The sequence below is a fragment of the Simochromis diagramma genome, unplaced genomic scaffold, assembly GCF_900408965.1.
Source record: "Simochromis diagramma unplaced genomic scaffold, fSimDia1.1 OVJJ01000344.1, whole genome shotgun sequence".
Taxonomy (NCBI): domain Eukaryota; kingdom Metazoa; phylum Chordata; class Actinopteri; order Cichliformes; family Cichlidae; genus Simochromis; species Simochromis diagramma.
The window spans coordinates 13,178,022-13,696,581 of NW_024387375.1; the positions used below are offsets into that span (position 1 = coordinate 13,178,022).

At 41.8% G+C, this 518,560-nt stretch overlaps 17 protein-coding genes, 4 long non-coding RNA genes and 1 pseudogene across 39 annotated transcripts; 13 read left to right on the forward strand and 9 right to left on the reverse strand.

Moving 5' to 3' along the window:
- Positions 1–24,059: 24,059 nt before the first annotated feature.
- LOC120719729 lies at positions 24,060–28,851 on the forward strand (annotated as a pseudogene).
- A 1,792-nt stretch (positions 28,852–30,643) lies between these two features.
- bace2 (beta-secretase 2) lies at positions 30,644–50,936 on the forward strand. The gene is made up of 9 exons (XM_040009170.1): positions 30,644–31,124; positions 35,778–35,866; positions 35,997–36,213; positions 37,879–38,010; positions 39,131–39,265; positions 39,578–39,679; positions 40,177–40,326; positions 47,716–47,884; positions 49,179–50,936. Exons 1-9 carry the CDS (start codon positions 30,831–30,833, stop codon positions 49,418–49,420), a joined length of 1,530 nt encoding a protein of 509 aa, XP_039865104.1. The 5' UTR covers positions 30,644–30,830; the 3' UTR covers positions 49,421–50,936.
- A 53-nt stretch (positions 50,937–50,989) lies between these two features.
- LOC120719738 (transmembrane protease serine 2-like) lies at positions 50,990–61,032 on the reverse strand. Of its 3 annotated transcripts, none has more exons than XR_005692744.1 (4): positions 59,777–61,032; positions 59,575–59,688; positions 58,027–58,374; positions 50,990–56,578 (listed from the first exon to the last, which is right to left on the reverse strand). XR_005692744.1 is itself a non-coding variant. In XM_040009184.1 (4 exons), the coding sequence occupies exons 1-4, from the start codon at positions 60,154–60,156 to the stop codon at positions 58,316–58,318; spliced, it is 378 nt and encodes a 125-aa protein (XP_039865118.1). In that variant the 5' UTR covers positions 60,157–61,032; the 3' UTR covers positions 57,697–58,315. The 3 variants fall into 3 exon arrangements, 2 of the variants coding, with proteins under 2 accessions (XP_039865118.1, XP_039865116.1); XM_040009184.1 differs by lacking the exon at positions 50,990–56,578 and having other exon boundaries at positions 57,697–58,374; positions 59,777–59,875; positions 60,051–61,032; XM_040009182.1 differs by lacking the exons at positions 50,990–56,578; positions 58,027–58,374 and having other exon boundaries at positions 59,350–59,688; positions 59,777–59,875; positions 60,051–61,032.
- Positions 61,033–61,183: 151 nt separating this feature from the next.
- On the reverse strand, positions 61,184–86,833 carry atm (ATM serine/threonine kinase). Of its 3 annotated transcripts, none has more exons than XM_040009164.1 (63): positions 86,581–86,833; positions 85,700–85,793; positions 84,778–84,896; positions 84,386–84,531; positions 84,039–84,203; positions 83,782–83,947; positions 83,443–83,681; positions 82,364–82,533; positions 82,046–82,224; positions 81,481–81,852; positions 81,192–81,395; positions 80,844–80,945; positions 80,435–80,669; positions 80,218–80,349; positions 79,967–80,092; positions 79,780–79,869; positions 79,488–79,674; positions 79,196–79,389; positions 79,038–79,117; positions 78,768–78,923; positions 78,498–78,573; positions 78,219–78,361; positions 78,010–78,127; positions 77,740–77,910; positions 77,254–77,429; positions 76,886–77,129; positions 76,610–76,725; positions 76,361–76,487; positions 76,054–76,253; positions 75,346–75,520; positions 74,633–74,791; positions 74,385–74,517; positions 74,207–74,302; positions 73,942–74,113; positions 73,710–73,851; positions 73,437–73,613; positions 73,107–73,284; positions 72,883–72,988; positions 72,631–72,789; positions 72,435–72,543; positions 72,114–72,202; positions 71,910–72,012; positions 71,659–71,807; positions 71,466–71,570; positions 71,267–71,386; positions 70,934–71,168; positions 70,662–70,835; positions 70,430–70,549; positions 69,567–69,784; positions 69,250–69,457; positions 69,044–69,169; positions 68,799–68,939; positions 68,415–68,553; positions 67,864–67,946; positions 67,556–67,696; positions 63,507–63,623; positions 63,257–63,406; positions 62,991–63,156; positions 62,553–62,639; positions 62,327–62,441; positions 61,783–61,846; positions 61,547–61,689; positions 61,184–61,461 (listed from the first exon to the last, which is right to left on the reverse strand). In XM_040009164.1, the coding sequence occupies exons 2-63, from the start codon at positions 85,769–85,771 to the stop codon at positions 61,278–61,280; spliced, it is 9,288 nt and encodes a 3,095-aa protein (XP_039865098.1). In that variant the 5' UTR covers positions 85,772–85,793; positions 86,581–86,833; the 3' UTR covers positions 61,184–61,277. The 3 variants fall into 3 exon arrangements, with proteins under 3 accessions (XP_039865098.1, XP_039865099.1, XP_039865097.1); XM_040009165.1 differs by lacking the exon at positions 86,581–86,833 and adding an exon at positions 86,005–86,143 and having other exon boundaries at positions 61,184–61,458; XM_040009163.1 differs by lacking the exon at positions 86,581–86,833 and adding an exon at positions 86,005–86,143.
- On the forward strand, positions 86,440–97,531 carry npat (nuclear protein, ataxia-telangiectasia locus). 2 transcript variants are annotated; one of them, XM_040009167.1, is made up of 17 exons: positions 86,440–86,659; positions 86,825–86,943; positions 87,035–87,095; positions 87,190–87,262; positions 87,460–87,500; positions 87,849–88,091; positions 88,264–88,339; positions 89,181–89,304; positions 91,110–91,198; positions 91,306–91,387; positions 91,470–91,566; positions 91,683–91,799; positions 92,285–93,700; positions 94,036–94,136; positions 94,616–94,709; positions 94,841–96,177; positions 96,789–97,531. In XM_040009167.1, the coding sequence occupies exons 1-17, from the start codon at positions 86,623–86,625 to the stop codon at positions 96,867–96,869; spliced, it is 4,188 nt and encodes a 1,395-aa protein (XP_039865101.1). In that variant the 5' UTR covers positions 86,440–86,622; the 3' UTR covers positions 96,870–97,531. The 2 variants fall into 2 exon arrangements, with proteins under 2 accessions (XP_039865101.1, XP_039865100.1); XM_040009166.1 differs by having other exon boundaries at positions 86,441–86,659; positions 91,107–91,198.
- Positions 97,532–98,211: 680 nt separating this feature from the next.
- vmp1 (vacuole membrane protein 1) lies at positions 98,212–119,072 on the forward strand. Of its 3 annotated transcripts, none has more exons than XM_040009181.1 (12): positions 98,212–98,288; positions 98,840–98,947; positions 99,202–99,334; positions 99,547–99,637; positions 100,915–101,025; positions 108,331–108,498; positions 108,680–108,811; positions 112,315–112,395; positions 112,530–112,646; positions 114,030–114,091; positions 116,858–116,957; positions 117,410–119,072. In XM_040009181.1, the coding sequence occupies exons 2-12, from the start codon at positions 98,869–98,871 to the stop codon at positions 117,551–117,553; spliced, it is 1,218 nt and encodes a 405-aa protein (XP_039865115.1). In that variant the 5' UTR covers positions 98,212–98,288; positions 98,840–98,868; the 3' UTR covers positions 117,554–119,072. The 3 variants fall into 3 exon arrangements, with proteins under 3 accessions (XP_039865115.1, XP_039865114.1, XP_039865113.1); XM_040009180.1 differs by lacking the exon at positions 98,212–98,288 and adding an exon at positions 98,293–98,403; XM_040009179.1 differs by lacking the exon at positions 98,212–98,288 and adding an exon at positions 98,309–98,403 and having other exon boundaries at positions 98,725–98,947.
- A 231-nt stretch (positions 119,073–119,303) lies between these two features.
- On the reverse strand, positions 119,304–128,969 carry LOC120719735 (tubulin delta chain-like). The gene is made up of 11 exons (XM_040009173.1): positions 128,917–128,969; positions 127,759–127,850; positions 125,327–125,484; positions 122,992–124,901; positions 122,758–122,905; positions 122,451–122,667; positions 122,148–122,379; positions 121,327–121,491; positions 121,105–121,233; positions 120,719–120,902; positions 119,304–120,605 (listed from the first exon to the last, which is right to left on the reverse strand). The coding sequence occupies exons 4-11, from the start codon at positions 123,140–123,142 to the stop codon at positions 120,500–120,502; spliced, it is 1,332 nt and encodes a 443-aa protein (XP_039865107.1). The 5' UTR covers positions 123,143–124,901; positions 125,327–125,484; positions 127,759–127,850; positions 128,917–128,969; the 3' UTR covers positions 119,304–120,499.
- A 1,209-nt stretch (positions 128,970–130,178) lies between these two features.
- On the reverse strand, positions 130,179–141,677 carry LOC120719739. Its single transcript, XR_005692745.1, has 3 exons — positions 141,665–141,677; positions 141,021–141,025; positions 130,179–131,290 (listed from the first exon to the last, which is right to left on the reverse strand). It is a non-coding gene; the product is annotated as an uncharacterized LOC120719739 (long non-coding RNA).
- Positions 131,339–143,568, reverse strand: LOC120719736 (tubulin delta chain-like). 4 transcript variants are annotated; one of them, XM_040009178.1, is made up of 11 exons: positions 143,516–143,568; positions 142,357–142,448; positions 139,924–140,081; positions 139,441–139,495; positions 137,366–137,513; positions 137,059–137,275; positions 136,756–136,987; positions 133,956–134,120; positions 133,734–133,862; positions 133,348–133,531; positions 131,339–133,235 (listed from the first exon to the last, which is right to left on the reverse strand). In XM_040009178.1, the coding sequence occupies exons 5-11, from the start codon at positions 137,482–137,484 to the stop codon at positions 133,130–133,132; spliced, it is 1,152 nt and encodes a 383-aa protein (XP_039865112.1). In that variant the 5' UTR covers positions 137,485–137,513; positions 139,441–139,495; positions 139,924–140,081; positions 142,357–142,448; positions 143,516–143,568; the 3' UTR covers positions 131,339–133,129. The 4 variants fall into 4 exon arrangements, with proteins under 4 accessions (XP_039865112.1, XP_039865111.1, XP_039865110.1 ...); XM_040009177.1 differs by having other exon boundaries at positions 139,441–139,498; XM_040009176.1 differs by lacking the exons at positions 139,441–139,495; positions 139,924–140,081; positions 142,357–142,448; positions 143,516–143,568 and adding an exon at positions 137,600–138,030 and having other exon boundaries at positions 137,059–137,248.
- Positions 143,569–143,768: 200 nt separating this feature from the next.
- LOC120719734 (girdin-like) lies at positions 143,769–146,206 on the forward strand. Its single transcript, XM_040009172.1, has 2 exons — positions 143,769–144,847; positions 144,911–146,206. Exons 1-2 carry the CDS (start codon positions 144,128–144,130, stop codon positions 145,604–145,606), a joined length of 1,416 nt encoding a protein of 471 aa, XP_039865106.1. The 5' UTR covers positions 143,769–144,127; the 3' UTR covers positions 145,607–146,206.
- A 747-nt stretch (positions 146,207–146,953) lies between these two features.
- Positions 146,954–158,308, forward strand: rps6kb1b (ribosomal protein S6 kinase b, polypeptide 1b). The gene is made up of 15 exons (XM_040009171.1): positions 146,954–147,157; positions 148,528–148,565; positions 148,663–148,783; positions 148,911–148,979; positions 152,391–152,538; positions 153,445–153,502; positions 153,739–153,839; positions 153,945–154,035; positions 154,160–154,250; positions 154,377–154,484; positions 154,568–154,630; positions 154,762–154,839; positions 154,963–155,070; positions 155,352–155,464; positions 156,513–158,308. The coding sequence occupies exons 1-15, from the start codon at positions 147,089–147,091 to the stop codon at positions 156,766–156,768; spliced, it is 1,512 nt and encodes a 503-aa protein (XP_039865105.1). The 5' UTR covers positions 146,954–147,088; the 3' UTR covers positions 156,769–158,308.
- Positions 157,962–164,801, reverse strand: slc33a1 (solute carrier family 33 member 1). 2 transcript variants are annotated; one of them, XM_040009168.1, is made up of 10 exons: positions 164,528–164,800; positions 164,177–164,257; positions 163,421–163,854; positions 163,147–163,300; positions 162,863–163,058; positions 162,572–162,771; positions 162,297–162,481; positions 162,103–162,220; positions 161,241–161,456; positions 157,962–161,137 (listed from the first exon to the last, which is right to left on the reverse strand). In XM_040009168.1, exons 3-10 carry the CDS (start codon positions 163,810–163,812, stop codon positions 160,973–160,975), a joined length of 1,626 nt encoding a protein of 541 aa, XP_039865102.1. In that variant the 5' UTR covers positions 163,813–163,854; positions 164,177–164,257; positions 164,528–164,800; the 3' UTR covers positions 157,962–160,972. The 2 variants fall into 2 exon arrangements, with proteins under 2 accessions (XP_039865102.1, XP_039865103.1); XM_040009169.1 differs by lacking the exon at positions 164,177–164,257 and having other exon boundaries at positions 164,528–164,801.
- Positions 164,802–167,545: 2,744 nt separating this feature from the next.
- On the forward strand, positions 167,546–178,482 carry gmps (guanine monophosphate synthase). 2 transcript variants are annotated; one of them, XM_040009070.1, is made up of 16 exons: positions 167,546–167,814; positions 169,152–169,324; positions 169,471–169,585; positions 169,941–170,038; positions 170,269–170,372; positions 170,636–170,829; positions 171,468–171,633; positions 172,297–172,448; positions 172,562–172,735; positions 173,375–173,480; positions 173,679–173,794; positions 174,464–174,589; positions 175,306–175,421; positions 175,514–175,644; positions 177,319–177,491; positions 177,673–178,482. In XM_040009070.1, exons 1-16 carry the CDS (start codon positions 167,788–167,790, stop codon positions 177,772–177,774), a joined length of 2,073 nt encoding a protein of 690 aa, XP_039865004.1. In that variant the 5' UTR covers positions 167,546–167,787; the 3' UTR covers positions 177,775–178,482. The 2 variants fall into 2 exon arrangements, with proteins under 2 accessions (XP_039865004.1, XP_039865005.1); XM_040009071.1 differs by lacking the exon at positions 167,546–167,814 and adding an exon at positions 168,539–168,557.
- A 1,336-nt stretch (positions 178,483–179,818) lies between these two features.
- On the forward strand, positions 179,819–187,727 carry LOC120719667 (vomeronasal type-2 receptor 1). Its single transcript, XM_040009069.1, has 14 exons — positions 179,819–182,204; positions 182,721–183,012; positions 183,118–183,360; positions 183,478–183,672; positions 183,782–183,907; positions 184,067–184,251; positions 184,629–184,749; positions 184,829–185,056; positions 185,149–185,272; positions 185,568–185,728; positions 185,830–186,025; positions 186,161–186,408; positions 186,542–186,741; positions 186,877–187,727. The coding sequence occupies exons 1-14, from the start codon at positions 181,981–181,983 to the stop codon at positions 187,190–187,192; spliced, it is 2,859 nt and encodes a 952-aa protein (XP_039865003.1). The 5' UTR covers positions 179,819–181,980; the 3' UTR covers positions 187,193–187,727.
- A 17,678-nt stretch (positions 187,728–205,405) lies between these two features.
- kcnab1a (potassium voltage-gated channel, shaker-related subfamily, beta member 1 a) lies at positions 205,406–316,344 on the forward strand. 2 transcript variants are annotated; one of them, XM_040008794.1, is made up of 14 exons: positions 205,406–206,328; positions 283,288–283,331; positions 295,186–295,223; positions 302,257–302,336; positions 302,879–302,923; positions 304,374–304,418; positions 305,634–305,677; positions 305,830–305,916; positions 309,776–309,861; positions 311,060–311,180; positions 311,404–311,498; positions 312,006–312,126; positions 312,531–312,619; positions 312,824–316,344. In XM_040008794.1, exons 1-14 carry the CDS (start codon positions 206,042–206,044, stop codon positions 312,911–312,913), a joined length of 1,272 nt encoding a protein of 423 aa, XP_039864728.1. In that variant the 5' UTR covers positions 205,406–206,041; the 3' UTR covers positions 312,914–316,344. The 2 variants fall into 2 exon arrangements, with proteins under 2 accessions (XP_039864728.1, XP_039864729.1); XM_040008795.1 differs by lacking the exon at positions 205,406–206,328 and adding an exon at positions 237,581–239,760.
- On the reverse strand, positions 251,661–261,226 carry LOC120719526. Its single transcript, XR_005692713.1, has 3 exons — positions 261,216–261,226; positions 253,930–253,932; positions 251,661–252,505 (listed from the first exon to the last, which is right to left on the reverse strand). It is a non-coding gene; the product is annotated as an uncharacterized LOC120719526 (long non-coding RNA).
- A 129-nt stretch (positions 316,345–316,473) lies between the features above and the next one.
- Positions 316,474–319,304, reverse strand: ssr3 (signal sequence receptor, gamma). The gene is made up of 5 exons (XM_040008796.1): positions 319,089–319,304; positions 318,620–318,746; positions 318,142–318,240; positions 317,031–317,162; positions 316,474–316,739 (listed from the first exon to the last, which is right to left on the reverse strand). The coding sequence occupies exons 1-5, from the start codon at positions 319,219–319,221 to the stop codon at positions 316,673–316,675; spliced, it is 558 nt and encodes a 185-aa protein (XP_039864730.1). The 5' UTR covers positions 319,222–319,304; the 3' UTR covers positions 316,474–316,672.
- A 32,382-nt stretch (positions 319,305–351,686) lies between these two features.
- On the forward strand, positions 351,687–371,164 carry LOC120719494 (TCDD-inducible poly(ADP-ribose) polymerase). 3 transcript variants are annotated; one of them, XM_040008696.1, is made up of 7 exons: positions 351,687–351,984; positions 353,009–354,052; positions 361,597–361,786; positions 362,056–362,243; positions 366,547–366,897; positions 368,227–368,484; positions 369,558–371,164. In XM_040008696.1, exons 2-7 carry the CDS (start codon positions 353,034–353,036, stop codon positions 369,745–369,747), a joined length of 2,196 nt encoding a protein of 731 aa, XP_039864630.1. In that variant the 5' UTR covers positions 351,687–351,984; positions 353,009–353,033; the 3' UTR covers positions 369,748–371,164. The 3 variants fall into 3 exon arrangements, with proteins under 3 accessions (XP_039864630.1, XP_039864631.1, XP_039864629.1); XM_040008697.1 differs by lacking the exon at positions 351,687–351,984 and adding an exon at positions 352,088–352,593; XM_040008695.1 differs by lacking the exon at positions 351,687–351,984 and having other exon boundaries at positions 352,600–354,052.
- On the forward strand, positions 355,567–359,760 carry LOC120719496. The gene is made up of 2 exons (XR_005692708.1): positions 355,567–357,065; positions 357,335–359,760. It is a non-coding gene; the product is annotated as an uncharacterized LOC120719496 (long non-coding RNA).
- Positions 371,165–396,233: 25,069 nt separating the features above from the next.
- lekr1 (leucine, glutamate and lysine rich 1) lies at positions 396,234–493,090 on the forward strand. 3 transcript variants are annotated; one of them, XM_040008609.1, is made up of 12 exons: positions 396,234–396,747; positions 404,934–405,016; positions 428,847–429,331; positions 444,453–444,530; positions 447,218–447,381; positions 455,366–455,447; positions 465,687–465,764; positions 468,562–468,765; positions 475,289–475,364; positions 479,350–479,514; positions 483,012–483,215; positions 491,229–493,090. In XM_040008609.1, exons 3-12 carry the CDS (start codon positions 428,847–428,849, stop codon positions 491,682–491,684), a joined length of 1,992 nt encoding a protein of 663 aa, XP_039864543.1. In that variant the 5' UTR covers positions 396,234–396,747; positions 404,934–405,016; the 3' UTR covers positions 491,685–493,090. The 3 variants fall into 3 exon arrangements, with proteins under 3 accessions (XP_039864543.1, XP_039864544.1, XP_039864542.1); XM_040008610.1 differs by lacking the exon at positions 396,234–396,747 and adding an exon at positions 401,934–402,235 and having other exon boundaries at positions 483,012–483,282; positions 491,229–491,290; XM_040008608.1 differs by lacking the exon at positions 396,234–396,747 and adding an exon at positions 401,935–402,235.
- LOC120719454 lies at positions 491,146–505,322 on the reverse strand. Its single transcript, XR_005692693.1, has 2 exons — positions 505,230–505,322; positions 491,146–491,570 (listed from the first exon to the last, which is right to left on the reverse strand). It is a non-coding gene; the product is annotated as an uncharacterized LOC120719454 (long non-coding RNA).
- ccnl1a (cyclin L1a) lies at positions 505,273–514,759 on the forward strand. 2 transcript variants are annotated; one of them, XM_040008611.1, is made up of 10 exons: positions 505,273–505,602; positions 505,833–505,907; positions 506,334–506,443; positions 508,427–508,547; positions 508,728–508,792; positions 511,030–511,129; positions 511,249–511,353; positions 512,530–512,780; positions 512,898–512,996; positions 513,126–514,759. In XM_040008611.1, exons 1-10 carry the CDS (start codon positions 505,363–505,365, stop codon positions 513,598–513,600), a joined length of 1,641 nt encoding a protein of 546 aa, XP_039864545.1. In that variant the 5' UTR covers positions 505,273–505,362; the 3' UTR covers positions 513,601–514,759. The 2 variants fall into 2 exon arrangements, with proteins under 2 accessions (XP_039864545.1, XP_039864546.1); XM_040008612.1 differs by lacking the exons at positions 505,273–505,602; positions 505,833–505,907 and adding an exon at positions 506,878–507,053 and having other exon boundaries at positions 506,329–506,443.
- The last annotated feature ends 3,801 nt before the right edge of the window (positions 514,760–518,560 follow it).

Consider the following 518,560-nt stretch of genomic DNA (forward strand, 5'->3'; position numbering starts at 1 on the left):
ACAGGCTACTTGTGATGTGAAAGACAATACCTTGATTTTCACTCTGAACACAAGAGCCACAACCTTGTCACCAGTAGGCTGAGGTATTCAGTGGTAACTCTAACAGATTATATTCAGGCATATCTATCTATCTATCTATCTATATCTATCTATCTATCTATTATCTATAGATAGATAGATAGATAGATAGATTTTCAAAAAATGATTTCAGAGATGAACCAGTCCACTTTAACATCAGCTCGCAAGCCTTTTTTGGGGGGGCACTGCGAGGCACCTTCCACAGAACATGCACAAATGTACCAGTCGTATGAAGACGAGTGAAGACGAAGCTGTGGTCCAAAGCTTTATTGGCACTAAGACTGATGTGCTCCCATTGCAAGCTGATACTAAAGTGGTAACCTACAGTCACTCTATAAAACTGTATTAAATGCATGTGTTTGCACTTTTAGAAACACCAATCAGGCTTTTTTGGTTCATCCATCGTGTAACTTTATTTGATTTTAGTTCATTTGACAAAATCTCCCAAACCAAAATTATAAGGAGAAAAAGGGCCATTTTCAGCCACAAGGGAAAGAAATCCATATGACAAATCCAATAACTATATAACAGCATTCAGTGGCTCCACAGCCATGTTTTGGACATGAGCAGAGTGGATTTCAGTGGGGTTTGGGTTCACTGCGTGGGTTGGGGGAGGAGAAGAGAGTTCGTTTTAGCCCCCCAGCATGATGCCTAAACAGCAGTAAGTAAATGTGACAATGAAGCCCCTGGGCTGCTGCAGGCAGTCTTGGCCTTGCAGTGCATGTCTTTGTGCGGGGGTGTTCGCATGTGCCAATGTATCGGTGCGTGCATATAAGGAAGGAAATGGAGCACATGTGAGACAATTCGTGGCACTGCACAGTCAAGGTCGTGACTCCTCTGACTGTGATACTCACACTGGCATGGGATCTGTTGGCGCTCTTTATTTTACTGCCAGCTTCAGCGGGGATGATAAAATTAGATCAAAGATATTAATCAGAGTGGTGGCAGCCACTGTCAAACCAGTGGAAGTTGTATTGTTGTGATTTATCCCATTTGCACTGCACTCATCCCATTTCTCCAAGAACAGATGAATCAGGAACTACAGAAGAGCAAGCATTTTAAATTTTGGAACTTAAAGCTTCTGATGAACTCTGCTTCTTATAAATGGATTGTATGTAAATGTATGTGCATGTCGCACTGTCCTATCTGGCTCCATTGTTTGTGCTTTAACATACAGTTGCAACACCCATCAGCACTTTGTATTCACCATAAACAGTCCTATAGGACATGGGCTCCTATGTTATTCTATCCTATGTGTTGGTCACTAAAACTGGAAGCTTTTATTGGACAACCTTGTTGATCAAGCCAGTCAGTAATTGCAAAGAAAACTATAATTAAGGTGTCAAACAAAATGATATCATCTTGGGTTAAATGGCTAATGGAGTTGTATAGTAGTTTAATGGAGACAGTGGGAAATTAGATTTTAGAGAAAGCAAATAGGTTCCCTTCCTAAGCTTCCTTGAGTACTTCACAGCACTTAGAGGACCCACATGACACCTCAAATTCATTTATTCTCTGTTAAGCATTGGTCCAAAATACAGCGTAATGGAGTAAATGTATGATGCAGTTCAGGAATGCACTCTTTTTCCCCCTCTGTTTTTTCATGTAATGTATACAATATACAGTGCCATGAAAAGGTCTGGGGCTGCTTAACTTCTTCCAGATGTCCAAGCATTAGTTTGTGCCCTAAAGCTGAAGCACACTCGGGTTCTGTAGCAGGACAAACATGTCCTATAAAACATAACAGCAATGGTGGCCTTGCAAAAAAAAAAAAAGGTTTTGGAGTGGCATAGTCAAAATCTGGACTTAAATCAGATTGAGATTCTTTGGCACGACTTTAAATGGGCTGTTTATGGACTAAAACTCTCTAATGTGCCTGAATTAAAATAATTTTGCAAAGAAGAGTGAGCCAAAGTTCGTCCACAGGGATGTGAAAGACTCATTGCCAGTTATCAAACACTTGATTGCAGTTCTTGCTGCCTAGAGTGGCAAAACCAGTTATTAGGTTTAGACGGCAATTACTTTTTCTGATACAGTCACTTAGGTTTAGATAGCTTTTTTCTCTTAATAAATGAAACCATAATTTAAAAACTGCATTTGATATGTATTTTTGTCTGAAATTAAAATTTGTTTGATGAAACATGTAAGTGTGACAAATATGGAAAAACTAAGAAAATCAAGAAGGGGATAAAATAGTTTTCCACGGCACCGTATGCAGTATAAAATTAAAATTACAAATATTAATAAAAATAAATCACAAATAATAAGGCGTGAATGTGTAATTTATTTATTTGACGGTAAGACAAAAAGAAAAATGTAAAACAAGTTAAAGAAGGAAATCAGACAAAGTGGGACATAATAAAAGAACCTGAAGCTCTTAATGAAGTGAAATATTAACTCCATAATGTTGTAATAGTGAGTAAGTGTAAGTGTCTATAATGTGATGTAGGTAACCAGTGCTGGGAAGTAACGGAATACATGTGCCAACGTTACGTATTTAAAATACAAAATATGAGTAACTGTATTTCGTTACAGTTACTGTTAAAAAAGGTGATAAATAGAATACAGTTTGCTAAAATAAATGGACTACACGGCCATCTTTTCCTGTTTTATATGTTAGGCTATCCCCTCTCTACTTTTGGTAACTCCAAACAAAACACGAAATAAGAGGCTCTAATGTAAGCATCCTGTTAATGTTGGTGGCGTCAGTTACACAATGACCCGGAGCCAGCACAACAGCAGTGCACGGGCAAGAATGCATTTCTTACTTGGAACTACTGTGACCGTTCAATGCCAGCAACCAAGATGCTCTCAGCTCAAAAGACTCCAACTCCAACCCTTAAGAAACATCTGGAAGTAAGTTCTTTTTAAAAAACTAACGTTAGCCTACTGCAACTACCTTGTTTTAGTTGTGGTAGCTACCTGGGTTATGTCCCATTTCAGCATCTTCAATGTACTATTGCTGTGTGATTTATTACTATTACTGAAGGCCACTCGCCATCGAGCTAATATTGTTAGTTTCCTGTTACCTGAGGTTAGTTTATAGACTGCAGAATGTTAGACTAAAGCTAGCTAACAATGTTAGCTAGCATGGCGAGTAGCCTTCAGTAATAGTAATAAATCACACAACAATAGTACATTATGTAGTTGTAAAACTATGACAATATATTAAGTAATCCAAAGTATTCAGAATACGTTACTAACATTGAGTAACTTAACGGAATATGTTACAAAATACATTTTGGGGCATGTATTCTGTAATCTGTAGTGGAATACATTTTAAAAGTAACCTTCCCAACACTGTAGGTAACAATACGCAGTATGCTTCAGTAGCCAGTGTAATTTCCCCATAATCTACATCCAGTCAAGCTCTTTCTGTGATTAACTGAAACATACTCCAATGGTGTTAAAAATTCTCACACCAAAATATCAACACTGACAGGAAGTGGCATATTCTCCTTTAGCTACGCTTCCTCCATTCAGCACCTTCCACACACGTGCAAACACACACACACACAACCCCGGCTGTCCCTCTGGTCAACCCTGTCCCTGGCGTGTGTGCAGACAGGCCGGGTAATCCCTCAGGATGGGGTCTCTTGTTTTGACAACGCCTGTGAAGCCCAGCGTCTCTTACAACAAAACACAGACTGGCCTATCATCAGCAAAATGTCAGCCTTCAGCTCACTCCTTTCGCCACCCAAAGGAGGATCAGGTTTCCTTTACACTATGTGACCCATTAACTCAGAATAGAAACATTCTCAGCACCGGTATAATGATCCCTTTTGTTTGCTAAGACAATGACATTGATAAGAGACAAGCCATGCTCGTGGCTCCTTATACAACTGTGTATAAGGTTACAGAGTGGCCAGAGTAGTTCAAGCTGCTTATATGTTTACAATCTAGTAGTTCCCCTTGGGATGAACACGATACCTGCGGGTCAATCAGCATTAGGACACATGCACACTCTTTAAATTAGGGCAGAACTGCTATAACTTGGGAATGTGCCAGCTGCATGAAAGGCATCAGGGTTTGGAAGTCAACATGTCAAAGGAACTATGAGTTTATATGATACAGAAGCTTTTTAGAACTCGATACTTAAATTACGTAAATCGCACGTAATACATAATTACGTAAATGTATTGTTTTTATGTATTGTTACTGATATATGAACCTATCTCCAAAAGACAATCTTGAAGCATCGCTATGCTATGTTATTATCAGCTGCATGGTTCGTTTTAAGATGTGTGGGTGAAATTCTAGTATTTTATTTGGGATGTTACTCAGCTCTAATCAGCAGCTATCTGTGTCCGTGTGACGCATCCATACAGTTTATGGATGTAGCTTGCTAACTAAGTAAGCAATTATCACCAGGTGTTCCAGGTGAGCTAGAATGATCCAGAATGGTGTTCTAGCACCTTTCGTTAATGAGAAATGAAATTGTGAAGGCAGATTCATGCATTTTACTGTCAAATGAGTTATTTTTTTTGTGTGCTGAGATACTTGCTCACTATGAAGAAGATAAGTCATTTTATTCGTTCTCATCCGTGCAGTCCATTCATGGTACAGATATAAATAAAGTTGCAGCTGTAGCATTTAGCTAGTGCTGCGGTAGAGGTCAGATAATCAGTCATACAGGGAGTGCAGAATTATTAGGCAAGTTGTATTTTTGAGGAATAATTTTATTATTGAACAACAACCATGTTCTCAATGAACCCAAAAAACTCATTAATATCAAAGCTGAATGTTTTTGGAAGTAGTTTTTAGTTTGTTTTTAGTTTTAGCTATTTTAGGGGGATATCTGTGTGTGCAGGTGACTATTACTGTGCATAATTATTAGGCAACTTAACAAAAAACAAATATATACCCATTTCAATTATTTATTTTTACCAGTGAAACCAATATAACATCTCCACATTCACAAATATACATTTCTGACATTCAAAAACAAAACAAAAACAAATCAGCGACCAATATAGCCACCTTTCTTTGCAAGGACACTCAAAAGCCTGCCATCCATGGATTCTGTCAGTGTTTTGATCTGTTCACCATCAACATTGCGTGCAGCAGCAACCACAGCCTCCCAGACACTGTTCAGAGAGGTGTACTGTTTTCCCTCCTTGTAAATCTCACATTTGATGATGGACCACAGGTTCTCAATGGGGTTCAGATCAGGTGAACAAGGAGGCCATGTCATTAGTTTTTCTTCTTTTATACCCTTTCTTGCCAGCCACGCTGTGGAGTACTTGGACGCGTGTGATAGAGCATTGTCCTGCATGAAAATCATGTTTTTCTTGAAGGATGCAGACTTCTTCCTGTACCACTGCTTGAAGAAGGTGTCTTCCAGAAACTGGCAGTAGGACTGGGAGTTGAGCTTGACTCCATCCTCAACCCGAAAAGGCCCCACAAGCTCATCTTTGATGATACCAACCCAAACTAGTACTCCACCTCCACCTTGCTGGCGTCTGAGTCGGACTGGAGCTCTCTGCCCTTTACCAATCCAGCCACGGTCCCATCCATCTGGCCCATCAAGACTCACTCTCATTTCATCAGTCCATAAAACCTTAGAAAAATCAGTCTTGAGATATTTCTTGGCCCAGTCTTGACGTTTCAGCTTGTGTGTCTTGTTCAGTGGTGGTCGTCTTTCAGCCTTTCTTACCTTGGCCATGTCTCTGAGTATTGCACACCTTGTGCTTTTGGGCACTCCAGTGATGTTGCAGCTCTGAAATATGGCCAAACTGGTGGCAAGTGGCATCTTGGCAGCTGCACGCTTGACTTTTCTCAGTTCATGGGCAGTTATTTTGCGCCTTGGTTTTTCCACACGCTTCTTGCGACCCTGTTGACTATTTTGAATGAACCGCTTGATTGTTCGATGATCACGCTTCAGAAGCTTTGCAATTTTGAGACTGCTGCATCCCTCTGCAAGATATCTCACTATTTTTGACTTTTCTGAGCCTGTCAAGTCCTTCTTTTGACCCATTTTGCCAAAGGAAAGGACGTTGCCTAATAATTATGCACACCTGATATAGGGTGTTGATGTCATTAGACCACACCCCTTCTCATTACAGAGATGCACATCACCTAATATGCTTAATTGGTAGTAGGCTTTCGAGCCTATACAGCTTGGAGTAAGACAACATGCATGAAGAGGATGATGTGGACAAAATACTCATTTGCCTAATAATTCTGCACTCCCTGTACTGTTTGCGTATCGGTGAATTTTAAATGCAACTTGCAAATACCTCAACACATATAATATTTCTGGGTGATTTACAGCTTTTTGTATTTTTCCGGAGTGAGGTTAATGCGCAACACTGAGAGATGGAGAACGAAGTACGAAAGGAAAGAAAAGAGAGAAAGGTGAGAGTGTTTGGTGGCATTTGATCATTTTTAACATAGACATAGTTTTTAAAAATGTTGAAAACTGGACATTTAAATTGTATATGTGATGTTGTAATGCATTTTTAAACTTTTTTTTTCTGAGTTTTGAAATCAGGTAGTGGAGGTATATATATTGTGTGTTTCTGAGTTACATTTTTGCAAAACATCTTGCAAAGAAATGTGAAGAATGCTAATGTTCTGTTATTTAGGGATTGCATGAAAATGCCAGACAGTTTAGTGCGTGCTGTGCTGGATATTTTGCAGTGTTGTGACGAAGTTTGCAGCAGTGCACTGTGTTGGCCTGGTGCTGAGCTGTTGTTGTGTTCAGCGTCATCATTAGATCAAGAGTAGCAGGCACCGTTTTACATTTAAGGTGAGGATACTGATTAGTTTCATTTAGTGAATGAATAATACTAGTGTTATAGTATCTCTGGCTGGAAATCAGCCATGTAGCACACTTCAGTTGCTAAATCCAGAAGAGCATCAAAAAAATCTACTGGAGCTGACAAAACAAGTTATTTTCGACAATTTATTTCTAATGAATTCTACACCGCTACAGCAGATCTTAGTGGTCCTTCACATGCTAACCTGAGCATTTTTAACCCCCTATTACTACCAATAACCTATTGCTATATCAATTTATAGTCAAGTATTTAGTTTATGAATTTGATTGACAGATATTTCTTTTTTGGAGGATTAATTTTCTTCTAAAGTAGGACAAGATCTATAAATACCATATGAAACCATGAAACAGGGGATATAGCTAACCTACTACTGTTAATTTACAAAATAATTTTATCAGCACTTTTAAAGCGCAGTCTTTAAACAGATTACTCAAACTGTGGATTGGATTGTATGATTGTATGTATTCACCTGTGAACTCTACATGTGCTTTAAGTGTAGTTTGTTATCTCAGAGCAGAGGCTATCCCTTAGCCCATATTTCCACTCAGCGTCTGCATGCTCGATGCCTTTGTTCCCTTCCTACTGCAAACTCTCAAAAACCTGACTATTCTTTTATTCGTTTTTCTTAATTGCTAATTCAGATTTAGGCCCTAACTTCAGTCACACACAGCAGATGTTACAGGATTTCAGAGGCAGTAATAATGAGCCAAATTCCCCAAATTATGCGTTTTAACCTAAGTGTGCTGCAACTGACAGCTGAGTGCGCTGCAGCGTATGAAAGCACAGACAAGTCGACAAAGACACACGCAAAGTGAGAAAACACCTTTACTAATTTGATAATACACACAGAGCAATTAGGGAAAAAACATGCTTCAGTGTGAGAAAACACAATGAAATTCAGACAGACATGTTTCCAGGGGACACTAAAAAGTGACGTACACGCTTGGAAGCGTTTGTTGTTGCTGTGGTGAATAATAAAGTTAATGAAGTCGTCTGTTCAACTGTGCTGTGAGAAAATGAGCTGCTTTTTTTTTCAGACCACATTTTTCAGATATCGACTGTTAACCCTGCAAGCGTTTCAGGGTCACGTGCTTAAGACTTCGCTTCGACTCTGCAAAACGGACCACAGCACACACAGCAACCTTTTCCCGTCTCCTCCTCAATTCGTAATACCAACACCCCAGCCTGCTACAGCAACCCCAGACAGTTTTCCATTGGTTAGCCCCAAGACACAGAGGAGCATATCTGTAGCCAACCTTGACGTGCTAAACTAGGACGCTGAAGGGGACAGAAATGGGAGGAGAGAGCAGGAGAGTAAGCGAGGGGAGGGGAGAGGAGTGGAAGGGGGAACCTAATGAAAACCTGCTGGAGGAGTGGCAGAAATAAGGAAGTGAGGATGGAGAGCTGAGAGGGTTATGGCAAAGAGGGGGACGGAGAAAGGAGCAGTGGAGAGGGAAGGGAGTGAAGGTGGAGAGTGTGAGTAAAGGGAGGGAGAGAATAGGGTGGATTTTTTTTTTTTTTGGTGATTTGTACTCCGGCTGCATATGTGCCTGGTCTCCATCTCCTCCATTCTCTGCTTCAAAACTGGAAAAATCAATACGCCCACAGTCTAGTGTATCCCCACAAGAACTGGATCATTAAAAATATATAATCAAACGCCCGCTCGTCATTTTTCATCACCATTACCATCATCACGTATCTGAAGAGCGCACAGATACCAGTATATCACCAACATGGTTGTAACAATTTAATAACCCAATCAATGGCCTTCTAATTATTTCAGTGCCACAGTTAATCGTCCAGTTAAAGCAGTCCTTCAGCCTCGACTCGCGCAGAGAATGGCACACGGAGACAGGCTGCTTGTTAACAAATGCACACAGCAGAACCGAAGCTGGGCTGTTGTAATAAGAATATCTGACTTCTCACATTCACAACTCAATCCAACTCAGGGTCGCAGTGTTGCCTAGTAACGATGGCACACTACTGACCTTATCTACGTGGTCATAAAAATGTATGAAGAAGCCCCCCCCCCTCACGCCTTCAACCTCCTCCCCGCCAGCCTTCGCTCAGTCCTTCCTACAACCACACAACAACCTCAGAGCTCTTATCTCCCCTCTTTTACGAGTAGCAAGTAGCCAGGGGCCGAGCACCCTCTACACTCCCCCTAACCCTGCCGGGGCAGCTCTGCGGTGGGTATTCTCTGCCCAGGAGCTCCTGTCTCTTTTTATACAGAAAGGGGGGGTGAGGAACATGAAAACACTTGAGCCTTCACAAAAACACAATGCGCTTGTTTCTGTGCACACTACATGCATGCAGAACACAACAGATACAACACTGGTGGGCGTGAAGTGGGAGGCTGGAAGGATGCAGATTGCATGCTATGAAACTGATAGATAGCTGTAAGAACAGAGGGACACAGTCAAGCGCAAAGGAGACTGAATACCGCACTGCAAGGTGAGTCGGTGCACCAGCCTTCATAATAATATTCTTTCAGAGTGGATTTTCTCTTCAGCCTGCAGTGGGGGGGAAACAAGAGTGTGATATAAGTGTGGAAGAGTGTGAGAAAATGTGTTTAGTGGGAACAGAAATACAGTATCAGCACCACAAATATAGTTTATTGATGAAAGCAATTTGCCAGTGAGAGATGAGATGCATCTGATCTCTATCCGCTCGTGAGCCCCGAGAGCTGGGTTCAGCTTTTCTAATTGGGTATCGCCTTGGAGACGCCCATCCTAATTAGGAGACAAACTCCAGGTGTTGCACCTGACATCACCTCTGAAAGTCACAGAGGGAGTGTGACACATACTGTATAAACACACACATCTGCTCCATCTGCTGGCTTTACAATTAACGCAGCCAGGCCGGAATATGTCGAAATTCCCGCAGCAAACTTAAAACGGAGAAGGGGAAAGTCTTTTTTATTCGGCTATGGAGGCAGACCATCGAAGTAATTGTTCTTTGTTTTTATTTTTTATTTTTGGGGGGGGGGCACAAGCAAACCTTTATGCTCATGTCTCACCTGAAAGCGATGGCATCTATGGGCAGATTGGAATGGATGGTTACAGATTTCATGCACTATGATAAAATTCCCTGTTAAATTACAGTGAAGTGCTGGAGCTAGATCTGCTAGCATGAAACTGTATACAATATATAAGCTGTGCAGTATGATACCGTCAGCTGTGCGATTGCCATTTCTTTTTTTTAATTTAGTGTTCTTCCTCTAATCTCCATAAACAGTATATGACTGTAAAATATAGTGAAGCATTGAATAACTGCAACATTAAAAACATGGTAACAACCGCTGAGGTTCCCTGTGTGTCCTCGTTCACACTGAATTATTATATTCCCTTTCTAAATTATGACATAAGGTGAGCAATTCCCATTGTCTTTAACTGCACAGTCATGATAATCCTGCTTTATACAACATTTTGACAGCCACCCTGAAGATGAACTCTGGGTATGTGGATGGATGTGACTAACCATTTGTGCTCTCATAACTGAAACAACCACCACAACACAATTAACGTTGTAAACATCCACATTCCTGCGAGTGCTGGTACGCCTCTCATTTCTGATTTGAGCTGAACACAAAAAATCTACATAGTTCAGATTGCACACTACCTTTCTTGTTTCTCTGAGGTATCAGTATTTATGGGATTCAGCTGTATTCACCAAGACTGCTCACTACTGCGCAGAATTTCCTGTATTTACAGTGTGTGGTGAATAGAGTGAATGATTATAAGAAGAACCACTTCATTAAAGAGATCCCACTAGAGAGGAGAACCCCAACAGCATCTCAGTAATGAGGATGTCCACAGCCTCCCACTGCAGTCCGGCCCACAACTACAGCAACATCTGCTCTGTGGCACCCAACACATCAGGTGGGATCCGCTCTGTTTGAACAAACACAGGAGGCATATGTATGCATATGTACGAGTTAGAGTAACTAGGGAGACTGGTGAGGGTATGAGTAGTGCCTTGAGGCGAGGAGCAGAAGGGTGGCAGGGTTTCTGACACGCCGTGGACTGTTTAGACGCAAGCCTCTATGACTCATCTACGTGTCACTAATGCTTTTCCTATGAATGAACAAACAGATACACTGCGGAGAGGCATCGCTATCACCACAGGGGGAAGAGTAAGTGTGAGTAGCCTGTGAGACTAGGATGAGACACCCTTAGTCATACTCCCGCCTGTCTGAGGAGCTAGAGTTGCTGTACAGTTACAAGTAATCGATCTAAAAAAAAATGAAACAGATCAAAACCAGCTGTTTTTTATATGGCTGGAATCATACAGTGTGGTGCCAGTGGATGAGCCGTGATGTATCCATGCACCTGTTGTCTGGCACGTCCCTCTCATCTTATGTAGACTCTCCTCATTTGGGCTCATCTCCTGCAGCAGCAGCTGTGAATATGTGCACCTTGTTAGGCGGTTGACAGTTCTGGCAGAAGGAGAGACGGGGAAGTAGCTTGTTATGAAGAACAGGCTAACTATATGTCAATCTCTGCCGTGCAGAGAAGAAACAAAAACAAAGATGTGCAAAAAAATCCTTTTAATCTCAGCCTAAATTAATTCTTAAAGCAAGCTACGTTGTATTTATTTAAATATTTGAGTCCACTAAACTAAAAGCTAATTGACCCCAGCCATTTTTTTTGCTAATACACTGCACTGCTGATTAGATACCAAAAAATGAGATTTGCCTGAGAAACATGTGGACAGCCTGATTATGATGATCTGCCCCACTGTGATCCCCATTTACCGCTCATCCAGCTCAATCATATCTGTGCTGTAATTACACTGCATTCAAAATGCTAGCAGATTCAGCAAACCTCTGAGCAGCATTATACACTTACAGTGATTGGGCTGTCTGCAGGCCTGATTATTATAGCCCTGCGTGATGCTTTAAAAAAAAATAAAAAGGATGAGAGCTGGGGTCACCGAGAAAGCAGCAGAGCTAATTCGGGACTTCACAGCACAATATTTATTTCTATGATCAACCTGTTTGATAGACCTGCTTATGCTTTAAAATAATGCACTGCGTCGAATTAGACTGGTAAGAGTAAGAACAAGTGTTCAGATGATATTTTGTGCAGTGTTAATATTTTTACAACATCCTATACTTTCTTACACTGTGGCAGCCGATAGCCAGTAATCTTTAGAAATATTCATTTATTTGATCTTCAAATAGTTTCATTTAAGCTTTTAAACACGTTTTATGCTGCATTGATTTCTTAACAAAAGGAGAACTCACTCATTCACACTCACTTATGTCAAAATTGCCAAAATCCCAAGTTAATTATTAAATCAAACATGTACAATTTTGAAACCCTGTAAAAACAGAAAGCACTTTTTAAATTCCACATGGTTACCATCTACTTACTTTCTTTTTAGATGACTGTGCACTAAATATATTTTCACCTGCTGGTCAGGTAAAATCAGACATTTACATATCTGATGTCAGGCTCGAGGAAAGTTTGACTGCCTGTAAAAAAAGAAAAGAAAAAAAACCCCAGTGAGTTTAAAGCAGATTAATCAATAAGAAAAACATAATTTGCTACAATATAATTTACTTTAGAGAACAAAAATATGAGAATTTAATAAATATATATTAAATTCATCGTGGTAATTAGTTGGCATAATGTTACATTTAGATGTGCATCTGTGCTTAGACGTCGATGTTTGTTGTTGAGGCTGAGGAGGAGGGCTTGCATTTGAGACAATGTGGAGCAGTCTCCTCCTCTCATCAGCTGTAATGATCAGAGCTGTGAGGATTAAGTACCGATGTCCCAGTAAAGGAGCTTTGCAATGCCAAATGTAGGACCACTGGCTCCCCTAAGCTGTCTAATTTGCTCATCCACCAGATGCTACAGCTCTCTTAGATTGGATTAAAGGCACAAAAAGGGTGTTGAGCGCCTTGCTGTGGGCAAAAGTGGAACTGCAGGGAGAGGCTTTAGGACCAGATTAGAAACATTGAATTGGATATAAGACAGGCACATTATTAAAAATAGACTTTATAAAAGTCATGAATGGGTATTTTGTCATAATTTACATTCTTTGATGAATCACTTTGGGTCTTTTTTACCAATGAGTCTTTATCTGATGGAACCTGATCTCTACGAAACCGAAGATTAAATAAAAGGAGTCTTTTCCATTAGATCTGTTTGATCTGATCATCATTACAACTCTTTAGCTAAAACTTTTAATTTGTAATTGGTACACTTTTTAACGTGTTCACAAATTTACAAGTATATTGTGGCTTTAAATGACATAAAGCTCCACTTCTCATTAGAAGACTTAATAAACAAAACCAGGTAGAGAGCCCTAAAAAGTTGTTAAACTCTTCAGTCAAAGGATATATAACATACCTCCTGATTTTCTGCATTAAGGGGTTAGTAGGCTACCAGACAAATGATGCATTAAAGCTTCGTCCTGTTTTTAAAACTCTCAGGGTAAGGAAATATCCCAAGGTCCAGGGAAGAAGAAATAGGAATTGTGCTTAAATGGGTCATTCACAAGACCCAGTGCATGACAAGCAGTCCACCGGAAAGATAAATTTTTGTGGTCACAGTAGTTTCCCACATTATTAAGGCTAATATAACTATAGCGATTAACTTCAATGAGGGTGTGAGACAAGCATGGGTGGGGGACAGGGAAAAGAGCCGAACATGTGACACTACTGTGCACTCATGAGGTATTCAGTGTGAGACACTGGTTGTCTGTGTGTGGAAACAGGCAGCATGGAGAAGACCTGTGACAGCAATCTTGCCTTCCTTTCTTACTCTTTCTCCCCATACGCTGTCAGTGCCGAACCGAAGCCGTCTCAGCTGAAACATGCAAGTAAAGCTTTCTAACTTGGGGAATGAAGTCTTGCAAAGTTGAAATGCATACACAAAAAGTTTTGTTCCCTAATACTGTAGTGAACAGTTCACAAGTTGGTGGGTGGATATATATCAAATTATAACTTGTTTGACAAAGACAGTGTCTGTAGTTTTCCCTGTGTGCGCCACCATTATGGGTTTTAAACCAATATTAAGTCTTTGCAAGGGCAGAATTTTAGCTTTATTTAAAAGTTGTTGTTTTTTTTTTCAAAAATGTTCCATTGTTTAGGAAATACAGCAGTTTTTATACACTTTCCCCCATTGTAATGGGGACAAACACAATTGGACATTTGATCGACGGGCAGTTTCATTGCCAATTGAGGCCTGTTCCCTCGTTATTTCATGACAAATGAAGTAGACATAATGCTCCACATTTACCCAAAGTATTCACTCAACCATCCAAATCATTCAATTCAGGTGTTCCAATCACTTCCATGGCCACAGGTGTGCAAAATCAAGCACTTAGGCATGCAGACAGCTTCCAGCGCGGTACCGTGATTGGATGCCACCTGTGCATCAAGTCCAGTTGTGAAATTTCCTCAGTACTAAATATTCCACAGTCAACTATTGGTGGTATTTTAACCACTAAAAGCGAAAGCGTTTGGGAAGCCTAAAGTAATAGGCCACGTAAAATCAGAGAGTGGGGTCAGCAGATGCTGAGGTGCATAGTACACAGAAGTTTCTGCAGAGTCAATCACTACAGACATTCAAACTTGTGTTCTTTAGAATAAATCAAGAACAGTGCATAGAGAGCTTGATGGAATGGGTTTTCATGGTCAAGGAGCTGCATTCGAGTCTTACATGATTAAGTCCAATGCAAAGTGTGGAATGCAATAGTGTAGAGCACCCCACCACTGGACTCAGATCAGTAGAGACTGGCAATCTGATGGACGAGCATGGGTTTGGCCATTGCCAGGAGAACGGTAGTCATCTAACATGGATGAGAGAGCTTGGTGTGGAAGAACTTGAATGGCCTGCACAGAGTCCTGACCTAAAATCAAGAAAACAACATCTCGCCCAACATCAGTGTCTGACCTCACAAATGCACTACTGGAAGAATGGTCAAAAATTCCCATAAACACACTCTTAAACCTTGTAGAAAGTCTTCCAAAGAGTTTCAAAGCCATTATAGCTGCAAATGGTAGGCTGACATTATATTAAACGCTATGGATGAAGAATGGGACGTGGCTCAATTTCATATATGTGTGAAGGTAGAAGATGAAACACTTTTGTAATATAGTGCATCTGAACATGATTCAAGTGTTGGATTTGTGTTTCATAGCTTTTAATTGTAATTTAAAATATGGGAAGCCATCATTAGCCTGCAAATAAAAACACAAACCCTAAAACCTAAGAGAGATAGGAAGAACTTCAGGATTGGCCAAATCAACAATTAGGTTCATTCTTAAAAAGAACGAATGCATTGAGTAGCTCAGCAACACTACAAGGCCTGAAAGACCACAGAAGAAAAATAAAGTGAATGATAGGATTATTTCAATGCTTAAGAAAACATCTAACCAATAGGACTTGAAGAGGCAGGCGTCTCAACCAACCAAGAGATGCCCTCATGAACGTAAATACAGAGAGTTTTCATGGTGCAAACCACTGGTTACACTCAGAACAAGATTATACTCATAGCATACTTGGAGTGTGGTGTGCTAATAAAAGATACTGGACATGTTACCATTTATTCAGAGGCTTATAACCACAAATCATTTTGACCATTTTCTCATGTGTGGTGTTAAAAATACAAAAATAACTAGACATCATGGGTTTTCCAATGCACAAGGCTGAGTACTTACAGGTATTTTTATTGTAGACTTTCAGATATACACATAAGTTAAACAATGGAATTAAGACTTCTAGTGAAAGCCTAGTTTCAGCGTCCTAAATACTGGTATAACTTGAACTGAGTCATCTTCGTAGAATATCTTCACAAAGCCCTTACAAACATGGGTGGAGCAATAAACGAAGATATATAAATGATGCTGTAAATTCAGACATTACCGACAAGACATTTTATAATAAACCTTTCCATAACTAGGCAGAGGCTTAAGCTGCTGGGAGGAAACAAGAATAGTGTCTTACACAATTAATTTGAACACATAAGACCTTAAAACTCGCAATGACCAACATATCACAAACTCAATCCATATTCAAAAACAAGGCTTCAGTCTTTGGGCTAAATGCGCCTATTGCTCCCCGAGCAGGCAGTGAGCCACAGTTGTGTCTAATGGGTGAAGGTCCGACCACCAGGAACTCACCAACATCACCTCCACTAGGCCTGGCTCCAGGGTGGTGCTCCAGTATCCCATCCCTGGTAAGGTAACTGGGTCTCTGTTGCACCCTACCTATAACCCATTTACCTTGGGAGACCCTACCAAGGGGAAGTTACCTTTGTAACTCCATGGGTTACTCAGGCACCAACTCATAACATAGCAGTATCTGCATGGGGGGAGAGAGACGAGAGTTTGTTTTGAAATCCAGGAAATAAGTTGAGCGAGAAACCACAAGACCAAACAAAACACAAAGTACCATGGCAAAACAGCAGTGGAGTCTAATACAAACGTGCATTAGGATTCACCACAAAGATTACTGAAAATTATAAGCATCTTGTGACCCTTCACATCTTCTCAGAGGTCTGTAACACAAAGGATTTATTTTAGCCCTGATTCCCAGTGTTATGAGGGTTACACTTTATTGTTTCATTACCATAATGACTTATTCTGCAGATCCAGCTGCTTCATGTAGGTCATGTTTGAGTCACGAGAAACATGCATGAAACCACCTACAGGCCAGTTTTTCAGAAAACGGTATTATACCTCCTGGGAGATCCCTTAGATATCAGTGTGCAGACACCATAAGGGTCCAGTTGTTAGAATCTAAAGTTAGTGTGTCCCTGATGGAGCGCGGTAAGGAAAGGAGATTTTTATTTCTTGCATTTTTCTCCTCCTTTGAAAGCAATATTCTTATAAGCCATCTCCTTACTCACCGCTAAACAGTTTAACACAGCTGAGGTTGCAGCTGAAACTATGTAGCTTGCATGCCATGAGAAAAAAAACACAATTTAAAAGAACATAAACCTGTAATTCTTCTTAGGCCTTAGTCTTACTCACCAGAATTTATAGCTATATACTAAGCAATTTACAGTACTATGCTTTAGAAAATAGTTGGGTTTAAATGGACTAATACTTAGAGCACTGTTCCAGTTAAACACATTCATACAGTGTTGATTACCAAAGGAAAGCTTAAATACTGTGTTACACTGCTGTATTACACGGCTGAATGGCTCGTATTCATGCTTGGGAAAGCTTACAGTTTCTCATCCAGGTGATAACCACATTGGTGTAACATTAGGGTAAGTGAACCAGGTTGTAGTACAGGCCCCGGGTGACAGGGACAAACACATAACAAGAAGCTAACCCACATACACTACGTTGAACTAATATGTAAAGTTAACCTTTGTTAAGACACATTTAACTACATAACTGGAGACCAGGAGCCAAGATAAAGGGCACAGGTGTTTTATAGTATGGCCATGATGAGGAAGTTGGTTAGGGGAGGAATCAGAACTGAGACTGTGTTAACTAATACTAGCCACTACATAAATGTGGAGCTGCACAGCAATCCCAATAACAATATTTAAAGGGTGTTTAAAATTGGAAAAAAGTCACCACAATAACATTTTAAAAGTAGTTTGTACAGTGCACATAAAAGATAAACATAAATCTTTTAGGACAGTTTTTAAGTCCCATAGATAGATAGATAGATAGATAGATAGATAGATAGATAGATTACCACAAAAAGACAACAAAAGGTTTCGGGTAGATGACAGAAAAAAGAATTTGTTCTGATCACATAAGTGAAGCAAAATCTGTGGAGCAGTGTGGGGAAATCTAATTACAGTCTTTTAAAAATGGGCACATGCCCCCCAGTGCTATCAGTCCGGTTTACAGCAGTCCAAGTTGTGGAAGGAAGTCATGCATCGTGGAATCACATCACTCAGCCTGATACCAGGAGTAAAGGATGTGGTAAAAACCTACAGCTCGGCAACTGCGCCTTCAAAATAAACCACTATTCGACTGGCTTTGAATTAGATGAGACACAAATGTCTTTACATCTGTCTAATAATAAACCCCTATTAGAGTCGCTATGAATTAAGAGAGACAGAAAACCTTTTGGAGTTGTCTTATCTGGTGTAAAATACAAATCTGGCAAATCAAACACTGCGAATAAGAGAGCGACTGAAAGTAGCTTTTAGAAATGCAAAAATTGCATAACTCCCATTCATAATTTATCTAACTTTACCTAGCGTGTTAAACGCCTGTTTTGTGTGGCCGTTACAACAGTTACGTGTGCTTTAACTTGAAAGCAACTGCCGGAAGTTGAGTCTTCTGTTTGGGCTAGCTTGGCGCCATCGTAAGAGTAGATGGAGGTGAAATTTCTCGCTGGAAATCGATCGACAGCGGACAGTTCAGTGTCACTCACACCGCGTAAGCATGTCACCATGTACGGTGTCTGTAGAACATCTGACCAATGTTGTTCATTAATGCTGCTTTAATATACCTGTTCCGTATTAGTATGCTGCGCATGCACGCAGTGAGACGGGGAGCAAGAGGAGGGGACCCGCCCCCTGGAACGTGATGACTAACGTGTAATGGTTGCTTTGTTTCGAAGTAAATGATGCTCGATGATATTCACGAACCCTGAGTCATTATTGAACGACAAACATGGTGTCAGAAGTTGTGGTTCGGTCATCTACTCCAGCACTGCCGACGGAGTGGTAAGACTAAAGTTTTCCCAGCACTTTACGGACGAAGCAAGCAAGTAACCAGCTAGCGTTGCTAGGCTATCGTAGCAAGAGGCTATTAAACGTCAACGACCATGTCGGACGGATTCCGTAGACCAGACCCATTGGTGTTTTGTGGAAACATCGCCGAGAAGTGGCGTATATTCGAGCAGGAATATGACATATTTATATATATATATATATATATATATATATATATATATATATATATATATATATATATATTTATTTATTTATTTCCATTTGATTGACCTTTATTATAATTATGAATTTATTTTATTTTCAGTTGCTACAAACGGGACAGACATGACTGGGGGATAGGACAGGGAGAAAGAATGAAAGAAAGAGAGGGAGAGAAAGAAAACCAAAGGGGAGAAGAGACGGTGAGAAGGGGGGGGAAGAAAGAAAAAAAAAAAAAACAAAACACCTGGATCACCTGTATGGAGAAAAAAAAACAGAAGAGAAAGCAAACAACAAAGAGCAACATAATAAAAAAAACAACAAAAAAAAACGGCACCATCACAATAAACTAGCTAGCAGTAGATATCAGTAGATACTAAATAATAAACGATATTGTGCAGCACGCAAGATAGACAGCGCACAATGTGCTTTGAGGCAGCAGCCAAGAAAGCTGTAGTCCGCGTCTGTGAATACCCGTGTGTACACCTGTGTGCATACCTGTGTGGATCAGCATGTTTGCATTCCAAAGGTTTCTCCATGTAACGATCTGCTAGGGAGTGTGGGGGGGCCACAGCCCCGTCCTCCAGGGTATGAAGCAGGTATGGAGGAGATCAAAACTCCAGACATCCAGAGGCCCCCAGAACACAAGAGACCAAGGAAGACCAACAGAGGGGCAGCCGCGCCACTGTCCCAGTAAGAGCTGAGGAGAGTCCCAGATGAGGGCTCACTCAGCAGCCACGGAGCAGAAGCTAGGGGGAGTTGCAGTGACGCGCCCGTGAGCTCCGCCGGCAGCCAGCTGTGCCTGAGTGACCGAGCCCCAGGCCGAGAGGCCGGGGGCACCCCACCTCCGAAGTGGCCCGAGCGAGCCCCAGGTTCCAGGCCCCGATAAGCTGCCGCCAAGGAGTGAGCCGGTGTGTACCCGGACGCCCACCCCCAGACACAAAGAACCACCAACGCACCGACACCTGAGGGAGTCCGCCACTGGCGGGGGAAGTGGTGGTGGGTGGAGATAGGCCTCCAAACCTTGGAGGGGCTGAGATGTCCCCAGAGAGGTGGCGTCTGATACCCAACCTGACATATAGACACAGACATACAGGCACACACAGACACAAACATCCATTCCCACCCTCATGCTCTCATATACACTTACTCCACACTCAACCAACGTGGAGACAGACATAAAGAGACGCTGTACACACGATCACACTCCCCAAGCATACTCTACGAACCGGGTCTAGGTACCCTTGCCCCTGGAGGGGGGAACTGCACCCAGACCCAGGTGGTGTTACCCTTTTCCCTGCGGTGGGGAGAGGCAGACCGCCCTGACTCCGCAGCAGCAGGGAGGCCCCACACTCCAGACCGCAGTCGGACGGCCAACTCCTCCTAGCCCCCCCGCTCCAGCAGGCCGCAGAGAACGGGGGTGAGAGAAGACTCCAAACCTCCCTCCACCCACTCATTGTAGTGTTGATGCATGTGTGTTCTAAGGTGCAATTAAAACCCAGGAGGGCATGGAGCTACCTGCCAGAGAGCAGCAGGTAAGCGCATAGTCCCTCCTGCTAGCCCTCAATGTCTACATGTATTCAAAATTGAGAGGTGGGCAACGACGCCAGGGGTGAGGTGTACAACCTGATGGTAATTTGGACTCCGTGTATCGTGCCCACCCCCAAGATCCTATATGTATGTGTAATGAGAGTGTGAGTAATGTGAATGTCTAAGTTGTGGGATAAAATTGAGGCAGAGGCAGCCAGAAGGGGACAGAGGGGGGGGTAGCCTCCTCTGCACCCTGGTGACATACCCCTACTCCAAGGCCCTGCATGTGTGGGTGGTTGTGGTGGAGCGGGAAGAGGGAGGCAGCTGGAGATGGGGAGGGAAGGAAGGGAGGGGCAGGTGACCCCTCCCTGGGGCCAGCTCCCCCGCTGACCCCAGTAGGCACTCCCATACTCCGCGACCCGCCAGGGAAAGGGGGCCCAGGCCCATCCAGACCGGGGCCCAGCGCAGCAGCGCCCCCCGGCCCCACAGAGCCCGGGACAGTCCACCCAACCCCACTACAGAGAAAACTGCACCCACCCCACCATCCATTCATCTTCCAGACTACATGAGACAATAGACGCCCAGGCTGAGATCTTCCTCCACCTCTCCTGTATCTCCCCCTCCTGCAGAGAGTTCCTGAGGAGAGGAAAGCTCCTGCAAGGTGTGACAATCTCCCCCACCAGTTGAAGAGCCCCCCAGGCGGCTCGACGCACCGGCGGCACCCTGCGCCAGGGATGGGCCCCCATGCACCCACCCGCCCACAACCCCGGCAACACACAAACCAGGACCCAAGGCCCCGAGGCCCGGCCAGGGCCCCAGCCCAGAGACGGAGCGCCCCCAGAACCTCACGCCCATCTCGGACCCACCCAGGGGCAGACAGGCTACCAGGTCAGTAACCCACGTCCGTCAGCACAGACCCTCCCCTAGCCCCGCTGCACGCAGCCACGAGGAAACAGTCACCCGAGAGCCAAAAGAGCCCCCACCCGGACATGACCGCTACCCCGGGTTGAGCCCCCCAAGGAAGATGCCTCCGGGGAACCCCCCGACGCCCTATACGACATATTTATAGCCGCTGCTCATTCTGATAAGGATCCTCGGACCAGAGCGTTCATCCTGCTAAACCTAGCCAGCTCTGAAGCCATCGAGCGGGAGCGCGCATTTGTTTATGCACCCGCTGTGCACGCGGGGGAAGGAGAACACAGACAACTGGTGACCGAAGCAGAATCGAGAGAAGACCCGGAATGCCTAAAGCGCAAATTTCGTGAACTCTGTAATCCCCAAACAAACATAACAATGGAAAGGCACAAGTTTAACACCAGAAACCAACGGCCAGATGAAACAATTGAGTCTTATGTGAGTGACTTAAAAAATAAGGCAGGCAGTTGTAAATTTGGCCAGCTTAAAGACGAGCTCATCAGAGATAGACTCGTTTGTGGCATAAACAGCGACAGCATGAGAAAGCAATTGCTGCGCGACAGCGACTTAACTTTGAGTAAAGCAATTGAAATGTGCCAGATATTCGAGCAGACAGATTGACATACGAAAGCTCTAGCGGCTCCAAAGCAAATGGCGGCAAAGGTCGACACTTTGCATCACACAATAAAGAAAAAGAATCCACACAAAGTCAAGACAAAGACAGGCAATGAACGGCGTGCAACGCATCCAGAACATAGGCTTGCTCACGCAATCACAAACTGTAACAACTGCGGGGGCAGCCACGAGGCAAAAAGGGACAAATGCCCAGCATATGGCCAGCAATGCCATAAGTGCCAAAAATGGAATCATTTCCAGAAATGCTGCAAGTCATCACAAACACGGCAATTCAAAAAGAGACCCGTAAACCACATTGAAATGCAGGCGCACAGCAGCGATGAAGAAATGTTCTATGTGAATGGAATTGACATAGACACTATAAATCCCTGCTTTCCATACAAGAATGACATTTTCACCACGGTGCATATTAATGGAAAACCCTTAGAGCTCAAAGTGGACACTGGCGCCAAATGTAATGTCATGCCAGCTAACCTTTTTGAACAACTGAGACATGATGAAAAACTCATGCCATCACGAAACACTAAACTGGTGGCATATGGGGGAGAGGAAATCCAAACAACTGGCACAGCAACACTCTCATGCCACTCTGCAGGCAAGGATTACCCTCTACAGTTCTTCATAGTGAAACGAGACGTACAACCCCTACTTGGCTTACCAGACTCACTTCACTTGCAATTAATCACACTAAGCAAAGAAGTCCACCACGTGACTAAGGAAATGGAAACCACCTTTTCAGAACAGATCTTTTCAGAGTATTCAGACCTCTTCGAAGATAAACTTGGCAAACTTCTGGTTACCTATTCCATGAAAATAGACCCAGAAGTCACACCAGTGATAAAGCCAGCACGCAAAATACCGGTTCCGATGCTAGACAAGGTTAGAACAGAATTAACTCGTATGGTCGAGTTGGGCGTGATCACCCCTGTCACAGAGCCAACAGAATGGGTGTCGTCCATGGTGGCAACCCACAAAAAACACTCAGATGAGATCAGACTCTGCATCCAAGAGACTTGAATAAAGCACTAAAACGCCCACATCATCCTATGCGTACTATAGAGGAGATAGCCGCACAAATGCCTAACTCCAAAATCTTTTCTGTCTTGGATGCGAAATGCTCCTTTTGGCAGATAACACTTGACCACCAATCATCCATGCTCACGACTTTCAGCTCACCGTTTGGCAGATTCCGCTTTCTAAGAATGCCATATGGAATAAACTCAGCCAGTGAGGTGTTCCAGCGTGCAATGGAGCAGATCTTTGCTGGATACCCCTGTGCTATCATTGTCGACGACATACTCATCGGTGGAAAAGATATGAAAGAGCATGAACACAATCTCAGAAAAGTACTCGACCGTGCAAGGGAAGTCAAGCTGAGACTCAACCCCCTGAAATGCAAATTCGGTCTCAAAGAAGCCTGCTACGTCGGCCACGTCTTCACAAGCGCAGGCCTGAAGCCCGACCCAACAAAGACCAAAGCAATTGAAGAGATGCCCACACCTGACAACGTCACAGCTCTCCAACGCTTCCTAGGGATGATTAATTACCTAGGAAAGTTCATTCCTAATTTCAGTGAGCTCTCAGCCCCACTTAGGGAGCTAACGTGCAAAGACGTGCAGTAGTGTTGGCTCAAGCAGCATCAAGATGCATTCGATGCTTTAAAACGAAGCCTGACAAGTCCTCCTACCCTCAGATACTACGACATAAAGAAACCCGTCACGTTAACGTGTGACGCATCGCAGTATGGACTCGGGGCTGCATGCCTCCAAGAAGGCGCCCCGATTGCCTACTCATCTCGTACTCTGACACAGACAGAGACGCGCTATGCGCAGATTGAGAAGGAACTTCTTGCAGTCGTATTTGGTTGTTCCAAGTTCAATGACTACATCTATGGGAAACAAATCCAAATTGAAACCGATCATCAGCCATTAGTCACTATCTTGAACAAGCCAATACATTCAGCTCCAGCCAGACTACAACTCATGATGCTTAGGCTGCAAAAGTACAACTTTCAGATAGTGTACAAAAAAGGCTCGCAGATGTACCTCGCCGACACTTTATCCCGTGCTCCCACAACCTCGACGGATCAGAACAGTGATGAAACAGCTGACTACGAGATCATGTCTGTTGTGTATTTTGGGTTATAACAGGGCCTGTAGCGGTCATGCCCAGATGCATTATGGGAAAAGATGCTTTTTAGGCTGTTGCTCGGCTAGCTCCATGTTAAGTTATGCCGTTATAATAAATGCCTCAAGTTACGTCGTGGTCCGAGTATCATTGTTATACTAGTAACCCGGAGTGAAGATATAACAAAAGTGGCGACGAGGACGTCTGGACCGACGCTGCAGTCCGCTTTGGAGTTTTACACTTTTTTTTTTCTGCTGATGCCTCGCGCTGACCTGGTGTTAGACGGCGCCGGAGGGAGAACGACGCTCCCGGTGTGCGAAGGTGGATGCCGCTTTTTTTTTTCTCAGCGAAACGGGGAGGAATGTACAGCGGACAGGACGACGAAGGCAGACTCCGTAAGTGACGTTAACCAAAACATAAACGGATAAAAGAGACGTTACGAAAAGGAACAGTTGTGAGGGGAAGAGTGCCATTCAACCAGGAGCCGAGTAATGGCTGGAGTTACTGGCCCTATCGGTCCCTTCGACGAAAGCACGGAGCAATGGAGCTCATATACGGAGCGTTTTGGATATTTCGTTGCGGCTAACGACATACAGGATGCTAAACTGGTGCCCATTTTTTTGAGTGTGATAGGCCCAAAGACTTTTACCCTGCTAAGGAGCCTGCTACAGCCAGCAAAGCCAGGCAGTAAAAGTTTCACAGAGATCGTGGACACACTGACCAAACACTTCTCGCCCAAGCCCCTCGTGATCGCTGAACGGTTCAAGTTTCACAAGCGAAACCAAGAAGAGGGTGAGTCTGTCACAATGTTCGTTGCATCGTTACGCAAATTAGCTGAACACTGTGAGTTTAAAGATGTTTTAAATGACACATTAAGAGACAGACTCGTGTGTGGTTTAAGAAATGAAGCTGCACAGAAGAAATTGCTCACGGAAAGTGATTTGACTCTTGAGAAGGCAATTAATATCAGTGTGACCATGGAAATGGCATCAAAAGAAGCCCATGCGCTACATGCTACAGACAGAGTACACAAACTAGACAATGGTAAAGCAAATGCACAGGGACCATGCTTCCGCTGTGGCAAGTTAGGACACCTTGCTAGTGATTGCTGGTGCAAAGAAATGGATTGCAACAACTGTGGAAAAAAAGGTCATGTAGCACGGGCATGCAGGAACAAAAGATGCAAGGATAAGGGCTCAAAGCCTGGAAATAAAAGAGGCACTGCAAGATTCAAAAAAGAAAGACATGTTCACACAGTTAAGCTTCATGAGGATAGAGCAAATGACTCCTCAGATGAAGAAGTATTGTCTGCAATAAATACTGTGCGAATACTGAAGGTGGATGAAACCTCAGACGGCTTTTGGGTCACGCCCAAACTGGAGGGACATGTTGTAAAAATGCAGATTGACACTGGGTCAAAAGCATCACTAGTGTCATATAATGTCTATAGGACATGTCTGAAGCACCTTCCACTCAAACCCTCCGACACAGTATTTAAAGGATATACTGGACATCGAGTGCCTATGAAAGGAATGGCAGAGGTGACTGTTCAATACAATGGCCAAACTGCTAAGCTGCCTGTGTATGTTACGCAGAAGAACTGCCCTGCTATAATGGGACGTGTGTGGCTCAAAACAATCAGACTCAACTGGCAAGAGGTGAGAAAGCTGTCGCATGGTTCCTCTCAGCTACAGGCCATACTGGGAAAACACCAGGAAGTTTTTCGTGAGGAACTGGGCAGCATGAAAAAAATTACAGTGAAGCTGCATCTCAAGCCTGACTCCAAGCCAGTCTTTATGAAGGCTAGACCTGTGCCGTACGCCATTCGGCCCAAGGTGGAGTCTAATTTAGACGCATTGGTCAAGAGTGGTGTTCTGGAGCCGGTTACGACCAGCGAGTGGGCCACGCCCATCGTTCCAGTTCCCCAAAAAGGACGGCGGAATCCGGATCTGCGGAGACTTCAAGGTATCCGTGAATCCTGTATTAACAGCAGAGCAGTATCCCCTTCCACTGATTGATGACTTATTTGCTGGTCTGAGTGGAGGACAAAAGTTCAGCAAAATAGATCTCAACCAAGCTTACCTGCAAATGCACGTTGAAGAGCAGTCACGTGACATGTTGACTATTAACACACATAAGGGACTTTTCAGATTTTGCAGGTTGCCTTTTGGCATCACATCAGCTCCAGCATTGTTTCAACGAGCGATTGATCAAATCCTGAGCGGATTACCTGGTGTGCAATGCTATCTGGATGATATCCTGTGTACAGGAGCAGATGATGAAGAACATCTGCGCAACTTGGATGCGACCCTTCAGAGGCTGAAGGAATACGGATTGAGAGTCCGTAAGGAGAAATGTGACTTTTTCCAGTCATCTGTGGAATATCTAGGGCACGTGATTGATGCAAATGGACTTCACACTGCACCTTCGAAGATCACAGCAATCGTGGATGCACCCCCACCACGAAATGTCAGTCAGTTAAAGTCTTTCTTAGGGCTGTTGAACTACTACGGACGGTTCATACCCAACTTGGCATCACTCCTGAAACCACTGCACAACCTGCTACGCAAGGAAGAAGCATGGGAGTGGACAGCAAGTTGCCAAGACGCCTTTCAAAAGGCAAAGGATTCACTGACTGCATCTGAGGTGCTAACCCACTTCAATCCCAAGTTCCCAATTCAGCTTGCTTGTGATGCTTCTCCCTATGGGGTGGGGGCAGTGATTTCCCACATTCTCCCAAATGGCGAAGAAAGGCCAATTGCATTCGCATCAAGGACATTAAACACAGCAGAGTCCAACTATGCTCAGCTGGAACGAGAGGCGCTGAGCATTGTATTCGGTGTTCGGAAATTCCACCAGTACCTGTACGGTAGGAAGTTTACACTGTTTACTGACCATAGGCCTCTCACAACCATCCTGGGACCCTATACAGGGATTCCATCTCTTGCTGCTTCACGTCTCCAGAGGTGGGCGTTGATATTGTCAGGACATTCTTATGACATCAAGTATCGCAAATCGGAGTCTCATTGCAATGCAGATGGGTTGTCCAGGTTACCCCTTCCTGTTAAAAAACCCGTCTCTGACACAGTTGAGATCCTCTACTTCAGGGAGGTAGAGACAGCACCTGTTTCGGCTGTGCAGGTGAAAAAGGCGTCCAGAAATGACCCTGTGTTGTCAGCAGTGCTGGACTGGATCATTAAGGGTCTGCCTGTAAGTAAGGGTGTAGACTTGAAGGCTTTCCTGGGAAAGCAGGCGGAGCTTTCTGTTCAGGCGGGATGTTTGCTGTGGGGGAGGAGAGTCATCATTCCCATGTCACTGCGACCAAAACTGCTGAAGCAACTGCATGCAGGACATAGTGGAATAGTGAGAATGAAGGAAATAGCGAGAAGCTATTTTTGGTGGCCAAATATGGACAAACAGATCGAGGAGATTGCTAAGAACTGCTCTTCGTGTCAGATGGTCCGGAACAACCCACCACTTGCTCCTCTTCATCCCTGGGAGTTCCCACAGGAGCCATGGCATCGGGTACACATTGACTTTGCAGGTCCATATGAGGACAAAATGTTTCTTGTAGCTGTTGATGCACACAGTAAATGGCCTGAAGTGACCATCATGAAATCAGCCACCACTGAAAAGACCATAGAAGCTCTAGGAGAAATGTTCAGTAGGTTTGGATCTCCTACTCAGATAGTCTCTGACAATGGACCTCAACTGGTTTCACAGGAAATGGAGGCTTTCCTACAGGCTAATGGAGTGCAGCACATTACGTCAGCTCCATACCATCCTGCAACGAATGGCCTTGCAGAAAGGTTTGTTCAGACAATGAAACATGCACTGAAAACATCACAAGGCCAAGGAACACTGCATCAGAGACTGCACAAGTTTCTGCTTAACTACCGGAATAGTCCACATGCTACCACAAGGACATCTCCTGCCAACGCAATGTTCAAAAGAGATCTGCGCACTGCCTTTGATCTTTTGAAACCCTCAACTGTGAAGGACACTGTACAAAAACAACAAGAGAAACAAATCATGTACAGGGGTCAAAAGGTCAAGAGCAGAGTCTTCAGCACCGGCGAGTCAGTGCAGGCCAGGAACTACCGAGGAGTACACAAGTGGGTTCCTGCAACTGTCATTGCTCAAACTGGTCCAGTTTCATATACAGTTCAGGTGGCCGATGGAGTCTGGAGAAGACACGTGGATCAGCTACTCCAGTCCGCACCAGTGTCTGCAGAAGGGTCTTGCGGAGATCTTGAAAATGCACTCATCGACTCGTCAGCCCCTTCACACACACAAGTAGAGAACTCCACCACATCAGGAACAGTGGTTCCACCTGTAAAGGAGACTGTAAGAGAGACTGAGACATCTTCGGTGTCAGGAACAAAGGCTCCACAAGAGAGCACACAGACTGACGTTACCACAGACCGCCGATACCCCAATAGAGAGCGGCGGCCTCCTGTTCGTTTGAGTTATTAGATGGCACCTGACCCAAATGAACGGGGCAGAATAATCCCCATGGGTCATGGGGGAGGTTGAGGTAGTCCACCCTCACTCCCCAAGATAGCAATTAAAAGAGTTGGTGTTGTAACCTTACAGTTAATAAGAGGTGAAATGTTTGTGAGGCTATTACTGTCATGTGCCAGTGAAGACTGAAGTTTGTGAGTAGATCACCTGTTTATTTCGTAGTACATCCTTTGTAAGAGGGGAGGAGATGTTGTGTATTTTGGGTTATAACAGGGCCTGTAGCGGTCATGCCCAGATGCATTATGGGAAAAGATGCTTTTTAGGCTGTTGCTCGGCTAGCTCCATGTTAAGTTATGCCGTTATAATAAATGCCTCAAGTTACGTCGTGGTCCGAGTATCATTGTTATACTAGTAACCCGGAGTGAAGATATAACAATGTCGATTCAGCAAATCTCTTCTTACAGGCTGATGCAGCTAAAGGAACACACTGCCTCAGATCCAGAGCTACAGAAACTGAGCACTGTCATAATGAGAGGATGGCCTTGCAGACAAACTCAGCTGCCCACAGAACTTCGTCAATACCACCCATACCGAGACGAACTCACTCTAGAAGATGGCATTGTCATGAAAGGGCTGAAAACAGTGATTCCCAAATCTTTACAAAAAGATTATATCGTCATCCTCCACAGAGGGCACCCAGGCACGGAAGCTACTAAATGCAGGGCCTGTGGCATCGTGTTTTGGCCCACAATGACAGCAGACATTGAGCAAGAAACAGCTACGTGTCCAGTGTGCAACAGCACAAGGCCACATCAACAGAAAGAGCCACTGAAGCTACATCCAGTGCCGGACCTACCGTGGTCAACCGTCGCCACCGACATCTTCGAGTGGAACGGTCAACATCACCTGGTTGTAGTCGACTCTTACTCAGGTTGGTTCGAAGTAGACCTGCTTCCAGACCTAACCGCCAACACTGTCATCACAAAGCTCAAAAGACACTTTTCTGTCCATGGCAGCCCGCACAAAGTAATATCAGACAACGGCACTCAGTTCACCAGCCAACGCTTTGCAGACTTTGCTTCAGCATGGGACTTTGTTCATGTGACAAGTAGCCCAGAATACCCGCAGGCCAATGGATTGGCTGAACGTGCGGTTCGCAGTGCAAAGCAGTTGATGGAAAGATCAAAGAGAGATGGAACGGATGTCTTCCTTAACCTACTCAATCTCCGCAACGTGCCACAAGACAACACATTAGGTTCCCCAGCTGAAAGGCTGATGTCAAGACAGACGCGCACGACCCTACCCGTGTGTAGACGTCTGCTCGTTCCCAGCCCCAAAAGCAACAGAACAGTTAAAACAAACCTACTTCACAAGCGCCAGGCACAAAAGAGATACTATGACAAGTCCAGCAGACCCCTCCGCCCCCTCATGCCAGGTGAGGTTGTGCGGATGCAAACGCGTCAAGGACATGACTCCTTAGGAACCATCAAGGAAGCCCGCGAAGAGCCCAGATCGTACATCGTCCAGTCAGGAGCTGGAGAGTACAGGCGAAACCGCAGACATATCCTCCCAGTCTCTGAACCGCCACTACCACACGGAGATTCCCGTGATGATTACACCGCAGCCCAACCACCAACCACTGACTCCCCACAGCACATCCAAGAACCCGTGACACACACCGACGAACAAACACATAGCCACACGCAACACTTCACACAAGCCCCAGTCCAGTCCCCCTGTCGCCCGGCACGTGATGCTTACATCACACGATATGGGAGAGTCTGCAAACCAAACCCCAAGTATGAACACTAAGGCATAAGAGATGGACTGTAACACGAAAAAAAAAAAAAAGAAAAAAAAAAGTGGACAGTACACGTGATGTGATGTCAGCAAAGTTAAATGCTCACCGTGTCCTTACCAATGACACAGTTCAAGGTGTGAAGTAATTTGTTAATGTTTAGGCTAGAATGTTATGATATGGAAATGTTGTTAACGTGTTATTGCTAAAGGTGTTGTTAGCAGTTTATACAGCCATAAGCTAAAGAGAGGGGATGTAGAACATCTGACCAATGTTGTTCATTAATGCTGCTTTAATATACCTGTTCCATATTAGTATGCTGCGCATGCACGCAGTGAGACGGGGAGCAAGAGGAGGGGACCCGCCCCCTGGAACGTGATGACTAACGTGTAATGGTTGCTTTGTTTCGAAGTAAATGATGCTCGATGATATTCACGAACCCTGAGTCATTATTGAACAACAAACAGTGTCTTTTTGACGGTGAAGCGGGATCGTTTCCATGATGGCGACCACCGCAGTACGGGCCAGTGTGAAAACTTGAGGAGAAAAGTTTGAGCACGGAACAGGAGTCTTTTTCTGAGACTTTCTCTGTTGTTACTGGCGTGATTAAAAAAAAAAAAAAAAAAAAAACTAACATGGCATACTCAACTTTCGTTTCGTTTGGGGCATTTGCTTTGAGTTTGTACTTCGGTGTGTCCTATTGTTACTTTTCCATACCGCTGAAAATATACCCAGGGAAGTACAACATCTCATCGGATGTGAATTTGACGTCTCATCGTAGAGTAGCGTCAAAGTCTGATGGAAGCGGCCTCTCTCTGGCCTCTGATCCCACCGGTACCGTGAACTTTCTGGACATGGTGAATAATTTGCAAGGAGACTCTGGGAGAGGCTACTACATAGAAATGTCAATCGGTACTCCTGGTCAAAAGGTAATGTAGCTCCTGAGCTCCTGTCTGTTTTAACTCTCTGAAATATTTTTTACGTTTCTCATTTAGACTTAAACGCACCACTTGTGTCAGCTTTCCACTTTAATCACTGTATTTGCGCTGTGTTGTGTGTGTGCTGTGTTTTTGTGTTTATTTGTTTTTTCCTGGATGCATTTGTAGAGTGTTTACTGTGTATGTGTGAATAGGGGCTGGTCCATCCACCATGTGATCCAGTGGTCAGAAGGTGGGCTGGGTGTGTTTGTTTTGACTCAGGGCCATGGATACCCATCTATACAGCACTGTGTATTTAAATATGCTTTTAAATGTCTGTGTAGGTCATCTTGAACGTTTGAAAAAAGAAGGCAACAGACTAGATCTCTATTACCCAAGAGGCTTCTTCATCTCTAAAAAAAAAAAGAAAAAAGAAGAAGAAGAAGTAGTCAGGTATTTAATCCCCAGTGGAGGGTTGCCCCCTTTGGAAGTGGTCCTCAGGGTCCCTGATCCACTTGGTCATGCAAGTGGTCACATGAGCCAAGGTGGGAAGGGTGAAACTACTGTGAGACTTCACCCCACCACATCTTGTGACCTGTTGAGGTCACCTGATGCAAGGTGTGAGTGGAGATGAAGCCTTCATCGTAGGTGGATGATAGCTGGTGTCGTAAGCCAGCACCAATGTTCAATCACTGACTCGTTTAACAGCCATATTTTTTTTTTCAAGCTATTAAGTCTATACTTCAAAATATGAGGTTTAAATTTACCCCTGCAGCAGAGGGTCATGGGAAGATAAGTATGTCTAGTACATTCTTACTTTTAGGCTCGCCTGGGACCACGGAGGAAGGATAAAATAGCTGTGAGGGTGCTTCAGCCTCATTATAGCCTAGGGGTCTGTAGACTAAACCCCCACCACCAACACCAACACTCTTTCTCTGGCTCACATGCACTCACATGATGCTGCCTGCGAGGACCAGTGTTTCTTAGCAGGCAGCTGACAGGGATTACCAGGCTCCCAGGCAGCAGAGAGCACCCCGAGAGTTGTACAAAATAGCACTTGCTCTACAGCAGGGATATTCGTTGGCTGCTATTCTTTTGGTTGCAGAACTTGGAAATGCGTACGTGTAATTTATTAGAACGTCATTTTTATACTGCTTGTTATGTAAAGCGCCTAACAAGATCATATTAATAATTGAGGAGGACTAAATCTGGGTGAGCTGGAGCTCCCGTCACTATTAAAAATACATGAGGCTTTGAGGGTGGCAGCGATTTGCCTTTGTGTTGTAAAGTAGTTGTCTTTGAATTGGAGCTTAAAGCAAAGGTGAATTATCTCATTAGTAAGTTGACCTGTTGCCCCGGGGCATCTCGAGTTAAACAGATCAGAGCTTTTAAGACTCTTGGGCAGCACATCTCAGTTTCTCAGGCTCACAGAGGCTTATCTGCGCTACCTGCCATGTCGCTGAGGATAACATTGCAGCACTTGCCAGAGTACACTTCTCACACTTCCTTATTATCAAGTCACAGCGTTGTATGCTTAATGACTTCTGTCCTAATAGAAAAGAACAATTTATAGTGTTCCCCAAAGAAGAAAATTCCCCTTTACCCTTATTACTTATCATTATTCAACAGGTAAATGTATAACAACAGATTATCAATCATAAAAGTCAGTCAGTTAAGCAAATGTCATCAATGCATTAGCACTGGAACTAAGATTACTATTCAGTTATATTCAGCATATTGGTATTTTAAACATGTTTCTCTATTGGGAGGAGTATGTATGTGTCAGTGGTGGCTCACCTTTACAAAACAGTAAATCAGAAAGGGCGCAGTCTTTATGATGTTTTTTTATTACAGCTGTGTGTTTCCTACTTTGTCAGAAAACTTTCTGTGCAGAGAAGATTCACAAAAAGTTAATGACATGTTTAGGGGTTTGGCTATTGCCATTTAGTTTTTTGTTTCTTTGTTTTTTGTTGAATTGTTCACATTTGTGTGAGATTATGGAGTGTTTTTTAAGGCTAGCTCGCTTGTTTAGCAGAGTGGATCCATATTGCTGTATCAAGTATTAAAACCACCTGAAAGCTGAACTTGATACAGATACCTGCTAAACAGCCATTTTTATTATTTGTTCGCGTTTAAAGTCGTTCTTGCACAATTTCCAGGATGGTAATATTACGGATGTGTGAACGGATGTAGGCTCAGACTTCTTTAATTGGTTTATGATGCACAGTAAAGATAGAGGAAGCTTCACCTCTTGATCTTCTAGTCTTTTATGTCCCTGTTCTGTCCGTAATTATAGTGAAACCTTGCCAGCAGAGAGCCATCTGCTTTGGTTCAGATTGTTTATGCGGTGGCAAAATGTCGTGTAACTCGATACTATTGAGTTATACTCTCAATATTATTCTAACTAGATGATGATGTGATTACAGGGCCGCGGTGTTCAATGAGGCACTATTCAAATCAGCCACTAATTGCGGCATCTGTTAGCATGTGGCACACACAGGCTGAGTGTTGGCTGGAGAGCCTCACATCTGCTAATTGGTACAAACAGGTAGCAGATGCACGCTGCCTCCATGGAGCTACCGCCAATTAGACAGCGAACGCTCAACTGCAGACTGCCTCAGCAGGGGAAGAGACTTGCCTGAAGCTCTGAAGCTTGACAAAGGGAGGATAGTGTGACTAGTAAAAAGATAGGTGGTGTGGGGATAAGGAACTGCCCTTGCTTTCCCTTCTCGCTATTCTCCTTCACCACAGGATATCAGAATTTTCCAGTCAGGCCTGTTTGACTGGTTCAGGCCTTGTGTGAGTGGCCTGCTGCCATCTGCTAAGGTGGCAGAGGAGTTTTGGATGGCACAGTGACAGTGGTGGGACAGGAGCCAGCGCAATGAGGAGGAACTGATAAGCCCGGCTCAACAGGGGTTTCCCATGGCTGAGTGAACCAGTCGATAACATGTGGTTGATAATTACAGACCTGCTTTCATAAAGGCCAAATGAACCTGAGCATGCCGGTGGGATGTCGGCTACAAGGAAATGATTAAGAAAGTTTGCGCTCATAAGCAAACAGTGTAGCGTAATGGTCAACAAGCGTTTATCTGAAATGTAATTTAAGTAAACTACTGCCCGCTGTTGTGGTGCGCCTTAATGTAAAGGCAAACGCAACGAGGCGACAGTCAATCAGTTGTTGAAACCGCTGTTTACATTTGAACATGTCTAATGAGCTGCTCAGTTTTCATAGATTGCCACGAGTCTTTGTTGCTGATTCATCAGGTGGCGTCGGGGCATTAGGTTTATGACCCCCGCCTCGGTGGCGAATGCTTGCCAGCGAGTGTTAACATGGCCACAGCTGAAACATGAAGGTGACAGAAGTCTGCTGTTTATTTGTTCCCGCTCATTGACTCGATGCCTGGAAGACAACTTGATCTCAAGTGCTGTTAACTCGTCCCCACTGTTCACATGACACATACCAAACAACTGGTTAGGTCATACAGTCATGAAAGCAGCTTGAGGCTGTCGTGTTTGACTCTCAGATCACACATTCTGTCACAAACTGAAAGCAGGGACTCAAGCGCAGAGCAGGTTGACGTATCAGAATGCGATTTATTTACACACCAGTGCAATACTATATACAGTGACGGGGAAAGTCCAGGATTCCAAGGGATTAGGGGAAGGCTCTCTCTCTCTCTCTCTCACGCTCGCTCACGTCTTTACATCCAACTCACACACGTCCGTACCGCGGGGAGGTCACAGGTCCGGGAAGATAAACTGGAATAGGGAAGGGAGAAATCACTCACAAATCACGAAGGTAGGGCGTAAAGGTATAAGACCAAAAGAAAGACTAACGTCAGTAGCTCAATCATCCAGCGATGAGAGGATCTGTGACCCAGCCTCAAATAGTAGATCGGTAATCAGCTGATCGCCATCAGCTGATCGCCAACAGCTGTGTGAGCCAAGGGTGGGAGCCAGCTGTGAGCTCCGCCCAGGCAGAGAGGTAGGGGAGAGAGAGAAAAAGCAAAAACACAAGTGTAGCCCTGTGAGGCCGGCTGGGCAGGCACAGGGACCATGACACATTCAGTGAACACTTACGTCCGAGGTGCATTGTTAATGACGAAGACCTTTCACACCAGTTTGTCCAACACTAGAACTGAACCAAAAGTAGTGCCGTTGCAACTTCATGTGTATCATTTCCTCTTGTGTGTGCTGCTAAAATAATGTTTACAGACGTTATTAAAAATGTGTAATTAATTTTAGCTGCAACCAAGCTGCGTTTTCTTCCTCCAGAGAAAATGTCCATTTACGGTCCTATATGAATCTTTCAGATGGGCACGAAACGCCCCTAAAAGAGATATAACCTTCTTTATGTTCGGCTATTTTTATGGTCCATTTCCCTTTCATTGTTTCCTTGAGAACTGTTGTGTAATTTACCTTTTGTGTTTTCATGCTGTGGGGAAATTTCTCGCATCTATCTTTCTCCCTTCTCCTCTAATCATATCTGCAAACAAACTTTAATGTCTTTTTAAAGCTTAAAGGCTTGTGAATGCATCCCCCTGTGCTTAGCTGTCATTCTTTTCTTTTTTTCTTTTTTACCATGTGATTCTGGGGCCATGTAAGTGGGGGGGGGACAGATAGCTGGAGTGATTGTTAAAACAAACTGTGCCTTCTGTTTTCCAGCTGAACATCCTGGTGGATACGGGCAGCAGTAACTTTGCCGTGGCTGCAGCTCCACACCAATTTATTACTCATTACTTCAACACTGCACTGTGAGTGGCTGGAATACTGCCTGTTTGCATTTTGTAATAACTGTAGTATAACATAGTAAATACATTCAGTTTTTGTTATATATAGCTTTGTAACTGTTTACATATTCTGTTTTTTTTCTCCTGCTTTTAGTTCCAGTACCTACCGTTCAACCGGTCGCACTGTAGCTGTAAGGTACACCCAAGGCAACTGGGAAGGTGAGCTGGGAATGGACCGCGTCTCTATTCCCAGAGGCCCAAACGGGACCATCAACATCAACATCGCCGCCATCCTGTCTTCTGATGGCTTCTTCCTCCCTGGGATCAACTGGCAAGGCATCCTGGGATTGGCCTATCCTGTGCTGGCACGGGTACGGGAGATACTCATTTACAAGTTTGCGTAAAGTTATTAAGCAAAGTCATTGATTTCTGCCCAGTGTGACATTAACTAGTAATGAAAACAAAGATGACACTCAAAGGACAGACGTTTTGGCGCACTCATATGTAAATTGTGAAAAAAATGGGGATTTGATTTATTTCATTTGTGTTCTGTTCAACCGTTTTCTTACACTTGTCCAATTCAGGGTTGTGGGGGCCTGGAGCCACTGTCATAGGGTGAAAGGCGTGGTATACTAGACAGATTGCCAGTCTATCACAGGATTAACACAGAGACACATTCAGGTCTACAGCCGTATAAAAATCGCCAGCTAACCTAACATGTATATCTTTGGACAGTGGGGAAAAACAAAACAAAGTACCAGCTGGTGGATTTGAACCCAGGACCTTCTTGCTGTGAGGCAACAGTGCTACCAAAAGCACCACCGAAGTGACTATAAAAGCATTGATTACTAAAATAACATAAACTAATTATATTGAGTGAATCCTCTGAGCTTGTCCGGACAGGCAACGTCATTCTCACTTACATGCTTCCCACTCCTCACATCACATATCAAACACCCTTCCAATTTAGCAGTCTACTTAAGCTGCAAATCCTCTGACTGCTGCCCTGAGTCACTGCTGTTTTAACCCCTGGAACAGCCCCAGCATCCACCTGTGTTCTCCGTGGGATATTTGCTCCTTACTCGTCAATTTCTTGGTGTGTCATATTTGCAGAATGTCATTTTTGGAGCACAAACACCATACTCTGGTTGAATTCTGTTTCTGTATGAATCGTTGCAAAATGATTTGGCTAATTAAAGTGCTGTTTTCCATGTATGTGGAATTAAACACAAACCTAAGGATGAGAGCAGAAGGAGGAAGCAAAACCTGAGAAAATGTGAACATGCAGGTTTCACAATGTGACAGCATTGCATGGCTTCCTGCTCGCCTCCATTTCTGTTAAACCACTGAATAACTTTGCGGTCTAATCTTATCTGAATGTCGTCATCCACTTGTTTGTGATATAATTACAGGAGGCTGTGTTTTTCTTATAAAATGATGGGGTGAGGTTATGTTGTTGCTGTATTTTGTCATCTCTTACTTCCATCTCCCCTTATACCATAGATGTGAATTAATCAGTTTTCTTTTTTCAAAAGAAGAGCTAAATCCAGGTGCTTTACCCAGTGTCAGCTTTTTTTAACAGATTAATCTCGTCTTAATGGAGCGTTAAAGACGTCAGCGCAAACTGCACAATACGTACCTTCATTCTGCGCTGACTGCAACAACCTTTGGGATCAAATGTCAGTGATTGTGGAGCCGATACGCTTACACTGACCACTTTGTGCTATTGGCGACTCCTGAGTGCTGAGGTTGAACTTTCTTCCAGGCTGTTTGTCATGCATGACATGGTGACACTGTGGAGGAAAACAGGAGTGAACATATCACAGTCCAAACTGATGATACACCGCTGTCACATAAAAACACATTTCAGCATTTCCATTCAATAGAGCTGATGTTTGAGGTGATTGATTTTCTACGATGTTGTGTGTGAAGCTTTTACAGTCTGTGTAGTTACACAAGCTAAAGGTATGAAACGCAAATGTAAAGGTTTCACTCGATCAACATTATTTAAAACCGTCTCGTTGTGTCTCCACCAGCCTGACTCGTCCGTGGAGCCCTTCTTCAACTCAGTGGTGAGACAGCTGGGAATTCCTGACGTCTTTTCCCTCCAGATGTGTGGTGCTGGACTGTCAGCCGGCAGCGAAACAGACACTACGGGCGGCAGTCTTGTGAGTAGTCAGAAGTAACACCCCAAGGAGGAGTTTGATTAGATAAAAACATTGGTTTTAAACAGTCTTTATATTTTGGATCTCTGTCTGAGATTTTGATAGCTTGTGTGTGTGACCAGCACCTTTTTATAAACGTCATAGCTGATGTCCTTCATGTCACTGTGTTTCCACATTGGAAGGCCTTTCTACTTTGACTGGAGCTAATTAAGCTAAGATAGCATCCTGCTGAGAGCAAGTCTGTCGCCGTAATACTTTCGACCTTGGTGCCTCGCTCACCGCATCTCCATCATGTGACCCGCTGGTGCAGACAGATGGATAAGATGGCAGGGTGCTTGTGCGTGTATGTGTGTTTATTGACTGTGGTCTGTCAGTGTGGGCACAGGGATAAACATTTGCTAGAGTGTATTCTTGTTGGATATTTAATGTGGCACACTTGACCTGGTGATGATTGTGTGGTTTTATTCCTTCACGGTGGTGAAAGTTTCTGCCCGAACATCCACTAAGAATGTTTTAGGCCACAAGTCATATGCTAAAAATTAGAGATTCTCACACAAGTCGGATACAACGATGAAGCAACAACATTATATATCAAAGAGGTCAAAGGTCACAGGGATATCACAACGTTCTGTGAAGCACTTCTGACTAATATTGATTAGGATATTAAGTAGATCTAACTGTATCAATATTTGTAACAGCTGATTTAAAAAAGGTAAAAAGGGAGACGGTGGAAACACCATAGTTTTTCCACCACATGGCTCTCTGCCACTCCCTCTGTTAGCAACATGTTTGGAATGCCACAAACAAAAGCCGAGCAGAGCGTGAATGAGTACATAATAACTATCATAATGCACAAATAAGTACACATAACAAATGTTATGGAAATCTGTTGTTTGTGTTTTGAGTGTTTGGGGGAAAAAAACAATTGGCCGATATGTCAGAATTAGATCACCAAGTATCGATATTGTATCTGTCTTAAGAATCCTATTCCTATCAGGCTCTAATTTTAAGTTTAGTTAGATACTGAAGTGGTGAAGCTAAACAGATATGTAAACTGCAACTTAGCTGATTTACTGAGGCAAAAAAATAAAAGGCAGTAATTCTGGTTATCTTCTTTTCTTAGATAATGGGTGGGGCTGAACCAAGTCTGTATCGAGGCTCAGTGTGGTACACCCCTATAATAGAAGAGTGGTACTACCAGGTGGAGGTGTTGAAGCTGGAGGTGGGAGACCAGAATCTGAATCTGGACTGCAGAGAGGTAAAACTTCACGGTCTGAATCGCTTCTCTCACTGTCTGATCCTAACTCCACACTGCACTATTTCAAAGTGAACTGTAGCTTTGACTTGGAAGTTGACTCACAGCACTTGATTAACTTGCTGTGTCAAGGTTAAAACACTGAAATGTAAGAGAAGCTGAGTAGGAGTGCTGCAGAGCAGTGTAATCCAGTTTGTCTGCTTGTGAAAGAACTTCCTCATTTTATATTCTTTTGTTTGCTCAAGGTCTTCCATAGGAGCCCGTTGCAGCGAGAACAAACCCTACCACACGTCACTCTTTCTCTCTTTTTTTCAGTATAACATGGATAAAGCTATAGTTGACAGTGGGACGACTCTGCTGCGACTTCCTGTCAACGTCTTCAATGCATTGGTAGAAGCCATCATACGCAGCTCTCTGGTATGCTGCCTCCGCTCCACAGACAATGATGAAACATGTTGTCAGAGCAAAGATATGCAGGGGAGAATAGCACACACTCACTGTTCAAGGACGTAGTAGCTTTAAGTGGAGGGATCGAGGGTTTTTTCCTGTTATAAAAATATATATGTGTGTGTGTGTGTGTGTGTGTGCGCTCCATGCCTTTGTTTATTTACCATTAGGCTTTGCACATTTCTCACCTTTTTGGAACTGCACACAAACAGTTCCCAAGGTTAATTTGAACTTGGAGGCAACATTTTCAATTAAAGCAGCCACATCCTTGCAGATGAATACAAAGTAGGAAAATTAAAGCAGAACATCAAAACTTGTTTTGGTGCTATGTTGACCTTCTTTTTCTGTCTTTATCCTTTTTATCCTTCGCACTGTCTCTTTTCTGTCTCTGTCAATTTCTTACTGTGACTGTCTTATTTTCTTTTTCTCTTTCCTCCTGTGTTTTTTTGTTTTTGTTTTTAATTCAGATCGAGGCGTTTTCTTCAGGGTTCTGGGAAGGCACCAAGTTAGCATGTTGGATGAAGGGAGAGAACCCCTGGAGGTTTTTCCCTAAGCTGTCCATCTACCTGAGGGCCACGAACACCAGCGAGTCGTTCCGCGTCACCATTCTGCCTCAGGTGCCAGGCACATATATAATCATATAATCATTCCTTCTCTAGAGCTTCCATCAAACAAAGACAAACTCATCTCTGTCATGGTCCTGGGTCTTTTGACCCAGCGTTTTAAGTTTGAGTTTATTTTGTTCATTAGGTTATCTAAGTTCATTTGGTTATTAGACTCCTTGTGTTTTCTTCCCCTGTATTTAAGTTTCCCCTCAACCTTCGTGTTTCATGCTGCGTGTCTTATGTTATCAAGTTTGTATTATCATGTCTGTCTCATGTTTCCTGTTTTATTTTGAAGGAGTCGTGTGTTCTTTGTTCATTGTATTTAGTTTCACTTCCCTTGTCCTGTCATTAGGCTCATGTCAGTCAGCTGTTCCTCCATGTCTTCCCACTTCCCCTAATCACCTGCTGTGTATTTAAGTCCTGTGTTTTCAGTGTGTGATTGTCAGGTCGTCTGTTGTCCACGCCATTGTTTCCGATGCCATGCCATGCTTCCAAGTTTCTTGTCTAGGTTTTTCTTATTGTTTGTTTAGATTCCCCAGTTTAGGTTTGTGTTAATTTTGCTTCAGTTTGCCTTGCCCTTTGTTTGTACCTTTTCTACCAGCCTTATTAAACGGCTCACCTTTTGTTAACATTCAAGTTTTGTTCCCTGTTCCTTGGAGTCTGCATTTTGGGTCCTTTTTCAATTCATACAGTCTGCCCTCGCCAGACTGTGACAGAACGACCTGACCAGTCATGGACCCAGCAGATTCAGCTCTCACCGAGTGTCTGGAGGAGATGGCTCGCATCCAAGCGATCCTCGACTGCGTCCTTACAGCGCCCGATTTGAAGAGCAAGCTTGTGATGGTCAACGTTGCGGAAGCTATTATGGAGAGGGATCCCCGCCTCCTTCAGCTCCCGGGCTCACCTGCTATAGTGGATGCTTTTACAAGGGTAAAAGAGATGCTGCAGGCCCAGGAACTGTCGAGTCAGGAAATGGCTTCCAGCACCCACCAGTCACAACAACCCCACGATCAGTCATCTTCATTGCTGCCTCCGGAACCTGAGTGTGTTCGTGTCGGTTCGCTGAGATTCGCCGCAGCGTCACCACCTCTCAGCTCACCAGTTTCCACGCCCTCATCACAGTCTCGCCATACTCTTGCCACGGTCCAGTGCGAGGAAGCACTGGACGCCATAGATTTGGACTACGACGAACGTCAGTCAATATTCAGCGCTGTATTGGAGGAGGAGCTCCGGTGGAAGCCATGGCTCATTCCAGAGCACGAGCACTCTTTCCGTGGAACTCGACTGGCTCTCGGGGGTCCCCGGAGTTACCAGGGACTTCCACCCATTGCTCCGCCGTCTTCCACTCTCAAGAAAAAGCGGCGTGCGCGCCACCGACGCTCCGCACCACAAACGAAAGTGAGTGACTATATTTTGGCTCCTCATGTTTTTTCTCAGGAGAATATTAAAACTAACACTGCCTTACCAGTTCATGAGCCTGGCTATAATGAGACTGTTTATGATTTTGATGTCGCTAAGACTGAGAATATTTCGGCCGAGTCTTCCACGGACCATCCTATCCCTTTGCAAACTTATCCCGCTTCTCTGTGCGTTGATCATGCCACGAACTATGCTTCTAAGAAGCCTAATTATGAGACTGTTTGCACTGGAAATGCTAGCCATCAGGCTCAGCTAAGCTGCTGTGGGACTGTAATCCAGGCCGGGTTGGAGCCAGGGGCGGAGGTGCAGTTTGTGCAGCCTTTTCCAGTGTCAGCTGGAGGGCCCGAGGAGCCCGTCCAGCCTCCTGCCACGTCAACTGGGGGGCCCGAGGAGCCCGTCCAGCCTCCTGCCACGTCAGCTGGGGGGCCCGAGGAGCCCGTCCAGCCTCCTGCCACGTCAGCTGGAGGGCCCGAGGAGCCCGTCCAGCCTCCTGCCACGTCAGCTGGAGGGCCCGAGGAGCCCGTCCAGTTTCACACTTCGTTAGCTGGCGGGCCCGAGGAACCCATCCGGCCCCCTTCTGCTTCACCACCTGTGGCTTCCACGCCGTCGCCTGCAGCGCCGTTATCTGGTCCTGCCTCGCTTGGTCCTGTTGCGCCAGCTGGAGGTTCAGCCAAGCCCGTTCAGCCTCCTGTCTCCGCTGGCAGGTCCGAGGGGCCCGTTCAGCCTCCTGTCTCCGCTGGAGGGCCCGAGGAGCCTGTCCAGCCGCCACCTGCGGCCGCCTCGTTGTCACCTGGTCCAGCTTCATCCGAGTCTTCATCCTCGCCTGGTCCAGCTTCAGCCTGTGCTTCGCCTGGTCCGGCTTCATCAGAGTCTTCGTCCTCGCCTGGTCCAGCTTCAGCCTGTGCTTCGCCTGGTCCGGCTTCAGCCTGTGCTTCGCCTGGTCCGGCTTCATCAGAGTCTTCGTCCTCGCCTGGTCCAGCTTCAGCCTGTGCTTCGCCTGGTCCGGCTTCATCAGAGTCTTCATCCTCGCCTGGTCCGGCTTCATCAGAGTCTTCATCCTCGCCTGGTCCGGCTTCAGCCTGTGCTTCGCCTGGTCCAGCTGCATCCGAGTCTTCGTCCTCGTCTGGTCCAGCCTGTGCTTCTGCTACGCCTGGTCCAGCCTCTGCCTGTGCTTCTGCTACGCCTGGTCCAGCCTCTGCCTGTGCTTCTGCTACGCCTGGTCCAGCCTCTGCCTGTGCTTCTGCTACGCCTGGTCCAGCCTCTGCCTGTGCTTCTGCTACGCCTGGTCCAGCCTCTGCCTGTGCTTCTGCTACGCCTGGTCCAGCCTCAGCCTGTGCTTCAGCGTCGCCTGGGCCAGCCTCTGCTTCAGCGTCGCCTGGTCCGGTGCCCTCCAAGCCTCGGCCGGTACGCCTGACACTTGGGAGCCGCCGCTGCCTTCCGCGCGGCCGGCCCCCTGAACTGCTCCATCGTCTCCTTCGCCGCCGCCGCTGCCTTCCGCGCGGTCGGCCCCCGGATCGCCATCGCCTGAATCGCCAGCCGCTTTCTGGGCCGCCAGCTGGACGTCACCGCCGTCGAGGTCGGCCCCCTGAACAGTTTCCACTTCGTTGTCATCGGGGTCGGCCGCCTGAACCTTTGAACTATGAACTGCTGTCGACCTCCAGGATGGCCCGCTGATCTGCCTGACTTTAGGTTCTTGTGCCATCGGCCTCCAGGTCGGCCACCTGAATTACTTCGCCATGGACTCCTTTTCTGCCGAGATCATGGTCGCCCTCCTGAAACAGGGTCTCGGACTCTTAAGCCCTTGTGTTTGGACTGAGTGCTTCAGATTCTTTGTTTTTGTGGTTTTGTTTCGGGCCCTCCGTCCTGGACACCCACCGCCCGCCCTGGGTGGGTTGTTTTGGTTTTGTTTCGTGTTTGTTTTCTTGTTGCTGCATTTCTTTGTTCGTGGTTTTGGGCGTCTGGAATCCGCCCTTGAAGGGGGGGCTCTGTCATGGTCCTGGGTCTTTTGACCCAGCGTTTTAAGTTTGAGTTTATTTTGTTCATTAGGTTATCTAAGTTCATTTGGTTATTAGACTCCTTGTGTTTTCTTCCCCTGTATTTAAGTTTCCCCTCAACCTTCGTGTTTCATGCTGCGTGTCTTATGTTATCAAGTTTGTATTATCATGTCTGTCTCATGTTTCCTGTTTTATTTTGAAGGAGTCGTGTGTTCTTTGTTCATTGTATTTAGTTTCACTTCCCTTGTCCTGTCATTAGGCTCATGTCAGTCAGCTGTTCCTCCATGTCTTCCCACTTCCCCTAATCACCTGCTGTGTATTTAAGTCCTGTGTTTTCAGTGTGTGATTGTCAGGTCGTCTGTTGTCCACGCCATTGTTTCCGATGCCATGCCATGCTTCCAAGTTTCTTGTCTAGGTTTTTCTTATTGTTTGTTTAGATTCCCCAGTTTAGGTTTGTGTTAATTTTGCTTCAGTTTGCCTTGCCCTTTGTTTGTACCTTTTCTACCAGCCTTATTAAACGGCTCACCTTTTGTTAACATTCAAGTTTTGTTCCCTGTTCCTTGGAGTCTGCATTTTGGGTCCTTTTTCAATTCATACAGTCTGCCCTCGCCAGACTGTGACAGAACGACCTGACCAGTCATGGACCCAGCAGATTCAGCTCTCACCGAGTGTCTGGAGGAGATGGCTCGCATCCAAGCGATCCTCGACTGCGTCCTTACAGCGCCCGATTTGAAGAGCAAGCTTGTGATGGTCAACGTTGCGGAAGCTATTATGGAGAGGGATCCCCGCCTCCTTCAGCTCCCGGGCTCACCTGCTATAGTGGATGCTTTTACAAGGGTAAAAGAGATGCTGCAGGCCCAGGAACTGTCGAGTCAGGAAATGGCTTCCAGCACCCACCAGTCACAACAACCCCACGATCAGTCATCTTCATTGCTGCCTCCGGAACCTGAGTGTGTTCGTGTCGGTTCGCTGAGATTCGCCGCAGCGTCACCACCTCTCAGCTCACCAGTTTCCACGCCCTCATCACAGTCTCGCCATACTCTTGCCACGGTCCAGTGCGAGGAAGCACTGGACGCCATAGATTTGGACTACGACGAACGTCAGTCAATATTCAGCGCTGTATTGGAGGAGGAGCTCCGGTGGAAGCCATGGCTCATTCCAGAGCACGAGCACTCTTTCCGTGGAACTCGACTGGCTCTCGGGGGTCCCCAGAGTTACCAGGGACTTCCACCCATTGCTCCGCCGTCTTCCACTCTCAAGAAAAAGCGGCGTGCGCGCCACCGACGCTCCGCACCACAAACGAAAGTGAGTGACTATATTTTGGCTCCTCATGTTTTTTCTCAGGAGAATATTAAAACTAACACTGCCTTACCAGTTCATGAGCCTGGCTATAATGAGACTGTTTATGATTTTGATGTCGCTAAGACTGAGAATATTTCGGCCGAGTCTTCCACGGACCATCCTATCCCTTTGCAAACTTATCCCGCTTCTCTGTGCGTTGATCATGCCACGAACTATGCTTCTAAGAAGCCTAATTATGAGACTGTTTGCACTGGAAATGCTAGCCATCAGGCTCAGCTAAGCTGCTGTGGGACTGTAATCCAGGCCGGGTTGGAGCCAGGGGCGGAGGTGCAGTTTGTGCAGCCTTTTCCAGTGTCAGCTGGAGGGCCCGAGGAGCCCGTCCAGCCTCCTGCCACGTCAACTGGGGGGCCCGAGGAGCCCGTCCAGCCTCCTGCCACGTCAGCTGGGGGGCCCGAGGAGCCCGTCCAGTCTCCTGCCACGTCAGCTGGAGGGCCCGAGGAGCCCATCCAGCCTCCTGCCACGTCAGCTGGAGGGCCCGAGGAGCCCGTCCAGTTTCACACTTCGTTAGCTGGCGGGCCCGAGGAACCCATCCGGCCCCCTTCTGCTTCACCACCTGTGGCTTCCACGCCGTCGCCTGCAGCGCCGTTATCTGGTCCTGCCTCGCCTGGTCCTGTTGCGCCAGCTGGAGGTTCAGCCAAGCCCGTTCAGCCTCCTGTCTCCGCTGGCGGGTCCGAGGGGCCCGTTCAGCCTCCTGCCTCCGCTGGAGGGCCCGAGGAGCCTGTCCAGCCGCCACCTGCGGCCGCCTCGTTGTCACCTGGTCCAGCTTCATCCGAGTCTTCATCCTCGCCTGGTCCAGCTTCAGCCTGTGCTTCGCCTGGTCCGGCTTCAATAAGAGTCTTCGTCCTGCCGGTCCAGGCTTCAGCCTGTAGCTGAGTCGCCGGGTCCGGGCTTCAGCCTTGTGCTTTCGCCTGGTCCGGCTCAGGACTGTTGCTTCGCCTGGTCCTGCTTCATCGAGGGTCTTCGTTCCTGCCTGGTCCAGTCTTCAGCTTGTGATTCGCACTGGATCCGCGGTCATCAGATCTTCATCATCGCCTGGTCCGGCTCATCAAGTAGTCTTCATCCATCGCCTGTCCGGCTTCAGCCGTGCTTCGCCTGGTCCGGCTTCATCCTGTGCTTCGCCTGTCCGCTCATCCGAGTCTTCGTCCTCGTCTGGTCAAGCCTGTGCTTCTGCACGCAGGGTCCCGCTCTGCATGTTACTTCGCTACGCCTGGTCCAGCCTCGCCCTGTGACTTCGCTACGCCTGGTCAAGCCTCAGCCTATGCTCAGCGTCGCCTGTGCAAGCTTCTCTGCTCAGCGTCGCCGGGGCCATCCTATGCTTTCAGCGTCGCCTGGGCCAGCCTCTGCTTCAGCGTCGCCTGGTCCTGTGCCCTCCAAGCCCCGGCCGGTACGCCTGACACTTGGGAGCCGCCGCTGCCTTCCGCGCGGCCGGCCCCCTGAACTGCTCCATCGTCTCCTTCGCCGCCGCCGCTGCCTTCCGCGCGGTTGGCCCCCGGATCGCCATCGCCTGAATCGCCAGCCGCTTTCTGGGCCGCCAGCTGGACGTCACCGCCGTCGAGGTCGGCCCCCTGAACAGTTTCCACTTCGTTGTCATCGGGGTCGGCCGCCTGAACCTTTGAACTATGAACTGCTGTCGACCTCCAGGATGGCCCGCTGATCTGCCTGACTTTAGGTTCTTGTGCCATCGGCCTCCAGGTCGGCCACCTGAATTACTTCGCCATGGACTCCTTTTCTGCCGAGATCATGGTCGCCCTCCTGAAACAGGGTCTCGGACTCTTAAGCCCTTGTGTTTGGACTGAGTGCTTCAGATTCTTTGTTTTTGTGGTTTTGTTTCGGGCCCTCCGTCCTGGACACCCACCGCCCGCCCTGGGTGGGTTGTTTTGGTTTTGTTTCGTGTTTGTTTTCTTGTTGCTGCATTTCTTTGTTCGTGGTTTTGGGCGTCTGGAATCCGCCCTTGAAGGGGGGGCTCTGTCATGGTCCTGGGTCTTTTGACCCAGCGTTTTAAGTTTGAGTTTATTTTGTTCATTAGGTTATCTAAGTTCATTTGGTTATTAGACTCCTTGTGTTTTCTTCCCCTGTATTTAAGTTTCCCCTCAACCTTCGTGTTTCATGCTGCGTGTCTTATGTTATCAAGTTTGTATTATCATGTCTGTCTCATGTTTCCTGTTTTATTTTGAAGGAGTCGTGTGTTCTTTGTTCATTGTATTTAGTTTCACTTCCCTTGTCCTGTCATTAGGCTCATGTCAGTCAGCTGTTCCTCCATGTCTTCCCACTTCCCCTAATCACCTGCTGTGTATTTAAGTCCTGTGTTTTCAGTGTGTGATTGTCAGGTCGTCTGTTGTCCACGCCATTGTTTCCGATGCCATGCCATGCTTCCAAGTTTCTTGTCTAGGTTTTTCTTATTGTTTGTTTAGATTCCCCAGTTTAGGTTTGTGTTAATTTTGCTTCAGTTTGCCTTGCCCTTTGTTTGTACCTTTTCTACCAGCCTTATTAAACGGCTCACCTTTTGTTAACATTCAAGTTTTGTTCCCTGTTCCTTGGAGTCTGCATTTTGGGTCCTTTTTCAATTCATACAGTCTGCCCTCGCCAGACTGTGACAATCTCATCCTCATTTCTTGTCATCTCACAGCTTTACATCCAGCCAATCACGGACGTTGACGGCACGCTGGACTGCTTCCGTTTCGGGGTGTCGTCGTCAACAAATGGCATGGTGATCGGCGCCACTGTTATGGAAGGCTTCTACGTAGTGTTTGACCGTACTCAGTGGAGACTGGGCTTCGCACTCAGCAGCTGTGCAGGTCAGGGTTCATACTGGTGCCACTTACTGCAGTTACATGTCTGTAAATATTTCGCTTTTTATGAGAAACTACAGCAGAAATCCTAAAGTACAGAGTAAACCAGACATCAGCTAATGATAACTTACTGACAGGCAAAGTCCTAAAGTCAGCCACTTTCAGGCTCCCTGACCAAGAGCTCAACACAGTGTCCTGTTCACTGAGATCTAAACGTCAAAGGTTAAGCCTTCAGTGGCACTTCCTCATAGTTCTGTGGAAAAATGAACTTTGGCCAAGCCTCCCTCCCTAATACTAAAGTACAAAGTTCATTTTTGTTGTGTACTGAGCAAACACTTTTGTAGGCTTAAGGTTGGAGGCTTGTGACAGCATTTAATGTCTAAGCAGGGCAGGTAAAATAAATAAGAAAGTTAAATGCCATTGTTTAAAAAAAAAAAAAAAGATGCCTGAGCCCGCCATTGAAGACTACGAGCAGCAGTGTGCTTGATTAAAAAGCTGGGATAAAGTCTGGAGCCTGGCTGTTTAATGCTCTGTATGTGAGAACAAGAATTTCAAGACATCCTGAAGCCAATGTAAAGATTATAAAATAGGAGTGACGTGAGCTCGCTTGCTGCAATGTGTTAATGGTCTGTGTCATTTGGAGGCATGAAAGAGATCATTTATCTAAGCAGGTAAACAAGGCAATAATTGTGCATGAATAATTTCTTCCAGTTCCACCAAATTCAATTCAATTTTATTTTTATGGGCTAAATCACAACAACAGGAACCCTCAAAACGTTTTATATTGTAAGGTAAAGACTACAATAATACACCGAAAATCTCAGCAATCAAATGACTCCATTTGAGCAAGCTCTTGGTGACAGTGGCAAGGAAAAACTCCCCTTTAACAGGAAGTAAACGTCAAGCAGAACCAGGAGGGCAGCCATCTGCCATGACCAGTTGGCCAAAGAGACCATATTTAGCAATTTCTAAATGTTCCTTAAACGAGGAAAAACAGGAATGAAAAATAGATTTTGCACACTTTTAAAAGCAACAGTTGTTCAGTTAAATGTTTAAATGTTTAAAACGTTCATTTGCTCATTGTCAAGATAGCCTCAGCTAGCTCTCAGTCCAGCAAAAGTTCTCTTCACCTGTCTTTCCAGCTTTTCTCAAACATTAGCTCACAGTCACAGGTTAACTCTTTTTATTTGGCACTTGTTAAATTTGTATTGAATGAGGGTGTATGAGTGATGCTAACTTAATGCTGCTTTTTTGGTTTTATGAGATCATGTTATAAGACCTCTCTCATACGTCACTGCAGTGAGCGATGGGGTGGCTCTGTCAGAGATCGAGGGACCCTTCTCTGCAGCGGACGTGGCAGCCGACTGCTCTGGCGGCCCACTGAAGGAGCCTCTTGTGTGGATGATATCTTACGCCCTGATGGCAGTCTGCGCGTTGGCCCTCCTCATCCTGCTGCTCATGCTCATCCTGCCCTGCAGATGCGGAAACCGGAACGGTGAGATCACGGACGAGTCCTCGCTGGTACGACACCGCATCAAATGACTGAGAGGGCAAAGTAGAGCGAACCCGGGGAAGGGACAGTCGGACAGTGAGCAGAGCGCCTCCACGAGAGGCTGCACCGACCAATGACACTCGACTTAGGATTTTTAGACTGGACTCATCAGCTTGGCCCACAGAGGCAGTCGCACAGACAGATCAACTGCCTCTGAAAGGGAAAAATCCCCAGAACAATTCTTTAAAAAAACAGCTGTTGGTGGTGAATTTGTATTTTCTTGTTGGTTTTTTTGTGGTCGTGGCCTCTCTTTGACGATGATAGTTTGCTAATGTTATGCTTATGTTGCCTTAATCCACCTACACAGGCTGATGGAGGCACTCAAATCATAACTGGGCTTGTTCTAATTAAAACTGCTAAAGGTATTCTGAGAAATCTAGAACTTCAATAACACTAGAAGGTGAACAAAATTATTAAAGCAGTTAATAAGTATACATACACTAACCATCACAGCAGAAATCAAAGAACAGCTCAGCAGTGCAGACAATCACAGCACATCCAGAAGGAAGGATAATAACACTGATATCATCTCCATGCAAAAGGTGTTTTCTAGGTTTCTAAGCCTTATAAACCAAAAGTGCCTTTGTTTTTGTTTTTTTTTTGTTTGTTTTTTTTGGGGGGGGGTTCAATCTAATGCCAACAACGGGATCTATTTCTTGGATCTGTTTTGAAGTTTTCCACTCGTCTGTGGAGTCAAATGATTACCCAGAGATATTACATAAAAAATAAACTAATTAAAGTAAAGCTGCTCACTGGTAATAGGAAAAATATGAAAAGTTACACTCGTGTTTACAGCGCCTGTAGTGCCTTTGTGGTCTCGGCTCTCTGCTAGAACAGTATCAGCAGTTTAGGACTTACTCTGCTGAATTGCACTTCCAAAGTCGATCAAAGTGTTATATAAAACGAAAGATCAATATTTCTCCTTCTGTAATGTAGTTTATTATTTTAATGTAGCTATACCCATTCTGTATACACTCAGCTTTATATTTAAGTCTCTTTGAATGTGATTGTATCATTATTATTATTATTATTATTATTATTGTAATTATAATTATTCCAGATCTTTGCTTTCTGAGACTAGAATTCAAAGGGTGTTTATACTGCACATTTTATACAAATCATATACAGAAACACTTCAGCATTGATTTCCTTTGTTACTTGTGAGCTTCAGTTAACGTTCTAGCAAAGCAGACATTCCTGTTAGCAGTAAAAAAAAAGAGCTAAAGAATCAACTTATTGAATGTCATTTTGCAGTCTGTTCGCACCAGTGGCATAAGGTCCATACACAGTCCACAGAAGATGCTGCACCACAGTTCAGCCTCATTCAGCTTCCTGTAATCTGACCCAAGCTGCACTAACATGTCGGAAAAAATGTCAATTTGTGAGACTGTTTCACTGAAAGCACACTTGAATCTAAAACTGCTCGCTTTATTTATGAGTGTATTTTTTCTGTGCCAAAAATTGTAAACTGTGTTGTAAATAAAACAACTTGTGACAAATCAAAGACATAATCGTTTTTAAATCATTTTTATTTCTTTTTGGATGAGAAATACAACAAAAATAAAACGTACTTAAATGTAGCTTATAATAGATAAAGTAATTTCAAAAAGTAACAAATTATGAAAAAGAAAATGGCAATAATTCAATGTAAGTTTTTCTCTGTATACGTGTCGGGTTGATACCTCTGTAAACAGAAGTACAATTCATCTGGTTGTGTTTGAACATTATCTGCATGTAAGTTGCTAATAGAAAATATTTTTATGCTAACACAAAAGGTCAAGATGAATATAATTACTTCATAATCATCACAATATTAGAGCTGTAACAGTTATTATCTTGATTAATGGTTAAATGTCTCTCAGTGTAGTCTTGAGCCGCTCTTTATTTCTGCTTAATTTGCCAAAACACGTGTAAACATAAATAGAAATACAGTAGATAAGGCAAAAACAGAGTTTGTACAATTCTAACAAGCTTAAAAGATGATGTATGTCACCACCTTTACCCGGTTTTAACACCGAGTAAAGACTAGGTTTTTCTTGCTGCATAAAACCTTTAACAAAAGGCTGTACTATATTTTCTAAAAAGCTATGACTGCCTACAGCTGTTTTTCCTTTATTTAAGAAAAAAATAAGAAGCAGTGTCATTGTGGTATTTTAAAAAGCTGTGTCATCAGACTCATGCTCTGGCTTCCTCAAAGTACCTTGCTCAATTCATGACACAAATGTTGAGAACTACGAGTCAAATGTTCAATACAGCTTAATGCTACTTGATGTCAGTGTTGCTAAGCATACGGCTGAAACGTACACTGATACAAATGATTGAGTAGAACAACTTTTAATTGCCACTATATGAGCTCATCACTTGCAGAGGGACCTGTTGCTAGTTTAGTCTCTCTGACTGTTTCTGAGAGTAAAGTACACAAGTTTCACGACTCAAGGTGTGCTTGGTAATTTTGATAGCTATTGAAACGGTTGTGGGGCGGAGAGTGGCTTTAAAGAGCCTTCGCGATTTTTGGTGATTAAAGTTCAGTCATTTAGTTGCTTTACTCCAGCCCATTCACTAGCTGAGACCACATCCTCATGTAGGTTTGGTATTTCTAGTAGATAATTGCAGATTGCACGAGCATGAATTGAGGCTGCTGTTTGGGGGAAGGCCTCAGAGGGGACTTCCGGGTTGGGCATATCCCGATGTGAATGAAGTGGAAAAAAAGAGGAAGTGTGGGGGGGTCGTTTATAGACGGAGAGCTGGGAGGGCTGTGAAATTCAGATAAATGAGCCAGTACACACCCAAGAACCCAGCCCCAGATACTGAGAACCACCAGCCACTGGCAGGGAGTGTGGCTGGGAAATAGGCCCCACACCTGGGGGAGCCTGACATGTTCTGAGAGAGAGAGGTGGAGGCTAAGACCTGACCTGAAACACAGATATTTACTGTGTAACCCTCCCCAAGACCTTCGGTGTCTACATGCAATTTAAAATTGAGAAGTGGGCACCGACACCAGAGGTGAGGCTGAATGAACAGACTCTGGACGCTGTTCAGTGTGCCCACCCCCAAGGCCCTATATGTATGTGTCATGAGAATGAAAGTAATAGGAGAGTCTAAACTGTGGAGGAAAACTAAGGTACAGGCAGCCATGAGGGGGGAGAGAAGGAGGGCCTCCCTTGCACCTCAGTGACACACCTGCATCCCAAGCCCCTGCGTGTGTGGAGGGGGGAGAAGCCAGCTTCCTCGCTGACCACCAAGGGCAGGGAGGCGCAGGCCCATACAGCCCATGGCTGCAGCACCACCGACGCCCAGGGTGACCCGTCCGACCACCCCACTCTTTCGTCTCTTTTAGCTAGGTGCTGTTTTTAAGCTTGTATGATTAACAACTCAGTCTTCAGTGGCTTAACAAAATAAAAGCATTGCTCTGAAAATGATCAAGTACAAGTAATGGAGTCTAAATGAGTGAAAAAGCAGCCAATGTCCAAAGAAAAACCTTTAAAAACCTTCAGAAGACCTGGAGAACTATTGACCAAGACCACTTTATAAAAAGTAGGAAAGACAAGAAAGTATGCTCACACTTTGGAAGCAAAATATGAAGAAATGAGGAGAGGATCAAGACTTTTGCACAGTACTTTGTTTGCATTTTTGTTCCTTCTTTACAAGAAAAAAAAAAGCTTTGTAATCCTCTGCGGATGATAAAGGCGAAGGATACCAAAGACAATGAAACATAATAATGTCAGGGCACGGATTAACCTTTTGGCTTGTCAAACACTCGAACAAATACGATTAATCACACACAACACTCATATTAATATCCTAACTTGGCGTCAAGGCCCTGCTGTGATTCAGACATACGGTGTTTATCATTACATCCAGCCTCCAGGTCAAGCTGTACAACTCAGAGCACCAGATGGGTAAACCTTCTTATAACATCTGGTCCTCCAAAGAGATTAAATCAAAAGGTACATAAAGTGCATGAAATCACACAGCGTGAAGTTAAATTTGACTTTTAATCAAAGTCTAATCTTTCTTTGTATTTTACACTTTGCCTGTTCATGAGTGCCATTACAAAATCTCAAAATGAATGAACCTTCATCTGACGGTGGATCCAGTCCGGGAAGTATGCGACGTTGCCGTAAACACCCGGTGCATCCTGCCCAGCGTGCTGTTCCCCCCAAATGCTGTCACCTATGAGCCACCATACTCCATCCATCAGGGACACCAGAGGGCCGCCGCCGTCAGCCTGAGACACAGTTCAGGAACAAACAAAGGGCAATACTAACTTACAGTGACTTTGAGAGGCTACATGAGGACTTTTGAGGACAGTTTTAGGTCTTTTATGGATTTCTGAGGTCAGTGAAAAAGCTCTAAATCATCCAAATAAAAGGGGATATAATAGTCAGCTGCCTCCTCTGGGCTCTAACTGTACATTCACTGCTGACTGTATAAGTGGATTGTTACCAGGCACAAAAACGAACAGTTTATTTAAAACGGTTGCTGCACACAGAACATAGTGCTGGACTTGTTTGAGAGCGCCGCAAAAGCAGTTACATAAGAGCATGAAAATGTTTTGGATTCTTTGATGAACAAAAACTGCTTTTATGCGACGGTCTGTTTGGACTGGCTGAACTGCAAACACTATTGGAGCGCATTGTTCTGAGTCTGCATTCAGAGACTCCATTCCCACTAAAACTGAAGCATTGTAACCTCGAGGTGGGTCACACTGTGGACCTCTGACACTCAAGGACACTACACAGCTAAACTGATTATCATATCCTGGGATATCCTGTTCGTGTAGGCGATGAAACTGTTGCACTCTGCAGCATCTATGAGAGACACCTGAGCCTCCATCAGGTATGGAAAGACAGAGTCTGTCAAAAAAAAACAAAACATAAATTAATATATAAAATAACGTTCACTCACTTGACAATGAGTGCAGGACTTTGATGCCATCTAGTGGTAGTAGGCGGCAATGAGCACCAATACTGATTCACTAACTACAGCTGCCTCACCATTTGCTATGTGACCAAATCGTGTTATCCAGCACTTGTGATGAGCAATGACTTTCAGGCCCATGTTTGGGAGGCGCACGGGTCCGATGTTCCTGAAGCCTACCAAGGAGTAAACATCTCTGCTGTAACGTGTTTAACACAGGACGAGCTGCTGCTGTTAACAATGGTGTCAATGTGTGCACTCTTACAGCCTCTCTGTACACAGACTGCCACTGTGTGAACAGCTTATTCACACAGAGGGTTATACTCAGCTGACAGCTTGCTAGTTTGCTAAATGTAACGCTTACTGAAGTAACAGTGCCAAATGCATCCACTGAGGATGTGCATCTTCCAAAATGTCAACAGGTCTCAACAAAAGTTATTTAAAACTTCTATGGATGCACTTTTAACAAGAACGCCTTATCCTAAAATATATGGTGCCATGACTGGCTAACAATGCCTGGTTATTAAGACTTCTGGTTGAGATTAAGGAACTGGGGGGGAAAGACAACTGATTAAAACATGTTAATATGGGATTAACTTTGCTGAGTCCAGCTTAGATTTATGCAGTAAATCTGTGGCTGTAAATCTGTATAAGACAAGATAAGATATACTTTACTTATCCCAAAGTGGGAATGCAGCAACTCAAGATTAGAAACAGCCTAAAAGTAGAATGAATATAAACACAAGCACAATAACATAATTTACAATCTGGCAAAACAGAGATGTCAAGATAAAACTACTATAAAGAAGCTAAACAGACTCATTGGCCACTTTATTAGGTACACATTTCAGCTGCTTCTTAAAGCAAATATCTGAATCATGTGATGTATATGGGTCATATGACAGCAACCCAATGCATTTAGGCATGCAAACGTGACAGGGTGCTGAAGTTTGAACTGAATGGAGAATGGGGATTTAATAGGTGATTTAAGGGACTTTGCACACGAGAGTTAACTCATATTACTCGTTACAATCAAATTATGCAGAAGAGCATCTCTGAATGTGCAGCACATTGAACCTTGAAGCAGACGGGCTACAGCAGCAGAGGGTCACACGGTCAGCTATTGACAGGAAACTGAGGCTACAGTTTGCACCTGCTCAACAAAATCAGGCAGTAGAAATGTTGCATGGTCTGATGTGAGCCAACATTCAAATAGCAGGTTCAGATATTTTCCTTTAAACCAGGGGTATTAAACATGAGGCCCAGGGACCAGATTTGGTCCAGCATTGACCTCAATCGGGCCTGCTGGATGGCGTTGGGAAAAGGAGGACATAAATGTGGGAATTTTAACTGTATTTTCACAAGTTCTACAGCTTTAATAAAAAACAGTACACCAAAGTAATTAACTAATTGATTTCTGTAACTTTATACATTTATTCTTACAATTTAAACCCATGCTGACAGATTTTGTTTTAGTTTACTAAAGCAGCATTTCTTCACCATGTAAGAAAAACTGAGAAATAATGTTGAAATCACCCTTTTTTTTGTCCTATATTAGGGTCTCTCATTTATTAAATGTGTAGGTAAAATTTTTAAACTTACAGAAATCAGATAAGATGAAAGTGGGCTGTATGTGGGCCGCAATATAAAAGACTGGTTTCTTGAACATGGCAGTGAGTTCACTGAACTCAAATGATCTCCACAGTCACCACATCTCAGTCCATATTAAATAATAATTAATAACTTCAATTAACTAAAAGGTGATTAAAATAATGTAATGAAGGGGCTCATCATAAGCACCTGTTATGTCCAAAGGTTGGGAGAGCCTCATAAGAGCAATGTCATTTTTCAGGGTCTGGCTGTTGTAGCTCTCATGAGTTATAATGCGACGCACCGAGTAAGCAGGGTTAAACAGAGGGCCTAATGGGTCCACTATCCCAGCATACTGCCCAGTCTGCAGGACTGGTGGCCCTGCAAAGGTGGGGGGTGACCAGCAGAGATTTGATTAAAGCTGGATCAAACCACGGTTACTGAAGGGTGGTGAAGGTGAAGGTGGAGGACTCACCAGGTCACACACTGAGCGGCGGTGACTATCCAGTAGGGGGAGATGATGGCTCCTCCACAGTGGTGAGAGCCGGCAACCTGGAGGCTGACTTGCCAGGGCACAGCCCCAAGGGAGGCCAGCTGTCCTGCAGAAGCCTTGCTGGAGTTCACCCTGCTTCCACAATCTGAAAAAGGAGGCTGCTGTTAGAGCATTCTACAGCTACAGGCTTTCAGAGAGACAAAACTCAACAACACACTGAAAAAAACCAGTGTGATTGCAAGGAAGAGCCTTCAGCTATCCTCAACTATGGAAACAACTCCCAGATTGGATTCAGGAGACAGACAACCTCCTACTTTTAATATTAGGCTTGAAATGTTCTTTTTGATATGCTGGATGCACTCCACTATTACATTAAATCATTAGTAATTAGCAACTTTTGGTTCTCACTATACTTTGCCTGTCTTGTCTCTCTCTGCTCTCTTCTCTTTCGCCTTATCCCCAAACTGAGCCTTGTTCTGCCAGAGGTTTCTTCCTGCTAACAGTGAGTTCTTCGTTCCCACTGTCGCTCTCACTGAGGTTTGATATTGTAGAGACCCTACACTATTAGAAAGAAACCTCAGCTAACACACCGCTTTCTGTGATAGAATAGAATAGAATAGAATTCAACTTTATTGTCATTGCACATGCACAGGTACAGGGCAACGAAATGCAGTTTGCATCCACCCAGAAGTGCTTTACTGATATAGATATATTACAATATATATTAGCAATAATATAGATATGTGAGTATATTACAGAAATGGGTCTATTATGGTATGTTATAATGTACACGGTATGAAGTATGTTGTGAATATTCTATAACTATAAGTATGTACAGGCTGTAGTGAGTACAAGCTATGTACAGGATATGAACAGGATATAAATATGAAAAACTATACAGAATATGAAATAAATAACTTTACAGAATCTGAGATATACAGCTATACAGAAATGGGAACTATGCAAGTTGTAAACAGTTGTAGGGTTAAAAATTATCGTATGTACAGAATGATTATTACAGAGCTATGCAGTAGTGCAGTTAAGATAAGTGAGATATGTGGATAATTCTACGGAGGCTATATAAAGTGCTAGTGGTTGTGAGTGGTGGTTCAGTCCATGTTATTATTGTGTGTTTGAGGGTACAGTTGTCCATTGTGGGTGTGTGTATGTTCAGTCCATGTTTTAACGTGGGTCAGATGTCAGGAGGCAGAGTTCAGGAGTCTGACAGCTGTGGGGAAGAAGCTGTTCCGGTACCTGGTGATCCAGCACATGGTGACAGTGGGAAGGAAAAACTCCCTTTTAACAGGAATAAACCTTTATGTGTTTGTAATTCACTTGCCAGGTGAAAGGTTGCTGGTTTGTTTCCAGGGGGTTTACCTTATAATATAAAGCACCTTGGGGTAATTGTTGTTGTGATTTGGTTCATTTCTAAGAAAGTATAAAGACATACTAGTACAGTGCAATGTCACCACCATGTTGTTAGGACATGTACTTCTAAGGATTGGAGGAAAAAAGACATTTGGAATGAGATCAGGTTAATATTATATCAATATTAGCATTTTGACACAGGTTTATCATTACCAGCTCACTCACTGTAGGGCAAGTTGTTGCAGTATGGATGCCTGAGGGTTGAAGTTAGACTTCACTAGTAAGAATCCATCATTAGCATCAGCCCTTTGCTGGCCTGATTTAAAATATGTGCCCCTGTCAAAGCACAAATTGTAAAAAAAAAAAAAAATTGAGCATCGCTTGAAAATCGTTCACAGAGCAGCTTTTGTTTCATCTCAGACTGAACTAGCTGAGCATCTCACCTGCTGTATCCGATGCTCTGGCAGCTCGCTCTGCCCTTCTCCTCGGTCCAGCCATGAGAACCAACAGATTTTCAGGCTTTACTCTGAGTCGAGTAGATCTGAAGCAGGAAACTGGAGCCGTGCAGCCTCACTGAGCACAAACAGCAAACACAAGCGATGACTTGACATTTTGTCACAAGTGGAAAGTGGGTGAAGAGGCAGCCAGTTGAGAGTGAAGCACACAAAGGACTGGCAATTAACAAGGGAAGATAAATGCCTCAGTCTACATATTATCTCATTATCTCATCATGAGGAATATGGATGATTCCAGAAAAAACAAACCTATAAAAGCATCAAACTGTTCCGTTGTATAAACTCTGACCTTGTTTTCAAAGATTGGAAATCCAGATGAACAGAGTTAACTTTCTGGGATTCTCTCACCTTCTTTTATTGAGCGTGCATCAAGATAACAACTAATGAGGCTACCTGGGAACAGGTCAGCAGCACCATTGGGTGTAAACAGAGCTTCACAACTCTGTGAAGAAGTATGGTTTTAGAGGATTTTGGGGGGATTTCATCATCTATTGACCATAATTCAGAGAAGTCTCTGTAGGGTACACAGTTGAAAGCTGGGTTTGACACCCTCAGGTGGCACTGCTTTAAAAGCAGGCATGATCCTGTGATATACATCCCTGCAATTGATCAGTTATCCTAAACACAAGTGTGATCCAAGGTAAACCTCGAGTCATGCTGTTGTCTTCTCTTGGCTCCAGCTCAGTTAAGATTGGCTAAGGTGAGCTAAAAATCTGTTCTGTGGGAATTTCCATTTTTTTGGAAATCCCAGAGAAACTTCATCTGCTGCCTAATAAACAGAACGGATGATTGCATGGGGCACTAGAGCACACAGTGTGGGTAATTTACACATATGTGAAGGTCTCATTAGGGCTTAATAATATATTCAGCTTTTAGGGCAGCATAACACTTCCATGGAGAAGATGTCTTTTCCAGAGATGTCCTTAGTTTTGTTCATTTCTGCAAGACAATGCAAGGTGCCAGTAGTCCAGATGAAAAATGGACCCACTTGCAGTCCAGACCTGTCCCCCTTTGCAAATATTTTGTGCGCTATGAAACAAAAAATGCAACAAAAGAGGCTCCAAAATGAAATCTTGTCAGTGCGAGAATGGGAAAGCATTAAACTTCCCCCCCAAAAAGTCCACATTTCATTTGTTGTTTTCCAAGTTTTTCTTTTTTGGAAACCAGGTTCTTATCAGTGTGTTTCATTCAGCTTTATTGAACAAATCTAAAGGTGGAGGACAGAGAAGCTTTTTCTTCCCACCATGAAGCTGCTTACCACAGTTAGCTTCGTCCTGGCCTGCGGGACAGTCTGTAACCCCATCACACCACTGGGACTCCCACTTGCGGTTCCCATCTCCACATTTAATCCCATGAATACAGGATGAAGAAACTGGAATTCAAGACAGGAACCAGAAAAAAAATCAGTCTTCCAATCTCACTAATGTTGACTCAGTTCACTAAATAAATCCTTCACTTACAGTAATAGGCAAGGAGGACTCCAGCCACCAGCAGCAGCAGGAGCAGCAGCAAGGAGATGACAGCAGCAACAGTGAACTTGATGCACCTGTGTTTGAAATCTGACAGAAGAGCACTCACCGTGACTGGAAACCCACTCACACCCAGCTTCACGATTACATTTTATACACAGAACAGTTTCTAATGAGACTTTTTGTTACATGCGTCCAAATGACGTGCCTGGTATCTGTACAGTCGTGTAAAGTATTCAAACTGTATTAAAAGACACTCAAATACCTTTGTGCTTGGGGATGGAGGGACTGATCTCAGGCAGAGGCTTCAGCGCCACATTGTGAACATACTGGGGTTGAACATCTGATTCGGCGAGCGCAGGAAGTTTCATCTTCTCATATTCACGGATGAAGTGAGGACAAGCGTCCAGATACTTTTGGCAGAGCAACAGTGTTTTTGTAAAGTTACAATACTTAAAATAAATTGAAAGCAGGTCTTCTTCTCAAGGCTGATTAAATGCAGATTAAAACTCACCGGATTGGTGGTCATTTTCTGTTTAATCATCTGTATTTTGAAAAGATTGAAATAAAATCCCCCTGTGATAACTCCAGCAGCAATCTTTCACTCAGATAATCTCATCCACATCACTGCCAGCACCTCCGGCATCTCCTCCCAGGCTCCGCTCTGCTCATCCTCACATGGATGCGATCAAATAAAGAGTTTGCATGAAAACTGTCACGCCTACACTTCACACAGCATCAGTTTGTTTCCCTCCTGAGCACACAGCAAAGACAATGACGAGTTGGCGAGTCTAAACATGACACAGGTGTTATCTGCTTAAGTGTCAGAGCAGTGAGTGAGTACTGTAACTCCGAGTGTGCAGTGGAAAGGTACTGAAAACATGACGTATAGGCAGGTAGACACAGCGTGTTTCAGTGATGCAGTGGCTGAGCGACAAGAAAATATGGAGAGGATATTTTAAAGTGAAAATGAAATGCATTAATCAGGCCAGCATGCTTTTGGATTGACTGCTTTTTTATTTATTTAATGATACAGTACTCATTTGACAAAGCAGCTTTATATTCAATGCACAGGAAAAGAACAAAAACATTTTACCTGATAATAAAGAACAGACATGAAATGACGCCTGGAGAAGGCTTTAAATGGTACTTCACATTCATACAGTCACTTAGCAACATTCACATTCATCTGGGTGAAACATAAAACATGCACAGCAAACATGTCAGCCTTCCACACACACACACACACACACACACACACACACACACACACACACACACACACACACACACACACACACACACACACACATTTATTTGGTCTTTTTTAATAATTTTTGTGATTTGGCTTGGTTCCTAATGTTGATCTGTTGAGTCAGTTTTATTAGAGTCGTACAAAAAGGAATGAAAATTCCCACCTCTCTTTTTTTCAACCAAAATAAACTTCCTTTTTTTTTTTTGCACTTTTTCCCTGATATCACTTTTTTCCAGTCTACACCCAGGCCTGCCATCCTGGGAAAAGTCTGCTAAGGTTTTTGGGGTCCATGGCTTGCTGGATGAGCAGGTTGACCTGTCCTCCCACGCTGAGCACCGTTCCCTCTTCCACTCCCTTGAGCTTCTCCTGCAGCCGCAGCAGCACCCGCTCCGCCACCTTGTTGAAGCTCTGACTGTCACTGCTGGAAAGAATATGAGGGGAAGAGCCTGAACACACACACACAAAACCTCGCCAGCTCCAATTCTGACACTTCTCTCCTTGATTACCTGGATTTACGGCTGTTGTCTATGTCATCTCCCCCCATAGTGGAGCTTAGTGTTGCGTTGAGCTCCTGCTGCTCGTCATGCTGCAGGTAAAAAGCTTTCAGGGGGTTCATGGTCCAGTCAAACAAAGGGTCATACAGCAGCACCTATTTAAAACGCACAAAGACACAGAAACTTACAAAAGCACTCCTTAATATGAAGTTATGGAATAAAACATAATATTTAGAGCATGATTTTACCTCCACAATAGTCAACAGAGCTTCTTGAGAACTTCTCATCACCTCCATCGTCTTCTCACAGCATCTGAAAGGGAAAGCAGGGTTCAGATTATTTATAGTGCTAAATGTTTAAAATGTCTAAATCGCAACAGATTTCCCAACATGAATCTTAATCTGTGGTCTGAGAAAAGATTAATGAGGAAGTTTGTTTAATGATACAATGTAATATGCTATTTCAAATGATAAAACTTTATTAATCGTGAAGGAAACTCATCAATCAATGGTGATTAGCTACTCATACAATAAAAGGATCAGATCATTTTTTTATTATGTCCTGTAAAACCTCAGAATTGACAGGGGGTCGATTTTTACTGCAAGCCACTTTGCAACCCACCTCCACTTCAGTTTATATTTTCATGTCTGATTCAAATTTGTCATGTTGCCTGCCGTGCTCTGTCACAGAGTCTTTACTTCCAGTTTTCCATGTATGAGTATAAAAGGGCCTGAAGGTCCCAGACCACTGCTGACAAATAAGAGCAACATCTGAGCATAATCGTGAGCTAACCTCCTGAAAACTCCCTCCACTCCAGTGATGCCCATACCGTCCACAATGTCTCTGGAGAGTCTGAAGGGGACAGTCTCAGGGGTGGGGAGGATCTTGCCTTGCTCAAAGGCCACACCTTTAAAACATCAACAACAAAAACACACACAGTGAAGAAAAAGGGGCATCCACACTGGAGGAAAAAAAACATTTTCTGAAACAAAGAGTGACCTTCTTGGTGTAAGAATACCTAAATCGATGTGCACCAGTTCTGCAGTCTGTTCGTCGATCAGTATGTTCTGGATGTGTCTGTCACCCAGACCCACGATGTAGCCAACTGTGGACACAAAACAGAAAACAGAAGGTTTGTTTTTACAATTACTGGATCGTCGTTTGGAGATAATATGAAATCTCGTTGTGTGTATATTTAATGTATATTTTTTAATCCTGTGTCATGACTGATAAATGTTTTCTTTCAACTCTGGACTTCAACTGAGAACAAAATGTTGACACGCTGAGGTGAAAGGTGGTATTTTATGTATAAAGCAAACCGGGATCCATGAACCACCTTAATAATAATCAACACCAACACTTTAGTTTCAAGTCACATCAATTATATGTCGCCCTTCGGTTTGTGGCATCTTGTATTTACAGTACATAATGAGCTTTACTCTGTGAGACGGTGTACCTATAGAGGAGGTGGCCACACTGCGAGTGTAAGCCAGCCGCTTCTCCATCCACACTGCGGGATCCAGGAACCGTTCCATGCAGAAATACCTAAAGACCGGCCTGAACTTCGTGCAGACCTCGTTGTAGGCCTGCAGCTTCTCGTCGAATGCAAGTCTCTGAGCGTCCTGCAGTGACAGCCCAACAAAAACTACAGCTGTGAGTTCTGAACCCATAGCAAGCATGTGTTGCCATGTTGCAAGTGTTTTCCTGTCAGCACTGCCATACCATCATCTTCCTCCGGCAGGCTAGGCTGGCCCAATCTTGGGGTCGGAAGCGTTTGTGAGCTCCTTTATTGGGCTCCACCAGAAACTCCCCGATGGGCACTGTCCCAGAGCACCACTCTAACACGCCACTGTGCTGTGAGAAAGGCACCACCTGGAATCAAGTATATGACAAATTTTTTTTAAGCAACGAAGGGAAAAAGAGATGAAAGCAAATGTGAAGCAGTGCCACAGATGTGCGTCTATCGGGGAACCTTGTATCGTCTGATGTTGAGCTTCCTCTTGCGTGTGTCTGTATTGCGCTGCAGCAGCATGGAGCACATGCCGAAGACCTGCTGCATCACTGCGTCCTGTCGCAGGTCGTCCTGACCCTGTTTGCATTAAAACACTAAAATCACTCACAGGTGACTTGACCAAAATCATCACAACGATCCTTTATTTTAGTGCAGTTCAGTGTATTTGTACAGCCCAGTATCACGTGTGAGGGCTCAAACTGCTTCACAGCCATAGAAACAAAACAAGAACAGACAGACTGAGTTCTGTAGGACACTGGCGCAACATCTCTAAAATTAGAAATATCCTGTCTCAGAGTGATGCTGAAAAACTAGTTCATGCGTTTATTACTTCCCGGCTGGACTACTGTAATTCATTATTATCAGGATGTCCAAAAAACTCGCTGAAAAGCCTTCAGCTAATCCAAAATGCTGCAGCAAGAGTCCTGACAGGGACTAGAAAGAGAGAGCATATTTCTCCTGTTTTGGCTTCCCTTCATTGGCTTCCTGTTAAGTCCAGAATTGAATTCAAAATCCTGCTCCTCACATACAAGGTCTTAAATAATCAGGCCCCATCTTATCTTAATGACCTTGTAGTACCATATCACCCTATTAGAGCACTTCGCTCTCGCACTGCAGGCCTACTTGTTGTTCCTAGAGTATTTAAAAGTAGAATGGGAGGGAGAGCCTTCAGTTTTCAGGCCCCTCTTCTGTGGAACCAGCTTCCAGTTTGGATTCAGGAAACAGACACTATCTCTACTTTTAAGATTAGGCTTAAAACTTTCCTTTTTGCTAAAGCATATAGTTAGGGCTGGACCAGGTGACCCTGAATCCTCCCTTAGTTTTGCTGCAATAGACGTAGGCTGCCGGGGGATTCCCATGATGCATTGAGTTTTTCCTTTCCAGTCACCTTTCTCACTCACTATGTGTTAATAGACCTCTCTGCATTGAATCATATCTGTTATTAACCTCTGTCTCTCTTCCACAGCATGTCTTTATCCTGTCTTCCTTCTCTCACCCCAATCGGTCGCAGCAGATGGCCGCCCCTCCCTGAGCCTGGTTCTGCCGGAGGTTTCTTCCTGTTAAAAGGGAGTTTTTCCTTCCCACTGTCGCCAAAGTGCTTGCTCATAGGGGGTCATATGATTGTTGGGTTTTTCTCTGTATCTATGAAGCGCCTTGAGGCGACTTTTGTTGTGATTTGGCGCTATATAAATAAAATTGAATTGAATTGAACTGGGAGTTTTAAGACGTTTGCAGTCATTCATTTGTTAATGGCTGAATTCTTCAGTTGATAGTTCCTCTGAGTTTCAGGCAAGACAACTTTGGAGGAACTACTTTGAAATTGAATGCAATTTAATGCAGGGGTGTCGAACTCCAGGCCTCCAGGGCCGGTGTCCTGCAGGTTTTAGATCTCACTCTGGGTCAACACACCTGAATCAAATGATCAGTTCATTACCAGGCCTCTGGAGAACTTCAAGACATGCTGAGGAGGTCATTTAGCCATTTAAATCAGCCGTGATGACTCAAGGACACATCTAAAACATGCAGGACACCGACACTCGAGGCCTGGAGTTCGACACCCGTGATTTAATGACTACATGTGACATGAATCTAGTGAGGTGGGAAATATCTGGTAAAAAGTAGTAGAAAATATTTGTGCATTTTGAATTTTCTGAATGATGGGGAAAAGGTGTAGAAGTACTGTAAGCTAATTCAAGAGTTTTTAAAGGAAACACAATATTGTACTGAAATGTACATGGGGAGGAGAATTTTTGTAAATCTTTTTGAGTGGGAATCACCACACAACCCACAACACAATGATATCACATGATATATGAAAGTTATCACCTCTTTTCAACCACAAATTATGTCCTCAGAGTAAAACTTTAATTCAATAAGATAAAGTTATTTTTTTGCTGCAAAATGAGACTTTCACACATATGGAACCTGCCAATGAAACCTGTTGTAAGACAGTCAGTCTGCTGCCAGAGTCTGCTGCTGTCTGTGACTGAATTGGGTCAAGTTGGCAATTACATGCAATCTGTTTTTGGTAATACAGTAAATAACTGTGAAAAACCATCGAAAACAGAGAGAATTCACATTTACGAGAAATGTGCAACCTATAGGAAAATAACCACAATACAACCAGCTGGTGGCCAAGTTGGGTCGCGTCTCCTCGAGTTGATGTCATTGACAAAGACTCATTCAGATTGATGGCAACATGTTGGCAATCTGTCTGCATTTATATATTAGACAGCAGCTATTTACAAACCTTCAAAGAGCTCTCTGAGAGTGACTGCAGTCAATCCAATATCCTCTCTATATATGTATATATAGATAGACTGGCTATAGATACCGAATGAAACTGGAATGGAGGAATTGTGAGCCACCTCCTGTACATGGATGACATCAAGCTGTATGCTAGGAGTGAACGAGACATTGATTCACTGATCCACACAACCAGGATTTACAGCAACGACATTGGAATGTCATTCGGATTGGAGAAGCGTAGCCGGATGGTAACGAAGAGAGGGAAGGTAGTCAGAACTGCCAAAAGGCAACATCGCTGACATTGAGGACAGCTACAAGTACCTGGGAATCCTAAAGGCAAACAGAAACAAACAGGAACAGCAACCAGAGAGTAAGGCAAGTCCTGAGGAGTCAGCTGAGTGGGAAGAACAAGATCCAAGCTATCAACACCTGTGAATACCTCTACTGAATGCCTCAGGCAGCAGAAACACAAGAAAGAGGTGCACTCATGGAAGGACAGGCCCCTGCACGGTATGTACCACCAGCAGATAGAGGAAGTGGAGAGCATCCAGAAATCCTACCAGTGGCTGGACAAAGCTGAACTGAAAGACAGCACAGAGGCACAAATCATGGCAGCACAAGAACAAGCTCTGACCACAAGATCCATAGAGGCTGGGGTCTATCACACCAGGCAAGACCCCAGGTGCAGGCTGTGTAAAGATGCCCCAGAGACAATCCAGCACATAACAGCAGGGTGCAAGATGCTAGCAGGCAAGGCATACATGGAACGCCATAACCAAGTGGCCGGCATAGTGTACAGGAACATCTGTGCCGAGTATAACCTGGAAGTCCTGAGGTCAAAATGGGAGATGCCCCCAAGGGTGGTGGAGAATGACCGAGCTAAGATCCTGTGGGACTTCCAGACACAGACGGACAAAAATGGTGGTGGCTAACCAACCGGACATAGTGGTGGTAGACAAACAGAAGAAGACGTCCGTAGTGATCGATGGAGGTATAGTGAATGACAGCAACATCAGGAAGAAGGAACACAAGAAGCTGGAGAAATACCAAGGGCCCAGAGAGGAGCTCAAGAAGTTGTGGAGGGTGAAGGTAACAGTGGTCCCCGTGGTAATCGGAGCAGTAGGTGCATTGACTCCCAAGCTAGGTGAGTGGCTGCTGACCTATTTTTACTCGTGTGACTGAGGTGGTTGCTTGCTCTGAATCAGTCAATCGATACAACACTACCATGCAAAATATAGCGATGCTGCGCTGTAGAGCTTTTTTTTCACCACCAAATCAAACACACAGTTTCAACTCTCCTGGTTTTTTTTCACTTTCATCTTATTTTGGAAGCTGCTGAGTCAAACTCCCAGGCCGTATAATGCTGCTGACTGTTGTGACTTTAATATTAATGCAAAACAAGCACACAGATACAAAACTATTAAGTTTCACCACGACTCTCCCAAGTGGTAAATCATTAGCCTTCAATTGACTGTCAAACGTGTCAGCAAACACAAGCATGCTCTCACACACAAACACACAGCCTGCTAAAGAATGTTTTCATTATAAAGGAGTGAAAGCCTGTTTGTCCTGGTACAAAAACAGGATTAATCATTAGCAATGGCCAAAGCTAAATGGAAAAAAACTCAAGTTTAAATTGTGAGCACCTTCCCGTCAGGGCTGGCCAGACTATAATGGCACACGAGAAGAGATTTGTTGAAAGACAAAAAAAAAACCTGACGTCAAAAGCACACGTAAGACACACACAAACGCACGCTTACTTTGACCAGCTGTCTCCTGCTTTTGCCGTCAGAGCCGACGCAGTCGATGATCTTGGGCAGGTTGACTCCTCCGGCCAGGTGATAGTGTGGCATGAAGGACCTGACAGTCACCAGGTTTTCATAACCACCGGACGGATCCACCTGTTTACACGATAAATATGAGACAAATAATTCAATCAAACCAATCAAAAAATGACACCATACACTAAACATGGATCACCCCAGTAACACTTAAATAACAAAACTTTATATAAACTCTGAAAGCAGCAAAGTTCTCTCTCTCTGTATGTTTTTAAGTTGTATTTTACCTTAATTTCCATTGTGGGTATGGTGACCTCCTCAAGGTCTCTAATTTGCATGATGGGCTGATCAGCGGGGATGGGGATGGCCTCTGAAACCAAACAAGGACACAAAGGATGTCTAAGCAGCGGACATTTAATGCACACAACCATAACATATACTCACGACCTCTGAGTGTGTATAACTGTAGAATGTTAGGTCTACTAGCAAATAAACAGCTGAGTGGACCTGAGCAACTATGAGCAGAAAAGTCTTCATCCCTTCATGACCACAGTGTACTGATCCTCTAACGGCTGCTCCCAGCAGGATAAGGCACCATGGCACAAAGCTCAAATCATCTCAAACTGGTTTCTTAAACATGACAATGAGTTCACTGTACTCACACCTTTGGCATTTGGTGAAACCAAAGATTCACGTCATGGAGCAAAATCTTTCCAGCGCCTTGCTGAATCTGTGCCACGAAGAATTAAAGCAGCTCTGATCCAAAAAGATGATTCAACCCACTCCTAACATGGTGCACCTAATAAAGTGGCCAGCGAGTGAATAAAGCATAACTCACTCTTCTCCGTTTTGTGTCTGCTGGCATCCATGTAAGCCAGGGTGATGTAGGCATCGCACAGGCGCTCGATCCCTCGGATCATCTCGGCTCGCTTCTTCCTGATGGTGGCGATGATCTTCTGAGCGACATCCGAACGCTCCTGAATGAGGGAGAACATGTAAACAGTTTAAAAAACAAACAAACAAACAAACAAACACACCAGGTGATTCTTTTTTTTCTCATGTTACAAAATTTAACACACCCAAAGTTTCAAAACGCAACGGCACTGTCCTCGTTTAATGCAAATGTGTTAAACATGAGTTTTTTTCACCGTGACAATCGATGTGTCATAAGCTCCGCATGATGGAGAGAATCGTGTAAAACGGATGGAAACATCACACTCACCAGATCAAACTGCGAGAGCTGTCGCGTAGCACTCTTAGACTGCCGGGACCTGCAAAAGTTTTCGTCTTTGTTGGCATTGACCAGGGCGAAGATGATAAAGAGCGTGTGGTGAGGGTGCTGCAGAGATGCTCGGCATATCAGCTACGAGGAAGGAGGAGTACAAATAATAAACTGGACGTGGCTGCAGCAAACCTTTTATATAATGCGGTTTCTGCTCACAAGAATGAATAAAAGAGCCGCGTTACCTCATTGAGGACATCGTGGAATCCCGTATCCTCCGCGACGCCAGTTGCCATCTTGGTTCCCATGCGGGCGGCCAGCTGATACATGAGAGGCAGAAACTTGTAGGACGGGATCTGTTTCACCCCTTTCTGTTAACACAGAAACAAAAAGCTTTGTCAGATGATTATATTTGTAAGATTCAGTGCAGATATGTGAACGTTTTACTGACCTTCATCATCTCATTCACATCTTTAATGTCAGCATTTTCCAGCCAGAGGGAAGCCAGCCGGAAGACCCAGGTGTCGTGCTCCTCACCCTGCTCCAGACACTGGATGTAATTCTCCACAGCCTTACACAGAAAGCGCTTTCTGTCCGTCCGCAGGTTGGACAGGGCTTTTTCATCCAGCTCCAGCTCTCTTTGCACTTTTATTGTGTACCTGTGAAGTTGGACAAAGACAGGCTGGAAATGGGCCTTCACTTTTTCTTTGGTTGTAACTGGACCTCAGCTTAAATGCAATACATCGAGCTGTAAATGTGCAAATCAACCTGTTGGAGGTCACTTTATGCTCCTTTATCAAGCCCACTTCCTCCTTGGCCTTTTCCAGCAGGGCCTGTTTGTTCTCAAACTCAGACGAGTTCATGTATTTGTCGATGCTCTGGTACTGAGCGTCAGAGAAGCGGGCCAGAGATAAAAACGCCTCAGTCCGCTGGTTCTGGAGCCTGGAGTCCTGAAGTCCCGATTCCCCCTCTATCACCTCCACTGCCTGAGCAGAGATGAGACCTTTATTAATTCAACAGTACAGGGCTGTTCTCACATGAGGAAACAAAAATCAGGCAAAATTTACAGGTATCAACACAAACATTAAAAAAAAATGTAAAACAAGATTTAACCAGATGCACAAAAAAATGTCACTACAAAACTGTGACCCGATTCAGACGTATAAAACACACACAGACACACACATGAATTATTTAATTTTGTCTATATGAATCTGGCGTAGCCAAAGGACATAAAGTGTAAACTTGCAGACGTTTAATATTTATGTCTTCGCCTGCTCCTAATTTGTCTGGACATAAATAAATTATTCATGTGAGGGTGTGTGCGTATGAAGGCCCGCATGCTGCCAGGCTGACGGGTAATAAACCATTCATTTCTCTAGGCGATCCCAGCTGTGTGTGTAGATTTTAGGGCGTTTGAGACCTTTAAGATTCCTGTTTTGGTCGCTCTTCTTCACACGAAAAGAAAATACCAGAAAATAACTCTTAACCGGAGCCACTTTGTTAATTCCAGGAACTATGGACACTCCACACTTGTGAAAACGCTTCAGATGGGTGATAACAAGCCACAATTCTGCCCTTTTAATCTTTTAATAAAGCTTCGACTGCTCATGCCAAAAGCTTCTTCTTACCCTCTCCAGGTACTTCTCCAGTATGACTCCAGGACTTTCCAGGCAGGTTTCTGCCAGCCAGTTACCACACAGCCTGAGGCACTCGGTGTAGACTGGTGTTAACGCAGGATTTAAATCCACCTGTGCAACACACATCAAACCAGCTCAATAACCCATCTTGGTATTTGGATTGAACTTAGCTAATCTTACTGTTTTGCATTAGTTACAACACAGCGTTATGTGTCCGTCTGACCTTTTTCTCTAGGCTGTGTATCATCTGTCTCAGCAGGCCCAGAGCCAGACCCTGCTCTCCCTTTGCCCAGAAAACCTGGGCCTCCTCCAGTTGCCACGACGACACAGGTAGCGACGCCAATGTCCTTCCACCGCCGGCATGCTGCTTCATCTGGTAGACTGCACGCTCTGCCAGCTGGATAGAGGTTAGAGGCAACCTTCATATGATATTCACGTGGTAAATGAAAGGAAAACAGTGCTTCAAACCTTCACCTGTGGATCTGTGGATGTTACCTGCGTGTTTCCGGCCTTGCGAGCTAACCGGCACAAGTCCATGAGATGGTCAGTGAGAACAGAGCTGAGGTACTGGCTGCTGTCGGGCTCTCCCACCCTGGACAACAGGGTGTGCTGGGCCACAGAGCGGACGGCTAGGATGGGTTCCACTAAAGCAAAGTCACTGTCAATGAGGAGCTGAGAGTGGTGCCGCCACTGGCTGTAAACTTCTCTCAGGATGAGGTCTGAGAAGGGTCTGATGTAAAAAAGAAAAAAAAGAGTTTAAACATGAATAAGTCCAGAGGAGGCGTCCCGTGTGTTACTGACTGTGTGGTATGCTTCTGCCTGAGTCACCTGGAGAACAGCTCTTTAACACTCTCCAGCTCTCTGACGCTCTGCAGGTTCCTGAGGGCTGGATACAGAGATGACACGGCCTCCAGACTGCCTTTGCGTAGCTCTTCCACCTCGGCACCCCTGAAGAAATGCATACGCGTTATAAAAGAAATAAAGGTGTCGTACCAGAGGGTAAAACTCCATATTTTGTCCACCGCACCTGGCCTGTTTCAGAGTTTCATCAAATATGGAGAACTCCTTATTCCTGAGTGCTTGCAGGGCACAAAACACAGATTCGTGAAAGCCAGGATTGGATTTCTCACTCCTGCACCAGCAAGACATTGGAGAAAAAAATAATTAGCTTCTAACTGTGAGATTCTAGTTGCGTTTCATGCAGCAGATGCTTCCCTCACCTTTCTGACAGCTCAAAATCCCACTGGGTGTTCCTCCAGGCTGCTTGAAAGCGAAGATCTCGCAGCTCAGCTCCCCACTCGACCCCTTCGCTCTCGAGACCCCTCATGTAGGTGGCCAGGATGCTGCTTAGACCGAAGTTCTGCAAACCCTGTCGGCATAAGATTAAAGAAACTGTGCTAAAAGCTAAAAGATTTCAATCTAAAACATTCTTTGGAGGAAGTGGTTCGTCATAGTATCATTTCAATCATACCTCCACGATGCCCACTTGCCGAGTGACCTCGGGAAGGGTACAGTGAAGGTCGTAGGAGGTCAGGGCCCTTCCCCACATAGCCTCGTGTTCGTAGGTGCGAATCCTGTGAATTCACGAGGCAAAACGGCATCAGCAGATCTGATAATGACTGAAGCCTAATGAGGAATAAGTGACCGTGTGAAAGATCTAACTGAAATTTTCTACCTTGTCAGGGGGCTGGTCATGGTTTCGCCACCACAGCCATACAGACTATCCGGCTCTCCGATGCTGCGATACACCTCGATCAGCAGCTCCTATAAATATGCAAAAATTATGAGGAGAACAAGAAAGTCTTTTAAAAACAGATAAAATAGCTGATGCGTGATAATAATGATACAACAAAATGCAAGATCAGCTTCGACGGCAATGCATTTCCTGGTTGCCAAAAGTGGCTGTCTTTTTTTTCCTCCCATATTTTTGACCTGATGTTGTCATTTAGAAAACAAAGCAGCCTGTGTAACTATGTGTGCAGCACGAAGAACCAACCTGCAGACTGATATTGGTGTCTTCTATGCTCTTCTCGGTCAGGCTGGAGATCGTGAAGGTCTGGCTGTTCTCTTCGAAATTTATTTTCCGCGTTGCTCTGGAGTTGGTTCTGCAGTTACAGGAAATGAATGGATCAAAAATGAAAAGCTGGATAAAGTTATTTTTCTGTTACTGTTTAAATGAAGCCGCTGCATACTTGCGACTTTCTTCCATGTTAGCTTTGATCTTGTCCACGTAGATCTCGGTGTACAGCAGGGCGGTGAAGTGAGCTGAGCAGGACTGAGCGGCTTTGGCCACCTCCAGGTAGTTCAGATCCAGCCAGAAGTTTGAGTCGCACACTGTGCCAAAGGATTTACTGCAAGAAGGCAAAGCTCTACATTCATATTACGGCAGGTTTACTGGGATAGAGACAAGAGCAGGTCCAATCGAATAATATCAGACTACAAACCCGTCAGCTTCCAGTGGCCTCTGCTGGTGTCTGAGGTAGTCAATAACTGCAAGCATGGTACGCAGAGAGGTCTTATCATGCACGCCCTGGCTCGCAGTGTCGGACTCTGCAGAGAATAACATAGACCCTCATCTCAAAGCAAACAAACACTAAATGTGATCTATCGTCCACTGTCAAAATATAAGGAACAGGATCAATAATATTTGTCACAGATTCAAACTGACCAGAGTCAGATGTGAGAGGAGTGGCGGAGCGACTCGAGGCCTGAGCGCTTCTGCAACAAAAGCTGAAAAAGTCCTGAATGTGGGAGGAGAGCAAGTCCCTAAACGACCCATCGGAGTCATCCAGAAGAATGGAGTGAATGATGAGAGGCAGTAACCTCTGACAGCAGTCCACCCACACCTAAACATGGAGAGAATAATGGAGCGACACAGAAGGAATAAGGTGGAGTAGGCTGTACTGACATTCAGTATATGACTACAAATGTTAACTAATTAAACACAAATTAAGTAATGTAGCCATTCGACTTCTACACAGCTCTTAGGATAACTCACCAGGCAGAGTGGTCGGGACAAAAGCAGAGCCTCACACTTGACCCCTCCGCTGTCCAGCAGCGCTGTGCACAGAGCCTTCAGCCAGCTCTTATGGCTGCCCGCCTGGGGAATCCAGAACTCCTGGCTCTTCAGGTTTCCTCTGGCCTCTGTGCTCTCCTTGGCAGCCACAGCAACCACCTGACCATGGATGGCAGCCAGTAATCAGATGCATGAGCTTGCTGTGAGCTCCCGTGAGGTAACTTGCAGACACACGCACAAATATCTAAAACCCACCTTATTCTTGGCTGTTCTGAATGGGTTAAGGTAAGTCAGCATGGGGTCTCTGTTCCCTTTGTGTTGCTCCCAGAAGTCGACTCCTGACTGAGTTGCGAGGATGTTCTTCAGGCACTGAGCTGCTGCCCGTCTCACCTCGATTCTGGCAGACAACCACAGCACAGAGCACATCAGCTTTCCCATCATCATGAGTTAAAACCTGATAGCTACAGAATCTGAGGAGTCAGCGTACTGCTGTTGAGTGAGCGCGTCGTTCGTGCCGTTGAGGACGATGTACAGACACTGAGACTCGGTGGATTCAAAGAGGGAGACGGCTTTTTCATACAGGGGGTCTCTGCCATGGAGAAGGGCGATGTTGGACAAGTCTACTGGGCCCAGTTCTCCTAAACAGCTGCCTGCCGCCTCTGCAGCACAAGGACTGAGCTATGAGAGCACTGCCAAACTGAATCTTATCAAACTGTTGACATGGAAGACAACACAGCTTTGATTTGTTTTACCCTGAATGTCAGCTCCTCCAGGGTGGCCGGCTGCTAGTTTACAGAGCTGCAGCAGATTGAGGACCAACTTCACCAGCACACTGTCGCTCGCGTCGGCTAAAAAGGACGACACGGATGGAAAACATTTACATGCAATCGTTCTCACGCAGAAACCACTCTTCCTCCTTTAGCATCATACCGTGGCACTCTTTAAGAAGCTCTCTGATCTGTCCTTTGTTGTCATGCAGCTGTCTGGTGAGCTCCTTTAACCCCTCGAGTCTAGTCAGAGGTAAGGAGTCACAGGACGTCACTGACAGGAAGTGGGCGATCTCCTGCAGGGGGAATAATTAAAAATTCATTACTCTCGGTATCAATATGATGAGAGAAGATCTAAATAGACTTTTAAAGCGAGGACATTATATTTACACATGTATTTGCTGCTTTTACCTGTCTCAGACTGAAGGTGCCAGCGTTATATTTGAGTTTGTGCTGTACAGCCCGCAGCTCTCTGAATTCAGGGATATTAGGGAAAGGCTCCAACCCTCTGATGGCTTCCTTTAACGTCTGCTGATTTTCTATGACAAGAAACTGCAGCAGACTCAGCACCTTCAGGGCAAAAAGAGGATTCAAAATCAAAATCATGCACACTGAAAAGGAGCCACAGTTATTCTAAGACAAAGATATGAAATAAAGAAGAGTTTGTTATCAGCAAACAGTCCATCCTTCTGTCTGTGTACAAAAAGACCCAGATTGTCTTCCTCCCCTAACCCCAACCGCTCTCGGCAGATGAAGCCCCTCCCCGAACCTGCTTCTGCCGGAGATTTCTTCCTGTTAAAGAGGAGTTTTTCCTTCCCACTGTTGCCAAAGTGCTTACTCAAAGGGGTTCATAAAATTGTTGGGTTGTTCTCTGTATATACTATTGTAGGGTCTACCTTACAATATAAACCACCTTAAGGCGACCGTTGTTGTGATTTGTGTAAATAAAACTGAATTGAAACCAAATTGAAAAACAAGAAGTGGTATTCTTAAAAACTGTCTTTCCCATTTTCCTAACAAAATATTAAGAAATTATGGGCGGCCCAAGAGTTTTGAACTGTATGCTTTGTACTAAATACTAAATACATTCAACGAACACCACGCTTTGGCATGCAATCACTTACCTGCTCTGAGATGGAGGGTCGGCTGGTCACCTGAGCAGTTAGAGTTCCAATGATGACCTGTAGGTGGCAGCCCAGAGCATCATCACAGACCTGCAGGGACACGTGACACACGGAGGCCAGCAGGTCACAGCACAGAGCGAGGCTGCGGGTAGAAACCTCATCACACGGAACTGGTCTGTGGACAGCAGGAAAACAGTGTTTATGTGTGTACAGCACAATATGTGTGAAACGTAGAAAAACTGTTCTGTAACCTAGCCTAAAACCGCGCTACTAATGTAGCTAAGTTAGCTCAATTTTTAGCGGTATCGAGATACCGGGTAATGCTAGAAAACAACAACAATCATAATAATAATAATAGTAGAACAGGAATAGTATAAAAATGACTGATTTTTTGCTATTCTATATATATATATATATATATGAAAAAGGATAACAACAACTTCTATATATACATATAAACACTTAAAAACAGCCATTAAGAATGGGAAATGACCAATTTCAGTGATTACAAGTGGTCACAGACTTGCTTTGGTTTAACTTATGATTTTATCTTGGCGTTACAAATTTCAAAATCACTTATTGTTTTTTATTTCTAGTGGTAACGTGTTCCACATCTGTGGGCCTTTAACTTTAATTTCATATAATATCATCTGATTGACTTATTCAGGATTCACACCAGTGTGTAAGTCTGCCTGCGAGTGCACCAACCTGCTGTTAATATGGTGAATGAGCGTGTAGATTATATCTCTGAGAACAAAGGCCCAGGCTCCACCCAGACCATCCTTCACCTCTCTGAGCAGCAGGCTGACGAACAAATGGTACATGAGGAGGATGCGGTGCCGTTCGTAGCTGTTGGTCGTCTCCGCTGCTCTTTCGCACACGGCCAGCAGAATCCTCTGGATAGAAATCTACAGACAGATGTAACATTATTGCACATAGAACAGAAAACGGAACACTGTGACTATTATCAAAACAAAAAAAGTTTGACTGGGTGACGATACATGAGACATCATACCGGGGTTTTTGACAGAATGGCTACCAGTGACTTGTGGTTGGCACCGTGGCACTTGCTGAGGTAGTCCAGTGTAGCTTTGATGACATATGAGCTGAAGTATGGTGGATTTGGTACCGGGTCTAGCTCTCTGAGAGATATTAAACACTGATTTTGACGTCCATTTGTTACCATACTGAGTATTTAGATGAATGAACAGTAAAAGGAAATAAAAAAACAACAACAACTACTAGAGGACAAATATCCCAATACCCAATAAAGCGTTTCAGGTCTCCTCTGTCTTCTTCAGCTCCACTTCCTTCATACAGAGTCATGAGCAGTTCCACTACAATGTCAGCCAGGTTACTGTGGATCAGGCTGTCGATTTGCTGTGGACACATGTGAGAAGGTGAATTTTAGAGTATATAAAATCATTTGACTATGGCTTGTTCAGCCAAGCGTTTGACCTTAATAACATTTTCTCAGATCGTAGGACTGACAAGCAAAAGTCTTGAGTGCAGATGTACTGTCGATACAAGCTGGTGTTACCTGTTTACCCAGACAGCTGGCATCTTTGAGCAGGTCATACACCATGTTGGCCTTCTCTCTCTGCTGTGCAACCTGCGAGTCCTGGCCCGGCAGTGCAAAGTATGGCAAAATGTTGACCATGATCTTTGGGAAACAGTCTGCCAGTAAGTCCCTCCAGTCTTTGTCAAGAGACCTGCCGATAGACTTCACCTGCTCAAAGTCATCCAGGAAGACCAGGCGGGGGATCAGCACCGGGTAGGAAGAGCTTTAAGGGTATTGGAAAAGGATGCTCAGTCCTAATACACTTGATTTCAAAAAACACCAGCTTAATGTAACTATAGCAGAAGGAAATGTGACTCAGTGACGCAAAGATGAGCTTGTTTTCTCACTTATAGAACTCTTGGATTGTGTCATGATCCAGTAGACTGTAGGGGAAAGATCCAAGAGTGTAGCGGTCGTCAGACTGTCTCTGTGCGAGCCACTCGGCCACCAGGTAGTTCAGGTGAGAGCTGACGAATGTTTTTACGCTCCTGTAGCCCAGCGCTCTGGAGACACTGCACAACATCTGAGGTGAAAAAGAGGACAGGACAAATCATGTCACCCTGGACGATTACTAAACCACAGTAAATCAGTTTGCATGCTTGAAATATTCTCCTCCCTATATTCTGCGCCTTGAAAAAGGAACTCCCACAAATCCACATGCAATAGAGTCAGTCGCAAAAATCCCACCTCTTACTGGCAGTAAAACTGGCCCATAGTGACATACGGTGCAGTATTAATCTGCGTCAGAGTAGTTATCCAAAGCACGTGTTACCTCACTTTTACAATGCATCAAGACATTGTAAAAGCAAAATTGCATTCAAGTAGCTTGTTACCTTTTTAATGAGCTGCTCTTCAATATCGTTTTCTTTATAAGACTGAAAGAGTGCAAACAGGGACTGTTTTTCACACACGGGGCTACAGCACAGTACGACTGACAAGCTCTTGAGCAGGGTGGCCTTGCGGTTGAACATCTCGTCCTCCCGGTCCTCAGAAGAGCAGCCTCTCTGTGTGCGATTGCACAAACAATACGTTAGTCGGTGTGTGTGTGTGTGGGGGGGTATAGCAAAGAGTTGCCGACATGTGGTAATGCTGCTCCGTCTTACCGGAAGCTTCATCCCCTCCTGAGCCTTCAAGTAAACATTCTCAAAGGCTTTCTGCTGGTGTTTTAGTGGCAGCATCTTCTTCTTATCTGGTTGCTCTGAGCTCATGTCCAGAAACAGCCTGGAGACACAATACCAGCGAGCACATATTTATCTGTCTGATCTTGGTCTTGCTTTATGTTTATTAGTGGTAAAAGACGGAGGAAGCATACCTCTCCACTGAAACGGCTACCAGCATGCGGACTTGGTGGTGTGCGTCTGCGAGGTGAGATGGAAGGACAGCAGACACGGGATGGTCTTCCTCTCCGTCAGAGGTTCTGATGCTCAGGACGGCCCACTTACAGCATGGGTCGGCCTAACCAAGCCGAAATGACAGCAAACACAAAAGAACAAGAAAAGTCAAAAGCAGTGACAACGAGAGCTGCTGCTGTAATGGGACACTTTTACAGGCAGTAAAAACAGCAACACTGTTGCTTAATTGTAGATTTTACCTCCAGGAGAGCAACCAGACATTGCACTAAAGCAGCCCGCACAGATGCCACGCATTTACCTGTATGGCTCAGGAAACTGAAACGCAGTACAATAGGAGCATTAGTAACAGTTCTGACTACAATAGAATTTCTAAGAGAATTTCAAATTCCAAAAGAAGGTCATTTTACACTTAACTTCTCTATCAACAATTGAAATCGTGTATGTAAATGTAATCTTTTTTTAAAGAGCAGCCAGTTCATCTATTAATGGTGTAAAAACATGCTTCTAACCAGAATCCGGACACCACTTTCAGCAAGGATCCCTGCACATGTCTCATCTCCTCTGGCATGTGATGGGTTTTCCCCAGGCTCTTTATGGAGGGTAACAAACTCATCAGTACAGCAGCACAGATCTCCTGGTCCTGACGATACAGAGAGCACAGGTCCCTGTGAAGACAGCAACAAATACATCTATTTATTACCACAGACACATTAATTCACGTTGTGCAGATTGAATGTGTCTAACAAATACGAGTAAGAGAAAGAGAAAGGTTCCCATACGCCAGAGGACGGAGCAGCGAGTCAAATTCCTCCGGGGAGAGCGAGTCCTCAGCAGGAAGCTTCTTCAGCAGGATGAGATACTGCAAGAAAACCAGATAAGATGAGTGTTTCTGGCTAAAGGATTGCCACGGTGATCCTCCAAATTTGCTGCTGCCTACCATGTTGAGGTGCAGGGCTTTACTGAAGTCCATCTGCTCCACCAGCAGCAGCAGCTTGCGCCGCACTTCCTGGGGTTTGAAAAGCAGGCCGTGGACGGGCTGGACCGAGCCGCACTCGCACAGGAACTCCAACACTGCGAGGAGAGCCAGGTCCTGCTGTGCCAGATGATCTTCTGATAGAAGGCTTTTCGCACCTGCAAGGTAGCGAGCAATGTGTATGAAACGTGCTAATTTTTTACTTAGCTGTCTGTGTTTTTAAGACAGGAACAAACCAGGAAAGGACCCGACATACCTGGGCCGCAGGAAGTGTCGGTGTTGTCTCCTTTGGGCCTGTGGTTCCCGTTGGTGCTGCTCTGGGGCTCTTCACCATCATCAAACAAGTCAACATCATGGCCTTGCTGAGTTCTGGTCATTTCCCACTCATCATCCATGGGGTCATCCTCATCCATGACAGCGACTCTCCTGGCAGCAGTGCTTATCTAAAGGGAAAAAGAAGGGAGCTTGATTTCACCAGCCTGCTTTTCACATTAAGGTTTTTCCTTTTGTGTCTTTTAAATCTGTGACATGGTCTTTTTGTCGCTTACCAACATTTTGCAGATTTCCGCCAGCTCGCTGAGGAGGCTGGCTGGCAGAATCATTATAAAGAAACCAGAGGAGGTGGGACAAATATTTTCCTGCAGAATGATCACAAAAGTAGTTAAAATCCACTGTCAATGCCTGACTTTGACTTTAAGAAATATGGTTGTTTTTCTAGAAGAAAAGCTTTGTCACCTTGTTTTTTCTGCTGGCAGACTGTGTGCAAAGCTTCATAACAGACCTCAGGGTGCCCATGGTCCCTTCCTCTGTCATTTTTACTTTCACCCCTGAAACAAACCCGCCGAAGTCCTGGGCGAGGGCCTATGAGCAAGAACAGCCCGAAACTTTAAATCTGGGGCTCATATTTCATTTCAACTTTCAATATGACAAACAAGGGTTCTCAGCCAGGCTGGAATCAGATTTTATGACTTTAGATAACTGATTACCTTTGCTTTACCGAAGAGCTGCGATCGGCAGGCCTCCTCCTCAGTCAGAAACCCAGTGGAGACGTAAGCTGTCAAAACAGCGGTCAGCTGACTGAAACAACGCACCAGACACTCTGGAGGAGTGGACTGAGACTGTCGAGGGTCCAAAACAATAGATGTCATTGTTTACCATGAAAAATAACATTCATACTCGCACACACATCCGACTTCGACTCACTTCAGGAGAGAAGCAGTTGAGTAAATTGTCAGCCACGCAGAGCAGGGACTGCTCCAACTTGTTTCTGAGGCCGGGGACAGCAGCAAACCGGCTGTCGGCCGACGCCGTCCTCGCCGACTGGTCAAATCTGCGGACTTCTGACGGCGACGTGTTGAAGCTGAACTGCTGGTACAGTCTCTCGATCTGTTCCAGGTTGTCTTTGGCATCAGAGGGTATTTGCTCTTGAGAAAAGGCACTTTGAAGAGAAAAGAGTTGCAAAGAGGGTTAGTTTAATTCCCAAATCTCAAAGCAATACCTACAGAGAGGGCAGAGAGAGATGCAGTGCAGAAACTGGCTGTATATTACAGGTTATGGCTAGAAATTGTATATAGTAATAAAAGAGGTTGAAAAATAATAGAGTTCCCCTCACCTTTCTATGCCATGAGTACCCAGCAGAAACTTTAGGCCGACTCTGGCGTCCTTCAGAGTAAGAGAGACCAAGATGTTCGCTATAAGATTGTGAGGAAAGTCTCTGCAATTAAAAGAAAAGTTTAGGTTTTATCTTAAATACAAATGCAATAATACAAGAAATTTTATTCTAGGAAAAAATCCAGAAACAAAGGAAAAATAGGAAGTAAGGTTCAATTTTCTGAGTTTTGGAGTTTGTGCAAACAGAAAAAAGAATCCTATAAACAACACTTTTTTAACTGGAACATCTTATCTTTTGAATATAAAAGCACCTTCTACAAATATTAACATCAGTGTATAACCTGCCAACCTGCAAATGATGGGGTGAGGTCTGGAGTTGTCCTCCAACTCATCACTCTGGTCACTCATCAGCATCCAAGCTATGAAGCTCTCCTTCAGATTAGGTGATGTGGCTCCTTCTGTGGCCCCCGCAAAGTCCCAGCCTGATGCTGAGATGAGACTTTTTGGGACCGGACACTTTAGCAGGGCCTGGGCAAGACAGAGTGCAGCACTCCTGCGTACGAGGAATCGAATCACATTAGTACCTTTTGTGTAATTAAAGAAAACTACTGTTGCAATGAAAAAAGAGAGAAACTCACTTGGACGGTTTGCATACAGATCCAGATAAAAGCTTCCAAAAGTCTCTGTCCACATTAATCAGTCCTCCCTGGATGATGGAGGCCAGCAGGTCCAGGCTGAGGGACTCTGTCGGGGACGAGCTGACCCCACGCACTGCCAGGCCCCATACCTTAACCCAGAGCCTTCCCAGCTCCGTCCTGTAGACCTGGGCTCTCTCTGGGTAGCGAGCCTGGCACCGGGCCACCTCCCTCAGACAGCGCAGCACATACACACCCCTCTCTCCCCTCCGCTGCTCTGCCAGGAGCTGGTGCAACACTGACAGCAGTGAGACCAGCTCCCGTCCAGGCACCATGTATGGGTACTTAGAGGTGAGCGCTGTGGTGATTTGCAGCCTGAGAGGGGAAATAAAAGACGGGAATGTCTTTATGTGACGCTGATAGCACAGCAGTCCTCCGTGTCTCAAGGCAGAGTTGATGCCCCATAAAATAAAAAGCAATAACACTGATTTAAAAGTCACTCTACCCAGTAATCATCTTTATTTAAATTGAAAATGTGTTTATATTATTTGTGCTGTGATTATCATACCACGGTATGACATCAAAGTCACTGTGCTGAGGCTGCAGATGCTCACGGAGGACCTCCCAGCCCATTTCGATACGCCGGCGCTTGCTGGCAGCTCCGTGGGTGGGACTGCCCATCTGTGTGGCTCTGATGGAGGCCTGCGTGACATCCACGATGTGGGTGTCACTGTCATCATTAAACAGCTACAGCAAAGAAATGTAAGAGCGTTTAAAGGATTAAATGTGTCCAGACACCCTCCTCTAATGAGCTTCCTCACCGCACTTTTGAGCGAAGCTGAACCTTGATGCGCTCGGTGCATACATGACGTTCGAGCTTTCTTACCTGGTGACAGATGTCAGCCGTAAGCTCAATGAGATTGTCTTTGACGGCTATGTGTCTGGTCCCCGTGACGTACTTCCCTCTGCTGCCTATGTGACCAATCTCCCCGACCAACGCGTTGTAGAGGTTGTACAGCAGACTCCGCCACTTGGACCAGTCCTCAGCATGTGCACCTGCAGTATGAGTGAGAGCAGCCACCAGTTATTGGTTATTTATTTAAGGATATTCAAATATTTATGTTCATGACGTTTAAATAATTACTGCCAACAAATGAACGCAAACCTTGAGTTCAGCCACAGCTTTGCAAAAGTTTATATTTTTGATGTTTTCACCAGTGAAATTTGAAAGATTTGTGCACTGCGATCAAATTTAAATTAAACTTTTTTACTTACCTACTGGTTTCTATCTAACATTCACACACACACTCACACACCAATGAATGCATCAGCCTGGAATGCATCGGGAACAACCCGAGATTCAGTATCTTGCCCAGAAAGAAGGTTGGAAGTGGGAGCAGACAGGGATCCAACAACCAACCTTCCATTCCGCTCTACCTCCTTAACCCCCCAAATGCAAACTGAGCATCAGAATGAGGAAGAAAGCTGATTTAATTACTTTGAATGTAGCATGCTTGTTGTTGCAAGACATGCTGGTCTGAGTGTTTCAGAAACTGCTGATCTGCTGGGATTTTCCTACATAACCATGTCTGCAGTTTACAGAAAATGATCCAAAAAAGAGGAAATGTCCAGCGAGCGACAGTGGTCTAAGCGAAAATGCTTTTGTGATGTCAGAGATTAGAGGAGAAAGGTTATATTGCTGTAAGAGATAGGAAACAAATATGCCCTTCTTAAAACAAAGTAGTTGGATGGTCTTAATCAAGGTGAAGAAGAGCATCTCAAAATGTGCAAGACATCAAACCTTAAAGCAGATGGGCTACGGCAGCAGAAGACGAACCAGAAAGGAAGGTGTACCTAACAAAGTGTTTGGTGAGTGTAGATCCCGTGATAAAGCCTGGCCTCCGACCACTATTAACCACAAACGCTGGAAACCAACATTTAAAATGAAGTTTTAAAAAGAAGAACCTGTATCCTGTGTCTTGGCTCCTTTGGGGTGGTGGACACAAATCTGTAGGTTGAAGAACTCCACAATCTCCTCTTTGAGAGCTGGACTGGGCCTCATGTCTGCCCAGACGTACAGTATGGAAGGCAGAAGCTCCTCTCCCAGTCGACACAGCCTCATCCTACAATTCATGGCTGCAGATCTCAAGAAGATGTTCAGAGCTGAGACGAGGTGCTCCAAAACAGCCAAGTGTTTCTCCTGCCTGATACGATTGATACAAAGAATGCATAGTGTTTAAATTTAGCGACTAATACCGGGACATTTATTCAACGTAAATCTAAAACAGTGTTAAAAGTCTTCACCTGACATTAAGCAGTGCTTTGGAAAAAAAGCTGAACAGCGTGTCATTGAATCCATCGGTCTGCATGCAGCAGCCCTGCACCACCGTGTGGATCACTCTGCTCACCAAAACGCGGTTGATGGGTCTGGATGAGGAGTTGAACAAACCACAGTACAAGTCCAAAAGATCTAAGGATCAAGAATAAACACAGATCCATCAGTTCTTACTTTTGTCTGCTTCCTGATGTTTAGAAAATAAAACTCCAAATAGCCCACTGACTTTGCCACTGCTGTGGAGCGATGTCACACCAGTACTTGCGGACAGAGAGGATGTCCTTTACAAGGAGGCTGCTGTAATCTTCTCCATAGGCTGAACAGCAGTACGAACTCTGCAGAACCTCCAGCACATGTTTCAGCAGCTCACTGCACTTCAGACGAGGCCCGCCTGGAGGAAGAAGGGGACACTCTTAACTGCAGTCCCCACAGTTCATTCAATATGTTTTCTACTGTGTCTGATGAATTAATGAAAGATACTTATAAATATAAAGATATATGAATGTTCCCTAATTTATTACAACATACATTCACCCAAAACTGAAACATATTGCAACCTGCTCCTGCTCTTACGTTTGTTAGCACAGCGAATGAAGTATTTGATCAAGCTGCATATTTCAGCCATCTTCTTCTGCCGCGTGGCCAGCGTGGTTGCTGTGACGTTGGATTTGCTTGATTGCATGCTTTCCGTCTCCTTTTGGACATAGCGCTGCAGAAACCTGATGCAATAAAATGCCAAGCAGAATAAAGAGCGTTCATTTATAGAAGCCACTTGTTCCGGTACATGTTAGCTAAAATCATTTATGAGTTACGAGCATGTTGCAGAATATGAAATAAGAACAAATACTTATTTAAGAACTTTTCAAAAGATGCAAAAAGGTAGAAAATTGTACCTTCTCTGGAAACACCTTATAGATATATACATTTTGTATTTATATGGTTGCAAATACTCTGAGGCAGGTTACCTGAAAACAGCATCCCATGTGAGTTGCTTGGAGGCTTTTGCTTTAGCTGATGAGTTACGATCCAGTTCCTGCACAATCTCTGGAGACCGGAGGAGCCGTCTGAAGCGCTCAGCTTCTTTCTGATAATAAAAACGAGATGAAATAAAAAGCATTTACACCGCACTGATTAAAAATATTTCAGGTTTATTTAATTATGGATAATTCCCCACAAAATTCACTTCAAAGCTCTTTATACTGTAAGTTAAAGACCCAACGGTATTGGAGAAAACCCCAACAATCAAGCGACCCAATACGAGCAGGCACTTAGCGATAAGAAAAACCCCCATTTTAACAGGAAGAACCAGGATTTGAAATTCTGTTCAATAAATACATATAATGTGTCACAACTGAGAACTTGAGGGGCTATACAGACTATCAACATACCAAGATGACTGGCAGATCTTATTTTGTTTTTGTTGCTACTTGTGCCAGGAAAGTAAATAAACCTTTATTTTAAAAAATAACTGATTTTAGAGTCTTTCAGCTATTCATCGCACTGCCTTTGTACACTTATAAAGTGCAAAATTGATGTCGTGCAAGCCACAGGCAAATTGCATCTTATTTGCAAGTGGGCAGGACAGATGCTGATGCTCAGCAGATGTATATGCAGTGCAATTTGAGCTTCTGACTGAGTTCAATACTGTAGGGTAAGAAGAGCCCTGATTTGAAGCTAGTAACTAAAAGAAGTGAATTAAAGGATAACTGTGGTAGTTACTGGTGTTGGGCTGCTTTGCCATGATAACTGGACAACAGTGTTAGTTAGCATCCTCTGTTATTTTAAAATATGCTAAATAGGGAGTTGTTTAACCTATTTAAAGTACATTAAATCGCCTATGAATTCATTTATTTGGACAACTGACAGGCAGTAGTTCGTCTTTTTCACCTTCCTCTCTGTAGCTTTGTCATTCTCGAGTGCTCTGCAGCAGGCCAGGAGATCATGAAGAGCCAGGCTCATTGTGCCTCACCGTATGTACACACTGGAGGGACAGGATGTTGACAAAAGTTATTCATCCGCTTTATACCTACACTATTATTACTTAGTAGACAGTGTAGATTTCTACTATTCGACCCACACTTTATTCACTGCTTCACTGCTCATGCAAACTACTTTAGCAACACGACACTGGCAGATTAAGCTTTTAACTTCATTCACAAACGTCCATTCAAACACCTGCACTGTTCACTGACCTCAGATGACTGCAGCGATTGCAGTTACGGAGTTGTCACACGCGCAGGTGCAGATGTTAGCTGAGGTAAGGCACACCGCTACTGTACCTGCCATAACAACTTTGCCATCTTGTAGAGCCACACGCACGCACGCACACGTAACCCACGCATAAAATATTCCCGCCCCAGCAGCAAGGCTCAGCTCCTCACATCACTTCCTTCTCATGCCAGGTATTGAGTGAGTCCATTCACTTTTCTATCAGCATGAAAATAAACCTAATGTTTTTAATAGGTATGGTGTTATTGAAGTGGTATACGATATGCTGAAGTCACGTTCAACCTATAAATTGAAGTATATATATGTAAAAAACTATAGAATGTTATCCAGATTGATTTTTTCTATTTGGACTACAACTACCACAATTATAATCAATAGCTTGATCTTGGTACTTCCGGGTTATACGTGCTTGAGTTCCCCGCCTTTTGAGTATAGAAGCAGTATTGTGAAGACGTCGCCTTCACAATAATATCACTGACGTGGTTTCATTTCAGTCAGTTTTTGAGCTTCTCGGAGACTTTTTCTGAACATGGAGTTACCTGTTCACATTTGAGGCCGCTTTCACCAACAATTAGTCGGTCATGTTGCTACCGTCTGACGTCGCTCGGCTTGTTTTGGGTAAGTCTGGTCGTCCATAGCAGACGAGTAGCTGTGGGGTTAGCCAGCAATGACAGTCGAGTGTAAATGGATGGATTTAGCCTCATAGCCTTAACGGTTGATTGGGCTGCAGTTGGAGGGTAACTGTTACTGCTGACTGAGGTGCTACTAATGTCCTTCCGCTAGGGTACCTCCAAGAAGAGGGACTGTCAGCTACAAGCCAAGCTTTCATTCACGAGAGCCCCAACCTGAAAGAGTATGCCGAGCACACCACAGGAGATGGGACTATTCCTGCTTGCGTTTTTGTAAGTGTGCCTTCCTCCCTCTTGTAAGCCGCCTCCACAGCCTGTCATGATTACAGCTGACTGCATTTATGTTTAATCTTTCCTCACACAGTCAATCTTTGGGAAGAGCCTGACAACCATTTTAAATGAGTATGTAGCTGCTAAAACAAAAGGTAAGCCATTCAGAGGATGTCTTTAGTGTTTTATGACCGATTATTGTTCATATGTCATGGTTTTGTTGCTGATGATTAGTCATATTTTCAACAGAGTCTTGTCATGAGGTTCCCGTCATGATGACTTCATTGTGGAAAAAGCTGGATTTCACACTCAACCAGATTAAGTAATGAGCTTCACTAATAATTGTGTGATAGCATAGGATGCATGGGGCTGATTTTGAAAAATGATTTCTTATTGTTTTCTATTGTTGATTGGTATGTTGTTGTGAGACGAAAGATAAACATCTACTGCTGTGTTTCTGAATGCTAAAACTTGGTGAAGTGAATCAATATGTGAATATTTTTCTGCATCTTTCCTTAGGTCATTGCAGAATTCCCCTGCTATATCAGCATGTCAGAGAAGTAAGTTTGTCAGGTTGTTTGTTTTGATGTAATGGGCTAATACATGGTGATGTAGCTGAAAGCATCAGGTTTAATGCATTGATGCATTTATGTAGAAATATACCTATAACGTAGGAACAGAAACTGTTTGAAAAGGGACTTCCCTAATCATGAGCTTATTGTGATTATAGTTGCCTGTTCCTAAAACCCCAGGAATTGGCATGTTACCCAAATAACTTCTGAATAAAAACATTGTCTATACATCAAATTGGGAAATTGGCACCATGATTACTTACAGTTGTCAAACAGTGCCTCAGCATTCAGGTTTTATATGTAACCTATTTACTTATCAGCCTCTGTGTGTTGCAGCACGTTCACGTGTTGGATTGGCAAACATGGCTAGACAGCGGGTCTTTGCCGTGGCTTCTGCGGGTGCTGTTGTCTGTTCATCGGTTTCTGAGACAAGCACCATCATCAGCCCAGCACACACCTCCCACAGCATGCTTGCCCACTCCACCCCAGTGTGCTACAGTGGTCCGAACAGCAGACCAGCTTCTGGCAGTGGCACAATCCAGCATATTCATGACAGCAGCCGATTAATGACTACACCCAGTCAGTAATATAACACACAACTGAGTACAAATGCTAAAGTAAAGTAATGCTAAGATCACAGCTTTTTTAAGGGGATAGCAGTGCTCTGTGAGCTCATTATTCATTTAATGCACACATACTAAGTCATAAAATGTAGTTTTTAATAATAAATATTCAAACTTATTCGTTACAGGGGATTCACCCATGCAGATCATTGTTTCAGAGCATCGGCTAAATCCAGGCCCAATGTCTCCTGGTCGAAGGAAATGGTATGAATAGTTGTTAATGCTTTACTATAGGTGTTATTACATAAACATCTGTCCAGAGTGCTAAAGACAGACTAATCTAAAGTGGATGGAAAAATTAGTTTTCGTTGTACATAATTTGTGCATGGACATTGCTGTTACAATGACTTTACAGTATCACTGAATAAACCTTTCGCATTGCAGAAAATGTGACTAATGGTTGCAGAAACAACAAACATGTATTTGGTGTGTTGCATAATCCAGAATGTTAGTGATTCAGTAGCTTTTCTTGCTAAGGGTTTGTCAAACTTCACAGGGTGTTTACTGTAAAATGACAGTTGTGATCTTGAGCACGAAAAAAATGCATCAGGTAGGGATTGTGAGCAAGTTTGATTCATTTCTGACCAATCTAGAAGTAGTGATCCTTCTGAACTGTGGATGGAGAGGACATCAGATGCCATGTCATAAGCTAATTGGTCCTTTGGCTGGTTGAGCTAAAAAAAAAAAAAAATGCTGATTGTAGTTAATTTCACATGACATTAATCAGTCACAAGGCTGTGTCACTGCTTATTCTAAATGACTCAATATCAGTATGTTGTTCCTTAATCTGCGCACACACCGGAAGCAATCCTCAGTGATATAGCCATAATCAGAAACCATAGAAAGTGATATTTGGCGACTTCAAGGGACTGCGACGAAAAGAACATCCTGGTGACGCAAAGTCAACCTGGAATATTGTCTGTGCTGGATCACCCCAACTTCATTGATTAATTCGATCTTCAGCATGTGATATTTCTGTTTGACTTTATTGTGCTGTTATTGTTATTCCCATGGTTTGTTTAAAATGTTTTTCTGTTGTCTTCAGGGACACCCCCAGGAAGAGAAGTGGTGCTCCGAGTGGCTCCAGTGCCCCTAGCAGATCTGCTACAGCTGCTGGCAGCAGCAGTGCAGAACCCCAACCTGAAGAGGCTGTTGATGAAAACTTCCCTGTAAGTAAATGGCCTGGCCTGTATTTGTACAGCGCTTTACTCAGTCCCTAAGGACCCCAAAGCGCTTTACACTACATTCAGTCATTCACCCATTCACACACACATTCACACACTGGCGATGGCAAGCTACGTTGTAGCCACAGCGACCCTGGGGCGCACTGACAGAGGCGAGGCTGGCGCCACCAGGGCCCTCTGACCACCACCAGTATGTCAGTAATGCTAGGTTTCCTAATCGCAGAGAAAAGTTAAAGACTACACTTCAATCACATATTAACAAATCCACTGACATTGTTGTTTAAAACCTTGTTGATCTGCTGAATGGTCATATATCAGTTAGAGATGGACGATCCGATATTACGTATCGGTATCGGTCCGATACTGACCTAAATTACTGGATCGGATATCGGAGAAAAATAAAAAATGTAATCCGATCCATTAAATATCACGAAAGCACCTCACAAAACTTGCAACGCGCCGTAACTCACCTCAGAACGTTAGCACGTCGGAGCAGTATGCATCACGTGATAGAGCGGCTGTGGCATGCGGGACCTGTCGGTGGTCTGGATAGCATGTGGAGCTTCGCTAGCAACCCGGTATTTCATCTCCGACAAAGTTATCCCGAGAGAAGTAAAGCAAGTGTGTAAGTCCATCTCTGAATGTTTGTAAAGCATTCCTGCGTTAAGCTTAACAAACGATATATGGAGCGACTGCCTCTTCTTGCTGCTACTTCAATCATGAAACTGCTTAATGATCAGCTGATCGGCTTTTCTGTCGCGAGTCCCTGTCTCTTGTTTGCTTTTGGCCCACTTTGCACCAGAAAGAGGAAACCAGCGGCTGAACAACAGCAGCACGTTTAAGCTTGATCAGCTGTTGTTAGAATTTATTTAATATTACTTTCTACACCAGGATCTTTTTCTGCGTAGCTGACGGCTGGTAACTGTGCAGGGGCGGATCTAGCAAAGTTTAGCCAGGGGGGCCGATAGGGCATTAACAGGGAAAAGGGGGCACAAAGACATACTTTTCTTTCTTATTCTCATTTAAAATGTCGAGCTTTTAATAAATAATTATCTGACACCCAAAGTTTTAATTTGATGTAAAATGAATAGAAGTCAATTACTGTATATAGTAACTATTAAGTCTAATATATATACCCTAGTAAGCTATAGTACTTTTTCCTTTGGGAAGGTACCATCTGTGCAGTCTGCAATTTTGTTGAAGAAAGATGTTGAATCTATTTAATATTTCTTGAAAAATAATTTATTTCTGTGCATTTTTTTCACACTGCATCAAATTAAGGTTGATTACGTCGATTAAGCATCATGAGGTGGAGCGTGAGGGGTGGTTCCCTATTTTTTTATTTTTTTATTTTTGTTGTTGCTGGGAGTTGGAACCCTATTAGTTAGGTTGCTTAATATTTACGCTAAGTACTCTTTAAAATACCAGAATAGGGAGGATGGTGTAGGTTTAAGTTTATTAGATTGATCAGTATTGCTGAACTATGAAATTTTTTTTTTTGCATACAGGTATAACAGAATAGCTTTAGTGTAGTTGTTGTTTTAAACTTGAGTATGAACTTATACAAAATGCAGCAAGATATTTAAAAAACAGTTTTGTTGATTAAAAAACACTATATCGGATTCATATCGGTATCGGCAGATATCCAAATTTATGATATCGGTATCGGACATAAAAAAGTGGTATCGTGCCATCTCTAATATCAGTCTGTGTCTCTAGATACAAGGGAAAAATTACTTTATTGCATCAGAAATGACATACTCTCTGTTTCATCTCACTCTTTACAGCAGCTTGTGATACAAAACGCACGTGACAAGATACTGGGTGACAGGTCCTTACAAGAGAAACTTGCTGAAAACATCAACAAAATCCTTGCAAAGTAAGTAACACGATAGGACTCTTCATTTTGTTTGCACTTGGATGTATTGTGCACAGTTTTTGATAATGATTGTGCTGTTTCCTACTCTGTTTCATCACTACTATCAGTGAGCCAATGCCCCAAACATCAAAGGGTTCTTCAAGTACAGTGGAAACAGACCAGTCTATAGATGAAATACTAGGATTACAGGTGATTTTTTTTTTCTTAACATTTTGCTTGTAATGTTTTCACTTTTTCTGTGTAATTTATTATTATTTACTCACGTATACAGGGGGAAATTCATATGAGTGACGACGCCATCCATGACATTTTGGAGCAAACTGAGTCCGACCCAGCTTTTCAGGCTCTCTTTGACCTCTTTGACTGCAGTAACTATGACCTCATTTACTTTAATGTGTTTTCCTTTAAATAATGGTTCGCAAATGTCTGTAACAGTTTAACTAAAGAACTTTTTGTAAGACTTTTTATAAATTGATGTTTGCAGATAAAACTAAATTCGCAGATGGAGAACCAGGAGATGGCGATACGAGCAGTAGTCCAGAAGAGACCGACACTGCTGGAACTACATCTGCAATCAGACTCCTTCAAAATATTGATACAGGTAGTCTGTCATAATCTAAATGTCGAAAAGGCAGCATAAATGTCTACAGAAAGTCTGGAAGGGGCTTAGAGGTGTAAGGCTGTAGCTTCTTGAGCTTCTAACAGTTGGTAAACTTTGTAAACAAAGTCAAAAATTGAAAAGTACCTATAATTATTCCTAATTTAAGAACTGAAATGAACTGCAGGAAAATACTAGCCATGACGAAGAGGTGGAGTGCACTTTCAGACAGTCTCTCCTGCAAGACATTCATGGTGTTGTTCACAGTAGTGTTGAGAACTGTGGGGAAAAAGAGTGGTTGACAGCTGGTTACAGGAACATCCCTGCCACTTGGACTTCATAAAACCTGGAAGCATCAGTTATGAAATTATAATAAAAATCCAAACATTTTTCCAAGTTTAAATAACTTTCTATGAGAGGTCAAGCAGGTTATCATTTCTGCTAACAATAGAGACAAATGAATAATTGAACTCTGTTTCTATTTTCAGGTGCCACACACAGTGATTCACCTGCTTCAGATACAACACCAATGACGGTGAAGACGAAACCTGGGCAAGAGCGAAAGACAAGAAAGTCCGCTCCTCCAACACTGTTAAAGAAAACAGTTCTTGGTCCCAGTGGCAGATCATCCAGGATTGAAAACAGCTCAGCCAGACTGATAGTGAGTCAAGGGGATCCCCGAGGTGTCTCAAGTGCTCCAACAAACTCAAACAGAAAAGAAAAAGATGCACTTTTCACTAACACTGTCAATGAAACACCAATGGATATTGATGAACCACTGAATACACCTCCCCCTCCTCCTTTGGACAGTTTGGCCACTCAGGAGCCTCCCGCAAAGGACAGCACTTCTATCGCACCTGTCTTTGATGAATCTTCCACAGATCCCTCGCCAGTGGACTCTGGTGCTTTTCCTGAGCCAGAGGAAACATCGGCCTCAAATATGAACAACCAAAAAGAACCTAAACAATCACAAGAGTTTAAAGATCAACCTGGTGCACCCGGAGCATCATCTTTGCCTCCCGAACAAGCTCAGCTGAACATCACTCCAGCGCCCGCCGCTGACCTACCTCAAATATTACTCTCAAACAGTGGAGGAGATACTCTACCAGTGTCTACTTTCTCAGTAATATCAAATTCTGTGTTAAAAACATCCTCTTCTACAGATACTACAGCTTCAGCAGCCTCACCCTCATCTGCTTTTATTGCTGCCCCATCTACGGCAACACCTGCCGCACCAACGTCTGCTTCTACCTCTGCAAGTCCAAGAGCTGCACATGCCTCATTCACAGCTGCCTCACCCGCATCCTCGTCCTCCTCCTGTGCCCCCGTTGCCCCTCCTCCTGCAGCTTCAGTTGCAACAACAGCTGATCTGTTAACCACAAGCATCCCAAACACGGCTGCAACAGACTCCAGTAATGTCATGTCTTTGAAAATAATCATAAGTGATAACCAGGATGAAGGTTCTTCCAGCGACACAGCCTTAAACCAGGCAATTTCCAGCATTTCTGGAGACAAGATTCCCACCATTTACGTTTCCTCCCCAGCTAAGTCGGTGGGATGCCCTGAAACTCCAAAGGCCAACATGGATGAGGTGGCGCAGGCAGTTAGTGGATTACAAAGTTCTGAGGCATTTGCTAGTCCTCTGAGCAGCAAGGCTGGAGCAGTAACTGCATCTCCACTAACTGGAACGTCACAGGCCCAGCAGAGCTATATAATTCAACTACCCCTGGATACAACTAACCCTGCCCTCCAAGGAGCCAGCTATTTCCTTGTAACAGAGCCCCCATCTACCGAAGCTGAAGGCAGACAGGTGGTGCTGCCTGCTGGTGTCTCAAACGGACAGTCTTTACCCACAAATCAATATGCGGTGACAACACCAACTCGCTCTACAAGTTACTCCACTGGTAAGAGACAGAAGGCTGCAAAACTGAGTCATCCCACAAACATTACATCTATAGGTGAATGTAAGGTAGTAAGCAATGTGCAGTGTGTATAACAACATACTTTTCCACATTATTGCACTGATTACAGTCCAAAATATTGAAAGTAAAGTTCTTTTGGCAAAAGATTGTAGGGACACTGTGGTTAAGCAATTTATTTATTTATGTATTTATTTATTTATTTTTGAGTTATCAATGGCAACAAGGCATGTCCCCATGTTTAATCTTTTTCCTTCACTTTCAATAACTTTCTCAGTATCATAATTATCAAACTATGACATCTGTGCTCCTGTTTGAAGGGTCAGCACTCGTCCTGCCATCACCCGTGAAGCCCATGATGCTTCCTGTTTCTGTTGTAGGACCGAATCCTGTGGGGAAAGTGCAGATGGTGTCCAATCAAGTAAGATAATTTTATTGTTAGTTGGAGCATGTGGTTTGCAGTTAAAAGCATTTCCTTTCTTACCATTTTAACCAGAATGATGGAGTGAGAAAAGCTTTATTTCTTTATTAAATGAGACACTTTCAGACCAAATTGGCTGCTAAGTAAACAAAACTGTCCAACTGTCCAAACTTTGCCACTCTCAGGTCAATGTGTTAACTTTATCTTGTGTGCAATGCAAACTGGTACATAAAATGTATTATACATTGTATTTCAAAGGATAAACATACTCTTTAACCTTTACATACTGTTCATATTCTATGCTAGTATGGCTTGGGTCAGTTTTGACCCAGTCAAGTCTCTGTTCAATTTTGAATTGGAGATCTGTTTGATTATTGTTTATCCAAGACTTTCTGTAAGTAAGACATTCTGCTTCTACAAGGAGTCCCAGTTGACTTCACATGTAAACCACATTAACCCATTCATTGTTACATTTACAGCTTGTTGCCATACAGAATCCTGTATCAGTAGAGCAGACAGAAACTGTCCCGTCCAAAACTCCCACCGTCGCAAGCAAACAACCTGTAGCTGCTGGTAAGTTAAAGGTTAACCTGCTTCTCCATGGTGAAGTTGTATACTGGCTAAAAATTATATGGTATCCTTTTTTGAATGCATCTTTGCTCAGCATAATGTTTTAATTTCACGGCCTCATTTCTAAATTCCAGGCACTGAGAAAAATCTGGGCAGTAAAGAGGTTCAACCTGTATCAGCTGGAAACACAGACCAGCAGGATGCAGAAAAAGGTGCCAGTCACAGGAGAATTTTATGTTTTGACTCTTCTGCAGACGTTCAACCACAAACTGCTAAAACGACTACAACCAGCACAGCCATGACTGCAACTACATCCCCATCACCATCTATCCAGCAGACTGAGAAAACTAATACAGAGTCGGTTGTTCGAATAAGACCTACTATCCTGGGTGGCAACAAACCCAAGAGGAGGGTAGAAACTGTCAGATGTTTAGCAAGTCCGCAGGCTGGAGTAAGCTTAGTGAAGGAGCCCTTTTCTTTACAACAGTACCAGAAAGATTCTGCTAAAAAGAGCTCTCGCAAGCAGGATCATAACACCCACAAGCAGGAGTCTCAAAGTGCCAGTACCAGCAGTGCTGATGCTTCAAAGGTTGAGGCTGGAAAAAAGTCAGAATCAGAAAAAAGATCAAAATCTGTTGAGAGGAAATGCAGTCAGGATGCACATAAAGATAACTCAAAACCTAAGGATTCGTATAACTCCAGGTCAGAGTCTGATTCTGCACTAAAATCAGGAAGTAGGAAGGACAAAGAGGAAAGCAGCAGGAAAGAATCTGCAGAGAAGGTGCCTTTGAAACCACGTGAGGGACGTACAGAAAAGAAGACTTCCTCTCAGGAAATGCCAAATGTCACAGCTAACAAAGAGAATGAAATGAAGGGTAGCATGCAAGACCAACAACCTTCATCCTCAGCATCAAGAGACTTGAGCCCTCCAGCTGTCACTCAGCCGGCATCTCAGAGTCAGTCCAAAGTTACAAAAACACCGTCTAAAACCAGTTCTCTGGCTAAACAGGCAGCTGAGATGCTTCAGGACATTCAAGGGCTCAAATCTCCCGCGAATCCAGTCAAAGGGCTTGGTGCAAGCAGTTCAGACCTTCCTGGAAGTGGCAGTAAGCAGGAAGCACCTGCTGATTGTCCCAGGACACCTCGACAGAAGGGAAAGGTTAAAGACGGAGAGGGTACTCCAAAGCATCTAATGCCTCCCAACACCCCAGATGTACCTGGCTGCAGCCCTGCCAGTGAAGCCGGCAGTGAAAGCAGCATTAACATGGCTGCTCACACACTTATGATTCTTTCACGTGCTGCCATCGCCAGGACAGGCAGTCCACTGAAGGACAGTTTGCGTCAGGAGGGGATAGGAGAAAACTCGCCTACTAGCTCAAAGAACTCAAAGAAACGCAAGCAACCTATTTCAGCATCAAGCCCCCCTCCAAAGAAAGAATCAAAACGATCTCCCACCAAAAAGAAAGACCGAGTAAGTACAGCAGTATGGTTTTTGTCCAGTCTTTTTTTCCTCTTTATTTTGTATTCAACTCTTTTGTGTTTTGTTGTGTAGTGATTATCAAAGGTGTGTGGACACCAGATGAACTTCCATTGCGTATCAGTCCTTTTTACGTGTTTATTATTTATTTATGGTCTCAACAAGAACCTAATCTAATTTACTAAATAAAGTACACTTTGTTATTATGCCCAAGTACTTCATAGTCTCTTCAAAATATGCATATTTGGTACAATATACACTTGCAGTATGATGAAGGTGGAATGAGGTGCTTGGGCAAATACACAGCCAGTTAACTGGGTCCTAACACCCTGGCATCCTGTGCGATTGCCGGTCTTGCTTGTTGGTAAGCTATGTGACTGTTTTGAAAGCGTGACAAGTTTCTTGCCAAATATGAGGACCACTCAAAGAATCTTGACACTGCACATCTTTGGATCATCCAGCCTTAAACTTGCCAAGTGTAAAGTAGATGTTGAGTTGTTAAGAAAAGCAAAGCAAGTAAAGACAAACACATACACACGGAGGCAGATGTTTGATACCTAGTTCTGTCATAAAACTCTTATTTATTGCTTTCATTTTATTTGCAGGAAAGAAAGAAAATTATAGATTATTTCCCTGAAGACTTGGATGTGGATAAGTTCCTGTCTTCACTTCACTATGATGAATGAAACCGGACACGCCAGCAGGAAAGGACTGTCGTAACTTGTGTTACAATCCAGAAATAGAACAAGCCCTCTGATAACACAGTACATCTGGTTCCTGTTAATAACTTTGCCTGAGACATTAAAGTTGAAATGGATTTTTCAAAAAGTGTGGGAATTTTGGCAAACCCCCTTCCCTCCAGTGAAGGTGACATATCTCATGATCATGTTGCAACAGTAGCAAAGCAACCATTGCACTTTTGATTTTTTACACTTTTTACTCAGTAATGAACATGAGGACATTGATTTACACTCTGACTTATGTTGTGGAACAGTTTTGATTTTGGGCACTTTGGCAGAGTGGGTGTGTGTTGTTAATGGTCGACTCAAAGAATTGCCTTGGTCAATATTTGACTCCTTTGCTAAATACTGACCTATTTGACACCTGACAGGTCGGTATCTAAAATTACACTTTGGAATATGTTTCTAGCAGACATTTTTAAAAACACTGAAGTATAGCTCCTGTTTTTGAGTTGAGAAACATTGTGTTATTTGAAAAATAAAAAACTAGTGTAAATATAAGTTTTAGTAGCATAAACATGTATATTACTTTTTTCAGAATCAGATGCTTTGTTGAAGCTGTTCAGATTTGTATACTTGGCTTCATTTTAATAAAACAAAGAAAATCATGTTTGTTCTTTTGTCTACATTTAAAGCCATACTTACTAAGTCCCTATAAAGACTAAAAGAACACGTGTTTTTTTTGTTCAGTGTGAATGTTGTGTGAAGGCTGGGACAACACCACAGGATGATAAGGAAATCTGGAGCTCTAGAACATATAAGGTTTGTCAGTGTTGTCCTTTGATGACTGAAAATGTTGAGGAAATCCTTCAAGGATGCTTGTGTCACATTTGAACTCTGATGTTCATAACCTCAGGCAGCCAGACTGATTTGTAGATTCTACTGGTGCCAGTGACGTTTAGGTGTACCGCGTGACTCAAGGTACATGCTAACCTATTGACCTTTCAGGCTTTGTCAGTGCTTAAAACTTTCCAAGACCATAGAAGTGTCACATATATGCGATAACATTAATATAGACCTGCAGGTTTATAGTAATAGTATAACAGTTACCACCTCCAACCCCTGTTTCAGCAAATCTGGCAACCTCCCATTGGACTGCTCCTCACAAGGAACGGAAATGGACCTTTACATCTATTTCACAATAAAAGTATTCGCTTATGAAGTGAAGCATGTGATTTCATCGTAAGTTATTATAATACTTTCATTACACCATGAATCGCTCCCACATTTACTCAGTTAATTAATTACAACATAAAGTAAACAAAAACTTTTTCTACAGCATTTCCCCCCCAGTGGTGCACTGTAGTGCTGGTTTTACTTTGACAGTGCCTGCGTTTGTTTCCGGGTAAAGAGGACAGGAACAAGGTACGGATGTCATGTAATTTTAATAAACATTCCTCTGTTTCTCTCCTGTATAACGTGTGTCTTTTCTCATTACTACAACAGTATAGCGGCAACAAGTTGTTTTAGACGTTTCTCGGTGAGTAAGGGAACTCGTTATTGAGTTTAAACGCCTGATTTTGAGGTACAGACGTCACTAGCTCGGTCGTTAGTATTTTGGCTAGCCGGTTAGCATGTGGAGGGTTATGCACGTATTTAGCACCATATCTACTTACAGACTGACCTACGGAAAGACGACAGCTCACGTCAGCTGTAGCCTTCGCTCTCGTAAAGCAGTCTGTAATAGTTTCACAGTCGCCTCGTTGCTTTCTGTGCTATATCTCTGTCTTTGAATTTGAATGTCAGCTAACCGGCGTGTGAACGAAAGGTTCGCACTAACTGATAGTTTATTGGTTGACAGCTGCTGATAAGGAGTTCCAGTTTCTACACAATCCCTGCTGTAATCTCTTAGCCGTTCAGAAACGGGGACACAGGAAACTCCAACTCCTACTTGTCGTGCTCCTCTCTCGCCCTAGACTGCCTGACCTGCCAGACGGTGATTGACATGGCAGCTAATGGAGCAAGCTGTGAGCAGCCTCAGAAACGCGCAGGAGCTAAAGACAAACTGAATGGGAAATCCGCAGGTAAACTCTATCAGTTGTATCTGTTGTGTAACCTTTGACACAGAACTGCACCCATCACCTTATGGCATTCACGCTTTATAAACACTCACACTGATTCACTCTGGGTTATTTTCACTTTCCATAGGTGCAAACGAGTACATTACAGAGTACATGTATTATGCATTTAGCATTACCAATTCAAGAAGTGGCAATAAGTGTTGTGTCTGTAAGTATTACAGAGTGTCAAAGTGATTTTGTTTCGTTTTATTCTCCAGACTTGTCGTTAAGAGAGAGGAGACAGAAGGATAAGGAAGAGCGCCTGTCTCTGGTGCTATGGAGGAGACCTGTTACCACTTTGCATTACTTTCTCCTGGAGACACTCCTTAAGCTAAAGGAGTGGACGTTTAAGTAAGACATCAAAGGTTTTTCCTGGATTCTTTTCTTAAAATGAAGTTGTCTCCTGGTTGGACATACCCTGTGATTTAAGCTGCTGTATCAAAAAAAAGTACTTATGCCACAGAAGGTGGATTTGTGCATTTTATTGAGACCAGAGACACTTAAATTTAAGGGGGGAAAGAATGGAAGGGGATATGATTGTGTTTTCTTGCTTCCCGATTCAGGCTTTGGCAGCGGAGAGGCATAGTTTTCCTGTGTTTGGTGTTATGCTCTCTCTTTTCCATCGCATATTCAACTGAGGGAGAACACCAGCAAGTAAGCCTCGACTTGTTTTGCTTTCTTAGAGACGTTAAGAATCAGCTAATCAGTTACTTTGTCATCAGCAAGTTTAAAGGTTAATGTTGAGTCACTTTTTATCCTGCTCGAGACTTTTCCAAGAATAAACTTTGCATTGTGAGATAATGCAGTGTGCACTGTTGTCAGGTAACCCTTGATCATGTAGTCATCTGTCTGAACGTTCTGTTTACAAATTCATCTGTGCAACGGTCTGTCACGGTTCAGTTAAAACACTTCAGTCCTTCAGGGCTTCCTAGAACCAACTGAGAATGGCGTAATCATTTACCTAGAACAGCAGGTCAAACATAGGAAATGAGCAGGGGGAAAAAATAACCCAAGAATAAAGCAAATTTAAATATGTCAAAATCACAAATATTAATGTAAAATAAGGTAATGGGATCGAAAAACATATTGTTTTCATTGTAACTGTGCAGTAATAACTGTTAAGACAGAATTTCCCTGTAAACGGAGTATAATGAATATTGGTCTAATGCTTTTTTAAATAAATAAACCAATGTAGTTATTAAACGCCTAAAAAAGATTAACTTTTTGTATCATTTATTGTAGAGGTGAGCAATGTGACACTTTTTAATTGTGGACAATCTGATTTGGGCACTTCATACAAAATACAAGGTATATGTTTTGCAAGAGCCAAATGAAGATTCTCTTTCTTATGTTTGCCTCATTTATGATTGTGGAGCCTTTCTCTTTGGCACATTTAAGTAAACCTTACCATCTTACTGGGAGTTTATGCATCGGTCGGACATTTATGGCATACGCACAATGTAACCTCAAACCACTCTGCAACTACTCTAAAATCAGGCCTTAGACAGTAGCCACCCACTCTGTCCATCAGTCATTCCACATCAGCATCAGGAAGCGGCAATATGACTGATGGTGACTGACTTTTGTTTTCACTCTTTATAAACTTCACTCGATTACTTTTAAAGCTGACGTATAAATCATCAGTTATGGTCCAAATTTTCAGAATTCAATGGAAGCGAAAACAGGAAGTTGTGATTCAGGCCTTTTACACTTAAGTAACAGTGACTTCCTGTGTGTCCAGACAACACATGCAGATCTTATGTGATAACAGAGTATTCAGCTAATCCTGAAGGGAAGATTTTCACTCAACTTTTTAGATTTTACCTTGAAAGATCATCATCTGATCTTTTAGACGCTGGTGACTACCCTGCCCTTCCCCTTGTCTGATTTATGTATATAGTTAATTTTCTTCAATTTTTTTTCCTTTGCAGTATGTTCAGTATCTGGAAAAGAAGTTCCTATGGTGTGCCTACTGGGTAGGCCTTGGGATCCTGTCTTCAGTGGGCCTTGGAACTGGTCTGCACACCTTCCTTCTCTACCTGGTAAGATAGCATCAGCCGTATGGAAATGCAGATGCAAAATACCTTTACTGAAGTAAAGGTAGATAACAGAGGCAATAACAATGACATGGTTTATATTTAGACTGAACAGGTTTTATATGCATAGACAACAGACCGTTTTAGGCGTGAAACAGTACTCACTGATATGAAACAAAGTGTGGCTACCCACCATTAAGAACAAAGTGTAGTCATAGTAGGAATTTTGAGAGCAGGGATAGTTGTGAGTCACTTTGTAAAATGGCAAAAACTTAAAAACATATATTGAAAAATACAAATTTAACATTTGCAAAAGGAGCAGGGAATACCTGTAAGCGAGAGTCATTCAGCTTTACCTGTCTGTACAGATTCTACTCCCTGTCGTTATTTTACAGTTCAGAATAAAGCTGCTTCTCCTTTGTCACACTATGGCAGGTAGCGCTACGTGTTTGATTTGAGTTTTACACCAGATGCCCTTCTTCATGCTGGAATTGAACCAGTGACCTAAGTGAATGTGTAAACCACCAAACTGTGGGAAAAGATGTAACCATATTCCAAATCTGAGGAAATGTAATTGAATTCCACTTGTGTTAATCATTTCTGGTCTAGATTGAATTAGCTGAGTTTTACTGAATACTGGCCTGACTAAAGGCTACAAAATGTAAAGAGAAATTGATTACCGACATTATCTGGTTGGTTATGCTCAGCATGGGTCAGAATATAATTTACCTTAACAGTTAGCGATTTTCTTACAAAAATGCTAAATTTGCAGAATTCTGCAAAATCGCTGTTTGTTTGTTCCTGTACTCACCAGAGGATGGCGTCATAGTCCACACCGAGCCATGAGCCCTGTGTTTCTTCTAACGTCACATGTTTGTCACACGTCTGTCGAAGGCTTTGTGTGAGTGAAGTGTAATTTTCCCCTGACAGGCAGTCACAGAGTGACTGTCACACTGAGTCACCATGAACATGCGTCATTGGTCTTTGGTTGTGGCTAAAAGGAGAATTTAGCAAAATGAAAGAGAGGAAGAAATTCTCCACCAAAGTCCGCTTCAGGCTGATGATGTGGCTTCTGTGCTGCAGAACATGTGCCGATGTGGTTCAGCTGAGTCAGCCATTTCCATTATAATGAAATAATGGGAAAAGATGTAACTGTGACCTTCCCCTTTTTCTTCTTCTTCTGTTTTTTTTAAAGAAATGGTGTACACTCCCTCCATTAATTCTTTACAGCCGTCTAGTGCTCTGCTTCTTTACATACTGTGTGCAACAATAATGACATAGCAGCAGTGGCTCGTGCCATATACTCTGTGTGGGGTTGTGTATTGTGCTTTTCTTTTGCAGTGAGAATATTAAACAGCTCTGGTTTTCATAATAACTTGTCCTTATGTACCAAAAGTCAAGTCATGAAACATTGTGTCTAGACCAAAAAAAAGGAATTCAGATTACTCCACCGCAGAGGAGTTTGACTTGTTCCTCAAGAGATTGACTTCTTTTTTTTCTTTAATCACATTACAGTAGGGATTTTTTTTGTTTGGATAATTGTTCACCCTTATTTCCTTCAACATCTTGCATTCATTTTCATAAACTGTTGGGCACTAAATTATTTACCTGCATGGCACTGGCAGCAGCACAGGACCTCATGTCTGCTTGTGTATATATAGGACACTTTTATAAAGAAGGCATACTTCAGGTTTTATTTCTTTCTTCCTGGCCGCCAGAGATGCTATGTAATACCTGGATATCTGTTGATTACATATGCAGTCACATGTGTCACCTGTGTGACCCACAGTGATCCAAGCAAACTGATATTAGGGTCTGGCACCCAGCAATTTAATTTTCTTGTCTTTAAGTGTAGCATAGGTTGCTTATGGTCTCTGCTGGTAGCTTTCCATCCTCTCATTTGGAGCTACTCTCCATCCTCCAGAGGTTTCATACCTACAGCCTATCTCTACCAAGAATTTTGCTGATCCTTCAGTCGAAGAGGTTCTGTAGGCTCTCCTGCTTATTTTATAGTTTATGATTGTGTCTATTTGTGGAGGTATTTGCCTACAGAGAACCTACAGAGAGGGGCTTTCATCCAATTAAACCTCCAAAATCCCAACTGTGTGTTGCTCAACGTGGATGATGCTTTACATTAGTCGAGTATGATTGACAGCGGCGTTAACTAGAAATGGGAGAAGCATGAACTCCTCATCAATCCATACTCACTCATTAGGGGGCCTTATCCCTTTATGTTTGGGAACTGTTTGCACTTAAGCTCTTCTATAACACTGGCCTTATAGTTTGCCATAGGTTATTAGATTAAGGGCTTTTTCTCCTTAACTTGCTGTCCAGCAGACTCTCTGCTGCTGTTGTCACCACTCCTTCAGAACCACGACTCCAAACAGCTGATGAGAGAAGTCACTTGTCTGATTTGCCTTCTTTTGCAAGCCGACATGACAAAGATGCAGTGTCCTTACAACCAGGTGCACTTTCCCTCTGCAGGCCAAAGCCACGTGCATTTTTTCCATCTGTGGATGGTGGGTTGATATATGCACCTTAACTTGGGAGCAGGTGGTCTTAGTCATAGTTTTTTATTTATTTTTTTTTATTTTGACAAAAATAAAATTTAGTTTTAGTTATAATTTAGGCATCTAAATTCTTTATTTTTTGAAGTTTTAGGCAACTAAATATCATAAGATTATCATAGACCAAATCTGAAGTTGATTTGGTTTACTAATTTATAGGGTGTGAGAAGTTTGTTAACAAAGCATCTTCTTTTCTTTGATATCAAATGTGAAATATGTCCAGATATCTTCTTTTCTCTTCCGTTGACGTTTAATGTTTTGCCGCGTTTTCATGTGAAACGGAGGACATGGGAGGGCCCCACCACATCCTGTTATTCGGTGGTAGATCAAATTGTGCCCGCTAACCTTGCTGCACAAGGAGATTTCTTTTGATTGGATAACCTCCAAACTCGACCTGCCTCGCTAAACAAATTAATCAATTGTGATTGCATCTCTTTTCTCCAGAACATTTTCATCTGGTTTTTATTTGTCGATGACAGTGTCGGTATATTTCATCACAGTTTTTTGTCCTCATGCATTTGTTTTTATGTAGTATTGTCTTGTTTTTATCAGGAAAAAACAGTTAAAGAAAAATATCAGTAAACAAAATGAACACTGTCTCCGACAGAACTCTTCTCTCGTCCATATGTCCCAGTTAGGGCTCACGGTAAACTTTGTGTTATTTGATACCATGTCAGATTGTCATCGGTGTCGGATTGTTTTCAAGGAATTGCCCACATTTGTACTGAGGCAAATGCCCTCATTTTGTTTCCTCCAGAGGGTGGATTACATTCTCAGCCTTTTTCTTGTTTTCAAAGAAGTTCAAGGCTCAAATTCAGTGTTTTCCTTTGGTTGCTGGGGAAACTCACAGCGGCAGCTGCAGTCGACCCACTACACCTCATTTCATCAACACCTTGGACTTCGATTCCGAAGAGGTACCAAAGCAGGTCAGTGGCAGTCTGGGCTTTCCACTGTTGTAGTATTCTTTTGGGATCACCTTCCCTCCAGGCCAAGAGGTGATGTTTACAGATGCCTTCCTCTTAGTTAGCAAAGGCAGTATGGAAGCACAGGACAGTGTGTAGGATCAGAGGCTGCTTCACATCGGTGTGCTGGAGCTATGGGTTGTATACTTGGCCCTCAGGCATTTCCGATAACACGTTGACCATGTATTGTATCAACTATCTAAGCACCAGATCCAGCCTGTCCTGCATGGAAGCTCAAGGGCTCCTGATATGAGCCTCACCTCGTGAGTTTTTCTTGAAAAGATGAGACTTTTGGAGACAACTTTGTCAAAACCTCTGCCGTTTCTTTGCTCCCGGTTTTGACTGATTCAACACATTTACCAGTGCTGCTGTGGAGGTTTTACCTGAATGGTGACGCCTGTTGTTTAGGAGAATACTGCACTGATGCCATCAGCACTAGTATAAATGGGGACTTCCCTGTTTATGTCTGATACGACTAAAGCGGCAAGCATAATGGGGCATAATGTAAAACGTCACTTCTACCCATGACATTTTACATTACCTTGAAAGGTGTTCCACTGACTGACATCTGTACCACAGCTGCTTGGACTTCCTGTTGTACCTTCGCCCACTTCTGTAAAGTTAATGTTGCCATTCACATTGTGGGTACAACAGTTTCTTCTGGTCCTTCACTCCGCAACTGCACTGTGGTGAATGCAAATTCATCATGACGTTTTTTTATTGAAGTCATACCAATGAAGTTAAGTAATCGAATACCATCTCTTGCAGTCAGGAATAATGGAAGCAAAACAAGAGCTGGGAATCTAAGATTCTGTGAATTCTTTATCACCACCAGAGCACACCGGTGATTAATGAAATTTGCTGCGTACCAGATCCCTTTATTGGGTTACACGTGTAATTTTTATTTCTGTACCTGTTCATAATATACTAAACACGTCATCAGACTGGGTATTGGTCTTTTTCTCTGCATATGTATGAAACTGCTGCATATGGATTGTTTATGAACTCTGTTCTAGTACTCTGTTCTGCAGAGCACGACACAGTGTATTGTGAAAGCATGATACAAATATGCAAGATAAAATTAATTGCAACAGAATTGCCCCATAGCTGTGGGGCAATCCCAATGAGTAACCCATCAAACGCTGGTATGAATCTCCTGCAATCTGTCAGCAGTGTCTCACGTTCCAGCCCAGGCATCTATTTAGCTTATTTCACTTCATATATTGAATCATTCTCTCTTATTGGAGCTTTCGTCCTCTGCCATCTTTGTAATATCTTATATCAAGTCTGTTTGTTCAGGTTGTTTGGTTGGAAAGGATTCTTGTTCATTGACACATGGAATTATTGTTGACTGTCGCACTCCCCTTGTTACTTTCATTGTTTGTCCTGATTGGCTTCATTGAGAGTGCCTAATTCTCCAAATTCCTCTGATATTTTGTAATTTTTCACAGAAATGGTGAAGCATTCTTTACATTGTTGTTACTTGACGTGAGCCCACTGCTCACATGGAGATTATTTCCTGTCTCTTAGTTTGCTAAAGTTTAGCTCATGCTCTGAGTGCTTGTACCTTTTGAATCTGTCCGCTCTGTTCAGTTGATTGATTTGTCTGGCATCATGGCATGAAACCGTTTCACTCCAGTGAGCGCTGCAGTAGACTTAAAATTGGCCAGTCAGCAAGCACCGAGTGTGGGACTGACACAGTTGTAAAGCTCTTAAGAAGTGTGGGTGATCGAGGGAATACCCCTGCACCACAAAAATAGGTTTAAGTAGCTGCGATGTTAGACCCGAGATGGAAACGGAGTGTGCCGTGTTGATAGATCTGACTAATTTCAGTCATTCACATTGCAGTAACTTCTGTCACACGTCTCTGTTCAACGTTAATACCAACCATACACGGAAAATGTGTAATATTGTTTTTGAAGAAAAACCACATTTCCCACCAGAAGAATTACACGGAATTTACTTCAAGCCTGAAGCATTAACACATGGCCACATAGAGAGCATGAGGTCACTGTGATCCTCTGGGTGAGGGGAGTAACTCACCAGTATGAGCTCTTCATCATGATGTTTTTGGATGTGTTGCCAAGCAAACACTGGGTTCTAGTCTTTATGTTGTGCTTAAACTACTCATCCTCATGATGCCTGTACTTATACGTGTCTGAATTGAGAATTTAAATTTTAGGAGACCAATAATTTAAATGAAAAAGGTTTTCATTTATGTCGATGCACTGCTTTGTCAGTTCACCCCTTTGGCAATCTTTTTAAGGAATTTTTCATGATTAACTGAGATTGTTTCCCAATTTTTGGGTGAATTCATTCCACTTTCAACCAGAATCTCACATAATGGAACCCAAACACAGGGATATTTGAATGTTTGGCTTTCCCCTTAAGTTATTGTGGTTGCTCATCATCCCTCAGGATTAAACATGACCACACCCGCTACCATCAGGTCAACATTTCACTGTAGGACTTTTTTCTTTTTAATGAAATTTGTTGAACTCGTTTACTAGGCCAGAGTTAAAAGTAACCTATGGCCCTTCCTGCTGCATCATATTCCTAACCACCTTTTACACACTGAATACCACTAGTGGTTTAAACAGGAAATAATGTCATGTATGTTTGTTCCATGCACAGAGGGTCTCTGTGCATGGAACAGAGACCTTCATCACTGCAGACCAGTGATGAAGCAAAGAACTGTTTGATAGATCCTGAATGAGTTCTGTTGATGCGAACGAACAAAGAGAGCAGTGCCGGTGCTGCTACAGCTCCTATCAAACGAGCGTGTCTGAATGTTAAGAGCTTAGGTGTGTTTTACTCCTTGGTAACAGTGTCTTGTTGTCTCACAAAGGGCTAATGTTAAATGAAGTCCTGCTTGGATGAAAAGGGAGTGTCTTGTGTAAACTAAAGAAGCCTCCTGTGTGCTCATACTCTGAGTGGGTGGAGAGTTACCATGATGAAGCATTTGCAGTCAGCACAGACTAATTGTGCGCTGTCCATCTACTGTCACTGTTGCCTGTTTCACCTCAAAGAAGCATAATGAAGTAGCTATGTTGTGGTTGCAGGTTGCCCAACTGTTACTGAGGCCAGGTGGCTCAACCTAACCGCCTCGACAGTGATAAGTGATGACATAGCTACCTGCCAGAGTGGCGGCATGACTCAGCTGCTGGTGCTTTGTGTTTGTTGCTTACAGTGTAGCACTCGCAAGCTGTGTTTAACAATACAACAGCAGCTTAAATTACTGCAAACTGCAGGCCACAAAAAGATCACAATCAACACCTTTTGGAAGGACTTTGAACAACAACGACAACTTTAGTTGAAGAGAGATATATTGCACGACTGCAATATGAAATATCTGCTCCTGTTTGAAAGGCTGAAGTTGACACAGACTAATAATTAAAATATAAAGAAAATCAATCTTTAGCCCTTAACTTTGCTGTTCGAGAGTCTTTTGAGTAGCCTTTTGCTCACACTATGACCTTACGTTCATGTTCTTTTGAGCATTTTTCATCATAAAGACATTTGATGACCTCCCCTGTCCTTTTTAATGAGTTATGAGTCAGTGAAGATCTCTATCATGGATTTTTCCAAGGGTTGCCACATGGACAGAGACCACCCTCACTAACGTCTGATACACACTCAGTCATTTTGTTCTGTAAGCATGGCTGCAATATGATAGAAACCACTCAGTTCAGAAAGGATCTTCAAGGGTTTCTCTTAGTGGGCTATCAAAGGGGTAAAGGGTTGATGTAACTTGGCTTATTTTCCATCTGTCTCGCTCTCAGGGCCCTCATATAGCTTCAGTAACCCTGGCAGCATACGAGTGTGGGTCCACAGACTTCCCAGAGCCTCCCTACCCAGACCAGATTGTTTGTCCCGAAGATGGAGGAGTGGAGGACACAATCTCCCTCTTCTCAATCATGTCAAAGGTCCGACTGGAGGCCTGTATGTGGGTGAGTGTTAGCTTGAATAAAGATACACTAGAGTTATCCACCCTGACGCACACCAAGAATGCTTTTTCAGGGCTCTGTTGGTCTCGTTTGTGCATAAATCCAAAGTATATCTAATCTTTCACCAAGTAGTTTGATGCATAACTGAGTTATCGCAAACATAAAATGTTCTGTTTATGTTTAGGGTGCCGGCACCGCCATCGGAGAGCTGCCTCCTTATTTCATGGCCAGAGCGGCTCGTCAGTCGGGAGCTGATCCAGACGATGAGGACTACGAGGAATTTGAGGAGATGTTGGAGCAGGCCGAGGGTGCTCAGGTCAGAAGCACTTGTTTTCGTAAAGTGTTAGGTCCTAGGATGTGCACTGGTGTGAACATCAAGAATATTTAAAGATTAAAGAAGGATTATGCTCAGATATGCTTTTTGATAAATGTGATTTCGAGAAGCCTAAAAAGGCGACATTTAAGTTATATCACTTATTATTTAATTGAGTATGGCTTCCATTTTTGTTTTTGTTTTTTTTGTTTTTTTAATGCTTCTTTCCCGCTCACAAAAATTAGCCAGCGCTCCCTTATCACCCCTATTCTTGCTTCATTTCACGGGCTTCCAGTAAAATTCAGAATCCATTTAAAAATTGACAGGTCAAGCCCTACATGGCCGGGCTCTGGCATCTGAGACCTTACAACAGCAGCTGGCCTCTCAGATCATCTGATCGGGCTCGCTTAGCTGTTCCATGTTCCTTTTTTTAAAACCAGAGGCGATCACGCTTTTAAGGTTGCAGCTTTTAAGGCCGGCTAAATCTGCGGTTTGTTTTAAATGACTGCCGTTTTGTAGGTTAGCTTTTTCTTAATCTTTCTCCCATTATTTTTGGCTTTTGTTCACTTCTAATGTGTTTATGGAAGTGTGCATGTTGGCATGAAGGTCTGCGTGCTGGAACATGTATTCTTATTTTTAATGTGCGGTTTTATTCAAACTGTGAAGCACTTTGTAACAGTGTGTTTTAAAAAGCACTGTACAAATAAAGTTATAATTCTTTCCAAATAAGTTATATTTGGTTTGAACAGGGGCCCAAAGTCATCCAGCCCGCCTTGTACTCAAAGAGCAAAGCAGTTACACTCAATATTGGACTATCTATCTATACATGTTCGGATTTATTTTAATGTAGCTGCTTACACGGTGCCCACAGACTCAATACGATATGATCTTATTTAATATGGTTTAATTTCATAATGTGCAACTGACCACAAAGCCACTGTCCAGTGATTGGTCTCAAAGTGGCACGTGACTTCAGTGAAGCCCCGCCCTTCTTGCACTTCCAGTAAATCTGTGTGTTCGTGGGTGAGTCACCCTGAGCACAGCTCCCTCTTTAATCATCCCTCGGGCTTTGCTCTCTCGCTGCCTCCCTCCGTCTCTCTTTTCACCGGCCTCTAATTTGAATGACAGGCAGCGCTGTCAGGAACTGAGTTCACATGACTGGAGACTGCTGAGATCAGAGGCTGAGTAAGCAGAACAGAAATTAGAGAAATGGTGTCCATTGTCTCCATCACCTAGTCCCACTTCAGTGGCTCTCAGCTGACAAGGTCATCTTCACAGGGTGTTGTTTTGTTCAGGACATATACACTTAGGTGTGTGTCAGGGGCATTCTGAGAAGCACTGCAAAGACCCATTAACATAAAACAGTTATTGGAATGGATACCAAAGAAGAAGAAAAAAGACTGAGTGTGACAAAAATGGAAACGCATGTCCCTAAATGTGGTAAAACCTGCCTTTGTGTGCAGTGTTGTAGTATTGCAGTGAGCAAATTGAATCTGAGCAGACATGTTCGAGCTGCATCCAGGCAAGTGGTGAAAGGTTGGTTGAAGATGAGAAGAATTTGCTTGTTTACAGATCGGTGCATACCGCAGGAGGCAGTGCTTTAGAGTTGCTCATCCAATATCAGGAGAAGAACCATATATGATGAATTGATTTACATAAAAATGACCAAAACCCTGAGGAAGACTTGGAGTCAATACACGTTATGCCTGAATTAGCAGGAAATCTACATCGTTATTTATTTATATAAGGCTTGTGTTCACCCTACTGATGAGCACCTGTTTAAGCCTTTAGAGAAACATGGTGCTTCCTTTTTTCTGATGTTCTGAACACAAAAGTTTTTACCAAAAGTCTTATTATATCACCAGTACCGTATTTTTGACCATAAGGTGCACCGGATTATAAGGCGCATTAAACTTTACTCAACTCATTCTTCTTGCTTCCTCCACTTCTGTACCATTAATTCATTAATGTTGAATTCTCTGGCAGCTGCTCTATTCCCATGTTGCTGCAGTATATTAATGACTAACCTTGTATTGTGGATGGATTATCTCAGTTGTTCTCCTGACTGAAGTTTGGTCCGTTTACAGCATCCTGCCATGCGATTGCATTTGTCCCTAACCATTGGGAACCCTCACGTTAACTTTTATCGAGTGGGAAAAAGTTGGCGTTCATCCTCCAGCTTTACTGTGTTTATGTTATGCTAACATAGCTGTGTCGCTAGCGATCACGTAGCACATCATTATATACCAGCTAGTCCAATTTCAGTAACCCTACAAAAGTCACTGCTGTTAGGTTTCTGTCTTCATTTATGTTGGAAGTGATAGCAGAGCTGTACGTTTTAATTTTTTCAGAAATCTCTGTCAGAACATGCTGCTATATCATATTTAGGTGGAAACTAGCGAGCTAACTTCCTGCTAACTTCTAACTCAATTAAATTTAATAAATTCTGTTTTCATGGATGCCTGCATGTTAAACTTAATTGTTACACCTGGTAAAGATGAAAGAATTTAGACAGTTTTTAACTCTCAGTGATGTCGTAGTGACTTTGGGACCTGAAGCGGATGGAGTTTTGGACCCAGATTACTCCTTGAGGCTCCTGACTACAGTAGCCCTAATGCTCCAACAATCTATCAAGCAGTGCGGCTTCATAGCTTACCAAAATCATACTAAAACATTTTATGACGGATTTTTGAGCGCCGTGTACCAAGTAAAACCGGTTTGAGGTCAGTAAGCACAACCAGAATTCATACATAATGCATGCACTGTTGATTTTTTTCAGAAAATTTACGAGTTTAAGTGTGAAAAATACGGTAATTGTTTCGGTGGGTGCATTATAAGCCTTATAAAGGGTAACAGCATTGAAGACTCAGGATGCAGTTTTTATGAACAGTTGCACTGAAACGAACATGAAAAAAGGACTTAGTTTTTATCAACCTCGGTACTTTGGTGCTTTCTTAGTTATAGAAGATTAAAAACTAAACTTAAATTTAACTTTTTGTTGAAAATAAACACACATGGTGCCAGTTTTTGTTTTGTTTTCTTTACACTGGCTTCCTGTGCCTTTGATGTTTTTCCTCTATCTCAGATCTTCACAATATAGCCGCAGATGTTTCAGCCTCTCAGAAAAAAACCAAAAGGTCCTCTGCACTTTTGTACCAAATTCACCAAACCTCAGAGAAAGTCTTAAATTGCTCTAAAATAGCAGGTATCAGTACTCTATTGCTCCTTGTAATAACACTGGAGACGGCGGCACTGTTAAAACATTTGGTTTGGTTTAAAAAAAAAAAAAAAAAAAAGCACACACATTTGCAAAAAGTACAGAGTGGTTATTTTAAGAAAACAAGAGTGGTTGTGTGTTCAGAGATGTGTATGTGTACATGTGAAATCTTTGATGCAGGGAAGTGTAACAAGAATTAAAAACCCGGCAGCTTAAAATAACAATCCCTGCCTGGCAACCATTGATGCATTTACAATCACTTTATTCACTTGTTGTTGTTGTTTTGCAGGATTTTGTTACAAGAGCAAAACTGGGAGTGCAGCACATGGTGCAGAAAGTTGGATTCTTTGGCATCTTGGCTTGTGCCTCAGTGAGTAGGAAGTTTTCAGGCCTTTTTTAAATTATTTTATTATCTTTTTTAACTTTTAAACTGAGTTTATTACGAACAAATTAATGTTCGTGCCCAGACGACGAATCACTACGATCTAACTTGCCCATTTTCAGATTCCTAATCCTCTCTTCGACCTGGCTGGAATAACCTGCGGCCATTTCCTGGTTCCTTTCTGGACCTTCTTTGGAGCAACTCTGATTGGGAAAGCCATCATCAAGATGCACATACAGGTCAGCAGCACAGTGCAAGCATTGATCAGAGGTGGTTTAAACCTTGCAGAGAGACGGTTTACCTCAAACAGCAGCATGTTTTTTCCTTTTTTTAACATAAGCCCCACAGGCCCACGTACTTGCAGCATCTTGCCTTCAAATATGATTCATCTTTTGTTTCATGTCGTCGCGCTTCTCTGTCCGCAGTGTAATAATGCATCTCAGAAATCCTCTCATAGGAAAAAAACGGTTATCCACTGCTGAGTGATACCCTTTGAACAATCCCCACAAGCCTAAAACGTGTGGGAAAGATCAAGCCTCAGTGTTTAAATCATGAGGTGGCGACTATGAGAAAGTCCTAATTGGACACTTCTGGTTAACTGTTTCTGATGGCGCTCTTTTTTTTTTTTCCTTTTTTTTTTCTTTTCCTTCGGGGATTCCTTATTCTGGTTTGAGCTTTCAGATGCATGCCACGCCACATAAACTTACTCCAGATGAAAGGAGGGAAGCTTTTAAGAAGCATTTAACAAGAGTTTGGATTTTTAAAAATGCACTAGATCCAAAAAAAACAAAAAACACAACTTAATTACGGAGGGTATTGTTGAGTCTACCATACTAGTGACTAATGTAAGCTCAGACTGCAAGGGGCTGTCTGCGTCTGAGGCACACTGTTGAGTGTTTCAACAAACTAAAGCCTATCAATCTCTTGGTGGTACCAGCCAATGATCTCACTATGAGACCTTTCAGACAAAGAGGACTTGAGGCAGTGGGGGTAATGAAGGATGTAGAGTGGATGTGAGGGAAGAGAAGGAAATTGAGCAGACTGTAAGAGGCTACAGGGGGGAGAAGAGTCTTTTGTCCTTTTTTTTTTTTTCCTCCCCCCAAATTCTGTACCTTGAACCTCATGGACGTTGGATGCCATATCCTGTCTGATTTTGTCCAGGGGGCCATGTGTCATGCCGTTTTAGAGCTGATCAGTTTCAGGACCAGGGGGAGAAGGGAAAAAAAGTGGGGGTTTTTTGTTGTTTTTTTGGAACCCCCACCCCTCCACTTGGGTGCTTTGAAAACCACACAAAACCCCTCACACAGACCAAAATTTAGGTTACCGCCAGGTTTGAGTTTCATAATTAGGGTGTCTGTGAACAATGTCAGATGTGGCCTCAATTTCTCAGAGTTGTGTCACTAAAATTAAGAATCTAAACGCATCTTTCTGCCAAGAGTTTTTTTTTTTTTTTTTTTTAAAGGTGCATTTTAAGGAACAAATGTTTTTTGAAAATGCTACACATTTTAGGAGACTTTATGAATAAAGTTGAGAATTTAAAAAAAAATAATTCTGTTTTATCAGCTGTCCTGAATTTCAAAGCAAAGTCATCAATGTTTTTATTTCTTTTTTTTGTTCCTCAGAAACTTTTCGTTATCATCACCTTTAGCAAGCACATAGTGGAGCAAATGGTGTCACTCATCGGGTAAGTTTTTTTCAATTGTTTTATTATGTCCTGTACTGATGTGCGTGTGTGTGTGAGAAAGCCTGCTTTAATTAGAAACTTGGTGGAGTCATTGTCTTTCGTTGGTTTTGTGGTTGGCAGCACATTTGTAAACTTTTTCAGATGCGTTATGAACGCTGATTGGGGATCCTGTATGAATAAATGCTCTCACTGCGGGGGCGTATCGTATGTGCACGCATTTTCCTTCTTTTCTTTTTGATTCACCCCCACCACCACACACACACACACACCAAGGTATTTCTTCCCCCCCACACGTGCAATCAATCTCTGCTAGAGCATTGGTGGTCAGGCGTGTGAGGTCCCATCCAAACATGCTCATCTGACTCACTGAGTTGAGCTGTGACTGAGAGAAGAGGCGGTTAGAGGTTGTAGAAGAAGCTTTTTTGAAAGTAATAAGACTTTAATAAATTATGTAGGTAGGTAGGTCATGGCTCTGGATTCATCTGTTTCAGTTTTCTTTGAAGATGCTGAGTTTTAAATTTAATTTCGTTTTGTTTTTTAATAATGTGGAGGGAATTTGTCAGGCACGGGATGTCAGAAGAGACAAACTCAGCACTTTTTTTTTTTTTTTTTAAGGAAATTGACTCACAGTCATGTAAATGTCTCAAATCTTAAGCAAATTCAAAGAAATAAAGAAAAAAAATCCCCCTAATAGTCTGTCTGTGGTGTAGTGGTTAACACTTGCAAATAAAATGCATCCGGTTTGAGATAAGGAGGAAACAGGAATTCAGTCTCATGGGTCACATTCAAAGTGCTGGTCCCTAAAACTGAGGAGAGCTCCGTCAGGAAACGGCATCAAGCATAAAACCTGCACTAAATCAACATGTGGATCCAACTGTGTCGATCCCCTCGGGAAATAGGGGAGCTGCTGAAAGTACCTATGAAAGCCCCCAATGCTTGTTCTATTGAAGTACATTTATATACGTGTGTGTACATATGTATTATAGGGCTGCTATGATTAGTCAACTAGTCACGATTATGTCAACTATCAAAATCATCGACAACTAATTAAAATTTGTTGTTTGAAGCTTTGTAAGATCCTGAAAGATGCAGGAATAAGTTGTAGGATTTAAGAATGTAATAACAGACTGAAATGGAAGATGGCAGCAATGCATCTACAAGGATGCCAGCTGCCGTAAAATGCCAAAGAAGAAGAAGAAGCAGTCTCCGGTATCGTAGCTGTGTCCAGATTCAGGGGCCACATTTGTAGGTCGATTATGTCACAGCGATGCGATGAAGGCTGTCCAAATTACAAGACTCCGACAAATGCAGCCAACAAATGCGTCCTCCTTTTCCCCAGATTTGAAAGATGGGTCGGGTGTATGCTTCGTGGCCAGACCCATTCAATTAAAAAAAAAAAGACAAAAACTGAGACATACTGCTGAAATTGCACTTTTTTTTTTTTTTTCTTATATTACGATATTTCAGCGATTAAATGTGTGATTTAACTTCTTCACACTGACAGAGAAGATTTCCCGCTGCTCCAGCCCACCTAAGGTCAAAGTTGGCTGCAGGCGGCCCACACCTTTTAGCTAGTTTTAAAATCGGTATCCTCCTTCATAGGAACTTCTTTTTTTACTTTACCAAAAACACTATCTGATTTAAAATGAAATTCAAGGTTCTTTCCCACGTTGCTGCTGCTGTACAGATGACTCTCAGTGACTCGCTATGATGTGTGCAGATAGTTTTTCCTTGCTGATACAGGATGTTTCTTTTCCAGTTTGTGTGAATTCATGTGTGCTTACATGTAAAGTCAAAGCGATAACAAGAATGAATCACACAAAACTAGTTAGGTTTAAGTGACATCAGCAATTACCCTGTGTGTGTGTGTGTGTGTGTGTGTGTGTGTGTGTGTGTGTGTGTGTGTGTGTGTGTGTGTGTGTGTGTGTGTGTGTGTGTGTGTGTGTGTGTGTGTGTGTGTGTGTGTGTGTGTTATCGCTCATGTTTTTGCTTAGTCTAGACAACATGTTTATGTCCTGTCCAGGGCCAGAATTGAATTCATGCGGTGGGAAGGCTGTGAGTACAGCCTGCAGTATATTTTTCTTTTCAGGGTAATGATAAGTTTGAGGTCATGTAGCGATTCTTCTTCAAACTGTACTGCTGCTGACCCAGTGGTAAAACTACAGTACCAGTACCTGTCTATGACATGAATTGTTAAAATTGTATTAATAATGACTACCACCCCCACCCCCCCAGTGAGCTAATTCACTACCTAATAAGGGCATTAGCACGCCCTCATTAGATGTCTTTCCATCCAGAAGGCAGCAATGTTGGTAAAGGTGATGACATCATGTCGACTCACTTCCTCAGTGAAGGGGCTGACACAGACTCCTATAGAGAGCTAAAGGGTATAAAAGGAGGGTTGAGGAGTTTCTGCTTCATTCCTCTCTGCTGCCTGCTCCTGCTCACAGTAACAATTAGAGGAGGTGGCAGCTCCAAGATAGGGCCCACATGTAGGATGGGGCCTTCAGCAGTTGTTGCCTGGCCTGAATGCTGTTTGACTGGATCAGCGAGGACCACCTTCTTTCTTTTTCTTTTTTCTCTAAAGTATTGTTCAGGGAAAGGGAAGACTTGAATAGCTTAGTGTGCAGGATCTGAAGTTTTGGTTTCCATGTCTAAGAAGGCTGCTTAAAGGGTAAGTAACTAAATGTTTCTCTCTCTCTCTCTCCCCCCCCCCTCTTCTTTGTTCTTTTTATCTGTTGCTGCTTTGTGGGTATGCCATGTCAGGTCGGTGCCCAAACTAGGGCCATCTCTCCAGAAGCCCTTCAGGCAGTACCTGGAAGCACAAAGGAACAAGCTGCACCATGCTGGAGGAAGTGCACCAGCGGTAAGAAGATTTAGACTTTACCATGCATTATTTTTGGTCTATTAGCTTTATATGTATATTTATTAAAGGGCAGCCACTAAGTGAATGAGATTTTTTTTTATGGTTGTTTTTTTTTTTTTTTGGCAAGGTTTAATATAATCTGTAAAATTATAAGCTGTAGTATCTACCTAACTACCTTTAAATCCATGCACTAGAGACTCGGAAGCAGTGTTGATGCAAATTCAGATATTGAGATATAGATATATAGATCTCAATAAGTGTAATTAATTAATAACTGTATAAAATGTGTCAGTGCCCTCTGGTGGACAAACTGTGCATAGCAGTCTCTTAATTATTAGCATATCCTTCAGTTGTAAATGGCTGGTTTTATCAGTCTAGCTGATATTCACTGTTTGCTTGTACGAGGGTAAAAAATAAATAAAGCATATCCACCCTAATTTGGGGTTTTTCAGGATGAGAACTGGCTGTCGTGGGTGTTTGAGAAGGTGGTGCTGGTCATGGTCTGCTACTTTGTCATTTCCATCGTGAACTCCATGGCTCAGAGCTACGCCAAGAGGCTGCAGCAGCTGAGGCACTCGGAGGAGAAAACCAAGTGATGGCGAAATAAAGCGGTACAAACATCCAAGTGACTGTGTTTGTGCTGCCGCTGAGAGCTCCACTTTCGGCCACAGCCACTCACAACTTAACCTCACCCTCATCCATTCTCAAAGAGGCTGAACGATCAAGAAACCAGGCATAATTTGTCGGTGTGTGCGTACGCGCGCTTTTTTTCCTTTTTTTTTTTTTTTTTGGAGGATGTATGTGCCGTTTACTGTCTCCTCGTTCAGGTTTTTGTAGTTCTTCTTCATCTCACTCTTTAGGTGTGTCTAGCGCGATTGGTTCTACTGCTGATCTAAACAAGTTACTTTAAATTAACCCATTCATTGACCTCAGAAGTAAAGCAGCGGTTTGGTGGTTGCTGCTGTGTAAGGGCAGTGCCCATCAGATGCTATGCCTTATGCAAGACGGGAAGGCGTGACCTCCCTTGAATATAGCTCTTGACTTATAGACTTGATTTTTATTTAATTTTGTAACCTTTGTGTATGGATGGATCTTGATTTGTCTGTACAGTGTGCTGCCAAGATAACTGCTGTGGATGGTGTTTCTTTTCAGGGTTTCATTGACCTCATGGTTTTTGTCCTGTAAGACCAATTTTGTCTTTTGTTTCTGGAATTGTCCATTTAAAAATGGCAGGAGGAGGAGGGAGAAAAAAAGCAATATCAACGTCAGATGATGTGGTATTGATGTTTTGCACATTGTGTAAATATCTTACTATCTTTTTGACGGTATGTTCAGATGTATTTCTATTCTATGGTCTGTGTGAACATGAGTCAATTTGAACCAAAACCCACAAGAAAAGGCGATATCATTTGTAAAGTGACGATGTACCCTCAGCTAACTAGTACCATTTCTATTCTGTACATTTGACTTGAACCTGGGATCAGATCATACATAAAACATGGAAATCGTGGCACTTCTTCTCCAGACTGAGTCTCTCATTTGTTTGGATTCTCCTGAAATGTTCATCCATGGAGGCTCCCCCCGTGTAATACTGTTAGGTTTAAGACCCAACACAAAAGATTTGATTTGTAATTGTCTCTTTGAAACGATCATCTTTAAGGTAAGTGTCACGTCAGCCCTAACACACTTATTTTGACTGCTTTTAGTACCAGACGCATGACATCCTTCATGGTAGGACCAGAATTTGGTTTTTGATGATTATTTCTCAGCTTGCCTGCCTTCCCGACTCTTAAACATACTCTGTAGATCCTGGCCGACTTCAGCTCATGGTTGAGACTCTCCAACCATGTGGTTTGGCATTCCTTCACACCACTCTTCCACACCATCAGCTAGCTTATCAGACTGGTGTTGGCTGTTGGATGTGCTTGGCAACAGCGGTCTGTAAGCTGGCTGAAGTTGTTGGTCTTCAGCATTTCTGGGTTCGTCTCGAGCACTGCAGCTACACGTTAGTGGGTCTGCGTGCGGACAACGCTGTTATCTAAAGAGACTCTTTGCTTTTATGTCACTCCACTTCTACTGTGTAAAACTCATAAACAATAAACAGATGAAAAGTGATTCTTTCGCTACTTTTCTTTGTGCGGTGCTGCCTTTCAAAATGATCACCGATTGCATTTCAACTGTAAACGTTCAAGCTGATCTCAGCTTGGGACATTTTACTGCTTAATGCATATTTAAGCTGCTGTAGCCAATACAGTTTATTTACATAGAAAAACTTAACATAATGCATTCTTAAAAAGGGAAGAAGAAATATACACACTCGCTTATGTTTTCAGTAGCTATGGTTGATTAAGTAACACATGACTTTATTTTGTTGCAAGGGAAATGTCTTTGTTACAGCAGCAGGATTAAGAATAAAAAGAGTAAAATCTACAATAAAAACTGCAAAAGTACTGCAGGCCCAGGTGAAAGCCTAATAATGTGAGGTAGTGCAAAAAGTTAATGTACAACTGATTAAATGGAAAAAATTGGAGTTAAAGAAACATAAGACATTCTGCAAAAGAATAGTGGGAATAGCATTCATTTAAAAAAAAAAAGTATGTAGATTAAATGTAAGAAACTGACAGGTGTGTTCAGCGGTCATAAAAAGAAGAGCTACGGTAGAGTTTCTTAGAGAACAAGAGAAATTAGTTCCTGAGGCGTTCTTTATGGCAGCGTGGTTGAATGAGGCTGCAGCAGAATGAGCTCAGTAGTGTGGAGTGGAGCAGGTAACATGGATTGTCCCTGATGGAGAGCAGTTTGTTCAGTGACCTGCCCCTCACTGACTCAAATGCTTCCAGATTCTAGCCATTGAGGTTTCCACCCTTGTGGATTCCTGACCCGACCAAACACCAGTAACGTGCCATTTACATTGCTGCTGACTGAATGACTGGCAGATCTCCAGGATCTGTGCAAATCCCTCAGCGAGGATTTCACAAGGTGATCTTTTGATATACTTTTTACCCGTCAGCCTTTGTAGCCACTCAGTCGGACAGGTGGCGTGGACGCCCAGGTTTGTGAATGCAATAACTCAAGAACAAGGTGACAAACATCGATACCATTGGTGTATCTATTAAAAATGTCAAACCAGTTTGAATCGCAGTGACCTTGACCTTAAGGTCACAGGTCAAATTTTCTCAAAACGGATTTTCAAATTGATACCATTGGTGCATCTACTAGGAAGCTGAGAGGTAGGTCTGGTGGTGCGATTGCAAATTTGGGGTAACAAGTGTCTGGCATAGATCTACACAGTTTTTACTAATGTAGCATTTTATTACCCATCTTATAACTTGACACTATACTACTTGAGATGCAAGTATTATAAAGTAGCTCCAGCATTATATCTTGAATAGAGACATCCAGTGTCTCAGTTCTCGCCAGTGCAGATGTCAGAGTCCAGGAATTCAAAGAATTATGTGAAATCAAAGCAGCAATATAAAAAATGTATGCAAAACACATAAGGTGTTATTTTCTTATCTACATGAAAGCCACAGTAGTCCCCAGTGCTAGCACAGCTGACTGTAGCTGGAGATCACCTGTTCAAGAGATGTGAAGCTGTCTAGGAAGTCCTCCTCTGAGATGCCAAATTTCATGTACTGATGGATGTACGCCCTGTAACACAGGAAAAGTGAAAGGAAAATAATTTTTAAAAAGAGAAACTGTCTGCTCAGTTATACTTCTGGGACCAGCTTTTCCTTACTGTGCATGTACAGGGACTGACCCACCTGGAGGCAAACATATTCCAGGCTTTTCCCACCATGTCATCCAAAGGTCTGAGCAGAGCCTGGCTGTTACTGACCAGCGTGGCAGATTTCTCATACTTATTAAAGGGTACAGGGGATTTCCACAAGCTGAAAGCTTCTTTGGATGAGAGCCAGGAGGTGTACAGGGCTGGATCATCAATGCCACCTAAGCACATAAGCACATGATTCACATCCCCTGCTCTGTACAATCTGCAGACTTACATTATTACAAAAGAATTGCTCTAATCAATCTTTTGGAAACATCATCCCCTACATGACTGTCATAAATTTATCTGGTAAACTCACACAATCACTGCCTTTTTCCCCTTTTAATTAAATTAAATCAATGTTTCATCCATCCATCTGACCTGTCTCTGCACTGTAGACATCTTTCCCTCTCAGGATGAGAAGGTTGGCCAGAGAGGTGTTAAAGCTGCCCCCTGTGAGACTCCTGCTCCGCCCAGAGTCAGCAGGAGGACGCACCTGCCAGTCTATACCTGTCACACGACAAACAAAGATCCTCTCACTATCACTTCCAACAATATCTCATTGACATAACAGGCTACACGGTTATGTTAGTGTGCACTTGCCTTCTTCCATCTTTGTGTCGGAGATGAGCATCTGTCGCAGGTGTTTGAGCAGCCCCGGCCAGCTAAACGTACTGTAGGCTATGGAGGAACTGGCCATCTGTGGGATGGTGCACAAGCTCAGTAGCTTGTACTCTGGATGACAGGCAAGAGCACTCACCAATTCACCTGACAAAAAAAGGCTGTATTGTGAGAAAGGCAAACTCTGTGGGAACCTTTAGTCATTTGTTTCAACTGCTTTTTTTCCCCAGAGAATATGATTATACATTTTTAATGACCCAACAATTGTTTGAACTGATGATCCTGGAACTTGCAGTTGTTTAGAAATGGCTCTCAGAGACTTTCCCAACTTGTGCAAATCTGCAGATGTTCTTAGATCTTCGCTGAGTTCATTGGACTTTCCCAGTGTTCTGAGTATTGGTCAATCCACTGAGGGCTATGAAACACATCCTTGTCATGCTCCCAAAGAAAAACTACCAGATGTACTCAATCATGACCACTAACAAGGAGTGAATTGGTCTCGGCAAGTTAAAAGACATTGCAGATCCTTCTGCAACACTTATTAAAATATTTAAATGAATGTATGTATACATTTGAACCTGTATGTATACTTCTGACCCTGTGTGGAATACGGAAAATCCAAAATAAATTCAAACTTGTGCACCAAACTCTTGTTTTTTTAATATCATTTAAGATGTATGCGGTACAAAGGTTCCATCTGGAAAAACAGCAGCTCAAAAAATTAACATGACATTCAAGCCAACCATGAGTGTGTAAACTTCTGTCCACGACTGCAGGTGTGAGTAGTGTTTGTCCTTTCTCACCCAGAGGATTTCTGCTGTATGCTCCATGGGAGTCAGCGGTGAGCGCGGGCTGCAGGATACTGCCCAGCTGGTGGGCGATGACCCTGTTGACGTCACTGAAAGAGATGTGTTTGATATTAAGAAGCCGACTGCAGATCCTGTGCACCGTGTCGTTCTCGTGCACCAGTATGGCGTCTGACAATTGGTAGAGATGAGCCAGCGTCAGCACAGAGTTATAGTTCTGGACGATCACCTGAAAGTAAACAGTCAGAAGGTAGCACGATTCTCTCTTACACCATGTTAAAGATAGTTCAGCGTCCACACCTCTCCAGTCCCGTACGGCCAGGTAAGGTGGTTGAGGATAAAGGATGATGGATAAATATCACGGAGACACTGAGTAACGTAGGTGCCGACACCTGACCCCGTCCCCCCTGCCACACTCATCATTGCTATAAGCCCAGCCAGTCTGTCACAGCGCTCCACCTCCCGCCTCACCATCTCCTCCACTGCGTCTCTGTGACAAGGACCATGGACACAATACCTAGATCAGTAAAAGAAACAGGTGATCAGCGTGAATGCTATCAAATGACAGCATTCCAGAATAGGTGGGCTCATACTGTCCCATCCTTACCCATTAGCCCAGTTGTTTCCGGAACCCTGCTTCTGGCTGAAGTGAGAACTCGCTCCATAGCTCCACCTGCCAGACTTTGCAGCCATGCTCATACTCCGGTTGATTACTTTAGGCTCCATATCTACCAACAGCGCCCTGGCAACGAGGTCTGGTGTAGGAAAAAACACGGCAGGAAACATGAGTGCGGAAGACGGGACTCGGACTTTGTTTAGTACCATTAGAGAGGCGTCGTACCTCCCTGTGCGGTCTGGTGAAAGAACCGCTCGCAGCTGGCAGCGCTGTACGTCTTCCTCTGTCCCTCCTGAGCATCGCTACAAATGGTGTCAAACAGCTCCTGACCCACCTGGTTACCGCACTGACCGAGCTGAACTGTTACTACAGACATGTTCCACCCAGATGACTCAGTACCGGTCACAGAGCGATGGCACCCACGCTGTGACACACCCGCGACCTCGAGCTGATGGAGCAACGCCTCATAACTTCGGGGCTGTCTATACCTTCTCTGGTACGTTGGTGTTACAGCGCTCGCGAAGCCGCCACAAAAAATTGAACAGGCATTTCCGGTCTAAACCGGCAAAAGTTTCAAAATAAAACTTAATCAAACTAAAGCTTGTTCTGTAAAGTCAACACAAAAAGGTTCAGACCTTTCTCATAGTGCATGTGTATTTTTATTTCCAAAGAAATAATTTATTTAACACAAGTCAGTGGAGTACATACTGAACGTAAGAGAATAGAAACAAAGTATCGATTCTAACGCACTAGTATAGATTCAGTACCGACACTACTGACATTTGGATGATTCACCCACCTCTAATTGCCATTTACTTTGTCAGCATCTACCATGTATATCCACATACATTTTAATTTTTTGCCAAAAAGATTGTTTTTGAACGTTATTAAACACTTATTACACACATTCAAATAAACACATTACATGTAAAAAAAAAAAAAAATGCTATAAACAAAGTCAGCTAAAACATCCCTTTTGTTTCGGTACTTGAAAAAAATCGCAAATCTGGACCCATATGAAATACAGCAGTGGAGTAAAGACCCAGACCGCCACTGTCCTACCCCGATATCTTCACGTATCTTGTTTGTGGAGTAAGCGCTTACACAGCGAACCAGTTTCGTAATTACAAGTCACTGGAGGCGCACATCCAATTTACAAATGGCTGGGTGCAAGATTTGGCTATTTTCAAGAAGCCAAACTCTGAGTACGTCGTCATTCATACCAAGGTAAGTCAGCTGGAGTGCATCGAGTGAAATAGCCATTTTCCACCCCCACCATAATTAATGTTATACATTTATCATTGAACTGCTAAAATATCGTTATCATATTATATGCCCATAATTGTAAAGTAGATGCAAATTAACACATTGATAATCGGGCAAATTATTAACGCCAATTTGTGTCCTCCCTGTCTCATTTCATTTATTGTCTTTACATCAACCTTGTCCTTGTATGTTTCAGGTACTGCACTCCGAAAGACTGAATGAACCTGCATTACGACCATGGGTAATTGTAAGCACCACGGGGAAGGTTGAAGCTGCACACTGCACCTGTATGGCCGGAGTTGCTGAGATCTGCACCCATGTCGCTGCACTTCTGTTTAAAGTGGAGGCAACAGTGAGGATCCGTGGCACAAAGACAGTCACAGATGAACCAGCCTACTGGGTTTTGCCGGGGAACACAACCAAGATACAGCCAGTGGTTGGCCATAACATTGACTTTACATCTTCAGCAGCACAAAAAAAGACTCTTGATGAAAATATAAACGGACCGTCTGTGGTGAAAGGCAGAAGAAGCCGTCCTTCAAAAAGAAAGATTCCTTCTGCTACATTTGAGGAGTTGTCACCAGTGTTAGACACACTTCAAAAACACAATAAAGCAGTGTGTTTGTCTGGATTGGAGAAATACTACACATCACACACTGTACAGTCATCCACATTACCACTGTCTCTGGCGTGTTTTTCTCTTTATGCTGAATATCAACACTGTGATTTCTTAGACTGTAAGCTTTACTTTAGCACAAACAGTTGTAGAAGCTGCCACTCCAAATGTCTTTTGATAACAAGAAAAAAATACCTTTTCAGTACACGGCCTGAAGTTCTTCTCTGACATCTTCTGCAATCGGCTTTGTCTGCTGGTTTGAAGACAATAAACCACAAAAAGATGATTTAGTCACTTTGTCTGCGTCATGCAGCGCGAATGTGTCGTGTAACGATGTTGAATAGCCGTCGTTATCCCTCTGCTGTGTCAGTAGGATTGTACTGTACAGCATCTCATTGATATGTGAGGAATGCTAATGTAACGCGATAACAGACTTACATCATTAAAACATAAAGGGCAGGAGATATTTAGATATTTTTGTATTTATATTACATTTTATAGCTGACGGATATTACTAAATAGATAGAATTTACTAAATAGCTGGATGAACATTAAAAATATGTCTATAATAACAAATGACCATGAGAGCCAGTAGAATTAATTCAACTGGACAATCAAAAGATGTCCTTAAATGCTCTTTAAGTGGCAGAACAAACGAACAAACAGTTAATTGCTTACTTGAGATGAAATCTGCTCAGCTACTTTGAAAACAGTTTCTAAGTGGTTCCTCCTTTAACAGGATGATGGCTCAGGGGTAAGGCCATCATGCAGTCCAGCAACCTTTATGGTTCTGCTTTGATTCACCAGGAACTATTAGGGAAACCTCCCAGCGCCTCCTGTGAAAGACACAGGCATAAACACACAAACATTTATTAACATGTTCCACAGTCTTCCAGTTTGATTTTCTCATCCTGTGGACAACAACGTACATGGATGCAAGTTTACAGGGAGTGCAGAATTATTAGGCAAGTTGTATTTTTGAGGAATAATTTTATTATTGAACAACAACCATGTTTTCAATGAACCCAAAAAACCCATTAATATCAAAGCTCAATGTTTTTGGAAGTAGTTTTTAGTTTTAGCTATTTTAGGGGGATATCTGTGTGTGCAGGTGACTATTACTGTGCATAATTATTAGGCAACTTAACAAAAAACAAATATATATCCATTTCAATTATTTATTTTTACCAGTGAAACCAATATAACATCTCCACATTCACAAATATACATTTCTGACATTCAAAAACAAAACAAAAACAAATCGGCGACCAATATAGCCACCTTTCTTTGCAAGGACACTCAAAAGCCTGCCATCCATGGATTCTGTCAGTGTTTTGATCTGTTCACCATCAACATTGCGTGCAGCAGCAACCACAGCCTCCCAGACACTGTTCAGAGAGGTGTACTGTTTTCCCTCCTTGTAAATCTCACATTTGATGATGGACCACAGGTTCTCAATGGGGTTCAGATCAGGTGAACAAGGAGGCCATGTCATTCGTTTTTCTTCTTTTATACCCTTTCTTGCCAGCCACGCTGTGGAGTACTTGGACGCGTGTGATGGAGCATTGTCCTGCATGAAAATCATGTTTTTCTTGAAGGATGCAGACTTCTTCCTGTACCACTGCTTGAAGAAGGTGTCTTCCAGAAACTGGCAGTAGGACTGGGAGTTGAGCTTGACTCCATCCTCAACCCGAAAAGGCCCCACAAGCTCATCTTTGATGATACCAGCCCAAACCAGTACTCCACCTCCACCTTGCTGGCGTCTGAGTCGGACTGGAGCTCTCTGCCCTTTACCAATCCAGCCACGGGCCCATCCATCTGGCCCATCAAGACTCACTCTCATTTCATCAGTCCATAAAACCTTAGAAAAACCAGTCTTGAGATATTTCTTGGCCCAGTCTTGACGTTTCAGCTTGTGTGTCTTGTTCAGTGGTGGTCGTCTTTCAGCCTTTCTTACCTTGGCCATGTCTCTGAGTATTGCACACCTTGTGCTTTTGGGCACTCCAGTGATGTTGCAGCTCTGAAATATGGCCAAACTGGTGGCAAGTGGCATCTTGGCAGCTGCACGCTTGACTTTTCTCAGTTCATGGGCAGTTATTTTGCGCCTTGGTTTTTCCACACGCTTCTTGCGACCCTGTTGACTATTTTGAATGAACCGCTTGATTGTTCGATGATCACGCTTCAGAAGCTTTGCAATGTTGAGACCGCTGCATCCCTCTGCAAGATATCTCACTATTTTTGACTTTTCTGAGCCTGTCAAGTCCTTCTTTTGACCCATTTTGCCAAAGGAAAGGACGTTGCCTAATAATTATGCACACCTGATATAGGGTGTTGATGTCATTAGACCACACCCCTTCTCATTACAGAGATGCACATCACCTAATATGCTTAATTGGTAGTAGGCTTTCGAGCCTATACAGCTTGGAGTAAGACAACATGCATGAAGAGGATGATGTGGACAAAATACTCATTTGCCTAATAATTCTGCACTCCCTGTACTGTTAACTTTTGTAAGGTTTATTTAGTGAACATATCCAGCTGCAGCTCCACTGTGATCCTGAACTGGATAAGCACTTAAGAAAATGTGTCAATAAATGGACATACATCAACTTACTATATTTATCCAAACAGACGGGACCAATAATGCTTCACTGAGTTAGAGACTTTAACAGTCTCTTCTATGTAAGAATGTCTCGTGCTGATAGACCTGCAAACTTGACAACAAAGGTTTTTCAGACTACATGTAGCTGTCCTCTATGTCAGCTCACACATTTACGTCACACTTATTTCTGCTTTCCCATTTTATAATTATTACTTACATTTTGATTAGATACCTTGAGTTTGTAAATGATCAGATTACATAATTGGAATACAATGTATCCAATTCAGGGTTGCGGGAGGATGAAGCCTATCCCAGCTGATACAGGACAAAGACAGGCTGCCAGTTTATTGCAGGGCTAACACAATATGTGTAACAGAAAATCCACTTAAATGTTTGATATTTCTTATAATAATCATAATTATGACTATTATTTAAAGGTTTCTTTATAAATACATTTTGATTTTTTATAACACCTAAAATATAAACCTGAGCTGTTTCAGATTCTGACCTCTGACCTCACTGCAGCTCCCTCTTGGAAGTACGTCTGCTTCTTGTCTACCCCCAGTGTTGACCGCCTGCCCTTGATATCACGTACTGTACCTGAGGAACAAAAAAGGACAAACACTTGCCTTCATTTAAGAAGTACATTCATACAGAGGTAATCTATGGAAACACACTAGTTCACCCTTTGGGAGAAATCAGTTCCTGTGAAACATTTCTGTAAATGAACATCATGTGGAGAATGAATGAAATGAGTTCTTCAGGTGACTCAGCAGTCCCACACTGACAAATGAAATCTAGTTAAACTATTAAGCATATTTGCTCTTCTGAAATCTGTGTTAAACAACAACGAACATAAATTAGTAACAAAAATACAGCTGAGTAGAGGCTTTACAAACCACCAGCAGCCATAATGCTAAATTGTAATCTTCAAATGTTTCTGAGCCGTCTTCAACCTGCTTTTAACACATTAAAGTCCCACAGTCAATGCAGCCTGACTCAATCCTAGATGTTCAGCACACAGAGGTACCGTTTAAAGTTTAGTGTTAACATGAGTCACTGATCATTTGCAGTATTACAGAGTCTGGCAGTCTTTGCATGATGTCCACGTCACTGTAAGTTTCTAGCTGGATCTCAGGTGTGACAGGTGTGCCAGCAGGAAAGAGTAATAATAGCCTGCACCCTGATGTTTGTCATGCAGGCTTAAAGGAGCCAGGCTTTGTTCACACAGCTAGGATTGTATTTTACACTGACCCTGGGTCAGTATAAGTATCATACAGTTTAAACGAAGCACTGAAACTTGCACATATTTATTATAGATGCACTGAAGCTAATCGACATATTTGCTGTCAGTCTGTGGCTGCGATTAAACACTTTACTGAAAACTTTATTAACTAGTAACTTCATCAGTCATGACAGAAGCTAATATTTCTGTGCTAACATCGTTTAAACAGTAACAGCCTTACTACAATATAAGCTAACGTTTACACCGTAACTTTAAGCTAGCACCATAAAGACGGTAAAACACGTAATAATATCTACAAATGCATCTTAAAGCTGTTATATTAGCACTCGGTGTATTACTAACCTAACCACATTAACATTACTGACACACGCTGACTTTTAATAGTCATTTTATAAATGCTGTCCGTTTAAATGGTCTTACCTGTACACACTGCATATCCACCGGATTCCAGCCAGAGTGGATTCTGGAGTCTTCCACGCTCCTGTTAGTGATCCTCCATCTGGATGGATGAGAACAACCTTCTGAACAATCTAGCAGGAGATGGCCCATATCTATGGGACTGATTTGTGCTAATAACGCCCATTGTATGGACTGATAACAGCCGAAGCGGGTGAATAAAGTCACCCAGTCGCTAGCTGTGCCATTACCCAGCATACATCACTCCCTCCATAAATGCAATAAACGATACAAAAGCATCGTTCTACCTGTTTTTCAGGTAGTCGTTTACATTATATAATTTATTGTGTTCAGTATACGTCACCACGCTTTGTTTAGACCCCCAAAATGGCGAATCGGGCCAAAATCCTTTCCACGCCCACCCCCGTGACATCACGCTCCAAAGCCCTATGACATCATATAACGTGCATGCAGATCAAAGGCGTCTGATCCATTCGAAAGGCATAAATAGAGGTGAGAATTGCAAACTTAGTCAGTTTATTCACAGCACTCGTGTTCGCAGCATTCAAACCTAAACCTGAGAAACATTTTGAAACAGTTGGATCATTTACACAGTTGTTTTATTAAGATTCCAACATGTCTCAGAGAAAACACAGCAAAAAAAGGCAGCCCAATGGGGATAATATAAATAAGGACTGGAAAATAATGTTTAATCAAGTACAGAAGCAGATTTTAAACCTGATGACACAAAACAAACGCAAATGTGCTGAATTAAGACAAATGTCCCACCTGCTTAAAGAAAAAGAAGCTATTAACAGGGAGCTCTATTGGAAACTCGAGTTTAACAACCTGGAGATGGAGGAACTTAATAACTTAAAATACAAATACAGTGAAATCCTAAAAAAGAACGCAAAGCTCTGGGGACAGAATAAGAACTTAAACTACGAATACAGTGAAATCCTAAAAAAGAACACAGAGCTCAAGGGACAGAATAAGAACTTAAACTACAAATACAGTGAAATCCTAAAAAAGAACATAGAGCTCAAGGGACAGAATAAGAACTTAAACTACGAATACAGTGAAATCCTAAAAAAGAGCACTGAGGTTGAGGAACTTAATAACATCTTAAAATACAAAAATGATGAAATCCTGAGAAAGAACTCAGAGCTCAAGGGACAGAATAAGAACTTAAACTACAAATACAGTGAAGTCCTAAAAAGAACACAGAGCTCGAGGGACAGAATAAGAACTTAAACTACAAATACAGTGAAGTCCTAAAAAGAACACTGAGGTTGAGGTACTTAATAACATCTTAAAATACAAAAATGATGAAATCCTGAGAAAGAACTCAGAGCTCGAGGGACAGAATAAGAACTTAAACTACAAATACAGTGAAGTCCTAAAAAAGAGCACTGAGCTTGAGGAACTTCATAACAACTTAAAATCCAAAAACAAGAAAATGCTCAAGGAACAGCACGTACTGGGTGGTTTCGGCCAAGGGCCTAGTGTCAACTTGGGGGAGAAATCGGAGCACTGTGCATGTTGCCCCAATTCATGCACCCAGCAACTGAATCATGAGGGGCCAAAAGATGCACCAGTGCCTGAGCCCACCAAGGACTCCACAAAGGAGTGTGACGCGTGCGAGGCTGAGCCCTCTGCACCTTGTAATGATGTGACAGTGGAAGCTCCACTGTCAGAGGAACAGTTGCTTGTTAAAGAGCTCATAAAGGCAGTAATCACACATGCCTCAAGAGAGGCAAATGTGTCGCCATCCGATGAGATTCAGCAGGGTCTCTTCATAGCTCTGTGGGCGCAACTTAAAGAAGAAACTCTAAATATAAAAAAAAAGAGGATCAAAAGTCTTGAAAAGGCAATTTTCAAAGACATTACAAAGGAACTGGGTATTACACCTAACCTTGTTATCATTGCGTTGGCTGTAGCGTCACCGTACCAACAAGTGGTGATTTCGATATTCAAAGACCACCTGTTCCGAAAAAAGCGAAACCGACTTGCAAGGTTTTTCGCATGGTGTGGAAAAACAGGACGATGAAGACCAGCTACCAGAAACTGACAATATCTCCCAGACACTTTTGAACGAATTTAAAGATATTATATTTCCAAGAAAACAAAATGAATATTTAGAGCAATCCATCAGGATTGCTCTAAATATTTCTTTAAAATTATTTGGACAGTTTAAGTGTATTAGTTGACATCAAAGTGACTCTTTAAATTGGCTAACAACAAACGATTCAAACAAGCTAATTTATTTCACATCCAATGAGTCACTTTAAAAATCCCACGACCGGTCGAGGCAGATGGCCGTCCCTCACTGAGCCTGGTTCTGCCGGAGGTTTCTTGCTTTTAAAAGAAAGTTTTTCCTCCCCACTGTCGCCGAGTGCTTGCTCAGAGGGAATTGTCAGATTATTGGGGTTTTATTTATTTTTTATCAACTAATACACAACTCGGGGCTCGCAAAATCTCTAGCCCGACGTCCCGGAGCTAGCGATATCTCCGGTCGGGCGACCAAAATCTATCTCAGCCCCGCCCGTCGGGTTATCATATAGCCCGACGGGCGATTTTGCGAGCCCTGCGATCTTATTGGGCATTCCAAATTGATTTTTTTTTATTCATTAATAAAGTCCTAAAAAGAGTATATTGTGAATATTGCATGTTTTCATTGTCACACAAATGTGTACATTTTCAGCCTAGACTGAACATGTGTGTTTGTCTTCTATTCAAAATCAAACATTTTAGTAGCAACTACTTTATTAAAATATGGCAGATGTTTTACTCTGATTACACAAACTTTATGTAGGAGTAGGTCACAGATAAGAGGTATTTATTTGTAAATTTGACCTCTGACCTCACAGAGATACAGGATGACAGGATATGTGATATTAGAATCCACATATATTGGTATATAATCTCCTAAATGTTGCCAATGGCCGTAAGGAACATAGCTCTAAATAACATTATCATCTTTTTGACCCTCACTATAGTCTGTATGACAAGTCAGAACAAAAGGTCGGAGGTCAAATGTGGCGTTAAGAATGTACCACATTAGGATTTATGTTGACAATACACACCACACTTGTAAGAAAGTTATAAGTCAAATTATAAGGCTTTTTATAAGGTGTTTCTCTATGAAAGCAGTTAAGATCATTATGCAAATACATAGCCTCAGTATATTGGGGTCTGGAATAAAACTAGAATTAATTAAACTTCTCAAGCTTATTCTCTTGCCGGTCGTGCGATCGAACATTGCAGCCGACCACACAGCAAATATGAACGGTGGCTGTTGTGTGTGCCTTCGCTCCCTTTTCGCTTGCGCTTTGTTTAGACCCCTAAAAATGCTCCAAAGCCCTAAGCCCTGTGACAAAATGAAACGAGGTTACCGCCCACTTTGTGAGTGCCGCAGTGCGCATGCTCAGTGTAGTAGCCGGTTATGGCGGCGGTGTGTGTTTGTCCATGAGGTGGGGGACTCCTGCTATTCTTGCGGTGTGTGACAGAGCGATCTGAGCGAAGCGCTGCCATGGCTGGAGTGTTTGACATTGATTTGGACCAGCCGGAGGAAAATGTCTCCGACGATGAGAACGAGGAGGTATACTTTAGCGGGAGACGCTGACGATTTACCGCGAAAGCTGTCACAGCAGAAACTCTCCACGCACGGAAGCTAGCTGCTTAGCCTGGTAGCCTGCCTGACAGCCGCCCGCAGGCCTTCTCCTGCAGCCGGACAGCTCAGGCCCTTTTCACACAGGGACATAGCCGAAGCTAGTGCTAATTAGCATGACCGGGATCGCGACAGAGCTGTCACCGGCTTTAATGCTAACGTGATCCGGCGATGACATGCGCACGGTGTTGACGCTGTGTCAAAGCCCAGCGCCTTCATGTTGAGAGTTGAGCAAGACGTCCTTACTTGGCCAAAGGTGCTGCAGTGATAAATGTGGCTCCGAGCGCAACAGTTTATTTTGGCAGGACTGACAGCCAGAGTCGGAATGTGCACCGGAGTGTCCGCTTGTTTCTGTTCTCGCTGAGATATAAAAGGCAGCAATACTCCAGAAATACACTGCATTTTTAAAATGAGGGGCTTTGAAGAGCTGCTGTCTCGCCAGTGCAGATGTCAGAGTCCAGGAATTCAAAGAATTATGTGAAATCAAAGCAGCAATATAAAAAATGTATACAAAACACATAAGGTGTTATTTTCTTATCTACATGAAAGCCACAGTAGTCCCCAGTGCTAGCACAGCTGACTGTAGCTGGAGATCACCTGTTCAAGAGATGTGAAGCTGTCTAGGAAGTCCTCCTCTGAGATGCCAAATTTAATGTACTGATGGATGTACGCCCTGTAACACAGGAAAAGTGAAAGAAAATAATTTTTAAAAAGAGAAACTGTCTGCTCAGTTATACTTCTGGGACCAGCTTTTCCTTACTGTGCATGTACAGGGACTGACCCACCTGGAGGCAAACATATTCCAGGCTTTTCCCACCATGTCATCCAAAGGTCTGAGCAGAGCCTGGCTGTTACTGACCAGCGTGGCAGATTTCTCATACTTATTAAAGGGTACAGGGGATTTCCACAAGCTGAAAGCTTCTTTGGATGAGAGCCAGGAGGTGTACAGGGCTGGATCATCAATGCCACCTAAGCACATAAGCACATGATTCACATCCCCTGCTCTGTACAATCTGCAGACTTACATTATTACAAAAGAATTGCTCTAATCAATCTTTTGGAAACATCATCCCCTACATGACTGTCATAAATTTATCTGGTAAACTCACACAATCACTGCCTTTTTCCCCTTTTAATTAAATTAAATCAATGTTTCATCCATCCATCTGACCTGTCTCTGCACTGTAGACATCTTTCCCTCTCAGGATGAGAAGGTTGGCCAGAGAGGTGTTAAAGCTGCCCCCTGTGAGACTCCTGCTCCGCCCAGAGTCAGCAGGAGGACGCACCTGCCAGTCTATACCTGTCACACGACAAACAAAGATCCTCTCACTATCACTTCCAACAATATCTCATTGACATAACAGGCTACACGGTTATGTTAGTGTGCACTTGCCTTCTTCCATCTTTGTGTCGGAGATGAGCATCTGTCGCAGGTGTTTGAGCAGCCCCGGCCAGCTAAACGTACTGTAGGCTATGGAGGAACTGGCCATCTGTGGGATGGTGCACAAGCTCAGTAGCTTGTACTCTGGATGACAGGCAAGAGCACTCACCAATTCACCTGACAAAAAAAGGCTGTATTGTGAGAAAGGCAAACTCTGTGGGAACCTTTAGTCATTTGTTTCAACTGCTTTTTTTCCCCAGAGAATATGATTATACATTTTTAATGACCCAACAATTGTTTGAACTGATGATCCTGGAACTTGCAGTTGTTTAGAAATGGCTCTCAGAGACTTTCCCAACTTGTGCAAATCTGCAGATGTTCTTAGATCTTCGCTGAGTTCATTGGACTTTCCCAGTGTTCTGAGTATTGGTCAATCCACTGAGGGCTATGAAACACATCCTTGTCATGCTGCCAAAGAAAAACTACCAGATGTACTCAATCATGACCACTAACAAGGAGTGAATTGGTCTCGGCAAGTTAAAAGACATTGCAGATCCTTCTGCAACACTTATTAAAATATTTAAATGAATGTATGTATACATTTGAACCTGTATGTATACTTCTGACCCTGTGTGGAATACGGAAAATCCAAAATAAATTCAAACTTGTGCACCAAACTCTTGTTTTTTTAATATCATTTAAGATGTATGCTGTACAAAGGTTCCATCTGGAAAAACAGCAGCTCAAAAAATTAACATGACATTCAAGCCCACTATCACCGCGTAAGCACTAGCTGGTAGTCGGACCGTACGCGTGTTTTAGTGCAGTTGAACATAATCCACAAAGTCCGCTTGTAGTCAAAAAACAAACAGGCAAACATTTATTTCCACAGTTTTGAAATACAGTGATCCATTTGAATGTTCCAGTACACTGCAAACACGGTAAGAAACTGTTTTTCTCCACAGCTAGTTAAAGCCCCCGTAGCTCCACACTGCCTGTCGCGAACCCTCCCCCCGTGCACAGTTACCGTGTGTTAAAGGAACAGTACGTAAAAATTAAATAAGGCAAGAAAAAATACAATTTAACTGTAAATCTTACGCTAAACAAATTATAAAGTAAAAACTGAAATTCCCCATTATCTTACACTTATCCTTATCCAAACTGATTCAAATTATTAACAAATATACACTCTGTGCAATCTGAGTAAACTAAGAGATGATTAGACCTTTATCCTATACATTCCCGGCCCCTAATTGTTCTATAAACTTATAAACAATTATTAACAATCAGGCACAATGATCATATTAACAACATAAGCATTCAGTCCTTAGAACATAATTTCTTCTTTCTTCTGATGTCAGAGGTCACCAGTACATGACATACCGTGGGAGTCCAGCCTTTACCACTGACTCATACTGCTTCTAGGAGCAGACAGACCTTAGTGATTGGTCTATCCAGTTCACTGGTCTTGGTCTTCACACGAACCCTGCGAACAAGGCCATGTTCATCCGGCATGGCTTGAGTGACTCTACCAATGAGCCAAGAGTTTCTCGGTGCTGTTTCGTCCACGAGCAAAACGATGTCTCCAGGCACAAAGTTCCTAGACACCCGTGTCCACTTCTGCCGTGTCTGAAGCTGAGGCAAATACTCTCTCACCCAGCGCTTCCAGAAAAGATCTGCCATATATTGAACTTGCCTCCATCTTCGGCGGGCATAGATGTCCTCCCTTTGGAACAGTCCTGGGGGAAGAGATGGCCTTGCTTTTAAGAGCAGGAGATGATTTGGAGTGAGTGCTTCCAAGTCATTAGGGTCATTGGAGGGTGTAGTAATAGGCCGACTGTTGAGGATCGCTTCAGTTTCACAAAGAAATGTCTGAAGGCTCTCCTCATCCAGACTGAGTTTTAAGGGTGGCACCAAGGATTTTTCTGACCGATTTAATCAAACGTTCCCATACCCCTCCATGGTGAGAAGCAGCTGGAGTGTTAAAGGTCCACTTAATGCCCTTTTGCGTCAACGTGCTTTCTATTTTACCGGTGTTCCACTCTTGAATAGCCTTCCTAAGTTCTCGTTCTGCACTGACAAAATTGGTCCCGTTATCTGAGCGCAGCTCTACCACTTGTCCTCTTCTTGCAATAAATCTGCGAAGAGCATTGATGAAAGAGTCAGTATCCAAAGATGCTGCCACCTCTAAGTGTACAGCTCGAATGGCCAAACAGGTGAAGATTACACCATATCTCTTCACAGTGCTTCTTCCACGTTTGACTTCAAAGGGCCCAAAATAGTCTACTCCTGTCCTCGTGAATGGCGGTTCGTCAGGTGTAACTCTGTTTTGTGGCAAGTCAGCCATCTGTTGTTGCCCAACGATGCCATGCAGTCGTCGACACACAGTGCATTTGGAAAGAACTTTCCTGATAGCGCTGTTGGCTCCGGGAATCCAGAACCTTTGCCGTAGCTTGGACAGGACATGGTTGCGTCCACTGTGACCCACCTCCTTGTGTATTTCTTGTAGAATGAGCTCAGACACCCTAGAGCTCTTGTCCAGAATGACGGGGTGTTTGAACTCTTCCGGCAAGGCTGAGCGACTGAGCCTTCCCCCAACTCTCAAGATCCCATCCTGAAGAAGCGGATTGAGCTTGTATATGTGGCTGCTCCTTTTAACAGGCTCACCCTTTAGTAGGGCAGTGATTTCTTCTTGAAATTTTTGTCCTTGGCAGTGGCTTATAATCTCAAGTTCAGCTTCTTTTACACCCACCATGAGTGTGTAAACTTCTGTCCACGACTGCAGGTGTGAGTAGTGTTTGTCCTTTCTCACCCAGAGGATTTCTGCTGTATGCTCCATGGGAGTCAGCGGTGAGCGCGGGCTGCAGGATACTGCCCAGCTGGTGGGCGATGACCCTGTTGACGTCACTGAAAGAGATGTGTTTGATATTAAGAAGCCGACTGCAGATCCTGTGCACCGTGTCGTTCTCGTGCACCAGTATGGCGTCTGACAATTGGTAGAGATGAGCCAGCGTCAGCACAGAGTTATAGTTCTGGACGATCACCTGAAAGTAAACAGTCAGAAGGTAGCACGATTCTGTCTTACACCATGTTAAAGATAGTTCAGCGTCCACACCTCTCCAGTCCCGTACGGCCAGGTAAGGTGGTTGAGGATAAAGGATGATGGATAAATATCACGGAGACACTGAGTAACGTAGGTGCCGACACCTGACCCCGTCCCCCCTGCCACACTCATCATTGCTATAAGCCCAGCCAGTCTGTCACAGCGCTCCACCTCCCGCCTCACCATCTCCTCCACTGCGTCTCTGTGACAAGGACCATGGACACAATACCTAGATCAGTAAAAGAAACAGGTGATCAGCGTGAATGCTATCAAATGACAGCATTCCAGAATAGGTGGGCTCATACTGTCCCATCCTTACCCATTAGCCCAGTTGTTTCCGGAACCCTGCTTCTGGCTGAAGTGAGAACTCGCTCCATAGCTCCACCTGCCAGACTTTGCAGCCATGCTCATACTCCGGTTGATTACTTTAGGCTCCATATCTACCAACAGCGCCCTGGCAACGAGGTCTGGTGTAGGAAAAAACACGGCAGGAAACATGAGTGCGGAAGACGGGACTCGGACTTTGTTTAGTACCATTAGAGAGGCGTCGTACCTCCCTGTGCGGTCTGGTGAAAGAACCGCTCGCAGCTGGCAGCGCTGTACGTCTTCCTCTGTCCCTCCTGAGCATCGCTACAAATGGTGTCAAACAGCTCCTGACCCACCTGGTTACCGCACTGACCGAGCTGAACTGTTACTACAGACATGTTCCACCCAGATGACTCAGTACCGGTCACAGAGCGATGGCACCCACGCTGTGACACACCCGCGACCTCGAGCTGATGGAGCGACGCCTCATAACTTCGGGGCTGTCTATACCTTCTCTGGTACGTTGGTGTTACAGCGCTCGCGAAGCCGCCACAAAAAATTGAACAGGCATTTCCGGTCTAAACCGGCAAAAGTTTCAAAATAAAACTTAATCAAACTAAAGCTTGTTCTGTAAAGTCAACACAAAAAGGTTCAGACCTTTCTCATAGTGCATGTGTATTTTTATTTCCAAAGAAATAATTTATGTAACACAAGTCAGTGGAGTACATACTGAACGTAAGAGAATAGAAACAAAGTATCGATTCTAACGCACTAGTATAGATTCAGTACCGACACTACTGACATTTGGATGATTCACCCACCTCTAATTGCCATTTACTTTGTCAGCATCTACCATGTATATCCACATACATTTTAATTTTTTGCCAAAAAGATTGTTTTTGAACGTTATTAAACACTTATTACACACATTCAAATAAACACATTACATGTAAAATGCTATAAACAAAGTCAGCTAAAACATCCCTTTTGTTTCGGTACTTGAAAAAAATCGCAAATCTGGACCCATATGAAATACAGCAGTGGAGTAAAGACCCAGACCGCCACTGTCCTACCCCGATATCTTCACGTATCTTGTTTGTGGAGTAAGCGCTTACACAGCGAACCAGTTTCGTAATTACAAGTCACTGGAGGCGCACATCCAATTTACAAATGGCTGGGTGCAAGATTTGGCTATTTTCAAGAAGCCAAACTCTGAGTACGTCGTCATTCATACCAAGGTAAGTCAGCTGGAGTGCATCGAGTGAAATAGCCATTTTCCACCCCCACCATAATTAATGTTATACATTTATCATTGAACTGCTAAAATATCGTTATCATATTATATGCCCATAATTGTAAAGTAGATGCAAATTAACACATTGATAATCGGGCAAATTATTAACGCCAATTTGTGTCCTCCCTGTCTCATTTCATTTATTGTCTTTACATCAACCTTGTCCTTGTATGTTTCAGGTACTGCACTCCGAAAGACTGAATGAACCTGCATTACGACCATGGGTAATTGTAAGCACCACGGGGAAGGTTGAAGCTGCACACTGCACCTGTATGGCCGGAGTTGCTGAGATCTGCACCCATGTCGCTGCACTTCTGTTTAAAGTGGAGGCAACAGTGAGGATCCGTGGCACAAAGACAGTCACAGATGAACCAGCCTACTGGGTTTTGCCGGGGAACACAACCAAGATACAGCCAGTGGTTGGCCATAACATTGACTTTACATCTTCAGCAGCACAAAAAAAGACTCTTGATGAAAATATAAACGGACCGTCTGTGGTGAAAGGCAGAAGAAGCCGTCCTTCAAAAAGAAAGATTCCTTCTGCTACATTTGAGGAGTTGTCACCAGTGTTAGACACACTTCAAAAACACAATAAAGCAGTGTGTTTGTCTGGATTGGAGAAATACTACACATCACACACTGTACAGTCATCCACATTACCACTGTCTCTGGCGTGTTTTTCTCTTTATGCTGAATATCAACACTGTGATTTCTTAGACTGTAAGCTTTACTTTAGCACAAACAGTTGTAGAAGCTGCCACTCCAAATGTCTTTTGATAACAAGAAAAAAATACCTTTTCAGTACACGGCCTGAAGTTCTTCTCTGACATCTTCTGCAATCGGCTTTGTCTGCTGGTTTGAAGACAATAAACCACAAAAAGATGATTTAGTCACTTTGTCTGCGTCATGCAGCGCGAATGTGTCGTGTAACGATGTTGAATAGCCGTCGTTATCCCTCTGCTGTGTCAGTAGGATTGTACTGTACAGCATCTCATTGATATGTGAGGAATGCTAATGTAACACGATAACAGACTTACATCATTAAAACATAAAGGGCAGGAGATATTTAGATATTTTTGTATTTATATTACATTTTATAGCTGACGGATATTACTAAATAGATAGAATTTACTAAATAGCTGGATGAACATTAAAAATATGTCTATAATAACAAATGACCATGAGAGCCAGTAGAATTAATTCAACTGGACAATCAAAAGATGTCCTTAAATGCTCTTTAAGTGGCAGAACAAACGAACAAACAGTTAATTGCTTACTTGAGATGAAATCTGCTCAGCTACTTTGAAAACAGTTTCTAAGTGGTTCCTCCTTTAACAGGATGACGGCTCAGGGGTAAGGCCATCATGCAGTCCAGCAACCTTTATGGTTCTGCTTTGATTCACCAGGAACTATTAGGGAAACCTCCCAGCGCCTCCTGTGAAAGACACAGGCATAAACACACAAACATTTATTAACATGTTCCACAGTCTTCCAGTTTGATTTTCTCATCCTGTGGACAACAACGTACATGGATGCAAGTTTACAGGGAGTGCAGAATTATTAGGCAAGTTGTATTTTTGAGGAATAATTTTATTATTGAACAACAACCATGTTTTCAATGAACCCAAAAAACCCATTAATATCAAAGCTCAATGTTTTTGGAAGTAGTTTTTAGTTTTAGCTATTTTAGGGGGATATCTGTGTGTGCAGGTGACTATTACTGTGCATAATTATTAGGCAACTTAACAAAAAACAAATATATATCCATTTCAATTATTTATTTTTACCAGTGAAACCAATATAACATCTCCACATTCACAAATATACATTTCTGACATTCAAAAACAAAACAAAAACAAATCGGCGACCAATATAGCCACCTTTCTTTGCAAGGACACTCAAAAGCCTGCCATCCATGGATTCTGTCAGTGTTTTGATCTGTTCACCATCAACATTGCGTGCAGCAGCAACCACAGCCTCCCAGACACTGTTCAGAGAGGTGTACTGTTTTCCCTCCTTGTAAATCTCACATTTGATGATGGACCACAGGTTCTCAATGGGGTTCAGATCAGGTGAACAAGGAGGCCATGTCATTCGTTTTTCTTCTTTTATACCCTTTCTTGCCAGCCACGCTGTGGAGTACTTGGACGCGTGTGATGGAGCATTGTCCTGCATGAAAATCATGTTTTTCTTGAAGGATGCAGACTTCTTCCTGTACCACTGCTTGAAGAAGGTGTCTTCCAGAAACTGGCAGTAGGACTGGGAGTTGAGCTTGACTCCATCCTCAACCCGAAAAGGCCCCACAAGCTCATCTTTGATGATACCAGCCCAAACCAGTACTCCACCTCCACCTTGCTGGCGTCTGAGTCAGGACTGGAGCTCTCTGCCCTTTACCAATCCAGCCACGGGCCCATCCATCTGGCCCATCAAGACTCACTCTCATTTCATCAGTCCATAAAACCTTAGAAAAACCAGTCTTGAGATATTTCTTGGCCCAGTCTTGACGTTTCAGCTTGTGTGTCTTGTTCAGTGGTGGTCGTCTTTCAGCCTTTCTTACCTTGGCCATGTCTCTGAGTATTGCACACCTTGTGCTTTTGGGCACTCCAGTGATGTTGCAGCTCTGAAATATGGCCAAACTGGTGGCAAGTGGCATCTTGGCAGCTGCACGCTTGACTTTTCTCAGTTCATGGGCAGTTATTTTGCGCCTTGGTTTTTCCACACGCTTCTTGCGACCCTGTTGACTATTTTGAATGAACCGCTTGATTGTTCGATGATCACGCTTCAGAAGCTTTGCAATGTTGAGACCGCTGCATCCCTCTGCAAGATATCTCACTATTTTTGACTTTTCTGAGCCTGTCAAGTCCTTCTTTTGACCCATTTTGCCAAAGGAAAGGACGTTGCCTAATAATTATGCACACCTGATATAGGGTGTTGATGTCATTAGACCACACCCCTTCTCATTACAGAGATGCACATCACCTAATATGCTTAATTGGTAGTAGGCTTTCGAGCCTATACAGCTTGGAGTAAGACAACATGCATGAAGAGGATGATGTGGACAAAATACTCATTTGCCTAATAATTCTGCACTCCCTGTACTGTTAACTTTTGTAAGGTTTATTTAGTGAACATATCCAGCTGCAGCTCCACTGTGATCCTGAACTGGATAAGCACTTAAGAAAATGTGTCAATAAATGGACATACATCAACTTACTATATTTATCCAAACAGACGGGACCAATAATGCTTCACTGAGTTAGAGACTTTAACAGTCTCTTCTATGTAAGAATGTCTCGTGCTGATAGACCTGCAAACTTGACAACAAAGGTTTTTCAGACTACATGTAGCTGTCCTCTATGTCAGCTCACACATTTACGTCACACTTATTTCTGCTTTCCCATTTTATAATTATTACTTACATTTTGATTAGATACCTTGAGTTTGTAAATGATCAGATTACATAATTGGAATACAATGTATCCAATTCAGGGTTGCGGGAGGATGAAGCCTATCCCAGCTGATACAGGACAAAGACAGGCTGCCAGTTTATTGCAGGGCTAACACAATATGTGTAACAGAAAATCCACTTAAATGTTTGATATTTCTTATAATAATCATAATTATGACTATTATTTAAAGGTTTCTTTATAAATACATTTTGATTTTTTATAACACCTAAAATATAAACCTGAGCTGTTTCAGATTCTGACCTCTGACCTCACTGCAGCTCCCTCTTGGAAGTACGTCTGCTTCTTGTCTACCCCCAGTGTTGACCGCCTGCCCTTGATATCACGTACTGTACCTGAGGAACAAAAAAGGACAAACACTTGCCTTCATTTAAGAAGTACATTCATACAGAGGTAATCTATGGAAACACACTAGTTCACCCTTTGGGAGAAATCAGTTCCTGTGAAACATTTCTGTAAATGAACATCATGTGGAGAATGAATGAAATGAGTTCTTCAGGTGACTCAGCAGTCCCACACTGACAAATGAAATCTAGTTAAACTATTAAGCATATTTGCTCTTCTGAAATCTGTGTTAAACAACAACGAACATAAATTAGTAACAAAAATACAGCTGAGTAGAGGCTTTACAAACCACCAGCAGCCATAATGCTAAATTGTAATCTTCAAATGTTTCTGAGCCGTCTTCAACCTGCTTTTAACACATTAAAGTCCCACAGTCAATGCAGCCTGACTCAATCCTAGATGTTCAGCACACAGAGGTACCGTTTAAAGTTTAGTGTTAACATGAGTCACTGATCATTTGCAGTATTACAGAGTCTGGCAGTCTTTGCATGATGTCCACGTCACTGTAAGTTTCTAGCTGGATCTCAGGTGTGACAGGTGTGCCAGCAGGAAAGAGTAATAATAGCCTGCACCCTGATGTTTGTCATGCAGGCTTAAAGGAGCCAGGCTTTGTTCACACAGCTAGGATTGTATTTTACACTGACCCTGGGTCAGTATAAGTATCATACAGTTTAAACGAAGCACTGAAACTTGCACATATTTATTATAGATGCACTGAAGCTAATCGACATATTTGCTGTCAGTCTGTGGCTGCGATTAAACACTTTACTGAAAACTTTATTAACTAGTAACTTCATCAGTCATGACAGAAGCTAATATTTCTGTGCTAACATCGTTTAAACAGTAACAGCCTTACTACAATATAAGCTAACGTTTACACCGTAACTTTAAGCTAGCACCATAAAGACGGTAAAACACGTAATAATATCTACAAATGCATCTTAAAGCTGTTATATTAGCACTCGGTGTATTACTAACCTAACCACATTAACATTACTGACACACGCTGACTTTTAATAGTCATTTTATAAATGCTGTCCGTTTAAACTGGTCTTACCTGTACACACTGCATATCCACCGGATTCCAGCCAGAGTGGATTCTGGAGTCTTCCACGCTCCTGTTAGTGATCCTCCATCTGGATGGATGAGAACAACCTTCTGAACAATCTAGCAGGAGATGGCCCATATCTATGGGACTGATTTGTGCTAATAACGCCCATTGTATGGACTGATAACAGCCGAAGCGGGTGAATAAAGTCACCCAGTCGCTAGCTGTGCCATTACCCAGCATACATCACTCCCTCCATAAATGCAATAAACGATACAAAAGCATCGTTCTACCTGTTTTTCAGGTAGTCGTTTACATTATATAATTTATTGTGTTCAGTATACGTCACCACGCTTTGTTTAGACCCCCAAAATGGCGAATCGGGCCAAAATCCTTTCCACGCCCACCCCCGTGACATCACGCTCCAAAGCCCTATGACATCATATAACGTGCATGCAGATCAAAGGCGTCTGATCCATTCGAAAGGCATAAATAGAGGTGAGAATTGCAAACTTAGTCAGTTTATTCACAGCACTCGTGTTCGCAGCATTCAAACCTAAACCTGAGAAACATTTTGAAACAGTTGGATCATTTACACAGTTGTTTTATTAAGATTCCAACATGTCTCAGAGAAAACACAGCAAAAAAAGGCAGCCCAATGGGGATAATATAAATAAGGACTGGAAAATAATGTTTAATCAAGTACAGAAGCAGATTTTAAACCTGATGACACAAAACAAACGCAAATGTGCTGAATTAAGACAAATGTCCCACCTGCTTAAAGAAAAAGAAGCTATTAACAGGGAGCTCTATTGGAAACTCGAGTTTAACAACCTGGAGATGGAGGAACTTAATAACTTAAAATACAAATACAGTGAAATCCTAAAAAAGAACGCAAAGCTCTGGGGACAGAATAAGAACTTAAACTACGAATACAGTGAAATCCTAAAAAAGAACACAGAGCTCAAGGGACAGAATAAGAACTTAAACTACGAATACAGTGAAATCCTAAAAAAGAACATAGAGCTCAAGGGACAGAATAAGAACTTAAACTACGAATACAGTGAAATCCTAAAAAAGAGCACTGAGGTTGAGGAACTTAATAACATCTTAAAATACAAAAATGATGAAATCCTGAGAAAGAACTCAGAGCTCAAGGGACAGAATAAGAACTTAAACTACAAATACAGTGAAGTCCTAAAAAAGAACACAGAGCTCGAGGGACAGAATAAGAACTTAAACTACAAATACAGTGAAGTCCTAAAAAAGAACACAGAGCTCGAGGGACAGAATAAGAACTTAAACTACAAATACAGTGAAGTCCTAAAAAAGAACACTGAGGTTGAGGTACTTAATAACATCTTAAAATACAAAAATGATGAAATCCTGAGAAAGAACTCAGAGCTCGAGGGACAGAATAAGAACTTAAACTACAAATACAGTGAAGTCCTAAAAAAGAGCACTGAGCTTGAGGAACTTCATAACAACTTAAAATCCAAAAACAAGAAAATGCTCAAGGAACAGCACGTACTGGGTGGTTTCGGCCAAGGGCCTAGTGTCAACTTGGGGGAGAAATCGGAGCACTGTGCATGTTGCCCCAATTCATGCACCCAGCAACTGAATCATGAGGGGCCAAAAGATGCACCAGTGCCTGAGCCCACCAAGGACTCCACAAAGGAGTGTGACGCGTGCGAGGCTGAGCCCTCTGCACCTTGTAATGATGTGACAGTGGAAGCTCCACTGTCAGAGGAACAGTTGCTTGTTAAAGAGCTCATAAAGGCAGTAATCACACATGCCTCAAGAGAGGCAAATGTGTCGCCATCCGATGAGATTCAGCAGGGTCTCTTCATAGCTCTGTGGGCGCAACTTAAAGAAGAAACTCTAAATATAAAAAAAAAGAGGATCAAAAGTCTTGAAAAGGCAATTTTCAAAGACATTACAAAGGAACTGGGTATTACACCTAACCTTGTTATCATTGCGTTGGCTGTAGCGTCACCGTACCAACAAGTGGTGATTTCGATATTCAAAGACCACCTGTTCCGAAAAAAGCGAAACCGACTTGCAAGGTTTTTCGCATGGTGTGGAAAAACAGGACGATGAAGACCAGCTACCAGAAACTGACAATATCTCCCAGACACTTTTGAACGAATTTAAAGATATTATATTTCCAAGAAAACAAAATGAATATTTAGAGCAATCCATCAGGATTGCTCTAAATATTTCTTTAAAATTATTTGGACAGTTTAAGTGTATTAGTTGACATCAAAGTGACTCTTTAAATTGGCTAACAACAAACGATTCAAACAAGCTAATTTATTTCACATCCAATGAGTCACTTTAAAAATCCCACGACCGGTCGAGGCAGATGGCCGTCCCTCACTGAGCCTGGTTCTGCCGGAGGTTTCTTGCTTTTAAAAGAAAGTTTTTCCTCCCCACTGTCGCCGAGTGCTTGCTCAGAGGGAATTGTCAGATTATTGGGGTTTTATTTATTTTTTATCAACTAATACACAACTCGGGGCTCGCAAAATCTCTAGCCCGACGTCCCGGAGCTAGCGATATCTCCGGTCGGGCGACCAAAATCTATCTCAGCCCCGCCCGTCGGGTTATCATATAGCCCGACGGGCGATTTTGCGAGCCCTGCGATCTTATTGGGCATTCCAAATTGATTTTTTTTTATTCATTAATAAAGTCCTAAAAAGAGTATATTGTGAATATTGCATGTTTTCATTGTCACACAAATGTGTACATTTTCAGCCTAGACTGAACATGTGTGTTTGTCTTCTATTCAAAATCAAACATTTTAGTAGCAACTACTTTATTAAAATATGGCAGATGTTTTACTCTGATTACACAAACTTTATGTAGGAGTAGGTCACAGATAAGAGGTATTTATTTGTAAATTTGACCTCTGACCTCACAGAGATACAGGATGACAGGATATGTGATATTAGAATCCACATATATTGGTATATAATCTCCTAAATGTTGCCAATGGCCGTAAGGAACATAGCTCTAAATAACATTATCATCTTTTTGACCCTCACTATAGTCTGTATGACAAGTCAGAACAAAAGGTCGGAGGTCAAATGTGGCGTTAAATCCTAATGCGGTACATTCTTATGTTGACAATACACACCACACTTGTAAGAAAGTTATAAGTCAAATTATAAGGCTTTTTATAAGGTGTTTCTCTATGAAAGCAGTTAAGATCATTATGCAAATACATAGCCTCAGTATATTGGGGTCTGGAATAAAACTAGAATTAATTAAACTTCTCAAGCTTATTCTCTTGCCGGTCGTGCGATCGAACATTGCAGCCGACCACACAGCAAATATGAACGGTGGCTGTTGTGTGTGCCTTCGCTCCCTTTTCGCTTGCGCTTTGTTTAGACCCCTAAAAACGCTCCAAAGCCCTAAGCCCTGTGACAAAATGAAACGAGGTTACCGCCCACTTTGTGAGTGCCGCAGTGCGCATGCTCAGTGTAGTAGCCGGTTATGGCGGCGGTGTGTGTTTGTCCATGAGGTGGGGGACTCCTGCTATTCTTGCGGTGTGTGACAGAGCGATCTGAGCGAAGCGCTGCCATGGCTGGAGTGTTTGACATTGATTTGGACCAGCCGGAGGAAAATGTCTCCGACGATGAGAACGAGGAGGTATACTTTAGCGGGAGACGCTGACGATTTACCGCGAAAGCTGTCACAGCAGAAACTCTCCACGCACGGAAGCTAGCTGCTTAGCCTGGTAGCCTGCCTGACAGCCGCCCGCAGGCCTTCTCCTGCAGCCGGACAGCTCAGGCCCTTTTCACACAGGGACATAGCCGAAGCTAGTGCAAATTAGCATGACCGGGATCGCGACAGAGCTGTCACCGGCTTTAATGCTAACGTGATCCGGCGATGACATGCGCACGGTGTTGACGCTGTGTCAAAGCCCAGCGCCTTCATGTTGAGAGTTGAGCAAGACGTCCTTACTTGGCCAAAGGTGCTGCAGTGATAAATGTGGCTCCGAGCGCAACAGTTTATTTTGGCAGGACTGACAGCCAGAGTCGGAATGTGCACCGGAGTGTCCGCTTGTTTCTGTTCTCGCTGAGATATAAAAGGCAGCAATACTCCAGAAATACACTGCATTTTTAAAATGAGGGGCTTTGAAGAGCTGCTGTCAGAGTCTAGGCTTCTTATTACAAAAACAAGAAAAAAAACTTCCAAGTGTAGCTGCTGAAAAGAAGAGAGTGCAATAAACAGCACACACTGTCTATATGTGTAAACTTTATCAAGAAAGCTTTGCTGAAAGGTCACATCAGTCTCTTTAAAGAGGAAGATTTTTTTTTAATTAAGGCTATTGTGCAAGAGGCTATAATTTAGGTACTGCTATAAATATTTACTGTTTTCGTGAGTGATTATTTAAGTGAGTTGTAGATCAGTTATTACTGATTGCAAGGCAAGAAAACCAGCAAGTGGAGAAGCTGTGAGAAGAAAATGTTTGGTATTTTTTGCTAAAGATTGATTGGAAGCATTAATCAATACTCAAAAGAGCTGCTGAGTAACTGAATTCACAAGAATTTATTGATGAAACAAGTAAGCTCTAAATGTAAACAGCTGTTGCCCTGCATGCTGCTAAGCTCAGTGTTAGAAATGCTTTATTGTAGTTGTTACTTAAAAACATAGAGGACTGGGTATGTCCTTATGAAGTTAAAAGCTGAGAGAAAGCCTTAAAAACCGATGGCTCTGTCACAAGCGCCTTCAGTCCACATATTAATGTATCCTTGGGCAAACTGAAAGTTTCCCTGGGTGCATCCATCAGAGTGTGAGTGTTAGAAAAAGCACTTAGGGATAGTGAATAGTCCCGTGTGTGATTGGATGAATAAGATGTGTAGAAAGAAGCACTTTGAAGAACTTTAGTAGGAAGGCGCTATTTATAAGTACCAGTTCATTTACCATTTACACCATGGCTGCTGTGGATTCTGTTCATGACAAAAACTAAGAAAAATCCTTCACAACTTTGTTTTGTTTTCCTCTTTTTCTCCCAGGGTCAAATCGCTGATCTCATGGAGCAGTGCATTGAGTTGTAAGTTTTTAAAACTTGACTTTTGTGAGATTTTTATAACCAAAGAGGTCAAAAAGAGGCACGGGCATAATAGAAAGTCGAACATGTCTCACTGCAGCAACATGGATGACTGCGAGAAGATCGAGATATCCGAGGACAACGTCAATCAGGGCACAGAGAACATCCGACCGGAGTGCTTCGAGCTGCTGCGCGTCCTGGGGAAGGGTGGCTACGGAAAGGTAATCATTGCCTTGACAAAGCGCTCTCTTTTATTTGGTGTCTGTGATGTGGCGTCTGTTATTGCTTTGACCCGCATTTCTTAAAGCGCATCTTTTTGACATGTTGATCCCTTTCCTCCCTGGGCAGGTTTTTCAAGTTCGAAAGGTTGTTGGCGCTGCAGCGGGCAAAATATTTGCCATGAAAGTTTTAAAAAAGGTACATTTCTTCCCCTTTTCTTTGCTATATTACCCTTCACCAATTCCAGAACACACAATCCTGTTCATCAATTAGAGCTCCTCTCATTATGTTTTATATGAACACAGCTGCATGTTTGCCATTAAACATTACGATGCTTTGGTCTGCAAACACTGGCTGCCTCTGAAGCCTGTGGCCGGGTAAGATTTCACTGCTAGTTGGTAGATTGCCATCAGCTCTGCTCTGCTGCAGCCTTGGCACTTAAAACACTCTGCCTCAGCCCATTAGACGCTGCTCGATTCTCACACTGCTTCTGCTTTATTGGCTTACGTGACCCTAGTGACACATTAAAGAACTGCCACGTTTCAGTTATTTGTTTAAACCCCTTGGCTTTAAGGCAGCGGCACAGCTCCGATACGGGGCTGTAGGGTGGCGATAGAGGCCAGGTTTCATCTTTATGAAGCATCTCAAGGTATGAAATCAGTCCTGACTTGCCCAAAATTCCTAGCTGCATACATTTATTTTCTTAAACTACAGTTTATCATCGCACGTTGGTCTGTCCTAACCTGCCAGTTGTTCCCTCCATGTGGAAAGAGATCACTGTATGAATGCAGAATTTGAGTTAAATACCAGAATTTTCCAGAGATCGCACTGAGATAAAACTTCCATTCAGATTTCATGTCCAGTGAAGGAAAAGCTTAGATATTCTTCTTAATTTAAAACAATCCGATAAAGTTTGAGCAGTGATTCACAACTTGGGGCGTTTTCACACCTGTCGTTCATTGACTCGAATCAGTTTTAAACTTGGAGCTATTTCCTGTGGTTTGGTTTGTTTTCAGTATTTTCTCAAAGAAAAATCAAAGCAAACCAAATGCGTCGATACAAAACACGTGAGAATGTTCAATCCACTCATTTGCCAAATGTGTCCCTTTGAACCTATAGCTTCATTAGAAAACACATATGCGTATGTAGAGTACTGTGTAAAAGTCCTGAGCAACCCCTCATATCTTGCTTCCACTGGGATGACTTTTAAATTACCTTCTTGTTATTTTTAAAGTGGGCTTGAGGAATAGTTCTCGAGGCTGGTAAACCACGTTCTTTAACACTAAACTGAATCATTCAAGTAGTATCTTTAGGCACTTTGCTGCTAGTAGCCTGTCACAAAAGCACATCTCTTAAGGTGAATCTACAAAGATATATCAAGCTGACAGGCATAAAATAGGTTTGGTTGAAAACTTGGCATATCTTGGCATGGTGTTCAGTGTGTCCTTCAAAAAATTTGAGGAAACTTGGCAAATGGGGGAAAAAAGAAGATGCGACAGGCCTTAAAAAAATATCCAAAGCAGATGAATAGTATCTGAAAGTCATGTCCATGAGAAATAGGAAAATATCCAGCAATACTCTCAGTCATGGATTGGCCTCCCCAGATGCCGGACCTCAACATTACTGAAGCTGTGTGTGATCATCTTGACAGAGAACATCCAAAGAAGAGCTTTGAATGTCCTTCAAGAAGTTTGGAAAACTATTCCTGAAGACTACTTAAAGAAATGACACGACAGCTTTCCTAACTGAGTTCAGTCTGTGTTAAAGGATAAAAGTAGTTGACTTCAAAGCTTGTTAGAATTGTACAAACTCTGCTTTTGCCTCATAAATTGTATTTCCGTGTATGTTTGCGTGTTTCAATAACTTGCTGCATCTGTTTCTTGTTCTCTTAGTAAGATGTAAAGAAAAGAGAGTTGGCTTAAGACTTTAGTACAGCACCGTATAAAATCCAGAGTAGTCGCGTTTGCTTCAGCCTGTCAGTGTTTTGAACGTGATAGCTGAACTGCTGAACGCATCGTCATCATCCTGTGTGTTAATGTTTCAGCCTCGACTGCCATAAAACCGTCATATAATTTCTCATTTACTCTCTAGTTGGAACTTTGATTCAGGGCTGCATGTGTGAGAGTGAGAGAGGGAAAAGGCTCAAAGTCCTGAGGTTGGTCTGCGGACTTCTCAGATGCTTCATAAGCACGTGTTAGTAGACTAGTTGGAAGAAGTGAGAAGAGCTGGAAATTCACATTAAATTGCACAAATCAGCCAGTTCTCATTGGTCTTTCACTCAGTGCTGAGACAGCGTAGTTGCTGAAACAGCTTTTTGGCCTTCTGACAAAAGTGTTTAGTAAACAAAAAGAAGAGTGAAGGAAGAGTGCTTTTCTTCTCTCTGTGCACATAATGATTCCCGGTGTACTCCGGTAGGGCTGCGCGTATTTTAATGCATGTTTTTTGGTTTAGTTTATAAGTTACCAGGTGATTGATCTGACTTGCTAAACTTATTAAAGTAGACTTAGAATAATAATAATGAAATGTGATTCTGCTGCTTTCATATGGAAGACCAAAAAACTCAAAAGCTTGACCATAGTGAGACACCACTCAGCACGTGCTGATTAAAAACAAGAAAACACAAATATCTCTTTAAGAAAACCCCAAACCTTGGTATTATTTATCTGACAAACGACAAACAGAAGAACAGAGACAGCACACTGGACTTGATGCATGACATTCAACCACTAAAACTAATGTTTCTGTCCACAAATACAAGGAAATAACTGTAATTTGGCATCTCAATGAAAAATAATAGAAATGTGCTTTACTGTTTATTCTTTATTTCTATATTTTCTGCTTCATTGTAAAATAGTAAACTTAAAAATTCATGCCTAACAACAATAATTATGTTCAAACGTTAAAAATATAATTCCAGTTAAAGGGTTTGCACGTACTAGTGGATTAACCATTACATTACTACAACATTAGTAATGTAATTACAAATACTTTTAACTTTAGGCCAGCTCTGACATAAACATTACACTAATACATTTGTTAAGTACTGCACTATCCAGCTGGTTGTGTCATGTGATCCAACTCGGCAGCCAAATGCAAAATGTTTTTACTTTAAAGGGTTTTGCACTTCCTGGCAACAGCAGTGAATTGATTGAGTTCTGTCTGTGCAAGATATCAAATATGATGGGCACGCTTTGCTAATTTTACTTTCATATTGCAAAATACGATGTTACAGCATTTTATTTTGAGGAACTTAAGTGTTTAATGGACACAGAAGTAGCTTTTCAAACTAAGAACATCCACGCTGCAGTTTATTTTCGGGGTACAAATTTAGTCACTTGTGTAAAATGTTATCTTTTACTTACACTGTGACTCACATACATATATAGTGTCTCTGTGTCGCCTGGATTGGTGGCGTGTTGTTGGTCAAGCTTTTGAGTTGTTCTGCCCACCGTACTGCAGATGACTAAGCTGAAGCCCTGAGTCTTACAGTGAAGTCTTGTTATTTTCTCTGTATTAGTCACGCGGGACAAACAGGCAGTGACCAAAAATATGCTGCATATAATGCTGCTGTGTCTGCTTCTTAAATAATGTCGATTTGTTCATTTGCAGGCTATGATTGTGCGCAACGCCAAGGACACAGCCCACACCAAGGCGGAGAGGAACATCCTGGAGGAAGTAAAGCATCCCTTCATTGTCGATCTCATCTACGCCTTTCAGACGGGAGGGAAGCTATACCTCATCCTGGAGTATCTGAGTGGTCAGTGGAAGCAGTACACTCACATATACAGAGCATTAACATGGCTCCTAGCAGGCACTCTTCTTGTATCTTACTATATGCGTGAAATCTCTGTCTGCCTGTGAGCTCCTCCTAAAAACCAGCACGAGTTGAGCAACCAAAATTGGCACATAGATGCGTCTTACAGGGGATTTATGCTTCAATGGGAAATCTACGCAATTTACCTTACGTCGCAACCTCAAATCCCTCTGAAACCTCGCACCAGATAAAATATAAAATTACCAGAAATATAACTACAACAATCATATGACCCCCTCAACCCTATGAGCAAGTGTTTTGGTGACAGTGGGAAGGAAAAACTCCCTTTTAACAGGAAGAAACCAGGTTCAGTGTAAACATCAGATCTGAATATTGTAAATACACTGAAATCAGAGTTCTTTGCATTTTATTTTCCACCCTTTTTCTTTTTCCTTCTTCACTCTCTCATCTCTCCAGAGTGCTCTCACGCTGTCTTCAAACTGTATGTAACAGGATCTAACGCACACATCCGTTACACTGTAGCTGTCTGGTTAATCATGGATTTATCTCTAATGTGTCTGATATTAGATAATGTTATACTATTTCATTTCGCCGTGAGGCCAGAGAGGAGTGTCCCAAACAGTTAATGTGCAGGGGTGTGAGGGGTCACAGCAATTTCCCTCGCCCGTCTCGGTGCGATGGAGGCGTAAAGGTTTATGGAGGTTAATATACGAGTAGTGTGAGTCACATAATTGTGGTTTAGATTCCCGAGCAGAAACGTTTGCATCTATCGGACACGAGAACCTGACTGTCACCTCTTCTTTCTACTCGGCTGTTCCACACGGGTCAGATATTTAGGAGTCTGCATATATGGCTGTTAGTAGCATGAACATGTGTTCACCTGTGCAGGAGGAGAACTCTTTATGCAGCTGGAGAGAGAGGGCATCTTCATGGAAGACACAGCCTGGTGAGCATGACGACGCACTGAAACACAGATTGCAGGATGAAATGTTCGGATTGGTTAAAGATGATGTAATATCTCAGAGACCTCTGTTATAGATGTCGACAGTCTGAATGAGTTCATTAGTTCTGTTACACTGCAGATAAGCATAAGCAGCAAAATATATGCTTTGTCTTTTCTTGTCTGATGGCTCAGATGCAATGTGGACCTCAGACCGGCTTAAAGTTTTTCTCTTTCTTTAGTTTTTACCTGGCAGAGATCTCCATGGCTCTGGGTCACCTGCACCAGAAGGGCATCATCTACAGAGACCTAAAGCCCGAGAACATCATGCTTAACAGCCAAGGTGAGATGGGAAATGGCTAAAAAAAATCAAAAATGACCTTAAGATTTATAATGGCAGCTCTTTTTCAATATATATGTTAATGTGAGGCTAATGTTTTCCTCAAAGGTCACGTAAAGCTGACAGACTTCGGGCTGTGTAAAGAATCCATTCACGACGGCACGGTCACGCACACTTTCTGTGGCACCATTGAATATATGTGAGTACACTTCTTGTTTTTAATTAATCTCTTATCCAGCAATGAGAGTCGCTCTTCGTGGCCGCGTGATGATCTTTGCTAAGTAATATTGCTGCACCAGTAATAAGCACTCGCATTATCACAGGGCTCCAGAGATCCTCATGAGAAGCGGGCACAACAGAGCGGTGGACTGGTGGAGTCTGGGCGCTCTGATGTACGACATGCTCACAGGAGCGGTCAGTTAAACATTAACAGCCTGGAAAGAAAAAAAGCTTTCTCATTGGCTCTTATTAATGGACTGTTATAAATATGAATCCGCATTAGCGACGGTAGAGTAACCTCAGCTCCATGTTTTACTGCAGCCGCCTTTCACTGGTGAAAACCGAAAAAAGACAATTGACAAGATCCTGAAGTGTAAGCTCAGCCTCCCGCCGTACCTCACACATGAAGCTCGAGACCTCCTAAAAAAGGTATCAAGAGGTTGTTTTTTTTCCCCCTCCTGTTAGTTTGTCTTGTTATTGTCTTCTTATTTTTATTTCTTCCTTTTTTGCAGTTGCTAAAGAGAAACGCTTCATCGCGCCTGGGAGCGGGAGCAGGAGACGCTGCAGAGGTGCAGGTGAGAATATGCAGCTGGATGTCGGTGATGAGTCGCACCAGCTCTGCCATGAACTACTCAGTGCTTATCTATAGATGCAGAACACGCATATTCCATCTGTTCATTGCGCTTTGTGCGTGGTTGTGCCATAGAGTCATACCTTCTTCCGACACATCAACTGGGAGGAGTTGCTGGCTCGGAAAGTGGAGCCTCCCTTCAAGCCTTTTCTGGTGAGTACTCGAGCGGGAAACTGCAAGAAGTCCTACGTTTCGGGAATCGCAACCTCTCCTGTTTCAGACGTGCTCGTGTTGCTGTACTCCCTCACCTGTGTGTCCTCTCTTCTGTCTTCGCAGCAATCGGCTGACGACGTGAGTCAGTTTGACTCAAAGTTCACCAGTCAGACGCCCGTCGATAGCCCGGATGACTCGACCCTCAGTGAGAGCGCCAATCAAGCATTCCTGGTAACTTCTGACTCAGGCTCTGTTAGAGTTTTCAGTACTCAGTCCATATGCAGCATCTCTTAAGGCTCAAAAGAGGACAGTAAGGTGTCATCTTAATGATTTCTCAGTTGTTTTAGGATTTAATGGTAAACTGTAAAGATTATTAATTATCACAGGGCAGAAATAAATCTGAGACTGACAGTCGCTGCACTTGGCTCGGTAGTAAACGAGGATTCCTCTCATTAGTTTTGTCCTGAACACGACTTCGTCTCCCCTGACCTGTTTCTTTCCCTGCGATTTAGGGTTTCACGTATATCGCTCCATCGGTCCTGGAAAACATCAAAGAAAAATTCTCGTATGAGCCAAAAATCCGCTCACCCCGACGCATCACGGACAGCCCAAGGACACCGCTCAGGTAATGTCAGCGTGAGAAACGAGCATGTTTGTGTTGCGACGGACGATCCTCAGGCTGATGCCTCTGGTACAAATGCTTTTCATACAGAAGTAACATTTGCCAGATATCATACTGCACTAAAAGTATGTTTTTTGGATAAAATGATCACTTATGGTCTTTAGATATAGTGCAGATTCTCAGTCGGCAATTAGCTTAAAAATAAGTTAAAATAAATATAGTTAACATTTTATTTTGTAAGTTGTGGTGCTTTTATTATAAAATTAGTGGCATGATGTCCTGTGATAAGAGGCAGCAGATCATAAGTCCTGCATGTCCCAAGGTGAGTCGGCCTGAAGCTCAGGAGAGGCTGAAGGAGAACACAAGTCAGTCCTGACCTAAGTGACTGTGACATGAGTTGCATGAAACATCAGGTTGTTGCTCCCGAAGGAGTTTCTATAAGTTCCTAAATTCAAGAACTTACTGTGTTTTTCCAGCTTGGAGTCAGTTTTTACTCAGTGAGTTCAATAAAGACATGAAAGGTCCAGCTGACCTCCTGTGTGTTAGTTTAGTCCGATGGTTTTAAGACTGCATCTGTTACTTAGATGAAGATCACACCACACTTTGACAGTAGTCGGTGCTGAAATCCTGCTGGTTCTCCAGGGTACAAATACTTTTTCTCAGATGTCTCTGGTTTTTGAGGAAGCTCAGATCTTTCAGTGTGTGCCGCAAGATGCTGGATCTTGTACCAGTGTGCATATTTAAACCAGTGAAGGGCAGGAGGTCTGAGCAAACTTAGTGATGTTCTCCATCTCATCTGCTCGACTCCACACTCCTGAGATTCTCCCTCAGACAGTAAAGAAACATCTGTCTTTATAGATCACTGTGTACATGGTATTGCGATCAATCATCTTTTTTTTGTTCTCCATCACAATATTTCGTCAGTTCAGCTGATAAAATCACTTGTTCTTGTCACTGTGTCTGAATTTTGCCCTTTTTCTGCTGTTAAAATACAGAAAATAATCAATCTGCCGTTTTTCATCATTCACCTGTTTCTCCTCTGTGCTTTCAGCCCGGTCAAGTTTTCAGGGGGGCACTGTTGGCATCGGAGCCCCCTCGTTCCCAGCGGTGGACCCGGTGTCCTCCAGTCTCCTCAAGACCAGGCCATGGAACTGTCCACCCCAGAGCAGATGGACATCACAACCAGCGCCGAGGCCTCGGCCCCTCTCCCCATCCGTCAGCCTGCTGGGATCAACCTTGCTCAGATGAAGCAGCAAGCCTATCCTGTCATGGCCAAACGGCCCGAGCATCTACGTATGAACCTATGACCCCGCCGCCACTGTTTAGGAGAGTATATTTCTTGACTGTTTTTTTTCTTCCTCCCACCAATGTTATTTTTTTAAGAAACAAAGCAAAAAGAAATGGATGCTAGAGACAATGAAAATCCAAAATTGCACATCCACACACTACATATACTGTCAGAACCTGCAGTTTGTGCGTGCATTTGGGACTCCGGCGTGCTATGGTTAAGTGCTACCAACGATATCACGTCTCACCACTTCCGACACCTCAGGTCTGTTGACCTTCGTCTTCTACCCCTACCCCACCCCCGCTCAAATGGACTACAACAGGAGATGCTTGGAGGAGCTGCAGCCTGTAACGTGTCTCACAGTATGCAAGCAACTCAAACTGAAATGCAGTCGGCTAGAAGATATCCAAAGTGCTTTACGCTGTTTAAAAGTGGGGGGAGGCGAGCTTCTTCTATTGGAAGAATTTGGAAAGGACTTCTCAGATAAAATGCTTCCTGTCTCTGAGTGAAAAGGTATGAATTTATTTTTAAAAAAAAAAGGATTAAGGAAATTTTCTTTGAGTAGCAGACAAGAGGCGGCTCTGGTGATGATGAATATAGCTTTGTCTTAATAAACACATCAACGATGAACCAGAGAGCCTCGATTCAAAGGAGTAAAACCCCTGTTGACTTTTACAATCTTTGAGCGCCAGTGTTATGGATGACGTGTGACATGGTTCATTTGGCGTGGGATCCCTCCCTCAGTTATCCACTCTTCAGGCACTACCACACTATGGGTTGCATCAGTGGGGTTAGCCGGCACGTCACCAGGTGCACGAGCCTCATTCAGCATTAGCGTGAACCACTGTCTCTTCCCCTACCGTCACACAAAATATCAAACTGATTTCGGTGCTGCTTTCTTTGACCCTCCCTCCTCAGTCTTACACCCAGCAGGAGATGCTGCGCCCCTGCTGTTTTCAGGACGTCGGACCTCACCTGACCCGTGGAATGATTCACATCGGAGACTGCGGCACCAGTTGATCTGGACTGTCTGCCGTTTTTATGCTCCAAAAGCCTGGAGCAGCATTTACAGCCTCCTTGCCTCTGCATTAACTTGTTAAGGAGCAACATTTTAGAAGTCTTGGAAAGCAAGAAAAATTATAAATAAACTGTAAAAGAAATACAAACTGCCGTGTCGTGTTTTCATTTCAAGAAAAGCACCGGGAGACCTCGTATGTTTGCATATCGTTTAATTACAAAGTTGTGCTGCGAGCACATTTGAATGTATCACCAGACATCTGATCAGTCCTTTTTCCTTTTCTTTTGTAACTGGAGATTTGAACTCATCACAAACACAAAAGGTGCAAAGTAAAAAAAAAAAAAAAAACACTAAAGTAATTAAAAAAAATTACAATTCTTTTAAAGATGGAGTAATTTACCACTCAAAGACTAGCTTATCAGGAAATAATCTGAAACCTCTACTAAAAAACTTCACACTTTACTGATTCCCAAACAAAATCCAAACAATCACAGCGCCCTGATAATGCTGAAAAAGCTGAATCTCAGCTGTTTAAAAAAAATAAAACGTGGCCACAAATGAACATGAAAGGCCCCACGGTCATTTGAAGTGGTTCATTTAATGTAAACAATGAGGGACTGAACAAAAACGTGGAAAAAAAAAAAAAAAAAAACCCGATAAAAACGTACAGTTTACAAAACCATTTGAGTTCAAAGGTAGCCGTACCCTCACACGAACCCTGATTGTGCACTTCTGCTTTTCTATCTGACACAGTCGGACTTTCAAGTGCTGGTTTCAGAGAAATTCATTCATGAATGTGTGTACAGTATGAAAAACATCAGAAAAAACACGCTCGTCAAGTTGCACTCCAAAGGCTGCTGGTCTGAGATCTGAATTGTTAGGTGGCCATTAAATTCTTTTTCCTTACAGGCAACGGCAAGTAAACCCTTATCTGCCTGCTACAAATATGTAATGATTAAAAACTTGGGAATGAACCACCTGCCAAAGAGATACACTTCCACTCTTGGGCTTGTGAGATCACATTGAAACATTTTTTTTAAGGAAAGCATATCTGTGTATAGCTCTTCAAATGAAGCATTATATAATAATTTCTCATAAACATTTAATTTTCAGTGGGACATCTACACAGGCATATAGAGGACATTTTTACCAACCATCAATGCTGTATTCCAGTGTTCACAAATGTGTCAAAAAAGCTGATTGATGATAAAAAAAATAAACTTTCCAGTGATGCTGTCACAGCTGAAAAACACTTGGCTAGTTTAGTGTTACTTATAGTCTCAAAATGGTTTTAATGCAACTATGTGTACTACTCCCTTCAAAGAGCTGAGTGTAATGGAAAGAGGAGTGAGAGACCTCTGTGCACAGCTGAGTACGAGTACATCAGTGGGTCTAGCTTTCAAAAGAACAAAACAGATGTCTCACTGGTCCTTGATTGGCCGCTTAGTTAGAAAGTACTCATCAGAGCTACACTGTCTTGATCCATGCTCAATCATCCAGGTAAGTAAATCCCAGAAAGTTGATTCCGTTAATCTGGAAGCTGTATTTTTGGTGTCATCCAAGGGACTTCTTCCATCTCGGCTACATTTGCATGATAACTGAAGCTAGCACCACTGACTAACAATGACCAACGCCATTTTTCTGGGCCATGAGAGCTAGGCTGTGCTTGTTTGAGAAGGGAGTAGTACACACTGTAGCACAAAAACTTATTCAAACAAACAAGGATGCTGTGAAGATGTCTAAAAATTATTTTTCTTTTCAAGTTAGATGAAAAAAAGTGCTTTTCCTGCAAAAACAAGGACCTTTCTAAGTGACCACAAATTTATTATAGCAAAAGCTGACCGTACTGTCCCAGCAGGTGCACTCAGCTAAGAGATCCTCGATATGCACTGCAAATGCAGACGGACGATATAGTTAAATGCCTACATCAGGTTTAATATGTGCTGCATCAATAATCTATAAATCGGGGGAATGCAGTCTATTATTATCTTGGGCCTAGCTGAATACTGAAGCATGCCAAGTATACTGTCCGGTGAAAAATCACACCAGCTGTCTTTGGAAGCTTAAAACACCTTTACCTGGCAGACTACTAAAAACCTAAATGGTCCAACAGTGAAGAGTGGCACTGACCAACAATGCAATTCCATTTTTAATTGGTCCTTATTTAAGAAACACATTTATAAAGCAGTTTAGATCTCACATATCTCACTTCATGTAACCACAGATGGTTCGCAGTATGCAATTTAGAGTCTTCGTAAGGAATATGCACTTAGCTGCCCAATCAGAAAAATAACTGGCGTATGAAAGCAGCCATATCATTAAGTGCAGCTTTCTAAATGACAGTAGATTTGTGAAAACGAGTATTCTTCATTGTAACTTCATCTGCAAATAACTAATATTCCCTGCCTTCATTTTTTAACTACAGTGCAGCTCAGACTAAGCGGTGGTTTGTTTTTTTTAAAGACTTAAAAGCTAAATAAGGCACAAATTACTTTACTGGAAAAAAAACCTACTCAGAAAGTAATTTTAAGAAAATATTGAGGGGGAGGTAATTTAGCTGGATTACTACACGGACTGAGTTAAACTGCATATACTTAGGTCAGATTTAGTGCTTCTGCGTATCCTGACTGTCTTTCCCTCGAGTATCCTTTTAATGTAGACCAAACAAAGGTGTGGCAGGTGAACGAGTCTGTCTAAAGTTCTTCCTTTACAAGATTTCTTCTGTGAAAGGTTTAGAAAGGATGATGTGCTTCTGCCATTTGGGGTAAAAAAAACAAAAAAGAAAAACTGCGCAGAGCAGCATAGCCTGGCCATCCAAGCACGTTTAAACGAACCCAAAACATGACCTAATCTTTGACTGAGCTCTTTTTGGTTAAGCGATTTCAAGCAGCAGGATATATATGAGAGCCAAATCAAGATAACTTTGTAGCTATAGTCTGAGGGTTGTTTCAGTTTTGAGTACAATATCATTTACTATTAGTGAGATTAATGACAAAAGACAAAAATAGTGAATATCTTCACGTATGTATAATTCAGCGTGACAGAAGCAAAGCGTGGGGGTAAATGCTTTCTGAATGTAGCAGCTAGAGCAGGGCCGGAGACACGGGATGTATGAGGATGGAAGTAGTTCAGCAGTTTTTGGTGTAGTAAATGAAGGTTGAGTGAACCAAAGAGTGCCTGCGGAGTAGCTGATAGTGCGTTCTCCTCAGTTCACTCTGCACTTCCATGCAGCCGGGCTCTGCTCCTGCAGACGCCTCATTTTCTTCCCTAACCACACCCACCAGGCTAAACCCATCACAACACAGACCACAGACTCCACGTAGTAACCGTCCAGTGTCGTCACACAGACGCCGCCTTCCTTCACACACAGCTAGAGGTTTGAACATGGGAGAAAGAATTATTTGAACTTTTAGAGCATTATAGAAGAGAACACACACACCATCTTGCCCCATCCTCATCGTCTGATCACTTACCAGAGCCTCTTCAGAAGAGCCGCAGCTCTGCCCAGCAGCCCCCTGGCATTCCTTAGAGGTCAGCGGATCGACCAGCCACAGAGCCACAGTGGAAGGCCAGTTTCCTCCGAGGTTAGTGACCGTGTTCAGCAAGGTCATGTAGGTCCCGCCGATAAGGGGGTCACTCACTTTGGCATGGAAAGCCATGCAGGCCACATACATGCTATACAACGCCACCTGGAGAATAATAAACAAAAAACAGAAGGTTAACAAAGTTCTTTCAGTCTACTATAACCTGATTTTTCTTGCTTAATTATCTTATTAATTCAGTTTTGTTGGCAAATTTCTAAAGGACTGCAGTCCTGTATAGTGTTTGTTCAGGTAGGCCATCAAATCCTCAACTGGCAAATCAGCTAATGATTCACCTGGAACTTCTCATCCAGCACATCCTTGTCACAAGGGGGCAAGCTCTGCATGTCGGATGCCCTTCCTGACAGCTGCAGAGGGGAGTGTCTCTGTCGGTGGACTTGACCAGCGGCCTTTTGCTCCCCAAGTGAATGTTTAAGCCACTCTACTGTTAACCTGCGTACATTTTCTGCATATCTTGAAGCTGCTTTGCAACCCATCTCCACTCAGCTTCTGTTTTCATGCTCTGTATAACCTAATCAGTCCCTGTTGGCATTGATGGCTTCTCTGTTATGTGCTGGGCTCTTGTTCCTGCTCTGCCACAACAGAGCCACACTGCCTGATATCAATTACAGCAGATGGAAATAAGAGTCTTCTTTTGACTACAGCGGCTAGTAGTCTTTTCACAGAGGCAGTAAGCTGGAAGACACTGTAGCACTCTGGACTAGAAAATAAGAACAGCAAAGAAATTGCAAACCTGATGCAATGCATAGCTGAGCAGCACTACGGCATAGTAGTAAACTGGGAAGGCTCCTTCTTGTTTTACGCTGGGAGTCCACCACACTAGCAGAGCAAACTCCAATCCGATAAGCAGCCTGCAGCACAGAACAAGATCGTTTCAGCTTTCTGTTTACTGAATGTGTGCGTAGTGTGTGCAGAATGCGTTACCACCTAAATGGGAAGGCCTTGTAGAAGATGTCCAGAGGTCTGGGCCCTGCTGTGTATCTACTGATGACCACTGGCAGGAAGATCTGGAGAGGTACCATGGGCACTGCTAGCAATGCTAGCTGCTCTTTGGGAACTCCAGCCTCCATCAGCTTCAGACCTGTAACCGCATCTGCTGCAGAGAAACCCATCTGAAACACAAAGAGAGTGGAAAAAATTACATTTCCACCTGGCAAATATCCAAAAGTGACACCTTCATGTATCCAATAGTGACCAATTACCTTAGCAGTGAGAAGCAGGAGACAAAAGGTAAAGACTGTTGGCATCTTGATGATTGATAATAGCAACTTGTAGGTTTCCATGACACCCTGTGTTTCCTCCGGGGTGGTAGTCGTTCTTCTGCCACGTACATTTTCCCTTTTAAAGATGGCAACCAGAGTGGTGGAAATCAGGAATACCACACCCCAAAAGAACAAGAAATCTGCACCGGAGGAAACAAAAGACCAAAACTGCTGTTTATTCACCAACAGAAATATATTTGACTTTTTTTAGGGGTTATGGATAGAAAGTACCTGACAAGGTAACAATGCCGGTGTCTTTGGGCACTATTCTGAGGTATTTGTTGCAGAAGTCAGGAGACTCCAGAGCCAGAAAGAGCACATTTCCCAGGAAGTAGCCAGCTGTCTGGCCTACAGAGTTGCATGTAGATGCATAGCCCACATTTTCTCTGGATAACATAGTCAGTGCCCAGCCATCCACAGCTATATCCTTAAATAACAAGGAGGTAAAGAAAGGAAACGCCTTTTATTTATCGATCTAAATATCTGTCTGTATCATGGTGTTTAAAGAAGCTTACCTGTGTGGCTGCCAGGAAGGCAAGCATGAAGAAGACAGCAGTAAGCGTAACCACATCTGGTCCTCCCTTACTCTGCAGCAGTGACTCAACCTTTGCAGAAAGGTAGAGCATGAAGAGGCCCAAGAGGTACTGTGTGGGCACCAGCCATGACTTTCTGCAGAAACATGAGGAAGACATAATTAGGAGAAGGATGCGCAGTCTAGAGATATCAAGTGTAATAACATGGATACAGATTAAAACATCAGGGTAATCAGCATCCAGATGTATTTCTTACCTCCTACCAAACCTACTGAAGTACAGAGCGTCCACCAGGGGTGCCCACAAAAGCTTGAGACTAAATGGCCAGAAGACAAAGCTGAAGAAGGCTTGGTCTTTGTAGCTGACATTCTTACTCTGCAAAATCAGAGGGATGCTTCCACCCAGTCCAAGAGGAATCCCCTGCAGCACATAGAGAAATAGAAGCAGCGACACATTCCCCAGCTCGCCGCGTATCCCAGACCTGCGAGGCGACCCTCGCAGCAGAAGAGAACCCTGCTCTCTTTCGTCTTCTATCCCCAGCTCAGAGAAGTCACTCTCCATGTCGTTCATGTTTTCAGGTGGGAGGGTGCCACCCACCTGCTTCCTCTGCCTCCCGTTCTTGTGTCTGATTAAATTTGAGGACTCCATAATGGATTCGTGGGCCTCAACCCTCCAGTCCTATCAGAAAATCTTCAAAAGGAGATGAGTGAAAACAACTGATACAACTAAACCGATTTTTAGTTGAGAGATTTTTAGTTGAAGCTGCTATAAATGCCTTCAATCATTTCGTTTGTACAGTGACAGCATTATGGGAAGCAGAATCATGCTGATCAAAGCAGATAGGTTTATATTATTTTAATATGCAATGGAGAAGCAGTGAGCAACAAACAATGAAATGGGGAATTCATTGGACTGAACAATTCTGATGAAGACGAGAAAGTGAGTTTGTGAATAACGTTCAAATTACGCTGCATGCACATGGCAACACATCAGAAAAAAGATGACCACATACCAGTGCGCCTGTGCAAATACTTCGCATTAATCATAAACTGTGGCAGTCACTCATTGTTGGGGTTGAAGGTAGAACTGACGACTGCATGGAATCACAAAAAATCAAAATCAAACTAAGTTAAACCCTGATCTATGATAAATAAGAGTACAGTAAAGAGAAATAAGTCCAATGGAGATGCTAAGGTTCACTATATTCAGAGTACAATAACACGCAGGGTCCCGCTCTCATCTGAAAACTACCAAGTGTTACAGAAAAGTAGAAATAAAACACATCAAATCAATATAAGACGTTTTCAAATACATACAAAGCACATGTAAGTTGAAAAGGTGAAACACATTAATTTAGACATACCTGGTGATGGCAGCATGCCAGATCATAAAACACAGGCGGTTGAATCACAGAATTAATCAACGGAAAAATCAGCTCATTCAGTTTTTTCATTCAGAGGTAAGAGACATCTTCATAAAGACGAGAAAACACAAGGAAATGAAAAGCGTTTCACTTATAACTCTCACATCGGTGGACATCAACACAGCCGAGCAAGAAAATGCGACAAGTACAGCTTACAAATGTGTCCGGCGCCTACAGCTGACGTGTCAAAATATGACTGCATGTAGTTCCGCTTCAGTGTACGTAACGTCTAAATATTGGTTAAAAAAAATACACTCAAGCGGAACTACAGTTGGTATCATTCACATAAAGCATATTACATAAAATGTAAAATTAACTTTAAATAAAAATCAGACCTACAAAAAATAATGAACTGTTAAGTTCTAGTTTAGTGCTGTAAATAAATGCAGTGAGTACAAATGTCAAATTAAATCGCATAATTCATATAATTATAATAATCATATCATTTCTGTCTATTTTCTGTCATTCAGCCACAGTGTTGGAGATAAAATGTTAAATGTTAAGAACAGGAAGTTAGTTAGTGCGTGAAGTGATAAAATTTGCAGTTAATAAAATTAACAGTTAACATATTTTGTTATATAAGTCCATTTACTAGTTTTCCAGCAGTATTTTTAACATATAACAGCCACAAAAGACTCAATATGTCATTTACATTAAAACTACAAAACTGTATTACAAACAATTTTCTGTATTTTTAATCTTTGTTGTTATTTTTTTTATTTGTCGCCCCAGCTTTTAACACTTTTTACAGGGTTTTTTTTTTTGTGTGTGTGTGTGTGTGTTTGTGGTTTGTTTTTTTGTATTTGTTTTGTTTTTAGTCACAGTTTACACACAACCCTGTTTTTTCTCTTTTGTGTGTGTGTGTGTGTGTGTGTGTGTGTGTGTGTGTGTGTGTGTGTGTGTAGTAGTAGTAGTAAACTACCGAGACTATAAACAATAAATACTTTTTGGATAAAGCATATCTCATTTTAATCCCATCTTATTTTAATTTAATATTTCGTCTCTACCTGAATCTCTTTTGGCTGTAAACTTGTAAGAGTGAAAATTTGGTTTAAAAGAATCACCAACAAACCAAAAACAAAATTTGAACATGGGCAGGGTGCTTTGTGCAATAAACTTAATTGAATCACAGTTTTTCCACAGTGTTGTGATTCTAATCATACACAGTGGTTTGGATGACTTTTCCACATGCAGCATTAGGATAGTGTTGCTGCAGTTCAACCTCTTTCAGTGTGCAGTAATTAGTAGTTTGCCTAACAATGAATGTAATGATCCATAATGCATATTAATTAAGCTGCTGTATTATTGTATGCTGCATGGCAGCCCTGGATTATGTTAACCAATTACGAAATTTTATTCATGCATCATTATTGAAAGCCTGTTACTACAATCACACTTCTTCTCATTCATCTTTTAGACTGTAGGGTGAGTTGAGCTACTCCTGAACTGAGAATCTGAGAATCCAGATGAAAGCACATGATAGTGATACTGTAAAATCAAAATGAAGAAGATACGGATCGAAAACTCTTCAACCACCCCACGGGTTTTAAACAGGGCTCATACTGATGTTTTCTCCTCGATCAAAGGGTCTTTTGGCGAGGGTCATGACAAACGCATTACCCCACATTTAATTTAGAGAAAATGAATGACAGCATGCTTGGCCTTGTGGTTGCCATGAGTGCATGTGAAGCCGCTTATCCTCACAGATGGCATGTGACAACACACACGGGCATATTTGAGAATATCAGCATGTGATGGAGACTGTGAAGCTGCAGTTGCACTCATGTGAGAATGTCTGTGTCGGTGTAAATCTACACTGAACTGCTCTGGGGCTCCACACTGCCAGCAGCTATGATATGTCTGAATTACTCTATTGTAACCCCATAAAGTTTGACTATCAATGTGCACAAATTATGTCATGTAGAGGGCTCTTGTATCAAACTATATATGAATCACCAAAAACCTGCAGACAGGGATCTTGAGCCTACTTTTACACTATATGCTGGGGTGAATTATTGAAACCATGCCAATGATTAGGATTATTTGAGCAGATTACTTTATGTCACATGAGGACTGCTACAGTGGTTACCTTATTGGTTGGTTTATATCATCTGACTGGCCTTAAAGGACACATTACAACACATTACAACAAATCTTTTATTGGTATTTTCCCCTGGTCACGTTATGTTGTTCATCACATTTTCCACTGGATGGTGCTAAAATCAGCACATCTGAATATACTGTAGTAATTCTCAGATTCACGCACCTTAAAATAGTCCAACTCCCCTTCTCAGGGATATTTAATGGCTATTTCGTTTTTCACTTAACACGTGACTGACCTTGTGATCTCCAAGAGCTGGCTTTTTCTTTTTTTCATCAAGCCTCCAGAAATAATACTTTAAAGTGTGGCAACCTTGAAGCATTCATTGCTTCTTCTTGTTGCCAAATGACTGAGAATCCAAACCGGGGACGGAGAGATGGCTACATAGCAGCAATTTCTGCAAGCAAGTTGGGCCTGGGTGGGTGCTGGTCTTTGAAGTATGCAATAATCTATAAGTATAGAAACTGTGGCCACTGCAACATTATTATTGGCGATATGAATGGAAACTGAATGAGTGAATGTAACTCTTAGTTTCTTCTTTAAGCTGCCTGAAAAATACATGGGAACAGTTTAATGTCACCCACACCTGGAACATCTAGTACAGTAGATGTGTTAAAGTACAGCGAGTTCCTCTCACATATTTGATGCTCCTGCCTGACAGAGACTGAGGTGTTATCACTGGAGCTACCTTATATTTCAGCATATACCATATAACTATTCCTGAAATTCACACTTTTGTCTGTTTTGACTGATAGACTCATTTTAAGTCCCCAAACAAACATATAGTAATGATAGGCTGAGGAACGAAATTTAGCTAGATGCCCAGCCCCCACGGGGGCCCTTCTCCCTTACTCTGGTTATTTAACTTTTCGCTCCACCCATGACATATTCGCGCTACATATTTACTTAGCCTGTTCCCACTATGAAAGTTATTTCCCGGCCAGAGGAGAGACTGTGATATCTTCAAACCAACAGCCCAATCTGCTTTTCCAACAGTAGTCGGCGTGCTGAGCCAGGAGCTAACCAGCAGCCCTCTCTCTGTGAGACCTGGGACAGCGAGGCGAAGGGGAGAGCTCATTCCACAACACGGCAGTCATCCATGGCTCTGTGCAACGGAGACAGCAAGGTCAGTTGAGCGGGAGATACCCGGGGCTCCAGTATAAGGTAGCCCTGGTGACTTAGTGCTAGGACCCGGGTTAGTGCTGTAGTCCTCCCCCCGGTTAATTTCGGCCTCTGTGTACCTCGGGGGGGAAAGTTAAGAGAGCATGCAACGTTATCAACAGTGCTGCTGAGGAGGAGCAGTGTGTGCCTGTTGCAGTGTTACATTAACATGTTGCTCATAGCTGCTAACAAGCCGGACGTGATAACTAATTGATGTTAAACCGTGAAAAAAAGGTTTCACTAATTTTCCCAGTAAACGGGGTTGCCCTTCTCTTATGGTGGACCCCCCAACCCCCAAGATACTTCAGCTCCAAGCACCGCGTGGGTTTTAGCATAGCTCCGCTAACCTAGCAGCTACTCACAGCACTGCTAACAGGCTAACGCTCGTTACTACTGTTTATTCCAGCGGTGCGCTAGCTCGCTACACTGATAAACTGTTAGCTAGCCGTGGCCGGGCGCTCACAGTTCGTAGTGACAGCACCGCAGAGCAAGAATGTTGTTTTACGATAGCGTCCGTGTTCTTTAAGTAACCGGAAATTGTGCTTGTGCTGAACTAATTTACCTCAAGCGGTAGCTGTCACACTCTTCGTGCTAACGTTCGTTAACTGTCAGTTTGCTAACATCGTCACGAAGCTAGTGTATGAGCCAACTTGTGGTTTACCTGTCTAACAATTGCAGCGGCTTACAGCTGCCTTATCAGCTGATATGGTGAAGTTTGCACTGGAACCATAGTGTTTTTTCTCTCGTGATTACTCTGCTTCAGCCCATGTTATTACCGGTTGTGCTTTAAAGGTTAAAATTGGAGGTGAGGGGGGTACCCAGCAAGTTGTTTTCAGAAACATTTACGGCGGAAGTTTCCCACTGACCACGTGGGATAATGTTTGTCTAATGTGTACCCACTTCGGCTGTTTATAAAGAAAAATTTACTGAATTTAATTCACTGTAGACTGGATGGCACACTTCCCACAGAGCATGCATGCGTTTAAATAAATAACATTTGCATATAGATGAGTGCTGAGGATCAGAGTTTGAACTGCTTCAAATACTGAGATCTCAGTCTTGATAATGTCTAACTTGTGAGATTCATGTGATGGCCTGAATGGTTGCAGCACATTTCACAAAATTGCTGTCCATCTCTGTTTCAGCTCACATGGCAACAATTATGTTAGGCTTTATTGAGTCACAGCGCTGGAGGAGAGTAAACTCAAGAAGGAATTGAGTTACCTTCTGCTGTTAGACCACTAGAAAGCTAGTCACCTCACATGCAAATCTTCACTAATCTTTCTAAATGTGTGTCCACAGCTGGAGATCAGCAGCGCAGAGCAGAATGGGTCATGTGAAGGGGCGGTGGCGATCCTCGATGCCGGGGCGCAGTACGGGAAGGTGATTGACCGAAGAGTCCGAGAGCTGTGCGTACGCTCTGAAATCCTCCCTTTAGAGACCCCGGCCTTTGCTATCAGAGAACAGGGCTTCAGGTGAGCACATAAACGCATCTCTACTTGAGATGTTTTATTTCATGCCTGTCATCATGTTTAATCACACTACTGTGTCAATGTAGAAGCTTTGAAGTGCTTTATAATGCAGTTTTACATGATTGTTTTCTTTGTGTTTCATGCCTCAGGGCAATAATTATTTCAGGAGGTCCAGCGTCTGTGTATGCGGAAGATGCCCCCTGGTTCGACCCTGCCATATTCACTATAGGAAAGCCCGTCCTTGGGATTTGCTATGGGATGCAGGTATGCACACAATAAAATAAACTGTGATTGTATTCTTAAGAAAACCAAGTCTACTTCCACAAGGCTCTTGTCAAGAAAACATTTTTTACACAGATTGCCTCTAAGTAGCAACACGTTACTGTCACTCTGCTTGAACCAGCTCCTCAGCTCTCCCACACCAGCTGGGACTTCACCACCTTCTTCAAGAGTACTTTTACACTGGTGGAAGAGAAGAGTAATACTTACTCTCTTTTCCCAGTGAGACAAAAAAGTAACAAGTACATTTCTTTACATTGCAGGCAGTTTTACACTCCCTGTAGCATATCTGTTTCCATTACTTACCTCTGGTGTGTGTGTGTGTGTGTGTGTGTTGCAGATGATGAATAAAGTTTTTGGAGGAACGGTACACAAAAAGAGTGTAAGGGAGGATGGAGTCTTCAGCATTGGACTAGACAACACTTGCTCCCTTTTTAGGTATTGTAATTTCTTGTAACTTGGATATGTAGTGTTTTGTTATGTTCTACGTACAGACCACATACATAGTTGTTTTCATGCTGATGTAAAGGGGCTATTACACAAATAATGAAGAGTCTAAGGTAGAGGGTGTAGTCTTTATTTCCCTTATATAAACAAAGTGCTGAAAACAGTAACATGCATAGCAGATTTAATGAATCGTGTGTATGTGTGTGTGTTAAACCTATCAGAGGCCTTCAGAAGGAAGAAGTAGTCTTGCTGACCCATGGAGACAGTGTGGATAAAGTGGCAGATGGCTTTAAAGTGGTGGCCCAATCAGGGAACATCATTGCTGGTGAGCAGGACACAAGAAATGCGTCAATCCTGTTGAATATAATTCACAAGTATATTATGGTAAACTACAAAAGCAGCTTTATTTGGACTTTATGTTAAGTAAGCCTGAGGCTGTATCATATATATTTACATCTCACATAGCCTTTGAAGATGATGCTAATTTGTGTTCTGGGTAAAAGTGCTTTTCCCCCGACATCTAAACTCTTGGTTTTTTCTTAAAGCTTACTAAATGAGCCCCTTAAAACATCTCTGTTTTCTCTTTAGGGATCGCTAACGAGCAGAAAAAGCTGTATGGGACGCAGTTTCATCCTGAGGTCGACCTGACGGAGCGAGGCATGGAGATGTTGCGTAACTTCGTGTTTGAGATTGCGGGCTGCACGAGTAACTTCACCGTTCAGAGCCGCCAACAGTCCTGCATCAATGAGATCAGAGAAAAAGTAGACAAGTCGAAAGTGCTGGTGAGTGATGATTGGGCGGGGGGGGGGAGACCAAAACTACTGAATATTTACTGTGGGAGATGATTTAACTAAAAGGCTGAAGCTAAAAAGCTGACAGTGAAGTGTGGTAGTCGCTCAGGAGGCAGTGACAGTAGCAATGGTGGGAAGTTAAGTAGAACCAATTAAACTCTCAAATTAAACCCTGTTGCATCTGAAAAGAAGGTAGCCCACTCCCAGAGTGGCTTCAAACTGGGTTTCATCTCAGGGGAGGGTGAAGGCGATAATTGAGTGTGGAAAATGGGCTTAAAGTACTGATATTATACTGTACAGTGTGTGGGATAGTTGGTAATATCTGTGACAATACTCTCATTCTGCTGTAGCGTGTTCCTGCAGCGAGTACAGCATTTTGGATCATTTCCAGGAGCAGGTTTAATCTTCTCTTTCTTAGGCTTAATATTTAACAGCCTGCCAACAGATGAAACACCAGATGTGTGTATGACTAATAAAACAAGAAGCCTAAATAAATATAAGCCACACATTTGCAGATAATTAGTGGGTACTCTGAGTTGTGAAAATTGGGGCCAGGTGGTGAAGAATCAGATTTAATCTTTGCTCAGCTTTATCTCTGAGACACTGTTTCTTTCTGATGATACTCGCAGGTGCTGCTGAGTGGTGGAGTAGACTCAACAGTCTGCACAGCCCTCCTGAACAAAGCTCTGAACCAGGACCAGGTGATAGCAGTTCACATCGACAACGGCTTCATGAGGAAGAGAGAAAGTCAGAGCGTGGAGGAGGCCCTGACCAAGCTGGGAATCAAACTCAAAGGTAGGGATCCAAATTCTGCAGTTCTTAAGCGTGTACATGAGGTATTTATTTGAAATTCAATTTTATCACACGTTATTTTTATTTTTTTTCTGAATTAATTGCACTCTTTTAATACGTTCAGGTTCTTATTTTGAATAGTTTTCACTTTATGGAGTTACCCTTTCCAAAATGTTGTGACTAAAGCGCATATTTGTTTATTAAAAAAAGGCCAGCAGTCTTCTGTACCTGCTGCTGGCTGAACGGCTCTGTTTTCACCAGCTGCACAGATGCACAGATATTCATTACAGTGTACAGCGGTTACAAAGTTAAAAGATGGTTAAACTTTGACCTTCTTTGCTCACTGGAGTGACAAACCTTGGCTGCACAGCATAAGCCACTGCAAATAATAATTTTCAGACAACCATGGTGCCATCGTTGTGACCTGTCTGAAAACCGCTTACATCAGTAAACACAGGTGCATTCTGGGAAAACATTATCTGCCAAAGCCAGATCCCTTTCTCCTTGTTGCTTTATTATTTTGGTCACCCTCCTCCACCACACCAGTTTTATCCTATTCAGCTTTGTAGTTGAGTAAGAAAACCACAAGCTTATACCTGAGAGTGAAAGTAAAGTTGGGACTGAGTTTTTGTTTTGCTGTTAACCCTGTGGTTCGTCTTCCTTCAGTGGTAAATGCAGCGCACACCTTCTATAATGGAACAACAACTCTTCCCATCTCTGAGGAGGACAGGACGCCGCGGAAACGCATCAGTAAAACACTGAATATGACCACCAACCCTGAGGAGAAAAGGAAAATTATTGGAGACACATTTGTCAAAGTGAGGATAAGTTTGAGTACTTTATTGGAAAGTGTTATTTATTGATGGTGACATTTAAGTTCTTTTCTCTGCCACCGTACCGTTCTGACTGTATGAATTGTCCTACATCACAGGTGGCAAATGAAGTGATTGGAGAGATGAATCTGAAACCAGAAGAGGTTTTCCTGGCACAGGGTACCTTGAGGCCTGATCTTATTGAGAGCGCCTCTCACCTCGCCAGTGGTAAAGCAGAGGTCATCAAAACACACCACAACGACACTGAGCTCATCCGCAAACTCAGAGATGAGGTAAATCTAATTTCCCTAACCTTCTTAGCTAGCTACTTCAGTTTATAGCCATATTATTTGCAATGATGTAGATCATAGGTGTCAAACTCTGGCCCGCAGCCTAATTACATTTGGCCCGCGAAGCCATACCAAATTACTATTAGAGCTGGCCTACTGGTATTATACAGCTAATATATATATATATTGTTTAGTATTAAGCTTTGCTTGTTCCATATTCAGTTTTCCAGCAAAACTTATTTGAGTCCATAAGAAAAGATTCATTCTTACATCTGGATGAAGATTTTTTTTTTTTTTTTTTCTTCTCAATAAATATTAATGTTAGCCCGCGACTTTGTTCCAGTTTTGAATTTTGGCCCACTGTGTATTTGAGTTTGACACCCCTGACGTAGATGCATGGTTCAAGGAGAGCTTTATTGGAGTTGAAATCATAATAAGAAGCACAAAACATTTACATCGCTTACGCTCCAGCTCACAACACTACTGACGCGTCTTTGTCTTATTAGCGTATTCATTGTCATGGATTATTTGCTGTTTGTTGTTATGTGCAGCCTCTTGTGAATGCACAGCTGTTTGACACCTAGCCGTAACGCTAGCCCGCTCACTGTGCATTGCTGATTCTTGTCTGTTGTAATCCTCCAGGGAAAAGTAATCGAACCGCTGAAAGATTTCCATAAAGATGAGGTGAGAGCACTGGGGAGAGAGCTTGGCCTGCCAGAAGAGATTGTGTCTCGGCATCCTTTCCCTGGCAAGTACATAAACTCACAGGCCTATAATGTGACTGTTCTGACTGAACTTTACAAAAGTGTAAATATAATTACTGAGTCACACTAGAAGCTTTGCATCCTTCATTTGCTAAAAGTGTAAATATAATTCCTGAGTCAGACACTCAAAGACTCACTTCCTTCATTTGCTCAAAGTGACGGTCATTCCACTTTTTCTCTAGGTCCTGGTTTGTCCATCAGAGTGATTTGTGCAGAGGAGCCTTACATCTGTAAGGATTTTGCTGAAACAAACAACATTCTCAAAATCATTACAGACTTCTCTGCAAGTGTCAAAAAGGTAAAGGAAATGCTGATGTACAGCGAAATCCCAGCAGTCTGATATCATTTGTCTGTATTGTTATCATAATGCGTCTTGTCACTGTTTTTACTTGTGAAGTTACAGATAACTGCAAGATATCGCACACTAACTCAAATGTTGCGATGTGATAAGCTTGGATGGCAACCCTCCAAACATGCTTTGAGGAGATTGAACTAACACAGCAGATTGTATGCTCTATGTTTGCTCTGAAGCTTGCTGCTAATTTTACTGATAATCACTGGAAACACTCCTCAGCTAGTTTTATCACTTCAGTTGTTTTGGGCAATCGATAAAGTTTTATTTTCAGTTACAATTTTGGCTTCCAACAAATACATTTTTCTCCCAAATTCACTCCCAGCCATGTTGTGCTAGATACAGGTCAGTTCATACTCATGAATTTACACTTGTGGTTACCGTAAATAAAATCTCCTGACAGGGCTGATGGACATATTGTAAGCTCCTGTGAAAGAGGATATTTGTATGTCATTTGATGAAAGAGCAAGCAAAAATTTTGCAAAGTTTGAAATTGATAAAGTGTTGTTGAAAACTACTAGTCACATCGTCAGAGCTTCAGTGGTTTGTATATTGCAGGCTGCTGTCTTTCAGTTCCACACTTACAAGGTGCTTTTATTCCCATCTCCTCTCCAGCCCCATGCCTTGCTGCAGAGAGTCAAGTCGTGCATATCAGATGAAGAGGAGGAGAAGCTCATGCAGATCACCAGCCTTCATTCACTCAATGCCTTCCTGCTGCCCATCAAAACTGTTGGTGTCCAGGTGAGACAGCTGATCAAATTACATACCGTTAAAGAAATAGGAAAAGACATTGGACAGAAACTGCTGGCATATGTTTTGGTCAGTAAGAAAATGTAAGTTTTATTGACAATTTGTGGATATTAATGTAAACATCTTTCCCATGTGATTTTGTAAAAATCTCATGCATTTATCTTTAGTCATGATTAAGATAATGTGGAGAATCCAAGTGCTCTCAGGTCCAGTGAAAACTTAACAAAGTATATGTTGCCAGCTGTTTGTCTGTTTCTGCGTTATAACTGTAATTAAGTGGTCAGCCACAGGACCTAGACACACCCAAACAAAGAGTGTCAGATTCTCCGTTTTAGAGTCTTTCTCCCTGTCGTCTGTGGAGGGTGTGTCCTGTAGTTACCGTTAAATATGCCAAGAATGTTGAATTAGTCACCACTACTTTCCTCACCCACAACGCTGCAGTCAGACAGTGTGTAGGTGTCTGTTAGTACTTCCTGTCTGAAGCCAGAGGTTTAAATTTGCCCTCAACCTCAAAATGGGACAGACTGTGGGCAAACACTGGCAGCTTTTAGCGGCTTTTCTAAAAGTGGAAGCTGACAGGTTATTTAGAAACTTTTAGTTTTGTCACACGAAAACAAATTTTAACAAAATGCCTTTCATACTTTATAACATGTATGACACGTTGACTTTTGGCTAGATGGTAAGAATAAGAACATTTCCTGTCTCAGGGTGATTGCCGGTCCTACAGTTATGTGTGCGGTGTCACAAGTAAAGAATCTCCACACTGGGAATCGCTCATGTTTCTGGCCAGACTCATCCCTCGCATGTGCCATAACATCAATAGGTAAGTCATAAAATCAGGTTTCATTCGTCCACCCTCAGTGGACAACCGGGCAAAACACTTAGATTCATTCACGCCTCTCTTCTTTTTTCCAGAGTTGTGTATGTATTTGGGTCTCATATGAAGGAGCCGCCAACAGACATTACTCCAACTTTCCTGACCACGGGTGTTCTGAGCACGCTCAGACAGGCTGACTTTGTAGCTCATTCTATTCTTAGAGAGTCTGGTAAGTGCACGCTTTCAAATGTTTAAAACCTCATCTATTTTAGAATATTTAAGACTGAAGATGAAGATTTAAAAGGGGAAAATACCCCAAACAAACATTGTTATTGCAAAGAAGAAAACAAATCAAGACAAGTAGTAGAGATGGTAGATTTATTCATTTAAAACAGGAAGCACATTCTCCAGGAAGAGATTACTCCTGTCAGGCTAGAAATGTTTCATTAAGGATAAAACAGTGTTGCATTGATTTGCAGTGATGCTTTCTGCCATACCAGCATACCATGTGACCATCATCAGCTCTGCTGTGTAGTTCTACTGTTAAAGTAAAAATTAAACTACGCATGTTTACATTTTAGTTAACTGATATAAGAATTAAGACCAATTTTCAGAAAAACCTGTAACTAAATGAAATTACATTGTGTGTTAATAAAATATACAGGAAATAACTTTAGTTTTAGTCTTTATAATTCAAATTATTATTCAAATTGGGGACGTTCATAGCAACTAAGAAAGTAATTGCTAGGGGAAAAAAACAAAACAAAAAAAGAGTCTAGTCTAAGGGTGTGTTTTCAAAGCTGTAGTTGGTTTCCTGTGGACAGAAAGAGGTGATGAGTTTGTAAACTTGTATTTTTTTCCTGTGGTTTGGTTGTTTTCACACAGCGAAAAGTGCAAGTGGACTCTAAGCAAACCAAAATGTGTCACAGAGAGAATGTTGAGTTCCCTCATTGGCCAGATGTGTCTGGGGTGGGAGCAACAAAAGTAGAAACAGGAAGAAGATGCTGTGAGAGAACGGAGAATTTACGTTCATTTCACGGTCTCCTGTACAGACCTTTGCACGTTTATAGTTCCTTCCCACATTGAGAATACAGAACAGGTGTAACAGTTACAAGTTTTTAGTTCAAACATGTAACGCACCGCTGGTAGTTGGTTCAGATCTTGGTCGGATCACGTTCACGACACGAACAAACCACTCTGGAGTCTGTTTGGAACTGCACCAAGACCACCTCCTCCAAATGGTCTCAGTGTGATGTTTTGGGTCTGAACCAGAGTATGATTACCGTGTTCACATCTGCACTAAGGGATTAAACCAATGCTAAATATATAAAAGCATCACATAATATTAAAATATGACAAATTACAATAAACTATCCAGCCATTTTCTTTTGCTTATCTGAAGTTGGGTCGTGGGGGCTGCAAGTAGGGAAGCCCAGACCTCCCTCTTGTCAGTTGCCTCCTCCATCTTATCTGGGGAAACGTCAAGTAGTTCTCAGGCCAGCCAGTTGAAATAATCTCTCCAGGGACCTCCTCAGAATAGGATATTCCCAGCTGGAACACCTTACACAGGATGTGACCACCTCAATAGGCTCTTCTTGATGTGGAGGAGTAGTAGGAGTAGCACCTCTACTCTCAGCGTCTCCTGAATCACCAAACTCTTCACTGTGTCGCTCAGGGAGAGCCCATCCACCCTTCAGAGGAACCTTATTTCTGCTGCTTGTTGCTATGAAAGCATTCTTTGTCCTTAAAAAACAAAAACAAAAAAAACCTTTATAGTGTTATCAAGACGATCAAGCCTAGATCAGCAGATTTACGGAGTTTGTCAACAACAATGCTCTGTCTTTTCTGCCAGGTTTTTGTTTCCTTTGGCTATTTTATGCTTAACATCTGTTTCTCCCTTCAGGCTATTCTGGGAAGATCAGCCAGATGCCGATCATCCTCACCCCCCTGCACTTTGACCGTGACCCACTGCAAAAGCAGCCATCATGCCGGCGCTCCGTGGTGATTCGTACCTTCATCACCAGCGACTTCATGACAGGAATCCCTGCTATGCCAGGCAACCATATCCCAGAGGAGGTATACCATCGTTAAACCTTTACAGCTAATATTTTTCTGCATATCTTACCTTCATGGCTCCTAATTCTGGTTTTCAGGATTGGAAATGAGTGATCCAGGAATTATTTAAATTCTCTTTATTTGTGTGTTTTTAAGAGGTTTTTTTTTTTTTTTTTTTTTTTTGTCTTTTCTGATTCATTAGGTGGTGCTGAAGATGGTAAATGAGATCAAGAAGATCCCAGGTATCTCCAGAGTCATGTATGATCTGACCTCCAAACCACCTGGCACCACAGAGTGGGAATAAAATGCAAACATGACATCACAGTGTAGAGAACACACACACACACACACACACACACACACACACACACACACACACACACACACACACACACACACACACACACACACACACACCCAGTGCACAAACACAATAGATATCAGTGAGGGCTGGTGAACTGCTCTCCTTTTCTGTCCTTCCACCTTTATCCCCTCCCAATCTCCCTCTGCTACCTCCCCCATCTCTTCCCTTATCTTTAACATTCCCACGGAAGGCAGACTGTACTGTGACAGGCGCACACACAAAGCCACTACTGCTCTGCTCTCCCCACCACTCTACCCCGGTCTTAATATTTTTGGCGATAGGCATTGATAAATCTTGGTTATTGATAATATATTGTCTGTTTTTGTTTTGTTTTTTAAAAACCTTCATGTACAACAGTGTATTTCCTCGCTACAGTGAAAAGGTAAATTGCTACTTCCAGGTGGCCAGAAGCTGTGAAAGTTCAGTGAGTGGACTTGGTGTTGTGCCTCAGGATGAATAAAACATGAAAGCAAGTAAACAGTAGTGTTATTAAAAGAAAACAGAAGGGGTGGGGGTTAAAAATCTATAGCCCCTTTTTTTTTTTTTTTTTTTTTTTTAAATCTGATTTGTTCATTTCACTTCCTACCAAAGGTGGTGTGAACAGAAGTACAGCTGAACAGATGAGCTATGTGACCAATCAACATAAAAAAAAAAAGAAAAATTGTTTGTTTTGCTTTGACATAAGTAGTTTGCTGTAGTGATCTGTAATGTTGTGGGCTCTTGACGAAGCTAACATCGTTGACGAGCTGCTGCTGTCGCCCCTGTGGGCAGCAGTCGACCCAAGAATAGCTTCAGTATACGGACTAATGTGCAGCTGTGGAGGAGGCCAATATGACGGATAACTTGTACGTGCCTGTTCTGTTGTTTTACTTTGGGGTTTGTTTGTTTTTTTTGTTTTTTTTGGTGTGACCTGACCTGGACTCTGAGGATATAACAGTTTCTCCTCATGCTGCAATATGTATGCTTTTTATGAAGAAGAAAAAGGCAAGAGGTCTAATAACTTATAACTACGGTAGAGTTTATAGCCACATTGTGTCGGTTGCTGGTGTCACCTCATCATGATTTTTGTTGCTCTTGTTGTGCGAGGGCAAAAACTTTTGCACATTTCGTTGTCGATCGCCCGTTCAAGCCTGGGTGCTTTATCAACATAACAAATCACACATCCAGTGGAAACTTCATCCCCGTACATCGTGTCACCCTTGTCGTGTCAAAGGTCCTCGCCCTCTGTTGCCATCTTCGACTAAAGTTCAGTGTTTCAGAAAGGCATTACTGCTTTTGTTTATCTGCGTTCTGTGCTGTCAGAGCGTTCGGCGTATCATAGTCTCTAGTCTCCAGTCGTTTAGACCTCAGTGAATGCGGCGCTCAGGTTTAACTGAGTTTTAAAAGTGTGTGGTATCACGTCAGAAGTGTCACTCGGATGTGGTGGTGCTCATGCCTCCAGAATTTGTTTTTTTTTTTTTTGTGCCTCTCATCCCTCTTATACCCTTAACCTTTAGTGGCAAAGTACTCCTCATGCAAAATGAAAGGGGGAGAAAAAAACCCCAAACTTGTCTTAACTGCAGTGTCCTTCCCTCTGTTCTGCCTTTTTATACATCTGTGTTTATGTTACGTGTCTCCAATTTAAAATGAGAAAAACAAAAAACAATAGCTAATAATGGACATATGACTTTGTAGTTCAATTTGATTGAAATATCCATGAGATTAAGTTATGCAATTCTACATCCGATTATTATTTTTCTGTTTGTGTGTTTTTAGTCAACAATGCTCATTCTCCTTAGTAACGTGCCTCAAACCAAGCCACTGCATGCAGTTTCAACTATGACATTTGTACAATGGAAAACTGAGCTTTAATAAAGATCTCAATGTTGAAACTTACCACTTCTATGAAAAGCGTCTTATTTGTAACAATTTCTGTTTTGCCTTTCAGATTTCTGTATTCATTTTTAATTTACACAATTACCTTTTAGTGGGTACACACCCAAAAAAAGCACTGATACATTTCTAATAAAAATGCAGTAAAACACTAATTGTTAACCCACAGAGATATAAAAGTAAACAGAATACTGTAATAAACAAAATTCTAGTTAATATTTTAAAATTAAAGTGGAAGTCTGCAGTTTATATTAACCCATCTTATTCCTAAAATCAGGCTTAATAAACATGACCTGCCAAAAGGCCCAGTTGGTCCACAAAGTGAAAATTGCTAAAAAAGAAAAAGAAAAAAAGTGCAGTTTTAAAAAGTTTTTTTCATAATAATCATCTAACTAAATAAATCTCAGGCACAAGGATAATTTGCTGACAATTTCAAGGCCTTTGTATTTTCAGACATTACTCCGGCCTGCCAAACCAAAACAAGAATCCAAGCACCTGTTTGGATTCTTGCAGTTGCAAAGAATCCAAGCAAAAGCAGGTCTTTTATGACAGCAAAAGACCTGCTGTCGCTTATGACAGCAGGCAAAAACTCGAGTCATGTTTTTATAATGCACTTTTTACTCTTAAGGGCAACTTGAGATGCTCTTGATCTGTCTTGTAAATAGGTGGGTTATTTAATGTTAACATGCTCATTTATAACAAAAGAGCTGCAAAGTTATTGCTGGGCTGCATCAGGTTTGTGTTAACATGATCCCACAATCTTAAGAGTGAATGTCCATGAAAATTCACCCCAAGGTCAAACCTTAGGACCAAATCACAGGACTTTGTGATCAATTGAGAACAGTGGACGCAGCATATCAGCTGCTCAGCACGGCGGTAGATGAGTGATGATTTGGGCTTGTTTTGCAGCTACCTGAACCCCCCCCCCTCAGTCTTTTAATCAACTTTAAATCAAATCTACAAAAGAATATCTGAAAAAGAGAAGGTGACTGTAAAGCTCAGTGAACTGAAGCAACATTTTACAGAACAGTGGCCCAAAATTCCTCCACAATGCTGATGATATAGAAAACGATCAGTACAACTTCTTGCTACTGAGGGTTGATCTAAAAGCTGCTGAGTCATGGTGGGATGTACAAACTTTTCACAGGAGTACATACAGTCCTATAAAGGCGTTCATTTCACATGACTACCTTATCTTTCGTCACATCTAAGTTTCTTCAAAATGAACAAATGTGCTTTTCAAATGTGCTGTGTAGGTTTCAAACATTTAATGTAAATAATTACACACAATTGATTTCTTGCCGATCTCATCAGCATCATTCTGAAACAAATCACAAAGACCTAATCACACACTCCTGCTCCCACGCACAGACCCCTGAGGCCAAGTTTCATCATTCAACTGTAAATGCAACACAACCAAATATACGAGCTTTTAGATTGCTGCTTTCCTCACTTTAATATTACTTAATGTACTAACACAGACACACATAAAAGCTTTAGACTGTAATGGGCTTCAGTGTAATTTAGTTTTATTATGCACCTATTGTGCGCAGTCAACCATCGTTACCTAACCCGCGTCCCTCTGCGTGCCAGGGGTTCAGGTGTTTGCTGCTCCCCTCTGACTGAGAAACATGAGCAGACAAGCAGACAGTCACCCATCAACACACCCAGACCCGTACGCAGGGGACAAGGGACGATTTAGAAACAGTCGCAGCGTTGTAGTATTGCATAGAGACTGTACAAGTTATCACATGCAGCTGCCAATTAACTCCTGGCCGGTGGCGGTTTATCTGCAGCACAGACTAATGAACTGCTTGGTATTTTCATACAGAGAGCGCAGAGATAAACGAAATTAAATGATGGGATGTTTCTAGGAGTTTGAGGCAGATGTGTTGATGTGTTTGTTTTTTTTGTGAATCTTTGGTGGACCCAAAGTCCAGATTTTTTTCTTTAAAAGAGATTTAAACCTGTTTGCAGCCTTTGGATTTGAAGCACGCCTACTTTATTATTATTGTTACATTATTAATGACAAATTGGCATAAAGCTTGTGTGTTTAATCAAAATTTAAAAGGCCTTGTCCTTGTTTCATATTGAGAAAATACTGCTCATTTCAACTTGGGGCCCTCCTCTTCTCTTTTGCTCTGCTGAATCTGTAAGGTTGCCTCTTGCAGCACTTTTCCCCAGAGAGCAGATAAGACACCTGTCGAACATTTCTGCTTCCATTTGCTGTCTACAGCTACTAGAGCTCACAACCCCTGTCTGCGTCTACACAGCATGGACATCAAACTCTTTTTCCTTGGATTGTGTGCCCTTTTCTGCATCTTCAGACCTCTCTCGGCACAATCTACATGCAAGCTGAAGGCCAAGTTCAACCTGGGCGGCTATAAGGACGTAGAAAAGAAGACTGTCGTGGTTGGGGGAATGTTTCCTGTTCACAAGCGCGTTGCTTCCAACAAGGGCAACACTTCGAGTGTGCCTCTCTCCTCAGGCTGTGTGGGGTGAGTCGGGCATGTTTATGTCTTTTTTCATCATCGTTGCTATGCTGGGTTAGTCTTCTATCTTAGGGCGCTGGTATTAAACAAACTAAAATTAAACTTGAAAACTTATTTAGGATCTTAAATGAATAAAGAAATTTTATTAAAGTATCCTAATTTTAGTACTTTCCTACCTGACAGTTTACTCCTGGGAGTCTTGGCTTCATAATTTTATAACAGAATCAAGACGGAGTAGTGTAACACCTCTGGGGCCAATTAATTACAGCAGGCCATATTATTATGGAGGCAGGCCTACAAAGTGTAGCACACAACAATAATCAACAAATTTATTAAGGGCTAGTTTAAATTATAATGTCACAAGACTAAAATGGATTGCAATTAGTTGGTTTTCATGTATTGTCATTTTCTGCATACACTGAATACCTGTATTAACTGAAAGAAAGGTTCTTTCTTGCACAATTGTTTGTACTGGCTGATCTTTATTAATCTGCTGTTCCTTCGTCACTTATCATCCTGTAGGTTTAACTTTCGTACCTTCCGCTGGGCACAGACCATGTTGTTTGCCATCAAGGAAATTAATGCAAGGGACGACCTGCTTCCCAAAACTGACCTGGGTTACGTCATCTACGACTCCTGCTTCACCATCTCCAAGGCTGTGGAGGGCACCCTGACCTACCTGACAGGCCAAGACGAAGCTGTACCCAACTATCGCTGCGGCGATGGAGCGCCGCTGGCTGCTCTAGTGGGAGCCGGGGGCTCGGATCTGTCCATCGCGACTGCCAGGATCCTGGGACTTTATCATTTTCCGCAGGTAAGCCTGACACTCGTGTCAAAAAATTTGATAAAGTTAAGGAAAATGAACAAAGATAAAGAGTTCAGGCAAAAAGCAACAGTGTGTTCGTACTCTTGTCTTTAGGTCAGTTATTGTTCGACATGCTCTGCTCTGAAAAGTAAGTTCCAGTTCCCCACCTTCTTAAGGACCATTCCCAATGACGAGCACCAGTCTACGGCTATGGCCAAGATGGTGCTACACTTTGGTTGGACTTGGGTGGGCAGCATAGCTGCTGATGATGATTACGGCAAGTACGGCATCAAAGACTTCAAGGACCAGGTTGAGCAAGCTGGCGTCTGCATCTCCTTCTCTGAGACCTTGCCCAAGGTAGACAGATTTCAGTCAGTTTCGCCAGTCAATCTTTATTTCCCTAAACCAACTGTTAGTTCACACAGGGGTTTCATTTCTGCTAAAAAAAGTTGTACTCTGATCTTTGGACTTTAGGTGCATTCCCCAGAGGCCATCCAGCGCATTGTTCAAACTGTAATTGACTCCACAGCCAAAATCATTGTGGTCTTTTCATCTGACGTGGACCTCAGTCCTCTCATCAGTGAGCTGCTCCGCAACAATGTGACCAACCGTACCTGGATCGCCAGCGAGGCCTGGATTACCTCCGCTCTCATCAGCCGGCCACCTGGGGTGAGCAAACAGCTGACTGATGACCAAAAGAAATCCAGAAGGTTTAAACCAGTCTGGACCAAATTTTAATGTTTGAGCTTAGTTTGATTATTTGAATGCTTCTATCTAGGTGAGCTCAATCCTTGCCGGCACCCTGGGTTTTGGGGTGAAGAGGGCTGACATCCCCGGTCTTCAGCATCATCTACTGAATCTGGACCCCTATGCAGACTTGCTCACTGAGGAATTCTGGGAGACGGTGTGTTTGTTAACCTTAGGAACTTGCAAACATCTACATGGTAGAATCAGTATTGCAATGATAATTAAACTGTGAATGATGAACCTTCAGTGAAAACACTGACAATTAAACAGATCCCCCACAAAATAACAATTTTGTGATTTTACTTTTGCCTTGCAGCTGTTTAACTGCACGTTGGACTACAGCAAAGCTATGAGAATGGCAAAACAGAGGGCCACGTACGTGAACGGCACACTGTCCAGGACAGTGACAGGATTGCCTGATGGGCTGTGCACTGGGCAGGAGTCTGTGGCACAACTCAACAACACGTACTCTGACATCTCTCAGTTACGAATCACTTACAGGTCAGCTCACAATGCCACCGCTCAAAAAACAAACAACCAAAAACAGCAACTGATATATAACCTTAACCCAGACAATTAAATGTGCTACTGTTGCAGCATACACTGAGAAAACTTTGTTGCTGTTGTCGCACAGTGCTCCTGAAAGCAATTTATAGTTATCTATTTTAGTTCTGTGTGTAAAGCCTCAGTAGCAGTGAGCCCTGTGTGAATCATTCACTCAGTGCAGTGTGTGCAGCTTTCCTGTGAACTGTTTCTACCACAGAAAATAGCTCCAAAGTAAGCAAGGTACTAACTCTGAAAAGGCACATTTGTCCTTTTGTTGTCTCGTTGTAGCAGGGTGGTAATGTTTATAATAATAAAGAAACTGTTTCACGCAGCGTGTACAAAGCTGTGTATGCTGTAGCCAACGCCTTGCACAACCTGGAGCACTGTGAACCCGGAAAAGGGCCGTTTGTCGGGAAAACATGTGCTGACATCAACAGCTTTGAGCCGTGGCAGGTAAACGTGTGCAATAATGAGGTCACGTGTGTGCGTACTGTACTTTTGCTACTTAAACCTCAATTTTTCTCCTCCTTAGCTGATGTATTACGTGAAGAATGTGCGTTTCAAAATGCCAAACACAGGGGAGGAGATCTTCTTTAACGACGGAGATGTGGACGGCTTCTATGACATCATCAACTGGCAGGTCAATAATAATGGGGAGATATCTTATGTCACTGTGGGGAACTACAACGGCTCTGCAGCTCCAGAGAACAGGATGACCATAATGAACGATTCCATCGTGTGGAACAATGACATGTTGGAGGTCAGCGGTATATCGATAAAGAAGAAGTTAGCATATGCTCCTTTTAGATTATGATTCGGTAGCTCATGTATTTCTGTTGCTATGTGTGAAAGCCTCCTCGGTCAGTGTGCAGTGAGAACTGTCAGCCGGGCACCAGGAAGGGGATTCGACAGGGAGAGCCGGTCTGCTGCTTTGACTGCATTCCCTGTGCTGACGGAGAGATCAGCAACACAACTGGTCAGTAAACAACAGGACCACATTTCTTAAATGGTACATGGGCTCTTTCTTCTACTCTACTTGAGTACTCAAAGCACTTTGTACAACTTGCCTCATTCACACATTCATGCTTTAAGTGCTTCCTATCTAACATTCACATTTAGAAATACACAGAATTACACTGCGTGTTACAGTCACTGTTGATAATTTAAAAACTCAAGAATTTTGAAATAGACCCAACACCATTAGCACATGTAGATTATGGTAAACACGGTCCTGCTGCCCTCGTATTACACTTGGCCTCCCTTTATCACAGATGCCCGTGAATGCATCCTGTGCACTGGCGATTTCTGGTCCAATGCAGCTCATGATGCCTGTGTACCAAAACTCATTGAGTTCCTGGCCTTTGGAGAACCACTGGGAATTACTCTTATTGCCATTTCTGCCTTTGGAGCTTTAGTCACCATCGCTGTCGGGGTGAGAAAAGCCAAACACAAAATTATACCTGAGAGAAGCTCCGATGTGGAGAGGAAACAAGCAAAAAAAAAAAAGTTAAACTTCTTATTTTTTTCTCCCAGGTATTGTTTATTATGCACATTGGCACCCCTCTGGTGAAAGCCAACGATACACTGTTGAGTTTTTCACTGCTCTTCTCTCTGGTGGTGACCTTCCTCTGCTCCATCGTCTTCCTCGGAGAGCCACAACACTGGAGCTGCATGACCAGTCAAGTAGCCTTGGCTCTAGGATTCGCCCTCTGCCTTTCCTCCATAATTGGTTGGTGACCAATTGAAATCATTTTTTCCATTTTTTTTATAGCTTACTTAACCTTTTTATGTGCCTTGATCCAGACAAAATAAAATCACGGAGATTTTCTCTATAAGGGGCAAAAAGGCAACTTTTTTCTTTCAGGTAAGGCAGCAGTATTGATGCTGAGAGCCCAGGTGCTGAAAGCTGCCCGAGCCCGAGCAAAAGCTGCTGCCAAAGCTGCAAAAGCTGCTGCAAGAGCAGCTGCCGAAGCAGCGGCGAATGATGGCAGTCCTGATGTCATCGTAACCAACACTCTCCACAATGACACCAGTGCCCCTCCTATCCCTGAGGTCGACCGTCTCACCCGTGCTCACCAGAGGGCAATAGCTGCTGTAGCTACATTAATACAGGTAAACATAAATAATTCATCAGTGGGGGTAAACCTTAATCAGCTGTAAAATACGACATCTGTCCCTGACCTCTAAATGTTTGTAACATAAAACCATGTGGAAATATAGCGGACATTAACATCCTTCTTCTCAGGCTATAGCGTGCACAGTGTGGCTCATTGTCCTACCTCCACAACCCGTCAAGAACACCTCTGGTCAGAATATAAAGATCATTCTTGAGTGCGATCAAGGCTCTGTGGTTTTCATCTGTTGCATCTTTGCTTATGACATCCTGCTGGCTCTGCTGGCCTTTATCTTTGCCTTCATAGCTCGCAAACTGGAGGACTACGTCAGGTAGGTCACACAAGGAAAGTTAAGCATTAGCAATGCACACCCTAATTTTTCTTGTGGGGGAAATATTTCATAACACACAATGTCATTTATATATTCATCACATTAATTGTGTTCTCTTTTTAAACACTTTCACAGTGAGGCAAAATGTCTTACCTTCAGCATGCTGGTCTTCTTCATCGTGTGGATCTCTTTTGTCCCGGCTTACCTCAGCACCCGTGGCAAGTTCATGGTTGCCGTTCAGATTTTTGCCATCCTGGCTTCCAGCTTTGGCCTGCTAACCTGCATCTTCTTGCCTAAGTGCTACATCCTTTTGATCAAACCTGATCGCAATAAGGAGGAGCTGATGAAGCCCCGACCCAAACCTAAAGATGGAACCTCAACTGGGACGTCAGCGTCTCTCGCTACGACTGCAACTGAGGCTACAATTGCAACCACTGCTATCGATGACTAGTGGCGAAGTAATAACTAAAGTTAGCCACAAATGTAAAAATAATGTAGACAGAAGTTGTGCCACTGACTCAATGAACAGCTGTTGCTGCTAATTAGGCTTTCTAGTCATGTTGATCACATCATCATGCTTGTTCTATAATTAATGGGCAAAATATTTTATTCTGAAAAAGATATATATATTTCTTTTGGATCCACAAGTATTCATGCAAAATTATGTACGTGTCTAAATACCTAAATAGACTGAATGTGTGTACCTTCACATGCATTTCAATAAGTGATATATTAGATAGACCAAAAACAGCTATTTTGTAGATATAATAACAAGTTCAGGCTGTTACTGTAAAACCTCTTTGAATACCATTTTCAAACACTTTGCAATTTTTAAAAAGGAAATGCATACAAATAGCTTCCTGTAAAAAACACAGAAATGCATGTATAGTGCACCTCTGCTGGATAATTTTATTACTCAATAATATAATAAATGTTATTATCATTACAATTATCATTATGTCATTATCATTATCATTTTTCTCCTTAAAGAGAAACATTATTATTATTTTTGTAGATTTTTTTTTATATATTATGCTAGATAACTTTAATAAAAAGTGGATCAGATGCCTTGGAGTTGGCCTCCTGTGTTGTCTTCCACAGTACAAATGAGTTTGTGATGAATGTGATGAACTATCAACCTTGCATAGTGCCAAGTACCTCAGTATCCATGTGTGGGGCACTGAGTCATACACTTTGTTGAAGTCAATCCAAGCAGTGCTTAGGTTGGTCTGCCTGGTCTTAGAGCCCTGGTGTACTGCTCTATCAACCAGGAGCTGATGCAATAACCCTCTCACGTTATTTCTAATGCCTTTCTGAGTTGTGCTCATTGTAGCTCTCTTCACGACAGCACAGACACAGGTCGGTTCTTTCAAACGGGCGTTTATTACTTGGGCTTTCTCACCTCAGCTTCACCATCGCCAATACGCCATGAGAACTGGTCACGAGTGAACATTACAAACCAATTAGCAACTTTACAGTACACATATCAAGTCCAAACACAAATAAAAACATTTCTCGAATGACAAATACCTCGTTGACTGCTTGTCCTGAAAAGAGGTCCTTAAGTCCTTGTGTTGCTTTTACTTTTAATAAACTTTTAGCTCAACACGCTTCATGAAAGACATCTGCTCTCGCAGTCCATGAAAAGTCTCTTGTACTCTCGTTAAGGATATTCTCACGAGACACTAGCTCTTACACTTTACACATGCAAAATTCAAATAAAGACATCAGTGTTGTGGAGAGGCAGGTAAATGCCTGGTAGTTTGATGCCATTGTGCCCTTGTGGGGCTCCTTCATGATTAGGATTGTTTTGCCATTCAGTGTCATGGTCCTCCAGTGCTGGCTCACCCTATTCTCTCTCTATCCCTCCACTCTTCATCTTCTATCTCTGTGTATAGATGTGCGTGTGTGTGTCCAGCACACCTGTGCTGATAAACTCACCTGTTGAAAATCCTGTGATCACCTGGTCACTACTTAGGAGTCTTGTTGGCTACTCTTGCCTCAGTCTGTGCTGTGCTTTTCTTAGATTTCCACCTTGCCTGTTCTGTTCCCCTCTGTGCAGGACTCAGGGATCCTTCCCAAGTGAGATAGAGTTTTTCCTGTGAAGACATATTCTGTTAATTTACCTGAACTGGAGCCCTGAAACCCTCTGACTGCGTATCCATCTTCATCCATTGTCATTCACAGTAAATAAATGCACTGAACTTAACCTCCTGAGCTCCATTATGAGTCCACCAGTTTATATCTGTTATGACAGTCTAGATAAGTACCTGCTGTTAGCAGCCCTGTTATTTTTGCTGCCAGGCAATCATGGAGTCCTGTTCTTCCTTCAGCCAGTCTGTTCACTGAAGTGCAGAAGGCTGTTATTAGAGACAGGTCCTATATGAAAAAGAGGTACAACAAAAAGGCTATAACTGAGGCTCTAGAAACTGCCAAACAAAGCCTCACGGCTCTGACCACTAGGCTGAAGAGATATACCAGAGAAGCCAAGAGAATAAATGGCCTGTTCTCCAAAGATTCATCCAGAGTGTTTGCTTAGCTACAAGGGAATAATAGCACAAGGACAGACCCATACACACACATCTGTGAGAGTGAGGTATTACACAACACCAAGGCCAAGTGGCTGGTAGATACAGCAACCTCCCAGAGCGAGAGCCAGCCAACATCTCAAAAGCAGACAGACGTCAAATAACAAGTCTTCAGGATGAAGAGCTGGACAGCACCAGAGCCTGCCATGATCCATTAGTAAAGACAACACTGTAGGCCAAATCCAAGGGAGTTGCATAAGTTACCATCAAATGCAGAATATATGAAAGTGATGCACTGTCCCCGCTGTTCTTCAGGAAAAGTTCTCCAGGCTTCTTATAGGACATTCAAAGCTTTTCTTTGGGTGTTGGGTGCCTTTTGTTTCGTAGATGATCCCACACTCCATTGATAATATTGAGATCTGGGATTTGGGGATGTCAATCCAAGTTTGATAGTGTTAAATTTTTTTAATTGTGTGTTTTTTGATATATGTATGCTTTTGCTGCATCGGACATGTGTTGGTGTCATGCCGAAAAATTAAGCTTTTGCCAGTCGGATACTTTCCAGATGGTTTTGCATGGTGGATCAAAATTTAATGGTATTTTTCTGTGTAATTTCATGAGCTTTGCCAAGGTCTCCAACACCACTGGGTAAAATGCAGCTGCCCTTCCACTGAGACCATTTCTGATCAGGTTTCAGTGAACAGATCAACAGAAGATCTATCTGTATCAGGTCTTTTTTGGATTTTCCTCCATTCTTTTAAGGACAAGAGTTTCGCACACTGTTTAACTGCACTTCTTCTTTTGTCCTCCACTTAGGACACACCGCACCTTTAAAATGTAAATTTGGGGGGGGGGAGATATTATACCAATGATGCTAATATGATATACTTGGCCTTAAAGGGTTAAGCAGCCAACAGGCCAGATGTTGATGTCAGGGGCTGATGTCAAGAAGCCATAGGAAAAATTGAAATCTATTGTACAGCGGTGTGAATTTTTTTTGTATGTTTGTCACAATTAAATGTTTCCTAAGCCTAATAACTGGTTAAGCCACCCTTAGCAGCAACAACTTCAATCATGCATTTGCGAAAAGTGGCAATGTGTCTATTACAGTGCTGTGGAGGAATTTTGGCCCAGTCATCTTTGTAGAATTAGTTTTTGAGCATGAACCAGGACTTTCACTTGGCCACTCCAAAGTCTTCATTTTGTTTTACTTAATCCATTCAGTAGTGGACTTGCTGGTGTGTTTTGGATAATTTTCCTGCTGCAGAACTCAAGTGCGCTTCAGCTTGAAGTCTTGAACAGACATTCTCCTTCAGGATGTTTTGGTCCACAGTAGAATTCATGGTTCCATGTGAGATGAGCCTTTGTGTTCCTTTTGGTCAGCATTGGCTTTTTCCTTGAACTCTCCCATGGATGCCATTTTTGCCTAGTGTCTTTCTTATTGTTGAATCATGAAACCTTAACTGAGACGAGTGACACCTGCAGTTCTTAGTCCCTTTTCATACAGGACAAAGTAGGTTTGGATAAAAATTTGTTTTCAAAAGTGCATTTTACATTTATCTTTGTCTAATAATAAAATTTGTTTGATCTGAAACATGTAAGTGTGACAAATACACAAAGCACTAGTAGACTAAAGGAGAAAACAGGTCAAGAAACACTTTTTCACACCACTGCAAATCTCTTAGCTGGCTAGAACAATCCAGCAGAGGGCGCTGATGTAAGATTTTCTTTTCTTCTTCTTTTTAATCTGCACGTTGGTTGGATATGCACTAAATTGGCCACAACTCTCACTCTGATTTAAGACATTACATTTCTTTGATGAAAGGCTCCAATTTGATAGGAAAAAAACATACTGCATCAATATATATGAAGTGATGAAAGATTAAAAAGATATGATGAATTTTTCAGACTACTTTTATGAGATGGAGAGATATTATGATGGATTGCATGTGATGGCCTCTTACTGCTGAAGAGACAAAAGGAAGCAGAGAGACAGCAGAGCGCATCATGATGTCATGTGTCTGTGTGTGTTTGCTGCTATAATGCTTTGATAATGTCCGTGTTACAAAAGATGAAAAGGCTATATTTTGTGTTGCTTTATGCCCCTTTCACCATCACCATCATCATCATCACTCATCATCACTCAACACTGCTATTTTTTTCTGCACGTCAGCCTATGTGCTGATCTGTGTGTGTGTGTGTGTGTGGGGGGGGGGAGGGATGGTGAACTGTGTCCAATCAAAGCTATCGGTGCGGACGGTAATAAATTCTCCTGGTGACAGAGGGGTGAAGGAAGGAATGTTTATAAGTTATTGTCAGCTGACGACAATGAACAGAAACACTGGTGCTAAACTGAGACATAATGTGTGCACGTGCATCACTGCATATATATGTGTGTTAATTTTACTTTGTTTCTGAGCGTGCGTCCGTGCTTGTTTTCAGTTATCTGTAGGCTGTCAGAACAGTTTAAATCATTACAGTCTGTTGTTTTAGTAAATGTTAATTTTCAAAACCTGTCTGCTATAAATACAAGCGTTAAAATGCCATCAAACGGATGGCTTATAGCATTTGTATTTCTTCACAAGTGTAAAATCCAGTGTTTAGCTAGTCTCCATCCGTATAAAATCTAATTAATATGAAATTCAACAAGTTAAAAATCTAAATACTCATAAGGGTGGAAGTTGGGAAATTCCTGTGTTGCAACAGCAAAAGCATGAAAATGACTGATTGATTGAGACGGTGGGACTGTTTTTTGTTCTGTGGCTCTGATTAGTTATCAGTTACCATCATGTTCATGCAAGAGATATGGAAGGGTATGCTCTAATAAAGACAAAGAGAGGAATTTAGATCGGGGCTTGCCAGAGTCTGTCTACACCTTTTAAACTGCCAGCAGGAACTCAAAATTTAACAGCACATGACATGGAAACAGGAATTTGTGGAGGTAAGTGTCTTAGATTACAGTGATGTACCACGGAGATAGACTTACACAAGATTTCCAGAATTGCTTACTTGGTTATCTTTGTTAACAGGCTGTCTGTGTAGGTTCTCAGTAAACGTGCTCTCTGACCTTGAGGTCGAGGTCACTGAAATTCAAACTCTTCTGAGATTTTTAAATGATGGTGTCAATTGGAAAATCCTAGAGGATTTTCAGAACCTGACCTTTGGCCTTGAGGTCAAGGTCACCAAAGTTCAAACTCATTCAAGAGTTTTGGTAGATGCACCTAAATGGCAAGGTAGGATATATCACAGGGCAGGGACTGGAAACTCAGAAACTGAGAGGAAAGGGCATAATACCACATGCCAAGATGAATAGAACCGAATATTGCTGAATTTGAAATGTTTTTTCTTCTGGCTTACTTGTTGTTTCCTGAACAGAGGCAGCCGAAGGCTACATGACTGGCAGGCGAGAATATGAGAGCGCTGGAGAGTAGGCAGACAGGTGGAAAACAGGTAAGTCATTTCCTTGGCTGGGAATAGGAGAAACAGATTGGTGTAGACTGACTCAGGTAAATGGATATCCAGGTAAACCGATTTTCAGAACGGGGTCCAAGCAGACAGCTAGGAAGGAGAACAACACACGATACCATAGAATAAAAGCCAAAAACACAGGTAAAAAGGAAAGCCTGATTACCATGGTAACGACAAGAACAGCCTAGCAGAGATGGCTACACCGTCCAGCCTTTAAATACCAGGAACCAGGAGCCCATGCATAGGCCAGTACAGCAGAGCCAGCCCAATAATTCCACCTGAAGCTTCGAAGTAAAGAGTTAGAGGTGGAGAGAAAAAGAGGAAGAAGACCCAAACTCTATGTTGCTGGGTCCATAACAGCATACGAATTATTTATAAGACTTTCCACTCATTTAAAAATCTTGTTCATTTCATTGGTATGTTATTTTAGCAGTGGCATTCCATCATGATAAGCAAGCCAAGCAAGGCAGTGCTTAATTTCTCAATCTAAAAACAGACATAAATTAAAATATACAATGTTGTTGAAATGCCATGAAGCTGCTTGCATGTTTGCATGTATCCTTTACATTACTGTCATCTTGCGGCTGCAGTCTGCTATTGCCTCTGAAAGCTGCACTGATTTCCTGCTCGTAGGAAACTATAGCTGTCTCTGTTTTACAGGCATGTCTGTTAACTACTGGACTGGAGCTGGACAAACAGGGTTTTTTAAGCGCATCTTTTACTTTAAACTGATGGGAGACCAGAGATCAGTTATAATTCTTGCTTCGTGTGGGAATCACACAACTACCTTGGCCAAGAAGTGTGATGGAGAGAAAATGAAGTTGTGCAGAAAAAGAAATGTGAGGGTAATGGGGAAAGTCTCTGCTTGCTTTTCCATACAATTTACAACATGTCATTGCAATTTAGAACAAAATACTACTTCCTTACATGAAGCTTATCAAAACTTGCCTTCACCTCTTCTCATAGCTTAAGTTACCCTCACTGGTTACACAGGCAGGTGGCTGTAAACAGTAAACACCATTAAGGACCTTTCATCGTCATGAAACCAGTCACTTCTGAATAGTTTCCATGACATTTGTGTTATTCTTAATGTCAAAATGATACTTTGCACTCAGGGACCCAAGCGTGTAAAGGATCACTTGAGCTGGCTATGGCTCAGGGTGGATCTGTACGAAGGTCGCCGGTTCGATCCCTGGGCTCTCTGTTCTGGTCGTTGTGTCCTTGGGCAAGACACTTTACCCTACTTGCCTACTGGTGTTGGCCAGAGGGGCCGATGGCGCGATATGGCAGCCTCGCTTCTGTCAGTCTGCCCCAGGGCAGCTGTGGCTACACCTGTAGCTGCCTCCACCAGTGTATGAATGTGAGAGTGAATGAATAGTGGCATTGTAAAGCGCTTTGGGTGCCTAGAAAAGCGCTATATAAATCCAATCCATTATTATTATGTGCGTAATTCACAGACATATTTCATTTAGTTTATACAGCTATATTCCTTTTTCTATTTCTATTGATACTTCAGGCGTATGTTAAGAAGATCACAGTGTTGGCAGCTGACACCTGTCACTAACTGTATTTATACAGTCTATTTCTCCCCTGTGGAGTGAGAAGAAAAACGCCTGCAATAAAAAATCATTATAATGTTTTCAAAGCTGCAATTATCTCTTTCCAGCATCTCATATTAAAGATAAAATGAATTAACCTGTCAATTCTACTAATTTTCTTTTGTTAAAAGAGAATTAAATAGCTGCTACATATAAAAAAACACTTTGTGAGAGAAAATGGAGACCAGTGGGAGGTGCAAAGGCTCAACATGCGTCTTCTAATTTAATAGTGGAAGGAGCAGCTGTCCTGTTTTGTTCCACACAGTTTTGCACCAGTGTAGTTCATATGTGTGTGTGTGTGTTTGTGTGTCTTTTTGTTTAAACTCTATAATGTCACCACGTTTTCTTTATCACCTTCTCACCATTGCTTTACTGCATTTCACCCTTCCCCCCCCTCTCTCTCTCTCTATATATATGTAGTCTGCATATCCACCTATACTGTAGTATTTGTTGTAGTAATAGTAGTAGTACTATCAGTTTATCTTTCCGTGAGACCTCATGAAAACAACACGAATGACGGATTTTGTTCGTGCTAGAATTTCCACCCTAGTGACTCCAACATTGCACACGGGTCAGGTTCGATACACACTGTGTGACAAATTTTCTAAATGACCTCGAAGGACAACAGGTCTCCAAGTAGAGGTGGTGTGTGCAGGTCCATGTGAACTTTGGAAATATGCTGGTTTATCTCAAGAGACCAAAAGTGGACGCACTAAGCTAGGAGGAAATTAACTCCCAACACTGGGAGATGCTAAAGCTCTGAGCCATGTGAAATCCTGGCCAAGTAACACATAACACTTCTAACTACTACCGGCCTGAATGTTACTCTCCAGTGTAAGAAGAAGGAAACTTGATTTGATGTCAGAGGGCTGCAGTGACTTTTGCAGAAAGGGAAGCAGACACAAACAGCACCCTCCACCTATTAACAAGACAAATAATAACCATTTTATGCTGTCCTTGATTCTTTAAATATGCTGATAGCCTCCTGTAGCTTCACGCACTCTACATGGATGTCTTAGTAAATTATTATTATTTGTATAATTAAATAAACATCTACTATACAATCAAAACAATTCTCTACTATTATCTGACAATGAGGAGTCGTTTTTAGAACCATTTCTTTAGCAAAAGAAGCAATAAAACACTACGAAAATATCCACTACATAGAAAACTATCATTGTCAAATTTGCATAAATTATCAAAAGTAAAAATAAATATATTGCACAAAAATATTAAGCTCTATATAAAGCTCTTGAGAAGTGGAGATATAGACATTACTTTTATTTTTATTGCACAGAAGGACAAGAGCGTGACAGTTATGTGCAAACAGCATCCAGGCTCGAACACAACTTCAGCTCTTTGCAAGCACCTGCACAGACAGCATGCTAACACTAAGCTAAGCTAAGCTAAGCTAAGAACCCAGAGTGATTATAAAGCTGATGTGTTCCGACCCCAGCCCAGCAGACCGAGCCTGAATTTCAACAGGTAAAAAAGTGATGCTCAGTCAGGTTTACAGCTTCCGTTTCTACCTGTTCATGTTTCTAAGGTAGAATCACTGTGATGATTGCTTTGAAGTCTCTTTAGGCTGGTTTTCATGTTTGCTTTGTATTCATACTTGCACACTAAAATAAAGACCTTATGTCTATCTTAATTAGCACACGGGTTTTATGTTGGTGCGTGGAACTGTTGCCTCAGGTTTAGATTGTTAACTGGTAATGTGTGATTTAGTAGTTTTATGAGAGTTGTGTAACAAATTACTTTCTTAAATAAATAAAATAGTTAATGCATTAGCAACAAGTAAAATGTTATACATTACTTTTTTGTGTAATGAACCCAACACTTGTGGTCAGTAAGAAAACTTATCTATTGATAAATGACAGAAGCTTATCTCTTTTCTATTCCCAGCTGTTTCATAACTGAACAATGAAAGTAGTTTCAGCAGCAGCTTAATTCTCACGCTAGTCTCCTGTTAGTCTCCCATCACAGACGGAAAGTTTATCCACAATGAACAAACAAAGATAACTAGAAAAGTCTCTGGGCCTCTCAGTTTGACAAGCTCTTGTCATTGTTTATGGGTCGTAAAATGAAGACATGCTACAGTTTCATACAGCATCCAAGGCAAGCAGTTTCCAGTAGCAATAGCCAGTTGTAGCCACAAGATGGCAGTAATGTGAAGGATGGTTGCAAACATGACACTCTTTATGGCAGAACAATGTTTGAGATTAAAGGAGAGGGTTCACTTTAACTCTGGTACATTTCACCTCATGTCTATTTTTAGATTTGATTAGGCAAGCAACTGAAGCGACTCCAAGTGTAGGATTGCACTGATCTGTGTAAATACATTGAGTTATCTGGACAACTGGAGCCTGGAATGTCCTCTGGGAACCAGTTGTTATTGACAAAATGATGGGCAACAAGCAACCTCTTTGTGTTTGAACCCAAAAAAGGATGTAGGTTCAACTCGTGTCTCCTCCCTCGCGTAGTAATGTGAGTAAGTAAGTAATTCTTCATCCAGTAAGACGAAGAACAAAATTATCTTTGAGCTAACTGTCCCAAGGAAGAAGTTAGTATACGAAATGACTGACATACTCAGATCTTTGCTGTTAGTGCAGTGATCTGGCTGAAGAACCATCACCTAACCTGTGGAAGCAGGATGCCACTGATGTTGGTACGTGAGGACTAACTGGAACAAGCCAGAAAGACTTGGCTGACAAGTCAGAGAAAAGTAGCTTTTGGCTCTTACTGTGGAAAGAAGAGAAGTATTGGACGTAAAACCTAAACTGAGATCTAGTTGCAGGAGACGACAGGGAGACTTTTCTGCTCTGCCAACAGAAGAAGGAAAGAGTGAAATTTTGAATATTGAATGCGTCCGGCTGAAGACCCTACAGGTGACCTAGCAGGCGCAACAAGCAGAAATTCCCCAGCCGATTAACAACTTTGGTTAAATGGAAAAAGAAAAAAACACCTGATGCAGTGTTTCATAGAACCAGATGTAAAAACTGAAGAAACATGTCTGTAATTTTATATATATTTCTGATATTTTAAGTTGTTTTTTAATATATCAGACATTTTAAAAAGATACTGCGTAAACAACAAAGTGCAAAGTCCCAGCAAGTTTCCAATCCAAATTAGCTGCTGACCACAGGCGGAGGTTCACCTTGTAGCCAGCACTGACCCCAACCTTTGCCCTGGGCCCCTCACATGTCCAGTGAGCTATCAGGCTCTCATTACTTGGTTGAATAATTTAGGGCTGATACTCCATCACTGATCTATTCACTTGACCTCTGAGGACACCAATCTTTGGGTGTCCACTGTGCATTTAAACTGGTGCATGCGTTTGCTTTTTAAGGTCTGTTGGCTGGTTAATAAACCACTAATGGATCAATATAAAAGAGAAGCATTTTTGTCTACCTCTGTGAGAAGTCAAGACACTTGAGAAAGTTAGCAAAAGTTCTGAGACTGCATTATGTGCCAAGCTTTCCCGCAAAGCTCACTCTTGTCCTTCAAGTGACGGCACTTTACTAAGCCTGCTTTTAAATGAACTCCACAATAAGCCCAAATCCTCTTTCTGCTTTCCTGCTTTTGCTTTTACTTTACTGCTTGTATTTGACTAGCGTTATGTTGAGTCAGGTGGAGAATAGCCCCGTAGGTCCTGTGCTCTCCTGACATTAATTTGCATCTCATCAGCATGCTATCCCTCTCCTCTCCGCAGACAATGCTTGAAAGAGTGCACCGATCGGGTCCTTCCATTCACCTTCACTTACCCCCCTTCTTTGCACCATTGTGCTTTGCTGTTTTATTCACCGGTTTCTGGCACATTCTGGCAGGAAATATCATTTACATCTGACTATAGTTTAAAAAAACGTTATTGAAATGTTGGGTTCAATTTTGAGCATCAAACTTTGCTTAGAAAAAATGGAATCACATGTCCTTACATGCAAATCTGCAAGCATGCACACACAGAATTTATTGCAATACAAGTTGAAATAACATAGTGATCTACACAGCAGTTCCATGCCCTGACTCTCTTTTTTGGTCACCTAATCTACTGTGAATATTTACAAACTGGGTTTCCCTGTTTATATTTTAATATCTAAATTGCTGCATTGGTGTCAGTGCTATAGATGAAAAAGAAGCAAAGGGGTGTGCGCTTCAAACAATCACGTGCAGTGTGTATTTCCAATTTACAACTTCTCTCTATAATTGTGCGTTATGAGCTCGGGCTTGTGTGTTTGCAATGTGTGTGTTATCGTGTCTTTTTATATTTCTTTCACCTGTTTTAGAACTCAGATTTGTTGTGTACTCCTGTGTGTGTGAGAGACTGTGCGAGTGTGTATGCATTGTTGACACCCAGTCATGTTTGGCTCCCTCCTTTTAGGCCAGCGCAGGCTGTGACGAGACAAGGAAACTGGGATCCTGTTTCAAGCTGGATGAGGCTATAAGAGACCAGGGAGCACTCTGCACAGACAGACACACTGACAGGCACAAAGGAGAGAAAAAGAACCAAGTTCAAAGAGAAAGAAGATCTAAGGACAGTTTCAGATAGTTTGGTAGAAGGTATCTAAAAAGTACTGAGAGCATTGCTGGGTGATTACAGGACAGTGAGATATGCATCACTCATTGAGGCTGAAGTAACCGTCCTCTCCAAACGAAGGTGCAGGATCGAGAAACATTTGGAAACCTTAAGTGTGCTCTTTTCACCTTGATCCCGGAGCTTTGCTCTTGAGGGGAGGGGGCCACGCTCTGGAGCCATGCTAGCTGCACGAAGCAGCGGAGGGGGCATCGGAGGGCCCGGCGGGCACCAGCCTCCCCACGTGCACCGAAAACACTCAGTGGCCTCTCTCAGTGGGCTAAAAGCCCAGCGCAGCAACTCCCAGGATGCCAAGCGCAATTCCTCCTCCGGGAAACAGGTGGCACAGCATAGAAACAAGGCAGCAGTAATCAGAGAGATGGAGACCAACTGGTACCTGAAAATGTTTGGCCTGGGCAAAGACGAGACAGTTGCACAAAAGACTGGCATGCTGTACAGGTCAGTTAAACCCTGTCTAAGTGTGTGTGGGCATGCTTGTCAGTGAGTGATTGTAGATACTTGAGAGTGCAAACAGACTGATGGCCTAACGTGTTACACAGAGCAGCTTGTTGATGAGCACAAATCATTTGTGAGGTGAATCGTGCACTCACCTCACAAGTACTTTGGAACACACACAAAGACCCAAAAACGTCTTTTTTATGATTATCTACACATCATTAACACTGTCATCTGTAATTTTGTTTGTGCAACTGTCAGGAAATTCATAAAGTGCGTGCATGCACACTGTTAGATTGTTCAAGTATTTCTGTGCTGGATCCTCAGGGCTATCTGATGACAAGCGGTTCCCCCTCCGTCCAACCGTTTCATTTGTGTGTCACAGCAGTCACGCCGGTCATTACGACCTCGGCTTAAAGTTGTGTCACCGGATCTGTCCTTAATGCTAATAGCAAGCATCTGTCTCGCTGGTGGTGTTGACATCTTCCACCACCATGGTGACAAAACATGGAGGCTGGAGGGAGTGTTTTCATTCTTTTATGTGTGATTGACAGACAGGAAGCACCAATAGCGTTGATTCCTAATCCCAATTTTTTGACGTAGACTAGCAGCGAGTGTCTTTCTTTTCTTCTTCTTTTTTCCCTCACACATGGATATTTTTAGTATCGGGTTCCCCCAGCCACCTTGCAATGTCTCCCCCTCTCATCGCTCCACTGCTCTCTCTTGTTGCTAAATGCCTAATCCATCTGTGTCCCATTCCAATCATTCAAGCCTAAAGCTCCACATTTATCAGTCTGCAGTCCTGCCTCTTCCTTTCCCTCCTTCTTCTTCCCTCTCTATATTCTCTGGCCTCTCTGCTGCTTTTGGTTTTGTTCCCTTTAATTTAGAAAAAACAAAGCAGAGCAGGGAAAAGAGACCAGAATGTTAAAGCAGCAAGGGACACGCTGTGATTAAATAAGGTTGAGGTCTCACAAATATTGATGGATTCATTTATGTTGCAGAGCAGCCATTCAGAAAGGATTGCTATAATCCAAATTTATTTGTTCAGTCTTCATAAAAATTAACTGGCGGAGGGTCAAAGAATCAAACTGTACACCCACACACAAACGTGCACACACTGTGTGTGTGGCTCAGTTGTAAACTTACAAAGGAGATTATTTTCCCCAGTGTTGCACATTGTGTTTTGCCTACACTGGCTTATTGGAAAATTGGAAGCAGTATTTAGGAATAATGGTAAAAAAGAACAAAAAGGCAGCTTGGAATAGTTTGCAAAAAAAATATACTGTACTGCATTACCAATATGATGCATGTGCATCATATTGGTAGTGTTACGCTGTCATCATAGCACCCCGGTGCAGGAATAATGCACTCAGTGGATTGGTGCCTGTTTGTGATATTACCACAAAATATTTCTTTGCCTTTTTTGTGTTGCTTTCAAATTGTTTCAGAAAATTGCACAAAGGCACATTATAACAAAGAATTAAGTAAAAGTAAGCCCGACTTGTCTAACGACAAATGCACATTAAGCATCGGAGTGCTGTTTTCAAATGTGGCTTCAAATGGTATTAAACAGTCTTTCCGATGACATGCTTGGGGCTGCACACTTCACGTGCTCTTTATTTACGGGCTCATAAAAGTGTGATGAGAGCCTCTCGCGGTTTGATTGACAGCACTACAGCTGCGTGTGGAACGTGAGGACAGTGTGAGTGTGTGAGTGAGTGCATTTAATGGGCATGTTTCCAAAGTGGTGAGCTCAATGTGCCACCAATAAAACCAACACTGTGTGAATCACTGTAAGATTAGCACGACCTTCACACGTGTGCACTTACCCTCTCTAACATAGACAAAAAAAGCTTTATAATTGTTTCCGTTTAGAGAGTCGGTACTGATCATTTTGTCCGATCACTTGGACTCAACTGTTATGTTGTGGATGCAGTCTTCTACTTGAAAGAACAGATAACAGTTTCCTCTGACCTAGAAATGCATGAACCCCTCTACAAGTCTCTGTCTTGCCAGTCAGCCAACTCGTGCCTGACACACACACACACACACACACACACACACACACACACACACATCTGCCAGCGCTGCGCTTTGAGCCGCTGACGTGATGCCAAACATCATGCGATGACTGGCTATCTGCTCTGCCTTAATTTAAATCAGAACAATTGATGCAGATTTTAGCTCTCTGGTGATTCTTCTTGAAACTCGGGTCAGACCATAACAAGAAATAATCTGCTTTGTAACCACTTCTTTATAAATTGCCTTTTCTACCCCCATGCTAATGTATTCCTTTCTGTGCCACAAATTCATTAAATGCTCATTTATTTATTCTTTGACAAAACAGGGTATTTATACGATGTTTTCACTAATTGCTTTTGTTCAGGTATTGAAAATTTTATTAACATTTTCTGCTTAGCCAAATTAATTATGCGGCTGAATTTGCATTTTCTTTTGCAGCCAGATAGTGAGAAATAACCTCGTAAACTTACTTTCATCATTGTTTGTTTACCCTTTATTGCAAAGATATTATGGATTACTTTAGTTTTTAAATAGAACATGGAGAGTATTTGTCAGGGACAAGCTTTGGAAAATATAGCCTAGGTGTTACAATGCAAACACTCTGTTCATGTCCAAATTGAGGCAACAGTATACTTAAACTCACCTGACGTTTTATTAAGTACACCTGGCTTCTAACAGGTTTGACCCCTTTTGTCTCCAGAGCAGCATTAATTCTTGATTGAACAAGGTGCTGAAATCATTCCTCAGAGATTCTGGTCCATGTTGATGTGACAGCATCACACACTTGCTGCAAATTTGTCCCAAAGGTACTCTGCTGGCTTAAGATCTGGTGCCCGTGGAGGCCATTTGACTACACTGAACTCATGTCATGTTCAAGAAACCAGTTTTAAATGAGTTTTGTGTCATGGAGCGTTATTCTGCTGCAAGCAACAGAGGGATGGTCAGTAACAATACTCAGGTAGGCTTTGACATTTAAACGATGATTAGTTTGTACAAGGGGCCAAAGTGTGCCAAGAAAATACCCCACACATCAGCAGCCTGAACTGCTGATACAAGGCAGGATGGATCGGTGCTTTCATGTTGTTTATGTGAATGTTGCAGCAGAAATTAAGAGTCCATTTTTGGTTAGCCTGCGTGAATTGTTTCCTGTCCTTAGACCACCCGGTGTGGTCTGCTGTTGTAGCCCATCTGCTTCAAAATTTGCAGAGATGCTCTTCTGCATACCTTGGTTGGAATACGCGCTTATTTGACTTTCTGTTGTCTTCCTGTCAGCTTAAAGCAGTCTGACCTCTGTAGATACTGCAGATAATAACTAGATAATCTAGTGACCTAGATTGATGAGTCAAATAATTTATTAGCACCCAATCTGTTAACAAAGTCTTTCCTTCTTTGACTTAAAACTACATAAACACGTCCCTGTCAATAAATGCTTTTCATGGAAATAGACCATATAAGAAGCAGCACATAACTCCTGTGGGCTGGAGATGATCAGCAGAATTATTCACAAGCTACGATTAGTTTGTACTGTAGCTGTGTTTCCATTTACACTGGGCTGAATCAATATCTCATTAAACCCTGTTGCTTTTTCAGAGCGTACAGTAAGCCAGGGAGCAACAGTTCTAGGAATAAAACTCGACTGACCCGAATAATTACAGCCAACAGTATCGTCGCCCTCGTCTGACCGTGTATTGAGATTATATTTCCTGATACCTTCAGCACCAGGTGCGACAAAGGTGCGGCAACACGATACTATTGTTGCACAACAAAAACACATGTTCCTGTAGAGCTTGATGGATGAAACACGGGGATGGTGTCAAGATCGGCAGTTTGATTCACACAGCTGGGATTCTTTTGCACACATGTGTGCTAAAGTATCCATCCCATAATATGGAAACACTGTAATACTGAGATAAGTATTAAAAATATTAATCAGTCACATAATATGTTCTCTTCTTGTTAGATCACACCTCTTCAATGATTAAAAGAGCACTTGAAAACACAACGGCCGTCTTTGCCATGTATCGGTGTGTTGTTCATTTTGTCTGCCTCACTCTTCACTCTTCTCAGCATTAATCTAGATATTCATTGATAATAACAATGGGATTTAGTGGGGGAATTTAGGCCAGCACACTGGTGTTAAACAGGAGCAGGACAGTCCCTGAGGGCTGCAGACTGATCGCTGACATAATTATTGCTGCCATTGAGTCAGATGGCAAAGACGAGGCTTTTTTCTTCTTCTCCTGCACGTAAACAACACAGAAATGTTGTTTTATTACACTGCAGATAATACGAGGTTACAGCATCCACACACATGGCCGGTGTGTCTTTTTAAACGTCGTCCGCAAGCTGCTAAACTTGTTCCTAACATACCGTGGGCGCTCGGTAATATGCAATCTTTATATGGGGATTCGCTCACTGGAGGGAGGATATGTGGGGGTGGTGGGGACAAAATGAAAGAGACGACTAATTAATCTCAGGGAACAATGAGCTGGTTTTAAAATGAGAGTCGAAACGTATGAACTAAAGAGTTAAAAGAGAATAAATGAGGGGGGAGGAACAAAAAAGACAAAAAAGTTGTTTATGCCTAATTTTGCTGCTCATACATGCCCCCAAACTGTCCTCTCCCACCTTCTCCGTCCTCTTTTGCTTTTCTTCCATCATTCACCCTGTGTTTTTTTTTCTTTTCTTCATCAGTGACTCACCTGCCTAAATGTTGAGCTCCTCAAAGGAGAATGTGACTGTCGTGAACACCAGAGGCCAAAATAAAAATGTTAAAATATAAAACAGAACAGAAAAAAAATCCAAGTGAGACAGAGAGAAAAAGAGTGAAATTAATTGGAGCTTTTAATACGACAGAGAGCATCTGTTGTTCGAATGTATGTGCGTCGAAGGTGTGTGCGATGCATAGTATGGACGTGAATATTCCAGGTCCATAAATACACTGTAAACACACTCAGGCGTTGCATAAGCTCAGATGACTTCCAGCTGCCAGGCATGATCAGGTTTTCCACCCACCCTGCTGGACAACAAGCACAGCTGCCTCTTTACCAACCTCCATGTGTCACTTTTGCATTAATAGCCATAATTTCACGTGCTGCAGGTACAGAAGAGTCAGCCTTGAGGTTTTTACCCCCAAAACCCAAAAACAAACAAACAAAAAACCCCAAAACGAAATATCCCACGTTCAAACAAATTATTTTATCACGTAGCTTCTACAGTTCCTGCATACAGCTTTTGGCTGTTGCCACTGGATGTCTGCAGGATACAATGAGGAGCAGTCAGGCAGTATTTGCTCTATACTGACACATACACAGATGATGGAAGACTGAAATTCCATCATCTGTGTGTGTGTCTACTTGTGGAAAGAGTGATAGTGTGTATCTTAACTCAAATTTCCTGATATGGAAGAGTGGCATTCCTCATGATTCCCACAATTCACTGGAGGACCAGACATGATGTCATTGAACGCTCCCATGAGAAGGCTAGAGAGGGGAGATTATATACTGTGTGTGTGTGTTTGTGCAGTCAAGAAGAAGGAAAGACGAGAAAACGGAGGCTTTTCCACTTTATTTTTTTGGTTTACCTAATTATGAAAACGCCGCCCTTACACTGTGCACGACTGAATAACACGCCATCGGCCGTGTGCAAGCGTCTGCTCGAGTATGTGTGTCTGCGTGTTTATATTACGTGTTTGTTATGGGCAGAACTGCAGAGTACACATTGTTTAGAATAAGAAGGAGCAGAAAGAGAGGGCAGAGGCAAAAAAGACGAAAAAGAATGAATTTAAAGGTTGTTGAAAGTGAAAAAAAGTGACTGCTTTAAAAGTGCAACGAGTGTGAGAGACGGGCTGACAAAAAGCAAATGGCAGGAGACGTGAATGCTGGAAGAGAGACGAGAGAGAAAATCAGGAGTAAGTGAAAGGGCTTGTGACGGAGGGAATACTGGGAGACAAAAGAGGGATGATGAGGAAAGGCAGGGTGGGAGAGAGGATAAGGGGGTGGGGGGTGGAGAGGAAAAAGGGGTAAAAGGAAGGAGAGAGTGAGAGAGAAACAGAGTGAGAGAGTGAGAGGGAGGGAGGGAGGGAGAAAAAAATGTCCCAGATTCCCATGCTATTTAATAGGGAGCAAAACCAAACTGAGCTTATAATGTAGACTGGCTGAGCAGGGGGCAAAGTGACAGCATCAGTGTGTGGGTGTGTGTGTGTTACGTGTGTGCATGTGTGTGTGAGAGGAGAGGGACTGTGTGTTTGGCCCTCTGTTAATCTGTCTTCATGTGTGTATATGTGCAGACAACATATATGGCCTGGTGCATGGAGAAGTACATGTAAGGAAGTAACCTGTTTTCCCAGTGTGGACGAGCAGCCTGCTGACAGACTGGACTCCAGATTTCAGTTTGAAAAAAAAAAGGCTCCTTTCAGGGCTGGATGTTCTTTTGTTTTTGTTTTTAATAAGAGGAGGACTTGTGCAGCTTTATTTTGGAGGAATACTTCACACTAAGATTTAATCAGATGCTCTCACGCACACGCTCCTCTGCTCCGTGTAGCTGTGCGTGGGTGAGGGGCCTACCTGGATTAATCTGAGCGCACATGATTGTGGGACATGCGAATAGCAGAAAGGAGCGATTGAAGGGGAGGATAAAGTGAAGAAGAAAGCTGGAAGATGTACTTGTACAAGGCAACGTGCCCGGAGATCCCCAACCCGAAACAGAAGGGGTCCAGGATTCAGGGTGGAGGCCAGGGTGGGGTCCAGGCTCAAGGCCTAGGACAGGGGAGGCTTGTCGGAAAGACTTCTATGGGGACGGGAACGCGACCCTACCCTCCTCTGATGCTGTGGACAGCAAACAAACCCAACGGCGTGGTGGAGCTCAAGCAGCTGGAGGAGTTCCTCAACTTCCACTCGCTGTCGCTGCACGACACGGTGAAGAGTCAGACAGGCATGGCCTACAGGTAACCTTACCTGTGTGTCTCTGTGAGAGGAAGTCATGTTCGGTCATGTTGACAGACTTATCATTTCTCTTTAAAGAGTTAGTAATGGCTGAGGGGGTTGAAGAGAGTTTTTTATAATTAGTGTTTTATTTGATTCTACATCTGTGACATCTGAAGAGAAGCGTGGATAAAAATCAAACAGTTTTTCAAGCTTTCCCCCCACATGCTCTGTGTTTACATGCTTCTAAGGTCATGCTTGCTTTGCAATGCCCATTGCATAATGGGAACTACTGATCTCTTTTGAAACTCCCAAGCTAATTGATCATTAGCTCTGAGTGCTTTATAAATAATTTTAATCCGAGTCCTCTCTGTTTCTGATGGATGCATTCCTCAAGTAAGTAATGCTAAGTATAATAAGCTATAGTTTCAGCTGCATGCTGTATTGAGCTAGCCGGCACATACAGGACTAACTGTGGCAGAAAAAAATAAATAAGTCACATGTCAACAAGCATCACCCCAAGCGCATATGTTTGTAATGCACACGTGCTTAGGTTCTTTTATTCCCTTTTTAATTATGTGAATCCGAGATCTTTGAGTGTTTTTCTTTTAATATGTACAAAATTCATGTTCACAAATGCTTTACAGTGCTTTAAGAGTTGTCAGCACCCCTTGGATTTGATACGAGTGCATATTTTTCAATGTATCAGAGTGTGCACACAGCAGGTAGAAAATGAGCGTCATCATTCAAACAGCTCCTGTTAAATGATCTTTTGTTTTGAAGGTAATCCGGTTCATGCTCCTTGTGCGCTGGTAGAAACTGCTGTCATGTGCTTGTTGTTTTTCTCCAAGTTCGTCATCTGTGACTAAGCGCCGTGTTGGCGAGTGGTTTGAGCGAGTGTGATCGGGACATTGTGGATCGCTGCTCAGCCCCCAGGCAAAAAAAGTAACACGTAGCTTCTTTGCCTGAATCGCCTGGTCGTCTCCGGAGAGGGCGAGAGGGGGATGAGCTTGAGTAAAGCCTTCTCTGTTGTTTACCTCAGCTTGTTAGAGATCATTAATCTTAATTTGTACCTGAATATGAGTCTTTTTAATTGTTTAAATGTTTAAAAATGTTTCTTTTTCAATTAGAAACATTTCAAAAAAACATCCAGTGTGAACTGAGAGTCCACACTGACAAAACAGAATAAAAAAACAACTTGGGAATCAGAGGAAATAAAATATTCTTATTCAACAAAGTAAATCAATAAGACTGCATAGTGTGGTTTTAAAAAATTAGTGTCCATGTGTGTTTTATATTTGGAGACACTGCTGGCTTAGCATTTCCATGAACTATATTTCTGTCATTCGTTCCCTGGGGCTTCCTCATCAGTGGTTCTTTGCAAAATCCTGCCAACATATTTCACTGTATTACAGTCAGTGTAATAATAACACGGACTAAACTTATTCCGTTGTTGTGTTGGTTTAGAAGATCTGGCAGCTCAGACCGTTTCCATCACCCCTCTGTGCCCACCAATGGAGAAAGGGGGTGTAGAGAGGAGTGTGATGGGAGTCTGTATCTCTGTTGGATCAACCTGGCTAAAGGAGCTCATATGGCCATTCGCTTTTAGCATTTGCCTGGGGACATATTGGCATATGTGCGTTCGAGGGCCTGTGTGTGTGTGTTTAAAAGTTTGTGGCTATTGCCATGGTAACCTAATAGAACAGCTGGCTGCCCACGACCTTTTCCAGGTCAGCGTGCTTGTCGGTGGTCAAGTTGAGCAGTCCGTTCACTCAGACACACACAAATAAGAAAGAAATTTGAAATTTTGTTAAGTAGAAAGCATTTCCCCGCATTAGCATGCAAAACAAGGAAACCTTTGAACTTAGTTTTAACCATAAAAGAGATAAAACCGGGCGTCAGTTTAGCTTATGGGGTGAGCAGGTGATCAAAGGAGGTGGTCCTGGGTTTGAGTCTGACCTGAGGCCCTTTGCTACGTCTGCTCTCTGTCCACTATCTACAACTGTGTTTTCTAACAAAGGCAATTTTTTTGTGGGGGGTCTTTTTGTGTGGAGAAAAAATAAAACAAACCAAACCAGTCATGACTTCAACCTCCCAAAAACGGGTTACATACAAGATATTAATAAAAATGCTTTTATTAGCACATGAACACCCCAAAGGAAGAGATGCAATTCAGTCAAGTGCCCTCTGTGACCTTTAAATGTGTTTTCCCTTTAAAGTCCTGCCAGCTCTGTGGGGGTGAGCCGAGGAGAGTTGTGACTTGACAAAACATAAAGAGCCTTTTCTAACCTTTTTGGCTCGTGATCCCTTAAAACAATGAATCTGTTCTTATGATGCTTTAATATTTTATAAGAGGAAAAATCCTGACCACAAGTTTAAACACTTAAAAGCAATTTCAAGGCCAGCTTTTTTGGTGCTGTGTCTAAATATTATATTTTAAGAAGTAAAAGTAAAGTATAGTGGCTTTTATGTATGGACGATCCAAACCTGGCGCAACCGAACTGTACACTTACCACTTTATTATGCACATCAGTTTAATCACATGGCAGCATATGCAACTTGACGCATTTAGGCATGCAGACGTAGTCAAAATGACCTGCTGAAGTTCAAGTTGAGCCTCAGAATGGGAAGAAAGATGATTTTGAGGTTGGTGTGGTTGTTGGCAGGCTGATCTACAGGGGATTTTCTTGAATAATCATCTTTAGGGTTAACAGAGAATGATCTGAAAGATCTGTCTCATAGCAAGAGGGCGTCCTTGTGCCTGTGAGGGCTCTCATTCGGTACAGCAGCTTCCTCTTTTTTATATAAAAAAAGGCATTTTTTGTCTTCCCCGCCCCTACTTTGGAAAGCTATGACATCACAACAATGCGACAGTCAACTGCAATGTTGATCGTGGATCAGCATTATTGTGATGATGCTAATGAGTGATTCTATGGATGGATGGACTGGATCCATATCATGAGAACAGATGATATGGATCCACATGAACAAGTGCCTGGTTAATGTCTTAGGTCAGAGGAGCTAACGTTACAACCAAGGTATGCAGAAGAGCATCCCTCAATTGTGAAGCTGATGGGCTCCAGCAGCAGAAGACCACACCTTCTTCCACCCCTGAAAGCAACGAACAGGAAACTGAGGCTACAGTTTCACACAAGCTTGTGTTGTGGGCTCAAAACTGATTTCTTTCACTGTACCAAAATATCCTCCACAGGCAAATCTCAATTCATTAGAGCACCTTTGGGATGTGGTGGAACAACAAATTCACATCATGGATGTATAGCCAAGAAATCTGCAGCGACTGTGTGATGCTGTCATGCCGGCATGGACCAAAATCTCAGAGGACTATTTCCAGCACTTTATTGAATCAGTGCAACGAAGAATTAATTCAGTTCTGCAAGCAAAAAGGTTCAACCTGATATTTGCAAAGTGTATGGTGGGTTTAAAACAGGAACACACATGCACACAGACACACAGGCATTCTTTCAAATGATCCAAAGTGCACAGATGGAAAGAGGAAGAAGAGGCAAATTCCATGTAGATATGAGCTCAACAGAGTGCCCTCACATGCCCTTTAGTTTATTATTCATGAGTGTGTGTGCCTGTTTGTGGGGCGTGGGTGAGTCCTTTCAGTTGTGCAAGAGCATCAGTGAGTGTTTGTTAGACAGCAAATTACCTCAGTGTGTGTGCATGTTCATTATGTCGTTAATATGGCCCTGACTATGTGGGTTATGGTGACAACATAATGTTCATTTCAGAACATATGCATTTAACATTTTCTCTGGGCTAATGTTAACACTAGTCGGGGAGATACTGATGCACTGTGACACTGTAAGTAGCATTTTAGAGAGACGGTGATCGCTCGGTACCAGAATGTAGCCTCGGAAATGGATTTTGACATCAACTCAGTGCGTGTTAGTTATGAACGTGCCACTACAATGAATAAATATCAAGCTGAAAGGTAAGTTTTGTGTTCAATCAGCCTCCAGAGCGACAAACAAAAAGCGTGAATCAAGTACATCCCCTTTTAACCTAGATTCCAAGTTATTACGCACTCAAATGCACACGATGTTTGATTACTCAAGCTGAATTAAAACAGACATCAATTCAATCAGCCAAGTGGGGAAAAAGATTAATCTAAAGGCCATGATATTATTGGATACAGCAGGGGAATGCTGGGTAAGGGCACAACAGTGAAGGGGAATTCAAACCTCCAGGGGGCAGAAGGTCACATTATGAAGCATATGCCATGTGCTCTTGGGTGTACTAATGTGTGTTTGTGAGTACGCATGTGTGTGTACTTGTATTGCCCATGTTTTCACAGTCACATCATGGGGACCTAAAAAGGGGATGGAGACAAAAAGACCCTGCAATGATTGTATAGAGACTTGTTTCAAGGTTAAGTCAAGGCTAAGTTTCTAGAAAATGATTGTAAGACGATGAAAATTCCCTTGAAGTGATAGAAACTGAACTGCCAGTGTGTGTGTGTGTTTGTGTGTGTTTTCAGACAGTCTGGATGTTTGTCAGTCCATCTGATTAAATGAGCTCTGCCTGCTGATCGACTGTGGTGTGAAGGTGACAGAGTTACATTGTCCCTGCAGTTGCTTCTCTCCTCCCCTGTCACTCACTTCTTTCTCTGTCCCTGCAGCCTTTGCTGATTTTGTTCTGTGCATAATTCATAGTCTGTGTGCATCAGCCATTTCTACTCTGCCTTTGCTGTTTTCAGAATGTGAATTAAATTCTCCACATTGTAAAACACTGGAAATGACTTTCCTAGATTTATCGTGTTAGGAATGTATTTCGAGGTCTGTACCACGAAGTAAGATTTCAGCTTATTCGGATAACTTATTGGGTTAACTCTGGGTTTTCTGTATTGCAAAGGTAGTTCACATCAACAGGTATGAAGTCAGCGGATACTCACCAGTCAGCAAAATCAATGTTAATTCTGAGAGTCTGATAGTCTTATGACTAAAATTTCATTTTGTTTTAGTCATAATTTAGGCATTAAATTCTTTCACAAGATTATAGTAGACTCAGTCTGAAGTTGATTACAATATAAAGTGTAAAAAGTGTGTTGTGTTTTTATTGGTCAGAGTTGCTCCACACACTTAAAAAAGCATCTTATTTTTCTTGATATCAAATGAGAAATGTGTCCATTAGGTCTACTCTGCTCTTCCTCCCAAGCGTTGACATTTTCTTGCATTTTCAGGAGAAACTGGGAGTATGAAAGACGTTTTTATATGAACTCTTTACTTGCTCTCAGACCAATAAAGACCACTGAGGTTGTAGCTGAAACAATAAGACCAAGACTGCCTTTTAAACTTTTATCTAATGAAATACTCGATATAATCCACCAGATAAACTTTATGGATAGAAATAAATCTTCCTCCAATCCTGCTGACCGAAGTGCTCAAAGCTCGCCCGCATTCATACAGGACTTTTGATACTGAACTCCTGCACAGTGCTTTCCCTCTCTCACACACTCACACAGCAGCTTTCAGTCTGTGTTATGTGTTCAACATCCCCATAATTTTCCAATTTTATGGTTTTGTCTCCGCTGCACTTTTTTATGTTTCATGATTGGCCAGCACCACTTTTTTTTCCCCGTGAACCTGTGATCTCCTCATCCTGATTGCCAGTGTTAGAGTAATTGGTATGTAATGGAAAGACACCACGGGCATGTAAACTTGTGCTATAGTAGAAGCGTCTTAAGGTGGTATGAGCTTGCAGAAGATACATAAAAGTAAAAGTTTGCAGTTCATTACAATTATAGTTGCTTCTAATGGCAGTAATGATCCCTCCCCTGACCTGGAGACATTTTTCATGTCCAGGCCTTGAACCTCATGTTTTTTCTCTCTATTAGTAGTAATTCAATATTACATAAAATTAACTATTAAAAAAGTGTCTTTGAACGGCAGAGATACAGAAATGTCTGGATGTAGCACAGAGCCACAGAGCGTGTGCGCTTGAAGCCATTTATGATTTTTAATTTGTTTGATCTGCTGCTCACCTCAAACAAGTACAAGCAGAAATGTTGGACTTTTAACGATATACTTTAAATTTCTGTTTGTTTGTTTTTTACAAGTACAGTTAAAAATTAAAAAACAAAACAAAATAAGGACTGTCTGGGCAAAGAGTCACCAGAACTTTTTCTGTAATCTTACACATTTGTTTCTTATAATTTAAGAGTCGTGCTGACAGATTTCTTTCTTATTCATAGCAGCTTTTACTTTGTAGAAAAACAGTTAAATATAGGACTTCTTTACACTGACAGGAAGGGGAGTTTCACTGGTCTGGACCGCTTAAGAAGTGGGCTGTATGTGGCCTGCCACGTATGGCCTGTGAGGGGTGTCATATATAGTTTGACACCCCTGGTCTATCACTTTTTGTCTCAGGGATCACGGATTTGTTTTTTTGTTTTTGTTAATGGGTGTTTCCCTTGTTGCCGGGTTTCAAAAATGGCAGTTTTGATTTCGCCTTCATGACTCTTGATTGACGTCACTTACAAACTAATTGGTGAGATGCGGACTGCTGCCATCATGTTTTTGAAATGACTTGGCTCGCTTGGGAACCTGGCTGAGCAGGTACTAAAGAAGTACCCGGTACCAGGTACGACCACCTAATGGAAAACCCTAAAAACCGAGTTGAGTTGAGCCGAGTAGGTACTTGTGGAAAAGGGTTATACATGTAATAGGACTAATTTACAACTGTAATCCCTGCTCTAACAAACTGTCTGTGTAGCTGGATACAGAAAGCGATTTCAGCACCAATGAGTTTTAACTAACTAAGTTTCTTAAGTTTCTTACCAAAGAATGTCGGGAATCTATCAGGATGCATCTGGAGAGAAAAATCTCCATAGATTTCCTTCATTTACACTTGGGATTGGAATTTCTGAACCAAAGCATGAAATAAGGTTTTATAATCGTGGCATGTCTTCCTCGGAGGCTCCTGTTGTTTTTGGTCACACACCAATCTATTTTCTCTATGGACGTGCTGGATGGACGTCAGTATTCCTGATCATGCTTCAGCTGTTATCCTGTAATCTGGTTGCGTATGTTTGGGAAAAGAGAGACTGAACCCTGAGATAACTTAACTTAAATTACACTTCAATATTGCATACAGATGGTGCTGATTGCATCTTACGTACATCTACCAACTAATGTAAGTCTAATAGCAACAACCAACCAACCCAGTGACATCACTTTCTGTGCTCTCACAAGGTGGTGCTACACATTCTCCAAAAACCTCCATCCGTCCATCCATCCATTTTCTTCCGCTTATCCTTTTCAGGGTCGCGGGGGGCGCTGGAGCCTATCTCAGCTGTCATAGGGTGAGAGGCAGGGGTACACCCTGGACAGGTCGCCAGTCTGTTGCAGGGCCAACACACAGGGACAGACAACCAAAAACCTCTAAAGACTTATTCTTTAAATCCAGCTTTACACCAGTTGACAGTTTTGCAGAGTAGTGCTGCATGGTGTAAACCAGCCCCAATACACGTAGTGTTTCGTGTCCACTTTAAATCGGGAATAAGAGATTTGAACCCTAAGCTGCAAACCCAACTCAGAAACTGTTTCTGTACTCCACATCACTTCAAAGCACGAGAAAGATAAATAAATGTTAAATAATAAAATATAACAGCTGTGTTTGACTACCCAAAGAGCAGCAGTGACAATTTATTGACTAAAACCAGTCACAAGCCTCTGCTCTGTGGACCGGAGCCCTTCTGTTCCCCCACAGTGTTTATGCTCAAACTTTTGCCTATGTAAGGAGAAACTGTTCAGGCACTGCACTCCATTTATTACTCACAGACACAAAGAGAAGGAAAAGCAAAGTATTGGGTGAGCGGAAATGAACGATGTTAAAAAAATACAAATGATTTAAAAATGATCTTTAAGCAAGCACATTGATAATATTATATTATTTATAGCCTCTGCGGTGCGTCACAGAGTTTAGAGCCTAATCTGTTCTTCCTCACTTTGTGTTGTGTATGTATTTGTTTCTCTGTGTGCAACAGTGTGCGTGCGCGTTTGTCAGAGATGGGAAGCTGTAGTTTGTAACCAAGACGCACAGTTGCGCTCCTAACCAGTGAGTTAAGGAGCGAGTAAATGCACACACTCACAGAAACAGATACGCCACAGTCAGACACACAAACACTCAGATAAATGCGTCAATTGCTCATCCTTTATTCATCTTGGAAAACAAGTGAATATTTAACAGAAGAGCTGGTGTCCTCTTTAAATAGTTAATTGGTCAGCCGGTCACAGAAGTGGCGTGCGTGCGTGCAGTCATTTATCTAACTTTATAAATACCATACAAGTCTACAATTTGTGCATCTCAGTCTACATTTCTGCACAACTAAATAAAAAGAAATGAAGAAGAATCTAAGGTGCCTGCATTAGTTCTTGCTTTAGAGTCTTTTCTATTATGAATGTAGAGGGTGTGTTAAATTGTGAAGAGCTTTACACACTTGGTATTAGACCAGCCAAGATCCTGTGACACCTTTGGCTTAGAACCAGTCATGTAATAAATTACTTTGGACTGAGAGAAAGAGAGCGCCTCATTTTGTACTGTAATTACAAGATAGGGCAGTCTGTTTAATCAGGGATTTTATTGTACATCGTGTTCAGTTAGGTTACACGCTAAAGCTGCAGTATAGTTTTATTCAAGAACTTTATTCAAGTACAAATTTGAGGTAGTCTTAGTATGAGTGTCATACCACTTCATTCTGCCAGTTTAATATGACAACAGGAAGGATGCAGTACTTTATTTATTTTTTACAATTGTCTCACAGCTTTAGTAATCTTAGCATTATTGCCTATTAAATATAACTATTATAGCATACAAAGCTATATTATAGGCTTTGACACGTATAGGTGAACTGGATCCTCAAGACGTCTCACTCCAGGAAAGAAATTAAACAAAGTAACGCTCCTGCTGACTGGAAAAACTGATAACTGTTAGTCTTTGTTAAAGCCAACGCTTGTAAAGGACTGGATCACTTGACTGTAACCAAGTGCTCGTCTACAGCTATATACACTCATTAAGTATACCTTACTAGTATTAGGTTGGGCACTCTTTGCCTTCAGAAATGCCTTAATTCTTCACGGCATAGATTCAACAAGGTGCTGAACTCATTCCTCAGAAATGTTGGTCCCTGCTGACATGACGGTATCACACAGATCTCCACATCTACCACATCCCAAAGGTGCTCTGTTGGATTGAGATCTGGTGACTGTGGAGGCCATTTGAGTACAGTGAACTCACTGTCATGTTCGAAAAACCAGTTAGAGATGATTTGAACTTTGTGCCATGGTGTGTTATCTTACTGGAAGCAGCCATAAGAAGAAGGTAGACTGTGGTTACAAGGGATAGACGTGCTCAGCAACAATACTCGGGTGGTCAATGCTCAGTTGTTACTAAGGGACTCGAATTGTGCCAAGAAAACTGAAGCCTGACCTGTTGATGCAAGGCAAGATGGAGCCGTGCTTTCGTGTTGTTTATGCTCAAATTCTGACCCTACCATCTGAATTTTGTAGCAGAAATTGAGATTCATCAGGCCAGGTAACATTTTTCCAATCTATTGTTCAGTTTCGGTGAGCCTGTGTGAACTGTAGCCTCAATTTCCTGTTCTTATTTCCTGACTGGAGGGACACCTGGTGTGTCCCTTCTGCTGCTGCAGCTCACCTGCTTCAAGCTTTGACATGTTGTACACTCAGAGATGCTCTTCTGCATTCCCTGGTTGTAACGAGTGGTTATTTCCAATTACTGTTGCCTTCCTATCAGCTTGAAGCAGTGAATTTTCCTCTGACCTTGGATGTCAACAAAGCATTTCCATTCAGAGAATGGATATTTTTGCTCTTTTAGATCAGATTCTCTGTAAACTTTAGAAAAGGTTTTGTTGCAACATCCCAGCTGATCAACAGCTTTTTGTTATCCTAATATGTGTGTGTAGGAGTGTGTATGCAGGAATGGATGAAAATGCATTTGCTTCTGTGGTTGCATGTATATGTACGCTTATTTGTAATATGTTTTCATTCAAACTCTGAAACACTTTGTAGCTGTGTGTTTCAAAACGTGCTATACGAATAAAGTTATTATTGCTTAAAATAAACCCTTCTTATGTAAAGCCATATTTGCTCCAGTCTTGATTTACGTGTACTCAGACAAATGGCCCCTGCCCACTCACACAGGTGTTTCAGCTCTGGCTGATTGCACATCTGCTTTGATTGAGTCTGAGAGTAATGAATGTTGATGCTGTCCTTAAAAAAATGATAAAGTTAGTAGGTTTTTCTGCTCTGACAAGTGCAGAATAATTAGAAGGAAATGGAGAGTGCCATCAATCAAGCACGCTCGCACAGTTAGTTGCAATCACACAGTATGAGTGAAATCACCTGTGCAGATGTTCAGACAAGTTACATTTTGCTAATGAAGAGCGATTTGGCAGATGGTTAAATAGGTTTTTATTGTGAAGGCCCTTTTACTTAAACACAGATTAAAGTGTTAGATGTAGCAGATACAAACTAAAAGAAGAGGAATAAAGATTATTACTCAGGAAGAATTGCTTGAAGCTTTTTTGCAGTCTTCTTGTTCTCACTTAGACACACTTTTGTTATTTTTAAAGTGACTTATTAATTCCCCGTGGCTTATCCTGTTCTATCAGATGCTTAAACAAAGACATAACCCTTAACTTATTCCCAGCACAGAATCAGTTCTACTGTTACTCTGTTACACTGATTCATGATTAATCAATACGGGTCCAATAGTGGGGGCAACACTTTCACACACATCTCCGCTTCATTAGTCTGTTGAGTGAGCTAAAGTGTGTTCTTTACATGACTCTCATTAATAATTGACTCCACAGCTTGAAAAATCAGCTGGACTCTGAACACGTGCAGCTATGAGTTTTTTCTGGCTCCTCTTTACCTCGTGCTGTGTCTCAGCCACACACACACACACACACACACACCCTCTGATGTTCCACTTGTGTCAGCACTAGCCAACTGCGTAAACCAATAGGACATGAGTTTGTCCTATTGACTTGCTGTTTGGGAGAGTGGCAGACAGGACCTAACTCTGTCAGATCGGGCCAAACCCTCATCATGGATCACTATGCTTGTCTGACCTTTCTTTGAAACTCTCTTGGCTTTAAAAGGAATTTGCAACTTGGTATTAAATCCATGAAAGACAAACACAGACTCACAGATCTGAGCACTGGTATGTTAAAAAGAAAAAGTCACGATGTTTTCTCTGAGATGTAGTAATTTGAACTTTTTCTTCTCCTTGCTACGGCCTTTGAACATTAGAAAAGCACGACTGTCTTGCTACTTGATATTTGTCCATTATTGATGAGGGGTGCTAGGCGTCATTTAGGAGGGAGAGCTCTCCTTGGGTCTCACTAAGGTCACTGGAGGATAAAGCCACAGTGGAGCTTCATCTTACTCTCCCACACTGCTTTACGTCAAAGGAAGGGAACCCTGCCAAGTTTAACTTTGTGTCTCTTGGACGCACGCTCATCCTTTCCCTTTAAAATTATTAGCCGATCTTCAAGGTAAGTTTGTAGCCTTTGGCAAATCCGACCACAGCCAAAGTATCACAAGTTCTAAAGATAATCTTTGAGTTACGAGCACACATCCGTTTAACTCAGTTTTAAAAATCCCACTGGAGGTCGCTGATGGGTGTGTATATATATGTGTGTGTTTCTAGCAAGGCTGGGATGTGAAGCTGAACCACTTTCTCTTCAACCACTATTTTAAGATGAGTCTTTGAGATAAGAGCAGCAGTTAAATGCCTAATTTGTACCGATGGTGCAGTGCGCAGGAGGGGTAATGGCGTGGGTGTGAGATGAGCCCCTGGAGGGTTAAGGAGCATGTTTAACAGTTAGATGTGGGTGTGTGAGTGAGGAGGTGTGGGTTAGAGAAATAAGATCCGAAATGAGACACTTGGGACTCTGGTAAGGAGATCAAAAGAAAGAGGCATAAAGTTGGTTGAGAGGAGTCCTGTTATTTAAGTGTTGGTTTCAAGTTTTAACACTAGGGGGAGCCATAGATCTGCTGTCCCTTTACCTTTGGACAACAAAAGCATCAACCTCTACACTCTTTTCAGCTGATTGAGGACCAGTGATTGTCTGCAGTCACTTCATTTGCACTTGATCGATTTTAAGCACAGCAGGTCTGAGTATTTAATTGTCTGTGCATTGTGTCATATTTGTAAAACACAATGCTTCTGTCCTCTCTTTGCTTTTCTTCATTACAAGGTGAAAGGAAAAAAAAATACTGTGCACAGCTGATGATTGTAGATCAATGTAACTAACAGTTCCTTGTTCCCAGTGATGTTACCAGAAATACTGTTTGCCATAAGAGAGGAAAAAAAGGGCCTGACTAAAGTGAAATGTTGCTTTAAGGGGTGCTGCAGTGCTCATGCAGAGGTGGAATCAGTTGGAGTGTCGCCTACTGAGGATTTCAGAGACCTTTCAAAACCGCGGCTCAAGAGGGGTCAATGAAAAAAGAAAGGAAAGTAACCTGGCTCCTTCAGCAGAGAAGCAAATCCTTTTCTCCTCATATCGCTCACGCTCTCATCTTCCATTTTTCACTTTTCACGTTGATTTCTTTCAGCTTGCTCCTACTTTATAATCAGTTTTATCTGCTTTCGTCACATTGCTAGTGTACTTGGAAAAATACTTGTACCACCACTAAGTGAGTATATAATGTCTGTTATTGTCTCTAAAAGATTTCTCTTTAACTATATATACGTATTACACAAATATCTCACACACAAACAGGTTTACAGCTGCAGCGTTATCTTGGAAACTTTCAGCCGATAGCTCAGCTGACCCTTCTACACACCCAGATGGCAAATTTCATACAGAGTTGCTGCGCACCTGCAAGCTGTTTTGCAACCCACCTCCTGAGACAAGAGCTTCTGCTCCTTTCACCTCTAGCTTCACATGTATGCAGCTTGCGCCTCATGCTTTCCACAATAAAGCAGATCCGTAGAAATAAAATTAAACACAGACACTATCATCAGTCATTGCCCTCGTTCTCCTCATTCTGCTGCTTGAGTGAATTCACTGCAAGCAGATAATGGTGCTAAAGAGATGGCACCAAGACTTTGACACCATTTGGCAATCAGAGTACCTGCATACAGACACATTTGATCATATTTGTAACTCATATGACCTCAGTGGTCATGTAAAACAATCAAATATGGGTAGGAACGGTTAAAAAATATTGTATTTTTCTACAGGTTGAGTGATATGATATTCTTACTGGCTTCGTACTGCTTTGACTGCAATTACATTAATAAGAGTAGTTTTTTGGCAACTTCATCTGGGTTCTGTCTCCACTGCTGCCTGCTGTGTATCTATGTGTGTTTGACAGGGAGGAGAAGCTGCAGCTCAGTACATGGTTTAGAAAATTTAGTGTAGTTCTTTTTCCTTTTTGGCTCAGGTGCTGTGAAGAAAAACAGCTTGCTGCGTCTAGTTCGTAATAGCGTGGAAAAGCTTAAAGGGGCCACATCAAACAAGCTGTTCTGTCTAAACACACTCGTAAAACTATCACGCGGATGGAACTGCGGTAAATTCATTCATTGCACAGACAGAACTTTTTCACTGCCCAGCCATATATCTCCACTCAGCAGCACTAAGCTGATACGGTGGCGTAGGCAAAGTTTAGAATCACTTCCTTGGATCAGCACTTTTCTCATCTGTTCTCAGTTTGTCTCCACAGATTGTAATACAGAGGAGTGGAGCTTGAACCTTTTCCAGACTCTGTGTGTGTGTGTGTGTGTGTGTGTGTGCAATGCTTCTGTGTGTTCATGGGTACAGTGTGATAAGAAAAGGTAATGCATTGCACTCCCTCAAGACCCATTAAGAGAGGAGAGGTAAGAGAACAGGGGACAAAAAGTGCAACATAAAAGATTTCGGTTGTATCGGGTATACACGCACGCACACGTGCACGGATCCTGACGACTTTGCTGCAGCATTTATCACTATTTCACAAACAGCTGGTAACCGCTGCAGCAAGAGAATCACAATTCCCAACAATGTCTGAAGGTATCACACAATTAGCTTCATGAAGGCAGATACACAACTTTACAAGTTTACTGTTTTAGAGTGACTTCACTGCAGCAATGCAGCACATATCTGGTGACTGCAGTCTCCTGTTTTTAGCATATCTTCTTCTTCTTTTGGCTCCTCCCTTTAGAAGTCGCCACAGCAGCCTCACCCTGTCCCTAACATCCTCCTCTGTCACATCAACCCTCCACATCTGCTCCATCCTGGCAGCTCCATCTTCAGCATCCTTTTTTCCAGCATATCTGCCATACTATCTTCAGCTCTCCCGCCTCCAACTCGGCCTCCTGTCTTTTTGTCAGAGCCACCGTCTCCAGACCACACATCATAGCAGGTCTCACTACCATCATGTAACCCTATCCTTCTGTCACAAATCACCCCTGACACTCGTCTCCACCCACTCCACCCTGCCGGCACTCTCTTCTTCACCTCTCTTGTGCACCCGGGTATTTAAATTCACCCATCTTCACTCTTACACTGGTTTCCCTCTCCTGTGTTCAGTGTATAATTACATTGATTTTCACTCATCCTACTACACTGTTAGCTCACTTGCAGATTTTGCTTTTCAAAACTACAATAGGTTCAATATAGAGAAGAATTGAACATGATTTATTAAGATAGAGTAATAATAGTTAACGTGTTTGGCAGTTAAACTCTGGTGACCCATCATGACAGAACGAAATCCCAGTGGTGATAAGATTTAGGACAGGACCCCCCTGGGTCTTGATAGTGGTGAAGATGAAGACTGAGGCTTGGACGGAGTGCTGAGTGAGAGCGGGGTGGATGTATGAGGTAGAGGAGCTCACCTACTAATGTCAGATTGGTGGTTCGCTCCAAATATCCATGAACAAGATATTCAACCCAAGGCTGCACTTATCGGGTTGTGAATGTTAGATTGAAAGCATTTAAACATAGAAAAACATGCATGTTGTAGAAAGTTCTATAAATGTATTAAAATTGTCATTCAAAAAACAATCTTGGAGAGTTTTATGTAGATAACACGTGTGTTTCTATAACTTGAGAAGCCCAATCACGGTCTGGTCTCATTTGAGAAGACTGCAGTTCATCCAGGATTCCTCAGCTTAGTTAGCAGGAGGACTCCACATTGTTCTCAGATTGTTGCACTGATACAGGACATGTTCACTCTCACTTCCTTTAACAATGATAGAAACTTGCATTTTCATGACTAGTATTGTGCGCCATTAATGCATCTCAGTCAGAGCATTGTTGCCTGTGTGGGTGCTGTGACACAATAACTGTGAATGGCTCAGTCTAGTTTTATTTTTTCTCATGTGAAGAAAGTTTAAACTTCTGTCCTTAATAAGCAGCATTCTCTTAAGCTAACCATAATGTTTTTGTCATTTCTGCTGTGTACCATGCACATCACTGTAACAATATGCAAAATTTTAGTGATCATATACAATATACAAGGACACAAAAAGCAGCACCTGTAGAAAATGATCATTTAATCGTTACTCTACCTTCAATTGTTAATTCAAAGCAACAGTAAATGTGTCTTGTGCAAAAGTTTGGGTTCTTGTCTAACTGTAAAGTCTCAATTCGATTATTATTTTAAGAGCTTCTGGCAGGTACACAAATATTGTCCTCTGGCACATTTATTAATATTGCCAACTTATTTTTCTGCCCTTTAATTACATAAATATTTCACAAAGTCTGGAGATTTGATATTTGATGCCAAAATGTCTCAGAGGAAAGTGTCATTAAAAGTTGTCTCTTCCTCATGAAACTGTTAAAAAATGTAACTTGATCAGCACATCTAATTTATTTTATGACTATAATCTATTTCATTAAAAGTCCAAAATTCAACAGTAAATCAACTTTAAAGGCCAGTCCTCTATTTGAGGTACGCACTTAAAACATTGTGTTATTTTAGCGATTTAATGAAGCCAGAATAAGGCACTAATCAGAAGAGCCAAGTGGTTTGGGATGAGGTGAAAGCTCTCCCTCGTATGGCCGCTTCACCCCCCCATTATCTTCAAGTGGTTTCATTTCAGCACCTGAATGATTATTAAAGCGGGGCAAGCGAGTGCGTTTGCAGTAATCGTTATCTGAAACTCTCCTTCCAAAAAAACTACTGAGGCCACTTTGTGAATTAGGCTCACTGAGGCTGTAAATGTAAATACACACTGACATCTAAATAAGGAATAGGTCATTAGAAGGAATGAGAGGGAGATCAGTCAAACCAGGCTATGGACACAGTTTTAATCAGGTAAAATAACTGATAATAGATTTTCACACATGTAATGTCAGACACATAATGAAACGACTGTTTTTGATGTGATCTAATTAACAAACAGCTGCAAATGCAGTCCGTCTTCCATGCGGCGTTAGAGCACACGTACATGATTGTGCATGCAAATGAAGGTATGCAAACACCAGAGTCAGGGCAGTGCGGGGCGGTGAGTAAGCTATGTGAGGAATAATTTCCATACAGATGAGCTAAGCATTTTCTGCTTCACACCAGGTTTATATTTAAAGGTTGTTTATTGATTTAAATACTCCTCACTGTTGGGCTCCATGTTACAGTACTCAGAGCATGTACCTGTTCAGCTAAAGGTGCCAGTCTTTTTCCAGTGCAACTCCAGCATACACCAACTTTAATTTAGGGGCTGAAAGAACATCAAAACACAGAGCAATCAAGACTCGTGTTCTGTTTATATGTTTTATTTTTATCCAACTGTTTTTTTCGGGTTCTTGCCTTCCTGATACCTGATCTTGGGCCCATCATACGCATAATATTCGTTGTAATGGTGTCTGGAGGGTGGTGTCATCTTCTCTTCCTGTGGGTGTCATCATTGCAGTATAGAGCTGGGGTGGAGAAAAGAAAACTTGCTGGAGTTTTTGCCCGAATTTGCTTGATAAGAGTAATTCTTACTTTTAAAGCATTCATTTATTTTCTCTGTTGCACCACTAAAGACTCGCTTCAGACGGATCAAAGCATCTCCAACGTGCTGTGTCAATGAGTGCCGTATTGTTTCATCTCCAAGGAAACCAGAGTGTATCCTGCATTCCTACAGATGCTTCCTGGTTGCCATCTGGCATCTTTATTCTCTCCTGGTGTTATTTTATTGCTGCTTTTTTCCCACACATATAACGCCTCCATACTGTTTCCATAGCAATGCTATTGCTGAGATGACGGTTATCTCTTGTTGTTACAGCTCTTGACTATCAAGTGTCCATATCTGGAGACTCTCTAGCAGTCAGGAATGCTGCTCCCTGCAACAAATAGCTAATTGTGGTGCAGGTGGTGTAGGCGTAGAGGCTTATTACGAAGTGCAAGTTGGAGGACAACCCTGTTACGTCACGCATGAAGGTACAAAACTTTTACAAAAGAAAAGTTGTGCTTTGCAAGTTTGGTGCCAGGAATTCTTATTGTTCAGTTCTTAACTTGGTGAAATGAGAATTTTATTTCTGTGTTTCTTCACCAAGCTGTTAGACTGCAGCAGTAAACACTCTGGCTATGAGTTGTGCTGTAGGAAGGAAGCGTTAACACGCACACACACGCACACACACACACACACACACACACACACACACACACACACACACACACACACACACACACAGCAGGACGGTACAAAAATTATACTGCTGTTGCAGTCCTGCAGAAGTACGAGAGCCCAGTGCCTTGCTCACAGGCACTTTATAATAAGCTCCTCTGCCATTTGTGCGTACACAATGTTTCCCTCCAGACATCTCATGTTCCCATGGTGACCAACTTAGTGATTAGTATTAGCATAAAGGCATCCAATAAAGACATAAAGCTCAGATGGCAGAACACGTGAAATTCGACTGCACACATGCTGCAGCTTCCGCTGTAGCTACTATTTCTAAATTCCAGTGATCTTAGTTTTTATATTCACATCAACAACCTCAACAGTTAAAAAATTCCTGTCTCAAACTGTCTCTGAGAACTTGGTCCAGGCATTTAAATCAAGCAGTTTGGAGTAATTGTAACACTCTATTTGCCAGATGATCCAAATCAGGGATGTCCAACTCACTTTACCGTATACAGCCCACGTTTACCTCCAGTGTGTCGAACCCTTAAGACTCAGTGTAAATATGTTTAACACCCAATTTCAATTATAAGAAAAAGAAATGCGTTTTTAATAGTACGTCTCAGTTTTTCTACAAGAAAAAGAAGATTTGCAGCTGCAGTAAATGAAAGAAACGTGCATTGTTTATCTAATAATTAATTACTTTGGTGTAGTGTGACCGGGAGGTCTTGATCATTTGGGAGAAAGTGTGAAAGCCACAGTAAAAAGTCAGAAATCGACGCCCGCTGTCATTTTTTTAAAGCTATCCAGTGGGCCAGATTGGATTCTGTGCCTGGCCGATTCTGGCAAATGGGCCTTATGTTTATACCCTCTCTCCCTGCCAGTACATCTCCAAGTTGCTCAGTGTCTATAAGCCAGTCAGAGCTCTCATGTCTTCAGGTTCAGATCTTTTTACTGTTCTCAGAAATGGATCTGAGTGTGTTGAGGGTGCTTTCAGTTACTGTGGTCCTGTTCTTTGGAACAAGCTGCCCACTGACCTGAGATCAGTTACATACTGATCAGCCGATACATTTAAAAACAGACTCAAAGCCTTTTATTACATTTTGTCTGTTTATTACAGCAATTATTTTATCTTCTGTGTTACGCACATTGAGTTTCCATGTAATGAAATTTGCTATATAAATATAATTGCAGGTAAACCATCCATTCGTAGAGCAGAGGAGGAAAATATTGATTTGACTTTAATCTCAAAACATCTTCTGTTTACTTTTGTTGCTTTTATTACCTTTTAAAAGCATTTTTGTCCTACTGAAGTCGCGGCTCTTGGCTACCAATGAAAATCAGGTTGTTTTCACAGATGCCATCGAATAATAGTTGATGGGATACAACCAGAGACCAGGCTGAATGGAGATAAGCTAAAACTTTTTTAGAGGTAAACTTATGGGGGCCAAATTAACAGAGCAACTTAAATCTGTCTTGTTGAAAGTGTAGCTGTTGTGCTCAGTGATGTTAGCCATGCATGGTGCTGCCATGCATCGGTATGTAAGTGCAGGGAGGCCAGAAATTAGAGTCTTAGAGTTCAGTTGATCGGTTTCCTTTACACCAATTTATTTGTGATTGGGATTAGCTGTCAATACATAATCTACAGTAATTTGAAGATAACAATATTTTTGATTTGACGGGCATGCCGTTGCTTCGCAAGTTAGACAATCAGCTCTTTAACAAATCGCAGTGCACTCACACTAATTGCAGTAATTTTACTCTTGAGCTGGGCCTGCTGAAATGTTTAATTACAAAAAAATCCATTAATTATAGCATGAAGAGTAATTATGTCTGAAGATGCATAGCGCTGGATACTGAGTCCCCATGTTACAACATGTTCACCATTTTCAGCCCGTCTTTTACGAGAACATTTTTTCCATTTATAATCAAAACATATGAACTGACTGTCACTAATACAGAGAAGCTGGTGTGATGCATATAAGATCAGGAGAGTTTGACCCAGCTTGTTTTTACCTGCTATCTGACGTCTAAATAACTAGTTGTAATCCAATGCTCCCCCAAGAACAATGAGTCACTGAATGGATACTCTCAGGATTATGACCCAGTAATGACCTGTCTGTGTTGGTGTCTGGGTTTTTAAACCAGCAGATGATCCAGAGATTACAGAAAAAGGAGAAATGAATGCTTTTAAGTGTTTTATTAATATACTAATGTGTGTTTATTGTATTTTTTCAGTACATATTGGATTCCTAAGAGAACCAAATACACACAAGAAATACAAGCAATACTCATATATACTGCTGCCTATTATCAGCTAATGTAATGAGTTTTTGATATGATATGGAAAGAGTGTAATTGTTTCTGCCTAAATACGAGGGTTCTGCTCTCCCAATACAAATTTTTCAAAGGTATTGTTCTATTTTTCTTTTAAATTTAGCGTTAAATAGTAGAACTTGCCACACTACTTAACTGGCACTTTGTCACATACAGTAGCCTCCTGTTGTAGAGTAGATGTGGTTTTATTTTCAGCAGTAATGTTTATACTGTGAGTGGAGGTGGCAGCTGCAAAGGGTCTGGCTTCTTTTCACTGTGACACACCTCAGTGCTCGGCCACCGGAGAGTAGAACCTCTGCCTTTTATGCAAAGCTGAGTGGGGATGTTCGGCTCATTTGTTACGGCAGAGGGGCAAACTAGGCCCGTCCGTCCACCTTTGCATTTGTAAAATACGTTTTACCAGTTTTGCTTTTGTGATGTAGATTCTAACGATACAGAAAATGTAAGTAGCTTGCAGAGAAGGGCTCTGAATGTGAGCGAAGAAAGCAGCTGTTGCGATTGGGATGGCTTTCATATCTTGATGCTTCAGCTCTCGTAACATAACACGCACAAAAAGAAGGAGAAGTTTCATTTTATGATATTTGTGGTGGGCCGTACTGTAAAAAGGTTGAAATGCTTTAAGATCTGTTCACAAAAACTGAACCCTTCAGGTAGTTAAATGCAATTATGCAGCTCAGAAGCTGCTCATTTGAATCACATTACACCCCATCTCAAACTCGGTGTGTATCCCCACAATACATATGGGTGTACCAGTGTGAGGAGAGGGAGGAAGGGATGACTAATATTTTATTTAAGACCCAGCTCATATGTGTAGTATGATCCATGATGACGCGTGGATGATCTTAAGGTCGAGAGTCATCACTTTAATACTCTTATAGCCATAGCATCCTTCACTCACGATCTACTCTGCGGCAGTAAACATTGTGCTTTAATGTCACAGACGATACAGGAATAAATCCCCCGGAGAAATGTGCGTTATTCAGCAGGTGTCAGCAACTTATTACCCAGGATGCTCTGCAAATGTATGTACATATACAACACGTTCCATTCTCAGCGAAACATGCAAGAGCTTACCAAGATTATTTGAAACCTCAATAACTATAATGTAGCAATATGCTAATGCTTGCAGTATAGGTTTTCCCTAATCACATGTTAGCATGCTTTGCATAGTCGTATTCTGAAAATTGTGAAGAATAATTTGTGCATGATGATAATATTTGCACAAGATATGAGAAAAAGCAGATATGCAGAATAACTACACTGTAAAAAAGAACTTCCTACTCTTAAAATTCACACCGCTAAGCTAAACCACAACATGGATTTCACAAGACCTTTGGGCATTGTCCTGTGATATCGAGTGGTAAAACTTTAGCAGCATGGACTTTAAGTCCTGTTAGTTGTGAGGAAGGCTGATCTTGGGATTGGAGTTAGTTTTCAAACACAGCCCACAGACATTTGATGTCTGGATCATTCGAGGGCAGAGTCAACAACTTGAGCTCTTTGCCGTGTTCCTCAAATCATTCCTCAACAATTTTTGTAATGAAGTAAGAGTGATTATCCTGCCAAAGAGACACCTGCCATCAGAGAAAAACAGCTGCTGTGAAGATTTGCTGCAATGTTTAAACACTTGGTATGTAACAAAATAACTCATGATGGATCATGGAGTCTAATCGCCAAATACATAGATTAATTAATTGCATCCTCTTGAACAAGCTATATTTAATATGAAGATACCACCAGCACACCTGGACCCCTTTAAAGTACAACAGTCTGCAAGGGGTGACACTGTGGTGTGTTAAAAATACGACATCATAAGAACCCTAAACCGCAGTATCACTCTTCTTCTTCTTTTTCTTTCGGACTATAACAAAGTTTGTTCTCCTCAAGTTTTGCTTAGCGTGCAGTTCAGGAACAAAAATGAGGACACGAACGGATTCCCCCCCAGCTCCCTCCATGGTTCAGTCCGTGGTGGGGACACACTGTAAGAAGTCATCTATAGAATTTACCCAATAAATCTGAGGTAACAATTTGCATTGACTTTTTTGGGGTAGATTTAGTTCAATATATTGTGTATAAAATAACTTCAATAAAAAGCTATGAAATACTTAATTAAATTGGGTAAAATTTACCCCATATTTATGTATACATTCAACAGCTACTTACTTATTGAAATTAGGTAAAATTATCTCTTGTTTGCTAGTTGGTAATACCTGATAATTAGTAATAAAATTTAATTATTATCAGTTGATAAACATTACCTATTCATATAAGGTAAAATGTACCCCCCCAAAAAAGATATTCAAATGATTCCTCATCTCAATGTTTTATTCCATAAAAACACAGAATAAAGTGCAACACAACGGCTAATGCAGACAACACTTTCAAAGGCCACTCAGTCCATTTTAAAAGCCAAAAGCACAGAAACTCTACAAGGTTGTTTCTGTGCATGTATGTTATCAAACATATGGATAGATAGAACAGAACACTAACACCAACATGCAATAGTTTCTGTGCTTGCTGTCAGAAGAAAAATTACAGCTCCATCAAGCTATGTCCTCTGGGAACAAGAGGGGAAATGTGTGTGCATTGCATAAGCTTATTTTTGAGGTCGTGGACCTTGTTCAGTAGTTTGGCCCCGTCAAGTTCCAAAAACAGTTTTTGAGAAGTGTCAAATGTGTTCTTCAGCTCCTTCGGATATTCGAGGTTGAGGGCATCTTTGGTATTGATGAAGAACATTAGTCCTGAAATCTTCCAAGGAATGTGGGTTGTGTTTTCTACTCTTGTGGCTGTGGAATGTTGTGTATTTGTTAACCTTATAATCACAATCCTCAAAAACACATGGCACAGTTTCAAACTTTTTTAGATGGCCACCAAGATGTTCAAACAACTGCCTCTCACTGTCAAAAGAGCATGAATTACAGACAATGCACGTGAATGAAAGGATGTTGCCTGGCTGGGATGACTGTGGGTGGGTTGACAAATGTGTCCTTAATGCACCCCATGTCTTGACAGTGCAGGGGAATCTGCATGAAGGCAGGGTATGGAGTGGACTCGACCAAAATGCCCATGTATTAGCCTGACGTGTTTCAGCAGGTCTAATCTTTTTGTGGTTGTGAAGTTTACTGTTTTACATCCACAGACACACAAGAAAAGAAGCAGGCAACATGAGGTCAAGTTATGGCAATTTTATTTGTGTATTTCAGTACATGTATTTAGATTAGACTTTTTAAAAAACAAACAAACGTCCCAAGAAGAAGGATGGGGTGAAAGAAAGGTGGCGAGAGGGGGAAGAAACTATTGATCTCCTCAAACTTGATGCTGCTGGGTCAGTTCTTTCTCAGCAGTCTGCTCCAGAATCCCCTCCTTTCCTCGGCTTTCTTTTCTTTTTCTTTTGCCTTCAGTTCTTTTAAGGTTTTGTTGAGCTGCTCCTCGGCATCTTTAAATTTTTCTTTCAGCTGCTGTTTGGCCAGTTTCACTTTCTGTTTGAGGAGCTCTTTAGCTTCCTTTTTGTGCTTTCGCATTTCTCTAAGTGCGTCTTTGCAGTCTTTCTTGGTCACCGCAGAGCCGGCCGTTTCTTTCATGAATGCCTTCACCTCAATTTTCTCTTCTGCAAGTTCTTCTTGCACTTTCATCAGTTCCTTCTTCATGTTTTGAGTGTAACTCTTTGTATCTTCCATTTCTTTCTTTGCTTCCTGTATTTTCATTTTCTCTTCCTCCAACACTTTTTGAGCTTCCAACAATTCTTTCTTCAAATTTTCAATCTCATTTTCTGCCTCATGTTTACATTTTTTCTCCTCTTCAAGTTGTTGCTTTACATGCAGTAATTCCTTCCTTAGTTTTTCAGCTTCAGCCATTACATTTGCAGCTTCTTGTGTTGCCAACTGCATTTTCCTTTTTTCCTCTTCAAAAGCTTCCTGCACCTCCTGTAATTCCCGAATCACATTTCCTGCCTCCTTCTTTGCAGTTTGATATTTATTTTTGGCTTCTTGTGCTGTGGTTTTCTCTTCCTCCAATGCTTTTTGAGCTTCCAACAGTTCTTTCTTCATGTTTTCATTCTCGTTTTCTGCGTGCTGTTTTCCCATTTTCTCTCCTTTAAGTTTGAGACCCACATGCAGTAATTCCTGCAATACTACTTCAATTTCAAACTTTGAATTTTTAGCTTCTCCTCTTGATTTTTCTGCCTCTTCTTTTAATTTGACATTTTCAGCCTGTATCATTTGAAATTCTTCTTGCAGGTTAATCAGCTGTACTGAATTGTATGGTGAAGCACTCGCCGATCCTCTTCTCGTTCTCCCTCGATTCATTTTGGCCTTTTAAACAAAGGAACCAACGTTTTGTAGAGGAGTGAAGTGAAGTTTTCGATGTTTCTTCGTCAGCTGTCGTTTGTCCTGCACAGAGATGCTGCTGTAGATGTGTCTCTAGCTGTGTCTGGATACAATGAAACATGCTGTAACTAAGTGCTTGTGTTGCACAGTTCTACTAAACATTCCATTTCCTGCATGCTCCGCCCACATGGTCAGGAATGTCAGGTGCTGCATCGCCAAATGCTGCTCCCGTTGCCTAGCAATAACAGCTGTTTACTTTTTGGGGTCTGGTTCATCATTTAATAAAGAAAACATGTCCAAGTATTGGGTGCTGAGGCTCAGCGCATATTCTAGCCTGCTGTGTGGGTGGGCAGCTAGAAATCACTGGTGGGCAACATGAGTGAGGAGAAAACTGGAGCAGCCAAGCAGGGAGCTGCAGGTTGCTGGTTTGAGTCTCTGTTCAGATGCTGGTGTCTCCTCTCTCTGAGATGTCTGCAAACAGTCCCAGATAAAACAATAAGGATAATAAACAAACACGTGACTAAAATAACAATTATGACTCTGATGTGTTTCATGTGTCGCAGGATGGCTGCAAGCATCCACATCGCCACACTTACTTTTCTTTAAGCAGGCGTGCTGGGCTCCTCCTAAGGAAAGTTTGAAACTTCATTTCCTTCATGCTGGTGAACTTTTTACCAAATATTTTCATCAAAGCTTCTCCATCACTGACAGGGATTGTTTGGATCTTCACACTCATCTCCACCAACCCTAAAAAATGAGTCTCACTTTCCTCATATAATGCCAGGAGTGTCTCCATATTTCACAAAAGTCTATGCAAACATGTAACAGTATCCCATATTCATAGAAATATTATTGATATTATAACAAAAGCTGTCACCAACACAATTGTCCCAAGTGCTTTTTTTTATTAGTTATTGCAAATGCTTGATTGCAGTTCTTGCTAGATGACAAAACCACTTATTAGGTTTAGAAGGAAATGACTTTTTCTACATGAGGTAAAGTTGGAGAGCTGTTTCCCCAAACTAAATGAAATCATCATTTAAAAAACTACAATCTGTATTTACTCTGAACATCCGTGTTAACATTTGGAAACATGTAAGTGTAACAAACATGTTAAAACATAAGAAATCAGGAAGGGGCATGTATAGGAATTTCTTTTACTTATGTATTAATCACATTATTTTATTGTATGATACCTTGGTGCCACTGGATTTTAACAAGGGTCTGTTATGCTGAAATAACAGATTGTGTACTTACCTCACTAAAATAAAGGCATTTGCAATTGCATAGATTAATATTCATGCTTCATGGAATTAGCTTGATAGATCATATTCATAGATGTAATATGCTTCACAGAACATGCCGTATTTCTCCAAATTATCGCCCAGACATATAATATTCAAAATTAATTTGGACCCCAGGTGTTTAAAAGAACCAGGTTGCTATATGTGGCCCGCTGAATAATTGGGGACGTATGATTATGAAAACAATTATTAAGCACTGATGTTCTAACACTACCCAATACAATATTAAATCAATTCAAAAATATTTTACTTGATCCCACAATTAAAAAACAAAAAACAAAACCAAAACGTAGGTGCAGCAGCAGTGGGTATTTTCACACATACTAGTGGGATACAGTAGTACTTTGTTTTATTTTTTAACATCTGCCATTTCAATATTTTAGAAAAAGCTAGCATTGACTAATTAACTAACTTAAAACAAGCAGTCAGACAGTCATGCACAGGCCTGGACTGGGACAACATTTCAGGCTGAGAGCTTTACCCCCCCTGCTTTTATTTTGGTGTGACACCCTGGGGAACTTCAGCTACTTTCTGTCAGAGACCGTTGGCAACACTGATGGTCTCATGAGACGCCCTCCCTCTCTCAGACACACTTGTCCCGCCCCGTGAGCGAGTATCTTAAATCATCAGTAAGTAGGAGAGACTTTCTATCCAATCAGAGGTGAGGAAGGCGGGACCTGCCCCTACTTACTGATGAGTAAGATACTCTTTAACCACACATCAATAAATACAGTTAATAATTCAAACTCTCAGAGCAGTCTTTGTTTTTTACTGATCGTTTCACGTTGGCTTTATTTGTTTTGCTGCTGAAAAATCTCCCTATAGCTGGAGTTCATGATGCTGCTGTGTCCCAGTGTTTCCCCGCAGTGCGAACAGCTGAGCGGATTATGAAGCAGATACGGGAGCAAAGCGGTATCTGCGTGACAGAACAAGCGACTACTGCCGCGCACATTTTTAAATACAAGCAAACATGCTTCAGAGCTTTTTCAGAAAGTTCTGGTGCTGCTAAAACAAAGCCGCCAGTTACAGCTGGGAGAAAGCTTTCAGTGAGCTCTCCGGGATGATGAGCTACAGTGAAGATCAATGGGGAGACGCAGACGGATGCAACAGCTGTTTTTTAAGAGTTTTAAAACACGACTGTTGGGAATAATCTGCCCAACAGTCGTGTTGGGCAGATTCCGGCACATCATTTTCAGATCACCGCTGTCTTTCGCTACTCAGGTTAAACGTAGGTTTACATCTGGCCTACCCGACCTTATGAGTACCCGGCCCACATAGCTCGTGAAGGCCGGGTCCTCAGGAGGATTCAGCCCATGAATTTGGACACGACCTCAGTGTTCCGATTACCAGTCCGGGACTGGTCATGCATGCTGACTGATAAAAAGCGCACCACGAACACATTTCATTGCAAATTACCGGCAGTTGTCTAGACGGTTAACAGACAGCAACAGATTCAAAGTTTCATTTCAAGTAATGGTGCATTACACAGACCTAAGCAATACAAGTAAAGTGTAATAGCTCATCACGTCAAAAATTACCATTTGCACGCGCTATTATATATTATTCACCCTGTGTAAATAGCTTACCTTCACTTCTGTGGTTCGATCGGGTTCGATGGAAGCCGAAAAAAAGACCCAGAATTTTCTTGCAGTCCCGCTCAGTCAAAAAGCGCGGTCTGGCGCATGCGCAACTAGGAACATAAGACTCATGGTTTGGGGGTGTATTTTACTGCATTTTTTAATGTAATGTTGTTACTCTTAAGAAAAGGGTATAATTAACCCATTACTTTATAATTCCTTGGCTGAGTGCAATAATAGAGTAAATTTTATATGATTTGCATAGATTATATATACCTCTCTCCAAAATAGCTTTTATCAGTGCAGCTCGTCAGATTGACAGGAAACGAGTAGCTTTTATTGTCGTAAGGACAAACGTCCCTGATGCTGTTGACTTACATCATCGCTCTCAGAGCAAAACGGCAAACAAGGTTGTAATTATGCAGTATGTACAACACAAACAGAGAACGATGTGCTGTAGTTCATTAATTTTAACAGCTCTCTAACATTTTTTACTTGTTTCTGAGAAAGAAATTGATTTTGTCATATTAAGATTTTATACACAACATATTTAATGCACAACAAAGAATGAAATAAGCAAATCAAACATTTTCTGCTGACGCTGCGAGAAATTAAAAGCCAAGTCAGATTTTTTGGAAGTATAATTTGTTCGTAATCTACTATTAGAAATTATATGTGAGCGACTTTTAACCAAAAATCACATGAATAGATGCTCTAGGTAGAAAACACATCACGCAGAATTGTTGGCTGTGACAGCGGTGTGTAATACTGCGCTTCAAAATAACCCAAACACATGCTGCATCATATTAATGAATAATCACTTTTTCCACATCACTGCATAATTTTGCACACAAGACACATCGGTAAAAACAACTTGGACATTTCTTAATTTGCCCGGTGGGCCGATGGTGATTTTTCGTTTTTATGGGCCGATGATTTTTATTTTTTGTAACGGTATAAACAATGAAAGGTGGTGGATTGGCCAGATGCTGGTGGTGGCTATGGCAGAGCTTACACAGAGGCCAGCAGGTGGATGAGGGAAGGGGAGGCAGAGGGAGGAGAGACCTGAGGCGGCCGCCGGTCCGAGTGTCAGGTGAACTGAACTTCAGGTAAGAAGTTATGACCTGCAGTTTATCTGGGTCAGATATAAACCAAGTTCAGGTGGAGTTTATTTTCGGTCTGTCATTCAGAGAAAGGGTTAGTGGTTTGGATTACTAACATCAGCCATTACTAACACATCAGTCGTTACCGAGCAAAACACTGAAATCCATCTTTAGCAAAGACAAAAAGTGTAGCAGTTTCTAAACCTTCAACTAACTCGGGTGTATAATTTCTAAAGATTTGCGCTATTTTGATAAATGACAAATTTCCAGAGTACAGACAATATAGCAGGGATGCTGTTCTCCACAGATACAACATAACAAAACTGAGAGATTGCCAGTGATTCCCACTTCTAATCTACATAAACACTCATTCGTAGCTTGAGGTATCTCATGAGGATTTCACTATGTAGTGTGTGGGCTTTTGCTGACAAAGCTTATGACCCAGCATAAATACAACATGCGTGCACCCTCCCACACACATGCGCACACACACACACACACACACACACACACACAGGTGCAAAAGTAGGACACCGTCTTGCGCTCAGAGTTATGGATGTGTCATCACTTGCTGCTTATGGGGCAGCTGCAGGGAAAACAAAAACAAAGCAGAGACAATAAACAGAGAAAAAAGGTTCAAAATGTGCAAACTAATTAATGGATCATAGAAACAGGGCCACATTTTAAGCTCACAAGATATTTTAGTCCACAGCCCTGATATTGTAATCTGGCAGTTCTTAAGTTAGTTGGACGGCCCTAAATATTTCACATAGATCAGTAATGTATGTGCCTTCATGGGACACAGCTGCAAAAACTCCTGTGGGCTGACTGCTAGAGCATTTTCAGTTTACCTTGACCCAAAGAGAGAGCCAGAAGTGATACGTCGTTTAACTACCCCTGAAGTTTTAAAATACCCGTCATTACTCACCATTAAATCAAACCCAGAGTGTTGTAATTGTAACTGATGTTCAAATACTGACAGTGTTGTTTGCGTGGATGTGTGGATGCGAAACTTAATGTATTTTCTGATTTTTCTGCCAAGTGAACTGCCAATTTGTTTGAGCTGGGTGTTTTATGACACAACAGGATTCAGGTTTCATGTACTTAAGATGTTGGGAAAGTTAAATCATCTGACAGAAGCTTCGGTGAAACAATGGGATAGTTTTTGAACCAACATGTCTACCTGACTTAATGCAACAGATGTTGAAACCTCACTGTTTTTGTTTCGTTTTGTTTTTCTTGTTCTTTTTTGTTTGTTTGCTTCTTGCTTTTGGTTGTTGTATTTTTGTATTTGTTGTTATAAAATGCAAAATCGAATAAATACTTGAAATTTGAAATGTATGTACTTATGCACTGTATGTATTTGTAAAAAACATACAGAGTTTTCTCACTGTATACTGTGTGATTCAAAGTCCAGTCAGTCCAGCTTTGTAGCACACTTTAAATAATCTTCCTTTCCACTCAGCACTTTTCTCCTCATTAGATGAGCTCCTGCTCCATGTGTGCAGTGGGTTGGGGATCTGTGGCTCTCTTGAGGAGCAAGGCGGTATTGATCCAGAATGAGCTGCTTTTCAATAAAGTGGAAGATTGATCCAAAGCTCCGTATATCTTCTCAGTCAAGGGAGAGAAATGAGAGTGGTGAGATGATGAGAAGTTTTTTTTTCTTGAGTTAGTAATCAGAAATCCTGACATTTACAAAAAAAACCAACACAATATTTTATATATATTTGTATATATATATATATGTTATGTTTTCATTAACTTCTGCCAAAAGGTGTTTCCCTGGTTTCCTTAAACCACTTTACCTCAAACGGCTGTATTTTAAGCCCCATTTAGACGGGTCTAGTTTATCAGGAAGAGTTGCAGTGATGTTGTAAGGTGTTATTGTTGTGTATAGACTCCATAGATCCATTAGTTTTTGATTCTATGAGCTATTTTTCCTTTGGATGATACCTGTCAAAAATATGCTAAAAGATGTTGCTGATCACACTGCAACAGCAGCAATAAGCATCAAATTGTGTGGAAGCTCTGAGTGCTTGGTTAAATATGTTGTCTGGACTAAAGCAGGTCTGTCTTGAAGTTGACCCAATGCAACCATCTAACCAGCAGTTAAAACACTTGGACTTTTCAACCGCATCTTTCTGCATGTGGATGGTTACTATACAATTTATGTGTGTTAAAATGCCCTTTTCATTTCAGAACTAACTCTTAGTTAGCTCTTGGAAACATTGTTCAGAGATTTTGGTGTGACATGATACCATCGCACAGCTGCTGAAGATTTGTTTGGCTACACATGGATGATGTGAAACTCCTGAGCCACCACATCCCAAAGGTGCTCTGTTGGCTGCTCTGGTGATTGTGAAGGCCATTTGAGTACAGTGAACCATAGCCTCAGTTTCCTTTCTTATCTGACAGGAGTGGCACCCGATGTGGTCCTGTAGCTCATCAGCTTCAAGGTTCAGCTTTTTGTACATTCATAGATGCTATCTGCAAACCTTGGATGCAACAGGTGGTTATTCGAGTTAGTGTTGCCTTCCTGTCAGCTTGAAGCAGCCTGCCAATTCTCCTCTGATCTCTGATATCAAGAAGGCATTTTCTCCCAGAGATCTGCTGCTCTCTGGATAGTTTCTCTTTTTTAGGCTATTATCTATAAACCCCATAAATGGTTATGTGAGAAAATCCCAGCAGATCAGCAGTTTCTGAAGTACTCAGACCAACAGCTGTCCCACGTTCAAAGCCACTGAAATCACCTTTCTTCCTCATTCTGATGCTCAGTTTGAAATTCAGCAGCTCGTCTCGACCATGTTTCTGTGATTAAATGGATTGAGTTGCTGCCATTTGATTGGCTGATTAGATATTTGGGCTAACAACCAGTTGAATCTATTTAATGAAGTGGCCTGTGAGTGCTGTTACTTCAGGAAGAAATATGAATAATTTGCTTGGACAAACAAACCAAATAAGCTAACAATGAATAAAAAACACTATTTAATTTTTGTTGATTATGTTAAGTTAGTGCAAACTTGCATAAATGCTGCAGTGCTGATATTTACACATGCACCCATGCACACACACACACACATGCACCCATGCACACACACACACACACACACACACACACACAAGACAGTCTGGAGCAGAATGCTCCATTTACCTCTGTTTGACACCCCTCATCGAATTACTGACAAGCACACAACAAAACTACACACACAAAAAACAACACACACACACAACACACACACACACACACACACACAATTGGATGTGCTGCGATCAAACACACAAAGATTTATAAATTCTTTCTCTTCTCAGCTTTGTTTAGCCTCAGCCTGCTCCTTTGTGGTCATTTTCTTTCTCCTGATCCCAGTTTCTCCACACCTCCCTCATTTCATTCATCCATCCTCTTCTCATTCTCTTTGATTTGTAGCTGCCTTTTCGGTTCGATGGATCATGTGCTAGGGGATTTCGGAAAACTGTTACTTTATGTCAGCAAATACTGTATAATCCTGACTTGCACATTTTTTATGTATGCTGCAACATCCATTTAATTTTCTAGTTACAAGCTTTATAAGCCAAAATTTCTCATTCATTCTGGTTTCAGGATGTGGCTTGGTGATAGGATATCTCACCCTTTTACCCAGTGTTGGGTACAACTAGTGCTAGTTGTACCCAACACTGAAAGCCTTTGAGACAAATAAGTAAAAAAAAAAAAACGGATGTAGTAAAAGACAAAAAAGAGAGGAAAAGAAAAAAAATGAAATGGCTCAGAGAGGATCGTGGCTAGAGTGTTAGAGAGGGAATAATAGCTTTGCTGTACTGACATTAAAGGTGCAGGAAGGAACCTTAGAAGTGTGTGACAGGTGAGCAGCAGTGAGAGACGGTGAGTGAGACAGGTAGAGTGGGAGCTAGAGAGAGAGCGCAACCGAGAGCGAGTGGGAGTGAGTGAGAGAGAGAGGCTGTCTGCTGCACCACATCTCTTTCAGTTCCCCTGAAGGTGCGCTTTTGGTAAATGTGGCTTCCCTGCTGAGAAAAAACAACAAAAAAATAAAAATAAAGAAAAGCCGGAGGAGCTCAAAACGAGCAGAGCGTCCAAAAACTGAGAACAGACATCAGTTAACGAGGGAGTCGGAAGAGTGGGGGGAGAAAAGAGAAGGGGAAACTGGGGCACGGGCACATTAGTAACACGCATTAACAAAGGACCACCGAGGAGAAGAAGTGAGGAGACGCAGGGAGGTGGGGGGTGCTGATGGCAAAAAAGTGCGATGGGGCACAGTGACAGCACCTGAGAGTGACTCCTCTGCTTTGTTTTGTCTGTCCTTGCTGCCCTGTCTCCTTATCCCTTTCCTGACCCTGTCCCCTCCTCCTCCTCCTCCTCCTCCCTCGCGCTCTCTCGCACATGCTATCGCTCGCTCTCTCTTCCCACAGTCAGACCAGGGAGAGCGCAGCGCCTGGGTCGCATCTCCATCTCTCTTGTTTCTCTTTCGCTCCTCTGCCATCCTGCTGCACCCTCTCCACCTCCACTTATTGTCATTCTGCAGCTGAAACCCTGTTAGGAAAAACAAAAAACCCCCGGCTCTGCATCAGAGGCAAGACACAGGAGAAGGAAAAACCAGCGGGGGAAATAGATTGGGGATCCCTCGCAGAACTGAGGAGTCTTTGTTCTTCTCTAGCTTTTGATGACTGACCTGTTCTGCTGACTCTCCTCTGAAAGGAAATACTTAAAATGGGACACTTGATTTGAGCACAGAAGGGAAAAAAAAAGAGGAAAAGCTTTTCTTTCTTTCTTTTTTTTTCTTGCCGGTTTATCTTGCTTCACAGAACAAAGTGGTGCACATGGAGAGGGAGCATTTGCGAGAGAGCGACTGAAGACTGAAGTCCATTTACCAGGAAAATAAAAGCGAGAGACGAGGAGAACCCAAACAGAGACTGAGCTGAAGAGTCAAACAGAGGCTCCTTTCCCCTCCTCACTCCTTGTCCCGTCTGTAGTTTTCCTCTTCGCTCCCCCGACTGAAGCCCAGCCATGCAGGTGTCCATCGCCTGTACGGACCACAACCTGAAGAGGGGCAATGGGGACCACAGCAAGCAGAGCGCCACCAGCCCCAATGTGGTCAACCAGGCCAGGGCCAAGTTCCGTACCGTGGCCATCATCGCGCGAAGCTTCGGCTCCTTCACGCCACGCCACATCTCACTCAAGGAGTCGACGGGAAAACACACTGGCATGAAGTACAGGTGTGTTAGAGTATGTGTGAATAATGTGCAGTGCACTAAAGCGAGGGGCACCAATACTTTGTTTTCTTGTGTGTCCATCTCATTTACTGTATCCCAATATTTTTCTGTTATACTTACCTACAAAAATGCCCTCATATCAGTGGAGATGTGTCTATATTCTTTAATCAGTTTCAGTGTTGACGTGAAATTTGATCATGTGTTTTTAGCAAATGTTTTTTTTCTCCAAAATAGGGACCCAAAGTTTTCAGATAAAGACTCTTTAGATGCATCAGCTCTTATTTAAAAAAACAACAACAACAAAAATGATTATCTATATCTGTAGTGACTTTCTCTGCCTTTAATCGGAAGCACCTTCTGCCAAACCTGTGTTATATTTGCTGTGAGCTTGCGCTACACTTTTAAAAATTGTGATCTGCAGATTCCAGACTGATCAGTAAGTCGTGCAGAAGCTGCTCAGCCTGACGGGACTCGTAAATATAAACGCCATCGTCTACGTGCCGGGAGATTACCGACAGCTCCCTCGGGTTCATTGCCTGTTCTGTCCGTCGCTCTGACTGCCTCGCTCCTTACAGTTCATTTACACTTTCTTTATGTCTCACACATCGTCTCGCACACATCTTTAAACCTCTCCGTCTTCCTCTCAAATGCTGAAATTCTCATGTCTCAGAAAGCCATGAATGGAAGCAGAGTCTTCTTGCTCCTGCCTCTCTCCCACACACCTAAACACTTTTCTGTCTCCTCTTCTCTCGGCCTCTCTGTGGTGTGCAGAGACAGCTCTGCAGTGTGGGCAGAGCGTCTGAGTTGGATTTGACCTCAGCAGTATTGCTGCTCAGCTGACTTGTGTGTTTGACTCTCATCGCCCGGAGCTTCGAATCTTATGTAAAATATGGTGGCATCGCTTCATTTCCGAATCTCTGCGGATGACGGCGAAATCGAGCTGAAAAGCACGTGTCAGAGGATCTGAAATGACTGCTGGTTTCTGTGCGCGTAGCGATGAGACAGTGATGCACTGCGTTCTATTAAATAAAGCTGTTTTTATAAAAGTCAACACTGTGCCAAAGCAGAAACTCGATCTGGCAGCGATTTTGCTGCAGTTGGTAAGTGTGTGGCAGCTGAAGCCAAATCAAGAATCTGCAAATGTGGCTACTTTTCATGCTCTGATGGTGATGAAAATGGTAATCGATGGAGAAAAACATTTTTCCACTTCCAACTGTGAGCAAACGTGCACGTTTTTTTTTTTCTTCTTCATTTATTTTTTTTTTCATTTTTTCGGATGGAAAGTGTGAAGGTATTGAACCATTGTTGACATGAGTGATTTTATTCAACTTCAGCAAACATCAGTTGACAGCTCAGAGTTACAGTTTACTGTGAGGGCGTCTGGATGCCTTGTTGATTAATTGTGACATGGGTGCGTTTGCTTTGCACATTGAAAGGTAACTGAAGTCTTCCTCACTCCTTTTTTATTGGCCAGAGCTGCAGAGAACACACAAACTGATTATCAACAAAACATAGTGGCTGTACTAAATATTCTCTAATGCTTAATGATGTTTGGAATAACGATGTGATGATTTATCCTCTAGTCTATTAATTGTCATTCTTTATCCTGGATATGTTGGCTTGGAAAATTGTAAAACTTTTCAGGCTAAGAGCTTCATTACATACTCACTGGAATATGAACTTGTCTAGACGCCGGGTTATGTAAGTGGGTCGTGATACTGCATGACCAGTAACTAGAGACAGGTGATACGTCACCCTGTGATGAACACCTGTGACGCACCTGAAGTCAAATTTGCAGAGCTACACTTGGCAAGGAAACTGTGTTATTAACATGAAGAGCCAAAGGAGTCTAAAAACATTATCCCACTTAAACTTTACAGTCATAAACCGCCACAGAGATCACGCCAGCGTTCTTTACCATAGTGCCGCGTCAGCGCTTTGATGATGTGAATTTAGACGCTCGCAGTAAGCTTTGGGAAGATCAGCGACTCACCTCACAGTGGGGGTCAAACGAGTATTGATTGAGCCGCCTTGAAAACAGACGTGGTTGGCAATAGCGCTGACATTACTGTGATGTCAGTAATTACAAGCACTGCAAATGAATTGCAGTCATTCCTTACTGATCATCAAATGAAGTAAACTAAAAAAGAAAATCCCAACATGTTGAGGTGATGTGGAGAGCTTACTGTTGTGGGTTTACTGTTAACGTTCTTCTGCTGCTGATGTGGGAAGAAAACAAGCAACAAGCAGACAGTTGGCTACAGTGATGCCATGAGAGTAGTGTTGTGTGTGTGCCAGGATGTTACAGCTTTAGTCGTGCTTATGTCAGCACAAATATGCCCACAGTTCAGGCAGAGTGTGTCTGTGTATATATAATATATATAACAGCTTAACAATTTAGTTTTTCCAGTTCAACTTTAAATGGAGCTCTGTACACATCTGCACACACTCCCTTAAACATGGCTCCCTGTACAGGAGAGTGAGCCATATGCCAGCACAGTCATCCTGTCAGTTTGTCTTCAAGCTTTCAGTTGACAGACGGTGGTGAAAACATGACTTGTGACAATAGACGAGGACAGGCTAGAGTTTCTTCTCACTGCTGCACAGAAACAATGAGCGGAAAGATGGAGAGAAAAGAGGAGAGAGATGGAAACGAAAAGAGACGGGGAGACGATACCAGCGCGAGTGCTAATCGTTCCACGCAGCATTGTCTTCTCCTGACAGTAATGCTGATGGACAGTATGGGAGGAGATAGTCCCACACTGTCCATCTCTACCACTCTTTCCCATCTCTCTCTGCTTCTTTTCGTTTCAGGAAGTGAACCCGGGGTTGCGCACACCATCTGCTCTGGCACTGCAGTGTAGGTGAAAGCATGACAACAGGAGAGGTGTTTCATTCTCTGCGTGTGTGTATGTGCTCCTCACGGCACAATAATACACACACACTCTGCTGCCGCTGCAGCACAGGCCTGCAGTGTTTATTCCCTTTAAATACAAAGTTATTTGTTTTGTGCCTCGAACCACAAAATAAATAATCATAAATGTCTTTGTGAATTGTGGTGAAAAAAAAAAAAGTCAAAAAACGATCAAACTAGCACAATGCGGCTTCTGTTTGTTTTGTACAGCGCACCCACTGGGCATGTCCGCCTTTGTAAAAGATCGACGTAACCACTGTGATGTCAACTGTTTTGAAGTCGCTGCCTTTTGTGCTTATTTTGAAACTAAATACGATGATATTTGGATGAGAGGCTCGAGCTCGGGAGTGATCAGCTGATGCTAAACCAAGATGAGATGGAAAGGTGTTAGAAGCAATTTACTGCAAAAAGCAAAACGTTTGAACTTCATGTTTTGGCTCATTGTTTTTAAGGTTGAAGTTGAATCTTGGACAGGTGAAAATTTAGAGAGGGTTTGTAGTGATAGCAGTAATTTAAGTGTTGTCATATTCAGTTAGGACTTGTACAGAGCTGCTGAAGTGCATCAGTAGTTGCCTTATTAATTCATTAGCTGATGGAATATGTTGTCGTCGTGCCGTATGCAAGTCTGACTGAGTAGAAATCATTGGAATCATTTTTGAATGATTTCAGACACGGGAACATGACTGACTTTGGAGACAGAAAAGGAACACTAAACATGGAGACAAGAGATAAACATAAAGACAAGGCTGACTAAATGTGGGACACAGGCATGGAAACGGAAACCTAACGATTAGATGACAAAATGAAGACGAGAAAACACAATATTACACAAAGCAGAAACACAACTAAAATAAATATAAAATAAATCAGAATCTAAAGAGTCTAAATACATAAACACAGAGTCACAGACCCAGGACCATGACATACATAAAGTAAATATAAAAAAGTAGGAGAGATTTGTAACTTTTGATTTAAAAGAAATAAATGTGTATGTGGTTGTGAAAAGAAAGGTAGGCTTTTGTTTAAAGCATATTGTGAAATGTCAGGTATAGCATTATGTCCACTGGCAGGTGAAGTGACTAACATTGAATATCTCTTCTTCGTGGCACCTGTTAGTGGGTGGGTGCAGGTGAACATTTCATCCTCAAAGTTGATGTGTTAAAAGCAGTGAAAATGGGTGAGTGTGAGGATTTGATTGAGTTTGACAAGGACCAAATTATGATGGTTAGACTGGGTCAATCTGCAATGGTCAGTATCAAAAGTGGTCCAAGGAAGAAACAGAGGTGAATTAGCAACAAGGTAATAGGAAGCCAAGGTTCATCGATGCATGTGGTGAGTGAAGGCTGGCCCGTGTGCTCCGATCTAACAGACAAATTACTGTAGCTCGCATGGTTGATGCTGGTTCTCATTAAAAGTTGTCAGAGAGCAGATAAGGAGCTGCATAGCCTCAGACCTGTTGGGGTACCCGTGCAGTCCAATGCAGAATTACCAACAATGGGCATGTGAGCTTCAGGACTGAGCCACAGAGCAATGGAAGGTGGCGGCTTGGTTTGATCCTGCTTTCTTTTACGTGGATAGCTGGGTGAATGTGCATCACCTACCTGGGGAACACCTGGTACCTGAATGCATAAAAATAGTTCAGGAATGGTTTAAGAGAACAGCAATGAGTTTGAGGCAATTTCCCAGATCTCAATCCAATCAGGCATCTGTGGGATGTGCTGATCCGTGGAGTCCCCACCTCACAACTTACAGGACTTAAAGGATCTGTAGCTAACATCTTGGTACCAGATCACAGCACACCTTCAGGAGTCTAGTGGAGTCCATGCCTTGATGGGTCAAAGTGTAATGCCTAATTAGTGTATGATAAGCAATCATATAAGATGAATTTGATGTTAAAAAAAGAGGCAGGTTGATTTGGCTAAAATTAATAATAATTATCTGTGTATATACTTAAGTTTATTAGTACAGGAAATTCTGTATTACAAGCACAGATCCAGCTTCAGCATCAGTACTAACACAGACCCATTACAGCTTCAGCTCTAGCAGATTAACTTGTATTTGCCAATTGCCATGCAGCTCAGCCAAAGCTTTAATTTCCCATTACTGCATGCTAATGCTGATATTCAATCATCTTAGGATTCTAAATGTTTGTTTATATAAATCTCATTCTGTTTAGTATAGGTCGACTTTGTTCTACACCAACAGATGGAGAAAACTGTTTTAAAGGAGGGGGGTGGCGTTGTTGTGGGAACAGCAGGGGTGTCAGGTGTGACTGTGAGGTAATGGCAAATGGTTTACAGGACTCACGGGTCTAGTAGGAGGCTCCCTCAGCAGAATTTGGCTTAGGGCTCCAGGGAGATGAGGACCAGCTTTGAGTTTTACTTTTGTCACAGTGCACGGCATCTGTTGGGCACCCTCCTATTCCTTTGTGCAGTCATTTCAGAGACATATGTGACTTTTACTTGTGAAGCTACCGTGGGGCTACGGATTGGCTCAGAGGAGCATAGAGAGGCAAAGTCAACACTATCTGGCAAATAAGCCTCCACTGCAGAAGCTGCTATTAGAAACATTCATGACTTTAACACCCTAAGTTGAATGGTCACATCACGAGCATGGAACATCAGCACCTCTCCCGAAGAGAACTGATATCGTGAAGTAATCTGCCTGTCTTTTGAAAAAGCTTCTGCACTGCTGAGTCTTCTCTGCCCTGCTGTTATTGCAGAAATGCGGAATCTAAACAAGCTACCGCCTTTTGCTCAGAGAAGCTCTTCTGACGAGCGGCAGCGTGGCGGGAGGACAGAGATACTGAACAAACAACAGTGTTAGATTGTTTTCTTTTGGAAATGCCGCGCAGATCTAAATTTGTGACGTGATCAAAGCAACATGCTGTTGATAAAGGCTGAGTTCCAAGGTTTTCCTCCTTCTGACAGAGAGCCTGGAAGTCTTGGATTCACTTTGAATCTCTATGACTTATCTGTCCTTAGGCCTCACTTTTTGAAGAGTATTCTGTATTCTCCTAAAAGAACACGTGTAACAGAGGTGGGATCATGAAAAGCGAGGTAGTATTTACCTGAAGTGACTCTAGCTCTATGTGGTCTTTCAACAGCAGCTGTCCCTGCGTTCTCAGGTCACTGAGTACACACAGTGAACAGGATGCCACTTTATACTGTGTTTTACCAAGCGTGCTACCACCTCAATGCACCAATCGCTCTCAGGATGTCGAAGGAGTTGCCCAAGCTTCATGTTAACACTGTGTCTCACCTCGTGCTGAACCAATGTCCACCCTGTGCTTTGACAGATGTATTTGAGGACACACACACACATACAGTCATGTGAAAAAGAGTTATTTCAGGACTCTTTGCAGTCCTGTGAAAACTGAGTACATCTTTACAACCTCCACAGCAACTGCTAATATTTTATTAGCAGTGCTAATAAAATGCACTTGATTAACTGATCATCATCAAGTGTGAGCACCTCTATAAAAGCAGAAGTTATGGCAGTTTGCTGGTCTAGAGCATTTCGGTGTGTGTTAACAGAGCTACGATCTTCCCAGGAGTGGACGGCCCAGCAAATTCACTCCAAGGTCAGAGGAACAACAAATACTCTGTACACTGAAAAATCTACTTCCCTCTAAAATCGAATAGGGTTGCACAACTTCTAGAACGAAGTCCTTCGGACGGATGAGACCAGGCTGGAGATCTTTAGCAGTAATGCACAGCACATGTCTGAGGATTGTTTTGCAGCTACTACTGTATACAAATGTATTCTAGAGTCAAATGTGAGTGAGGCCCAGAATGCTTCATGCAACAAGCACAGCAGCAAATCTAAAACAGAAAAACTAATCGCAGCATTGCAACGGCCTAAAGTTCAAAGTTCAGACCTCAGCCTGACTGAAATGCTGTGCATACATGAATATCTCAGTGAACCTCAACTCTGTAAAGAAGAGTGGGACAAAATCCCTCCATAACAATGTGAGTATGATTAAGTCACACAGAAAACAATTACTTCACCTTATTACTGTTTATATTTGGTTCTTAGAGTTACTGAATCACTTGAATGCTTAATTTTTCACATGACTGTATGACAGTCACAATACCAAATTGTCCTAGCTCACTGTTCATTGTATTTTTTATTTTGCTATGAATGTGTGGGTTTGAATGTCTAATGTGTACATCATACAAGGCGTTTAATGGGTTATAGCCAATGCCAGGGATGAGTAACTGACACGCAGCAAACCAGTGGAGTGGAAACAGGAAATTCAGATAAACTGGCAAATATTCGTAACAAGAAAAATCACACGCTCACAGAAAGCTGCTTATTTATCAGTGTTTCTGCTTAATATTATGAAGAAAAGGGTTCAACATTCACATTTATGTTGGTAGAAAGAAGAAGAGACTGTTCGTCTAAAAAACTGCCACTGGTTTAAATGTGATTGGGCCATATGTGGCACAAGAAAAAATCTGAAAAACTTGGCAGGAAAAAAAGCTAATTCCCGATGACCTTTCAACATGTGTTGCAATGAAAAAGACATGAAGGCTTTGTGAAAACTGGGCAAGCTTTTGCATGAGCTAATTCACACACTGCTAATTTGGCAGAAGAGGGTTGGTGTCAGCTCAGTTACTGTACATTGCCTGCTGAGAGCTTGCACAGTGTTGTGAAAGGCCGGATTAGCAACTTCTGTAAAAGGAAAAAAAGAGTGCCCATGTGTTGTGGCGTTCTACGGAGGAGCTGTGAAACGAGAAAGATGATAATGAATAAAGGAAGGAATTCTTTGCCTGCTGGTCCCGCTCCAAAACCACCAAACAACAAACACTCAACAGCCCTAACCAACGCATTATCTATGCTGGTTGCTATGGTAATCGTGTCCTCGACTCTATAGTGCCATCATTCAATTTGGAACACTTTAAAAGACATCCACACACACACACACACTTACTCCTGTTTAACATAATTTTAGAGGACGTCGCCATGACTAACGCTCATTTCCTGAGACTCACTCTAACCTGAAATACAGTCACAGCTGACTTTAACCAACACAGCCTGTAAACTGTCCGAACAGACTAGTTACTTGTCTCCAGAAGATCGCCAAGAAACCCGCAGATACACAACGAGTACTTCAAGCTGAGGGTAAACGGAAAAAGTCAACTGAAGCCAGCTGAGGACTAACAGACATAACTGGGTGGAAACATGGAGGGGGATATGATGTGATGCGATAAAAGCAGAATAAACAGCGAGTTTTCCATTCAAATATTGTGCAAAGTTTGAGCAAATTTCCCAAAACTGCCAAAACAATGCAGTTTAATGTCTGTTCTCATTTACAACCATTATGCAAATATCAGTAATAGCTGACTGAGATAAACAGCTGGTGGCACTAAATCTCCAGTCGGGTGCTATTAAGCAAAGGAAGAAGGATACAGCTTGAAAACTTGACATAGTTAAGGAAGCACAGTCAGACCTCCAATTATGGAGACGTGGGCTGCGTTTTGTGGTTGCTGTTTTTGTTGCTGCTCTTTGCGTTGTCCATATCAGTCAGTGTTATGCACATGCTGACAGCGCTCCTTAAAAGTATGTGGCTGGAAGCGCGCTCGGTGTCGTAATTACTTAAAAAGTTGCTGATGTAAGAGTAGGTGGTGAAGATGTTGTACTAATTGGTACTGATTTCAGCATAACTGGTGATCTAAAAGAAAACTGAGGTTCATAATTTATTATTTTTTTTGTTACATGTCTCCTAAAAAAGCTAAACAAGCCTCACAACTACTGTACTTTCATATTCCCCTAGATCACTGCTAAATGGCATAATTTAAATAATAAAATAAATCTCTTCTAAGGAGCCTTCATGGGGGTTTGACGGGTGGGTCTTTTCAAAGGTAGCAAAAGCCGCTATTTAAATCACTCAAGTGATGCTGGGATGATTAGAGGAGCATAGAAAAGCAAAAAGGGAGGCAAAAATGAAAAAGAGAAGAAAGAGGTGTGTCAAATGTACAAATTATACAAGTAAATCCCTATGAGTGCTTATCATATTGAACTGTGGGAGGAATAACAAAGTGTGATTGTCTGTGAACTGTTTCTCTGTCCTTGAGCGTCCTGTGAGGCGCTGATAGGAGCTAATATTAATTATAGCGACAGGTCCGCAGCTGAAACTGGCGCTGACTTCAAACCTTTTATCTCATATGTGACAAAAATTGATAAGAATAACAGCTCGCTGTGGGTAGCCGTGCAAAATATATCACACAGTCAGTGGCAGCTGACTTTGTCCTTCATTGTTATTCTTTAATTAGATCCCAGTAGCATGCTAGATACTGAGCCCAGTCCCAGCTCGTCACTTTTGGGCATTTGGTCCGGGGCATTTGACAATTTGGCTTTTTCTTTTTTCTTTGTTTTTGTAAAAAAACAATGAAAAGTTGAATTTTAAACCAAACCACCTAAACCTAACCATAGGTAGATTCTGTTGTTCTGTTAAATAGGAGTGTCTGTGCATCCATACTGCCGTGATAAAGCAGCACTATTTGACACCTTTGGAGAGAGAACAAGATGTACCAGAGTTGAGAATAGCATGGTCAACTTTTACCCCCATAAAGATGACATTTGGAGACATCTCTTGTAGATTTAATGAAAAGTTTTGACACCTTGGTATGTATCGATAAAGATCTTTTGACTATTATTAGAATAGTTTCCAGATGCTTTTAAAGGGAAGCTGCACAGGCAGATACCATTGTCACTAACATCTGATGGATACAAAGTCATTTTGTTCTGTAAGCAGCTCTGATACACGACAGAAACCACTCAGAAAAGGGATGTTCCCGGATGGTTTGTCATTGTTTTTGGTGTATTGTTTTGGTGTAAGTAAAGTAGCCCAGTATTGCAGATGTTTTTGGATTGCTAAGGTTCTTATTCTGTTTAGTGTCCAACTGTTTTAGCTCATGTAAGCAAAAAAAAAAAAGACTTTATTCGCACTACCCGTGTTATTAGTGCTCGTGGTTATCAGCGTGTTGATCCTCCAAGGATTCATTAGTCCCTCTAGAAGCTGGTAATTAATCCTTCATCCCAGAAACAAGCTTCTTAGCAATTACCACGAAGTTGTTCTCTTTCGAGTTGTTAAATCTGTTTTTGGTTTCTCAAGTTAAAGTGCAACATTTAGCTAATTTTGATGTTTGTGCCATCCTAACAGCAGCAGGACGTTTGCTTGATTTCTTGAAGGTTCGTGCACCAAGTTCACATAAACCAGGAAGAGATACAGTTGTGTGCAAAAGTTTTGAGTCAGACATTATTTTTTTACGTTTTGCTTCCAGGGAGCCAGAGTCTTTCGTAATCTTTTAAAATGGACTTAAGCAATAGTTCTCCAACTTTCTGAAGTCTGAAGACTTTCAGAGACTTTCCACTCTGGAGAAACTACTTACAGCTAGCATGCCTAAGAAAGTGTTAAGGTATAAAGGTGCTCATACTAAATATTGACTTTTAAACTTTTTAGAATTGCTGCTTCTTAAAAAAAATCACCCATCTATGTTTGTGCATGTTTCAATAAATCGCTGCACATATCTCACATTTTCCCAGCAAAATATAAAAAAAATCAAGACTAGCGTGAGACTTTTGAAGAGTACTGCATAATGGATCAAATGTTTGCCTGTTAAATATAAACCATGAATAATCAAAGGGTCATTGATCAATAATCAATTGAGTTATATGCTGGTACTCTTCTTGACCCTCTTCTCCTCTTAATTATAGAAGATACAGGTGTGGAAAGTGCTGTAAGTTTCAGAGGGGACACACACTGTCACTGTGTAAGCTGTAGTGGGATGTATGACAAAAAGCAAAAATTACTACGCTTCCTTTGACATTGTTTCAAACCACACAAGTTGAAAATTGTGCCAAAAAGCAGAACAAAGCTGCACAGCTCTCTCTCTCGCCTCCAGCTAAAACTCTCTGCGTCCTGACAGCCATGCCAGTGTTGAAACCACATGTCCATCAGCCAAAATGCTCTATGTGTGTGTGTATGTGTAACAGCTGATCCCCTCAGGATGCCTGTCTCTTTCACACTACATCTCCTGACAGCTCTTTTGCTGCATTTTCCAGGATTAACTGTGATTGTGGCCCCGCTGGTCCGGAAACGTGAAGTTATATACATTTGTGCATCGCACCATTTGTCCCTGCTAGCAGCAGCCATAAATCAAACTGTGAATACTTCACCTTGATCTTTTTTTTTTTTTTTTATCAAGAGATTATAGAAACTTATATACATTGTATTGTATGCATCTTACATGACATATTTTCTCAACCATTTCTTTCCCAATCATTTTAACTTTTTCTTGTTAAACAAAAGAGAAATTAAAATACAAAAAAACATCATACCAACAGAAGAACAGAAAATTGAGGAAAGAAAAAAAAAGGAGAAAAGAAAAAAATATTAAATAAATAAATAAAATAAAGTAAAATAAAAAAATTAATAAAAAATTTAAATTTAACACCATATAAACAACATTAAAAATATAATAAAATAAAAATAAAATAATAAAAGGGGAGGGGGGTGCTTAAATCCTATGCCTACCTTAAAAAAAGGAGTAAATTTCAAATTCTTTTCAATCTAATCGCAGGGTGGGTAAATTGCATTGTACTAAGGAAAAGATCTGAGATATTCCACAAAGGGTGTCAACTTGTGGATAAATTTTGCAGAACTACCTTTCACTGTGAGTGAGATCTTCTCCACCCTCAAGAATGTCCGGACAGTATTAAGCCATTGCAATGCAGATGGAGGTGTGGGAGATTTCCAAAGAAGTAAAATACAGCATCTAGCAATAAGGGAACAAAAGGCCAAGATCTCATTTTGCTTGGGAGTTAAATTAAGAGGGGTCTTTGGAACTCCAAAAATAGCAATTAGAGGGTCTTCTCGGATCTGAATTCCAAAACCCTCCGAAAGTACAGAAAAGAAATCACTCCAAAATTTGTTCAAACTCGAACAGAAAAAAAAACATATGGCTTAGATTGCAAGGGGAGGTGTGACATCTGTCACATTGGTCTATAATTGAAGGAAAATTTTAGATAAATGGGATTTTGAGAAATGGACTCTGTTTATTACTTTAAACTGTATAAGCTGTAGCCTAGCACATGGTGTACTTGAACGCATGATAAGATTCACCTTATCCCACCATGATTCAAACAGTTCAACACCTAATTCACGCTATAAGGCGGTTCTGATTTTACCTGATGAGTCAGATTCGGTCGCCATAAGCATACAATATAAATTTGATAGAGGTGATTTTTGATTAGGCCTCACAAGCAGAAGGTCAACCCATGGAGGATCAGCAGGGAGAATAGGGAAATTTGGAAACAGTGATGAGACACAGTGTCTAATTTGCAAATAGAGAAACAAGTGAGAAGGAGGTAGGTTAAATTTTGAGGACAGCTCTGAGAAACTAAGAAAGACATCATCTTTGTAAAGGGCTCTCACGCTTTTTATGTCTCTTTCATGCCACGTCAAACAGGCGGCATTGGTAGTGGCAGGGGAAAATGCATGATTCCTTAACAATGGTAATCTGGTAGAGGGGGATATGAATTTAAAATGCGACCTGAACTGAAACAACATCTGACGTGTAGAGAGCGCTACGGGATTTGAAGCAACAGAAGATGTTTTAACAGGCAGTGATGAATAGATGAGGGAGGCAGGTGAAAAATATGGAAAAATTGAGTGAATTTCAAGTTTACACCAAATCAGGTTAGGTGAATTTAGCCAGTAGGTCAGATTATGAATATGCGAAGACCAGTAGTACATTAAAAAATTTGGTAGGGAAAGACCCCCATTAGAGGTAAACTGTTGTAATAAAGAGAGCCTCAGTCTAGGGGCTCTTACTTTCCACAAAAAGAAGAAACCATTTGGTCCAGGGACTTAAAAAACTGTTTGGGCAGAAATAGGGGGATACACTGACATAGAAAGAGAAATCTGGGTAGCACATTCATTTTGATAATATTAATCCTGCCAATTAGTGACAGTGGGAGGGAGTTCCACCTCTGGAAATCTAATGCAAATTGTGAGACCAGGGGGGCAAAATTCTCAGAAAACAGTAAAGGCAAAGTTCGTGTAATATTAATTCCCAAGTACCTAAACCCCGAGGGGCTGAGCTTAAAAGGAATGTCAGACTGCTCAAGTGTTAACGCTAAAAAGTTCACAGGGTAACATTCACTCTTGAGCAAATTAATTTTATAGCCAGAAAAAGAGCTGAATTTTTCCAAGACAGATACAATTGGAGGAAGACTACATATGGGGTCAGCTACATACAAAAGAAGGTCATCTGCGTACAGGGATACCTTAAGTTCAGATAATTCCATGAAAGGAAGGGAGGGATTTCAGAGCAACAGAAAGAGGTTCTATGGCTAAAGCAAAGAGAAGGGGAGAAAGAGGACACCCCTGTCGAGTGCCACGGCATAGTGGGAAATAATCAGATGGAACTGAGTTGGAGTTGGTGATGACACAAGCCTGAGGGGATGTATAAAGAAGTTTGATCCAAGACACAAACCTTTCTCCAAACCCAAACCTAGTCAGTACAGCAAAAAGATAATCCCATTCAACCCGATCAAAGGCCTTCTCTGCATCTAGAGAAATGATCACCTCAGGAGACAAGGGACAATGAGCAGAAAAAATTGTACTTAGCACTGTACGTGTGTTAAAGAACAACTGACGGCCTTTGATAAATCCATTCTGTTCCTGTGAGATAATCTGTGGAAGAACGGCTCGAGCCGAATTGCAAGTAGTTTTGCATCAAGAAGGAGAGGGGCTAACTTGTCTTTACATTTTTTGAAAAACTCAGTCGGAAATCCGTCTGAGCCTGGGGCCTTACCGCTCTGCATACATTTGATTGAGCCAAAAATTTCCTCTATTTTAATAGGAGCATCAAGCTTATCAGAAACTGATTTATTTACTGTGGAAAGGTCAGAATTCTGGAGGAAGGCATCTCATCTGAAACTGACTGTGATTCAGAGCTGTAGAGATTGCAGTAAAATCTCTTAAAAATCCCACTGATAGAGACAGGGTCAGAAACCAGATTGCCAGACTGGTCTTTAACTTGTGAAATTGTGCGAGAGCTGGCTCTGCGTTTCAGTTGGTGTGCCAGAAGTCTACTCGGCTTTTCACCATGCTCGCAGTAGGTAGCACACGATCGAATCAAAAGACGTTCCGCGTCAGCTGTTGTGAGGAGATCAAGTTCAGTCTGCAAATCCTGTCGTTGCTTCAATAACATCTGTGATGGATCAATGGCATTTTGGTTGTCAACGTCCTGAATTTTTGCTGAAATTTCTGCTACCTTGGAGTTTTTGTTAAGATTAGCTGAATAAGAAATAATCTGGCCACGCAGATATGCTTTCAGTGTTTCCCATAACAATGAGGAGGAGACTGAATCGCTTTTATTAAAGGCAAGAAAGTCATCGATTGCTGATAGAATGAACTGGTTGAATAGTGGTTGATAGTAGGAGAGTGTTGAACCTCCAAGAGGGGCAGGAGCGAGGTCTACCAGTGAAGTTTATATCAAGGCTTAGTGGAGCATGGTCTGATATAACGATTGGGTGGTATTCAGAAGATGTGACTTCATGCATCAGAGAACCATCAACAAAAAAACAATCTATACGGGAATAAGATTGGTGTTGTTCGCCTCCTCCAAGGATCTACAAACCCAGTCTGAGACTGAAGTCAGAGATTGATTTGGACATAGAGGACTGAGTAAAGACACGAGGTGAGGAGCGGTCTAGTGTCGGGTTCATTACACAGTTCAAGTCCCCAGCGAGAATTAAACAATGGGTGTCAAGAAAAGGAAGAGTGCTAAATAGATTGTTTGTAAAATCAGGGTTGTCAAAATTTGGAGCATAAATATTGACCAACAAAACAGGAGTATGAAATAGTTCACCTTGATCTTTGTCAAATCGAGTGCATAATTCAGTATTTGAGAGATGAAAAACAGTATTTTATAAGGCACCATAAAAAACGGGTTCTTAAAAAAATACTGTATATGCAGCCTCTGTTGTTTGCGCTTTAACTTTCAACATGCATTTACTGGTTACCTGTTTAATGTGGACTTAAACAGGTGAACAGGTAAAGCTATTAGCCCATTTTATGGGCTAATAGCTCAGATTTGTTCAAATTATGGTTCCAGGTGTAAGAAGACAAAATATGTGATTTAAGAATAAACAGCAATGATGGTGGGAATTGTGATCAACCCCAGTAAGAACTTGGACCACTCTGCCACCAGTTAACTTTTAAATAAGCTTGATCTTGTCTTATGACAAGACATATTTCAAGTATTCTCACAACTGCACACTTACAAAAATGTGTGCAAAATGCAGGTATGCGAACACTTAATTGCTCCCTAATGCAGCAGTATTCTTTGCATTTTGATCCCGAATTGAACTTTAAAATCCCACTCATCCATCTGCAACAACTTGAGACTACTCTACCCTAACCTTTGTTCCACCTGCCATATTAAATATTAAATCAAAACATCTTTAATTTAAAGGTTGCTTTAAAACAGCTGTGAATTGTTCATTCCTGTTGAGCATTAACCAGGATAGTATGCAGGGTGGGAAGCCTGCTGTCGAAGCCTCCTCCTGGCTGCATCACACTGTCCCCCCGATCTGTCTGTAAGAGTTATTGTGTCATAAAATAATATTATAATCCCACAATAACAAGAAAAGAAAAGTGCAGCCATGTTTCATGAAATGGGAGGCGGTCATACTGAGATGATCTGCAATGTGCTTGGTTTTAGATATATTACAGTGTTAGCTTTGAAACAATTTACATGACATTATGTGAGTACAGAGAGAATTTTTGTTAGTATTTAACTGCTAAAAGCATGTGGCAACTGCTTAAATAGCTGGTGTAAGCTTATAAGTGTGCTATTTCAAAGTAATTGTGCTTTTAACAGCTTTAGGGAGTGCAAGCAAAACCGTATTTACTCTACAAAACATTTGTTACTTTTATTGCCTTAAACATAACAAGAATAGCTGGTGTTTTTACTGCTGCTGGCTGTGAGTACAGCTAAGCCCAGCATTGCAATATGTTTCTATCTTTGGTATGTGAGCTGAACTGCACCTTTATTTCACACAACAGTCAGAAGCAGTTCTTTGTGGGCTCTAGTAATTTCTCCAGCATGACTTCCCCTCCTAATTTTCTCTCTATTGCAAATCACAGATCCTGGGAAAATGTTAATGATTTAGAGCTTTGCGCTCAAATAAGTGTGGAAGTTTAAAAATCAAAGGCGATAAAAACCTCTGAGCACATCACTCTGCAACCAACTGCTGCCTGCCATGCTTTGATCTCTGGCGTATTGTAATGACAACATTAACATTCAGCTTTTTGAAAACAGTGTTGGCTTCTTTTTGTCTCCCGTACATCAGGTTCGACATTTTGCTGACATGACAATGGAACTGCGCCGAATTACCATCAGATCGTGATGCAGAGAGACGTAAAAACATGACTGAGAGATCGAAAGTGAGGGAAGGTGTTACACTGATTATTACTGAGCCTGAGCAAATCCTCAGCTTCAATGATGTCTCGCACATTACTATGTGTAAGCCCGCCTGATTTTGCAGCGTGCGTCAGGGCGCTTGTTCTTTTTCCTGTATGAAATACTACACAAATGATAGATGGCTTCCTTTTTGAATTAGAGGTGGGGCACACTAATTCATTCGAAGTATTTTCTTTGCAGATGTTCTTTTTATCCTGACTTCAGATGAGTTTCCTGTTCTCTATCTTTCTGTTTTGATCTCCTTTCTCTCACTTTGTCTTTTCGTTTCACTTCCTGTACAGAGAACAGTGGCGTTACTTATTACCACGGTGAATGGATGCTACTCAATTCTGCTGTAGCCTGTGAATGATGTCATGTTATCTGCATGGTGGACTCAAATCCACATGCCCAGTATGATATTAAGTCACTCGTGAAATGCAGACATGTTAACTTCAGTACACTTGTGCTTTACACATTTTGCTGATGACTGAGCAGGAAAGGCTCTTGGATCGTCTCTACGCACGAACACACTAACATACTTTTCTACATGGGGAAATCTCACTTTGATGTGTCGCTGTAGCCTAAAACATCTGCATGATTTTTGGTCATTTACAGTTTAAATTTAACCCATTTATGTCGCCCTTTTTCCAGTTTGAACAAAATTTTGCAGAACACATCTGAAGTGTTTTTGGGGAGACAATAATGTGATGGACCAGCTGTGGAAGTGACAGAAACTAAAACACGTGAAGGACTGAACTGAGACTTAAAAGAATCAGAGGATTCATGTGTGTTGATTGTTGTGAGTGGAAAAAGATGCAAGCTAATGTGTTTTTAATTGCGTGATTCATATAATACTTCAGATACATGTTTAGCGTTAGCCGTTTGATGTTAGCTTGTCACTTCTGCAGCTGTTCCGTCCCATTGTTGTCTCCCCAAAAACACTTCCTTTGTGTTTCAGGGGATTTTGTTTTTGTTTTTTTGTTGAGCTTTTGCAGCATTTGTTTCTGTTTCTACTGTGTTTTATTCAACTTATGTTGTGTACATTTGACCTTCCAGAACCACTGTAGTAAATTGAATGTGGTCAGATTTTGGAGTATTAATCAGACAAAATGAAGAATATGAATGGAGGCGAGAAAACCATGATGTGCATTTTTTAAAATTATTTTTCCTTTGGCAGTTTATAATACTTTATCAGTTGTTCAGTATTAAAAATTAATAATTACAGATTATTTATAATATAAACAAACTCTGTTCCTAGAACACTGTCTGTGAAACACAGAGTGAATTAATGTGTTTAACTTTAACTCAACAAATGCCCCACTTTAAAAAAGCACACTGCCGCCAAGGCAAAATCTCAGTTTTTCCAGTTTTAAAGAAGGTGATGTTGTTTTCTTGCCTGGTCATTGCTCCACCTCTTCACCAGATTTCATGGATTTCAGACAGAAAGGTGTTGCATAATCTTTTAACAGACAAACAAGCAGCACTGACAGCACACCTCTAGCATAGCTTTGTGCTGGTGAAGGGAACAGTTCAGAACTAGAGTAAAAACTAGAGTAAAAACTAGAAGGGCATTGAAGAGGTCAGCTCACCAAAGACTCCATATAAAAGATGGATGTTGCTTCAGGGTCTAAAAGATGAAGCCAATGTGGAAAGGCTTTAAAACTACATTTTTATTTATTTATTTTTACTGCAGCAGAGGATTCAAAAGAAGTCTAATGTTTAGATCTCTATTAGAAAGCAACTCTTCGGGCTCTGTAATATATGACCTCTGTTAGGGTCCCTGGGTCGTCGACCCAGTGTTTTGTGTTTTTGGTGCTTTGATTTTGTTATTTCATTATATTCTAGCTTTGCTTTATGGGTTTTAGGATTATTCTTAGTTTAGGTTCTCTGGGTGGGGTTTGGTTAGAGTTTTAGTGTTCTGGTTTTCTGTCTGTGTTCCATAGTTGCTGTCTCCCCTGTCTGCAGTATCCCCACGTCCAGTCAGTGTCTGCCCTGGTCCCACGTCTCTGTTCCCTTTGTTATAGTGCTTGCCTGTGAGTCTGTGTTATGTTTCCTGTTTTACTTTGAAAGTCCATGTCTCATGTTAATGTGTCTGGTTTTGCTTCCCCTTGTCTCGTTAGGCCTGATTTGCCCCAGCTGTGTCTCCCTCCTGTTGCCCATTCCCTGATTGCTCCCTCTATGTACTTAAGCCCTGTGTTTCCCTTATCTTGCTGTGTGTTCTGTTTGCGTAAGTTTACCTTGGAGTCTTAGTTTTGTTACCCTTATCTAGCTGTGTGTTCTGTCTGTGTAAGTGTATTTTGTATTCCGTATTCCTAGTTTTGTTACCCTTTTGAGTTCAGCATTAAACCTGTGTTTTGAGTTACTTTCTGTCTCCAGAGTCTGCACTGTGGGTCCTTCTCCTGCCTGCACACAGCCGTTTCATAACAACCTCAAACACTTTCCTAATAAGTTGTGGGCTTTGAACTCTTAATGAATACAACAGAATGTTCATTTTATAAATCGTGGTTCCTATAGGAGTCAAAAAGAACGGTATGCTTTAGAGTGGGCCGAAAATGTGATCGGCAAGTCCCTGCAGCATAAGCGTGTAATGCGCGTACTGTGTCAACTTTCAGAACTCCAAGTTGGTAGTGGATTTGTACGTCACTGAGTGAAAGTGTTTTATCCTCAGGGAAACCGTGACATGGTGAAGAATCCTTTGTTGGCAAACACAGTGCTAAGATGCTTCTTGCAGTTGCACGTCTTGGGAAGGATTTTGTCCCACTCTTCTTTGCAGAAACTCTCTAAATCTTTTAGGTGGTGGTCAGTTGGTTTCATCTGACCACAGCACTTTCTCTCAAGCCTTTGTTCATTTAGATGTCCACTGGTAAACTGAAGACAGGTCTGTCCATGTGCCTTTTTGAGCAGGTGCTGGAGCAGGGTGCTGCGAGATTTCTATCCATTACAGTGTGGTGTGTTACCAATTGTGTTCTATGTGACTGTTCTCCCAGATGCCTACAGGTTATTGACACGCTCCTCCTGTGCAATTTTGGGTTGATATACCACCTTTCTCATGATCGTCCTTGCTCCAGACCGAGGGTGATTGATGGCCATTCTGTATCTCTTCCATTTCCGAATAATTGCACCAGCAATTTTCACCTTCTCACCATGCTTCTTCCTGAAGCACTCTTTCTAGCAGGTCTTGTCCTGGTGCCATTTGGCAGCTCCTTGGTCTTACCCTACACACATAATGACTTGATATCAAGAGACTGTAATTGATTGATTGATTGGCTGTGTGCCCATGTGGAACACAGATTACAAGCTGTGTTAACCTTTAAAGAACATCCCATTACTTTGCTTTGAGAAACTCTTTAGTTGCTTCTGTAGGAAGGTTTGGATTATTCTTCTTTTGCACTGTGAAGCCCATGCTGTCAGTCTGCACTTCAACCACATATTGATACTTTTATCTAAAAAATATTAAGGTGGTATACAGATGTAAAATCTTTATCTGACTGTATCTTGCAATTCAGCAGAGGCATAAACATTTGAAAGATTTGGGTTCAGTTCCCGGCAGCAGTGTTTACTGCTCAGCAAGCCAATCAATCCAGCCGCCAATGTTTGTGTAAGAGGAAGATTAAAAAGTGATCATGTCCTGATTATCACATTATCAAATCCTGCTGTCCATCCAGAAAAGAGAAAAGTGTGAACCTGCAATGTGTTTTGGATGAGGACTATTGTAATCTACAAGCTGAAGCTTTGAAACTAGAAATAGTACAAGGAAATAATCAAGAAACAATAATGTCCTTTAGGCATGCTGATGAATGAGTAAGAAATGTTCCCGATCATATCTGCATATGTAGTGTTGGGGGAGATGAACTGTGTGTGTATGAGGGTGTGTGTGTGTGTGTGTGTGTTTCTATATGAAGGCCATATACAGTAATTGACTTCCGTCTCCATGGAGATGTGGATAACTGCAGGAACCTATGTTGTGTGGGTTTGTCTAATGCATGCAAGATTTTTACTTGGTGGATGTTTTGTGGCTGTATTTGAAAGAGGCAACTGGTTTGTGCAAGCTGAGTTGCAGAGTGTGAATTCAATAATGCATATTGTGTGTGTGTGGATGCTGTATTGTGATTTTTAGCTGCAATAGCATAGATGGTATTGTTTTCACCTTAAAGAAAAATCTGGTCCTAATACTCAGAGAATTAGCCCACATGATCGTATCACAAACTTAGTGATTGCAGCTTGAACAGATGTGGCACTAAGTGTAAATTTGAATTTCTGGGTTCCTGGGTTAGCATGAATCTCCCCATTACAAATGCACACGCTGGAAACCGCATACAACATGTGAGAACACATGCACTGTGACAACAGCAAACATCCAGAATAATAACAGTGATTCTTGAGGAGAGCACGGATGAATTAAAGGGAGACTGAAAGTGCGAGTGGGGTGGAAGGTGTTAAAAGACCACCCGACAGTGTGAGTGGGTGTGATGAGTGAGCAGCAGAGGAAGGTATAAAGACAGGTATTCAATCACAGACTGAGTGAAAAACTCCCTCGGTTAATTCTTTAATATGAAGAAGATGGATTTGTTTCTTCCGTCTCTCGTTTCACATCCAGTTTTTAATGTGTTGACATCAAAGCTGACAGAATAAGATCTTCCTGTGGAGAGGCTTGACCTCTTATGTTCGCTGCACTCATCCTCAAGCAATGCACAAAAGGCAGCTGTAGTTTAAAACCCACAGCATCATTGTAAAGCCCTTCTTAGCATCTGAAGGCTTTAACATTTATCTCTTCATGTAGAGAAAGTCTTCTTCTCCTTGAAAACTTACACCTGGAAACTGCATCTTTGGATTTGAGACTGACATTAAAAACTGGACTGATAAGAACTCAGAAACTCATTACTGAAATTAAAAGAATCAGTACTGCTCACATGTCACATTTCTTGGCATGGCTTTATTGCCTGCTGGTGGATTACACGTGCAAACTCTTAATCCCCCCTTTGCTGTCAAAACGGCCGTAACCTTTTGAGACATGGACTCCACTGAAAGTGAGCTGTGGTATCTGGCAACAAGATGTTAGCAACACATCCTTTAAGTCCTGTAAGTTCCAGACCAGGCCTCCATGGACTGGTCTTGTTTGTCCAACACATCCCAGAGATGCACGATTGAGATCTGGGGAAATCTGAGGTTGTGTTGTGCCCCTCAAACTATTTCTGCTGAGTGACAGGGGCATTATCCCCCATCAGAGGATACTGTTTCTATGAAAGGGAGTAGATGGTCTGCAATAATGCTTGGGTAGGCAGGACCCAAAGTTTTCGAGCAGAACATCACCCAAAGCATCCAACTGGCTCCACTTGCTGCTGCTTATAGTGCATCCTGGTGCCAGGTGTTCCCCAGGTAAGTGACACACATGAGCCCAATGTAAAAAAAAGAAACAAAACAAATGATTCATCAGGCTAGACAATCTTCTTCCATTACTCCATACTTCAGTTAGTGTCTATTATTGGCAGTTTCTGCAGTGAACAGGGGTCAGCTTGGGTAACCTGACCGGTCTGTGGCTACTCAGCCGCATATCAAACAAACAGCAATGAACTGTGTATTCTGTCACCTTTATATCAGAACTTTTTCTATAATTTGAACTGCTCATCTGTTGCATCAAAGCCTTTGTTCCCTACATGCATCAATGAGCCTTGTCTGCCAATGACCCTGTGGTTGGATCACAGCTGTTTCTTCCTTAGACCAGGAATACACAACATGACCTTCAGCTTTGGAGATACTTTGGAGATACTTTAGAGATAGCATTCTTCTGCTTCCAATACAGGACAAAATGTTCAGTTGCTCCCTAATATATCCCACCCACTAACAGGAGCAATGATGAAGTGTGTGTGTGTGTGTGTGTTTTCTCTTTTTCCTTATCTCTTCCTGCATCTGTCCACCTCTCTATCATGCTCCAGTTCCACATGTTAGTGCAAATCCACAGTATTCAGTGAGCACAGCTTGTTTCCCTTTAAAGAAACATGTGATTAGTTCTGCAGACATCTGCATGGAGATACATTTGTGCACACTAATTGTGGCTTTACTAAATGACCCCCTTCCTTTGTCCTGGTTCTATAATTCCTCTATAATTATCCCCATTTCTCCCATAGTTTGCTGGTGTCGGAAAGGGTTGATGTTGTATAAGTGAGTGTGTGCTTTAAGGTATGGTATGATATACACCATAAGCTTTCTTTAATAAAAACTTTGCACTGTTTTTGAGCCAGATTAGAATTTTTTAAATTGCTTACAAATAGGTCAACAGAATCCCAGCAGATATTGCATTTTTAATGATGTAATTTTGTTTGTGAAAAATGGATTATAGGGTTCATTAGTGTTTAATCACCCAGCACAGCATTATTCTTTTCATATCACTTAGCAAGCACTTTTTATCTGAAACCTAATTTATCACATTTACTTCTTCAGATAAAGATGTGGTATGAACACCTGGCAAACCTTACAATGGGAACCTTAATACCTTATATGTCTGAAGAGACTGTAATTAACCCCATACCCTTCACTGGATATCAGCAGGTGCAGACTGATGCAGTGGGAAAACTTGAAACAATGAACTTCCACCATGAGGTGGTGAATAACTGTGCTGCAATGAGCAAAAAACATGAAAAAATAGAATATATTTGGATACAACGCGTAATAACAAGGTACATCTTAATATTAATCCTTTTTTTAGGTGTTCAGCTAAGGCCCAAGTCACACAGGCCAGCTAGCGAACAGTTGTGAAGGAAAAATATATATCCCTTGACTTCTTGCAAATAGTTGGTTGAGGTTGATAGCCATCAGTATCAAACTGATTGCTAAATCCCATTCAAGCAGGTATAGAGATGGTCAATGACCATCTGGCAACAACATGTTGCTCGGGAAAAACGTGTTTTCCCCAAATAATTGGTGAATGATTACTGGGAGTCACTCTGTCAAATTGCTTGCAGTGCTGCACAACTGCTAGCAGAGTGGCTCGCTAACTACTAGCTAAACACTAGTAAGTATGACACAAACCAGAAATGAGGACCATTGTGCCTCAAGGTAAAAGTTGCAGCAATTGAAACATGATGGCTGTAGTAGTGAGGCACAGCTTTTATTCTGAAATTGAAGGTTTGTGTCACAATTTTTCAAATTTTCCTGCCGTTTGGCTAGTAGTTAGCAGGTTTGTGCAGAAGTTGGCCCAAAGCTGTGGGAAGTAGGGTGGTGCTGCAAAAGGCAGATGTCAGAATAATGTGGCAGGACGCTGTGGAGCTTCTGTTTTTTGTTCTGTTTGGCGACTGGTTTAAAGGATAGCACCGGAGGCAAAATAGAATTTAAACCATGTTCTGTACTTTTTATGAACTCACCAAAGGTCATCTCCTTAATTCCTTATGTTCTTTATTCCACATGCTGTAGTTAAGTGAGCTAAAGAGTAAAAACAAAGATCATTAACAAATATCATCAAATTAAACTTGCGAATCTCAAATAAAACAGAAAACAAACTGGAACGGAAAGGCGTAGTATAACCTGAGAGTAGGTCTGCCGCAGTGTGCTGCTGGCTCAGGAAGCAATGAATAATGTGGATGGATGCAAGATTTTATTACCGAATCTGGCAACCCATTTGTAAGGATAAAGTGAAAATTTCACATCTTTTTCCCCTGATGTTTTATACCTCTATGAACTCAGCAGGGAGGCAATCAAATAAAGAGTTTGATGTGTAAAAACCTGCCCTCTTGGCCAGGTCTCTCTTGGAAAAGAGATTTTAATCTCAATGAGACTTGTACCTGGATGAATAAAGAATAATGAAAAGTTCTTGACTGTCAGGCATATTGTGGTTGCCAAGCAAGACACACATGCAAAATAATTTTAAAGAAAGGCTTGTTGGAGTAAAGTTATTTTTTATGCAGGATAAGAAACTGAGCATCAGAAGAAAGGTGTCTTTTTTTTTTGTTTGTTTGTTTTTAAGCGACTTTGAATGGCTGTTGGTGCCAGGTGGCCAGAGTATTTCAGAAACTGCTGATCTACTGGGATTTTCCCTACACAACCAACTCTATTGTTTACAGAGAATGATCTGAAAAAGAGAAAATATCCAGAAAGCTGTAGAGGTCAGAGGAGAATGGTCAGGCTGCTTTGAGCTGATAGGAAGGCAACAGTCACTCAAATAACCACTTGTTCCAACCAAGGTATGCAGAAGAGCATCTCTGAACATGCAACACGTCAGACCTAGAAGCAGATGGGCTGCTGTAGCAGAATATCACACCAGGTGTCACTCATGTCAGCTAAGAACATGAAACTGACGAAGCATAGGCTTTGTGTGAAGGTTGCCAGGTTGGATGAGTCTCTCCGTCTGCAGCAACATGCAGATGGTAGGGCCAGAAACAACATGGATCCTTCCTTCCTTGTATCAATGCTTGAGGCTGGTGCTTTTTCACTTTGCACATTTTGGGCCACTTAGTCACAGCTGAGCTTTGATCACAGCCTACCTGGGTGTTGTTGCCCACCATATCTATCCCTTTGTACCCACAGTCTACCCATCTTCTGATGGCTGGTTTCAGCAGGATAACACACCATGTCACAAAACTCAAATCATCTCAAACTGGTTTCTTGAACATGGCAATGCGTTCACTGTACTCAAATAGCCTCCACGGTCACCAGATCTCAGTCCAGTAGAGCACCTTTGGGATGTGGAGGAACAGGAGATTCACATCATGGATGAGCAGCTGACAAAACTGTTTGATGCTGTCATCTGAGGAATGTTTCCAGCTCCTCGTTGAATCTATGTCACGAAGAATACAAGGACCTCTGAAGGCAACAGAGGGACTAATCCAGTGCTAGTAAGGTGTACTTAATTAAGTGAGGTACAAGTGGTGCAGGCTTGTTAAGAAAGCTTGATCCCATGGTAAGGAAGCACCACAAGCCTTTTTATTCTGGTGACTATGCTGCCGGACTTACATAAACTAATTCACTTCCATGCTAGACTCACCGACATATCGACTAACTGACATTTATTTTAGCAGATTTGAGAAACTCTATTGTGCCCAAATCAATCATGAAGTGTTTAGAAAGTATTACAAGGAGACATAAGTGCTGGAACACAAGTTTTCCTATATATTGAAAAATTCTGGTGTGCAGATTTCAGCTTCAGTTACACAGTACTGGATGCATCTTGTTTTCTATGTCAGTTTAGTGAATGCTCGACTTTCCTCACGGTGTTTAAGCTGTAAACCTTTTGTAAAGTCAACCTTAGTTTAGCGAAGGTTAACTTAGTTTGTGAAGAACTGAATCAAAGCGCTGAAGACAATTGTTGATCCTTCAAAGGGACACAGAGGCTGAATTTAAATAGTGAAGCAGTCTGAATGTCAGCAGGTCTCCTTGTACACTGCACAGTATACAGTATAGGGTGTTATCAATTAATTACGGTAGACAACCTAGCGAAAGATATATTACAGATAAATAAAAGAAATATTATGCAGCTCTAAGTGTGTTCAGTATAAAGGTTATCAGAGAGATTTAGAACAATAACAAAAACCATAATCTGATACAATTTGATTGGGTTTCCCCCCTGAGCAGTGTCAGTTTACAGAGCCTCAGTTTTGTTGTGTGAAAAGACATTTCCACCTTTTTTATATCTATAAAAAAGTATGATTAAGAATCATAGCTCATTTCGGTTTTCTTTTTATTAGAACTATAAATATGCAGTGATAACGGCGTGGAAACAGCAGTGAGTAATAATAATGTGCTGTACGTAGAACCGGCCAGGCTTGACTGTTTCTTAGAAAAGCCTGTGCTGGTATATTATGACTTTTACGCTCCACAGCAGCTTTATGACATTTATTAAGATGCTCATTCTAACAGTGTGTGCACTCGCAGTACTATCTGTGTGTGTGTGTGTGTGTGTGCGCGCATGCAGTTGTATGTGGGAGTGCATGCTCCTGTGTCCACCAGTTTATGGTATGTCTGTATGTGGCTCTGCGCCTGTACTCGTGTTAGTGGTGTGAGAGTTTGTGTGCACATGTGTTCAATCAAGTCTATAAAGCGATAACTTAAAGAAAATCCCATCAGAGCATTTCTGGTCGGCTGTTCTGAAGGATTTACTGATTGTGGCCCACACACTTCAGTTCCCCCAACAAGCACTGTGATCGCTAGAAAATGTGCTGGCTTTGACTTTTCTCCACATGAGTAAAATTCAATTTAGTTTCTGAACTTGTGTCAGTACTATGTTGTGGATGTTTTGAAAGAGATTTTTGACACGCTGAGATTTGTCTCGTTATTGCTTGCATATGCGATTGTGTGTGTTTATTCAACAGCTTGCAGATTGTTTGCATGTCTACTTTTGTGTCTTGCAGATGCGAGTTTTTTGGCCGTCAGTGATTTTTGATGGTGTTTCATTGTGTAAGTTGTTCCACTTTAGTTTACAGCTTTACCCATGATGGAAACCCCCGAGGGTCATCGCAGCCTATTAAAGTGAATATATTCTCCTCCTTTAATCATGGTGAAGTGAAACCCTGCTTGCATGTGTTCCACTCAGCAGCGACAGTCTCTTTGGGGAGAGTTTTAAAGAGGGTTATAAACAATTATTACTTCTATTTTCCTTTTTTTTTTTTTTTTTTTTTTACCAAGTAGAGGGTGGGTGAACTGATTATCTACAATGTGTGTTTACCCCAAGATAAAGCTTTTTGTTTTCTTTCTCATGGGTCTCTCTGTTCTGGGTCAGGCAAATAAACAACTAGATACTTTGTTTTGGCATCAGACATCATTTGGAGATCTTCAGCTGATTTCTTTATGAGATCAAAAGCAAAAAGCACCCCTGGTTTGAATTTTGCTTCTATTCTCTTTGAACTCATTTCCTTGTGCACCTCTGGACCACTTTTCAGCCCTGCTGTTGTCTTTAGAGTTCTTCCTTGTATACTAACCACTTGCAGAAGCACATCTGGACTATTGCAGTGAACGTTCATGTCAAGCTGACCCAACTTTCATGTTTAGGATCATCAGTGATAATAAGAGCCAGGCCCCAGCAGCACATCAGGTCAGGTGCAGGGCCAGGTGGTCCTCAGTTCCCCGGGGTTGGACTGTCAGTGCTAATTTCAACTGAAAACTCCTCAGTGAGAAGAATCTGCAGAACTGTTGTTGCATGCCATTGCACTCGTTCAAAGTGCATTGAAAAGTTTCGTTTGATTTGCCAGATTTGGCTCTTTGCAATTTCGTCCCGGACGGAAATTCAGGTCACATTTTAAACACAGTGGAGAAGATCCAGCACACATCAGAGATGCAGAAACGCAAGTGAAAATGTGACTTCCAGGGAGCGATCTAAAAGTAGCAGAAGTACTCGAAGCACTGCAGACTGTAGTCTTCATTACAAAGAGTCAAGTGTTCTTAACGTTATGCTGGGAGTACCACAGAAAACCGTACCTTTAGCTTTACCAGATTTACTCCTCACAGGGTAGTCGGGTAGCTGGAGCCTCTCCCGGCTGTCGTTGGGTGAGAGGCGGGGTACACCCTGGGCAGGTCGCCAGTCCATCACAGGCGTAACACAAACAGACAGACACCTACAGCTACTTTAGAATCAGACAAAGGCACATGCATGTTAGTGCTTAGCTCTACACCACAGTGCCACCCTGATTAGTGATGTTACAGTAATACAGGCATACATGCAGTTGGTTTTTCTATATGGTCCATTAGTAGTGACAATGTCTGTAGCAACGTCCTTGTGTTTCCTAGTTAAGACCAATAATAAAAACTAATAATAATAATAAAAAAAACATCTATTTATATTGCAATGGTTTTTAACTGGAATGATAAGTAATAACTGGGACTTCAGCAACACAGAGTCATCAGGACACCTAAGTAGTCTATTTTGCGTGATATGCCTCCATAGCCTTTCTCTTGGTCGCTTAGCACCTTATCATTTACTGTAATTTTCTTCGTGCTTTTTAAAGACATATTGAGGTTTCTCCCTTGTAGCATAGCAATTTGATATCATGCATCTCTAACGTACCGACCGTGACCCAGTAGATGAAAGAAATCCTTATGTTTAAATAATTAATAAAGGTCTAGACTAATTGTTTGGCATTCATTGGACGACCATTGTTTCCCTGCTATAGGCTGCATGAATTAGACTGCCTGAATAGGAGATTACATCAACTTTTTTTGCTTGACAGCAATTTTGCCTCTTTGTCTTTACAGATTAAAAGATCTCATAAAGGCTGTATGTTTCCATTTGGGCTCCTAATTTTGTTGTAAAGTAAAGTTTGTAAAATTTCTTGATTTATTACTATTATTGTTTTGTTTCAGACTCTCTGGCTTGTCTGAAAGTGTGTGAGTGTGTGCCCATGTATTAATCTCCTTTATTGATTGAAGTCCTAATTAATGTATAAAGCAGCCAATAAGGATTAGTTGAACAAACAGCTTAAAAGAAAACACAACAAAGAGCCTCTTGTTATTGCTAAATGGTGAGTTTTTGTTATTTGTACATTTTAGATAGGGTGTCTACAGTTGGAAGGAAAACATATTTAATTTTTAATTTTACTCGTGCACCCACTTCATATGTGCACAGCTGGCAGTGATCGTGTATGCTCATTCCACTTCTTCGCTTGTGTTTTCCAAATTGCTTCAGGGACTCGATCTACAAATCATCTGGTGACAACACCACTTAGATACAGTATATCTGAGGTGGCTCTGTTTGTCCTGTCCTTATGTCGCTGGCTGATCCTCTGCTGCTCGGGGATGATTCTCAATACAGAGAAACAGATCAGCCTTGTGGTCCTTGTCACAGCAACAGACATGCCATACAGGTGGCAATAGCTGCCATATTTCTAGACATCAGACAGATATGCTGAGTTTTATTTAACAGCTGGTGATGTGGTACACTTCTCCTAATTTGTACATCTTAATAATGCACACTGCAAACTCATTACTGTTCCTCTGTATTAAAGGGTTCGCCACATAATTCAAATAATCCCCGGGCTGTGGTGCTCACAGAAACTGTATCACTCTGCAGAAGAAAAATTCCATCTATGATTTCTGAAAAGAGACATTCTGCCGAGGCTTTCAAATGATTTTTTTGATGCTTGCCACAAGGCAAGTGCCATCTGGTTCCATTATATCCAAGTGAAAGCAGACATCTCTACAGCTGATAACCACAAAACTTGGCAACTCGTGCCTGGACAGTGCATAAATAGCACTGCAGGCCAGAGAAACATAAAAATAAAATAAAAATAATAATGGTAATTTGGTTTGGGGGTGAACTGTTAAAACTAGGTCTTGACTCTCTGCCAGCAGTCGTTACAGCTTTTAGGCTCATCTGTATGTGTGCACGCTGGTGTGTCTGACAGACTGTTTGAATCAAGATTTCGGTGTAAAAATGGACTTTAGTGCCCCAGATGTCCCAAATGTTATTTGTTACAGTGTGAAAATGTGTTATTTTGTATGAAGCTTGTTAATTCCTCATTTAGTTGCAGAGAACTTCAGGCAGAAATACATGCTAATCCCTGTTTAAACAGGATTAGTGTTTCTCCAAGTCTGATAATGGGAATGTTGCAAGTGGCATCCTTAATTTGGATCCAATGGGAATCTGCAGTGGCTGTCATTTTTAAAAGCCTGTGAAATGCAAAATCCACAACAACCTATTTGAGTTTAGCCAACAAATAATGTTTAATATATATGATAATTTAGTCTGACATGTTAATCTTGCATTATGTTTTTACCATCCAGCAGATGATGCTGGACCAGCTGTTCATGTTAAAGCACAAACTCCTGTGCAACAGATTCTCTTGGAGTTAATATGGAAAAACCCCCAAAAACATCAGAGACCCTTTCACAACATTATTCCAAGCACATAGTGATAGAAATCATCAGTAAATTACAAGGTCAGCAAATACACAACGGTGGTGTGATCACAATTTTGTTGTTACTCCGAGTCGGTGAGATGGATATTTTATAGCAGCAAAAGCAGAGCGACATGTACGCAGAGACTCGATTTAAGTTGTTAAGTTTATAGAAGTGAAAGAAAAGTCGTCTGAAACACTAAAACATAAATTTCAGACGCTTACAGCAGTGTACCCCTCTATCCCCATGCTCACAATGAAGCATCAGCCTCACCTGGCACAGTGCTGCACTGATCATCCACCTCATGTTTACAGATTTTAAATAATCGCTTTCTTTTTCATTGTTTGTCAATACTTCAGAGGTTTGTGTGTAATTTGTTGTGATTTCGGAAACTAAATTAAAAATAAAAAGACTACCACGTTTGAAAGCTCATAATCGAAACGTGTGTGTGTGTGTGTGTGTGTGTGTGTGTGTGTGTGTGTGTGTGTCTCTTCTGGCTGATGCTGAAATCTGTGATTTTTAAAAAAAAACATTTTAAACTTAGTAAAATGTTATTTGATTAGTGTGGCACATTACAACGAGACAAGAAGCTTGCTGACGTAATTTCTCTAGTAAATACACTGCTACTAATTCTGGGTCAGTTGGTCGGTCACTCTTTTTGTCTGCTCTTATTATCCACATCTTCATTTTCTCTCCCTCTGCGTGGAAATCCGTGTTCAACAACAGGAAAGAGACCTTTTTAATATAGTCACGATCGTAGTGCAGAATCTCAGAACAGTTAACACAAAAGCGTCACAACGAAACAGCCTTTAAGGTGTGTGTGTTTGTGTCTGTGCACGCCTGTGTGTATGCATGTGTGCCTCTCTGTGTGGGTACAGTGTTTGCTGAAGGAAAATGTGGGATCACTGAAAAATCTCATTTAGTGTTTGCTTTGTTTTGCCCCCAGGCTCTGAGTCATGTAGGACCACAGTTGAGGTTCGGGGAAATTAAACCAGAGAGATCTGTTGTTAGACACTTTGAAAAAAAATGGATTCATTTTGTTCTTCTCAAATAACAAATCCAAACAAATTTGCAGTTTTCTGAAACAGTGGGCATGTGTAAGTACGTGTGTCTGAAAAGTGAAGCAAATCCACTTTCTCTATTGGCCAGGAGAGGGTGAATCACCTGGCTTTGAAAAAGAAGTCCAGATTTATAGAAATGTATAGAAGAAGGGAAAACATCCCCTTCTAACTTGATTTATGACCTCAGTGAACACTTCCCTCACGAGTTTATGGTCTCAGTTGGGAGTTTCAGTTCCTGTTACAGGAAATAGACAATAAAGCAAGCTATGATGGAGGGCTGCCTTGTAATTGATAAGTCATAAGGTGTTAGCCTGCCTTGTCCTTGGTTTTTCCATTAGAGCCCACTCTTGCTTGTCACGTCTGGTTTCAAAATGATGGGAACATCTAAAATGCCAAATCCAAGGCTTCAAAATGACGTTTTTATATACAGTCTGTCATAAAATTGTACAATATTTCTGTTTCTGCACTGCCAGAAATCAAAATATTGCAAACCAACAAGAAAATATATTTCAGTTCAGGATTTCATCAACAGTCTGTCCTTAGTTTTCACTTGAAGCTGCTGCAGATACCCCCCCCCCCCCCCCCCCCCCAACAATATTATAATCTACTGCAAAAAGCCCCTCAAGAATAGTTTTTGACAGTAGCGTGAAATATCTGCAGTCAGCACCTCTGAAAATTGAAGGGAAATTGATTTGCGCCTGCATGAGTGGGGTGCTGTTTTGGGATGATGGATATCAGCTTGGTTCAATATGGCAAAGGGAAAAATTATAGGACAACAGATGAGAGAATTACCTGACTCACCAACAGAGGCTCTGTAGCGGTATGGATCATGTTTTGTGGAAATTGCCTTTCTTTCCCCGAGATACTTTGGAAACCACTAACGCTGAACAAGAAGGCCACTTGACAACAACTAGATCAGAGACTTTGGCAGAATGATTCAGGCCTGAGTGATGAGTATCCTTGCCTACGCAGCCAGTCTGAGTCACTGCAGACGCACACAGCGCTGTGCCCGGTTGTGTCCTTCTGCAACTGTTCTGCTGTGCCAGTAACGTGTATGCACAGTTAACGGTGCCTACTGATTTTTACCGGAATCCACACGGCTTTTCATTTCCCTCGCCCCTCGTGAGCAAACGTACAACAATAACACCATTACATCTGTGCATATATATTCCCGGCTCATTTCTGTAAGCGTGAAGCTAATTGTTGGTAATTTGCATTTTAAATATCTAACTTAATGCAGATTTGCCTCAAGAGAAAAATTAAGCATGTATGTATTTTTTCATAACAAGGGGATCACTACAACTGCAATCCTGTTCCAACAGAGCTGAATAGATGGGAGTGTCTGATCCATTATAGCTCCTGGTGGTATTTCCCTATTGTGGGGGCTGAATTACAGTACACTGTAGGTCCTTTTATTATTTCCTTGTACAGCGAGCTGAACTCATTCCTCGTGTCCATGTTTCGCTTGTGTCAAATTTTCTTCCAGTTCTCAATCAGTTTCCCCTTGAAGTAGCTTACAGAGCATGCAGCATACCAGGAGCTTATCATATTGTAGTGGAGAGAGTGGACCCCAAAAAGTAGACTCAGATGATGGAAGTGATTAACAGAAAACAACTCTCCAATGACCAGCGAACATAGGAACAATGTTTATAAAGCCAAACCAGGGAAACTGGGAGATATTTGAGGAGGAGTCCGACAGATGATAAAAAAAAACAACTGATAGTCCAAAGTCAAAAACGCAGGGTCAGACCCAGGACCATGATATCTTATGTTTCTGGGTCAGGACGTCCATTAAATCATGTCAGAAAAAGAGTTTGTATTTGTAAACTTAAAGAGTGGAAAGCATGGAGGTCCGGATGTTGGCGCTGTTGACTCACAGCAAGAAGGTCCGAGGTTTGAATCCACCATTTGCCTGAGGCTTTTCTGTGTGTCGTTGGCATGTTCTCCCCGTGACTGTGTAGGGACTCTGACTTTCTCCCACAATCCAAAGACATGCAGTTAGTGGGGTTCAGATAATTGCTCAATCTAAACTTCGCATAGGTGTGAATGTGTTGGGGACGGGCTGGCACCCGATCCAGGATCCTATTTGTATACATCTCTGTAGGTATATATGTATGGGCCAAAAGGGGAGCTGGGATAGGCCCCTACCCCACCCCGCAACCCTTAACTGGATGGACAGTTGGAACTTAAGGAGTGTTATTATAATGCACAGACATGCACTTATGTGCACACAGGTGAAACCTTAAATTTCTTCACACTCACACAACTGTAAAGTTGTCCAAAGACTGATTGGCTGAACGTTCACCTCCTGCTGCTCCTATTAGTCGTATTATTTCGCCCTCATTGCTAGGTGACAGCTTTTATATTGCTCCCATACACAGGCTGCTGCATTACTCTGTCTGTGTGCAGGCTTTAAGAGCTCCTCCCATTACCTTTTTACCCCACCCACTCAATGTTCAAGCTTTAACCGACATTGAATAACCCCACTGCTGAGACTGCTCCTTGGTGTACGCACTAACATATGCCAACAACACGACACTGACCTATAATGCACGGAAACATTTTCGCTCAGATGGACCCACTAGCAGGCACAACATGTGAGCTGATGCAAATGGATGTATAGACACACGCACATGTATGTATAGGGCACACGTGAGCATATTTCCACATAAAAACAGAATTAGCCTCTTTTTTCTGCAATAACGGGCATCGGTACGTTTTCCAATTGAGCTCCACAGTAGTAGACAATATTAGAAAGAAAAAATGAATTTATTAATGTGTGTTAGAGCTGCAGCCTTAAGGACACTACATAACATTAACATGGAGATCTGTGGTCACATATGTTGGTTGGTTTGTTCCTTTTCTGGGACAAAAGTAGTAGAAGTTACAAATATTACTGTTTATTTCATAAAGGGTTTAATAAGCCTGTGGTTTAAAATATTAGTTCTCCAGTTGAGTAGTTTTTCACTCATTTTCAGTCTCGTCCTCCTACCTGACCATTTTCCTTTTTTTTTAAATGTTAAACAACACGACACTGACCTATAAAAAGGGAACCTAATTCATGGGGTGAACCATCTGTGGTTTGGGGCTGCATTTCAGCCAGTGGTGTTGGGGATCTTGTCAAAATTGATGGACTTACAATGCAGAAAAGTATCACCTGGAAGGCACATTGATCCCAAACACGCTGTCCTGCAGTGAAAGCATACTTGGACAGAAAAACACACAAAGGATTACGATCGGTCATGGATTGACCTCCTCAGAACACGGACCTCGGCAATATTGAACCAGTGTGGGATCATCTGGTCAGAGATCAGAAAAATCCAAAGACGAGCTGCAAGAGGCCTGGAGAACTATTCCTGAAGACTGTTTAAGACAAGAGAGGTTGTGTAAGAGAGCTCAGGCTCTGGTGATAAATGAAGACTTTTAAGCTTGTTATACTGTATATCTACTGTATGTTTGCACATGTTTCAATGTCCCATTTTTCTAATCTAAAGAAATGAGATTGGCTCAAGATTTCTGCACACAGCTGAACAAACTTGTGTTCAGTTAGTCCCATAAAAGTGTGACATTTTCCCTTCATTTATTGATTTGGTTCAGGAAAGTTTCATCTTTAAAATGAAGTCTTTTAATCTATCATTGCTCTCTTTGTGACAAGGAATCAGTTAAAATAGGCAACACAGTAAGTCCACACTGCGTGGTAATTATTTAAACCGGTTTCTATTTAATCTCCACTGACATAATTAGCGCATATTAGTACTTTGCTTGCTTGTAAATGTCCATGTCACACACAAAGCTTATACAGTATCATACATTTTCATTTACTCTTCCTATTTGTATTTATTTATTCATATTTCAGTGGAGAAAAAATAACTAACAGGACTTGGCCCAGTTACTCTTCATGGTGAAGCTAAGTCGGCAAAGATGAATCGAGGAGTTGGACAGATGGCGAGAACGCAAGAAAAAAACTATTCAGTTCCAGCTGTGACAAAAACAAAACAAAGGAGCACATACAGTACAGTATCTATCCCTACGTTCTGTTTTTTACATTTTCTACTTTGGCTTCACCGTTGAACATGTGATCGATAGTGACGCATGCAGTCAGAAGAAACGTGTAGCGAGTTAATGTTTAAAAGATGGTGGCACGTAAGTGGGAGGTGAAAGGGAAAGTGAGAGGACAGCAACGATGTTGGTTTGTGTCAGAGGAGGAGGACTCATGGCAACAATGTGATTATACAGTATGCTTTTAAATGACTCACAACGCTGCATATTTTTAGTTTACATAGTTCCAACCGATCTTTTTCTCTACTGGCAAAACACTTTATTTATATATATATATATATATATATATATATATATATATATATATGCATGTTTCTGTAATTACTTTGCTTCATCTAAATGTGTTTTAAATAAAATGTCTTATTTTTTGTTCTAATTTAATCTAGAATTAAATAACTGAGTAACAGAAAGGTGGAAACAAGGTCTGATCAATTTACTACATGGGACACAGCGGTGTCACCGCACCCCTGTATGTCTGTATGGGGGTGTGTTCTCTCTGGTACTCAGACTTCAGAGACAGGCATTTTAGGTTAACTGGTGATTGTAACTTGACTTTACAGTACTGCACAAAGTCTTGAGGTACCCCTTGTTTCATTATATTTTCTTTCCAGGGTTTTAAGACTTTTTAAAAGTGGTATTGAGCAATAGTTTTTTCCTTTTGGCATTGGCTGCTTTTTCATTCATTTTCAGTCCATTCTTTATACCTGACATTTTCAGAGGTTTATTGTTTTGTTTGTTAAGACACTTCCCAATGATCTCTGAGAGATCTGAGAGATGAACCAGTCTACACAAAACAACCAACTTTGCAAATAACCTATTATAATTCTTGCATCTTGAGGCACTTGCTCTATGACAAAAACACAATGTATTTCCATTTTGTTGAATTTTGTTGAAGTTTGATTTCCTAACACTTAGCAAATCAACTTGCACACAACTTGGCATATCTCAGCACAGTATGCAATTTCTCCCATAGGGTTGGCGGATATATCGACTATCGATTGTTTTTACAAGGGCGATTTATTTATTTGCCCATGAGAAAGTTTGCTAATAATGATGGAGCTAATAGAAGCAGTCAACAGAAAAAAAATAATAGCGCTGTTTTAACAGCACCCTCTTCCATCTGCGAGCAAATGCACCCCCCTCAGAGTGTGCCCAAATGCAGTGATTAATTTACTCAAACTCATAACAGAAAGAAAGAAAGGAAGTAGCCTATGTTCAGAAAGTGTTCGGATGGTGGACACATACATGCCCATGCAAGGTAGTCATGTTTGAGTCCTTTGCTCGCACTATACGTCTGCACAAGTGGCACACCGCTTTGGTTGCATCCTTGGGTTTACATCTTTCATCCAGTTTAAAGCCAAAGAAATCCCAAATTGACAACTTTATTTTTTTGGGGGCAATTAGTTCATCCATATCTGGATCAGTCTGTGCATGATTACATTGCTCTGCCCATCATTTATTGGACTTAAGATTGTTAGTTGGAAAGTTTTTACATATCGCCCAACCCTAGTCTCCCATGGAAATTTGAAAAAAATCAGGCAAAGACCTGACACAGGACCTGAGAAATACATTAGGCCCTTAAGATCTCCACCTACTGTTCACTGAAGCCTCATCAGAAATGGTCTCAGTGGCTGCCAAGAAACGATTCTTAATCAGGGAAACAGGGAGAAAAAGTTGATGTACACCAAATTACAGAAGATTTTTGTTCAAATTAATGAAAGTATGTATGAAGGAGCCATCTACAGCCTGGCGGAGGCTCTGTCATCGACTGGGGCTACTAATCAGCCAGTGGTGTTGGAGATCTTTTCAAATTTTGTGTAATTTGGACACAGAAAACCAGTATGATATCCACATCCCATACTGTTTAAAAAGCATCTGATTGGAAACAGCTTCATTCTTCACTATGACAATTATCGCAAACGCACCGCTAATGATGTGAAAGCATACCTGGATAGAAAAACACACAGTGGAACCCTGTCAGTCATGGATTGGCCTCCCCAGAGTCCAGACCTCAGTGTCATTGAAGTAGAGTGGGATCATCTTGACTGAGGGCGGAACAAAAGGCAGCCAACAACCAAAGACGAGCTTTGAATGTCCTTCAAATGCTTGGAGAACTACTCCTGAAGACAAGAATAATGGAATAAATAAAGAATAAAGGTGGTCATATCAAATATTTCACTGTATTTTCATATATGTTTATCACATTTTAGTAAATCACTGCACCTTTTCCCCCATTTTTCTAAAAATATATAAGGAAGAGTGACTCAAGACATTTGCACAATACTGTAGGTGTGAGTTGGTTTGTCTCTCACTGTGTTTATCCCTGTGAGAGACTGGTGTCTTGACCACGGGTATAGCCTAGCTTTTTTCTGTAACCCTGAACTGGACAAACTGTAAAAAAAAATGTACGAATGGAGATGAATGTGAAGGTCAGGGCATATGTGAGAATATGTGGAAAAATTGATCTGAGTGCTGCAATATCTGCAGATACAAGTACAAGAAACTAAAGCACTTAAACAGGGATGTCTCCATTAAGCGACGCCACAGACAAACAACGTATGCTGCCAGAATTAGTGTGATTACTGTAACATTGTAACCTACTTTATCCGGAGCTCAGGTGGCCTTTAGGCATGCATCCAGTGCCTCGTCGTCGTCCCCCCCCTCTCTCTGACACTCTCTTTCTGTGTCTCTTTCTCACAGACTGTTTTACACTCGATGGAGAAGTGTGTCAGCCAGTCTCTTGTGGCTCATTACTGTTTCTGCATATCACGAGAAGCAATTTGATTTTAATTTGCAATAGGGTTGCAAATGTGAAACTAATCTATTTAAAAGATCCATCCACAATATCATCAAACCAATGGTAGACCTTAAATTATTTTGTTAGACATCATCTAATAACAAGAACAGATAGGCTGCCTCGTGATGCACTTTTTAAAATCAGTTGTACCTCAAAATAAAGTGTACAGTGTTTATTGATTTGGGTTTTAAAAGTGTTTCATGCATATGAATAAATAAAGAGAAAAAGGTGCAAACATTTCAACTAATATGAATTCATAAAGTTTTGATAGGAAAGTATGAATTCGTTTTAAAGTGCTTTCCACCTGTTTTCAATATTTTTCACCAGTGGGCATCTTCCTGTAAGTACCAGCGGCTCAGAAAGGCAGTAGTTGCACCTTTGCTGAAGGATATCGGTGTTTTCACTGTAAATAAAAGTCCACATATATGCAGGCATATGTTGAACTGAAGAGCCAGATGTTCACAGATATTTTCACACTGTGTATTTTAACACCAAAACTAGTTGGTTAGGTTTAGGAAGCGAAGTTAACTGGCACAGAGATTTTATATGCGCCTCTTCTCATAGACGTCTCCTACATCATCTGGGCAGCTTTCTGTTTGTCATTATGACAAATGATAACTGCCTACTCCACCCGCTGCAGTAGGGCATATTTATCGGTCGTTTACTTTCAAATTCAGGGAAATTTCCTGTCTGCCAGCTTTTATCTGCTATTTCGTCTAAAATAAATGAGTCCAGTCGTAGTAATAAATACAACCTGACTGGTGACAAACTTAGACACTGCCTCAGTCAACAGACATCTTAGTCATTATTATCGTGACGGGATTAAAGCACAAGCAACACTGACACTAAAGTCTTTTGTCACATTTAGAGCATTCCCAATGCTTCCGGGCCAATTACACTCCGCTGTCTAGTAAAAACAAACTAATGTTAAAAATGCAGAGTTGAAGTACAACCTATTTTTTCTTTCTTTTTTCCCGATTGCAGATCCTTTCACTACTATACTGGGAGAGGTAATCAGTGACAGATCTGTGATGAGGACTGCTGGCTTGCAGGAGAGAAACAGAGAGAGGCTGTTTTTGGCAGAAGAAGAGAGAGGATAATATTGCCTATAGTGCCGGGGGTATTAGAGAAAGTCATTACTGTCCATCATCAGGCAAATGAAGACATGTTTAAGCGGAGATGAATAGGCTCATTGTTGGGAAGGCTTGATAGATCTGTTGGGAAAAGTGACTGTGGGGGGGCAGGTTTCATATTTCAATAAATATTTGATGGGAAAGGATGGCTGTATTGGTTTGCATTAGCATGTGCGTGTTTGGTGGTGGTGGCTTGGTTATTTACGTCTGGCTGTAAATGGTTTCATAACTATGAAGAACCATTTGAAAGAAGCTTTTGACGTGGGGGAAATCACTTTCTTACTTCATCTATGGAGCATAGAGAGCAATCGTATTTTCTTCCTCTTTCAAACCTCCTCTCTGTCTCATCTATTATCATCATCACCGTCATTCCTTTATCCATCATGCAATTAAAGCCTCAGAAAGCTGAATGAGAGGACATATTGTGTCAGCTCACCAGGCCGCCTGACCTGATCTGAGAAGTTATGTGTTTTACTGGAGAAAAACAAAAATTCTACAAAACATGCAGATTATTTTTTTGTGGTTATTTTATATTCCCTGAGGTAAATTCAAGTAAGTTTGCAGCTTTGCTGTTATTTAGGAAAGTCAAAGTTTTATTCTGGAAACCTACTCTTTGTTTTAGGATGTTCAAATCATTTTGCACAATAGCTAGTGTACATGCAGTAGGGTGTTTATCTCATATCTCAGAACCAACCTATAGGATGCACTGGAGGCAGGAGTTTTGTCACAGGTATAATGGTAAATGTTATAGTAGAGATTTGTTAAGAGTCAAGTAGAAACGGATCATCTATCCATTCATTATTTTCCACTTATCCCAAGTCGAGTCACAGTGGCAGCCACATGTCCTTTCCCTCAGCCACATTTTCTAGATCCTCCTGCAGGATCCTGTAGACTTTATTCTTTTGGTCATTGCCCAGATTAACGTTCGGACATAGATGAACTGGTACATCGGAAGCTTTCCCTTCAGTTCAGTTGTCTCTTAACCACAACAGTCTGGTACACTGCCCGCAATACTGCTGACACTGCACCAACTGGTCCACCCCACACTACACCTTCCCGTTAATCTTGTTGTGACAGCCTCTGCTCTTGAATCCAGAAGTATTTCACCGAGAACAATGGCCTCAGACTTGGAGGTGTTGATTGTCACCCCAACTGTTCCACAATTAAAACTGGAAACAAGGCTGTCTGGCTGTCGGTCATTGCGTGACTTATATGGTCTGTTTTGTAGTTCAGAGTTTTGTAGTTTTGAGTTTTCTTTAGAGTTTTTCAGGTCAGACTATCAGACGTTATATACTGCAGTGTTTTAGGATGGCTCCACATTACAAACATAGCCCATCATCATTACATTTGCTGCACAAATGCTCTGTCTAAATGAATTGGTGGCTTCTTTATTAGTCATCATGGAGGGCAGTTTTTTGCTTTGCTAGTTCTTTGTTGGTAGATGTATGCTCTGTTTTGGCTCAAACAAAGCTTTTCTCTTTAGACCTTAAATAGAGTGCACCTGCATTATCATCGCTCATGGTCGTGGCCAGGAAACAGAGGCATCATCATTAATCGTCAGCAGGGGCATCCACTGACTGACTCAGCACCTCTAGTTTCTATGATCTAAATTCAAATATTGCCCTGAAAAAAGGCCTTAACTTTGGGCTTTTTATAAATATCCTCATTTTTTCTATAACTGGAAGCTACACATTTCTATACATTTTCTAAATTGCTTTCCTGTTCTGGGTCACCGGGAGGGCTAAAGCCTGAGTCTGTGAAGATCAGGTGAAAGACTGCAAAATGCAGCTTCCAGTCATTTACAGAAAAAGTTCTGGTCATATTTACAGTACATACGCGTACTTAAATACGGTTTTCTGACCATAGTATTAAGAAACTTCAGTGGATGAACTTTGGCTTTGTATGGAAATCATAAACAGGTAAAAGGCGAAGAAGCAGATTCTAACCATATTTCACTATTAAAGGATAATAAAAGTGTAGTAATACAATAAAAACATAATTTATAATAACTTTTTGTTGAGTAAAAAGTAGCTCCTGTTACGTGTTGTTCAAGAGCACCTTGTTCTTAATGTCCTTTCTGGATATTTTACAGGTGTCAGAGGATTTGATGCATCATCTAAAACAGATTTTTATGCCTGATTTAGTATTCTGATACAAAGGTCTCATCGGTAATGAAAAACTTAAGTAGTTTTGACAGGTGGGCCAAAATGAAAGATGCTGACAGCTGTGAATAATGCACTGCCCAATCCATAAAAATCTGCAAACCTGATGCTGTAGTGAGGCCATGATGTGTTTTAATGTAAACTTGGTTGGATGAAATTTTTTGTTTTTATTTTTTTTTACATAAACTTTCAATGAATAAATAGATAAAATGTTACATTTAGATAAAATCCACTTTATCAGCACTTTTAAGTTCTTGTATGTTGTCTGTATGGACTTGCAGTACAGGTGGTCAGAGACTTCAGTAGGAAAGATAAAAGGGATTAAGGAAGTTTTCGATATTTTCATTGTCCTGTGTGTGTGTGTGTCCTGCTTTAGGGGTTTAAAGAGTTGTGCATGCTTTCATCCCAACTTTTATACAGAGCGTACAGCAGCATGATGAACAGTGGTTCCTTTTTTGGGCTTTCAACTTTTCAGGCTGCAGAACGAACGATAAGAAGTTTTTATATAAAAATGATGACATAGATTACAATTCCAGGTCAATTATATACTATCCTCTAAAACTACAGTGCTGTAGCAAGTACAAAAGTGCAAGCACAACATATTGTAACAGCTTCCCCCAGGAAAATCATTCACGTGTGTGTTGCCTACAGGCTGATGAATTGGAGCGGCTGTTTTATCCCTGCACCTGCTTAAACCCCAGAAGTCAGTATTAAAAGTGTGCTATGAGTATGTGTGTTGGTTGGTGTGCATTTGCATTATTATGTCCAATGGTGACTTTATCTTGATCACACACTAATCCATGGGGACACCGTGGGGTGAGAAATCTAGGTCCCTGGTGAATATTCAACTTGTATATCTGGATATGGAGGACAACAGTTTGGTTGATTAAGGAATTTAACAGAGGGCAGCTTATGTTCATGACTACCATCACTGCAACTAATTTACTTTAATCTTCTTCACATATTTTACCAATCAGATTTGTCAGCTGGGCACAAACACAGCTCCAAAAAATTTAGATAATGTTGGTAGGTGCCCACTAGATGTTTAGGGTGGAATCATTAGTTCCCATATCAGCCCTAGAAATGTGCAACTTTTACATTTACTCATCTTTGTGCTGTCCCTAAAAGAATAATTAATGCAGAACTTAAATTATAGGTTAATATATTATTGTTATTAATATTTAGTTTTTATGTGTATTTATTCAGTCCAGTGGTTTTTTTAATGCTAAACAGAGCAAATGTCTTGAGATACTCTGCACACTGTTATCAGCGTGTCTTTGATTTGGTGGGTTAATAAGGTTGCAGGCAGCATGCTGATTTGTGCCATAAGAGGACGGTCTTATTACTTTTATACTAAAGGGATGCAAAAACATACTCTGCAAGATGTATGTTAATGACATCACTAATGAGGCTATTAGAGCTCATCAATAGTAAACACACGCACAGTTTTGACACCTTTACGATCTTTCTTTAACCTTTCATGTGTGCAAATAATCCTCACTGCTGGATGCATCTTGTTTGCACCGGTGTAGTTTTCCTTTACTCTGCCAACCTGCTTTAACCCGTGTCTCTCTCTGCATCACACTGTTATTAATAACCGTGTGATTTTCTCCTCCCTGCGGATGGAAACATAATATCAAAGGGCAGCTAACCATTTTAATCAGCTTCATCATCATCTCCACCTCCTATACATCCATGCAGGTTGTATAGGAGGATTACCTGGAGACCTGGATGAGTGAAATTCATTTTAACTTTTCACAGAGAAATCAGGAAGAGAAGCGTACTGTCAAACTGTCATGTGATTATGTCAAGCAAAGCCAAATTCAGAGTCTCGTAAAAAAAGACCAGCTTGTTAGTCTCCAGACTGTCAGTCTGCTTGACGTTTTGCTGCATACACAGGTTAATATCAACTACAGGTGAAAATGCCTGTAAGCAGACACTGTTGAAGGTAAAGTTTGTAATCGGTCAGATTACCAACTGAGTCTCGTCTTTAAAATATTATCCACATCACCAAACATGATGCAGATCATGTTTGGTGATGTGTTCATTCCGCCGAGGTGTTTGTATTTTATCGAGACCTGACACATTTTTTTTTCCTATTTATGCAGGAACCTTGGAAAGTCCGGACTCAGAGTATCTTGCTTAGGACTGGGTGAGTAGACTTCACTCTGCTTCACTGCCCCACTTCTCCACATCGTCCCAAACTCAGAAAGATCAGTGAATTGAGCGATTAGGTTTGACCTTTTTTCTCATAAACTAACAAACACTACTGCTGCAAACATGCACATACTAGACCAAATCACTGAGTGTCTAATCAGGTCATAGAGATGCTGTTCTGTGTAGGCTGATGGTAAAATTTCCTTACTTTGCTCTTAGGTTCAATGTAGTCCCACACAAAACCAGTGGCCTGCATTCCTATTTCTGTCACCATGTAGAGCTCTTAAAACAACAGAAGAACCTTTTTTTTTTTAGGTATACACAAAAATATAACAAAATGTTTTCTACATCTTTTATCGGTTGAACTCCGAGGAGGACTCCTGTTACTGAAACACAGAGTTGGCTAAATAAAAAGCAACAGCAGCCTGGAGTATATAACCCCTAAATCATAAGACAAACAGTATAGCTATAGTTTTACCAGTGGAGAAAAACTGTATGTAGGCCTGCAAGATAAATGGACACAACTGTGACATAAGCATAACTGTAAAAGAGAACAAATACAGAAGCTGAATTAACCTAAAAATTGAACTCTTGGTAAGAAAACGGTGAGTTTGCTGCTTTGATTTATGGCTTGACTTCCATTGATTGGAAGGATTTTGATTCGTGGCCCACTCTTCCAATTTATTTTTGATGCTTTGATAAATACTGTAGTGGTTTACACATTCAACTAATGAAGATTTCCAGTTCAATCCTGGGAAGAGACACAAATCCATTTGGGGGTTATGTGAGGAAAGGCATCCAGTGTAAAAGTCTTCCAGATCACACACATGGAGCTGCTCGCTGTGGAAAAGAAGAGAGCAACTCAACTATCATCTAATATAATATTAGTGTGAAAGTGGTTTTTTTTTCATTTCTTACAAGAAAAATATATACTCTAGTTTATTTGTTAAACATTTGTCCAGCTTGAATGCCAACCCACATATTTAAACACATAATATGTTTAATTTCAGTCCAGCTTTTGAAGTTATAGAGAAACTAGAGATCATTACCAACTCAGATTCACAGAAGCTAAAATATTTATTATTTTTTCCTGTCCAATTTTTTTGTGGAAGTCCTCTGATATTGCACACACTGATCCAATCATAGTCGCTGCACTCTACCATCATTTATAAATAAGTCATGTATATTCTCAAGAGTCCTTCTCCACCACTAACATCGTACCAGTTAGAAAGGGAAACTTGGGTTTGTTTAAAGCTAAGGGCCGTGCAAATAAAACTACATATAATGATGAAATGCCTTAATCATCTTTAGTGTACCTATCAGAAACATTTTTGCAGAGGTGAATATAAATTGATGGCATGTGCAACAGGAAAATAGTTTGTAACAGTTTGACAATAGTTAAGGAGTACTGGTGGCGCTTACTCTTAAGGTGGTCAAGCAGCGACCATCAACAAAATCATATCAAAACTCACAGTGTGTTTTCTAGAGTAGTAGTAGATACAAGGTGTGATCAAAAAGTTCTGGGATCAGGTGCATCAAAATCGATCTGTACCTGATTTAAGTTTGGCCGATCTCCCAGTAAAGGTCATGATCACGAGCAAGCCTAGCTTTCAGCAGGGCTGCTATTTTCAGCTCATCTGGCTGAAGGAGTGATGACCTCAAGGGTTGCTACTCCTTTAGTCCCGGTCAGATTTTATTGAAACTTGCACACAATGTTCTTCTAATGGTTTTTCATCTAAACTGTGCTCAGATCAAGGTCACATTTTTCATTTTGCAGTCAATAATTTGTGAATTGTGGTGGATTCAGGGCCAGATGAGCTCCTACATCATTAATGTTCCGGTTAGATTGCTTCCTGTCCCATTCTGACCACCGCTGTGCACTCAAAGCTTCAGCAGAGAGCAAACACCTGGCCTGAATTACTCTTGGACATTCATGTCTAGTGATGAAGGCTGCATCTTCATCTGTGAGTGAGCAGCTTTTTTAGCATTTTAAAGTAGTCGCGGTTAAACACAGAGTTTTCTTTACCTGCGTTCGTTATGTTTTTGACACACTGATGTTGTTCCTTAACTATTTGTCAGTTGTCCCGACTTCTCATGTTCATAAGAAGTGCTGCCGATCTCAGACACGTCAAGTCGACCCAATTTGCTTTCTTGATTCCATTTTCCAGCTGTACCTTCTACTCTGTTTACAGCCTAAACTGCACGTCTGGTTCAAGACACTGGCTAATTTTACCCTTACAATACATGCACCACTTGTGATGCTTGATTGACATGAAACAACACTGAATGAAACAGTTTCTAGGTTATTTGAGACGATTCCACTCAAAATGTGCTGTGGTTATTTTTACTTCACTTGGCTATTTCCCGATAGAGAGCGCAGGAGGAAAGTTTCTCTGTGCTCGTGTCTCGGGTTAATATAGATCCATAAGGCATTAATTTTTCTCATGGACTTTTTTCTCTCCTTTCACCCGAGCTGGTTGAGGCAGACTGCCACCCACCCAGAGTGTGAGGTCTCTGCTTATTACATTTTTTTCTCCCAAACACTTTCTGCATCAAAAACCTCTTAGATCTTGCTTTGTTTGCAGGAAATTGTCATAGTTGTCTGTAGTTTCTCATGTATCTGTAAATACCCACTAACTTTTAGCCCAGCGGTAGTAAAATTTGAGAAAGTTCATTGCAAAGTTGAAGTGGGATAGGTTCACCTTCAGAGTAAAAGTTGCACGTTTGAAACATGTTGGATGAGGCGCTTAGGCACAGCTGTTACATTTTTTTGCTTTTTCTACTTTGCATTGTCTGTTTCACAGTTTCGCTACAGCTCCGAGAGTAGCTGGAGGGTGATTAATTTGGTGGCTGCGACATGCTAGCTACCAATGCAATCACGTGGAGGATTTTGTCAGCCGGCTGGGGAATACTCTTTTTCCCCCTGGTGTCAAGTGGTTTCCAGATGGTCACAGACGACTCTCTAGGCTTGTGGAACTGGAGCCTCATTCACTTGATCCTACATTGTCGCCATGGTTGTCGTACATTCAAAATGGCGGCTGAGTTAACGTGGCTAGTGGTCACGTGTCTGCAAAACCTCAAACCTTTTGTTGGGCGACAAAAATTACTGCAAAGGCTAAATCAGACGTGTAAGTTTTTGAAGCATCATTAAAAAGTACCTCATGCCATTCATACTGTATATTAAGAGGTGTTTATGTGTAGTATACTATGTATATACTATACAAACATGCACCACCTTTAATTTTAAGGTGACACAGCTTGCTGAATGGATTTTTAAATAAATATGCAGCTGACACAAAATTATTTTCCAGGGACGCCTTTGTGTGCAGTGCAGAACTTTTACTTGTGTGGCTGTAAGGTTTGGCTCCTCCTCAGGACGATGCTGAGGGCTGCTGCCTCAGGTGGTTCATGGAAGATTGAGATGTCTGATTCAAACTGGCTGAAATCCACAGTGCAGAAAAGGTCAGCATAATGCTAGCTACCTGCCACACGCTGCGCGCAGGCCAGACATGATGCTGGCAGGGGAGGGGGGGGGGAAGAGAGACGGCAAAGGGCAGGATGCTAAATTGTGTTTCATTGTCACACTTGATGGTAGAGAAAATAGATGAGGATGTAATGGGTGTACGCTGTGAGAGACTTGTCTGTAGCTATTCTCATAGCTCTACTGTACTGTCAGACCAAAGTTCATCAGAACAAAATATGATGACACACTCAGTCAGTCATGTTAAATCATGGCTGTCAGTTTGCAAAGTTATGACGATGCCATGGGGGATACACAGACCTTTGTGAACATGTGGTTTAAGCAGTTGAAAATGTTTTCCCACCTGTTTACTGGCAAATCCTGAGATCTCATCAGTTTTAAACTGTAAATAATCCTGGTTTTCACACTGAGACATTAGATCCATACAGATGAGTTAATCATGTCAGTTTCAGTGATTCAGTGATTTTATCTTTGCTGCACTCTAACCAAGGACCCAGGGCTGCTTTTAAAAGTTAGAAACTGCTCAACTTGGCCAAAAAGAAGTGTGTTTTAGATAAAGCATCCAAGAGTTATGTAACAATAAAGGAGCAAATTGACCTTGACACGGAGTGGCTGACTTCACACTGCAGCTACTGCAAAAATAATGACTGCTGCTGTGTTTAAGATTCAGAGCAACACTGCTGAGGTGCACTTAAACAAAAGAGGAGAAAAGCAACATTTTCGATATATTTAAGGTGTAATTGCAGTACTGCAAATAAAACATAAATAATAAAGTAGAACAATTTCAGTTTCCATTACTAGGATAGATCACTATTATATTCAATTTGCTGAGGTTATTTTTTTCAAATAAATTTTACAATTAATTCAAATATTTGGAAAAAGTGTCATTGTCACCAAAATCAGGTTGTGTTAATGTTTAATGCAGGTATTTGATTAAGAACATGATTTTTTTGTAACTGAGGGATTCGGTTAAGAACACTTAGCATAGCTTGTTTCCAAGCTGTTTCCTTGTGCTTACTCAAAATGTAAAAGATAACCTGCACCACAGATGAATTAGCATTCCCAACAAGTCCAATTCCCAGGGACACAGTGCAGTTTGGAGGGAGAGCTGAGAAGACAAGAACGGGGAAAGTCAAGAAAAAAAGAGGAAAACAAACAACATAACTGCTAACTTTCTTTGTTTAGCAGTTTTGCCCTTGCTTTGTCTCCATCGCTCACTCTGTCTTTATCTCTGTGGACCGCGCTTCTTCTCTCCTCATCTGCAATCCTTTCTCCATCCAAACTCTATTTTAACACTAGAAGGATGTAGAAGGATGAAATCTGGAGTGTGCAGTGAGAGCGTTTAATGACATGCACGTATGTTTCTGTGCAAATCTTTTAGACACTTTTTAATTCAAAAGATGTGACAAATGAAATGTTAGCTCATCCGGACAATGAGCTAATGAGCATGGTAAGGTGTCCATATTTCTGTCTACAGTTGTCAAGAAATAACTACATAACATTATAACATTATGACCACAGACAGGTGAAGGGAATGACACTGATTGTATCTCCATCATAGCACCTGTTAGTGGCTGGGCTATATTATGGAGCAAGGGAACATCTTGTCCTCAAAGTTAGTGATGTGTTGGAAGCAGTAAAAATGGACGAGCGCACGGATTTGAGCGAGTTTGACAAAAGGCCATATTGTGATGGCTAGATGACTGGGTCGACTGGGTCAGCGCATCTCCAAACTGCAGCTCTTGTGGGGCGTTACTGGTCTCCAGTGGTCAGCATCTATCAAAAGTGGTCAAAGGAAGAGCCGTAGTGAACCAGCAACAGGGTCACGGGTGGCCAAGGTTAATTGATCTGCATGGTGAGCGAAGGCTGGCCCGTGTGGTCAGATCCAACAGACAAGCTGCTGTAGCTCACATTGCCAAAAAGGTTTATGCTAATTCTGATGGAAAGGTGTCAGAATGCACAGTCTGTCGCTGTTTGTTGTGCATGGGGCTGCATAGCCACAGAGCATTCAGAGTGCCCATGCTGACATCTGTTCAGCACTGGATCATGAAACAGTGGAAGAAGTTGGTCTGGTTTGATGAACCATGTTTTCTTTCACATCACTTGAATAGCTGGGTGAGTGTTACCCGGGCAACACCTAGCACTAGGATTCCCTGGTGGCTGTGACCTCTTCCCAGAGCTCAGTCCAATCCATGGAGGCCCCACCTCGCAGCTTAAAGGACCTGCTGCTGACATCATCCTGATACCACAGCACACCTTCAGAGGAATGGAGTCCACGACTCGACGGGTCAGGGCTGTTTTGGCAAGTGCAAAGATTTGAACAAGTTTGTTTCACAGCACTTTACAGATAAGTGTAAGATTTTAAAAGTGCCTTAAGTACATAAAGTACTCCACGGTATTGGTCATCATAAAATATATTTGGATCTTAGATATACTTAATCATAAAAAAGAATCATTCTCTCAGGACACTCATAAAAGGCATAAAAGTTCATGATTTGGATTTTCATGAAGACGGGAAACTTCAGTTATTTAGAAATTGTTCTGCAGTCCTCAGTTTAAGTTTGCTCAGTCTAGCTGACACACACTAGTGTGCAGGGGCATTTCTGTTGCAGTCCTATTCAAGTTCTAAAGAACTGAATTGAAACTCCTTCTCAGCACGAGTATGCAGAAGCTGTGTGCCTGTGCAGTTACAGCAGGCAGTGCAATGATCACACCACCAGACAAAGCTCACTTTGCAGTGTTTTCAGATTAATCTGTCTTTTAACGACGTGCAAACAAGTGGGAAAAAACTGTTTATTAATCCAACACTACTCAGCGAGTTCTGCCTCCTATTTTTCCTGGCAGCCTTCCACAATAAGAAACCGTTTACACAATCTCGCTGAAGCTGACAGTTAAATATAATCTGTTTATTAGTATCTGAAGCTCAGTTTAATCAGTTATTTCCATCCCACTAACAATTAATCAACCTGTTCCACATTCAGTCAAAGCCTAATGTCATGTTAGCTCAATTTATTTTCATATGAAACTGAAAAAGTCACAGACCGTGTAACGACTGTCTGCAAATGTAAAAACCTCTCACCAGTTAATGGAAAATGAATTGATTTTTTTAAAAAGGTGATTATCACAAGTGAGAGACCTGGAGGGTGGATTAACTGATAGGTGATTAGTGAATTCATCGCGTCCTCTCAGTGTTGGCTGTCTGCTGCTGCAGATAAACCATTATCTCTTCAGTCAGTGAGAAAGCTAACAGAGTGCCTATAGGGGTCTGCAGTGGCCTCACTATGCTGTCAACACACACTGGCTCCAGCAGTGCTGATTGGTTGTGGAACATGGAAAACAGAGTGTTTGTGGAAACCTATTTTTAGTTGCTGACAAAACCAAAAATAAAGTCGATGCAGAATTCATGATCAGCATTATTTGAGTCTTCAGCACTTCTGTGTGAACCCAAAAACTTTGTAATCTGTCATCTCGCTCATAGCACACAATCCAGGACCTTTTTTCCCCCTTTAAAGCCTGCTGCACTGATGCGGCACAATTGATTGATGAATTCTTAAAATGGCTCTCCTGGAAAATCCTGCAGTGTTTAAGACAGGAAGAGGTCGGACCTCTGTGTGCGTGTCGCCGAGATTAACAGATTAACTTTGACTTGTACTTTCATGCAATTCAACGAAAATGATCACCTTCATTAGTTCAGCCTCAGTAATCAGTCATACTTCGCCATGCAACACTTAAAGTTTCCTCCTACTTTTCACTCAAGTCCTCTGTGGCTGTAACCTTGGTCTTCAGGTAGTGATATAACCACTGCCAACAAACTGCATCTGACGATCTGAGCTGGCTCTTGCTGATCATCTTATGAACAAGAGATGAGGCAGTTTATGACAAATGCCTTTTTTTAAGTTCCTGTATTTCTAGAATTTATATATATATATATACTTTCTTATGTTGTTGGCTTGTTCACTACCTGTGAGCCACACTGTAGCCAAAAGAGTAGACAAGGTAGAAATAGATATGGATTTAACAGGAGACGAAGGATGAAAATCAATAAAACTTGTGCAGGAGACAAAGGCATAAAACTGGAATGAAAATAGGTCCAAAGGAGTCTGTGTGTGTGTGTGTGTGTGTGTGTGTGTGTGTGTGTGTGTGTGTGTGTGTGTGTGGTGTGTGTGTGTGTGTGTGCGTGTGTGTGTGTGTGTGTGTGTGTGCGTGAGAGAGAGAGAGAATGAGTTTTTCTTTGTGTTTGTGTGTATGTATTATAAAAATAAAAGGCACCATACAAGGTATGAAATACAGGTCAAAATACCAAAAAACATGCATATCTAGCTATGCATAAATATGCATATGCCTCAGTATGGAGGTTCATATCCATACATAAATATGGTTATTAACTGATTTTAGACATTTAAATAGCCCCACAGTGTGTCGTTGGAAGGACCAGGGGATTTTTGTTAGTTTAATATACTCACTTCGAACTTTCAGTACCTTTGCTGACTCAGCCTTTCCATTTGCAGCCAGAAAGGTTCAAAATACTGAAAAGAAGAGTGAAGAGGTCGGTTTAAGTGAGACAGAGAAATGCTTCATCTAAATTTGTGCCATCCATCACACTGCCAGGCACCGGACTTGGGTCCACTTCTGAGAAATTTAGGTTAAAAGGACTCACACAAAGCTCTTTCCACAAAGCTGCTTATATTCTCATCATATTCCTCCCCTTTAACTTCTTCTTGGGATCGTATTGGTTTATTTTGGTTTTACTTCACCTGCTTTTTGAAAACAAATTCTAATCTGATAGAAAAGGTCGAGGAAGCCGAAATGAGAAAGGCATTTAGACTTATGTCTGTTCCATTATCATAAATGTTACTGATTTGTTTCTTGATGTGAACACTTTTTAGGTTTAGAAAAAGGCACTGCAAGGTTATCAGGTTTATTATTGTTGCATAGCAACATCAAGTGACTCTTCCAGCACTTTCCACTGGCAGCTGCAAGAAAAAAAAAAAGAGGAAAAAAAAAGAAAGCTTGTCTTTTTTCAGGGCTTTAATTTCCATCAAACAGAAACGTCAGCTGGATCTCGGAGAGCAGTGGCCTTGACACTAGAGCTCCGCAGGGTTTTCATCCCACGCTGAGCCTCAGACACAAAGCCCAGAGCAGCCACTGGACATCGTCAGCTGTGATTACATTTCCACCATGCTGGAGACAGCTTTAAGGGATGATTGAGCCCACACACACACAGACACACACAACGTCCAAATGTCGACACGGATATTACAACACACAGCGGCGAACTTTGTGCGCACGTGTTGATAAGAAATGACCCGCGCTGTACATACACTGTATAATAAGGATTAGCCCTCATGACTGCACCGCAGGTACACTCGAGGCGTACGGAAGCTGCCATGGTAACTTGTGTTAAGGAAGTCTAAAGGCAGCTTTTTCCACACGCCGCAGGCGTCACTTCACCCAGGCTCCACCTCTGCTTAAAAAACTTTTGATGATGATGTGTGTTTAAACCCCATCTTTTTTTTTAGCTCCTTATTAAATCAGTTTCATTATGCACCAAAAAGATCCAATACATCCTCCGGGGGTCATCTGTAAGTTAAACCTCAGTGGAGTTGATGATGCTGCAATGTATGGAATAATGAGCTGTAGGATATCAAAAGCATCCTGCCTGTTGGGAATGAAGAGTTTCTTCTCATTTCCCGACGCTTTCTCTGAGGTTTATAAATTGTTTCATGACAGCCGAGCTGCTGAGGTCAACAAGGCCTGAAGAAGAAAGACTGCGTGTTCACTTGGTGTGAAATTGGGACCACTAGAGCACGGAGTGGGCAAGAGAATGACGATATAATACCTTTAATAAAAAAGAGAGCAGAAATAGGTGGAGACTAGCATGGCCCGGAGGTAATTAACAAATATCCTAAGAAAGAGAGTGATCGGTTGGCTAGTTGGTTGGAGGGGTTGCTTTATTAGCCTCATCACTATTGGAAATGAATACTGAGAGAAAGATAGGACACACCATGTTCTCTGTGACTTACTGAAAGTAATGTTTGTACTAAAAATGATCAAAATGTATAGGTCAGTACATGAAATTCACGTGATCCAAATAAAATGTTTATATGTGTTACAAAAAGAGATCAGTGAGTATGAATAGATTAATAAAAATCTAACTGATGCTTGTGAAATGTGTTATGTTCTGGATCAGTATTGGCGCTGAAATCGTCCTCTGTGAAGCCCATTGTAAAACGGAAGTTGTCCTGAGACTGAAGTACATAGTTGGACTGTGTAGGTCCAGGTGTTTTCAGTCCCATTGTCACAGGTGTATAAAGACGAGCGTGTAGCCATGCAGTCAAGGCTTTGTGAAAGAATCAGTCCTCCTAAAGATCTCACTGAATTCAAGCGTGGAGATGTAATCGGATGCCACTGTTGCAGCAAATCAGTTTACGAAATGTTTTCCTCCTCCTCCGATCAGCTGTGAGTGGTAATAATGTAAAATGGAAATGTTTATGGTCAAGTGGTGGAGTTTTAAGTATGTCAGGGTATTGTTCACGAGTAAAAGGAGAGTTAAGACACTGGTCATTTTTGGAGTCACTTGGAGTAAAGCTGCTACTACTCAGAAAGAGCCAGTTGAGCCAATTTCTGGCGACTCGGAAAGTCTGCTAGGTGAGGTGTTCCTGGCATGTCCTACCAGGAAGAGGCACTGGGTAGGATGTAATCCCTCCAGGATACCTTAAAGCCTGTCTGGCTTGGGAATGTCTCGGTCTCCTTCAGAGAAGCTGGATGAGGTGGCTAGGGATAGAGTGGTCTGGGTTTCTCTCCTTAGACTGCTGCTGCCCGATGGATGGATGGATGGATGGATGGTTGGTTGGTTGGTTGGATAAATAACTTTAGGAACTACAGTAACTTAGCCATGGAGTGGTAGACCCTGTAAAGGTAGAGAGTGAGGTTGTGGAGAGGTGCACAGTGAATGAAAGTGACCAATGTTCTGCTGGCTCAGGAACTGCAGAGCTCTAAATCTCCTCTGGCATTAACATCAGTACAAAAACTGTACACAAGGAGCTTCGTGGCATAGATTTGTCATACTTTTATTCATATAGTGTATGAATAAAAGTATTACCAGTGGAAAAGTTTGGGGAGTGGGGGATGGGGTTCAGGATTATTATTTCTCTTAAATTTCTGAATATTTTAAAGATGTTATGTACAATAGATGATAGCAAAAATGTGACCTTTTGTTTAACTGTTTAACTGTCTGAACACATTGTCTTTCATAAAGTGGTAAACTTTCTTCAGCCTTTCTTAATGCCCTTGTGATACAGTTGCATTAGGTGACTGTAGCTGCTTGTAGGGTGATTGTGGCGCAGAGCTAGACAGAAAGCTCACTGATGCAGTAAAAAGTGTATGAATGTGTGAATGAGACAGGTTGTATAAAGTGCGTTGAGTGCTAAAGTAGACTAGAAAAGTGCCTATTTATGAACCAGTCAATTTATGATTTGGTGACCACGAAAAAACATAATTAGTTATGAAATGTTCCACCAGGGCTTTCTGGTGTTTAGGCTGAAATTGCGATGTTTATTCATGCATGGAATTCGATGAAGGCAACAGAAGACTGGCAAAGTTGTGCAATGCCTAATCACCATTTTATCCGACACGGTCCATTTTTGGAAGTTTCCTTTAGCTCAATTTAGGAAAAAATATGTGATGACAGTTTCCAAGGACCTGCTGCCAAACTTCACAGGTGAACTGCCTCATATCTTGTCAGGCAGCCCAGATTTTCTTGCAACTACCAAAATACACATAATCCTTTCTGCATTAACAGGTGAGCAGCAGACACTTTACTGATATAAAAAGGTGTTCCTGTCTCTCTGTCTGTCTGGCAGAGTGGGACCCTTTCAGATAGCTAAAACTGTTTTCACTCAATCTGAATAGAAAGCTATGTGCATAATTCCCTGAGGGAATGTGCTGAGGATTTAGTGTCTCCTCTGGTTGTGGCGGCTCAGCCTTTTGTCTGGCTTATCGGTATTGTCTGCGGGACAATCGGGACTGTGGCGTCATTATTCTCACATTCACAAGCACATGAGGACAGGGGATGCAAGGTCTTCCAAATATGCACGGCCGTAGCAAACGAACAGTCATCAGTAAAGACAGAGAGGGCTAACAGGGGCTCACACTAGGTGATACTTCAGTACTGAGCAGCAGCTCTAAACAGGACAGATTTTTCTCTTGGGAACTTGACAGCCTCCCTCGAATGGTGTCACAGCCCCGGGATTAGTTCTGTTTACTTCACGATGTCAAACAAACACACACACACTTACACAGACAGGAAGGACTGACAGTAAAGAAATGTTCCCTAACAATGAAATGTCTCTGCCTCTCTTCCCTCCAGGTACATGGGTGACATTTGGAGGACAGATAACAGACGAGGTATGAAACGCTTTCCTTTATTTTACATGTCTACTTGATGTCAGTGCAGTCTGTGCATTGATTACATTGATGTACAGTGTATGGCACATTAGACTGGTTGGTGTGGCTTCTTTTTTTACCTATTAAATAATGACACAACTTTTTTGCCTGTCAAATGTTTAAATGCAATTAAATATGCTATATAGAGAAAGCTGCCTTACTTATGGATGAAACAGCAAAAAAGGGTCCAAGTGCACTGATATAGGAAACTGATGAGCCATAATAGACAATGTAGCTTAAAATTACACTCACATCACTGCCCACTCGCCATAAAAAAGGAATGAATTCAAAACTGAATTCCCTTTGAAAATTACCAACAAAGTCAAAAAAGGCTGCAGGCCAAGACAAGTTGGCAGCATTCGAGGTAGAGTGGTCATCCGTAGCCATTTCTGTTCTCCGCTGTTTTATTTCTTGTTTAAAAAAGAAAAAGATGCAATCTTTTTTTGGGGGTTTTGAATCAGAATAAATACAGATTGACACTGTAAATGATCCACGGCAGAGGAAACGACATGTCCATGTTTTGCAGCGTACTTTATTAATGCACGGTTGCTGTACAAACGCAGTCGGCTGCAGCTCCGCAGCTCACAACCCGACACATACTAACAACAACCATTACAGCAGGACCCAGTACAGACTTTAAGCCGGCGAGGCATGATTGCAGATGCCGCTCAGGTGCGTCCGCCTCCCCTGCAGTGGCACCGCAGACCACGCCCCGCCACTGACACTTCCAGTTTTTCTTTTTTCTGTGTCGTATTTATTTGAAAGTCTGTAGGATCCTGAAGCAGGTGCAGCTGTGTAGTCCTCCAGGAAGGTTAATTCTTCTAACTACAATCCATCAAACAAAATACAAAGGAGCAAAAACATAATCTGGTGAAGGGATTTTTCATTCTGTACAACAGTTAGAGTCATAAGTTCACCAAAGAACTGTTACTGTGGGACATCTGTCAGGACTGCTTTTTTCTGACTGAGTGGTGTCACAGTTAACCTTCAGCACACCATACTGACAGAGCCCTCTAACACCCACAGGCTCAATTACTCCACAGTTTCACTTTGTATTGCTTTATTCCTTTAAAGTCACAGCCTTCACCCATACCTCAGGTTCGATGAGTTGCGTTGTTTGGATCGCAACACTTTGGTCCACACAGGACAGAAAAGGTCAGCATGATGGCTACGTGTGCACACCGAATTCTCCTTTGCACTTATGCTGATGAACTCTAACGTGCTCTGATGTTGCCCCTGGGGTCCCGGTCTTGGTCACCGCACATACGCACATATGCACACACTTAAATTGACACAGAAGAGAACAGCTCTCACCCAGGGGTACGCAGAAGCACCGAGCTTATGTAAGAGTATTATTTTTCTTTCCTTAGGGTTGCTGGCGTTGACTTACTTGGTACCCTCACTCAAAGCTCAGCACCCTTTCCCCCTTCCATTATCCTGAACGTCCGCAGTTCAGTGTCAGTAGCATCACTCAGACTCTTCAGGCTGTGACAGCTGGGAGCGTTATGATCAATTCTGGCTGGCTCGTGTGAACGTGGTTTTAAATTTTTAAATCTTCTCTGTAAAGTGATCTATGGTAGGAACAACCAGAAAAAGAAGCTGGTAGGGCAGACAGAGGGTCTCGATGGACATGCAAAAGCAAGAGAACTATCATTACATGCAGTGCTGGTAGGTTAACCAGTCCTCCAGTGCCCTGTTCAATGTCATTGTCATCAAGTCTGCCCTAAATTTGCTAAAACGTCCTCAGCAGGGTTCAGCGTCCCTGTCCTCATTAAGAAATGCACAACAACTGTAGCACACAAACGGAGATAAAAATGCATAAAACACTAATATTTTCCCTTTATTTGTATTCAGAATAATCGTGTAATAACATTATTGATATTGGAAGACATAAATATTAGTATAGATTTTCTAACGCTGGGCAATTTTTGGAGAGCGCGTCTTATCAAAGCGCCTCATCCTCATCTTAACGATAACACATTCCCAGACAGGCAGGAAGTTCGTGGCGCTGATATTGCTTACTCATTCAAAAAGGGCAAAAGTGGATCCATAAATCATAAAGTGAATTTGAAGACGACGTCTCTTGTTCGTGTCAACGTTGATGCAGTGAGTTTGAAAGGGGAGGAGGCAGCGCAGTCATAAAATCCTCGCTTAAGGTTGTGTGGGTTGTATGTGGGAGGCTGCTGCGGCCTTGATTCTAAGGTTGTGTGAGGAAATAAAAAAAAGTCAATTTTTTTTCTTATTATACTCCATCCGTCTATGGAAATCCAATTGTCTTCCACCTTTTGTGCGCCTGAAGAAAAAAAAAGGGGGGGGAAAGGAGGAGAGAAGCCTGAAGCCACCCATGTGTTCCTGCAACTTCACAGTGACTCAGTGTTTGACTACAGGAGGAGGTTTTTATTTTATAGACGTGCTGCTTCTGCAGTTTCTGCCTGTTTGTTTTTTTAAAGCATCCCATCATTTGAAGGCCCTCACTCATATTCAGTTCATCTGAAATGCCTAGAAGTCAAAGCAGAAGTGAGTAAGCAGTGATGCTTCAACACCACTGCAAACTTTCTGACTTCACAAATGTCACTTTCGGCTCTTTGGCAGCGACTGGCCTGTTAGCATGTTGTGAGACTCGTCATGAATAAGCAGTCACCCTGAAACTATCGCTCATGTTCTGGTTTAATTCAGTCTGTCCTTGTAACGCTCTCTTCTGCATGTTTCAAACTCTACCAGCAAATAAATGTCAGCTTTAAGTTGTCATCACTTTTAAGTTATGCAGTCCATCTATTAGCTTCTTATTTACCTCATCCTTCATCCTGTAGCTGTTATCTTACCTAAGACCTCCATTCATTCACTTTATTGAAAATGACTCTCCGGTGTGGCCAACAGTTCTGGCATGAGGTTGCTTCCCTGTTTGCACTCAGCAGAGACCAATAAGGGAAAGAACATGCTTTTCATATTCTCTGTAATCCCTCTTCCCCAAATCTTTCTCTCCTTAAGTGACATCTCCTTTCTCTAACCTCTCCATTATCCAGCTCCATCTTTTTATTCTGCTCTGTTTGTCTGATGGCAGTCCAGGGCTCGGAGACTGAATGAGCCATTTTGAAATGTGGACACTGTTATGTCCTTCCTTTATTTCCTTTCCTGGCTGTTCACTGAACCTTATCTGAAAGCACTGGATTTGCATCTGATGCATTTCTTTAAAAGAAGAAAAACAAAAACAAGAAAAAATTAAATATATGAATATATTGTATTGATGTTGGTTATACTAGGCTGAGAAAAAAACACTTATAAAATTACTTTTCAGATAGGGAACAGAACAAAATGCTGTTTGCTGTAAAGAATCATTAAAGACTGGATATAAAAGATGGGCATGGCTCCAGTTGTGGTTATTCCAACTTTTCCTATTTCTGAGATGATTTTCTTAACTTAATATTCTTAATATATTATTTTATTTAAAAAAAATTAATTGAACTTTAAAATGCTGCACAGGATTTTTCAAAATAAAGTGCTCTGCTACTAGAAAGAGGTGCAAATAAGAAATAAATGGAAATAAATTTTACCCGATGGTGGTTCTGAATATTTTACCTAAACAAACAGAAGCAAATGCAACACATTTATGTAACAGAACAAATTTCAGACTCGTTTTGACCAGTAATGAGACAATGACCTTCTTTGTTTTCTAAAAATGCTTTGATCCTGTCAGTGCTTATACCGAGGCTCACACCAAGGCTCCTGGCTTTTGGTTGTCTCTGAACTCTTTTTGGGTTTAGCTTTAGCTACTTTTTCCCCTTTTAGCGTCTTTAAAATGTCTCTATTTACCCAGATGAGGGGATTAGGTGTCTGTGAAGTAGTCAGACTCGAACGTCAAGGAAGGTGGTAGGGAAGCAGACTATGCAGACATTTTGGGTTTCCAAGGTGAGCAATTTATTTGCAGTGAACTTAATTTAATGTATAACTTAAAACTTCCCCCAAATCAATTCATTTAACAAAACTCAACATAACATGGCTCTGGTGACACAGCTCACTTCTCCTCTCTCTGCATCTGGTAGAGACTGGCTTTAAATAGGGCCATCAATTTCCCTCCAATTGCCCAGCCAGTACCACTCACTCAACTGAGGGATCTAAAACTCTACTCAGGTTATCTAAAAACACAAAACCTCTACACACTTCTAATATGCACATTTACACAACTAAATGGCAGTATTAACAAAAGGAAAAACATTCAACAAATCCCTTTAAACATTAACACAGACAAAAGGAAGCATCTCTCTGGAAAAAGAAACCCCTCCACTTGGTTTGACCTGATGATGTCATGTGTGACATGATCAGGACTTTAAAATGAGGAAATGCCAAGCGGGCGTTTCCCCACACCTGACACTCATGATGACTGAAAAGACAAACAGAGTAAGTATGAACAAATGACTTAATCTGTAACATAATAAAGTATAAAGAAACATAACTTAGTATTTGTCTTAATTTGCAGAGTGTTTGATTTGCCGGCAACAAAACGCTTACACAAACAAACCCGGGATAGTGAGTGAAGCAATGTTACTTGACAAATAGCAAATCATAGCAAATACCTAGAAACAGAATAATGTGTACAATGTGCAAAAAAAAGGTAAACACATATGGGACAAATGGAGAAAATTGCAACTGCTCCTCCACTTTGTCACAGTGTCTGGTTAGGTTTGTCATTATAAACATTTTCACACTAACACTTTTTTATCTCAACTCAGAGTGAAGAGCTTTTGTGCTAACAACATATTAGCATATAGCTGTGAGTGTGAACTGGGCCGATTAACAATCAGCCAATCTCAGACCTCGGCAGGTAGATCGGGACGCCTTCAGTGCCTCCTGAATTTTTTTGATTTCTCTGTCAGGTCCACTTGTCACTCTAAAGCTGGTGACGTCCAAAATGCTGATCTTGAATCAATAAACTAAATGACTGTTGTCATGGTAGTACGTGTGTCTTTTAAATACAGTCTGTAGGGTGCACCAACCTGAAACACTGGATTCGTTTTTTTCAGTCATGGCATAACATCATTCATGTATGGATAACTGGACAGATAACTGAGAGAAAAGACTACAGGATTTGATTTCCTCTCTGCTGGTATAAAGGCCAAAGATGACTCGCCCAGGTGGTTCTGAAAGTGTTTGCCACTGCAACACTAGAATAAAGAGTCAGCAGCTGCACAATTCTTCTGATTCGTTGTAGTTTTAGCAGCTAAAACTACTCAGTATTATGTTGGCAGGAGATGGAGAATGCCTCTCTCTTTTCCTGCTGTAGAGGAACACCACTTGGATTCCTGCTTTGCTGCTACAAGTAAAAATGCCATTTTAAGACTTTCCACAGCTGGCAATTTCTCCATTGAGAACAGGTGCTGCTGTTTCAACAGGTGATGCTACATCATCTCACCAAGAATCCTTTCTGGGGCTTGCGGTTAACTTTAAAAATGGATTTTAAAGTATAAATGACTGTTTTCTGCTTTGCCTCCGAGCAAAAAGCCCATGTGGGAGCTGCTGTAGCTACAACATCTTAAATCAGTTTACAAACGCACTTTTTATTGACTTTTATTTTGCTTCCTTTTGGTCCTTTTCCATTTTTTACGACTTTTGTTTCTTTTTGTGTGTGTTGTCCTTCATTTTATTGCCGTTCTATATTGCATTACGTTACACAGGGGATGTGCCTTCAGCATGTTCATCAAAGGAATGTTAGTTACTAATAGATACTAATAAAATCAAATTTACTATCACTGTATCACACAGAGGCTAGGAATGCTATCCCGCTTCATGCTAGTTGCAAAGTGATGGTTGAGGAAGGCTGAAAACATTTCTCAGAGGAGACGTTATCTCATTCTTCTAGAAGCAACGCCTCCACTGTCTGCTATCACACACACACAAAAACCCACACATACTGTACATGCATTCGCACAAACTCACGCACTTCACGCAGACACCTGAACACAAACACAACGCAGCACACCCTTGTGTCACTACAGAACTCCACAGGGAAATGACAGTAAATTCACTTAAAGTCCTCCATGTAATAAAAGTCACCTCAGGGAAATTGGATCTCAGTTAGATGATTTATGGTCACCATGCCTGCAAATTTAAAAAAAAAAAAGCCACACACAAACACACACACTGGCACAAAGCATGAATTAACTAAAGAGAAAAGAGCTGATACGGCCGTGAAGTCGAATGATTTTTCACAGCTAATTACACTGCGGCCCTACTTACTCAATAAAATCTGAATATGAACAAACTTCCAGCGTAGCTACACACGAGTACAGTTCTGCTTGATCAAAATGGAAACGTTCACAGTCGTTCTGAACCAACAGGTGAAGCATGAATATAAAGGTGAGCGTCACTGAGGTGGTTCACTGTCACATGAGGTTCACGTGAATCTGATAACACCAAACTTACTGACCAGCCAAGAGGCAGTCTGGCTTCTGAAGGTATTTGACTGCCATTTCTGCTCCTCTGGACGCTCTCTGTGCCTCACTTCAGCTCAGTTTTTCTTTTGTTAATATCATACTAGCCATTTTGTATGCTCTCTAAACCAGATTATGTGTTATTAAGTCGCTCTCGAGATGGTGTGGTCTTTTATATTTGATATATTGAAATACGCCATTGCCTGTAACGTGCTGCGTAAAACTCATTTGCAGTTAAATAATACTCCGAGGAAGCCCTCTGGCTGTAATTCCTCAGCAGTGATTCCTAGATGAAATGCGAAGCTGCACGGGCTGATGATGTGTGTCATGTTTTCCTACTATGAAAGAGATTTGGGTAAATCTTGGACACTGTATCCGTGGAAACACATGAATATTTAAAAGGAAGATATTGATATGCAGGAATAATGCGGCTCCCTCGCGGCCGATTCATCAGTAGGCGCCTGAAGAGGGAAAAAATTGTTCCTTTTTGGTAAAATAAAAACTGCAAACTAACCTTTCTGTATCCTCTCTTTTTTTTCATGTGTGTGCTCGATCTGACCGCTTGCCAGGTTGCAGAGCAGCTAATGACGATTGCCTACGAGAGTGGAGTCAACTTGTTTGACACAGCTGAGGTGTACGCGGGCGGCAGGTGGGTGATACGCAGACCAGTGTTTTTGTGTAATGGGCTGCAGATGTCCGGCCTCGCTGTCACCAAAGTGCTCTTACTATAATATTCTCTAAACTGTTAGAGACTATGTCACATTTAGTGTGATTATTCATGAGCTTAAAAGAAGTCCAGACATTATTCATTGTAGGTTTCTGTTCAGGATTGTAGCAATGTTTTGAAATTTCTTGCATATGTCTGTTCTTTGCTTTTCTCAACCACTGTTACCGTCTCATCTGTGAGGTCTTTTTATTTGTGACCTCACAGATGAAAGTGTATGTCAGAGACCTCGTAATGCAACAGCAAGCACTGCAGTTCCAATAAAAAGACTTCTACTTGCAGGAAGTAGTATAATAAGTTTTTGAAGACCCTTTTGTTAAGCCGTCCAACTGCCTGGTTCATAAACAACCGGTTTGCATGCGGGCCTCTTTTGTTCCTCACTGTACTGTGGGCCGATACTGTGGAAGGAATGTTTATGATTTCAAAGTGCGATTTAATAACAACGCTTCGTTTATATTGCCTCGCAGGGCCGAAATCATTCTAGGAAACATCATCAAGAAGAAATGCTGGAGGTAATGGTGACATTAAAACGTATGATTGCTCCAATACTTCTGCCTGAGAGAGAAACATGGAGAAGGATGGTGTGTGTGTGTTTGTGTGTGTGTGTGTGTGTGTGTGTGTGTGTGTGTGTGTGTGTGTGTTGCAGATGAAAGATGCATGAAACTGTGTTTTGTTTTGTTTTTTTCTTTTCCAGTGAGGAATTGTGTTTTGTCTCAAAGGAAAAAAAGGAAAAAATAACTTTTATTAGTATTAATTCCTGCCTTATCATCATAGTTTTGTTTTTCTTTTATTAAATGAAGTTAAATGTCTAGTTCATGGACAATACAGACACAATACAGCAGCGCGAAATAGCTTCCACATGAAAGTCTGCCTGCAGGCATTTTTTCCACAAATTTAAATATTCTTTTTATGGACTTATTTAAACATGCTCATTTTTTTATTATTGATCGGCTCTGTAGGAGACGGGGAGAAGAGGAGTTACAGTAACATCAAAGGAAGCTCAAATATTGCACATTTATATGTCTGACTGCAAAAGAAGCTGCACAAAAAGTCGCATTTTCAGATCATAGTGATGCGATACTGTGGGATCACCGCCTGACGTGTTCGATATGAAGCCATAACCTTAACCGAATTTGTCTTAGAACAACAGGATGTGATAAGTGGTGGAGTCTCCATGCAACAATAACGCTTGCCACTCTATTAAATGAAGCTATGGAAACATGTATTTGCTAATCATTAGGTGGATTAGGCAGATCAGTGTCATGCACTGAGCTGCCTACACCAGTCTGTGAGTGCTGTCATGACAAATGGAAAGAACAAGCGCTCTACTTTACACTTCTTGGTCATATGTTGAGAATTCAGTGCCGGTAGCACTGAATAATAATTATAAAGAGCTGCAGCGCATTTATTGATTTGTCCCATGTGACTAAAGTCTGCAAACACTCTCACAGCTCCTGCATTTAATTTGCAACTCTAATGCAGTGAAACCAGAAATCGTGTTTGCTTTTGCTGCCATGTGAGATGCTGTAGAGTTTAATGATTTCACACAGCGCCAGATGTGAAATGACAAGGATGTCATCAAAACTCTTAAGCAAGACGGGCGTAGCATTTTCCCACCTGTTGCGTGGATAGCTCATTAGTCCGACAGTGTGACTAAACATTGAGGAACAACAAGACTGTGCTTTTGAATAAACAACTTAGCAAGGAGGGATGAATTAAAAATGGGAAAATAGCTGTAACAGACATGGTAGTGAGGAAAGCTGCAATGTAATTAGTCTTTTTTATAATACAGTCTTACATATATAATACAGAGAAAACCCCGACAATCAGATGACCCCTATGAACAAGCACTGGTCACAGTGGGAAGGAAAAACTCCCTTTTAACAGGAAGAAACGTCACATTATTACAATACAGCACATTGCACTAAATTTGCCTTATCCTGCTTTCTCTTTGCTTTCTAGGAGATCCAGCTTGGTCATTACAACTAAATTGTACTGGGGAGGAAAGTAAGTAAGAAACCCTGCAAACTTTTCACTTCCATGATATGAACTGTATTATTTTTTTAGGTTGTGTTGCTCACAAATTCTCAGTAATGTATTATCTGTTTGCAAAAAAACCCCTTGCATTGCACTTCTTTCATGTGAAACATTTGCAAAGCTCTTTTTAAATCCTGCATTGTTTACACGAAGGTTGGTATCCGTCTTCTTCTTCTTCCTTTTCCTGTGTTACAACAGAAATAAAATACAAATAAAATAAAAATATGTCCTTGTGCATCTGCGCTTGCAATACAAGCAAAACAGGGACCATCTGACAGAAAGATAGTAGTATTTGAAGATACCTCGAGGATCTTGGGGTAAATTTGCAAACGTGAAACGATTTTTTTCTGGGTCACAGAAATAAAATATTCACAAAAATCATACAAAAAACCCACCTAACCACCTAACTTTGTTCAGATAAATAACAATAAAGCATGTATTTTAGTTAAGTCACTCAATATCATACAAAAGACAATATTTTCTCCTTTTGTTTCTGCTACATTTATCATTTTATATCCTTAATGTCTTTCAAAGCATTCAAACTTTTGCCTCTCTGCACCAAAGAAAGTTTCCTCGTGTTTTCGTGTGTCCATTTATCTCCGTTAACAACCTGAATGGCAACATGTCACGTAAAGTAACAACCAATGGGAGAACCTTCTTCTGAGACTGCAGAGAGAGAGAGGAGAGGGGATAAAGAAATCTACTTTATAGCACACACATCCAAAACACACACACACACACACACAGAAAAGAAAGAGAAAGTCTGTCAAGCTCCAAGCCAGAGGCTGCCCAACTGGGTCTTGTGATAAGGAAGAGGTTATTCTCTAGTTTTCAAGCATTTCCTCCAAACGCAGAGTCTGTGCTACGTCTCTCTCCTGCAGAGTCTGGATGCATAATGATGCTGAACAGCTGAGCGTGCGCTGACCTATTTACTTTAAAGAGCCTGAAATGTACATTTGGAGCTCGTGTTTTTTGGTCGCCCAGCGGGGTTCAAAAGTAACTTAAATTGACTTTAAGTCTGCAAAGTAAAACCAGTTTGAATTCCCACAATTTCTGGAACTTTTAGAAAAAGAATCTTATTCAGTTTTTTAAGATAAAAAAGAAGTGAAGCTGTTTTTTTGTTGTTGTTGTTTCATTAAGTGCAGTTTATGATTGATGTGATATGTATGTGTTTTATTCGATCAGAGCAGAGACAGAGAGAGGGTTGTCAAGGAAACACATTATTGAAGGTGAGACATGCAAATTTAACATCTCCAAAGATGACAAACTTTTTTCTTAAAGAGTGAAATTGTTTAAAATGAGATCACAGTAACATGTTATAAGGTAAAAGTCTTTCAGTTCATTAACCTTTGAGTGTCCTTTGCCCTCGTGTGTGTGTCAGGTCTGAAAGGCTCTCTACAAAGGATGCAGCTGGAGTATGTGGACGTAGTTTTTGCCAATCGCCCAGATAGCAATACTCCCATGGAGGGTGAGTCAGTGTATCAAGATTTCCAACAACATCCAGTTATGAAACTAATCGAATCAGCTGGTTCACAGTGTCTGACTTTCAGCAAATGGAACTTTTGCTGTTATTGTGATCGTTTGTAAGATTCATGAAATAGTTGCATTGTTGCTCCACAGAATCATGTATTTACACTTGCAGAAAAATGTGTTAGGTTACCAGTATCACGGCTGAGAACTGTATATAAAAATAATCAAGTATTGGTGAGTAATTATGTCTTTTCAAACATAATTGTGATTTGTGACTATAGAGAAGCTGTCGATGAAATCCAGTGTGCAGAAAGCTATTTTCTGTTTGCAAGACAAATTCAAGAAAACCTCAGAAAAACCTCTTGTCTAATCTGAAACACTGTATTCATTTATCACGAGTGTTTGTACAGTGTCTCTGACAAAGAACATATTTACCTAGTGGTGTTAGAGCTACTTATTATTTCTATTATATTGAACTAGAAATGTAAGACTAGTTTTACTCTTGGAAAATCTGTTCTTTAGTATAGCTAAAGTGAGGCAGGCAGTTCTGCATAATTCATTATCAAGAAGTTTCTTATTAACATGCATATTAGTAGTCCAGTGGTTCCTCATTAATCATTATAAATTGATTGGGTACTATTGCTTACTGAGGTAGAGCCTCTTAACAGTGGTTTCTTTCAGTAGCTTTTTAATTAGTGCTAAGCAGTCGGTAGAGCTGCTTTCTTTTATATGAACTGTGCTCTGGTTAATATTACATTTTAATATTCCAGTACAAATCTGTGTGACACTGACATGAATGACGGAGTTCATTTAACAGTATTAAAGCAAAATGCTCTTTAAACATTGCATAAGTGAGCTTGTAATAGCAATAGTGTGGTTTACACTAGTCAGGTCCTGCTGGAGACACAAATCCCCTTTGGGGTTGGATCAGGAGGGACGTCCAGCTCAAGAACTGCAAAATCAAACATGCAGAGCTACCCGGTGTGGTAACCTGTTATGAAAGGGGAGTGGTCAAAAGTAGCTTATAGGGCATCTTTCTCACAAAATGAACACTCCCTATGCAGGCAGTAACCCAAGCTGCCCTGCTGAATATCTCAGTGAATGTTAATAATTGGCTATAAATGAATTTATGTAGAAGTAAGTGTAAAGATGAATTTGAAAATAAAAAAAGACATTGCACACTTAAAAAAACAAAGTATTTTATTCAGGTAATTATCGAATTAATCTGATTTAATTTCTGTGTTGCGGTGTCTGCCTCTCTCCTCTGCTCTCTGTTTCACTGCGTATGTTTCTTCACTGTGCTCGGCTTCTTCTTTTAGAACACACACACACACACACACACACACACACACACAGTGAATCAGAGAGCAGGTTGTAGCTGGATGTTTTTTGTCGGTTCTTTTGTGCTTAAGCTTGTCTATTCCTTTATCTTGTAGCTGTTTAGGATCTGCTCCTGTACACACTTATTTTCTTTTGCCTGGTGCCCTCACTGTTCTCTTCTTATTTAATTCCTTCAGCTTTTAGATGTTTTTCATGCTTGTTGATGCACGCTTTCTTGTTTTTCATGCTTCCCCAGACTTGTTTTGCTCTCTGTTGTGCTATGCCGCCCCGAAATAGATGCAGGTTGCATTTAAATATGAACGCAGCATGATGCTACGTAAATACAGAGCAAGGACGACAGGAGGGAAGGGCGAAGAGAGGAAGACAACAATAACAAACGAAAGGAAAGAAAGCGAATTGTTGTCTTGTCTTAATCCTCTGTTATTTCCCCTGGCAGCATACTATTGAGTAAGACGTCTGTGCTTCAGGTTAATTATTACTCGGTGCAGGGAAAAACAAAAACCTTCATTACAAGTCTTCTTGGTTTGTCTTGATTATATACTTTTGGTGCATGTTGACTTCTACTAACGCACCATCTTTACAAGCCTCGTTTTTTCTTTTCTCTCTGGGAGTTCTTAAACTTTCTCGCCCCGCATAATCGGTTATCTTGCCAAGTATCGGTTGTGCAGAGTGAAAAACAAGAGTCCTGCCACAGTGAACGATTGCACTATAATTGGAGTGAGCACAGGGCGATGATGAACAACCTTAATGACAGTCCTAATCTCAGTTTTTGTTGGCTCTGACTGCCGTTGGCTCTCACAGTCAGCAGCGTTGGAGCTAATTGCACCATTAAAAATGCAGTAGCTTAAATGTGATCAGAAGGGCTTTAGTATGTGAGCTTGTTAGTTTGTCCCCGGAGTCGTCAAGGAGGGGTGATGAGCCGTCAACAGGTAAGAAAGACTTGAGGAGGCGGGCGGCCTTGTGAGGGTTTAATATATTTATTTATTTATTTTCGATTAGGTCATGACAGAAACTGGAACAACGTGAAGAAGAAGCTTCTTTCAAGGCCGTTTCTCTCAAATGTTGCCTTTTTATTTTCTTAGTCTTTTAGTTTTTGACTGGTTTTAGTCTTCAATCTTTTATTCATCAACTTTTCTGGCATTGTCTTTTCATGTAGCTCAGCTATTGCTGGCTAAAAATATTTTGCCAAGCTCTAGGTGTTTCGCATCAATCCTCTGATAATGTTCTGACTATGTTATCGTCATATTCTGTTGAGAAAATGTTTGACATGTCCCTGTCCATCTGCTGTGTTATTCTGGTTTTACTGCACTGTATGTGGCTGAATCTTAGGGGTCACCATAGTTTAGATCTGTCCTCTGCTTCTTCCTCATTTACACCACCCACCTGCGAGCCACGGCCACATAGTTTTCTTTGTCTTTACTTTGATTCGCTTGTTCTGCAGCTCTGTGTTAGTCCTTGTTTTAATATTTACCAAACCTCTTCTCTGCATAAGTCCAAGCCAGCACAATCTCACCTCTCTACTTTTTCCCTGAACTCTCTGATCCAAGTTGAGTCTCTGTGATACGTTGAGTCCTAATAATCCATCTTTCCATCTGCCTCCAGCTCCGCCTCCTCTCTTTTCATCTGCAACATTATCTCCAACCTATATGCAGCGAGGGCTTAATGTAACTGAATAATGATTTTTGTAATGTAAACCACCACAGTGGGTTTAAACCAGTGCAGACTTTAAGCTTTAAATCAACTGATTTGACAAAAGTATCCCAATTAACCTTTTCGGAATTACAGCCATTTTTATACATTGTCCTTCATTTTCAGAGGCTCAAAAGTAATTGGACACGGCCGGATGTGGCCCATTCTCTTCTTATTTCATGACAAATCAGGTAGAGTAAAGATCTGGAGTTGTTTGCAAGTGTTGGTAGCTTGATATCACTTGCTAGTCTCCAATTCTACAATCACAAGAGGCCTTCATGAGGATGCAATCACTTAAAAGAAGGCCAGTTTAGACTTTGCCAGCAAACATCTAAAAGAGTCTGAACAGCTCCGGAAATAACAAAAGTATTTGGGCAGATGAAACCAAGATGAACTTTTTCCAGAAGGATGGGAAGAAAAAGAAAAAGTTAATAAACTGAAGAAAACCACATCATCAGTCAAACATGGTAGAGGAAATGTTATAACTAGGGTGTGTGTGACTTACAGTAGAACCGGGTGATTATTTATTTAGTAAGTATTTACTGGTGATATGACTGCTGATAGAAGCAGCAGGATGAATTATGAAGTGCAGTCTTGGATTGTTTTATTTAAAATCCACTAGCAGTGCAATAAAGTGGCAAAATTACAAAATAGTGTCTTTGTACTCTTGCACTCGTCTCTCACTACAAATCACAAGCATCTATAAATATTACTGATGATGCTTCTCAGCGAGCAACACCGAAATGCAAACGGTGAAGTAAACACGCACAATTTGTTCACTGTCGATCCAGCTGACTGATACCTGTCATAACTGCATTTATCCACAGAGATTGTTCGAGCCATGACCTATGTGATAAACCAAGGCATGGCCATGTACTGGGGGACGTCTCGGTGGACGGCCATGGAGATCATGGTAAGCAGCAAACAGCTTTGAGTATAAGAAATGAAGAAGAATGAAAACGTCCAAATAAATGTTTCCTTTACACATTTGGTAACCGACTACAGATTGTATATAAATGGTGGATATAGTATCTGGCGTGAACAGTCAAGCCAATGCAGATGTGCCTTTCCAGTGACCAGCATATTCACAGTATTGAAAATGAATGAGTAATTACAGAGCTGATAATTGGAGGGAAGTCGGGGGGAGAAAGTAGTGACTGTAAAAGACTGAGAGTGAAAAGAGGCTTTTTCAGTAAGTGGCACAGGCACAGCGGCTTCTTCTGGCTTTTGTTTTGTTTTCCTGTCAGAGATAATCCACTTCCTGTTTCAACCACTGGTGCATTAATGAATATATACATGAGGCAGAGAGTTATGAAGTGAACACATGCCTGAAGTGACACTCAAGGACGTAGCATCCATCCCCTCTTATCTCTCTTGGTCTCTTTATCACCCTCCTCCTCCCTCTAAGCACACTGCAATGTGTTGACATTCTCCCTCTCTGGCTGTGAAAAAGAAGCAGAACAACGGGCCCAGATGAACACTGTGTAATTTAGATAGCATCGCTAATGAAGGTGGCTTTGATTCTCAGCAGTACAGCATGCACACGCAGTTACATGCATGGACGCGCACACAGTCTGGAGGCACATGTCATGGGTTGCAGCGCAGAAGGGCAACTGGTAATTTGTAAGTTGCGTGATGGCAGTGATATTATCCGTGCATCACACAGAATACACTCCCACTTCGACTGTGCTCTCATCCTGACATGTGTTGCACAGCAGGAAACCCACTAAATTAAAGGGTATTTAAAGAAGCAACAATGGCGCTGTTTTTCTCCGAGTAGGTGTGTGTGTGTGTGACTCCTCTGGCATTTGCCTTTAAAGGATCCGTGGAGAAAATAGATAAGGAAATTTGAACATGGTGCCTCCGAGTTGTGATATGAAATATTGATTTGCTGACTTACTGAGAGGCATGCATTTGAATTTGTGCCACGCTCCCACAAGCTGATTAACAACCCCTCCCTCTCTCATTTCTTCCCCGAGTTTATCCCAAACCTCTGTGCTTACGTACCAAATAGCTATATAGCTATAAAATAACAATCTTTTGAACAATATATAAAAGTAAATCCACATGAAACATCGTGATGAGCATCTTTTCTCTGTCTTTATCTCTAGGAGGCTTACTCTGTGGCGAGACAGTTTAATCTGATCCCGCCAGTGTGCGAGCAGGCCGAGTATCATCTTTTTCAGAGGGAGAAAGTAGAAGTGCAACTGCCCGAACTCTACCATAAGATAGGCAAGTGTTTGACAACAGCTTGATCAGTCACATGCATCCTTGTGTCACTTCCCTATCCACTCCATCCAACAACCTTTCTGACCAAGTTGCTCTCCTTCTCTGTTGCTCATTTCCACTGCGCTTTAATCACCCTCTCACGTTTTCACTTTTTCTGACGCTCTTCTCACACATTTCATCTCATTAAAACTCCTCTTCAACTCTCCTGCTGTGTCCATGGTTACAGGAGTCGGCGCGATGACGTGGTCACCGCTGGCATGCGGCATCATCACAGGAAAATATGAAAATGGCATTCCTGAGTCATCCAGGGCCTCCATGAAGGTAAGCGTGAGGGTTCGTCAAAACAAAGCGACAGTGAGAATCAGATTCAAAGCAGTGATTCATGACTTGCGCACTTCAGGTGGTGTCGATATCTAAGACGTGAGACAGATGAGATCTGGGGAGGGTTTATGGAGGTTTGATTTGGATACGCTGAAACTTAAGGACGTGCATGTGTGATGTTTTCGGTTTAGATGCAACCAGACAAAGTTGTTTCCGCTTGCATCTTCACCCTAAAGTTAGATATAGTCATGCTTTATTTTTCCAAGCTCATGTTTTGCATCTTTGAGTGTGTCTGTGTCCCTGACTTGAGTTGAACAAACAGATCAATACAAGTTGACTTTGATTAATTAAATAAATGATGAAATTAAGGCATGTCTGTAGCACTGTGACTACATCTCTGTGTGCCAATAAATTATTAATAATACATCAGCTCTGGAGTCTCCAGGCTCTCCGGCTACACCCTGCATCTCTTCACTCATTCAGTCTGTGTCTTCTCTGTGCTGTCAGTCCTATCAGTGGTTGAAGGAGAAAATAATAAGTGAGGATGGAAGGAAGCAACAAGCCAAGCTGAAGGAGCTCAACCACATCGCAGAGAAGCTGGGATGTACCCTGCCTCAGCTGGCTGTGGGTAAGACTTCCCTGTCTTATAGCAAATACAGCAGAAGCAGCTTAAAGCAAAGCTTTTAAACCATAAATGCACAGACCTGTCAGACAGGAGCTGGTTTATGTAAGATGGGCACATTTTTCATCACCTTCGTTGGGTATTTGTTTTCTTTCGTGTTTGATATTTCCTCCAGCTTCCAGTCTACACACCAACGCAAAACTTTTCTGATGCACTTGTGCTTTCACTGCATCCCTGTGGATGTTCAAATAGCTGGGTGTGTTGTGCACTCCCCATGTGATAAGTAGATGTCCAGGTTATGTGCAAGAGTGCTGGAACCTCTGGTTTGTTTAAAGACAATAATCAGAAAGTAATAATAAGACGTGTGCCGTTGAATAGTCACTGACTGAGTATCTTCTGCTTTTCTGCAGCTTGGTGTCTAAGAAATGAAGGGGTGAGCTCGGTCCTTCTGGGAACATCCAATCCTGAGCAGCTCACTGAAAACCTCGGGGCCATACAGGTCAGAACAAGCAGACACACATTGCTGTTACCTGTGTTTCTTCACCTGCATCCTCTGCTGTCTTCCACTTATAATGATTTCTAGATTAAAAAAGTTGTCCCAAGTCTGTACCTATAATGACTTCAGACTTTCTTCACATTATTCTGCATGTCTTCCTTCATTCACTCCTCTCAGGCTTACTCAGCACATCTCTTTCTTTCTTAGGTCCTTCCCAAGATGACCTCCCATGTGGTGTCAGAGATCGACCACATCCTAGGCAACAGACCGTACAGTAAGAAGGACTACCGCTCTTAGACCAGGCAGTTGGACTTCCAAGAGGTCAGCTGTACCTACCTACCTAACCATACTGCTACCTTGGACCCTCCATTCAGTGTTCATGTCCATGGTTCTCTCCTCGGGCCCCACTCAGCTCCAGCCCGCCTCAGCCTGGAACAGACGGCCTTGCTAAGTCCAGCGTTGCATACTGTACCTTTGTCTGTCTGAGCCTTGTCCTGATCAGATCAGCTCTACCAGGCTCATCTCAGGTGCCCAGCTCAGCCACGTCATGCTTGAGAAACTCAGCTTTTTGCAGCCTGAAACACAAAACACGATCCACTTCAGTAGTTCTAAACTTTGTGCTCCTCCCAAATCAAAGTGTTGCCACGTGCAGGTAGAACTATGCAGATCTTAGAGTAGAACATGTAAAAGTTTAGATTCAGGCTTATATTTGAGATCCCAGCACATCCCAGCTCAGCTCCATCCAGGGATAGATATACAACTGACCTGATATTTGGATTAAAATTGCATGAAACTACGACTGCAGCGCCTCGTTTTTAAAATATATTCAACTTTACACTCACATCCAGTTAGCCGATAAACCAAAAGAAGCAAAGCGGGCGTATTTAAAGTGCCTTCCCGAAGGGCACCTTGATAGTAGCTGCTAAATGAGACGCCTGTGTTACTTATTTATTGGGCTCAGGCCTTCAGGTCTCGAGCCCACCCATTGAAAGCCAAGACCTCCACTCACAAGTAACATAATTTGAGCACAAAATTCATATTGGGCCCATATTTTATTTATGAGTACCACTGTACCACAGCTGAATACATGAATGCAAGAAATCAGAGGTATCTCAGGAAAGTGGACAGTTGTATTCTGAACCCCACCCGCCCCCACCCCACTCAGTGCTTTCATTAAATCGCTATGCAGAGCAACACACAGAATTACCATAAGAGTGTAAAACTCCAGCCTCCTGTGTTGGAGGTAAGCAGCAACCAGGTGACTTGCGCATAATACAGAGTTTTATTAACATGAATGAAGCCTCAACAGACCCGATCCCTATTAGCCCGAATTAGCTTTCAAATACCTACCAAGTATATTCTGTCCCGTATTTAGAATAGTTAAGTATTCAGTGGATTATAAAGGCTGCAAATCGTGAGCATATTTACCACCAGATGCATGTTTCCCTGCTATAGTGTGCCTCTTTCTTCTTTTCGACAAAGCACATAATTAAAGACTAGAAGAGGGTTTGATCAAAAAATCCTGCAAGCTTGTCCCCCCAGCCCCCCAGGTGTGACAGAGTACTGCGGGACTTTGAGTACTAGTACATATTGGACTCTGTTTGAGGAGAGAGTGAAGCATGTCGCCCCCGTGTGTTCCCTCTGAGGAACTGCTGAAGAATCCCACAGAAGAGAAATAAAGCGGACTGCTTTTCTGCCTGTGAACTGAACCTGCATCGCTAGATCGCTCCAGCAAACCTTGAGGATTTTGGACTTAAGCTTACGATGAATCTATGAAATAAAAGATAAACTCGCCTCTGGTCTTGTCATGTGTAGAACGACTGCTTGTTTAAATGGCACAATGGGGCACAGACTCAAGGTATTTGGGATGTGGCAAAGATTACAGTATTTATTCTAGAGTAGTTAATATATATGAACTTTATTTTGACATTTTGAAATACTGCTTTTGTTTGACGATGCTAAATGTACATAAGATGTTAAGAAATACAGTGTAACATAAGGAGAAACCCATCGAGGAGCCTCTCGTGCAGACGAGGACTTCACCGCAGTGTATGGCTCACACATAGCAGACGTGTAAATAGAGTCACTTTTCTGCTCCTCTGCAGTATCGCTGCATCAGTTGCAACGTTTAGGCCGCTCTCCAGCCCGTCCTGCTCCTTCCAACCAGACAAAAATGTACTTTTGTCTCCTCAAAGACAAAGAAAGTCAGAACTATTTATAAGGATTAAGGTTTAAATTTGTATTTCTCTTTTGGATTCTGCGTCAATAAGAGAATCGTTCTAAAAGTGAGCTTCTCTAATGAGACGTGACAAATGTGATTAAAGGTTTCTTAAAGGACTTGAACGTGGATCGACCCTTCGGATTTCATGGCTGTCACCTTGACGCATTATTTTTGTTCTCTTTCATGTGGAAAACAAGCCATCTCTGAGATCAGCAGAAATGTTGGCCAGGTTCCGACTGAGTCACTTTCTTGTCCTTGGTGTGCATCTGTTGACTTGCACCACAAATACCACCTATGTATGGATCAATCAAGGGAAATCTCATTAGATTACAAGCGCCTACAGTTATCCAGAGCACGCTGTTACCTGTTTTGGGATGAAACACTAAAATCTCTTTGGCTCACAGCTTATTTAAGAAGTCTGTCCTTGGAGGAAAACTAGAGTTGGATCCTTTATGCCTTGAAATCAAGAAAAAACATATTTTGCTTATTTCTTATTCTCTATGTGGACACTGCACCATCTTTTCCTACGCAGAATCTATATTTGCTTTGTTCACTTATTTGTAGCTTTTGGTGGCAACCACATGCCACTGAGACACAAAGGTAAACGTTTAAGTTTGTGTGCAAGTCAACAGCTTTCCCATCAGTTTGAGTCAGTCACTGTTGGACTGTGGCCACCTGGCAGAGTGCCTTGAATTCCTTCGACAGGAATAAATTCAGGGATGTCTTTCACTACAAGTTGGTAAATGGCGTTTGGCTTCTGGCCTACAAGATATGTAAGATTTTAAAACAAATGTATGCAGATGATATTATTTGTCTCCTGTGTCACTTTAATAGAAAGTTGTAAGCATCAAGCACACACCGACAGTGTAGCTACAAAAAAGGAAAATGCTGTCTTTAAATTGTTATTATTCTCTATTGAATGATGCGCTTACTGAGCTCCATCGTGCTCCTTAATTTCCCGGGAGCGTTATATCACCGAACAGTGGAGCTGATTCTTTAAACTGGTAGCTTCTCCGTAAATGGGACTCGCTTTCAGAGGAATGCAAAACCTACATATTATCAGCTCCACAAACTTCGGGAACAAGCAGTGCAACAGTCCTACAGATATTAGGAAAAGTAATGCAAGATGGACATTAACCTTCTTGTTGTCTGAGAGAACAGTGACTTGTCTTCGTGGTTTTCTCAATTTCTTACCGACTTAGAAACAACTCTAAAATGCAACAAGCAAGTCATCTGTGGCTGTTTTTCAGCTTGTTGAAATCCTGTAATGTGCCACATCAACTGCTACCCAAGGTTTCTGGTTTTGGTTTGAGTCCTATCTGATAATCAGATCTGAAAACTCAGAGGTCACTGATTCTACGTGTTGTTGGGTGGATGAAAAACACTTGAGAGACATTGACTTCGGTTCTTGTTGTGTCATTGTATTGTTTCCCCTCCTGATCAGTAGTTTCTCTGTAAATACTCTATGTGAAAGTGTGATTAGAAATAAAAGCATTGCCAATGGAAATGGTGTCTAAGCCAATCAATGGACCGTATAATTAAAATAGATTAATAATCACGCAAAATCCTGTTGTTGTTTTCTTAAATTAGCTGTAAAAAAAGCAGACTGAACAACACACAAATCAAATGACACAGGTGACAAGTAAACAGACTTGCTTTATTTGTTACAAAAACAACAGAAGACAGATCTGTAGAAACAACTCTGGAGATAATTTGATCACGACTTTCATGAAGATGAAATGTCATATTCCGCTTGTAAACCCTGTTCCTAACATGAGTGTACACTTCTTTAGCCCATTTCCTACCCTCCAACCCAACCCCCACCCTTTCTTCCTTTACTTTGAGCCGGTGGAAAGCAAAGCAATGAGTCCTGAAGAGGCACTGATGGACAGAATGTAGTTGCTGGGAAAAGGTGGGTTAAGGTAAACACTGGTAAGAAAAGTTTGCAGATATGAAGCATACAGTGTTACTTTTGACAGGGAGTTTTCTTTAGTTTTAGTCATAATTTAAACATCAAATTTCTTTTAGTCGACTCAATATTGTAAGATTATCATAGCCTGAAATAATCGGTTTTCTATTAATCTGTTAAGATGTGTTAAAAGGATAAATCTGCTACAACAAAACCTGTCATACATTTTCAACTTAAATATACTTGTGAACTAAATACCGCCACATACAGACGTGAAAGGATACACGGTGGGGTTGAAGTTCTTGAGCAGGAAGAAAGAGGCGACGATGACGAGAACCAGGAAGAGTGTGTTGTTGTAGAAGATGGAGAAGGTGGTGGCCTCGTAGTCGGCGACCTCGTTCTTCTTCCACAGAATTCTGGACAGGAGATAAAAACAAAATGTCGTCCTTGTTGTCTACGTGTACCAGGTTAACGCAGACTTTGTTAGAGACAGTGTGTGAACAGAAACAAGGTGGTTGATGTCAAACATAGACTTATATTCAATTTGTGCTCACTGGGTTGGTCCACTTAAATGCAAACAGCGACAATGCCACAGCTCCATCAGCATTTATACCAGCGCTGAGGGTGTGAGAACGCCCTGCTGTATTCTCCTGAAGTGTCGCCACTCAGACAAAACCTTTTCCCAGAAAGTGTCTTCTTTTCACAATGTTGGAACATCTCCCTCTATATAATCTCGGACTCTCTGATCCTCAGTACTGATTTATCACCATACTTTTGACTTTTGATGTACGGTGGCGTTCACAAGGGCGAGACCAGTGAAGATAAATGGGTCATTAACGCGACCAGAAGAAACTGCACCTGAGTTTAGCACCTAACGCTGGCAGAAGAGGGTGTTGTTGTGGTATGTTGACATGAGATTATGGTGTAACTATTACGAATATAATACAGACTAAAATACTGTAAACCTGTAAGCTCACGTATTAGTGATCTGTCCCATTCTCACCACAAAGGCTGACTGCTGCTTTCACACATTCATTACAGTTATAAAGACTTTCTGCCTGTGTAATTCATTTGCCAGAAAAAATAAAAGTTAAAGATAAAGTTGGTAAAGTTTATAATTTATAATTTCACTTTTAAGATTACTGACACAAACCAGAAATACTCACATCAGTCTGCAGCTTTCCCAGAGACAAAAAACGGTGTCGCACCACTGAATGAGGTATGTAAAACTGTATCAGTACAGGCTCAGAGTCGGATTTCTATATAACCTACTTCCACTTGGTTTGAAACACCACCTAAATTGGTGGCCCCTCCACACAGATAAGCAAACGCAAGTGTGTAGAGAGCGTGTAGTTGCTGAATTTGAATTGGGCTTACGCGTGCACTACGTTTTACCTCTCGTCTTTCTCCTTGCGGGACATCTTGCGGTTGTCAGCCTCAGACAACTTCCTGGTTACCTCCTTTGAAACAGCATCCTCACGTTTCTGTGCGACCCTGGAGCGTGATGAGCGGAAGATCACAAGCATTAAGACTTTAATCAAATTCAAAACACAACAGCAACTCCCAGTAGATTCAGTTTCCAATAAGAAGTAACAAAATCATTTCTGAACTTAGTCTGTTGATTCTTAATCCGTTTCAAAGTTTCCCCAATGAATAACATCACATCTGTCAATCAAGTTGATCGAATTAAAAAAGCTCTAACTCTACAGAGACAGTTTGATTCCCTATTTGTGTTCAAACGACTGATGATTATATGTTTGTATGTTTGTGTTCTTGTCCCCATGTAACTGAAGTTAAAAGGTATGAATAAAGTATAATATGAGGCTCATTTAACCAAGCAGCAACGCGTGTGTAGTGGATTTGTCCCTCTTACTTGTGTTTGAGCACAAACTTGACGTTCTTGTAGGCAAAAGCAACCAAGTAGGTGCTGACCAGAGTCATCACAGCATACAGAACTGCAGACTGGACCAGGTCCATATGCCAGATCCTCCAAAACAGCCCTAAAGAGAGGGAAAACAAGCACAAAACGCTGCTCAAACTAATTATCTGAAACTGGAGTTTTTCAAGTAAAATCTCCCTAAGCTTTTTGTGTTTTGATTCATTTGTTACTGCACTTCGTATCACAGCGTTATTACGAGGTCACGTTAGCATTCCTGATCAATATTATTAACTGTGCTTGTGTGTTATATCTCTGAACATTACGTGAGCTTATATATGTAAAGTAGCGGCTCTGAAAACCTCGTTTTTATTGACAGTTTCTCATTTTTTATCCTCCACTCACTCAGTGTTAGCTAAATTAGCGGTTAGCACCAGCTAGCTTCCTCAGCCTATGCTGTACTCACAGATGGGGATGGCAGAAACGATGAGTGCATTTCCGTAAAACAGAGCTGTGGACTTTGCCGACAAGTTTCTGCTGAAGTCCTGAAGGAGAAGATCTTCTTCTGACTGCTGCTTGTTGCTGCTTTTGGGAGCCATGAGTGCTCACTGAACCTTCTGCCTGCTGCTCCGCTCCGGGTAGAAGAAGACTGACACGTCGGTGAATGGAGAAGAAGAGGAGAAGAGAGACGCGTCAGCACTCCGGCTTCTTCTTCTTCTTCTTTGTTTGGATGACGACGGAGACGCTGTGGCTTTTTGCTGCCCTCCACAGGACGATAAGGACACAGCACTTGTGCCGTTGCACAATAGCCTACTTTAACGATATTTTTGTGCACCTTAATATAATGGGCATTTTGACATGAAGAATTAGGTAAACACGTCTGTTTCTGATCACATTAATGCGGGCTGTTTCATGTAGGACCACAAGCCTAACTAAAGTGACTGGTAACAGGGTTATAGAGCTATCAGCTGCGGTGACCCTCTGACAAGGGAGCAACTGAAAGTGGCTTAGAAATAGCTGTAAAATTGTTTGATAAATCCTTAGAGATCAGTCAGTAGACCCCTGGTAACCATTGGTTCATGGGAAAAGTGTGTATTTTATTACTAGTTGGTAAGTTGTTACTGTAGGCTGCCGGCAGTTGCTAGCATGAAATAGGTCAAAAAGAGACATACAGTGATATGTAGTGCTGCAATAGACACCCTGTGATTGCTTTGGTCACTGGCGGGTTGCTGTGGTCACCAGTAGCTGCATGGAAGACGCCAACTTGTCTGCAAACACTTCACTTAGTCTCTGACTCGGAGCGAAACGGTGAAAAGGGATATATGAAATCCCCAAAAACCGATTCTGTTCATCTGGACGTAGCGTTTTCAGTGGGAGAAACGTTTTGTCACTCATCCAAGTGTCTTCTTCATTCTCAGCTGACTGTACGTTTCCCCAACCTTATAAACAGTACCTTAGCCCACTGAATGAACAATGGACTGTGAGGTCAGTTTCTTGATCAATAATATGCAAATTGTCATGATCAAGAGGTACTTCTTTCTTGTTTTCCTAATCTGCTGTTGCAGTGAGCAGTGTATGCTCATGATTAACTAATGATTAGCACACATTTCACGTCATACTAAAGTGAACACAGTGAGACTGTCTCTACCTTATTTGAATGTATATGAAGTCCTGTTACAAACCTTTTTCATAGCATTATATATATATAACAGCATAGTAATATAACAGTGTATTACTATACTAATATTTCCTCCCCTCTGAGAGTCACTACCATATTGTGGTGAAAGTGTGTGTGCTCCAGGGCTCCCAGCAGCTATATTGTTGTGGGTGAAAGGCCAGATAAAGAAAACTCCTATGATGACCAAAAGATCAAGGGACCAGTTTATCTTGCCCACAACAGAGCCCAGCGCTGATGTGGAGGGTGTGAGTCTGGTGGCTGGTGGCCAGATGCTTAGCCCAAAGCAGCTACATGGGTCCCTCCTCCTATGAGCCCAACACCCAGGGGTGGATTGAGGATTGAGTGACTATTTATCATGAGGTCTGGCAGCTACCTGGAGGCCATTTCAGTACCAGTTTGTTTTTTGCCTCATGACACCGAGACAAATTTGTAATTTTTTGTGTTTATACTTCGAATAAACGTAATTCTGATTGTGAATTTTTTGGTATGTGTGTCAATTCTGTGACAGTCATCATCAGTCAGCAAATAGCTGATTACAAAATAAAAGAATTAAGCTCTCTACCCTGTTACACCGCATCACAGCGCAGTCACATCAGCATGCCGTGCAGCACACTTTAATATAGTAACAGTTTGTTTTCTAACAGTAAACAGGTCAACAACCCGCTGCTTTAACTGCTTGTCCTACTTCTCATTTGCAGCATCTGTCATTTAGAAAGCGATGCTATCACATCACCAATCTCATTTGTGATGACATGAAAGATAATTCTTGAGCAATGTCATCCTAAAGCTCCAGTCAAGAGTTCAGCTGCTTGGAATATTTTTAAATTTCCCCACTAGAGGGCGATATCTATTGCTGTATACTCCGTGTGCGTCATTTAAGGTGGCCAAATCTCCAGTCGTTGGTGTAACAGTTGATCTGCAGGTCTCAGATTACTGGGATTTTTATAAACACCCACAGAGAGTAAGACCGTGGCTCACAGTCGCTGCGTTACCAGAGTATTTCTCACCCTTAAAAGTTGGCTAAAAATCAGATATTTCAGACTTTATGGAAAAGTAGGAGCTGACACTTTCTGAAGGCAATGAGGATAAGTGGATTATAATGCCTTTAAAAGCACCACATCACTTAAATTCTCAGTTTCCATGTATAGGTTAGTAAAATAGGCCTTCTCTTTATTCTACAGGCACATTACTTCACCTCTTGCACATATTTGCAACTCCTCCTCTACACATATTTCTGACAAGGAGGCCATAGTCCATGCTGTTCACTTGAGTGTGACCATACAGTCACAGATGCACGGCACATTAGTACACCATGAGCCTTTAACCCTTCTCCTCTTTATCTCATCATCCAAGCCTGTCACTTCCCAGCCCCTGCAGACATTTTAGGACTGCAGAAAAAACCGGACAGATAGTCTGCTGCTCCAGCCAGCACAGTGCTTAACCCCCCGCTGAGCTATTTTCTTTCTTTCTATGTGTTTGGACAGAGGAAACAGCACGCATCTTTACTGAGTGCGTGCATTGAGCGGGGGTTGTTGCGTGTGTGTGTGCTTGGATGCAATGCAGACAGGCAGGTTTGCGTGATGTCCCTGTCTTTAAATGGGGATAGAGCTTAGGGATTAACCGTGCACTTCAGGGGTGCAGGAAAGAGGCACAGAGGAGGAGCGGGAGGCAGGCAGTGATGCCAAAAGCCCTGCCAACACAATGCCAGACAAGGCTGTTGATCTCTCTCTCTTTCTCTCTGCCTGTCCTGTGTAAGTGCACATGTTTCTGCTAGATTACCCTGGCTTTGGTGACACCATAGACATAACCGCTACAGCACAGTGGCACATGCAGGACTCCTCCAAGGCAGCTGGCCTGGCAGTGCTGCAGTTGTAGCTCCTTTCTTGTTCTTCCTTAAGGAGAGTTTATGACAGCTCAGCTATCAGCAGTGACAAATTCTTCTTGAGTTATCTTTTCTCACTCGCCTGAAGCTTATAGCTCTAGGAGCATCTACATTTCTAAAATCTTTATGTAAGCATGAGGTGATGATACCGTGTGAAAATACCAGCGTTGTGTCACCAGCTTTCCAAAGAAATTAGATCAGCATTATAGTCTAAGTGTGTACTTTATCCATGAAGCCAGGTTTCATATATCTTATTGATTATCAGACATGAATGCAGTTAGTTTCACAAAAATACAGTCTATACTCACTGAACATGAATAATGGATTTTAAAACAAAAGTGGTCACAGAACTAAGTCGCTTTCCACAGCTTTGCACATTATGGAAGTCCCCAGCCACCGCAAGAAATATCACCCAAATGGTATAAAGTGTGAGTGAGCTGCCATGTTGTCAGACGACATCCTCTGACTTCAAATGGATGAAAGAGGAACAGCATTTATTAATGTTTCATCACAGACATGTGGCTCTGAAGTGATGGAGTTAGAGAGATGCGGCTTTTAGGTTTTGTTTTCCTTTCCCTCAAACTGTTTGGTTTCTAAATAAAGAAAGAGAGAACTCGACAAAGCATTTTTATTCTGTGGATTACAGCTGAAAAGGAGCTGTTTCTATGTACATCATTACTTCTACGGTGTCTCAGAAATTTGTGAGTATATATTTTAGTTTTAATTTGCTGTCATTTACCACATTTGAGCAAATGTGCTTTGCCAAACAATAAACTGAAAATACTTGAGGCTGAATTGAAAAAGCCAAAAAACAAACAAGAAATCCAGTTGAAAGTCAAATGGAAAAGGCCACAAGCGTTTTCCAACAATGGAATTAAAGAGCAAACTCAGTCCATAGGGTATAGCTGTAAACAGTGGAATTGCCCAAGGGTGGACCTTGGGCAATTCGCCCTAGGAGAGGCATCAGACAAAAAAAACTTCTATACTACCAAGGAAGGTCAACAAAGCCATGCTCTCTTAGCCTTAGCTGGCTTGAAAGATCTGGCTTTCTGCTCCAGGTGCTTTGTGCATCCACATAAAAGAGGGCATTTCACACATCCATCACTTTTATTCTTCTCAAAATGATCCCCGTGAGTGACACCCACTGCGATTAGAGAAATCTATAAAGAACACAAAAACATAACAGCAACTGTTACTCCTTAAATACAGCTGATTATTGGAGCTCTGACAACTTTAGGCTGGATAAATTTAAACATTACAGCTTACTGTCCCATTCCCTAATTAAAAAATGTGGAAATCGCTTTAGTTTGTCAGCAGAGTAAGGTGAATCACTTTTATTGATTAAATACGTATTCTCGTTGTGTGCCCTGTGCTCTAGTAGCTGCAGTTCCAGCAGTGTAAAAGACACTAAAAAGAGCAGATTAGAATCAAGCATTAAAACCATGTGCACATTTTCTGCACCACCAGAGAATTGCACGCAAATTCCAGTGACAATGTGATGCACTGTTTGAGCTGCTGTCACTTTACATGCTAGATGTTAATAAGGCACAGCTTAACAAGTTGTGCACACAAATTATTCCACCAGCAAAGAATCTGTTATACACTTAAAAACCTGCTGTAAATAAAAGACTTTGTGTAAACACCGCAATCCATGCTGATTTTAATCCAAGCTGACCAACGTAATGTACCATGGTGATTTAGCCCAGTAAAAAAAAACAGAGAGCCACAGAAAACCCTGACTTTAAGCTGGACATAGCTCATTAACCCAATAATCCCACAGTAGACCTCCTCAGCCTGTAAACATGTTTGTTTCTGGGATAAGTTGGTAATTTAACATCAGAGTCTATGGGGGACTGACAGCCTCAACCCAGCTGAAAAACTCAGTTTTGGGCACTTCATCATTGCTTTTATTTGTCTTTTAACCTCCAGGCTACGTTGCTGCTTGGGCAGGATCTTTATTGAGTAAAATTATTTGCAGCCCTGACAATGAAATTTCAGAGGAGCAGACATACAAGAAAAAACTTCAAAAGCGCTGCCATGACTAGAACTTTTTCCTTTATTTAAGTTCGGGTAGAGACGTTTGTTGAAATTTCTGGCTCAAAGGAATCACTGGGTTTCTCAAAGTGCCATTTAGATCAAACTGAACTGGAAATACAGAGTTATCAAAGATCTCTACGCATGTGCTTCATCTGTTAGACAACAGGGGCAGCTGTCCCTCCCCCATCACCCCACCCCCACAGTTGTCCACCAGCTGCAGGTTGTGGAGACGTCGCCAAGCCTCTAGCACTGCATTTCCTTCAACATGCCACGTCGCTGTGACAGGCCCTTAATGGTGAGGTTTTAAGCGGCAGCAACATCAGCATCCACCCACCCTCCCTTCCTCCCAGATACACCCAGCAGCCCTTTCACCCCAACTCCCCCACCCGTAATGTCTCTCCCATTCACAGACATTTACTCAGATGGTTGCGTGTGTTGCTCCTCTCCTCCCTCCTTCGTGTCCTGTGATTTATGTTTCCCCTTCGGCTCAAAGGCACGGAGGAAAATGTGATATGGTGGTGTAGGGAAGGTGAAGGGGAAAGGCTGCGGGTGTGGGGTGGGGATTCCTCAGAGAGAGATTAAGGGAGGAAAAGGAGTGAAATACTTGTCTTTTCAAAGGATGCCAGACATGTGTTTACACTTTCTGCCCACTTTCACCATAAATAGTTTCCTCACACTCATGGTTGCGCTCTCACATGTGAATCTGCACGACTCTGTGTTTACGTGTGTGTGTGTGCGTGTGTGTGTGTGCATCTGTTGTTTCTTGCATGATTTTGATTGGTGGTCCTCAAAATTAGTCTCTTATGCCGTTGATTATACATTAACGAGCACTCGCTCTGGAAAAATGACATAACTTTCTTCAAAAATCTCTTGATATCTGCCAATTATGTGAGGATTTTCATTTGTTTCCACACAGTTATGGCCTGTTTTAAAAATCATTTCTGCATAAAGTACCATTTGTCATTACTGAGGCCCAGTTCTGGGAAATCCATTGAAACTTGAGGCTGATTGGTGTATCCATTTTTTCAAAATCCTTTTTCTTGCGTTATGTTTATAAGTTTACGAGATGATAACGACAGCGATGCTGTGTGAATCATGTTGTAGGTGTGGAAGTGCAGCTTCGGTCAGACAGACATTATTTATCGGGTCAGCTAGACCCAGGCGCTGCGATTCATAACTATTCAGATTGCGATGACACAGGCTTAGCTTCCCCTGGCAGAGTTACGGTGACCCTCCAAGCAGAGCTCAGTCGCAAAACAAACGCTTGCACAGTTCCAAACCTTCACTCCAGCAAACCCCAGATTTCACAGCGTACTCACAGAGAAAGCAGATAGATAAGATTGATGTGTTGCAATGTGTGGATGCCTACAGAGAAAGAACGGCGTGGCCTGGCAGTCGTCTGTTTGCAGTGTTTGCTGTTAATGAACTACGTGGGAATTTATATCCTTAAACAAATCAAAAGAGGACGCTTTGCACAGGGCATTGTGTGCATCATGCGTGTGTATGTGTGTGCGCGTTAGTACTTTGCCAATGTGCAGAGATAAGGCGGCTAACCTGCTGCCAACTCAGTTTTTCTTAGAAGCAAAGAGAGAGCAGAAGATGTTGACATTCTGGCAGTGGAGGGGAGCTGCTGTTCCATCTGCATCTGAAAGGTCACTGCGGTGGGTTTTAGAGCACGATTTGTGTGTGGATGCGTGCACGTGTGTGTGCGCCTGTGTGCCTGCCAAAAGCAATGTGTTTAATGTGTGTGTCTTTCTCATCAATTCTGTGTGAAAGAGCAGAGGAGAGCTATAAACAAAGATGCTGGAAGTGTTGGGCATAGTACAAACAGAATAGTAGGAATCCACCCCCTACCTCTCTGACACACACACACACACACACACACACACACACACACACACACACACACACACACACACACACACACACACACACACACACACACACACATCCGTGCTTTGAAGATGTTTATAGGAAGTATGTGGGAACAGGCTGGCAGCAAAAATTAGACATTTTAAAGTAAAAAAAAAAGAAAGACTCTCTTACAACTGAGTAAAAGAGACAGTTCCTCTGGACTGTGGCGCTGCTTATCCGGTATGGTTAGATCGTGGCTCTAGAGCTGTCTGCCTTTTCTAGAATAATGGAATTAATTGGGACTTGCCTTGCCAAGAAACTGTACTTTAAAGAGATCCACACACCTTGTTATGGGATGCTTTCCAGATGGGATTGCATGGTAGATCAAAAGCTGATGGTATTTTTTCGCCTTCAGATGGGCATCTCAGGTCCTGTCAGGGTGTCAGGCTGGATTTTTCCCTGTGTTTAAAGGACATGACTTTTAGGTACTACTCATCTGCTGTAGATCATGTCACTTCTTCTTTTGTCCTCCATTTATCTGGTTTCAAAGGATAGACAACACACCATGCTGAGATATCCCAAGTTTCCAGCTAACAGCTTTGTAAATACCCTTGTTGGTGCAAAAATACTATTTTATTCCTATTATGGATTTAACAAAAGCAATCAGAACAAATGATTTTTTTTAACAAAGTCCCTAAAGATACAATTTAAAATTGTAGGGACTTTTGATTCTCTGATACACTGTCTGTTATGTGTAGACACAACACTGGTTCATCCCAGTTAGATATGTTTTCATGCTTGAATGATTCATAGGTCTGTGTTAGGTGACTTAACAAAGAGACAAACAAAAAGGGAAAAGAAACATTTTCTGCATGTGGTTACACATAAGGGTCGGAGTGCAAATGCAGGGGAAAGGAGCCAATGTCCAAAGAAAAACTCAGGAAGACCATTCGAGTCTGGTTCGAGGTGGTTCGAGACTTTGGCACATGATTGTCATGATTTGTGGAAGGAGCTGCGTTTTTGAGTTTTTTAAATCTTACATTTGATTTTGGTTAAACTGCCCCTTCAAGTTCAGCCGAAACATGCCTCCACATGTAAATGCACAACAGAAATCTAATAATAAAATAAAATTATTTATAGTCAAGTCGTAGATGTGTTGAAACCTGCTCTCTTTCATTGATTCTTTCATTCTTCTTGTAATTAATGACAGTCTTTGGCTTTTAAAAGTTTCAATATGTTCACCACCTGAAAGCTAACTGCTAATTTGCCTGTCTGCCCTCTGGTGACGGGCAGATTGTGTACTCTGTGTTTAAGTACACTTAAGAGATCGGGGAGGATGAACTCTGCATGCTGCTGTACCAAAACAATGTGCTTAAAGATCCTAAAGCACTCTATAAAGGCCGCTCAACAGCCATTTTTACAATTTTTAACCTGGTATTATTTTGTTTTCCTGAGCTATTATATTCTTAATTTGTCATTTGCCACACATAGATGCCATCTAACTATGTGAAGCACGTTTGGACAGCTGCTGACAATGACCAGAGAACCTAGCTCTCCGCACTTGAAGACATTTGTGCTGTCTGTGGAAAAGTAACACAGTTGTGAGGTCAACTGGTGGGGAGCTGTATCAAATGACCAGAGGGGTTGGGTCTTATAAGCATAAAGGATGCTTCAGGCCCATGTTGGAAATAAAATATTTCAACTGTCACCTGACAAGAAGTTTGGACAGTCAGTGCACTGCTGTGAAAGCAGCTGCGACGAGCGATGGCCAAAATCTGATCTGGTATGTAGTCAGCTCATAACTTTGCAGCCTGCAGTACTTCACCGAAAGCAGTTTCATATTTATACCGAACACAGATTCCATCTTGATCATTTAACAACAAAAGGGCTTTTCGCAGCCTTAGAGATAGTACGTGAATAAAGAAAGCTCAGCTGCTAGTGCCAAGTTTTAAGATCCGTAAACAGAAAATATATCTCGAGAGACGCGTGTGTGGAGGGTGAAAAGCCTCACACTTGGTGCTCTTGGCTTTAAGTCTCTTTCAAGTCGGGTGTCAGATGTGTTGTTTACGATGCTCATGAAATAGATATCAAGATGTCAGAAAAGTGTGGAAAGTATGCAGCGTGGTGTCATTACAGCGGTATGTCTGTTGTTTGCAGATGATTCTCATAAGACTGTGAAATAAGCTGGAGCGATTGGTTCGTCTCCAAAGTTCCCGATCAGGTTTAAAGTGTGGAACCAAAGCAAAGGAGTGGTGGCTACAGTAAAAAAGGCCTGTAAAACTGTTTAGACCTGTAAAAGGTGAACTGTACACTTTAACCAAGCAGAGAGTTCACATTTGTGGGCAACATATTAAAAAGGGGCAACCTCAGACAAGGCCCAGACTAGAGTGTCTTGATATTGTCCTGAGTTCATCACTAAAATCAGCTTACGACTAAGTGACGGCTGGTTGGTCTTGTCTACTTCCAAAGACATGAGAAATGTTTGAATCAAGGCTTAAATCAGGAATGGGTAAACCTTGATTTATTTAACTTGTGTGTGCACTGCAGGCTATGGTGTGCACAAGCACCATATGTCGAGTGATCAGACGTGTGGCTGGAGAACATATGTGAGATAACAGGAATTCTTCTTGGATACACTGTGTGTCTAAACGACTTCATATAAAACCAGGATCAAAGCTGCAGGACCGCTGCTGCAGACTGGCTGTCTGATTCAACTACAGTTACCGACCATTTCAAAATCTGTTAAAGGCCCATTTTTTTACCTCGAGTTTGTGTCCCGGCCCGTCACTTCTTAGAAATTGTTTGTAAATATTTTTTTGTTTCCTGTCCCTTGTTTTATGTATGTATTATGTCTATTATGAATTATTGAGGTGGGTGTAGCTCAAGAGGTAGAGCAGGCCATCTACTAATCTAGAAGCCTGGTGGTTAAATCCCTGGCTCCTCCAGCCTGCCTGCCACAATATCCTTGAACAAGTACAATATATTGAACCCTGGGCTGTTCCCAGTACATTCATCGGAGTCTCACTGTTCGATAGAAATCATTTAGAAAAAAAGTGAATGGGTGAACAAGGCATGTTGTGTAAAGCGCTGCTCAACATAGAGTAGAAAAGCATTTTTTTAGCATCATACTTGTAAATGCTTCAGTCTCACACAACAAATATTCCTTAGTGGCACTAATTTGTGGACATTTTTATCTGACCTAAGCCTCCACATTGTTTTTAGCACATAGGAAGCTGTATGTTTTTTTGCCTGACAGACTTGCATCCCAGGTAAGTAGCAAGGATGTGCTACTAATCAATTGTATTTGATTAGCTGGTCATCAGAAAGTGTGAGCACCTCTATGAAAGCACAGGTCTTGGCAGTGTGCTTGTCTAGAGCGATAAGGTGTACGTAAACATGATGTCACGATCTTCCAAGGAGTGAATTTTCCCGCAGATTCATCCAAATGGTTGCTTAGAGAAACTGCAAGAAACGCCAAGAGCTGCATGTCATACGCTACAGAACTCAGTTACCATGTTAAAGTGCGTAAAGCTACAATCGAAAAAGACTGAACATTTATGGCATCTTCTTTTTATAAAGGAGCGGCTTAATAATGGATTGCATTTATATAGCGCTTTTCTAGGCACCCAAAGCGCTTTACAATTCCACTATTCATTCACTCTCACATTCACACACTCTCACATTGGTGCAGGCAAAGCACAGTTGTAGCCACAGCTGCCCTGGGGCAGACTGACAGCTTCTTAATAAAAAGAAAAGCTTAGCATGCTCAGGTTTTCAAAGTTGCATCTGAGCAAACCACAAGACTTGAATAATCCTTTTGACATAGGAGACCAAAGTGGAATTTTATGTCTTTTCATTTTTATTTTCCATCTTATTTCTTGTCTTAAAACTTTAGATTACGTGTTGCAGGATTGTACAGAATTTAACCATAATGCACAGCACCAAGTTTGGAGAAAACCAAACAACTCATCAGCACAAACACTTCATGCCAACTGTCAAGCACGGTGGTGGAGGGGTGATGACTTGGGTTTGTTTTGCAACCCCTGCAGTCTCTGAGTCAATCATGAACTCCTCAAAACACCAAAGTATTTTAGGGTCAGATGTGAGGTTGTATGACTGGCAATGATGCCAAGCACAGCAACTCTACAACAGAAACGCTGAAAAAGAAAAGAATTAAGGTTTTACAATGATCCAAAGTCCAGACCTCAACCTAATTGAAATGCAGAACCATAAGAGAGCTGTGAATAAATGAATGCCTGCAAACCTCAAAGAACTGAAGCAGCATTGTAAAGAAGAGTGGGACAAAACTCCTCCACAACAATGTGAGAGGCTGATAAAGTCATGCAGAAAATGATTACTTCAAGTTATTCCTGCTGAAAGTGTTTCTACAAGCTATTGAAACATGGGGTGTTTTTTTTAAACTCCCAGTGTACATGGAGCATAAAAAATGGCGTACCTTGTTTTTATATAATATTTTAGATCATGACACTTTGTTAAACTTGCTAGACTATAACATGAAGGATCTGAGCATAATTGTTTTAAAGCATTTTGTAAAATAAACCCATTAAAATGTTTGCAGTTTGTTTCTTCTTCCCTCAGGTTCAAACCTTTTGCCAGGGTTGCACAGCTAGCTCCGCATCCGCCTGTTTGTCCATCCAGCCTGTCTGCGTTTCTGTCCACGCAAGATCAAAGACATTCCCTCCAAATGAAATCCAGGTCCTGTTACATGCAACTGCCGTGCACCGTTTGCATTCACATTTGTGAGGTCTGCATATTAAACACCACTGGTAGCTAACGTCCGTGTCGAAAAGGAAGAGTGTGCCGAGGCTACTAATGGCGTGGTAATAAAAAACACATTTGCATGATACGGCATGTGTGTATCTATCATGCAAAAATATGGAAGCACTTTTCTGGTGTAATCACATGTTCAGCATTGACATATTTGCACAGGATCGTACAAATGCGTGAGTATTTGTGTGCGACTACTTGAGGCAGCGCCCAGGTCTCGTGAGGAAAAGTGCTGTGCATGTGGATGTGTAGGAAGAGCGTATAAACAAGCTAGTGAATCAGATGCTCAGTGAGGAGTGGAAGAGGTGAATGTTGTGTGAGGACTTGTGAGCGTGTGTTTACGTGTGTGAACCGCAGTGCTAATGAAATCTGAAATCCCTCCAAGTCACCCCTGTTCTCCTCCTCCTGCACTGAATCCAGTCCGCCCCATCTCTCTCTCTCTCTCTTTCGCACACATTAACAGACATGCTTGCGCGGCTCGTGTTAACACGGGACTGTTAGTGTGGAAAGAGGTCGGTCACGTCTCCTTTTTGTTTTCTCCATTCTGTGACGCAATGGCTCTCCCTGGGCATGTTGATAATACAGCTGGCAGTCAGGGAGCCTCCAAGCACACACAAATACACACACACACATGCATTCATGCATGCATGCAGACAAAGGCACGCTAAGCAGGAGGCCATGAAGCTGATGGCGTGAAGGACAGACACCAGCGTCTGATATTAGAAAAGCAGGGAGCCTTGCTGACATGCACTGGGAACCATTGTCAGGATAACAATGGCTTGTTTTACTATTAGTGTCTGTGTGGATAGGTTTAGGCTCTATAATATGACAGTATCATGTTCCAGAGTGTGCATATGTGAAGGTATATTTTTTTAATAATTGGTCATTAGCCAAATCTATCCCGAGAAATTGTCTGGTAGGCTTGACATAGCTGTATACCCGCAGATTATTGCTCACGTTAACACAGAAGTATTGGGCAGCAGTGACAGCTACAGTCTCTATTTTATTTTTCTCATCAAAATAAAAACACTGGAGCGAAAAAGTAAGGTAGAAACTGTAAGCAATCTGCCATATGAGCTAACAAGTTTCATTGTTAGCTCATATGGCTATCAAGACCAAGAGAGCAGACACATTATTTTGTGGGTCTACAAATTATGCTAAAAATACCCAGAACATGAGTACACACAACCACTGGATGGCAAGGCATCACTTATTAGGCTAACATGAGTAACGCTATAATTAGCAGACTGATACTATTACTCACTCCTTTGTCCCATGTGGAAGCATCCAAGGTTATTATTAGCTAAAGCTAAACAAAAAACTAGATGTGGAAAAACATTTCAGTAACTAAAGTAAAAATAAAAACCTTAAGAATTAAATGAATTAATCAAAACTCACTGAAACAATTTTGTGAACATGGAATATGTTATTATAATTTATTCATTACTGTACAGAAATTTGTATATAAATACTTAGTATTTGCTAGTGTGGTCAGAATGTTATTACAGCTTGCCTCTGTGTCAACTGCTTTCAAAAATATCTCCGTTTTTATACTTGATTTTCCTCAATCTGACATTTGCCTTCCATAACATAATAATTACAAAGACTAAAAATAAGTCTGAAACTAATAAAAATTTAACTAAAACTGAACATTTTCAGATGTTTCACTTCAAACTAAACTGAATTAAAAACAAAACTGAAAATTAAGATAAAAGTGAAACATAAAATGAAAACCTATAATATAATAAATGATATAATAATCTGGTCCAGATGAATGTTCTCACCGTCTTGGTGTTTTTAAACGAACGTGGGAGGCTAGTGGCAGAGCTGAATGTGAAACCACACTTCCTTGGCTCACCAATGAGCAAAATTGACAAAAAACAAATTACTGTTTTGTTTAGTATGAACTGAAAGCAACTGAGTCCATAAACTCATAGGACAAATGTTTACAGAGCTAAAACCAGAGGGACATTTTTTTAATAGGATCATAAGTGTCTTTGGTAGCCATGTTGGTTTCATGTTTCAGACATGGAAGATATGTCCAACTCGAATGCTTTACATCAGGGATGCCAAATTTTCAATTCATTTTAAATTGTGGACCAACCAATTTTTTATTTTTCTCTGTCAATGTACAGACGTGTATCTAAACTATGGATGTTCCTGATGACTAATTTTTTAGTCGATTCACTGTGTAAAAAAATGTGACTAAATGCATCATTATAAATTATTCACGCTGTTTGAAATTTCTGAAGTCAGGTCAGGCAGGGACAGCAGCAAGGAAGCCCAAACCTCCCTCTCACCACCTCCTCCAGCTTTTCTCAGGAAACATCAAGTCTTTTCCAGGCCAGCCGATAGATATAATCTCTCCAGTCGGGCCGGCCAGAACATTTTACCAAGGAGCCTTAGCTGTCTCTTTTCCCACATGACTGAACTCCTCACCCTATCGCTAAAGGAGAGTCCATCAACCTTTCAGAGAAACCTAATTTCCGCCACTTGTATCGCTAAGTCGTTCTCATAGTATTAACATAATGATCAGACCAAGATTAACAAATTTGACGTTTCTCAACAATGATGCGCCATCTGGTGGCAGATGGCTGCATAACATTTAGGACACAATAATTTACCAGCACTGGGCATGAAATAACATTTTAACAATTAGATTAGATGACTAGTAAGTCTGATACCGACTAGTGGCAACAGCAACGATTAGTGAGATGTTTAGTAAGAAGTGCAATATTAACAATATTTTCTATATCAAAGTTTACAGAAATGGTTCTGGCAGCTGATCACCCAGACTCACCAGAGTGTATGTATAAAACATAATTTTGATTAATTGATTATCTTTCTTTCCAACACTGTGAACCCACTATAAAAACTAGAAATTTCTATATTAGATATTGAAAAACAGGAACTGCTCTGTCAGTAATTGTTTATATATTACTTAACTAGTTTGATTTTATATGAATGGGAATGGGGGACGTCTTGATCAGAAGGAAAAGCTTTAAAACGTATGAAAATATGTTTAAAAGTTCAAAATCTATGCCTCCCTATACATTTTCCAAAGCCTTCCAGTGGGCTGGACTGCAGTCTTTGCCAGGCCAATTCTGGGCCCCAGGCCTTATGTCTGACATCCCTGCTGTGTATGAACACGCTACTTTAAATTACAGTAATAAAGCATGAATAAAATGTGCCTTTCTCGTCAAAGTTAGCATGCTGAGCAGGTAAACAGGATTAGTCTGGGATAGCATTGCAATTACACAAGCGCTAGCAAATGGATGGGTAATGCTAAGTGGCATGTGTGACCATCTCTCTTAAAATACCCAGTTTTAGTCACAGCCTTTAAACACGATATTATGTAAGTAGCTATCATGCTAAGACACTCAGATGACACAACAGTTGCCTGAGTCAGAAACCTGGAGGAGGCCAACCGCTGTTATTTTTATTAGCTAATGTTTTAGCTCAGTTAGCTAGCTTAACTTGACATCATTTTCTTTGTTTTTATCACTGTTGTGTTTAGTTTTTTCTCCATTGTCTCACATTACAAGTCTTTTGTTATGGGCCTGTCGTACCTTTACTTTTACACTGTTGCTTTTATTATTGATTTTAGTATTTTTATTCTTTACCCTGCTGCTGTAACACGCAGTCTTTGAATTTTATCTGACAAAAGCGATAGCCATTAGCAAGAAATTTGTTCTTGGAAATTATTAAGAACTTCAGGCATATCAATACTGTGCAAGTAGAGAAAGCCTGGTGAACCATTCAAGTAACTGAGTGCGGATTTGTCATCTCTCAGTTTACAACACAAATGCTGGTTCGTGAATATTAGAAAAATCAGCAGCCCAGTAATAATAATTTATATTTCCTGTCAGGCCTTTAAATATTAGTCAGGTTGGTTTCCTGTGAACTGATCTAGTGTATTTACTGTAGATGACTGGTGTGAGATGGTTGTCTGAGATAAATCCTTTTTCTCAAGAAAGCTTAAAACCTTTTGCATGTGGTGGCTTTTCTTTTTTCCACACGTAGCTGCACAGACGCTCACATGTGCGCAGGCACGTGTACACAAACGCACACACGCACACACATATGCAGTATACGTGCATCTGTGTTCCAGATGGGTCAGCACTCCTCTAGTGAATCATACAACCTCTATGACTTAACCATTGCACAAAGACAGTAGTAAGGAGCACATTTTCCATATTACCACCTCCTCCCCTTTGCTTCTTTCCTTCCCACCACTATCTGTGTTTTAGTTTTGCTCTCTAATGTTTGCTCCCCTCTATCTGCCTGACTGTTTAATACTTTCTTTGTCTTCCTCCCTATCTTTCTCTGGTTTCTATTAGTCTCCTCAGTGTTTTTTTTCTATCCCACTGTGCGCTGTGTTTATCTTTCCAGTGATGTGTCATCCTTTTACTTCAACAGCCAAAACTTTTGGGTACTTTATTTCTAATTTGTCCTTTTCCCCCCTCACTGATGTTAAGACAATTTTCATTTACTGTAATCCCCTTCTCTTGTCTGAAGTTGGAGCCAAGGTGTGGGAGCATCAGTAAACATGTACCCTGTTAGTGCAAAAAGGGAAGAAAATGCACATATTAGTGTGTTTAAATGTAACTTTTTTGAAACAGTAATAAGCACATTAATTCCTATTTGCATGCAAAGGTTGTTGTTTTACATGACGGATCAGGAAATGTCCTTAACCCTCTCAAGCATTCTTTCAGTAGATCTCATGCGGGGCAGCTGAGCAATTTTCAATATCTGCAAAAAGACATTTTTAAGGAGAACCTAGTCTTCCAAAATCTGAGCACAGATGAGCTTTCTGTGCTCAGATTGTGATCTTAGTGTTCTTAGAAAGTACAGGCCCTTTTGTTCTTTCTTGATGACCCTCCATGAGCTGATGGAATGAGAAATCGTCTATTACCCTCAGGAAAGTGAAGCTTCTGTAGGCCACAACATGTTCTCCTCAACTCAGAAAGACAGTCCTCATATTGTAGTGGTCAAAGTCTGCCAGCGCCAATACAAAGCATCTTCCAGGTAGGATGTTCATCTGTTGGGTAGCATCTGGTGATATACAGACAGAAGCTACAATGTCCGTTGTAAACTCCCTGGAGTTATGAAAGGATCTGGACCTTATCATCTGAATTTTCAATGAAGTATAGCAGTGACTGGCAACAACAGTAACACAGTACACCAAGGTTAACTTACATAGTAGAGCCCTACCAGTTATTGGCCGATGTTAGCTGTTTGCATTGGCATTTATAGCAGTTGATAAAATGGTTAGCAGCATGTTTGTAATACATACAATAATCTGTACTGGTCTTAAAAACTCTGTATCTGTCAGGCTCTGCCATATATATTTACACTGCCTAGTAGAAATTTTCTATATGCTCATTTTGTTGTTGTTGTCGTGTCATCTTTTGTGTGAGCTATGTTTAAACCAAAATTCCACCAGTTCTTGATGTCCACCGGGATTTTCCAGCTGTATGAAGTATTCCCATTGGTGATCGAACAGAAAATTACTTTATCAACCAGGTAATTTAAATGAATCATTCTTCTAGTCTTGGGAGGATATTCTGTATAGAAACTGTTGCACATTTGTTTATATAGTACATTTCATTACATGTAAACTCAATGGGCATTGCATAAGAAATCAGCTTGCCTTGATTTTATCATACTCATGTAAAGAAAGCGAATAGGCATTTTTCCAAAACTTCTTTCATTTCATCTGCACAGGTGTATGTGTCTGTATGTGAACAAAGAGAATTAAAGGGGCCATCACAATACCTGCACAGATATGTGCACTGTTGATGGCAAAGCTGGGTTTAGATGCAAAAGTCTGGACATTCATATGATTTTTGTCTGGTATTTGGACATTTTACATGTAAAATAAATCTAATAAAGTTATTAGATTGCATAAACATGCATATGTAGTATTGATCTTGAAAGTGTCAGATATGGGATAGTGTTCTTAGATCAGACATTAGAAGAGCCATCTGTGTAATGTTTTGCTCGTGTTTAGTCTGCTGCAGCAAATGAGTGTGAGATATCTGTAATGAGAAACCCCATGCACATGAATGTTATAGGAAATGGGATTTGTTCCAGACAGAATATCATTATGAATATCTATAATTTCAACTGTGAACAGGTAACATTTGACTGATGATACCTGACTAGGAAGAATTGTATTACAGCAATGTGCAAAATCCATCTAGTCCATTTTAAAAATGTTAACAGCTTGCACAGACTCCAACCTTTGATTTCCTGTTACGACAGACATCGTTCACACAGAGATCGAGTCATAATGTCACTAAGAAGACTCCTTTCTTAAGCCCTCTTTGCTTTTTCAGTGTAAGGCATGATGTTTAAAACAGAAGAATCTGTGTCTATCGCCTGTTCCACCATGTTGGCTTTAGTTCTCACACAGACCGTGATTTTGCTCCGTAAATATGTGCTACCTTAAATCTGGACTGAAAATGCACTCCCATTTTGTCTCTACCTTTCACAGAAAACTTTGAACAGGCAGTGTGAAAAAAAAGTAGAAGATGGGGCCAACCCCTGAGGCCTTCAGGCTGGGAGGACTGAGCGGCCTCATAGCCATGTTTGTAAGGCATTTTTAAAAGCTGATCCTTCCTTAGCAGTAACTGAGTCACCTAAATCAGGTTTGTTTGTTGTTTTTTTTCATTTTCCTTCTTCCTGCCCTGGCATGCAGTGTGTGTATGGAAACAGCAGTCCAGGAGGTGGAGCTAAAGTCTTCATATTTTATTATTTGTTTTGTTTTTTTTTATTAGGAGACAAATTAGTTTTGTCATATTATTCACAAAGTGGATTTGGTAGTTAGTGACGTCCTGTGAAGAGACTGTTACAAGGTCTGCTTCCTTTAAAGGAAAGGGTTAGACACAGAGCACCTCCTCTAGAGACCTGGTAGGGATTGAGCTTGTTGCTCAAGGACACTTCAGCAGGGAGTGTGCTTATCCTCAGAAAGTCATGAACTGTGGACAGAGGACAACTTGTTGTTCATTATACCACCTGTTGCAAACACTTCCTGGACTTTTTCACACAAAAAATTGTTTCTGTGTTTTTCCTGTGTACTTTTCAACTCATCCTCTCACTACTCCTCTCCTCTCTTGCCAGGAAATGAGGTGATTGATTCAGTTTCAAAACCTGCCGCAAAACAAAGGCAACTGCTGCACACATGCTTCCTGTGTAAAATGCACAGGGGATAAAGTTCAGGCCCTGTATGACTCAGTTGTCCTCCAGCGAACACCCACATCCACCAGTGGACTTTCAATTACAGTGCTCCCTTAAAAAAAAGCCCCCCCCCCCCCCCAACAACCTAAACATGTACACACATGCACGTATGACACACACCAACCTTTCACCTTTTACTCAATTACCCACAGCTCATCTCTTACACTTATTGCTGGTACTTGTTGCACAACTGTTAACTGTGGTTAACGTGCAAGCTCGAAAACACACAATATACAGAACATAGCGCGTGTGTGTTTGTGTGTGTGTATGTGCACGCTGTGGAGCTCGCTCGGAGACAGAGGGGAAGCAATAACTGAATACTCCGTCCTGGCAACAGCTGTTTTCCTGTCAACACTGCTGTATCTGTGCATCAGTGTATGAGCGTCTAACTGACCATTCTGCCAAACTGTTTTTCCATTCAGGAAATGGTGGAGTGTCATTCCTCTATCATCCTCCACCACCCCTCCGGTGAATTTTAACACAAGCTGAGAGCTATCTACCTCTCTTATTCATGTGTTTTCCCCCCACTGCTTCTCTTTTTATTCCTCTGATGTCTTTGTGTAGCTGTCATTGGGGTAATGGAGAGCCGGTGAGGGAGGAGGAAAAGGAAACATAATATGACAGTAAAAGCAGAAGGTAGGAGTGCAGATTAGTAAGAGAGTGAGGAAACAGGAGAAAGGTTAGAACTGAGAAAAGAAATCCTTCTCTTTTTAAAAAAAAAAAAAATCTCTGTAACTGGGCAGTGAGTGGGAATTTAAATGGGATGTTGTAGAACAAAGATCAAGGATGCTAAAAATTTCAGAGCCTGCAATGCTTATCCCATCTTATATAATGATATCATCATAAGCAAATGCGCAATCGGCTCTTTGGATCGATTTATAGATCCACCTTGGGAGCTCAAATGTGTCCAGTCATGTTCACTGTAATTTAATCATAGATTATGGGATATGTTGTTGTGAAAAGCCGATGTTATGGCATTACCTAAAAGAGTCCAAAGTAGAAGATTTCTTAGATGAGACCATGAGCAGGAAGATGAGTAGGTCAGGAAAATCACTGGGAATAACTCTTTGGGGTGTTTGTGCAGTAGGCTTTTCATTTCTTTCTCGGGAACAACATTTCTCGGGAGCACAGGGATAGACAGATGGACCAAATGATTAATACTGAAACCCTGAGTCTAGCAGTCACATAAATAAACATTGAGATTCTGAGGAACATCATAAACATGTCTGAGGGAGAAAAAAAGACCAAAAGCTTCCTCTTTTCTAACTGATTTCATGTCATATAGATAAGCAAATATATTCATTTTACAGTTAGTGGTTACTACTACAAGTAGAATGTGGCGAATACCGCAGTTAAAACAACTACGACCATAGTGTTGAAAAAAGTGCAAGAAAAGCAGTTGTAGCCACTTCCTAAAAAGAATTTGATGTGTATGTTCTCATTTTCTGACTGTTGACTGAAGCCTCGGGTTTCGGTGCTTGAATCCTATATGCAGGGGTGGCGCCAGGCGGTCACTGTGTCAAAAAAATGGCACTGCACAGTCCTTGTTTAACAGGTGCAGCAGTGTTTCAGGCACAGGCATGGCGGAGACTACTGACAGTGAGGCAGACATCAGGACAGATTCAGAGAGAGGTTGGTATTAATGTCCAAAGCTGTTATCTTAAGCTGCGTTTGACCCAGTCTGCAGATGAGTCTGTGCAGGCGATGATCACATTTAAGGGAAGTAGAAAAATCAAATGCTAATAGCGATCCTGTGAGCTGGCAACGATAATATATACAAAGACATAGGGGGAAGGCTTAATGAAGGAAAGAAGTCGTGCACAAGCATTTGAGAATCGAGTAAATAAAGTGATAAATTTGAGTAATTCTGCCTCGAAGGTGATCAGATATCATTCGCTATTCGCAACTCAAGTGGTATGGCAGTGAGTAATATACAAAACAAGCTACAGATAAGCTTAGGACTAAAGCAGAGGCAGAGAATGAAAAGCAAAACTAACCCTCCACCCCACGCTGAAACAGTCACGTGCACAAGAGCCAGTAACGCTACAGCAGGCCCAGGGACTGATTAGAGGGAGACGGCGTCCAGAGGCTTCGGCTTGTGAAACTGAAGGTGGGGTCTAGCAGAGAAAGGAAAACGGGAGTCACACCATTCTGCCACGGTGTGACTCACACATCACACACGGGGTTAAAGGTAAGCTTGGGATATTTACTGAACTGTGAAAAGGGAAAGGTAACACGAGCTCTCGTAAACAGAAACTCAGAGTAATCATTACCCATCTCTGGGTTTCAAAACATGCAGAGCCACAAAAAAGACAAGCACCATCATAAAGGGTAACCGCACGTTCTGAAAAACATGCTGTTGCTGCAAATAATGTGTCTGATATTTAACTTAAGAAGAGGCAGGGGTCCTTCTCTCCTGTGCGAGGAAGAAGTCGAAGAGGAAGACAAGGGAACTATCTGTGGCATTCAACCCCTCCAGACCTGCTGGGTTGGTTTCTGGGTCATTAAAATTCCTCCTCTCCTCACTTCTCCTCTCCGAAGCCACAGTTTGTGCCCCAAGCGACAAGTTGGCTCATGTCCACCTGCTCGGCCTTGCCTTCCTCTCCTCTACCTCTCTCTTTCTCTCTCTCTGTTATCTCACTGCTGCAGACCACACTGCTTTGTCTGTGAGTCAGGAAGACGTTTCTCCAGAAATTTTCTTTGGCTTTCTCTCTGGCTGTCTCGTGCTTCCGCCTCTGTCACTCTTTCTCCCCTTGCTTTTTCTTTTCCGTACCCCGACGTGATCGCAACAAATCCACCTAGACGGCACAGATCTAGAAAGTCATCCCTCATCTTTGTCTTCTTTCGCTTCCTTCCAAATCCCCCCCTCGTTACCTCACCTTTCTCTCTTCGGTGCCTGCTCCCTCTCTCTCCAGCGAAGCGTGTAAGGCGGTATTCTCTGGAGTGTCACTTCTGCTCAAATCTGAGATGATGAAGCAAACAAAGTAAACGCCAGACCTGCCCAGACTCCTTACCACTAGTGTAAGTATCCCCTGCAACAACAACCGCCACAAAAACAGCCATGACCTGACTAAAATATGTCATGGTAACTTGAGCTTCCCAGCACTTCCAAATGTCACCTACACGGGAAAGAACATGACGACAACAAGTCTTGCAGAAACAGCGATGGCTCGACTAGAGAGGCTTTACGTGATTAGATTAAATTGGAAAACATTCTGTGTGTCTGACGCTGACTGAGGACTGCTGTTTATCTGTCATAAAACAGGCTCGTTGTCCCTGCATACCAAGTGCAGGTACCAAAGTAGCTATGCTTTTTAATCCAAGTCATATGGGTTGCCATATATGAGATACTTTGTTGTAGTTGTCTTCAAGATATTTGAAGTTTCCATATAGAGAACTAAACAGCATATAAGCGGATGTCTTAATTTTGAATGCTTGCGACAGTATGGATCTATATACTCGGTCATACTTTTTTTATCCTCTTGCATGTAAGGAAGCAAATGCTAGGCATCCTTGTATACAAGGCTGCAAAGACTACTTAGATTAACTTTTAGATTAAGCATGATCTTAAAAGTTGAGATAGTGTCTGTCTCCTGAATTCAAACTGAAAACTGGGTCAACAGAACAGAGGCCTAGAGGCTGACAGCACTGCCTCCCATTCTACTTTTAAATACTCTGGGAACCACAAGTCCAAGAGCAAAGTGCTCTAATGGGGTGATATGATACGATCAGGTCGTTAAGATAAGATGCGGCCTGATTATTCAAGACCTTGTATGTGATTAGCAGGAATTTAAATTTGATTCTGGATTTAACAGGGAGCTGATGAAGAGAAGTCAGTATGGGAGAAATATATTGATTTTTTTCTAGTCCTTGTCATTGATCTCCCTGCACTAGTTTGGGATCACCTGAAGGCTTTTCGGGGTGTTTTAAGACATCCTGATAATAGTGAATTACAATAATCCAGTCTAGAAGTAATAAATGCATCAACTAGTTTTTCAGCGTCATATGTGCGAGTGTGTGTCTTTTATCACGTCTTCCTCCAATCATAACAAACCGGTGGTGGCAGATTTCTGCCCCTCCCCTGCCAGAGTTGTCTTCCTGTTAAAAGGGAGTTTTTCCTTCCCATCATTGCCAAGTGCTTGCTCATAGTTGGTTATCTAATTGTTGTTGGTTTCTCTGTAATTTTGTAGGGTGTTTATTTTACAATATAAAATGGCTTGGAGTGACTGTTGTTGTGATTTGGCGCTATATAAATAAAACTGAATTGAAATGAATTGATGGGTGAGGCATCACTGTGAACACTGTTTCCGTTTACTTGTTTCCTGTAAATAGACACATTTTCAGAAACAGAATCCATCACGATTAGCATGTCCCTCAACAGATTTTTGGTAAGCTTTTTCAGCTGCTTCTCTATTCACAGTGTGTCACCACAGCCAGTAACTGCACATGTTTATTTTGGCAGACTTCTTATACACCACATGCTATTCCTGATGCAACACCTAAGGGATTTATGTCCCCTCCTGGGATCAAGCTGGGGATCGTTTTGCTTGTTAGGTGAAGGTGTAAACTGCTACACTGTGGAGCTACTACCCTACACTGTATTTTACATGCCTTTAATCATTTAAGGAAGTTTCAGAGGAGAATAATTTTCTTCACAGTCAAACAGTAATTATTTTCTCTGGCTCTAGTGTAGCCGCTCCAAGTCTGACTCAAAAATAACCCTGATAATGCCACAATGACGTTGTTTGTATTATCAGGGTCTGGAGTTTATGAGTGAGCTCATTCAGTCATTACAACAGACACTCTGTGTTTCACCAAATAGTGAGCAAGCAAATGGGAATCGTCATTAACTGACACAAAATTCAGTTTTGTATCTACAAGATACATATACATTATTTCATGAATGTACCAACCAAAACCTGTGAAACAACCCAACTGGAAAGATATTTATAAATCTTATAAAGTTTGTATCTGTCTTGTGTGAAACTTGAATGAAAAGCATACACGAGTGAAAACAGATATAAGTGAATATAAATGAAACTTGTGTCTTTTATAAGTTTTTTCTATTTCTTTTCCATATGGGAAAGTGGATCCTGAAATGCAATGTAAACCACCTGGTGGAAATTTCGGAGATAAAAGAAAACTATATGGACAAAAGTACTGGGTTACCTACAGCTTATCAGCCATGGAAACCCATGCAGTGAACCTCCCAGCATATAGTTTATGAGCTGATGTTAATGCCAGAGGAGCTTTGAAACGCTGCAGTTACAGAGTCAGCAGTGTTGGCCCTATATGTGCCTCAGCACTCGCTTACAGTTGATACAGCACCACCCTCAAATTCAGTAAGAGCTTTAGAGCGACCCATCCTTTCACAAATGTTTGTAAAGGCAGACTGCAAGGTGGGGTGTTTAGTCTTGTATACCTGTGCCAATGAGACTGAAGATATTTGCCCATGTGGTGTATGTGAGCTATCTTTGAGTCAGCTGCTGGAATTTCTGTCATTTTTAAAAATCCGTCTCTTCTTGCCGACTTCCATTTATGAAATACTAAGAAGTCCAGCAGTTGAGGGAGAATAGCATTTATCACTTGCCACCTGTGTTAACTGAAAATAGTTATAATTGTAATGACTCACTTTCCGTGCCAGTCCTTTTGTGATATGATGGCACTTCGACCAGCAAGCCAAAGACCGAAACGTTCAATAAAGCTCAGCTTTATAACAATATGTGGACTCTGTGCGGCAAGGTGTTGGCCTCAGGCAACAAATCACATTTGTTGTCATTACACTTTCTCTCTCTCTCTCTCTCTTTTTTTTAATAAATGTATTTATTCAATAACTCAAGGCACCTCAGTTTTCAGTCAAATGCGAAGTAAAATAGGGTTTGACCTTTAACCTGGGGGTGGAGCAATGCTTTCAAGAACCAAATCCGCATGGGACACAGTGCTAGCTAGTGCTAAAAAAATCTGTTTGCATGTACATGCATATCTGAAGAAGGGTTGTTGATTGTTTTGTATGCATCTGGGCAACTTTTCTAAGGGGAATAATGGTTAACCAATGCCTCTAAACTCTGGTCCTTGAGACTGATTATTTAAGGCTTTCAAGTTTTTGCTATACCCAGCTGATCATTTAAATCAAGTGTGTTGGAGCAGAAATTGAGGTCTCATTTTGAGAGCATTGACTGGTGGGATGTATAACCAATCAAACCACACACTAATAGGAACTTGCACTTCACTTACAGGAAATTGGAACAAAAGGTTTTATGGGAGGAAGACATGCCATTGGACAGTTGCAGATCAGGGGTCAGTTAAGGGCCACGTATGATATGTGAAGGTAGGAAATAGTGTGTGCATGCAAATTATGATGTGTGTACACGTGTGTGTGTGTGCTATTCGCTTGGAGAGAGCTTTGTGAAGGGAGATGTAAGGTACCAAGATGCAACGGTGCTGCAAAAGTCAGATGACAGAAATGTGATCTCCGCGTGTGATGTATGACGTTCCACAGATTCAGATACACAGAAACATGTGCGATTGGACCTACGTGCTAACCCACGAGCATGAACACACACAGTTATTTGACTGATATTTGACTTATATGAAAATTAACTTGATACTTATTAAAAGAAAAAAAAAGGATAAACAGCTTTTTAACTCCTGTACACACAGAAAACCGTGACATTTTGGTACCCTTATAGGACATTGTTGCCCTGAGGAAGTGAACCAATTCCTGCTGAGTGGGGGTGGGTGGGGGACTAATTTATCGATTAGTCCCAAAAAGTAGGTGAAAATATTTTTTTTCTCCCAAAAAAAAAAATTCACCCATAGAGGGCTAAGTAAAGTTGAATGTTTGACTGATCGCTGTATTTTTATGGCAGTCACATTGCTTTCTAACATTGTGTATCTATCACTAAACTATTCTGTAACTGCCAAAGAAAAAAATGTTCCTTCCTTCCTTACTTGAGTGTTCTTTATGTGTAATCATAAAAGCCGCCCACCACTCTACACTTTGATGAATGGCACACTGTTTTTTTGGGAAATAACCTAAGACCTGCTGACCCACACATTACCACACACACAGTACTCCCTCCTGGGCTAATCTCCTACACTGCTCCCCGACCCTCCAGCTCCGTCCCTGGGAGCCAGAGCTTGCCTTTGATCAACACACATTGTCAAAGAGCACTAGGTGACCTGTGTGTGTGTGTGTGTGTGTGTGTGTGTGTGTGTGTGTGTGTGTGTGTGTGTGTGTGTGTGTGTGTGTGTGTGTGTGTGTGTGTGTGTGTGTGCATCTGTTTGAGGGAGAAATACTTCAGACCGGTGGGGCTGGGAGGTCCTAACCTGAAGTGCCGGATATTGTTCCGCTACTTCCTGCCCTTAAGCCTTGACCCGGAGAACCCGAGCCAAAGAGCCTTTTGTTTGACTGACCCTGAACCTCTCCTGTGCTCCTCCCTGAACAGCTCACGTCCTCCTTCTTTCTTCTTGTCTTCTCTACCCCCTCTCTCTCTCCTTGAACCTCAAACGTACACTAATGCCGAACTCTTGGAATCGATCATCAAAGAGACCACCAGAGCGCTCTCATACAAACACACACATACATTCCTGTTATGTTGCCATAGCAGCAGAGAGCCCTGATAGCCTGGTGCTTTGAACCTGTGTGCGAGTAGGTCATTCTCACCTTTAGGGGTCCGCTGAGACAGATTGGATATGACACTGAGAAAGGTTAATGTATGGTTAGAAGCCTCAAATGTCTAAGGAGAAGATATCATGTATTATACACCGTCACGATCAGCACTGAGAGAATAGACACAGCGATGTGGGAAAAACACATGGACACATTAGCATGGCAACCACCTGCCATTTCACCGAGTCCGTGTTGACCAGATCTGAGGCAGATTGAGCCACCATGCAAGCAAAAATGAAGTCTTTTGTTATCCCGTGGAGAGCCTACAGCTCACTGACGTAAGAAAGGTAATACATTCATGGTGATAGACTTGCATGCGTAGAGGAATGTAAGCACAAGACGCACACGCATAAAAACATTAAAGCTAGATGGTATTTTAGGAGCTTAGTCCACTTAAACTAACATGCTTGCCATAGCTGTGCTATTTTGGATTACATACAGCTGCCAGACAGAAAGAGAGAGCAAGGAAGACATTTACAGGTAGCCTGACTGGTTAGATCACAAAGAGAGGGATGTCTTTGTGTTTTGTAGCTCAACGTGAGAGGATAATGCGAGTTAACGTAACACAATTAGCATGCAGAACAATCTTGATCCCCGTTGAAAGACTGTTCAAAAGATGAGAGAAATTTCCTTCATGCTTCAGCAGGGAAGGAAACCTTGTGATAGGTCACAGCAGCACAGGGTTTCCCTCAGCACCTTTGGTCATTAGTTGCCCCATTCAGCCTCTCCCAGTTACATCATCTGGTAAATGGACTGCTTCTTATATAGTGCTTTTCTACTCTACTGGAGCACTCAGAGATCTTTATACAACATAGCAACATTCACACACATTCATCTATCGGAAAGCAACCTGGTGTTCAATATTTTGCCCAGACTGCAGACTGGAGCAGCAAGGACCTGAACTACCAGCCCTCCAATTAGTAGATGACCTGCTCTACCTGCTGAGCTACAGCCACTCTCTACTCAGAAAAACGCACACATCTCTGACAGATGATCATGTATCGAAGCCTTGCTGCAAATAAGATATTATCAGTGCATCCTTTTAACACGAGAGGAAAACCAAGAAGCAATATTTTAGCGCGGATCAGCTGTGCGCGTGGGTGGATGCAGGCTGCAGGTAGCTCGCTGGTGACACTACCCTCCTCTCTTACAGGCTGGTTGGATTTAAAAATCATCAGTTCACTTTGTTTGACAGGTTGTTGACTAGATATGGTTCACGGAGCAGGCAGACACAAGGCAGATGTTTCATGCAGATGATAAAAATGTATTAATTTCAGATGGAAGTATCATGTGGGCATTATTTTTTTCTATCGCTTAGACCTGTAATAACCCCACTGTGACTTTTACACACCTTTCATTTTCTTGTTGGCACTAAACACAATTTGCCGTCTGCCGTGTTGTGTCTTTGGCTGGATTAAAAGACTAGCTAATAAAAAATAGGTTACACTATACACAACATATGTAGAAGTACTGACAAGATATTCCAAGTATTTCTAAGTGCAGTTAAAAACCCACCCACAACCTCGTCTGTCACAAGAAAACAATTAGACATATGAAACAGAGATCAGGTAGTATCAGACACGCAAAACCAGTTTCAGTCTGAAAGAATGGCATAAGCTGAGTCACTGAATCAAAAAAATAAGGCACCTGTTTTGGGCGTTGGAGGTCAGAAATATGTGGAACTTTACTCATATAGAGCACAAACAGTCCTGAGTTCCTCCTCTCTGTCACATCATAGAAACTTATCAGGGTGTAGGAATTATTCAGATCCCCGAGAATAAAGCCAGAACAGCTCATTAAGAGTCCTGCGTTGAGGAGCTTTGTTTCAGCAAAAGTAATGAGCAACAGAACTGGAATAACTCATTATGCAGACGTGTAAAATCACTAAAAAGTTTTGTGATTCACATGAAAGACACCGAATTACTGCCCGTAATCACAGCGATTACAAAGTGAGACTTTCATCGTTGTTTATGGCTCCCATTGGTTCCACTGCCAGTCAAATTGCCTCAATAAAATGGATTTCTGCGTTTCCATGACACGAAACAGGCGTGTCGAGGCTGAGACGCTGGCCCCAGTGTTAACTGATCTGCCTCCAGTAATCGTGTTGTGTGCAGGCATGTGAACAGATAAGACTAAGGGTGGAGGGTGAAACATCACCTGTACCCTGTTTGTATGTAGAATTTCTTTTTTTTCCTACACTTTATTTCAGACAGAGTGTTTAGCCACCACAGGTTTTAAAACAGATTCAGGTCTGTGTCGTTGCTCCTGACAGACTCCAAACTGCAGCTATGACCTTTCACCTCATTTTTCAGGGAGCCGAGTGTACGTGTATTTATCCACAGGGACTGATCAAGAGTCAGAGCAAGAACAATTTCACTTCAAGTCAGAAAGACACTGTACACGTGAACGTAGCCAAATCTGTTTTTTTTTCCCATACAGTACTCTGTGGTACATTGTGTTATTCTTTTAATCCATGATTATATAACATGCCTGCAATGTTTCTTTAGGCTATTGAGTTATTTCTTAAGAGCATTGCTTCCCAGATGTATTAAACGACCCTCCCTGTGTTTGTTGTTGCATTTGTTCAGTTCACTTGCTGACTTTCTTGAGACAACAAGCAAGACGGATTAGGCAAGCAGGTATCTCCTTTATAGGGCGTCCTCAGAGGCAAGTCGGTACTTGAACAACAGGCCGTCGTTGCGCATGTCAGCCAAGGAGGAATGCTCAAGATCTGTCGGTATGCAGCCAGGCAATTATTCTCATATACGTCAGTTGTTAAGTGCCTTCAGAGACAAGCCTATAATTTCCCAATTACTAACCCTCATTGGAATTATTTCGACGCATCTGTGTTTATCCTGAAGCTGTTGATCTCTTTTTGAACCACAACCTGTGGGACACACACATAACCTCATGGAAAAATCAATAATTGAACAACTTTCCAGGAAGGGTTGACCTTTGACATTTAAGTTCAGGAAGTTAATAAAGGAAGAAGATGAAAGATAAGCAGGTTTGAATGTTGTTGAGTGAGTCATTAATAGTTCATTTCAAAAAGAGCTCCTAAAGGGGATATGATGCTTCATTTACTATTATTTAGAGCAATTAAAAAACAGATGTGCGAGACATAATGTTCCACCTCACTGTTACTGTCAGTGAGGCGAAACATGGCGGAGCATTTAGATTTATGGAAATGATCACCCTCTCCATTGTCTGCATTCTGACACGCACAGATACGTTGGCAGTTTGAATTTTTGTGGTTATTGAATAGCTCCTATTGAGAAATGCACCCTTTAGAAACCAAAGACGGTTTGGCTGAGCAAGCTGGAAGGATGAAACTGAGGCAGGAAGGCAGTGTCACACAGCAGGTTCCTAAAAAACTACTTCTGGTAAAACAGCACAGAGAGGAAAGCTGACTCAATGCACAGTCAGTAAACATTACACTCCCTTATGGAAACATGACAGATTAGCCACACAGGGTGGCCAATTTTTTCCTGCAATACTTAAAGGGAAACAATATATTCTAGGTAATCATAAAAAAGTGACTCACCCTTCATATGCGGGTGAATTACATATGCCTCAGCAGGTTTCACACTTAGTCTCATGCGAAAGAAGACAGGATGATAAAATATTTACATAAGACAGGCCTGACAAAATATTGACTTAGCAAATTTCTTGTATGTAAAATCGATTACCATTCAGGCAGTGTTCTTAAAGCATGTAATCTTTACTGACTGCGTCATTTATGCAGCTGTCATGTGGCTGCTTCTTCTTCATTTTCATATATGGCAGCATTGTGCATCTTTACTGTATTACTTTTTTTGGCAGTCCGTCCAACACATATCAGGAACACGTTAAACCCAGGTTCACTGTGTCTCAGTGTGTTTATATGATACTACTTCACGTCCTTTACTTTCTAATCTTTTGGACTTCTTGTGCATTTTCACTGTTCCTCTGTCTAGTTTTAAGATCATCTCTAACAGTCATTACACTGCTGTAAGTTGTCGCATTTGCATGTTTCACATCATCAAACAACATTAAACAGAGACGACCCGAGCGATTAAACACTTTATTTGGAAAACTGAGTTCAGTTTCACTAACCACATCAAGGCCTGATTACTAGCAGACCTGTTGAATCAAGAACTCTCTGAACCAGAATCAGATAAAGTGAAGTAGGCTAAAAGATCTCAAAAATTAGCACATCATGCCCTGATAAAAAAAAAAAAAAAAGAAAAGAAAAAGAAATGAGAAACAAATTAATTGAAATCTATCACTTTGGAAAATGTTACAAAGGTATGTTTAAGGCTTTGGGTCTCCAGTGAACCACAGTGAGAACTATTATACACAAATAAAGAAAAATCAGAACAGTGGTGAACCTCTTCAAGAGTGTCTGGCTGACCAAAATCACTCCAAGAGCGCATCAACAACTCTTCCAGAAGGTCACAAAAGAACTCAGAACAACATCTAAAGACCTGCAGGCCTCACTTGTCTCAGTTTCTGTTATGTAAAATTGATTACTATTCTAGTGCATGTTAGTTATGAAATGAGTAGGCTGTGTTCTCTCAGCCAGTGTTGTTAAAGCATGTAATCTTTACTGACTGTGTCCTTTATAAAGCCATCGTGTGGCTTCTTCTTCTTCAATTTATGTTGATCTCTTCTTAAACCACAAGATTTCCATCATCTAAAGACCTTAAGATTTCACTTACCTCAGTTAAGGTCAGAGTTCAAGATTTAATAATAAGAAAGAGACTGGACAAAAATGGTATCCATGGGAGAGGTCCGAGGAAAAATTCACCGCTGACCAAAAAGAACACAAGGGGAACCATCATGATGTTTGCCAACAAACATATTGATGGTTCCCAAGACTTTTGGACCTACTCTGTGGACGGATGAGACACAAACTGAAGTTTCTAGAAGGTTGAGTCCCATTTCATCTGTTGTAAAACTGTATCATATCATCAGTCAAACATGGTTCTGGTAGTGTGATGGTCTGGGGCTGCCATAGTTGAAGGAACTATGAATTCTGCTCTCCAGAAAATCCTGAAAGAGAATCTCTGGTCATCGGTTCACACCTTGAAACTCAAGTACACTTGGGTTATTTAGCAGGACAATGATTCAAAACAGCAACACAGCAGTCCATCTCTGAATATTTTTTTTAAAAAGGGGAAGGGGGGGGGGGGGGAGTGGCCCATTAAGATGCTTTCGCACTTACTGAAACGGGCTGTTCATGCTCAAAAACCCTCCAATGAGTCTGAGCAATTCTACAAAGATGAGTGGGCCAAAAAGATGTGAAAGACTCATTGCCAGTTATCACAGTTCTTGCTGTGAAAGTTATTGCTGACACAACCAGTTATTAGGTTTATGGGGCCAGGTTAATTTTCTCTTAATAAATTTGTTTGTTGATCCAAAACATGTAAGGGTGATAAATGTGAAGAAAAGAGACAGACAGACAGAAAGACACACACACTGTAAGAGAGAATGAAATCAGTGAAATCAGCAAGAGGGAGAATACTATTTCACAGCTGTGGTAATTAAAACAACCGCAAAATAAGGAGAAATAGAAATGTTTTGGTTTGTGGGTTTAGAATATAGCTCCAAAACTCACTACAGCAACCTACCAAAGCACTTTTCATATAGTATATAGTTTTTTTTTTACCTAAACCATTAATCTACTGGTTTTACTTGGAATGGATACATCTAAATTATTTAATTATTTTTCCATCAAAGAGCTGCAATTAACTTTAACAGTATGTTAATGCTTGTTTGTTTTTAGAAACCTACTTCCGGGGTCGCTGAGGTTTCCCCACACTCTCATGCAGCGTTTCCGGTCCCGCCTCCCTTCGAGCCGAAGCCCAGCCTTCCTTTGAGGAGACCCCGCCTCTGACAGGTTACGGGGCGGGGCCAGGTTGTGCAAAGATGGGAGAGAGGGCAGTCAGTTAGAGCGTCTCTCGCCACAGCTGTGCGTTCCTCTCTTCTGTTCTCAGTCTCCTTTTCCTATCCGGCAGAAGGATACAAAGAAAGGGAGACACTATGAAATAGAGACGTAGTATGAACGCGTCGGGGACAACAGAAGGACGAGAGCAACCGAACCGGACAACAGTCTAGCCCCGGACACGGATACTATTATCCCCGGAGCGTCTCCGATGAGTGCACTGGATTTTACCCACCAAAGAGCGTCGAGACCGGGGGGGAGTGGGGCGGACATTATCGCGCAGGTAGGGTTTTGTCGCCTCGGTGTGAGAGACCCGGGGCTCTGCGGGCTGTCCTGTGGGGAAGCTGGGCATGCTGCAGTGCTTCTCTGTGTGTTTCTCTCACACGGACAGCCCGCAGAGCCCCGGGTCTGCTGATCAAGTGTTTCTGCTTAAAGAACGACAAGAGCTGCCGTTTGTGTAGCGGAGCGCTGAAACAAGTCTCCGGGGTGTCCCGCTTGTCTTTTGTCGCTGCTCGGCGTTTGCGGTGCCGTGTGTGTCTCTCTGTGTGTATATATGGGACTGTGTGTGTGTGTATTTGTCAGCTGTAAAGCGTACGTGCAAAGTTGCTCGAGCAGCGACGTGTGAGCGGCACGTAGACGGCAGGGGCCGCGTATCGGACTCCCGTGATCAAAATACACCGTCCCGGGAGAGGGAGGTTTTGTTACATTGATGATTTTATCGCTCCCGTTCGGATACGCAGCTGTAATTGCAGGAATGACGTTAGCAGCACACCAAAGAAAGGCACAAGAAGGAGGAGGAGGAGGAAAAAGCATAAGACACTGCAATTATATGTTCTCGTTTTTTTTATGATTAATCTGAGGCTGGAGCCCAAGTTCCCTGCTGTAGGATTAGGTAATATTTTTCCGCTTCAGTTGGCCTGCTGACTGCACTAAGCTGCTTCACTAACGAGACTCTGTATAACAGGCTGTTCCTGTAATATTCCTATAAGGACTGGGGTTTATAATGACCGCAGATGATGTTGATGGTGATGGTGGTGTAACATGTGCTGGGTCATTCTGGGACCAGAGCAGTTTTGGTCTGCGGAGGGAGGGGGGTGAACTGGTTTCGTTTCGGTATATAGAGGGTGAGGGTTTTCCTTTCCAGGAAAGGAAAGATGAGTTTATGATATGGGCTAATACCTCGTCCGAGCGACACAGACTATTAATCATTTCTTTATGCGCTAGGATGACTTCACCTTGGAAACTAGGCTTAAAGGATTATAGGTGTTGTCTTTGATGACTACCTCTTTCTCTTCTCCTTCTCCCAGGACTGACGGGCTTTCACAGAAGCTCATGGACAAAACTTTGCACATTCTCCAGAAATCCACAGATGGTGTGCCGACCGGGATCACCCTGGATGTGAGTTTGAATATGGACGAAGGGGAAGATTTCACGGAGCAACAGATCGTGGGGCTCTCGGACAAAATCCCTCTGGTGAAACCTTATTTCAAGAAGAAACAAAGGAAATTGGATGCCAAATGCCTCCACCGAGCCCTGGAGGATCCTATACTGACTACTTTGCTGAGCACAGATACGCTGGTCTCCGGGGATGGGGTGTTTGTTCCCAGGAACCAGCCGGGCCGGACTCCGGGGAATTTGTGCGCAGCGGCTGTAGTGAAACAGAACTGCCTGGGCCAGGTGTGCCTCAAAGACCGGGGCACCGCTGACAATGCCACCGCTGGGGCCGGTGTGCCTGGGTTGATCACCCAGGACGTTGATGTGGAAATAGCCGATACTACTACGGAGCTGGATGAGACTGTTCGGCGAGGGGAGCGACCTAAGATCAGCGATTCTTCCCCCGACTGCTTCCAGCTGAAACCGGGCCTCAGGGAGTCTGGTAGCGCGGTGACAATAACAGCTCCCAGCAGGGATATACCTCCCATAGTTGCACCCCAGGTTCCTCCACACCAGGAGGGGGCAATCAAAAGCAACGACCTCCTAACCTCTGGGGCTACAAATCTTCCAGTCAAAGACTGCACTGGAATCTCGGACCCCCTCCTCCTGCAGCCTGACAAAGGAGTGCTATTTCAGGACAAAAGTGAAGAGGCCTCACTGGATCTGGTTTTTGAGCTGCTCACTCAGCTCCAATATCACACACACCAGTCAGACTCAGTGGACATTTGTGTGGATTTCCTCCAGGGACTGTGCGTTTATGGCAATGACTGTGCCCACCACCACACCGTCCTGCCCTACCACTGGCAGATCCGCAAGAGCAGCAGCCAGACCTGGCAGAGCATAGCAGATGACTCCCAGGAACAGCTGGAGAGACTGTACTGCAACCCTGACAATGAGCAAGTCAGGCTAAAGTATCAGTAAGTATCCTGCTGTAGTGTTTACTGCAACCTGTACTCTGTGTTAATCAGTAGCATATGTGCTACAAACTCCCTGGTTAGATACAGGACCCCTGCTACAGAGGGAAGCAGCATCAAAGTATTTCTGTTTTGTTTTTTTTGGTTGGATCTTTGCCATCTGTGTCTGTGGGTGATGGGACAATTCACTTTGCATTCAGTCAATTGAAAGTAGGAAGTGAAACCACAATTCATGCCCCAAGAGTATCACCCTTCAGCATTTCTCTTTATTCCTGACAATTGTTTTCATATATATTATAATATTTCCAATATAAGTGGACAATTAAACCGTTTCAAGTTTTAACCCAAATCCTCATTCTGTATAAGCGGGGCTGAAATTGGAGAATACTGCCACCACCCCAGTCCATTTGGTGTTGAACATGCTGCTGAAAGGACTGTGTGTTAGATCGATGGGTATTTGTGACATAGCAACAATGGTGCAGTAATCTGATAGGCTGCATGCAAGTGATAGTCTAAGCCACTTCTGGTTCAGAGTGTTGGAAACTGTAGACCTGAGTTTCCTCTTTGGTTTTGCCACCGGTGACAAACTGAAAACACTGCACAGCTGTACTGTACATGCCTGGATGATGGACTGCAGACAAGTGACTGCTCCTCACAATGCTGACTGTTGCTTTCACAGCTTTATAATGCACATGGTCCGTGTGTCCTTCTAGTTAATGTGTCACCTGCATTTACTGTATCTCTTTATTTGAACAGCTATCACGCCCTTGTGTAGGCATGGCCCTGATATCGGTTATCTATTTCCTGCACTTCCCTTCTTCCAAACCCAGATCTGTGATTGGCCAGAAAGCCGTCAAAAGCGAGGCTTTTTCTTTTCTTTCTTTTTTTTTTTTTATAGCACTCATTGCAGAAAGCCGTGAACTTGCGTGACCCCCAGCTGCCTTGTGCGGTCAGTGACACAGACGCACTTGGCAGCTTCTCTTCTTCCCTCGGTCATAAGCGTGCGTGTCACTGTGTACACTCGCACCCACACTCACACACGCATTGCTTGGCACGCAAACACTCGCACGAATAAACTGCACAGGGAAGCAAAGTGACTCGCAGTGCTCTCACGCTCGCCTTTTAGCAGACGGAGATAAACGTCTTTTTCTCCCTCGCCCCCATTGGGGTGACACAAAGGAGCATCTACTGCTTCCTGTGAAACTGTACTGTATGCAAGTACATTCACACTGTCACACACACAAAGGGTACTTGTACACAGGTTTGACCCTAAGCTTTCAATCTCTTCTGCAGTGTTTGCGAGTTAGAGGCCTCCCCTCATTTTCATGTCATTATGTGGATCTAATTACAAGTGCACTTTATGTCAGTATAGTGTAATCTTAAGGCATTAACCCTATCCACACCCCCACTCACATTTAAAGCCCTTTAAGCACCTATGTGTTTTTCTTTCTTTTTTATGCTTTTGTGGACGCTGTTCACACACACACACACACACACACACACACACACACACACACACACACACACACACACACACACACACACACACACACACACACACACACACACACACACAAAGGTTTTGAGGTGTGCACCAACTTTTGTGTGTGTGTGTTTGACTTGTTGACTCATGTTTTCAGCTGAAACTATGCAAAGAGCATATTGCTCCACAAACAGGATATGCACCTGGTGGTGTCAACCCAGATTCTTCAGAGGCCTTTTGAGTGTGTCTCATACAGTAAGACAGGACCATCTGGCTCACTTGACTGAAACTGCAGTGGAAACCAGAAACGACAGAAAACTTTTTACCAGCACATTTTCAATGTGTATATGTGGAAGTTCTGTATCATATGAATAATCCTGTAATGACTGTTTTTGTTTTTCTTTACATAAAAAAAAAAAAAAAAAAAAAACACAACTTTGAGGCATTTCAGTCAGTTTTCTCTTTTAGTCTGACGCTGGTGTATCTTCTGATGACTGGAGTTTTGTTAAAAGCTAATTTATTAATATATCTTTGCCATTTTTTAAGTGAATATACCCAAGTAGCAAAGGATACATTTTCAGTTTGGCTAAAAAGGAATTCTCCAACCCTGACCCTTAAAACAGGTTTGACTGTTTGTGGATGGTTGAATGAAAACACAACGTAAAACATTTTCACATGATCCCAGATAAGTCATTTTCTTGGTGTTTAGCTTTTTATCTGCAAGAAGTAAACAGTGGCCAGTTTCTGGGTTTTTGTTTTTTTGGGGGGTTTTTGTTTTGTTTTGATCTTTTTATTTTTCTAAGGTGGGCCATTGTAGATTTTATTTACACCACAGGTAAAGATCGTAAATAAGCTCGTCTCTGGCAGATTCGATTATGTGCACTATGGGCAAACTTTAATATCGGTCGGGAGCTCGGAAAGCGGAGCAGCCTGCCGAGTGATGACACACAAACTCGGGGGAAAGTCGGTTAGCCGTGCAGCGTCGACACAAATCAGCTCATTCAGCCAACTGCTCAAAGCTTTGTGTAGCACTGGGTGTGTGTGAGAGCTCTTTTGATCGTCTTTCTTTAGAGATGCAACCCAGCTTGTCTTTTCATGCACGCAAGCAGCCACACGCACACACAGGGTGGAAGGCGTCACCGTGGTTACGGCAGCCAAATGATAACATCGTTAGCAGTATAAAGAGGAGCAGATGACTTAACAAGCTCTGCCGTCGGTATGGAGACGCAGGCCCATTCGGCCTTTGGCCGCGCGTGTGTGTGGCAGGAAAGAAAATGCTGCTTTTGTATATCTCCATCTGATTATGTTTTGCATGGCCTACTACAGGGTGTGTGTGTGTGTGTGTGTGTGTGTGTGTGTGTGTGTGTGTGTGTGTGTGTGTGTGTGTGTGTGTGTGTGTGTGTGTGTGTGTGATCCATAACACAGGTTAATCCCATCCATATGATAAGCAGGAATGGAAGTCCAGTTAATCCGTCTTAGTCATGAACTCAGCAGTGAGGAGGAATGTCACAGTCATCGCTTCCGTGTGTGTGTGTGAGAGAGTGAAGAATAGTGTTCACTTTACAAGCTGATTGTGTGACAACTGTTACTTACAACAAAATACAAACTTTTTCCTGTAATATCTGTTTAAGGAGGAACTTTAGCACTTGACATCTTGCTGTGTGTGTGTGTGTGTGTGCGCGTGTGTGTGTCAGTCATGAAGACAGGCCTTTTTTTGGTTAACCATGTGATAAAAGCTTTGCTTGTCATTAACTGGCATAAAGAGTCACTGAGCGCCAAGGACAGAGCAACCTGACACCAAGGTGTGTGTGTGAGTGTGTCTTTGTGTTTCTATCACAGGGGATTCTGTGTTACCTGGATGTGTTTCATGAATCTCAGAAAATCAAGGATGATTGTGTCTAAGTGAGCTGTGTTTGTTTGTGAGAGTAGAGGCAGTGTCAAGATAGTCAGACTGGATGTGTGTTTGTGTGGATATAATGTGTCAGACAGATCACGCCATGAATCAGAGGGGCGAGGTCTGTGTCGCTCTGCCTCTCATTACTCAAGAGTCTGCCTCCATTTTTTTTTATTTTTTTTTTTTAATTCCAGCTCCACCTCCTTTTATTTAATTTAATTCTTTTTTGTTCATAATAATTCCACACCAGATGTAATTTTTTTGTCTTCTGCATTTCCTTGACGTGCCCATTTTCTTCCCTTTTATTCCTCTGTCTCGCTCCTTTTCTTTATTCCTTACTTTTCCCTGAAGGGCCCCAAAGAGGTGGGAGAGATGTCCCAGTGCTCTCAAGCAGAATCCTTTTCCCCGTGATTTCAAACCGTTTTTCTTTCTCTGGTCTTCTCCTCCCTCAAGTGTTAATTAAGTGTTGATTTAAATTCCAAACTCATTTGCTTATCTTCCCCCTTTTTTCATCTTTTTTTAAAGCCTCACATTCTTTATAGGCTGGGCACCTTTAATATTTTCAAAAGAGAGGCTTAAAGGACTGAGAGAGGACACCCTGAGCTATGAGCTCAATTATGTGGACAGATACACTCATACTGGAAAAATCCAGGACGTGCAGGTGACGCGAGTGCACTTCTTCCTGTTCTGTGTGTGCGTGTGTGTGACTTTGTTGTGTGTTCGCTGCCTGTAAAGCTAAAAAACAGGAACAAATGAAGCCTATTTAAATAGATAACTGGATTGTGAATACAAGGAAATAACACTAGCACATGACATCAAGGTTCTGTGTGTGTGTGTGTAAAAGAAGTGTTCGTCAGCAGATTTGCTTGACTGACTGAGTTATCTGGGCGTGACTGGATGAAGTTTTGCGTGTACGTACATGAATCTGTCCAAAGAATGTGTGTGTGTGCACGTACATAGACGAGTGTTCCTCCAGTGTGTGATGTTCACAATAGCATGACTGATGTTGGAATGTGGGTCCTTTGGCGTGTAGTCATGAGAAAGTTTGAAGGTGTGTGTGCTATAGGCATATTCCTTAGGAGCCGCTGTCCTTTTTCCATCGCCTTGCCTGCTTGTAGTGTTGGGAGCTGCTCGGTACAAGTTCCTTTCCTTTTGGGTGCACCTTGGGAGAAAAGTGGGAGAAGCCCCGCATTTCTAGCATGGTCTTTGACTCTGCTAGAGTGGGCGTGCTTTGGGTCACTATCCAACTCTTGATTGGCCGTCTTACCAAATCTCAGTTCACTTAATTTAACTGCTGGAATTTTATTTTTAAAATGGGGCAAACTAGATGGGGAGGAAGGGGCTATATGAAAGGGATTGGAAATAATCAACTCCGGAGACTCCAGTATTTGTCTGAATGTGCAGCGGGGAGGGAGAGAGTAGGATGTGTGAGAGGTAGATACAGAGGCTACATCCTTTTTTTAAAATTTCCAACCAGTGTTTTATGTTGAAATGATAAGGTTGAAAAAGCAAGGCTGAGATGGTTTGTGGAGATGGTGGAAATATTGGTCGGAGGAGGAAAATAAGACCTCACAGGAGGTTCATGGATGTAGTGAAGTAGGACACATGACATGACACATGGTTGGAAGGGGTAGAGTGAGATGGAGGCAGAACTGGGTCAGAGGCTTTTCAAACAGGCTTTTTAGAGGTCCTAGTAGACCAGAGTAGTGCAGACCTGAGGCGTAAATATAACAAGCATGCTTTTAAATGAAAACATATCAGTAACGACACTGTGGTAATGAGTGAGGTAGGATGGAAAGCTCAAGTTCATTTTCTCATAACACTTGTGCATGGTTTGTTAGTCAGCCACACACACACACACACACACACACACGTGTCATCATTACATATCGTCACAGGCGAAAAACATTCTGTTCCGATACCATGAAAACATGTCACAGGAGAGCACACAGGTGCAGGACAGGGTGAAACTAAAGATCAGCATCAGTGAAAATCAGATTTATTTATTTTTGTATCATCACTCCCTTGCACCTTTTTTTTTCACTGTTGTTCTGTTTTTCTCTTCCATTTCTGCCTTTCATTTTCACATTAATACAGCTATTCATTTTTTTTGTTTTGGTTTTTTTCCCATTTTAAACTGAAATGCGTCTGCGTTGAGAAGAATTCAGAAAGTCGCAGGGATTATCTGCACCTTCTCTCTGTGTGTTTCTGGTAATCAGGTGATCTGATTATCAGTGACTCACTCTTCAGTTACTGTTTTGTTTCTGCACGTGCTCTCTAAATGAACTCTCATTTCACTTCCTATTCCAGAGATGTGTTCGCGGTATGACTTTGCAGAAATACAGATGTAAATTTAGGGTATGTAACTACCATTTGAGTCAGTGTTTATGCGAGTTTTCAGAAAACGAGACGGGACCTCTCATTATCACCTTCCTGTGAGACACTGGTGTGTTTGCCAGTAACCCCAGCAGCCAGTACCTGCACTTAGTGGATGAAACTGAAGACTTGTTTTCTCTTCGGCCATTATAATACGAGGTTTCACCGCTTCAGGCTGTTGAACTTATAAGGAGGTTTCAGCGCTGCTGCTGCTGCTCCACTTCTCTGTTTTTCAGTGGGAAACCTCTAAACTGTGTAGTGTACTTTATTTAAAGTAACACACACACAGTCTAACATTTTCATGTTACATTCACTTAGCTTCTCACTAATATCAATGAGACAATTAACATCATCATGCAATGTGCCCACTTCTATGGCTGTAGTGTCATGTGCATGTTTAGTGTGTTAAATATATGTATAGATCGTGTATATGTGTGTCCTTGCCATAGCACGCCAGTGTGTTTGGCCACATTTATATAAGTGGTATGTCTGACCCAGAAAGGATTTGCCGGAGGCTCGAGGGAGGACTAATGCAGCGCGACTGATGCACATGCACACACTCAGACATGCACGCAACAGTGTTTTGACCCGCGTGTGTTGGGACAGAGAGGGGTTAAGGCGAGGTTGTATGGGCGTGAGAAGATTATGTGTTTCCCCTATTTATTTTTTGGCAGATGGTAACTCTACTGTACTATGCTGAAGTGCATTCACTGACCACCTACAGCTACTAGATCATTATTCTGTAGGTTAACCTGATTGTTTGCTACTCGAAATAGCAAGGCTTTAGAGCAGGGGCTGGAGTATTATCATTATTATCATCATGTCTAGATTATTGTAATTCATTGTTCACTTGTCAAAGCAAAACTCCCCGAATCGTCTGCAGCTGCACTAACTCGCCACTGAATACAGAATTCATTTTAAGACTGTGGTTCTGACTTTTAAAGCTGTAGATGGACAAGCACCAGCTTACATCAGTGAACTTTTACATTCTTATGTCCCCAGCAGGTCCCTGAGGTCATGTGATCAGGGCCTGCTGGCTGCGTATCATATGAGGCTGAAAAGGACACAGCTTTTTCAACATTGGCTCTCAGACTCTGTAGCTCTCTCCCTCTGAGAGAGCTACAGAGTCTGAGAGCCTTAGATCTGTGGACTCGGTGATCTCTTTAAAAAAACACACACAGAACAAAACAACTAAAAACTCACATTTTTAAATTTGTTTGGTTAACTTTTTTTTTTTTTAAATGTTCTGGTATTTTCTTTGTTGATGTTTACTGATGTTTTGATTTGGAAGGGCTAACCTCTTTTTATATAATATTTTATATAATAATTTACTAGGCAGCTATTTGGTTACTTACTATAAAGATTTGAGAGCAATGTCAGCCATCGTTGTACATAATGAGAGAGCTGTTCCCATGAGCTGGTTCCATGGGGAAGTCAAAGTAAAGTTAATCCTAGTAACTTGCTCAAGGGCACTTTGAAGCACAGTTGTCATGTATGGCTTTCTGTTTTTCATTTGTCAGTCATTTACTTTAAATTTACACCCTATGCAGCTCAGTATAAGTGACTAAGTAGAGGTTTGATCATCCTGCTCCAGGGCTCACGGATTAAGTTAACGTTCCATCAACAGCTTCGTGCTTTGTAGCACAGCTTCTAATGGAAATATAAACTGTGACCATTTAACAACAAGGTCATCACCCCACAGCCCTGCGTGCTAGCCGTCCGGGTTAATGTGCATTGCTGACTGCAGCGCTTAGCTACGTAGTTATTCTAATGACTTCAAACCTTGTGTTGCAGGGGTCGAGTGTTTGCCCTAGACTTTGGGACGATGCGAGTGTGCGACCTCGAGTTTGACTGCGTCCGACGACTGAGCACCCCCCCCAGCCCTCTACCCCTGCCTGCGATGAACCCAAACCCCACCCCCAGCTGTCACACAGTGTGGAAGTACTACTGCAGAGACAATTTTGGCTGGAGGGAATACTCCGAGGTGAGCCATTCGGTGCATTTATTTGTGTGTGTTCGGGTGCATTCAGGCTCTGCGAACAAGATGCCAGACACATTAGCTTCGCCCACATTAATCAATTGTCCAGTGATGGGGTGGATTTAGAAAAACAGCTTTTTATCCATGTGTGACCTTTTATTTATCGTCTTTGCAATGGCCACATTTGATTTACAGGTAAAATGGAAAAATGCAGAAGTTACCTGCAGAAAATGGTAAACAAATGTGTTTTCCCTCCCTTTCCTTCTGCTCCACAGCCTGTGGTTAAGCTCATAGAGGAGGCGAGTTCGAGAGGTCTTAAGGAGGTGAGGTTCATTACGCTCCAGAACCAGTATATCCTCAACATCAGGGAGGGCTTCCAGCAGAACGCAGTCTTCGGATTCCGACGTCAGATCAAGAAGCGGCCCATGTTCATGTCCTCCGTGATTCTCACACCACACCTACAGTAAGTAAACATGGCTGATATTAGATCTAACTACAGCTTTGCTTTTGTGGTTAGGAGGTGAGCACTAATAGAGCTAAAGCTGGATCCAGAGGTTGAGGTTTTGGCCATGGTGAAGACATGGCTCGAGTAGATAAACGACAACACAGCTGAGATGTCTCCACAGTGACTTAGTGGATTTGTTCTCAGAGCATCGCTTGCAGTAATGTAAGCAGAGACTCGTTTTTGTGAACGTGTTACTGTATTCATAGGAACTGTATTGTACTCTGCGCTGGCATTAGGCTTAGTTTAGATTGGGCGGAGTGATACACCCAGTATGGTGGCTGTTCTGAACTACCTAATGTGACGGTTGTTGTGATGCAGACTTTAAATAAAGGACTGCATCTGAGGCCAAAGCTGTTAATCACATAATGACTATTGCCAAGATACACCCAGCCTTATAGTAAGTAATGCCAGAAAACGACTTTTTCCAGAGCTTAGTATTGGTACTAATTAATAGTAGCAGTTCTCATTTGAAAGGTAGCAGTCATTAACTAGATTAATAGCCTTGCTTTTCTGTTTTTCCCTGCTGGCTTGCCTTTGTACTTTCCAACAGAGCTGTCTAAATCGTTTAGCACTTAGATCAGAGAACATTTAGTATTTTGCACATGAAGCAACACTGACTTTTAGAACAAAGTTCTACGTTCAACACAAAAAAAAAGTCCCTGGCAACATGTGCAAAGTCACTCGCACACAAAGTTGATTCTTGAGTATCTGACACGCCATCTTCTTGTGGCTCTCTGTGTTCTCTGAGCATCCTGAATTTGTAGTTTGAAGACACTGCAGGCACACAGAGGTCGGTACATGATGTTAATGTCACAGTCAGCGTTGAATACTGAACACTGTATTCACGTTTTATCTTTTCTGCTGCACACTGGCAGCCTGAGCTAAACTCAAACCCCATCTTTACCACTTACCACGGCACAGATTTTTGGCACGTCAAACAGAGTCACTGGGACACGGGGAGATGTCCTGTGCAGAGCGAAGCAGATGGACGGGAAAATGAGATAAAGGAGGCGAACGAGAACAGACGAGTCAAGTCGAGAGACGGGGCAGAGGCAGAAATCAAGGAAAGGGTGAAAAGAAGCAAAACATTAGCACTCCAGATCTAGCGAACCTTTTCTAATGCGTTTCTTTCCCCTCTTTTCTTTTTTAAAAAAAAAAAAAAATTCTTTCTTTAGCTCAGTCAACTTCCTGTCCTTATAGCAGTGAAGTGATCTGGCTCGCAGCACTCGGGTCTTATTTTTGAAACAAGTGATACCAGATTGGAAACAAGTGGAGTCATTTCACCCCATTTGCAGAATCTTTCACTTCCTTTGCCGAGCAGGCTGCTGTAGCGGTGTCCTGCCAGTTTCCCACACAGAGCGAACGCTAGAACGAGCTGTTCCTACCGGGGCCCTGACAGGCAGGGGAAGACAAAATGGAGAGCAGGAGATGGAGGGAGAAAAGGAGAGAAGGAAAAGAGAGAGAGAGAGAGAGGGAGAAGGAGGGAGACGCAGAGCACAGCTGAGGAAGTGAATGAGGTCTAAATGGTTTCCAGACTGGGTGCACAGCAGAGTGGAGTTGGTGAGTGAAGGAGTGTGAAATGTTCCTGTGGGGAGCTGGAATTTGGATTGAGTGACTTGTTATGGGACGTTGTCATCCATTTGGTGTGTGTGAGAGCTTCAGTTAATTACTTTATCTGATCACAGTCACACAATGGGCACCAAAAAAAAAAAAAAAAGCTTCTAGCCAGGCGATCCAATAAAATGGGAATTTTGTTTGTGTAAAGGAATGGCTGTCAGTCCGTCCGGTGTCCTTTCGAGTGACCTGAAACTGTTTGTTGGTGTGTGTGTGTCTGTGTGTGTGTGTGTGTGTGTGTCTATCAGGAACAATCTGTGCTTGGGCTTGGAGGTTGAGGTCATTAGCTTGATTGGCACTCTCCCCCCTCACTCCCCTCCCCACCGCTCTCCCCCCACCTTCCTTCTGTCATCTCTTTCTGCTCTGCCGGTGTTATTTTCAGCCATCTCCTCCCCTCTCTCCCTCCCTTGTTATCTGCCCCTAATCTTCCTCCTTTTCTTTTTTTCCTCACTCTTTTCTCTCCCCCAAGTCCATCATTCTCGTGTTATCTGTCCCTTTTCATTTCACACTTGTTTTCTGCAGCAGGCTGTCTGTGATCTCTTCAAAGCACACAGGGAATAGAGACATCGATTTCAGGGAGGAGGGGGGAGAGATCGAGACCGGACAGACAAGATAAGCGAGAGAGAGAGAGAGAGAAAGGAGATGAGAAAAACTGTCGCACAGACTTAGAGTCACTCTGATCACAGTCTCCTGACAACGCGCACACACACACACACACACACTCACTTTCTTATGGCTGATAGCACTAACAGCATTTACACTTGGAGGGCGATAACTTGACAGCCAAACTACTGTTACCGACTCAAATGCCAGACGTAATAGTTTTCTTTTTTTGTCACTTTTTGACAGCTCCACAATGGGCATTTTATTTTCCCCCCCTCGTGTCTTGTTCTCGCTCCTGTCTCTGCTTCACTTCGCCTCCCTGTTGTCTTGTTTGGTGTCTGGGTTTCATTTTCGCGCAGTCCTGTTGTTTTGTTTGGTCGGTGATGGCTGACGGCTGCTGAGGAGCTGCTCCGCTCCCCTGTGCGGTGATGTCATTGTTGACAGTCGGTGGCAGATGATTTTTAGAGAGCGCGCTCGTGGAAATGCTAGTCCACTGCGGCAGGCAGGCGGGCAGTTTTGTTTCACTCTTGGGGATTTTTGGGTGTGTGTATGGGGGGGGGGGGAGGGGGGGTATTGATTCTAGGCATATGGGAGCACAGCTATAGGAAGGTGGAGAGATGGGGAGTGTGCTGGGGTGCCATTAGGTGATGGTTTGGTTGCTGTAAATTCCTCCAAAGCTGCTCTCACTGACCTTCAGCAGGCATGGATAAAGGCAGATGAAAAGAGATGAGGTTTCAATAAAGGGCAGCAGCTATCATCCCTCTGTGAAGCACACTTGATCAGAGTAATCGGCGCTTCTGATCCAGTCACAGTTGTCCGGTCTTTCTGAGCATCGTGTGGAGGCCTTTTCATAATGCGGATTCTCAACTATGAGCAGTTTATTGATATTTTTTGTTGTTGTCTTTTTTTTTTTTTTTGTAAACAGACCATACTTCAAAACAATTGAAGTTGGTGAGAGCCCCTCCTGTGTCACACGTTCCTCAGTGGCTTAGGGGCTAAGTTACCTCTCACTCTGTCCCTTGTATGTTGAAGGTCGAGGGTTCAAGTACAGTGTGGGATGTTTTTCAGGGTGACACTTTTTTGTCTATATTACGTATGTAATCCTCATCAACACACTTTTCAGAAATCATTTTTATTTTTTATTTTTTTAACTGTAAATATTTTCCCACGCACAAAATGATTGCGTACTGCGGAGGGACAGCTTTACTACAGCAGGGTAAATGTCCCTGAACAGTGAGGGTGACTACACTTTGAATACAAAACCAGTATGGCAGAAATTATTATGATCACTCAGAGTAATCCCATTATGTATCAGGTAGCTGCTATCTCAGGTACAGTACACTTGTGTTTATGAGCCATCTCTCTTCAACTCTGTTAGCCAACCCCTTTATCTCTGGCTTTTTAGCTGCACTGAAGTCAAGCTACAGATTGAGTCCACTCATAGCAACAATTCCACCACAGTTTCTCCAGAAATTGCGTAGTCTAGTTATTTATAAGATTGCATGCGAGTAAGATCATCTCACTGCCCTCTAATTAGTCCTAACTTACATAATACTTCCTAGTAACATTTTTAATGACTTTATATTGCATGTAAAATGAAATGAATCATACTTTATTCAAGGTGACAGAATTAGCATACAGCTACAGCTGCTTTCTTATATGTGATTGGTCGGTAGTACTCAGGCTACAAACCGAAAACGTCCCTTTGCCTGCAGATCTGAGTATAGAAATTCGAGCTGCACTGAATATTTTTCATATAAACCTCATCACAACTTCCCAGAGCCAAAACTGATGTGTATAAATGTTTGTTTTGTCTGATCAAGCAACTTGCAAATTCATAAAATGTCTTTTATCCCATTCAGTTTGATAATCAAACAGCCTGTTGTCAGTAGCTTGGTTTGTCCTGAATATAAATATATTTGTCTATATAATGTGCAGTATATGCCCTAAATATGCTATTAACATAGGAAATAAGTAACCATTAATGATATTTCTTACACTACTGTCAGAAATCTAACGCTTTAATTTCTTTCTTTCGTTTTAGGACTTTGAGCGGCCTCTCTCTATCTCCTCTCAGCTGTTCGTCGTCCTCTTCCTCATCCTGCTCATCATCCTCTTCCTCCTCCTCATTATCATCATCCTCCTCCTCTTTGTCCATGGACCTTCCTGCGTCATATCCCCTCTCGCCAACTACCACCAACCCACCCAGCCTTTTTCCTGAAACGTGGTTGCCGATGACCATGAGCCAGGACTTCCTTCGGGTGCCGGTTTCCCGCGAAGACCGCAGCTACAGGACGGTGTACAGCCTGTTCCACAAGACGGTTTCGGAGACCAAGTTCAGGATCATCAAGATCCTACGTGTGCAGAACCCCTTCCTATGGGAGAAGTATAAGAGGTGAGAGGAGAAGCAGATTATTATAGAGATGTCTTTTAATCATGTATAATTCCTACAAACTTTAACCATGACACCAGGAAACTTTTCTGTCAGTAAGTGTGCTGGCAGGGTTGCATGTATTAATTTCTTTTGCATGTAGCTTCTTTTTTTTTTTTTTCATGCTTTGTGGGAAAGCTGTGGCATCCGAATTTGATGCATGTGTGGTTGTGTTGTCAAGCACAGCTCTGCTGAAATAATCAATCAACATCTACGATGTCATGAGAAAGGCACGAGTTTCAAAACTTGTTTTGACAGTCGAGAGATTTGACCTCACTTGAGGACATAAAATAAGTATTGATGTTAACAGCAACGATCTGTGTTTTATATAATGAACCCATAGTGTTGCTGAAGTTGCACCAGAGTACGGTGGTAGTTTCACAGGCTTCGCTGTTGCGGTGCAGACTGGGTGTTAATCCTTTTTATTCAGATATCTGTTATTGAAGTCTAAAACGTTTAAGACTGAAACGATAATCAAAAAAAGGTTTAATGTAAAAAAATGTAAAGAGTGGGGAGGTAAGAAAGAAAGAAAGAAAATAGGCCAAATGGGAGCAGCTGTGTGGGACTTCGTGAGAACGAGTCAGCAGTGGTGTGTGAAAACAGCAGATGGAGAGATGTTTGGTGATGATGATGTTCCTGTCTTCAACACACAGGGCTAACCGCTGTGATTAGTGCAGGGCAAGGCCTATCAGCTGTGACAGTTATACTCTCCCACACGGGTACCACACGGTTTCAAAATGACTGAAGGTGTGTGTTTCTGTGCGTGCGTGTCACTGAATTTGAAAGTGTTGCCCCCCCCTCTGAATGTCGGTAGAGTTCCTCTTCCCACACTCTGGTTATGACAGGAAACCCATAACTGCTTGTTTGCTTGTCTGTTTGTGCGTGTGTGTGTATTTGCACGCAAATGACTTGTGAAATGTTCATGTGAAAAGAGAGCGTTTATCACCTCTTTTCTAAATTTGGAAATTAAATGTGCGTGTGTTTGTGTGTGTGTGTGTGTGCGCGCTTGGATGTGTGTCACTAACAAGCTGAGAGATCATGGGAGGTCATGCCAGGGTCACAGCCTTTCTGGCCTGAAACACTTTCAAAATGAGCAGTGCGTTACAGCGTCGCTGTACCGATCGTTGCGCAAGAACCAGATTTAGGGCTGTGTTTTTCCACAGTTTCGGTGCAAGCAAGGTTGTGGTCACAGTTAGTGTTAAGTCGTATTTTCTCATCAATACAGTCTGTGTGTTATTTTCTGAAATGAATGAATCGCTGACAAATCCCCTTTCGCCTCCTCTGCTCCAACAGGAAGAAGGAGTACATGTCGCGGCGCATGTCGGAGAGGGACCGGCAGCTGAGCGAGCGTCACCTCTTCCACGGCACCTCGGCCGACGTGGTGGAGGGCATCTGCAAGCACAACTTCGACCCCCGAGTCTGTGGCAAACACGCCACCATGTTCGGACAGGGATCCTACTTTGCCCGTAAAGCTGTCTACTCGCACAACTTCTCCAAACGCTCGCCGAAAGGAGTCCACTGCATGTTCCTGGCCAAAGTCCTCACTGGAAGGTAGGTGTGTGCGTGCATGCTTGTGTGGACACTGATAAGAAAACATCTCCGGTTATGGGTGGAGTTTTATTTATCTGGAGGGGGAAAAATAACATGTCATTTAGGTTAAATTGCTGGGAATATATTGGCTTAATCGTGTGATTTGTGTGCCTCTAAAGCAATGGCCCCCACTTATACCACTCACAGTGCTTTGCTTTGTTTAATTGTTCCCCGTTTACATCTTAGCTAGATGTAAATCTGCTTTGGTTTAGAGGAGGTCGGAAAGAACATAGTTTGGTAAATGCTAAATCAAGGCCTTATGTGTCCTGGGTTTATCGCTGGCTTGCGCGGTTTAGCGTCCCTAATGAACCGTTTGCAGTGTTTGACAAGTATGTTCCCTCCAGTGCACGGCTCTGCATAAACAACTTTTCCTTTTTGACCCCCGTCTCTCGCAAACGCTCGAGTACTTCTACATTTCGATTTACAGAACACATCGGCATCAATTTGGATCGTGAGAAACCGGAGGTTCTTTTCCATAAACCATCTTTCATGTCATACTATCGTCATGCTACACAAATTCCTTTTAAAATGCAAGTCAAATGTAGAGCCACACATGTAAAACAGCTGATTTGGCTGTGCCCATCGTACGTTGCCGGCTTTGTTTTGCTGCAGCAGAGAGTGTGTGGTGCACCCAGGGGATTGTGTGGCGGTTTAGGAACAACACTCTGTCTGTAAACCTGGGTCCAATCTGTTCCACGGCATAAGCGTCAGACCCGAACAGCAACACAGACTCCACGTCTCTACCCGCTGCCTTTGTCTTATTTATGATCCCCGAATAAGCAGCACAGAGACTGATGGATGACGGGTCTTTGGGGATTGACATGAATATTTAAGCGAGGAAAAACAACCCGCCTACAGTGCACAGTTTCATTTCATACTGTCGCTACATGCTATATTATATGAAGTGTGGCGAAAGATACGGCAGTCTTGTAATCTTGAAATTTAGATTTCTGTGTGGTAAATTATTATCTTGTATCTCCAGAGTCCCAGCTCCTTAACTGAGCTTTTCTGTTGTCCTCTTTGTTTTCACACAGGTATACTGTAGGAAATCCCTCTATGCGACGGCCTCCACCTATCAACCCTCGTGACGCCTCTAGCGACCTCTATGACTCCTGCGTGGACAACTGGATGGACCCCCAGATCTTTGTCATCTTCAATGATGACCAGAGCTACCCTTACTTCATCATTCACTATGAGGAGGTGCCCAGTACAGTCGCTGTCTGAGCCAAGATTGCAACGCGGTGTCTGTATTTGCAAACACTTAATGTGCAGAGTCTGTTCAGGTTGTAGATGAGTGGATCTACTCATCTACAGCCACTTTTAAAATAACAATTAAGACCAATTAAAAAGAAAGTATATGTCCACTTTGGTTTAACAGACTCTATTGTAATCGGTTTGTTACACTAAATTTAATCCAACTGAAGGTGAAACCAGTCGAAACAGACTAAAAAATGTTTGCAAATACTCGGTGTTCCCGGTCTGTAGTCAGCTGTGTCCACCTAGCCTGGACTGCATCAAGGAATAACAGACCGGATTCATCTGGACAAAACTGGACTAGCAAAGGACACACCTGTTTTAATCTACTGTTCAGAGGTGGATGACAACTGAAAACAGCTGCAACAGACTTGAGTGGACTCGTATAGCACACTTTGTCTGCTGTGGACAAGTGATTATCGTCACTTTGGAAAAAGAGGAAATGTACTTATTTGGAGCAGATGCAGGTAAAACCCAATCTAGCCCCGCACCCCCACACTTAGCCTAGCCTGGCTGCCCCTCCTTGAGCCTGCTTCTGATGGAGGTCCCTTCCTGTTAAAAGGGAGTTCTTCCACCCCGCTGTTGCCAAGTGCTTGCTGACGAGAGCCTGTTGGGTTTCTCTCTGTAATACTGTGGGGTCCTTACCTTACATTATAAAGCGCCTTTGGGATGACTGTTGTTCTGAACCTGCGCTTATATAAATAAATAAATTTAATTGGGTAATTTTGACTTGTACATGATCGTGGTTCCCACTGGACAAACGCTGTAGTAGACAGTTGGCGTCCTCTCAGTACTGTGAATGACCACCTGGCCACATTATTATTTTGAGGAAGCGGCAACAGACCAATCAGAGGCTTCCACAGAGAAGCTGTTGGAAACCCTGACCCTCCTGTTAAAGTGTTTACCCAGCCTCCGGCCCATTTTCAAGTATATGTGCTGCGTGTATGAATCTTTTAAGTTTAACAGACATTTATTTTGTGGCCTCTTCTTACCAGAGGTGGATGTGAGTTTCAGAGGGACTTTCCACATACTGTTAACCTCATGGCAGAGGATTCACGTGAAGCTAGTGCTGCTCCCGGATGCCGTTTTAGCTGTTGTGCCCACCGCTTAGGCTCCTTTGAGGGGCTGAGGCGTGTACGTCATGCTGAGACATAATGCTGCTGCAACGGCGGCAGCGCTGTAGCGTTCTGTCAACAAACCCCCTTGAAACTCATCTCTCTCGGATTGCTCTGTCGCTCAGAGACGGTAGAATTTCTTTTTGTTTTTGAGACAAGGTGTACAGGCGTTCTTTGTTTATATTTGAACTGTGTGCCTTTTGTTCATAAAAATGTTTATTTATGTTAGTTTAATGTAACATTGGTTAAATAAAAGAATCTAAAAGAGAAAATGACTGACTGGTCAACCTGTGCTTTATTCAAATCGCATCATTCATTAGTAACTTGTGCTAATGGTGTTTTTATTGGATATTTCTGTATATAACAAAATCTGTATAATTCAAAACATCAGTTTTAACAAGCGCTCCAACACCCCTGACAGAAATGTAGCCCCAAACCATGACAGAGCCTCCACCGTGTTTTACAGATGGCTCTATCGCTGTCCAGACCTCCGCCCTACATACTGAGGATAAAACCCCAAAGTTTCACATTTAAAGGCATCATTGCATCACATCTTTTGCTACTGATTTTCAGTCCAGTTCTTGTGTAAATTGAGAAACCTCAGCTTTTTAACTCAGTTTCCCTTCCTTAAGAAGGGCTTCTTGACAGCTGTCCTTCCACTGAGATCATTTCTGATGAGGCTTCAATGAACAGTAGATGGATCATCTTTTTTTTTTTTTTTTTTTCTAAAAGATGGATCATCTGAAGGGCCAGATGCATCGCACAGGACCTGTGTCGGGTCTTTGTTTGACATGACATTCAGATTCTGCTCATCTCCTGTAGCTGGTGCCAAGTTTTCAGCTAATAGCTTTTTGGTGCAAGAATACTTTACTTTATTCCTGTCAATATAATTCCTGTCAAACTTTGTTTGGCGTTTTTCATAGATTCAACTAAAGAAATTATATGTTTGTGTGACAGCTGCTAGTAACAAAGTGTCTCAAGATATCATTTAAAACTGGTTCTTTGCGAAGTTACACCTAACTCAACATTCTTCTAAAAATGTCTAAACTGCTCTTCTGGGAGCGATGGGAACATCGCTCGATCAGTTCAGCTCAGAAGACGACTGCTGACACTTTCAGCAAACTCAGATCTATTCTAAAGTCTAAAGAAAATAAAATAAGATACAAAGACAGTCAAGTGCAGTTGCTGGATTTACTATAAATACACTAAAGTCCAGTAAACAAAGTGTGGCTCATTAATAGTGCGCTGTATCTTAAGTCAGAATGCATTGCTTTATATCCACGATGCTTCAGCTTCTTTTCAGTTCAGTGAAGTCAACAATAATCCTTCTAACTGCCATGGAGAAACACTGGCTTGATGTATTGAGACAAAAGCATTTGTTTTATCTTCTAAAGATACAACATGGCCTGTGCAGCTTTTATTCTGTTATATTTATACAGTCGTACGCTGGTGGATGCGCTTTTAAACATGGCAACAATTTGAAGTAATCCCTGTGAGCCACAAGCTAACTGTTTAGTTTCAGACCATTATTTTTCTGCTGTCGGCTCGATAAAATATGAATGTAGTTATGTTCATCTGGTCCACAGCATCCACATCTATTTGCTTTTCAAACCTGCCAATGAGGGGCAGCCGATCACAAAAGAGGAGGAGCTGGAACAGCTTGCTTCAGTCAGACAAGTAGCAAAGGCTCTGCACAAAGGTGCCCTATAAGATCAATAAGGTTTGTTTTGAACTTGGAACCACAGCTAATCTAGCAAATAAAAATATGGAGCTGGAAATGAACATAATTAGTCCTCCTTAAGGGCACGTCTACTTGAGATTGTAGCTGAAGCAGACTGCCAAGTGTTTTCTATTATGCAACTGGTCAGAAGTCTGCATTAAAGTTTAACCGACAGAGTGTATGAACTCCAGGTGAAAAATTTAATTGGCCACTATCATTAAATTATAGATGAACATTTAATTGTGTAGTTGTAAATCATTTATTATAAACCGCCTCTGCGATTTATAATAAAGTAAGTCAGAGTTTTCAGTGTCCTCAATGGTGGATTCTGTTGGTGCAGTAACTCAGAAAACAAAAATCTCCTATGCTCAGGTCTCTCTGTCTCCACCTTCCCTGGATCTCCTTCCCCTCATCCCCACAAGTGTATTATCTAAGCACCATGTCTAATGCAGTCCAGAAGGAGGTTGGCAGAGGCGAGGATCAATCCCAAAATCCTAGAAATCGCTCACAGAATATCTCTCCGTATCTATTTATCTCATCTGTTGGTGTTTCGGACTTGTTTGTGAGTTGTATTTGTTTCCAGTGCTACCATTTAGGCCATTGGTGGACATTTATACTGTATATATATCCAGTGTCTTTCTCTTCAGCACATTAAACCTGAAGAGTGTTTGAAAGTGTGTGTTTCAACATATAGCAAACACAATCAGTGCTGGTATTTTGCCAGTCAGGATCTAGATACGGTCTCTGGGTAATATGGGGCAGGACGGTGGTGCAGAGGTTAGTAATCAGAAGTCCTGGGTTTGAATCCAGCATCCTCCCAGGCCCTTTCTGTGTGGAGTTAGGTTAATTGGTGCCAGATTGGCAACCTGTCCAGGATGCACCCTGCCTCTCGTTGTGTGACAGCTGAGATAGGCTCCCATCTATCTGTCAGTAACATTTGATACGCAGTAATTGACAGGCTATCTGCGAGCGTCCCAGCTATCCTGATGTGGCTATCCTCATCTATCAGCAGCAACCTTTAACTTTCATCTGCTTTGTCTCTCTCTAAGTGCATCCTTCTGTCTCGGCCCTGCGCTCGGGTTCAGGCAGCTCATGTAAGACTGTCGCGCTGGGCTTCACTTTTTGGCAGAAGAGAGATCAATTGGAGAGACTGAGTGAAAGGAGGGGACGTGGAGAGAGAGAGGTGGGGGGAGGAGGAGAAGGACTTCTTTTACGCGCTCTCTTCGAGCCTCCTCGCTGAGCTGCGTGCCCGCTCTTCTCATGTGCATGCGAGATCGCGCAGGTTGCCCTCCATTTGCCCCCATCTCCCACTCTCTCTACGTGTCTTTCCTCTCCCACTCTTAATCTCCCTTACCGCCTTTTGCACTCTCAACACTTTTTTTTTTTACCCCCAATCTCCTTCTGTTCCCTCTCATCGCCTCTTAACAGCTTCATATCTTTTTGCTCTCTCATCTTAATGATTCTACCCCTTTCCTCTCGCTCTGTCTCTGTATCTCTGTGAGTCATGCAGTGGGCACTGCCTGGGTTTGTTTGCCTGACTGCCCTCCAGGAATTGCTGCTGGCACACAGAGAGCACTACTCTGTAGACCTGCTGGCTGCTGGGGTTAGGAGAGGACAGACGAAAGGAGGGGGAGGGGGAGTGCAGGAGTAGATGAAGATAGGGGATGAGAGGAGAGACGAGATGAGAGAGACAAGGGATGTGTGAGAGCAGAATAAAAAAAATGGAAGAGGGACAGAGGAGAGATGAGGCTGCGGAAACACAAACAGGACTCGGTCTGTGTGAGAGAAAGATAAAGTATAGCCATCATAAGAACAACGACAGAACTTTGAATTATTCAAAGGAGTGTGTTGCTTCATGCTGTGTGTGTGTGTGTGTGTTTATGTCTTAATGTTGCTTGCTCATTTAAAGTAAGACTGAATGGAGACTGGGCTTCTAAAACAGATCCAAATCAATTTGGATGGATTTATAATTCATTTGGGTCTCATTGTACATTAGCTTCAAATGTGCACCTACACACACACACACACACACAAGCAGACATACACAAAGACACACACACACAGGCATCAGTTTGATTCCAGCTCATTAAATTTTCCAGTCTAAATTATTCAGTGGGCAAAAAGGGCTTTTCTTTGTAAAGAAATGAGACAGTAAACACTCCCAAACTGATTTGTAACATGTAGCAGTGTGCATGTAAAATTGCCTTTGCTGGTTTTACAGTCGGGGCTTGCATTTTACTCGTTGTCTTATTTTATCATCTTATAGACGACAATGTAACCAAGACAAGCAGCAGAACAATGGCACGTTTGATCTGCTGCGGGCTGTGTAACAAAGCAGGCAGTTATTTCTTCGTGTGAGATGCAGTTTCAGACGTAACATCTGCATTTGACTCAAGAATTTTAGAGCTGAAACTGTGTATTTTGCTTTCTCGCAGCATTCAATAACTGTCACAGCCATTTTTTATTCTATTCAGTTTTATTTATATAGTGCCATAGTACAAGAACAGTTGTCTCTGGTAGCTTTATACTGTAAAGTAAAGACCGTACAGTAATACAGACCAAATAAAGAAAACCCAAACAGTCAGATGATGATATGAGCACGAGCTGGTCCAACTAAACACAAACTGGATGTGACCGCAGGATGCTGTGGTAACCATAGTATGCCTTCAATATGCCTTCAATTTTGAATAAATTCCCAACAGGTCACCAGCAAAGCACCCCTACACCATCACAGGTCCATGCTTCAAGGTGGAAACCATGCATGTAGAGACCATCCGTCACACAAAGACACGGTGGGTGGAACCAAAGATCTCAAATTTGGACTAATCTGACCAAAGCACAGATTCCCACTGGTCTATTCCTTGTGTTTCTTGGCCCAAATAAATCTCTTCTGTTTGTTGTTTTTCCTTAATAGTGGTTTCTTAGCAGCTATTTGACCATAAAGGTGTGATTCACACACTCTCCTCTGAACAGTTGATGTAGAGATGTGTCTGCTACTCGGGCTCTGTGTGGTATTTTTCCTGGGCTCTAATCTGAAGTGGTGTTAACTTGTGATTTCTGAGGCTGGTGACTCAGATGAATTTATCCTCAGCAGCAGAGGTGACTCTTGGTCTTCCAGTTTCTCCCACTGAAAACGTTACGTTCAGATGAACAGAATCAGCTTTTGGGGATTTACTTACCTGGATGATTGAGCATGCTTCCAGTTTTGTCGTGGCTTGATGGTTTTTAACATGTTTTTCTGAAAACATTCAAAGTTTTAGCAATTTTCTGGACTGACTAACCTTCAGTTCTTAAAGTAATGATGGACTGTCGTATCTTTTTACTTATCTGATTGGTTCTTGCCATAATATGAATTCTGACAGTTGATAAATAGGGCTGTCAGCTTTGTACCAACCTGACTTCTGCACAACACAACTGATGGTTCCAATCTGTGAAGTGAAAACCATTTCAAGTGACTACATCATGAAGATCATTGAGAGAAGGCAGCACTGTCAACAAAGCAAAGGGTGGCTACTTTCAGGAATATAAAATATGATATATTTAGAGTTATCTATCTTTTTTTTCTTTGCTACATAATTCCATATATGTCGCTTCATATATTTGATATCTTCAGTGTGTACCTACAATGTAGAAAGTAGTAAAATGAAAGAAAAAACACTGAATGACAAAAGTGGTCTAAAATGATCAGTGATCGAGTCACTGGTGAGGTCAAAACAACACTCGGGTGGGTAAAGCGTTACTATGTCTATAAGAGTCCCTTTGTCTCTTGTCTAGCTTTCTGGTATCCACAGCAAAAACCATGGACCTGTAACCTCATACTTCTGGCTTAAGCTTTGTTATATTGCTCTAATATCTCAGTCATCCGCACACATGCTGCCATGCGTGCAGACACGCAGCCATGTTTCTTTCACACAGACTGTATGTATTTGGAAAAGTCTACTTTTCGCGTCGTATTAGCACGATATCTCATAACTCTTCTTTCACACGCATGCTGCACAAACATGCTGACATGCGTGCACATATGTATGCACACAGATCTGCAGACGCACAGACGTGCACGCTCTCACTTCCTGCTTTAAACCCAGGTTCATATTGCTCCAGCGATGCCCAGCTGCAACCAATGAACATTCCAGCTTTCCAGATTTTTTTTTCTTCCTCCTCCCTCTCTATCATTTCAAATTTCACTTCTAAGCCTTTAAGAGAGCGAGCAGCCAAATATGGTCGGGCCTGTGTCATGAACTTTGTGCGACCTTCGAGAGCAGCGTAGAGATCGTGACCTTTAAGGCCCAGCCTGAGGCTGAGCTTTAGGCAGCATTTTACACGACCGCAGAAAGAATTTGGATGTGCATGTGCAGATGTATGCTGTCGTGGTTAAATCAGAGGGGGAGTTCATTGACTCAGTAATCATTTCTGTCTTTTTAGTGCCTCTTTTTCTCTGTTTTAAGCGTTTTTATAATCATCTCCACCACTTGTTTTCTTTGCTCATTTTTTCTCTGTTACATTACTTCCTTTTAGTGTACAACATTTAATAAGTGGAGCTGCTATACAAACCATCGTCTCTCATAAGAGTGAAGATGAAACTTTCCCAAAGACCCAAAAACAAAACAAGAAGTAGCAGTAAACACTTTTGATTATGCCGAGAAGTGGCCTTTTAGGTATATGCTATAATGTCAGCCGTCTTTCCTGTGCGAATTGACGATGATGCACAAAAGGGCCAAACAAATGCAAAAAAAGCCACCTGACCTAAATAAAATTACTGCCTCTTCAGCTTCTTCGCTGTTAATCAGAGCAGATACAACATCAAGGCTTGCTCCTTTTCTGTCCAACTCTATCTGCCTTTTCCCTTTTCCTTCTTTTATCATCCTCCACCGTATCTCACTGGCTCCACCAGTCCTGCTGTCAGCTCCCGTTTATCTAATTGGGGTTCAGTCCAGCGAGGAGGAGGGGCAGGAGGCGACACGGAGAGATGTGGGCTCCAGGAACAAGCCCTTTTTAGGAACCCGAGCAGGCGGGAAGACTCACATGAAAGTGATCTAATTTTGCGCCGAAGCTCTGAAGTGCACTTGTCAGAGAGCTTGGACATGGAGGACAAAGACTGACTACAGCCTGGTTCATAGTTTACACAGATCAATCAAGTTGCTAATGTTAATTTCCTCACTCGCTGTTCTTTAGATGTGACTGATACCACTACAAATATACTATTTTATGCAACTAAATGTGCTCTCTTTAGAGTGTTTTGCTAAAAATGTTCCAAGGTTAAACAGGTAGAGTGGGTAAAGCATCTATCCTCACTACATTATGCCTGCTTTGCTCATTCACAGAGGCCTCTACTCTGTTTGGAGTTATACCACATTTACAGTATTATGCCTTTCTTTTGCTCAGCCAAAGCGCGCCTGACATGAACAACTACTAACTGTAAAACTTACATGTTTTTCATTAATTGTGCATGATTTTCTTCCTTTACCAAGGAGGGACTTTAGATGAGCTATTACCACTGCCATGCTAGCTCTGAATGGAACAGAGCTCCTCGCTACTGTCCGGGACATTGTGCCCTATTTCACTGAAATAACGGCAGTTGTGTAATGGGTCAGACGTGCAGTGGATCCGTTGAAATACCAGTTTAAACCCTATAAATCAAGGAAAACTCAGGAGACTCAAACTCAACAGGAGAGCAACAGTGCATTTACAGGCTGTAACTGTGTGCAACCAAGTGTGTTGTTACGTTGTGTTTTAGCGACTTTTTTGCCTTCATAAATTGTGCTTCTATGAAAAACTTGCAATGAAACAATTATTGAAATGTTAAATGCAATGGGCCTCGGGTGTAGTCCGCATTAGTTTAATTTTGTTACACTGTTTCTAAAAGTGGTGCAAATTTTGCAACAATGTATATGATGAAAAGGTTCATTCCTTCAAAGACATCCTGTTAGGTACGCCACAAGCTTTGAAGAGGTGATTGAAAGCACAGAAAAAAAGGTCAGTGCCACTCCCAAGAACACGTCAGTCTTTTGTCTCTGCAGCATCGCATGCGTCTTTATATTTATATAAGTCTATAGGAGAATTGGGTAGCTTCTGCTCTCTTATTAGGAGAACGTATCCGAGACCCAGTTCTCACACAAGGTTGCATGCCTAAGGATGTTCATTTATGACCATGTGGGCCTGTCTGCCTCTTTCTGTTGAAGGTTCAAAAGGTTAATCGTGCCATATGGAGCGTGCGTGCGTGCATGCACGTGTGCGTATGTATGCCAGCATGCACGCAAACCAAGCTCGTCTGTGCCGAGTTCAAAGGGTTATTCATGTCACAGTGCTGTGGATCCTTCCTTAATTATTGAGGCTTAACAACATCGCGATTCTCCCCTCACAAACAGTCGTGGCTCAGACATGAGAGCAAGTAAAAGAGCTTGTTTGTCCAAGCTGTATTATTCACCAGTTCATGTTTCCGATGTGAACCCGGAGTGGGCCTCTGTCGTGTCATTACTGGGCATTTTTTGTGATTTTACTGTCTGTTTTGTGTACTTTGTATAGATCTTTATAACTGCCAGAGAGGTACCTTATTGGACCAATTCACTCAGAAACATGAAAACACCTAATGTACAGTCAGATTAATCACAAACTGTCTGCGTGGATGACAAACTGCTGTATTAAAGGCAAAGGCGTATGTAGATATGAAAGCATCATCACTTTACATTGAAGGATTGTGTTTAAAAAGGTTGCACAGGAACAAACATACCCACTCATTTATTAGTCATCCATAAAAAAACAAAAACATTAATATTATTACATCTTCTTTCAGAGAGAAGGTGTTATATTTCTCATGCTGAGCTCACTTCCAGTGTATGATTACATGATTTTTATCAGCAAGTGTTCATATCATGATTAATGGAGCACCTGATTACTGTATAGTCTGCTTAACAGTGATTCACCAACCTGCAGGACAAGTCTGAGACTCAGACAGACTTAAGAAGGAGCCTTGGCAGTATTAACACTTCAAATCTCTCCAGTTCTTTTTTTAGGAAGTGACCATATTATTTATGATTAGATATAATGATATCGTCAAAGTATTTTGTCCTCACTGGACTATATCCACTAAATAATCTTAAAGAGAATCAATCTAGACATATCCTAAAAGGTGTGTGACACCCAAAACCTTATTCCTGATTTTCCCTGCATTTGTGCCAAACTCACTTCAGGTTAAAATAGTTGTAGGTGTTTCACCCCTTCTTGTGTCTTCTGTGTGGCACATTAGGCATCTGAAAAGGCCTTTAAAGTTCCCATTACCTGAGAAAAGGGAGTCCGCATTTTACCAATTACACTTCTGAAGATATAACCATCCAAATGTGAGGGAAAGTATCCAAAAGAGACCTGCCCAGTCCTCGTTTTCATCAAAATGAAAAGATTACTTGGCAGCTGAGTGTTGGTGTTTGTGTGTGTGTTTGTTGTGGGGAACAAAAGTAGTTTTTGACACTGATACAAAGACATTTTAGCATGTGTGTGCTTAAGATCAGGGCCTCAAAGGTCAAGGTGATGGTTAAGATCAGGGTTGGGGTTAGGCATTTACACGTGATGGTTAAGTTTAAAGTAAGCGGCTCTGCAAAACACCTAGTCCTCATAAACATAGCTATTTAAACGTGTGTGTGTGTGTGTGTGTGTGTGTGTGTGTATGAGGGGGCACTGCAGATACACACAATCCAAATGTTCACAGCTGGCAAAACCTCAGCTCTGTGAGCCTCACGCACTGTGCCAGTGCCCATTCCCATGGCAACATTATCAAAAGTTCAGCAGCCATGTGGCAGCTGTCGTATGTGTTCCAGCAAAAATGGCTATTCAGATGTTGATTTGAATAAATATGCTCATCCTATCCATTCAAACTAGGGTAGAGCTGTGGCTGAGAACACAGTGTGCAGCGAGGAACAATGTGGATCAGGAGAGTGCAGACCGGGGAATTTCAGTTAGGGAGGGAGGGAGGCGGCAAGAGCAAGAGCCGGCTTCGGCTCACTCCCAGTGTATACAGGTGGAATTAATGGGAAGCTACAGGAAAAGACTGAATGTGTCTGCACCTTCCTAAGGCCTGAAGGATTACGGCTTGTGTGTACACGCTTACACACACACACACACACACGCCAGTCGACTGAGTTTTGCATCTGTCATTCACTCAGACGTGTGCACTCCTTTAATAATCGAAGTACACACTGACTTAACTTAGTGGTTGCCAAACAAGGACAGGTTATGAATCAGCATACCCATCCCATTTTCATGTTCAGTGCTGCAGTGTTTGCTAATAGGATGGGCTGGGACGCTAGCTGCTCCAGACATGATAGATGAACTTGCATTTGTCGTTCATTCATTCAAGTCTGCGACTAAGGCTAAAGGTATTAGTGCCTATTTTTGGCTCGGTTCCTCATATGAAAGACTGATTGTGTTCAAGTTGACAATTTTACTTCAAGGACATTAAAAACAATAACTGCTTTTTTGACATGTTGCTGTTTCCTTGATATCCTAACAGCTATCTGTCCAGTTTATTTATATAGCACCAAATCACAACAGCAGTCACCTCAAGATGCTTTACATTGTAAAATAAAGACCTACAATAATACAGAGGAAATCCCAACATTTAGACGACCTCTAAACAAGCACTTGGTGACAATGGGAAGGAAAATCTCCGTTTTAACACGAAGAAACCTCTTGGACAAGACCATGTAACCAGCATTAGAGCTCATTATTCATCAGACTTTAAAGTTTAGACCTAAACGTCACAGCGTCTCGTGGAAGATAACCGTGACAATTCAAGTTTGGTGAGCTCACTGCTGTTTAACAAGAGAAATATGTTTTCTATGTGAGCGCTAAGTTATGATTGGTTTTAATTTGTCCTCACCTTTGCCTCTCACTGCAGATACTCGCGTGATTGCTGCCTCTGTGATTGCTCACCCTACCCTAACGTCTTCCCTCTTGCTGTGTTTTCCCCCTCGCTCTTTGCTCGTATTCATACCGTGTATAAAAGACTGCAGCTGTATTTCTCCCATGTGCCTGACCTCGTCTTTTTTTCAGTATTTCTTTTTTCTTTCTTTCTTTCTTTGTCCGATTGACCTCCTGTTTCTGATCTGGGTGCTGTAAAACTCCTGTGGTAGTTCAGCTTATCGTCTGTGCGCAAGAATAATTAGACGTCGCAGAAAATCCATCATGTGGATGATAAATTGAACCAGAGACATTTTGATGTGACCCATCTGTTAAGAAGGATGATCAAAACCCAGCGTTCATTATTCCTTGTCGGAGTGTTTCCTTTAAATGTCCATTACACATGGATTAGTATGAATTCATAAGTTCTTTAGTTTCTTGTCCCAGCTGCTGCTGTACTCTGTTATCAAGTGGCTTGGTGATGGAGAAGAGGATGCAAGCAGGAAAGAAAGAAAGAAAGAAAGAAAGAAAGAAAGAAAGCAAGTCACCATTTCCTGTTCTAGGGAGTGTGCTGGAGGAAGAGTGGGCACTAGTGTGGGCGGAGGGACTTGTGGTGGGTGCGTGTTTGAGCTTTGCGAGTCGTGCGTACGTGCAGCATGGTGTGTGAGCCTCGATGGAGGTGGGGATGAAAGAACAGGATGCACAGCCCTTGAGGAATGTGTGCAGCCTGGTGGCAGGTCTGCAAAACTCATCCCTCCTCGCCTTCTCGCAGTCTCCTCTCCGCTGTCCCTTCCCTCTCTGTCCGGGACATCAGTCACACAGGGGGAGATCCGTAAACTCAGATAGTGAGGAAAATTAGAGGAGAGAGGATGAGAATGAAAGAGCTTGTGAGTGGCAGAGTGGAGAGAAAGGACCCTTGGGATATGGGACTTGGCTTTGAAAGGGGAGAGAGAGAAGTGGAAGAAAATGCAATGAAAGGGACAAAATACATTATCCCAAAGCCCCTGCAGTGACTCAGGGTGGGCGATTCCACAGTTTAGTAAGTCACGTCTTGCTGCCACAGCGTGAGTCACGTATACCCTGGGATATCCGGGGAGCTCTGAATGACTGCAGCTTGCAGCTCACGATTCGTGACGTGTCGACCTTTCGGCCCGGCTCTCCTCACAGTGCGCAGACACAAGAATCCCTGAAAGTGTAAAAGTCATGTAAATTCTCTTTAAAAGAAACCACAGCCATTAAACGTCTGACTGCAGGTTACACTTGCACTTTTACCTCCTATATCGCTTCTGCTCCAATGTGCCAGGCCCGATCCTCTTTTTTTTTTTTTTCCTTCCAAGTAGCCTCGGGCATGTTCTCTTCCCATTCATTTCATCCACATTCTTTTCCCATGTAAAATCTCGGCGCTTTGTCTTTTTGCTCTCGTACACCCCTTCTCTGCGTTGCCACCCCCTTCTCAAAAAAGCAGCTGCTCTCCATTTGTCCTGATTATCCTGGAGACCAGAACAGAACACACTATGTAGCAGAAAGGCGCAGAGTGCACTTTATTCGCTGTGCTGCACGCTGCTTAGCTCTGGATGGCTAACTAGCCACAGCAGGCCTGCATTCCAGGCCTCTGCTGTCAGCCTGCAAACTCTGTACCATCTGCAGCTCGTGACTAAATTGGCTCACCTTTCACAGATCCAACCACGGATTGTGGCTGGGTTTTCAGCTAAATTACCTACTGACCAACAGAATAGCAAACTTATAATCACTGCTTAAAGCAGGGATGTTAGTCATTTTACATCGTGGGACACATAAGGCACACTTTGATCTTAAGTTTGTTGGACCGGACCAATGAAATGATGTGATAAATGTGTGAAATTATAGAAAACCTTTCTTTTGATTATAAAATATACATTTTTAATTTCTTTAATTCACACAAAATTCAAGAAACGGTGGACTCACTGATAAAAAAAAAAATGCATGACTAAAAATAAACAGACATTTTTATAGCAGATGGGAAAAAAAACTTTTTTAAGCAGGTTTCTCAGAGCTTTTATGTTTGCTTTGTGCTGTCGGCTTTGTGGTCATCCTGAAGAGACGATATCATATGTGTCTCCTCGTTAGGCTAGGGATTTGTGTTTGTGTGTGCGACTGTGAGACAATGTGTTTAAGGTCATCTCAACACTGATCACAACAAAGAGGGGAAACAGCTCCAAAATGCACAAACATTTGACCTCACAGCATGCAGTTCATTTGCATGGATGTAATGTCTTTGACATCTTGATTAGTGATGGTGATGACTCTCAAAGCGGAACCAATGAAAACCCAATGAGAATCGATAATTCATATTTCTAACAATCGACCGGTCCAGGGTGTACCTGGCCTGTTGACTTACCTGGAGGAGGCTCTAAACATGAGTATTTTTTTGGTATGCCGTGATAATATAATCAATATAGTTGGGTCTGAGGCTCAGACAAAGTACAAGAATGGAATTTGCATTAAGATCTGTCATTGAATTTATTTTTCTACTTACAGTATTTTCTCCTGGCAATAAAGACTGTGATAGCGGGTGATATTTTGCATTCAGGCCTTTCTCTTTAAATTATTTGGAGTTTCAATTTCTTAGCTCAGCTGGGCTTAGGCAACAAAATAGGTTTAGGTCTTACAGTAGCCTGAGGTAAACTAGACCCTTTTAAAATGTTAACCACCTCTTACTAATTCTATTAATGCTTTAATAGAAAGTACTAAAGACAGTCTTCTCCCATGAGCCACGCATTCACAACAGTGCTGACCTTAAATGACATTAGATCCAGGTGCAGTGCTCTCTGATTGGTGCAGGGAAATGGAACTTGTTTAGAGTGGAAGCAGTGCCAAGCTGGCGATATAAATGGAGATGACATTTCTGTCTGATTTGAGATAAGCAAGTTGGAAGACAAGTTTGCACTGTGCACATGGGCTTTTTTTAGTACTGAAAGAGAAAAAAAAAAAATGATATACATAACGCAGGATACATCGTTCAACCAGGACGATCAGCACAGGTGAACGTGAGTTTGTAAACACAGGAAAATCTGTGTCACACTGACGTAGTTCATATTCAAACCAATGGAAAACTTCACTGCCCTACAAAAATAGTAACAATATACATTCAAGAGTGTTTCATTACACAAAACAGGCTGTTTGGCATCACTTTATGTTCAGCTACTAAATGTCTTCAATGTAAATGTAGCAGATGGACATAAGTGTCCATGAAAACACGGTTTATTTCAGATTAAAATAATCAATGGAAGACCTTAAAATTTCCACAGTGTGTGTAGTTAGTATGATCAACGCTGTGAGTGCAGTCTATGACGTGGCGGTTTAGTGGAAGAAAACAAACCAACAGGGTGTTCATGGAGGAGAACCACACAGCAACTAAGCTCTAAGGGCTTTTGTAGAGCTGCGGCGCACTGGGCACAGGTGTTGCCAGTGCTGCTGATTGGAAACAAGCCACGCCTACTCCTCCCAGATGCCTGCGGAAAAGAACTGCCATACAAACAGAATGAAAGGCGGGCAGGGTGGAGTGGGTCGTCACACTTTGAACAAAAAAAAGTGTGTTACTGTAACTCACAGAGGCTACGGTGTAGATGTGTCATTTGTCTGTAGTGTGTTTGGTAAATGTTTGTTGTTATCTTTCCTTCGGTATCCCCGGCAACAAGCCTTGGGGGCGTCATGGTCCCCAATCATCTGAAATTGTTTTGGCAGTCACAATGTCCTGCTTGATTAAACTGCACATATGTGTGTGCAGACACACACACACACACACACACAGTTTGACAAGGTGCTGAAGGGGGGCTGCAGAGTATTGGTGGCTCAGAGCTATGGGGTCTGGTCCTCTGGTAAATATCCTACACACACACTAAACAACGGGGATGGTGAAAGAGAAACAGCAGACCTCGAGGAACAGATCCTCGTATTCACAGGGCCTGGCGGGTTTACCTGTTCTGCTCTGTTTCTGTTCCAAACTCGGTACATTTGTGTTGTGGAGGACGCTGGGTGTTTCGGGTCGTTTTCACTGACTCAATCTTTAAGCTGTTTGAACTTACTAGCCAGCTAATGTTTACTGCCAAACACAGCTGCTCGCTGAGATAGGGACTGTGAACCACAGTGCAAAGTAGCGTAAATGGTAGGATTGATATCTTCGTTAGTATCTAATCTAGTTATATTGTTGGACTGCGTGACAACGAAACTGAATGAAAACAGCTTTTCATGTTACATTCATGGGAACTCTGCTGAGGGAAATGCATCTGAAAGCAAGGGCTCAACATTTTTGGAAATAAGCCCATTTCCATTCCTAATATTAATATCACTCCCCACACCTGTGCAGTAGATGTAAGGCTCAAACCAAATCATTTATGCTTATCTAAGTTTAAAGACTGGAAACAGTTAGCTGACTAGTTTCCAGAATGGAAATAATGTCTTAGCATTTGCGGACAACAGCCAATATTTAGGATAGCTGGGACAAGATTTCTTATTCTGTGTGCATATATTTACTTATGAATGCTGACAATTTTTTAACAATCTATAAAAAGAAAAAAGATACTTTTTATCAGATGACAGCTGATACGTTTAAGAATACACCTGTTATCCCTCTTAAATGTTTAACTGTTAGCCTGTTGTTAGATATATTTAGAACACCAAAGCAATGAAGTATGATTGGTCTGTACTATTTGGCCTAAAAGTGGACTACAAACATAAACAGTACCAAAAACAGATTGTATCCAGATACCTGTTGGCCTGGCTGTGTGTTAAGGTATCACAAGTGCATTAAATTTGCCAGGAAAGCAACAGAAACTCATAACCAACCAGTCTGGAGTGATGCTGCAACTTATGATTCCTAAATGTTTGTGTTTGCATAGATTAAGCTGTTTAAAATTGTAATAATATTAACACTTAGCAACAAATTAGGAATGAAAACAGAAATGTAAAAATAAAATATGTAGCTATATTTTTACATTTTTAGCCCTTGAGTCACCTTAGATTCCACAACTATCTACTTGAAGGCTGTAAAACTTTGTGAATAGAGCAAGTTGATGAGTCATTCAAGCTCACTTCTGTCTGATGTCAGTGATACTGAGGTGAGCTGTTGACGATTTCAAAAACAGTAAGCGCTGCTGTTTTTGCCACTGTTAGCTGCTATTAGCTACTATTACTGAAACTTTCCCTGAAGTTAATCTCAGACGCTTGTGTCAGCTGTCCAGAAATGAGAGAGTCACTTGTCTGCTATGCTAAAAATCAATAACTGCCACAATATTTGGAAGAAATATGCATGTTTACGTACGTATTTGTATAGCGCTTTACTTAGTCCCTAAGGACCCCAAAGTGCTTTACACTACATTCAGTCATCCACCCATTCACACACACATTCACACACTGGTGATGGCCAGCTACGTTGTAGCCACAGCTGCCCTGGGGCGCACTGACAGAGGCGATATGATATGTCTAAAGATGGAAGAAAGAGAGATTCTGGGTTCATGCGGTTCACACCAGCAAGCAGCAACAGGACAATCTGGTTTAAACCTGTATCATGGCCACTTTCATTTCAGGATGTCTGTGGGCAGTTTGAGTTCTTGCTGGCCAAACCAGTATCAAGGCAAAGCATGCAACAGACCCGACGATCCACTGTGTCAATTCCATGCTTTGCCTCTCAAAAGTTTCTCACCATGTATCATTGCGTATCATAAGCGTACCATATCATTGTATATTCAGTACCAGTGTGTGTTTTGCGCTGCAAATGCCCTTGTTGCCAAATGCCATGTTCTGGTCCGATCTGTTTATCTGCACGCAAAAACCTGATTTGAGCATGTTCCAGAAAAGTAAATGCTGCAAATTCATTCTGCAAAGAGAATGGCTACATCAGGAATATTTTTAAAGCATGAATTTTGTCTGGCCTTTAGAGCCCGGACTTATGGAGATGTGAGGCCTGAGGTGAGCAGGAAGAAGGTGAGGTAGAGGAGCGAGAGCAGCGGTGGTGGAGGCAGATTTAGTAGAGGAAGAGGACAAAGACATAATGAGAAATAGACAATGAAATGTACAAAACCTTAAAGCTAGAGCTATTTGTGAAAACTAACAAATACCTGACACTTTACAACAATTTTCAGCTATATTTAGGTGTTTAGAATGTTCATTAGATTTCCCCTTTCTTTCAAAATTCTTTGAATTTCTAATAGATTTCTACTGGGGTATAGAGGGTTATCCTAAGCTAAGCTAACCAGGGGCTGGCTGCATTCTTCTAGTCAACGGACAGATAAAAGAGCGGTGTTTATCTTCTCATCCAACTCTTGGCAAGAAAGTGGCTAAAGCTGGATACAAGACGTGACCTCAACGCTGACCCTCACAGATGAGACATGTTTCTCTCTTCCCTCCCTGTAGACATATCAACACGATCGGCCTACATTTGCTGCTTGACAGGTGAGAGCAGGTGGGAGAGCCGTGGGTGTTGTTAACTCAGAGGTGAAAAGAAAGGCCCGGACTGATGTCGTTCTCCGTCCTCCCTCTGTTCTGATTTCTGCTCCTGCGTTGGCGTGAGTCTGCTCTCGGCTCCAAGGGCAAACAAAAAGGGAAACGGCAGCAGGTTGTCACGGCAACACAGGAGCTACTCATACACACAGGTGAAGTGTTTGCGTGTGTGTGTGGCTAGCTGAGACGTGTGGTAAATACGTCATCATTCTGCAGCGTGAGGAAGAGCGTCAGTGAGCTGGAGCTGAGGAACCTTTCACGACTTCAGCTGATGAGTGGGCATCTAAACATGGGAGCATGTCACGAGCTTTATTTATAGCGGGCTGTATCTTTAGTAGCTGGTGGCCTATTTTAACACAGACAGTGATCTATAAGTCTCAGCATGCACCACAACATGCAAAAATAGAACTTAGAGATTGTACTATTAAATCAACCTCGTTCCTGAAAAGCATGAATGACGTACAACATAGAAATTAAAACAGGTTGTATTTATTTGCAAAGCATTTAAATATAACACTGGTTTTGAATGCAGTATCTCGAGAACAAGGCAACATAGGATTTTCAAATTCATCCTATAGATGCATCTACCAAAAATCACAAGTTCAAATCCTGGGGATCTGGACTTCAAGGTCAGAGGTCATCAAATTTATACCAAAAGCACATCTACTAGGCGGCTGGGGCATAGCAGTGGCAACTGCCAGTATTTTTTGCATTTGCTGTCAGGAACATGCAGGTTGCTGATGGTGATGTAACGATGTGGGGAATATTTTAATAAGCCTCTAGTACCTAGAGAGAGAGAGCTGAATCGGTCTATAGCTTTTTGTCAAACTCGGGGACCACAATGCTGGTTTTTGTGTAGCCATTTCCCTCATTGCAGAATTTCAAAGATGGTGGTTTTGATTTTTGTGAAGGAGTCGCTCTCATGACTCGTCAAGTGATGCCATTGACTGGCCAGTCGGTGGCATGCAGTCTTTTGATGTCCCATTGACTCAGCTTGCTTGGAACCGCCAGACAGGTCCTACCTGATACAAGATGCTACCATGAAAAACCCGAAAACCCAAGTCCAGCCAAGTATTGACTAGTGAAAAAGGTCAGCGCCCGAGTATTGTTATACAGCTTATCTGGGTACTGTTGCTGACCATGTAAATCCCTTTACGATCACAGTGTACCCATCATCGGATGGATGATTACAGTAGCATAATGCTAATAATTTCACATTTGTCTCGTGAACATGACAGTGAGTTCACTGTACTCGTATGGCCTCTACAATCACCATCATCTCAATCCCACATTTGGGATTTGGTGGAACTACGGTGACCGCAGCTGAACAAACTAAATGTGGGAAAAACACAGTGTTTGTGCGAGAGCAAGTGGGACAGAATAACAATGCTGGGAGGTTGTCCAGTACGTTATATTTGAATGCAACTTTCCCAACTCTCTAAGTTAAGTAAATACAGTAGGAATAAAAAGAAACTGAAGTTTGTTCTTATGGTCTCATGTTATTATCTTTATATACTCCTGTATTCTCTGTTGTTTCATCTGCTCTTCTGTCTGCTAACAGCCTTTGAGTTTCAGTAAGGATGCACCCATAGATTGGCAAACCTTTTTTGAGGCATATCTGACAACCTTAGCAATTTATAGTCAGTTATGACGCATGCTTACTGTGTTTCTTCACACCCTATATTCTCTAATGTGAATCTCAAAAATACCTCCAGCCCCCCCAAAACAAAGAAAAAAACACTATTTCTTAGAAAACACTTACACTTCATCTTCTTTCTTGTAGTTTACATCACTAATATGTGCAAAGCTTATGACTTTTTGGTTACCTTTAATCTAGGTGTCAAATATGTATTTAAATGTAAATGTGCAAGTAATATCTGTTTAAATGTTTTCCTGTGATTATTTTCGTGTTCGCTTCAAATAAAATATCTTCCTCTGCTGGTACTTCTGCATGTGTGTACATTCTACGTTTTGGAGAGGCGAAGCATGAAATGGACACGGTGGACCGGCGTGTCTATTACACGCCTTGGGGTGATATCGCGTTGAAATGTGGGACGTTGCCTAAAGATGTGGAATAGAGAGACAAGACAACAAAAAATGCCCATTTAAAGAAGGATATCTGATTACCCTTGGTGGAATGGGAGATTTGCATCACAGGTGTGCAGCCAACCAATCAGCATGATCTGCACTCATTATGGCAATATGGATCAAAATCTCAGAGAATGTTTCCAGTACCTGTTTTTATTCGGAGCAACACATCCTGCCATCAACGCAATGGCTTTTCGTTTCAGGGAAGTGTTTCTTGTGTCAGGAAGACAATTACTGCCGAACACACATATTCTAAAAGCATGGCACTGTAGAAAAAGAGTCCAGCTCAGTCTGGAAACCTCAAACTGCTGAGCATCTAAAAATCATGTAAGAATCTGCTTGTTAAGTAAATATCAGCACTATTAGTTTATATATCTTCAACTAAAAACACAACTTCCAAATGGTCAGAATCCACTTTCTCAACATTTACCCTGCTTGTGGCTCAAGCATATATTCTGTTGATTGAGTATGTCGCCTTTTGTATTTGTAATGCTTTGTGTTTTCTTTTACCTAATAGCAACAAGTCACCCAGAAATAATCAGTGCTCACCCTCAGCCTCTCTGACGTTTTGTCAGCACCAGCTATTATGGGTAGCACATCTTTAAGATAAACTCACAGTGTAACTACAACCCATGTGCACACAGTGTCCTTGACACCAGATATTTGGAGCTTAGGAAAAGATCACTGTGGAAATTAAGGTTTGGATCAGGACTTTTTCCTAGCAAGTAATCCCAACTAGGCAGCATATTAATGACTAACTTTATGCTGTGCTGTTGTTTGATAATCTCACATTTTTTGGCTGAAGTTGGGTCCATTTACGGCCTCTCGTTTCTGCCTATCAGGACTCTCATCATGAACTTTACTTGAGAACAGTATAAACTTCATCTTACATCTGTTTTGTGCTAATGCATTTATATTCGCCTAACCATACTGCTATGGCTAGCCACCAGGTAGCACATCAATATATTTCAATTACCTTCCAGACATTACTGCTATTTTGTTTTGCTTTCTTTTTTCTTTTTTTATTGTTTTTTTTCATTGTTTGTCTATGTCCAAAGTGATTGCAGAGACATATGTTTTAGTTTAGTTTAGTTTCTTTAGAAACATCTTTACGTAGAAACTAGCGTGCTAACGTCTTGCTAACCTCTAGCTTGGCTAAACCATTAAACTGTCCTTTTTTTGTGGCCACCTGGACGTTAAACATTATTGTAACCTTGACAGGAAAGCCACAGCTTTCGTTTTATTAAAAGTGAAAGAATTTTTACAGTTTTCAACTCTCAGTGATGCCGCAGTGTTTGATTTTGGGAACTGAAGGAGCGTTTGGACCCAGAAATGGCTAATGGTGTCAAACTTACCAGAATTGCAACAGATTTTTCTTTCGACACCACAACAGTACATTTTCTCAGTTCCCTAATGTTTTAGGAGTAACATTAAAAGAGGTGATGATGCAGTACAGTGGTAAAAAATGACCATGTCCCAACATTTTTGAAAGCTGTTGCTGACATAATGTAAATTAATGTGAATTATATATAGGCTTCAGATGATTTGGAAATCATTTTATTCTGTTTTTAATTACATTTTACAGTCCCAACTGTATGCTCCCTGTTTGTTCATGCAGATTACTAGTATGTGTTATTCCATAAATGCTTCTCCTGCTTCCCATTAAGACAACAAGACATTTATCATTAGGATGCTCCTCCTCCTAACCACTCACGAATGTGGCTTTGATAATCTGCCATCTCTCTAGTTTCTTCTTTCTGTCTCGCTTTCTCATGTGTCATTCATGTGTCATTCTCCCCAAGAGCCCAGAGATAGTTTTAATGGCTGGGCGTGTCCATGCTTCGCATGCAAATGTGGGTAAAGTAACGACCAGGCAAAATTAAGAGAAAAAAAAATTCAAAACAAATGCCTAATTAGTAGCTGGGGATTCAAATGGAGCCAAAAGCACCGCAGCCAATATAGCAAACACTTTTGAGAGGGGGAGTAAAGGGGGGGTGATGTAAATGTCAGGTTTAAAGATGTGTTAATGTGCACTTTCTGGTACAGAGAAAGCATTCATTGGCTGGCTTAGGGGGCTTTGTGTGTGGAAGCAAATGCTCATATCAATGTGTGCCGTGTCAGCTCCTTCTTATGTGTGTCTAGCAGTATGTGTTAATTAAAAACGAAACGCAGAAAGCATTACCAAAGGGGAAAAGGATGTGGAATGGCTTAAATGCAAACACCTTGCTTAGCCATGCAAAAGATCAGACTGACACTGTCAAGTTCAGCTTTCACTGGTAGAATTCATGATCAAAGGATTATAATCTGATCCTGGATCGCAGCCTGGCATGAATTAAAGATTAATTTGCCCAACATTAGATACAAAGAATGGATTGGCGAGGTATAGCTGTGCAAACATACAGAAACAGAGGGATGTGCTTAAACTCAGCCCTGAACAGCTTCTTACACTTTCCAGCGCTGTGCCGAGAACGGAAATTCTATGCCTGCATGTTGGTAGCCCCACCAAAGTCAGTAACAAAACAATATGAGAAGCAAAATTAAAATGGGTGGTTTTTTTCTCCTTTTTTTTTGTTTTTTTTACGTAAGCAGGGGGCAAATCCCTGAATGCCTTCCAAGATCCCAGTCCTAATAAACTCTCCTCCGGTCCATGCCAAGTCTAATTTGTCCTCTGCTTGTGTTTCTGTACAGCAGGATCTTGATTAGGACACACACACCCCTCCACGGGGCCACACCAACCTTATCTTACAGCACGGAAGTGAGGAAGGAACCGTCAACACTGACATAATGGGTGGGCCACTTGCAACAAGCACTTTTCCATTAGCTGTGAGGTTTAAAGACTTTGTTTTATTTATGTATCTGGAGAATAGACATTACAACACTGATACAAATTTAGCTAGTGAGAGAGGGATGGTATTAAAACTACTTCTGTCTTAAGACTGTACAAAGGACTGTGAATGTGGGCATCGATTGTAGTGTCACCCAGTGGTTTGTGTTGGACCATTTTCATTTGGTCATCGCCATCTCAGCCAGAAGTGGATATCTGGATAATTCTATTCAATCAAATTAAATTTTATTTAAATAACACCAAATCACAGCAACGGTCACTTTAACTCACTTTATTTGTTAAGGTAATGAGCAAACTTCAACTATCAGCAAGTACTTGGCGACAGTGGGAAGGAAAAAGACGATTTTTAACAGAAATAAACGTGCAGGAAAACCAGGCTCAGGGAGGGGCAGACATCTGCCGCGACCGGCTGTGGGTGAGGGGAGGGAGACGGGACAAAAGACAGACTGTGGAAGAGATAAGAGTGTGTAACTGGTGTGTGTCACTGATTTGAGACACATGCCTCTATTTGAGGTCTTATATCTACCATTAGCATGCTGATCAGACAAACTGAATTCATTCAATAAAAACATAACAATGTGTGGAAAAAGTAAATAGTAGCTATGAGAGGAATTGGTGCTTTTTGAATGGGAGCATATTGGAGGCAGAGTGGGGAAACAGCCTGCTCAGTCCACTGGTAAAACAAAATGTTTTATACTTCAGCAGATTAAATAAAGAAGATAACGTGTTAATCAGCAAGCTTCCCCTTGTTTTGAGTCGTTATCTTACACTAAACTAACTTCCCCTGGCTTTAACTGTGGCATGTGAGAATATTATCAGGCTTCTCATCAGTGGCTGAAGACTTCAAGAGAATGGGTCAGGTGTAATCGAGTGATGAAGGAGAAATAAGAGGTAGGAGGATGTGGGCAGAAGGATGTAAAACGTGTGGAGGATGAGAAGTGCTCCTCTGCTGCACGCCTCTTCCTTTCAGCAGGGGTGGTCCTCCTGGTTAGATAACCCCGGGCAGACAGCCGTGGATGATAGAGATCAGATTGAGATGACAGACTGGAGTGCTGCCTAGATACACACACACAGATGCACACAAAGTAATGAGGTGAAAGTTAAAAAGACATTGTGCAGGAAGAAAAATTGTGCTCTATTAATGTTTTTTGAGTAAAATTGAGGAAATGAGTTTTCTTTTCTGTCCTCCAGTGCCAGAGCCTTTACCCGCTTTCATTGCTTTCCACTGCGAGTTGAGAAAACATAAGCAAATCAAGAAAAACACTTTTTTAATGCTGTCCCAATCACAGCACCAATGCCAAAGGATACATTGTGTCTATGTATAAGGCACCATCAGCTACGACAAAATGAAACTCAAATTATAGAAGTTCTTTTGTCCTTTTTTGCATAATCTGGCTTTTCTCCAAGGGGAACCTGACTCTTCTCTGGCATAAAATCCAGTGGAGTGCTGCTGTGTTTGGTGTCCTTGAAGTTTCTCCCATCTCTGTAGCTCAGTCAGTGTCATGGTTCTGGGCCATGTTGGCCCAGTATTCTTAGTTTTCATGTATTTTTGTATTTTGTTCCTTATTTAGGCCATGCTTCCTGGGTTGCTCTGTTACGTTGTTCCTTATGTGTTTTCTCCTTGTGACCCTTATCCCCTGTGTGCCCCTCTGTGTATCTGTGAGCCCTCGTCTCTCCTTGTGTTTTATTCCATGTTTTCCCCAGCCCATTATGTCTGTGTTCTCCCCGTGCTCTCTCTCCTCCTGTCTGAACCTCTGTGTACTTCCTGTTTTACTTTGACAGTCTCCCGTCAGTGTTGCATTTACTCCTGCCGTGTCTTGTTATGATTATCAGTGTCACCTGTGTTCCCTGTGTGTTCCCACTTCCCTCGTTAACCCTCTGTGTATTTATGTCTGCATCTCCCTCAGTTTGGTGTTGTGTTCTCCCTCATGACGGTGTGCCCCTCCCTGTGTTTCCTCGTAAGTCAGTTCCTTAGTACTTGACAGTTTAGTTTCATGTTATTTTGTATCGCTGTTATCTTTTGTCAGCAATAAAGCTGTATTTTGAGTTCAGTCCTGTTTTCCCGTGAGTTTGCATTTGGGTCCTATTTCCTGCCTGCCACACAGCCTGATCATGACAGTCAGAGTAACAATCCATCCATCCATCTTAGTCATCTCTTACTAAATGGGCTAGTTGTTGCTTTTGGGTGGTTGATCAGGAAAAGTGTTGGTTGTTTTTCATTTTTTGCCAATAATGTGCTCGTGGTGACCCTTCAGCCCGATCTAATTGATTTTTACTGCAGCTGAACTCCACTCAACAATGTGCAAAAGAAAAGAGAGGCAGATGAGTTAAATTTCAAGTAATGCAGCAAAGGTTCTAAAAAGTTATATGAATGTGATTTTCTTCTTTAATGAATTTGTAAAAACATTCTGAAGAAACTTAAACTTGTTGATTATGTGGCAATCCCTTATGAGAAGCTATTGCTAGTTAACTAACCACGGTGATCTATCTGGATACATGTTGGTGTTTTTAATATATCTGTAGTTTTACATGCTTCACCTGTTGTAAAATTGGTCAATTTATGTTATGTGTTTTTGTTTTTTACAACTTCCTTTCCTTTTCATGCTGTTCATTTATTTATAGACATATAAAGTAGACAGAAACCAAAATGAATGGTTCATATTATAGAACATTCAGGTGTAATTTTGTAGAACAGACGTTGTTGTTTTCCTTGTTCTTTGCTGACTAGAAAAAGAACATCCCGGTGCCCCTCAGGGCTCAATCTTGGGACCCTTTCTTTTCTGCCTGTACATGTTGCATATTTGCTTTAAGTAACACCAGATGCTGGAATTCACAACTTGATGTGAATTTTTGTCTAGCTTTTGCATACCCATGACTTAAGAATGGATCTCTGCTTTTCAAACTGTGTATAAAGAATAATAATGTGAAGCTCGCTGTAGATGTTATGATTTGAAAACTGTGACATAACTCAATCTGTGAAGTTTGATTTTTATTGCAGGCTCACTGTCAAACAAGATTTACTTCATATTCATTTAAAAACCACATTTATTTATGTCAAAACAGTACTCCATCTGTTAAAATGTACATTAGGTGTTTGGATGACAGGTTCCATTAATCTAAATAGTCATCACATCTTTTTGTTGCTTCACTGATACTTGAACTTTTGTATTCCTCAGGGGTTTGTGAGCTGACACAAGTGACAACAGACTAAAAAAATGTATTGTTCCGACTGGAATTTAGAAGCCATTTAAAAATGTTAAGTAGTAAAAAAAATACATGGTATTTAACTCAAGCAGGATAGCTACACATTTGTAGTGTAATGTGTGAGTGCCTCTCTCTCCCAGAGGTCATTGTCTCTGGGCTCCGAGGGCTCGGACTCGGCTTCTCAGTGTGTCTTCACTAATCTGCGTTAATTGTGTCTCGCCGCCAGCTCACTCACAGCCACATATACATGCATACACTCCTCATCTCCCCTACTTGCTCTCTCTTTGTCTCTCTGTTTTCTCAGGAGACCATAATCGTAGCCGCCTCAGGGTTGCTGGCTGTGCATGTGTGTTACACGGTGTTACCCATGCTGCTGAGAAAGAGCTCCAAGGACTCCCTTTACAGCTACAGCGCAAACAAAAAACGTCTTCGTGACTTGCAGCTAAAGGGTTTTCCAAAGCAAGAGCCACCTGCCGCACTCATCACACACTTCTCCCAGTTCTACAACTATGACGCATATCTTCCTCGTGTTTCATCTGTCGTCACACGTCAGGGTCTGCAGCGATGCAAGAGCTCAGCGGGCATCCTGAATCCACACTACTTGAACAGGCTCGTAGCGGTTTAGTTTAAAGGTATGGCTGGTCGATTTAACCTTGAGATCTTTTTTTTTTTTTTTTTTTTTTTTTCTTCTTTTGTAGTACGCATTTGGCAACAGTGGGAAGGAAAAACTCCCTTTTAACAGGAAAAACCTCCAGCAGAATTAGGCTCAGGGAGGGAGGAGCAGCCATCTGCTGACCAGTTGGGGGTCAGGGGAGGGATAAAATCTTACATTGCCAAAGCACACTCCATCCATGCATCCTTCCATCCATTTTCTGTGGCTTATCTGAGTGCTGCCTGTCCTCACTGTCTTCATGAAACATAGCCTTATGCCACTCCCTTGGCCCAAAAATGACTTGACAGCACATGAAACACTTATTTTTGGTTAAGCTTCAAAATAAGCATTTTTCACAGCACTGTAAATCTAAAGTAGTAACAGTACCACACGGGCAAAAACTGTAATCACAAAGCACGTTAGTGCACATTTATATGGAGCTTTTCCCACAGCTGCAATGCACGGTAAACAACAGTTATGTGACACACACACACACACACGACAACCTCAAAAGAAAACTGTCAGCACCGTGGTTCGTTCTTGTGGTAGATTTAAAAATGTCCACTGCAGACTTGTAAGCAGTCATAGGTAGATATGGCATTCACCTTAAATATGTACCTTAGGTTGGCTATTTTTTTTAAGTGCACTAGAATAGATGGTGTTTGTATCGGCGTGGGCGCTGCATTGCACTCTGTTCATTGTCACTCACTAGAAACGTCTACTCCAGAAAATAATCTCCTACAGACATGACAATTTTTTTTATAAAAAGAAACTTTATTTCCTTTTGTCTTTTCAAGCTTATTAAGAAAATCAATTTAACATGCGTTTTTTAAAGACTGTAGATAATGGTTATAAAATTTGCAGTAGCTGTTGGAAATACACAAGAAAATGAAAGGAAATATCAATCTGAATGACCGAATGGGAGCAGGAAGCAAATGAAACAGGCGTAAAAACGAACCTTTTGTTTAAGCAAACAATCCAAAAATAATTAACTTAATTAAGATCCAGTGTTTAGCTGCCCCCGCCTGCACCCTCTAAAATAACACGTCTATTTTAAATCTCAGGCATCACGACTAAGTGTTTTAAATGACAATTGTGGTCAGTAGTCATTATAATTGCAGTGATGTATGTCAAAGTGAACTCTGTTTAACCCCACAACGGCGTTCATTTATTCAGAAGGCAGGCTGGCCTTACAGGACGAACCTGTTCCTGCCGAAAGGAACTCCGTGGAGTGTTTTGGCCCGTGTGTCACTCTGTGCAAACCCCACTGAGCTCATTAAACTGTTAATATCTGTCTTCCTCCTCACGAAACCTCAAACCTCACAAGATACTGTGCACCACCCTGGACACACACACACACACATATACAGAAGCACTCACTCCTACTCGCATACAAAGCCCAGCAAAGCCTTTTCTGGTTAAATGCGTGCCTGGCTGTTTGCTTCAACGCACACACACTCACACACAGAGACGCAAACATGCACGGCTGCAGCACAGGCGCTCTTATTTAAACTGATGTGAGTGCTGTCACGACATCCGACCAGTCCTATTTGTTCCACAGAAGCCTTGGCGTGAGAGAGCAGGGTCACCCTACTGGCTCGCATGCAAATCCATTCAGCACACACGCAGACACACACACATACAGTGAGACAGTCACTTAATAGATCCATAGATAAGCAAAAAGACAGAGAGAAAGACAGGCAAGCTACCAGAAATTCAAGCAGAAAGGGAGCAGTAGAGAACCCATTAGGCTGAGAAAGAGCGAGAAACACGCGGGAAGGGCCAAAGACAGACAGACAGACACAGAGGCAAATCAGAATCACACACAGTGAAACTGGTAGCTATATAGCTGGACAGATGTGTCTACAGCAAACAATGGCTGAGGTAGTCCTTAAAAGATATCCCAAGCTGCTTCTCTCACTGGTGGCTTCAAATGGTAGGATGAGGTACTGCAAGCATCTTTATTAGACTCCTGTGACTTTCAGGAAACTGCCTCGTGACCGGTGCAGGTCGAGTTGGGTAAAAGGTTCAGCCATTTTTGTCAAAGATATGCTCATGCATGTGTGCCAGTGATGAACCATATCTGAAAGCAAAAGTGTTTATTGTTCTAAGTGGCCAAAAACTCACTCTAGGTGACTTGTGACTATAATATAAATATGGGTAAACGGATATTCACCTTTGGCCAATCTCTCACAAAAGGTGTTCACAGTGTTGTCATTTAAATGTTTGAATAAGTGAAAAAGGACAGTTTTATAATAAAGTTCATGTCCTTGTACCAAAGCGGAACATGGGAGCCATGGAACCTGAACAGTTTGCCATATGGACAGACACATAGAGCGATACCTGCATTTAAATTTAGATGGAGGTGACTCGTTATGTCTCATATGGATTGCAAATGGTGCCGGGTGTAAAGATGTTGGAGTCAATTATGGAATAAATAAGGGATGGATTACTAATTAGTATATATACAGTATATACATGAGGTTAGACTATAAATATATATAAATATAAGGTATAAGGATTTGTACAACAGAACAGTATAAGGAGCATGCTTTGATTCAACATACCTCTCTGAGTTTTAAAGAGTGTGTGTGTGTGTGTGTGTGTGTGTGTGTGTGTGTGTGTGTGTGTGTGGGGGGGGGGGGGGGGAGAGAGGGAGACTCTAGGCCTATATCTGGGCCAGCATCTGTCAAGGTTTTGGGGATTTTAAGGGACATCATCACCAAATATGAAACTGGTGTACAATGTAATATCAACTGAGTTATAAACAGCAAGTCAACCAAATGTGAGCCTCTGAATGACAATGGAAGCATCAACTGCCTTAGCTTACAGTAACGCCACAGCTAAGACAAAACTATACCCATCTAACAAAGAAGATGATTTGTTTTCTCTATTACTTTTTGGTAATGTTTTAGTATGATGTTCGCCCACTCAGAGTGGGCTTGCTAAAGGAAGGTTATTTAAATCAAAACTGGGCTTTAACTGCGAGTTTCTTTCCGGGTCTCCTATGTGGGGAAAGTTAACAAATAAGTATTCTGCAGATCTTTTGTGAATCACACATGGGGGTTTCTTCTCTTACTCAAAGAGGAAACAAGTGAGTGGATGGTTGACAAAACTGGGCAGGAGAGCCAGCCACAATGACGCAAGATAACAGGTGGACATGTCTTACGTTTACACGGAGCTGACAATGCGTGATGAGGAGGAACAAAAAAAAAACAAAACAAACAAAGCTGCTCACGTATCCACTGAAAAAAGTGTGTGGGATGGGAATGTTTGGCTTATTTCACAAAAGTTATATCCCAAAACATGAAAATAAAAGCCTGTGGTTATGTCTGTGGCACATTTGGCAAGGTCTTTTGGTGAGTTCCACCTGCGTATTTGGCCTCGACATTTAATTTAATTAATTTATTTATTTGTTGCTGCCTAGCCTAAATATGTCAGGCGTGACAATATTAGTCATATCGTGCCAAAAAAAGAAGAGTGGGTCATATTCACCCCTCCTCCCTTCTTTACTTGCACGCACAGATAGACGCACACACACGCACTTTCTCCTGTCGCCCCTCCCCTCTCCTTCCTCCCTCACTGCACACACACACACGTACGCACGCAAGCAGACACTCAGCATGCTTCATTATACACTTGCCCACACAGCATAGCGTGCCGGAAACAGACTCAATAGACGCCAAGCTCCCGGTCCCTGCAGGCTCAGAGCCCCTAAAAACACTGGAAGCACCTCACCGAATTAGGTTAATTTGCCACAGAGACCGCCTCAAATGCGGTTCAAGGGTAAACCAGGCAGTTATGACAGGGAATGATTATTAGTCTTATTGTTAATATATTATAAATTACAGCTCTGGCCAGTTAACTTTGGCTGGGTTCAGAATCAGAATCAGAATACTTTATTAATCCCGAAGGAAATTAGGGGTTCAATTAGCAGATCAGCTCCTGTAGATGGACAGTTATGGCAGAGTTTAAATATACTTGAAGCAATAACTCGTGACGTGACAAAGGACTCAGCTGTGGTCACTTTGTGCTCTTGTGCTTATTTTCATGCCCTTGCCATGGGGGGTATTTGGGGATTTGGTCAGTAGCAGAGACAAAGAGGAGGTGCGTCTTCTGTCTCCTCATTTTTGTTACGGTAGGGTGAGAGGTTTATTGTCTCTGCTTGAGTACATCCTTTCCCGCTTTTGTCACGATCACCACTCGCCCCCCCGCCCACTTTCTTTCTGCTGCCGAGGCAGATAAACAGGCACGGAAGGGAGGTAGGCTAGACTTGAGTGGGCGAATGCAATTTGCATCAGAGCGACTGAGTCTGCACGATTCATTGATGGGCCCATAAATAGTGCGGCACGCATCCCAAATAAAATCAGACCAGGGATCTCACCCTGCCTCACGCTCTCAATCTCTATTAGGAAAGGCGACATTCACAATTTTCCATCAGTCACGGGGAAAAATACAAAGATGACAGCAATGATGTCACAGGATAAGGCGCAAATGTAGGTCCAATGACATTTGTTAACCATTTACTACTATGAAACAATGTGTCCTGTAAAAGCCGACCCCCTGCGGGAATGTCTGGCCGCTATTTCGCATTAGTTCTGAGGCAATGAACTACATGCACACATCCCAAACAGCGCATGGAGTGTGTGACCTGTGCATGCGAGCAGGAAAAGCTCGGATAATGTGACTTCACGGCACTGTGCGTGTCGCTGTTTTACACACAATAACTCAAATTTGTCCTTTAAAAGTGACCCATTACTTCTATGGTCTCAGATTAGGCCTACATGAGGGGATCAACGCCAGTGTCGCCTTCCTGTGTGGTGCTAATGAGTGAAGGCAGCTTCGTGTGGTAACTAGGTTAAAGTTTGTAATTGAATCACACAGAGTATCAGTACTTTTGCTTCTTTTCTTTTTTCTTTTTTTGCCAAACTTGCCCATGTGAAACATGACACAGCTGGTCTGTTTATGCATTTAATATTTGTGTATTTTTTATTGTAGTCATACTTGCTTTAGTAATAAACTTATGTATTATGCTGATATTATTTTATTTCAAAATATACCCATGTATACATAATAAGTATGGTTATGGTTAAAACTAACTTAAAGTACCCTATGTGCCTTCAGCACACTCCAGCTGCCCCAAACATGGACAAAGCAGTTGTCTTAAGTGTTGCTCAAGAGGTTAAAACAAAGCTGCTATAGCAACAAAGCAAACGGTTTCACAAATAAGTAACCGCTTCAAACGTGGTAGTGCGTGTCAAATGAAACAAAGGTCTCCAAGGTGGCTGCTTTTATTTTGGTAGACGATCAAGTATCCGGTGCTCGAGCATGCTAACGTCGTGGTGATCTTTGGACGTTCTACGTGTAGTTACGTCGTAGCCATAGCAACAGCCAGCGCGTGGCTCGCGCAAGTTAAACTTGTTAATGCCTTGTTGTTATTTTTACCTATTTTTCAGGCCAGATAATGGGTAGGTAGCAGTTTGTTCTTTACTTCTTTACATAGTCGACACATAAAAAAGTAACAAGGCTGTACATTCGTTTAACCCCAGTTAACTAGACCGAAGAAGAAGCGCACTGATTTGTTTCTAGTGTTAAGAGTTTACTTTTCTTTTTTTTAATATTAGCCTTAGTTAATTATTCTCTTTGACTCATGTCCTTATGGTTTTTTTTTTAAATTACACTTCGTGACATACTGAAATTAAAAAGTAGCTGGCTGCATTCTGTACACAGCGGCTAAACACATCGCTAAGCTGATCCAGCGTTTAGATATGTGTCTGCCTTCATTAGTAATGCATGCTCAGTGCTGTCCAGTTTTTAATATTTTATTCAGATTCATTATATTATAGACGTTTCTTCGCGCCAGCTGCTGCAGGAATACAACATGGTGTTGTGTTTTGGGGGGGTCATGGGAAAGCTGCAGAATAAGTTTTAGGTCTATGAGAACCTCTGAAATCTCATTCAAAACCTTCTCACACCTCTGCAGATTTGGATGTTTTTCAATCATGTACACATGCAGTTTGACGCTGTATTTACCAGACAGTACGGGCATATATTTGTCATATATTGTACAACTATTACAGACTTCATGCTGCTATACTTCTTAAGCAGACAGTAGTCTTGGTGGATTATTAAAACACAGTTATATAATCTCATCGTGCATCCTTCATGATGATGATGGCTGAAGGCACATTTTCTTTTGCAGTAAAATCCTTTTTTTTAATGGCCTTCGATGCTTGTCTTTGTGTTATTTAAGCCCCCTGTGAGCCCTGTTGACTTTTTGTGTTGTTGTGTATGTTTCCTCTCACGATTCAAGGCTTACACCCGTGCTGAATAGATGAGTTTATGAACAGCTTGCCTCTCTCACATTAGATTGATTAATAGTCCAATCAGGGCTAAAGCAGGCAAAATGTCACAGGGGAACGGTTGTCATGCAAAATCGGCCTTTTATATCTGTGTCCACGAAAAAGGGTAGGCTGGCTTAATGCTGTCACAGGATGTCACTAATTTATCTGTGTTGTGTGAGCCAGTGATTGAGGATCTCTGCTGTGTTTTAAATGCAAAGCCTAAAGCCAGTAGGGGGGCAATCAGGATATTAGCGTGCGTGAGCATGAAGCCTGGTCTTTGATTGGATTGGGTTTATGTGTCTGCATTGCCGTGAGAGTGTGAAAGACACAGAGGGAGTACTCGTGCTTGTTTACATGCGAATGCTTGAAGGTTTTAGCGGGTGCATTGGGGCCAAACTGTCTGTCTTTGCATGACTTCATGGATTACTTGCAGTTGTTGATGTTTGTCTGTCTGTTTGCATTGTGCTGCTGGCCAAATCCTTTGTGTCTGTGCTGTACGTTTTCCCATACGTCTTCTCATTCAATATCTGCCAATGACCCGCAAAGTGCATTTAATGTGTGGCACATAGCAGGTCATCTGATGGGAGCGACCTCTGGGTCTGAGTTAGCCAGAGGTATCTAATTTGAGGTCAAGTGTTGGATTGGTGTGTTCCGTTCCCCTCACTAATGGCAAGCCGATAGATAAATGCCCTAAAAGCGTGCACTCGCACATAGACAGAGGCCTGGTTACGCTTGTGTTGCTGTTCTCCTCATGCGACCTTCTGCATCCATTCCCGCATGACTGACTTTATCTCAGTGGCGTCTATTACACAACAGGGAAAAGACCTTAGCTGGGACTGTAGCAATTACACAAACTGAGAGCACAAGGCAGACAAATAATAAGTCTCTTGCATTACACCTATATATCACCTTCATCCTTAATAAACCATGACACACAGCACAGAAAGTTATTAGAGCCTTGCTTTTTTGCAAAGTCCCCAGGCTTGAAAATTGAAACAGTTTGCAGTCGAGGACAGGCAAGTGTTTGGCTGTGAAGTCAAAATACCTCCAGCAGCAAAAAGCTGCTACGGTCTCTTAGCTTAATGCTGTAATCTGAACTGATTAATCTACTGAATAGAGTGTACCACAAATGGGTTTAATATGGTGGACATCACGCTAAGGGATTTGCCCTTACATTAACCTTAGAGGCAAAGTGCTATTCATCAGTTTAAAAGTACCACCCACTTTTATGCTGAAAACAGCAGCCAAAATGCAGAAGCAGTGTGTGAAAAACTAACTACACCCCATGATTCAGTGACTTTTAGAACCACTTTTATCAGCAATACCTTAAAATACTTTTTTTCTGTATGATTTTCTCACTTTCTCGCAGCTTTGTGCAGAAATTGTGGTCCACTTTTCTTTATAACATTGCTTCAGTTAATTGTCTTGTTCATCTGAGGTTGTACTCACCTAATTCTAAGACCTGATTTTTATGCCCCAATACATAAAAAACAGAAGTGAAAGAAGGTGTACTTTCTTTTCACTTTGCCTGCAATAGCCCCATAAAAAAACTCCAAAAAACTATCTTTCCATTAAAAGCTTTACCTGACCAACAAAATTGCTCACAAACAATTTTTTAAATCTATTAGTCATTCAGAAATGTATTCTTATGTACCAATTTGCTGCTGTTCTCTGTTGAATCGCAGCTTGCATTGATTATTTTGGACTGCTGGTCAAAAGAAGCAATTTCAAAATGCCATCTATCCGATGTTATATAAATGGTTTGATTACTTTATTCTCTTGAAAGTGAAAGACTAACTAAGCTAATTCTGCTTGTTTCTAGGAGACCAGGAGGTGGAGGAGAAAGACATAAGTGCGGACCTTCACAGTCCTCTGATCTACCCTTTGCCTGAAGAGATTCAAAAGGTTAGCACTACTTTGAAAGTTCCTGATTATTTTGGTTAGAATTATATCTGAACACACAGATTCTAGTCTTAACAAAGCAAAATTAAGTCATTTTCATTCTATACATGTATTTGGACCGTACTGTACCTTTTAAAGCACCATGTTAATGAAACACCATCTTGAAACCACATATGTTGTTAACAAACGTGCTTCTTTTTACAACTCAGAAATGTAAATGTGTTGAAATTACATTTGTTGCAATGTGAGGTGTGCTTCGTCGCTGCACCCTCTCCATATGCTGCACTAATCCATATAATTTGAATAAGAAATGGAACAATGCTTCCTCTTGTAATCTTCCATCTGTTTTAACGTAAAGCTCGCTCTCAGTAACACGGCAACGGCAGCGTGTTGCTTTGTCTCCTTGTCAATGTGAGGTGGCGGTTGCATTTTCCCATATGATATGCCATATGGTATGAATATTAATGATCAGGGAATCTTGCTTGTTTTTCCTTTTTAACCACGAATCACATTACAGTGGGGGAAATAATTATTTGACCCGCTGCTGAATTTGTGAATTCTGCAGGGGAAAGAAATGAAAGAAATCTCTTCCAAAGAAATCAAGAGTTTCTAAATTCTATGGCAGTTTCATTTTAATGGAGAGAGACAGAATATCAAACAAAGATTTGGAAAAAAAACCCAAACATCAAAGTTATAAAGTGATTAGCATGTCATTTAGAGAAAAGTGTATTTGATACCCAAGTAAAAAAAAAAACTTAGTACTTGGTGGAGAAACCCTTGTTGGCAAGCACAGTGGTAAGATTTTCCTTGTTGTTGCTCACCAGGTTTGCACATGTCTCAGGAGGGATTTTAGGTTTCTTGGCTACTGCTTGGCAACTCGAAACTTCAGCTCCTTCCACAGATTTTCTATAGGATTGAGGTCTGGAGACTGCTAGGCCACTCCATGACCTTGATGTGCTTCTTCTTTAGCCACTCCTTTGTTGCCTCAGATCATTGTCATACCGGAAGACACATCCACGACATGTCTTCAGTGTTTTGGTTGAGGGAAGGAGGATTTCAACCAAGATTTTATGTACACGTCCCCATCCATTGCCCCAGATGCAGGGAGGTCATCCTGTACCTGTAGCAGAAAAACAGCCTCAAAGCATAACGTTTCCACCTCCGTGCTTGACTGTGGGGATGGTGTTCTTTTGGTCACACTCAGGATTTCTCTTCTTTCTCCCAATCCTTTTCTGATCCTATAACCTCATCATTTAGATGTTCACTGGCAAACTTAAGACAGGCCTGTACTTGTGCCTTATCTAGAAGGGGACCTTGTGGGTCGATGCGTCTCTAACAGCATTACCATCAACACAGGAGCACCTCAGGGATGTGTCCTCTCGCCACTGCTCTACTCCCTCTACACTTCAGACTGTGTGGCCACCCATGGCTCCAACACCATTGTGAAGTTTGCTGACGACACAGTGGTGTCGGGCGCCATCTCCGACAACGATGAGGCGGCCTACATGGATGAAGTGAAGAATCTGGCATCATGATGCCAGGACAACCACCTCCAGCTGAACGTTGGCAAGACCAAGGAGCTGGTGGTGGACTTCAGAAGGAGTCAGCACAGAGACTACAAGCCCATTATCATCAATGGAGCTCCAGTGGAGAGGGTGTAGTCCTTCAACTATCTCGGTGTCCACATCTCCTCAGACCTGACATGGGCTGCCCACATTCAGGTCCAGACCAAAAAGGCTAGGCAGTGCCTGTACTACCTACGACAACTGAGGAAGTTCAGGGTCTCTCCAGAGATCCTCAGGATTTTCTATAGAGGCGCTGTGGAGAGCATCCTCACACAGAACATCACATCCTGGTTTGGGAACAGCTGTGTTAAGGACCAAAAAGCCCTTCAGAGATTGATCCATACAGCAGAACGCTGCTGCAAGATTGCTCTCCCCCTGCTTCAGGACACCTACACCAGGAGATGCCGGACTAGAGCAGCACAGATACTGAAGGACCCGTCCCATCCTGGCAACAAACTGTTCCAACTTCTGCAATCTGGTAGAAGGTTCCGCATCATCCGGGCAAGGACAGAGAGACTCAAGAGGAGCTTCTATCCCCAAGCCATCCGGGCCCAAAACCAAACATTTCACTGTGTGTTATACTTGTATAACTATGCATGTGACGAATAAAGAACCTTGAACCTTGAACACCATGAGGCAAGTCTTGTATGAAGCCAAATTTTCCAGTGACAATAGTATCGTTAGTATCCTTACAGCCAGCAGGTGGTTAATAATGATGGGGACCTTTGAAACTGTCTTTCTGTATCTGTAGATCTCAAAAGGCTCTGGAGCTTGACAATACACCCTTGTCTTTGCCTGTCTGCGTGTGTACTATACCCTTGCTTTCGCTGCCTAGGGTTGGGTGTATAATCTTAAGACACTATCATGATTTTGATTAAAACTGTATTCCTGGCATATAAGGTTTTTCTTTTTCCCATTTGCATTCGTATCCATTCAATGCATTAATTATCACTTCATCAAACAGATTCTGATGTGACTCATCATGCGAACGGTTTAGTTAGGTGATGGTGGGGTACGTGGGATGTTGCGCCTCTGCTCTTTCTCTCTGAAATAACTGAGACACTCAGTATTTTTAGGTAATACTTCCACATTAAACTTAACAGTGCAGTTTCATATTTGGGGATGTGGACTATTTTGTTAATGTTGTTTTTAATATGAAACTTTAAACACACACTGAAACTTAAAAGGTGCCATATGATATGCTTCATCCCTGTTTGTTTTTCTTATTATCTCACACTCTTGTTGCAATAAATCTGGATTATCTTTCAGTATGTTACATTTGTCATTTATGACCCATTTATGTAGGCTGATCCAGCGTGGCAAGCGCAAAGTAGTAAAAAGTCCCTGTGTGTGTGTGCACTTCTCTCTGCTGTTGCTTTGCTTCTTCTTTGCTGTTGCACTTCCTCTGTCTGCTGCTGTCTAGTAATTACTGGAATATGCTATGGCTTAGAACAATACACTCCCTGGTTTAATGTAATGGTGGCCGTTCCATCCCCGAGTTCATAAAAAGGTCCCATAGTCTCCCCCAGCAGACTCCCATAAACACCTTCATTCATTCACATCCCCCGTCTATCTCTCTGCTTGCTGAGAGTCAAATGGGAATCCGTTCTGTTATTGATTTCTGTGGCAGGTACCTACCATCCATTTCTGTCCTTCTGTGTATGATTTGTCACAGGGGGCATGTGATAACCAGACATGGAGGAAAGGCCTGAAAGAAAGGGCCATTAACATAATCTAATGCATGACTGGAGAAGGAGACTCATTTTTGCCCCTTTGATTTAGTCAGGGTCTGTCTTCCTCCTTTCCTGTGTTCCTGCCTCTGTCATGTACTCAGATTCCAATAGATCTGTGAAATAGAGGACATTCTGGGCTTAGCCCCCCACCCCGCACACCCCCCAATGGGTGCACTTCAGTACCATTTATTGGAGGCTTAGGCAGCCAGGGTCGAGCGAAGAGCACAAAAACCACAGAGGTCGTGTGTGTTGCATGAGCAAAGCTGTGGGCAGCACCATGTGTACTGGTTGGCGTGGGAGGCAAAGAGGAGGTGGTGTACTAACAGGAACATTTAAGTGCTGTTAATCCTGGTGTGCTGGGAGAGGGCTGGCTGTGAGCTTTAATGGTGGGCTGCTGTTTTACACACACACACACACACACACACACACACACACACACACACACACACACCTACGTCATGCCTCTCACCCAGGCACTCAGGCACTGAAACAAATACTTTCACTTAACTTTCATGCCAACAGTATGTTTATTGTGAGGGATGCAGGTGATTAACTGCAGCCACAGGTTCACAGTCATTAACAAAAAGCCTCACATTTCAGGACAGGACATAGTGCAACATCACCAACTATCAATACAGTTTTCATGCACATGTAGACTTTCTCCTGCTCTCTTATTTTATTATTTTTTATTTAAGCTGTTCATTCTTTTAACTTTGTGCTTTCCTCTGTATTGATTATTTTAGTGAGCCTCATTGAATACCAAGGCAACAGTACCAGTCATCCTTTAAACAAAGCAGAACCTTTGTTAACCGATTTATGTCTCTGCGGTTGGCAGTTTTTTTTCAAGAGAAACTAAAATTTGGTATTTGTACTTTCACTCAAACATGCTGAGAACGCATGTTGCTGCTTTGCAGTTTCACCCTGTGTCATGTGAACGCAGTCACACTTCCCTTCAGTCTCGTTCTTTGTCTTTCTCAAGGACACATCAGTAATCATTATTCATGGAGCAGATAACACTGCCCCCCTTTTTCCATTGCTGGTCATAGAATTGAAAATCAATTCACACCTAACTGTCTAAGCTGATGATCAGACTGCTGTTGGCATGTTTCTACAGGTACCAGTGAAAACATTATTCAATTTGAGGACTCAGATGGTAAAACTCTAAAATGCAATGGTATCATCCTTTTAGTCTGTCATAAGATATATACATTTCTGACCAAAATTATATTTTTTGCAAATTAAAAAAACAACCAAAAAAGTAAAAAACAAATAAGCAAACTACCATGCCATACTGTGCAGTTCTTTAAATGAGTGCTTGAGGCTGACACTATAAACTATGATAGAGGAAAACAATGGTTATATGCTATATAAATGCATATAATCATGCATTTATATAGCAAAATGGTTATGCCACAGTCGCACTGAACAAACGGTGGCTGGAGATCACAGCAAGGCCAAAATTAGTGTCACTGTGTTCAATGGATTTTGTGACACTTACCTATGAAGTGTTTTTGCCAACTTATTACTGTGATGCCTGTATATAAGTTGGGGAAAATGCAAACATGTTGCTGCTTGCACACACAGAAATTTATATAAAGAACAATTGCAATCACAAATCTCCCTGCTTTCCTGGGTGTTCGGCTGCTAGTCTGTCCTTCACATCTTCCCTGCCACCAGCGTCTAGACCCTGGGAAGTCCTGTCCTAAATCCTATCACCGCTTGGAGTCTAATTGTCTAATAGAGATTGAAAATGTGACGTCATTCAGGGGTAAAACCGCAAAGGATTCTGGGAACTCGTGGCAAGAGGTACTAGCGCACGCAGGCTTTCAATTGAAATCAGTTATACAGCGATAAAAAGAAACACAAAAAATGGCAAGAAGCTGTTGTATTATTAACTGCAATAGCCGGTCGCATGACAGCCATGGAAAGCCGACGGGTAAAGAGATCGGTTGTTATCGGATTACGTCGTTGAAGAGAAATTGTTCGAGCCATGTTTCCGAAGTAACAAAGAGGCAACGGATGGTCTGGTTTGCAGCCATTCAAAGACAAAATATAACGTCCCAGAACCCTCCAGCTCACAGGTTAGTCTGCTCCAAAGCATTTCCACAAAGGTCAGTCTTCTGTTGTAGTTAATACGTCATTTTTCTTAACATAATTGGTGATATAGGCAGTGTTGGGGAGTAACGGAATACATGTACCGCCGTTACGTATTTAAAATACAAAATATGAGTAACTGTATTCCGTTACAGTTACCGTTTAAAAAGGTGGTATTCAGAATACAGTTACTTTGTTGAAATAAATGGATTACACTGCGGTACTTTCCTGTTTCATATTGTCGCGGGTCAGGACTGTTTGGGTTTTGTTTGACAGCTACATTCTGTTGTTCCAGGCGGCAGCGTTACGGTTGCCATGGTTACAGGGCGACGCTCACTCTCTCTGCGACTGTGTGTTTCCTGGGTGAGAGAGCGCCTTTTCGTTGTTGTTGTTGTTGTTGTTGTGCTAAGCTAACAGGCAGAATGCTACAAGCATAGCTCTAAAGAATGTAGCATCATGGGCAGTGTAGTCCGTGCTGCAGGGAGAATGGACTGCCATACACGTTATGTGTCTGTGAGCGAGGAGGGAGAAAAAGGGGAGTGGAAAGGTACGAGTTGTCATCTAGCAAAAACGGGAGCTGGAAGCATGTAAATATAATAATAACCACTTCAGCCAAGAAGAGTGCCTGATGAGCCCAGTTGTAAGTAAGCTATTAAGACTCGACTGTACACCGTGTTCGTGTTTTCCTCCGAAAACAATAAGTTCCTATGGGGCGCCGTTTGTAAAGTGAAACATGCTGAAATTAACGGCAACATTTTTCCACATTTAGCTCAAAACCTTACAAAAACATATTTTTTCGAGTAATTTTTACAACATTTAGTAAAATATTTGTAACTTTTCATCAAATGTTAAATATTAAATCTAAATGTTAAATATTAAATCTAAATGTTAAATCTAAATATTATATTTAAATCTAAATGTTAAATGTTAAATCTAAATATTATATTTAAATCTAAATGTTAAATGTTAAATCTAAATGTTAAATGTTTAATCTAAATGCTAAATGTTAAACCTAAATATTTAGGCTAATATGCAAATTTATTGTACGATCAACGGAAATACCAAAATAAAAGCTTCCCGAAAACCTCCGGTGCAAAATTGTGTCTGTTCTCTTCCTCACTTCTCCCCGCCATGTGCTGCTTCACTTCTTGCCTACGAGCATGTCCAGCGATTTTGCTGGACATGTGCTGCAGCGATTGTGAAGTGGAGACTGCAGCTGCTAAGAGTGCACTACTGCTAAACCTTTGGATGGCCGACAAAACGGATCTTCCGATGTTTTCAGCTAAATCGCCGGACGTGCTTTCTCATGGTCGGGTTATGGCTGAATTCCAGTGGAATGACGGTCCCGCCATAATAGACGTTCCAGCCATGTGTTCCAGCCCTAAACCTAACCTTATCTAACTATAACCTTATTCGTAACCTTTACTAGCAGTTAAATGACGTAAAATAGTGTTTTCCAAATCGATTTTTAGAAAATGAACGAACATGTGTAGATTGAGTCCAAACGGTTCTCATGTGCTCTCCTTTTTCCGATGCCATAATTTAGGAACGTGTTGGGTACCCGAAAGCATAAAATGTTGACAATTTGTCACCTAGCGAAAATTATTACGCTTTGGGAGTGAGAACGTGTCTGACCATTACCGGCACACTTTTGCACCGGAGGTTTTCGGAAAGCTTTTATTTTGGTATTTCCGCTGATCCGTGCAATAAATTTGCATGTTAGCCTAAACATTTAGATTTAACATTTAGCATTTAGATTTAACATTTAGATTTAGATTTAAATATAATATTTAGATTTAACATTTAACATTTAGATTTAACATTTAGATTGAGATTTAAATGTAATATTTAGATTTAACATTTAGATTTAAATATAATATTTAGATTTAACATTTAACATTTAGATTGAATATTTAACATTTAGATTTAACATTTAAAATTCTGTTTTAAATATGAAAAGTTACAAATATTTTACTAAATGTTGTAAAAAATTACTTGTTTTGAGCTAAATGTGGAAAAATGTTGCCGTTAATTTCAGCATGTTTCACTTTACAAACGGCGCCCCATAAGTTCCGTTGGAGCAGTCTTTCAACGCCTCTCTCTGTCTCTCACAAGAAAAGTTGACCCACACAACAAAGTAAAGCTATTTTTCGGCTACAAGCCGACAGGGACCCCGCCGTATTAGTCAGAGGTCCCTTTACTACAGTTCGGAGTCGCGGACCTTCAGTAATAGTAATAAATCACACAGCAATAGTACATTCACGTTGTTGTAAAAAGCATGATAATATATTAAGTAATCCAAAGTATTCAGAATACGTTACTGTCATTGAGTAACGTAACGGAATACGTTAGAGAATACATTTTGGGGCATGTATTCTGTATTCTGTAATGGAATACATTTTAAAAGTAACCTTCCCAACACTGGATATAGGTTACAAGCAAGTCTGGCGCTGAACAGAAATTGTCGCTCCTTTTTTTATTGTGCATAAATAGTAAATTGTCCTGACACAATATTGCGTTTCGCTTCTGTTATTACCATGGTACATTGACAAAAACATACTTTTATTCACAGGGTAAAACAGTTTTTTTGTATCACTAATTGCCCAGTGCCATTACAACATACAATATTATTGTCACTGCTACATTTCTGTGATGCGTAAATGATTTCCACTACTAATTAATTACCGTTGAGCTCAAAGGTCCTATTAATAAACGGTTAACGAATGTGTATTTATGAAGACGATTTGTGAGACTGGTAAACTTATGATAGGTACGATGGTCTTTACTTTCTACACGGTGCATTTCAAGGTCCTGCACCCATCCGTCGGTAAACTGTACCTGGCCTTGTTGCAGTGACCTGAAGTTACTAAACTTCATGAGTGTATGCACTCACTCCAAGAAGCGTATAATTATAAATATGAGCGTGGTGAAAGTTGGGCAGCACGCTAACGTATTTTGTCCCTCTGTGTGCTCGTAAGGGTCTGACCCTTTCACTCCTTTGATTTTTTCCTCGTATCTTTTCTTTGACTTTTCATCAAGTCTGTCTTTGTACGGACCGGCATTGTTCTCCTTCGTTTTGTACATACCTTTTTGGGGGGCAAAGAAAAAGCAAGAATTTATTGAAACCGAAGAATGAACGTTTTGCGGTGCTGCAAATGCTTGCATTTGATGCGGTACTTGGATTGTTTTGCCACGAGTTCCCGGCATGCAATGCGCGAAAGTCACGTGGTCTGTCAATCTCTATACATTAATTGATTTCTCTATCTCAATAAGACATGTCCATTTCTTCCAAATGATTAACCCTCATCGAATTATTTACATTTACAAAAGTCCAGCTGGAACCTGATTTGAAATAGAAATTCAGAAAGTCCCCCGCAAATAGTGACATCATTGCTGCAGGATGGCAGTTTAACTCTATAATGACATAGGTGCTCAGCAACCTTAGTATTATATAGAAATATAACTAGAATGCAACTATTTGGTAGCCAGTTGACTTGAGTCCTTGTTGCAAAGAAATGTGTCGTAGATGAGTTCTGCTCTTCATCGCAGACTGACTCAGATCGATTACAACATGTTGGCAATCTGTCTGTGTTTATAAATTTAAAGCAATTATTTGCAAACCTTCACAAATCTGTCTGAGAGTGATTGCAATCACTCTGAGACACATTGTTGCTGTTTAGAGACAGGTTGCCTCCCACAAGGCAATCACCTATCAATTGAAAGTCAGCACCCGGAGGCTAACAGTTTTGTACGATGAACTTGTGGGGGACCAGCTGCTTACAGCCACTAATTAAAATCAGTTATGAATTTTTAAAAAATCAGTTCAATCACTAATCATCAGTTTTCTTAGTTTATCTTATTTTTAGTTCAGTGTGCCATTAACTAGCTTCTTTAACTTCTTCATGACCAATGATGTTTTTTTAAATAAGTTGCTTTTTTAAATTGTATTAAGACTTAAGTGGGGAGGCTTGATTGATCGATGATGACATAAATATGTCATTGTATTGAGCCACTGACGACCTTGACGCTTTGCCACATTTCGTGTTAACTCTTAATGCCATGGATGTCAATGAAACTGTGCCCAAGTCTTATTAAAGTAAATTCTAGTATAAGTATTAATTACAGCTGACAGATCTGTACCATGCACCCATATTATGAATGGTTGTTGTGTTAGCTGATGACTCAGCACTTTACTCTCTTGTCTAATTGCAGTTGCTTCTTAACTGCAGCCAAAATGCTTAAAACTGGGTTAAAAATGGCATATGGGTATTTTATAGACAGTCTTTATTTTTATTGGGCCCTTTTGCTTCAGGATCTTCTCCTTTGCTAACACAGTGACACAGCATAATTCTTTGTCCCGCACTGCCCCCAAAACTCACAACAAAGTCTTTTCACTCTCTCCTTGCTTGTCAGGACTTTTCTTTATTCTCCAAGATGCCAAAGTGACACTTTAACTTAGAAAAGTGCTCCTTGTTTCTTGGCATAGTTTTCAGACACATTTGGCCTAGAAGGATGAGCTGTTTTCAGCGCAGCATCCGGCAGAGTACACCACAGTCTTTTTATGCAACAGCAGAGCACCTCTTGTTCTCCATTAGCTGCTTACACCACCTATTTACTTCTCTGAGACGACCTCAAACACACACAGTGTAACAGGACAAGACGTTCATCTTCTGAAGAGAGGGAAGCGTAGTGAGAAAGAGATACAGAGAGGAAGCAAAAAAAAAAAAAACAATTAGAGAAGCAAGGGACATTACTTGGTGTTAACTTCAGAAATGTTGTGGTCTGTGAAGCAAAAACAGGTCGAGTCGTTCACTTTATGTGAGCAAGTGAGATGAGCGAAAGACGGTCTTTATGTCTTTTCATCAGAGGAAGTCAGTGCAGAGAGTGACATCAGAAAGATGCAAAGTTCAAAACTCTTTCGCTCATATATTTATATAGACAGAGACCCACATATCTGCATGTATGTTGATTCCTTTCAAACCACAACACACACTTTCTCAACAAAACAGGAGATCCTAAACAAAACATTGGTGCTTAAAAGTGCAAAGCTAGTGACACATCATTATATCTGGGTTCAGAGCAAAGATCTAATGTAAGCACAAAAGTAACTTAGGCAGTTTTTCTCCTGGAAAATGTAATTATAAAATAACTGCTTTAAACTTTTTTTTTGAATGATAACTAAAGTAACTTATCCCTATAACTCTTATCAAATAGTAATACCAAACAGTAATACCTGGGATGTTGTATTTTGGGTCAAGATTTTTAACTAGCAACTTAACGTTCTACTTTTCCACCATGTGACCCCATCAATAATTTCCATCTACTGTCCCTGTTGTATGGAGCACAATTAGTGAATGCTAGTGGAGTCATTAGTTTACTTGGTTTGCACATCACTGGCTGCTAGTATCTCCTCCTCTGTAGCCTGGTTTTCCTCGTTGCTGGTTGCTGAAGTAGCTCCTCTTTAGGTGCTAAATAATGGGAAGCTGAAATGTGGCTCCTGCTCCCAGATATGCCCAGTGCTGTTGCATGCAACATAAATGTGGGTCGTCATAGCAATGATATCACCAAATGACATTTTTATATCACATACAAATTTATGTGCCATATCGTGATATATGCATATATATCCTATTGCAAAGATGGGAGGGTCCTGTGGCTGCAACGCAACCCCACCAATCACCAACCCTCCACCACCAGGCTTGATAGTTGTTATGAGGTGTTTGTGCTGACATGGATTATTTCATAGTGCTGTGCATTAAAGCCAAATATCTCCACTTTTGTCTTGTCTGTCCAAAGGACATTGTTCCAGGAGTCTTGTGTGAGAAGTGCAAATGAACCATACTTGTTCAGTTTTTTTCTAATTCTACCTTCACGAACTTTCACATTTAACACACTAATTGACATCTGTAGAGTCTGAGATGTAGCTTTTGGGTTTTTTTTGCAGTTTCTCTGGGCATTGCACGGTTTCATCTTGAGGGTGAATTTGCTGGGTCATCGTCGGCTGCTGGAAAGATTGAAATGTGTCTTGACTGTTTTCCACTTAGAATGTCAGGCTACAGATTGTTTGGAGATGGACTTGTAACCCTTCCCAGATTGATGGGGAACAGCAATTGCCTCTCTAGGTTCCCTGCCTTTTCTTGTTAGCATTGTGTTAACACACGCATGAATGCTTCAGGCCAGCAAAGTGATCAATCAAGTGCATTTGATTAGCAGCAGCCGGGTTCTGCTTACTCTCTTAATTCCTATGTAATCAGTGAGGGTTTACTTAGTTATTCACATGACTGGATAGAGTCATGTGAATAACTTTGTTTTTCATATGACTATTCTTAAATAAGACAGTAACAGTGTTTTTTTTACACATTAATGTACAAGTAAATGTAAAAATGATGGTATTTTTTTCTTATTTTAATCATTTGGGACAAAGTGTTTTCCTCAATCACTTTTTCACTCTTTATTTTTTTTGGTTAAATGTTTTCCTGCATTCACATTGTGTAATTGATGAAGCCCCTGTTTCCCATGTAGGATTACTAGTCTGCAGATACAGAGCTGCTGATGTCATTAACTGTAATCAGAGTCCATGTTGTGACCACACGCCCTCTGCGTTGATAGGAGAGAAAATAAGTTATTACGTGGCAGCTTTATCTTTATTACATATTGGAAGACTGAGTATTAGCAAACCTGAAAAGAAGTTTCTCCATGGTCTCTACCTACTCCACTTTTGCATGAGTGCATTTTTTTCTTCTTTGTTTTTTTGGCCCACACACTGAAATAAAGCTTGTGTATATATTATTATTGTCTTAAGCTTGGTCTGCAAGTGCTATTACAGGAAAAACTGTTAAGACTGTTAAGACTGCTTAGATTTTAGGCAATGAAAAATACAAGTTGTTATCTTCTTAATTCTAAAAGTGCAAATTTGCTACATTTAATTGTTTTTTTATGGCCTGAGTAATGAAAATTTTTAACATCCAAGTGCTTTCATCCAACATCTTTCTCTGGGTTTATTGTTATAGATGCCCAGGTTCAGATCAAAGTCATAAAGCCTCTGCCTTGTCCTATCCTTTGACTGTCCTGCTGAGGGCTTTCAGCTGCTCTTGTTCTGCTTCCACTCAGCCATCCATATTTAATGTGAGCATGGCAAAGTATTCCAGACAAAAAGGAGGAGAGGAGACACAGTCCCCATGTCTGAGTAAATTACACCATGCTACACATCACTCCTTTTTTGTGTTATTCTCTGTCTGTCTTTTCTTTTTCACGTATCCTCCTCCCTCAATAATATTTCAGGAGGTCGTTGGGTAATGGTAGCACATGTGTTGTCTGTTCGCTATAATCATTATAACCCCCCCCCCCTTAACAAAATTCCTCCTTCTTTCTCCTTCTGGCTGTTTTTTTGTTCCTGTTCCACCCTCACCTCTCATGCCCCCTTTTCAGTCTGTTTTTGTAAATCTAGGAGAAGACGGAAAGATTAAGACAAAAAGACAGAGGGGGGAGAGGGAAATGTTTCATCAGTTCAATGCTTATCTGCTGTAATGACTGAGAAACAGCAGGGGGATTATTGTGCAATATTGTCACGGGTGTTGTCAGGGTACCGGGTAATACAAAGTGACAATATTGCATGATAACCTGCAGTTCATTACGAGGTCACTGCTGCTATTAGGAAGGAGTTGGTCGTGAAGGATCCGCACACATTATTGGACATTATTAATTGTTGTATATGTTTGTATTTGCTTGCGTCTTTATTCCTGTTTGGTAAAACACCCTAACTTCCTTGGAGGTCAAGTCACGATGTCAAGTTGCATCTGAGCAAAGGGGTGACAGGATCAAAGACTTCTTTTGCACCGATTTTTCAACAGAGAAGTTTGCTCGTATAAAAAATTATTTTCTCTATGTTTGCCGACTGTTTTCGCCGCTTACAGTTAATTAATAGAGTGTTTTCTGGGTGCTTTCAACTAAATAATTATGGCAGATCCCATTAACTGAGGGATTTTCTCGTGAACATTCATTAACTTCGACATTCTGCTTTTCTCAGAAGGCGATGGTGATCCAGCCAAGCTCAGAACCTCTCTGTCTCAGTCATTCACGAGCATAGATTTTCTTTTTCGGATTCAGCGAAGTGCTAAACGCTGCAGACAAAACACTTGTTTTCACTGGCTGGAGAAGGTGAAATGAGGCTGCATTTGCTGCGCTCCGCTGACTGCCATCGGTTCAGACAGACAGCCATTCAACCCAGTTTAAACTGCAAATGAAGGACACAAAATTAGGATAAGTAGGAAGACGACACGGATTCACCGACAAGCTGCATGTCAACAAAAAAAAAAATTGAAAACAGACACAGATACACAGGAAGGGCAGACACACACAGCTCAGTCGGCGTTACCTCCTTTAGCCCCTCTGCGCTGACTGCGCCCTGCCATGTCTTGCCGAGCCGTGTGTTGTGATGTGTGGCCTAGTGGGGCTAACGGAAGCACATGTGTTGTCTGCTAACTCTGATTAACGTAACAGACTACAATGCCTCTTCTCTCTCTGGCTCGTTTTGCTCTCTGGCTTGCCCGGCTGTCCTGTCTCCACCTCCTGTGTCTGGACTGTGTCTGGGTTTCAAAACTCTCAGAAGACAAACCAAATCATCAGATCCTCTTGGCTTGATTGTACTGGTGTCATATAATTACAGTGCACTGTAGTCTATAGTGTAAGCAATCAAAAGGTTAAATCATACAATAGTTGTAAAGTGCAGGGCCTAGGACAGTTTTTGGAGAGTTATTATCACTCTCAGGAGATTTCCTGTCTCACAATCAGCTCTTGAAAGGCTCAACTTGTTGTAAAGGCAACAGGTCTGTATGTGCAACAATGTAATATTTATGACCGTTTGATGTGCAAGAATGTCCATTATGGAATGGTAAATGAAACTCAAATATAAAAGCTGATAAAAACTTTGAGTTACAGACCTTCTTCTTATCATTATTTTTTGGTCTTCAACCTGCACATGTTACATGTTAGTAAGCTCATAATACTGTAATTAGTTTGACAGTCGTTAAACCACTTCATCAGGTGATGACCTCCATCTTGGACTGGTGTGAAACAGCGAAAGTGAGAATTAGTACCAAGTGTGAGGCCATGCTTCAGGAAAAAAGCAGGAAAAAAGTGGAGTTCCCACTCCAGGTCGGGAATGAGTGGTTGCCCCCAGGTGGAGGAGTTTAATTGTTTCACAAGTGAGGGGAGAGTGCCGGACGGATTGGTGCTTCATTGACCCTGTTCTGTGTTCCTGCACCTTGAAAAGAGCCAACTGAGGTGATTCTGGCATCTAATCAGGATGCCTTCTGGGCTTGGGTGAGATGTTTTGGGTGTGTCCTACCAGAATGGGGCCCCAGGATTGAATCATTCAGCTGTTCCGGGAACACCTTGATCCAACGGCCAAGGTGGAGGAGGCTTAACTTTTCTAGAAGTGCTAGAAGATGGATGGAAAGCCACCTAGCTACACTGAAAGTTAAGCACTGAGTCACTTCAAAAAAAGCAGAGTGATTAACTCCCACACAGCCAAAGTCTTCAAACAGGCACACAAGCAGAGCAAAATGAACACAGCTAGACCTCTGCCCGCTGTCTGCTCCTCGAGCTATGGGTTTTGTTGTGTGCCGTGCCATGCCATGCCGTGCTGTGCCTCACCCAGTGTTTGTATGTGACGTGATGCGTGGCCGAGCGCCGGTCGAGGGGAGCCATAGGTGATTCTTTCCCTGCCGCTGCCCTTTCCCTGCCTCCACCCAATGGAACACGTGAGATAGTCAGCTAGGCGGACAGGAAAAGGAGGGTCAGGAAGGAGAAGGCATGCAATCCTAGACAGCATCCCCCTGTGAGCCCCACTATATTATCTTTCCTCTGTATTTATTTTTACAACCTGAGAAGTACCCCTCCAACACACATTTCAAACCTCTCCTTCCTTCCTTTGTCTCCTCTACTGACTTTTCCCTGATGCATTTGTGACGGTTGCTGATCATTTCAACCTCTCTTGCCTATGTACACACATCTGTGTGTGTAGGGGTGAATGATGGATTCCTCAATGTTAATCTTCCATATAGACACACACAATCCAGATACTGACCCCTAATCTTTGACCCTATTTAGTGAAGGGGATTCAGCATTTCTGATTTGCTGTGGTGCACATTTTGCTGAAGTGATCACAGTTATCCTGTGATGGAATATTTTTATCCTGATGGGAATCATCTCATCATCCAGGTTTACAGTGTCCTCGCGTTACTGATTGCTTTTCAAAGTATGAAAATGATGGGAATCATGTGCTATGGCCTTTGAGGTCACCAGGTCTTTGATTTATTTTAATTTGTCCCTTGCTGTGCTTTCATTCATCCACTCTGCAGATCCTCCCCCCCTTCCCTGGTCCTTCTGGTCACTCTCTTTTCTCCTCTCTGCTATTCACAGCTCCCAACCCCCCTTTGTGCCTTGTGACTGCAACCACCCCTCCCTTCTTGCTTTTCCACACACTTACAAACACACACACACATGCACACACATGTAAGCTGAAATAGAAGAAGATATTCATTCACCGAGGCATGCACATGAGTGCGATGGTCAAAGAAGTAGGAAATATTCATGCACATGTCCACATCTACACTCACACACTCACTTAAAAACACACACGCACTCCTCATGTGATGTGTACGGTGCGCCACGGGGTCCAGATGAGTGGAATCTCAGTGTTGGCTCTCGCTACACTGAGCGCCACAGGGGGTCTTTATCGTCGCGAAAATCAACAAAGCTGCAGTCACGAAGTGCCGCCTTGATCCCACTCGCACACAATCAGGAACACCATGCACACCAGCGACGGACGAACAAAAAAATAAAAAGGAGAAAAAGAATAATCCGAAACACAGAAAAACAAAAAAACAAAAAACATGCTCACACGCACGAAAAAAGTGACATAGCTCTGAAATCCCCCCAAACATTCTCATATTGTCATGTGAAAAAAGAAGAGCACAGCAGGGCAGTGTTTTCTTTAAAGTACACACACTCCACAAGCACCCTCATAATGTCACAGCCCAAAAAAGAAAATCATTAAAAAAAATTAGGAATAAAAAACCCACAAAAAAACCCCACGGGTAAGTCCCTTAACTACTTAATCCCTTCTTTAAATGCTTGCGTGATCTGCCATGTCTGTGATTTCACAGACGGACAGAGGCAGAAGCACGGTGAAGTGCCAGATTAGCAGATAGCCAAGAGAAAGCATTTGTTAGATTGAAAGAGCGAGAGAGAGAATTGGAAAGCGAAAGCGTTTTGAAGGATACAGGTACACTTGCCTTTGTTTTTTTCCTCTAAATCCACCGCCCTTCATCATATCACTTGATTAAATCTAATCCTAATGCCTCTAATCCCCTGGGCACCCCCCCAGCCCACCCTCCAAAAAATGCTTAAGTGCCTTGTACCCCAAAATGACATTTCTAGCATGACATCTCTTTCACTATTCCCTATTTCTACCCCTTTATGTATGTGCATGTGGGTTATATATTACCTTCCAAAATTACACAACAGGATACGTGGCTTTCAAGTACCGAGGATTAGTGGAAAATAAACTGTTTAGTCTGTCTGTCTGTGAATATCTGCAGTGGCCTGCTACAAATCTCTGTTTCTGTGCACTGTGAGCAACCTGCACGCTGCACCAAAAGTGTTGGCCTTACTTGACAAATATAAAAATAGGAAAAAACATGATTTTTTTTTTTTTTTCTTGGGTCAGATTTTGGCTAAGATGATATGGAATGGTATTAGTGTCTGTCTAAGTACTATGAAATTGCAGTACAACAGCCAAAGTTACATTTAAGGTTTAAGAAGACCAAAACAAGCTCGTCTAAGCCTTTTGAAGAGTCTGTTGTCTGCTGCTTAAGAGACAGATTACATTCTAGGTTTCCTAAAAACTAAATTTCAAAATACATGAAAAAGGTATGTTTTTTGTGTTAATTATTGTGGAACGTAAAAATCAGAGTAATCTAGTGATCGTTAAAACGTGTTCAAAATTTAAAACTGACGATCATTCATCTCATAAATTACGACTGTCGCATCAATATCAAAATTTGCAGTATTTCACAGCGCTATTATGTGTGACAGCAGACGGAGGTACATACTGCTGTGTATGTGTGCTCAGTGCATGGGGCTTTTTTGTGTGTTAGTAGCTGCATGCCTGTTGGGCCAGTTTTGGTCACGGAAAGCATGCTTGGGTGTGTGAATGAACATGAGGGGGTATGCTGTGTCCATGTGTGCGTATCTGATGTCTGCATGTGTGTACGTGCGCAACATGAAGGGTCTGTGTTCGTGGCAGTGACCCACTTCTGGTGTTTTGACGAGCCAGATGGGTCACGGCAGCTGTAGCTTAGGAAGCAGAGTTGGCCTAGGGAGATGAGCAGGAAGAGAGGGAGGGAAAGGACAGTTGTTTGGGAGGAGGAAGAAAGAGGCAAGGACAAAGTGGAAGGAAAACTAGAATAAAATGTCAGGAAAAGGAATGCCGGAGTGGCTGTAAAAGGAGAAAGGAGTTGTGAAATATTTGATCTTTTTATTAACAATATATGCAGTGAAAAAGTAAAATTATTAACAAGATAGAAGAAAGGAGAAGACGGGAGTTTTTCCTTCCCACTGTCGCCAAGTGCTTGCTCATCGGGGTCACATGATTGTGCTAATGTAAGATTTTTTACCTTACAATATAAAACACCTTAAAGCCACTATTTTTGTGATTTGGTGCCATATAAATAAAACTGAATTGAATTTATGTTTCTGCTGTCTGCATGATTACAATGACAATTGCACAGAAACACACGCATGCAGACAGTCAAAAAGTCATCACGTACATTAATTATGCTTCTTGTCCTGGAAAGACACTAACCACACACACAGAACGACCCCCACCCTGTTGTTTCCACTGGAACCCCAGCCCAACTAAGTGTTGCACATCAGGGGAGAAGTAATAGCACCATGTTTAATTGATGGAATATAGAGGAATTCTGGTGATAACAGGGACTGTAAACGTGTTGCAAGTCACATAACACAGGCTACAGTTTTCATACCTAATAGTTGTGGAGACAACCCGTACATTCAGTTAAAGTATAAGTGATCAGTCAGTAGTTACTGACTGAGGACTGAGACAGACACACAAACACTTACATAGCTACAGCTTTGCCAATGCACCCTGAGGCAGTAATGCATGGTTTGCATAATTTTGAACGTTATGTAGGCTGACTAACAATCTCTCTCGGAGCAGATATGTATTAAACATACATATAAAACACAGGGTTCATTGCCTGAGTAATTAAACCAATGTGGTAGAAGTTTAAGAGCCTTATGTGGTCTGAAATCTAATGTTTTAAACCACTTTGGCAACAGTCCAGCATGCTAATGGAGTCAATCAAGGGACAGAATGAAAGGGAGATAAGAGCGAGAGAGAGAGGGAGCTGTGTTGTGTGCACTGGAGGACAAAGAGGTCTGGTGTGTAGAAGAGAAGCATCGGCTGCTGGCATGAAACATTCAAAGGGCAACACGACCTTTCTCCCCTTCCCCCTCACTCCCTCACTTTTCCCTTTCTTTTTCTGTCACTCCGCAGTTTTAATGTGTCGCCTTTCTTTCTTTCTCTCCTCCTGTCAGGTGTTTCTCCAGGCGTCTGTGCCCGTGCCCGGCGTAGTAGTCATGTGCGAGCGTGTGGAGAGGTTAGGTTTTTTGTTTTTTTTTGCCATTTGAGCACTAAGTGAACGTGTCAGTGCCCAGGGCAAGGGGTCTCCCCGCGGGCCTGAACTCAGTCACGGGAGCACACAACCCACTGGTGGTGCAGACATTCTGCCCTCAGGGTGTGTATAAATGTGTGCGTGTGTGTGTGTGCTTGTTAATGGCGAGTGATTGTGTAAGTTTCCTGTTGGCCTGTAAATGCTTATATGACTAAATTTGCCTTTGTATGTGCCGGCCTATCTCTGCATCCTTTGTGTATACCATGTACATGTTTGTGCTTGTATCAGGGTCGGTTTTAACGTGTCCGTTTGTTTTGTGAATGTCTGCCTCCGCCTTTCATCTGCCTCCGTGCGTGCAGAATGTGTTTTAGGCTGTTTGAGCAGTGTGAGAAAGCGTCTGTGTGTGTGTTTGTGTACGTGTGTGTGTGTCTGAAACCATGGAGGAGGCACAATTCAGCCCTCAGGTCACTTAAACAGTGTGTATTGCCCCCTTGTTGTCTGTCTTCATGGCTACGTCATCATGGCTGGCATAAAGAACTCTCTCACCACACCCACCCTCCCACATGCACGCTCAAACGCACACAAATTTACATGCATAAGCATTTTCCAACAAAATATAAACCGTACTCTCTCTCACACACACACACTTAGTAGTCTTTGCTGTATCTATGCCTGAAGGAACCACAAGGACATCTGCACAGTAAACACTAAACCCCCCTGAGTCTCAGTCCCAAATATTGCTCACAGTTGCACGCTCTAACTCTCCCCGGATCTCCCTGTCTCTCTCGCTCTAACAAATACACTCACAAATAGATAATAGGCCTGATTCTCCAGAGTGCATTCTGTGGCAATATAATGTAATAGGTTGTCATCTTGTGGAGCTTTTTCTCTATCCACCCACACAATACACTCCCCCCCTCTCTCTTTCTTTTCTGCCTTCTTTGTTTCTTTTTTCCCCCGTCAGCCTGTTTGTAGACCTTGATCAGGCCAAACATCCAACAATAGGAACTTTAAAATAACATTTAGTGAGCCCATTAGGGGCACTCCTTAGTAATTTCAAGCATCCAAAAGCACGGGGGATCGTGTGAAGCTAAGACGTGAACATACTTTGCTTAAAATATTTAGGAGTGGGAATTAACAAGTGTGTGTATAGCAATGTAATACTGTTAGATGGTGAATATTGCAAACATTATACCAACTATATGTCAGCTGATTTAAATTTCTGGATCAGCTTCAGTAGTAACAGTAGAGCCGTGCCCTCAGCCTTCAGAATTGCTGTGTTATTAATCGCTGAGCATAATGAGCGCATACAAAGTGATCTTCTAATTGTCTGTCTGTGTGTCGTGGCTGCTGAAAGACCGACTCCCGCTGTCTTGATGACATGAGGCAGATGCAATCTGCACCTTTACCTGATATAGATTGACAAGGTGCTAACACAGAGCAGGAGGACTCTGATAGGTGGGCACAGAAAGAGAAAGTTGATTGTGGCGGCTGCAGAGACAGAGAAACAGGGCCTATCTTGATTAACCTGTCACCTGTCAATCATTTGTCATGTGACAAGCACTTTGCCACGATGGTGTGTTTTCTTTCAATCATGCCGATTACCCTTGTATTCCCTTTGACTTCTGTCTTAACTGTAAAGAAGAAAGAAACAAGGCACAGAGGAAGCAAGAGATAACAGGACTGGAGATCATTTAATTAAACCCTTCTCAGTGTCTTTCAGAACTTTGAAGCAATGGCTTCCAATCTTTTGATCTCTGTCCTATTGACTGTCTTTTCATGTTTAGTATCTTTGCATGTCTTTAGACGTGTTTGTAGATCATCTCAAAGGACAAGTAATGGAATTTCTAGACACTATTTGAAAGCTGTCTATAGTCATGTGAAGAAGACAGTTTTTGGCAGGACTCTGTACAGTCCTGCTAAAAACTAAGCACACTTTTAAGCTTGTAGAAGCTTCTTTATTGGCAAAAACTTTTTATCAGCCTCTCACATTCTTCTTTAAAATGCAGCTTTAGTTCAATGAGGTTTCTGCATATTTGTTGATGCACAGCTCTCTTAAGGTCCTACAAAGGTATTTTAATCAGGTTGATGCCTGGACTTTGGACCATTGCAACATCTTGATTCTTTTCTTTTTCAGTCATTTTGCTGTAGATTTTTTGCCGTGCTTGGGATATTTGTCTTGATGCATCACCCAGTTTCAGGCCAGTCCTTAGCTCTTGGACAGATGGCATCATATTTGACTCTAAAATACTTTGGTCTACATGGGAGTTCGTGGTTGCATCAATGACTGCAAGGTTTCGAGGTCCTGTGGCTGCAAAACAAGCCCAAATTATCATCCCGCCACCTCTTAACAGTTGGTGTGAGGCCATATTTTATGAACACCTTTGTGAACTTTAACATTTAACTTGCTAACTGAGGTCTGTAGAGTCTGCAGTGTAGCTCTTTGTTTTTGCAATTTCTATGAGCATTCCAGGGTCTGATCTTGGGGAGAATTCGCTGTGGTGTTCACAACTAAGAAGATTGCAGGATTATGTTAACAAACACCCGAATACACCAGAGCAACAAATTACCAAAACCTCTGCTTCTACAGAGGTCTATGCACTCTCTTTATTCCTGTGCAAGAATTAAGGTTGCACTTAATGTTTCACACAACCTTATAGAGCTCAGTGAAAGCTCTCTTTATCACATGCTCAAACGTTATTCTCAAAGTAAATTAGTGTGTATTTATTATGGAAATAATGTAAATGATGATTTTTTTTATATATATATATATATATATATATATATAACTATATAATATCAAAAACCACCATCTATTTTGCAAGGAACTGTAATAAATAATATTATTAAAAATAAAATAAATAATAATAAAGGTTTGCTTGCCCTGCAGTCATACTTTAACATAATTTTTCAAAATACACACAACCAGCGAAAATATATTGTTTCAAATGTCCTGTTTCACCCCTTAAATGTTTATTACTTTACTTTTTTCTCCTTTCCTCTGTCATGCTCTGGAAATGAGGAGTTGAATAAAATGAGTCTGAAATAAAATAACCACTGCCATGTACTACCATGGATTGTGGGTCTTGTGTTAAAATTGGGGAAAGGTCACTGGGTTCTTAAAACAAATGGGTTAGTTCACTTGTGAAGCAAGAATCTCCACAGTAATCCCTGTGAACAATAGATGTCTAAATGTGTCATTGCAATCACAAAACCACTAAAATATCACAAATAAATGTGAACACCAAATTTCATGGTCATTACTTCTAGATAGTGAAAGTACTCTCGAACTAATAGATCGTCAAATGGGTAAAAGTAATTACTTAACCTTTGAGACTTGACCAAAATAATCTGTTTTGTACGCTGTTGTACTCTCAAGCATGCCATCTTTGTCTGCAAGTTTATTTCATCTTGTTTACATCATGTAGCAATTTATTTGGAGCTTTCTGACATGGGAGCTGACAGCATGCCATCCAAATATCTGTTGCCTCGCTGTAACATGTCATCTTAAAGATGAAAGCTCAAGGGATACAATCTTATCCCTCATAAGCCTGAAAAAAGCTTGGAGAGAGTACATTGACATGTACAGAGAAAGCAGGAATTATTTAGGAGAGAGGACAGACATCGGTGAAGACAAAATCTGAAGGAGGGATCAGAGTATCTGTGCATCCACAACTTTGAACTGCTGACAGATAGAGTAAAAATACATTTTTGATACAGTGGTTAAAGCAGATTTTGATCAATAACAGGACCTGCCGTTCACAGTCTGAATGTGTTAGCTATCTTTAGTCTCCCCATACATGATTTAACCCATTAAAATCATATTCTAAACTCATCCTTAGTTTGATATCAGACAAAAAATGATAGATTGTCAATTTATTTGCATAATATATGCTATATACAGGGTGTATCAAAAAGAATCATCTGGTTTCAAAGTGGTTTAATCTCGCAGTTGTTAACGATTGACATGGGTAGAAAGAGGAGATTCATGAGTTTCAGTGGTTCCTGGTAGTTTCAGTGACAGTAGACACGCCCCAAGAACTATAGGATTAGTTTGACTCTCGGTATGGACATTAAGTACTTATGATCAAAAGTTTTGTATGTAAATTTTATATTCAACCATATATTTTGAAATTTACGCCATCTTCCATGTCCATTACTTTAAAAAGTGTAGTGTGAAGTAAAAACGACTTGTAGACTTATAAAACTTGACTTACAAAGCAAGAGGAAGCCAGTTCACCTTCACTTAAGAGAAGGACAGCCATCCATTTTCTTAATTGTTTATTCAATTCAGGGATGTGAGGGGGCAAACCCAGCTGTAACAGGGCAACTTTCTCCCATATCTGATATAATAATGATATACCTAAAGGGCAATTAAATAATGTGATCCTGCAGAATTTACTGTCCATTTAGTGTGAAAGTGATCAGTGATGCAGCTAGTTGTACCAACTGTTGTTACGTCCTTTGCTTTAAAATAAAAATTGTGGATTTTCTTCTTTTCTTTTAGACATGCCACCAAAGTGGTTTGGTTGTGCTTTCGTGCTGCTATCAATTAGATTCAAAGCACAATCAATTCTTCTGGTCACGTCTTTGTTTTTTAAGTTAGTGTTAATACTCTAAATAGATAACAACTTGTTTCAAATGAAGACTCAGCTATAAAGAGGTGCGGGTGTGAAAATGTTTTTCTAAATAGTTGCACTTCATTTAGTATTTTTAACACCTTGTTTGTTTTTGCCCTCAGATGGAGCGCACTGAGACGGTGTGCTGCTACTGCGGCGTAAGCTACCTCATCTTCCACGAGTTTCATCAGCTCCGCACCCAGCTGACTCAGTTAGAAGCTGAGCTCCAGGACCTGAGAGAGACTGCCCAAAAAGAGAAGGCCCAGCGTGAAGCACTGGAGCTGGGCCGGTTGGAGTGGGAGAGGGCACTTCGGCTGGAGATGCAGAGACAAGCAGAAGTCAGAGAGAGAAACACACGAGAAGAGCTAGAAGAGAGGAACCAAAATGCAGTGAGAGCTCTGAGAGATGAGTTTGAAGCAGAATCTGAGAGTACAAGGAAAGAGGTGGAAGAGGAGCGTCGGAAAATATATAACGAAAAAGAGAGTCGAGTTAGAGGAGAGCTGGAGAGGAGGAGCGACGAGAGAGAGAAAGTTCTGCGTGACGCACTTCAAAAGGCCAATAAAAATTCAGACGAGCTGAGAAAAGAACTCCAACAGCTGGAAGAGAGGTGAGGTTTGGAGGTGTCTGTACTTCCCATCACTGGTGTGAAATGATCGCCGTTGCCAGGTTTCGTGTGGGCAATTATCCCGTGAGTCATGTTATTCACACAAAAACACAAAAACTCGACTCTCAGGCACATCAGCTACCCCGCAGGCCCACATGAATATATACATCTTGAAATATAGTTTGCTCTGTAATTATAACTTCTGCAGTCATCTTCCACACCGTCATCATAGCCCAGTGCCTGTTTTGGGCGCTGTTACAATGTGAGGATAATGAGCCAAAAGGAAAGTGAGCTTTTTTTTAAAAACTTGTGTTAAGTAAAAACATACCGCCTTTCACTTTGGATCAGCAAAGATGCAAGGGAGGGCAGAGGCTATTTCTGGATCAGGATGTGTGGAGGTGTTTGTTGGACAAAAGATATCCCTGCAGGTTTTGGAGCTTTGCAGTGTTGCTGCTTGACTGACAGCTTTTATCTAATTACCCTGTGAGCACTGATGAAATTTCTCCTTTTTTCTGTAGTAGAAGAAAAGCTGTTTGCTCTAAAGCACGCTCTACCAGTGCAAAATGCTTACAGGTGGCTGCCCAAGACCCTCAGATTTAAAGAGGAAAGATGATATTCAGTACTCACTGTCATGCGTTGGCACTGAACACTCACACGGAAGGAAGTTGATAGACAGCTTTTTCCATTAAAACCAGCTTTCTCGGCCCATCATTTATTGCTGTGCCTCTACCCGCCTACACATGTACTGTATCAGCTGCATGCAACAGGCTCCGGCATGTTTCCAGAGGGCTGTTGACAGCTATTCTGGGAAATGTAAGTGCACACCAGTAGTGGAGTTGCTTATGCTGCTCATAAATGTATAGCAGAGGGATCATAGTTTGCAATTATTATAAACACATACTGTATATTAGTTTTAGCTAATATTAATCCCTAGTGCGTATGTGTGTGTGTGTCTGTGCTGCAGAATCATGAAGACGATGGTAAATTTGCTGTTGCCATTTAATTTTTTTTCCCACTTAGTATGCTCAAGTTCAGGAAAAGTTGACATCATGGAGTTAGGGAAAGTTGGTTTTTGTGTGTGTTTGCACTTATCCGTAATATGGTGCACACACACACTCACTCACACACAAACAAACAAACAGGTGGTTAAGAGTCCTGCTGGCTTACTTACATCAGCCTTCACATTTTTGGTAATCAAATAGCAGGCGTCCGCGAACAAACAACCATCAAAGGCTTGCTTACGTTGCTGCGTTTATGGGAAATATGTAGGAAATGCATTTAATGTTGTGACTCATGAGAAAGCTACGAACAGCCCAAACTATTAGAAGTCTGTGCTGTTATAAAACAAAACAAAACAAAAAATTACACGGTTCTAAAGCAACTCGCCCTGTAAGTGACTGACACACACACACCTGCACGTACACCTTGCAAACCACAAATTACCGGTTTACACCATTAAATTTGAGAGGATATTGTGGATCAGAGTTAAAGGGTCGTTCATTAAAACACACGCTGACAATAAAAAAATTCTACATTAGCTCAGTTGGAAGCCATTCAAATAAAGGCCCTCCCAGGAGTTTTCCCTTGATTGACATTTTTCTCTTTGTTGGCCTGTTTGGATGAGACATCTTGTACCTATTACTCGAGCATGAGTTTTGATGACTTCATGTAGTTCTTGGTAATAATGCTGTAGCATTGCTCCACCAACCTTCTGCATGATCAGATGCAGAAAGTGGAAATGTGTGGTTGTTCTGCAAGAGCCTCTTTCGAGCCAAGATCTGCTTTTAAAGTCTCCCAGTATCTGTCAGCACAAACCACATTTTTCATGTGTACACAACACACAAGATGGTTCTTTAAATGAGAAAAGTGGAAACCTGTTTATCTCCTAGTCAGTAGGAGCTGACTGGAAGCCTTGGGCAAGCCATGAGGTGGCTTGGTCACAAGGTCACACACAGCATAAATAGGATGATCTATATTACTACAGTCACACCAGAGGAAATAGTGAGACAGCAGCCTGATGAAAGTCATTGTGACTGTGCGCAATGAATTTGCAAACTTGCTGCATTTGAAATGCTTGCATCAAAGGCGGGGGCAAGATTTGCGACCGCTTTCAGTTAGTTGCCGTATTTAAAGTTAATCTGTCAAGATGGTGAAGTTGGCAATTACATGTAATCTGTGATAATACCCAGTTAACTGTGATAAATCCATGAAAGTTGCAAATCTGTTGCCGTCTACAACAGATTTGTAGATGGAAAGTCTGTAACATTAAACAGAAGTTTAAAATTGACTATATACATTCATTGTTCAGCCAGAATCTCATAGACCTGAAACAGAAAGTCCTCCACGAATAGTTGCTGCAGGACGGCAATTTAGGGCTGACTCCGACTGATTGCAGTCTCAGCTGTCTGTCAACAATCACCTTGAAAAGTTTCGATCACAGGACCAATTGGACACAGCTACATGTGATCATTTGCAGAATAGAAAAAAATGAGTACCATCACCTGGCAACCAAAGGTTTATCCTAGTAACAAGGAGGTTATCATGCTGTTTTTGCTCTAGTGTGACTGAACCACAAAGTGGTGTCAAGTTTATTTTCTGAAGGGGGATGGTTTTGTTCCTGAACTCTCCATTCAAAAAGGTGTTGCCCTAGATTTGATGTTATTGTCCTTTAGCAGCATAAGAATATCTGTGTCAGCAGCAGAGATAACAAAATGGAAAAGTGATATTACTTTGGAAGCAATGCAACCTACAGTTTCACCAAATGACAAACAAACACACCTAGCTGGTCACAGTGTTGGATGAAAAGTCAGTAAAGCACTTATCAGATTCTGACTAAATGATGTTAGAGCTCTGCCTGCATGTGAAGAAAGTTTCTGAGATCACACCGTTCCAGCCTTCTTGACATCAGATGTAGCTTGCTTTTAATCTTGTTGACTAAACAAATCACTGTGATTACATATTTATCATTGCCTTGCAGCTCTAAATTAAACTCCTTGAGCAGGTCATTGAGATCTGTCAGGAACACTAAATCCAAAAGCTACTGCTGAATATTCTACGTTTGGAAAGCTTCAGAAGATTTAGGATTTCAGGCAGTAATTTGGTGAATCTTGCCAGAAATTTAACTCTGCTTAGCCGCGTAATGCCTGTGTGCTGCAAAATAACCTTCTCTGGATGGCTCCTGGCCTGAATGGAATACATAATCTTTGCTACAACATCCATCATCTCTGTCATATTTAAAATGTTTACCCTAAAGTGTTTACTTTTGAATTATACAATGATAATTAGGGAAGTCTGGAAAACATTCACTTTGTTTATACAAAGAATTGAACCCACCAGTGCAACCTGGCATCACTGATGGAGATTAGCTTAAACTGAAGAGAAAAACCATTCGGTGGATTTCTCCTCAGCATCCTTTGCCTTTCCCTCATTTGTTTGTAATACTTTCTCAAGATGGTTGTATGTCTTTGGAACCACGATTTCCCTTTTGTTGTCAAACTAACAGAAGAGCATGTTTATTCTACATTCTTTTAAACAGCTTTAACATCCTTGAAAGCCTTTTTGTCTGTTTGAAAAAATGTGACTGATGCAATAAAATGTCATCATGTCAGCCTGACCCTTGGCATTGGGTCAGGTAAAAACTGAGTGTTGCTTACGAAGCTTTCCATTCCTATACTTTTGGAGTGCATAGAGTTGTTTTGCACTTTTTAGAAATGCCAAACCTACTTTCCTTCCATTGCTATGCCAAGCTGGCATTGCATATAAAACACATGAGCTTTGAAAGTTTTACATTAATTTTTTTGGATTCCATATTTGTTTGCCTACTTAGCTACCTAAATAGTTGACTGTGGACATCAATCAACCTGTCAAATTTAACACCGTGAATGAACTAAAGTGTACACACAGAAAACCACTAATAACTTTTTATCTTGTAGCTCTGGGTGGAGTACACTGTTCATGAAATCTGAGAATCAATACCGTATTTTTTGGACTATAAGGCGCACTAGCCTCGTGGAGTAATCTGGGTCCAAAACTCCATCCGCTTCAGGTCCCAAAGTCACTGCGACATCACTGAGAGTTAAAAACTGTCTAAATTATTTCATCTTTAACAAAATGATCAGCGTTGCTTTACCATGTGTAACAATTAAGTTTAACATCCAGGCATCCATGGAAACAGAATTTATTAAATTTCACAGAGTTAGAAGTTAGCAGGAAGTTAGCTCGCTAGTTTCCACCTAAACATGATATAGCATGTTCTGACTGAGAGACTTATGAAACAAATTAAAATGTACAGCTCTGCTATCACTTCCAACATAAATGAAGGCAGAAAACTAAACAGCAGTGACGTTTGTAGGGTTACTGAAGTTGCACTAGCTGTTAAATAAAGCGACCCACCTATGTTAGTATAACATAAACACAGTGAAGCTGGAGGATGAATGCTAACCTTTTTCCACTCGGGAGGGTTCCCGATGGTTAGGGACAAATGCAATCGCATGGCAGGATGCTGTAAATGGACCAAACTTCAGTCAGGAGAACAACTGAGATAATCCATCCACAATACGAGGTTAGTCATTAATATACTGCAACAACATGGGAATAGAGCAGCTGCGAGAGAATTCAACATTAATGAATCAATGGTACAGAAGTGGAGGAAGCAAGAAGAATGAGTTGAGTAAAATTTATGTTATCTGACTGTTTTGTTTCGCTTAATGTGCCTTATTATGTATGAAAACAGACCCGTTCATTGACAGTGCACCTTATAATCTGCTGCGCCTTACCGAAAAATACGGTACTTGTACTGACCAGTAGAGCACCTTTGGGATGTGAAGGAACGAGAGATTGTCATCATTGATGTGCAGCTGACAAATCTGTAGCAGCTCTGTGATGCTATCATGTCCATATCATGGCCATTGGGGCAAGGATAGCTCAGTAGATAGAGTGGTGGCCCCATGATCGGAAAGTCGGGGGTTCGATTCCCCTGAACAGCTACCCTGAGGTACCCCTGAGCAAGGTACCGTCCCTACACACTGCTCCCCGGGCGCCCAATGGCTGCCCACTGCTTCACTGAGTGAATGGGTTAAATGCAGAGAGGAATTTCCCCACGGGGATCAATAAAGTACACTTTCTTTCTTTCTTTCATATGGACCAAAATGGCTGATTTCTAGGACCTTGCTAAATTTGTGCCACAAAGAACTGAGGCAGCTCTGGAGGCAAAAGAGGGTTAAACTCAGTGCTAACACAGTGTACATAACAAAATGCCCAGTGAGTGTAGGCTGAACTGATTGGGACCAAAGCACACTGGGAATTTATTATACCAAACGATTTCATTTTAAACGTTCAGATCATATAATGGATAGTGACTGTATATACTGTATATACTGTAGTACTGTATAGTGTAAACAGAGTGTAGTACATGAGTGAAGTACATGTTCTCCCTGGTACTCTGGCTTCCGCCCACAGTTCAAATACATGCTTGTTAGGTTAACTGGTCATTCTAAATTGGGCTTAGGTGAATGTGAATGCTTGATTTACTGCTCACTACCTATTAAGTACCCACTGGGAACATTGTAAATACTATCTGGCAAAAACAATAATTAGTATATTAGAATAATATAAGGAAATACCAAGAAATTACAATATACAGTAGGAATGCCAAAGTCTGGTTTAAGCTTCCAATATGGGTTGGTTAATGATGGATATTTTACTGTAATTTACAGTTTGTGTGTGTATGTGTGTGTGTGTGTGTGTGTGTGTGTGTGTGTGTGTGTGTGTGTGTGTGTGTGTGTGTGTGTATACACCAAAGCCATTGTGCTCATATGGCAAGCTGGGTTTTAGGGTGTCCGTATGTTGTTATTTGTGTGATAGACTGGTGAGCCAATCCCCAATCTGCTATAAAGCTGATTATCTCTCTCTCTCATACGCCGTCTCTTCATGGAGCCAAAAACACATGTACACAACACACACAAACAAAAGCACACACAGTCGGAGTCTAAGGGCCAAGGGCAAGTCAGGACGTCAAAGTTCAGACAGAGGTAATGACACAGTGAGAGGCCAGCATGGGCCGACAGCAAGGGAGTCTCTTTCTTTTTATACAGATATGAATGAATGTTTCATGCCAGGAGGGTACTGCCTCTGTTTTAATACTGTTTTTCTTCTTGAGCCAGAACATAGACACGATCAGACCTCCCTGAACTGGCCTTCCTACTCTCACATAGACACAAACTGAAACCAAACCCTCACACAGGTTTTTCTTTGCTTCTTTTGATAATCTGTTAGCTGTCTGATCTTGTGTTGATCTGACAGGATAGGAGATTTCTGTGTGTGTGTGTGTGTGTGTGTGTGTGTGTGTGTGTGTGTGTGTGTGTGTGTGTGTGTGTGAGTGAGTGCACATTCAGTGGGAGAACCTGACTGGTAACGTTACAAAAATAACCAAAAAAGAAACCCCACCCCCTTACACAAGCTAAACCTAACTGAAAATGTCACCTGTCTGACCTCGAGTGTTTTTTAACGACACGTGTGTTTGAATGCGTGCGTGTGTCTGTGTAACAAGCGTGTGACAGAAAAAAGAAAGGTGAGAAAAACCGTCATGTGCGCAGTGCAATTAAACCTGGTTTTAAAATGTCACCTGCTACGCAAGTTCAAGCGCAAACAAGCTGGAGATGTTTTGGTGTTGATGAGTAAAGATTAAAAAGATAGAAAGGGAAAGAGATAAGTGCCGTTTTTAGGTCATATTAGAAACCAGAAAAGCACGTCATATCCAGCTTTCGCCCAACGATGTCTCACATCATCTGTGGACTTCTACTTTTCATGTTCCTACAATCTACTTCTATCATTCAGATGAAGACTGCAGCATTTTTATCTCTTGTCCTTGGGATCACATGCTGAGGCAATGTTCCACATTTTTATTGGCTCTAGTTTAAAAAAATAAACACGTTTCGGTCTCACAATAAAAAGTAGCTCAAAGAGATCTACAGATGCATCACCACCAAAACCCAAAGCTGATTACAGTCAAAAGTTTTTTAGCAGTTAAAAAAAAAAAGGAATACATGACTGGAACAAGACTGCATAAAGCCTTAAAAACAAACTTCAGCTTCCGTTACGTGCGATCTGCTTACTTGGTGACTGAGTTGGGGAAACTGCTACCGTGCATCGTTTGTGTTAGTCTTTGTTTAGTTTAGTTGTGCTTGCCACACAAGCATACTCTTTGCCCCACATTTAGTGTGTTAAAGCTCACCTTAAGCGCCTTATTTCAGTTGTAAGGTTTTTATCAGGACATGATAATGAAAAGATCATCTGGAACTACAATCTCAGATGATCAACAACAAGTGAGATTTATTAGTTTTAATTAATCGGCCCCAAAATGCAGAATCAATGGAGTCAGTCAGTTACCTTTAGCAGCAATAACGACGTAATTCTTTTCTGTGTGACTCAATCAGTGTCTTACATTGTTGTGGTGAGTGTTTTGTTTCGGACAGCTTTTCTTCATTTAAATTTTGTTAATGCGATGCTCTGCTGGGTTGCTGGAAACCCTTCCACAAAAGCTATACTGGTCTTTTTCCAGTTGTACCTTCAAGAACTTTAACATTTAGCGTGATAGCTGAGCATTGTAGAGTCTGAGATGTAGCTCTTGGGTTGTTGCAGTTTCTCTGAGCATTGCACGGTCTGACTTTGAGATGAGTTTGCTGGGACCTCAATTCCTGGTAACTGTCTAGAGTGTTTTCCACTTGTGGATAATCTCTCACTGTAGAACGATTTATACTTCCATATATTTGGAAATGGCCTTGTAACACTTTCCAGATTGTTAGGCAAAACGTCTGCTTTCATAGAGGTGCTCACAAATGCTGATGATTAGTTAATCAAGTTACATTTGATTAACATCGCTTTGCTATTAATTCTTGTGGAAGCGTTTCTTTTTAAGAGTTATTAACAACCAGTTGATTTTTCACTATGTCCTGATATGTAGAGCCTTAGAATTGAAAGAGTGTTTACTTTCTCTAATTCCGATTACATACAGCTGATTGCAGCTTTATTAATGTTCAAAATTGAACCTTTAAGGGCAGTCTTACAGTCCAGAACACGTCCTTGATAGTCAGGAATGCTGAGCGGGCAGTCAAGGAGGCTATGTACGTGAAAAGACAATGACCATCTCTGAATCGAGGAGGGAGGCTAAGGGTACATCTTACACCATCTTACAATGCTATGATTGCAGCCATTCCCCAACTCTCTGTGAATGGTACTCATGGCCCCTGATTAATGATCAGTAGTCTTTGATCAATGGGCTTTGATCAGTGTTTGTCGATCAGTGGTCATGACAATTTGCATATTAACGATCAAGAAACTGACCTCCCCGCCCATTGTTCCTTCAGTGGTGCTGGTTTCAGTCATTATGCAATCAATGTACTGTTTATAAGATTGGGGAAACCTGCAGTCAGCTGAGAATGACGAAGTCACTTGGATGAGTGACAAAACGTTTCTCCCACGGAAAACGCTACGTCGAGATGAACAGAAGCTTTTCCTTAACTGGATGACTGAGCATGCATCAAGACTTATAGTTGTTACATATGATTTTTAAAGCAGATGCAAACCTGTTTATGTAACAAAGTTAATTCTTGTTGAAGTTTAGATAAAAATCACCATCTGGTGCCTGACTTCTGCGCAAAGCAACTGCAGTTCTACAAAAGAAACATTTACACTCTGTGATTGTTTGCCTAAAAAAAATCTAGCATTTTCAAGTCTGTTTGTACAGAGGTTGGACCCAGTCAGGTGGTACACTAGTTTGTGTCACTTTGCTGATCTGAAAGAGTTAAGAGAACATAAAGGAACTGAAAAGTTCATCGCTGTATTTGAGGTAAAAATAGATTTGAGGATGGCTCATACAAAGGGGTTCCCTTTGTATGAGCCACTGATGAATAGGTATGGACGGACAAAGGTTACCTCACTGAAGACAGGTTGATATTGCTTGTGTGCGAGCATTGAAAGGACTGTCTGGGGTTTTTTATGCTCTGCTTGCTTCTTCCTGGCTGACTTGTCTCATTCTTGATTCAAATACAGTGTTTTGATGTGAGTCTGTGTATACGTCAGTGCCCAACTGCATGTACAATGTATTTACCTTCCCCTGAGCCTGCGTGTATGCGGACAAGCCTGCATATACTTGTATGTACCTGCAATTGAGAGAATAATTACACTTCCACTCAGTAACAAAAATTAGACTTGGCAGTTATGAAGAATGAATCATAAACATGTGGGAGATGTGCACGCACATGCACACACACACATATTCTGTCTCACACATACACTCACTCTCTCTCTCACACTCACACACACACACACACACACACATATATATATATATATATATATACATACACACACACACACACACACACACACACACACACACACACACACACACACACACACACTCCTGGGGCTTGATTACAATAATGATAAGACGACTTGCAGGTGGCAGAATGGGAGTGAAGGGGAGACAAATGATGACAAATGATGGATGGCAAATAAAAAAGGGATCCATTTGTAACGAGGAAGTATTTTGTGGTAAATTAGTTATGTGCTCACTCATGTGGTTTTATTTCAATTCCTTGTTTCCAGTGGCAACCACAGAAACAATACACAAATCCACCGTTTGCCCACACATATGTGTTAGGTAATATGCCGAGCCGTAATGTACAGAGTCGAGAAGCGCTCGCAGCCAGCATGTGAGGTATTAGCAGCGATCCAAGCTGAGGTTCACATTACCACATCAAACAGTCTCTCTGTGTCTCTGCTTTGTCTGTGCTGTGTACATATTAGTTACACATTAGAGCTCTCAACTTTAGAGGACCTTTGTGCGGCTCTAACGTGGGCTTCAATTTATTGTGGGGCTCATGACAACACGATAAACAAAAAACAACTATATTACTGTGCGTTTCCTTGTGTCTGCGGCGCAGCCTCCTTCGCACAGACACACAATATGACAAGTTTATCTGGTAATAAACAAATCCTTGTTGAAGCAGTAGCATAGCAACACACACAAGTGAAACAAAGGGATGCTGTTTTTGAGAACTGAAATATACAAGCTGGAAAAACAAATGCATTTTCATTTCCTATGAGTTAATTCTATTAGCTTCAAAATGATGTACTTGATTTGTGATTTCTACTTGTGTGTTTGTGCGTGTGTGAGAGACTGTGTGTGTGACTCAATGTGTGAGTGCATATGAGAGTGTTTTGATGATAGCAATCACTGTTATGGCGTCCCTGACATGGTTACCAGATAAACGGAAAGCAAAATATATACGGACAGGTGTTCACACACATACATACACACAGCCTTTTCCAGTAAGGGATTATGGTTAGCTGATAAAGTATTGATAGAAGCTGATTGACAGACCTTATTAAAGAGCTGTTAGTTATTACTGAAGCATTTACCTGGCTGCTGACAGGGCACTGTTGTGTTTTTTAGCTTTAAAAACATGGAAAAGCTGAAAATGAATTGTGTGTGTGACTTTGTGTGTGTTACACTCCTTTTTTGCTCAAAGTAAAATGGCTTTGTGCTTTGAATGTCCTGCCATGCTGTTGATCAAAACAGTCTTTCAACTCACAAAAACACACAGTCACACACACACAGACACGCAAACGCACACAGTGGGTGAACAGATGACACTTTGATATGGGAAAGCTTTTATGTCACTTTCAGTGACGATAGAAAATACCACTTACGCAAATAAAGTAAATATGAGGCCAAATCCACTCTGACATGCACTCATTTCACCTCGGCCGCTGTCAAAAGGCCTGCAGCCCTAAGTTCTGGAAAATTCATTTGAAAATGATGGCTCTAATCTGATTAACTCTTGTGGTTAAACAGGGGATCACACCAGATTATTTTGTCTTTTTTTATTCCGTTGTGAGGACATCAGTGATGATTAGCTTGAAAACAAAGGTTGAGCTTGTAGAAAAAGGACAGCAGATAAAACAGCAAATGTAATAATCACACAATTCACCCGTCAAACAAAAGAGGCAGTGAAAAATGATAAAGTCTGGCCTAAAGGTCATAGATATCGCAATTACACGTTTCACTGAAATCAGGGTTGAAAAGACAAAGTGACTGTGAACATTTTGTACAGTCAGCCGCTGAAAATAAGCCTGCTGGATTATAAGTTTAGCTTTGTGATGCTGCCCTTCAAACAAACCTCCAAAAACACAGAGGAGCGCAAACTTGTAAACTGTCTGACACATACACGCCCCAAAACGGAAAACATTTGATTTGGTTGGACACGGTAACGCTGCGGCTGAGATCAGCATTGTTGATGTGTGTGGCTGACTGACTGTGTTTGGCGTGTCCTGTGAGTGTGCGTGACACGTCTCGATGATGCGCTTGATTTAGTCTGCCGGTTTGGGGTACTCTAATCCGCCACGCACTCGCTGGTACTACCTAGTTATTCCGCTGACAGCTACTGCCTTGGGAACAGGAGCTGGAGCTCACGCATGCAAAGTACTCACAAATTTGTACACACAGGCAAAATTGGGACACACACACACTTCTTGAGGCACCGTTCATTCTGATCTCGCTTTGGGACTACTGGAGACAGATGGGTGAACAGTGGGAGTCTGGGCTGCCATCACTCCAAGAGCAAAGGCACGCAGGCATAAATACACACATTTTATATAGAAAGGATCACAGACTTGGTCAGAAAGTGGCACACATACAAACAGACGGGCTAAAATGCTCAAGGAAACGGCTAACTCACACAATCTCACATACACACGCAACACGCTGGCTAAGCCACAGTCACACACATACTTATTTACTTGTAAACACTGTCTCAGAATTAAACACTGCTTCTTCTTCTTCAAACACACACACATGCACACACACACACACGGGAAGAAACATGCATAGCTTCATCTATTCTCACACATCGAGAGAACAGTTAGCTTTTATTTGAAGAATTTTAAGCAGATATGTTACACAAGAGAACCAGAGCTGGTTTAATTGTGCGAGCAAAACACGAGCTTTCAGTTAGGTGATAACTGATTGCCTTTTTGATCAGAATAAGAATCGGCTTTATTGGCCTAGCAAGAGTGTATACAAGGAATTGGGCTCTGATTTTGTTGAGCTAAACACAATAAACAAATGTTCTTGTGTGTTTGGTGTCACAGGGGTGTTATCCTGGGCCAATCTGTACAATATGTACAGCACAAGCACATGTAGGGCTAACAATTCACGGGTCATGTAAATTACTTACAGAGTTTGATATATTTTAAATCAGTCTCCACCACAGATATCAGACAGTCCACATACAGCATACCTCATAACATATAGACATTTCAATAAGGAGAGATCATTATCCTTTTTCTTCTTCTATGTGTTACTCCATTTCACCACTTAGAGAACCATGAGTATTGACGTGTCTTTCTCATCTAGTTCCCCTCATAAAGAAAATTTTCCCACCAAAGCACAAAAGCATGGAAGAGGATTAGGGCCTATTATTACTGTATTATGCATTACTCACTATAAGTGTATAATTCAAAGGTTGTCCAAATAAATTGGGTGGGGTTCGCCTTTCATGATGCACTGCTCAAAGTTTGACCCTGCGTGCCTGTATATTATCAATAGCACTCACTCTTTCCCATTACCACACCCATAGCTTGGTAATAAACAATAAAGCAAGTAAAGGTCATTATATTACTGTAAAACACATACTGGGCAGTATGTAGTTGCTTATTTTTACTTCTAATAGCGGTAAATGTCCCCTAAACAAAGATAATGTTGATGTATAAATTCATCTCTTCCCAGAGATTTTCTTTGCACAGGGTCTCTAAACAGCTTATTTCACCTTTGTTTCTAGAGTAGAAAAATCCCCTGCCGAGTTCATAACATGTCACTCAAATTGCACTTCTTGATTAAGCTTCATGATTATTGTCTGTCTGGTTTTGTCTAGTCTGCCATGCATAACTCTGAGTGCTTATTATGTTTATTCTTCCTGCTCTCAGTGGTTATTTGCGGTGTTTTAGGAAAGAACGGGATGTTTTGTTCCTGCTTCCTAACTGTCCAGGTCACACAGTCTCACTCATTATGGGTCTCTGATTGGGGTTGATTACAGAAACATGTCAGATTTGATTGTTTCTGTCTGGGAAATGTACGATGAGAGACGTGTTCAGGAGTAGTCGAGAACATATCATAACCTTTAGCTTCCTCGTGTCTTTTTTTTTAACCAAACTGTGGAAGCATTACTGATAACAGAGCAGATTTTTTGTTGTTGTTGTTGTTGTTTTTTTTTACTTTTTTAATGTGTAAACACAAAGTTGTTCAAGTGCAGCCATTGTTAGACGTGTAAAACTGTTCATTCCACTCAGCACAGCGCGTTCACTGAGTACCTGCTTCAGCTAAAGAACGGGTATCCACATATGCACATACTTTGGCAAGTTCTTGCAAATGTTACGTTTACACATTTCATCTTACACTTTGATAGATATCTATGCATGTGTATAGGTATGCATTATAAGTGAAGGTATAAGCGGCGCCCTGCAGCAAATGCTTTTAACCTTGGCTAATATCTGTCTGCAGCAGCTTATTGGCAGTAAAATGTGTTAGCATTTTACCTTAATACTGTGAAATAGAAGACTTTACATAATGTAAAATGACAGGGTCATATTTTTGATCATTAAACAATCAGCCTCTTACTCAGTAAAATAAACAAGTCCCAACAGCTGGGTTACACCTCACAGGACTGTTGCTAATAATCCAAAAATTATTAGATGTCAGCTTACAAACTTGTGCGTGACAGCTCACCTGTAGAAAAGTACACAATGTCATCTACTCTCATATCCTGATTGATCCCATCTCCATGTCCTCAGTAATTTATAGTTGTAAGCCATTAATGAAGTGGCTCTTCTCGCTTTAAAAGGAGATAGATGCTGCCTTTGTTTGACGCTGTTACTGTCTATCACAGCCGTTCATCCATCCATTCTCACAGGCCACACTGGGAGCGTTGCCACGGCTAAAATAGAGACACAGACAACCACAAACTCACATCCTAGCACAGGCCAGCTCCACCTACAGAGACACAGGACACTGACCAAGAAGTAAACCAAAGCTGCTGGAAGTTTATGCATGAAAGGCACTTGTAGTCAGTCATTTTTAAAGAATTCTTGGGAGGTAATTAGATAAATCACTATGATCACACCAAAAACACACCTGGAGCTGTGGCTAGAAGTTCCTCATGGGATAATATTTCATCTAATCCAACTGTCCCTTGGTCGTATTTCTGTATATGATATGGCCTACTTTCACTTCACTGTTAATGGCTCTGTCACAGTTTGAGTAAAAGTAGGACAGGAACCTGCTTGTGAGTACCTGTGACTTTTTGCTGCTGGAGACTGATTGCAAGTAGTTGCAGATTGAGGTTGCAACACCCTCAACCTCTGGACAACCACTTTTGATTGCAAGGCTATTGCACAGGTTGTCTGGTGGGAGGCAATCGGTCTGCTTACTATTGTGACACACAATACTATACCTACAGAGGCAGATTTCTAACACATCAGATTGCACTCAGTTTGAGCCAGTTTGTACCACTGAGCACAATACATGTGCAGTTCCTCTTTTTAATAAGGTACTTGATTCAACTAGATGACAACTGGTTGTGTTTTGTTTATATTTTTATATAAAATGAAGGTTGCCAATCGCCTATGACATTTTGCAGTTAAATCATTATCCTGCAGCAACTTTGTTACTATTGTGAAGGAATTTTTAAGTCTACGAGGCTCTGAGCGTAAGAAGATAGTCTGAGTTTCAGTTCACATGTGAATTTCTGTGTGTGTTAACACCAACAGAATTGCAATTTTTTTAACTTATCTCAGTTAACCATGAATCATCAACAAGTTACATATAATTGCGAACTTGACCCCATGCAGTTACAAACTGATAGCAGACTGCCATTTTATTGTAATTTTATTGCGATCTTGGTGCACAGTCTTTTTGAAGACAGCAATAACACACCAATAAGTTCATTGCACATAGTCACAATAATTGTTGTCATCGATCACTACTTGAATGAGAACATTTTTCAGGGAAGTCTCATTAAAATGACAGATTTTCTGTAATTCTGTACTTTTTCTTCTTCCTCTACAGACTGGCAATAACAGCTGCCAAGAAAGAGGAGGCAGAGCAGATACTTGGGAAAGAGAAGCAGCAAGTTGAAATTCACAGGTAAATTTATGACCAGGAAAAAGTAAAATGGCATGCGCATGGGGGAATACAGTTATGTGTTAAGGATTTTGTAAAGAAGCCAAAAACAGCTTGAAAGTTTCATTTTCATCCTGTTGGTGTGCGCCACCCAGCTTGGCTGTTTAGTTCTGGACAAAATTCATGACAGGGAAGTCCAGGGTAGATGGGAAACAACTGTGTGAGATGATAGCAGGAGGACAATAAAATAGAGAGTGGGAAAACAGAAGAGAGAAGGTTAATTCAGTTGACCCAGTGGTTAATTCCAGGAAATAGAAAAAGAGGATGGAAAAGACATGAGCAGCTAATACCAGGACAGAAGCAGATGAAAGAGGTGAAGAGGTAGAGAGTGGGAGAAAGGATATGAGAAACACCGAAAGCTGCTAAATGAGTAAACCAGTATGGGGAACGAACATGTGCAGTCTCTTTCTCTGAGTCTCAAGTTTTCCACTGTTTTAGGACTTATCACCAATGACAGATCTGGCTCATATCTGTTCCTCCATTCGGTCCTGTCAGCTTCGTGATTTATATCATCTGACATTATAAAACTGGCTCTCGTGACAAGCAGTGCCCGTACTCCCCTCACCCTGCACGCACACATGCACACTCTGAGGCACTGCCGACCAGCTCAAGGTCTGCCCTCTCGTCCCGTCTTGTCTCGTTTCGTCAGAGACTCTGTTCATTTTTTTTATCACCTTAAACCACAAACCCCAAATAAGCAAAACCAACCACTCAGCCCCGCAGAGCTCTCAAAAACAGTCCCATCATATTGCTCGTAAAACCCAGCCATGCTCATAATGTTAGCTTGTTACTGTGTATGTCTACCTGTGTGCGCCTCCATGTGTGTTCCTGTGTCTGGATTGTGTGCTTCCACATCTATGAGTATGCAGGAAAATAGGAAACTGTTCGGCGTCCTCTCACCCACAAAAGTGGGCTCGGAATAACAGAATGTTCTATTCCATTGCTCTAGTTTTCCATGCTTTACATTGGTCTGTGTGTCTGCCTGAGTTTGTGTGCGCGCGTGTGTGTTTGTATCCGTATGCAGATGTGAGTGAGGGCTAGTGATCTTTCATGTTTCTCAAAGTGCTTTTCGTCTGAACATATTTCTTTAAGAGTGAGAGAGATTTTGGTGAGGAAGAAGGCAGAACACCAAAAAACACTTTGTTTTTTTGTGGTTTTTATCCTCAGTTGCCTGCTGTCATTTATTTAGCTTCTGATTTTTGAAACTTTTACGTTTCTCCATTATTTTCCTACTAATTTATTACCTGCCCTACATTGCCTACATCTGTAGTGACAAAGCGAGACCAAAGAATTTAAGCAATGTTCAGTCCATGAGTCAAAATTTAGGAGAAATCTATTTGCACTCTGCCTCGATTTCCTCCTTTCTGTATATATTGTCTGCATCTCCTTCTATTCTTTGTCGTGTCCTCACTTGTTATGGGTGTAGCTTCTGTCTTTCTAGTTTCCAGACAGACTGCCAGCCCTGTTATACTTTTGCTTTTGTTTTCATGATATTTTACCAGCAAAAAAGCTGCAATTCTAAGTTTATCTCTGTCTGCTGAATCCTGCACTCTGGGTCCACTTTCTGCCTGTCACACGCTCCATTTCACATGACACTTTAAGATAAACGTAGCTCTTTTTTTCACACAAATTATTGTTTTATCCTATCAAATTAACAATGCCCACATGTGCCCACATGTGCTGCCTAGCTCTTAGTGGGAGCTAGGCAGCACCAGCCAGGTTAACATTTGGTGTGAGCTTTACTGACCTCTCAAAGTTCCTCGTAAAGTGTTGGTAAGTGTCGTTAGCAGTGTGCCAACTAGAGGGGGTGAAAATGGTACTATTGTTATTGATACTGCTGCAATTGAGTGTCTTGACTTGTATAATAGCAATTTTTAGTATTGATTAGTATCTTCTTTTTTTTTTAATCCCCACAGTCAGCCTAAATTGTATCTCCCTGGAGCAAGTGTAGAAGGTTTCTAGTAACTGATAGCATACAGTATTGTTAGGAATATCAGATGAATGAGAGAAGAAGATTTAGCTAAGATCTCTTACTGAACTGGAACAGACAAAGTTGCTAATAATGGACTAACATCACTTTAACTTTACCTCTAAGACATCACCCCAATGTTCAAAGGCATCTGAATAGCTGTTTTAAACACTTTAAAAATAAAACTAGAATTTCTTAGTTTCAACATTTGTTTTGCTGTTTTATACTATTTTCAATTAAAATTAATGTTTACATAATGTGTAATTGATATTTTCTTTTACAGTTTTCTTTCAAAAATTTTACATCTGGTTTTCACAGTGTGTTATTTGTTTCACACCAGAACAACGCCACACTTTGCTTCTCTCTTTATCACATTGATAAACTCCAGTGGAGTAACAGCCTTAGTATTTGCAAAGGAAAGGGAGAAAGAATTTCCACTCTTAGTTTGCAATACAAAACAATGATCTTTCCAGGCGGCACCATTAAAAGTTAATGTGTGATTCGCACACAGCGCCCGTATCTTTATACAGGGCGCTCTATTTAGAGGTTCAGATATTATAACCAAATGTGTCAAAGCAATGAAGTATTGTAAATTTATTTTTTAAAAATCAAAGGCTTTTCTGGAAATTGTAAAATCTAAACTATTTCAAGCTGTCAGTTTGTGTGTGTTTGTGTGTTTCAGAGGTGCTTGTGTGCAGCAGCATCAGGCCCTGCGAGCAACTCTGTCTTTGCTCCGCTCCTCTGGCAGCGCGCTCACAGATGTACGGGGTTTCCTCAGCCAACTGACAAGGTCCTGGCAGACCTTCAGGTCTCAGATAATGCAGCACAACACACAGGTGTACTCAGGTAATACAGACTGTGCATGCACACACACAACACACACACACACACTAGTTCAAAGGAGTGTAAGAGAAACAAAGGTTTATATGTATGAGAGTCATTTACAGCACAGTAAAGCAGAGCATGTGTTTTTGTAGAGTGCTAAAGTGGACATGAAAGAGGCAGAAAGAGTTGAGCAAATAATCTCTCAACAGGAATAAATATTAGTTTAACTGTGCCGTCGACTCTTTTAGTTCTGAGAGCAGCTCCCACAATGAATGGATCGCAATATGTGTGCGTGTCTGTGTGTTTATAGTTAATACACAAACTCTAACAATCTTTAAAGAGAGGGTTAGACAGGATGAAATGTGTGTGCACGTCTTTATGGGTTCATGTGCCTAAAGTCTGTAAACCGATGAACCTCCTACGATAAAATTTAAATAGATGTAAGCAAGTGAAGCAAGACTGCAGGCAGGCATGTGTTTGTGCGTTTTGTGTGTGTTCTGCACTGACAGTAAATGCCTGAAGGAGAGTTAACCTCCGGCTCACCTCATGGGTGGGTCGTTTTCTCTGTGCTGCACGTTCCAAACAGCTGCGAAGTGTAAGCGTGTATGTGTGTGTTTATAGCGGAGAGCAAAAAGAGAGAAGGGGTTTGATGCAGGAAGTCAAAGAAAGTGGTCTACTGTCTGTATTGATGTCGTGTGAGTGTGTTTGCTCAGTGACGTGTTCGTGAAAACAGCTGCTGCACGAACCAACGGATATAATAAACTACACACTGAAGAATGCACGCACTGAGACACAAACACCCCCATGTGGGCTCGTATACACAGTACATATGTTCATGGAAAGCAAATCTTCTGTAAAACAAATATAGAAACCTAATGTCGACGAGGCATTCTCTATTTGTTTTTCTCATCTTTAAAAACAATTCGGCATCTGGGTTTCTGAATATACCAATGCTGCAATTTTATACTTTGTACACAGGCTTACAGATGGGCCGGCCCCTCCCAGGGAAGCTTTGTTTGCTAGGCAAAGACATGCGTATTTACTAGCTGGTTGCTGGAGGTTGTTGAACGTCGTCATGTGAAATCAGCTGCAAAGAAGGTGCTGCACCAAAAACGTCCTTGTGTTTGTTTTGGTCGAAAGCATATTACTGCATAGTCCGCAATAGTTTGGATGGAAGACGTGAACTTGAAAATTAGCCACCAAGCAGTAGTGAAACTACTACATTTGCCTTCAAAGTAAAGTTGCTCCTTTTGAAACGTGTTGGTTGCCTTTTACTTTAAAGGCAAACATTCATCTACTTCAGGGCCACTTTTCATAGTTTCACTACTGCTTGGCGAGAAGTGTGTTCTTCTACAAAAAGTACGAGCAGCCTGCTAGTAAAGCAGGAAGCGCTGTATACCACTTTAAAAGCAGTTTCCCTCCCTTCCCTCACCCCCAACCAATGATAGCAGATGGCTCCCCCTCCCTGAGTCTTGTACTGCCGGATGGTTCTTGCTGTAAAAAGGGAGGTTTTTCTTCCCAAGTGCTTTCTCATAAGGGGTCATCTGATTGTTGGTGTTTTCTCTTAACTTATCAAATAAAGTGGCTTGAGGCAACTGTTGTGGTGATTTGGCGCTATATAAATAAAACTGAATTGAAAGTAGTTGCTGTACCAGTAATTGGCAACTCTATTTCTCCAAGCAGCCAGTGGTTGTCAGGGGATGCCCAACTGGTCTCTAGACCTGTATGACTGCGACTTCAGCAATCGATTTCACAGACAGCCAGCAACAAATCAGCAACTGGTATGGGGGGGGGTGTAGTTATACATATGAGTGTCGGTTCAGTTTAGTGACTAAAGTTCACCAGTTGCTGTATGTTTTGGTTTTGTGTAGTTTAAATTTAAGACTAGTATTGTGTCTTTTGTGTGTTGTTACGAAAGCTCAAAATAGGTTACCATGCTGCGCATTATAGTCAAGCTGATAATGTGCATAAGAAAGGCTTTTAACATCTTTATCTGCAACGTTTGATTGACAAGCAAAAATCCCATAATTATTCAGCTAGTTCTGGCTCGTTCCAACACCAGCTGGTTAATCAGTGACATGTTTTTAGCCCTACTGTGATACAATTACTGTAATTTCAAAACTGAACCACAAACCCTTTGCCAGTCACCTGAATGCGACTGCAAACTGATATGGGCGTTTGTCGGCTTTTAAACTGTGCTACTTGTCTGTCAGCATTCTGTGGTTAGCGCCGAACAGCAGACGAGCGGAGCAGGTGAGGTGGGGAAGAAGGAGCAGAGGGAAACATAAGGAGGTTGCCCAATGTGAATAGATAAATGTGGTTTATGGTTAGGTGGAAGAGAGGAGGGAGGAGAAGCCTTGAGGGGTGTGGAATTTTACAGAGAAACCAAGATAGAGACACACGGTGAGATTGGAGGAAGATGAAGACGCGATTAATCCAACTTTACTTTTGTGCAAATGTCAGCAGTTGACTTGTATGACTTGACAGTTAGAGGCGATGGACCCAGAGGTTTGAATGTGTGGGATTTTGGTGGAAACAGACTCGAGTGTCATGTGACTAAGCGTGACTAAAGCCACACAAATGTGCGTGCGTGCTTGTGAGCATGTGTGCGGGTGTGTGTGACCGTTCCGTGAACCACATATATCTGCCAACACCGTGGGCCATCCCAACACTCTATAGTATCTATTTCCCTGGGAGCCAACTTTCTACATGTGTGTGTTGATACCGATAGGAGGAATATAAAAATATCAAATATATGTTCACACAGCTTAGCAAATACTGCCTCCACATCTCTCTGTTTCCATTTCTCAGTCGCTCCAAAGCATTTTAATGTAAACATGGATAAGAATTGTACTGGGGTATAATCAGCTAAAAGTTTATGAATTCCTGTAGGGAGGTATTCAGGTATAGCTGGTTTCTAAAAGACAACTGCAATGCAGTAATAAGCCGTTATTACTGAGCAATTTTCACTTCATAGCACTTACTTTCTCTGAGAACGTGTAGTACACTCCTTGGTGTTCTAGTTAGGTAAAAACAATTTCGAGGTAGGAACAGTAAACTCCTTCAGGGGTCTGCTGTGCAGCACTTACATCAGATTTTTTCCCCTGAAGCTGCTGTGGTTCAGAAGGTGGTATGCTTTCATTATGCATAATAAACTAGGCAGACACACAAAAATGCATGTGGTATGCTTTAGAATGTGATGTTATAGTAATATAGACTCCAGTGTGTAAAAATTCCAGTGTGTGCGTGTGTAACTGTAAAGGTAGCTCCAATTTTGCAGGATCTTAATGTTGCCTTGGCTCCTGTAGTGTAGGTTACTGTAACCTAGCTACGTTATGGGAGTCGGCTAGAGTTATTAGTGGCGTTGCTTGTTTCAGTCCATCCACAGCTTTAGCCTCAGGCTGCGGCAGTTGCTGCGTGTTTGCAAAAGCAGTTGTAAACTGCTGTTTATGTAAATCACATGTAAAAGATGTTGATGTTTTGCCAAAGATAATCTGTAGTTTGACACATCCTTAGTGTGAACCCCCCCCCTTTTATCTCCCTCTGAAGGGAGCGGGCTTGCAATCGGTTTCATTTGGTTGCTTGTCTGCCTGTTTGTTAGCAGTCGAGCATTTTAAGATATCATTTGTCAAATTGCTGATTTAATTTTGGTGAAAATCGCTTCCAGGTCAAGATCACAACAAATGTCTAAATCAGTTAAAACTTACTATATTGCCCACATTTTTTTATGCATTGTTTTCAAAGTTCACAACAATATACTCGGCCTTGGGAGACTAATTTCAAAAAACCATAATCAAGCAATATGTCATGTGGCATGGAGAGATGTGGGTAACGTGCATACGATGCCCTATGACCCACAAAGCAAACTGAAATCATCATATTGCCATAAAAACATCATAAATAAAAATCAAAGTTTTAGTTTAGCCCCTGCACTCTCTCAGTGATTTACCACATCAGTTTATTCTGCAGTTAGATTAGTCAAACTGTAGCTTCGTTTTTTGTCCTGTAACATATTTTTCCCTCCATGGAGTAAATCTTATTCTTGGTGTTTTTAGAGTGCTTTGAGTTCATAGCGTTGTGTTTGTGGTCATAAGAGTTCTTATGGTTTCTGGATTGACTTTCTGATCTCCCTTGGTATTGGGTTTGAATTATTTGCAGAGCTGTACTCACTCAAAGAAAATCTTGGTCAGCTGAAATGTCCCAACACTTCAACCAATGCGTTTTTCACAGGGAGGCGTTACCTCAACATTAAAGCTACCGCAGTGTGTGGTGCGCACTCTGCCTCCAAGCCATATTACAGCAAATGAATAATAATTAGGTATAAAAAGCCAGTATACGCTCACTGAATGATTTGACCTCATCACTTTATACTTAAATGTTAGCAGCAGACTCCGACGTGACCCGTGCCCACTGCCAATATTGATGCAATTTTCTGAAATTAGAAATATATCAGCTGTTGATCTGAACAGGACAGTTGAGTGTTTTTCCCCCTGGGCCTCATGTCCCAGGGGGAAAAACAAAATCATGATATCATTTTTCCATTTAAATCAGAAGAGGCTTCAGATCCAGCTTGGTCTAAGGGTGGAGCTGCTGCTGCTCACAGAAGCTGTAGCTGGATGCAAATGTCATCTAAACCTATAATTAAACCAAACATATTGACATATGCCAATTCCATCATGTTGACACTCAAGCCTCAAGCCCTAAACACAGCCTAACAAAGACAAGTTAGTTCACTGCTCTTGGATGCTCTTCCTTGTTGGTTGTTGAGCTGTTATATGCAAACCGCCGCAAAGTTTCCAGTTGACTACTTGGCCATCTTACTTAACAGAATGGAGCCACATTAACGACTTCTTTGACATTGTTGTTTGCAGCCAAGCAAATGTCGAGAACACATAAACACTAAATACACTGGACCTGGCAGTTTGCGTTAGGTTGGCCGAGTCCAAAGTTGCTGAGGACTGAGGACTTCTCACATCTTGTCTCGTCCTCCCTTTGCCAAAAATAACAAAACAAATGCTTTTCTTCCTAAACAAAACATCAATGATCATCCAATCTGGAAGGATGTGGTCAGATGAGAACATATCAACCAAACAATCGATCCAGCCCCACATAACTGGTCAATATGTCAAAGGGAAGAAGTTGTTTATTAAAGTATTGGCGCTCAAAAGCAGTCATGTACTGCTCTGTGGTGTATTATAGAGTAAATAAAATGTTCTGTGACTGCAGCACAGCACAAAGTACTACCCCAGTGACAATACAGCGAGGCTATTCTAAAATGTCTGTGGCCAGCTGCTAGTAAGTTGCTGTAATTTTTACAGCCACCTTGTTACACTGTGTGTGTCTTTTTGTTAGCAGCTAGGACACAATAGAAGGGCTGCGGAGAAAGTCAGACCAGCTGGTTCGCTGTCATCGCAAAACCTTTCTGTTCCATCAAGTATTTATACAGCTATTGCTGTTTGGACACGACTGCTGCTGCAGTGTTTATTTGCGAGTCTTTCTGTGCGAGCCTTTTGTCGGGGCTCGTGTTTCTGTGTGTTTGCTGCTTTTCACGCACGTACTTCTTGCCTTTGCTGTGTGTGTGTGCGCGCGCGTGTCCTTCTGAGCGTGTAGCTGTGCCGCTTTACCCTGGCAGACCTTGTCATGTCACAGTGACCAGAAAGCAATTATCAGTGTATTGCCAGTTGGAGAAGGACCTCCTGCATTCCCCTTTTCCTGCTGAAAGAGCGAGCGAAAGAAAGGGGGAATGGAAGTTAGAGCCAAGATAAGAAACAAAGAGAAAAGGGTGAGAGGGAGAAAACGGAGACACAGAAAGAGAGGAAGCTGGATGAAAAAAAAAGACTGAGAGAAGAGAGACGGTGAAGGGAAGAGTGAAAAGAGAGAAAACAAGAGAGGGAGAGAGCAAAGAAAACAAAGACGGGAGCAGGAGAATGTCAGGCTGACATTGCTGGATCGGTTTGAGAGCTCTCCAGGTCTGCAGCCACGATGCCCTGCCGTACAACGCATTATGTGGCAACGCAACAAAAATGCTATAAAGCTCCACTTCTCCGGCATGATTTCAAAACATCATAAATAACTTGAACTCGATTATGTTTCTACACATTTCTTCATACTGCAGCAGTTATTACAACCTGCAGAAGTTGCTTTTTCATTTTTAAATTTTTGAATATGTAGTACTTATGTAATGTACTAAATTTCCTAATATTAAATTAGGTTTGCTTTAAAGGTGACTCTCGTTGTTAACAATAAATAGCCACATACCACAAAAGAAGTAACAAGATAAGCTTTTTTTATCATAGTTATCTGACAAATATCAGAATTCATGTTTCTAGACAACTATAAAATTTCAGTTTATGCTTTTATTTCCACCGGGATTGATTATTGCAGAGCCACAGAACCTAACAGTAGTTCACGCTAATAGTCCTCAGGGTTTAACTTGGTGAACAAAGCATTAAAAATCTACAGTTAAGTCCCAAAGTTTTTGTACAGTAACATTTCTTTTGTAGTTTTGAATAAATGGACAATTGACTGACAAGCAGTTTGTATTAGTTTAGACAACCTAACGTTACTTTAAATATAAAGATCATTTTTGACAGTTTTATGGAAGTCTTTTACAGTCAATTACTCCTTAAAGTCTTGAACTCATGATCACCAAATGCTGTGTTTCCTCCCTTGAGATGCTCTGCCAGGCCTTTACTTCAGCCGCCTCCTGTTACTGCTTGTTTGGGTGTCTCTCTGCGTTCAGTTTTGTCTTCGGTAATTCAAAAACATGCGCTATCTGGAGATAAAATGACTGACTTGGCCAATGAAGAATATCCCGTCTTTGCCTCGAGAAATTCTCGGGTTGCTTTTGCGGCACGCTTTGGATCATTATCCATTTGCACCGTGAAACTGAGTCTGATCAGTTTTGTAGCATTTCTCTGAATATGAGCTGAGAGTATTGCTCTATACACTTTACAGTTCGTCCTGCTGCTTCTATCAGCAGAACCATCATCGATAAACACCGGTGGCCCACTTCCACTGGCAGCTGTACATGCCCGTGCTTGCTGATTATGCAATTTATGATTGCAAGCCTTTGTCATTTTATACATATTTAGCTGAAGACGAGGGCTGGTATGCAAATATTTACACTTATGACAGCTACATGCACAGGGTTTTTCCAGTGAAAACAGTGGCATGTTATTCACTATTCAGATTCGAAGCATAAGTGCTTTTCTCTTGCATGAGAGCCACTCTTGCATGGAGAAAGAAGTCCAGCGCTGCAGTGTTACAAGCTGTTGGCCTGACATAAAGTCTAAACATCTCAGTCAGCCATTTCCTCCATGTCCGTTTTTAATACATGTATTCAGTGGCCTGGAAACCGGCAGAATAATGATTGCCCCCCATACCTGTGCAACACACATCTAGATTAAGCCTTTGTTTAAAGATCCTTTCAAGATTCACGTTTCTCTGCTATTTTATTCTTGTTTTATTTTTTTAATCTAGTGATTTGGTTTTGTCTACATGCTGTATCGAACCACCAAGGTGGCAGTGAAGTAAAGAAGCAGCAGCAATACAGCAGCTCCTTTGCGTCAGACACACAACAACACAGGCTGCCCTACCATCTCACTGTTTTACCTCCCGAGTCCCAGCTTTCCTGTCAACACGTCTTTCAGCTCTCCCTCTCTTCCTCGTGTTCAGCTCGTGTCTATGACTTTTCATTTTAACCAACCCTCGTGTATTTCTCACATCAGCTCTTGTTTATGATACACTACGAGCTTTATTTTGTGTTCTTCCTCCTCCACTTGTGTTTTTTCCTCATTATTACAAATGTCACATTTGCACAGTGTTTTATTTGATGTGAGCCGTCCTCCTTTGCTCAAGTCCAATGAACCATCTGATAGAAACACGGCCCACTCCGTCGCTCTCATGTACCCCCGGATTGTCTTTATGCAGGATGACTTTTGTAAGCTTTTACCGCATCTTCATCGGATGAAGTAAGCGTTTGTGTGTCTGTCTGTGTAAACAGCACTGAGTGAGGAGTTGAAGAATTCCAGCGTGGCGCTTCAGAACATGAGAGAAGAGAAAGAGTGCCTAAGTCAGCAGCTGATGTAAGTGTCTGCAGTATGTGGTAAAACAAACAAAACACACACACACAAACACGCACGCAAACACGTGCACCGATGTGGACGCAGGTGATCCGTGGTATTTGAAATATGCCGGGTAAAGAGCAGGTCACTGCAAGGCTTTTACTCTACACTTAACTTCCCTCAGCCAAGTGCAGCCTCACTGACTCCACCCAGACCAGGAAATGCTCACTGTCTGCATACCAGGCTTGTCAGGTTGCAACACCAGAGGATTTTACTGTAAAGACTAAAACAAAGGTCTGCTCAGAGGATAAATACATGATATGTAGAAAATAGCTTTCTCAGGAGTGACTGTTTTTTTGTTTTTGTAGTCCATCCAGATACTGGGTGTTGGTGTTTTATTTTAGTAACACAATCCATAGACGTCACTGACATAATGCTGTAGTTGTTACATTCTGACACTTTAAAATATGTCATATTGTACATTTATTTATTTTTTATTGCCATCACATATTTCTGTCTGTTTGCACATACACCTACCTCAATTCCTTCACTTTCCTTTAGGGAAGCACTTTATTAATTGTGACTGTAGTTTTTAGCTTGTCTTTTTTAATAAATAAAAAAAATGCAACATTTTAATCCGACAAATAGCTAAAGCTGTACGTAATGTTATTATGTGGTGCTGTTGGAGGAGCTTTTTGATGAGCAGATGAGAACAAGTTGTGATTTTATGACTCAGGATGATAGTTGGCTCATATGCCGCTTTAGGCTTTCAAAAGTTGTTTTCTTTAAGAACATGAGGAACTGGGTCCAACTGTGCCAAACCCAGAGAAACTATGCAGTTCCTGCCAGTCTTCAGGTTTTGACAACTCTTGGGTTTATTGCGCTTCAGAGGAGTGTGAGTAAGATTGTTAATTTAGGTGAGATATATCATGTTCATCATTTTACAGACAAAGTAAAGCAATTTATTGCAAAAAGAGCAGCTCGGGATGATAGAATAGTGTTTATAACATGACGGCAAATTCATTTCGTCAGGGTGAAAATCTTTTGTGGTGCTCAAATAGTTTTGAGAAATAAAGAGGTTATACACACACAATACGGTAACATTATGTTGAAGCACAGTACGTATCACTCCGCGAGGCTCCTGCCTACGGTAGCCGTAATACTCCGACAATCCATCAAGCAGTCCGGGTTTGTAGCTTAGCAAAGTCGTACTAAAACATTTGACAGATTTTTGAGCGCCGTGTACCACATAAAATCGTTTCGAGGTCAGTAAACACAACCAGAATTCATACATAAGGCACACGGGATTATAAGGGGCACTGTCGATTTTCAGAAAAATCAAAGGATTGATTTTAAGTGTGCCGTATTTTCCAAAAAAACACGGTAATAACGACGGCCCGCTAGCATGCGCTACCAAAAATAGTGCTTTGTTGTGTATCTGAGTACACCACTGAAGTTGCAGCATTTTTACAATCCAATTCTGGTTCATCCGTTTCATTCAACGATCTGCTTTTGCCGCCATGCTTTTTCCGCTGTGTGCGTATGACAACAAAGGCACTGCACATGCGCGTTTTACCCATATTCTATCGCGATATTTCATTTTTCTATCGTTGCCCAACATTATACCGGTATTACCGTGAACAGTATGATACTGCCCAGCCCTACCACTTACCATGCCAGAAGTCAGCCAGCAGTGCCGGCTTGATACCAGATCTGGGCCAGACCTGCTTGCTATGTGGGAACTAGAGGATTGTGAATAGCTGTGGTTGTTATATTGTGCGTTGGTTCAATTGATGTTCCTAACGAAAGGTGGCTGTGTTTATGAGCATTTAAGTCTAGATTATGAAATAAGGTAGAAAAGGTGTGCCCGAGTTTTTTTTGTTTGGCATCTTTTCCAATTATATCAGGCAAAACATTTTCCCGCTCCGTTAATTCTGTTGCAGTGTTGTCAGTGTTATGAATGATATCTGTCTGCGATTTCCATAAAGCTGCCCGTGTGTGGTGGAGAGCGGTACAGACCTGCAGCAGCATATTTTCCTTTTGCAGATTCACCTGTGCTCTGGAATCATGTTCAATAAAATCTTGTATAAGAACCTCCGTGAGAGCACTCAAAATGGGTCATGGAAGAGGCTTTCTTTCAGCGTGACAGTAACCGGAGACATCCCAACAAGGCAACAAAGGAGTGGCTAAAGAAGAAGCACTTAAGGTCATGGAGTGGCCTAGCCAGTCTCCAGACCTCAGTCCTGTAGAAGATCTGTGGACGGAGTTGAAGATTTCAGTTGTCAGCCAAGAAACCTAAAGGTTTTAGAGAGTTTCTGTGAGGAGTGGGCTAAAAGATGTGTGCAAACCTGGCGACCAACTACAAGAAACATCTTATCGCTGTGCTCGTCAACAAGGGTTTCTCCACCAATGAATGAATGAATGAAGTCATGTTTTGCTTGGAGAACAATACTTTTTTCTCACAATAATATGGAAATTTATAACATTTATATAATGCGTTTTTCTGGATTTTTGGTTAATATTGTGTCTCTCTCTATTACTTTGAAAGTAAAATTATAGATTAACAGTAGAGGAGCTTGTTTCAGACAGGGGCTAGACTGAGGGGCTGGGACCAGTGTGGGAGAAATAAGGATTATTTTAAACTATAAATCTTGCAAAGCAACTCTTCAAAGTCCCAGGATATGGAACTAAAACTGAGTACAATATGTCTGCTTTAATTACATGTTTTATTAAAATTCAGTCTGTTTACTAAAATGACCAGTCCACCGAATTTCACCTTGGCTAATGTTTTCCAGCTCATGAGTGTTTAGCTCTTGGATAAAGGAACAGTTGCCGGCCATCCTGCTGTCGACAGGCTTTCCACTTCTGCCACTGAGTTGACAGCCTCAGTCATTCTGTCACTGTTTATTCGTGTTTGTTCTGTTCGTGATTCCAGATCTGAGATAACCATGTTTCAGTTTCGCATTCAGTAAAATGGCACTTCTTCTTTGCAGGTGTTTTATTGCCATGTTTGACAAGTTCTGCCATAAGCCACAGGTGTATAAATAGAACATACACACATGCAGCTGTGTAAATTGGACAACAAAAAGAAACATTTGCATCCCTTTGTAAAACTTCACAGAGCTTTTTGCTTCCTGCCTTTAGCCTTAAAGATAAAGATACGCAACAAAATGGAGCAGGATGTTCGGTTAAAATTAATAATTTCTCAAACCCTCATGAGTCCCACGAGGATGTGTTCAGGAACATCAGTCTTTTTCTTCCCAGCAGGAGGATGACATTTATTGCTGTGGTAAAATGTCTTTTTACAGCTGTTTGATAAGCTGTGACTTGGCAGCGACGTTTCATCAAGCACGAACAGTGTTTTCACATGCACACTTTAACTGCTCACTGCAGGTCAAATTTTCCCATCGATTACCTTTTTTTAACCCTCGAAAAATTATTCACTAATGTTTCTTCTTTTTCCCGTTGTGACAAAAATCCGTTGTGTGTTTTTGGGGCAAGTTTGTGCTGCTGTCTTCAGTTACACAAGCTTATCAGGTGGGTGGTGGAGTGGAATTCATGTGTGTGCTCATTTCTTTACATTTCGCTAGCTCTTTAAAGCTCGAACTATGAAATAATTGCCATAAAATTCAGATTTTTTTAATGGAGCGTTTAGTGAGGACTAGACTGTAAATGAGTGAAGAAGTAACCAAGTTTTAAGTAACTTGATGAGACTTGATAAGAGGCTTTCAGAATTGGAAACTTGATCCTGGAAGGTCTTCTGTCTTAAACAATTGGTTAGATTAGCTCCGTTGCAGAGGCATTGTATCAAGGTACCAAAATGTCAGAAAAAACACCACCCACGACAAAGAGATCACCCCAGTGTTCCTCAGTGTGATGATTTTGAAGCCCTCAGGAGAGCATTTCAGCGTTGTATCAAAGAAAAACAACACCTGGAGAAAAGGTTAAATAAACAATGCAAGAGGAGAAAACTCAAGTGGAGGAGAATCACAGAGAAATGCAGTACAAAGTCCAAAACATGGAGACAATAAACCAAGAGATGCAGTGCAAGCTCCAAGATATGGAGAAAAAATGAGGGCCTGCAAATGATGTTTAGTATAGCGCTCCAGAGAAATACAAAACTGCTAAAAGAGAAAGAAGAGCAGGAAGCTAAATACAAAGACCTGCAGTTCAAGCTTCAAGAAAAACACAAAGAGATACAGTGCAAGCTCCAGAACACGAAGAAACAAAAGGAAGGGCTTCAAGTGATGTTTAATGAAGCACTCCGAAGAAATGCACAACTGCTGAAAGACAAGGTACAATTGAAAGAAACACAAAGAGAAATGCAACATGTTCTCCAAGACTTCATGAAGAAAAATACAGAATTACCATTATTTACAAAGCAAAGGACAAAAACAATGAAATTGAGGATAAGAAACAAGAACAGGAGAAAAGATGCACAGAAATTCAGAGTAAAATCCAAGCAATGGTGAGCAAAAATACCAATTTGAAAGGACTATATAACAAAGCACAGTACATAAACACTGAAATGCAAGAGGAGAAGTGATGACAAGAGAAAAAACAAACTATCCAGTCTACACTTCAAGAACTGCAGAGGAGACATCAAGAGTTGCTGGGCATCCAAGACAAAGTACAACAAACAAACCACAACATGCATGAGGATAAGAAAGTTCAAGAAGAAAAATATAAAGAGCTGCAAGAGAAACAGTAAGAACTCCAAGAAAAGCATGAAAAAATCACGAAAAATTAAAGGGCTGGAGAAAATTTGAGTTACAACACAAAGAACTTATTATTGAGATGACAAATCTCATAGCACAGAACAAAAGTCTACAGGAAAAGTGCCTGAAAAAGAAGAAGGACTCTGCTGCTTCTTCACTTCAGCCTGGACAAGAGAAACCTCATCTTCCTCCAACAGGAGCAAACTTTACAATAAATGATGCAAATAAATTCACTGTGCTTCAGGATTTATTCAATGCTAATCGGGTTTAGAACCATTACTGATGGTACTGAATGTAATATATGCAGAATGATTGAGATTGTGGAATTAATTCATAATTATTCTGTAGCGTGTGGGTCTGTGAAACACGTATCATGTACATAAGAAAACCCCAAACACACAAAAAGGAAGGATCATCTTCAGAAAGCCTGGAGAACTATTGCTCATTGCGGTTCAAGACTTTTGCACTGCACTGTACACAGCAGTGTGAATATAATTCAAGGTTAACATTCACTGATTTCACTGGTGCGTATTTAGAATTAAAAACCTGCTTAGATACTGGTCCCCAGTTACAAGTCTGTTTGCAATCAATCGCAAAGAATATTATATTTCTTCAGGGAAACTGAAGAAAGCAAACAGTTTACTGTGGTGCACAAATAATAGTTTTCCTGTGTTTCTTTCCATGTCCGTGTCCTCTTCTCTTCGACTGCTTTTGCATGAAACAGATCGTTCTCATTCTGTACTTTTGTGTTTTATTTTTAAGCTAATTCCATCTGACCCGCTGCCCTCTTTCTTGCCATAAAAACTGCTCACACCTCTGCATGCTTGCATGTGCCCAACCTTAATTTGACTTTGTGGCCACGCATGTGGAACGTGCACATCCATCTAACACAGGGATGAATGCAGAGACAGAGATGACGGAGGCGAGGTTTGCAGTCTGACGCGACCTGACATATGGAGATAGAATGCTACAGGGAGAATCAGCCTTAAGGACATGTTGCATGATGAGTTAGGTGAGAAGGATCAGACAAATATGTTCAAGCCTAAGACTTTATTGCATGATAAAGGGTGTGTATGGAGATGATGACAGAGAAACAGGGGCTGACATGTAGGTATCTGAGCAGTTCCTCACTGTTGTCAATTACAATGGTAGCTGTAGGCCAGTTTGGCGCGTCAACTGTCTGAACATGTTTTGTAAATTTGCTTGAATATTTATCAAAACTGGGTGTATTTATTTTTGTATCTTGGTATCATATTTCCTGCTTTAATCTTTTTTTACCTGGAAATCAAATGAAGTGCTTCTCGAATAAAAGTACAAAGTGCCTTAAGTGTAATATTGAGTAAACGTTACGTCAGTTAATTCAGGAATAATTGTGTTAGTCTTGATAAAAATTCATCTTGCTTTGCTTAAAAAAGTGCCAGTGTTAAAAAAAACCCCAAACAAGTTATATTCATTCATAAATAATGTTATTATTACTAATGCTGCCGATTTTGTTATTAAGTAAGTATTATAAGAAAGTGCAATAGAGAATATTTTTCAGTTTTATTAATTTAAATCCCGATGCATAAATATAACGGCTGATTTTAACTGCTGTGTGGTTTGCATGTTCTAAACAAGTTGTTAAACACTGCATGGGTGTGCCACAGATTTGTGCTCTACTTGAACGAATGTCGCTGGTTAGAAAAAACAATGAGCACAAGGGAGTGATTACTCTGTTTCGTGTGTGGCAGACAGTCAGCCGAGGTCAAGACTGAGGTCCAGATGGGACGTCTGAGTCGACCCTCCTTTCACTGTCCGCTTGACGCTGACTAAAATGCCCACAGTCGCTGTTTTGTGGGAGTTTATGGGCGTCTCTGTGCATCCTGAATCCTTTTAGTCTCAACTTGTATCTTCACGTCTCCAGAGCATGTTGGACCCTCGATTCACTCTTGATATTTAAGAGCAAAAAAATAATAATCTGTGTGTAAAAGCCATCGCCATGACAACTCCCCAACCTTTGACGCACACCTCAATCAGACATCCACACCTGTTTTGCTTCTTTGGCACTATCTGGTTGCTTTGGAAACACACATATCTGAGGACAGTCCACAGCTGTGGAATGTTTTTTTGATCTTGCTGTGCATTCTGACCAGCCAAGGGCAGCTTGTTCTCTCATTTGCAAACAAAGTGACTTACAGACTTTTAGGATACTTTTATAACCTTCCTTTCATCCAAAAATAACGCTAATTTATAATACACTGTGCATGCAAACTCTGATCCTTGTGTGGATTAACTTTTATTAATCTGATTTATGACTCACGCTACTGGCTATGTATCATCTGTCAGCATTTGTCAGTGCATCACAGAGAGCTTCACAAACCTCCGCCTATATCTCTGGATGAGTCGTTTGGAAGAGGTGTTGGGAAGAGTCCTGCTGCTTTCTGATTGGCAGGAGACACCGAGCTCGTCCTTTCATCAGAGGACGAACACATGGCTCATCCAACGCAGACGCACGCCCGGTTAAAAGGATGGATTAGTTGGAAGAGAGGGTTAGATGAAAGATGGGATAGGACGCGTGGAGCACGAGAGGAAAGATGAAAGAGTGGTTGGTGAAATGAGTGAAGGTCAAGAGAGAAAGAGCAAAGGATTGATGTGATTGATGTGAAACAGCTTGTTTTCATAAGGATGATGCACGCTGGCTGCCCTGTGTATGTGTGTGCCCGCATGTGTGTGCATTAAGGCCAGTGTGTGTGCATTATGTCATATGTCTGTGTGGTTATTGGCAGTAGTATAGCGACTGCTCTCAGGATGCCCCGTTTCCCACGAGTTCTTTTTGTCCGTGACACAGAAACAGATTTTTTTCTGTCTTTTTTTTTCCACCCTCACCACACTCTGCTGTTTATCACATGCTAGATAAAAATCAGCCACAGCCCTTTGAGAAAGAAGACTTTTTTTTTCTTTCCTCTTCCCTTTTCAAATTCAAAAGAAATCTCACTCTTTTGTAAGCACGCACCACAAAAATAAATGCATTTCCCTAATGTTGCAAGTGTCTGCTTTACTGTGACCGGTTGCCAAGAACAACACCACTCTGAGTCAGCATTTCAGTTTTGGTGTTGCGATTCACCACATCCTCCACTGACAGCCACCTGTCCTGCTTCAGGCCCGATCGGCAGCAAACCGTGCGCAGTTTTGGTCACTCGAATATTTTCCTGGTCTGCTTCACTTTTACGAGGCATTCCTGAACTGTGTGACACATCTAATTACGCAGGGGAACGAAATGTGGCCACGAAGGACGGGCGAAGATTAATGTGATTCCTTTTACCATCAGTCATCCAGCTGAAGCCTGCAAACATGTGACGGCTCTGATCTGAATGCTACGTGCTGTCAGGCTGTGATTGCGCATGCCACATCTGCTGTGGTTCCCTTGATTAAATCTTGCACAACCAGGAAGCGTTTTCACCTCGTTTTAAGTTCGTGCAGGGTTTACCGATAGTGACATAACTCGGTCCACAATTAAGGGATTTTGTTGTTTTTATTCTGAACCCGTCTCCCCTCCCCTGGAGGAACTTTCCTGGAATCCTCATGTTGTGATTGTAACCTGCTTCTGACACATCTACTGATAATATGTGATAATAGATTCTTCTGACTCTCACTTTGTTTCCATGTGCAAACTGTGTGCACCACATGCCTGTAGCCACAAATGTGCCCAAAGTCCTCCAGCGCTCTCACGGAGCACTGTGCACTTGACTGCACTTTGAAGCCTGCAAAGTCACAAAGAAAACACCACCGACCACCATTTTACTCTCTCTCTCTCTCTCTCTCACTCTCTCAGTCATCCTTCTCTCCCTCAAAGGCCCTTTTCACCTCAGAGGAAAAAGAGTCAGGAACAGGAGACCGGGAGATAAAGAATAGAAAGAACGGAAACAGCAGTTGAGAGTAAGATATTGTGAGATAGATATCATGAAGATATCATGTCATCTCTGACCTTGAAAACACAAAGGGAGGGAGAGAGAGAGGGTCAAGGCATAGTAGTTTGTAAAGTATGATTTGTATTATGCTGTAGCTGAATAGAAAGAATGCAGGAGGTCTGTTCCAAATCATCGGTAGATGCCCGGGAAGAAAAGAAGGTTAAGAAAAAAAAAGAGCAAGCGAGAGAGAGAATGGGATGGAGATGTGTGAGTGTGATAGAAGGTACAAAGAGCGGGAGGCTGATAACTGGAGCCAGACAGCTGCGAGTGTTACTCTCATTATGTGTCTGTATTTGTGCTTCTGTCTGTGACTAACATTCGCATACTTTCACTGGCTGCTATCACATTCACACCTTACGTGTCACCCTGAACTCATCTCTCCGGCATGGATTTAATGTGGTTGTCTGGCATTAGCTGCCGTTACTGTGTTGCCTTTTCTTTTCTTTTCTTTTTTTTTTTGTATAGTTTTAGACGTACATCTCAGGGGGAAAGCTGCCATTTTTGCAGGGTCAGAGCTGTTAGTCCCCAAGCATTGGCTTGACAAATAATCAGAAAGGTCAGGCTAAAGCCACACTTTTAAAACTTTGCTGAAATTACAGTTGGTTTAGGCCTGCACATTCTGATTCAGGTGTTTGTGCGAAGCATTTAGACATATTTCATGTTGCTTTTAGAGCTTGAACTGTTACTAAAAAGCAATCAAATCACTCATGAAATGCAGATTACAGAACTTATAGAGTGAGGAGCTGCTCCGGCTGTGAATCCACTTTTGTTGAAATGTACAAATAATTCCAAAGTGTTTGTCAGGGGAAAAAAAACAATCTGTCTCACTGGAAGTGAAAACAGGCCGTCTCCCTCTGAGCTCAGACATGCAGGCCTTCTCAGTCTATATCCTCGTTGCGTGTGTTTGCAAGGTCACAGGGCTAGACAGCCGAAAACATACTGGCACGCACACATACACCCAAACACATTAACTGATCATGCCGCCAGAGAGGGGATTAGACTGAGAAGCCGGCAGGGTTAGGGGGGTTAGGGTAAAGTATGTGTGTGTCTGTGTATGTGTATGCATGGAAGGTAGGAGTATCACACACTGTCATGGCACGCACTATTAGAATTAAAGCCGATTTACTTTCTCGAGAAGAGGCAGCAGCTGCCCATAGAACAAGAGGTGATCTAAAAAACACCATCTAAATTTTTTTTTACAATAGAATCACAACATAGCAACTCAATTTAGTTGCAAACTGACAGACAGCAGCACTTTTTTGAGCTCGAAGACTTACAGTATGCTTGAACTTTTGCTGATCCCAGAGGGAGGATTCATTGTTAAGCTTGGCTTCTTCCACATGGAGATTCGAGTCAAGGAGTGCGCAGAATAGCAGCTGTATTGATTTGGCATCTTGCTCAAGTACTCTACAGTGACACTCGAGATTGTAAAAAACATACCCAGGGAATATGGATTTCCTTCTGGCTGAATGTGAACTGTGGGTATGGGAGTTAATGCTTGCTATATTAGATCTATGCTCATAAATTGGTCATAAATGTATTTACTCAACAAATGGTGGAAATGATCACCTGTGCCATGTGCTTTTCGTCTCCAGAGAGCAGAAGAGACGGAGTGAGGAGCAGCTGTCCCAGCTAGAAGACTCTGAAAAGGAACACAGAGGAAAGCTCCTCAGGTTTGCTCCTCTTTCTGTTTCTCCACGCTCCAACTTTCCCACAACCACAACTCTCATCCCACTCATTCTTCTCCAATTATTCTCTTCCTGTGCTCCATCTCCTTCCTCCCAAAGAGAGGTGGCTGTATAACTGTTGGCTCTTGGATCATTTGTGGAGATCTTAGGCTCCATAAAGTGCCGGCGACACAGCCAAAGCTCGTGTGAGGCTGGCATGACAGATGGAAGCACTTCTTAGTTGCCGGGGAATCACGTTTCACACACACACACACACACACGTGCATCCGTAGACATACTGTACTGTAGCTATGCCGAGGTAAAACAGTAGTCCGTCACACTAACACACATGTGTGTCACACTCACACAACCCACATGTGTATACCCACAAGGCCTCTCATCTTTCCATGCAGGCGATAAATGTAGGGTGTGTATTTTTTCACATGGTATTTGCTGGTATTCCCGTTCTAAGATGCTGGCAGCCTGATGCGTTCAATTACACCGTCGATTTATTTCCCCTCCCACACTGAAGCCTCTGATCTAACCCTCTGGCTCCTATACGGCTCAACATAAAGCGGCGCTCCGCTGGGGGAGGTGGAAGCTATTTTAGAAGGATGAGAGATTGAAGAAACATCCCCCCCATACCTGAAAATGTAACAGGAGACAGCAATTTACTAAACTGCCCCAAAAATGGAGACCATAGGTACCAAAAGACAATGTTTATCTGGTCAAAACACTTTGGCTTCTGCAGGGAAACCAATGAGTGCCTGCTTTCTAACGCTGCAGGTACTGATTTTGAAATTGAACTTCAATCTGTGAATCTGTCCAGTTACGCTTGCTTCAGGTGGTTTGAAATAGGTTTATTTGAATGTCCCTGCAATTTCCTTTAATATGTTCCTTTAAAGCAGATAAAAGCGAGAACAGACAAGAGAATCCATATCTTTCTGTGTTTGACACCACTTTAGAGCTCTGTTTCTCTTTGTCAGCCCATCTCATTCTCTGTTTTCTCAAAAACACTTGATCCTGCTTGTCTGCCTCCTAATAAAGCATCGAGATCTATGACCAACGTAGATAATGCACCTGCCCGTTCATTATTTTCTCCTGTGTTTTTTCATGAATGAACAGTCAAGTAAATTTGGTACTCTGGACCAGAGATGGATACGGTAATCTGATTACTTTTTTCAAGTAACCAGTAAAGCAATGGATTACTATTGCAAAAAAGTAATTGGATTACTGTTACTCTCCCGTAAGCACGCTGCGTTACTGCATTGCTAAACCGTGATTTTGTTTGTGAGAGTGTCTCATGACAATGACGTACGAGCGTGCGACCTCCGTGGCAGCAACAGACGTGTGCAGAACAACAATGGATAATCTGGAGTGTGGGGGAGAGTACGACCATGCAGTGCTTAAAGCTTGAAAGTACTGACATTACTTTGAGTTTGATTCTGTGAAAGGTGACAAAAACATTAGTGTCTGCTTTTATACTGTCTGCGGGAAGAAAACTTCTTTTTACAACGAACGATTTAACTTCAAATCTGAGCGAGCACCGAGCACGCTGCTACGGGAATGTGAAGTTCACAGAGAGACACCCGGATCTCCCCACTGACATGACCGCTCCTGCTTAACAGGTGAAGATAGATTTAACAGCGACAGGACTTAGTGCTGTTGAATCTTTGATTTTATTTATTTTTTCTGTGTTTTACTTGCATCTATTTGAAAGAGCGAGTGTAAACACAAAAAAAGTATTTTATTTTATATGCTGGAGAATGCAGAAAATAGGTTTAAATGGTAAACAAATTTCCTCCAGTCAGAGAATGTTGCATATAATTGAATTTTTGCTTGATGCAATGTGCATAAAGTTAAAAGATTAAAACTAATAAAGGAGGAAACATCATTTTCTAATTGGTGCATGGAAACGTTCTTACCCTGCACAAAGGACAAGGAAGACGTGATCTGTCAGCCCCGAATAGAAACTCCTCATATGAAATTGAAAAAAAAAAAACCTGACTCTCCTGCACCCATAGCACAGTGCCAAGAAATTAGACTCTGAGTGATGACATCTGGCAATGATTGAAGTCCTTTTTAATGGAAGATAATAACATTTAAGATATGATAAGAGGTAATGGAATATGTACGTTTGCAGTTATGTGGGCGTTGCACCAGTCTATTGAGTTGAAGACAGAGCTGAGTGTGAAGCTCGTCGATCTACGTCCCCACCTTCACCCATGGTCACGAGCCAAAAGAATGGGATCGTGGATACAAGTGGCGCAAATGAGCTTCCTCCATAGCGTGGCTATGCTTTCCCTCAGCTGTAGTATTTATTTCCTTTACATGCCTGCTTTTGTAGTCATGAACACAGTGTTTTAGACAGCTGTATATAATGTCCAAAAGGCAATAATAATAATCAGATTGATTATTGTTGTTATTAGTGGCAGTAGTAGTAGTAGGCTTAGACTTGTGTTTAAATTCCAGCCGCTGGTATTTGTTCGTACGCACAAAAAGGTAACTTATAAATTTGTTCCTAAAGTACGAACAAATTCATAGCCAAAAATATTGATAAATCATAGATTTGTGTATACACACTGTTAGTAAATGAGGCCCAATGAACTTTAAAAGTCCCAGTTTTTTCTCACCTGCTGGATTCCTGACTTTTGGAAGTCTGATAAGGTTGGAGAATGAACGGCTTCTCTCTTATCTAACAGACTGTCCTTGGTGCTTACACAGACCGGTTGACCTGTCAGTACAGAGTTGAAAAGCAAACCTTGCCATGTGTGCACGCTCATCTTATGTGTCTTTTTCATAGGTTACAAGTGGAGCTGGAGGAGAAACATGAGAGGTGGTTGTCATGCCAACAGAGATGTGATGCAATGCAGAAGCAGCTGTTGTCTTGCAGTCAGAGAGAGGAGCAGATGAACCGGAAGTACTTTGCAGCTGCAGAGGAAGTGACACAACTAAGGAGAGCTCTGGAGAATACAGAGCAGGAAACAAGAGAGCTGAAGAAAGAGAGGTGATGACTGTGACTTCTGTTCTATTCTGTAGTTCATCATTTTGCAGCATAGGTGCTAACTTTGATCTATAAAAGTGCTGCCAGTGAAACAAACAGCAGTAATTTAATCTTATCAGAGTTTGTAACAGAGACACATGTGGAGAAAAAGCAACCAATTTTAGGAGTTACAGATACACAAAAAATTAAGACAATTGTGGGACAGGGGCGTGGGAAGGAGACATGGGGCCCCATAGCTCGGGTGGTATACTGTAGCATTTTTCATCTTCACACCTATAAAGTTTCATGACTCACACAGACACAGATTCACCCTCTCTGTAGCTGCTGGTGAAATGTCGTTAAACAAAAGCCCTTTATTTTTTTCTTGCTGCAGACAACTTAACCACCTCCACCGACCTCCAGCGACCCATGAAAGGACTCGCAGTTCTCTGGTCTTTCTCACCCTTTTCACATTACAGACTTTTGCTACACATCTGCAGCATCTGTCTTATCACCACTCCTTCTGTGCTTCCACTTAGAGCGCTACCTGGGTCCAGCTTTATCCCCTGTTGACACACACCCACAGGCACACATTCCTCTCTACAGTATGTGCTGCACATTATCCCCTTCCAGCACTTTTATTGCCTGATTTGAGCAGAAACACTTGTCGTAGTTCTGTGCTCAGCGTCCTCTTTAGAGCAAGTATCATTCACCCAAACACACGTGTATCCATCTATCCAACTCATTTATTTTATCTAACATTCACATGGATGCCTTGAAAGTAACTTGAGGTTCACTCTGGCCCAAGGAGAGATTGGCCATCTGATTGGTAGATAGCGTGCTGTACCACATGAGCCACAGGCTGTGCTTGCTAGTTTACTATGTAATAATCCTTGGTCTGCTTGTAAGGATTCAAATCATCTTTAATATATATCACTTTTCTATTCTTACTGACCGCTCAGAGCAGCCTACACTACATGTAGTAGTACAGTAGAGGAACTATAGGTACTTTATTTATGCTTTATGGTATATGCAAAGCCATTTAGTGAGCATACGTGAAAAAGGGCTAAAAAACAAGATTGAAAGTAAAAGTGGCAGCTGTGTAATAAAGACAGCCAAATTACTGCTACTACTCAGTCGCAGCAGCAAGGATAATTCACCCCATCATCTCTACGTTAACTCGGAACGGCAGCTCTTTAAATAGCTGCCGATGAAAAGCAGTTGTGAAGTGACAGTGAAAGGGCAATCTTAACAGCTGGCAGGCAAAATTTTCCCCAGGCCAGAGTAAGATTGAGGGGGTGGTGAAATTGCAGGGATGGACAAGAAGGTCAGTACAGAGGGACGGTGAAGAGAGCAGAAGGAGGCAGGAAAAAGGAGAACAAATTATGGAGAAAGTGAGGATAGAAAGTAGGAAAGGAGAGTGAAAGAGAGAGGGAGGGAGGTAGGAGGCTAGGAGTGTTTCAGGGAGGAGGGATGGAGACTGTGACTGTGGTTTCGGTGGTTACTTCACACACTGTCTGGCTTTCGCATGCACACAGCATGGGTCACAGGGGCCGCACACAATCTACACACTCACTCATACACTCACACACACACGAAACTTGACAGCGTGCCTTTGATTCAGTCTAACTGACACAAAGTTTAAAACAGAGAGACGGAGCGGAGAGGAAAAGTGGAGGGAGAAGGAGGAAAGAAAAAGTGGCAGAAAGCGGGTTCAGAGTGAAAGATTTAAAAGTCAAGAGAGGTCAGGAGTATCCGTGTGCTTCCTCATCCATAAATGGGTGAGGGCTTGTTTCCAGTGGTTTCAAGCTGCAGAGTTTTCGTGACAAATATGAACTTGAGAGCAAACTCGTTCTAGCCCCACAGAGAAGCAGTTTTAATGCCTCTGGCTTTTCTTATATAGGCTAATAAAAGAATAGAGGAGATTTATTTCAACCACACATCTAAGATATCGCCTTCATCTGTGTTTACCCTTCTCTCTCGCTGTCATTTTTTTTTTAAGCTCGTCTCTTGGTGTACTCTTGATCTTCTCACTGTTTTCTTGGGTGGAAAGTATTATATCATCCTTGTCTGGTTCTTGACTTTTATTATGGCTCTCCCTCCTTTTTTTTTTTATTAACAGTTCATAAATTGCTATTGCTGTAAATTTATGTCAATTTTTTCTTTACAAGGCAGCCCATTTGTGCTTTGAAAGCTCGAAAGCTTTGAAAGTGTGTGTGAGTGTGGGAAGATTCTCGCCTTTGAAATCTTCATCATCTTTCCAGGTGGAGAGTGGTGTCCCTGAGGATGTATTATGTCAGCAGAGATTTGTGTTAGCTGTTGATCCGCTTTGTTTATTCACAAACACGCAAAAAAAAAAGGGGAAAAAAAGTGGAAATTGCCTTTGTGATGTGCGGACAGTTTAATTTCTTTGTCTGTGTGTGTGCACACAGATTTTATCAGCAGAAGTAGGCAAATAGAGTGTGCCTTTTGATGAGGCAGCACCCGCTGCACACAGCCGCTCAAACACACATGCACACACACACACACACACACACTCTGCACAAAAACACATTTGCCTGTCCTTAAAAGCAGCCTGGCGTGTGAGTGAACGAGAGAGTGTTCCCGGATTTTCCCATCATTCCTCCCTGTAATCCCCCGAGACCTCCTTCTGAGGGCTGAACTTGCACGCTCACGCTTCCCAGGGGGTCACACATGCCAACACACACACACACACACACACGCACTCACTGCAAATTTAAAAGGTCTGATACACTGCATAGCTGCGGGGGTCTACTTATTTGATAATCAGAGGGGAATTATATCTGACAGTGAAACACATGCACACGCTGCTGAAAACACTCACATAAAGACATACACAAATATTGTATGCATCAGCAGTTTCTCACATATTAAGTCTTCAGCTTCATGAAACTGTCAGATCCTAACTTGGAGGGTTCTTCGTCTTCACCAGCTGAACTGAAAAACATCTGCAGGCTCTGTGCTTTAGAAAACACACACACTCAGAACAGGCAAAAAAAAAGTCCTTTTCTCAATATACTGAGTATGCAATGAAATGTACTTCTCTAAAAAGTTGCATGTAAGCAGCATGGACAAATGACACCAATCCTTGCTTCTCAGTCAGTTATCAGTCAGCGAGCATTTAAACTGACACCAGGAATATGCTTTGATTCGATTAATGGTATTTAAGCTGTTTGAAATATGACTGCCTTGTCACTGCTGCCCAGAGCGCTGCAGCGACGCTGAAACGACCAACTGATGGATCATTTGCTAGAAATATAACTTAATCTGCACTTGGTTTCCTAATTTATTGGACAAACACACAGTTTTTCTCTCTGTTCAATTATGACGTGACTGAATGCTGACCTTTAGCAGTCCTTTCATTTTTCATGCGGCGGCTTAAAGATAATTGAAGTCTAGGACATATTTTCATCACCGAATGCTGTGTTTCCTACCTTGAGATGCTCTTCTAGACTTTTACAGCAACAACCTTCAGCTGCTCTCTTAATTCAGTTTTGTATTTAATAACTGAAAAGCTGCTCTACTGAGGGGAGATCAGGTGACTGACTTGGCCATTGGCATGTCTTTGCCTTGAGAAACTCTTGGGTTGCTTTTGCAGCATGATTTGAGTCATTATTCATTCATACTGTGAAGTCCTGCCCAGTCAGTTTTGCAGCATTTGGCTGAACCTGAGCAGAGAGTACAGCCCTGTACACGTCACACTTCCTTCTGCTCTTTCATATCATCAATAAACACCGGTGACCCGATTCAGGCTCTTTTAGATGTTTGGTAAAGTCTAATCTGACCTTTTTGTAATTGAGTGTAATCAGTGGTTTGCACCTTGTAAATTTCTCTTTCCTGTAAACTCTGACAGTGACATTCCTGCCTCCTCGTGCACCGTATTGACTTTGCTAGAAGTTGTGAAGTTGTTTTTCTTACTCATGGAAATAATTTTGTCATCATCCACTTTAGTCTTCTGGTCTTTTAGGCCTTTTGGTGATGCTGAGCTTCACAGAGAATTCATTCTTTTTAAAAAATGAACCTGATTGTTGTTTTTTCCTAAAGTTTCTGTCTGACAGGTTTATTTAGTTTTTTCAGCCTAATGATAGCCTCCCTCACTTGCACTGACATCTCTTTGGGTTTCGGTGAAATGCTCTAAAATATTGATTCAACACTTTGAATTATCTAAAGATATTTTATCTGCATCATTCGTCATGAAATACCAAGGCCATGAAACTGTGTCAGATGTCCAGTTACCTTTGACCCTTTGACAGTGTATAAAAGATGACTGTAATTCCTAAACACTCAGTATTTTTGTAAACCGCACTTCAGCCACACTCCTTATTTTTTGGTTTAATATCCACTGTGGTGGTGTACAGAGGCAAAACAGCAAAACTCTGTTTTTGTCCAACAAATAATGGACCTGACTGTAATTAGCTCTCACCATTGTTTCGACAACAAAGGCTTTCTACTGATCAAAGATTTATATGATCACATTTATGTAATTATTGACCCAAACCAAGAGGCTGTTGAGCTCTGGGTTCTTCTTAGGAATTAAAGTGCTTCAGTGGGTGTTGTATGTGGATTACAAATATCATATATCTTATTCTTAACATTTGTGACTTTACACAGTTCAGTTCAATAAGGAGAAATCATTAGAAGGAACTGAACAGGATTTATTGATATACAGAATTCAGTTGTGCTGTTTGGCGATTACACTCCGATGGCCCATCACAGCAGAATGAAATCTCCTACACACACACACCCAAGAGTCTGCATCTATTTTTATGCTTCATTGTGTGTGTGTGTGTGTGTGTGTGTGTGTGTGTGTGTGTGTGTGTGTGTGTGTGTGTGTGGTGAGTAGGCTGATGCGATTAGCCAGACCCAGTGGAGTGAATAATATTGTGTCTGGCCCGAGCAGGAAGAGATGGAATATAGCTGTTGCTCTTTATTATTATACTGTAGTTCGTCTACTCCACAATCAGATATGCACAGAGTCATCTGTGTGCGTGCTTCTACACACAGCCATCGTACAAGACTTTTCCTTGCCCGATGATGCCTCTTACATGCATGAGACACTTTGTTAATCTCTGTTACACATGCATGAGTTCTCATGCCACTTTGTGTGTGTGTGTGTGTGTGTGTGTTTGAGTGTATGTGAATGTGCGACAGCATGCTTGATGTTATTGATATGATTTATGTTTTATGCCATTTTGACCAGTGTTTTGAATTTTTGTGCATTTTTGATCGTTCTGTGTTATTTTTGAGTTCTCTTGTATCCTATGGTTCCTAGGTTATTCTGGTCAGCATGGATTTCCCTTCGCGTCTCCCTCTGTGTATCTGTGAGTTCTTGTGCCTCGTTTCCCCTCGTGTTTTATTCCATGTTTCCCCAGCCCATCATGTCTGTGCTCTCCCTTCTGCTCCTCCGTGTTCTCTCTCCCCCTCCAGCCTGCGTCTCAGTGTACTTCCTGTTTTACTTTGATGGTCTTGATAGTCAGTGTAAGTCGTGTTGTGTTTGGTCCTGCCCCGTCTAGTTATGATTATTCGTGTCAGCTGCGTTCCTTGTGTGCTCCCACGTCCCTCGTTATCTTTCTGTGTGTTTATGTCCGCGTCTCCCTCAGTCCTTTGTCGCGTCTCCTTGTGTGCCTCCCCGTGTGATTAGTTATGTATTTTCCCTGTTTAGATTTGTACCGTTTTGCCTTTTTTCCCAGCAATAAAGCTGTGTTTTTGAGTTCACGTCCCGGGACGCTCCTGTGAGTTTTGCATTTGGGTCCTCACCTTCCTGCGCACAGCCAGTTAATGACAATTCAATATTCATATGTGTCTACAGGATCTCTGCTTTTTGTTTGGTATTAGTTTCTAAGCCTTAATGTTGCTCCGGGTTCCCTCAGTGAGCCTTTTCTACAAATTACTCTGTATAAACATTTGCAAGAAAAAAAAAGAAGGGAAAAAAAGCTCAGCTTGTCTCACTGTGGCCTTGAATTTATGCTCCTTCACATCTTATCAGGCAGACCAGCTGCTGAAGTGACATATAATATTTGGACACAAGATCAACAAATCAATGAGGTTTACCCTTTCTAGCTGACTCCGCTTTATCTCCCACACTGTCTTTCTTTCTTAGACTTCACACAGACAATTTTTGAGCTTTTATGTCTTTAGCATGTCTGTGGTATGTGTGCTGTAGGTGGTTTATGTGTGTATTTTGTTTTTTCATTTACGCAGTGGGCAGGGGGAGTCTTTGTTAAAGTCAAAAGCAGCCAGGGACTGTGAGTGCATTATTTGGTCTCAGACATTTGGTCAAATTTTTGTCACTACAGTCTGGTTTTACAAACAGATGGCTGCTATTTCTGCTGTATCGAGTAAGGAAAGGAGTTATCTTGTCCTAGGGCTGCAGTTGAACTGATGATATGTTGTCTCCCCCACAGTGGATGCTTGTTTAATGTTGCCCTATTTACATAAAAGGGAGAAAAATTGTATCACATGTGCAGTAGATTGTTTTTATTGCAAGGCAGGATATTTTTAATGAGTGAACTGTGCGTGTTTGCAGGGATGTTATGCTAGAATCTCATGGCAGAGCCCTTAATATGATGAAGGAAGACTTCACTCAGCAGCTGGCCACAAAGGTAAGTCTTTATCAGTATGAACAATAATCCTTTAAATACTGATACACAGCAATAAAGAATATGTTCAGCAGGTATGCACTAAGCCAGTTTGTGTAGTCATCCAGTTTTTTGGGGTTTTTTAAGCAGATTTTTATTTATTCCACCGTTTATTTTCCAAAAATGCCCCATTTGTCTCCTTTCAAATGCTTGCACTGCACAGCGCCCTGAGCAGCCTGGCATCTTAAGATCATTTTGACGTGGTCAAGCATTTACATGAACACGGTGCAGCTGAATTATGTGGTAGAAAGATTAATACCAGTCCTGTAAAATAAACACCATCCTAGACGCATTGTCAGCAGCGGATGACTAGCGGTGTAATTTGTACAATGCATTGTTTTAATTTTGTATGATGGAATGAGTGCATCAGTTTACCAATGTCAGACATTCAGTTCCCGAGTGCTGAAGTAAACAGACGTTTAGGAGAGCGTCCAAGCTGTTGTCACAGTTCAGAGGAGTCTAATAGGGAGAATCCTGACTCACACAATGTGGACAACATTACAGGACACCAGGACCACCAGTCTGTTTAACACCAGATAAATTGAACACACAAACACGCACGCACACAAAACCAATCTGCCTTTTATTAGTCAAACAGTGCACTGTCTGCCTGTCTGGCGGCAAAAGTCACTGAGGTTTTGCTGTGTGTCACAACAAAGAGGGCATTTCACCAGAAAAAAGAAGGAAATTAAGCTGCTTTCTGTCTCGTTTCTTTCTTTTTTGCTTATGCTGATTAATGTTTATATGAGAAAATACGGATGCACAGTTAATAGCACTGCAACTTTGCTCGAGAGCCATAACAAGCAAAATATTTGTGGACAAGAATTCAAAGAAGCATGTTTGACTTGACGTATGCACATCTCCATCACTACCTCAGGTCTTCTACACCCTTAAAACACATTTAACCTCAGAAATCGCATCACAGAAATCTTAGTCTTGAAGAAATCTGCTTGCAGCAATCAGAGAGAAACAGTATGACAGAACTGACTAAACAGGTTGCCATACTCTAAAGTTATATTAAAAGCGATTTATAATGCTGCTGAAGTGTTCTCTCTGTTCAGTCCATAAAGACTCCGCCCTCCCGTCAGCCATTTCTCTCGTTAGAGCCATCTGTCTGTCTGTCAGAGGCACATCTGTTAAGGAGCTGAACGGAGAGTGCACTGACAATCTGTTTTTGCTAGGCTGACTAACAGCAGAAAATTACTAGACAAAAATAGTTTTCACGTAGGCTCGGCAGGAAGAAATCAGCGTTGTTGTTATGTATTGATTAACCGATCTTACAGCAAAGGCCTGCGGTGAAACCAAAAAGCTTGTAAAGGTTGCCTTTGGAGAGCCTTGTTCAGTCATTACAGAGCATGTTGAAAAGGTGTTTATTCAGAAAACCACTCAAGATAGACAATTGGCAATTGACTGGCAAGCAGTTTCAAGGCAAGGTGAGGCCTGTTCCCTGGTTATTTTATGAAAAATAAAGCAGGTATAATATCTATACTTGACTCAAAGTGTTACATTTTTTAATAGCTTTTCAGCTAACCCTGTCAGAGAGAGAAAAAGCTTTAGAAGGGACTAAATCAACAATCTGGTTCATTCTTACAATGAATTAATGCACTGAGCAGCTCAGCAACATCAAGAAGGTCAGAAAGACCACAGAAGATGACTAAAGTGCATGATGACAGAATTATTTCCGTTATTAAGAAAAACAGCTGCAAACCAAATCAAGAACACACCTAAAAGAGGTAGTAGTGTCATTGCCACCGCCTGCAATCAAGAGACACCCTGTGAATGAAAATACAGCGAGTTTACAGCAAGGTGCAAACCACTGGTTAGACTTAAGAGCAAGAGGGCCAGATTAGACTTTACTAGAAAACATCTGAAAGAGGCTGCACAGCTCTGGGAAACATTCTTTGCACCGATGAAACCAAGATGAGGTCAAACAGCAAACAATGGAGAAGAAGAAAAACATCGTATCATCTGTCGAACATGATGGAGTCATGTTATGTGCCCCTGCCAGTAGAACTGGGTCACTAGTGTTTATTGATAATGCAAGTGCTAATAGAATAATTTCTGAAGTATACAGGGCCATACTCTCCACTCAGATTCAGCCAAATGCCGCAAAACTGACAGACAGTGCTTCACAGTACAAGTAATATGATGACTCAAAGCATACTGCGAAAACAACCCACGGGTTTCTCAACATAAGGAAATGGTTTCTGATCTTAACCCATCAAGCGTAACTTTTAAGTTACTCAGCGTGGCTGCAGTACAGTCCTGACATCAGGACATCAGGACACAGTCATTGACTGGCCAAAGATTAACCTTCCAAGTATTAAAAACAATCCCTATATTTAAAACTATATTACTTTGTCTAATTAATTTTGAACCCTTGAACATGGGGGCTGTGTATAAAAATGTCTTAATAAATTAATAAAGTCTTAATGCAAATTCCCAAACCCCTAGAATTAAAGCTAAAAGCCTCCACTTCAATCATATATAGATTATTTGACTTTAATCTATTGTGGTGTACAAACCACCAGCTGTATCTAGGCTGTCAATTTAAAATTAATCATTTAAAATAATTACAGAATTGCTTTAGGCATTGTACTCCTAAGCCTGAACAAGTGCCGGGCACAAATATAACACTGGAACACACACACCACAAATACACATAGATGTGAAGACATTGACACATACTTTATTTGGACTAAAATACTTACGAACACACACAAACACACACATCCATATGGGTTATTGTTCATTCTGGGCTTCCTGATTTCACATGAATTTATACCCATGAAAAGGAAGCGGCCACTCTGGTGCGCTTTTTAAATACAAACGACAGCTGTGTACATACACACACACATACACTCGCTCACAAAAGGATATACACATACAAACCATCCATGCTCTTCACACGTACATTCAGCCAGCAAAGAGGAAGTGGTGTTTTCTCATTTCATCCAACACACGCAATCTTAGTCTCTCATACAGTTCAACAAACCAAAACCATAATATGTATGCACGCACAAGGTCAAATACACACATTTTCACACGCCAATCTGCCCTTTTTTTTTTCCTCTCTGACACCCACGGCCACTATTTTTCTTGCACTTGAAGGCAAAAATGCACACAGACACATGCACCAGATAAACACATACAAAATCACAATGGTCCCAATCCCGGGCGCTGGTGCACACTTTGTCTGATCTCTTTGCTGGTGGAAAGAAAACAAGGTGGCCTTGGCCAAGCCGGGCTAAAAATATGTTGCATGCAACTTTGGCCCCCGCTCTGAAAGCTGGTGTTTTATGTCCCAACAGTTCTTTTTTGGACTGCAACAGCATTGTGACAAGGCCAGTCACACTGCTATCATTGTAACACACTCTAACAAAGCGTTCCTCTCACATAGTGTGAAAGGAGTTAGGACATTGTTTCTGTTTTGAGCTTGCATCACCACTGAGCTGCAACACAGCATGGAACAATACGGCGTTTGTCAAAGTGTTTTATAAGATATTAGAAATTTAGTAGTAAAGAGGCAAATAAGAATCAAGGGAAACCACAGAGGAATTAAACACAACTTTGTGTGGGGTTTGCTGGCCAGACATCTTGATGTTGTATAAATATTTTTTACCCAGCTGTTTGATAACACCACTTTTATTATTTTCCTGTGTGTCTCAAGCTTTTTCTTTCTTTTTTTTTTTTTGCACTGACAAAGCTGACAAAGCCTTGCGTGACGTTCCTCCTTCCTGTTTATATGATGAAGAACGCCACACTTGGTCTGAATCAGAGACCGGCCTGAGGATGTTCTTTGTCTCAATGACAAAGTCTCTTTCTGTTTTAATTAGCTTTGCTGTTGTGCAAGTGCAGTGCTGTTGTCATTATTGTATGCAAGAATAAACATATGTAGGCTGGTCTTGTGTAAATGTTTTTTTGTGTGTGTTTGGCTTTAATTCTGTAGCTGACTGCTGCCCTAGAAGAGCAAAGATCCCAGAGTTCATTGCACCTGAGGGAGCAGATGGAGAAGCTTCGCCGGGAGATGGACCTAGAGCTGACAGTGGACAGGGAGAAGAGCCAGTTCATGCTTCTACAGTGTCAGCGAGACAGCTCCCAGCTTCAGCAGAAGGTGCATAGGTGTTAGGTGAACATGAGTGTTGTACACATCAAATTCCATTACATAAATAGGAGCAAAATGCATGCAGTTCTTAAAGCCTTTGTTCACAATATCAAGCTTTTGTGGTTGCCCCCCTTCATATCTCATCTTTCATTCACTGTATTATGAGAAAGAAATCTGAACAGATGGCAAGCAGACAGATTATTCTGAAATTGCAGATAAGAGGACAGAGCATGTGCTTCGCCGAGTACATCCATCGTTCTTGTGTTCTCTTTTGTAATTTGCCATCTGTCAACTTTTTCCTTTCTCTTTTGGCCATTTTACTTCCCTGTGTGTCTGTCTTTGTTTGTTTTCTCTCTGCGACTTTGTGGCCTCTAGAAATGTAAGACCAGGATCTGCTTGCACCAGCTTTTTGTAAAACTTTCAGTTTCTGGGTAAAGTTCTTCCTGAGTTCTTTGTGAGTAATAACTTTTTTCAAAGTAGGGAATTTAGTACTCACTATGCATCAAATTCAAGTTTTCACAGGACTTGGTAGCTTGTAGAACAAATTTTAGCAATAATAACTTGAAGTAATCTGTATGACTTCATCAGTCTCTCACGTCATTGTGGAGGAATTTTGGTCCAGTCTTCTTTTCAGTTCTTTGAGGTTTGCTGGCATTTGTTTATGCACAGCTCTCTTAAGGTCCCTCGCCAGCATTTCAGTCAGGCTGAGGCCTGGACTTTGACTGGGCCATTGCAACACCTTGATTATTTTCTTTTTCAGTCATCCTGTTGTAGAGTTGCTGCTGTCCATGGGATCTTTGTCCTGTTTATGACCCAGTTTCAGCCAAACTTTAGCTCAGACAGACGGCCTCACATTTGACTCTAGAATACTTTGGTATACAGAGGAGTTTGTGATTGACTAAGACAGGGGACCAGTTCCTGTGGTCGTCACGTCTCCACTACTCTTCTTGATAGTTGATATGAGGTGTTTGTGCTGATATGTTCGCTCTGTGTTTGTTTTTCTCCAAACAAGGTGTTGTGCATTATGGCCAAACATCTCCACTTTGGTCTCATATGTCCAAAGGACATTGTTGACATTCAAGTCTCGAGATTTGTTTGGATGAACTTTGTAAAAGTAAGCGGTGGTGCCATGCTCCTTTTTGAGAGAAGAGGCTTTCTCCTGGCAATACTTCCAAACAGGCCATGGTTGTTCATCTGTTCAAGTGTATTTGATTATTGGCACCTGGCTGTTACTCTCCCTCTTAGGTCCCAGTCAGTCAAGTCTACAAACCGGTTCACTGAGAAATAATGTGTATTCCCTAACCAGTCAGCAAGTGGTTGTTGGAAGTTGCTGACTTTGACGTGGTAAAAACGTCCTTGCAGCTACTTTGGTCACTAGCAGATTATCTGCTGACTTGTCTGCAAACACACGCCAACTACTTACCCTAGCAAGAGTTAAACTTGAAGAAGTGTGACACAAACCAGAAACAGAGAAACTTTGCCTTTTAAAGTAAAAGGTGTGCCTTTTGAAATTTGTTGTTTGCAGATTTAAGGCACAACTTTTACTTTGAAAGTGAATGACTGCTTGGTCAGTAGTTGACGAGTATTAACAGACACTCTCCTGCACAAACTTTGGGCGAGTGCAGTAAGCTGCTGGTAATTGCAAGAATGTTTTCAGTGCAGTGGTATTTACCTCTTTGCAACCAATTTTACCTAGTGACTGCCGGGAACGTCCAACAACCACTCATCAGCTCGTCACTGACTGATCTCTAGACCTTTGAGGATGAGGCTTTTGCAATTGATTTCACAGCAACTGCTGGTAAACACTTACAAACAATCTGAGAATATGGTTTTTGTTTACCAAGGTCTCTAGGCCTGTGTGACTCAGGCTGTAAATCATATGAAAAGAATTAAGGGTATACTTCGTTTTTCACACAGTGCTTCTGAATTTTGTCTTATTTTTGTAAATAAATACTGATGTGGTGTAATAGATCATGTGTTGTTGTGTTGTTGTCTGAGGTTTTGTATTTAAATTTACCTCATTTTAAGGACCTGATAGCTTATGTAAAACCTTAGAAACATGGCGTACTTTCTTTTTGACATGGCCTTAATTGACTGCAAAAATTTCAAGAAAATATTTGCAGACATTTGTGCATTAATTAGTAATTAATTCTTAATCTAGTCAAGTTATGGTAACAGTGTGACTAAACTAATGTTTCAAAAATAGTGGTAACTTTTTTCTAGTGTGGGCTGAAAAGAAGCAAATTAACCACTAAATTTGGGAACTTGTAGAAGTTCCTCTAGCTGTTTATGAGGCTTGCATAACAATAAGGAGTAAAAATAAAGAGTCTTAAACCATTTCTGTATTGGGACTGTATCAGTTCCTTAATAGCTTGTAGGACGTCTTCATTGAATAGCTCGCTTCAGTTCATGCCACAGCTTGCATGTCATTTTCATGCAAGTCTCAGTTAGTCTTTGAAAACACGAGTTTTCTTCATTGTGACGTTGATTTACTTTTGCGATGGTTGTTATAAGTGATTGACTGCAGAACACTCACCTGTTGTGTTACGTCTCCCTTTTTTCCCCTTCCTGGTGGCCCTCAATTAATACCATCTGTACCACGCCGAACAGTGAAATTTATGGAGATGGATGTACTGCTTGTCCACATATTTTAGAAAAAGTATCAAAAATCCAATTCCAACCTCTATGTAGCATTGGACATAGGCACAAACATATCCAACAGTGTGTGCTGCAGCCCCTGTGAGTCAATCACAAGTAGGAACAAGGTCTGTCTGAATTGTTGATAAGTTGTTTTTAGACCAAGAAGACAGTGTACAATGTTAAACAGAATATCTAGGGCACACTGAGGAAGTGTAAATCCACCTCTTAATTAATTTTTTTTTTAAAAAAACAATTTTTCCATATAAAGCTTGATACCTGACTGTTAATGTTGGAAAGGAAAGATTCTGTTGATTTTCTGTGTCAGATTTTAAATCCAGATGTTGGATATGTGATAACAGTAGATGATGACGTGCGGGTTAGCAGGTTTCCCACACCCAAAAATATATATCCGCCCACATTTCAACTGCTGATGGTAGGAGACAACAATAAAAGAGAAAGCAAAACACAAACCAGTGTCAAGATCACAAATTTGACAAGCAGTGAATATGCCCAGTGTAGTAAAATGCTAAATTCCCCCCTCAAGCCCTTCAGCTCCTACTGTGTCTGTCGCTGCTAATTCCCTTCCTGCCCACTTCTGGAACAAAGTCTAGACGAGGTCAAAGAAAACATGTTGTCCCCAATATATGAAGCAGAAACGCTTGAAGCTTTTGCATTTTTATGTCACCTCGATTTCCCCGTAGTCCCTGAAAGACATTTTAATGAGTCCGTTTGAAATCCACAAAATGCCAGACAGCATCATTTAAACAGATCCACATCTCAAAACCGTCCTGTCCTGCTTAAACAGTCTTTTGTTTACTATAAGTAACTGTTTTTATTCATGGATTAAAACATGTCTTCTTTTGCAGTTGGAGAAGAGTGAAATGAAACTGCGGGAACTGCAAGAGGTACTGCAGCAAGAGTGGAGGAGCAGGGAGGACAAGAGGAGAACCCAATGTGAGGAGAGGAGGAGAAAAGAGGAGGAGATACACCGACAGGCGATGGCGAATCTGGTCCAGGCTAAAGCGGCGATAAAGCTGATGACTGAGAAGAATGCTGAACTACAGGAAGAGGTGTGCGCATGGTTGGCCTAACCATGGGTGGAACCGTGGAAGGTTTCTCAGTTTTTTTGTTCTTCAGGTGAATTTAAAACAGAAAGTGTGCATTTGCGAACAAAGACATTTGCCTTAGCTTCACTTGTTCGTGTGCAATCCCTATTCACACAGGGCCGGATCGCATTAATTAAGCGCATATTTACGTTAGCTTGATCACAGCCAGAGGCAGTGAGCGAGAAAGTTTAAGATGAAGAGAGAGCGAGAGAAGCGAGAGACAGACAGAGTTCATATTTGCTTTGGCAGCAGAGCGCGCAGTGTTGGATTTCTGTGCCAGTACGTTTCAAAATGGAGTCGAATTAAATTGCGAAGCAGCACATAAAGAGATGGAAGCGGCGCAAAGAGGAAGCAGGATGGGGCGTGCATATAAAAAGTTCAAATGGAGGAATGAATAAAAGAAGGCCAGTGTGTGTGCACGTGTTTGAGGGAATGAATGAACGATAGCGCGGGAGCAAACTTTATGAACGAGAACAAAGACGGGACAGGAAGGAGAGCTTCCTGTAGTGATGAGCTTGACTTTGCCAAACATTCTGTGTGTGTGTGTGTGTGTGTGTGTGTGTGTGTGTGTGTGTGTGTGTGTGTGTGTGTGACTTTATTTTTTATATGTTTTTGGTAGCTTTGGTATCTGTGTGTTATTCTTTCTGTCTGTAAACACCATAGCTGAGAGTTTTGAGTGAATTCTGATGAAACTTTGTGGGGGTGGGGTCCTGTTAATAGTCCACCAAAATTTGTCCTGAATCCACCAAGGTCTTAAAGGTCAACTTCATGATTTACTGGCCAAAATTGACAATAACATTGATTCTTACAGTGTGGTCTATATTGTCATAGATAGTAATGTATACAGATTTAAAATATTTGATATCTGACCTCCAAGGTTCATAGATCATTCTGATGGTCAAAGTGATAATAAAGCCATATAGAGATTTTTAAAATTATGTTTCTTGACCTCTGACCTCTTCTTCAAGGTCAAATAAGGTCAAATTTTCATACTTTTAAAAATCTGCTGCCTTCTTTTGTATTGGCAACATTTAGGAAATGATACTGTTACATGGGTATTCTAAATATCACATTATAGCTGACCTCTGACCTCAATTTTACACTCCAGAAATATACTGCAGTGTAATATTATATAACAAGCTCGTGTTATTCATGTCTAGTTATTTACAAATCAATGCTTATTATCCATTACCTACTCCTACACAACGAATGTGTAATCTGTCATGCTGCCCTTATCTGATTTTTAATGCACAACAAACTTTTTAAATTAAGTTTGAAAAGAACAAAGAAAACTAAATGAATCCACAATACACCACAGTTCCCTTAAAAGTAAATGCTGCCCAGAGATTTAGCTGCCTTGGTTAAAGTTTGTGCTCTCAGAGTGCTTTTCTTTAATATTGCTTTGGCAATATGCTTTTTGGAAATTTAGTTTCAGAAGCCTGTAATTAAAATGTGTACCAGGTATGTAAGAACTTTTAAATCATTTGTGGCGAGCCGGCCAGAGATAAAATCCAGAACCCTAAAGTTTTATTTCAGACAAAGGTCATACACACAGAGACAAAGGGGGAGGCAAAAGATAGTCCAAAAAAACGGTGTAAAAGTAAGCGATGAAGAAGCCAAGCAGGAACACAGGGAAGCCTTTGAAAGTTAAAAAGAAAAAGAAAATGAAAAAGGGAATACAATCTGGGAAATGCCTGGAAAGCTACGCTGTGTAAAGTACAAGTTCTGGCAACTGTAAAGTGAACAGTGGTTTGTGTATATACTGAAGAGACTGACTGGCTAATTGAACACAGGCAGCATGTAAAAAGCAGAAATATCGAGCAAAGGGCAGAAGTAAACCAACAGACGAATACAATTCTCCAAATTAAAGTGGAACAACCAAAAAAAGAACCAGAAACGGGGGAATTTTCTGTCCTTTCACATTACTAGAAGTAATTAGAGCCACAGTTAGTATTTACATTTAGGTCCTTATATATTTGGACCTAACTAAACATAGTTTACTGAAATCTATTCCAATTATAGTTATATATTGGACATGGACATAATTACTAGACTCTCAGCTTTCCTTTGACTGCATCCATATTTAAATTAGATCAAGGGTTTAGGAGTTTCAGCTCCTTAACATGTGTCACTTTTTAAAGGGACCAAAAGGTAATTGATTCAAAGGCTATTTCATGGACAGCTGTGGGCAATTCCTTCATTGTATCACTATCAATTGAGCAGATAAAAGACCTGGGCTTGATTTGAGGTGTCGTGCTTTCATCAGGAACATTTTGCTTTGAACAGACAACGTGCAGTCAAAGGAGCTAAAAGCTATCCTTAAGCTGCAAAAACAGAAAAAAAAAGATGTGAGAAATTGCTACAATAATAGTAGTGGCAAAATAGTAGTGGCAAAATCTACAGTTTGGTACATCCTGAGAAAGAAAGAAAGAAAGAAAGAAAGAGAAAGAAAGAAAGAAAGCAGTGGTGAACTCAGCAATGCAAAAAAAACCCTGGACGTCCACAGAAGACAACAGTGATGGATGATTGCAGAATCATTTATATGGTGATGAGAAACCCCTTTACAACAGCCAGCCAGGTGAACAACACTCTCCAGGAGGTAGGCGTACCATTATCCAAGTCTACCATAAAGAGGAGACTGAATGAACGTAAATACAGAGGGTTCACTATAATCTGCAAGCCACTCATAAGCCTCAAGAGTAAAAAGGCTAGATCGGTCTTTGAACTTTCAACCTCTACCAGAGTGAGGTAAGAAAACAGTATGGAGAATGCGTGGAACAGCTCGTGATCCACATCATCTGTAAAACCGTGGAGGCAGTGTGATGGCCTGGTTGTGCATGGCTGCCAGTGGCACTGGGACACTAGTGTTTATTGATGATGTGACACAGGACAGAAGCAGCCGAATGAATTCTGAGGTGTTCAGAGACATACTGTCTGCTCAAGTCCAGCTAAATGCAGTCAGATTGGACAGTGTTTCATAATACAGATGGACAATGACACAAAATATACAGCCAAAGCAACCCAGGAGTTTTAAGCAAAGAGGTTGTATTCTTGTATGGCCAAGTCAGTCACCTGATCTTAACCCAACTGAGCATGCATTTCACTTGTTAAAACTTGGGACAGAAAGGCCAACAAACAAACAGCAACTGAAAGCCGCTGCAGTGAAGGCCTGGCAGAGCATTAAAAAGGAGGAAACCCAACATGTGGTGATGTCCATGAGTTCAAGACTTCAGGCTGTCATTGCCAGCAAAGGGTTTTCAACCAAGTATTAGAAATAAACACTTTATTTTCAGTTATTTAATTTGTCCAATTACTTTACTTCCCCTGAAATGACGGTATTGCGTTAAAAAAATGCTTTAGTTTCTCAAAGTTTTATTCAATCTTTTTGCTTAACACACTGAATTAAAGCTACATCTGAGTTGTTTCATTTAAAATTCATTGTAATGTACAAAACCAAAATTATTTTAAAAAGTCTCTGTCCAAGGTAAGTCCAGCTTTAAATGTTTAATCTTCAGTTGAAACACATTGTGAAGACATCCCACTATATGAGCTGCAATAGTTTAAGCAACAGTGAAATATTAAATTATGAAGAAAAAGTGCTTTAGGATCATTTATGTTGCATTTTTATTTGAACTGTACACAGCCACATAAAAGCATCACAGGCTGTTAAAAATCTTTGTGTATTTTTGAAGTTGTTTCTGTTAAAAGAAATGTTCAGTTTGAACTTGAAAGTAAAAGCAAAACTCACAGAAGACTCATCAGAGGAGACCGATCCATCCCTAATCTACAAAGGTCGTTATAGTCAAGTCATCTTCTTCTCATCACTGCTTAATCACCTTGGTTTCCTCTGCATGACTGTCTCAGTCATGCAGCTGAGCTTTGTATCGCTACAATCTGTCAGCCCTCTAACGACCCTCCCCCTTTCTGTCCGCCCACCGTCTCATCAGCGGCCTCCCGTTCAGAGCGCCCGTCCAAATAGGTTAAGCCAGTTCAAGGTGTCCTGATGCCAATTTCACAGCTGACATGCTCTTTTAATGTCATTCATGGACCTTCAGCACAGCGGCTTCTCCCCCCATCACCACCCCGCCTTTCTGTTCTTTGTCACCATATTTGACTGCGCTGTGACTGTAGTTAGAGAAGATCAATCAGTATAACGCTTCTAGATCATCTTTCCTATTCAAATGCGAGCTTTCACCGCCCTTTCCTCTATGAAAAATGGTCACTGGATTTCGACTATGAACTTGTTATGTCATTATGCCATTTCGTTGGTCAGATACTGTTGCAGCGTCTTGGCAACTTCCTTCAAATGACCTCTCACCAGCAGTCACGTCAGGTCCAGAATGTGATGAACTAAGCCTGTCCATTGTCGATTCAGCTTCCTTATTAAAGCAGTTTATTGAGGTTCAGCAAAAAAAGTCATAAACATATGCACCAACAGCAGAAAAATCAGACAAAGAGGGACTAACTTTGGTTCTTGTGGTTCTCCAGTGTATTCTGGAGGTGAGTTTGGCAGGTTAAGAGGGAGAATACATGCTCATAATTCATTAGTACAGCCATGATTCAGTTTTTCATTTCTAAGGACGTACTGTCCTGAAGAAGAAGAAGAAGAAAAAATCCAAAAGGCAAAATTATTTTAGTGCAGTGTCCATAATTACCTGAACCACAAAGTCTAAAAGCTTGTTAGAAGTTACATTTTTATTTTTATTAAGCGTTACATTGCATCACATGCTTTTATTTATTCTATTTCTGTTTCTGTTGCTCTGCACAGACCTCTTTCTGAAAGAGGCGGGTGTAGCTGCAGCTCCAGTTTGATTTAAAGCTGCAGATGCTGAAACCGAGCTCAAAACTGTGCAGGCGTGGAAGAAATAATGAGCTGTGTGTTATTTTAAGCTGAAACATACACACTCTGGGGACATGTGGTACTTGCATTAACTGGTTAAAAAGGGGTATAATGTGGAGCCTTTAGTAACTGTAAAAAAGTGATATTCAAACAATAGCATTGCAGATGCTGTGGCCTCTTTAGCGTGTCACTCTGTGGCTGGAGCAGTATGGAGATCAAGCCAGCAATAACTGCATAATGTTCTCCTATTCGGCTTGAATCTCTCCCCTCTCGCTGCTTTGCTTTGTTTTTTTCTTTCTTGCCCGTCCCCTGAACTCTGTCTCTATTCCTTTATGTTGTCTGTCTCTGTCTCAGTCACTCTCAGTCCCTGCCCGGACTCTCCTTGTCTCCCTCCCCCTCCTGTCTGTCTGTGGCTTTGTTGCAGCTGACCAGGACAAGAGGGAAAGGTTACACTGTGTCTGGGGGATCAAATGGCTAACCTTTAACCCCCCCACTAACCACTGAAGTCACATAACAGAGAGAACACACACCACATGCAACGTTGCGTGTGCAAACATGCACTCCACAGTAGATCTGCATCACTAAATACAGTATGTATATGCTGATGAGGGTCTTAAACTGTATTTTATGTGCATTTGAGTGTGTGTGTGTTGCCAGTGGAATGTGGTTTACTGTGTAAGATTAAAAGCAGGGGCTCTGTAAGTTTGCGTGTGACTTCTTTCTAATAGCCCTGTAATCCTGCTCTCACTAGGAGCCCCTAATGATTGCAGCTAGACTGGCATGCATGACATCACACACACGCACGTTTACATGATCTAACACATGGCTGCATATAAACATACAGGATGGAGACTCACATACACACACTTAGGAAGTGGCCCAACGTGTGCAAACAGTTTCTCACACACACACACACACACACACACACACACACACACAATAATAGCGTGAGGTGCGACACAGCACACAAAGCTGGAAAAGTGTGTCACAGGCATCTGTTAACACGTGTACATATGCTGACAATTGTAGACAGATAATTATATATAAAATATGAATGTGAAAAGCCGGTATACACGCATTTACTGTATGTCCTCCATGATGGGCCTGTTTGAGAAGCAGATGTGGATGTACACCCTGGGGCCAGGGCAGTATTTACACACAGAGACAATCTCAGTCACATTCTCAAGTCAAGAAGTGCGTTTATGTTTCACACACACACACACACACACACACACACACACACACACACACACACACACACACACACTTTAAAAACACACGCAAAACTCACATTAAAGCATTTTTTGATGATGGCTTTGTGAGTGTTTGATGTATAGTGTGGCTAGTGAGAATATTAAAGGCTTAAAATTTACATCCAATGCTTACTCAGACAAATCTGAAAGCAACATATTTCATTTTATTCTGGATTAAATTCATTCATCTTCAGGGTGCCTAAATCATCGGTTTTATCTGACACGCCTGTGAAAGCATTAGCATTTAAGAGTCCAGACACAAACACAGGAGCAGCGCATTTTTGCTTAGCCTAGCTCCGAGATGTAGTTGATTGACCCATTTCGGTTCTTCACATTTGTTTCAGTTTTTAGTGCTGTTAGCAAACTGATGAACCTCATCACACTGATAAAAGTAACAAAAACAAGTAAAAGATTTAACAATTTTTTTCAAACAAATGTAAATTTATAATCAATACCTCCCAATGGCTTAATTTATCAGACTTTAGGTGGATATTAGTGTGTCTCTGTTTTTATTATTCCTTGTATGAATGCTCTTAAGCAACTGCACATCTACCAAATACCACACAGTCAGCTAGCTGTCTGTGCACTGCCCTGGTTTTGTAAACATTGGAATAAAAGCACTGTTTTGCAGCCAGTCTGTGACAGTGGTATTCCTGCTTACACACAGGCCTGGGGAGAAGGTAGACTGGGCAAACAAAACACTGCATCTAAGAGTGAAAGTGAATGTGGCGCATGCTAACATGCTAAACAACACAATATAAACACATTGCAAGGAGAAATAAACAGACCAGATGGCCAGTAGAGCAAAATCTGAAAAAGAAGGATGCCTCACTCAACCTTTAAAGTGTTATTTTCTTCATGCAAGTCAAGTAGCCTTTTTTTTTAGCCTTAAAATTCATAATTAGAGTGTAAAAAAAATCCATTATGGAAGCTGTGCAGTCTATACATCACCCCGCTGTTGTGCTAAAAGCATGTGGGAGTGATTGCCGTAAGATTTGTGTGGTGTTAATTGCTTTGAGTCCACACAGACTGCTTACAAAGATCCGCCTTTTAGTATCTGTTAAATTTTGGTGATTAGGTTTGTCACTTCACCATTTTTGGGCTGCAAGCAACACGTGTGTGTTATCAAACAGCAGATGGCCATAATGATGCAAACCATTGAAATGGCACATGCTTGTAATTAAATGAGCCAATAAGCAGTCTTTATTGCCATGTGCCATATTGGTGGGAAATGCGTGTAAAATTAGGACAAAGCTATGGAGGGCTTTAAAAGAATGCCTATTTAATTTTTAAATGTTTGCCTGTGAGATAAACCCAGCCCTTTACTTCCTGTTCCTGGGGCCCTGGTGCGTTGTGCATCCTGTGTAGTGAAAAGGTGATTTTTGCACTGGTTTGTCTCATTTACACACACCATAGCTCAAAAGTTTGCACATTAGTCAGGTAGAAGCCGGATGCCTAATGCAGCTTGGGATATTTGGTGAGGAGGTGAATGCAGTAAGCATGTTTTACAGAAAAATAAAACTTGCACAGGGCCCTGGTTAATCACTTTATCCATATTTGCCATTTATGGTCTCTAACAGTCACAACCCCTCCTTTAATCTGTAAATATTTAGCCATTTTTGCCAGTCATGCAGAGATTTAACAAATGAAGTACAGAGTGTATTATATTTGTTAAATCTCTGCATGACTGAGTCAGCTTTGAACTACAGCTTTGAACTTGAGCTAAGCTTGGTTCAAAGCTGATTAGCTCATAAAAAATAGGTTAATATTAATATGTGTGCATGAGAAACTGAAACAGAGGTGAATTGTTCCTTCTTTATTTGAAAATAAAACAAAAGTTGTTGATGAGATCCTCTGAACGATTCATTTTTTGTTCATATCCAGGTAACGTTACTCGAGGACACAGTAAGGCGGGAGTGTCAAGAGAGGGAAGAGCTAACTGCTGCGCTGTCTCAGGCTCGCCAGGAGCTCCTCGGGCTGCGATCCCAGGCATCTCATCAGGACACCTTAAAGCTTTCACTTCCAGACCACTTGGAGAGACACACACCAGCAGGGAACAAAAATGTACACGAACACGGTCAAGCCCGGGCACCGCTCACTCGCTCTTTGGCCTCCCCAAGCAGACTCCGGCCTTCGCCCGCCTGCACAGACAAAGGCAGAGGCCAGGGCACGGGTGGAGAACAAGTCGGATTGGGGAATTTGGAGTCCTGGAGCAGTGGGAGAGTGCTAGGTGGAGAAAAACAGAAAGAGGTGACACTGCCCAAACTGAAAACAAGCTACACAGTGAGTGAAGTCAAACGTAAGGTCAATTTAGTGATGGAGAGGAAGGAGACGCTCTGAAAAGCAAGCCAAACAGGCCTGTATGTGTGTTAATCAGTTACTGAACAAAGCAGATATCAATAGTAGTTTAATTATGTTTTTTACATTCGTTTTAATAGCATCTTATTTTTCTTTTAAACTAATTATCTAACTGACTACTTTAAAAGTTGCACACACACACACTCAGATAAGGCACTGCGCCTGAGTCCTTGTTTGCACACTAGTAAACTCTCAGTACACACACTCAGCAACAGATATGCACTTGTTTTCTCGCAACCTGACTCACGCAGACTCACTGGCACGCACAGGATTTCACAAACAACGCACACTCAAATACACACACACACACACACACACACACACACACACACACACACACAGCTTTAAGGAGCATGACAGCATGTCCCTTGCCACCCGTGGACACAAACAAAAGGCAGGCAAACACAAAAGAAACTGTATGGTAAGCATCCCCAGACACACAAACACACACACACACACACGCACACAACAACAATTACCCAGCCTTCTCCCCTGAGGCTTTGTGTGTTATTGACATCATTCACTCTGTGGAAGGTCTTTCCATCCCCTCCTCCTCCTCTCTTTTCCTCTTCCCCTACATTTGGGATAAATTGGCATGATGGGAGAGATGTGTGAAGTGTGTGTGTGTGTCTGTGTGTTTGTGGCATGGAACTATTTTCCCTGCTTACTGGCACACATGCACACAAGCCTTCGCTCACCCCGTGTCTCTCTTTCCAATCCATCTGCGAGACAATGCACACGTGCACTTCATTCACTTAAAAAAGGTGGGGGGGGAAAATTATTATATCCTGCCAACATTTCCTGTTTGCCAGAACACACACATATGGTTTATCTGCTAAAAAACCTTTGTCGGCGTGGAGAGGATGTTCTCAAACAAAGACTGTGTGCCAGTAAAACCTGCACATATGTTCTTCGAAGGGTTAATAAGACATTTACCACAACACGTAAAGGGGGGAAAGTTTACCTCAAGTTGACTGTCATCATTGTAGTAATAAATTTGCTACTGGTTAATTGCATTTTTCAATTAGGTTGTCACTTACTTCAGAGGCTTCCACTTGCTGTAAGCTTTGGTGATTCTATTGACTTCCTTCTAATAAAAACAACAAGATACTGGTTCTTAGTGTGATTGAAGTGCATTTTTTGTGCTTTGTAACAAGCACAGTGTTGGCTTCCTGTGTTTCAGTGTGTGGCCTTGTGTGTGTTTTATACACTGCCTGTGACTTTGCCGTGTGTGAGTTTTCAGAGAGTGATTATTTATATCCTAACTCTACCATCACTCACCTTAAGTCACAGAAAGTTCTTACTTGTATAATTGTGTCCATAGTGTACTGTCCATTTACAGTGGGGCAAAAAAGTATTTAGTCAGCCACCGATTGTGCAAGTTCCCCCACTTAAAATGATGACAGAGGTCAGTAATTTGCACCAGAGGTACACTTCAACTGTGAGAGACAGAATGTGAAAAAAAAATCCATGAATTCACATGGTAGGATTTGTAAAGAATTTATTCATAAATTAGGGTGGAAAATAAGTATTTGGTCACCTCAAACAAGGAAAATCTCTGGCTCTCACAGACCTGTAACGTCTTCTGTAAGAAGCTTTTCTGTCCCCCACTCGTTACCTGTATGAATGGCACCTGTTTGAACTCATCATCTGTATAAAAGACACCTGTCCACAGCCTCAAACAGTCAGACTCCAAACTCCGCCATGGCCAAGACCAAAGAGCTTTCGAAGGACACCAGGAAAAGTATTGTAGACCTGCACCAGACTGGGAAGAGTGAATCTACAATAGGCAAGCAGCTTGGTGTGAAAAAATCAACTGTGGGAGCAATCATCAGAAAATGGAAGACATACAAGACCACTGATAATCTCCCTCGATCTGGGGCTCCACGCAAGATCTCATCCCGTGGGGTCAAAATGATCATGAGAACGGTGAGCAAAGATCCCAGAACCACACAGGGGGACCTGGTGAATGACCTGCAGAGAGCTGGGACCAAAGTAACAAAGGTCACCATCAGTAACACACTACAACGGCAGGGAATCAAATCCCGCAGTGCCAGACGTGTTCCGCTGCTGAAGCCAGTGCATGTCCAGGCCCGTCTGAAGTTTGCCAGAGAGCACATGGATGATACAGCAGAGGATTGGGAGAATGTCATGTGGTCAGATGAAACCAAAGTAGAACTTTTTGGTATAAACTCAACTCGTCGTGTTTGGAGGAAGAAGAATACTGAGTTGCATCCCAAGAACACCATACCTACTGTGAAGCATGGGAGTGGAAACATCATGCTATGGGGCTGTTTTTCTGCCAAGGGGACAGGACGACTGATCCGTGTTAAGGACAGAATGAATGGGGCCATGTATCGTGAGATTTTGAGCCAAACCTCCTTCCATCAGTGAGAACTTTGAAGATGAAACGAGGCTGGGTCTTCCAACATGACAATGATCCAAAACACACCGCCCGGGCAACAAAGGAGTGGCTCCGTAAGAAGCATTTGAAAGTCCTGGAGTGGCCTAGCCAGTCTCCAGACCTCAACCCCATAGAAAATCTGTGGCGGGAGTTGAAAGTCTGTGTTGCTCGGCGACAGCCCCAAAACATCACTGCTCTCGAGAAGATCTGCATGGAGGAATGGGCCAAAATACCAGCTACTGTGTGTGCAAACCTGGTAAAGACCTATAGTAAACGTTTGACCTCTGTTATTGCCAACAAAGGTTATGTTACAAAGTATTGAGTTGTATTTTTGTTATTGACCAAATACTTATTTTCCACCCTGATTTACGAATAAATTCTTTACAAATCCTACCATGTGGATTCATGGATTTTTTTTTCCACATTCTGTCTCTCACAGTTGAAGTGTACCTCTGGTGCAAATTACTGACCTCTGTCATCATTTTAGGTGGGGGAACTTGCACAATCGGTGGCTGACTAAATACTTTTTTGCCCCACTGTAGGTGTAAGAGGAAGACTTGGCTTACTTCTTCAAATTTGAGCTACATTTCTTCTTCTTCTTTTTTTGTTCTATATTAGTTTTTTTTTATATACATAACTGCTTGTGTGAGTGAGAAAATAGGCTTCACAGTGGAATCTTGACCTTGATCTGGAATTGTTGTTAACAAAGCAGTCCCAGATTAAGCTCTGTGTACTCACTTATCGCAAATCTTCTTGCCTTATCACATGACCTTCATCACATGGAGTTTGTTCAGTTGTTATGGAATTGTAGAATTTTACTCTCTAATATTGTGAGCAGTTCTCATGCACGTGGGCTCTCAACTTCTAAGGTGAAACTGGATAATTCACAATTTAATTAATCTTTTAATCAACAAATTATCATGGACTATGTGTAAATGATGTGTAAAAAGTGTAAAACAAAATATCTGCAAAATCAAACATTTTATTATTAATCTCACAGGAACATTTTAATTCGATAAAGAGGAAATTCAAGTTTCCAGCTAACAGTTGCAAGCTTGATTAGCAGCTGCTAACTAACATAGGAACAATATGCTGGTGTTCACTCGCTAAAACCAGAGTGATGACTTCAGGCCATTATTTGCCAAATTATTGCATTAAAAACACCACAAACACCATCAGGAGTACAAGTTCAGTGATGTGAATTCGCTCATGTGACATCTAGCAGATAGCTAACTGTTACACTGTTAGCTGTCTCAGTGTGGCCGTGCCCCTAATAATGCAAACTTTAAGCATTAATATCCTTTAAATGTGTCAATGATTAAAAGAAATCAGAGCCATTGAATGGAAGACTTGCGCCATCTCCATTCACTTCAATGGACCTTTTTTGTTTTTTTACAGGAAGGGCAGAGTCTTACAATAGCTATGAAAGTTAGCAACATATGCTAGCCATGCTAGAGATATAGCAGCACAGAAGTTTAAAATGCATTTTTAAATTTAAGAAGTTAAAAAACAACCTTGTATGTTACCGGCACATATTTAAACATCCAGGAACTATTTGATAGTGATGTGCAGTACCACAGATTTTCTTTCCGATCCGATACCAAGTAATATTCAGGGTGGTATCGACTATACTGATCCGATACCGATACTTTGTACAAAAACTTATTTTATTTATTGTATCTCAAATTATAGCATCATAATGATTACAGGACATCAGATTACTTGTTCTTATCCCTTAATAATGCAGAGTTCATCATATAGAAATAAAAAAAACTGAAGTTGTGCACTATTTGAACACCTTGCCTGCCTGCAGCACTAAAGGACTCCGTGAGAGACGTCTGTCTCGCCCTAGCAGCACCTGTCCCTGTCCTCCTCTTCAGCCTCAACATTAGGGATGGGTATTGATAAGATTTTCATGATTCCAATTCCATTTTCGATTCTGTTTAACAATTTGATTCTTTATCGATTCTCTTATCGATTCTTTAAAAAAAAAAAAAAAAAAAAGAGAACACTAAGGTCGATTAGCTTAGAACTTTGTTTTATATCTTCTCTTTGAACAAGATAGAAATTTAGGAGTAACATGGCCTTACAAACCCAACAGTGAGATCTTAAGAGATCCAGCCTGTGGCTCTTCAATGGGGTGTCACAAGATCCCCAGGAAAAAAAATTGTAAATGTAAAATAATAAAATAAATATTCTTCTGTAGCAATAACAAAGTATAACATAAATTATTCTGTAGAAATTACACAAGAATATCCTGTAATGTCCCTGCCTACAATTAAACACATTCACTTACCGAAAATCGGGGGCATCTGCTGTGGCAAATGGGTGCAAGCTAGAGCTGGGCGATAGAACGATAACGATATGTATCGCGATATAACTTTTTCTCGATAGAAAAATTAAACTATCGCGATAGACCTCGCCGCTCTTGTCCTCTTAAAAAAAAAAAAAAAAAAAAGAACAGCCAATCCAAATTAAGTAGCGCAGAGCCGAACCAATCACAGCCGCAGCGTCACGTCACGTGACTTGTTACGTACAGCACAAGTGCCAAGCCGCACATGTGTATTTGTTTGGGAAGCAGCCAGCCACCGTACCGCCCGGGTAATGGAGGAAATGAGTGTGCCGACTAGAAAAATCAACCGAGCGTGACCGAAGGTTACCGAAGAGAAAACAGATGATGGTTCCAATGCCGGAGAGATTGTCGAACGGAAGAGCCATAGAAGTTCCGTAGTGTGAAGGTATTTCGGCTATTTCAAGTCTGACAAAAAAACAGAGTAGCGTTCACTGTAAATTGTGCCGAAAGCAAGTCTGGAAATACAATAAACTGGTGCATGCTCAGGCTACGTCCACACGTACCTGGGTATTTTTGAAAACGCAGATTTTTCTATGCGTTTGCACCTTTCGTCCACACGTAAACGGCGTTTTTGGTCACTGAAAACGAAGATTTTTAAAAACTCCGGCCAGGGTGGATATTTTTGAAAACTCCGTTTTTGCATTTACATGTGGACTAGAAAAACGGAGAAAACGCAGCGTCAAAGGTGTGCGCATTTTTTGACGTCACACTGTGCGCCACGTTATTGTTTCGGTGAAATGAATTTCTACGATACTGTTACTGTTAATTCTACTCTCTGCAGTGTTTAAATGCTTACATATACACACAGTTACTGTCCCTCCACACATACGACTCGGTTCTGCTTCTATGCCCCAGCTTTGTTTACTTTTTCCCACCGAGGCTTCTAGACTTCTGATTGGCCTACATTTCTGCACGGTTAGGAATCTAGCGCCACCTGCTGCTTTGCCATGTTCATAGCAGTGTTTTCCTTCATTTCTGCCTTTATGTGTGGACGGGATTATTTTTTAAAACGAAAACGGAAAATCTCCGTTTTCAAAAATACCCGTGTACGTGTGGACATAGCCTCAGTCTCTGACTGGAAGCGCTAATTCGTCATTCGGCTTTTGTCAGACTAAAGTAACTGTTAAAACTGTTTGAAAAGCTAAGCTATACAACAAGGAGAGATTGAGAATTTCCATTTAGTTCTCAGTTTATTTGATATTGACAAAAGTTAGTCAATTTTGTCTGTTCTTCTGTAAAACAAACTAAGATTTATTTTTAGAATTAATATTTTGTTTCTAAGTGGAATTGACAATTTAGTCTGTTTCGTTTGTTCTGTTTTGAAACTTAAACGCTTTAGCGGCTGCCTTTTGTGTAGTTTGCAATATTTCCCTTTATTTATCTGAAAAAGTCTCATGTTCCTTAAGTACATCTACCCTGTTGAACTTATTATGGGAAATAAATATTTAAATAAAAACAAGCTGCTGATTATTTCACATTTTACTTGTGAGCAACGGCACATTTAAATCTTACAAATATAGTTATTTGGCTTATATCGTGATATATATCGTTATCGCCTGAAATGAAAAAAACATATCGTGATATGAAAAAATCTTATATCGCCCAGCTCTAGTGCAAGCGTTTTACCACAAACTTAGTCACTGCTCGGTGACATTCGTCTATCCTGGCCTGAAAGGAGACTCTATCGGTAGACTGCAGCAAGAACTGCCAGCATCTGAGCCAGCCAGACTCTGTCTGTCTCTCTCATCATGGTCACCTAAATGCACAGTAATGGTTTTGTAATAAGGCAGATCGCGCTAACATAATATGCACTGTTAGTTGATTATTTACCTGCCGCATTAACGGGAGAGGACGTGCAAACGTTACCGCTGCTGCAGAGTTGAGATTCACGAGTCCGGAGCGGAATTAAAAACACGACATTCATTTAAGGTTATCGTGTGTTTTGTGAGCAAATGCTTTTGCATATTCGTAGTGTTTCCTCCCTTAAATGAAATATCTACTTTTCAAGTATTGCAAGTTGCCCTGTTGTCATCGTAAAGCGTAATCAAACTTTTGAGCATTTGAGCCGCCATGTTTCCTGCCAGGTAAATGACGCTCCGCAACGTGGTGACGTCATTCGGGGCGACTGGAATCGATAAGGGAATCGTTTGCAAAAATGGCAAACAATGGCAAACAATGGCAAACAATTCCAAGGAATTGAAACAGGTCGAACCGGTTCTCAACAAGAACCGGTTTTCGATACCCATCACTACTCAACATACGCTCGTCATATTCTGTGATATGATTTTCTCTGAGGTGTTTGACAAGGTTAGTGATGTTGCCACAACCATACATGCCAACCCTCCCGATTTTTCCGGGAGAATACCGAATTTCAGTGCCCCTCCCGAAAATCTCCCTTAGCCACCATTCTCCCGAATTTCTCCCAATTTTCCACCCGGACAACAAAATTGAAAAACCATATCGCAGAATTCATAGTGCGGCCCAGCCAATTCCAGTTTCCAACAATGGCGGCAGTGACTTAGTTTTAATATTACTCTTATTTCTCTTTCTGGGTCGCAAAAAAACTTTTAACATATTTTCAGGTGAGAATGTAGCTGTGTAAACTTCAAATATCTGAGCCGACCGACACATCGTCTTCAAACCCCCGCGGTCTTTCGCTACTCGGGTTAAACATGATATATAAGTCACTTTGATAACTGAGATTAAAGTTATTAGATTAGATTCAATTAAATTTAACTTTATTAATCCCTCGGGAGGGTTCCTCCGGGGTTTTCACACAGCTGAATAAACGTCAAACAGAAAATGATTAAACAGAAGAGTTTATGCCAGCGCCCGGTTATATTTTAGATTTGTGAGTGCGCACAAGGGGCTGCGAGACATTTATACAGCCGTATTTCGCACATGACTATGAAAGGCGGAAGAGGAAGTAGTTCCTTTGAATGTAGACAATCCGAATGTTATCGTTTCTTTCCACTGTGTTCCTGTTAATGATAAACTACAAATTTACTCTAAATTACTAAAATATTGATATTTTAATGTGAGAATTGATTCTAGAACATAAATGATTGGTATCGGAGGAATCGATATTTCAGGATCGATCCGCACATCACTACTATTTGAGGGCTACATGACCCGACACAACTCTGACTTACTCAGGGGCTCTGATAGAAATAAAGGGGGTTTTCTATGTAGACCAAACCTATTCTTGTGTCAGTATATATGATATATTAGGCTTCTGATTGGCCATCATTTCTAATTAAAGCTACATAACTATCTGCTGCTCTTGACCGCACATAAGATTGTTTTTTTGCATTTTGATGCAGACAGAGATTTAAAAATAGTGCTTATGTGGATGTGAAATGTCAGTTTGAAAAAACACCTGTGCACCTGTGGGTGTAGCCTGAGATGTTTTTGGAGTCGCTGGTTTTTTGGCCGTATTCACTGCCGCTTGAGGCTAGCTAATCGTGACAAACAATATGATTAGAAATCTGTTTAGTATATGACAGAAAACTACTAGGTGATTTACAATAAATCAAGGGTCATTTTCTCAAGTGTATGGAGGTTTGGTTACCGAACCCCGTGAGCCCATTTCACGGTGTTCATTTTCATTTGCCAAAACAGAAAAAATAACGTTGGATTTAATAACGTCAAATAAAGGCTGGTAGTACACAGTACACGCTGCCTCTGTGATAGTGATTTCCTGTGGCACTGAATAAAATAGAGCCATCATTACCGTTATTACTTGCACTGTGGTTTTCCTGCTTTGCAGAGACAAAAATGTCCACCATGAAAGGCATCTGTTCCAAACATGTGCTGCTCAAATTCTGACTTTTGACCTTTGTTTTATCTCTGTTATGCATCTTACCTTCATGACCGGCATATCTGCTGACTATATGAGGAGCTAACCCCTTTTTTTAGAGATGTTAAAATGCTCTCCCCACCCCCGTCTGTACCTGCCACACTCACGCTATCTGCTGTGACTGCACACAGTTTCTCTCTTTCTTTCACCCTCAACACAAACACCCATCTCTCTCGCTCTCCCTGTACCTCTGACATACACACACACGCACATAAATCTGCCTCCATGTCAATACTCTTAATCGCTTCGGCCTTCTTTTGGTATTCAACCCTTGTGACCCTGATGCTCAAAAGCAATTCTTTCTTCACTTTATTTTTGATCCAGTCAGCTCTCTCTCTTCTAGTCCCCTCTGTTCTCATACTGGGGACTATTTCTTTGCTCTTGCCCTTGCTTTGTAGCCCTTGACCTGGTGTCCTTCCTGGTGTGTGTGTTTGAAAACGACCCACGGGGCATGTGTGTGTGTGAAAAAAAGATGGTCTGAGTAGATACAACTGAAGTCCTTCTTGTAACATCACTGATATGACTCCTTGAAACTCCTTCTAGATCTCGATGCAGGCCCACAGCATAAAGTTGGCACAAACGATGCTCTTAAACTCTCAGATTTGTCCATACACACAAACATTTGTACATACACTCACTTATGTCACACACACACACACACTGGGAGTGTGATCTCCTCAAGGTAATTATCATAGCAGGGCAGGCATGCACACGTGTCTCTGGGGAATCTGTGCAAGTTCCTCGTAAACACACACACGCTCCAGGGAGTGGCGTGTGTGTATAACTAAGCCCTTGTTCGTCACTGGGCGTCCCTGAACGCCTTTGTCCTACGTCGATATGGTCGTTTCGGAATTCGGATGCCCCGTGAGCCCTCCCACACCCCATAATTAGTGTCACCAAGGCAACCAGAGAAAGAATGCTTGTATTCTTGTCGTGGTGGCAACTGCGTAAGCACTGGGGGCCGGAGGTGCTAGTTGTAGGTGTTGGGAGTGGGAGGGTGGGGGGTGAGAGACCTCAGTCTGTCACTTCATGTGGTGTCCCATGGATGCTTCACAGACCCGCAGACAGGTTGTGATACCGTGGATAAATCAAACTTTAAGCCTGGGTGATAATTTCCTTGTCAGTTCAGCTAACGTTTACATTTTTTTCCCTCTGAGTTGAACATGTAACCTGTTACCTGGTATAGGTGCCCTGTGTGAAAATGTAATTACTCCCTAAACCTACTGACTGGTTGCGCCACCCTTGGCAGCAAGAACTGCCGTCAAGCGTTTGTGATAATGGACAATGAGTCTTTTATGAGGCTGTGGAGGAATTTTGGCCCACTCTTCTTTGCAGTATCCATGGTTCCAGTAATTATGGCAAGCAACAAAGCAGCCTCAGACATTACACTACCACCACCATGTTTGCCTGTCTGTCATGTATGTCATGAAATGCTGTGTTAGTTCTACGTCAGATGTAACAGGACTCAAACCATCCAAAAAGTTTAGCTTTTTTCTCGTCAGTCCACAGAATATTTTCCCAAAAGTCTTGGGGATCATCAAGATGTTTTTTGACAAAGAATTTTTCTATGGGTGTTGTTTTTGCCCAGTGTCTTTCTTATTCTCGTTAGCTGGGTATCGGGATCTCCACCCTTGGTCACCGCCTGGCACACATTGCACCTGACCCCTATGGTGCCCCCTGCGGGTGGTGGGCCTACAGGAATGTGAGTCCATGTCCCTTCTTTGGGCTATAACCAGCATGGCCCCGTGGCCTAAGGCCCAGTCACCAGGCACTTGACCTCAGGCACCCTCCCCAAGCCTGGCTCCTTGTCATTTGTGAGCTGTGGTGAGGCCAGCTGCTGCTGAACTTCATCGGTAACAAGTGGATGAGCAGTCAGGTTGCAGCCTTCATTTCTACCTGGTCGTGTTTCTACAGTAGAATAACTGTTGCCATCACTTTGAAGTGTATTTGTGCTGAATTTCATCTTTGTTTTGTGTTGTTGGCTTTGTGTTCATACCCAAATGCTAAGAGAAAGACGTGTCCTCATTAGGATAGGGATTTGTGTTGGTGTTTGGGATTGTAGCCTCAGGTGTTCGATTGTTAAGTAATAATTTTGATACAGTGTGTTTCAGGTCATTTTAGAGAGTAAGATGAAAGTAATGTAATGAGTGGTATAATGAATGGTTTTCTCCTTGGAGTAATTAAGTAATGTACTGCATTACTTCTAATAAATGTGTTATGTCTAATGTGTGTAATACATTACCTTTTTGAGTAATGACTCAACACTGATCACAACATTAGACCACACAACATACAATTAATTTGCATAAATGTAATGTGGTGCTTAGTAATGGTGGTAACTCTCAGAGCGGAGTTAGTGAGAACCCAATAAGAATCGCTAAGAGAACTGATAAGGAATTGAATCAATAAGTAAAATGTATCATAGAATCAGAATGGCTACGTTCTTATCAATTCCCATCCCTAGCCAATATTCCTTAACATCAAAAGGAGCCAGTTCAGGTGGTTCGGGCATCTGACAGGGGTACCTCCTGGGAGCCTTCTGGGTGAGGTGTTCCCAGCATGTCCCATCAGAACAATGCCCCGGAGCAGACCCAGCACAACTGAAGAGATTATATCTCTTGGCTGGCCTGGGAACGCCTTGGTGTTCCCCTGGATAACCCTGAGGTGGGTAGGGAGAGGAAGGTCTGAGCTTCTCTGCTTAGGCTGTTGCTCCCACCACCTGGCCTGAATAAGCAGAAGAAAACTGATGGATGGATCTTTCTTATTGTCATTCATGAACTCTGACTTTAACCAGTGCGCTCCAGGGCAGCTGTGGCTACAATGTAGCTTGCCATCACCAGTGTGTGAATGTGTGCGTGAATGGGTGAATGACTGAATGTAGTGTAAGCACTTTGGGGTCCTTAGGGACTAAGTAAAGCGCTATACAAATGCAGGCCATTTACCATTTAACTGTAACAAGTGAGGCCTACGGGTCTTTAGATATTGCTCTGGGTTCTTTTGTGACCTCCTGGATGAGTTGATGCCCTTTTGGAATAATTTTGGTAGGGTGGCCACTCCTGGGAAGGTCTTTCTCCATTTTTGGATAAGGCTTAGAAATAGCTATGTAACCCTTTTCATACTGATAGATGTCAATGATTTTGTGTTTCAGCTGTTCTTGAACTTGTTTAGATCATGGCACGATGCATTTCTCTTTTAGCCTGCTTCACATTGTCAGACAGGTTAAGTGATTTCTTGATTCAACAGGTCTGGCAGTTATCAGGCCTGGGTGTGGCTCAGGAAATTTAACTCAGTTTTCTAAAAAAAACAAAACAAAAAAACTTGTTTAATTACAGTTAATCCATGATTTAACCAGAGGGAGCAGGGAGCTTTTCACACAGGGCAAGGTAAGTTTTAATGGCTTTCCCCCCAGCTTACTAAAACAAATCATTGATTAAGAACTGCACTTTATATTTACTACATTTATTTTTGACTAATTTGACTAACTTTTGGTAGATTAGACAAGTAGTAGTTTTATTTCCATCAAATGCTCACATCAAACAGTCTGACAGCCTGGACAAGACGGCACCACAATGATTACAACCTCAAAAACTAACAGTACAAACTAAAAACAGCTACTACACACTTCAAGCAAGTGAACACAATGTTTTGCTCATTTGGAATGAAAGATCAATAAAACTCCTACAGGAATAAAAAATGTAAAAAAAAAAAAAGCTACATTGAAAGTCTCTGTGTCGTATACTGGCAGAGAACCACAGGTAAACTAGCAAAGACATATTTGTGAGTAAAGATTAAACATTTTATGACATTTACTCTGGTCATCAGTTAACTGTAGTGCCTGTGGGTTTGTTGAAGGAGAAAGGGGACATGATGAGCATGCAAGTCCTCACAGAACAAACTGAATGACCCCAGGAGCCACAGAGCTTCTCTTGTAGCAACTGGTGGGTCTCTACTTTCCTCTGCTGACTGCTTTTGGTAACTACAAGGCTTCAGGCAATAAAATCCTGTGAGCTGAGCTGTCACTGAAGAAAGTGTTCCCTGCATTAAATACTGTGTTGTTGCCATCTTTGACATGATCAAAGACATTCTGTAAGTAAGTGCCACTTCACAGCAATCTTGGTAACACTTCTGGTCAAGTTTTTGAGGATTTATTTTGAAATTGTATCTTACTTTAATGGATATAAAACCTGCAAACAGAATCGCAAAGTCAAAACTGCTCTCCATGCATGTCTTAAAATTAAGTTTAACAGTTATCACAATTCATTCTACCTAATTTTTTAGTTTTTTGAAGATGAAATATAACAACACTAGTCTGTGACTAGTCCATACAAACAGTTACTTATTTATTAAACGAAATATTTAAACTGGTCTTTTAAAAATACATTTCGCTAATATTTTCTTCCTTTATTTTAAATTGGCGGATGGATATGTTCTAGCGGTAATAGTGACAAGTCCGGACTTTCCCGTAAATCACATCACAGAAACCGTTGGTGGCGACCAGTGGCGATGTGTTCTCTTCTGCTGCCTTTGGGTGACGTCGGAAATTTAGCAGGCATTACCGGCAGTGACGTTTATTGAGTAATACGTATTAAAACTGTTACTAGTAGTGCTACAGTGAATGTTAATGTAGTGCCAGTAATAAAACTGATTTGATTCATGCGTCAAGTACATTTTGTTTTCGGGATTAAATTGTTTATGGTGTTTATCTGAAGTATTTTGACACAGGATTTTTAAGGTGAAATTGAAGCAAAGAGTTGACTGTAGCTTAAAACGGAAAGCAATGAAACATTATATACCAGGTGAAATGTTTTGCTTATTATTAAAATATGTGTAACTTATATTTAGAATATTTAAATACATTCAGGTTACGTGTACTTGTAAAATTTAACGAGTCAGCGCTGCGAGACTATTTACCACCGCGGATGTACACAGCGTTTCCATCTGAACAGCATGTTGACGTCACGCACTTCGCCAGTCACCCTGCTCCGCTGTTACCGTGTGGAGGCTGTGTTCGCTGTAGCTGCTAACCGTTGTTTTTCAGGTGAAGATGGCAGCAGGTCCTCTCTCTGTATCTTCCAATGCCTCCACTAACAATGATGGGATTCTCATTGGCGACAAATTTTACTCAGAAGTGTACCTTACAATCGACAACTCGCTTGTACCGGAGGAAAGGCTCTCAACGACGCCGTCGATGTTCGACGGCCTCGACCTGAACACAGAGGCCGACCTTCGTATTCTTGGCTGTGAGCTGATTCAGTCAGCGGGTATTCTCCTCCGGTTGCCACAGGTAAGCGCTCTTGACTGCAGTACATTAGTGTTGGGTGTTTGATAATAATAGGCGAAAGTTGATGTGGCTTGTAGTTTCTGCGGCCTAGTTGTCAGCAGTGTGCTAAATGTTAGCTCTTGACGTTGGCGTGGTGGAATTAAAATGGCGGCGATCCATTGTGCAAGGTTAGGCCAGTTTACACAAGACGATGTACAATTATTATGCTCTTTTTTTTCGCCCCCGTTCGACAGGTCGCAATGGCAACAGCTCAAGTACTTTTCCATCGTTTTTTCTACTCCAAGTCCTTCGTCAAGCACAGTTTCGAGGTAAGTGTGTTAAGAGTTTCCGGAGTGTTGCCGGGCCTCTGTCGGCCGGTATTGTTAGCATAGCATAGCATTGCATAACGTTGTACCTACGTTTGTGGCAGCCATATTGTCGAGTCTAACTCCACCAGTTAAAGAACTCAACGATGAAGTGAAATCTCCTATGAGTGTGAAACTGAGCACAGACTCGAAGTACACAATAGCACTGCATAAAAACACTTGCACTATTGTAGTGTCAGCATTGGTTTCGGTACATCATTACGTTTGTAGAGTGGATTGATAGGTATGTAAAGAGTACATCATCCCCCACAACAAAACAGGATAGGGTTTATATTGTTGCCTCTTTTTTGTCTCGTGTTTGTGTTCTGAACACTTGAGCTCAGTTTCCTGTAGTAAACATTCCTGTTTGCTTATCATTTTATTTTCCAGATTGTTGCCATGGCTTGCATCAACTTGGCCTCCAAGATAGAAGAAGCACCACGGCGAATACGAGATGTCATTAATGTTTTCCATCACCTGAAGCAGCTCAGAGGAAAAAAGTAAGCACTCCAAATGAATCCAATGTTCTTCTCTTGAAAATAATTATTTAACATGTAAAAAATGTTGCATTGCAATGTTTTTTTTCCTGTTTTTGTTTTCTTATTTTTGTATTATGTAATGTTTGATGCTGATCTGTGTTTTTGCTGTGAAAGTGCCCTTTTGTTTATCCATGTACTCTAAACCATTTTAAAACTTTTCAGTTTCCGCTTCACTGGTAGTTTTGCAGTGTAATTGTCTACATTTAACATCAGTTTGACATTGCACTGAAATTAATGCCTCAAACAACTGGCTTCAAAAATTCAAGTCTATTATTTGTAAGACACAGTCACAGACAAAGCAGCTGTACCTGTGTCTTCATACAAATCTGTTGATGTCAATATTACAGATTTTGGCATTAACTTGACTTCTTTTTTCCCTTGCAACCAACTAACAGCGACCAGCTACATTTACCAAAGCCTGGGTGATGTGGAATGGTACGTAAGATGAAGCTGTCGGCATGAACCATGATGCGAGGGGGGTCTCCCTCCTCCCCCAGGCCCACCCCACCCCCTCCTGCGGGAGACTCCCGTGGTCTGAGCCACCGCGGGGCACTGGGATCGGGGATGACAGGTTGGCCGAAGGTCCTTGGCCCCCGGGGCGCCTTGAGGACTCCTGTGGTTCAGTCTTAAGCTTTGGGTATCTGTCCGTCATTCTGCGGACCCTTGGGTAATGTAGTTTTCTTCTCTGACTGCTCCTCACCATGCATTTTAATTGTGCTTAAAGAGCAACACCCCATCCACCACCAGCTGCAACCATGGCTTTTAAAGAAGTATCATCTCGTATGTTAGAATTAGAATGATTAGTTGGTTACTGTGAGTCTGTCGGTTTTTGTTGAGTGAGGGTCAGTGCATGTTCTCTAGCTTCAACAGTTTGAAGCCAATTAGATGAGGTGGAGTTGGCAGGTTATCAGTAGATAATTATTTTTTCACCATCCGTGTCTTCATGCTGTTAATTTGATTTTGCATTTCTTAAGTGTACCTGTGAGGTATATATAAAAGAGGTGTAATGTTAGGTTGGGATTTGTGCTTGTTGTATTGTCTTTAGTCCTCAGAGGTTATTTTTGTTTTTGCTTTTTTCCATGCATGTGGTTTGTAGTGTAACATTCACATTAGAATATATTTGAGACATTAGAATGGCAGACTCGGAACTTTAAATTGAAGTTTACTGGTTTGTCAGGGGTCGTGCTATATAATGAATGACTCTCACAAATCATTGTGGTTTAATTCCATTCCAGATTTTAATTCATCTTGTGGGCACGATGACAGGCAACTTGAGCAGACGTTGGTGTATCAGCTTTGTTCGTTCGTGGTTTTTTTTTTTTTTTTTTTTTTTTTTTTTGTTTGTTTTTTGTGGATTTTCTTTCCACGAGTTTGTCTTCATCAGTGGAATGTTTTGGGGGTCAGTACAGTATGTGAAGCGTAACTTGACCCAAGAAAATCTCTGCTCTGAATGTTTTCCTTCCAAGTCTGGATTGCCTGCATCCAGACAGTGGTTTTGGTCAATTAATTTGTAGTATACTGACATACAGTATAAGAATATAGATGAGAATGAGTTGTGATGGAGTACAGTAATGGCGGCTTTCCATTTTTATTTTAAATTGGCGTTAAGCTTGAGGTTCAAAACGTCTGTCGTGAAATCGTAATGTTAGGACCAAGTTGATATTTCTGTTAAGGCTGTGGCACAGGGTGTGTTTTTTGGGTTGAGGGCTGTCTTTGAATCTCACAAGCTTTCACTGGAACCACAGGAGTCCACAAACCCCAGCAAACTGTCAGGCATGCAAACAGTTAACTGTTGCTTTGAGTTGGTTGAAATGGGAAAAACGAAGGGACGCAGGAATTCAGAAGGGCACTGTCTTTTTTTCTTTTTTTTAAATTTTGTTTTGTTTTTTTTCTTTTAAATGCAAGAGGGAAACAATATTTTATTTTGATTCCTTTGCAAACTAGGACTCCAAGTCCATTGATACTTGATCAGAACTACATAAATACCAAAAATCAAGTCATCAAAGCGGAAAGGCGGGTCCTGAAGGAGCTTGGATTTTGTGTGCATGTCAAGCACCCTCACAAGGTGAGTTTCTTTTCTTTCTTTTTTTGGGTAATAACATTTTAAATGTAATAAGCAGCTAATGCAGCTGTACAGGAGACAGGGTTAAAATATTATTCTTACTTAACAGAACAGGTTTGATCTTGGAGACGCTCCTGGGGCTATTGAGCAGGGTATTTTTTTAACTTCAGTGTATGATTACAGATCGTTGTCCTGTATCTTCAAGTCCTGGAATGCGAGAAGAACCAGACATTGGTGCAGACAGCCTGGTAAGTTAATTAATAGTTTTTCACAGACAACCCCCCCACAGCAGCAACCTGTGTCATGTCTGCAAGAAGTGCTACCAGACCTGGGCTAAAGATGAAGTTGAACGAGTTTCAAATGGTTGAATTTCTGAAGAGCACTTCATTTATCTGCCAGGAACTTGGGACTGACCCATATGTGGACCACCTGTCAGATAAGTAATATTCAAGTGCCTACCAATTTACAGGCACGCATTTGAAAAACATTCAACAGCCATTTTGCCCAGGTCTGACGACGACATTTCCTCACTCCATTTGAACCCTTCCACTTTTTTTTTTTTTCTTCTTTTCCCTGATGGAGCAATTTGTGTTATTACAAATTTACTACTTGTCTCACTCTCTTATCAGCCCTTACATGGCTTACTGTAAAGTCTTTTTAAAAAAAAAAAAAAAAAATTTGCGGTGCCCGGGGGACTTGGTTTAACTTTGTCCTTTCTCTCTACTCTTTGATTAAAGGGTAGTCCATGCTGGTAAGTCACATAAAGAACCTCTGAACTCTGCCTCCTCCAACCACATGACCTCAGGAAGCTCCCCCCATTGGCTGGCTGCCCCTCTCCAGACAGCCAGTCCCAATGCCGAGATTCACTGAAGGGGGCGGGCGGGACTTTACCCAACAGCCAGCATCGTCTTGTTTTCTCTTGGGTGTCCAAAAGGATTTGTATTTTTTGGTCTTGCTATAAAGGTTTTCATCTGTAATAACTATTTTTGCCAAGTAGCTACAGATAGATGTATATTCTAACTTTTTTTCGTTTACTTGCATTTATCAGTGAAGTAAACTTAGCCAGAACAGACTTTTTTTTTAACTAGTTTACCTGCCTTTTTTTTTTTTTTTTTTTCTTAAATTTACAGTAGGTATTGTGTCTTGTCCCCAACTGACGTGGTGTCCAGACATGTGTCTGTCTTACAGGCTGATCGAGTTCTCAGGTTTTGCCTCCATGGACCTGTCTCACCCACGCAGCACTCAGAATCCAACATCCATGTGTTATCTATAGCAAAGTTGGCATGCTAGTTTTGTTCTAGGCAGTTTGGACTGAAGACACTTTATCTGAATGGCAGGTTTTCAGCATTTGCAGCAAACTTTAACTGGAGCAGTCCAAAATTTTATGTATGGTTGGAAATTGGTATTGACAAGGTAATCCCAGTGCCACTGCAATGCAGAGGAAGTTTGACTGTGTTAGATGTAGTTTTTTTTCTTCTTTCCCCTAATGGTGGGTTTCTTGTGTGAGCTTTCTGGGATTAGTGTTTGGGTACTTTAAGGAGTCTCACCACCATGTTTCTGTTATCACACTTCTGTTTTTGTCTTTGTGACATCTATTTCTTAAGGACATAGATGTGACACTACCCCGTAACTTGCCTGATTCACAACCTGGCCATCATGCCATTCCTAATACTCTCCCAATGTCTAATCTCATTTATTCATTGTCCTAGACAACCCTCTGACACATAATCTGTTTTTAGCTAATCATCACCTGATGTCTTCTAGAGAAGACCTCTAATGAGTCTTACTAGAAGGGAGTTTCACTCAAGTGGACTTTGTGGTCATTTCAGTTTGCATTATACAGTTTTTACCTAAAGTGGTAAATGTTCTGTGGCTGAACCTTGAATAAATGTTAAAATCCGTTTTTACTTTGAGCATATCAGCATACCACTGACTTCAAGAACCACCAGTTGCATGCTACATGACATGCTGTGCTACCCAGTTCCCCTCAGATTTGTGGCAGCTGCATCTTAGATAAATATTCTACATCTGCGAGCCTGCATGTTCCCCACCTTGTATGGCATGTGCCCTTGTCTTAATCGTCATTAGAGCGTAACCTTGTTGCCCTCCGGGCACAATTAGATGAGGTGGAGTTGGCAGGTTATCAGTAGATAATTATTTTTTCGCCATCCGTGTCTTCATGCTTTATTTGTGATGTGATGCGCTCTCATGGATGCCCCAGAGAGAAATGGACAAAGTTAAACCTGAGTTTATCTCACTTGAGCACTGTGTCAAATCCACCAGTCCAGGGGTCCAGTTAACAGTGCTTGTTCAAAGAAAATTTAAAAAGTTAAATCCCTGGTTAGGAGCTTGTACTGTAGAGAAATGTTACAGATTATTAACCTGCAGTACTGGGTTATAGTCAATGGGTGTAATATTGAAAGATGGATTTAAGGTTTTGTGTGGAGAAGATGCTATGTTTTTGTTCGTTCTTTTGTCTCCATAGGAACTACATGAACGATAGCCTGAGGACAGATGTGTTTGTGAGGTTTCAAGCTGAGACGATTGCCTGCGCTTGCATATACCTTGCTGCCCGAGCACTGCAGGTGAGAGGAAATAGTGAAAATCTGAAACTTTTTCCTGTTGATAGTCCCACGTTGGCACATCAAAATGTCTTTGTCTAATAAGAGCAATTTAGATAAATAACTCTGCCTTTCTTTTTCAGATACCGCTGCCAACCAGACCCCATTGGTTCCTGCTGTTTGGAGCCACGGAAGAAGAGATCAAAGATATCTGCATCACCACCCTGAAACTTTACACCAGGAAGAAGGTAAATATGAGTGCAGCTCTTTCCTATGCTTTGCATTAACTATAATCCATCCACAATGAGTGTGTTTTGTGACTATTGCTAAATAGATTACGCTCAAGTCCTGAATGATAAAACATGTCTAGAACACACTGAAGCATGGGCCGTCTTTAGTCGATTTTAAAAAGCACTGGGTCAAGTCTTGGTCAGACCCCTTTGAACTCACATGTTGGGTCAATGGATCAACTATTGTGATTGGCCTGTTCCAATTCCTCAGTGCTTTTTACGGCTACTTCCCCCCAGTTTTTAAATTCATTAGTGAGAGAATGACAATCATGATTCCAGTATAAGGAATAATAATCATCGAGATCAGGACTCTCAAATGTGAACACGTTTCTGGAGGGAGTTTTCTGAAACTATCAGGATTCATGTGAGGGAATGTACAAACAAGTGGGAAAATAGAGAGCTCGACATGCTCCTGATTCTTCATTAAATGCTGGTAGTCCAGAAGCAGGACATCATCAGTTACCTGAATGACTCACATAGCACTGTAATGTAGTAACATAATTGTTGATAAACCATCAATTTATCTGCTAACAGTTACATTAGGCTGCGCACATTCCTTCTGGGCATTTAAAATGTGATTATAGCAGAAATCAGCCAAGCATTTTGATGTGAATGGAGACTAAAGCAGACAACTTACCCATTAGACTTGAGCTGGGACATGAAGCAAGCAGAGGCTTCACTGTAACTGAGAGCTTTTCTGTGTTCAGACAGTGTAGAGTCTAAAAATTCAGATGAAAACCCAAATTGTATAGCTCAGCAGGCTGATCCAGCAGCTGTGGAGGCAAAACTTTTATTTGTCAGTTTATTTTCCATTTGTTCAAAACTGAACTTGAGATTCTCAAATAAAAAAAATTAAAAAAAAAATGTAAAAAAAATTACATGAAGTTTAAAAAATGTTTTCACTTTAGGTAGGCCTTAAAAAAATTGAAAAAAAATCACGAGTAGTAGAGTTAGTTCAAAGGCTGATGTCATTTTTCTGCAATCTCGTCAACATATTGTGACAGATTACATCGATCCAAGGTTAAAATAAACTAGCATACACTCCTGCACTGTATGGCTCAGGGGAAGGTGCCTGAATGAAAGTAAGAGCTCTTGGCAGACTTGGCGTTAACTTTTTTTTTTTTCTTCCCTTAGCCTAACTATGAGCAGCTGGAGAAGGAGGTGGAGCGAAGGAAAGTGTTCTTGGCAGAGGCTAGGATAAAGGCTAAGGGTCTGAATCCTGATGGTACTCCTGCACTGTCCACGCTGGGTGGCTTCTCACCTGCTTCCAAACCGTCCTCCCCTGTGGTCAAGGTGGAAGAAAAGTCCCCGAACCCCCAGACTGTCAAACCAGTTAAAAAGGAACCAGACAACCGTACCCAGGTCAACAAGAGTCCACATAATGGGTAAGAAACGCATTTTAAGTCAATATTTTGCCGTCATTTGTAACAAGGTAATAGTTGTGATCTCTTACTTGCCTGATAGTCTGTTTTTAAGTTCAAGTTCAAAATGTTTGTCTTCAGGTTAAGGAAGGAGGTAAAGATTGGGAGGAACAGTAGGAGTGGAAGTCGTTCTCGTTCGAGAACGCGTTCGCGGTCAAGATCGCGCTCCTTTCGCAGACAGTAAGCTCTACAGTTTTGTGTTTTAACGTGTGTGAATGTGTAGCTCTACCTTCCTTATGTTTAAAAAGATCTGATTTTCATAGTCTGGTTGTTTCTCATGTCCATTTTTCCCACCTGTTGTTTTCGCAGTTACAACAGCAGACGCAGCCACTCAGGGACCTACAGTTCTCGTTCACATTCTCGCTCTCACAGCCGTAGCCCATCACCACAGCGGCATCCGCCCTCACCACTCCTCCCCCACCTTAAATCCAAGTCCAGTCACCACAGTAATAGCGACTCCAAGCCCAGTGGTCGTCACAGCAACAGCGGAGGTGGAGGCTCCGGTCATAAAAGGAAGCGCTCGCGCTCTCGGTCACGGTCCCGCAGTCCAGTCAAAGTAGAAAGGGACCGTGACAGAGAGAGGGAACGCGAGAGAGACAGAGACCGCAGCTCCTTCGATCTGTCATCAAAGAAACACAAACATGACCGAGGAAGTGGCCATCGAGACCGGAGGGACAGGGAGCGGTCCCGATCCTACGACAGGGACAGAGAGAGGGAGCGTAGCCACAAGAGCAAACACCACAGCAGTAGTGGGCACTCGGGACACAGCCGCCACCGTCGCTGAGACCCAAATCGACCCACTCTGGCTCTGGGGCTGATGGTCACACGAGTACTTTGAGTATATGCAAATCAAATTAGACGCGCCCTCTGAACATTGACAGATTGATGTTTAAATTAAATATTTGTGCAGAAGGTAAAACAGAAGTTAACCAAACATCCACGTAACAGAAGAGATTCTTGTACCTTGCTTTATTGAAGACCAAAAATTTTCAAAAACCTTGTCGAAGCTGCCGTGACTGAAAACACGTTTAATTGGATTTGCCATTTTGTATACCAGCAGGTGTCCTTCCTCTGAATTTGCTGGGTTTCTCATACACACCTGGCGTCAGACCATCAGCGTATACAAGTTGATTTTAATTTTTCAAATTTTGTTGAAGTCACAAAACATCTGCCCAGCATTATGATTCATTTCAGTGGAAACAGTGGAGCCAGACAAGTCACCACGTGTCTCATGTACAAATGTCTTTGATGGAATCGGGTTGCTTTGAGTCTCCTACAGAGCAGCAGATCTGTAGCTGACATTTATCTTGGGTGGTTGATGGTTTTGCGTCTACATGCAAACTGCAGCTGTGACCACCACCATGAGGTGCTCTACAATTACCTTTAAACATTTGCCCAGACTGGCAAAGGCAAGGTTGTAGTGTGACATCAGCTCCAGACCCAACCATATATCCTGACAAACCATCTAGCCTACCCAACCCAGCCCCCTCTTGTTTTTTTTTTTTCCCTCCCCCTTTTTTTTTTAGTTTTACATATAATGTTATGGACATTTGGGGGGGAAATTATTTACAGTGTAAAGATGGATTGGTGACCACTGACAAAATGTGAATGCTTTGATTTATAAAAGCAAATGGCTCAGTGGACGTACTGAAGAATAAATGTAAAATAAACATTCAGGAAAGATCAAAATGTTTGCACAGTCTTTGTTTTCTTTTTTTATTGAACAGATATGTTGCTGATGCTGTATTTTGTACAGTTTCAAAAGAGTACTGTCTATTTGACTTTTTCTTTTTTTTTTTTCATCTTTTTTTTTTGACCTCCCAGCAGGGAGTGCAGACTTGCTGCAAAAAGATTTTAGGGTTGTCCGTTTTGTTACACTGGTTTTTAGTCTGCACGTGTTCATGTCCAATTTTTATTCGGTAATAAATGAGCTATGCCACTGACCTGTACACTCCTTTATTGAATTTGTGCCTGGTGTAAAAAAAACAAAACAAAAAAAAACAAAGAAACATTGGTTGTAGTGGCAGGAGCAGTCATTTGATTTGTATTGTTGCCTTAAGTGGAGACAGTGAAGTCCCAGCTGATCGGAGGGTAAACTGAAGCTATGATCTGAAAAGCATGAACTCAAACAGTTGGGAATACATCTGATGCAAACGGTTTAATCCTGCTAGTTTGAGTTGGAGGCACGGTACACATGAAGGTTAAAAAGAAGAGACTGGGAGGAAGAGTGACATTTATGGCAGCCAGGGGGTGCTGTAGGCCTTAAGTTTCAGGGTTATACAGCTTTCCATGTGTCCTCACTTGAATATCCTAAAACACTGATTAAGAGATTTAATGTAAGAAGGCCAAACGAGTTTAATTGTAGCCACAGCTGATACTTCAAACTCAAACAAAAAGGGATTCCAGAAGGTTTTGCTACGTATGTTTGTCATAGTTGCCATGATCGAGCAAAGTTTAAACAACAAACTTAACAGATGCGAAAAAAGTGAGTGGACAATTTCATATCCTGTTGAAATCCACATTAAAGTTAAGAACAATAGTAGAACACCTACTGAGTAGCAGTGCTTTGGCTTTTCTGTCTGAAAACGCTCTCAGCAGCTGCCCACATCGGTTTTGCCGTTGTCTGCCTCAGTGTCATCACTCAGATCGCTGGTTCATCTTCCCCTCTGTGTGATTAAGCACTTCATCACGTTACAGTCACACAGTGATTACATGCGTGAGAAACCACAGACCCCCTCAGAAAACAAAAGATTGATTTTATAAACCACACAGCATCGAGCATATTGATAATCACATTTAGGTTTTGAGATACTTTGACTTTATTTCAATGCGACTTCCAGAGGAACTAAACAGTAAATCTGCTGCTCTTGTAAAGAAAGTGCGAGTAAAACAAACTATTTAGGGTCTGTTTTTAAGCAGGATTAATGATGGGTCATTGTAGAGAGTCAGCAGGTGGTATTCAGTCACCATTAATGGTTTTAAATACATTTTTCCTGCTAGGACAGCAGCTCTCTGCATGTGTTATCAGTCACATTATGGTGATTTGTAAAACATGCAGGTATTCGTTGAAGTGATAGCTGATGGAGACTACCGAGTATGTCAGAATTCCTGATGATGGACGTTAGTGGTGCTCCATGGAGACGGATGGTGAGAAAGGCAGTATTTTTCCACCAGCCCCGCAGAAAAATCGCTATGAAGCGAGATTAGGTGTTGGAGGTCACTTACAGGACTGACATGATATTCTCTGTGATTCACAGATAGTCCTGTAACACGCTGTACTCCAAGCAAAGACGCTTCAGATCAGTAGTCACTGTGGTTACTTATGTGGTTATAGTACGAATAAACAACTGAAAGAGTGCATCACAAGCTGAGCCCGGCTCACTCAAAACGTCCAGCTGTCAGAAATGATTTGTTGCAGTTTAACTGAGCTTGATCTGAATTTGATTATTATATGTAACTGCTACCAGCTCTGACATGCACTGTGCTGTGTCAGATCCTACAGCCACGCTGCCAAGTGCTCCCTAACGCTTCACACTGAGTCATCTCCAAAGCTCATGATTGAGGTGGTCCAGTTTCGTTCCTGCAAGAGAAATGTGTCTCGAGGAATGAAGATTATGGAATAACTTTGGTAATTATCCTATTTTCTCCCCACGTGTTTCTTTCTGCACGTACTGAGGGTCTTATTAAACTTACAGCATCTTTAAAGTGAGAGCCCGAGTGTAATTTACACTGATAATGTAATGACATCCAGGAGTTTGGACGGTGTTTCTGTAAAGGAAACCTTTAACTTCTTTCCTGACTGAAGAGCAAAAAAAACCAAACAAACAAAAATTCAGCGACAATCACGGCGTTCAGTTATTGTAAAGATTTATTACAGCGCTCTGTCTGATAGGCAGGCATGCAGAAGGTGCAGCAGGCAAAATATGACAATCACAACAATAACTGTTGAATTTTCAAATAGAATACAGCTTTCATTTGTTTGCAGTGTTAATTCAGAGTAATATAAAACAAGAGAAGAGGAAGACGAGGAGGAGACAAAGTAAAATCTGGCATTTGTAGTTTCAGTCGTCTTTCCAGACACGATAAAAGTGTTAAATGCCTGTAAATATAAATACTGACATTATATAAAAACAATCAAATGCAATCGAACAACATGCTAAAGGTTAAAAGCAAGAAAAAACAACAGCAAACATCTATGATTCGCCACACGAGGCTGATATTAATGCTTTTATACATTCACTGGAATACTTATAATCATCTTCACAGTTTGTGTGATTGTTAAAATCTACAGCAGTTTCCATCCTGCTTCTAACTGTGTACACATAATCTCACTGTGCTAGATAGATAGATAGATAGATAGATAGATAGATAGATAGTAGGGGTGCAACGATACACAAAATTCACGGTTCGGTTCGATACTTTGGTGTCACGGTTCGATATTTTTTCGATACAAAAAATGTTCATGCCTTTTTAATTTATCATTTATTAAAATTATAAATATATATTTTAACTCAAAAGTACAGTTTTTAAATTTAATGTTGCTGAAACAACAAAATAAAAAAAATAAATCTATCTGATTGAGGAATCCCTCATCTTTGGAAAAGAGAGTTTATTACACAGAAATGGCTCTTTCCAAAATAAAAGCTATACGATACGCTTCTTCTGGGCTATATTCTCAGCAGCATATTAAACATATCAGGTCCCCATAAGAAGAATCATGTGCTAACGGCTGTCTAAATGACTCTGGTAAAGTTTGTAGCATGAGTGCTTGTTGTTTTTGTCTGCTTCCACTTGTCTTTCCACTAGGATGTCGGGGTAAATGTGCAGTCATATTTGTTGTGTTCCCACTAGTGCTTTCAGCGTTAATCTCATTGAAATGACGTTAACGCCACAACACGACAAATCTCCGTTAACAAGTTACCGCGGATCGCCCGTGAGTGGGGCTGGACGGCCAACACGTTAACGGGCTAACTGCGCTAACACACTAGTTCCCACAAATTGAGCATTGCGTGGCACATCCGACACACTGTTTTACTTTTGTCCATGACGCGCTTACCTTCAGGGTCATGCTTCACATGAAGACCAAGATGGTTCCAAAGGCCAGATCTGAATGAGGGTGGGGGAGGTTCAATTTGCCATGTTGCAACGAGCTTAGCTTCTGTCTTGCTAGCTTGCGCTGCGGTCAGTGGATCTGCACTCGACAGTGCAGCCTAGGCGGAGTAGTCGAACGCAGATCCACTGAGCTCTCAACACAGACAGCATCGTCAGAAGAAAAGTTGATAAAATAACTAAAAAATTTTGTATTGTTCGATACATATGCGTACCGAACCAAAAGCACTGTATCGAACGGTTCAATATCGATACGAGTATCGTTGCACCCTTAATAGATAGAAAGATAGAATAGAGATTTGGAAACTAAGCCACCATGGCAGCACTGACAGCTGATATCGCTACTTTAACACAACTCTGGCATTCATGTTATAACACATTCACTTTAAACACAAATCAACACTGTTCAACTAAAAAGAGCAAGAGCTTTATGAAACCTTTACAACACAGCAGGTCAGCAGAGGTGCTGAATATAATAATGATATCTAATAGCATAACACTTTGTCTCAAATGTAGTCAGGAAAAACTTTTATATAGCACCAAATCACAACAGCCGCCTCAAGACACTTTATACTGTAAAGTATAAAGCAACCCTACAATAATAGAGAGAAAACCCCAACAATCAGACAACCCCC

Excerpts from the sequence above, each read along its gene's own strand:
- LOC120719494 (XM_040008695.1), top strand. The coding sequence starts at position 352,977 with ATGACTACCTCTTTCTCTTCTCCTTCTCCCAGGACTGACGGGCTTTCA. Across the intron at positions 354,053-361,596 it reads CAAGTCAGGCTAAAGTATCA|GGGTCGAGTGTTTGCCCTAG; the intron begins GTAAGTATCCTG and ends CTTGTGTTGCAG. Across the intron at positions 368,485-369,557 it reads GCCAAAGTCCTCACTGGAAG|GTATACTGTAGGAAATCCCT; the intron begins GTAGGTGTGTGC and ends GTTTTCACACAG.
- lekr1 (XM_040008608.1), top strand. Across the intron at positions 475,365-479,349 it reads CTCAGCAGCTGGCCACAAAG|CTGACTGCTGCCCTAGAAGA; the intron begins GTAAGTCTTTAT and ends TTAATTCTGTAG. Across the intron at positions 479,515-483,011 it reads GCTCCCAGCTTCAGCAGAAG|TTGGAGAAGAGTGAAATGAA; the intron begins GTGCATAGGTGT and ends CTTCTTTTGCAG.
- ccnl1a (XM_040008611.1), top strand. The coding sequence starts at position 505,363 with ATGGCAGCAGGTCCTCTCTCTGTATCTTCCAATGCCTCCACTAACAAT. Across the intron at positions 512,781-512,897 it reads AACAAGAGTCCACATAATGG|GTTAAGGAAGGAGGTAAAGA; the intron begins GTAAGAAACGCA and ends GTTTGTCTTCAG. Across the intron at positions 512,997-513,125 it reads TCGCGCTCCTTTCGCAGACA|TTACAACAGCAGACGCAGCC; the intron begins GTAAGCTCTACA and ends TTGTTTTCGCAG.
- LOC120719736 (XM_040009175.1), bottom strand. The coding sequence starts at position 137,750 with ATGTCTGTAGTAACAGTTCAGCTCGGTCAGTGCGGTAACCAGGTGGGT. Across the intron at positions 137,514-137,599 it reads TCACCAGACCGCACAGGGAG|ACCTCGTTGCCAGGGCGCTG; the intron begins GTACGACGCCTC and ends TTCCTACACCAG. Across the intron at positions 133,236-133,347 it reads TGGAATATGTTTGCCTCCAG|GGCGTACATCCATCAGTACA; the intron begins GTGGGTCAGTCC and ends CCTGTGTTACAG.
- atm (XM_040009164.1), bottom strand. The coding sequence starts at position 85,771 with ATGAGCCTGGCTCTTCATGATCTCCTGGCCTGCTGCAGAGCACTCGAG. Across the intron at positions 74,518-74,632 it reads GCACCTTCAGTCTGAGACAG|GAGATCGCCCACTTCCTGTC; the intron begins GTAAAAGCAGCA and ends TTCCCCCTGCAG. Across the intron at positions 63,624-67,555 it reads GCAGGAGACAGCTGGTCAAA|GGTCAGGACGACCTGCGACA; the intron begins GTAAGCGTGCGT and ends TAATGCAAACAG.
- npat (XM_040009166.1), top strand. The coding sequence starts at position 86,623 with ATGTTGCTACCGTCTGACGTCGCTCGGCTTGTTTTGG. Across the intron at positions 91,567-91,682 it reads CTTTGACCTCTTTGACTGCA|ATAAAACTAAATTCGCAGAT; the intron begins GTAACTATGACC and ends TGATGTTTGCAG. Across the intron at positions 94,710-94,840 it reads CAAACAACCTGTAGCTGCTG|GCACTGAGAAAAATCTGGGC; the intron begins GTAAGTTAAAGG and ends TCTAAATTCCAG.
- bace2 (XM_040009170.1), top strand. The coding sequence starts at position 30,831 with ATGGCATACTCAACTTTCGTTTCGTTTGGGGCATTTGCTTTGAGTTTG. Across the intron at positions 36,214-37,878 it reads CCTATCCTGTGCTGGCACGG|CCTGACTCGTCCGTGGAGCC; the intron begins GTACGGGAGATA and ends TGTCTCCACCAG. Across the intron at positions 39,266-39,577 it reads TGAATCTGGACTGCAGAGAG|TATAACATGGATAAAGCTAT; the intron begins GTAAAACTTCAC and ends TCTTTTTTTCAG.
- vmp1 (XM_040009181.1), top strand. The coding sequence starts at position 98,869 with ATGGCAGCTAATGGAGCAAGCTGTGAGCAGCCTCAGAAACGCGCAGGA. Across the intron at positions 99,335-99,546 it reads CTAAAGGAGTGGACGTTTAA|GCTTTGGCAGCGGAGAGGCA; the intron begins GTAAGACATCAA and ends TTCCCGATTCAG. Across the intron at positions 112,396-112,529 it reads GCATCTTGGCTTGTGCCTCA|ATTCCTAATCCTCTCTTCGA; the intron begins GTGAGTAGGAAG and ends GCCCATTTTCAG.
- LOC120719735 (XM_040009173.1), bottom strand. The coding sequence starts at position 123,142 with ATGTCTGTAGTAACAGTTCAGCTCGGTCAGTGCGGTAACCAGGTGGGT. Across the intron at positions 122,380-122,450 it reads GGCCGTACGGGACTGGAGAG|GTGATCGTCCAGAACTATAA; the intron begins GTGTGGACGCTG and ends GTTTACTTTCAG. Across the intron at positions 121,234-121,326 it reads CGACACAAAGATGGAAGAAG|GTATAGACTGGCAGGTGCGT; the intron begins GCAAGTGCACAC and ends GTCGTGTGACAG.
- LOC120719667 (XM_040009069.1), top strand. The coding sequence starts at position 181,981 with ATGGACATCAAACTCTTTTTCCTTGGATTGTGTGCCCTTTTCTGCATC. Across the intron at positions 184,252-184,628 it reads CAGTTACGAATCACTTACAG|CGTGTACAAAGCTGTGTATG; the intron begins GTCAGCTCACAA and ends TGTTTCACGCAG. Across the intron at positions 185,729-185,829 it reads TAGTCACCATCGCTGTCGGG|GTATTGTTTATTATGCACAT; the intron begins GTGAGAAAAGCC and ends TTTTTCTCCCAG.
- ssr3 (XM_040008796.1), bottom strand. The coding sequence starts at position 319,221 with ATGGCTCCCAAAAGCAGCAACAAGCAGCAGTCAGAAGAAGATCTTCTC. Across the intron at positions 317,163-318,141 it reads CGCAAGGAGAAAGACGAGAG|AATTCTGTGGAAGAAGAACG; the intron begins GTAAAACGTAGT and ends TCTCCTGTCCAG. Across the intron at positions 316,740-317,030 it reads AAGAACTTCAACCCCACCGT|CAACTACATTCTGTCCATCA; the intron begins GTATCCTTTCAC and ends ACCTTTTCCCAG.
- kcnab1a (XM_040008794.1), top strand. The coding sequence starts at position 206,042 with ATGTACTTGTACAAGGCAACGTGCCCGGAGATCCCCAACCCGAAACAG. Across the intron at positions 295,224-302,256 it reads GAGGACAGATAACAGACGAG|GTTGCAGAGCAGCTAATGAC; the intron begins GTATGAAACGCT and ends ACCGCTTGCCAG. Across the intron at positions 302,924-304,373 it reads ATCAAGAAGAAATGCTGGAG|GAGATCCAGCTTGGTCATTA; the intron begins GTAATGGTGACA and ends TTTGCTTTCTAG.
- LOC120719738 (XM_040009182.1), bottom strand. The coding sequence starts at position 60,156 with ATGAAACTTCCTGCGCTCGCCGAATCAGATGTTCAACCCCAGTATGTT. Across the intron at positions 59,876-60,050 it reads CTCCATCCCCAAGCACAAAG|ATTTCAAACACAGGTGCATC; the intron begins GTATTTGAGTGT and ends CTCTTCTGTCAG. Across the intron at positions 59,689-59,776 it reads AGTCCTCCTTGCCTATTACT|TTTCTTCATCCTGTATTCAT; the intron begins GTAAGTGAAGGA and ends CTTGAATTCCAG.
- rps6kb1b (XM_040009171.1), top strand. The coding sequence starts at position 147,089 with ATGGCTGGAGTGTTTGACATTGATTTGGACCAGCCGGAGGAAAATGTC. Across the intron at positions 153,503-153,738 it reads TTCATGGAAGACACAGCCTG|TTTTTACCTGGCAGAGATCT; the intron begins GTGAGCATGACG and ends CTCTTTCTTTAG. Across the intron at positions 154,036-154,159 it reads TGTGGCACCATTGAATATAT|GGCTCCAGAGATCCTCATGA; the intron begins GTGAGTACACTT and ends GCATTATCACAG.
- gmps (XM_040009070.1), top strand. The coding sequence starts at position 167,788 with ATGGCTCTGTGCAACGGAGACAGCAAG. Across the intron at positions 173,795-174,463 it reads TCTCTGCAAGTGTCAAAAAG|CCCCATGCCTTGCTGCAGAG; the intron begins GTAAAGGAAATG and ends TCTCCTCTCCAG. Across the intron at positions 177,492-177,672 it reads GCAACCATATCCCAGAGGAG|GTGGTGCTGAAGATGGTAAA; the intron begins GTATACCATCGT and ends CTGATTCATTAG.
- slc33a1 (XM_040009169.1), bottom strand. The coding sequence starts at position 163,812 with ATGGAGTCCTCAAATTTAATCAGACACAAGAACGGGAGGCAGAGGAAG. Across the intron at positions 163,059-163,146 it reads CCTTCCTGGCAGCCACACAG|GATATAGCTGTGGATGGCTG; the intron begins GTAAGCTTCTTT and ends TTGTTATTTAAG. Across the intron at positions 162,482-162,571 it reads TCCTGCTTCTCACTGCTAAG|ATGGGTTTCTCTGCAGCAGA; the intron begins GTAATTGGTCAC and ends TTTGTGTTTCAG.
- LOC120719734 (XM_040009172.1), top strand. The coding sequence starts at position 144,128 with ATGTCTCAGAGAAAACACAGCAAAAAAAGGCAGCCCAATGGGGATAAT. Across the intron at positions 144,848-144,910 it reads TCCTAAAAAAGAACACTGAG|CTCGAGGGACAGAATAAGAA; the intron begins GTTGAGGTACTT and ends AAGAACTCAGAG.